This window comes from Chlorocebus sabaeus, chromosome 2 (genome assembly GCF_047675955.1).
Source record: "Chlorocebus sabaeus isolate Y175 chromosome 2, mChlSab1.0.hap1, whole genome shotgun sequence".
NCBI lineage: Eukaryota > Metazoa > Chordata > Mammalia > Primates > Cercopithecidae > Chlorocebus > Chlorocebus sabaeus.
In genome coordinates this window covers 51,979,098-52,526,757 of record NC_132905.1, presented here as the reverse complement: position 1 = coordinate 52,526,757, position 547,660 = coordinate 51,979,098, and the positions used below count along the sequence as shown (strand labels likewise).

The following is a 547,660-nucleotide window of genomic DNA, read 5'->3' as shown; positions in this document are numbered from 1 at the left end:
AGTGACTTAACCTTAAAAAACTCTAAAGAGTATGTTTCTAGCCAAGTGGCCCACCTCTAAGTGACAACCCAGGGACCCAGACTCCTTCCATCTTGTGGCTCTGCCACCATCAAGGCGTGACTCTCTAGGATGCCCTGAGGTCATTTCAATCCCAGTCTGTTCAAAAGGTAGAAAGCAGGGAGAAAACTTGTAAAGTTTTTTGTGGGTTCAGCAGCGAAATACTGTCCATCACCTCTAGTCACTCTCCTCAGCTCTTCTACATGACACATCCTTCTGCAAGGGAGGCTGGGAAATGAAGTCCAGACAAGGGGTCCAGGAAGCAGAGATGGGCTGTATGAGCACCCAGTCAGTCTCTGCCAACTACCCATTCCACAAGGCAGGAAAGAAAGGTGGCAGAAGAGGCTCTGGGCGAACCCAAAGTGGGTGGTCAAGGGGAGAGATCCTTCTCACTCCCCCACTGTCTTCCACATTGTACTATAGTGCTAAGCTGGACCCCAGTTTCCTTATCTATAAATTGGGGTAAGTCCACCTGTCCAAACTACCTGTTGTCCAGTGCTTTTGCTAACCCAAGCATCCCCTCAGCACTTTCCATATCTGTTCAAACCATCCCAACTTTCAAGCAGCAGCTCCCGCATGTCTTTGCCTGATGCCTTTTCCCATCATCTGTGGAACCCATTGGGCTTGCACAGAAGACTGGAAGTGCTGGGAGTCAACAGACTGAGTGCCTGTCAGTCAACTGTTTGGTGACCTTGGGGGAATCAGTAAACCCCTAAGACTCCACTCATCGGTCAGTGAATACCCCAACTCCCTCACCCCTTGAGTGGGGCCATTGTGAAGCGTGTTTTATACCAGTCCATGAGCTCCCAGTGGGATTGAGTTCCAGTTGCCTATGGCAGTAACCTACTTGAAAACACACACTTTATTAGCTTCCTTGCCCCTGTCTCTCTTCCCCACTTCCCTACTAGTACTCACTGGAATCTTCTACCAAATATGCAGCTTGTTCAGATCCATCTCTCAGAGTGTGCTTCCAGGGGACCCCAAACCAAGACATCACTTCATGCTTAAATACTTATTAAGTGCTATTCAAATATTATTATTAATATTTGATATTTAATATTTGATAATAATAACATAGTATTATTTGAATAGCACTTATTTCATTGTGCACATCTGAAGATGGTTTTGCTGTAGGTGATAAATCTACCAAAGAAAAAGAGTCAATCTCATTCTGGCCAGAGACAGGAGCCCTACTAGATTTTAATACCGTTGGGTTGTTACAAAAAAATAAAACAAAACAAAAAAAACCTTAGATTTTATGATTAGATTCAACAGACAGAAAATTAATCTGCCAAATGCCTCTAAAATTTTTAAGTACTTTTCCTTAATTTTAGAATTAATTTCCTTGCCGACTACAGGCCCGTACTACTCTAAGGACCACACTTGGAGTGGGACTGGTCAAATCAACTGAGCAACAGTTATCAAAACCCCCGTCAGTGTCAATTCCATCCTGGTGCACAAAGAGTTATGAATAAGCTTCCCAGGAAGTGTTGTGGGGAGGGGATTAGGGCGGAGTTCTCTCTTTGTCATTCATTTACAATTTCCAATGGAAAAATGTGTGGGTCGTCCCCATTATGCCTGCACAATTTCAGACAAATTAAAGGCTGGCCTCAGTAATTACTGGGTGGGTATATACAGAAACATACATCCATGTCTACAGGTCCTGCGTACAGTAGTGTAAATTAAGGCAGAAAGTTTACAGCCAGTCGTTTTTCTGAGGCTTAGTATTGGTTTACTGTATGAGATTAGAAGGAGAGGGACATATTCCAGGATCAGAAGGTAAGATTTTTAAGGAACGAATTTATGAGACTAGCAATTCCTTGTTGAATCCCACCAAAAGAACAAAGTTTAAATGCATAACTTTTTTTCTTTTTAATCTCTGTGTAGAGATTTAAAAAGCCCAGCTAAAAAGACCAGTGCCTTGCCTGTAATGGCAAAAATAACATCATCCTTAACCATTTTAGTGGCAGGGGAACGGGTGGGGGACTGGATTGAGACACAGCTGCAATAGCAAAGCTGGGTAAGAATTTTATGACTTTGCTAATTTTCTATCTGTTCTGGGAGTAATAAATGTGCCCTTATAGAGATATTCACAACTGCCCTCAAAATGAAAAAAAACCTTTTAAATGGCACAGAAAAGCCTTTCATTCTTGAGGCATGTAATTCATGGATGATTTTCAAAATGTCATGTTTGAGTTGGGAAAGTAACATTTCTTGAATTAATCAGCCAATTGCTTCAAGAATATGACTCAAAGGATATAAAAATTTCAAGCCTGACTTTTAAAAAAGAAAAGGGAATTTTTTTTCTGTGCAGTTTAGTTTATTTTTCACAAAGTTCATGGCTAAATCAGGTTTATTTGCCAGGGAAGAGAACAGCCTAAATGAAGTACACTTTTATTTCTTTAGTGAAAAGGAAAGTTAGCAAATTTTAACAAGCACCACTTTAAATTTTCACACCATTAGACATGAGGTTTCGCCTTGTCTAGTTATACCCTTCTTTATTTCCCTCTCTACCAGATTTTGGTGGTTTTGTTTTTGTTTGTTTGTTTGCCTGTCTGTTTTCATCTTTGGAGAGCTCAGAAAATGGAGGAGAAAGGACCAAAAAAAAAAAAAAAAAAGCAAAGAAAATAAAACAAAGACTTCCAGGACAAAACTCTGTATGGGATCTCTAAAGTCACTCACTCCCTGTGTTATCAACATAAGTAAAGGGAAGTCTTTGCAAAGGGAAGACAAGAGAGACTCATACCACTGACTTAACTTTTCCCAAAGAGTCTTCGAATTCTCCCTCAGGGCTGTCAGGGCCCAGCAAAGACCAGGAAGGGATTCCTAAAGGTTTGAAGTCTCAGAGCCAAGGGATGCAGACTCTGGTCAAGAAAGAATGAGGTGTTCCATGCTGGTGGCTATAGAGGACAGAATTTCCTGTCAAGAACATGCCAGGATCCTCACCTGGGGATCCTAGAGAGTGGAGCCCAAGGCCACCTGCTCCGTGTTTCAGGAAAAAGATCACCTTTGAGTCCCTCTTAAGGGCTCCCTCCTGCTATTACAGGATATTGGAGGGAGAAAGAACAAAAGCAGTTGATCCAGTGCCAGGAAGATAAAAGCTGGTTCACACTACTCACCAGCAGCAAATGTAGAAAGCTGAAGCTTGACATCAAGCTCACTTTCTGTTCCACTCTTCACTACATCTACACAGCACCATTCCAATCACCCTTCCCATAGCTCTCCTCCCACCCCCTCGGCCGCGCATTTGACCCTCTTATAGCCAATTGGCCATCATTTAGGCCAGTCCTTTTCAAAAGTACTTTTGGAACTTTTTATGGAAGTAGAACATACATTCAGAAAAGCACACAAGTATCATAAGTTCACGGCTCAATGAATTTTCACAAAGTGAACACATCCATGTCACCACCATCCATACCAACACCCAGAAACAGAATATAAGGCTCATAAAGGAGCTCTCTGGTGCTACAGAAATGTTCTATATATTGTGTGATTTGATTGTCAAAACTCACTGAAGTGTACACTTTTTAAAAACTGAATTTCTTCATATGTAAATTTTACCGCAACACAAAATAAATAAGGCAAAACCAGCACTCCCATGCCACCTGCCCAGTAAGGGGCACCCACTCCTCACCAGGAATAATCAGTATCATGACTTTTACACCAGATTTGTTTTGTCTGATTTTGACCTTCAGGTAAATGGAATCATACAGCACCTGCTCCATGAGGTCTGGCATATTTTGCTCAACACTGGATTGTGAAATTCTTCCACATTGCTGCTTGCAGCTAAAAGTCACTCATGCTTATCACATTTCCAGTGTGTGAATATACCACAATTTTATTTAACAGTGCTACCATGGAGGAACATTTGAGTTGTTTCTAGATTGGGGCTTTCACAAGGAGTGCTGCTATGGACAGTCCAGGGTGTGCTTTTGGGGTTGCATATTCACACGTTTCCATGGGGACTGGAATTAGAAGGTCATAGGGCATGCACAGCTTTAGTTGATACTGCCCAGTAGTTTTTCAAAGTGGTTGTCCTGGTGGACACTCTATTTAGGAGTGTTTGAAAGTTCCCATTCTTTAGCCAATCTCAATTTCACCCCCTTCACTGTCTTTCCTGACCACTCTACTCTGTGATCTCTTAATTATTTACTTTTAAGTCATTACGTGCATACTGAGCCCCACTCACTGTGCTGGGTGCTGGGGACACAAAAAGGAACAGACAGGAATCCATTGTCAATGAATGAATGGCCCAGTGGGGGTGTCTGTAACACAATGTGAATCTGATGTAACTCAGATGCTTGTAACACAGTGTAAATGGTACCATGGGACCAAATGAGGGTGTGATTAATTACAGTAGTAATAACTAGTGAGCCAGAGTTTATACATTATTATTTAGGAAAAGAAACCCAATGATTCCAAGTCTTGGCAAGGTGATGAGGAAACAGAAATTCTTACCATCACCGCTTATGGTGACATGAATTGAAGAGTACTTTGCCTATATCTAGTAAATTGCAGCTGCCACATAGCTGGATGCACCAGTTTCACCCCTGAGGGCCTGTTTTTGTATTGTCAAAAAGTGGAAACAGTTTAAATTGTCCACCAACAGAGGAACGGACAAATTAACCATGCTAAGTTCATAATAGAGCATACAATCCAGCTGTTAAATAATCTAGACTATTCGTATTGTCAAAAAAGTGTCTACACTATATGAAAAAGAAAAATGTAGATGGGTACATGTGATGTACAGAACATTTGTGTTCCCCCAAAATTTAAATGTTGAAATCCTGACCCCCAGTGTTATGATATTCGGAGGTGCAGCTTACGGGAGGTTATTAGGTCATGAGGGTGGAACTCACATGAATGAGATTAGCCTCCTTACAAAAGGACCCCAAGAGAGCTCTCTTGCCCTCTCTCCACCATGTAAGCACAAAACGAGAGGTCAGTCAGCAGTCTATAAACCAGAAGAGGACTCTCAGCAAATCTGGCCATGCTAGCACCTTGATCTCAGACTTCCAGCCTCCAGAAATGTGAGAAATAAATTTCTGTTGTTTATAGGACACTCAGTCTATGGTAGTTTGTTATATCAGCCTGAACTGACTAAGACAGTATATAAAAGTAGTATATAATTTCAATAATTTTAAAACTCACAATGCAAGGCTATATTCTATCTGGACACCAACATATATAATAAAAATACTAAATTATGCATGGGAAAACTAAGCACCAACTTCAGGACAATAGTTACCTCTGAGATGAATGACAGTGAGTGGGTGGAGGAAGGGATACTTTAGAGGTAACATTTTATTTTTTTAAAAAAAAAAGCCTAACAGAATAAAGGACAAAAATTTTTATGCGCATCTCAAGAGATGAAGAAAACATTTGACAAAATTGAACATTATTTCATAATAAAAACTCTCAACAAATTAGGTGTAGAAGAAATGCACCTCAACACAATAAAGACCATATAGCACGAGCCCACAGCTAACATCATACTCATCAATGAAAAGTTCATTAAAGCTTTTAACCATCAGTGAAAATCTTTTCCTCCAAGATCAGGAACAAGACAAGCATGCTTACTCTTACTGCTTATATTCAGCACAGTTCTGAAAATCTTAGCCAGAACAAGTAGGCAAGAAAAAGAAATAAAAGGCATCTAAATCAGAAGAGAGGAAGTTAATTTATCTCTGCTTGTAGATGGTATTATCTTATATTCAGAAAATCCTAAAGACTCCACCAAAAAGCTGATAGAATTAATAAACAAATTCAGTAAAGTCGTAGGATACAAAATTAACATACAAAAATCAGCAATGTTTCTATACACAAAAAACTATCCAAAAAAGAAATCAAGAAAACATTCTCATTTACAACAGCATCAAAAAAACTAAGTATGAATACATTTAACCAAATGGGTGAAAGATCCGTACACTGAAAAGTATATAACATCAATGAAAGAAATTGAATAAAAAATAAATACATGAAAAAATACTCTGTGTTTATGGATTGGAAGAATTTATATCATAAAAATGTCCATATTATCCAAAGCAATCTATAAATTCAATGCAATCCCTAACAAAAGTCTGATGACATTTTTCATAGAAACAGAAAAAACAAATCTAAAATTCATATAGAACCACAAAAAATATGAAAAAGCCAAAGCAATTTTGAGCAAAAGGAACAAAGCTGGAAGTATCACACTATATGTCAAAATATACTACAAAGGTGTAGTAATCAAAACAACATAACATATAAATCAATGGAGCAGAACAGAGAGCTCCAAAGTAAATCTACAAATTTGTGGCCAACTGATCTTTGACACATTTGCCAAGAACACACAATGGGGAAAGGGTGGTCTCTTCAATAAATGGTGCTGAGAAAACTGGATATCCACATGCAGAAGAATGAAATTGGACCCTTAGCTCATGCCATATATAAAAGTCGACTCAAAATGGATTAAATACTTAAATATAAGACCTAAAACTGTAAAACTACTGGAAGGAAACAGGAAAAAAAAATGTATTGACATTGGTCTTGGCAGAGATTTGTCTCCTGCCCAAATGTGTAGGCAACAAAAGCAAAAAATAGGCAAATGGGTTTGCATCAAAGGAAAAAGGTTCTGCACAGCTAAGGAAACAATCAACAGAGTAAAGAGAAAAATTATGGGCTGAGAGAAAATATTTGCAAACCATACATCTGATATGAGGTTAATCCGAAATAAATAAAAAACTCAAACAACCTAACAGTAAGAAAACAACTTGATTAAAAAGTGAGCAAAGGACCTGAATAGACATTTCTCAAAAGAAGACGTACAAAAGGCCAACGGATATATGTAAAGTTGCTCAATGTCACTAATCAGCAGGCAAATGCAAATTAAAACCACAATGGGATATTACCTCATACCTGTATGGATGATGTTTATCAAAAAATATAAAGAGGCCAGGCACGGCTCATGCCTATAATCCCAGCACTTTGGGAGGCTGAGGCGAGTGGATCACCTGAGGTCAGGAGTTAGAGACCAACCTGGCCAACATGGTGAAACCCTATCTCTACTGAAAATACAAAAATTAGCTGGGCATGGTGGCGGTCGCCTGTAATCCCAACTCCTCGGGAGGCTGAGGCAGGAGAATCACTTGAACCAGGGAAGTGGAGGTTGCAGTGAGCCACGATCATGCCATTGCACCCCAGTCTGGGTGACAAGAGTGAAACTCTGTCTCAAAAAAATAGATAGATAGATAGATAGATAGATAGATAGATAGATAGATAGATAGATAAAATATTTATAAGACTGTGGAAAAGGAGAACTCTTGTACACTGCTAGTGGGAATGTCAATTACTACAGCCATTATGGGAAACAGCATGAAAGCTCCTCAAAAAACTAAATATAGAACTACCATGTAATCTAGCAATCCCACTCCTGGGTATATATCCAAAGGAAATTAAATCAGTATGTGAAAGAGATATCTGCATCCTCATGTTCATTGCAGGATTATACTCAGTAGCTGAGATATGAAATCAACGTAAGTGTTCATATACAGATAAACAAGTAAGGAAAATGTGGTATGTACACACTATGAGATGCCAGTCAACTTTTAAAAAGGAAGAAATTATTTCATTTGTGAGAACATGGATGAACTTGGAGGACATTATTCTTAGTGATATAAGTCAGGCACAGGAAGACAAATTCTGCATGATCTCACTTCTATGTGGAATCTAAAAAAATCAAACTCATACCAGCAGAGAGTAGAATGGTAGTAACCAGGGGCCTGGGAGGGGCAAACGGGTGTGCAATGGGGAAATGTTGGTTAAAGTGTACAAAGTTTCAGTTAGGAGAAACGAGTTCTGGAGATTTATTGTACAGCATGATGACTGTAGTTAATAATCTATTACATGCTTGAAAATTGCTGAGAGTCTATTTTAAATATTCTCAAAAAAATAGGAATGTGGTGATTGATATGTTAACTAGCTTAATTTTCCCATAATGTATACACATATCAAAACATCACATTGTACACCATAAATATAGACAATTAATCATTTGTCAAGAATTAATTAACTTTCTTAAAAGAACCTATATATATATATATATATATAGGTGAATATATATATAAACATATATATATCTCTTAAAGTGTTAATACGAGTTAAGTCTGAGTATTGGGTAGTGTACAACTGCTACATTATCTTCTGTATATGTGATATATTTTAAACCAAGTACTAAAAGTAAGCAAAACTAAAAGGGAAAATACAATTATGTTGTGAATTTAGATGGGATCATACAAGGTCATGGCATATGGGAGTTCACAGTCAGCACATGTGGCCAGTGTATGTGGCCATGATGGGTTGAAGGTGGAAATGTTGTGGGTGAGACATCCTTCCTCACTCACTCACAGGTAATGAAGCCACTCCTACCACCCTTGCTGGTTCCTCCAAGAGCTGCAGAGAGGCACATCCTGCACCCCGCCCCGCAACTTCTCCATTTCTCTCCCTCGGGCACAGTCTGAGATAAATAGAGCACTAGACTCGGAACCGTGTTCTCAATTCAGCATTTACTGGACAGGAGGCCTCAAACAAGTTCCACAGCCCTAATGAGTTGCAGCCCTGCTGAATCACACTTTCCACTCACTCCTGCTCTCCTGCCTCTGGGGCCATGACAGTGGACTGAAGGGAGCCAAGGAGACATAATAAGAAAGCGAACTCTGGGGCCCCTGGCTTCCACCTCCGGCTGAAACACCTACTTCGTGCTACTCTGGGAAATCATCACACTCAGTCATCTTTAAAATTTTTACAGATGAGGACCCTGAAGCCAGGGAGTGGGCTTGCCATGACCACAAGAGTAGGTCCGTATTTAAGCCTGGGTATGTCTGACTCCAAATCCATTTCTTCTTTTCCTCATTTGTTATTCAAATGTGGAAATGTTATCTTTGATTTCTTTTGTTCCCTCTGCTTCACCTTACCTACACCCAAGGAGCATCTGGGTGGGGTGTGGAGGAAGTAAAATTTGAGCCTCATCTGCGCATCTTCCGAATTCTAGCAGGTCCCCTCAAGCTGAAAGGCATTTTTTCCTGATCTTCACCAGTCAGTTCTTCTTAGGGCTCCATCCCACCACCTGAACCAATGACTCCGCGTCCAGGTCTGCCCACAGATCCCTTCTACATCCTCCCCCTGAAAACTAATAGCAGATTATTAGAACTTTGCCTTCCATTCCAGTGTGGAAGAAGCCAGAACTTCACACTCCATCCTAACAATTTCCCTCCCCCCACACCTGTTAAGTGTAGCCTAAGGCTGCCTCCTTACACATTTTAGGTTCAACCTAAAGGTTTCTCTGTAAATAGTGAAGTGTAACCTAACTGGATGTGTAAACAGACTGTAGCTTACTCTTGTGTCAATCACAGAGTTTTGGCCAATCACAGGTAGCCAGCTATTCGAACCCCCTTCAAATAAGGTAAACATGGAGCTGTAGTCAATCGAGCTGTTTCTGCACCTCACTTCCATTTTCTGTACAACACTTTCCTTTTTCGTCCACCACACAGCAGGGCTGGAGTGTTGTTGGAGTGTCTCTGAGCCTATTCTGGCATGGAAGCCTGCCTGATTTTGTAAATCATTCTTTGCTCAATTAAACTCTGCTAAATTTAATTTGTCTACATTTCTTCTTTTAACACACCTTACCACATCACTAAAGTCCTATTTTAAACAGTTCCTTTTACCAATATATCATGTCCAGCTATCAAGAAAAAATTACAAGACATAGTAAAAGGCAAAAACTACAGTTTAAAGAAACAGAGCAAGCCATCAGAACCAGACTCAGATATGGCAGGGATGCTGGAATTGTCACACTAGGAATTGAAAACAACTAGGATTAGGGTGCTAAGGGCCTTAATGAATAAAGTTGGAAGCATGCAAAAATAGATGGGCAATGTAAGCAGAGGGATAAAAAAATTCTAAGAAAGAAACATAAAATGGCATGCTAAAGATCAAAAACATAACAGAAATGAAGGATGCGTTTGATGGGCTTTTTGGCAGACTGGACTTGGCTGAGGGAAGAATCTCTGAACTTGAGGACATCTCAATAGAAACCACCAAAACTGAAAAGCAAAGAGAAAAAAGACTGAAAGAAACAGAACAGTCAAGACTTATGAGACAACTATAAAAATTATAACATATACATAATGGGAATACAAGAAGGAGAACAAAGAGCAGAAGAAATATTTGAAATAATAATAACAGAATTTCCCTCAAATTAATGGCAAACATAAAACCACAAATCCAGGAAGTTCAGGGAATAATGAGTGGGATAAATGCTAAAAACAAAAACCCCTACACCTAGGCGTATGATTTTTAAACTATGGAAAAACAAAGAAAAAAATGCCAAAAGAAGCCAAAGGGAAAAAACACCTTACCTATGAAGGAGCGAAGATAAAAATTACATCCACCTTCTCCTCAGAAACCACATAAGCAATAAAAAAGTGGAGTGAAATATTTAAAGTATTGAGAGAGAGAGAGAGAGAGAAAAAAAACACCTAGATCCTGTGCCCTCTGAATTAGACTTCAAAAATAAAGGAGAAATAAATGTTTTCTCAGACAAACAAAAATGGATGGAATTTGTTACCAGTAGACGTGTCTTGCAAGAAATGCTAAAAGAAATTCTTTAAGAGAAAAGGGAAATGATAAAGGTCAGAAACTCAGATCTTCATAAAAAAGGAGAAGCATCAGAAAAGGAATAGTGAAGGTAAAACAAAGTCTGTTATTTTTCTTCTTCTTGATTGATCTAACAGATAACAGTGTGTTCAAAATAATAACAGCAATAATTTATTCAATTACACACATATCTATATCTATCTATATGTTTATATATGCATATATGCTTATGTATAAGTGAAATGAATTATTATAAGGTTCTCACACTACCCATGAAGTGGTACAGTGTTATTTGAAAGTGGACTTGGATTAGTTGTAAATGTACATTGCAAAATCTAGAGCAACTGCCAAAAAAAAGTTTAAAAAGAAGTATAACTAATATGCTAATAAAGGAGAGAAAATAGAATCGTATAAAATGCTCAATTAAAACCACAAAAGGCAGAAAAAGAGTGGAAGACAAAAACAGAAACAAATAACAAGGACGACAAATAAAAAACAGTAATAAAAATGGTAGGTATTGATCTAACTATATCAATAATCACTGTGAACATAAATGGCCTAAATATACCAATTGAAAAACAGAGGTTATCAGAGTCAATTAGGAAACAAGACTCAACTATATGTTGTCTACAAGGAATCCACTTTAAATATAAGGCCACATAGAAAAGTAAGTGTATGCAGCAAGATGTTATGCTTGTACCAATCAAAGCAAAGTAGCAGTAGCTATCTCAAACAGAGTAGACTTAAGACCAAGGAAAGTTATCAGGGATAAAACGAGTTGTTACATGATGATAAAAGGATCAAGTCTCCAAGAAGACGTAACAATCCTTAATACGTATTCACCTAATAACAGAGCATCAAAATACATGAAAAAGAAACTAATAGATTGCAAAAAGACATAGATGAATCCATTATCATAGTTGGGAGATTTCAACACCCCAACATCCCTCATAGTTGAATTCAACAACACAATTAATCAACTGGACGTAATGGACATCTATAGCCTACTTCATCCAACAACAGCAGAATACACTTTCTTCTCAAGCTTATATGAAATATTCACCAGGATAAACCACATACTGGACCATAAAACACACCTTAAAAAATTTAAAAGAGTAGAAATCATACAATGTCCACTCTCAGACCACAATGGAATTGAACTAGAAAACAACAACAGAAAGCTGACAAATCCCAAAATCTTACAGATTAAATAACATACTTCTAAATAACACATGGGTCAAAGAAAACATCTCAAGACAAACTTTTAAATATTCTGAACTAAATGAAAATAAAAACACAACTTACCAAAATTTGTAGGATGTGGCAAAAGTAGAGCTTAAAGGGAAACACTGAAAAGGTAAATAAATTCAATAAGCTTCTACCCTGGCCAACAGTGAATAAAAGAGAAACGGTACAAATTACTAGTATCAGAAATGAAAGAGTGGATATCACTACAGCTCTCATGGATATTAAAAGGATAATAAAGGAATACCATGAATAACTCTATGCCCACAAATTGATAACCTAAATGAAATGGACCAATTCCTGGAAAAACACAATCTGCCAAAATTCACACAAGAAGGAATAGACAATTTGTAAAGATCTATATCTTTCAAGGAAATTGAATTGATAATTAATAACTTTCCAAAACAGAAAGCACTAGCCCAGGTAGGTTCAATGTTGAATTTACCAAACATTTAAAAAAGAAATTATTTCAATTCTCTACAATATCTTTCAGAGAACAGAAGTAGAGGGAATTATTACTAACTCATTCTATGAGAGCAGCATTATCCTAACACCCAAATCAGACAAAGCTATTACAAAAAAAGTACTGACCAATATACCTCATGAATATTAGTGCAAAAATCTTCAACACAGTATTAGCAAATCAAATCCAGTAATGGACAAAAATAATTATGCACCATGACCAAGTGGGATTTATCCCAGATATGCAAAGGTGGCTCAACATGTGAAAATCAATTAATGTAACGTATCAACTGCTAAAAAAGATCACATGATCATATAAACAGATGCAGAAAAAAGCATCTGAAAAATTCAACACCCATTCATTATTTTAAAAATCTCTCAGTAAACTAGGAATTGATGGGAACTTCCTCAACTTGATAAAGAATATCTACAAAACACCCCACAGTTAATAAGTAGTGGTGAGAAGCTCAAAGCTTTCCCAGTAAGATTAGGTACAAAGCAAAAACATCCCTTCTCACCATTCCTTTTCAACATCATACTACAAGTCCTATCTAATGCAATAAGACAAGAAAAATAAATAAAAGGCATATAGATTGAGAAAGAAGAAAAGGAAGAAATAAAGTTGTCTTTGTTCATGGATGACATGATTGTCTACGTAAAAAATTCAAAACAATTAACAAAAAATCTGGAATTTAATAAGCAATTATAGCAGCATTGCAGGATACAAAGTTAATACACAAATGTTCATTGCTGTATGCCAACAATGAACAAGTGGAATTTGAAATTCAAAAGACAGTATCGTTTATATTAACACCCCAAAATTGAAATCCTTAGGTATAAACCTAATAAAATACATACAAGATCTACACCAAAAAAAAAAAAAAACAAAAAAACAAAAACAAAAACAAAAAAACGACAAAACTCTGATGCGAGAAATCAAAGAAGTAAATAAATTGAGAGATATTCCATGGTAGGGGGGCTCAATTTTGTCAAGATGTCAGTTCTTTCCAATTTGATCTACAGATTCAAGGCAATCTCAATCAAAATCCCAACAAGTTATTTCGTAGATATCAACAAACTGGTTCTAAAGTTTATGGGGAGAGAAAAAAGACCCAGAATAGCCAACAAAATTTCTCTTTTTGAAAGAGAAGAACCAAGGTAGAGGATTCATACCACCTGACTCCAAGACATAATACAAAGCTACAGTAATCAAGACAGTGTAGTATTGACAAAAGAATAGGCAAATAGATCAATGGAACAGTCTAGAGAGCCAGAGAATAGACCTACACAAATAGAGTCAGTTGATCTTTGACAAGGGAGTAAAGACAACACAATGGAGAAAGGAGTTTCTTTAATAAGTGGTATTGGAACAAGTGAGCATTTATATGCAAAACAAATGAATCTAGTCACAGACTTTATACCATTCACAAAAATTAACTCAAAATGAATCATAGGCCTAAATGTGAAACACAAGACTATCTAAAAGTCCTAGAAGATAACATAGGAGAAAATTTAGATGACTTTGAGTTAGGCAATGACTTTTTCGTTGCAAAATCTAGAGCAACTGCTAAAAAGTTTTTAAAAAGTATAACTAATATGCTAATAAAGGAGAGAAAATAGAATCACATAAAATGCTCAATTTCGGCACAATACCAAAAGCACTATCCATGGAAAAAAAAATGTTGGTAAGCTGGACTTCATTAAAATTAAATCTTTTGTTCTGTGAAAGACACTGTCAGCATGAAAAAAACAAGCCAAAGACTGGGAGAAAATATTTTCAAAAGACCTATCAGATAACTATCCAAATACATGGAGAACTCTAAAACTCACCAATAAGAACACAAACAACCTGATTTTTTAAATGTTTCTAAGGACACCTGAAAAAAGAAAAATAAATAAATAAATAAAAATGAGCCAAAGGCTCTAACAGACACTTCACCAAAGAAGATATACAGATGGCAAATAAACATATAAAAAGATATTTTATATCATATGTCATCAGGGAAATGCAAATTAATGCAGCAACAAGATACCATTAGAATGGCCAAAATCCAAAACACTGACGACATCAGATGCTGGCAAGGATGTGGGGCAACAAGAATTCTTATTCATTGAGAACAGTGAGAATTCAAAATGGCGCAACCACTTTGGAAGACAGTTTGATGTTTCCTTACAAAATTAAATGTACTCTTACCATAAGATCCAACAGTTGTGCTGCTTTGTATTTACCCAAAAATGTTGAAAATTTGTGTCCACACACACACAAAAAAACCTGCACACAGGAGTTACAGCAGCTTTATTCATAATTGACGAAACTTGGAATCAGCCAAGATATCCTTCAGTAGATGAAGGGATAAACTATATCTTATTAGCCCTGAATAATATTCCATTGTCTGTCTATCCAGATAGACAGGCCGAGGCTGGTGGATCAGTTGGGGTCAGGAGTTCGAGACCAACCTGGCCAACACGGTGAAACCCTGTCTCTACTGAAAACACAAAAATCAGCCGGGCATGGTGGTGCGTGCCTGTAATCCCAGCTACTCAGTAGGCTGAGGCATGAGAATCGTTTGTACCCGGGAGGAGGTGAGGGTTTCCGTGAGCCAAGATCATGTCTATCTGGATAGACAGACAATGGAATATTATTCAGTGCTAATAAGAAATGAGCTATCAAGCCGTGAGAAAATATTTTTTAAAACTCAGTGAAAAAAGTTAAAGAAGCCGGCGGGGCGCGGTGGCTCAAGCCTGTAGTCCCAGCACTTTGGGAGGCCGAGACGGGCGGATCACGAGGTCAGGAGATCGAGACCATCCTGGCTAACACGGTGAAACCCCGTCTCTACTAAAAATACAAAAAACTAGCCGGGCGAGGTTGCGGGCGCCTGTAGTCCCAGCTACTCCGGAGGCTGAGGCAGGAGAATGGCGTAAACCCGGGAGGCGGAGCTTGCAGTGAGCTGAGATCCGGCCACTGCAGTCCAGCCCGGGCTACAGAGCAAGACTCCGTCTCAAAAAAAAAAAAAAAAAAAAAAAAAAGTTAAAGAAGCCAATCTAAAGAGGCTACCTACAGTATGATTCCAACTACATAGCCTTCTAGAAAAGGTAAAACTATGGAGACAGGAAAAAGATCAATGGTTGCCAAGGGTTGAGGGGAGGAAGGGATAAATAGGCAGAGCACGAAACACTTTCAGGATAGTGAAACTATGCTGTGTGTTACTATCATGGTTAATACAGGTCATTATACATTTGTCCAAACTCATTTAAGTGTACAATAGCAAGAGTGAGCCCTGATGAACTCTGGGTGATAATGATGCGTCAGTGTAGGTTCATCGTTGTAACAAATGCATGACTCTAGTGGAGGATGCTGACAGTGGGGCAGACTATGTCTCTGTGGGGGCAGGGGATATTTGGGAAATCTCTGTTCCTTCTGTTCAATTTCGTTATGAAACTAAAACTGCTCTAAAAAAATAGTCTATTTGTAAGTGAATATTAGGTAGAAAAAAAAAAAAAAAAAACACTAATTGCAGGAAACCAAACAGGGCAAGGCCGACTAGACTACAAGCAACTGCTGGCTCCTGCTGCATGAGCTAGACACGCATCTGGCCACATGTGCCTGGCAGCCCAGGTATTTCTACTGCTCATCAGAAACTGGAAGTTATAGAAGACAGAGCTCAGAGACACAGGACCCACGGAGTCACATTGCATCTGAGTTTCACAGAGGCCAAGGGTTGAGGAATGATCCCAACTTGATCCTAACAGGGAACAGTCACCCAGAGAGGGAGAGAAGAGAGCTAGATAGGATAGAGATTAGAGAAAAGAGAGAATGAAAGGAAAAAAAGACAGGCAAAATGGCAGCTTATAAAAGTATATCCCACATTCTATCTCCTTTGTCAAAACAAACAACAAAAAGCATTGGTTTCCAGAGTTCTAAGATTGCTATAATACCTAAAGATATGAGAGTTAAGTTTTGGCTACAGGAAAATGTTTGTATCTATTCGAAGATTACTGCAAGTTAACCTCCTCCCCACTGCACACACACACTCTAAAGGGTGAGAGAGACCCAGGGACATCCAGTCGATCTTCTCGTCCCTGGGTCTGCAGCAGCATCAGGGCACCTGGTGCGTGGCTGTGGCTGGAGGCTGATTAGAGGAAGGAGGCTCTCTAACCAGCTCAGGTCCTGCAGAGATTGTGAGGGCTTTTCTGGAAAACAGGGAAAGGGAAGAACCACCAGCATGACACAGAAGGAAGAAAGCACAGGCAGTTCTGAAAACTCCACCTAAGGGCTGGGGGCTGGAGAGTCTGCACTGCCTGCTTTCAGGAAGTGACCCAACACCCCAAAGTCAGAAACTGGGGGACACCGGGTGAAGTTGTAGAGAAAGGGACACCAGGTTCCCCTCCTGTGAGAAGCAACCAATACCTCTGCTGGTTATAAGTAAGCAATAATGCTGTCGAGGGGCTCATGGGCCCTGGAGGAGGACAGGATGTTGTCGTTTTCCCTGGAACTAAGACTTGTATTCATTGAAGAGTGGTAGAGTGTGAGTTAAGCAAAAATACTTCCTAAGTTCCCAAATGAGTTCAGACCTCATTAGCAGAGTTCTGTGTGGTATATTAGCTTTGTGTTAGAGGAGGAATGTTAACCCTAAAAGCACTGACTTCACACTGTGTTTGCAAACCAAAGGACAGAACTTAGAGACAAATGGTACCAAAGGGCTCAAAGCTGAAAACAAGAGACCCGAACCCTGGTTAATTTAAAGAGAAAAGACATATAGGACAGATATTAGGTGGCTTTAGAAAGACCCAAATATATAAAACCACATCAAATATTAAGGAAGGATGCTATGTGAATTAGGATTAGGCTTGACAGTAGGTGAGAGAAAAACAAAGTAACCATGGCTTAAATAGATAGAAGCTTATTGCTCTCTCATTAAAAAACAGAAGTTGACAGTCCCAGGTAAGTACAAGATCTGGGTTTCCCCAATCTCACTGTTCCATATTTCTCTTGAAGCAATTTCCATTTCATGGTCTAAGATGACTGTCCGAAGATGGCTGAATAGGAACAGCACCAGTCTCCAACTCCCAGCACGAGCAACACAGAAGACCGGCGATTTCTGCATTTTCAACTGAGGTATTGGGTTCATCTCACTAGGGAGTGCTTGACAATCGGTGCTGGTCAGCTGTTGCAGCCCGACCAGCGAGAGCTGAAGCAGGGCGAGGCATCGCCTCACCTGGGAAGTGCAAGGGGGAAGGGAATCCCTTTTCCTAGCCAGGGGAACTAAGACACACAACACCTGGAAAATCGGGTAACTCCCACCCCAATACTGCGCTTTAAGCAAACAGGCACACCAGGAGATTATATCCCACACCTGGCCGGGAGGGTCCCACGCCCACGGAGCCTCCCTCATTGCTAGCACACCAGTCTGTGATCTACCGGCAAGGCAGCAGTGAGGCTGGGGAAGGGGCGCCCGCCATTGCTGAGGCTTAAGTAGGTAAACAAAGCCGCTGGGAAGCTCGAACTGGGTGGAACTCACAGCAGCTCAAGGAAACCTGCCTGTCTCTGTAGACTCCAACTCTTGGGACAGGGCACAGTAAACAATAACAAAAGCAGCAGAAACCTCTGCAGACGCAAACGACTCTGTCTGACAGCTTTGAAGAGAGCAGTGGATCTCCCAACACGGAGACTGAGATCTGAGAAGGGACAGACTGCCTGCTCAAGTGAGTCCCTGACCCCTGAGTAGCCTAACTGGGAGACATCCCCCACTAGGGGCAGTCTGACACCCCACACCTCACAGGGTGGAGTACACCCCTGAGAGGAAGCTTCCAAAGCAAGAATCAGACAGGTACACTCGCTGTCCAGCAATATTCTATCTTCTGCAGCCTCTGCTGCTGATACCCAGGCAAACAGGGTCTGGAGTGGACCTCAAGCAATCTCCAAAAGACCTACAGCTGAGGGTCCTGACTGTTAGAAGGAAAACTATCAAACAGGAAGGACACCTACACCAAAACCCCATCAGTACATCACCATCGTCAAAGACCAGAGGCAGATAAAACCACAAAGATGGGGAAAAAGCAGGGCAGAAAAGCTGGAAATTCAAAAAATAAGAGTGCATCTCCCCTGGCAAAGGAGCGCAGCTCATCACAAGCAACGGATCAAAGCTGGACGGAGAATGACTTTGACGAGATGGGAGAAGAAGGCTTCAGTCCATCAAACTTCTCAGAGCTAAAGGAGGAATTATGTACCCAGTGCAAAGAAACTAAAAATCTTGAAAAAAAAGTGGAAGAATTGATAGCTAGAGTAATTAATGCAGAGAAGGTCATAAACGAAATGAAAGAGATGAAAACCATGACACAAGAAATATGTGACAACTGCACAAGCTTCAGTAACCGACTTGATCAACTGGAAGAAAGAGTATCAGCGATTGAGGATCAAATGAATGAAATGAAGTGAGAAGAGAAGTCTAAAGAAAGAAGAGGAAAAAGAAATGAACAAAGCCTGCAAGAAGTATGGGATTATGTAAAAAGACCAAATCTACGTCTGATTGGGGTGCCTGAAAGTGAGGGGGAAAATGGAACCAAGTTGGAAAACACTCTTCAGAATATCATCCAGGAGAACTTCCCCAACCTAGTAGGGCAGGCCAACATTCAAATCCAGGAAATACAGAGAACGCCACAAAGATACTCCTCGAGAAGAGCAACTCCAAGACACATAATTGCCAGATTCACCAAAGTTGAAATGAAGGAAAAAATCTTAAGGGCAGCCAGAGAGAAAGGTCGGGTTACCCACAAAGGGAAGCCCATCAGACTAACAGCAGATCTCCTGGCAGAAACTCTACAAGCCAGAAGAGAGTGGGGGCCAATATTCAACATTCTTAAAGAAAAGAATTTTAAACCCAGAATTTCATATCCAGCCAAACTAAGTTTCATAAGTGAAGGAGAAATAAAATCCTTTACAGATAAGCAAATGCTTAGAGATTTTGTCACCACTAGGCCTGCCTTACAAGAGACCCTGAAGGAAGCACTAAACATGGAAAGGAACAACCGGTACCAGCCATTGCAAAAACATGCCAAAATGTAAAGACCATCGAGGCTAGGAAGAAACTACATCAACTAACGAGCAAAATAACCAGTTAATATCATAATGACAGGACCAAGTTCACACATAACAATATTAACCTTAAATGTAAATGGACTAAATGGTCCAATTAAAAGACACAGACTGGCAAACTGGATAAAGAGTCAAGACCCATGAGTCTGATGTATTCAGGAGACCCATCTCACATGCAGAGACATACATAGGCTCAAAATAAAGGGATGGAGGAAGATTTACCAAGCAGATGGAGAACAAAAAAAAGCAGGGATTGCAATCCTAGTCTCTGATAAAACAGACTTTAAACCATCAAAGATCAAAAGAGACAAAGAAGGCCATTACATAATGGTAAAGGGATCAATTCAACAGGAAGAGCTAACTCTCTTAAATATATATGCACCCAACACAGGAGCACCAAGATTCATAAAGCAAGTCCTTAGAGACCTACGAAGAGACTTAGACTCCCATACAATAATAATGGGAGACTTCAACACTCCACTGTCAACATTACACAGATCAATGAGACAGAAAGTTAACAAGGATATCCAGGAATTGAACTCATCTCTGCAGCAAGCAGACCTAATAGACATCTATAGAACTCTCCACCCCAAATCAACAGAATATACATTCTTCTCAGCACCACATCGCACGTACTCCAAAATTGACCACATAATTGGAAGTAAAGCACTCCTCAGCAAATGTACAAGAACAGAAATTATAACAAACTGTCTCTCAGACCACAGTGCAATCAAACTAGAACTCAGGACTAAGAAACTCAATCAAAACCGCTCAACTACATGGAAACTGAACAACCTGCTCCTGAATGACTACTGGGTACATAACAAAATGAAGGCAGAAATAAAGATGTTCTTTGAAACCAATGAAAACAAAGATACAACATACCAGAATCTCTGGGACACATTTAAAGCAGTGTGTAGAGAGAAATTTATAGCACTAAATGCCCACAAGAGAAAGCAGGAAAGATCTAAAATTGACACTCTAACATCACAATTAAAAGAACTAGAGAAGCAAGAGCAAACACATTCGAAAGCTAGCAGAAGGCAAGAAATAACTAAGATCAGAGCAGAACTGAAGAAGATAGAGACACAAAAAACTCTCCAAAAAATCAATGAATCCAGGAGTTGGTTTTTTGAAAAGATCAACAAAATTGACAGACCGCTAGCAAGACTAATAAAGAAGAAAAGAGAGAATAATCAAATAGATGCAATAAAAAATGATAAAGGGGATATCACCACCGACCCCACAGAAATACAAACTACCATCAGAGAATACTATAAACACCTCTACGCAAATAAACTGGAAAATCTAGAAGAAATGGATAATTTCCTGGACACTTACACTCTTCCAAGACTAAACCAGGAAAAAGTTGAATCCCTGAATAGACCAATAGCAGGTTCTGAAAATGAGGCAATAATTAATAGCCTACCAACCAAAAAAAGTCCAGGACCAGATGGATTCACAGCTGAATTCTATCAGAAATACAAGGAGGAGCTGGTACCATTCCTTCTGAAACTATTCCAATCAATAGAAAAAGAGGGAATCCTCCCTAACTCATTTTATGAGGCCAACATCATCTTGATACCAAAGCCTGGCAGAGACACAACAAAAAAAAGAGAATTTTAGACCAATATCCCTGATGAACATCGATGCAAAAATCCTCAATAAAATACTGGCACACCAGATTCAGCAGCACATCAAAAAGCTTATCCACCATGATCAAGTGGGCTTCATCCCTGGGATGCAAGGCTGGTTCAACATTCGCAAATCAATAAACATAATCCAGCATATAAACAGAACCAAAGGCAAGAACCACATCATTATCTCAATAGATGCAGAAAAGGCTTTTGACAAAATTCAACAGCCCTTCATGCTAAAAACGCTCAATAAATTCGGTATTGATGGAACGTACCTCAAAATAATAAGAGCTCTTTATGAAAAACCCACAGCCAATATCATACTGAATGGGCAAAAACTGGAAAAATTGCCTTTGAAAACTGGCACAAGACAGGGATGCCCTCTCTCACCACTCCTATTCAACATAGTGTTGGAAGTTCTGGCTAGGGCAATCAGGCAAGAGAAAGAAATAAAGTGTATTCAGTTAGGAAAAGAAGAAGTCAAATTGTCCCTGTTTGCAGATGACATGATTGTATATTTAGAAAACCCCATTGTCTCAGCCCAAAATCTCCTTAAGCTGATAAGCAACTTCAGCAAAGTCTCAGGATACAAAATTAATGTGCAAAAATCACAAGCATTCTTATACACCAGTAACAGACAAACAGAGAGCCAAATCTTGAATGAACTTCCATTCGCAATTGCTTCAAAGAGAATAAAATACCTAGGAATCCAACTTACAAGGGATGTAAAGGACCTCTTCAAGGAGAACTACAAACCACTGCTCAGTGAAATAAAAGAGGACACAAACAAATGGAAGAACATACCATGCTCATGGATAGGAAGAATCAATATCGTGAAAATGGCCATACTGCCCAAGGTAATTTATAGATTCAATGCCATCCCCATCAAGCTACCAATGAGTTTCTTCACAGAATTGGAAAAAACTGCTTTAAAGTTCATATGGAACCAAAAAAGAGCCCACATCTCCAAGACAATCCTAAGTCAAAAGAACAAAGCTGGAGGCATCACGCTACCTGACTTCAAACTATACTACAAGGCTACAGTAACCAAAACAGCATGGTACTGGTACCAAAACAGAGATATAGACCAATGGAAAAGAACAGAGTCCTCAGAAATAATACCACACATCTACAGCCATCTGATCTTTGACAAACCTGAGAGAAACAAGAAATGGGGAAAGGATTCCCTATTTAATAAATGGTGCTGGGAAAATTGGCTAGCCATAAGTAGAAAGCTGAAACTGGATCCTTTCCTTACTCCTTATACGAAAATTAATTCAAGATGGATTAGAGACTTAAATGTTAGACCTAATAACATAAAAATCCTAGAGGAAAATCTAGGTAGTACCATTCAGGACATAGGCATGGGCAAAGACTTCATGTCTAAAACACCAAAAGCAATGGCAGCAAAAGCCAAAATTGACAAATGGGATCTCATTAAACTAAAGAGCTTCTGCACAGCAAAAGAAACTACCATCAGAGTGAACAGGCAACCTACAGAATGGGAGAAAATTTTTGCAATCTACTCATCTGACAAAGGGCTAATATCCAGAACCTACAAAGAACTCAAACAAATTTACAAGAAAAAAACAAACAACCCCATCAAAAAGTGGGCAAAGGATATGAACAGACATTTCTCAAAAGAAGACATTCATACAGCCAACAGACACATGAAAAAATGCTCCTCATCACTGGCCATCAGAGAAATGCAAATCAAAACCACAATGAGATACCATCTCACACCAGTTAGAATGGCGATCATTAAAAAGTCAGGAAACAACAGGTGCTGGAGAGGATGTGGAGAAATAGGAACACTTTTACACTGTTGGTGGGACTGTAAACTAGTTCAACCATTATGGAAAACTGTATGGCGATTCCTCAAGGATCTAGAACTAGATGTACCATATGACCCAGCCATCCCATTACTGGGTATATACCCAAAGGATTATAAATCATGCTGCTATAAAGACACATGCACACGTATGTTTATTGCGGCACTATTCACAATAGCAAAGACTTGGAACCAACCCAAATATCCATCGATGACAGACTGGATTAAGAAAATGTGGCACATATACACCATGGAATACTATGCAGCCATAAAAAAGGATGAGTTTGTGTCCTTTGTAGGGACATGGATGCAGCTGGAAACCATCATTCTTAGCAAACTATCACAAGAACAGAAAACCAAACACCGCATGTTCTCACTCATAGGTGGGAACTGAACAATGAGATCACTTGGACTCGGGAAGGGGAACATCACACACTGGGGCCTATCATGGGGAGCGGGGAGAGGGGAGGGATGGCATTGGGAGTTATACCTGATGTAAATGACGAGTTGATGGGTGCTGACGAGTTGATGGGTGCAGCACAGCAACATGGCACAAGTATACATATGTAACAAACCTGCACGTTATGCACATGTACCCTAGAACTTAAAGTGTAATAATAATAATAATAAAATAAAAAATAAAAAAAAAAGATGACTGTCCAAGCTCTAGCCATCACATTCATATTTCAGCCAGCAAAAAAAGAGGGAGTGGGAAAGGGCTTCCCAAAAGTTAAAGATACCATTTCTCTTTACACCCCATTGACCAGAATGTAGTCATATGGCCACAACTAGTTGCATGAGGTGATGGTGGAAATCATCTTTATTGGGAGAGCACAATGGCTCATGCCTGTAATCCCAGTACTTTGGGAGGCCAAGGCTGGCAGATCAGTTGGGGTCAGGAGTTCGAGACCAGTCTGGCCAACATGGTGAAACCCTGTCTCTACTGAAAACACAAAAATTAGCCGGGCTTGGTGGTGCGTGCCTGTAATCGCAGCTACTCAGGAGGCTGAGACATGAGAATCGTTTGAACCCAGGAGGAAGTGAAGGTTTCTGTGAGCCGAGATCATGCCACTACACTGCAGCCTGGGTGACAGAGTGAGACCCTGTCTCCAAAACAATAAAAAGAGATCGTCTTTATCTAGAATAGTCATGTATCCCACATTAAAAAAAAGAAGAAGAAAAAAAGGGATTTTATGACAAATAAAGAAGATGCTGAAAAGAAAATTAGCAGTTTCGTCCACAGGGGCCTAAACCATATGAATCCTGATGACAATTGTCGAAATTCTTACAGCTAGTGTGGTAGACCAGAAACCCTCTGAAGCCTACTGCCTTTCTAGGTAAGAAGTGATTGTTGCTTGGATCCAAGGGGAGAAACGCTCTAGGAAGTTCCAGGATTCTGGCCCCAGAAGCATCTAAAATCTTCATTAGCATTGCAAGGTAAACATAATCTTTCCTCTGTCCGCCTAGGCCTGGTGCCTTGAAGCCTCAGCCTGAGCACAGGGACTTGGTGTGTTTTCTTCACCACTTGATCCTCAGCTTCTAGCCCAGGGCCTGGCACGCACAGTGAGCTCTCAAAGACATGCTTGTGAAGCTGATGAATGACTGCTACATTCAACTCCCTCCCACATACATGCATAACTATTTTTCATGTGTATGTAAATATTAAAAAGTAGTGTTGAATTCACATCTTTTCTTTTCATGTGTATTTTACTAGGGAATGTCGAGGTGTGTGTGGAGACAGGAGAGGCAGCAGTCAGATTCTTGGGCTAGGCTGCTTGGGTTTGACTCCCTAATTGGCTGATTGCTAGCTGTGTGACCTTGAGCAAGGTACTTAACTTCCCCATGCCTTCGTTTCTTCATTGTAAAATGTGATCATAATGGTACTGTTGCTCATAGAGTTTCCATGAAGAATGAATGAGTCAACATCTATATTATGGAAATTGTGCATGTGTATCACTTAGAACAGTGATTGGCACACAGTGTTGAATAAAACAAAATATTAAAAGTACAAGTATCCTTTTGCAAAGTCATTTTTTAATGTCATAAAGAGATTCTCCTCCTGAACAGAGCTGAAAAGCTGCAACCTAGCCTAGATGACTTCCAATGTGACATCGTTTTAGGTCCAAGCATTTCTTAAAAATGCTGTACTCCCAAGAGTGAGTCTGTTTGTCATCTTCAAAGGCAGTTTGTGCTGCATCTCCTGGGTGTCCAGACCTAGCTTAAAGAGATATGGGTTGTTCTAAGAAAAACGACACACCCCCCACCCTCTTTTCTTGGCTAAGGAACCCAGTGCAGGCACTGACTGTATTTCTCTCTCCAGCTCTTCCACCTGCCAACTCGCTTGCTTCATAGCATCTCAGCAGCTGACCATATTGCAAACAGATCAGTTTCCTTTGATGCCCTGGACCAGACGAGGTCCATATGAGGTTCTCAAACAAAGCTTTTGCTTTGTTTCTAAACAACTTAAGAAGATTTCAAAGAGGAAGACATGCTCTATTTTCTCAGGCTCCCTTTTCCTGCTCAAACAGAAAGAAAAACCCAAGACCCAGGGAGGGACCCAGTGATACAGACAGACAGACTTTGAGAAGGAGACAGGACGAGGAATAACTGCAAAGCTTAGATTACTTCCTAAAGGATGGGGGTGGGATATGTGATCTTTATCTAATCAGACAGTCTACTCAGGAAGTCCTGGAGATCAAAGCAAGGGGCTTTTTATTTAGCACTGTGTCAACTTGAAAACAGTCCTGGCAAAGCCACAGATCTGGACAAGCTCACACCTCTCCCCACCCCCGCTGCCCTGACCTGTCTCTCAGCATCTGAACTCTCTTAACATTCCATTTGGAATAAAATCCTGGGTTAAAAAGAGTCCCTGGGATTACTGTAGGAAGAGACAACATTTGACAGAGCAAGGCAGAAAATGCCACAGTCCTTCCTGACTTCGCAGAACAATTGGGTCCATGCTCCAGGGGAAGGCACCACCCAGGCATTGTGTCACAGCATCTCAGAGGAAAAACAGGAACTAAGAGCAATCAGACCACAACATGGAATAGGGAGGGCAAGAGAACAGAGCTACAGTCCCCAAATATTACTTCGTGCAAAGAATTAGAGAGTCGGTAGGGTTAGGGTGGGGTGTGTTCTTGTAAAGCAGAAGAAATACATTGAAGAAATGTGTTGAAGAAAAGACAGGGGTTTGAGAAGACTAGGGACTGGTCCAAAGGAAGGGAGGTCACTTACTGGAAACACAATGACTCAAGTGGAGCAAGGCAGGAAAGTTGGAATCACACTGAAAAGGTAGAAAGAGCTCATCTTCCTGGATAAAAGACTATGGAACCATGGTTCCACCAACCCAGTGTGTTACGAAAGAGAAAGAACGCAGCACTGTTCCTTTCCCAATGTAGCTTATATCCTACCAAATCCAGTATCTGCCAAAAAACAAATGCTTCAAATACTATTCATATGAAACTACATTTCCTTGGCCATTTACTTTGTTAAGCAATATATAGTATCTCATTTAATCTTTATAACTACCATATGACTATAATTCTCATTTGATAAGCTGCATTTATTCCTTTAGACCTGATTTTTCTTATACATGCCATGGACTACTCCCAGAGTTAATTAGTAAAAGAATTTTCTTAAACGAGAGTATTTAGCATTTATCTTGGGAAAAAAGCCTTCTTCTTCAACCCCAGAATTTTGAAATGAAGGCTTCTTTATGGAAGAATAAACCAACCAACAGAAAATCATTGGTTTATTCTTTCATAAATAAATGGGCCAAAATATTTTTGGTCTCCTCTGACCAAAAAAAATTTAATAGCCTAAATGATAAGAAATGCATTCTTTCTTGTGAGTCTTTCTGAGTTTCTGTTTCATTAGTTAGTTGCTTTTAGGGTGTGTGCTTCTCTAAGAAATGATATCTGTCTCCCTTCCTATAAGGACAACAACTTGCAGTGGTGTGAAATTATTATAAGTCAAGAAGTATTTGCAGTAATTGCTTGGTGCCCTGTAAAAACACACTGTAACTTTCAGGTACTACCCCTGGGACCAAGTTGTGAAATCAACTTTCATAACCCTCACGAATGCTTGTGTACCTGTTTACAACAAGTGGCTGTTTATAAAGCATGTCCCCATGGGTTGTCGCTGACTCTCACAGCCTCACCTCACAGGTAAGGGAACAGAAGATGACAGCAAGGAATCAATCAGCTTAATTGCCTTGCTAGCTGCAAGCTATAACTAAATGTGAGGTGTGTTTTTCTAAATATGACTTCTAGCTCCAGAACCTATGCAGCTTAAAAGTGATAGGCAGTACCCAAAGGTACAGAAAAGAGGATCTTGTCTACATTTTAGGCAGGGGTGTAGAATTTTAATTTACATCCTTACTTCTCACTGAAAACTAACAGGTCTTAACTGTGATTAGATGAGAGCCTTTTGGAAGAAAGTAAGTTTCAGTTGGCTTTAATTATGCCTTAATCATGTTCATCTATTTCAAATATTAAGGAAGCTTGCACTGGAATGAGTAGAAAGGGCTAGAAGATGAAAAACAAGATGATGCCTACAAAGTGTCTTCATACTGCCTTCCATTTTCCAGGCATAATCTCTTCTCGAGGTTGGTGTCAAGCCAGGTGTCAGGAACAGCACCTAGCACCACTCCAGAAAGCACCTACTAAACAAATTATTAGATATTATATACATTTGAAGCTTGAGGCACCCTTAGAAATAACCTAGATTAAGTTTCTTAATTTCTCGATGAGAAAATTAAACCCCAGGAAGGCAAAGAGACTTGCTCATGCAGCTGAAGAAAAATACAAGGATCCCTAGCTTTGATGACCACATTTTAACACCACCTGATCAGAAAATAATCTGTTTCTTTTCTGCTTCTTAGCCTGTTAGTGCAGCTATTTCTCTATTGCTGCCTCAAAGAAACAAATCAGAATGTTTCTGTTTGTTTTATAGATAGTGTTCCAGCCAGGGAGCTCCTGGATGCAAGGAACAGAGAGCCACTCAACCTAAGTGACCACCAGAGGGTGCCCACAGGACAGCCCGACAAAAGGGTTGAGGTGGGGGGATGGCCCTGGAGTGTCTCCCTTCTCACGGGAAACGCATGTGGTATCACAACTGAGCCTGTTATCTTTTGTTCCCATCAAGAAGTTAGAGGTCTCAGGTCTCTTCTGAAATGTGAGGTTGCACATCTGTATTGGGGAAGAAAATCTGCAACACGTGCCAACCTCGTGCTTAAGATGTGTTTGTTTTGAGCTCTTGCATGCTTGCTCTTCTGGTATCTGTCTCCGTAAATAAAATGAGAAGAAATATGTCACTTTGACTTCCACACAGGCAGAAGAGAGTTGTGGTTAGATGTCATGAGAGGGCCCACAGTTTCTGCTACAGGAAAGGTAATAGGGGGATTATAATATTCACCTTTCCCCAACTTGTTTCCTGGAACAGTTACCTAATTGTCCCCAGAGACTTGATGATGGGTTAAGACAAAACCCCTGTGTTCCCTTCAGAAGATGAAACTCCTTTCAGAAGAAAGCCAGATCCAGAATAATCAATTAATCCCACCTGTATCAAAACTGTGACATGTGGGTAATATCCATTCATTCCTTCCCTTTGATAAACTAGGTTCATCCATTTGAACCTGATTTTTCTTACATGCCAGTAATTACTCCAAGAACTGACTCTTAATGGAAACTTTTTCAAGTAGAATATTTGACATTCACTTTAAAAGAAAACTTGTTCTTTAATCCCAGCAGTTCAAAACGGAGGTTTCCTTGTGAATATAGTACACCAAAACACACATCGACCACCAAACAAGTGGTACCTACAAAGAGGTAGTCCTATCTTATTACCTCTTTGTAGTCACATCTTCCACCCCACTCTTCCAACTCCTGGTAACCACTGATCTGTTTTCCATCACTACAGTTTTTGAAATGTCATGTAACAAGAAACACGCAGTGTGTTACCTTTTTGTGAGTGGTTTCTTTCGCTCAGCATAAGGCTTTTGAGATTCATCCAAGTTACCGTATGTGTCCGCAGTTTATTCTTTTTTATTGCTGAGTAGCATTCCATGTATGGATGCACCAGAACTTGTTTATGTACTCACCTACTACAGGATATTTAAGTTGTTTGTAAGTTTTGAGAAATTATGAAAATAATTGCTATAAACATTTATGTACAGATTTTGTGTGCACCTAACATTTCATTTCTCTAAGGTAAATACCTAGGAGTGAGACAGTTCGGTCACGTAGTAAGTAGAGGTATATATTTGACTTCAGAAACTACCAAATGATTTTTCAGAATGGCCATGCCATTTCCATCTTCAGCATCAATATGTGAGTGTTCCATACATACTCAGTTGCTACACATCCTCACTAACACTTGGTATGAATTTGTTTTTTATTTTAGCCATTCTAATAGGTATATAGTGGTATCTCATCATGTTGTTAGTTTGATTTCCTCAGTGTTTCATGTATTTCTTTGCCTTTCATATATCCTTTTTGATGGTATGCCCGGTCAGGTCTTTTGTTCATTTTTTAAATTGGGTTGTTTTCACATGATTATCTCAATAGATGAAGAAAAGGCCTTCAATAGAATTCAACATCCCTTCATGTTAAAAACTCTCAATAAACTAGGGATTGCTGGAACATACCTCAAAATAATAAGAGCTATATATAGCAAATCCATAGCCAATATCATATTGAATGGGCAAAAGCTGGAAGCATTCCCCTTGAAAATCAGCATAAGACAAGGATGTGCTCTCTCACCTCTCCTATTTAACACAGTATTGGAAGTTCTGGCCAGGACAATCAGGCAAGAGAAAGAAATAAAGCGTATTAGAATAGGAAGAGGGGAAGTCAAATTATCTTTGTTTGCAGATGACATGATTCTATATCTAGAAAACCCCATTATCTCGGCCCAAAAGTTTCTTAAGCTGATAAGTAACTTCAGCAAAGTCTCAGGATAGAAAAATCAATGTGCAAAAATCACTAGCATTCCTGTACACAAAAAACAATCAACCAGAGAGTCAAATCATGAATGAACTCCCATTGACAATTCCTACAAAAGGAAAAAAATACCCAGGAATAGAGCTAACAAGGGAAGTGAAGAACCTCTTCAAGGAGAACTACAAACCACTGTTCAAGAAAATCAGAGAGGATACAATGGAGAAATATTTCATGCACATGGATAGGAAGAATCAGTATCATGAAAATGGGCATACTGCCCAAAGTAATTTGTAGATTCAGTGCTATTCCCATTAAACCACCATCGACGTTTTTCACAAATTAGAAAAAAACTATTCTAAAATTCATATGGAACCAAAAAGAGCCTGAATAGCCAAAACAATCCTAAGCAAAAAGAACAACGCTAGAGGCATCACACTATTTGACTTCAAACTATACTACAAGATCACAGTAACCAAAACAGCATGGTACTGGTACAAGAACAGATACATAGACCAATGGAACAGAATAGAGAACTCGGAAATAAGACCACACACCTACAATTATCTGATCTTTGACAAACTTGACAAAAACAAGCAATGGAGAAATGACTCCCTATTTATAAATGGTGCTGGTAGTGCTGGCTAGCCATACACAGAAAATTGAAACTGGACCCCTTCACTACACCATATACAAAAATTAACTCAAGATGGATTAAAGACTTAAATGTAAAACCAAAACTATAAAAACCCTAGCAGAAAATCTAGGCAATGCCATTCAGGACATAGGCATGGGCATAGATTTCATGACAAAAACATCAAAAGCAATCACAACAAAAGCAAAACTTGACAAACAGGATCTGATTAAACTAAAGAGCTTCTGCACAGCCAAAGAAACTAACATTAGATTGAACAGACAACCTACAGAATGGGAGAAAATTTTTGCAATCTATCCATCTGACAAAGGTCTAATATTCAAAGTCTACGAGGAATTTAAACAAATTTACAAGAAAAAAAAAAACCCCTTTGAAAAGTGGACAAAGGACATGAACAGACACTTCTCAACAGAAGACATACATGTGGCCAACAAACATGAAAAAAAGCTCAACATCCCTGATCATTAGAGAAATGCAAATTAAAACCACAATGGGATACAATCTCATGCCAGCCAGAATAGTGATTATTAAAAAGTCAGGAAACAACAGATGCTGGTGAGGTTACAGAGAAAAAGGAATGCTTTTACATTGTTGGTGGGAGTGTAAATTAGTTCAACCATTGTGGAAGACAGTGTGGTGATTCCTCAAAGACACAGAGGCAAAAATATCATTTGACCAGCAATCCCATTACTGGGTATATACTCCCAAAATATAAATCATTTTATTATAAAGACACATGCATACATATGTTCATTGCAGTGCTATTCACAATAGCAAAGACATGGAATCAACCTAAATGCCCATCAGTGATAGACTATAAAGAAAATGTGGTACATATACACCATGGAATACTATGCCACTATAAAAAGGAATGAGATCATGTCTTTGCAGGGATGTGCATGGAGTGGGAAGCCATTATCCTCAGCAAACTAACACAGGAGCAGAAAACCAAACACCATGTTTTCTCACTTATAAGTGTGAGCTGAATGATGAGAGCACATGGTCACATTGTGGGGAACAACACACACTGGGACCTGGAGAGTGGGGGGAGGGAGAGCATCAGGAAGAATAGCTAATGAATACTGGGCTTAATACATGGGTGATGGGATAATCTGTGCAGCAAACCACCATGGCACACATTTACCTATGTAACAAATCTGCACATCATGCACATGTACCCCTGCACTTAAATAAAAATTGAATTTTAAAAAGTTTTAAAAATTAAATAAAACCTAATTTTAAAAAGTAAAATAAAATAACATTGGGTTGTTTTCTTACTGTTGAGATTTAAGAGTTCTTTATATACTCTGAACACAGATTGTCAGATATGTGATTTTCAAATATTTTCTCTCAGAATATAGCTTTTCTTTTTATTTTCTTGACAGTGTATTTTCTCAAAGCAAAAGTTATCAATTTTGATGAATTCCAATTCCTCAATATTTTTCCTTTATTTGCTGTGGCATCATGTCTAAGACTACTTCATCAAATATGAGGATTGGAAGATTTTCTCCTTTGTTTCCTTATAAACTTCTATAGTTTTACATTTTATATATAGACCCGTGATTTATCTTGAGTTAACTTTCGTTTAAAGTGTGAGGTTAGATCAAGGTTCACTTTTTGCATAGAATGTCCAATTCCTCCAGCACCATTTGTTGGAGAAAAAAAAAAAAAAACTACCCTTTTTCCTTTGAATTGTTTTCATACCTTTGTCAAATATCAGTTGACCACATTTGTATCAGTCTATTTCATATGCTCTATTCTATTTGTTTGCTCTATAAGTGTACCCTGTCTCCAATACCACATTGTCTGATTACTGTCTTTAAATCAGGTTAAATCTACCAAATGTATTATTTTTCAAAACTGTTTGGCTCTTATAGTTTCTTTAATTTTCCATAAATTTTAGAATAAACTTGTCCTTATCCACAAAATGAAATCCTGATGTCTTTTGGATTTGAAATGAAATATATAAGTCAATCTGGGTAAAACTGAAATCATACTATGTTGAATCTTATAATCCATGAACATGGTATGTTTTCCCATTTATTTAAGACTCCTTTGATTTCTTTTTTCAGCATTTGTAGCTTTTGGCATAAGGATCCTGCATGTTATATTGGATTTGTAACCTAAACATTTCATTTTTTTTTGCAGTTATTGTTAATAATTGTGATAGAATGAATTGTGTCCCCCCCCCACTTCCCCCACACACAAAAAAATTTATATGTTGAGATCCTAACTCCCAGTACTTCAGAATGTGACTATATTTGGAGATAGGGTTTTCAAGGAGGTAAGTAAGGTAAAATGAGGTAATTAGAATGGTGTAATGCCCTTGAAAATGCAACTAGGGGGCGGAGCAAGATGGCCGAATAGGAACAGCTCCAGTCTCCAGCTCCCAGCGCAACACAGAAGACGGGTGATTTCTGCATTTTCAACTGTGGTACCAGGTTCATCTCACTAGGGAGTGCCAGACAATTGGTGCTGGTCAGCTGCTGCAACCCGACCAGCAAAAGCTGAAGCAGGGCGTGGCATCACCTCACCTGGGAAGCACAAGGGGGAAGGGAATCCCTTTTCCTAGCCAGGGGAACTGAGACACACAACACCTGAAAAATCGGGTAACTCCCACCCCAATATTGCGCTTTACCAAGGGTCTTAGCAAACAGCACACCAGGAGATTATATCCCACACCTGGCCAGGAGGGGAGTGTCCCTTGCTGCAAGCCAGCAGTGGGGCTGGGGGAGGGGCGCCCACCATTGCTGAGGCTTAAATAGGTAAACAAAGCCACTGGGAAGCTCGAACTGGGTGGAGCCCACAGCAGCTCAAAGAGGCCTGCCTGTCTCTGTAGACTCCACCTCTGGGGACAGGGCACAGCTAAACAAAAAAAAAAAAGCAGCAGAAACCTCTGCAGACACAAACGACCCTGTCTGACAGCTTTGAAGACAGCAGTGGATCTCCCAACACGGAGGCTGAGATCTGAGAATGGGCAGACTGCCTGCTCAAGTGAGTCCCTGACCCCTGAGTAGCCTAACTGGGAGACATCCCCCACAAGGGGCAGACCGACACCCCACACCTCACATGGTGGGGTACACCCCTGAGATGAAGCTTCCAAAGCAAGAATCAGACAGGTACACTTGCTGTTCAGCAATATTCTATCTTCTGCAGCCTCTGCTGCTGATACCCAGGCAAACAGGGTCTGGAGTGGACCCCAAGCAATCTCCAGCAGATCAGCAGCTGAGGGTCCTGATTGTTAGAAGGAAAACTAACAAATAGGAAGAACACCCACACCAAAACCCCATCAGTACATCACCATCATCAAAGACCAAAGGCAGATAAAACCACAAAGATGGGGAAAAAGCAGGGCAAAAAAGCTGGAAATTCAAAAAATAAGAGCGCATCTCCCCCTCCAAAGGAATGCAGCTCATCGCCAGCAACGGATCAAAGCTGGACAGAGAATGACTTTGACGAGTTGAGAGAAGAAGGCTTCAGTCCATCAAACGTCTCAGAGCTACAGGAGGAATTACATACCCAGCGCAAAGAAACTAAAAATCTTGAAAAAAGAATGGAAGAATAGATAACTAGAATAATCAATGCAGAGAAGGCCATAAATGAACTGACAGAGATAAAAATCATGACACGAGAAATATGTGACAACTGCACAAGCTTCAGTAACCGACTTGATCAACTGGAAGAAAGAGTATCAGCGATTGAGGATCAAATGAATGAAATGAAGTGAGAAGAGAAGTCTAAAGAAAGAAGAGGAAAAAGAAATGAACAAAGCCTGCAAGAAGTATGGGATTATGTGAAAAGACCAAATCTACGTCTCATTGGGGTGCCTGAAAGTGAGGGGGAAAATGGAACCAAGTTGAAAAACACTCTTCAGCATATCATCCAGGAGAACTTCCCCAACCTAGTAAGGCAGGTCAACATTCAAATTCAGGAAATACAGAGAATGCCACAAAGATACTCCTCGAGAAGAGCAACTCCAAGACACATAATTGTCAGATTCACCAAAGTTAAAATGAAGGAAAAACTGTTAAGGGCAGCCAGAGAGAAAGGTCGGGTTACCCACAAAGGGAAGCCCATCAGACTAACAGCAGATCTCTTGGCAGAAACTCTACAAGCCAGAAGAGAGTGGGGGCCAATATTCAACATTCTTAAAGAAAAGAATTTTAAACCCAGAATTTCATATCCAGCCAAACTAAGTTTCATAAGTGAAGGAGAAATAAAAATCCTTTACAGATAAGCAAATGTTTACAGATTTTGTCACCACCAGGCCTGCCTTACAAGAGATCCTGAAGTAAGCACTAAACATGGAAAGGAACAACCAGTACCAGCCATTGCAAAAACATGCCAAAATGTAAAGACCATCGAGGCTAGGAAGAAACTGCATCAACTAACCAGCAAAATAACCAGTTAATATCATAATGACAGGACCAAGTTCACACATAACAATATTAACCTTAAATGTAAATGGACTAAATGGTCCAATTAAAAGACACAGACTGGCAAACTGGATAAAGAGTCAAGACCCATCAGTTTGCTGTATTCAGGAGACCCATCTCACATGCAGAGACACACATAGGCTCAAAATAAAGGGATGGAGGAAGATCTACCAAGCAAATGGAGAACAAAAAAAAGCAGAGGTTGCAATCCTAGTCTCTGATAAAACAGACTTTAAACCATCAAAGATCAAAAGAGACAAAGAAGGCCATTACATAATGGTAAAGGGATCAATTCAACAGGAAGAGCTAACTATCCTAAATATATATGCACCCAATACAGGAGCACCAAGATTCATAAAGCAAATCCTTAGAGACTTACGAAGAGACTTAGACTCCCATACAATAATAATGGGAGACTTCAACACCCCATTGTCAACATTAGACAGATCAACGAGACAGAAAGTTAACAAGGATATCCAGGAATTGAACTCATCTCTGCAGCAAGCAGACCTAATAGACATCTACAGAACTCTCCACCCCAAATCAATAGAATATACATTCTTCTCAGTGCCACATCACACTTATTCCAAAATTGACCACATAATTGGAAGTAAAGCACTCCTCAGCAAATGTACAAGAACAGAAATTATAACAAACTGTCTCTCAGACCACAGTGCAATCAAACTAGAACGCAGGACTAAGAAACTCAATCAAAACTGCTCAACTACATGGAAACTGAACAACCTGCTCTTGAATGACTACTGGGTACATAACGAAATGAAGGCAGAAATAAAGATGTTCTTTGAAACCAATGAGAACAAAGACACAACATACCAGAATCTCTGGGACACATTTAAAGCAGTGTGTAGAGGGAATTTATAGCACTAAATGCCCACAAGAGAAAGCTGGAAAGATCTAAAATTGACACTCTAATATCACAATTAAAAGAACTAGAGAAGCAAGAGCAAACACATTTAAAAGCTAGCAGAAGGCAAGAAATAACTAAGATCAGAGCAGAACTGAAGGAGATAGAGACACAAAAAACCCTCCAAAAAATCAATGAATCCAGAAGCTGGTTTTTTGAAAAGATCAACAAAATTGATAGACCGCTAGCAAGACTAATAAAGAAGAAAAGAGAGAAGAATCAAATAGACGCAATAAAAAATGAGAAAGGGGATATCACCACCGACCCCACAGAAATACAAACTACCATCAGAGAATACTATAAACACCTCTACACAAATAAACTAGAAAATCTAGAAGAAATGGATAATTTCCTGGACACTTATACTCTTCCAAGACTAAACCAGGAAGAAGTTGAATCCCTGAATAGACCAATAGCAGGCTCTGAAATTGAGGCAATAATTAATAGCCTACCAACCAAAAAAAGTCCAGGACCAGATGAAGGAGGAGCTGGTACCATTCCTTCTGAAACTATTCCTATCAATAGAAAAAGAGGGAATCCTCCCTAACTCATTTATGAGGCCAATATCATCCTGATACCAAAGCCTGGCAGAGACACAACAAAAAAAGAGAATTTTAGACTAATATCCCAGATGAACATCGATGCAAAAATCCTCAATAAAATACTGGCAAACCGAATCCAGCAGCACATCAAAAAGCTTATCCACCATGATCAAGTGGGCTTCATCCCTGGGATGCAATACTGGTTCAACATAAGCAAATCAATAAATGTAATCCAGCATATAAACAGAACCAAAGACAAAAACCACATGATTCTCTCAATAGATGCAGAAAAGGCCTTTGAAAAAATTCAACAGCCCTTCATGCTAAAAACGCTCAATAAATTCGGTATTGATGGAACGTATCTCAAAATAATAAGAGCTATTTATGACAAACCCACAGCCAATATCATACTGAATGGGCAAAAACTGGAAAAATTCCCTTTGAAAACTGGCACAAGACAGGGATGCCCTCTCTCACCACTCCTATTCAACATAGTGTTGGAAGTTCTGGCTAGGGCAATCAGGCAAGAGAAAGAAATAAAGTGTATTCAGTTAGGAAAAGAAGAAGTCAAATTGTCCCTGTTTGCAGATGACATGATTGTATATTTAGAAAACCCGATCATCTCAGCCCAAAATTTCCTCAAGCTGATAAGCAACTTCAGCAAAGTCTCAGGATACAAAATGAATGTGCAAAAATCACAAGCATTCTTATACACCAGTAACAGACAAACACAGAGCCTATTATGGGGAGGGGGGAGGGGAGAGGGATTGCATTGGGAGTTATACCTGATGTAAATGACGAGTTGATGGGTGCTGACGAGTTGATGGGTGCAGCACACCAACGTGGCACAAGTATATATATGTAACAAACCTGCATGTTATGCACATGTACCCTAGAACTTAAAGTATAATAATAAAAAACAATTAAAAAAAAAAAGAAAATGCAACTAATATTGCCAATATTGAATAGAAAAAAAAAAAAAAAAAGAATGGTGTACTGCAATATGACTGGTGTAAGAAGAGATTAGGACACAAACATGCACAGAGAAGACCAGGGGAAGACAAAGGGAGAAGACAGCCATTTACAAATCAAAGAAAAAGTCCTTAGAAGAAGTTAACATTACTAAAACCTTGATCTCACACTTCTGGCTTCCTGAACTGTGAGAAAATAGATTTCTGTTGGTCAAGCCACTCAGTCTATGGCACTTTATTACAGCCCCAGCAAATAAATACAATAATAAGCTTTTGGTTTCTTTCCGTTTCAGTTTCAATTGTTCATTGCTTATAAATACAAACAACTATTTTTTATGTGTTTACTTTGTATCCTTGCAACCTTGTTAAATTCACTATTAGTCCTAGGAGTTTATTCTTAAAGATTCCTGGGGATTTTCTACATAGAAAATCATGCCATCTGCAAGTAGGGACAATTCTTTTTTCTTCCAATTGACATGTCTTTTATTTCTTATTTTTGCAATTACAACAGCTAGGACTTCCAGTATAATGGAGAATAAGAGGGATAAGAGTGGACCTCCATTTTTCACCATTAAGTATAATGTTAGCTGTGGAGAATTTTGTAAATATCATTCTCAACTTGAGAATGTTCATCTTGTTCCTTGTTCGTTGAGAGTGTCTATCATTAATGGATGTTATGTTTGTCAAATATATATATATTTTTAATCGAGTTAGAGTCTTGCTCTGTCACCCACACCAGTGTGCAGTGACAACCTTGGCTCACTGCAACTTCTACCTCCTAAGTTCAAGCAATTCTGCCTCAGCCTCCCGAGTAGCTGGGATTACAGGTGGCTGCCACCACGCATGGCTAATTTTTGTATTTTTAATGGAGACTGAGTTTCATCATGTTGGCCGGGCTGGTCTCGAACTCCTGACCTCAAGTTATCCACCTGCCTCATCCTCTCAAAGTGCTGGGATTATAGGCGTGAGCCACCACACCTGGCTGTGTTTGTCAAATTATTTTTCTGTATCTATTGATATAGTCATGTGGTTTTCTTCTTTCAATTGTTAACATGCAGAATTACATTGATTGATTTTTGAATATTGAATCAGTCTTACACTTTGTAGCTAAGCCTCAGTTGATTTTCTACATTGCTATATTAAATTTTCTAATATTATGATGTGGACTTTTGCATCTCTATTTATGAGAGATATTAGTCTGTAGTTTTAATTTCTTATGGTGGCTTTAATTTTGGTATCAGGAAAATACTGGCCTCATAAAAACATTGGAAGATGTTGACTCTTCCTTTATCTCCTAGAGGAGATCATGTAGAAGCGTTATTATGTCTTCTTTAAATGTTTAGTAGACTATGTCAGTGAAACTACCTGAGCTTGAGATTTCCTTTTGTGGAAGATTTTAAACTATGGACTCAATGTATTTAATAGTTATAGAACTATTCAGGTATCTATTTTATCTTGAGTGAGTTTAGATAGTTTGTGGCTTTTGAGGAATTGCTTTATTTCATCTGGGTTGTAGAATTTATATGCATCAAGGTGTTCATAGTCTTTCTTTCTTATATTTCTAATGTTTGCAGAGTCTATATCTTTTATTCCTGACATTAGTAATTTTTGTCTTCTCTCCCTTTTTCTTTATCAGTCTTGCCAGAGTTCATAAATCTTACTGATCTTTTCAAAGAACCAGCTTTTGGTTTAACGGATTTGCTGTATTTTTGTTTGTTTGTTTTCAACTTTATCAAGTTTTTACTATATCTACTATATCTGCATGATTTTCTTCTTCTTCTTCTTCTTCTTTTTTTGTTTTTTTTTTGTTTTTTTTGTTTTTGTTTTTGTTTTTTGGAGACAGAGTTTCACTCTTGTTGCCCAGGCTGGAGTGCAATGGCGTGATCTTGGCTTATAGCAACTTCCGCCTCCTGGGTTCAAGCCATTCTCCTGCCTCAGCCTCTGGAGTAGCTTGGATTACAGGCATGCGCCACCACGCCCGGTTAATTTTGTATTTTTGGTAGAGATGAGGTTTCTCCATGTTGGTCAGGCTGGTCTCAAACTCTGGACCTCAGGTGATCCGCCCATCTCGGCCTCCCAAAGTGCTGGGATTACAGGAGTGAGCCACCGCGCCCAGCCATGATTTTATTTCTGTTTGCTTTCAGTTCGTTTTGCTCTTTTTTTCTTGTTTTAAGGTTGGAGCTTAGGTTGAGTTGAGCCCTTTCTTATTTTCTAGTATAAGCATTTAATGCTCTAAATTTCCTTCTAAACACTGCTTTATGTGCATCCCACAATTTTGATATGTTGTATTTTCATTTATGTTTGTTCTGTTTTCTCAATTCTCTGATTCTACTTTCCTGCCTTTTGGGGAGGTTATTAAACATATTTTCCTGTTCCAAGACATTTTATCGAAGTCTCAGACAGACATTCCCAGCAACCTACAGATGGTGTCCTCCAGATTCAAGACATAGCTCAAATTAACAAGAAAATTCAGGAGTTTCCTGCTTTAAGAAAAGTTATTACACCAAAATTTTTAAGTGCATTTCCACTAGAATAGAGGTGATTCTTCACATCATCAAAAGATTTATTAAACAATTCTATACTGAAGCACCACCCAGTTCCCCCTTTCCAATAAAAAAAAAAAGTCTCAGCTTTGCCTTGGAGAATCGCCTCTGTTCCATGCGTAATCGCTGTGATTTGTGTTATGTAAACTTGTACTTCATTTTTGTTGAAGCTAGTTAGAGGTGTTACAGTGTGTGTTTCGGGGGTGTTTTTTGTGGCTTTTTTTTTTTTTTTTTTTTTGGTCACTTGCACTGAAAGAGTCCTGGTGACTAATATGAATTCCTCTAACAGGAAACTCGCCAGTGCTTTTTAAAGTATTTTTTTACTTTATTCCCTTCTTTATTTTCCATGACACTGGTCAGCGAATTCCACAAAGACAAGGACTGTGACCGTCTTGTTCACCATGCAATATTCTGTGACCAATACATATTTTTGACTAAATGATAGGTCTCTGTTTTTCAGCTGGGATTTGTTTGGGTCAGGATGCAAATAGATTAATTGACCCATTTAATATAATGAGACTGGAGCATGTTTTAATGTTCTGGTCTCATCGAAGAAATGACCGTTAAGTGGTCTGATTCTTAAGTAATTTCCAATATGACTTCTTTCCTTGGGCCATGGCATGCATTTACTGTGTCCCTGTAGACCACAAAAAGATTTTCCTCTCATGGACAATTTCTGACAATATTCTTTGTGGTTTTTGGAAATAGAGATTACTTACTTCAAAATTGTGTTCAAAATAGACATGAATTTTTTCTATGAAGATCCATACATGCGTGTTGGGCCAACTATGTGTGCTGTGGGGCCCAGTGCAAAATGAAAATGCGGGGCCCCTGTTAAAAAGCAGAGGGGAAATGCCATTAAAGGTACTGAAATCTAAAGCTGTTTTCTTTCTTCCACAGTCTCCCTCTTGACTTGTCATGATATTTTTTATTTGCTGTTTAATGTTGTTCTAAGTAAACTTAAATTATAATTTTAAGTTCTTAGCATGAATTTTGTCATTCATCTTTATATTGTGCAATGCCAGTTTTAAATGCAAATAAAGAGCTTTTAATGTGTGTGAAGAATCACCAAAATTAAAACATTTGGATCTACAGCTCATACATACATATGTATTTCATTCTTACCAGACCAATGAAAATGCTGCATGAAACTAACTTGGCTGTTTTTATTTTACTTATTCATATACTCACCTTCTACCAACATTCCTAACTGGGGATTAGTGATGAATAAGGAAGGACTGAAAGGAAAATAAAATATAGATTATCCTACCTTTTCCATTCTACATCATTTTCAGCATATGTGGTTGGCTAATATAGGCTATGATAAAGTTTTTTGATCATTCATGATTCATTCAATGCCATTTTGTGCTTTCTGCATTCAAAGCAAATTCTTGTGTGAATGGATAGTTTGGCTTTTGGGGCTGTCAGGGCTGTCGCTTGATTTGTATGTTGTGGGTATAACATGCTTCGAGTTTTCCTGAACTCCTGTGCATCGCCAGAATTCTGTGCTCATGGGGCCATCGTAGCACTATACGCAAATGTACCATAAAGAAGAGCAGACACACAAATTCACATTTTGTACACAACTCTTCTGCTCATGTACATGCTCCGTGGCTCCATCAGACTTCACTTACACAACACAACTTAAAACTATTAACAGCAGAACATTCCACCAAGCATGGGGTCCTTCTGAGCACAGACCCTGTGCCACTGCCCATGGGTCACATGCCCATGGAGCCAGCCTGGCATGTACGTGGAGAAATTACCAATAAAGCGACTCCTCATTTTCCATTTGTTTTGTTATTCTACCCACACTTGACTCCCTGGGAAACCTGTGGAATCAAGTGTGACATTTTGAGATCATTAACTACTTGACAGGGGAGGAGAGAGAAATTTAAAGCAAATGTGTCACAAGTCACACCCGATTAAAGATCAATCCAGAACAAAGATAAAGGCACCTTAGAAATTGCAACATCAGTCAAGAACAAGATGGGATTTGAGCCCAAATATTTTGGGAACAGGTCAGTTATGTCAAGGAACACAGAGCTGCTCTCTCCAAAGCATATTTAAATAAAAATATTCACGTTTTTTCCATCTGCCACAAACTCTGTACACTGCCTTCTTTTAAAATGATGTAGTTTATGTTTCATACCTAAGCTACGATGTTCAAACTCAAACAGCTTGGTGCCACAGTGGAGTTGTTGTTCGTGTGAAAAATTATACCTCGTTGTTCTATCAACAAAAAATACATATTATAATAAGTTAAATGTAATATGCCCTTTACACAACATAAAAATGTATTTCTTGCTTCATTTTTATTACTTTTTTTATTTTTGAATCTTTTAAAATGCATCGCACACTGACTTTCCTCCTCAACAGTATCCAATTTAACCTTTTGTTGAAGACTAAAGATTGTCAGGTTAAACATCAATTATGATACTTCCGACTGAATTCAACACGTATTTACTCAGGGAGCACTCACAGGGAGGTATTACGCCAAGAGAAATGGCAATGCTATTCAGTGTTTATGATCCCAATTGGAGAGGAAAGGCAGATGCATAATTTCAAAATTCCTGGCAGAAGCCAGCAAGTTCCATTATATAAATCTAAACAAGTACCATGGGAACACGTAAGGATAAGGGAGGGAGAGTACATGATGGGAATTTGAATGAGTCTTGAAGGATAACCTGTGATGGTAAGAAAAGGCGTGCCAAGCTACAGAATTCACGGGTCTGAAGCAGGAATCCACAGGTGTGAAATAGAGCAGGGTGTTTCACTAGAACCACAGGTCATATATTTGGCAATACACAGAACAGTGAGAGAGAATGGAACTAATATCTACAAACCACAGGGAGCTGTAGAAGGCTTGGTAATGGAAGATGGCACCTGAATTACACTTTAATGCAATAATGCGTTTTGAAATGTGTAGGACTGTTTGAAACTGTCGTAGTATAGAAACTGTTGTACTATTGAATGTGTTCTTTTAACTGGTCATTCTGTCACCTTTCTCTTTTGGTCTGCCAACGATCTCTTCTTAATGCTATCAGGGTATATGACTCTAGTAGCGTCTACATCTAACTTTCTACTAAAATTCTGCTTCTAGTCTACTAAAAGCTTGGATACTAAATAACCAAGATTATTAGTATTATATTTAAATAAGTATACATAGCCTATGAGAAATAGACTGAAGTTTACTATGTTTCTCAACCGCTTACTGTTTCACTTAGTGAAAAACAAGGATTTGCCTAAGACTAAAGCACATGGGTCTCGTATCCAACAAAAATTAAAATTTCTAAAGGAAGCTTCTGCTTAAAAATATAATTGACTGTGACTATTTCTTCTTCCTACCCAAATCTCATTAAAATGACCGTCAAATAATTTTCAGAAACAAATTCGCAGGCAAAGGTCAAAAAGAATGAGAGAGCATTTGTCATAAATGTTTTCAGCGCATTTTTGGAAGGTGAGACATGGATGGAAGAACGGTAATTACCTTGGCAGAATAAAGCAAAGGGAAAGCCAAATGCTCTCAGACAAGCAAGAACAGAGCAGCTTCACTCCGCAGAAGCTCTAAATGGTTCAGTGCTTATAAGCGGTGAGCATTTCAAGAGGAAGGTGAGAGCAAGGCCCACTGTGGAAAAAGACATTTGCTGAAAGTCTACCACAGCACAGCGGAGCCCATCAAGTCTCCTCTCTCATTGTGTGCATCCGCACAACTCCTTTCCCAGGTTCCTGGAAGAAAGTTGAAGGTTTGTTCTTTAGAGTAACTGTATTTGGGGAGCATGACCAGAGAAGAGCATAGATGAAGCAAGGATGAACTAAAAGTCTACTGTGGACGACCCCCACCATTCCCTTCCCTACACTCCTTCCAGAACTCTCTCCTCTCCTATGCACACACACACACACGCACAAACACACACCCTGGCAGGAGATTTCGATTTCTCTCCAAATAGTACAAAGAAAAGGCCTATAAATAATGACACTTGAAAGTTCTTCAAGGAACCAATGATTCACTTCCTGATAACCCTATGATGAAATTTGGAGAAAAGCCCCATCCATAAATTTAGAGTACCCAATCATAGTGTCTTACTCTTGAATATGAACATATCCCCAGTGATCTGCTGAGTCTCCAACATGAATGAATGAAATCAAAAAGGAAAAAAGAGTAAATGTAGGAATTAATAAAAAATATTAAAAATAGTATTCATGTTCTCAGATAAGAAAAGATATTGCATCATGCTGTTGTGAGTAATGAACACAGAGGAAAAAAAAGAGCTCTTGAAAGTAAAAAATTTAATTGCTGAAATATTTTTAAATGTGATTTAAATGTGATAGAAAGTTGACAAGGTTGAAAAAAAGTCCAGAGAGAAAAGACAAAGGGCAAAAGCAAAAAGAAACTAAGAAAGGAAAACAAATTAGAGGATCAATCCAACCACCACCAAGAGAAGTTGGAGGCAGACAGAACAGGGAGACAAAGAGAGAGACAGGAGAGAAAATTGTCAAAGGACTCATGCAAGAAAATTTCCCAGAACTAAAAAAATAAATTTCCAAACTGAAAGGGTTCTCTGAGAGTCTAAGACAATAAAAGATGAAAAATTTTCACCAAGGTGCACAACTGAGAAATTTCGGAACACAGTTAAAGAGAAGATCTTAAATGCTTCCAGGAAGAAAAAAACAAATTACATAGAAAAGAATAGGAATTCAAAAGTCGTCAGGCTTCTCAATAACAATAAGATTCCAGGGGGCCCAAAGGAGAATGAGTTTCAACCAGGGCTGCTTCCTGGGTGTGCTACCAGTGACATCATATAGGGCCCCACACTCAGAAGGGGGCCTCACACTTGGCTTTAATGGTATGGCCGCCATTTTGAAATTCTTAATACTTTTATATTTGAATTTGTTTTGTAAGTGAAGTGCAATAGCACAGTAGTACATGCCCTGAGCAGTCTTGGCTCATGCCCTGTCCTGCCCCCTGCCTCCTCTTATCTCCCAGGCATGGGTTCTTGGCTACCTTCTCCCCTATCCTCACCCAGAGATCACTGCTGCCCTGTGCCCGCTGTGGAAGAATTGAGGTTGGGCCAGCACATCCTACACACGTAGCTACAAGTCAGGACTCTGATGCCTATGAAGGTCTACACTCACCCCTCAAGTATGCCAGAGCCTGAGGCATTAACTAGCAAATTAGAAACATCATGAAAGGTTGAGAGAGACCATCCTAGAAAGGAAAAAGCTTTTTTCCTGTTCTTTGTAAAAAAGACTTTTAAGTATTTATTTTGCACTGGGCTCTACAAATTATGTACCTAGCCCTGATGTCAATGTTTTCTGCCTAAAAAGTGAGGGTTTTTTTTTTTTTTTTTTGTATCTCAAAAGTCTCAACTACGAGTATCACTAAAGATAAAAAGAGCAGGTACTCCTAACGTCGGTTGATGTATACCCATGCCAGAATGGTTCCAGTATGAACCCTGGGCCTCCCAGTTGAGGGATTCCCAGTTTCAATGAATCTCTTCTGAGCCACACCCTAACTACTGGATTTGGATGCTGGCATCAGGCATCCAGCCCGCAATGATTTCTGATTAAATAAAACAGTTTCAGACAGGACTAGATGTTTCCAAGGGAATCCATGAGCAGATTTCCAGGTTCAGTGGAGTTTTTGATGTATGAATAGAGGCAACAGAATTCAGAGGGATTCTGGGGTTTTGTAACCTCAAGTTAAAGCAAAACCATCTCAAGTGGGGTTTGAGACCCTGAAAATGGCTTCCAGGAATGAGGAGGATTTCCTTCTCTGGAGAATTTTAAGAGGAATATTCTGGCTCACCTGGAAGGACACAGTTTTGGCCACAGGCAATGAAAGGGTGAGACCCAGACAGACTCTCTAAGCCCCTCCCATCCTGTGAGTCTCTGATTTTCATTTTCTTAGATGCCAAGGTCATTGCCAGCTGTGAGAAGAGCCAAGTCTAGACCTTGCTCTTTGAAGTAAGCACGGCTACTTGCTTCACACAGGTCCTCATTCCCAAAGCATTTTATTCTCCCCTGACATCTTCCCCCTCACTGCCACCCCCAAATCTCACACCTCACTGGATTTGGTGACCTGACAGCTGCCCTTTACATGGGGATCTGTATGGTAAAGTGCACTAAGAGGTCCCTGATTCACGTCGTCCTCACCAATTTATGCTGTCGTGGCTTTCAGACAGAAACTGCGGAATTCACATGTGGCAGGCTTGGTGGTTCATCAGATAGGTTTTATTAACTTGGTCACCAGGTGGTAACCATATTATTTCATGCTTCTTGGTAACTTTTGTGCAACACAATTACCTTTGACAGTTCTTGAGTGGGACAGCAATTTTCAGCAAATGTTTTCAGTAACCAGAGGCCAAAAGGAAATGTGAGTGCTTCAGTTAAGCTTTGAGTGTGGCTCTGACAGCTCTTCAGCATCTCTGCCGTGTTATAAATAGGAATTTGGTGGAAATTTAGTACACATGGAACTTACAAAAGGGAGTTGAGCAAGGCTGATGGCTTCTACTGAATTTAAGAAAGCATTTGTCCTTACATTGCCAGAAAAGGGTCCTGATCCAGACCCCAAGAGAGGGTTCTTGGATCTTGTGCAAAGAAGAATTCGAGGCAAATACATAAAGTGAGAGCAAGTTTATTAAGAAAGTAAAGGAATAAAAGAATGGCTACTCTGTAGACAGAGCAGCCCCAAGGGCTGCTGGTGGGCTATTTTTATGGTTATTTCTTGATTATACGTGAAACAAGGGTGGATTATTTGTGAGTTTTCTGAGAAAGAGACAGGCAGTTCCTGGAACTGAGGGTTTCTCCCCTTTGTAGACCACATAGGGTAATTTTCTGACCTTGCCATGGCATTTGTAAACTGTCACGGTGCTGGTGGGAGTGTCTTGTAGAATGCTAATGCATTATAATTAGCATATAATGAGCAGTGAGGAAGACCAGATGTCACTTTCATCGCCATCTTGGTTTTGGTGAGTTTTGGCCAGCTTCTTCGCCACACCTTTTTATCAGCAAAGTCTTTATGACCTGTACCTTTTGCCAACCTCCTAGCCCATCCTGTGACTTAGAATGACTGACCTCCTGGGAATGCAGCCCAGTAGGTCTCAGTCTTATTTTACCAGCCCCTGTTCAAGATGGAGTTGCTCTGGTTCAAACGCCTCTGACATACAGGATAATAAGTCCTACCATGATGAAGTTCTTCTGAGCTCCAAAATACAGTAGGTTGCAAGGATTTTCTTTCAGTAGGGTTTCATGCTAAAGATGTTTTGACATCCCTCACAACAATTCCTCATTGCAAAGAATGTGACATTCACTTCTTGGACTTGCTTGAATTTACAGTGCCTCCAGCATTCCTTGAAGATATCTGAGAAAGATGCAGTCCACCCTCCAAGTATTGATTTCTAATCTCAGGGAAAAGGTAAGCAATCATCACAGATGGGCTGTTCCAAATCTGGTCTTACAGAGTCAGAATTCAAAATTCAATTGCTGTTCCACATGCTTCACCATCACCACCATCACCAATACACATACACACAAACACACATGTACACACAAATGCACACACCCATGCACACACACATATACACGCAATAGCCACTTTCTAAGCACAAAACAAAATACCTGCAGTCTCTAATCATACATCATAGGAAAGGAAAAGAGTCATTTGCCCACCAAATCATCAGGTATTAAACGGATTGATCAAACACAATTGGTCCATCTGCAGAGTTTAGGACTGACAGAGTTGAATATGAGGTCACATGGCCACAGCTACATCCTGGAGCGTATGCTGTGACTTGAATCCCATTGGCCTGGTACACAGCAAAACTTCCCTTTGACACACCCAAGGGAAGAGTCTGGCCTTTGCTCCTATTTCATGAGCAATGTTTTACAGACAAGCTTTCTTTTGATCTCCAGTGACTAGACACATGATATCATCAGCTCTAAATCAAGCCACATTTTTACCCTCTCCCTGAAATGGTGAGGACAACGCCAGCTAAACTGTAACATGTTGCAGATAGCAACATCTCCTGGGACCATCATTTTTCACCTTCTTTATTTGCTTAGCAGCCACTTTGTCAATAACAGCTGGTGATATTTTCCCCAGTCTCAGAGAACAGAATTTTGATTATAAACTTTTCCTTCATGCCTCATCCTTACCAAAGTTTAACGTTTAGCCTTTACTGATTTTGAACTAATTTTCCACATGTCTGGGGGCTTTGTTCTTGCCTTATATGTGATTTTTTTTTTGTAGACACCAATAATCCAAAAAGTGATCTGCATAGGATATGATACAGAATAACTCAAGTAGACATGGCCTTTCTTCCCCCAAACGAAACAAGTGACAGTGTGTCAACCTTTCATAAGTGTTGAACATTCATCTTCTGCTTGGTTTACATGATGAGAGGAGGGACGCAAAAGCCCGGGATTATGTATGTAACGAAGTAGTCCCAGCTCACGCTCAACATGAAAACAGTAGGTTGAAGTCTTTTCCTTGATTCCTTTAAAAATATAACAGTAGGCTGGGCGCGGTGGCTCACGCCTGTAATCCCAGCACTTTGGGAGGCCGAGGTGGGCGGATCACGAGGTCAGGAGATCGAGACCATCCTGGCTAACATGGTGAAACCCCGTCTCTACTAAAAATACAAAAAATTATCTGAGCGTGGTGGCGGAGCGCCTGTAGTCCCAGCTACTCGGGAGGCTGAGGCAGGAGAATGGCGTAAATCCGGGAGGCAGAGCTTGCAGTGAACCGAGATCTCGCCACTGCACTGCAGACTGGGAGACAGAATGAAACTCCTTCTCAGAAAAAATAAATAAATAAATAAATAAATTTTATATATATATATATATATATATATATATATAAAAACAGTAGTCTGGAGTCCTTTTTTTTTCTTATTATAGAAACACAAAGTATGTCTGTTACACCAACATGTCAGGAATCACAAGCAAGCACAAAGTAAAACAAGAACAAACAACCCATAAATACTCCAATGTTCTCACCTGGCTGTCTCCACTGTAGAGTCTGAAAAAGACCAATACTATCCAGCCTCCTTGCAGCTTAGGTGGGCATATGACACATTTCTAGCTAATGAGACCTCAACAGGGAAAAACAGGAACGAACACAAAAAAACCTCTGGGGAGAGTCCACATTCTCCCATCTTCCTTCCCTGATATAAGCTTCAGCTGCTCTCTTGGAACCATGAGACAGTTAGCCACCCTAGCATGAGGAAGACAGTCAATATGTTAAGGATGACAGAGTGGGCCTGTAGGCACCACTGCAACACCGAACCAATGCCAGCAACCTCCGACCTCCAGACGTTTTATCAAGTAAGACAATCACTGCCTACTTATTTCAACCACTACTGACTGGATTTTCTGAAATAGGCAGCGTTCTAACTGATACTCCCAATTACCTAACAAAAACTCCATCATACCAGTATACAATATTCAAGTGCTTTTGCCTTTTTTTTTTTTTTTTTTGCTTAGATTTACCTTTTGGTTATCTTTTTATTTTTGTGGATATATAATAGATGTGCATATCTGTGAGGAGTAGTTGATATTTTGACACAAGCATACAGTGTATAATTATAAAATCAGGGTAATTAGGTTAACCATCACCTTAAATATTTATCATGTTTTAGGTTTATAAGCCTTCCAGTTCCACTCTCTTAGTGATTTTGAAATATACAATAAATTATTGCAAAGTCTTTTGCTTTTGCAGAAGGTCAAATACATGTCTTTTTGCTTAATCTGAAACATTACAAATTTACCATTGAAATCAACTTCAGTAATGAATTTACTCTTACAATGATAATAATACATTATATTATCATGGCATCTTTGCTTTCATTATCTCATTAATTAAATTCTCATTTTGGAAGTAAGAAAAATGTAGCACAGAGAGACTAAGTTGCCCAAGAAGTAGTTGGGGCTTAAATTCAAGTATTGTGACTACAAATACTTTCCTCTTTCAGTAATATTATGTGCTGAGTCTTCTTCAGTGAGTTCTAGCAAATATGCAAACCTACAGCTTGGGGAATGAGTAGACAGGAGCTCTCAGTTCTAAAGTCAGCATAGCTATCAACCACATTGAGATCAAAATTCATTTCTCAAGCAGGTCACCCCAGACTGAGCATAGAGAGTTCTGCTAGAGGTAGGACTTGAATAATCATGTCATCAAATGTTATCGTGGTACCAGAGAATAAGCATGCTAACTTTTTCTAGTCCTCTAGAAAAAAGATACTTTTGTCTTTCCTTTTCCATTTCTTTTACCGATTTGGTCGAATATGCCACAAATATGGTTTTTAAATATATGAACCAATGTTTTTATCCTAATAGTTAAGAACATGGCCTTTAGAATCACACAGAGCTGAATTCACATCTAGTTTCACCACTTAGTAGGCATGACCCTTGGCAAGTTAACTTCTTAGGATTCAGTCCTCTTTTCTGTAATATGAGGGTAACATAGTCACAATATTTCAAGGAAGTTTTGGGGACTAAATGAGAAAACGTGAGCTTGAAAAAGTGGGGCATATTTTTATGTTCTCAGTGGTCTCTTCCAATTCTGTAACTCTGTAATAGGATTCAACTAACATTTCTTGTGGACTTGTAACGTGGCCTTATCTTATATGACCCTCAGAGTAACCCTATGGAATTAAACCATCCCAAACCTTAGCAACTTGAAACAACAAACTTTTATCATTTTTCAAAATTCTACAGATGAGTTGGTTGGTTCTTCTCATCTGAGCTGGCCTGGCCAGGCTCTCTCATGCATCTGTGATGAAACAGAGGAACAGCTGGCGGCTGGCTGTTCTAGGATGGCCACAGTCACACATCTGGTAGTTGGATGGGTATCAGTGCTGCAGGATGACTAGCACATGTTCTCCTCCTCCCGCAGGCTAGTCTGGGCTGGTGGTTCACTTCGTGGTCACAACAGAGTGAGAGAAAGTGCCCAACACCCCTTGAAGCCTAAGTTCAGAACTGGCACATGTTCATTTCTGCCACATTTGATTAGTCAAAGCAAATCCCAGGCCAGCCCAGGTATAGCAGGCGAGGAACTAGACTCCACCCCTTGATACGAGCAGCTGCAAAGTCACGTGCAAGCCTAGGAAGACTCTGTGGCCACTTTAGCAGTCGATTACGCTACTCAGCCAGTTTTCTGGAGCCACACATGTGGGCTGGCCTTCCCAAGGCTTCTCCGCCCAAAAAGCCAGACAGAGTTTGTTTTTCCAGCGGGGCACATATTGCAGGCCTGGGTGGGTTGTTTGTTTTTGTGTTTGTTTTGACTTTTAGCTATTTCCAGGATGTTACTTTCATGGAGGAGAACGAATCAGTTCTGTCTGCCATGTGTTTTAAGATGAGCTACAAGAGAGCATTGCTTTGTAGTCAGAGGCTCTGAAATCTGGTGGTGACAGCCTCAGGGCACAGGAGGCCACCCTGGTCTTCAGTCTTAGGTGCCTGGAGCTACTTGACAGCCAAAATTGCACGACGCACAGGCATGACCTGCCAGGTTGCCCAGCCGGGCCAGGGATGACAGGGCACGTTCACCTCACCAGCTAATCAGAGACAATCCCAGCCTGACAAATGAGTGGAACTCCCAGCCCTCAGATGACGTCGGGCTCAAGTTTTCTCTGCTAGCACATTTGGAGATTTATTTTATAAGAGACACAAAAGGTTGCAAAGGGCCTTGGGATGCCTCATTCAATGAAATCACACCCTCCCTTCTGGACTGGGTCAAGGAGGGGTCACACAGGCCCAACAGGGTGCCTCCAGATGGGGGTGTGTAGAGGATGGGTCCTTATCCTGCTCCGGTCACTCCTCACCGCTTCCAAAAACCCACTGTGGGCCAGGACAAGGAGAAACAAGAGATCGTGACTGGCAGAGATACAGGAAGACATGTCCCAAAAAGAGCAAAAACACTTGCTCTCATGTACTTTGCTGACTGAGCCTCTGGGAACGGAGCCTTCTCCTGAGGAAATACCACAACATGATTCCGATGCAGAAGGCTCCGAGATGCGTCCTGGCGAGTGGGAGAAAATGTCCCTTCTGCGGCCTGTCTGACCTCAGGCAGAGCCCCGCTCGGTGGCATTCCTGGGTGAGTGGGAAAAATGAGAAATTCCTCCTACAATTCTCTCCACCCACAGAAGGTGTTAAATAAGGTCCAGCAGGAGGCCAGATAAGTCTGGAGGCCAGAAACCTCAGCCAGGTTCACCCAGTACTCAGGAAGAACAGACGTTCAGCAGCCCCTGAGGGAGGCACAGCTTGGCTCTTGGAAAATGGCCCTACTGGGCCTCATTCTCCAGGTACTTGGTTTTTGGCTCTGGAGACAATACTGAGTTCAGTTCTCACCCATGTGAAAGTTTTCAAATCCAAAAGCCAGGGACACTCCCCACACCATATCCAGACAGAGGCACAAGGAATAAAACCCACCCACTTCCTTTCTATGCGTTTCTCCCTGCGAGCTGCAGTTCCACCGCTTGGAGGCGGCTGGATGGGGCCCCACACTGTGGTTCCTGCTTTCCTCAGTAGGAACGTGCTTCAGATTTAAAGATGGCCCACTCATGTCCTGTGATGTGGAGCTCCCCCTCGGGACTCAGGGAATTGCGCATCCACCTCCTTACAGCATCAACCCCTTTCTTTCACCTGCAGTTCCCATTTGTCAAGCAAGTTTTCCTTCAACACAACACTTAGAATTAGACTTTTCAGATCCTGGTAAAAGCATGCAATTAATTTAAGTAAATGGAGGCAAAGGGGAGGCAGGGTGTCTACATAATGGGATGGAAAGTTGGTAGGGAAGAGGTGGGAGAGAGAATCTTCATCGTCATGGGAAAGAGAGAGCTAAAACCAGAGATTCTCAGGATTTAACAGAGAGATCTGCCTGTAAAGATATCCGTACCCAGGAGAGGTTTTCTGGAATGCTCTCTTTATTCTCTCAAAGATCTCCTAGCCTCACTTGAGTCTCCTGGAAAGAAAATGTGAGATTAGCCCATGGGGTCAATATGAAGGTGAGGTGGAAGTTCCCTGAGGCCAAGTTCTCCAGCATCCTTTGCCTTCCTCGTGTCCCCCAAGAGCCTTGTATTTCCAACTTGCCTTTCCCCTTGCCCACAGTGCTAGCGCCTCTCCATCTGTGTGGGCCGTGTGTTCACTCTCCACTGAGCACACTCAGCAGCTGACATGATTCATGACCACGGCAGGCCCAGAAATTGGCCCCAGTCTCCAAGGTTTCTCTGGCTTGAAGCACATCGAAGGCCCTCAGTCTCCCCGGACTCTGCTGAGCTCAGATCCCTGTAAGGAAATCCAGCCTCATACAGGCGGGCGTGTCCAGTGAAACTGCTCCCTCCCCCACCTCCCCAGGCACATTTACACACATTCACTAGGCTGGATGCCTAGAAACATCAACCCGCCTGATTCTACCTCTTAAAACTGGTGTTTATGTTCCTTAAAAAAAAATTGGAAGGACAATGTAACCACATTGTAGGTAATGAAGAAAACAGAGTTAAAAATCATCATTCTCAGTCCATCTACCCTGACCCAATTATTTTTACTTCTGTTTAGTCCTGATTTGTATGCATATTGATTTTTTTAAGTAGCAGTCATCAGAAGGTGGGGAATTTTGTTGGCTGACTTTTTTCTCCAAGTCAGTTGCATTTTCTGACCTGTAAGGCCTTTGGGTGCTGGAGTTCACAAATAGCTGGCAGGACCACATCCCATCCAAGCACCAGGCCCCTGGAACCAGCTCACAAGGCAATGGAGAAGGGCAAATACTGTAGTGCCTCCATCCCTCCTGGAGCCAATCTAAGCATCCTTGACCTCCATGGGTGACTAGGGGAAAATCGAGTTGTATCCTTGAGTTGAACACCTTTGGGTGTATCCAATATCAAGGCTCCAGCCCTGCTCCCTGGCATGTCTACACTGGGGGAGGGAGGGAGGTCTAGCACACACCTTTTCCCAGCTGAGTGATGCAAGGCTGGTACCCTATAGAACAGAGCCGTCAGTGTCTCTGGAGAATGGCCGCTGGCACTGGAATCAGAGTGAGTGGAACACTGGATGCTTGTTTGCTGAGCCAGCCCCATCAGTTCCACTGATTCCCCAAACCTGCTGGGTTTTCCTAACTCAGCTTGAGGTTGGAGGGGGGCAGCTGGGGATGGTGAGCAGGACCCAGTGGACTGACCCCACTGCTGTCCCAGCCTCCTCAGGCACAGTTGGTCTCTTTGGTGATGACACTTCGCCTCCTCTCAGTAGGTTAAAAAAAAAAAAAAAAAAAAAGAATGAAGAACAGGACTATTTGGCCGACATACTAGCTAAGAGAAACCTTGGAGGCAGCTGGAGGGCTACTGCCCATTTGACAGGGGCCATGCTTCCAAACACAAATATTAACCTTGGCAATCTGACTGTCTTCTGCTTCATGACTTACACAGTGCTTTTTGGGGTCATGTTTAAGTTGAGAAAGAGAGAGGTGAAGGAAAAAAGATACAAAGTCTCCTGGAACAACTGAGCTTTTGATTTCTAGAGAGTATTTAACTGGTACCAGTGTTCAAAATCCACCCTGGTTAAAGGCCACTATTTTTCTGCTTTTCTTGGGCAGAAGCGATTGTGTGGATAAATCCGAGTAGCTCCTCCTCCTGGGGTCCTGAGGCTGGATGTAACAAAAAATAAAAATGTCAACACTTGGTAAAGATGGCAAAAGCACTCAAGCGATGACTAATCCCCACGACTTGAGACCGGGAGCCTTGGGAATCAGCTTCACAAAGCAGGAAGATGTTTTTCTGCACCATAGTCTTCCCCAGCTGAGCCCACAGCCAATGAGCCTGCATCTAACCTTATTAGCGAAGCCAACTCCGGAAGACGGCAGAGATTCCGCACTACACTGGCAGCAGTGCCCACAGGGTGGGCCAGGAGTTCAGTGCATCCAGCGATGGCAGGGGAGAGTCCTCCTGACAGCCTCAAGGTTGTCAGCTGCTGGGGACAGCACAACTCAACATTAGTGCTGGAGCCTTTGAAACTGGGGGCCCCAGACCGCAGCAGTCATCAGGGCTTCAGAGAAGCCAGAAAAATATATGGTGCATCTGTTAAGTCGTTGTTTTGTGGTTTATGCCACAGTTATCTTAGTTCCTCAAGATACATATAATTTGGGGCCCCTTTCCAGGAGGGCATTTCAATACACACCATTTGAACCAATGATTCCACTTTTAATAATTTGCCTTTAGGCAATAATGAGGGCTGCCTGTGCAATCTTAACCACTTAGAAGTTCGAGTGCGTTCTTAAGAGTGAAACATGAATTGGCTAAATACATTATGTACCGAAAAGCAATATGTAGTCATTTAAAATTGTGTCCTAAATAATTCAATATGAAAAGTGTTGATATGGTAACTGAAAAGGCGTTATGAAACAGTATGCATAGCACGATCCTGAAATGACTGCAAAACACTGTGTATAGTACGATGCTGTTTTTGTTTCAAATGCCTATACATGTTTAGACAGTCACAGAAAAGAACTCTGCGAGGGGAGTCCTTTGCTTCCCACATTCCTGCCTCAACTCACAAAACAGGAGCTTCCTCCAACTCTTTGGCTTTCTCAAGTACTAAGGAGGAAGTGCCCACCGGGGAGCAGACCCTCCAATTTAGAGAGAATGACCTATTGGTGACATTAGCACACAAGTAGATGGGAGTCATTGTGCCTGAAAACCTAAAACAGGAACTCCTCCCTTCCTGGGCTCTCCAATCCACTCCCCGAAGGTCATAGGTCCTTTTCCTGCCCAACCACGCCTCTTCGTTCTGGTTCTAGGGTCTCAGATTGTCTTGGGTAAGTGAAAACACTCATGCCCTCCCTGAGACCCAGTTGCCTCAATTTGAGCAATTAGCAAAGCTTATTGGCCAGGTGCAGTGGCTCACACCTGTAATCCCAGCACTTTGGGAGGCCAAGGCAGGTGGATCACTTGAGGTCAGGAGTTCGAGACCAGCCTGGCCAACAGGGTGAAACCCCCGTCTCTACTAAAAATACAAAAAATTAGCTGGGTGTTTTGTGGCACTTGCCTGTAATCCCAGCTACTCGAGAGGCTGAGGCAGGAAAATGGCTTGAATCCGGGAGGCAGAGGTTGTAGTGAGCCAAGATCTCACCACTGCATTTCAGCCTGGGCGACAGAGTGAGACTTTGTCTCAAAAAAAAAAAAAAAAACTGATAATTTTTATTCCATTGGCCTCAATTCCTCATAAGTGCCAGTTAGACTCCTAGAGGGGAAAAGAAATGAGTGGTAGAATTTAGTCAACAAGTCCCACCTGAATTCAGAATGGCATAAGGCAGTGGTTTCAAGAGCTATTTGCTCCCCAGGAGACATTTGGCAATATCTAGAGGCATTTTTTATTGTAGCAACAGGATTAGGGATTGAGGAGGGTGTTGTTAACAGCATCTAGTGGGAAAAGACCAGAAACGCTACAAAATACCCCACAATGCGTCATCCAACCCAAAATGTTGAGGTATTGACAATGTTGGGAAACCGTAGTTTTAAAGATCTATGCCAAAGTGTTAACAGCAACTTGTCTTTCATTTTCTATATTTCTAATTTTCCTACAATATTTGTACATTGTTTCACTAAAAAGGAAAATAATAAAAGGTACTTTTACATCTTAAGATAAAGTGGCTATAGCATGTCAAAAGTTCAGATGTGGCCAAATGTTGGTGACTATCGATAAAGAAAATAATAAACCTGGTTCTTACCAACAGCCCTTGGCACTCTTTGGAACCCCCCGTGGAATGAAAATAGTGACTAAGAGGAAGAGAGATTGGATTTGATAGAGTCTACTCATAGACATGCATTATTAAAAAAGAAACTTAGCAAGGCAACCCATCCCTAGAGACCTAGCCTAGCGGATTTCATGTTGGCTGACTTTTTCTCTGTTCACTCAAATGGTATGAATTTTTAGCTGCTGACACTACCATATGGGTGGTGTGGGGCATGCCAGGGAGCATCTAGTTCTGGCCCCATAGGTTTATTATGGCTGGCCAGTCCTAATTAAAAGACTCCCTTTGTCTTGTCTTCAGGACTTCCAGACATGGAACCGGGGCTTTATTTTTGGCTGAGCATCTATGCTGCTTCCTGTTATGTTGCCAGATTCACATGTAAGCTAAGGCAGCCCTAGAGGAATATTTCCCTCCCTTTATTCTTATTCCCTAGTACAGTTCTGGACCCACAACCAATCAAGTGCATCACAGAAGAGCCGGCAACTCTGACGTGCAAAACGCCCATGTCCTGCCACCCCCAGCATGCTGGTATTTTTGACAGTCCTCAATTAGAGCAGTATGGTTAACTTCAGCCTATCATTTGTGTGGGTTAAGCTGTTTGAAAAATCCTTGAGGGATCAGCCAGTGGTAGGAGGACCATTTTCCTATAAACAAATGATGGAACCTCGATGTCTGGAAGATACTAGCTGTGGTTTGGTTCCTGGGGCCTTTTGAGGGGACAGAAACGTCAGCTCCCTTCTTCCTCGGCTCCCCGGGCTGTCTCACAGCTGGGACTGATGCTCTCCATTCCAGCATCTGAAGACCCTCAGGAGGCCTCTGGACCACAGAGATGTCTGGTTCCAGTTTCATTTTATCACTGCTAGTGCTAAAGGTGTAACATTTATCCCCAAGTGACTATAAAAAATAACTCTTCAAGGGAGTTCTTGGGTATGAAGTTAATATAAACTCTTCAGAATAGCTGGAAAAGTTTATTTTGATTTTAGCATAATGTTTCACAAGAACTGAGTCACCAAAACCACTCTTCCCATAAGTCCATTTCACTGGGAGAATATTTATACAGAAATCCTTAATACTGGGGGCATGGGAGGGAAAGTATACAGATAATCTAAAAGAAGTTTAATTCAAGAAGAAACAAATAAAAAAAAGAAGAGGAGCAGTATATCCAGTTTTGTTTTACGTGATTTGAAATTTTATCTGATCTCTCAGTAGATTGTTACCAAAATCCTGATATTAGAAAGAAGGCTCTATCCATTCACATATAACATGACAGTCTATGTAGAAATTTGCAAGAAATCTACAAAAAAGCACCAGAATTAATACATGAGTTTATCAAGGTCATGGGATACAAGATCAACATTTACAAATCAATCATATGTCTATACATTAGCAATCAACAACTGGAAATCAAAATTTAAAAAAATAATACGGTTTAAAAATTACATAGTCTGGACATGGTGGCTCACACCTGTTATCCCAGCACTTTCAGAGGCAAAGGCAGGAAGATCTCTTGAACCCAGGAGTTTGAGACCTGACTGGGCAACATAGGGAGACCCTGTCTCTTTAAGAAATTTAAACATTAGCCGGGTATGGTGGCATGCACCTATAGTTCCAGCTACTCAGGAGGCTGAGGCTGCAGTGAGCCGTAATGGTGCCTCTGCACTTCAGCCTGGGTGACAGAGCAAAGTCCTGTCTCAAACAAAAACAAAAACAAAAACAAACACAAGACGTAATTATGTATACAGTTTAAAATATATGCAGAATCTGTATGATAAAAATTACAAAAGACTAATGAAAGCAAAGAAGAGCTAAGTAAATGGAGAGATATACTGCATCCATGGACTGGAAGACTCAACAATATTAAGGTGTTAATTTTCCCACAAGGTGATTTAAGGATTTAACTAAATTTCAATCACCATCCCAGTTAACAATCTTTGGCACATATAGTAACACTGACTCTGACTCTAAAATTTACGTGGAAAAGTAAGAAACTTAAAAGAGGTGAAAAATATTGAAAAAAATAAACTTGAAGAAATCACATTATACAATTTTAAGACTTACTTTAAAGCAATAATAATGAGAACCATCAAAATTTAAAACGTATGCTCTATGAAAAAGAATGAAAGACAAGCTACAGAGAGAAATATTTGCAAATCACATATCCAACAACTTATTATCATAATATATAAAGAACTCTCAAAAAATTTAATAGTACATAAACAAAAGACTAACTTTTATATATATATATACACACACACACACATTTTTAGAGACAGAATCTTACTCTGTCTATTACCCAGAATGAGGGCAGTGGTGTGATCATAGCTCACTACAGCCTTGAACTGCTAGGCACACGAGATTCTCCTGCCTTAGCCTCCCAAGCAGCTGAGACTATAGGACTATAGGCACATACCACCACATCCAGCTAATTTTTTTTATTTTTTTGCAGAGATGAGGTCTCACTGTGTTACCCAGGCTGATCTTGAACTCCTGAGCTCAAGTAATCCTCATACCTTGGCCTCCAAAATTGAAAAAGAAAAACCTAATTTTTTAATTTTTAAAACCTACATTTTAAAAGTTGAACAGGCACCTCTCCAAAGAAGATACAAGGATGGCAAATAAACATATGAAAAGAAGCTAAACATCATTACCTATTAATGAATAGCAAACTAAGTCCACAATCAGATACCACCAGACACACATTAGAATGGCTTTAAAAAATTGACACCACCAAGTTTTGACAAACATGCAGAGTTACTGGAACTCGCATGCGTTGCCAGTGGGGATGCAAAATAGTATAGCCAGTCTGGAAAACTAGTTGGAACTTTCTTAATTAATTAAACATCTACTTACCGTATGACCCCAAAACCCCATCCCTGGATATTTATCCTAAAGAAATGAAAGCCTATCCTCACACAGACACTTGGTCATGAATGTTTTAGCATCTTTATTAATAAATTTCCAAAACTGGGAAAAACCAACACATCCTTCAGTGAGTGAATTTGGAATACTATTCAGCAATAAAGATGGTCCAAGAAACAAATCGGACAGATCTTAAAGGCATTTGCTGCATAAAAGAGGCCATTCTCAAATAGTTACATATTATATGATTCCATTTATACAACGTTCTTGAAAAGGTAAAACTATAGGAACTGAGAATAGATTAGTGGTTGCTTGGGGTGAGGAGAGAATTTGCCTCTAAAGGAGTAGCATTGTGGAATCTGGGGGGCTGTTGGAACTGTATCATAATTGTGGTAGTGGTTACTTACATCTATACTTGTAGCATACTGTATACACATGAAAATGTCAATTTTGCTCTACATAAATGGAAACTTTTTCAAATTTAAAAGTAAGCATTGTGTTACCATAGAACAGTGCTATTTAATAGAACATTTGATGATGAAAATGTTCCATATTTTGTATCCAGTTCTGTAGCCACTAGTCTCGTATAACTAGTAAGCACTTGAAATCTGGCAAGCATGACAGAAGAACTGAATTTTTCATTTTATTTAATTTTGCTGAATTTAACTGTAAGTAGCCACATATAGTGACTAGCTACTCTATTGGGCAGTGCACCCACAGAAGACTGAAATTTCTATATTGTGTTCCAGAGCTTATCCAACTTATGCTGATGCAGTAAACAGGAATATCTAGAATAATGAGAAATCAAAAATTCATTACATGTATGCTTATTAAGAATGCACTAACTTTTAGGCTGGGCGCAGTGGCTCATGCCTGTAATCTCAGCACTCTGGGCGGCCAAGGCAGGTGGATCACTTGAGGTCAGGAGTTCAACACCAGCCTGGACAACATGGCAAAATCCTGTCTCTACAAAAAATACAAAATTAGCTAGGCATGGTGGAGCATGCCTGTAATCCCAGCTACTTGGGAGGTGGCGGCACAAGAATCGTTTGAACCCCAGAGGCAGAGGTAGCAGTGAGCCAAGAATGCACCACTGAACTCCAGCCTGGGTGACAGAGCGAGACTGTCTCAAAAAAAAAAAAAAAAAAAACACACACACACACACATTAACTTTTAGATTTTATAGCAGATGTTGTTTGCAGATTAAAGTTTTCTGAAATGTGGGCTCAAGTAAATTTATATTCTTCAGCATATTACATTCAGTGAAGTGATGGGCCTGTGTGCCAGAGCAGTCAGAAGACACACCACTAGCCTGCTGGGTGGCAGTAGAACCCAGTCTATTTAATTGTCATAAGAAATTCAAAAGCAAACCATGGCATGTTGACTTTAGCTTGGGTCAACCATAACAAGTAACCATGCTGTCTCTCAGACATTGCAGAACCATTGAACCAGTGTATTAAGATAATACACAAGGAGATACAGGATTCTTTACAATCCAGTCCTGATCACATCTCACCACTCTCTATATCTACGGAGGAATTTGTAATTTCTCCATCATGCACCTCTGTTGCTTGCTTTGGCTGTCAATTCCACATGGAGTTCCTTTTCTACTCTCTTTTAATGTGATAAAAGATGCCTTCCCTGGGGCGGGCAAGGTGGTTCACAACTGTAATCCCAGTGCTTTGGGAGGCCATGATGGGAGGATTGCTTGAGGCCAGAAGTTCAAGACCAACCTGAGCAACATAGCAAGAAGCTGTCTATACAAAAAAATTAAAATATTAGCCAGGTATACTGGGAACCTGTAGTCCCAACTACTCAGGAGGTTGAGGCAGGAGGATTTCTTGAGCCCATGAGCTCAAGGCTGCAGTAAGCTATGATGGCACTACTATACTCCAGCCTAAGTTACATATTAGGTGACAGAGCAAGGTTTTGTCTCAAAAACAAACAAACAAACAAACAAAATGCCTTCCCTGTCTCTGTTGCAGTGTTCCCAAGCATCTGAGTATCTCCCAGTCATTTGAGTATCTTCATGATCTTGTGCCTTGTCTCCATCCTTCCTATACTCTTACTCACCTTCATACTTTTAATTTGGCTCACCTTCATTTACTTAGTTTGTTTTAAGCAATACTATCTGTGACATCATGGGTTTCACATGCTAGTTATATCTTTGCTAACATACATTAAGTAAATATATACATGTATAAGGAAAGCTATTTAGTCATTCATGCCCTAACATAAACTCACAGTTTATGTGTGCCAGTGTGGCACACATTCATCAGCTTGGTAACAACTTCCATAGTTATCTGGAGTGGGTGATCCACCCCCTACTGCTCCAGGAAGTGGGTGATCCACCCCCTACTGCTGCAGCAATAAGGCATAAGTCCTGTTCAGGGGATTGGAGGACTGTTTGTTGGTTAAATCAACTGCCCAGGCTCTGACATTTGAAAGTCCTCAGAGCATCTGGCCCACTGCCTGATTCTACTGGGAAGCTCCCTTACATATAAAGCTTTCAATCCTATTTTAAGTACTTCATTATAAATAGTAACAGAGAGCCAAAGACCACCAGACATTTGGGGAATGCCTCCCACATAAAAGACAAAAACTAAAATAAATAAAGAGAAACCAAGAAATATGAAAGACACAGAAATCATGTGGGGATCAGAAGAAAACTTCAAAATATCTCACAAAATTTAATATCCTTAGATTTAAATGAGAATGTGTTACATCTATTAGACAAGAACAGAGTACTGTGAAAATAATGAATTAGGTAATGAGAAAAAAACTCATCAATTTTTAAAAGGATAGCTAATTTTTTTAAATCAGTAGAAAGCTTGGAAAATAAAGTAGATGAAAGCTCCCAGAAAGCAGAACAAATAGCAATTTTTTAAGAAACAGTGATGAGAGTCTTGGAGAAATAATCTAAAAGATTCAAGATCCAAATAATAGTTATTCCAGAGACGTAGAGAAAAGAAAGAAAAGGAACTTATCAAATAAATAATTAAAGAAAAATTCCATGTTGAAGAACATGTCTTGAGATCAAAACAGTCCACCAAGTGACCAGCACTCTGAGACTCAATGAAGTAAAGAGAAGATCCTAAACACTACCCCACAGAAAGAGAAATGTCACTTACAAAGGATTGGAAATGAGATTTTCATTGCACTAGTCACAGCAACCTGTGCTAGAAGACAATGAAACAATTGAGTTTTAACCAGAAATCTACAAACAGACAAATTACAAATAATTGTGAGGGGAAGAATAAAGACATTTCCAGACACATTCTTAAACCAAAAAATAATTGCCTCTCATGTGATCTTTCTTAGAAAACCATTAAAGAACGTAATCCTACAAAAGGAAAAAGCACACCAAGTGAAGGATGTGGAAATCCAGAAATAGAGATCACAAGGTGATGGTGAAGAAATATTTCAGGATGTCAACTGCGCAGCAGCCCTAAAGACTGCATCAAAACAGGATGATGGAGGGGTCTGGTAGGGAGGTCTTCAGAGAAAAAACAAAAGGAACAAATAAATTATATGTTTGAGCTTTTGGAACAGCTGTCAGTGGGCACTGGCAGATCTAATGGATAAAATTAAGGTGAGACTCAAAAACTGCAGCTGAAAAACCACAACGAAATAAAACATTGTATGAGAAAGAGAATCACAGTTCCCTACTTGGTTCTAAAGTAAACCATGTTTATCAATCATAATAATATGAAGAATGACAATTCATTTAGCTCAAAATTGTGATGCTATGTTAGGAGAATAGAGGGAAAGGAAAAGGGGAACAAGTGTATGGAGGTATTATGGTCTTAACAGAGCAGGAAGTTAGCTCATAGGGTCTAAAATGGATAAATCCAGAAAGAATATAAGCAAACAATTTTGAGCAGTAAGACTTGAGCATAGGAAGGGGTAAGGACCTTGCTACTATGGGGCATTTATTTAATGTTTAAATTATATCCACATATGTCATTAAAAAAAAAAAAAAAACTTTTAAAATGAGAGAGAGAAATTATGGTTCCTGGGATGTAGATCAGAGAGCAAAGATTTACTTGCTGAGAGGACTCATAAATTGCAGCAAAACCATCTTTCTAAAGGCTCCTTTCTGCAACACTACCTCCAGATGATAGGACATTACACAAGGGAAGAGAGGGAAAATTATGCCCAAGCTCCACCCTCTCTTTTGGGAAATTCTTGGCTCAGCTCACAATACTAAATCTTTGTTCCATGGTGTTTTAGGACTGCACCCTTTGAAGGTGAGACGTTTATTTTCCATGGCTAGAAAGTTTCCTACATCCCTACCCACTACACATGTGACTAAGGAATTGCACAAGCTTCGGCGTGCTTTCTCCAACACTGGTATGTCAAGCCCTGGCTGCAAATTATGTGTAATGTGATGGCAATGTTGGCTTTGGAATACTCCATGGACTGGCTCTGTCTTCCATTTCAGCCAGGTGAATGGTTCACTATATATCTATATATCTAGGGATCTGATGGTGGGGAAATGACAACTTAATTTAACTGCACTTAACTGCCACTGTGTAATTCTTTTTGCTCTCCCAAGCCCCTAGTCCTGTATTATCTTAGTCAAGGAGATCCCCCAGTTCCAAAGAGTCCTATGGAGATTTCATAGGACTCCTCATATTGGCCAAAAAATAGCTATGTTGATACCATGTGCAAACTGTCTTGTAACTCAACTACTGTTGCTTCCTAAATGGTGACAGCTCATTACAGTCATCTGCTATTATACTAAAACGCTGTTGGGATTTCATCTCACTTTTTATTCCCACTGGATATTTGGCAGGAGAGCTAAGGTTTTGTCTAGTAAAGCAATCTTAATAAAAAAAATAGAGAAAGGACAAAAAGAGAGAAGCATCACAATTCCATATCTTGATTTGAGGATGTGCCATTGAGATGTTAATATCTTACATAATAAGAGGTTTTATGGCTTTAAAACAAGAGTTGTGAATGCAGTATCTGGTATCCCAGTCAGGTCTACAGTTTTCCCAGATTTCACAATGAACAATAGGAGCAATTGTAAAGCACAGTCTCTTCATTCAGCATGGAAATGTCAGAGAAGTAATCTACCTTTCTATACTCAGTTTTAGGGCACTGGGTTTTGGAATTGAGGAGCTGCCTGCAGTCCAGCCTTGTAATTTACCTATCAAAACTAAGCCTAGCTCAACAGGACTTTACTGTTTGTTCCAGAAAATTCTTGCCCAGTAAATAACTTGAATGTTGGCCCCAAAAGCTTCCAGAAAATCTATTTTTTCAAACAATGAGCTACTCAATCAGCCTCCTTTCTCAGGCCAACAGATTGCTCCATGGAGCAGACCTTCTTGCTTATCAAAGCATGAGATGCTCTAGAACACTTAACTTTTCTGTGTCCTTCAGGCCCAAGCTATTAAATCATGGACTTTGCCCAGATGAAATCCCCACATTGAAAGGCCTGACTTAAATCACTCAAAACCAGATATGACACTCTATCCATATCTGCCCTTGACCTCTTCCTTCTACAATACCACCAAGAGTCTGTCAAAGTGCTGCTCTCCCTCATGGAAGTAAGTAATAAACCCAGCTTGGATTGATCAATGAGGTACTTTGGTGGTCTTTTGTAGAGTTGGCAGTTGACAAACACATGCAGATTTTCACCCTTGTTTGTAGAGTCACAACTGTTAGCTTGGCAGTCTTGCTCTGTTAGCCGCTTTTCCAGTTCTTTCAATTGTTTACTCTTTCATTCAAATGTTTATTGGATTCTACTGTGAGCCAGGGGATATAAGAAGCTTGGTTCCTCATTCCATGGATTAGGGAAAGAAGACACAAATCAACAAATCATATAAATATAGATGATAATAAATTGTGTAAATGCTATAAAGGAAGACTGTGAGATGGCAGAAAAACAATTAATAGGCTTACAAAGATCTGCAAAGGATTAGACCATTGGGGCTGAGATAGGAAGAATGAGTAATCTCCAGAGAAGTCTAAGGAAGAAGGAAGACCTATTCCAACCCAAAGGAACAACCCTCCCTCTCCACAACTAGGTTACTAATTCATTAGCATGCTCTTCAATTCCTTTATCTTCAGGATCAGATAACTATTCTGTTGCTTCTGGCTACTTGTTTTTCACAAACATGAAAAAGAAAGACAAATGTGCTTCAAATAACTGAAGAGAGAAGACAACAAATCCATGTTTTCTCACTGTTAAACTCCCTTTTTTCTGAGGTTCTTTAAACCCCTGGTAAGAAGGAGTCATGATAAAAATGGAAGATTAATCACTCGGCAAAAAAGTCTGGAGAGTGCTTATAGTCTTATATAAATGTAAAATACCATACAGCCCAGAATTTTCTTTCCTAGATGTCTACCCAAGAGAAATGAAAATATATACCCACACAAAGACTTACACATGAATATCTGCAGCCCTGCTATTCTTTTTTTTTTTTTTTTTGAGACGGAGTCTTGCTCTGTAGCCCGGGCTGGAGTGCAGTGGCCGGATCTCAGCTCACTGCAAGCTCCGCCTCCCGGGTTCACGCCATTCTCCTGCCTCAGCCTCCGGAGTAGCTGGGACTACAGGCGCCCGCAACCTCGCCCGGCTAGTTTTTTGTATTTTTAGTAGAGACGGGGTTTCACCGTGTTAGCCAGGATGGTCTCGATCTCCTGACCTCATGATCCGCCCGTCTCGGCCTCCCAAAGTGCTGGGATTACAGGCTTGAGCCACCGCGCCCGGCCAGCCCTGCTATTCTTACTAGCCCCAATCTGAAAACAACCCAGTGCTCAACAGTAGAATGGATTAACTGTGGTATATTCATTCAATACAATACTATACAGCAAAGAAAATTAATGATCTACTACTACATGGAACAACATGGATGCATCTCGCAAACACAATAAAAAAGTCAGACTAGAATGAATACATACTGCACAATTCTGTTTATATGAAATTCTAGAAAAAGTGAAAACATCAGCGGTTACCTAGAATTAGAAGTAAAGGGAGATTGACTGCAAAGGGTGTGAAATAGCAAGAAATATATATATAGAGAGAGAGCTCCTAAAACCTGTGTAACTTTCTGAGAGATAGGGGTAGGATGCTAAGAGAATCTTTTGTTCTAATATTTGGTCTCTGTCCTGGTTCCTGAGACAGAAACCCTAATACCCTTTTAGATTGGGGTGATCTAGGGGAATCTTTTGTTCTAATATTTGGTCTTTGACCCCAGATCCTAACATACTGTTCTTTAGACCTTTGTGATCCTGAGTGATAGGAGTAGCTGGCACAGAGCTCCCAAATCTCTTGAAATTTTCTGGGTGATAGAAGCATCTCTTGTTCCAATGAGACAACTCTTGTTTGCGCTCCAAAATTGAGGTTGGTCACCAGAAAGACCAAATCATGATTATAAGCTTGGAACCTTCAGCTCCACCCACATTCTTTGGAGAAGAAAGAGGGGCTGGAAATGGAGTTAATAATCAATCATGCATACATGATGAAGTCACCATAAAAATCCCCAAACTATGGGGTTCAGACAGCTTCCAGTGGGGTCAACTCATTCATGTGCTAGGAGTGTGGTGCACCCTAACTCCACAAGGACGGAAGCTCCTGTGCTCAGTGATCTTTGCCCTGTATAGCTCTTCATCTGACTGTTCATCTGTAGTTTTTGTTATACCCTTTATCAATAAACCAATAAACATAAGTAAAGTGCTTTCCTGAGTTCTGTGACTCTAGCAACTTAATCGAAACAAAAGAAGGAGTCATGAAAACCCCCAATGTTTTCTGGCCAATTGGTCAGAAGTCTAAGTGACAACCTACTACTGTATTTGCAATTTGCAATTATCATCAGAAGTCAAGGTTGGAGAAGCGTTTTGTGGGACTGAGCCTTCAACCTGTGGGATCTGATCTAGCTCTAGCTCTAGGTAACAATGTGAGAATCGAGTTAAATTACAGGACACCTAGTTAATGTCCAATGCAGAATTGCTTGTTAGTGGCAGTGCAGGGAGGGGGAACCCACACATATCTGATGACAGAAGTGTTGCATTGAGTAGTGTGTGTGAGTGGAAAGAAACAGTTTTGGGTTTTCCTCGGAAATGAGCATTAAGGAATTTTTGGGTTAATGGACATGTCTCCAGCCCATCAGAATCCACCAGAAAACTACTTATGCAATTTATCAAGAATGATAATTTCTTCCTATGAGATTTGTATATAATAACTCACAAAAAAGGTTTAATCCCAGATAAGGTTTGGGATATTTTTTCTTCCAAATATACACGCACTACAAAAGAGGGATTTTAAAAAATTTTAAATGTTATCTATTGTGATTATTTCTCAGTGATGGGGTTGTAAAGGAATTTTATTTTCTTCCTTGCCTGCAGATTAACTTTTTTCTGGTATATCGATGCACTGCTTTTGTAGTTCTAATAATAAGAAGAAAAGTTTTTACCTTCATTTAAATAAAGAATTCCCATTTTGCATTATAAAGTGTTTGATGATGAGAAATGAAGTAAGAAATATGAATGTGCTGGTGTGGGAGCCTGTGGAAGACAGGACCATGTCATCTCAACTGTCCTGAGCTGAGGAGTGAATTGAGGTCAGGAAGGGGAGGTAACTCCTTAGGGAAGGAAAGGTGTGGAGAGCCAGAGACCAATGGCCCCATGGCCATGGGAGGAGTGGCAGAGGCTGATTAGGTCCTATCGGTTCTCCCCACATCTTTTGTGCCCATAGTGACCAAAGATAGACAGATAGTCAAGGTCCACCTGATATATAGTAGCCTTCTGTGTGTGCCTGCCTGTAGGCCTAAGATAGCTGGACTGAAGCTAAGTCTACATATCTGACCCCCGAGACGGGTCAATTTGGTATGTCCCCTGACACACCTGTGTCCATTGAAAGAAAAGAGAACTTGAAGTGACCTAGGGGTAGTTTGCTGTTCATTAGATTGCTGTACTTACTGCATCTCCCAAGACCAAATTAGAATGCCCCTTTCTGAGTAAGTGTATTCGTCATGTCTTGGCCCCACAGCAGGTTTCTGTGCATGTGCACTAGAACTTTCTCCTGTTTGCCACTCTGGCTACAGCCACGAATATGCTCCATTAAACTATTTTGTTTTTCTGAGCCAAGTTGAAATGGTTGCATGCCTAAATATTATGAGTGAGCAAGTGAAAAGATGGATTTTGACTGATAAGTTTCAGAACAAACAGATCTTTATCTGGCCAACAACTTATACGTGATTTCAAATTCAAGTTTCTTATTTTCGTAACTTTTCATATTCAGCTTGGATCTTTTATACTTATCTATTTGTTCTTTACTCATTTGATAAATATTTCTTGATCACCTACTCTGTGCCAGGAATTATCCTAGACATTAGGAATTGAGTAAAGAATGAGACAGGTTTGGTCTCTAGATTCACAGAGTTTATACTCTAATGTAAAAGATGGACAATGAGCACGCAAATAAAGATAATAATTTGAGAGAGTTGTGAGTGCCATAATAAAAAGTAAAACAGGATAATGAAATAGAGAGTAATTGGAATGTACGCTGAGTATATTTTAGCTTGATGTGTTATCAAAGGCCTGTCAGAGGTGGTGATAGTTGAGCATAGGCCTGAATGATTGAAAGGAAAGGAGAGCATCAGGACAGGCAGAGGGAGTGACAGGTGTGAAAACTCGAATGCAGGAACAAGCTTGGTGTGTTGAGGGGGCCTAGGAAAGGCCGTGGTGGCAAGGGGAGAGTCGACGAAAAAGAGAGAGAAGAGCTGGGTTTGAAGAGGCACAGGGCCCCAGGCCATGGAAGACCTTGTAGGGTGTGGTAAGAAGTTTTGGGTTTATTTCAATTGAACGGAAAACCATCAGAAAGTATTAAGTAGAGGAGAGATTTGATAATTTGTGTGTCTTACAAAGTCTGGCTGTGGGGAGGAGAACTGCCTGGGGACAGGAAAGGAATGGAGGCAGGGAGTCTAGTTAGAAGGCAGAAGACAGACAACACAAGATGGTAGCCTGAACTGGAATGGTAGTGGAAGGGATATTGAGGAAGACAGAAATTCAGGATATGTTTGCAGAGATAAGGAAAAGACAGGATTCAAAGACAACATTTAGATTTTTTAGCTGAGCAACTGGGCAAGCAAGAACAACATCAGCTGAAATGGTGAATTCGGGGGAGAGAATAGATTGTGGACAGAAGGGAAATAGAAGCCTAGGAATATATTTTGGACATATTTGGAAATGCTTTATTAGGTGTCACAGTAGAGATGTCAAGTAGGTAATCTGGAGTTTGGATGCACTTCAGGCTGGATATTTGGGAGGCATGATATTTGATAAAGCCATAAGATTTGATAAGATCATCTATGAAGAAAAGAGGGCTGAGAACCAAGCCCTGAGACCACCAATGTTCAGAGGTCAGGAAGAGAACAGAAACCATCAAAGGATACTGAAAAGGAGAAACCAGGGAGGGATGAGGACACTCGAAGAATGAAGTGTCTAAGAACTCAAGTGAAGAAAGCCTATAATTCTAAACCTTCCACTGCTTCCTACTTACTTCTAATTTCCTTTTATCTATAAACAATCCTGTAAGCAGTGTTTGCACTATTTCAGCCCAACAACATACCACATCCAGACCTACTGAAAAGACATTTACTGTGATTAAGTCTTTGGACCATAGCCCAACATCCTCCTAGCCACCTACGTGGTTGATTTTTCTTTCTCCTGCCCAGGGAAAGGTCAGCCAAACACAAGTCCCCTGCATAATGTGACACAGGTCTTCTTCATTTTGCCCAGAGTTGACTTCCCTGTACTAAGAAAATGTGCATTTAATAGATATACTCTCTCCAACAAAAGATGGGATCCAGAGAACATTCTTATAGTTGCATACCAAAAAGCATTTCCCCTTTCCTTGCAGAGTCTGCACTTCTCTTGGTACCAAGAGGATTTTGCCTTATTTGACTACACACACACACACACACACACTCACACACACTCACACACTAACTTGGGTCAGGAATTAAAAACTTTGAGCAGGAATTGGTTTCAGGAGTGGAAGTACCAAATGCTACCACCATCCAGCTCTTGCTAAGCCTTGGGCATTGTAGCTAATCATTTAGTAACACTGAAAGACTCCCTTTATGGAGGCTTCCCCATCATCAATGAACTCATTTTATATAAATATTTAGCCAGGCAATAAACTGGACAGCCTATATTACTCAACATCAGCCTCAAAAGACCCTCCCGATTTTATATATGCAGCATCTTGGTAGAGTAATATATTTTACACGCATGACATGGTTAGCGATAAATACACCAGGGTAGGTCAAACCCTGTTTGGTTCTCTGCTTTTAACTGTCTTCAGCTTTGTGTGCTTCTTTAATCAGTTGGATGATTTAGATAAACAACATGTATTAGTCTTTGTAAGTATAACATGCCTTGAACTTTTTCCAGATATTCATTCCCATTCATCATCATAATAGTTGCTCCCCCTTGGCCATCGTTAAGATTAGAAACGTCCTTGAACCATTTAATGATATTCCACAAGACTGGACAGACTTTTCATGCCTTGATGAATTGCGATCACTCAGCTTAGACCAATGAAATTGGATATCCTTTAATGTGCCTGATGACTTTAAGGAGTTTAGGGAAAGCAGTGCTCCAGCCTCAAAATGGTTTCACAGAATAAAGATCCATTTGGGGAAAGATGCATGACTTATGTAAAAATTGATGAATGCATTAGATCTAATCCAATAGCTAACTGCAATGAGTATTATTTATTTGTTCATATTGCTAAATATGGTTTTATCTACAAGTGACTATTAGAGCACTCATTAGAATCCTTAATGAAGGTATGAACTGATTTTTTTAAAGTCCAAGTTAGAATGCTGAAGGAAGATTTCTCCAAGTAAATTCACTTTTAACTGTTCACACCACAGATGAAGAGAAAAAAATGAAAAACTTAAAAACAAGGCTGGGCCAGGATATGTTCCAGCTACCCTGGAGCTAAGAAAAACTAGTTGCTTCTATTTTATGGGGTCTTGCATCTCCAAATGGCCACTGTGGGAATGATTGACCTCCAAAATTTTGTGATACATAAGCAAGCAGACTTGACAATTTGTGCCATAAATATCTTTAATACTTTCACAAATATTTTGATTCCATAGGCTCTGAAACCATTGACATTCCCATGGTGTGGAGCTGCCTATTATATTGGCATATTTAAATCATCTTTGAGTTTCTTCCTAAACCATGGTTTGAGACCACAGGATTAAGAACAGAAATTCCCAGGTGTATAGTAGAGAGCACTGTGCTTGGAGTCAAAAGATCAGCATTCAAGTCCTGGTGCTTTCATAGGCAATTTAATTAAATTACTCACAGAAGCATCAGTTTCTTCTTTTATTCATCAATTATTTATTGAGCATCTGTAATTTTCCGGGCAGTATTCTTGGGATAGATGAGAGAATAAAAGAGAACACAGGGATTACACTCCACTGTTGGTCTTGTTTGATATAACTTCCTTCCTTCCAGAATTGTTGTATGGGTCAAATGAGACATCAAAAATAAAACTACTTTATAAAGCGCTTTGGTGGAATTTATACACTGACTCCTGGGAGCCATGAGTTGAGGGCTGCTCCAGGGAGTGTCACTTCTGTCCTGTCACAGGCAGAGCAGTCTTCTGCATTTTGGAGAGAACCCTGAGGTAGGCACAGATGCAGATAGTGGTGGTTGGAAATTAGCTGATCCACACTGGAAACAGTGGGGACCAGGGGATATGAAAGGGAACTGTCGTGAATGATGCAGACATGAAAAGATAAACCCATTTTTGTCATTACTCTGCTGGTTAGATGGTGCCTGCCTGTCCTCTTCCCCAACCCCTGTACCCTAATACGTACCAGCCACCTGCAGGATGCCTTGCAATACATTAGTAACTCTTCTCATGAATCAGCTGGACCTGAAATACTCTAGACTTGAGTTTCTCAAACTGGAGTTTGTGGCTCCTGTGTGTCTATGGATGTAGCCTCCAGAACCATTCATTCAATGACAATACTACAATTTTTAAAATTTTCATTTTGATGACAAACTAAAATAAATTAATACAGATATACTCAGGGTGACCTTGTAACTCGTCATAATAGGCAATTTCATTTTCTGCATTTGTATTTGAGGTTGTAGCAATGATGATGCCAAATGAACATTTCAGGTAGTTAGAAAAGAAAAAAGTGGAAAAACCGTGTGATGATCAATAATGTACATTTAAGGGCCAGGCGTGGTGGCTCAAGCCTGTAATCCCAGCACTTTGGGAGGCTGAGGCAGGTGGAGCACTTGAGGTCAGGAGTTCGAGACCAGCCTGGCCAACATGGTGAACCCTTGTCTCTACCAAAAATACAAAAACTAGCTGGGCGTGGTGGCATGCGCCTGTAATTCCAGCCAGTCAGGAGGCTGAGGCAGAAGAATCGCTTGAACCCAGGAGGTGGAGGTTGCAGTGAGCCAAGATTGTGCCATTGCACTCCAGCCCATACAACAGAGCAAGACCCTGTCTCAAAAATAAATAAATAATGTATGTTTAAATGTATGTTGAACATTTTGAAAGCCTATGTGGGCTTATCTTTATGTTCATGTTCTGAGCAGAGATGGTGCATGGATCACATCTATGTATCTATCAAACTTGGTTGGCAATAAATGTAGTAGTCAACTCCCAATAATTTTTCATGAAATGGCTGTGTCACAGTGTCCCAGGGTGTTTATTAAGTGGATTGGCTGAGAAAAAATAATGGGTAGGTAGTTTAAAACAAATGTATTGTCCAAAAGGAAGTGCAATGTCAATCATAATGTTGACAACTCAGATGATGGCAATCAAGTTTAAAACCAACAGGATCAAGTCAACTAATGAAATACTGTTTCCAAATAAATGCTTCTGTAATAAAAGCAGTCCTTCTGCTTCTGGAAAGATGAAGTGCAGGTACTTTTCCCTATTCCCTCCACTAAGTGTAGCTAAAACACTGGGCATTATATATAAAACAAATATGAGTAGAGTTGGAAAGGTGTAGAAAAAAAGCTGGACTAATTAGGGACTGTGGGACCTGAGGAACAGTATGGCGGTGAGTTCTATTTTCATTTTGCCTCATCTATCCCATCAAATACTACTCATACTGATAACCAGCAGGGTTGCAACATGAATGGCAAAAGACAATCAACAGATGCCAACACAAAGATAAGAGAATTATTTGACAAGGATTTCAAAGCAGCCATTATAAAAATTCTTCAACAAGCAGGTTTGAACATGCTCGAAACAAATGGAATATATTAAATCTCAGCAAAGAAATATAAGATACGAAGAAAAAATACATGGAAATTACAGAGCTAAAAACACAATAACCCAAATTAAATTATATAATAATTAAATGTAAAACAAAACATAGTGTAATGTAATTTATTATATCATTATTAACATGAACTTTATTGGTCTGGAATCTTATATTCACTTAGAAATCTACTTAGATGTATAATCGTACAAGAGCTATATGCATAAAAAGCTTATACTTTTCTATATACGTTTTGAAGTGGCATTATTTTAAAATAATTTATGTCAATATTAAGGAAACTGAAAATTTTTTTTTATAAGGGTTTCTCATCCAAACAAACGTTTTAAAATGACATTTATAATGTATTATGAGCTAAATTATGTTCCCCCAAAATCCATGTTGATGTCCTAAGCCCTGGGGCCTCAGAATGTGACTTCATTTGAAGATACAGCCTTTACAAAAAAAGTAATTAAGGTAAAATGAGGTCATTAGAATGGACCCTAATCCATTATGACTGACGTCCTTATAAGAAGAGGAGATTAGGACAGAATTCACCAGCGTAACCATCTAGTACTAGACTTTCTTCCTAGGAGGTTTTTTGATTACTGCTTTAATATCAGTACTTGTTATAGGTCTATTTCGATTTTCTATTTCTTTTTAAGTCCGTTTCGGCAGTTGGTGTTTTTTCTAAGAATTTGTCGATTTCATCTAAGTTGTCTGATTTGTTGGTATACAGTTATCCATGCCATTTCCTTTATATTCTTTTCATTTCTGTAAGGTCAAGCAGTATCATCCCCTCTTCTATTTCTGATTTTAGACATTTGAGTCTTCTCTCTTTTCTCTTGGTCACTCTAGCTAACAGTTTGTCAGTTTCATTGATCTTTTTGACAAACCAACTTTTGGGTTCATTTTCTCTATTGTTTTTTGATTCTTTATTTCATTAACTCCCTCTCTAATCCTTATTTCCTCCTTCTACTTGCTTTGAGCTTAGTTTGCTCTTCTTTCTCCATTGTCTTAAGGTAGAAGGTTTGGTTGTTGATATGGGATCTTTCTTCTTTTTTAGTGTAGGCATTTAAACTCCCCTGTAAGCACTGCTTTCACTGCATCCCCTAAGTTTTGTCTTTGTTTTCATTCATCTCAAAATATTTTCTTATTTTCCTCTGCTTTTATCTTAGGCCTACTGGTTATTTAGTAGTGTGCTGTTAAATTTTCACATGTTTGTGAATTTCCCAAATCTTTCTGTTGCTAATTTTTAACTTTATTCTATTGTGATCAGAGGACATATATTGTATGATTTCAATCCTTTTAAACATATTAAGGCTTGTCGTATAGCCTAACATACAGTCTATTCTGGTGAATGTGCCATGTGCACTTGAGAAGAATGTTTATTCTGTTGTTGTTGGGCTCTATTGATGTCTATTAGGTCTGCTTTGTGTACAGTGTTGTTCAAGTCTTATATTTCCTTGTTGATTTATGTCTCATTATTCTATCCAATATTTAAAGTGAAATATTTAAGTCTCTGACTGTTACTGTTGAATTGTCTGTTTTTCCCCTCGATCATGTCAGCTGTGTATTTTGGGATTCTGCTGTCAGGTGCATATATGTTTATAATATTTACAAATTCCTAATGAATTGATCCTTTTATCATTATATTGTATGCCCTTTTTATCTCTAGTAATATATTTTGTTTTAAAATCTATTTTGTCTGGCATTAGTTTAGCCATTACAACTTTCATGTGATTACTGTCTGCATGATATATCTTCTTCCATCTTTTTACATTCAACTAATTTACATATTTGAATATAAAGTATATCTTCTGTAGAGAGCATGGAATTGCATCTTGTTTTTCAGTCACGTCTGATACCCTCTCAGCTTTTGACTGGATTTGCTTAATCCACTCACATCTGTGATGGTTAATTTTATGTGTCAACTTGGAGGGTGCTTTAATATGAAATTGGCATTTAAATCAGTGAACACTGAGTAAAGCAGATTGCCCTGTTCTGTGGGTGCCTCATTCAGTGAACTGACAACCTGAATGAATAAAAAGACTGGTCTCCCTAAGCAAGAGGGAATTCTCCAGCAGATCACCTTCAGACATCATCGGCACTAATTGGCTTTCCTGGGTCTCTGGCTGCTAATCTTCAGACTAGAACTGTATCCAGGGCTCTCCTGAGTCTCAAGTCTGCTGGCTCACTCTACAGATTTTTATTTGCTAGCTTTTATATTCACTTGAGCCGAATCCTTATTATTTATAAATATATATATAAAAAAAAACTTATTTTATAAAACTATATAATGTTATATAGGTAAACACACACATATAATTTTATATATATATATGTATGTATGTATATGCTATTGGTTCTTTTTTTCTGGAGAACCCTAATACCTAATGTTATTATTGATATAGTTAGATTTATATTGCCATTTAATTATTTTCTATATGTCTCATGTCTATTTGGTTCCTCTGTTCCTACTTTACTGCTGTATTTTGCATTGTCAGTATCTCTAGTGTAACATTTTAATTTTATTAATGGTTTTTTAAAACTTATTTAGTTTGTATTTTCTCAGTGGCTGCTCTAGGGCTTACCATATACATCAGAATTCATCAGCATTTACTTCAGATTTATACTAACTTAATTCCACCAAGAAACACAAACGTTACTCCTATATAGCTCTATTACGCATTCTCCCTTTCTGTGCTATCATCGTCACACATATTACATCTATAGATGCGACAAACCTAATAATACATCATTGTAATGATTACTTAATGTAATTTTTGTCTATTAAAGAAAGTGAGATAAAGGAGAGTAAGTATATATTTGTAGCATTTGTTATATGTACTTTCTTATTTATCATTTCTAGCTCTCTTTGTTTCCATGTGTTCAAGTTATCATCTAGTATCATTTCCTCACTCCAGTAAAACTCTGCTTCCACCCATCTCCTTTATGTGGTTGCTGTCAAGTATATTACATTTCCATCTATTATAGCCCAACAATACAATGATACATGTAGTATTTTATACACTTGCTTTATAAAATTAATTAAGAGAAGAAAGAAAAATACATATACTGTCATTCATAATTGCAATTATCAGTGCTCTTTGTTTTTTTCCTTATGGACTCCATTTCCATCTGGGTTTACTTGCTTTCAGCCTCACAATTTCCTTTAGCATTTATGGTAAGGCAGGTCTGATAGCAGAAAATTCTTTCAGGTTTTTTTTTTTTTTTTCTGGATATGCCTTGATTTTTTTCTTCATTTTTGAAAGACAGTCTTTTAGGATATAAAATTCTTGGTTGATTGCTGTTTATTTCAGCACTTTGAATATGTTGCTCCATTGCCTTCTGACTGCCATGATTTCTTATACAAAGTCAGTTGTTCATTTTATTGGGGTTTCCTTATTAATGACATTTTCCTCTTGCTGCTTTCAAAATTTTCTGCTTGTCTTTGAACTTCAGTATCTTTTCTATGATGTGTTAAATAGACAATAATGGATCTCTCTGTGCTTCCTACTTGAGTTTATTGAGCTTCCTGAGTGTGTTTTCCAGCAAATTTGGGGAGTTTTCAGCTGCTATTTCTTCAAATACTTTTTCCTCTCCTTTCTCTTTCTTTTATTCTTCTAGTACTTTCATTATGCACATGTTAGTTTATTTACAGGTGTTCCACAGTTCCTTAAGACTCTTTATTCTTCATTTTATTTTCTCACTGTTCTCCAGATTATATCCCTATCAGTCTATCAAATTTGCTTATTCTTTATTCTGGCAGTAAAAAATTTCCTGTTGGGCCCCTTCAATAATTTTTTTTAGTTCAGTTGTACTTCTTGACACCAGAATTACCATTTGGTTCTATTTTTATGTCTATCTCTTTATTGATATTCTATATTTGATGAGATATTGTCTTCATAGTGTACTTCTTTAAGCATTTTAAAAAATTCTTTGAGCATATTTATAATGGCTAAACTCTTTATAAAATCTGACATTTGGTCCCTCTCTGAGGAAGTTTCTGTTGACTACTTTGTGTGTGTGAGCATGCATGTGTGTGTGTGAGAAAGAGAGACAGATGTATGTCAGAGAGACCGAGTCACTGTACCTGTTTCTTTTGCTGTCTTGTAATTTTTTTAGAAGTGGACATTTTAGGTAACATTTTGTAGCAACTCTGATTACTACTTCCTCTCTTCCCTTTCTGGGTCTTATTTGTATTGCTGTTCCCTTGCTCATTTGTTTTGTGACTTAGCTAGGCTATTTTGATAAAGCCTGCCTTTCTTTCAGAGATGCCCTGCCCAGAGAGGAGGAATCTAGAGACAGTTTAGCCACAGCGGCTTTGTGGAGCTGTGTTGGACTCTTCCCAGTTCGAACTTCCCGGTGGCCTTGTTTATACCATGCAGGGAAAACCGCCTACTCAAGCCTCAGCAATGATGGATGCCCCTCCCTACTCCAAGCTCAAGCATCCCAGGTCGACTTCAGACTGCTGTGCTGGCAGCGAGAATTTCAAGCCAGTGGGTCTTAGCTTGCTGGGCTCCATGGGGGTGGGATCCACTGAGCTAGACCACTTGGCTCCCTGACTTCAACCCCTTTTCCAGGGGAGTGAATGGTTCTCTCTTGCTGGTGTTCCAGGCACCACTGGGGAGTGAAAAAAAAACTCCTGCAGCTAGCTCGGTGTCTGCCCAAATGGCCGCCCAGTTTTGTGCTTGAAACCCAGGGCCCTTGTGGTGTAGGCACCCAAGGCAATCTCCTGGTCTGTGGGTTGCAAAGACTGTGGGAAAAGCGTAGTATCTGGGCCAGAATGCACTATCCCCTCACGGCATAGTCCCTCAAGGCTTCCCTTGGCTAGGGAAGGGAGTTCTCCGACACTTTGTGCTTCCCAGGTGAGGTAACGTGCCACCCTGCTTCTGCTCGCCCTCCATGGGCCGCACCCACTGTCCAACCAGTCCCAATGAGATGAGCCGGGTACCTCAGATGGAAATGCAGAAATCACCCGCCTTCTGTGTTGATCTCACTGGGAGCTGCAGACTGGAGCTGTTCGTATTTGGCCATCTTGAGAAGTCTGTTAAGGATAGTTTTAAGGTTTATTCTGATGCCACAGGACTCTTCTTAGATTACTCTTTTTTGTTTCTTTCTGGTGAACTAGCTAGCATATTGTTTAGCTTGTTGTTCTTAATACCAGGAGCACCCTTATGCTTGCACTTCACACTGTTTTAGATAAATTCAGTTTCTTTGGAGAGAGCCTCAGTGCTCTTTTCTTATAGTCTGCCTCTCCCTCAGCAAACACTCTAAGCCATTAATCTGGGTGCTGGGCAGGGCGGTAGCCTCTGGTCTTCTTTGTTTGCCCATCCCAGAATGAAATCTCTGATTTATACATGTTGGGGGCAAGGGTGATTGGGACCTCAGTTTTCTTGGGAAAAGAAACTTCTTTCCTGGGGTAGAGTCTCTGTCTATGAATAAGTGATGGCCACAGGAAAGTAGCCTCCAACCTCTCAGATGCGCACACCAGGATCCAGCCTCTTCGACTTGGAGGTGGAGGGGATGAGAAATGCCGGCAGCCCGCTCCTCCTGGTGAAATACAGTAGGACTTGGTTGGGAGCTGAAAGGAGAGGCAGTGCCAGTCTTCTTGGCCACACTCAACCTGAGTGAATCTTCTATCAATATGAGCTGGAAGTTGTGGGGCGGGGAGTGGGTCATAGCCTAAATGCCACAAACTAGCTGTTTTTAGCCAGTTTCAGTAATTTTTTCTTGAATACATATTTCTTAATCTGTTTTATGCTCTTAGATCATTTTCCAAAGACTCTGAGAAGTGGGAGTCTGTGGAGCTTCTCGTGCTGTCACCCCAGACGTAGAACATCCTCAAACTATCTTCTAAAAGTTTGTTTTGGCCAGGCGCAGTGGCTCACACCTGTAATCCTAGCACTTTGGGAGGCCAAGGTGGGAGGATTGCTTGAGCCTAGGAGTTCAAGACCAACATGGGCAACATGGCAAGACCCTGTCTCTACAAAATATAAAAAATTATCTGGGTGTCATGGTGTACACCTGTAGTCCCAGCTAGTTGGGAGGCTGATGTGGGAGGACTGCTCGAGCCTGGGAAGTTGAGGCTGTGGTGAGCTGTGATTGTGCCACTGTGCTCCAGCCTGGGCAACAGAGGGAGAACTTGTCTCAAAAATAAATAATAAATAAATGTGTTTTGTCTTTTATATTTAGATTTACAGTTTACCTGTAATTTATTTCTGTGTATGGCATGAGATATAATTCACATTTTTTTCACTTGTATATCTGCTTGCTCCAGGAACATTTAAAAATACACTTTCCCTACTGCTTTGCTATGCCATAATTGTTGAAAATTAAGTGTCCATATATTTGTGGAAAGTGAAAAGTGACAGAAAAATCAAGCAAAAAAGGAATGTAAAGTGCTGGAGGGAGTGTGGTTAGGAGGGTGCTCAGGGACGATCTTGCCAAGAAGGTAACATTCCAGCAGAGCTGAAGGAGATGAGGGAAGAGCAAGCCATGTGAAGCCATCTGGAAAGTGCTTGCCAAGCAGGGGGTACAAACATGTGCAATGCTTCTGAGATGGGAGGGTGTGTGGGCTGCTCAAAGAACAGCAAGGAGGCCAGAGAACTAGTATGGGGTCAGAGAACAAGAAGGTTCAGATCCTAGGGCCTTGTAGGAACTCTGGGACAAGGTGTACTGGAAGGTTTTGAGCAGACAGTTGCCATGATCTTACTCCTTTTGGCTGCCATTGCACAGGTGACTGTCAGGACAAGAGTGGAAGCAGCAATGCCAGTGCAGAACCTATTGTAATAACTCAGGTAAAAGACAATCTGATTGTAGCAGTGGAGGTGGTAAGGAGCAGTTAGATTCAGCATACACTTTAAAGGAAAGCCAATAGGATTTGTGAATGGATTGGTTGTGGAATCAGAAGGAAAGCAAAAATTCAAGGATGTCAGGTAGCAGCTCCCAATGAATCTAGCCTCTGCTACAAATGTCCTTTGGCTGTCCCTCCCTCTTGAATCTGGGCTGAACCAGGTGATTTAACGTAAGCAATAAATGTGGCAAAAGTGATGCTGGGCCATTATGGACCTAAACCTGTAGAAGGCCTGGTAGTTTCTGCTTTTCTGCTCCTGGGAAGCTTGAGCTGCCTTGTCTTTTGGGGACATGGTGTGGAAAGATGCTGTAGAGAGGCTCTGAGCCTGCATGGAGTAAGAAGGACACTCAGCCATCCAGCATCCCAGCTCGGCCTATCCTGTAGCTCACCTTCCAGCTAAATGCAGCACACTAGTGACCACTAGCAAGAGCAGAGAAAAACCACTAAGTTATGTCAAGCTCAATTTGCAGAATTGCGGGTAAATAAAACAGTTGTTGTTTAAGCCACTAAGGCTTGGGGTGATTTGTTGTTCAGCCATAGAACATGAAACAGATGACCCCTAGAGTTTTGGCCTGAGTGCCCAGAAGGATGGAGCTACCATTTACCAGATGGGAAAGACTGCTAGTTAACAGGTGTGGGGGAAGAACCTGGGTGGAAATAATAAAATCTTACTACCTGTACATGGAAAAGAGCACACGTTTTTCTTCATATATTAGAAGATGTCCTCTACCTCGTAAGCATTACTGGATTTTCCAAGGCCAGGAAAGATCATTTTAGGAGTAACTCTTTGGATCTCCATCACAATAGCGACAGTAGAGGTTAAAGGAATTGTTTTGAATTTTTTTTCTTTCAGGCTTCTGACACTCTGTTGACAATCAAAGAAATCCCCATGGCAATTCAAGGCAAAGAAACTCCTACCCACAAAGTTTTTCTGGCATTGCCACTGTGGTTTCAGGGCTTCAGCAACTGCACCATGTAAAGGAGAAACCACTGAACTCACTTTCCCTCCCAGCTTTCCACAACTGGTCATAATGAACCACCTTGGGCTTGGCTGATGGTCTTCTGGAAGCTGAGTGTGCCGCCTTGGAGGGAAACCCTTGCCAGTTTTAGATTTAATCCTTCCTGTGGCCAAACACTTTAGAGACAGAAGTGTAGGGGGAAAAAAAAAGATTGCCTGGTCAATTTGGTCAGCCTGTGAGTTTCTGATCATAGACATCTGGCCAATACCTTGCGGACTTGAATGCAAATTAAGTGCTGGGGAAGGGTGGTGTGTTCCTTAAGAATTCTTAAGGCCCCAGAACAAATATTAATGTTATATTATTAACTTTATGTTTCCAAACTTCCACTCACTCCCACTATAGCCCACTATATTTACCTACTCATACCTCTTTCCCCTGGTTAATCAGCTTCTGGGAAAGGTTTAGGATATAAAGGAAGACAAAGTAATCATATACATTAATCATAAACACAGGGTTTAATTGCTGCTGGGCTCAGCCTTGTCTTGGGCCAGTGTTCCTGGGACGGGGAGTGGCTCCCTCTGAAGGTCCTCCACCAGCCACTGCAAACTTAAGGTGAACAGGAAGTCTGGGCTTTGCAGCCAGAAGGGACTCCAGTGTTGAGCGTTTATAGGATTTATGTCAGAACAAAGCTGATGTGCCTTACTTAAACATTTAGTTTTAAGAAAAATTTTGGAAGACATTTAAAAAAATTTACCATGAAATTATGTTATGAGGCCGGGCGCAGTGGCTCAAGCCTGTAATCCCAGCACTTTGGGAGGCCGAGATGGGCGGATCACGAGGTCAGGAGATCAAGACCATCGTGGCTAACATGGTGAAACCCCGTCTCTACTAAAAAATACAAAAATCTAGCCGGGCAAGGTGGCGGGCGCCTGTAGTCCCAGCTACTCGGGAGGCTGAGGCAGGAGAATGGCATGAACCCGGGAGGCGGAGCTTGCAGTGAGCTGAGATCCGGCCACTGCACTCCAGCCTGGGCGACAGAGCGAGACTCCGTCTCAAAAAAAAAAAAAAAAAAAAAGAAATTATGTTATGAACAGCCAGACTTGAGAGATGCCCTTTTGGAAACGGGTGTTGTGTGAGGCTGCCAAGGAATGCACATCGTGAAAATGTGTTTGTGACACAGGAACTATTCTGGCCTCTTCGAATTTCTTAAAGTCATGAAATGCCTTTGGCTAAAGCTTCTTCCAACTACGGTTAACTCAATTCCAGGTCATTTCCTTGCAGGCATCCACCAGTCCTTGAAGAACTGTCGCTCTTTAGCTTCTGTTTACTTCACCATATCCTTAAAAGTGTTTGTCTGTCTCCAGCAGTCTGGTGCCTGTTAACACTGACTTAGTTGCAAACTCTTCACAAACTTTTGTGGCAAAACCAGCCTTATCACTCGGAGAATGTACCTCCGATGTTATGGATGAAAATGGTTGAGCAGGAGCAGATGTCAGGAAGAGTGAGGGGCATAAACAGACAGGTGAGTCCACCCTCAGTGGAGGGCCTAAAAACCCTAGTGGCCAAGATACATGTGGAGTGGAGTGTGTTTCAGTTTGAAGTCCTCCAGAAGCAACCCTGAGATAAGGAGTTGACTCTAAGTAGTTCATTTGGGAGATGATTTCAGTAAACCCAGGTAGGAGAGTCGAGAAGGAACCAGAAAAGGGAAGAAAGCCAACGCAAGGTGTACTAAGTCAACTACCAGAGGGGGAAACTGAAGCTTAATTCCTGGGGGAACTCTGTCAAAAACTGCAAAACACATATTCGGTATTATTGCACCCAAGGAGCAAGGAGCTGGCCAATTTACACACCAACTTCTAGGGAGTACTGATTCCCTGGCATTTGTGGCCTGCAGCACCCAGAGACAGAACAGCTTTCCATCATTCTGGAAAAGGCCTGACGAAGTTGTGTGGGGGATACTGAAACAGTGAGGTCCAAGAGCAATGACCATGGCGTGCTCTAGGATGCCTTCCGGGCTGGCTTTCATTGGTTGAGACCTTACCACAGTGCTTGTTGTATGCACCTGTAGCCTGAAAATACGGACATCGGTTATTCTGCTCAGTGCTGTCATAGATTTCCCCAAAAGTTTAAGGATACAAATATATATACTGAGCATCGTTAGGCTGAGCCAGCATTGTATGGGGAAGCAGTAAATGAGGGATTGTGTAAACTTGTAGGTCTGATCATCTTTTTGTGATATTATTAAATGAAAACTGCAGGCTATAGAACCCCATTGGGAGTTCAATATAGCGCCCTTTTTTTGTGTTAAACGTACATAGAAAATTCATGCATAAAAAGAATCTATCTGTAGGGTGTTTATTAAGGGTTGCCTCCAGGGAAGTAGGATTATGAGCTAAATTTTTATTTAAAATTTAAATTTTAAAAATTTTCCTTATCTATTTTCTAATTTTTTTCCCAATAAGCACAGACTACCTTTGTAATAAAAATAGCCAAGTCAAAAAATGAAAGATCCCACAATTATTAACACAATCTCAAGATTCCAGAATGATGCTCTTTTCTAAATCTTCTGTTCTTCACTCCCTCCCTGCCTTCTTCCCTCCTTCCATCCAGTGTTAAAACAGAGTGACCTCACTCGTCTGCAGGTCACTGGCAATATTACCACTCTCGCCGGGCGCGGTGACTCACGCCTGTAATCCCAGCACTTTGGGAGGCCGAGGCGGGCAGATCACAAGGTCAGGAGATCGAGACCATCCTGGCTAACACGGTGAAACCCTGTCTCTACTAAAAATACAAAAAATTAGCCGGGCGTGGTGGTGCGCGCCTGTAGTCCCAGCTACTTGGAGGCTGAGGCAGGAGAATGGCGTGAACCCGGGAGGCGGAGCTTGCAGTGAGCTGAGATCCGGCCACTGCACTCCAGCCTGGGCGACAGAGCGAGACTTCATCTCAAAGTCTCAAAAAAAAAAAAAAAAAAAAATTACCACTCTCAAATGTGGCAGAAAACAGGGAATTATGCAAAAAAGGCTTTTGAGTAGCGTCGAGAGATGTCCTCATATCCATCAACCAAAATTCATTCACTTTGCTCACAGACAAGCCCCTCAGACTAGCATCCAGGACTTACTTGTACACACTTTGTAAAAACTTCTAATGGATATTGATATCCAAATTCAATTTCACATTAATTTTCTGTCTTTCCAACTTCTATTTTAGGTTCAGGGTGTACGTGTGCAGGTTTGTTACATGGGTAGAGTGTTGTGGGGGTTTGGTTTACAGATAATTTTATCACCCAGTTAATCAGCATAGGACCCGATAGGTGGTTTTTCAATTCTTACCCTCTTCTCACCCTCCACCCTCAGGTAGGCCTTGGTGTCAATTGTTCCCTTCCTTGAGCCCACGTGAACTCAGTTTTTAGTTTAGCTCCCACTTATAAGTGAGAATATGCAGTATTTGATTCTCTGCTTAGGATAATGGCCTCCAGCTCCATTCATGTTGCCACAGAGGGCATGATTTCATTCTTTTTTTTTTTTTTTTTTTGGAGATGGAGTTTCACTCAGTCACCTAGGCTGGAGTGCAATGGCATGATCTTGGCTCACTGCAACCTCTGCCTCCCAGGTTCAAGTGATTCTCTTGCCTCAGCCTCCCAATTAGCTAGGATTACAGGCACCCACCACCACGTCCAGCTTAATTTTTGTATTTTTTAGTAGAGATGGGGTTTCACCATGTTGGCCAGGCTGGTCTCAAACTCCTGACCTCAGGTGATCTGCCCGCCTTGGCCTCCCAAAGTGCTGGGATTACAGGCGTGGGCCAACGTGCCCAGCTGATTTCATTCTTTTTTATGGTTGCATAGTATTCCATGGTGTATATGTACCGCATTTTCTTTATCTAGTTCACTGCTGATGGACATCTGGGTTGATTCCATGTCTTTGCTATTGTGAACAGTGCTGCAATGAACATATGCATGCATTGTCTTTACAGGAGAATGACTTACATTTCTTTAGGTATATATCTAGTAACGGGATTGTTGGGTTGAATGGTAGTTCCATTTTAAGTTCTTTGAGAAATCTCCAGGCTGCTTTCCACAGTAGCTGACATAATTTACATTGCCACCAGCAGAGTATAAGTGTTTTCCTTTCTCCACATCAAGTTCACATTCAGAAGCGGTAATTAGAAGGTAAGAAAGGGCCTGCCATAGGCAGACATACTAAAGGCAGAGAAAGCAGTGGCAGAGCTGACAAGACAGCCCAATCAGCACAGGTACTCCAGGTGCCTTAAGTAAAACCACATGCTCTTGCCTCCTCACCAAGCCCTGGAGATGCCCCTGTTTCCAAACCCAGAGCTAGGTCAGTGACCACCTTGAGGAATCCAGACTAGGCTTAATTGTACTCAAGAGAACCAGATATCCAGCACTCAGACCTTACAAAGAAATCAAATATAGGCCCACAGTTAAAAGTATCCATGTTAAAAGTGGGCAACTTAATACACAGCTTCAGGTTCTTGGTGACATACACCAGACTAGAGAATGAGGTTATTTCCCTATCTGTTTCTACCTTTTCTACTCTAGTGTGAAATGAAGTTGACTTTACATCTCTCAGTATTCTCTGGTTCCAGTAGCTGATCTTTAATATCTGATCTGATAAGGAAGGAACTTACATTACCTGTTACATTTTTGCCTCCATGATTCTGAATATCACTATGTTCCCCCTCTTGGCTTCACAATATTCCTTTAAAAAAGTTTAGAAAATTGGAGAGTAAAGTCTTGACAGACTGTTCTTGGAGAGGCTGTACTCTTTTATACTGGCCAATTTTTAAACTCTTAATAAAAGGGGTCCTTAACAAGCTCAGACTTTTAAATATAAATGGAGAAAAGGCAAAAGGAGATGAAAGAAGTGGCATTCCTGGTGAAATTGGTCAGACGATTTTCAGACTCCAAAGTGTCCTGATAGTTTTATGTGATCCAATCCAGTTCCTGAAAAATCTCTGCCAACAGGTAACAGGTCTTCGAAAGCTTTTGAAGCCAAAGGCTCCCCACCAGCCAGCCCATCTCTCACTAAGTTCTCAGCCTGATTAAGAATGAGAAACAGATACCATGGCACCAACCTGTCTATGAGAGCACAGCAAGACAAATGTAATTGCCTGTACCAGGAATACAAATCGGCAACTCTCAAATTATTCATATTTACACCCACTCCATTTTGGTTGTCTTTCCTTTATAATTTGGCCATACATTGATGTCAAGTGTATAATTTTATCTGGGCTTTATCAGTTACCGCCCAGAGCCATGATTACATGGTGCAGGGAACTTCCCCCCCTTGAGCGAGTCTATCTTTAGTATCTTCTTGATAACCACTTCTTACATTTAAAAAAAAAAAAAAATCAAAAGGAAAGTCTTGGTTTTCTTACGTGGCTCCAGAATCCCTGAATATAACATTTAGAAGTAATTTATCAACTGAAACTATCGAGCTTTTAGCTGCCACTACAATTTTTCAAAGCAAAGTGTTCTTATTCCTTCTCTTTGTTATTTTTATCAAATTGCAACAGAAATTTTGGGACTTCCATATTGACCATTCAGTCATGTACTAAGTTCAACTTTCATCTTGCCAGTGTCTTCTTTAACTGCGTAAGACTGGCCTTGGAACAATTAGAATAACAGCAAGATGAATAATGGTATGATTTCCGGGAGAACATTTTATAAACAAAATATATAACAACTGTCCAATCAAGGATTCAAAAGATAATTTATTAGTCTGAGAAGAGGAGTCACATACTATACCCAGTAATACACTTCTTTTATTTTTGTGCCTTTATCTTAAAAATATATTTAAACAAAAACAAAGATAATATTGAATTTTCCCATAAACTTTGCTTTCTTATTTACAGTGTTATATTGTAAATAACATTCCATTATACACAAATTAAGGACTGTGCATTACTGTATGTTCTCTTTACATATTCTTTCATAATATAGTCCACACAGCTCAAGGCTATGCAATATTTAAGCTTAGAAAAGCTTGATGAAAGAAGTACAAACTGTATCAATCAGACTATTATTTAAAAAGGTTCTGACATTAATTCTCTGCTAGATTGTTTCACTGAAACCATTCTTTGTTAAAGAAAAATGCCCCGTATAAGGGATGAGAACAACAGTTTAAGTTACCACAGGATCCACTTAAACTGGTTAACAAATAAAAACATTTTATTACTTATCACTGTTATTAAATGAAGCGCTACCACTGTCAAGTCATTTAAACAAGTAGGTTTACTCTTCAGTTCTGGCACATTACATCAGCGACAGTTGGTACCTCTTTATGAAATAAAAAATGTTTCCTGCAACTTTAGGTTTTACTTGTAAACAGTTAAAGCACACATTTTGTAAAGATGATTTAACCATTCCTGGTCACACAATGAGGAGTTTCTATTTCATCCAGGGAGAAGCAAACACACATACTCCACACATACACACACGCACACATGTGCGCACACGCGCGTGCGCGCACACACACACAGTCCCACTCACCCGCCAAAGGCCCGCGTGTCACTAAGCGCTAACTACAGCAGCACTTGTGTCTCGAGCAGTGCACGAGGTTGCAATAGGAATTATAAAACAAGGAAGATAAAACAGCCAACTTCAGTTAAAAATCCCAAAAAGCTCAGGTTCTGAAACGCCTCTCAGACGCTTCACGCTCAGCCTGAAGGGTCAGTTCACTGGGCTCTCCAGGCGGCACACCCCACCTTCGATTGCCACGGACTGTCCTGCCACCGCACCGGGAGGGAGTCTTGAAATGTGAGTCTGCAGAGACAGAGACAGGAGAGCATCAGGGGGGGTCAGCAGTGTCCTACACCCCAACCCGTGTCCAAAAAAGGTAGAGGAAACACCAGAGCATTAGGCCTTCACTTTGCTTCTGAGCAGCCACAGACTGTACCACTGGTAGACTTTAGTTACTGAAAGACTGTTTGTTCAAATTGCTGAGGAAATATGTACTGAGCATCTGCTACATACCAAGCACAGCACTAGCAACTGAGATACAGAGGTGACCAAGTTAGTCAAGACCCCTGACACAGAATGTATAGTTCAGTCATATTCACAAGAGTAGCAGTTTTAATGCCAGCTCTATTGAGTATAGTTGTTATGTGAAAACTAGTAATTTGTATATGTTTTGTCCTCTAAACAGAGTAACTAAGGATACTTAATTCATGTTTATACCCCAAATTTATTCCTTGAAGAATTTCAGTAGCTTACAAAAACTCAGGTAATTCAATAGCCTAAAATAGGAGAGGAAATGAGAAGAAAAACAAGAGCTTACAAAATAAGGTAAAGATGGAAGTGGGGCTAACAAAGAAATTAAAGTTGAGAAGTTTGGTACCCGTGCCAGAGGCAAGCCTGCTGCCCTGTCTCTCAGTTTCCTAGCAACAGAGATCAGGTTGGTGGTTTATGTAGCATAAAGCTCACAGCAAACTCATTGCTTGGATGAGAACAATTGTTCCTGGCACTGAGACCAAGGAGTCATTTCTCCTATAGGTCTTTGTAAAGAGGGCCCTGTGTTTAGTGACTGAGTGAAGACATCAGCTATACAACAGGGAGTTTTGTAGGGCTGAGTGTTACAACATCACTCAGAGGAGGCTGGGGCTGGAGGCTCTGGTAGAAGACAGTAAGCACTTCACTCTGTTTCCTGAGGGGTCAGGATGAGGTCAGTCAAGAATTCCTCATTTTGGTGATCTGGCTTAATCCAAGGATAGATAAATGCCTGGAATTTCTAAGAAGAAAAAGGGGCTGCATAAACTTCAGGCAATCCTCTCTACTTGTTTCTCTAAACGAGCTTTTCCTAAGTACTGAAACCTTGGGGAGTCTCATCAGAAGACAAGTAACCTTGGTCTGAGAAAGTGTGAGCCAAGATGTGTTTGAAGCTTCCTGTGGCGGCTCAGTGGGGCATCAAATCATATAAACAGTGGGAGCTGTTGAAGATAATGTTTTATATGAACTTATCTCCAGAGTTCTTTTTGAGAGAAGTGAGTTTAAATTTCTCTTTAGCCTAAAAACAGACCACTTTCTACAACAAACCAGGATGTCGGCATAAAAAATGCATTAAACTATTTTACATTGAGCAAATGGGTAAGGACTAGGTAGACTCTAGAGTATCCCACAAGCAGAAGAACTTAACAAGGTACCGTTACAATATTTAAATAGCAATGCACTTTTATAGGAATTTGGAACAATGGGAAATAACACATTAAAATGATACATGAAAAATCAGCAGACATCCATTTTGGGTCATCTCCCTCCACTCCTCGCTGGATGCCATGTCTCTAACACCCTTCTCTGGCTCTTTCTCAAGGGAAGCCTTGACCAGGCACCCAACTCAATTTAGAAGCTCTTCTAGCTCCTATAGCACCCATATGAGCACTTCTCATCCAGTCTTGGTTTTGAGTTTTTAGGTTTCTGTAATTGAAAGTCAGTTATGGGCAGAAGCTTGTGTTACACACATCTCAGTTTCCCTGTACCTGACAATGTGTTTCACATAGAAGCACACCACTCTGGAAATGCTGAGTGGGTAAATGAGTGAAACAGACCATTCTAGGGCTATGCTTATGTAAACATGCAGAATCTTAAGGCTCTCTGCTCCTCCTGTTCAAGAGACAGCCGCATCTTCTCGTGCAGTGCTAGCCACATCCCTGGTGAAGGTGAAGGCCACAGTAAAAGGATTTGGCAGTATCGGGCACTGATACTGGGCAGCTTTTAACTCCAGTAAAGTAGATGTTCTCGCCAACAATGACCTCTCCCTTGACCTCAACTACATAGTCTACATGTTCCAGTATGGTTCCACCCATGGCATATCCCACGGCACCATCAAGGCTGTGAATGGGAAGCTTGTCATCAATGGAAATCCCATCACCATCTTTCAGGAGCGAGATCCCATCAAAATCAAATGGGGCAATGCTGATGTTGAGTACATTGTGGAGTCCACCAGTACCTTCACGACCATGGAAAAGGCTGGGACTCACTTGCAGCAGGGAGCCAAATGGGTCATCATCTCTGCCCCCTCTGCTGAGGCCCCCATGTTCATATAGGCATGAACCATGAGAAGTATGACAACAGTCTCAAGATCGTCAGCAATCCCTCCTGTACCACCAACTGCTTAGCACCCCTGGCCAAAGCTATCTATGGCAACTTAGGCATCATGGAAGGATTCATGACCACAGTACACGCTATCACTGCCACCCAGAAGACTGTGGATGGTCCCAAGGGAAACTGTGGATTGATGGCTGTGGGATTCTCCAGAACATCATCCCTGCATCTACTGGCACTGCTAAGGCTGTGGGCAAGGTCATCCCCGAGATGAACAGGAAGCTCACTGGCATGGTTTTCCATGTCCCCATTGCCAATGTGTCAGTTGTGGACCTGACCTACCATCTGGAGAAACCTGCCAAATATGAGGATATCAAGAAAGTGGTGAAGCAGGTGTCAGAGGGCCCCTCAAACGCATCCTGGACTACACTGAGCACCAGATTGTCTCCTTCAACTTTTAACCGTGACACCCACTCTTCCATCTTCCATGCTGGGGCTGGCAATGCCCTCAACAGCCACTCCGTCAGGCTCATTTCCTGGTATGACAATGAATTTGGCTACCGCAATATGGTGGTGGACCTCACGGCCCACATGGCCTCCAAGGAGTAAGATACCTGGACCACCAGCCCCAGTGACATCATGTAAGGAAGAGGGAGACCCTCAGCTGCTGGGAGTCCCTGTCCATACTCAGTCCCTTACCATGCTGAGAATCTCCCCTCCACACAATGGCCACACAGACACCCTGAAGAGGGAGGGTTCTAGGGAGCCTCACCCTGTTGTATGCCATGAATAAAGTCCCCTGTGCTGAGGCAAAAAAAAAAGGAAAAAATTTAAGTGTTTTAACTGATATGACCAATCTGTTTGGTTGAAAAGTCAGTCACACTAGCTTGCCATAGTAAAGATTAATCTTAGATTTTTTTGGCCGGGCGCGGGTGGTTCACGTCTGTAATCCAAGCACTTTGGGAGGCTGAGGCGGGCGGATCCTCTGAGGTCAGGAGTTCGAGACCAGCCTGGCCAACAGGGCAAAACCCCATCTCTACTAAAAATTAAAAAAACAAAAAAATTAGCTGGGTATGGTGGCGCATGCCTGTAATCTCAGCTACTCGGGAGGCTGAGGCAGGAGAATCACTTGACCCCAGGAGGCAGAGGTTGCAGTGAGCCAAGATTGTGCCGCTGCACTCCAGAACTCCCTCTTAAAAAAAAAAAAAAAAAAAAAAAAAAAAAAAAAAAAAAAAAAAAAAAAAGCTCACGACTGCAATCTCAGCACTTTGGGAGGCCAAGGCAGGAGGATCACAAGGTCAGGAGTTTGAGATCATCCTGGCTAACACAGTGAAACCCTGTCTCTACTAAAAATACAAAAAAAAATTAGCCAGACATGGTGGTGGGCACCTGTAGTCCCAGCTACTTAGGAGGCTGAGGCTGGAGAATGGCGTGAACCCGGGAGGCGGAGCTTGCAGTGAGCCCAGCTTGCATGCCACTGCACTCCAGCCTGGGAGACAGAGCAAGACTCCATCTCAAAACAAAACAAAACAAACTTAGATTTTTTTTTAAGTACTGACTAACTAAAATTTTCCACCTTCCAAGTGATGGTGCTGTTAGAATAGAGATGGAGCTCTAGATTCTCAGATGCAAACAGCTCCACACCAATGGGATCCACTGGCCGTGTAGTTATAATTTGCTGCTTTGTTGCTAATTCCCAGAGAGGCACAGACAGATTCTTGAGGTTAACACCCCTTGAAAAACTATCAACTTATAAATTAAACTGACTGTTCAAAGCCAACATTATTAGGGCTATATCATTTTATAAAATCAAATACACTGGATTAAAAAATTTTAGCTCAAAGATTCTAAAATAAGAAAATTAAAAGGAATATAGAAAGTATATCATTACCTGATAACCTAATCACAATCTTAAGTAATAGCTGAAATTTCCTATCATTCATACTCAATGTTAAGATCTTTTAAGACCACCTTAGAAACTGCTCTTGTATGGTTTCTAAGAAAACTGCACATGACTTAATTTAAAAAGTCTGCTTCCAGAGACAGACCATTGGAGGCATGAGCAACTTAAACAGTAGTCAAATGGAGGTCCTGAGTCTTGTACATTTGTTGTGTTATGCTGCATTAATAACATTCTGACAAATCCAACACCAGGAGGAACGTGAAAAACACTAGGGTAAACTTGTTTGCATGGGCATTTTCCTTCCTGGAAAAACTCGAGCCTCCTGAGACACAAGTGTGTTCAGCTCAATTTGATGTTACCATGTACTTTTGAAGAAACAGAGATCCTTTTTTTCTACCACTTTCCCTTCTCCTGTTAATTCTTACTTATTGTTCAAATTGCTGAGTAATAGAAAACATCTAATTTTTCATTCACTAACAATGTCACATGAACTTTAATATAATCTGGAATAGTGTGTATAGTTTATAGAATAAAAATCCATTTAACAACAAGTTAAGCTTCTCTTCTGTATTCATCACTACTTGGGCAATGTAAATACGGTACTGTGAGATTGTACTGTGAGCTGGGTATCACCTTATATCCTTGCATTGTGAATTCTTGCCTGACATGATAATAGTCACCCTCAGTTTTTTTTTTTTTTCTTTTTTCTTGAGATGGAATCTTGCTCTGTCACCTAGGCTGGAGTGCAGTGGCGCGATCTCAGCTCACTGCAACCTCTGCCTGCCAGGTTCAAGAGATTCTCCTGCCTCAGTCTCCTGAGTAGCTGGGACTACAGGCACATGCCACCATACCTGGCTAATTTTTTTTTTTTTTTTTTTTGTATTTTTAGTAGAGATGGGGTTTCACCATGTTAGCCAGGATGATCTCGATCTCCTGACCTCATGATCCGCCCTCCTCGGCCTCCCGAAGTGCTGATTACAGGCATGAGCCACTGCCCTCAGCTTTCTTTTAGTGCCACAGATGTGATATACCTTAAATGACTAAGTCCAGAGAGAAAGGCAAGAGAAGGGCTGGGGAAGTGTGTCTGGTTGGATTTTATTGTCTTGTTTCTACTGTGGGCTTTTAAATTTTTTTCTGTCTTAATGAGTTGAATCAGGAGATACTGCCACCCACCCCCCATCCTTTTCCCAGAAGTTCCCTGCCCATTGCTTTTTAAGAGCTGTCTTTCAAAGAGACACAAATTTGTGAATAAGTATATTCTAGGCATTCTTTGTGTGCAGCATTAAACCTTGGAATGTAGTTAACTGCTCTAAAAATAGAATTTGGTCTTCAGACTTCATCCTGAAAGCAGATGTACTCAACTAGCTGACAGTTTCACATGAACCTTCTTAATATAGTCTAGAATAATGTGTATATTTTATAGAATAAAAATCCATTAACTATAGGTGAAAAGATCTGGATGCCCACTTACTAAGCCTGTGTGATGCTGGGCAAGGAAAATGAAGACCGGGTTAGATGGTCTCTAGAGCATCCTTTCAGAGTTTGGACAATCTCTGATGCTGACTTCATTTAGCTTGTGTATACATTGTTAATGAATCAAAAAAAAAGTATTTACTTCTATTTTCTCATTGTCTTAAATTAAAAGTATTAAATGGGCCAGAGCAATTTTGAAGATATAATTTCCAAGTTCAACCAACCAATCAGAAATATCAACAGAATGAGAAAGGAATGCCATATGTTATTCATCTTACTCTGTGTCACTCATACCTCATTTTCCACACTGAAAACAAGGATGCCATAAAAGATCACTAGCAAACATGGATGAAACACAAAGATGACATTCGGGTAAATTTCATTGTTAGCACTGAAACAGGGATATGTGAGGGCAAAAAGTTCTATTGTTCTCACATACACATATTATGTTTAAGGAGCCTTAAAACATGTCTGATGAGAGCAGTATGTTGTACCAGCCTCAAGGCCACTTTGGTTCTTACTATCACCAGGCTCGCTGACACCATACTTCGGTCAGAGGCAACATCAGACAAGAGTTCCCTCCTATTTTTAGGTTAAAAGCCCTGTGAAGATACTCACATAAACATGGCAAGCTCCACAGTACCTATTATTCCACCACTCACGTGGAGAATTATCATGAATATTCCCTCTTGCTACAGGTGATAAAAGTGCTCCATTATTTAACAAATATTTATTCTGCAAGTTATTATGGGGGAACAGAAGAATGAAACACATGGATCTTGCTCTGAATGCAACTGTGTCTTTGCAGGATGCAGAACTAGTTCCTTGTGAAATCTTAACAATAAGTCCCTATATTTGCATAATGCTTTAGTTTCCATAGCGCTTCTGCAACAATGAGATCTCCTCGAAATACCACGTCAGACAGAAAGATATATACTACACCTATTTTTTTTCAGATTAAAAAAAAGAACAACAAATGAGACTCAGAATGGTAATGTGGTTTGCTTATGGTCAGAGAGGAAGTGGAAAACTGTGAATGAAAGCCTCTGCACTCCAAATTTAGGGCTACCTTGACTCCCCGTGAAGACTTACCATGAAGGAGGATTCTAAATCTGGCTCTGTTAAGAGACATGCCTCTAACTGCAGGAGGCTTTGGAAAAGCAGGTTTTCAGGGTGAAACAAGGCTTGCTCAGGGAAGCTACTGGCACAAATCTTACCGACAAATTTCAAGACGATTCTGGGACTCAGAGAAATCGGTTTGAGCCTCAACTCTCTGTTGATAGATTAGATAGTTTCTGGATTTGGAAATCACTAGCTTTCTGGGTTTCACTGTCTTTGTAGGTAAAAGTGAAAAACTTCAACTCAGTTATATTCAGAGTTCTTTCTGATTTTGACATTCTACAGAGTTTTACTACTGAGGGTTTCCTTTCAGGTCTGTAAGGGGAGGCTCTGGGTCACCATTTCCTTAGTCAAGACGGCCCAGTTTCCTCTTCATAGGTAACCTGGTCTCAACATTCTGACGATTTGTACTAGGTGAAACCCAAAATGTCATTTATGGTCTTCTGGTTGGTAAGCTGTCAGGTAACAGGAATCTTACTATAGTTTGAAAAGAGCATCTTCTATTTGGAAAGAAATGAAAGACTAACACTTAAACTATCATTAAGAATGAGGCCACTCTCCATTTGTGTAATGGACAATTTCCTGAGAATCTCAGTTAATCTGTCAGTGAGGAATTTTGGAGGGGAAAAATACAAACCACCAACAACTTATTTGAAGAAAGTTCTCTTTGTCAAAATCTTGTGCTTCCTGACTTACTGATCTGACCCGTGCCCCCAAAGAACTGTTAAGGCACCCAAAGAACTGTTAAGGCACTGCGACCCAGAAAGCAGCATTTCTCAAGCTGACTTCTGGGAAGTGCTCTCTCTTTAAAAAAAGCAGGTGTCAGTGTGGGAGCATGGGCAAAAGCTGCAAATGTACCGCTCCACGTTGTTCTACCCTTCTTAGAGCTAGACAGGCACATGAGCACAGAAAGGTTCAGACATCCTGCATTCAAAAGACCTGTGTGACTCTGTAAAGTTAGTTCATCCCAAATGTCAAGGAATGCCTTCCTTTAATACTAGCTGTACCTGGAACTACTACAAATAATATGCTGAAACTTTCCTTTTATTTTACTCCAAAACTTAACCTCACTTTCCTTTGCTGATTCTTCCTCATCTCCCCAACCACTAAATGTTGGAGTGTCCAAAGACACAACAGACCACTTTCTTCCACTCATTTTAAAGAAAAATGTCTATGAAGTGTTTTGGATATAAAGTGAAGCATCTGGTTGCACTGGAAATTGAGGTAAGAATAATAACTCTATAGATTTACCTCCTCCTCCAGTCGCCACTCCATTTCTTTACTTCCATTTACAGCAAAGTTCTTTGAAAGAGTTCTCTACACCTATTACCTCAAATTCTTTCTTCCCATTTTCTCTTTAAGCCCTCTATAATCAACTTTTTGCTTTCACCTCTCCACCAAAACCCCTCTTTATCGAAATAAGAAATGACTTCCAATGCCAAATCCAATAGCCTGTCCTCAGATCTAATTTCACAAGGTCCAGCAACAGCATCTGATAAAGTTGATCACCTGCTTCTCCTTGAAACACCCTTTTCCCTTGTTTTTTAGGACACCACTCTCACCTGGTTCTCCTCTGACCTCTATGACTGTAACTTCTCAGTCTCCCTGGCTGCTTCCCTAACTAATAATTACAAAAGTTCCCCAGGGATCTTTTCTCCTATCTGTGTTCACGTCCTTGGTGATCTCATCCAAATGTTTTTTTTAAAAAAATATTTATTCTTCACAGAATTGGAAAAAACTGCTTTAAAGTTCATATGGAACCAAAAAAGATCCTGCATTGCCAAGAAAATCCTAAGCCAAAAGAACAAAGCTGGAAGCATCACGTTACCTGACTTCAAACTATACTACAAGGCTACAGTAACCAAAACAGCATGATACTGGTACCAATACAGAGATATAGACCAATGGAACAGAACAGAGCCCTCAGAAATAATACCACACATCTACAGCCATCTGATCTTTGACAAACCTGACAAAAACAAGAAATGGGGAAAGGATTCCCTATTTAATAAATGGTGCTGGGAAAACTGGCTAGCCATAAGTAGAAAGCTGAAACTGGATCCTTTCCTTACTCCTTATACGAAAATTAATTCAAGATGGATTAGAGACTTAAATGTTAGACCTAAAACCATAAAAACCCTAGAACAAAACCTAGGTAATACCATTCAGGACATAGGTATGGGCAAGGACTTCATGTCTAAAACACCAAAAGCAACGGCAACAAAAGCCAAAATCGACAAATGTGATCTAATTAAACTAAAGAGCTTCTTTAGTTTAAACAGCAAAAGAAACTACCATCAGAGTCAATAGGCAACCTACAGAATGGGAGAAAATTTTTGCAATCTACTCATCTGACAAAGAGCTAATATCCAGAACCTACAAAGAACTCAATCAAATTTACAAGAAAAAAACAAACAACCCCATCAAAAAGTGGGCAAAGGATATGAACAGACATTTCTCAAAAGAAGACATTCATATAGCCAACAGACACATGAAAAAATGCTCATCATCACTCACCATCAGAGAACTGCAAATCAAAACCACAATGAGATACCATCTCACACCAGTTAGAATGGCAATCATTAAAAAATCAGGAAACTACAGGTGCTGGAGAGGATGTGGAGAAATAGGAACACTTTTACACTGTTGGTGGGACTGTAAACTAGTTCAACCATTGTGGAAAACAGTGTGGCGATTCCTCAAGGATCTAGAATTAGAAATACCATTTGACCCAGCCATCCCACTACTGGGGATATACCCAAGGGATTATAAGTCATGCTGCTATAAAGACACATGCACACGTATGTTCATTGCGGCACTATTCACAAGACTTGGAATCAACCCAAATGTCCATCAGTGACAGATTGGATTAAGAAAATGTGGTACATATACACCATGGAATACTATGCAGCCATAAAAAAGGATGAGTTCATGTCCTTTGTAGGGACACGGATGCAGCTGGAAACCATCATTATCAGCAAACTATTGCAAGAACAGAAAACCAAACACTGCATGTTCTCACTCATAGGTGGGAACTGAACAATGAGATCACTTGGACACAGGAAGGGGATTACCACACACTGTGTTCCTATTGTAGGGTGTGAGAGAGGGATACCATTAGGAGCTATACCTAATGTAAATGATGAGTTAATGGGTGCAGCACACCAACATGGCACATGTCTACATATGTAACAAACCTGCACGTTGTGCACATGTACCCTAGAACTTAAAGTATAATAATAAAAAAAAAATTTATATGTTGAGATTCCCTAATATGTATCTCCATCTTAGTCCTTTCTCCTAAATTCCAGACACATATATCCAGCTACCTTTTGGGTCTCTCCATTTGATGCCTAACAGGCATCTTGGAATTAACATATGCAGAACTGAGTTTCTGCTACTTCCCCCACAAGTCTTTTTCCCCCACTTCACCTTCTTCCTTACCCTAGTAAATGGCAATTCCATTCTTCTGTTTAGGCCAAAATCTTAAGAGTCATCATTGCCTTTTCTATTTCCCTCACATCTCTATCCAACCCATCAGCAAATCCCATTGGCTCTATCTTAAAATACACGCAGAAGCCAACTACTTCTCATGACCCGTGTGACTAATGCTCTAGTCCAAGTCATTATTATCACTCATCTCTATGGTAACAACCTTCCACCCAGCCTCCCTTTCAGCAGCTGGAGTCACTTCTTAAGATGTAAGCCAGTTCATATCACTCCACTGCTCATTACTCTCCAATGGCTCCCATTTCAGAGGAAAAGCCCAAATACTGACCATGGATAAAAAACTATGTAATCTATCTGGCCTTCCATTGCCTACTCTGACCCATTAAGACTGGCCTTCTCACTACCCCTGCAACACACCAGGCACACACCTAATTGAGAGTCCTTGTACCTGCTGTTCCCTATGCCTGGAATAGGTTCTTGCCTTGCTCCCATAAATCCTCCAAGACTATACTTGAATGACACCTTTGAAGTGAAACCTACCTAACATTGGAACCCCTGTACCTCCTAACCCCTTTCCTAGCTTCACATCTTTTTTCAGTACTTATCACAAACACAGTATACGCCTTATCTTGTTCATTATTTCCCCCACCAGTATGTAAGTCCTCAAGTACAGGGATTCTTGTCTGCTTTGTTCACTATGACGTCCCCAGAAAAGTACCTGAATATAGAAGGCACTCAATGCTAATTGTTTAATAAATAATTCATTCAAAAAATGAGATACTGTGCTTTATCAAACTTTTACTCCTAAGTAAACTGAAGTTTTTTAAAATAGCTGAAATCTCAAGCCACGTAATAAGGCTTCCTTCTTAGTCAGTCATTATTAGCTATTGTAATATCCCTAACTCATAACTGTTCAAAATTTTACCATGATATTCACAAAAGCCATCAATGGAAGAAATCAAAGAATTATTGGGGTTCTAATCTGTTTTAGGAAGCACATTTAAAATTAATTTTCTATTTCAAGTGAAGAAAAATCTATTTCCAAGTACTCTGAGCATCTCCTACTAGTGAATTGTTAATATAACCCTCATCCTAAATTGTTTCATTTTACCCTTCAACATGGCAGCAGACAGTGCAGTCCAAACATGTACAGTACAGTGATGACAGCTCCAGTGCATAAAAGCAAATTGTCAGTGCCTACCATGTACTGCATCCAGAGGTATTGGAAAGAAATGTAGAGAGAACAGCTCAACTATAGCCAAATGTCTCAATTAGTTAATACTAAAATGTTAAGTTTTCACAAATTTTCAGTATTGCTTTACTTATAGAACATAAAAGTCATACATTGTAACTATCATAAACGAATTCTAATCCTTAGGATTAAACAGAACGAGCATTCCAAGATGAAGACTTTTAGAAAAACATAAACTATATTATTTGAACGAATCATAGTGGAATGAAAATGTATTCTAGCAGATAGACTTGGCTTAGGGTTCAAAATCTACAACACGGGTTAGTCTCAAATGCCTGTGAAGCAGGCCAGGTGTAGGACTGTGGAAGACGAGCGCCCAGGCTTCACCAAACAGGGCGGCTACCACCTGGTTCCAACCAATCACTGCCACATAGGAAGTGGGTCCCAGTGTTGTCAAATCATCTGCTCTTATAGGAGAAAACAAACCAGAACTTAAAAATAATATTTTAACATAAAATCTTAAAAGTTTAAATCTGTGTACAATTTTTCCACATAATTTGTATTTTATATAGATTTAATTTTTTTCCAAAGCTGCTATGATGAATACAGCTTTTGAGCTCAAATCTGGAGATTACTGGGAAGAAAGGACAGCGGGAACAAAATGTTGTATCTACGCACCATCCTAACTCCAAGTTCTACCCTAAAGCTCAACATGCAGTCACTCATTAAAGAGCTGTCCGCCAAATGCCTACTATGTGTTGGGCCCTGTGATGTCATTACTACCTGCACATATAATATACACCTAGTAGATTCTATATCTGTAACTCACCCATTTAATAAAATAATGTAATAAAAGTTGTTACAGCATAAAATCAATGGGGGATTCTCAATATTTACAATCATAGAAATCAGTATCTTTTCTCAAGTTAGTAAGTTAACATGAAACAAGAATGACATGACCAAGATTATAGTTTTTTTTTTTGTCTCGAGATTGAAAAAACAAGAGAAAATTCCTTTCATCATTTGGCTACTGCTTCCCAATCCAAAAAAAAAAAAATCATAGGTAATCATTACTCATTTCCTGTTCATAATAAAGTCAATCATTTTTAAGTACATTTGTCTCATTTACATGTCATGGTTATATGTCCTGTGAGTAAACAGCAGGCATGACTCTGGCTGGGAAGGTACATATTTATCTAAAATGTTGGGTACTAGAAGATAACAAGGTGATACTCTAATTTAAGTTCACATCGGTGACTGATAACTGCATATGTATGTAGAGATAGAGAAATTAATGTTTTCATTACTTTTCATGTTGCTAAAACAAAAAAGTTTATTCACTTCATTTCAACTAACATGGAGGGTCTACAAGTCAAGTAATAGATTAAAATAGACATTTATCTTTGCAAAGATCTTACCCTACACCATGATTAAAATGAGAATAATCTGAATACATATTATTCGCACCCCTGAGAAGACTTATACTCTTAACAACACAGTAAATTCCCTCTTTGTTTTTCTATTTATTGCTTTGGAGCAATGTTGAATGAATCACTTGGAAGAAATTAAGGATGTAAGACTAATTAGGCAAAAATAAAATTATCAATGACTCTTAGAAATTAACTTGAGGCTGAGGAAACTGTTTTTCATACATTCAATCTTCCGCAATGTTTTCCTGTTTGTGTAAATGACTTTCTAAATAGACCCAATGGATTATCCTGGCAGCCCTAAGAGCATGGAAAAGAAACACAAGTTTCTGCATTTGAAATTCTGGGCAAACTTAAAAGGTACAAGTAAAATCAGTGATTAGCCACTTTTTCTGTGGCTTCTAAGTGCACTTGCCAAACTTAGCTGTCTGGGATGTTTTCTTAGTACACAGGTTTATTGGTGGCACCTTAACGACCATCCCGAGGCAGTTGGCTTCCTGCCAGGGATCAGATGCCTTTAGTTGTTGGATAATATCAGAATTAGATTATCAAAAGCAGTTAGAATTTGGTTAAGACTAAGGCCAATTTGTATCTCAGTGGTTCCTGTCAAATCTAAAATATGATCCAATAAATGTATTTGGCTGAATACATCCATTCAATGACTAAATGCCATTGGCCACTATTGTGAAACTGAAGTCTCTTTTAAGGGATTCATGGTCAGGACATCCTGGAGGTGTTCCACTGTCCAGTGCTCAGTGGAATACGAGAAGACTGCCTATAATCAAGGTTCACACAAGAGAAATTTAACATAGCTAGTAAGCAACACTCTCCCTTCTACTTTCAAAAGGAAAATTATTTGGCTGGGTGAGCTTAAAAGAAATGCTGAAGGCACACCTTAGGTTTGATTTAAAAACCTAAGTTGTGGCGCTGTCAAAGTGGTAGACCTCTATCAGATAGTTTTTAGAAAGAGCTCTTTTGCCACCATTTTGGCTTGAATTGCAGGGTTCAGGGAGGAATGTCTTTTCTTGCAGCAATTTTTTTTTTTCTGTTCTGGGAACTTTGAATTCACTTGCCAGCTGGTTTATTAACTTATTAACATTAACTTATTAACTTATTAACATTAACTTGCAAGTTAGAGTTGCATTTTGACAAAATATAATAACCACTGCCACTTCCACCAAAGGAGCAGGATGAAAATTCAGGTGGCATCACTCTTGTCATAGTCAATACAAATGGCACCTTCAGGAGCATAACTGCAGTGTAAATGGGACCTGTGGAGCTGTGGTGTGACGGTCCTGAGAGATTCCCTACAACTTCCACCATCACCTCTTCCTCTACCACAACTACTGCTGCCACCACCACCCATCATAACAAATGTAGCATCTATTACACACACTTCACTTTTATTATTCAACTAATTTTCAGAATTCTATCAAAGCATTAATAGTATTCCCACTTTAATGATGAGGAAACTAAGGATCAAAGTTGTAACTTGCCCCAGGTTGCAAAGCAGGGACTCCAGGATTGAAATCCAAGTCTGACTAATTCTAAAGCCTATTCTGTCGATCATTACATGCCTCTTTAAAGACAGTCTTACCTGGGGAACATAGTAAGACTCTGTCTTGACAAGAAATAAGATAAAAATTAGCCAGGTGAGGTGGTGTGCCCCTGTAGTCCTAGCTACTAGGGAGGCTGAGGCTGGAGGATCTCTTGAACCCAGGAATTTGAGGTTACAGTGAGCCATAATCGGGTCACTGCACTCCGGCCTAGATGACAGAGAAAGATTCTGTCTCATAAAAAACAAAAACAAAAACAAACCAAGATAGTCTTGCTAATACCTTTTTTAAGACTTTCAAAAAATAGCGGTATGATTTTACATACAATAAAGTGCACAGATGTTAAGCAAAGGGTTTGATGATTTTTAATGATTTGTACCCCCATGAAACCACATCCTAAAGAGAACATTTTCCACACAGAACATTTCTATTACTGCCCCCAAGTTCCCTCGTGCCGTTTTCTTGAAGCAATCACTTTCTGATTTCTATCACCATAGCTTAGTTGGGCCAGTTATTAAACTTCATATAAATAGAATAATTCACGTAGTATTCTTTTATGTCTGGCTTTGTTCACTCAACATAACTTTGTGAACAAAGTTAAAGTTATAGAAGAAAATTATTTAGCTTTGTGAGGGTTTACCCTTGGCCCAAGAAGATCTTATGGGTTTTATAAATAGGCCAGGTGTCCAGTGGCTCATACATGTAATCCCAGTGCTTTGGGAGGCTGAGGTGGGAGTATCACTTGAGGCCAAGAGTTTGAGATGATGCCAGCCTGGGCAACACAGCAAGACCTCATCTCTACAAAACATTTAAAAATTATCCAGGCCTAGTGGTGTACCTATAGTCTTAGCTGCTTGGGGAGCTGAGGCAGGAGGATCGTTTGAGCCCAGTTCGAAGTTACAGTGAGCTATGATTGTACCACTGCACTCCGAGTGGGTGACAGAGTGAGATCCTGTCTCTAAAGTAAATAAATAAATAAATAAATTGCATTATTTAGGTAAATAGGATGATTTTATGAGGTTTTTCAGACATTAAAGCTGAGAAAAGTTAATAGTCATCAAGATTCATACATATATAATCACATGCGAAATGATAAAATAAAGAATGAAAGAAAAAATATCTCAAATAAATTGCAATTTCCAGTCAAACATCTATTCCTATATCAAATTTGATTTCTTAATTTATCTCTTATTTACATTTCTTTTCTGAATCTCTGTTCAGAAATAATCTTTTGTTACACACAATAGTATCTTTTTAGCACAAATAATCTTTTGTGTTACTGCCCTAGTCTTAATACCACAAAGTCACCTGTTTTACCTTGGTTATATTTTTATCTTTAAGAGCAGAATACACTTATTAAGTCAGTTATGCCCCAATAACCTTGCAAATAAAACCTTTGAGAATTAAAAACAAATAAGGGTGTTATTATTTCACTAATCCTCATCCAATTTCAGAAAAATCACTTCCCTAAAGCAGCAACTTTGCCTGAAAAATTCTTTATATCCCTAAACAGATGGAAAGAAAAGTGAAATTATGAGAAACCTATGGCAGTTTACTAGATATTGTGTGCTTTTAGTAGTTTAACACTGGTAATACTTGAAGGCCAAGAGTAAATTAATGGGATAACATTTTAAAATGTATACTTAAAGTTTAAGGTATGTAAGCAGTTAGATAAGCTTGTGAAGAAGCTGACCAAAATACATACATCAGGAGATACAAGTGTCCATCTAAATTTCCTCTTTCATTTTTTTAAAAGAATGTTTTATTAAGGTTGTTGAATGTATAATTTCCCATTTTGGAAATCTTTATTGTAAAGACAATTCTTTCATCTGATGACAAACAGCATCCACACTGCCGGTGATTATTCTGGCCCTCCACATTGAATAAAATGTGGTTTCATTTACTTACTTACTTACTTACTTCTTTATTTATTTATTTATTTATTTATTTATGAGATGGAGTCTCCCTGTGTTTGAATAAAATGTGGTTTTATTTATTTATTTATTTATTTATTTATTGATGAGATGGAGTCTCCCTGTGTTGCCCAGGCTGGAGTGCAGTGGCGCAATCTCGGCTCACTGCAATCTCCACCTCCCAGGTTCAAGCACTTCTCCTGCCTCAGCCTCCCAAGTAGCTGGGACTACAGGTGCGTGCCACCATGCCCAGCTAATTTTGTGTGTGTGTGTGTGTGGTTTTTTTTTTTTTTGTATTTTTAGTAGAGACAGGATTCCACCATATTAGCCAGGATGGTCTCGATCTCCTGACTTCATGATCCTCCTGCCTCAGTCTCCCAAAGTCCTGAGATTACAGGCATAAGCCACCATGCCCAGCTGGTTTCTTCCTGAGACAAAAATTTCCATCTATAATTCTGAGACAATATTTAATAATTTCTGCAGTGTTTGGTGGACCCTGCTGCATCAACAAATCTGGTAATTCCCTTCCCTCAGAATGCTGTAAAACTGCAGAAGAGTTGGATGGTATTCCTGCTGATTTCAAAGCTGATACATTGATTTTTAGGGTTGCCTCTTCTGTGGAGGAACACTGCCTTGATTACAGTACAGTAGCTTAACAGTAAGTCTTAAAGTCTGGTACTGTAAGTCCTCTAACTCTGATGTTTTTTAAAGTTGATTTTTGCGGTTCTAGGTCCTTTAAATTCCCATACAAATTATAAAATCAACTTGTCAATTTCTTATTAAAAAATGTCTGCTGGAATTTTTATTGAGATTGCTTTGGATCTATAGCTGAATGTGGAAAGAATGACTATCTTACTGTGTTTTCCAATCCATGAATATGGCATGTTTCTCTATTTAGGTTGTCTTCTATTTCTCTCAGCAAGGGTTTATACTTTTCAGGGAACAGGTCTTGCACATCATTCGTTAGATTCATTTCATGTCCTCTGAGAATAACTACGGTTTTTACTATTTCTTTTCCAAGTTTTATCCTTTATTTGCTTTATTGTACTAGTGGAGCATCCAATAAAATACTGAATAGAAGTGATGAGTGGATGGCCTCTTTGCCTGCTGTCCGTGTTAGAAAGAAAGTGTTCAGTGTTTCACCAATTAGTATGATTTTAGCTGTAGGTTTTTGATAGATGATGCCCTTAATCACACTGAGGAATTTTCCTTGGATATCTCATATTTTGAGATTTTTATCATTCACGCAAGTTGAGATGATCATATGGAATCAAGAGGAACATATGGGTTTTCTCCTTTATTTTGGTAACACAGTCAATTATATCAATTAACATTTTTAACAGCTTTACTGAGATATAATTCATATATCATAAAATTCATCCATTTAAATAACTGTTCAATTCAGTAGTTTTTAATATATTTGCAAAATGTGCAATGTTCTAATTCCAGAACATTTTCATCACCTCTAAAAGAAACCCTGTGCCCATTAGCACTCACTCCCCATTCCCTTACCCCTACCACTAATCTACCTTATCTCTGGATTTTCCTATTCTGGACATTTCATATAAACAAAAATCATACACTATGTGGCCTTTAGTGTCTGGCTTCTTTTACCTAGAATAATGTTTTCAAGGTTCATCCAAACTACAGTATGTATCGGCACTTCATTCCTTTTTATAGCTGAAAATATTCCATTGTGTGAATATTTCACATTTTGTTGATCCATTCATCAGTTGATGGGCATTTGGATTGTTTCTTCTTTTTTTTGCTATTATGAATAATGCTGCTGTAAGTATCTATGCACAAGTTTTTATGTGGACATATTTTTTCATTTTCTCGGGTATATACCTAGGAACGGAAGTGCTGGGTCACATGGTAACTCTACGTTTAACTTTTTGAGGAACTGCCAAACCACTATCCAAAGTAGCAGCACCATTTTTACATTCCTATCAGCAATATATGAGGGTTCCAATTTCTCCACATCCTCACCAATACTTGTTATTATTCACAATTTTTATCATAGCCGTCTTATTGGATGTGAAGTGGTATCTACTTGTGGTTGTGATCTGCATTTTGCTAATGACTACTGATGTTGAGCATCTTTTCCTGTGCTTACTGGCTATTTGTATATCTTCTTTAGAAAAATGTCTACTCAGATCTCATGCCCATTTTAAGTCTTCTTATTGTTCAGTTGTAAGAGTTCTATATATGTTCTGGTACAAGCTCTTCACCAATTATATGATTTGCAAATATTTTTTCCTATTTTGTAGGCTTTTTTTTTACTTTCTTGATGGTATCCTTTGAAGTGTAAAAGTTTTAAATTTTTATGATGTCCTATTTATTTTTTCTTTTGTTGCTTGTGCTTTTGGGATCATATCTAAGAAATAACTGCATAATCCAAAGACAGAAAGATTTACTCCTAAGTCCTCCTAAGAAAGGTATAGTTTTAGCTCTTAACATTTTGGTTCCTGATACATTTTGAGTTGGTTTTTATATGGGATAAAGGGCCCAACTTCATTCTTTTACATGTGGATATCCTTATGTTCCAGTATTATTTGTTGGCAATGACTGACTTTTGAAATGTTAAGTCAACTGTCATTCCTTGGAAAAACCTTATTTGGTGTCCACAGGCAATAATGCTGCTGGATTTTTCATCCCAAAATAATAACTTAATAAGCATCTCTGCATATATATTCATGACAGCTACTGGTCTGTAGTTTTCCTTCCTTGTAACATTTTTGTCAAATACTGAGGTTACCCTTGTCTCACAAAATGGGTTGGAAAACAACTCTGCTTTGTTCTTCTGAAAGAAATGGCATAAGATTAATGTTATTTCTTCCTAAAATGTCTGATATAAGATACCAGTGATACCATCTGGGCATAAAGTTTACTTTATGAGAATGTTCTGCTTATAGAAATTCAATTTCTTAAATATGTAAACAGTTATTTAAATTTTGGGTTTTTGTGTGTGTTTAGTTTGTTAAGTTGGTTGTTTTCAATAAATTAATAAATTTCATCCAAGTTGGTGCCTCTGTTGAAATGAAGTTAGCCATTTAATGCCTACAGAACCAGTGATCCTGCATTACTATTTCCTTTTCATTCTTGCTGTTGGTATATTTGAGGGTTTCTTTCTTTCCTAATCATTATTTCTAAAGCTTTATCAATTGCACTAATTTTTTTTCAAAGAACTGCCTAGCTTTGTTTTTCTCCATTTTAAAATTTCTTTTCTATATTATTGCTTGCATTCTTATTTTGATTATTTTCCATCTATTCTTCTTAAAGCTTCTTAAGATTATAGCTTAACTCACTTACTTTAAACTTTCTTTTCTACCATAAGTATTTAAGGAGATACTTTTCCTTTTAATGTTTTTTTTTTTTTTAAATTTATTTATTATTATTAAACTTCAAGTTGTAGGGTACATGTGCACAACGTGCAGGTTTGCTACATATGTATACTTGTGCCATGTTGGTGTGCTGCACCCATCAACTCGTCATTTACATCAGGTATAACTCCCAATGCAATCCCTCCCCCCTCCCCCCTCCCCATGATAGGCCCCGGTGTGTGATGTTCCCCTTCCCGAGTCCAAGTGATCTCATTGTTCAGTTCCCACCTATGAGTGAGAACATGCGGTGTTTGGTTTTCTGTTCTTGTGATAGTTTGCTGAGAATGATGGTTTCCAGCTGCATCCATGTCCCTACAAAGGACACAAACTCATCCTTTTTTATGGCTGCATAGTATTCCATGGTGTATATGTGCCACATTTTCTTAATCCAATCTGTCACTGATGGACATTTGGGTTGATTCCAAGTCTTTGCTATTGGGAATAGTGCTGCAATAAATATACGTGTGCATGTGTCTTTATAGCAGCATAATTTATAATCCTTTGGGTATATACCCAGTAATGGGATGGCTGGGTCATATGGTACATCTAGTTCTAGATCCTTGAGGAATCGCCATACTGTTTTCCATAATGGTTGAACTAGTTTACACTCCCACCAACAGTGTAAAAGTGTTCCTATTTCTCCACATCCTCTCCAGCACCGGTTGTTTCCTGACTTTTTAATGATCGCCATTCTAACTGGTGTGAGATGGTATCTCATTGTGGTTTTGATTTGCATTTCTCTGATGGCCAGTGATGAGGAGCATCTTTATATCTGTTTTGGTACCAGTACCATGCTGTTTTGGTTACTGTAGCCTTGTAGTATAGTTTGAAGTCAGGTAGCGTGATGCCTCCAGCTTTGTTCTTTCGACTTAGGATTGTCTTGGACATGCGGGCTCTTTTTTGGTTCCATATGAACTTTAAAGCAGTTTTTTCCAATTCTCTGAAGAAGCTCATTGGTAGCTTGATGGGGATGGCATTGAATCTATAAATTACCTTGGGCAGTATGGCCATTTTCACGATATTGATTCTTCCTATCCATGAGCATGGTATGTTCTTCCATTTGTTTCTGTCCTCTTTTATTTCACTGAGCAGTGGTTTGTAGTTCTCCTTGAAGAGGTCCTTTACATCCCTTGTAAGTTGGATTCCTAGGTATTTTATTCTCTTTGAAGCAATTGTGAATGGAAGTTCATTCCTGATTTGGCTCTCTGTTTGACTGTCACTGGTGTATAAGAATGCTTGTGATTTTTGCACATTCATTTTGTATCCTGAGACTTTGCTGAAGTTGCTTATCAGCTTAAGGACATTTTCGGCTGAGACAATGGGGTTTTCTAAATATACAATCATGTCGTCTGCAAACAGGGACAATTTGACTTCTTCTTTTCCTAACTGAATCCCCTTGATTTCTTTCTCTTGCCTGATTGCCCTAGCCAGAACTTCCAACACTATGTTGAATAGGAGTGGTGAGAGAGGGCATCCCTGTCTTGTGCCAGTTTTCAAAGGGAATTTTTCCAGTTTTTGCCCATTCAGTATGATATTGGCTGTGGGTTTGTCATAAATAGCTCTTATGATTTTGAGGTACGTTCCATCAATACCGAATTTATTGAGCGTTTTTAGCATGAAGGGCTGTTGAACTTTGTCAAAAGCCTTTTCTGCATCTATTGAGATAATGATGTGGTTCTTGTCTTTGGTTCTGTTTATATGCTGGATTATGTTTATTGATTTGCGAATGTTGAACCAGCCTTGCATCCCAGGGATGAAGCCCACTTGATCATGGTGGATAAGCTTTTTGATGTGCTGCTGAATCCGGTTTGCCAGTATTTTATTGAGGATTTTTGCATCGATGTTCATCAGGGATATTGGTCTAAAATTCTCTTTTTTTGTTGTGTCTCTGCCAGGCTTTGGTATCAGGATGATGTTGGCCTCATAAAATGAGTTAGGGAGGATTCCCTCTTTTTCTATTGATTGGAATAGTTTCAGAAGGAATGGTACCAGCTCCTCCTTGTACCTCTGGTAGAATTCAGCTGTGAATCCATCTGGTCCTGGACTTTTTTTGGTTGGTAGGCTATTAATTATTGCCTCAATTTCAGAGCCTACTATTGGTCTATTCAGGGATTCAACTTCTTCCTGGTTTAGTCTTGGAAGAGTGTAAGTGTCCAGGAAATTATCCATTTCTTCTAGATTTTCCAGTTTATTTGCGTAGAGGTGTTCATAGTATTCTCTGATGGTAGTTTGTATTTCTGTGGGGTCGGTGGTGATATCCCCTTTATCATTTTTAATTGCATCGATTTGATTCTTCTCTCTTTTCTTCTTTATTAGTCTTGCTAGCGGTCTGTGAATTTTGTTGATCTTTTCAAAAAACCAACTCCTGGATTCATTGATTTTTTGGAGGGTTTTTTGTGTCTCTATCGCCTTCAGTTCTGCTCTGATCTTAGTTATTTCTTGCCTTCTGCTACCTTTCGAATGTGTTTGCTCTTGCTTCTCTAGTTCTTTTAATTGCGATGTTAGAGTGTCAATTTTAGATCTTTCCTGCTTTCTCTTGTGGGCATTTAGTGCTATAAATTTCCCTCTACACACTGCTTTAAATGTGTCCCAGAGATTCTGGTATGTTGTATCTTTGTTCTCATTGGTGTCAAAGAACATCTTTATTTCTGCCTTCATTTCGTTATGTACCCAGTAGTCATTCAGGAGCAGGTTGTTCAGTTTCCATGTAGTTGAGCGGTTTTGATTGAGTTTCTTAGTCCTGAGTTCTAATTTGATTGCACTGTGGTCTGAGAGACAGTTTGTTATAATTTCTGTTCTTGTACATTTGCTGAGGAGTGCTTTACTTCCAATTACGTGGTCAATTTTGGAGTAAGTACGATGTGGTGCTGAGAAGAATGTATATTCTGTTGATTTGGGGTGGAGAGTTCTATAGATGTCTATTAGGTCTGCTTGCTGCAGAGATGAGTTCAATTCCTGGATATCCTTGTTAACTTTCTGTCTCATTGATCTGTCTAATGTTGACAGTGGAGTGTTGAAGTCTCCCATTATTATTGTATGGGAGTCTAAGTCTCTTTGTAAGTCTCTAAGGACTTGCTTTATGAATCTGGGTGCTCCTGTATTGGGTGCATATATATTTAGGATAGTTAGCTCTTCCTGTTGAATTGATCCCTTTACCATTATGTAATGGCCTTCTTTGTCTCTTTTGATCTTTGATGGTTTAAAGTCTGTTTTATCAGAGACTAGTATTGCAACCCCCGCTTTTTTTTGTTCTCCATTTGCTTGGTAAATCTTCCTCCATCCCTTTATTTTGAGCCTATGTATGTCTCTGCGTGTGAGATGGGTCTCCTGAATACAGCAGACTGATGGGTCTTGACTCTTTATCCAGTTTGCCAGTCTGTGTCTTTTAATTGGACCATTTAGTCCATTTACATTTAAGGTTAAGATTGTTATGTGTGAACTTGATCCTGCCATTATGATATTAACTGGTTATTTTGCTCGTTAGTTGATGCAGTTTCTTCCTAGCCTTGATGGTCTTTACATTTTGGCATGTTTTTGCAATGGCTGGTACCGGTTGTTCCTTTCCATGTTTAGTGCTTCCTTCAGGGTCTCTTGTAAGGCAGGCCTAGTGGTGACAAAATCTCTAAGCATTTGCTTATCTGTAAAGGATTTTATTTCTCCTTCACTTATGAAACTTAGTTTGGCTGGATATAAAATTCTGGGTTTAAAATTCTTTTCTTTAAGAATGTTGAATATTGGCCCCCACTCTCTTCTGGCTTGAAGAGTTTCTGCCAAGAGATCTGCTGTTAGTCTGATGGGCTTCCCTTTGTGGGTAACCCGACCTTTCTCTCTGGCTGCCCTTAAGATTTTTTCCTTCATTTCAACTTTGGTGAATCTGGCAATTATGTGTCTTGGAGTTGCTCTTCTCGAGGAGTATCTTTGTGGCGTTCTCTGTATTTCCTGGATTTGAATGTTGGCCTGCCCTACTAGGTTGGGGAAGTTCTCCTGGATGATATCCTGAAGAGTGTTTTCCAACTTGGTTCCATTTTCCCCCTCACTTTCAGGCACCCCAATCAGACGTAGATTTGGTCTTTTTACATAATCCCATACTTCTTGCAGGCTTTGTTCATTTCTTTTTCTTCTTTTTTCTTTTGGTTTCTCTTCTCGCTTCATTTCATTCATTTGATCCTCAATCGCTGACATTCTTTCTTCCAGTTGATCGAGTCGGTTACTGAAGCTTGTGCATTTGTCACATATTTCTCGTGCCATGGTTTTCGTCTCTTTCATTTCGTTTGTGAGCTTCTCTGCATTAATTACTGTAGCCATCAATTCTTCCACTTTTTTTTAAGATTTTTAGTTTCTTTTTGCTGGGTACGTAATTCCTCCTTTAGCTCTGAGAAATTTGATGGACTGAAGCCTTCTTCTCTCATCTCGTCGAAGTCATTCTCCGTCCAGCTTTGATCCGTTGCTGGCGATGAGCTGTGCTCCTTTGCCGGGGGAGATGCGCTCTTATTTTTTGAATTTCCAGCTTTTCTGCCCTGCTTTTTCCCCGTCTTTGTGGTTTTATCTGCCTCTGGTCTTTGGTGATGTTGATGTACTGATGGGGTTTTGGTGTAGGTGTCCTTCCTGTTTGATAGCTTTCCTTCTAACAGTCAGGATCCTCAGCTGTAGGTTGTAGCTGTAGGAGATTGCTTGAGGTCCACTCCAGATCCTGTTTGCCTGGGTATCAGCAGCAGAGGCTGCAGAAGATAGAATATTTCTGAACAGCGAGTGTACCTGTCTGATTCTTGCTTTGGAAGCTTCCTCTCAGGGGTGTACTCCACCCTGTGAGGTGTGGGGTGTCAGACTGCCCCTAGTGGGGGATGTCTCCCAGTTAGGCTACTCAGGGGTCAGGGACCCACTTGAGCAGGGAGTCTGTCCCTTCTCAGATCTCAGCCTCCGTGTTGGGAGATCCACTGCTCTCTTCAAAGCTGTCAGACAGAGTCGTTTGCGTCTGCAGAGCTGCTGCTTTTGTTATTGTTTACTGTGCCCTGTCCCCAGAGGTGGAGTCTACAGAGACAGGCAGGTTTCCTTGAGCTGCTGTGAGCTCCACCCAGTTCGAGCTTCCCAGCAGCTTTGTTTACCTACTTAAGCCTCAGCAATGGCGGGCGCCCCTCCCCCAGCCTTGCTGCTGCCTTGCAGGTAGATCACAGACTGCTGTGCTAGCAATGAGGGAGGCTCCGTGGGTGTGGGACCCTCCCGGCCAGGTGTGGGATATGATCTCCTGGTGTGCCTGTTTGCTTAAAGCGCAGTTTTGGGGTGGGAGTTACCCGATTTTCCAGGTGTTGTGTGTCTCAGTTCCCCTGGCTAGGAAAAGGGATTCCCTTCCCCCTTGCGCTTTCCAGGTGAGGCAATGCCTCGCCCTGCTTCAGCTCTCGCTGGTCGGGCTGCAGCAGCTGACCAGCACCGATCCTCTGGCACTCCCCAGTGAGATGAACCCAGTACCTCAGTTGAAAATGCAGAAATCACCGGTCTTCTGTGTCGCTCGCGCTGGGAGTTGGAGACTGGAGCTGTTCCTATTCGGCCATCTTGCTCCGCCCCCTCCTTTTAATGTTTTAATTGCATCCTATAAATTCTGATCTATTGTTTTCATTACCATTCAGCTGAAAATAACTGCCAGTTTCTCTTGGTAAATATTCCTTATGAACTTGAAAATAATAACTTGTTGAATGTAATGTTCTATAAATAAGACTTTGGTCAAGTTGGGTCTATTATTCATATCCTTACTAATTTTTATTCAAGTCATTTACTATTGTATGCCTTATTTCATACTGAGAGAAAGAAGGATGTTAAAGTTTCCAACTATGATTGTAGATTTGTCTAGTACTTTTATTACTCTCAATTTTTGCTTCTTTTACTAGGCACATATACATTTAGAAGTTTTAGACCTTTTTAATTGAATTGACCACATTTTCAATATGAAATGTCCTGTTTTATCTCATATCTCCTATGCTGACACTAATATAGCCATATCAGTTTTCCTTTTTGAAAATTATTTTATTTCTAATTTTTATCTCATTGAACTTTTTCTATTATTTTTCATCCTTCCTGGGTTTGAAATTATCTTTTAAATGATGTGAATATACCCAATGTCAATTATTTTATGTTTTTAATTTTTTCAACTGACATACTAATCATTTTATTTTATTGACACATAATATTTGACATATGTATGGGACACATGTGATTTTTTTTTCACGCACACAATATGTTATGATCAAGTCAGGGTATTTGGGGTATCCATCACCCTGAGTATTTATCATTTCTATATATTAGGAAAATTTCAAGCTCCATCTTCTAGCTACTGGAAATATATAATACATTGTTGTTAACTACAGTCAACTTACTCTATCAACAATTAGAACTCATACTTTTTATCTAACTGTATAACTGCACTCATTGACCAATCTCTCTTCATTCCCTCCTCCCACTCACACACCCTTGCAAATTTCTGTTATTTATCATTGTATTCTCTATCTCCATGAGATCAGCATTTTTTAGCTCTCACATGTTAAGTGAGAACATGCTAAATTTGTCTTTCTGTGCCTGCCTTACTTCACTTAACATAACGACCTCTACTTCCACCCATGTTGCAAATGACATGATTTCATTCTTTAATATGCCCAAATAATGTTGCATTGTGTATATATACTACATTTTCTTGATCCGTTCATCTGTTGATATACTCTTAGGTTGATTCTGTATCTTTGCTGTTGTGAGTAGTGCTGCAATAAACATGCAAGTACAGCGCAGGTATCCCTTTGATGTACTGATGTCCTTTTCTTTGAATAAACACCCAGTAGTAAAAAGGTTGGATTGCAAGGTAGTACTATTTTCGTTTTTTTGAGAAATCTCCATACTGTTTCCCATAGTAGCTGTGTGAATTTACATTTCTACCAACAGTATATGAGTTTCCTTTTTTCTGCATCCTCACCAGGACCTGTTATATTTTGTCTTTTTAATAACTGCTATTCCAAGTGAGGTAAGATAATATCTGACCGTGTTTATGATTTGCACTTCCCTGATGATTAGTGATGTTGAGCATTTTGTCACAAGTCTGTTGGCCATTTGCATGTCTTCTTTTGAGAGATATCTACTCACATTTTTTGCCTACTTTTTAATGGGATTGTTTTGTTTTTTTAAACATTAAGTTGTTTGAGTTCCTTGTATATTCTGATTATTAGTCCTCTGTCAGATGAAAAGTTTGCAAATATTTTCTCCCATTCAACTGGTTGTCTGTTCATTCTGTCAATTGTTTCCTTTCCTGTGAAGAAGCTTTTTAGTTTAGTAAGAGTCCTATTTGTCTCAGGTTTTGTTGTCTGTGCTTTTGAGGTCTTGGCCATAAAAATCTTCGCCTAAACCAATGTCCTGAAGTATTTTCCCTATGTTTTCTTCTAGTAGTTTTATAGTTTGGGGCCTTACATTTAAGATTTTAATCAATCTTGAATGAATTTTTAGATACGAAGAGAGACAGGTATCCAGTTTCATTATTCTGCTTATGAATATCTGATTTTCCCAGCACCACTTATTGAAGAGGGGGTCCCTTCCCCAATGTATGTTCTTAGAGCTTTTGTGAAAAATCAGTTGGCTATAAAGGTATGGATTTCTGGATTCTCTATTCTGTTCTATTGGTCTATATGCCTGTTTTTATCATAACGTTTTTGTTACTATAGGCTTGTAAGGTATTCTGAAGTAAAATAGTGTGAAGTATTCAGCTTTGTTCTTTTTGCCAAGGATTGCTTTGGCTACTAGGGCTCTTTTGGGGTTCCATATAAATTTTAGGATTGTCTTTTCTATTACTGTGGAAAATACCATTGGTATTTGGTCAATAGGGTTGTTTTAAAGAGATTAATTCTTCTGATCCATGAGCATGGGATGTCTTTCCATTTGTCTGTGTCTTCTTCAATTTCTTTCATCAATATTTTGTAGTTTTCCTAGTAGAGGTCTTTCATCTCCTTGGTTAAATTCATTACTAGGTATTTTCTTTTTAGGTATTGTAAATGGGATTGCCTTCTTGATTTCTTTCTCCAGGCAGTTCATTATTGGTGTATGAAAATGTTACTAATTTTTACATGTTGATTTTGTATCCTGGACCAGGAATTTCCCTTAAGCAAGGTTTGGGATCTGAGTCCAGGTGAGACTCTAGAGAATTCTCCATTCTTATAGTCCAGGCACCAGCATTCTAACCATGGGAGACTTCTCTTTGTTTATAGGCAAGCCATCAGCTTTCCATGATGCTAAGGTGTTCGTTTTGCTCTTTGTAAGCTCCTCCAGATTTCTGTGCCATGGAGTATTTCTTCACTCTCTTACCCTGGCACTAGGCTTCGGTACAACATTGCCTTGCCCTTGATGAAGGCCCTGTACATGTTGGGAGCAGGAGACGTTTTTAAAACTCTCTTTTGCTTTAACCCAGCCTTCTGTTGCAACTGTGTTGCAGTTGATAAAGGACCACTATTGCTTATGGGTTGTCTTGCGGCTCTCTTGCTATGCCTCTAGTCTTTCTTTGGCCACTGCCACGTATTTCGTGAAAACCTTATGCACCTTAATGAAACACTCACAATTCTTTGCTCTGCTCCAAGCTTTTGGTGTGTTGCCACTTGATGAAGGCCTCATAGAGAAAAACTGGTGGTGGGTATAAGCTCTCTGTGAATGGAGTGTCTCAGGATTTTAATCTGTCACACCAGCTCACACATGGCCATAAAGAGTTCATTAAAAATTTGGCTGATTTCTCTTTATATACCTCTGTGTTGAGTTTGACTCCTCCTCCTGCTGCTCTGCCAGGGAATAAAGAAATCGGAGGTTTTTGTCTCCTAGCAAGGGCTTGTCTCTTTCTGGAATTTAGTTTACTTAAGTTTTTCTCTACATATTAAGTTCTCTGGATACTTTTTAAAAATTTATGATTCTATAGATTATGCAGCTCATTCACATAGTTGGGAGAAGCAACAGTCTCTTGTAACTTTCTTCATTCTAATTAGAAGTGGAGTTTCTTTTCACTTCTTTTGATAACCCCCTCTTGTGTACATCATGTTTTATATTTAAGTCTTCCTCCTAAGGCTTTATGTGAGAGGTAAGTTTTAAGCCTAGCAAATAGCACTCAGAAATCTCATCTCTGATATCCTTTGTAAATATACATTCACTGAGTTTTTTTAAAAGTCCTGGAAACCATCTTCATGAAGATAAAACATGTTAGAACACAGTAGATACTATATTGGTATTGTAAAACTCCTACTGAAAATTGAATAGCAACATATATGTTTATGTAATCTGGAACACTGAATTTGGAATTCTGCAGATTGGAAGCAACATCAAGGACTTAATGGGGTCTAGTCATCCGTATTGAGACAGATAAGGTTTTGCTTCCTCATTCTTATCATATCGTATCACAGGAAGGGCTTAAGGCGAACTATGGGTTTCTTATGCTCACATGACAGATGAGGCCTCTGGGATCCAGAGGCAGAGTGATCAAACCACAGCTCACAGTGTGCATGGAGTGGGAGGGCAACCCAGGCTCCAACTTCCTGGCACTGCACCCATCCCAATACTTATTTATTTTAACTGCATGGCCCAAAGAATTAGTCAGATGTGCCAATAATAGAAATCCTGGCATGACCTCATGAGGTTTGGAAGACTTCATGGCATTAAAATAGAAAATGTTAAAAACAAAATGTAAATATCACTGAGTTACCACCCAGTGCCCTGTGCTTTCCCTAGGGAAATATGGTTTGGGCAACATCTGTCCTGTTCCATTAGCATGTGTCAGAGTATGACACAGGGTTTGTCACACAAGGCGGAGAAGCATTACAAATAAGTATTTGTTGGGCGACAGAGCGATACTCCGTCTCAAAACAACAACAACAACAATATTTGTTGACTAAAATTTTTTTTTTAGAAAAGCTGAGTAATATAACAAAAAACATCCTAAGAGGACAGTACCTTGATCATGAAAAAGCTTAATCTCTCTTAGATCCCACTGGAAAACAAGGAACTATTACAGAAATATTTTGCAAAATATTTGTAATGGGATGTGTTATTATCTGAATTTTGGTCATTCTAGTCAGGAATTCAAAACGAGAAAAAGGCAATAGTTTGGGGGAATGTAATCATTCATCCAATGCAGACTTAGTTATAAACCAAGGGTGATATTTTTTGAACTGCATCATTTCAAGTACAAGGCCCAAAGAACTAATCAAATGTGCCACAAGACCCAAGAGTGACATTTAAAAAATTTTTTAATTTGAAAATAATTTAAGAATTACAGAATAGTTCTGGGAAGATCTATATATCCTTTACCAAGGTTCACCTACTTTTGCTCCATTTGCTTTGCAATTTGCTATTGCTCTATCCATCCATTCATCCACATAATACATTTTTCTGAACCACTGAGAAAATATTGCCTATATTATGGCCCTGTACCCCTAGATGCATTAGTATATATTTCCTAAGAATAAAAATATTATACACCACAGTACAGTAACCAACCTCAGCAAGTTTAACAATGATATGATACTTTTTACTATCCATATTCCAATTTTGTAAATTGATCTAATAATGCATTTACAGTATTTTTCCGATATAGGATCTAGTCTAGGACCAGTTACTGCATTTAGTTGTCACATCTCTTTAGTATTGTTTCCTCTGGAATACTTCTGCAGCCTCTGTCTTTTATGACATTGATATTATTGAAGAACATGGTTCTTTTTTTCTTTCTTCACAGAATGTTCCTCATTTTAAATTTGTCTGATGTTTCTTCACAGTTAGGTTCAGGTTATATATTTCCAGATGGAATACTAGACAAGTGATACTGTATCCTCAAGTTATCATAGCCAGAGGCACATATTGTCCATCTGCCCCTCACTGGTGGTATTAATTTTGATCACATGGTCAAGGTGTTGCCTGGTTTCTCCATTATATAGTTATTATTTTTCCCTACAACTAATAAGAAGTTTGTGGAGAGACACTTAAAGACTATAAAATAGTCTGCTCCTCCTCAAGGAAATTTTTATAACAGTATTTTCGCTGTAGTTATAAAAAGTGACCTCCACATAATAAAAGAAACCTAATTTCATGTATGATAGTTGAGTTCAAGTTCCATGCCAGTTTTAACATCTGTTTCTATTACAGTAGTCCATGCACACTGGGTGTTTATTAAAAACTCTTCATTAACTGTCTGCTATCTGGGTAGGATATGGGCAATCTGTTTTTAAAATCCAACTGGTACTGATGCCCTAATTTTGACTCCTTAGAAAGAAATCTTCACCTTATGCTATCAAAGCAGTTTAGAAATTAAATTGAATGATTTAATTGCAATAACAGTCTTTTAAAAAGGAGACTTGTAAAAGAACCTAGCTCTATTCATATTATATACGCAGTCTGGTTACAATGATATTGATTATTATCCAGCCTTTTCTAAGCAATATGATTTTTAGCTAGGCTTTAATTCAAGGCTTTAACTTGGATTAAACACAGCTAGCTCATACACGTTCAAATGGCCAGGTGGCTTCAGTTTCTGAGTTTGGTAACAAGCAGAAGGAAGATAATTTTTGAAAAGCAGGGCACAAGTGTTTTAACTTTTTAAAATAGTTTTTAAATTTTAAATATTTTAAGATGCCTTCTTACTCATTGTGCTACCATGGCTCTCAACATTATGGAGGAACATGCTTCGGAAACCAGTCACGATGCTGAATGGGTATGCCACTAGTTAGCTCAACTATTCTTTCATAGAAGTGAGGAAACCAGAGGGAGAAGAAGGTCCAAAGCTTAAACAGAATACAAACATTGTTATAGCCCCTTTTCGCTTTTGAGCTCAGCCTCTCATCTACAACTTTGTCTTACTTGCAATACAAAAAAAAATTCTAGCATTTATAACAAAAGAGGTAATTTTTCTTTTTGATCAATAGAATTCGGCAGCCAAATCATTCGTGTTTTTGTTTTCAGGTTTTCTTTTTTTCTTTTTTCTTTTTTTTTCTTGAAAGTATTTGTAGTCACAGGCTCAAAGGGGAAAGGAAGGAAGAGGGATTAACTCTCTTCAAGGAAGGTCAAAAACATAATTTACAAGAGAGGCAAGAGGGCCAGCTGTATCTGCTGGCCCAATTGACTATCAGCTGGAGAATTTACCAACAATAAGAAAACCATGTCTACCAGATGTCAAGCAATATAACTGGAGGCCAAATATCTTTGGGCTCATAGCAGGACTCTCCACTCTTTACTACCTATATTTCACATTAAATAGTAAGGTGTCTTTCATGGGCCACCAGCAAGGATAACAAAAAATGTCCACACAAGGGACTTAATAACATAATCATACCCGACCAGACTGGCTTCAGTGCTGAAGTCCACTTCAAACATGCTCTTTTGTTAGAAAGCAATCTTAGTTCTGAATCATTATGTAAGGGAACAGAGAAAGTGAAATGGCTGCAAGCTACTCTTATGCAAGGATTCTTGGGGTTTATCAGGCTTGTTTTATGTATAGGAACTGTTTTGTCACTGAGAGGAAATGAATCTGAAAATATGAATAACCATTTTCATACTTATTCATTAAACCTGTGCTGTTCAATATGGTAGCCATGAGTCACATGTGGCTATTTAAATTTAAATTAAGTAAAATTTAAAATTCAGGGCCTCAATCAAACTAGCCACATTTAAGTGCTCAATAACCACATGTGGCTAGTAGCTTCCCTGTTGGAAAACAGAGATATAAAATGTTTACATCACACAAAATTCTATTAGAGAGTGCTGTTCTAAACCCTTAAATCACCTTTAAAATAGGTAATTGTATTTCCATTCTATATAAATTATGAAACAAAGCAATCTTTTACGTATTCTCTTAGGAAATAGGTCTACTAACACAATATGAATATTGTATCAGCTGAAGGTGAAGCAAAGGGGGAGGGTGGATCTCAGTAATATTTTCACAATATAAGCCAATCCTTGTCTGAATAAATGTTCTTTATACTACTCACAAAAGTTCTGTGGAACTACAGTCTGGCTAGATAATATACAAAGGACAGTCGGGATGGGTATTACATGACAAATAAGCAATAAAGTGTTCTTTATTATATTTATCCTTTATCTATGATTCAATCTGTATCAGACAGTTCATATCAGAAGTTTTCCTATTTTATATGTCAAAATGTGCAAAATAAATCATTTGCTTTAAAAACAAGGCTGCACAGCTTCACAGCTTTAGAACTGAGGGACTTTAATGCCAAGTAAACATCACAGGCCACAGCTGTTTCTAAAAAATTTATGAATAAGAAGAACATGAGGCCAACATAAAATAAAATCCACAAATCAAGTTGCTTACTCCAGGCTCAACCATCATGAGTCCAGGGAAGCCAAGCAACTCCGGAGACAGTACGTGGATGCCTGTGTGACTATCGTAACTCACTGAGGGATGTGGATGCCTACGTGATTACCGTAACTCACTGAGGGATGTGGATGCCTACGTGATTACCGTAACTCACTGAGGGATGAGTGCCACGGGCATGTGGCACATGGACAAAGACCTTTGATTCTGCCCATGAAGACACCATGTCAGGGCATGACAGAACACACTGAAAGATCAGACGGGTCACACTTGCAAGCATGTCAGCCACCTGTGCCATTAAACATGCAGGCTGGGTCAAAGCTTGTTTGACTCAGTTTCCTTTATTCCAACACTCTTTGCAGAATTATCCATCTGCAATCATCTATCTATGTCAGCTCATCAGCTTCACTCCCATTTTCTCTTCCCAAATCCCAGTTTCCTCTTTTCTACTTATTAACAATGGGCAAAAAGGAAGAAGCTGGGAGCTGTGGGGGAAGGTGGGCAGGCTTTTCCTAATGCTCCCTTGCTGTGTCACCAAAAGCAAAATAGATATGCTGGTTTTCTCTGGAGCTGTTAGCATTGTTAACTGTTCTTATTCAGATTCTTACAAAGATCATAGAGCTACTGCCCAAGAAAAGCTGAAAAAATTCATCCACATCAACTTAGCTGGTTAGAGGTTTGTGCGATGGCTACAAGGTTTTCAGGTTATGACCCAGTTTTTTCCCGCTTACCTTGGCTTTCCCATCCTGGGCTGACATATATCCAACACACATGCTCTCTGTCGTGTGGCTCCACAGAAATTCCACTGCCGTAAAAGAGAACACAAATAGGCACATTCAGATCACAGATGGAAAATAAATCTTTGCTTTTTAATAGAACAGTTAAAGATAGCTTTATATTTAACACACTCAGTTCCCCACTTTCCATTTGCTCCTTCATAAATGTCAAGATGATTTATCACTAAAACTGTGTAATGCCATTTACTGTGAAATGAAAAATGTATTTCTTTCCTGTCAAAACTTATGATTATTACATGTAAAATAAATGCTCTTCTGTTTGACTCCTGTTACATTAAATGCACACACACACATTCATACATACGGTATACAGTGATTTAGTAAATGTAATATTCCATAGTGTGGTTTCTTTTAAAACACGCACACGCACACACACACATCTTAAATTCTTTTTTTATTGAGATGGAGTTTTGCTCTTGTTGTCGAGGCTGGAGTGCAATGGTCCAATCCCAGCTCACTATAGACTCTGCCTCCTGGGTTCAAGTGATTCTCCTGCCTCAGCCTCCTGAGTAGCTGGGATTACAGGCATGTGCCACCACACCCAGCTAATTTTGTATTTTTAGTAGAGACGGGGTTTCACCATGTTGGCCAGACTGGTCTCGAACTCCTGACCTTAGGTGATCCACCTGCCTTGGCCTCCCAAAGTGCTGAGATTACAGGCATGAGCCACTGCACCTGGCCCTTAATTTCTAAATACCATTCTCTACAAAAAAAAGAACCAGGATTCTTTGGAGAAATGTCCCTTCCAGAGCTGGGGCAGAGAAAACATAAAATGAATCTGGAACATCTCGTTGTACCAGAAAAGTAAGGAAATGCTCAAAGAGTAAAGGGGACTTATCAAAAGACCCAGGGGTCAACTCGAAGGGCTCTTACTGGCAAAAATCTGTGCCTGTCAAAATAAATAATGAGAGTAATGAGTTACAACCACTGAACAAAGTAGGAACCAATGAGCCCATACTGATCCAAACAAATAAATGGAGGAGAAGACAAAGCTCTTCCTTCAGCAGAATGCCAACTAATAAGTATAGAAAAAATAACAGGGTTAGAAAATAATGGTTGCTAAAACTAGCAGGTGGAAATCTGAAGAGGGACGGGCTATTTAAATAGCTTCAAAGTATCTCTCCAAAAAACCTTATAACAGGAAAAACTGTTAGTTCACTGTGGAAACACTTGATGGACTCCAACTTAACTCAATGAACAAAGCTAACACCACCAATTAAGGCACAAATCAGCACCATGTGCCTTTTGATAAGATACCTTGAGACACAACACTTCTGTGGTATTTGGTATTCCTGACAAAAATGCATAATCAGAAGTGAATGAGAAAACATCAAACAGACTTGAAATAGCAACACTCTACTAAATAACTGGTTTGAATTCTTCAAAAATGCCAAAGTCAGAAAACACAAAGTTGAGAAACTTCCTGTTTAAAGAAGGCATGACAACTCAACACAATGTGTCATCCTGGATTGTACCCTGGACTCAGTGGTGGGGGGAGATGTTGTAAGGGACATTATGGAGACAACTGATAAAGTTGGAAAAGGGACTATGAGTTAGACAGTAGTGTTATACCAATACTAAAAGCCATGACTTTGATAACTGTACTGTGATTATTTAGTAGAATGGCCTTGTTCTTAAGAAATACTCACGAAAGTATTAGGAATAAAGGAGCCCGATGTCTCCAATTCACTCTCAAATAGTTCAGGGGAAAAAATGCACTTATTTGTGTGTATGTGTGTATGCGTGTGCTTGTGTGCACGTAGAGGGAGGAGTGTGCGAGGATGCGAAAACAAATGGAAGAAAAGGAAAACACTGGTTGAATCTGGGAAAAGGAATCATGAGTGTCCCTTGCACTATTCTTGCAACTTTTCTATATATGTAAAATTATACCTAAGTAAAAAGTTACAAAAAGAAAACCATAAACATCCACGGATGCACACAAAGCTCTGTCACATTCAAGTACATAGCATCAAAATTCTGAGTTTTCGAAGGTATTTTTAAAGTTGTAATGTACTCCAATAAAAATTTCAAAAGTCCCTGATAATAAAACGGCATTGCTCAACACTAAACCCTGTCCCCCAGGCCATCCATCTGTTTATATCTCTAAGCTAGTTAAGCCTGGAGAGAAGTGTTTGAGTTGAGACCCAACTGTGTGATCCATGATCCTAGCCTCTGAAGGCTTTGCCAGACATATGGGGAAGAAAGAGACAATAAGGGGCAAAATGGAGTTCCTCAGTTACATGGCTCATTCCTCATCATTAATTAGTTATCAAACCTGCCAACCAGCTCAACAGACGCTCCACTGAAGAGTGCAGGAAAGTGTCATGCAACGAAGCAAGTTCTCTTCACCAGATGTTTTTTCATCCATACACATCTGCTTTGAACTTCAAAAATCTTGACATTCAGAGCAAGGTCTGGGATAGTCTAACTTGCCTAACAGAGGAAAGGCACTCAAGTCTTACCAAAGTTTCCTAGAGTAGTGACAATAAATTTTATTCAAACACAAAGTTAAAGCATTTCTAAAACTGCACCTTTTCCTCATGCCCCAAATATTAAGGGGGCAACTCCTCAGGAATTAGCCAAGAAAAATCATAAAAATATAGCCAATATGACCATGAGAGCAAAGGATAAAGACATTACCCTTTATTTTTTAAAGATCATTTTAATGATTTTTAAATGTATTATTCTCCCTATACATGTAGTCTGCTTTCAAAAGATGGAATAAACATAAAAATTTAGACTTACAAAAGAGGATAAATTAGGGTACACTGATTACCTTCATTCAATAATTATTTTTATACAAACAGTTTTCAATAAGATTTCTAGATATAGTGTTTAGGAGTTTTTAAAGAAAATAACTCCATGTCTAAAAATTCATTCTTCACTGTTTTCACAAACATTTATCCCATCCACCAGTAAAAGGCAAAGCATTGTACTGACACATTTTTTAATAATGACAATTCAAACCAGTTATCAGTCATTAATTCATGCTAGCTTTAAAATATCAGAAGAAATTGTCTAGGATTTAAATTACAAAACACTTTCAAAGAGAAATTATTTCATTACTTGTAGTACATGCATAATGCAAGTTAATTTAACAACTTATTTCTTAGTGGAAGACTTCAGGGAAGTAGGACAAGGAGGAGCTAACACTGAGAATCTATGATGTGCCAGGCATTCTCTTTCATAGCAGAACTCAGCAAAGCAGAGATGGGGAACCTGAGGCTCAGAGAAGGGAAGCAGTATGGCTTAAGTCATTTTACTAGGCGCACAGACTGGATTTCAAGCTGGACTCTGGAATCACAAAGCCTGTGGTATTTCATTGTTATATTACTCTGAAATCTACTCAGTATAAGTATTTATAAGCGTGTAGCAAGTATAAGGATTTATACTTGTTACACATTAAGAAGACTAAATTCCTTACAAATACCAAAAGAAACGAAACATCAAACACAAACACCAAACACAACTCTTAAAACATTCTAAATCTCTCTTAAGGAAAGCTTTTAAACCATAACGAAACCCAGAGACCATAAAAGATGGCCAAGATCAATATATTTGACTAGTTTAAAAATATTTATAGTGCTTGCTTTCTTTTTTTTTTTTTTTAAAGACAGAGTTTTGCTCTGTCACCTAGGCTGGAGTGCAGTGGCACAATCTGAGCTCACTACAGCCTCCACCTCCCAGGTTCAAGTGATTCTCGATTCTCATGCTCAGCTAATTTTTGTTTTTTCAGTAGAGACGGGGTTTCACCATGTCAGCCAGGCTGGTTTTGAACTCTTGACCTCAGGTGATCCGCCCACCTCAGCTTTTCAAAGTGCTGGGATTACAGGAATGGGCCTGTTTATAGTGTTTGTTTTTGCCATTCAAGTCAAGAGATGAATGACAAATTTGGGGAAATATTTGTAATTCATAGCATAAAAGGCTAATTTTCTTAATATATAAAGATCCCCTACAAATCAATAAGAGACAAATATCCAAAGAAAATGCAAAAAGGATATGAACAAAAGGGAATATGAATGGCTCTAAAACATATGAAAAGATAGTCTACATTACTCATACTAAAATAAATGCAAATTAAAACCACAAGATACCATTATTCAGGTTTCAGACTATTATCAGACTACCAGGTTTCAGATATCAAAAAGTTTGAAACAACATTGTGTTAGCTGGGAGTGGAGAAAAGAGCAGATTCATACAGCAATTGTGGGAGCATGGCCGTCTGGAAGAACATTCTCTTAATCTGTGGTAATTATGTTCTATAATGTTGATGAACTGAATTAGCAAACAAATGAGCCACTACAGGTAGGGAAAACACAGGGCTAGGTTCCTGCAAATCTCTGGTCAAAACATTTTTAACAGCGTATCAACAAATAACCTTATTTTATATGTGTTTCTGTTTAATCTTTTAAAAATATTTATTTATTTATTTATTTGCAAATAATTATATGCATAAACACCAGCCAAGAAGGGTTTAACATTTTCCTGATGCTGGGTAACACGCCCATAAATTTCTTTGGCTTTCAAATTACGCAACACTGCTATCCTCTATGCTTTTTTTATTGGTCATCATTCCATGAATCCACCTATTTAGCTGCTTTTCCATCTTTTCCATTGCTGCATATATAGATGTTATTTTAGCACCTTCCGCAGCAGCATCACATACAGATCAGTGAGTTTCCTCTTCTTTTATTTGGGTGTATCGTATTGTTGATTCATTAACAATGAATTCACCACTAATAGCACTATAATTTCTGCCTAAATGAAGCTTATCCAAAATGTACGTTTTCCCTCACGAGACACTACCACCTTCTCGCACTTTGAAACACCAGACAGCACTTCAGCACTATGCTTGGTACAATTTTAAATGACAAAATCATCATTAAAAAGTGCAAAAATGTGGAAAACATGGCACAAAATAGACCACAAAATGGACATATTTATAGTACAAGATCTGAAACAGGAAGGCAGAACATCGTCTTGTTCACTTCAGCTGGGAATGTGCACATCAGGTGACTCAAAATGTTTACCACTTCACGCATGTCCACAAGTGACTATGAGAGTGCTGAAATGCTGATTCGTGTATTACAAATAAATGTTAGCAAGTAGGCAAATCAACAAATACAGAATCCAGGAATAACTGAGGATTGACTTTATTTATCAAAATTACACACCCTTTGACCTAGCAAGTCTCTTTCTAGATATTTATTCCACAGATATGCCCTTATACATACATAATAACATATTTATAAGAATCTTCATCAAAGTAGCTTTAATTAGCAAGAAACTGGAAACCAATTAATTGCCTATTGGGCATATGTATAACTATGGTACTGTATACAATGAAACACTATGTAACAATTAAAAACAAATGAGGAAGCTCTACATGGATGATATGGAACCAACTACACTGTTTTTCAAACTTTTTGATCACAAACCACAGTAAAATCCAAAACCAAATCAAAACAAACACCACCACCACCAACAAAAACCCACACATTGTCATTTACTACACACATCTATTTATAACTAAAATTTCACAAATAATTGCTCTTCTACTTGCAATGTATTGCTCTCTTCTACTGTGTTCTTTATAGTCTACTTATTGCTTTTTAAAAATTCTGCTTCTGACTCACTAAATTGATTTACAGCTCATTAATGTGACATGCTACAGTTTGAAAAAAACACTAATCTACAAGATAGTTTGGCTAAAAAAAGGTATGGTGGAAAATAATGTATAGAGATGGTGCTGCCATTTTTGTGAAATAAAATAAAAGAGGATCATGTATGAACATGCTTGTAAGTACACAGGGTCTCCCTGGAAAAGTATCTTAGGAACTGGCAGCTCCTGTAGAGGGAACTAGTTGAGTAAGGAACTTGAGTGAAGGGCAATCTATTTTTTACCACCTTCTGAAACTTCTGAATTTATCCTGTTTTCATATATTTCCTATTTTTTAATGCCTCTAAAAATCTTGATTACCTGGTTAATCTACGATATCTATGAAGAATTTCCTACCTGTTTAGATGACGACATTCTGATCTTACCATATATTGTAATTGTCCTTCATTAGAATATATTATCATGATGTGAAACTAGTCTAAAGCTTTCAATTTGTTTCTTGTCTCATGATTATCTAAAACATAAGCAAATCTTAGGATGGGGCATGAAGAAGCCCCTACTTAAAATTTACACTGAACACATATACTTAAGGCAAAATCTGCTATGTTCGAAGAGCAGTCAAAACAAATAGAACAAAACACACACTGTACCTGACAACTTCCTCAAGCTGCTTTTCCATCAGAAATTGAAAAAGGTCAAAATCATTATAAGTTTTTTAAAAATAAATAGAGACATCCGTGAGTAAAGTTTACTCACAAATACACAAAATGTATTGTTAGTTAAGTCCTAATTCATAATTAAATTAAATTATATTTAATTTATATATAAATAAATTATATATATTATATAATATATAAATAAATTAAATATAAATTATAATTAAAACTCAGCAAAGAGTAGTACAAAGTTTGCTCAAATACGGTTACACATAAAAATTTACAATTTCAGTAAAAGAGTAGCATTTACCGGCCAGGCATGGTGGCTCATGCCTGTAATCCCAGCACTTTGGGAGGCCGAGGCGGGTGGATCACAAGGTCAGGAGATCGAGACCATCCTGGCTAACACAGTGAAACCCCATCTCTACTAAAAATACAAAAAATTAGCTGGGCATGGTGGCAGGCGCCTGTAGTTCCAGCTATTCGGGGGGCTGAGGCAGGAGAAGGGCGTGAACCCGGGAGGCAGAGCTTGCAGTGAGCCGAGATCATGCCACTGCACTCCAGCCTGGGGGACAGAGCGAGGAAAAAAAAGAGTAGCATTTACCATCAGAGATATCTGGGAGTCTATAATGTATCTCCTGATTTTGAGTACTTAATCTGAAATTCTTCCGTATACTGAAATTGAAGTTTACGGTAAGAGTAATAAAAGATAATTCTAATAATACAGGAAACCTGAGAAACGCTACTTCATAGCACTGGAATTTTTCAAGGTATAATTATTACATGGGGAGACCATGAACTCAGGCAACATGCAGGGTAAATGAGTGGGCTGAAGTGACACATCTGAGCCTGTGAAAGCACTGGCTATAACAGTCTTGGTGTGGTCAAGCTCAAGCTTATTTCCATCTAGAGAAGCTTCTAGCCTTTCAGTAATTACCATTTTCCTTTGGTAGTGACTAGTAACTGTTTATAACCTCCACTACTGATTGAAAAATGCTTAGGTTCTTTAGAAGGCCAAAGCCCAGGGATTTGTGGGACTTCTAGAAATGTCCAAACCATGGAAAGATTCTCATCAGAAAACATTAACAACACACTAAAATAAGTTCCTGAGTAGGTTCAACATGTGAAACATGGACACAGATTTGGCAGAATTCTCCAATGAGTGGCATCTTAACATACCACGTCATACAAATGCAATGTGAGAAAAGGTACACACTATTGATCCTGTTTCAACATTGGAGAATGGCTTAGATAGAGATGAGCTATACGTGTGCACTTCATCAGTGATGGATTAATTGCATTATAAGAACCTTCACGATGTATTTGCACTTAATTTTAGAAGCTAGGCTTTCCAGAAAGTTGTATTTAAGAATTTGGAACAAGTAAATGTATATGCCCAACAGTGGTACGACTTCAGTCTTGGTGGAGCTCTGCTATATAAAGCAGCCCTTAATCCCCAATGCAAGGCTTTGCCTCCTAGTGGCATTTAAATCACCAGCTTTATGGGTTAAAAGAGCTATAAGCTACTTATCTCATGATGTTTCCCCTAGGATACTTCTCTTTCAAAATCATCCACATATCATCCTGTTTAAATTAAGTCAGACAAAACAGTTTCCTTACCAGGTTGCAAGTAAGTTTTTTCTATCCAAATGGATTCATTTTTCTGACCAGAAAGAAGTCATCAGCCACTCTCCTCCTCTTTAAAGATATATATACATATATTGTCCTCCAATTGTTGTTAACAACCCCCAGCTGCACTGGCTCCCACACCCACTTAAAACCTCTGTGCTTGGCTTCACATCCCAGACTGGCTTGCAAGGAAAACAGAACTCTAAAATCAGAACTGTCTTGGGCTGGGCAGTTGCCAAGTAAGCTGTCACTCCTGAGCCTTAGGTCAAATGGCACGCCCTACGCCATTCTGCACAGTATTTAAGTTACTCCTTATTGAATAAAGAGAAATTCATTTCTTAAAGGGGAAGAATGAGGCACTGTAAACAGCACAGTCTCCTCTTATAGCTGTAGATTTTTGCCCCTGGTTGTTAGGGTCTTTATAACCAGTAGGAGGTTTATCTTTAGGGGAAAAAAAAAAAATGCAAAGACGCTTTACTGTCCTGACATGGAATCCTTAAGACTCATATAATGCGTGTCCCATTACGGCCGTGAAGAAACTTTGACTTGGCATGCTTCCCTGAAAAACTTTCACCACTTAACTGTCTTGGGAGCAATGGCGATTGAGTTCTATAGAATCCTGGTTACACTAAGCCAAGAAAATAATCATTCCTCTTTCTAAGGCTTGTTCAGATTTGTTCAAGACTAAATAATGAAGGATGCTGACTGAAAAGAGGAGGATGTGGGTCAAACAGTAACACAAGCCCTGGAGGACACTACAATTATCTTCCTGTTTTATCCTTTTATTGTATTAGAAGCTGCTGGAAACAGAGGGTCACTTCGTTGGGACTTGAAAGTTCTCTGGTGAACACAAAACCATTCAGTAAAACAAGTTTTATTAAAACACAATTTTATTCATTCAACAAATACTTGTTTAGGATTTATTTCATGGTAAACTCTATTACCCTTTGAGCAGATGAAACTGACTATAAAATTTCCTGAATGTAGTAAGAATTACATAGTCACTAGAATTCTATTCATAAGTGTTTGTATTCTATATTTCAGTTGGAAAACTTTGTGAGCCAAAAAATAATAATTCTTGGTAAGATAATCGCTAGAACTATACTTCTCATGATGGAAAAGAAAATTACAGACGAAAATCTATTTCCAATATTCAGAGTATATTAGTGATACAATGTATAGAGATACATTCATGATTTAAAGGAAAGTAAGTTCTGGTATAAACAAAGTAGCAGATTATAGATACTTGCAATCAACATCTTTGTATTATAAAACCAAAACTAATTCTGAAAATATTAATCTCAGAGCACTACTTCATCAGATTAATGCTACTCTTCATTGTTGAAAAGTTTAAATATCATGTCTGCCTTATTCACCTTGCATCTAAGTTATTTAATGTTTTTCTTTCCACCTGATCCTTAAATAAGAACTAAAATGCGGCTTATCTCTTAAGAGATATCTTCACTACAGTGAAAATGTAACAATGCCAAAACATTGCTGAGGCACTAAAGAAATGAGATTCCAACCATGACAATGGACTGTCACGTAGAACAAAGTTTTAAAACCATTTTTAAGATAAAGTTATTAACATCAGACAAACATCTATAAGTACCTCTTTTCCCACTACCAGCCTAAAAGTTAATTTGCCTTCTCTTTGACGGTTATTTTTATGATCATGTGAGCCCAGCAGAAACGCCTAGTCATAAGTGCTCACTGTGGCGTGTGCCATGTAATGGAAATAAGTGATATTGCTGGTGCCCTAAGAATGAAGCTCCTTTGAAGTATGTGTGTTTATATGTGCTCGCCAAATTTTTAATACCAGTAAAACCAAAAGGCGGTTTGGAATTTTAACTTACAGTAAAATAACCTTTTATCTTTTTAATGTTCCAGGAAGCACCAATTCAATTTAACATTTTTTATTTTGAAACCACAGCATACTTTGGTAACAGCAACAAAACAAAGCACTTGATAAAGAACTTTGCCTATTCTGAAAAGAGGGAGAAAAACACTGCATTTAAGTTCTAATTGGCCACAGTAAAACAGTTTGATTTGATAGAGCTATGTCTACAATGATAAAATAACTCCTTATCCTTTCAGGTAATTATGTGAGAACATGCAAAAATTTTCATAAAATAAATCATATGATGATATACCATTTATATAAAGTTTAAAATCAAGGAAAACTAAACAATGTATTATTTAGAGACATACAAAAGTGTGAAAAAAGCTTTCAGGAAAAGCAGGGGGTAAACACAAAGTAAAGGACGGGGAGAAAGCACAGTAGTAAGATCAGAGAGGCCCACATGGGGCTTCAAACATATGGGTAATGGGCAATTTCTTAGGCTGGGTGGCAGGTCCACAGGTGTTCATTTTATTATTGTCCTTTATAACTTACAAATTTATTATGTCCTTCTTTTAAAAATATATGAAACATTTCATAGTAAAAGATGAAAACAAAACTGGATAAAAGGGTAGCTGCACAAATGGAAGCAGTATCATGTACGAAAGTTAATTATCAGCATTATGAACACATCTGTCGATAGGAAAGAACCTGAAGTTATTCTCCGGGTAAGGTGGGGCTAACTTAATGGCAAGGTAACAATTACCATGTGTGCTCATCACATAATCAGGCTCTGGATGAACTGTGGGCCTCAGATCTGTTTAGGATGAAGAACTCCAACACAAGCTTGGCACAAACGCCACTGGCTAAATACACAGCCTTTTTTTTTACCTCTAAGAGCCCATATGCCTCCTACCCTGAATTGTTTAAGATTTTTCTTAAATATATGGAATGTGTTTCTCATTGATCCCCATATTCACTGCTTCCTACTGACCACTCCCTGGCAGACACCCCTGAACTTCATAGGGTTTACCAGGCTCCCAACAACACATGTTTTGGTACAAGGTGCAAAATAGGAAATTAACCCATATACTAAGATTGGCTGTTTATGCTATATATTTGCATATATTCTAATTACCTGTATCTAATTACAAGCTTAAAATGGTAAAGAACTCATTTTTTCACCAGAAGACTTGATTTGATATGCCTTTGTTTATCCATTTATTAACCATACTATATACGGCAGCCTCAATAAAGCACTTCTGTAGAGGCCTGGAAAGCACATGTAATTGTACTTCAGCAGGTAAAAATATATTGGCTTATTTTTTCTCTAAAAGCAGAGAGAAAATTAATTCTTTTCAGCTGTTTCATTCCAGGGACAAGCATTTGCTTTGCGTTAAATCAGCAATTTGTAGGCTGGCCTTTGTCAGCAACTCATGATCTGGAGGTAGGAGGTGGCAGGATGGGTGTTGCAAACATGTTCACATCCTAATTGTCCTTTTTACAAGGCTATTTGTGGAGACTTTCCTCTGTGATCCCTTTAAACTGCCTCAAAATCATCTAGTTCTTGGATGCTCCTCATTATCCAACATTTCCAACCAATATTGTTTTTTTTTAATGAACATGAGGATATATTCTGTTATATTTCATTTTTCTAGAAGAAGAGTCAACTTCTTTTAAAGTTTCTGCTAAATAATCAATAAAGAAACTCCATTTGGCACCTAATTCATCCATCCAATAATTATTGGGAGCCTATTAGGTTCAATATGACGTGGCTTCTGCCCTTGAATAGCTCACAATCTGGTGTTATGATTCCTAGAAGCAATGGAATTTTCCAGTGCCTGGGAAGATATTTCAAACCTCTATAACCCCTGTGTGTGTCACTGGAGCTCAAAGACCTGTAATTTATTCCTCTCAAATAACTGAGTTCGGAAAAAAAGATTAAGAAGTGCTGGCCTACGAGAAGGGGCTAGGATGTGTCACAGTCATTATCAGAAGGAATGTCAACTGCACGGTGCTAACAGAGCACAAGGAAGGAGCAAATTACCTGGGGGGGAGGACTTCCAGAGGATTCGAAGATTCACATTTGATCAGGGTTTTAAAGACTTTTATTGGCCCAGAGCTTAACACAGCAAGAGCACATGCAAGTTATTGGGGGGAAAAGCAAAAATAACTCTTTGGAAGACCAAGTGATTTGGAGTGGCCAGAGTTAAGATACTGAGAATGAATGAAGGAAAAGAAAAACTAGTTGAACTCCATGAACATATACATTTATTTGTCAATTTTTTTTAAAGGATGAGTCAGAAATAACACTGAAAGCATATTCTGAGGTCAGATCAGGGGATGCCATTTCCCATCAAGTTAGGTAGCTCCCATCTGTGCTACAGGAAATTCACCAGCAGAGGGTGTATGTGTGTCTGTGTGGGGGTGTGTGTGTGGGGGGGTGTGTGTGTGTGCATGCGTGTGTGTTGCCTGCTGAAAAATTAAAGGTAGGGAGCATGGAAGTAACAGTAAGAGATACAATGTTTGTTTTATTTTAGCATACATAAGAAGATTCAACATTTAGCTTAGACATACAGTAAACTAATTACATATATTTATGTCACTGTTGGGTTGAACAGTGTCCTTCTGATCTTGGGATTGGTGTGGCTCTCTAGGTCAAGTTCTCATTTTTGCCCTTTCTTCTTTGGGGAAGTCTTCTCTCCTGCCCCTGGTTTGGGACCTATGGCTATGTTCTCTGGGCCAGCTGCACAGTTGTTATATAGAAAGAACTCTGGGAGCAATAACGGAGATGGGACTGAGGGGACAAATAGAGAAGGAAAGGCTGGAGGTGAGGGAAACTTGATTAGAGACTGCATTGAAGAGGACACGCATCATATTTGTCCTAGAGGGTACACAAAAAGAGAATCAGGATCTACTGATGAAAATGAAAATCCAAAAGCTGCCTAAAGATGGCAACAGAGCACCTTGATTTGTCATCGCAGCTCATTAGGCGGAAGGGCTTAAAAGGCTTATTAGTTATCTACTGCTACATAATAAATTCTCTCAAAATGTGGTGGTTTAAGACAGCAAACACTTATTATCTCACAGTTTCTGTGGGTTAGAAATTCTGCAGTGGCTTCATTGGGTGGTTCTTTCAAAGGGTCTCCAATGAGATTTCAGTCAAGATGCTGCCATGGACTGCTGTCATCTGAAGGCTCACTCAGATCTCTGAGGCTGTTGGCAGGAAGCCCTGGTTCCTCAGAAGCAGCTGTTGGGAGGAGGTCGCAGTTTTTTGCGAAGTGGGCTTCTCTAAAACACAGCTGCTTGAGTGTTCTCATGACATGGCAGTTGGTCTCACTGAGAGGGAGTGATTCAGCAGACAGCCCAAGGAGGAAGCCACAATGCCTTTCTGACCTAGTCTCAGAAATCGGACACTGTCACTTCTGCCATAAATTTATGGGTTGGAAGCGAGTCTGCAGTGTTTGGCTCACAGTCAAGGGCAGGGGAATTGAGCTCCACCTCTTGAAGGGAGGAGTATTCAACAAACTATGGACAAAGCACCTGTAACAAGGTCACACAAGTGGACTTTGAAAGTTCCTTCATATCTGAGATTCTCCAATTCTATTCATGAATCAGTAGACAAAGGGCAAACCTCAAAAGTGTCCATTATTTGAGTCATATCACCTTGGAAGCAGCCCACTGGAGCTCTGATAACTAATGTATTTGTCAAGAGGAGAGTCTACCTAACGGCTTCCAGGAAACTCCATCAAGCAGCAATGAGGTTTGACTGAAACTGCTTGTGTGATGTAATGAGAAAAATATTTATGATTTTGAGAAAACAAAGTAGACACACAAAAGGCTACAGTAGGAGATTGTGTGATTATATTATTCTTGGGACCAAAAAAGTGATTAACAATATACAGCAGTTTTTTTTTTTTTTTAATTTTGGAAACTGTTTTGTTTTATTTGGATGTGTAGAAAAGAAAGACTTCTGAGCTTTCTTGTTACTAGAAATTACTGAGCATCCAGGAGCCAGGAGTTTATAGTCATACTCTTATGACAGTGAAAAAGCAATAAATGGAAGTCATGGTCCAAACATGAAGCAAATTAATTTATAGCTAATTTGGAGCAACTGATAGAAAGGAGAACACTTGATCTCAATGACTGAAACAGTCTCCTTTTACAGGCAGAGGTTTATGACAAACCCTGATCTCTACATGTCCGATCTTCTGCTTCTAGGGTATGCAGTGAGCACTATTTATACTATAATCTTGATGCTGTCAATGCTGGTCACTGACACTATTTAGAGTCAATCCCTGATCAAACTACAGAGGTAAGTATAGATATAAGAAGGCACATGTTAATAATCATAACAACAATGGTATTGTTGACAGAGATTGAGGTGAGGTAGGAGAGTGAAGGAGGAAGAGAAAAGGAGAAAAGCGAGTGCTATAGGGTCTGAATGCTTGTTTCCTCCAAAATCCATGTTGAAACCTATTCCCCAATATGGCAGTATTAAGATGTGGGACCCTGAAAAGGTGATTAGGTCATGAGGACTGTGCCCTCATGAATGGATTAATACCTTCACAGATTAATGGGTTATCATGGGACTGGAACTGGTGGCTTTATAGGAAGAGAAAGAGAGACCTGAGCTAGCACACTCAGCCGCCTCACCATGTGATGTCCTGTGCCCCTATGGACTCTACAGAGAGTCTCCGCCAGCAAGAAGGCCCTCATCACATGCAGCCCCCTGACCTTGGACTTCTCAGCCTCCATGACTGTAAGAAATAAATTAATTTTCTTTACAAATCACTCAGGTATTCTGTTAGTTTTAGGTATTCTGTCATAAGCAACAGAAAACAGACTAACAGTGCATGAAAACAGACTAACAGAAAACAGTGCATGAACTTTCCTCAACTTACATAGCTGAAGTGGTGAGAAATGTTTGATAGACATTATATAAAGTTAATGGATCAAGAAATAGTGTATTGAAGTGCAATAATTTTTAAAATATTATTTCAAGTTAGAGTAGAATTCCAACAAAAATCAGGAAGGAAGAGAAGTGGGATATGGTGGGGGCTGGGTTTTTAATTTTTTCACAGCAAGCGGTCACAAGTTACTGACTAATCAAGAAATAGATGTGTGAGCACATTCTATAGAGTGAGGGTGTTTCCCGTGAGAATAACCAGAACCAAAGACTGACTGGTGGCTCTGGAAATGGAGTATAAAAGGTGACTTTCACATCTTTGATTCCTGTCCTTCTATACTGTTTGAATTTACTTTGTTTCCTACTTCTATACCGTTTGAATTTATTTTCTTACCACATACTTAACATTCATACCTGTTATAGAAAGTTCACACAATTGGTAGCATCTGTAAGTTGACATTAGCCTATGTTCGCCAGGTTTTAGTAGATAAGCTTCACAAGCATCAACGCCTCCAGTTAACAAATGGCAAGGTTTCACTTATTTCATAAATTGGCACTTCACACTTAATGCTTCCTCTTGAAATAAAGAGTTTATAAATCACTACATTGGTAATAAAAACTATATAACGTGAGCTAAAATACTATGGCTTATCCTTAAATATGCATTTTTGTACCACCAAAAATGAAAAGCCAACCAAAAAGACATTACAGTTTTCAGGGTTAACACAAATAGGTAAGAGTCCAGGCTCAGCAGAGTACTGTGATACTCTTTTTAGGAATAATCGATGAAACAATTTTAATGCCCCCCGCAACCCACCACTGCCCAAACACTAAGGGTTATTCTTCTGAGGTTTTTTGTTTATTATTAATTTAAGTTCCGGGATACATGTGCAGAATGTGCAGGTTTGTTACATAGGTATACACGTGCCATGGAGGGCTTGCTGCACCCATCCATCTGTCATCTACATTAAGTATTTCTCCTAATGCTATCCCTCCCATAGCCTCCTAGCCCCTGACAGGCTCCATTGTGTGATGTTCCCCTCCCTGTGTCCACGTGTTCTCACTGTTCAACTCCCAGTTATGGGTGTTTGGTTTTCTGTTCCTGTGTTAAGTTTACTGAGAATGATGGTTTCTAACTTCATCCATGTCCCTGCAAAGGTTTTATGGAAACCCCATGTCCATCCTCCGCATATGTTTAAAACGAACCAGGTTGGGTTTAACTATCTAACTGGAAGAACATTCAAAGGATTCAACAATGATTAAGATACCAAAGAATAAAACTAGTATTTGTCTTGGTTTAACAAAACATGACTGTTAAAAAGTACATCTCCTTGGAGTAACCTAGGTACTATGTACAGAGGGTAGAAGGAAAGACTATGGCCAAAAAAAAAAAAAAAAAAAATACAGCTGGTGGTTAGCGTCCAGGTGGAGAAAAAGGGCTTTTATATAAAGTGTACTTTTTCTCTGATGAATGAATAAAGAGATTTTATGAAAATGTTTTGGGGTTCTATAGAAAAAGTATTTTTATACCCATAAAAAACACTCAGTCTTCTACTTCATAAACTATGAAGGGACGTGTACTATAGCAATTGACAACAATCACACAATATACATCAGGCACCACTCACGCTTTCTGTAAGGAAATTTACAGGAAGGGTTAAACTACCACAATCCCCGTGGATGACCTATAGTGCTTGTATTAAAAAAAAAAAAAGCAACAAAAAACACAAGAATGGACTAGTACACTGAGCTATTGCAATGAAAATGTACAAACTCCTACTGCATGTAACATGGATGAATCTAACAAGCTTAAATACTGACTGAAGACTAGACACAAGTGATACATACTCCTGATTCTATTGACATAATAAATAAAACCAGGCAAAACTAATCATGGTGTTACAAGTCAGCATACTGTTTAACTTCGGAGAGGGTAGAGATCAGAAGGGGTCAAAAGAGGACTTCTGGGGTTGTGGTAAAGTTCTATTTTTTTTTAATCTGGGTGCTGGTTACAGGGGGGTGGGTTCACTTTGTGATAATTCATCAAGCAGTTGCAGTTATGATTTGTACACTTTTCTAAAAATGTACATATGCTTCAGTTAAAAAGTTAACTTAAAAAAAATAACATATGGTGCCCCTGCTAGTGTATGTGTCACCTTTATGCAGATTTTCATAATGTGTCCCCTCTGGAGAGATGGATTAGAAAAAGGCAACCCTGTGGTCAGCGGCCGCCCCACAACTCTGTGCCTTCACAAACAGAGGGTGGGCTGGGTTTCATCCCACTGGTGCTTGGCTGGAAACAAAACCACACATCTGGATGGACATCTGCAAATCTGCAAAAACACTCATTTGACCCTCTCTCACCACAGCTTTATGAGGAGGGCAGGGCAGACGTCCTTGTTTTACAGACGAGGAAATGGCATGGAACAGCAAGACCGACGCACGAAGGTGTCATGGCTAACGAGCCACGGAGCCAGGACTGACCTCTAGGCCAGCAGCTCTTCACTCGCTTCTCATTGCTTTTGGGGAATGGGAACAGGAAGAAGCTTCTCTCTCTATTATTGTGTGCCTTATTATGGGGTCACCTCAAGTGCTTTGCGGAATAAGATAGGGCATGAATACGTGGTCCAATGTTGTTAATACTGGACTTTAGTAAAGGTCCTTGGTTCTAAGCTTATTTGAAATATATTCTCTAAGTGTATACTTAAAAATGAACATTCATCTTTTACATGCTTACCTATGGAAAACGATCAGCAGAACAGGGAGGTTCAGATAGCAATAAAGCATGCCAACCCTCCCGCAGTTTAAAATTATTGACTTAAGGGTATACATATGTTCATTTTTTCTTGAAAAAATAAAATAAAAGAGAAAGACGCACACAATGCACATGTCTCACTTACCTAGAAGTGTCTGCTTATTTTGGGAGGAGTCAGGCTCGGCAGAACATCTGCATGAACGGAGAACAATCACTCCGCCTAGCACGCCATCTTCACTGGCGAGGAAAGGTGAACCTAGGCAGAAAGGACTAGTCGTCATTTTTCAATGGATTTTACTTTTTTAATTTTCAATTTTCATTTGATTATTAGAACAAAAATGTGGCATGAATAAGATCTTGAAAGATGCCCATTTTCTGACAACCACCATTGTTCATACCTCATTATACACTTGATGGCAAAGGCAAGTTTATGCCTGAACAGGGGCCATTTGGCAAAGAAAATGCCACATGCTGTCAGGAAGATGTAAGTGGGGGAGGGAATGTGCATTACTGTATTCAGAATGGAATTGGAAACGCTACCAGATTAAAGGACCAAAACACAAATATAGGAAAAAATGCTCAACAACTCTTTGATCAGCTCTTAGGGATCACTTACCACAGGCTCTCCCTGCTGTCAGGGACACACCACCAAAAGCTTCAGTTTACTACCTTAAATGCAATTTGAAACAATAAGCCACAAACTTTATTATAAACATTTTTAAATGCTTCTGATGGTTCGCACAAGTAAGGGTGAAACTGCATTTCTATGATGAGAGTCTGGTGGTTAGAAAGAGTTGGGCCTCTTTGAGATCTCACACACTGAACCACTGTGAGCATTTCAAGAACATTATATTTTAAAACCCCTCATTTTTCTTCCCCAAGGACATCTTCTTCAAACATCTGGCATAGCAAGTGAGCACATGGAGAACAAATGCAAAATTAACCCAAGAACTATCAAAGAGAGTAGTAAAAAATCAAACCCAACCAAATTGGATTTGGTGGGAGCTTCTGGTTAAACTTACTATATTAAATACACATATTTTTCTCCCTCCCTCCCCAAATCCTACTGACCTGATGGGAAAGAAAGAAAAAAGCCATAGCCCAATAAGGGCAGAAAAAGAGGCAGACAAGGAAAAAACTGACCTTTTGGAAAATGGTAAGAAGACAGATAAGTGGCTGCTCACCTAACAAACCCACGAAAGCTGAAACCTAAGTTTTCATGAGGCAGGGGAAAATTGGAGTGGAGGATACCCACAGGAAACCAAACCAGTTTTGCTATAAAATGCAAAAAGGTTCAGAAATTGGAGGCTTTAAGTTCCTCTGAAGGCAGGGGTACAGGGTAGAGATGATAAAAGATGGTAAGTTGACAGTGTCCAAAAGAATCCTCTAGATCAGAGGTTGTCCTGCTAAGAATGCCATCATTTTGTTTTGTTTTTAGTTTTTAAAGGGTTGTTTAAAAGAGAAAAAAAAAGGAGGAGGAGGAAGAGAAGGAGGACAACATGCCATACACCGTGATACAGGCGGCAAAGCCCATAATCTTTATTCTCTAGCTCTTTCACAGAAAAACTTTGCCAACTCCTGATCTAGAACAGGAGATCAGAACTGCAGTTCCTTTCCAAAAAGGAAGTGACTCCTCCCTAACCCTGAAGAAGCCAGGATATTTACTCTCTAGAGAAGGTGAACCAGAGAGAATTGAGACTTGGGAGCATCAGGGTTAGCCCAGGGCAGGAAAGAGGCTACACACTGAAAACAGGGAGCTGAGGTATGTCTTTATGCTAAACAGTGAAATAACCAGCTCCCAGGATGCAAGAAATCAAACTGATATTCTCCAAGAAGAGACTAGATAGTCCCTTTCCAGCAACCCAGCCAACTCAAGACTAAAGACCTACTTGAGAGATGCCCGCAAGAAAACGTGTCCTTGCCTTAGGGTGAGGGCTTCAAGATGACAAGTATGACTCATACACAAAAGGATTTTAGTTCAGCTTGGCGTTTAACTATTAAATAGTTAATACCAAACCGTTGATATGTAACTAGTACAGACAATCTAGGATTATTAGTTGTTTTAGTTAGGTCTCTGTTTTAGGAAAGACAGACCAAAAAAACAAAATAGTTACACAGGGAAAATTTGGGCAAGTGTACTGAGCAGAAGAAAAGTAAAACAAAACAACAACAACAAAAAACATTAAAAAGACAGATGAAAAATGAGTGAAAAATATAAGAAAATCACAAGACTAGGCCAGAACTATCCAATATGTGAATAACAGGAGTTTTAGAGAGGACTAGAAAAAATAAAAGGAGTAAAATTTCTAAGAAATAATTCAAAAACATTTCCAAGAATTTTAGATGAGTGTTCAAACTGAAAAGGTCCATCAGCCTCCCAGTACAACTCATGAAAAAGGCACCCCATGGAGATTTATCCCTATGAAATATTAAGATACTAAGGAAGGAAAGAAGGGTCTAAAAACTTTCAAATGGGAAGAAAAGATCACATGGAAAGCAAGAGTATTACAATGGCATCAGATTTCTCAATAACAGCAATACCTGAAGCTAAAAGATTATGAGGCACTCTCTTCAAAATGCTGAGGAAAAATTATTTCCAACCTAGAATTCTATATTCAGCCAAAAGGTCAATAAAGTATGAAAGCGGAATAAAGCTCTACAAAGTCTCAAAGAGATTACCTCCCATGCATTCTTTCTCAGAAAGCTACAGGATGAATGTTCCTTGACAGAATGAAGAAGTGAGGTAAATAATGAGGAAGAAAATAAGATCTGGATACAGAGGATCCATAACAAGAGAAGATAATGGGATTCCAGATGACAGAGCTATGCAGCAAGCTGAGAGAGCAAACTGAATTGGAGCATGAAGTCAGAGGAGGCCAAGAAAGGTAATTCGAAGGGGAGGGAAAAATAAACTGACTGAATACATGTTGGTTTGAAATTACTGAGAGAAAATGTTTCAGATTTTGAGGAAAGTTTGGAGATGAAAGAGTGACTAGTACCAAAAAAAAATAAGACTTGTACAAGAAATGAAATGGAATCACAGTGTACTATGTAGCTAGGATGTGAATCGCTAGAGTAAACAAATATAAACTCTCATACTGATAAGCAAAAAAAAAACAAAAAAAAAAAAGAGGGAGAAACATAATACACCAAAAGAAGTTTAATTTTCAGAACCACTCTGCCATGAGACATTTTAATTTTCAGAACCACCCTGCCATGCAATTTTTTATTATCATTTACAGATGAAGAACCTGAGCTTCAGAGAGGTTCAATGACTTACTACAGCCAAGCTATAGTTGAGCAGGAAATACAGCTTCCCCCAGCATCTTCTGAGCCATGATCCTTGCTTCATTTGTAGCAATGCCTCTCAGGTAACAAAAAAAATCTCTGAACAACCTCAAAATGCAACTGTGTGCTGGAAACCTCCATCCCAACAGTACTCAAAAATGGCACCTCTACAACTGTTCCTTTTACCACCAAATCCAGAAACTTCTCCTGGCCTCCAATAGCTCATCTAAGCTCAAAATCCTTTACCTCTTCCCTCTCCCACAAGTCAACACTTCACACCATGTCAAATCTGTTAGTTCTCCCTATGACCTCATTTTGGCCTGCCCCCTCCCTTCACTCCCACTGACAAGACCCTCAATGTATTCTCATCGTCCAAGAAACCCTGCAACCAGCTCTAATCTGGCCTTCTGCTCTAGTCATTCAAATCTCTAAATTAATTAATTTAATAAAAATGTACTAAGTGCCAGGACTTTTCTAGGCACTGGGGATACAGAAGTCAACAAAGCCCCTGTATACATCTAGTTGAGCAGCTTGGGGGACAAGTATTAAACTCACAAACCAATATGGAAATCCACCCAATAGCAGTAAGTGTTATGAAGTAAATGATGGAGAGTGTCACTGGGGCTGAGCCTTGTCTACATCAAAGAGCAAGAAGGCCTCTTTTGGTCAGGAGCTAACCATGTGATAATCTGAGGAAAGACCATTCCAGGCAGATCGACCAGCAAATGCAGAGACTCTGAGGTGAGGGAGGGAGGGGGAAGAAAGGATAGAACATGAGTTTAAGAGAGGCCAGGGCCAGGTCATAGACAGTGATAACATTTATTTGGACTTGTAAAAGTTACTTAGCTGTGCAGAATGTAATGGCAAGGCAAGCATAAAAGCAACAACCAACTAAGCTGCTGTGGCAGCCCAGCTGAGAGGTGACAGTGGCCTGGGTGAGCCTTCTGACAGTGGAGGCTATCTACAGAAGCTGGGTCTGTGATATATTCTGCAAGTCGAACTAATAGAGTTGTTCATGGAAGGGACATCAGAGGCATGGGAAACAGAGATTTCAAAGTTTACTGTAAAAAGAGATATGCATCCCAGCCATGGCCATATCATTAAACAACTGAAAAACCTGCAATAGCTCCCAACTGCCTATAGAATGATGCCCAAATTCCTTAGTCTGGCGTAGCCTTTCTTATCCTTCCCAATCTTATCACCCTGTTTATTTTACACATCATTTGTACTTCCCATACTCTACTCCCCTAAGATTTCCCCTGGGCCCCTGGTTGTGAACTGTCCTTCCTGGCTCCCTTTCCCCTGATAAACTGAATGTTCTTCAGCTCCAGTGCCTTTTATACAGATCCGAACTTTCTGGGGTAAAGGTATCTCATTCACCTTTGAAGCCCCCTAGTTATTATCAAAATAATTCCAACACACATACACACACACACACACACACACACACACACACACACACTCCTGCCTACATCACTGTAGTGTGGCAAAGAGAATGCCAAGAAAGAAGAAAATGATCCCAGCACTTTGAGAGGCCAAGGCGGGTGGATCACGAGGTCGAGTTCAAAACCATCCTGGCCAAGATGGTGAAACCCTGTCTCTATTTGTAAAAATACAAAAATTAGCCGGGCATGGTGGCGGGCACCTGTAATCCCAGTTACTCAGGAGGCTGAGGCAGAGAACTGCTTGAACCTGGGAGGTGGAGGTTGCAGTGAGTCAAGATTGTGCCACTGCACTCCAGCCTGGGCGAGGCAACAGAGCAAGACTCCGTCTCAGGAAAAAAAAAAAAAAAAAGAAGAGAATGGCACTTTTACGCAAGTACTCTGAAAGCGAGCAGGGGCCCAGGCTACTATGCAAGCTTATATCAGCGTTGCATTTGGTATGAGTTCGTCCAATTATTTAATGCAAGTACAGTTAGAGCGCATTTCAAGATTCCATGTTTTTTGTGGAAAATACTAAGATTTTTATATTATCACCATGGTGCCGGAAAAACACTAACACAGACAGAAAACCTTGTTTTAGTCTGGTGATAGCAACTATGTGTTATTAAGATACAACTTTTTAAATTGCACTCTTCAGCTTTTTCAAGTTTTCTTGAAGGCTGTTGTGAGGACTGAATTTTTATGTATGAACTTTTTATAGTTTCTAAGATGCTATTTAAACATTTGGTAGCACTGACATTGATGGTAAGGACCATTGAGCATTTTGCTAGTTTTCAAAAACTATCATGTGGAACAAGATGTATTACTATACCAGCCTAGTTAATCTTCTACAACAGCTGGAACCAGTGCTCAACTGACTAGATGGTGGTGGTGACAGGGTATCAATTTCCCTAGTTAAAAATGTTAAAGTGTCTATATAAAAGGAAACATTATTTATTCCTCTTACTAGTAAAGAAAAAGAAAGAAAGAAAGAAAAATTAACATGGAGTGACATGTGGGGCACTGCCTAAGCACTTTCTACACCCACAGAGGGAAACGGGGACAAAAACTAATAAACTAAGACAATCCTAAATTCCATTGACATATGTGCAAGCAGCTGTAAAAAAACAAGTGGATTAGTAAAGAAGTAAGAAAGAAGATCAAACTTCATTCACTATAATAATCTCAACTAGATCCCCTAAATACCTAAGTCTGTAACTGCTATGGAATGAAACTGTAATTACAGATGGTGAGACACACTCACTGTGATTAAATGTATGTAATCTGGACATTCACTTAGGTTGTAAATCCAGACTATATACAAATTACAGACCCACTTATTGTATTTGTGCTATAATCTTTAAGGATGAAAACACTGAAGAAATTTGAGAGGAGGACCACGATGAATATTAAAACAGAGAAGTTAACAAGAATTTGAATGCATATTATTTTGGTTACTAGTAACAGATTCCTAAATAGAAAAATCTAAAGCAGCAAGGGGAATTTGCCAGCTCATAAAATCTAAAAGGAAAAAAACCAAAGGGGTTAACCCTGGTATGATCAACTAGAACCACAAGGCCAGTGGAGTGGAGTTAGGATTAGGCAAACAAATCCACAGATGTCCACAACACACAAACGGACAGAACATAGAGCCAGGGAACCAGGAAATCAGAGTTCCAGATTTGGTGCTGTATTCTTGAACAAGACACCTTATCTCTCTGAACCATGCTTTTCTTCCTTCATCTGAAAAATTAGACACTGGACTAATAGTCTCTGATGTGCATGTATAGTGTTAGGAGTATTTTCAGTATTAGAGATTCATCTCTACCCACAAACGCAACCAGCATTACCTGATACCAGACAGGCCAAAATATCAGAGTTCCTTTTGCAAAATCTGACACAAAGCTTCCTCTTCAACACGTGGGAATTTATCAAGAGAGTCATTCTGTAGCTAGAAGGTAGCTGCTAGTGTTCCACCTTCCCATTACATTTAATAAAGAATTTCTGTCCTTTCAATGCATTTCTGTGCATTGCTTTTCTCTTTTTAATTCCGATGTGCCAAATCACTTGAATGCCATTCTCTCTTGGAGGAATTACATACCTATTGATAAAAATAAATATACTGACACACAGAGACAGTTTGGAGGTCAGGTGAGCAAGAAAATAAAGAACTGGGGAATGATGAATATTCCCTACTGAAAACACATACCCCAACTCCAGAACAAGAGATTATAAATATACTATTTAAATATCGAAGTAGGATAACAGTTTATACTTCCTGGAAGATCAAGGACTTTTTCTCTTAAGATGCACTTAAGTCTACAAGATTGTCTCCATCATCCTATTATAAGATATATATAAAGTTAACTGCATTCTACCATTTGCTGCTCCTACAAAAATCCCAGTGGAATGATGTTCACTACATTCACGAAGAGAAGCCAAAGGAAACAAAGAAAGAACCTCAGGCGCATGGAGGTAAATGAGCCTACAAAAACACAAGGAAGAAGCGGGAGCTGGGCATTAGAATCCACCTCCAGCTCAGCTTACAGATACCATCACTGTGTGCCGTTTTCTGGTGATAAGCAGAATTTCAAGGTCTCCAACTTAACTTTTAAAGAGGAGAGGAGAGTTGAATTGAAAACTGAGTTAAGTTTGCCCAATAACCATTTTGAAATCCCTTATCTAACAAAATTTAAAAGACAGGAAGAGTCAACTTATTTCAGAACAGAAAATTCCAAACTTTCTAAACTATAATCAAAACTATAATCCCATATACATATGGGAGAGATAGTCAATCTTTGGATAAATTTACTGACTCTGCCACAAAGATTAGGAGTAAGAAACCAAACTAGACTGAGAATTCAATTAAATCCTTGGCTTCTTGATTTAATCAATCGTATATGTACATAATACTGTATTAGAAATGAGACAAGAGTTTTTTTGCTGTTTTTAAAAAGTTTAACACAGGGTCTCTGTCCTCAAGGACATAATTCAGTTGAGGAGAAAAAACAACATATTTTGAAATTCATAAAGCAGTCTAAGAAGAATCAGAAGGCATCTTGTTTTTCTGAATGTTCCATCCCAGCATTCCATCTGCAAGTGGAGGGGCCTGGGATCCCACAAACCCATGGTCCAGCAACAATGATGGGTTGAGACAGGAGAACTGCTGACCAAGGGAGCAAGTGAGAATGTCCGACACAAAACTGAAGACTCGGTGGAGGGGAAGCCAAATGGCCTAGGCTTTTAGCCCTAGTTCCAGCATTCTCCATGATTAACTTTTAGGTAAGAAGAAGTTCTTTGCCTTCAGAATCTACTACCCTGCCAACCCCTAGATGCAGGAGAATGTAGTGAACACCTTCCTTCCCCTCATTTCCAGCTGCTAGACCTCCATCTCCACAAGCATCACACAATAGAAGACGGCAAAATAAAGCCAGATAGTGGCAGAAGGCAAACTGTCCTTTGTGGGAGTAGGTGGGGTGCTATACATGCATATTTGCACATTAATACTAAGAGCAGAAGCCATGAATTTGAGAAGTACAACATTCATTCAATAAATATTCCATATTTTATAAAAATTCACTTCACAATATTTAAGAATCAGTTCTGTGCCAACCACTGTGTAATACTGAATAAGGCAAAATCAGTGGTCTCAAGTCATCTATGATATGACAATCAATAAACAATCAATGCTAGAAGGGAAAATCAAGCAGGATAAGAGAGACACAGTTGTTTGACAGGTATGGAGGGAGACAGTCGTTTAATCAGGATGGTCAAGGATGGCCTCTCTGATAAAAGTAAAATTTCGAGAAAAACTCCAGCAAGTAAGAGAACAAACAACATAGGTATTGGACGCTTGAGACAAAAATGCTTCCAGTGTAGTAAAGAAATACATCTCCATAGACAATTTATATAATACAGATACTAGGCCCAATGACCAGGTATGCTCGTCAGTTTACATCAAGAAAAGGAGGGCTGGATGGTATTCAGCTGATTGTTAACAGTTGGTATCCTTAATGGTTGTTAACTATCTTGACTATCCCATGACAAAAAGTACATTTTCAATAAATTACTGTTCTTCTAAGAAATGTACTACGAAGCCACCACTGTAGGTTTTAAATAACAACAAAATGATAACAAAAAACCCACAAAATAATATAAAATGAAAGCATTTGTTTCACTCCAAGGCCTATCTATAGATGTAAGTACCATCAAGAGTTCCTTGTAGACAAAAGCCACACCAAGGCAATTTTCAATGCACTATATTCACTGCCACTTAGCCCTAAAAAAACAATTCTTCTTATCAATAAAGTCACAAATAAAAAGTTTTAATCAGAAAAAAGGGAGTTCTTTGTATATCCTTTCTGAAATTATCCACATGTAATCTGGGCATTTAAAAAATTTTTCATTCAATAGGACCATGTTTTATACACTTTTCTCAATCTGACTTTTTAAATTCAACAATATAGCTCAGAGATCCTCCATCTCAGCACACACAAATTTAGCTTAGACTTTTCAACAATGAATACGCTCTTGGACACAGATGCCATCACTTCTTTATTTAGTATTCTACTGAGGGACATTTAGATTGTTACCAATTTTGGTTTTTTGCCATTGCAAGTGATGCCACAGTGAACATCTGGACATATTTACCTTTCACACGTGTATGAATATATCTATAGGATATATTTCTAAACATAGAGTTGATGAATCAATCAGCATACTCATTTATTTGCTACAGATTCCTAAACTTTCCTCTAAAAATATTTACACCCACAAGAAACAGTGTTTGAGAGTACCTATTTTCCCGATGGGGAAATGCCAGCCTTACAAAAACTAGGTATTAGCAAACTTTTTGATTATTACTAATCTGATACATGAAAAACAGTAGTATCACATTATTGTGTTGATTTGCATTTATTTATGAATAAATTAATTACCTATATGTTTACAAGCCATTTGTGTTTCTTTATCTGTGAATTGCTTTCACATCTGCGGCATACACAACTGGTTGCCTACACATTATGCATTCTGCCTTTCTTCCTTACAGTAAGGCAATCCCCAATTTTGTTTGGGGTAGAAAAGTGCCTAGCCTCCCAAACTCTTTTGTGGCTGGTTAGCTAAGTGGCAAAGTGTTCTAGCAGAGCTTATTAAAGGGCAGACTCGACTAGCACAAATGTTATTGGCTGCTGCTATCTGCTTCAGACTTTATGCCTGGAAGTGGAGCAACTATCTTGTTCTCATGAAGAATAAAGCCACCTACTAAAGATAGCCAAACAGAGAGAGGCTAAGCGCCAAATGCACTATGAAGCCTGTGTGCCAGGCTGAAAGGCTGGATTGCTTTCATTTTATGTGAGAAAATAAAAGCCCTCATTTTGTTAAGCCCTTCTGTCTGGATTTGTCATATCAACATAATCCCAAACTGAAAATTTCCTTCATCCATATCTTTATTGGGTACTTGTATTTTTTTCTTACAATTTGCTATACTCTTTACTTATTAAGGCAGTAAGTCCTTGGCTATTATGTGCTGCAAATATTTTTCCCCAGTTGGTCATACTATTTGTTAATTTTATCTACAACCTTTTTTGTAATACAGAAGTTTTTAATGCTTATGAATTAAAATATGTAGTCTCTTTCTTCTAAGGCTTCTGTGTTGGCAGTTTTACAAGAAAGGTCTTCTCTAATAAAAAATTATGAAAATAACTTGTCCATGTTTTCTATTAGTGCTTTCACAATTACAATTTTTAATTTTAGAACTTCAGTTCTTCTGGACTTAATTTTGGTATAAAGACTGCAGTGAAGATCTTGTTGTTGTCTTATATTCCTAAATGGTCGGCCAATTGCCCAACATAAATTTCTTGAAAAAGGTCTCTCTTATCCATTGATTTGAAATACATTTTTAATCACACAGTAAATTCCCATAATTGCAGGTATACCTAGATTAACCTGTTCCATTGATGAAATTATTCCTATATTGATTTCAAGTGGCTTTATTTTCACAATATTCTTTGCTGCTTTCATATCATTTTTCCACATTATCTTAAACATTGGCTTGACAAATACTCTTGCCTTTGCTTTAATTAGAATTTTCATATGGTCATAATTTAATTAACTGTGATTTTGCTTTAGGGTCAGAATGTCCTGATAATTTTTTCCCAGGAAAGCCTAAAGACAGAGTCAATTATAGCCTTGTCACTCCAAAATTCTGGGATCATGTGTATTCTCACACAAAGAAATGTGGCATGGTACTCAAAAATAAAATGCGCAAGTAGACTTGTACATAATTTAAAAGGATCTCTTATGCCTTTGATCAAATAAGCATCTTTGTAGAATGTCTTCTGAGATGTACACAGTAGGAAACGCAACATTTTTTTCATGGTCAGTTCTTGCTCTGCTAATCTATTTTATTTGCCACAGGCTATAATCACCATTCATAATACACCAAGAAAATAATTCTCAGCAACCCTCAGCCTACTCCCAAAAAAAACAGGACAAAAAGAATGCAAAACAAACCAACAAAAAAACCCCTTAGTTCTAAGAGGGGTTAGATGGCAAGTTGTCTTTGAGTGAGGTTAAAAACACCCAGGATTGGTACATTTTTAGGTCAATTAATCATGTGTATATGGAAGAATTCACTGATTCAGTGTTTAAAACATGTATAGCATTAAAACTTTTTTTTTTTCCTCGGTGAACAGAGTGTTTGCTCATTAAATTCTAGATTCTATGTGTGCTAACAATCTTATGGTATCTACCGTATCGCCCAAAGGCACCAGTGCTCCTAAGCAATGCCTTTTGCTTCAGGAGGACTATGCTGGTATCTTTTATGTGGACTTGGTAAACAAAGTTGATATGGTCAAATAATGCAGGTGAGCAAACTGGGGTACATGGGACTGTCTCCACCAGTCACTGCCTGAAGACCTTCAAAGGACATCAGACTTTAAAGAACATTATACATTTAGTTGTCGTTGCTCATTGTGTTTCCTTCTCTGAGTTATTTCCTTACATACCCAGTTTTACCATGAGAGCAACTCTATTCACTTTTACTTTGTATGGTCAGATCCCACTTACTGTGCAGAAGCACATAACATTGAAGCCTTCTAGCATGGTTTTAATTCCGATGTAAAATCAATTTAATGTAGCTTTGTGTGTTCTCATGAACTTTGTCTTTAAGTAAGTAAATAAATAAATCTATTTTATTGCAACAACAATGGCTTTGCACAGCTGCTGTGTGGGAAGCTTGATAAAATGGTGATTACTGATATTCCAATTCCTATTAAGTTTCTGGATACTTCAATATTTTTCACTTTGATGATTGCACTGAGGTTATACAGTTATATAATTATAAATGCATATTGTTATACTTGAACTTACAACTCTAGGTCTACAAATACTGCAATGTTTACATTGTGAACTTTAAATGAAACTGTCATATATCCCTATATAGTGAATCACTACATCCTGAACCCTGTAATGGAGTCACCCATTAATGCAGGAGGACATTTACATAGAAAGCTATAATTCAATTGTACAATGTATCAGTGCAATGATATATAGGTTTTCGCATCTCACTTGAATGTACTTCTCTATATAAAGGCATACCTTGAAGATACTGAGGGTTCATTTCCAAACAACCGCAACAGAGCAAATAACACAATAAATGGCATACCATAATAAAGTGGGTCATACAAGTTTTTTGGTTTCTCAGTGCATATGCAAGTTATGTTTACACTACTATACTGTAATCTACTAAGTATATAACAGTGCTATGTCTTTAAAAAGTAAATAATTTAAAAAATACTTTATTGCAAAAAATACTAATGATTATGAGACTCAAATGAGTCATACCCTTTTGCTGGTGGGCGGTCTTGCCTCGATGTTGAAGGCTGCTGATGGATCGGAGTGATGGCTCATGAAGACTGAGGTGGCTGTAACAATTCCTTAAAAATAAGACGGCAATGAAGTCTGCAGCATCAGTTGACTCTTCCTTTCATGAAAGATTTCTTTGTAGCATGCAATGCTGTTTAATAGCATTTTACTCACAGTAGACCTTTCAAAATTAAAGTCAATCCTCTCAAACCTTGAAGTTGCTTTATCAAATAAGTTATGCAATATTCTAATTCTTTTCCTTATTTCAACAATGTTCACAACTTCTTCACCAGGAGAAGATTCCATCTCAAGAAATCACTTTCTTTGCTCATCCACAGAAGCAACTCCTCATCTGTTAAAGTTTTATCATAAAACTGCAGCAATCCAGTCACATCTTCAGGCACCATTTTAATTCTAGTTTCTTGATATTTCTACCACATCTACAGTGACTTCCTCCAATGAAGTTTTAAACTCCTCAAAGTCATCCATGAAGATTAGAATATACTTCTTCCAAACTCTTGTGAATGTTATTTTGACCTCTTCTCGTGAATCACAAAAGTTCCCAATGGCATCTAGAAGGTTTTTAATTTACTTGACCCAGATTTCAAAAGCAACAAGTCCTGATGGAGAAGGTTTTCAAAAGGTTTTTAATTTACTTAACCCAGGTTCATCAGAAGAATCACTATCTATGGCAGCTATAGCCTTATAAATTGTATTCCTTGAATAATAAGAGCTTCAGTATGGATGTTATGTTAGCAGCCATGAAAACATTAATCTCCTTGTACATCTCCATCAGAGCCCTTGCATGACCAGGTGCATCATCATAGAGCAAAACTATTTCCTTAGCAGTAGATCTCAACAGTGGGATTAAAATATTCAATAAACCGTGGTGTAAATAGATGTGCTGTCATCTAGACTTTGTTGTCCCATTTATAAGGCACAGGAAGAGTAGATTTATTATCATTCTTAAGGGCCCTAGGATTTTTTGAATGATAAATAAGCACCGGCTTCAACTGAAAATCACCAGCTGCATTAGTCTCTAACAAGAGAGTCAGCATGTTCTCAGAAGCCAAAGCATTGACTTCTCCTGGCCAGCTATGAAAGTCCTAGATGGCATCATCTTCGAATAGAGGGTCATTTTGTCTGCCTTGAAAATCTGTTGTTTGGTGCAGTCACCTTCTTCAGTGATCTTAGCTAGAACTTCTGGATAACCTGTTGCAGCTTCTCCATCAGGACTTGTTGCTTCACCTTGCACTTTCATATTATGGAGGCAGTTTCTTTCCTTACACCTCATGAATGAATCTCTGCTAGATTCTAACTTTTCTTCTGCAGCTTCCTCACCTCTCTCAGCCTTAACAGAATTAAAGAGAGTTAGGATCTTGCTCTGGATTGGGATCTTGGTTAAGGGAGTGTTATGCCTTAACACTGAGTGTTATGTCAGATGCTCTATCCCCATACCAAGCTGTTTTACTTCCTTATCATCTGTGTGTTCACTACAGTAGCACTTTTTAATTTCCTTCAAGAACTTTTCCTTTGTATTCACAACTTGGCTAACCGGGGTAGGAGGCTTACCTTTTGACCCAACTCAGCTTTTGACATGCCTTCCTCACTAACCTTAATCATTTCTAGCTTTTGACTTAAAGTGAGAGATTTGCAACTCTTCAATTCACCTGAACATGCAGAGTCATTAATGGCCTAATTTCAATATTATTGTGTCTCAGTGAATAAGGAGGCCAAGGACAGCAAGAGAAACAGGGGAACAACTGGTTAGTGGAGCAATCAGAACACACACATTTATCACACACAGTTAGATTTACAGTATTTTATGACCACAGTTTGTGGCACCCCAAAACAATTACCATAGTAACATCAAAGATCACTGATGACAAGACTATCATCACAGATACAGTAACAATAAAAAAGCTTGAGATATTGTAAGAATTACCAAAAGGTGACATAGAAATACAAAGTGAGCATACACTGTTGGAAAAATGGCATCAATAGATTTGTTCAATGCAGAGTTGTCATAAATTTTCAATTTGTTTTGAAAAATGCAGTATCTGCTAAGCATAATAAAATGAGGTATGCCTCTATTCCATTCTTAGTGAACTCGCTGAACATACTAAATACCTGCTCTGTACTCAATGCTCTCCCAGGCAGTGTGATACACAAACATTAAAAAAAAAAAAAGTTCCTGAAAAACTTACAACTCTCTTGGCCAGACACAATTTACTTACATAAAGCTAGAAAACAGCACATAGTAATATATTTTAAATTTTTATATATACAAATTCATATATACACATATTCCACACATACTATAAATATGTACATGTCTCACTAGAATCTACAGGCAACTAGACTATCTGTTCACCACTGATCACCCAGAACAGTGTCTGACACATCGTAGGTGATCAACAAATACTTGTTAAGTAAATAAATGAGAAGCCCAATAGCTTCTCATTTATTGGAATCTGAGAAGGGCATACTCACTTTATTAGGGAAAGGCCTCAGGATGGAGAAAAGGAAAATCTGCCCTCGGATGATGGGTTGAACTTGGTCCAAAATCATGGTGCTGAGCAAACACTACGTAATCAATCAGTCACAGATCTTGACTATTTGGACAATGTGAACCTTGATAAAGGTCACAAAGAAGAGTGCTCAGAATATGGCAGACACTTAGTATCCACTACATGATCTGGATCTAGAGAAAGGCTGAAGGCTGCGTGGCCAGGACGTGTGGAAAGATGATGTCCCTAACAGGCAGCACTGGGAAAAGAGCCAACTGGGTTTAGACATAGAATTGTTTTGTCAAATCAAGGAACTAAGAATTAATGAAAGGAGCCAAGAAGAGAAGGGACGGGAACAAAGTCTGGAAGTCCAAGTGACCATAACGTAGAGACCACTGAGATCTATGGAGGAGGAGAAACAACATGAAAAGAAAAATCAAATGGACTAAAATGGAAACATCAGACAGGAATGGCAAGGAACTGATGGTGCAGGACAGGCGAACTCGCTGAAATGGGAACAGCAGAGTAAGAAACAGACCTGAGGGATCTTGTGGCAAAAGAGAAGAATGGATGAGGTAATTGCTATAAAAGACAGCAACTGGTGGCCAAGATGTTCAAGAGAGTGGTGTTGTCTTCAAGATCTCCTTAGCATGTTGATGACACAATGGTCACATTAATCAGGGACTTAACTTTTTAATGAAATTCCAATATGATTTTTAGGTGTTTTGAAAAGTCAAGCAAGCACTGCTAGACCTAGAGTTTTCATGGAGGAAGACTCACATTGTAAACATTTTCTTCCCACTTGGGAATGGCACATACTTACACTGGGATTTAAGAGCCTAAACTGAAAGGGAGGGAGATCACAAAAAGGTGACTCATCACCTAGAAGAGTGCATGGAGAGCATGATTACTTTTCCTTCATTTATTCTTTAGCGAGTTATTACGTACTATTCATTACATACTGAACCCCATTCTGGATGATGGGATTACATCAGTAAACAAGATACAGATGGTCCCAGCTCACAGGAAGGTTACATTCTGATGGCGGAAATGGCCAAGCAAGCAAATATACACATACACATCATTTACAACAGTAATAGTACCATGGAGGAAACAAACAAGGGGCTGCGAAGGAGGCTGATAGGCCAAGAGGAACCCACCACTGCATGGTCTTTCAGAGCAGGTGGTATTTCAATTTTGACTACAAGATAAGGAAGGAGGAAGATTGGAAAAGATGGGGAAGATGAAGGTTGGAGAGAAGGACATTTCAGATGAAGAAAATAGCACATGCCAAGTCCTGAGAAGTAAAGGAACCTAGGAATTGAGGGAAAAGAAACCAAGCAGATCAGTGTCCTAAGTAAGACAGTGATCCGAGATGATGTTGAGGAGACAGACAGTAATCACACTGGAAACCATGAGGTAGTGTCTGCATTTTATCCTCTTTTCAGTGGAGGGCCATCAAGGGATAAGACAGTGGATTTATATCTTCAGAAATAAAATCTTTAGAGAATGAATTGAAACATGTTGCTCTGTGGAGAATGATGGGGTGGGGGTAGTTAGTCAAGAGAAGAGGCAGGAAGACCGCTTAGGAAACGTCTGTGATAGTTTCAGGGAGAGTTCCTTGGTGAGTGTGGAGAGACCTCCATGTCCCCTGGATGATGGCCTCCCTTCCCCTGGCCCAGGGAGGTATCCTAGCATGGCTAAATGAGCTAAACCCTCCCGACAGTGCTTAGTATATGCCGTAGCATATGCTGCTTAGAGGAGAAGTGGGACAAGAAGAAATGTGACTGAGGACTGAAGCCAGGTGCTGTACCGAAGAGAGCATGTGAGTTACTGCTGCCTATCGGGGGCCCACATACCACAGTCAAATGTGTACAAGTGGTTACTGACCTCGACCTGTCATTTCAACCAGATTATTTATATGTCCCCTTGTCATTACGTAATATCAAGTGCAGTGCCCTAAGGACAGTTGTCAGAGAATTCTGGGCACAGCAAGGCCACTTCCTGTGAAATTCCTTCCCAGGTCTGAGGCTCTGAATTCCTTCCTTGTGCCAGTCCCTGGAGGCCTTGTTTATCCCTGGAAGCCCCATCATTCTAATTCAGCAGAGCTCCAAATTTTTAACCTTAGGGTACTGGGCAGGATCTACTTTATAGCTTGTCATTTTTTACTAAATAAAGCCCTGAACTTTTTTTCACTTTGTGGTGGAATTTTAGTTGCCCTGTTTGATTTAACTGCATATTTTTACATTCTACACATGTCTAGGAGCCTTGGGCTGTGGAGAATCTTTTACTGTGTCTAATAAATAAAATGAAAATAAGGAACTTCAGGATCAAACAATAAATGCCTTCTTAAAAGAACAATAGGGGAAAATGAGAGCCATTAACTTTTAAAGTTTTTAAAAACATTTTTGGAGAGTAAATCTTATCATTTATCACTGACAAAATGGCTAATAAGATAGCAAGGGTAACTGAAAATTATTAGCTCCTTTCCTTCATTTGTATTGGTAAAAATGTCTCTACCAGAATTAATACAGGGGGTCTTCAAAAAATTCATAGAAAATATGCATTATGAAACGACTATGCATGGATTTCAAAAATTTTTGCACGAAAATAAACTCACACTAACTTGTTATAACCCGTCTGAAAGAGATCTAGTTTGAAGCACTAAGAAATATAAGACATCAGTTTGAAAAAAGCCCCTCTCATAGTGACATCAATTCTACTAAAGTTGAAGAAAGAACAAACATCAAACTTATGGTGAAGTTTGGGTGGAAGAATGGTGAAATCACTGATGCTTTATGAAAAGTTCACGGGACAATGCCCCAAATAAATCAGCAGTTTACCAATGCATTACTCGTTCCAAGAAGAGATGAGACAACATTGAAGAGGAAGCCTGCAGCAGCAGACCATCCACATCAATTTGCAAGGAAAAAAATCCATCCTGTTCATGCCCTGATTGCAGACGACTGAAAATTAACAGCAGAAACCATAACCAACACTCTGGTCTGCTGCTGCGCCCTTCATCTTCAACACTGTGTCATCCCTTCTTAAAATGAGCTATCCATTTGTAAACTGCTGATTTATGTGGGGCATTGTCCCCAGAAACTTTTCACAAGGCAACAAATATCTCAATTGCTTCAGCTTACGCAATACTGACTCAAAAATTTAAGTTGAACAAACTCTCCACTCGCTGGGTGCCAAAACTGTTGCAACCAGACCAGCTACAGACAAGAGCAGAGCTTTCAGTAGGAATTTTAAACAAGCGAGATCAAGATCCTCAAGCACTTCTTCAAAGAACTATAATAGCAGATGAAACATGGCTTTACTAATAGCATCCTGAAGACAAAGCACAATCAAAGCAACGGCTACAAAGAGATGGAAGTGATCCTGTCAGAGCAAAAACATACCAGTCAAGAGCAACGGTCATGGCAACAGTTTTTTGGGGATGCTAAAGACATTTTGCTTGCTGACTTTCTGGAGGGTCAAAGAATGATAAATCTGCTTATTATGAGAGTGTTCTGAGACCATCAGCCAAAGCTTTAGCAGAAAAACGCCTAGGAAGACTTCACCAGAGAGTCCTTCTCTACCACAACATCCTGCTCACTCCTCTCATCAAACAAGGGAAATTTTGTGAAAGTTTTGATGGAAAATCATCAGCCCTCTATCATATAGTCCTGATGTAGCTCCTTCTTTTTGTTTGCTAACCTAAACAAAAACAAAAACAAAAACAAAAAAAACCTGTAAAGCGTGCCCATTATTCTTAAATTAATGATGTAAAAAAGACTGCATTGACACTATTAAATGCTAAGGAACCTCAGGTCTTTCGGAACGGACTAAATGGCTGGTATCACTGCTTACAAAAGTGTCTTTAACTGGCTGAAGCTTAGTTGAGAAATAAAGTTTATATTTTTAATTCAATTTTTTCATGAACTTTTTGAAGTCCGTTCACATGACATCAGTGGCATCAAAAGACCAAATTGATTTGTCAGTCACCTTTGTCTTAATTTATAGAGGAGTAAGCACATGACAGCCAAACTTAAGTCACTATAAGGAAAAATAAAATAATAAAATAAAAAGCTTGTAATGAGAAAAGGACCAAATACAAGAGCAAGTACCTAGTAGGAAAAAAATGGTCAGAATAACCCACAAGCCAGACTTATCTTTTTGTCCATAACAGACAAGAAGGAAAAATGTTTTAAAATGGGATCCTATGAGTTCATGTCCTTTGCAGGGACATGGATGAAGCTGGAAACCATCATTCTTAGCAAACCATCACAAGGACAGAAAACCAAACACCGCATGTTCTCACTCATAGGTGGGAACTGAACAATGAGATCACTTGGACACAGGGCAGTGAACATCACATACCAGGGCCTATTTGGGGGTGTGGGGCTGGGGGAGGAATAGCATTAGGAGAAATACCTAATGTAAATGATGAGTTGATGGGTGCAGCAAACCAACATGGCGCATGTGTACCTATGTATCAAACCTGCACGTTGTGCACATGTACCCTAGAACTTAAAGTATAATAAAAAATAAAAAATAAAATGGGATCCTATCAATTATGTACATTATTTTAAAACCCAATCATTCAGGTAAATAAAATGTAAAAAGCAGGATGGTATATATACAATAGGATGGCTTTAGGGAAGTCTAAATCAATAAATAATGCTTTATGCTCAAAAACAACTTTTATTTCATAGAATTTTTGTAAGAAATAAAACCACAAAACTTTATTGTATACTTAAAGCACTTAAATTAACCTAAATTTACATGAAGAAATATATTTTATAGATTTTTTCTGTATATACACATATAAGCTCACAACTTTTTAATGCTTTTTTAAAAATTTTTATTTTATTTTTCAACTTTTAGATTCAGGAAGTATACAGTTTCTTAAATAGTCATTAATCATCTGTGATAAGGCTAAAATGTCACTCTTAAGAATTTTGGGAAGTCCACCTACAGAAGAGCAAGTTTATCCAAATCGCAGAAACACAGACATTCACAATCTAATAGAGCTATGTTAATAAGCTGGGGTAAACACTGAATTATCACACTAATTTTAGTGATTCCATATAAGCAGGGTCTGTTCAGGATCCATATCCCAGAAGGGGCTAGTAACTAAAGGACAAAAAGGCCCTACACCCACAGAATTGCCTGACAGTGTAAAAATGAAGTAAAGCATCACCGTGAAACTCATTTTTTAAAAAATCTAAATTTTAAGAAGGATGTTTTCATTTGTAAGTTTTCAATTATTGCATTGTCACCAAGAGAGTACTACATATAGCCTAGTCAGTGGTGATACACAAAACCTTAATTGATAGTACTAAATATAGTCAAGACAGTAGTGGTACACAAAACCTGCATCTAGTGTGTAAACAAAAAGGTCAACATTAGAAGTAATGGTCAATCCAAAACATTTCAAAACAGCACACTTATTTTAGAGCCATTTTTAACAAGAGCAAGTTCTACACACTCAACTGAGTGAACAGTATTGTTTTGATGGTGAACACCCTAAAGGAAGAAGAAGAGTGCCAGTAATTCAAATTTTCAGTTTCCAGTTTTTTTGTTGTTGTTGTCTGTTTTTTTGAGATGGAGTTTCGCTCTTGTTGCCCAGGCTGGAATGCAATGGCATGATCTTGGCTTACTGCAACCTCCACCTTCTGGGTTCAAACGATTCTCCTGCCTCAGCCTCCCAAGTAGCTGGGATTACAGGTGCCCGCCACCACACCCAGTTAATTTTTTGTACTTTCAGTAGAGATGGGGTTTTACCATGTTGGCCAGGCTGGTCTCAAACTTCTGACCCTTAGGTGATCCACCTGCCTCGGCCTCCCAAAGTGCTGGGATTACAGGCATAAGCCACTGCTCCCGGCCCACAGTTAAGTTTAATTATCAATTTCTGGGGTAAATAAAAAAAAAATCATTCACTTTCTTTACCCATCCAGCTGGGGTCCATCCCAGGACTCCTGAGCCCTGTGGTTGTTGCATGTTCATGTTAGTTAACGCCACAGCTCAGTGAAAAAACAACTGATCTGGGGACAAGCAGGTCAGCTTGCCAACATACAACATTAGTATATGTGGGTTCAGAGCACTCCGCATTTTTCTTTCATATTCTAATTGTGACAAACAAGGCTATATAAGGTTTGAAATTTATGCAAATGTAAATGAGGTTTAAGGAAACGATATTCATGTCATGCCTGAAGGATAGCATCTTCTAAAACCAGATTGGGATTTCATGTCACAAGACAAGTTTGTGTGGCAGTTCATCTACTGGCCTCTAAAGGTCACTCTCCATCACCCCCTCAAAGATTTATGCCCCTGGCTGATAGCTATCCTGCCGTAATTCCTAGTTGACTTCACGGTGCATGGAGACTATCCTTCCAACCCCAGGACTTCTCAATTTCTTGATCTCTTCTACTTTATTTACGTTAGCCACTCCTTTTATTGTCCCCTAGTCCTTGTGATTTACCAGTAACATCACCTCTTCTGTTAAACCTCATTTGCAAGAATCTCACTAACCACCCCTAACTGCACAGTGCATACCTTCCCAGACTCCAACAACCTCCCTCCCAAGTCCTCATTTTGGTCCTAAGTGGCCAAAGTCCATAGTCCATCATTACAACTAATTCCCTGCAGAAACCATCAGCTAAATTAGTCTGCTCTTGCCCAATTATACTCACCTGACAAAATTCCAACCATAATTAAATCTTACTCTATGCCTGCACCCATAAACCAAACTTTGCTGAAGAGAGTTACACTACCATGCTGACCACGCCTTTTTTAAATTCATGGTCACTAACTTCAGTTTGGACCCTTCAAGCTGCCTGGCAATACATTTCCCAAGTACTGACCTATACTTTCTTGTTTTCCTCAAATTTCCAATATTTCCTCCTCCATTGGAACTCTGCTGCTGTCTTTCCCTGGGAGAGACAGAAGCAGAAAGAACTTTCATAAGCCCCCACCACATTTTGATTCGAGACTTGCTTCCTGCTACTACAGATGAATTGCTCATGCTCCTCCAAGGTCAACAGCTTCACCTGTTGACTAGGTCTACTGCTTCTTGCCTCCTTAGGGACCTTCACTTCTGCCTGAACACACACATCATTAATCTGTCTCTTTTGTGAATCATTGTCCTGGATTACCTGCTCTAATTTCTCATCTGCAGAAAAACATACACATGTCTTCTATATAGACAACAACAACAACAACAAAAAACCCACTTTCCTCTTCAGCTATCACCCCATTATCTTCTTCAAGAAAGGAAAAATTCCCTAAAAGATGTGTCTGTGCTCACTATCTCCTATTTATATGCTCAGTCTCTTCCCTTACCCATTCAAATTGGAATTTTTATCCCCTCCACTCCATCCAAACCCACTGTGAAAGGTCATCCATCACCACCACAGGGTGCTAGTCAGTGATCAGGTCCCCAGTCCTCTTCTTACTGCTCATTGGCAGAGTTTGACCTGCTGATCATGCTTTGCTGCTTTCTAGCACTTACTTTATTTGACTTTCAGGACTTCACAAACTCCTGGATTTTCTCCAGGAGGAGCACCAGCCACTCCTCCTCAATCTCACTGCTGGTTCATCTTCATCTCTTGACCTTAACTTTGGAATGTTCCAGAGCTCTTCAAGGTCTTCTTTTATCTGCATCAATTTCCCTGATCTCATATCATTTATCACTTTAAAATATCATCTGCACACCACTGATTCTCAAATTTATTTTGGCTCAGGCCTTATCCCTGAACTTGACACTCGTATATGCGATTGCCTAATTAACATTTCTACTTGTTCATTTTACAAGCATCTCTTGGAACTGCTGATCTTTCCCCACAAGACTTACTCTTCCTGGAGGCTTTCCTAGATGAGTAAACAGAAACCTCATTTCTCTTCTTTGCCCAGGCCCAAAATCCTCAAGTCATCTTGACTCTTCTCTTTATCTTTCACCCTACATTAATTAATTAGCAAATCATGTTAGCTTTACCTTCAAAAACTATCCAGAATCCAATCACTTTCCCATCTACCTCCATTACCCTGGTCCAAGCCACTACTATCTCTTAACTGAATTAGCCTAATAGCCTCCTATCTCGTCTGTCAGGTTCTACTCTTGCCTCCCAAAATCTATTGTCAGTACCCAAGCCAGAATGGCTTCACTAAAATGTAAGTCAGGCCACATTATTTCTCTTCTCAAAACTCTCCAAGGCTCCCATCTTATGATGGCTTGTAAGGCCTTGCATGACCCTTACTACCTCTTCCAGCTCTTCCGTAAACCATCCTTCCCCTTGCTCACACTGCTCCAGCCACACGGGCCTTCCTGCCATCCCTCAGCCACTCTAGACACATTGCTAACTCCTTTGCACATGCTGTTCCCTCTGTCTGGTACGTTCTTCCCTCCACTGGCCACAAGGTTCTCTCCATCACCTTTGGATTTCTGTTCAAATGTCACCTTCTAAGGGAAACTTACCCTGACCATGCTCAAAAACTGCAAGCTTCTCTCCTGCATTTTCTATCCACCTTTTGTACTTCATTTTTCTCTGTAGCTTTGATTACCATACGAGAAACTAAGTTTTACCTATTTATTTATTGTCTGCCTGACTTGATAAAATATAAATTCCATAAGAATATAGACTTTGTTTTATTATTCACTGTTGTATTTCTAGTACCTGGTCTGATGTCTGAAACACAGTGTATGCACAAATCCTTACTGAATAATAATAAAATGTATGTTTTGGAGCCACCCCGAAGGAAGGGCTCTCCAGGGTTATCTAGGCCAGGAATTGGCAAGCTTTTTCCATAAAGGGCCAGGCAGTAAAATGTTCAGCTTTGTAGGCCATATGGTCTATGTCACAACTACTCAACTCTGCCAATGTAGCATGAAAGCAGTTATGGACAGTATGTAAACAAATGAGTATAGCTATGTTTTAATAAAATTTTGTTTAAAAAATCAGTTGGTAGGTGGGATTTAACCTGCAGGCCATAGCTTGCCAACCCTCAGTGTAGGTTATTCCACTACATGAGCATTAAAGCCTTAATCACCAATTCTCCCAGAGTTTATTAAACAAAGTTCACAACTTCCAGAGCTAGGAAGAGTCGTCTAGATCAAGGATCATCTAGTTCAACCCCTGTGGCAGCCAGCAGATGTTTACACAATATTCATTCTCTCCTTCTTTCCATCTAAAAGTAGCCCCATTTTGTGGAGGAGACAGTCATGTGTCCAGCTAAGAAATTGTTTCTCAGTCTCTCTGTAACTAGAGGTGATCATGGGACACAGTTCTGGCCAATAAGACACAAGGAGGCAGGACCATCAGAGATATTGTGGAGCTGGCACACAGGACCTCTGGACATCTTATTATGAGAAAAAAATAAATAAACCTCTCTTGTTAATCCATGATATGTGGCTGCCAAAGAGAGGTTTTTAAAGACAGAAAATACATCTTTGATTAAGCCACATAACTAGCTTTTAAAGAGAGAAATGAATCATTCAAGATTTTAAAAGCCACTGCACTTGTCCATTTCATTATGTAGTCACATGCAGCTACTGAGCATTTGAAATGTGGCCAGTACAACTGAGAAACTGAATTTCTAATTGTATTTAATTTTAGTTAATTTAAATTTAAATAGCCAGATGGGACTAATGACTACTATATGGGACAGCATGGCTTTTGACTGTTTGTTAAGGAAAAGCGAAGTATAATAAGGCATGGACATTGATTTTGATAGTAGTTTGAAGGGCATGAACCCTATTTTCCTAAGCATGGTAAAAAGGGAATAGCTGCCTTTCCCACATATCTGCCAAGTTCTTGCTCCACACCCAGCAGTGAGCAGTGTTTTTGGTTTAGAGATTTTCTAGGCATCACAAGAGATGTTGAGCTTATACATTCCTGTTCTCAAAACTTTAAACTAGATTTCTACATACCAACAATGAACAATCTGAAATGGAAATTAATGCATGCTTGTTCTTAAAACTTTGAACTTGATTTCTATACACTAATAACGAACAAGTTGAAAAGGACATTAAGGGGAAAAATCCATTTACAATAGCATTAAAAACAATGAAATATCTATAAATAAACTTAACCAAAAAGGCAAAAGACTTGTACACTGAAAACTATAAAACCTTTTTAAAAACAAATTAAAGATACAAAAAAAGGGAAAGGCATCCTGTGTTTATGGACTACAATTAATATTGTTAAGATGTCAATACTACGCAGAATGATCTACAGATTTAATGCCATCTCTATCAAATTCCCAATGGCATTGTTGGCAGAAATAAAAACACCCATCTAAAAATTTACATGGAATCTCAGGAGACCCCAAACAGTGAAAACAATCCTAAAAAAGAACAAAATTGGAGTCTTCACACTTCCTGATTTCAAAACGTACTATGATGCTACAGTAACCCAAGGAGTATGGTAATGGCATAAAGACAGACATATAGATCAATGGAATAGAATTGAGAGCCCAGAAATAAACACTGATATGCATGGTCAAATTATTTTTCAAGAGGGGTGTCAAGACCATTCAATGAGGAAAGGACAGTCTTTTTCAATAACGATGCTAGGAAAACTGGGTATCCACATGCAAAGGAATTAAGCTGGACCCTTGCTTTATAACATATGCAAAAATAAACTCATAATGAATCAAAGATCTAAACATAAGAGTAAAAACTATAAAACTCCTATAAGAAAATACAGGGAGCAAGCTTCTTGACATTGGATTTGGCATCACTTTTTGTATATGACACCACAAGCACAGGCAACAAATATAAAAATAGGCAAATTAGATTACATCAAAATTAGAATTAAAAAGTTCTTCCATGCATCAAAGGACATGCTTTATGGAATAACAGAGAATATCTGTAAATCATATATCTAATAAGGGGTTAATACCCACAACATACAAAGAACTTTTACAACTCAATAACAAATCAAACAACCAATCAAAAAATGGGCAAAGGACTTCATACGCATCTTCTTCAAAGATACACAAATGGCCAATAAGCACTCGGTAAGACAGAATTCACGAATTAATAGCAAAAAGCAAACCAAAACCACAAAGAGATACCAACACATACCCATTAGGATGGCTACTATCAAAAAAAGAAAAAACCCAGAAAATAACAAGTGTCGGTGAGGCTGTAAAGAAATGGGAAGGCACTGTTGGTGGGAATGTAAAATGTGCGGCTCCTATGGAAAACAGTATAGCAGTTCCTCAAAAAACTAAAAGCAGAATTACCATACAATCCAGGAATTCCACTTCTGGATATTTACCCAGAATAACTGAAAGCAAAGTCTCAAAGAGATATTTGTATACCCACGTTAATCGCAACATTATTCACAATAGCTAAAGGTATTATTCACAACAGCCACAGGCTAAATTGTATCTCCTGCTCCCCAAATGCATATTGTGAAGTCCTAATCCCCAGTACCTCAGAACATAGTTGTATTGGAGTCAGGGTCTTTAAAGGCTTAAATAAGGTTAAATGAGGTCATTAGGGTGGGCTCTAATCCAATATGGCTTGTGTCATCACAAGAGGAAATTAGGACACAGAAACTCACAGAGGAAGGAGAAAGAGATCTCATTAGAAACCAACCATGCTGACATCTTGAACTTGGACTTCTAGCCTCCTTGACTGTGAGGAAATAAACTTCTGTTGTTTGAGCCACCCAGTCTATGGTACTTTGTGATGGGAGCCCTAGCACACTAATATAAGGAACAACCCAAATGTCCATTGACGGATGAATGGATAAACAAAATGTGATAAACAAAATATAGATGCAATAAGATATTCAGAAATAAGAACGAATTAAATTCTGACACATGCTACAACTTGGATGAACCTTAAGGACATTATTCTAAGTGAAATAAGCCAGTTGCAAAAGGTCAAATACTACATGATTCCACTTACAAGAGGTACCCAGAGTAGCCAAATTCATTAGGATAAAAAGTAGAATGATAGTTGCCAGGAGCTGCAGAGAGGAGGAAAAGGGGAGTTGTTAATGGATACAGAAGTTCAGTTTTGCAACATGTAAAGAGTCTGAAGATTGGTTGCACAAGAATGTGAACATGCTTAACACTACAGAACTGTACACTTATGGTTAAAGCCAGGCACACACGGTGACTCATGTCTGTAATTCCAACACTTGAGAAAGCCAAGACAGGAAGACTGCTTGAGGCCAGGAATTCAAGACCAGCCTGGGCAATATAGAGAGATTCCATCTCTAGAAAATAAATAATAATAATAAATAAAAAATTAGCCAGGCAAAGTTTCTCATGCCTGTAGTCCAAGTTACTTGGGAGGCTGAGGTGGAAGGATTGCTTGAGCCCAGGAGGTCAAGGCTGCAGTGAGCCATGATGGTGCCACTGCATTCCAGCCTAGGTGACAGAGCAAGACCCTCTCTCTCTCTCTCAAAAAAAAAAAAAAAGGTTAAAATGGTAAATTTCATGCCATGTGTATTTTACCACAATTTTTTTAAAAAGCAGATGACTAGGAACAAAAACTGTATCATTACAGATCTATCAGAATAGTTAAATAAGAAATAGTGACAAACCTAGCAAAGATGTGGAGAAACTGAATCACTCATACCTGCTACTGGGAATGTGATATGTTACAGGGATTCTGGAAAACAACTCTGTGGTTCCTTAAATACCCAAAGACCCAGCAAACATACTGTTGGGCATTTATTCTAAAGAAATGAAAACTCATGTGAACACAAAAATCTGTACACTATTACTCACAGTAATTAACTTATAATACTCAAAATTAATTTATTTATAATACTAAAAAACTAGAAACAACCCAGATGTACTTCAGCGAGTAAAAGGTTCAACAAATTATGGTGTGTCCACACCAGGAAATACCACTCAGTAATAAAAAGAAATGAACTATTGATACACACCAAAACATGGATGACTCTCCAGAGAATTTTGCTGAGTATAAAGAGGCAATCCTAAAATGTCACATACTGAATGATTCTATCTACATAACATTTTTGAAATGACAAAATTATAGAGACAGGAGACTATTGGTAGACAGGGATTAAAGTCAGGGTGGGTGGGTGAGTGATAGCGAGGTGATGTGGTTATAAAGGGGGAACATGAGGGATCCTTGATTAAGGGGTTCTGTATCATAACTTGTAGTGAATACATGAACTCACACATGATAAAATTGCACAGAACTAAATACACATACACACATACAAACTACAAGTAAAACTGGGGAAAAATGAGTAACATTGGAGAGTTGTATCAATATCATATAGCCCAGTTGTGACATTCTATTATAATTCTGTAAGATACTAACATTGGGAGAAACTGGGTAACTGGTATATAGATTTCTCTGTATTATTTCTTCCAACTGCATGTGAATCCACAATTAAGTCAAAATTAAAAGTTTAATTAAAAAAAAAAAACCTTCAAATTGGAAACTTGCACTGAATATTCTTCAGGTTAATATAAGGAAGAAAAATAAGCTAATAAAATGTATATTAAAAACCCATTAAAACCTGTGAAATCTTATTTTGAGCAGCTATTGTCACAAAATAAGACTTGTGTGCCTTTATTTTGACACTGATGACAGCAAACATGCAAATAATCAATAAACTCCAGTTTTGATCACCTTACAGAAATCCAGTTATATAAGCCATCTTTAAAATCAAAAAGCCACTTCTGGCTGGGCGCAGTGACTCATGCCTGTAATCCCAGCACTTTGGGAGGCCAAGGCAGGCAGATCACAAGGTCAGGAGTTCAAGACCAGGATGGCCAACACAGTGAAACCCCGTCACTACTAAAAATACAAAAATTAGCCGGGCATGGTGGCATGCGCCTGTAATCCCAGCCACTTGGGAGGCTGAGGCAGGAGAACAGCTTGAACTCTAGAGGTGGAAGTTGCACTGAGCTAAGATGGTGCCACTGCACTCCAGCCTGGGCAACAAAGCAAGACTCCAGCTTAAAAAAAAAAAAAAAAAAAAAAAAGCCACTTCCTTATTCTTCGTCTGAGACTGAAATCAGGACATCATACTACTAAAACGTGGACATGACCATCTCATGAAGAACAGCAGTGACAGTTCACATGTGTATAGAATTTTCTCAGCTTTTATAAACCTAATCGCATTGTATCAATAGTAACTTTGTGAGGTAGGCAGAGCAGACTTGCCTATGCTTCTTTAAGCCACAGAAATGACTTCAAAAGAAAACTAAAAAATGTTCAAGAAACATTAATACTACTTTTTCAAGTCAATTTTCCTGTGGCTTTTTAAGGTTTCAAATCATCAGGAAAGCTGAAAAAGTAATACAATGAAGATTTATATACTCTTCACCTAGATTCTCATATTAACATTTTGCTACATTTGAGTTTTCTCATAGATATAGAGATTGAAATTAACACACATACAATACACACACACACATAGGACACACAAACACTTTTTTGCTCTGAGGCACTTCCAAGTAACTGTCAAACATTGTAACCCTTCATCCTAAATGAAGACATCACCTGAACAAGGACATTCTCCTACCTAAACCACAATAATATTATCATGCCTAAGACTATAAATAGTAATTCAAACGACTATCTAATCTATTAAAATTTCTTCAACTATCTTTAAAATGTCTTCCTTAAAAAAAAAAAAAAAAAAAAAAAGGCGAATTACTCCCAAATTATTTTGTTTAAAGTGTCACTGTTTCATAATTATTTGACCAAAGGAGCTAATTTTTACCTATAGCACTGGTGGTCAATCAGTTGGTACTCTGGTTGGATTGGTTAAATATTGGCTTCTATATTAATAGCACAGTCATTTATTTTGCACATCTGTCTCAATATTACGGAATATAAAAAGTTTTTTGGAACATTGTACATATTTTACAAGAAAAAAAGAAAAGGAAGGGAAGGAAGACAAACAGGATTATTCTTGACCTTTTTAAAAAAGGTGTCCTAAAAACACATACATATGGCCAGGCACAGTGGCTCATGACTGTAATCCTAGCACTTTGGGGAGGCCGAGATGGGTGGATCACCTGAGGTCAGGAGTTCGAGACTAGTCTGGCCAACATGGTGAAATCTCGTCTCTACTAAAAATACAAAAAGTTAGCCAGACATGGTGGCAGGCACCCCCTGTAATTCGAGCTACTCCAGAGGCAGAGGCAGGAGAATCACTCGAACCAAGAGGCGGAGGTTGCAGTGAGACGAGGTTGCACCATTGCACTCCAGTCTAGCAACAAAAGCAAAACTCCATCTCAAAAAAAAAAAAAAAACCACATACACACATTTACAGCAAACACACCGAAAATTTTCCTAACAAATACAATTACAGAATTCCTAATCACAAATTCAAATGAAGCCTGCTACTTGATTTTGTTTAAGTCGTTTAAATGACTAGAAATCTTGCTACTTAAAACAAACAAAGATACTCTGAGCTTATCCAATTTGAAACTAAAAATCAACTCAGAAGCGTGGTAAAATACCAGAAAATCACCAATGTCATTATGCCTTAGGTAGACGATTTGAGAAGCACTCTGCATAAGCTGCCCCATTGATGCTAACGAATGGACTGAGTTTTACCACATTCATAAAAGGTTAAGAATAACATTGTTTAAAACACTTCATTCTTCCCTCATGAATGTGTGATTTTCACAGGCTCAAAAGTCAGAGTTATTTTCAAATATCTGATAGGTTTTAAAAAGTGAGATTATAGTGAGGGGAAGCAACTTCTCAACTATAAAAATAATCCTAAATTATGTTATAGGCATTACAATAATTATGATTTATTCATCTAATCTACCAAATGTAGCTTAGGCCCTATTCAGACTAATTAGTCAATAGACTGTGCAACTCAACCTTCAGCATCATATGATTTAATTTCCCTTTGCTTCTTGCAACATTGTAATTATGTGCTTTGAGTTTACTGTAACTAATATTAGTGGTTTTCCCCACATGCTCACAAACTAAAGGAACAGACAAAAAGCTTTTTGATCACCTAATAAGTACCCTTAGGAGAAAAAAAATTTGCTAATATGGAAACAAGAATTTTTGTTTTTTGTTTTGTGTGTGTGTGTCTGTGGTGTTTTTTTTTTTTTTTTTTTTTTTTTTTTGCATGAGATGAAACAAATTCCTTGTATGGTTTTAATTACATCCTAATACTTCATAAACATCTTTTAACATAAAACTCAATAAAGTACCAATTGTGAATAGTTCAGCAGCTCCCAATGGTGGGATGGCACCAACCTTTATAATCACGTCCTTGGTCCCCCAAACTGGCCACTTTTAAAATCAAATAAACCAGTAACAAAACAATAGTCCTTTTTAACGTAATGTGAGATTGTTTACAGAGTTTGGAAGTTTGGTTTTTTGTTTTGCCCTTGTTAGTACTATGCTTATTATTTGCTTTCCAACCAAATAATGTTACCAAATTATTTCCAGTTATCAAAATTTAGTAGCTATTTTAAATGGCTTTTTGGTTTGGTTCCCCAAAGGCCTGGGTGAAGAACACATCTGTGGTTGATACAATCATCTCTGCTACTTAAAAAGCTCCAAATATACAAAATGTATGAAACTTCCAGGCTCTAGAAGGCTTTCTTGCAAACAGGAAACCTCAGCCACAGGGAGAAAACCAACTTCCATTCTGAGAGCCCAAAATCAAAGAAGTTATTCTCTTGCTGCCAGCTACCCACTTCCACTGATTCCAATAAGTCCATCTTATTACTCTGCTGCTGATCAACAGTTAGCAATTTAATGCAGTAATTTTTTTTTTCTTTTTCATATTTGTAAGAAGAAAGGAAGAAGAGAAAAATAATTGAACTTCCCACACACACCGACTCAGTATCATCCCAAGATAAAAATGCATCCACCATGTCAAAGAAGGTAATTTCTGGGTTCTCTGGAAATTGTGATGGTGGTTTCTCAGAATCAACATGTACTGAAAAACTCAAATTTAGGTGTTAATATAACATGCAGATGAACTATTTATTTTCAAATGACAGTTGTCCAGGTCAATAAATGTCTCTTTTTATTTTTATTTATTTATTTATTTATTTATTTATTTATTTATTTATTTATTTGAGACGGTGTCTTGCTCTGTTGCCGAGGCTAGAATGTAGGGGTATGATCTTGGCTCACTGCAACCTCTGCTTCCTGGGTTCAAGCCGTTCTCCTGCCTCAGCCTCCCAAGTAGCTGGGACTACAGGCTCCTGACACCACACCTGGCTAATTTTTGTATCTTTAGTAGAGACGAGGTTTTGCCATGTTGGCCAGGCTGGTCTTGAACTCCTGACCTCAAATGATCTGCCTGCCTTGGTTTCTAAATGGGATTTTTAATCATTCATTCTATCCAAATGAAAAACGTCTCAAAAATGTCTATTACCTTCAATAATTCCACTGAGTATTATCTCTCTATTCAGTCTTCCTATTCTTCAACCTCCTGAGATTCCTACACAAGCTTTCTGCATCTTGCTTTAAATGAATTATTTCTTATGCCTCAATTTAAAAGGGGGTAGGAGGGGACACTCTGAGAGGTATTTGAGAGTTTACCATAACAACACCCTAGAAAGGGGTAAGCAAAAGGCATTCAGTTCTACCATGAGCTTCCTAATAAATATTCTTGAAGGCTTTTACAAAACCACATTCATTTTCTAAGTGACTGGTATCCTTATAGACATTTCCCATTTTTTCTTTGTCCTTTTATTCCCAATCCACCTACTCACTTAACGCATTCTATACATTTCATAAAACTTCTATACACTTAAAAACGTTCTGGAATTATACATATGTATCTTATATCACAAGGAAAGAAAAATGATTTATTTTGCAACTTTGTGACCCTCTGTAATCTGTACTCTAGTTAAACAAAAAATAAGATAAAATGCAAGGTATACATCTGTGTACTAACTTGTACACATTTTAGAAGCAAAGTTGGTGGATGTCGGTCACCTGTTGACAAGATGATTTGGAGTCTAAACCATCTAACTTGTCCCCTTCTTCATCATTTCTGATCCTCTCTCTTTCCCAGCTGCTCAGCAGAGTTCTTTTCTTACCCTGCCACTACACAAACTTCAGAGTTGACTTGCACCCTCTTAATGCCTAACCCCAAAAGTTTTTTCTGCATACTTATTTACATCTCTAAATATATTGGCATCCTTTCAGTTATGGGAAAAAAAAAATTCCTTCTATCTCTGGCTTCCAAACCACAAGTGTCCTTTTCTCTTCCCTCATTCTTCCTCTCTTTTCTATCCCCTTCAAAGGATACTCTTTTCCTAGCAATGGGGTTAAAAATAATAGTCAAAATCTCTGCTCTCCTAGCGTTTATGTCCTGCTTAAGGGAGACAAACAATAATAAGTAAATATAGAACAAATCAAGAGGGGTTATATAGAAACATAAATAGTACATACTTAAATAAAATAGTACAGTGCTTATTCACCTTATATTTTATTTGCGTGCATTTGTTTTTTTCTCTTCCCCTAGAATGCAAGTTTTTTTTGACAGCAAGGCTGTTTCATGTATCTGTGAATCTCTCATAGTAACCAGCAAAATATCTTATACATGCATAGCTGTCAATGAATAATTATTAAATAAAAAGACAAATAAAATTCTGAAAATATAAAGCCTAGGGCCCAAGAAGTAGTGGCAAATAATGCCCAAAGAGGGATTCTTAATTCATATTTTCCTTATTTTGCAGTTTGTACATGTGAGTATAACCAGCTAAATATCACAGCATTTGTAACAGTGAAGGAGAAACACCTTTGATTTTTCTAATAGACAAAAAAGAATAAATTTTCTTAGGAGTCCCTCAAGCCCCAGATAGCTACAAAGAAAAAAGATTTTAGTGTTTGAAAAAAAGAAATATGCATATCAAATACAAGGCAAAGTCTTACAAAACAAAATGCCCTGGAAAAGAGAACATTATATTTTTTAAATATCTAAAATTACTAAGAAATTTATGAAATGATCTCAGAGGCTAAATGTGTAACGACAATGTACTTTTGTTCTTCCTATGAGAGCTAAAGTTCCCATAAAAGAAAACATTAATTGAATATAACTTCTCTATTTGGCAGAAAAGCATAAGAGGGGACTCCATCTCAATTTTCAATGGCACTCTACAACTGACACTGAACCTCTGATGTCAATGACAGTCTAAGAACATCCCCCCAAAAGAATGAAGTAAAATATAGAGCAAAAATCACTTTTTAAAATCATAATACTATACTCCACATGGAATTTTCCAACAATAGTCACAAAGATCGTAGGTTTATAAGACTAGTAACTTAGTTCAGAAATTCAAAGAAAAAAAAAGAAGTCATTTTCACAGATAACATTTTATCAATTATTATATTTAGTAATAAACAGAAGCCAGCTAAAAAAAAACGTACTGTGATATTAGTCGTTAAGTAGTGAGCAGGAATCTATAATGCTGCCCCACAGTTCACATACCATACGTGCAGCCAAGGTTTGCATCAAAAAGAATAATTCACAAAACCAAGTTGGTTTGAAAATAACCATGAAGAGGAAAAGTCACATCTGAATCATTGAAAGAGGTTTTATATGTGTATATATGTGTAATCTTTTAAAAAGAACAACTAAAAAGGAAACTACTTATTTCTTCCCCCACTTAACTAAGCATTCCATCTATAATCAGCTGGTTAGCATGAAGTACTATTAAGGCACTATTTTTACAGTACCCATTTTTATGAGTTTTGTATGTTACATGAAGAGTGGTTTTTAGAGAAATGTACAGATTGGTTATTCTCTTTTATGCTTCCAATATTGAGTCAAACCAAAGCGCTGATGTTGGCATAAGGTAATGCAAGTGGAAACAAAAACATTTCAATCTCTGAAATGCCTTTCCATTTTCCTCCATTCAGTCTATGACATTAAAGTCTTGTTTATCAAAAATAGATTTTAAGAAACCCTACATTTAAGATGGTTGCAGAGTTTGTTTCAAATTGCAATAAGAGAAAAAAATCTTTATTTTAGTAAGTTACTGGCTACTTTAGGAAAAATACATAAAGACAAATTATTAGACCCACAAGTAATAATGGTTGAGCCTAGTTACAATGATTTAAAATTCAGTCTGGAACCGCAATTATTTTTGCACCAAGCTAATAGGTGTCCACTCAAGGAAAATCATTATACAAAAAACTGCACTCGCATGTTTACCACAGCACTATTCACGATAGCAAAGATATGGAATCAACTGAAGTGTCCATCAACAGAAGACTAAAGAAAATATGATACACATACATACATACACACACAGACACACACACACACACACACACACACACACACACACACACACACAGGAATACTATTCAGCCACAAAAAAGAATGAAATCATGTCTTCTGAAGCAACATGGATGGAGCTAGAGGCCATTATCTTAACTGAAATAACTCACAAACAGGAAGTCAAATACCAAATGTTCTCACTTATAAGTGGGAGCTAAATAATGTGCACACATGGACATAGAGTGTGGAATAGTAGACACTGGAGACTCAAAAGGGTGGGAGAGTTGGGGAGGAATGAGGGATGAGAAATTACGTAATGGGTACAATGTACATTATTCAGGTGACGGTTACACTGAAAGCCAAGACTTCACCACTACACAATACATTCATGTAGCAAAACTGCACTTAAAACTACCCCTTAAATGTTTACCAAAAAAAGTGAACTTAGGTTAATTGTAAATACATATTCCAAACTCTAGAGCAACCACTAAAAATACGTAATTGATATGCTAAAAAAGAGAGAGAAAATGAAATCATATAAAAAGTTTAGTTAAAATATAGAGAAGTAAGCATTCCTATGCAGTAAAATGATATAGACAAAAATTACAGACAAATCTCTTTCAGTAGAGGAATGAATAAATTACGGAACCATGAAATATTTGACTATGAAGCTATATATACTCATATATTAAGAGCATTAAGCTATGTTAAGTGGAAAGCATACTGCAAAACAATACATTAAAAATCTCTTCTATATAATTGTTTAAAATGATGGAAGACAAAAAGAAAAGGGAGGATGGCAGGAAAGGAGTGAGGGAAAGCCATAAATATACATACCAATCTGTTAGCAGTGGTTCTTTCTGGCAGGAGAAATGAGACTCAGAATGAATGAAAAGGGGTTATTGAACTTAATTATCATATACAATTTTTCTACATATGCATTGTAATGAGAATCCTTAGATATATTATTTATACAAATCTTTTTTAAAAAAGAAAAAGCAAAGGAAGCAAAAGGGAAGAATATTATGGTTTCCACAAAACTAACAAAGTGGTTGCTAGCTTACCTCTATCATTGGCTGAAAGGATTTCAACCAAATCATTTCAAATAAAAACTTGAGATCCACCACTAATAGTTTTAATTTACAATTTCATTTAATGGCTACTTTGACTTATAACTATTCCTTTTTTTTTTTTTTTTTTTTGAGACATAGTTTTTGCTCTGTTGCCCAGCCTGAAGTGCAGTGGCATGATCTTGGCTCACTGCAATCTCCGCCTCCCGGGTTCAAGAGATTCTCCTGCCTCAGCCTCCCAAGTAGCTGGGATTACAGGCGCTGGCCACCATACCTGGCTAATATTTGTATTTTTAGTAAAGACAACGTTTCACCACGTTGGCCAGGCTGGTCTCAAACTCCTTGACCTCATGTGATCCACCTGCCTCTCTCAGTCTCCCAAAGTGCTAGGAATACAGGCCATGGCACCCAGCCTACAACTATTCTTCATACAAGTAGTTTAGTTTGGCTTGTGAACTAAACCAAGGATCAAATACAATTTGGGAGCTGGAAGGAATTTTAGGAAACATCTGTATCTGCCCCCTCCCTTTACATATGAGGAAATTAAGAATAAAGAGATTTGTCCTAAAACAGACAACTAATTACACCATCAGTGTGTTAAAAAGAGAAAAAAACTCAACCTCCTTGCTTCTAGTCTAGTCCTCTGGTAAATTCAATTTATTTCCTTCCATTCACCTTGTAAATATCATCTGTGCTTCCTAAATAGTTCCTGAAAATTTTCCTTTTTCAATCCCATTTCCAAATTATCTGCCTGAAAAGAATTTCACATTTATGTGCTGAATCCAGAAGAGACAACACAGAGCTTAGCATGGCAAAAGCATTTAGAAACTGCCTCTTATCTAACATTTTTGCTTTTATTCTTAATAAAACTGCTGAAGCAACTTGTTTAACCAATGAGACAGACACAAAGTTGAGAGTGGAAACAACTGTCTTGACTCCCAGAACACTGTTCTTCTGTATTTCATACCATTTTACATTTTTTATTTTTTAAATAAAAGGCAATGTGTTCTTGCACAACAAACACCCACTGGCTAACAAGATGACTGGGAAGTCACTGAACTCTTGCAAACTAAGTTTCAGCTATTAAAGGAACAGGATCAATTAAGTAAGCTCTGACATTTCTTGCTCCTTTCCATGAGTCTGGAATTTCTAAGATATGGCTCAATATGTATTAGGTAATGGATCCCAGTGGCAAGATGAAATACTGCAGGTCAACTCCATGAACAGTTTTATGGAGTTATACAAAGCAACAGAAAAGAGCAGAGTTCAGGAACTCCTTAGCATAAACCCAAACTTAGAGAAGTAGAACTAGCTAATCTATAGTTTTAGACTCAGTAAAGTACTTGGGATCATTCTCAACAACCATAAAGTTACCATGTGCCATAATTATACATCCATCACAGGGTTTCTAGGAACTGAATGTTTTTATTTTTTAATTTTTAATTTTTGTGAGTACACAGTAGGTATATATATTTATGAGGTACATGAGATGTTTTGATACAGGAATGCAATGTGAAATAATCACACCATTGACTACAGGGTATCCACCCCCTCAAGCATTTGTCCCTTGTGTTTCAGATGATCCAATTACACTCTTTTAGTTATCTTAAAATGTATAATTAAGTTATTACTGGCTATAGTCACCCTGCTGTGCTATCAAATAGTAGGTCTTATAATTATTTCTTTCCTTTTTCATTCTTTCTTTTTATTTTTTTGTACCTGTTAAGCATCCCCACCTCCCGCCGAGTCCTCCACTACCTTCCCCAGCCTCTAGTAACCGTCCTTCTACTTTCTATGTCCATGAGTTCAATTGTTTTGATTTTTAGATCCTACAAATAAGTGAGAACATGTGATGTTTGTGTGCCTGGATTATTTCACTTAACATAATGATCTCCCCCAGTTCCATCCATGTTGTTGCAAATGACAAGACCTCATTCTTTTTTATGGCCGCATAGTACTCCATTGTGTATATGTGCCGCATTTTCTTTATTCATTCATCTGCTGGACACTTAGGTTGCTTCCAAATTTTGGCTATTGTGAACACTGCTGCAACAAACATGGGAGGACAAATATCTCTTCAATATACTGCTTCTCTTCTTCTGGGGATATACATAGCAGTGGGATTGCTGGATCACATGGTAGCTCTATTTTCAGTTTTTTGAGGAACCTCCAAACTGTTCTCCATAGTGGTTGTACTAATTTACACTCCCACCAACAGTGTACCAGGGTTCTCTTTTCTCTGCATCTTCACCAGAGTTTGTTATTGCCTGCCTTTTGGATATAAGCCATTTTAACTGGGGTGAGATAACATCTCACTGTACTTGTGATTTGCATTTCTCTGATGAGCAATAATTTGAGCATTTTCATATGCCTGTTTGTAATTAACATCTCATTTAGTTTTGATTTGCATTTCTCTGATGAGCAATAATGTTGAGCGCTTTTTCATATGCCTGTTTGCAATTTTTATGTCTTCATTTGAGAAATGCCTATTCAAATCTTTTGCCCATTTATTGATCAGATTATTAGATGTTTTCCTATAGGGTTGTTTGAGCTCCTCATATATTCTGGTTATTAATCCCTTGTCAGGTGGATACTTTGCAAATATCTTCTCCCATTCTGTGGGTTGTTGCTTCACTTTGTTGATGTTTCCTTTGCTATGGAGAAGCTTTTTAACTTGATATAATCTACTCTGTCCATTTTTGCTTTGGTTGCCTGCGCTTGTAGGGTATTAGTCAAGAAATTTTGCCAAGACCAATGTCCTAGAGATTTTCCCCAATGTTTTATTGTAGCAGTTTCATAGTTTGGGGTCTTAGATTTAAGTCTTTAGTCCGTTTTGGTTTGATTTTTGTATATGGTGAGAGATAGGAGTCTAGTTTCATTCTTCTGCATATGGATATCCAGTTTTCCCAGCGCCATTTGTTGAAGAGAGTTTTCCAGAGTGTATGTTCTCGACACCTTTGTGGAACATGAGTTCACGGCAGGTGTGTGGATTTGTTTCTGGGTTCCATACTCTGTTCTATTGGTCAATGTGTGTTTTTATGCCAGTCCCATGCCATTTTGGTTACTATAATATAATCTGAAGTTATATAATGTGATTCCTCCCATTTTGTTCTTTTTGCTTAGGATAGCTTTGGCTATTCTGGGTCTTTTGCGAGTCCACATACATTTTAGGGTTGTTTTTTCTATTTCAGAAGAACGTCATTTGTATTTTGATAGGGATTGCCCTGAATCTTTAGATTGCTTTTGGTAGTATGGACATTTTAACAATATTGATTCTTCCAATCCATAAACATGAAGTATTTTTCCATTTTTTGGTGTCCTCTTCAATTTCATTTCATCAGTGTTTTATAGTTTTAGTTACAGAGATCTTTCTAGGTAGTGAACTTTTGATGAGCATCTAGTTTTCTACTCTTACTATTCCTTCTCATTAACATTCTGAGAATGCATCTAATAACTCATAACAATTATGTAAATTGCACATGCTATTAAGCCGAAGAATTTGGTTTTCTTTTAAAACAGCATTCAACAACAGTAATTATTAAAACAAAATAACAATAAAACCTAAGTCTGATTCTAATATATTTGAGGAGATAGTACACGAATATAATCAACCTTTTTCTGAAAAATCACTAGAGATAGATCTTAAATGCCTATTCATGACTCATTTCTCAGCTCATATTTTGCCACTGGGCAATTCTTATTAACATATGGTTATGTATTTATTTTACTATATATCACCATGAGCCTTGTCAGTGTCTTACAACTTGGGGATTAGCTGAGTTATAGGAAAGATTTCATGCTGTATTATTGTTGTGGAATTTCTTTTCACAATCAGTATTAACTGTGGGTCTTTCTCTTTGCTAGGTTCTAGAGGTAGGTCTAGAAATACAAATGGAGTACCTAACTCATAGTGCTTATAGCAGTGTATAGCAGTGAAATAATCTATATTTGGAAGAATGTAATCTTCTTAACGTTATACTTACTGATAAACTTGTTTTGCATAGTCTCCAACAGGGCTTGGTGAGCATCTTCAGCTTGTAAAGCATGTGAACATTCTCTAGCCAGTATGGTGCGCACAAGATGCTCTCCACATCCTAGAAATCCAAAGAAACCAACAGTTGAGGAAAAGCAGCACCGAACACCCTGCTTATTTCAATAGCATTAGAACATCCTTATGCATCATTTAAGAGAGTAGTTAGCTGGGAAAATAATTCAGTGAGGGATGAAATGACTTCCATGAGCAATCAGGTAATTTTAGTAAAGAGATTCAGCAGAAACTAAACATGAAGTTTATCAATCAAAAACAAACCAACACAAATTAATATGATACATAGTTCTCTGTGTAGCTAATATGTATTATGACTGGTGTTAGGCACTAAAAAAAAATTCCCCTAAAAAATATTATGTGTAATTGTTAAACCACATTGGTACTTTTCCATATATATTCATTGCCACAAATACCATCAGTTCATAAAAGTGTGAATTTTTCAGGACACAGGCATGGGCAAAGACTTCATGTCTGAAACACCAAAAGCAATGGCAACAAAAGCCAAAACTGACAAATGGGATCCAATTAAACTAAAAAGCTTCTGCACAGCAAAAGAAACTATCGTCAGACTGAACAGGCAACCTACAGAATGGGAGAAAATGTTTGCAATCTATCCATCTGACAAAGGGCTAATATCCAGAATCTGCAAAGAACTTAAACACATTTACAAGAAAAAAGCAAACAACCCCATCAAAAAGCGGGCAAAGGATATGAACAGACACTTCTCAAAAGAAGACATTTATGCAGCCAACAAACATGAAAAAATACTCATCATCACTGGCCGTCAGAGAAATTCAAATCAAAACCACAATGAGATACCATCTCACACCAGTTAGAAATGCGATCATTAAATGGTCAGGAAACAACAGATGCTGGAGAGGATGTGGAGAAATAGGAACACCTGTACACTGTTGGTGGGACTGTAAACTAGTTCAGCCACTATGGAAGACAGTGTGGCGATTCCTCAAGGATCTAGAACTGAAAATACCATTTGATCCAGCAATCCCATTACTGGGTATTATAAATCATTCTACTATAAAGATTTACAAGGATTGTAAGGATATAAAATCTATAAAGATTATACAAGGATTATAAATCATTCTACTATAAAGACATGTGAACATGTATGTTTACTGCAGCACTCTTCACAATAGCAAAGACTTGGAACCTACCCAAATGTCCATCAATGATAGACTGGATAAAGAAAATGTGGCACATAGGCCAGGTGCGGTGGCTCATACCTGTAATCCCAGCACTTTGGGAGGCCAAGGTGGGTGGATCACCTGAGGTCAGGAGTTCGAGACCAGCCTGGCCAATATGGTGAAACCCCATCTCTACTAAAAAACACAAAAATTAGCTGGGCATGGTGGCAGGTGCCTTAATCCCAGTTACTTGGGAGGGAGAGGCAGGAGAATCATTTGAACCCGGGAGGCGGAATTTACAGCGAGCCGAGATCAAGCCATTATACTCAAGCCTGGGGGACAAGAATAAGACTTCTCAAAGAAAGAAAGAAAGAAAGAGAAAATGTGGCATATATACACCATGGAATACTATGCAGCCATAAAAAAGATGAGTTCATGTCCTTTGCAGGGATATGGATAAAGCTGGAAATCATCATTTTCAGCAAACTAACACAGGCACAGAAAACCAAGCACTACATGTTCTCACTCATAAATGAGAGCTGAACAATGAGAACACATGGACACAGGGAGGGGAACATCACACACCAGGGCCTGTCAAGAGGTGGGGGGCTAGGGGAGGATAGCATTAGGAGAAATACCTAATGTAGGTGACGGGTTGATGGGTGGAGCAAACGACCATGGCACGTGTATACCTATGTAACAAAACTGCACGTTCTGCACATATACCCCAAAACTTAAAGTATAATAAAAAATAAAATAAAATAAAAAAGAACAAGAGCCATTAGGACCTTCAAGGAAAAAAATGCCCTCTTCAACCAGAAACAAATGTGCTGAATAGGTAAAACACTGCCTTTGACTATTACATCAGTCATAGATTAGAAATATGTCATATTATAAATAGTCAATTAGAAATAAGATTACATTCCTCTTCAGTGTTGGAAGTAGATGTTTCAAGAAAATTATTCAGCAAGACTGGAAAATGAGAGGAAAGAAAAAGAACCAATAGAAGAATGGGAATTCCGAAGTAGTTGTTCACCTATTCAGTAAAAAAAAATAAAGGCCTTCTAAAAGAGAAAAAAAAAAGTATGATTTTTTTTTTTTTTAAGAAATTGCCAGATATTTGCCAGAAATGGCTTCCCTGTATTTTTGGTAAAGTGTAAATACAAACATCCTTCAGGATCTAAATATCTCTTTGTGAATGAATATCTACACTTCGAGGAAGATCTACATTCATAATCCGGTGTATAACTTTGTGGCATTCCCTATTCAGTAAATTTTTGCAATATTGTTTTTATAGTTGGGAAAAAGATGACAATAAAGCTAACAGAAACCATGTTGGACACTTACTATGCACAAACATTGTGCTTAGCTCATGAAACGCCATAAAGTTTAATTCCCTTTGTGCACATACTTGACGTTGGACAGTGAAATGTTACACTTTAAGACAATAATAACTGCTAGGAAATTGGCATTTTATAAACTAAATGAATGTTCAGAAGGTTATATACACATGACTGAAGTCAAAAAGCTAAACCACATGAAGTTAACATTACATCAAAAATACACAATGTATGTCAGAAAGACCTTGCTCTGTTGTTATACAGGAATATACATATAGGGCTTTCTAATGATTGATCTTTTTACCAAGAAACTTTAAAAATTATGACTTATATTCTCTGACATTGATCATCTTTAACAAAGAGCCATGAAACCAAAGTTTATTCTCCTGTAGGTTCCAATCAAAGAAAGTTTGACTTGTGTGGTTTTACCTACAAAATTCCAAGGTTTCTTAGAATATGCTGCCATAGAGCTGAAGTGTGATTCAAAGGCAAACAGTTCCACTCTTTATTCACCAATATTAGAAATAAGCCTTTCATTATATCCTCTTTTTGTCCTTACTTTTCCAAGTAAGAGTATGTGTATGTTCTTACATCTTAGCAGAAAACATGGATTGTAAAAGACCTGGCAAGACGCCTAGAAGTAAAACATACCGAGTTCTTAAAAAAGAAATTTTAGCATCAATAAGTATGACAAATGAATAGATTAAAACACATAATAAATTCATAACTTATGTTTTTAAAAGCACTGATCACCTTTGGAGGATGCTATGAAACCAACTCACTATTCTGAAAACTGATAACAAGAAAACAAGCAAGCACGTTTCTGTCCTTCCAATAGGACCTATATACCAGAGTAACCAAACAATTTATGAAGGAATATTTTCTCTACAGAAGTATCCCAGATAATAAACGAAAAGAAATTAATAGAATTAGAATATAACCATTTATAACCCATAATGTAATAACTGATAGAAGCAATCATTAGTGGCTGCTAATACCACAGAAAGATACCAGACACTATGTATCTCTTGACAAAATCATACCTATGTAGTCTTGCCCATTGCCCAAAAAAACTATACTTGAATCTGATTAGGCCTCTAAGTTCAGTTATCAATTTCCAGAAATAAAGAACATCTGCAAGAAAACCTACAGTTGCATCATACTTAATGATGAAATGCTGAATTGTCTCTCCCTAGGATCAGAAACAGGGCAATGATGTCTGCTTTCATCACTTCTCTTCAATAATGTACTGGAGATTTCAGTCGTTGTAATAAGGCAAGGGGAAAAAAGGCAAAAAGAACAGAAAGGAAGAAGTAAAACTGCCTCTATTCACAGATGATATAATTTTCTAAGTAGAAAATCCCAAAAGATCTATACAACAGCTATTAGAGATATCTCTCCGTAGTCTTCCTGTCTGGTTAGTCTAGGACAAAGGCCGGCAGAAAATACCTGCCTGATATTTACTAGTCCTCAAAATATGGACCTGACCTTCATTTCTTTCCCCATTCATTCACTTGCCAGGCTGTTACTGAGTCCCCTACTCTGTGGTAGGCCCAGAGTGCATAGCAGTTGGCAGGGGTGCTACTACATATTGTCAGACCTCCCCAAAAGTGTCAGACCCCTGCTTGGTTACTTAGTATTCACTTAACTGTCATTCTGGCCAGTCCAGATGTCAATGCCCTGACTGTGTATTCTATACACCAACTCAAGGATTCACGTAAAAACCCTGGATTCAGCAGGAATCCTGGACATTCCTACAGCCCTAGGAGTGCCAGTCTCTATGGCCAGGTCATCTCACATTAATCCTAACCCTTACTCCAGACCCAGCTCACTCTTTCCCAGTATGTTTCCTGTTGCTGAGAATTCAGCATGTCCGCTCAAAGATAATACAGGTCTTCTCTTGTGGGTATCCCTAAACTTTCAAAACCCACACTGAAGATGAATTCTCAATAAAAAAATTCCAAACCCCAACTTCAACACACATATACGTACAACCATAAGGAAGAATAAGCAATAGCAAAAAACAAAAAAACTATTTCAAGAAATGAAAATAACTAGACACTGGTTGAAAACAAATTTGTAAAAGGCCAAATAGTAAGTATTTTAGGCTTTGAATGCTACATGTAATTTCTCTCTATCAAATATTCTTAATTTTTTTTAGCAACAAGTCTTAAAAACTAAAAAATCATTCTTAGCTCGTGAGCTATACAAAAACAGGCCATGAACCAGATTTGACCCACAGATCATAGTTTGCCTATCCCTGAAACAGAGCAAACTGTAGTACAATAAGAGAAAGAAATGGAGCCTAGAATGATAAAGAGAAAGAAAATGAGGCATTAAGAGTCCCAAAGTGTAAAATGATAATGTCCAATGCATTAATAGGCATTTTGAAAGAGAGGAAAGAAAGGAGAAGAAAGCACTAATATTTGTATAATGAATAAGAATTTTCCAGAATTTAAGTTATTAAACTAAAGACCCACATGGAGTTCCAAAAAAGAGGAATAAAAATAAAAATCCATCCTTAGTTGTATCATTTTGAAGCTCTGGATCAAAGACAACAAGAAGATATTAAAAACTAACCAAAAAGAAGAGGGAAAAATTTCACCTATAAAAAAATTCAAAAATGTTTAAATTAAACTAACTATCTCCAAGCAACAAAAGAAGCCACAAAACTAGTATCTTAAAGATGCTACGGCAAAAAAACAAGCAAACAGAAAAAAACACTGCCAACCTGGAGTCAGTTAAACTACCATTCTAGAGTGAGGGTGAATAGAGACCATTTCAGACATGTAACAAATGAGACAAATTCATTTCTTACAGATTTTAACTCTCAGCTCAGTTTTACTCTGCCCAACACTACTCCCTGTCATCATTCTTCCTGAATTTAATATTTATCTAGATGATTCTCCCAATATCTCGGCTTTTGGCATTCTGATATCCTCTCCTCCAGTTATCCACACTACCTAATAAACTCACACCCATCTTCAGCAGTAACGTGAACAACTCAGTCATCTCAATTGGAACCATCTCACTCCTATCTTTCCAGCTCCCTCCCTTGGGCACTCCAACTCCAACATTCCCTCCATCTCACCAAAAGTCGTCATCCATTAATTCTGCTGCCTTTTAACTATTCCTCACCCCACTGAGGTCCTCACCTCTATTCTCATCCAACTAAAATCCCATGCTTCATCAACTTATAGCCATTCCCTTACTCCCGAAAGCCTCCCTGTTTCTCTCACTTCATCAAACCTGTCTGGCAAAAGCCCACCCTGGAGTAACACTCAGAATAGCTATACTGGGCTGCAAAAACAATGCCCAAATCTCAGTTACTTAAAATACATTTCTCATTAATGTTATAGGTCATACCTGGATCACCTGAAGATCTGCTTCACACACTCACTCAAACCTAGGTGAAAGGAACAAACCTAGGCAGATGGAGACTCCATCACCTGTAAATGCACTACCTGAATCACATACTTCTCCTCCACAATGAGGCCTCCAGAATGAGGTCACCCTGCTGTTCCAGAAGGTTGTTTTACCACCCTAGCCTGAAAGTGACAAATACCATTACCATTCCGGTCCCTGGCCAGAAAGAGCTACATGTTCTTAGGCAACTACAAGGGGTCTGTGAGACATAGGGGAATATATGCATCTTCAGAGAGCATTAAGTTGAATGTCTCTGCCATATCTGACTAAATCCAACTTTCCATATCTGCACTTGCATAGCTAAGCGTGAGGCACAGCAGCATGAGGCCCATCCATGGTCACTGAGTGTCATAAATGAAAGAAAGAAAGGAAAGGAAAGAAAGGAAAGGAAGGAAAGAAAGGAAGAAAGGAAGGAAGGAAGGAAGGAAGGAAGGAAGGAAGGAAGGAAGGAAGGAAGGAAGGAAGGAAGGAAGGAAGGGAGGGAGGGAGGGAGGGAGGGAGGGAGGGAGGGAGGGAACACCATCCACTGAGGACAGCAGGAGAGAAAGGGCAGACCTGAAAACCAAAGGGTACTGCTGGGCAGCCTGACTAGACCCAGTCTCTTCCTAGGCATCTGTTACATGAGATTTTTAAATTTAAAAACTTGCCTCTTTAGCAACTGCAATTCAGTTCTCTTTTTTAAGGCTACATCCATTCCTATCATAAATAATATAAAATTACCATTGAACCATTTGTAAAGTATGCAATTCAGTGGCATTAAGTACATTCACACTGTTGTACAACCATCAGCACCATCTAGCTCCAGAACTTTTTCATATTCCCAAATGGAAACTCTATGTATGTATATGCCATATGTTCTTTATTCATTCATCTGTCAATGAATATATGGGGCCAAACGCATTCTTAACCTATACACGTGGCTCTTTGCTGGTGATTGAAAATGGCTCAGAAAACTTTACACTGAAAGAAGATGACCTCTAGCTACTTTTTCCAATTCAAACATGCAACTTTGTGTTGATTCAAACATAATTTCTGATAAGCTCATATACATATGTTTATGAGATGCCATTAGCAGCGATACACAAAAAAGAATATTTAACTGACCTTTTTAGGGGGAAAACCCAGGATATATTTAATTGCATCCAGCTACAGAATTTCTTTTTAGTTCATTTGGATAAAAAAAGAGTACTTTGATTAAATGTTTTATATTGTCTGAACAATGGAGTCCTGCATATTTTAAAACCACCTTTTATCCATCTAAAGAATGACCACTCGCTCAATCATGTGACACCACTTCAGTGAAGCCACCTTTAAATCATCTGTTTTTGGATTTGTCTGGAATCCAGAAAAGGCTAGCAAAACCCCAAGGAAACTAGAAGAGTTCATTAATAAAGTATCTTTATTTTCCTGTCATCTAAATCCTTCCAACAATGCCATTATTTCTCTAGTGGATACATAAGCTTACATTACAAAAAGCTTCTGTAACTTTATGATAGGAGAAATCTGAGATTTCTGTGTCAAGAAGCAGGGTCTTTTTAAAGAAGAGGACAGCTTGTACATTTTATTTACTCGATTCATTCATTCTCATTTTCTCTTCTCCTTCCCTCCCTCACCCCTCCCACCCTCTTACACACACACCCCTACCTTAAGGCCTATAGGGTAAGGGTTAATATTATCTGTTCTGCAGTCAGACTCATGTTTGAATCCAGCAGGATGACTTTGGGTTATTTAGGCTCAGTTTCCATAGCTGTAAAATGGGGAATGGGATACCAACTACCTCACAGGTTGTTTTGAGGACAAAATGAGAAAAATCACATAAAGCATTTAGCATGGAGTTGACCATAGAGTAAGCACTTAATAAATACTACAATGAGGAAAACAACCATCCTAAGAAAAATTTTCTACCACTTTCCTGCCTCTCATCCTATTCTCTGTATGTTCCTTCTATTAAAGTGATTTCCAGCTAGCTTGACAATCAACACTGAGAGAGCCTAAAATAGAATTTAAAAGTGTGTCCTTTGCCTTGTAATTCTAAATGAAGGCTACTGCTTCAAATCAAGCTAAGCCTTCACATAGGGTAAAAATGACTACCTAGGTAAACCTCCCATTATCAAAACAAAACGAATCGTATGATAAAGATTTCTCTTAGTCTGGCAGGAAGCATTTTAACTGTGGTTATCTAGAGATTGTGGATCATACTTGATTTTTCTTATTTATTCCTTTTATTTTCCCCAGTATCTAAAATAAATACCTATTTTTTTCTCCAACAGGTTTATTGCCCGACTTAAGATTATACTCCTGCGTTCACAATACTTTCTTTTAAGACTAGTTAGTAAAGGGGAAAGCAAAGTTTTCCATAATGGGATTTGGCCCCATTCACTTCACTTCCCGGTATCTTGAGTACACGAGTTGATCAGAGTGAACATGAACCGATGCCATAGGTGTTTTATGTTGCCTGACCTTCATCACACATTTATAAATTTTTTTAACTTCAGGTCTAGTGATAGATGCATCGAAGCCTTCAAAACAAGATAATTAAATATAGGAATTGTGACAGCCCAACAAAATCATATTGTCAAATTAAGTTTTAGTTCCAAAAGGTAAAAGTAACAAACTAAAAAGCTTTTGCAATAAGAATAGAGAAACATCAAAATTTACCAACTCTTGGCTAACATACAAGATATAGCTTCATTGCACTTCTACATTATTTTCTATCTTTTTTGTCTTTACCTCATGTAGCAGTAGCAGCAGTGGTGGGATGAGCCCCATTATTACAAAATGAAAATTAAAAGACCTTTATGTGTCCAGTTATTAATATAGTGTTCTAATGGATGAGGATGATAATATAATTTCTCCACAGGATCTCAAAATAAGATTAGGATTTTAAAATGTAACTCATAATCTCACAGATCTTTCTTATTCTTGCAGACTTTTTGTCTTCTAACCCACTCCCACCTCAATTCTAATACGAAAAGCCCCCAGAGGGGAAAAAGTGAAGTTGCATTCACAGGAGAGACACAACCCACATTCCTAGGCAGCCTCCTACAAAAGCACAGGCTCGACAGCAACAAAAGCTCACATTCAGTACCCCTGGCACACCACACGTCTCCAAGGATTACTGATGATTTTGAAGTATTTATGTCATCTTATAAATGCTGCCATTCACTCTCACTGTGGCTAGTGGGCATCTGAAAAATCTTTCAACACATCCCCTGTTAGAAGTCCACAGGGACAGATAAGTAATAAGAAAGGGCCTTTCCAAATTTAAAAGGAAACATTTGGTACTTCAGTTTCCAGTATTGCAACATCTCTTTTTCAACAAAGGAATTTATTACACAGTATGTCACCTTTTCCCTGTTAAAGGATTTACTGCCAATTTTGGAATTGGGTTACTTCTGGTTTTCAAGCCTGTCTTGTGAAATTAAAGAGAGAACTACCTTAAAAGTGACAGGACACACATGATTTCGGTCTTCACAGTGTCCCTGTGGTTATCAAATCTGGAACCTATTATATACAAGGGGAAAACATAAGGAACTTCATAAAGAGATGGAATAAGTAGTGAAGATGTCTAATCCAGTCACATCTTAAGGTTACAGCTCACCAACATATATTTAGTGTTTCCCAAATATTCAGACTTCTCTGTAATCCATAACTTGTCTCATGCTTTGGATATTTATTGTAATCTATCAAAAACAACTCAGGCTTTTCAATTTTTTCTGTGATAAATAATAACCAAAAGAAACACCAATTTTATAATTATCTCCTAGAGATATCATCTCTTACAAAGGATGTGACTGATAAATGTATTAGCATTTCATAATTATTTTTAATATTGAGAAATACATTATCACAGTTATGATTAAACACAGATATCTAGAGCATGGTGCTAGACATATAGTACATACACTAAGTGCTTTATACATATATTAGCTTTTATCACTATTGCCAATTTTATTGAGAGGATATAACCAAATCACACACACATACAAAAAAATCCCAGCTGTCTAAATAAGTAGCTCCATAAATAGGAAAGGTTCCAGTTTTATGAATGCAACTACTTTCATAGATAAAAACCTTTTTGAAAAAAACTAAAACATACCAAACAAACAAACAAAAAACCTTCAACAAACATGAGTAGTGAAAACCCTTCATCAAATCTACCATGTCAGAGGACGTCTGCAGTTGACAAGGCTTCAGCCACTCTCTTTTCCTTGCTCTTCTAGGTGTGTCTATGAGGGTGCTGCCAGAGGAGGCTGACATTTGAGTCACTGGATTAGGAGAGGAAGACCCACCCTCAATGTGGGTAGGTGCTATCCAACTGGTTGCCAGCAAAGCAAAAACAAAGCAGGTGGATGAAGGTGGGCTAACTTTGCTTGCTGGGTCTTCTGGCTTTTCCCTTTCCCATACTGGATGCTTCCTCCTGCTCCTCCTGCCCTTGGACATCAAACTCCAGGTTCTTCAGCCTTTGGATCCTTGCACTTACACCAGTGGTTTCCTGGAGGCTCTTGGGTCTATGGCCACAGACTGAAGGCTGAAGTGTCAGCTTCCCTGGTTTTGCGGCTTTCAGACTCAGACTGAGCCACTACTGGATTCTTTCATCCCCAGCTTGCAGATGGCCTGTCATGGGACTTCACCTTGTAATCATGTGAGCCAGTTCTCCCTAATAAACTCCCTTTCACATACATAAATATCCTATAAGTTATGTCCCTCTGGAGAACCCTAATACAAATCTCAATGTAGAAACATACCCAATATTCATTTTGAGTGTGAATACAGATGATAAAGCAGAACCTTGCTTTCTGTTCTAAATGATTTAAATTTAGTTACCTAAATTATAACACTCTAATTAGAGCATCAGGGACAAATGAACCCAGGGAAGGAGGGAAAAAAATCAGAGGCAACCATCACCAGTAAAAGTGGTACTCTTATCTATAGTGGTGCGCTAAGATTGTATCACTATATTGTATTTATCTGGGAAGCAGAGTGTAAGTATAAGCATTAGACTTATCCACACCTGAGAACTTCATTAGGAAACTAGCCATAAAAGAAGCAACACTGTAATGTTCAGTTGATGATCTTGTCAATCTTCTATCTGAATTCCTGCTCCATCAGAGAGAAGGATCACATACGAGGAGAACCAGCTCTGGCTGTAGAACCTGAAATGAGTCACTTATGACATCCATGCTTCAGTTTTCTCATTTAAAAAACTAAATGGCTTAGCTTTAATAGTTTTATATTCCTCACAAGACAAAATATTTATACCTGAATGTAGTTTTAGAACTTTAATAACATGCTGGTTGAAATTTAGTTAAGAGGCTTGCAATAGCCAGATGACTTAAAAAATCCTTTTAAAAAAGCTGTTAATTAATGAAAAAGTATACTTAGATTGAATTCAACTATAGAAATCTTAATTTTTTTTTTAGGGAAAAAGGGTCACTGCCTCACTGATTCCCTATTAAATAATTAACTACTGTATATCTGGGGTTTTACAATTACCTTGCAAGGAAGGTACTGTCATCTCCCCATCTGACAAATAAGAAAAGTGATTTGGAAGAACTGAGAGTCTAAGATCCAAGTATTGTGACTCCTAGTAACATGCTCATTCCATAACAGTCACTACAGAAACCAGGCTAATATCATCACATGAATAAAGGAGATACAAACAAAGAAAATCCAAAGCCCCAAAAATCTGAGAACATGGACAAGAACATAGTAATAATTATCTGCAAATAAGGAGCACAACAGGCTCTGATACTAACACTTAGGACTGTAGATAGCCCCCAATTTTAACCAGAAAGTCCTATAAATAGTAAGTCACCAAGCACACCCTAAAGAAATAGAATTAATGATATTATTTTGCCTCTGAGCCATGGTGTGCATGGTGTGCATTTCATGAGCCAAAAATAAATAAATAAAGCCAAAATGCAGTTATAAATGTCTACAAATATGTAGATGTCATGTAAAATAAAGATTCCACTATACATATTGATTATATACATGGCGTAAAGCCCACAAACAGAAAGAACATAAGCAAGATAGTTATAATACATCATAAATCTAACCTATAACTACTAGGCCAGCCATATATATTAAATATTTAATTATTAATTTTCTTAATGACTTAAAATTTAGAAGTAATTTATTGGGGTCATTTTGATATCTTTAAAAGCTGAAAAGGAAGTTTGAGCCGATGTTATTTCTCAATAAATTCCCCTGTACAAAGGAGAGGCAATATAAATCATTTCATCAGTTTTAAAGCTGTACCCAAAGTTTAAAAACGACATTCAGTGTTTAGAGGCCAAATAAAGTACCACAGAAAAAAGCGTTAAATTTGCTCACCACTCATTGCTTATCCCTTTCTCTATCCAATACAGTATCAAGGGAAGTTTTGAGCGTGGGGAAAGACACAACTGTTCTGAAGGAGGAAGGAGAAAATGGTAATCATATTTTATTCTCTAAATCTGGATAGAATTTAAGGAATATCAATACAGAAATTGTCCAAAAGTTGTCCTTACCACAAACTAGAAAAAGTATCTGATGAAAGAAGCAGATAAAAGAAGAAAGGGTCAAAATACAGGAAGGCCACTTCAAATGAGTCACATAACAAAAGACAAACAGACAATATAAAATCTGGGACTCTTCAAGGTTTTAATTTGACACTATTATTAAGAAATAATACCAGGAAAAGGAGAAAATACATCAACTTATATTACTTGTTAAATGTATTTATTTAATTTATTTTAGCCAGCAAGTTAATTTACAATTTTATTCAAAATTACCTAAGACTGTACTTCCTAATCTCTTTCAGGTCATGAGAAAAAGACATATCTTTGACTAAAATTTTTCATATAGTCTCAGGAAATTCACAGAATGCTCCATTAAAACCTGTATGTAGATTCCATAGGGTCTACAAATCCCAAATTAAGAAACCACATGGCTGTAATTTTATTTCAAAATCTATAAGCATATGACTTTAAACCTGTAGGCTAAGGTTTCAATTTGATTTTGATTGTTTTTTTCCTTGAAACGGAGCCTTGCTCTGTTGCCCAGGCTGGAGTGGACTGGTGCGATCTCAGCTCACTGCAACCTCTGTCTCCCAGGTTCAAGCCATTCTCCTGCCTCAGTCTCCTGAGTAGCTGGGATTACAGGTGCCTGCCACCACACCTGGTTAATTTTTGCATTTTTTAGTAGAGATGGGGTTTTGCTATGTTGGCCAGGCTGGTCTCAAACTCCTGATCTCAGGCAATCCACCTGCCTTGGCCTCCCAAAGTGCTGGGATTACAGGAGTGAGCCACCACGCCCAGTCTGATTTTGAGTTTTAATACTGCTGCTGGACCCATGAACTACAGTGACACTATCATTGCCTAGAGGCTAACATGAAAATTGCAGTAAAGGGGGGCGTGCCCAAGATGGCTCAATAGGAACAGCTCCAGCCTCCAGCTCCCAGCGTGAGTGACACAGAAGACAGGTGATTTCTGCATTTTCAACTGAGGTACCAGGTTCATCTCACTGGGATGTGTCGGACAGTCGGTGCTGGTCCGCGGGTACAGCTTGACCAGCGAGAGCTGAAGCAGGGCAAGGCATCACCTCACCTGGGAAGTGCAAGAGGGAAGGGAATTCCTTTTCCTAGCCAAAGGAAATTGAGACACACAACACCTGGAAAATCAGGTAACTCCCACCCTAATACTGCGCTTTACCAAGGGTCTTAGCAAACGGCACACCAGGAGATTATATCCCACACCTGGCCCGGAGGGTCCCACACCCATGGAGCCTCCCTTATTGCTAGCACAGCAGACTGAGATCTAATTGCAAGGTGGCAGCGACGCTGGGGGAGGGGCGCCCGCCATTGCTGAGGCTTAAGTAGGTAAACAAACCTGCCAGGAAGCTAGAATTGGGTGGAGCCCACCACAGCTCAAGGAGGCCTGCCTGCCTCTGTACACTCCACCTCTGGGGACAGGGCATAGCTAAACAAAAAGCAGCAGAAACCTCGGCAGCTTTGAAGAGGTGAGTGGATCTCCCAGCATGGAGCCTGAGATCTGAGAACAGACAGACTGCCTGCTGAAGTGGGTCCCTGACCCCAAGTAGCCTAACTGGGAGACATCCTCCACTAGGTGCAGACCAACACCTCACACCTCACACGGCTGGCTACACCCCTGAGACGAAGCTTCCAGAGCAAGAATCAGACAGCAACACTCGCTGTTCAGCAATATTCTATCTTCTGCAGCCTCCGCTGCTGATACCCAGGCAAACAGGGTCTGGAGTGGACCTCAAGCAAACTCCAACAGACCTGCAGCTGAGGGTTCTGACTGTTAGAAGGAAAACTAACAAACAGAAAGGACACCCACACGAAAACCCCATCAGTATGTCACCGTCATCAAAGACAAAAGGCAGATAAAACTACAAAGACGAGGAAAAAGCAGTGAAGAAAAGCTGGAAATTCAAATAATCAGAGCGCATCTCCCCCTCCAAACGAACGCAGCTCATCGCCAGCAACGGAACAAAGCTGGACGGAGAATGACTTTGACGAGTTGAGAGAGGAAGGCTTCAGTTGATCAAACTTCTAAGAGCTAAAGGAGGAACTACATAACGAGTGCAAAGAAATGAAAAACCCTGAAAAAAGATTTGACAAATGGCTAACTAGAATAACCAACGTAGAGAAGTCCTTGAGAGAACTGATAGAGATGAAAACCATAACATGAGAACTACATGACAAATGCACAAGCTTCAGTAACCGACTCGATCAACTGGAAGAAAGAGTATCAGCGATTGAAGATAAATTAATGAAATGAAGTGAGAAGAGAAGTGTAGAGAAAAAAGACTAAAAAGAAATGAACAAAGCCTCCAAGAAATATGGGATTATGTGAAAAGACCAAATCTACGTCTGATTGGTGTGCCTGAAAGTGACGGGGAAAATGGAACCAAGTTAGAAAACACTATGCAGGATATCATCCAGGAGAACTTCCCCAATCTAGTAAGGCAGGTCAACATTCACATTCAGGAAATACAGAGAACGCCACAAAGATACTCCTTGAGAAGAGCAACTACAAGACACATAATTGTCAGATTCACCAAAGTTAAAATGAAGGAAAAACTGTTAAGGGCAGCAAGAGAGAAAGGTCGGGTTACCCACAAAGGGAAGCCCAACAGACTAACAGCAGATCTCTCAGCAGAAACTCTACAAGCCAGAAGAAAGTGGGGGCCAATATTCAACATTCTTAAAGAAAAGAATTTTCAACCCAGAATTTCATATCCAGCCAAACTAAGTTTCGTAAGTGAAGGAGAAATAAAATCCTTTACAGATAAGCAAATGCTTAGAGATTTTGTCACCACCAGGCCTGCCTTACAAGAGACCCTGAAGGAAGCACTAAACATGGAAAGGAACAACTGGTACCAGCCACTGAAAAAACATGCCAAAATGTAAAGACCATCGAGGCTAGGAAGAAACTGCATCAACTAACCAGCAAAATAACCAGCTATATCATAATGACAGGATCAAGTTCACACATAACTATATTAACCTTCAATGTAAATGGACTAAATGGTCCAATTAAAAGACACAGACTGGCACATTGGATAAAGAGTCAAGACCCATTAGTTTGCTGTATTCAAGAGACCCATCTCACATGCAGAGACACACATAGGCTCAAAATAAAGGGATGGAGGAAGATTACCAAGCAAATGGAAAACAAAAAAAAGCAGGCGTTGCAATCCCAGTCTCTGATAAAACAGACTTGAAACCATCAAAGATCAAAAGAGACAAAGAAGGCCATTACATAATGGTAAAGGGATCAATTAATCAGGAAGAGCTAACTATCCTAAATATATATGCACCCAATACAGGAGTACCTAGATTCATAAAGCATATCCTTAGAGACTTACAAAGAGACTTAGACTCCCATACAATAATAATGGGAGACTTTAACACCCCACTGTCAACATCAGACAGATCAACGAGACAGAAAGTTAACAAGGATATCCAGGAATTGAACTCAACTCTGCACCAAGTGGACCTAACAGACATCTACAGAACTCTCCACCCCAAATCAACAGAATATACATTCTTCTCAGCACCACATCACACTTATTCCAAAATTGACCACATAGTTGGAAGTAAAGCACTCCTCAGCAAATGTACAAGAACAGAAATTATAACAAACTGTCTCTCAGACCACAGTGCAATCAAACTAGAACTCAGGACTAAGAAACTCAGTCAAAACCGCTCAACTACATGGAAACTGAACAACCTGCTCCTGAATGACTACTGGGTACATAACAAAATGAAGGCAGAAATAAAGATGTTCTTTGTAACCAATGAGAACAAACATACAACATACCAGAATCTCTGGGATATATTTAAAGCAGTGTGTAGAGGGAAATTTATAGCACTAAATGCTCACAAGAGAAAGCTGGAAAGATCTAAAATTGACACCCTCACATCACAATTAAAAGAACTAGAGAAGCAAGAGCAAACACATTCAAAAGGTAGCAGAAGGCAAGAAATAATTAAGATCAGAGCAGAACTGAAGGAGATAGAGACACAAAAAACCCTCCAAAAAATCAGTGAATCCAGGAGTTGGTTTTTTGAAAAGATCAACAAAATTGATAGACCGCTAGCAAGAATAATAAAGAAGAAAAGAGAGAAGAATCAAATAGACACAATTAAAAATGATAAAGGGGATATCACCACCGACCCCACAGAAATACAAACTACCATCAGAGAATACTATAAACACCTCTATACAAATAAACTAGAAAACCTAGAAGAAATGGATAATTTCCTGGACATTTACACTCTCCCAAGACTAAACCAGGAAGAAGTTGAATCCCTGAATAGACCAATAGCAGGCTCTGAAATTGAGGCAATAATTAATAGCCTATCAACAAAAAAAAGTCCAGGACCAGACGGATTCACAGCCAAATTCTACCAGAGGTACAAGGAGGAGTTGGTACCATCCTTCTGAAACTATTCCAATCAATAGAAAAAGAGGGAATCCTCCCTAACTCATTTTATGAAGCCAACATCATCCTGATACCAAAGCCTGGCAGAGACACAACAAAAAAAGAGAATTTTAGACGAATATCCCTGATGAACATCAATGCAAAAATCCTTAATAAAATACTGGCAAACCGAATCCAGCAGCACATCAAAAAGCTTATCCACCATGATCAAGTGGGCTTCATCCCTGGGATGCAAGGCTGGTTCAACATTCGCAAATCAATAAACATAATCCAGCATATAAACAGAACCAAAGACAAGAACCACATGATTCTCTCAATAGATGCAGAAAAGGCCTTTGAAAAAATTCAACACCCCTTCATGCTAAAAACTCTCAATAAATTTGGTATTGATGGAACATATCTCAAAATAATAAGAGCTATTTATGACAAAACCACAGCCAATATCATACTGAATGGGCAAAAACTGGAAAAATTCCCTTTGAAAACTGGCACAAGACAGGGATGCCCTCTCTCACCACTCCTATTCAACATAATGGTGGAATTTCTGGCCAGGACAATCAGGCAAGAGAAAGAAATAAAGGGTATTCAGTTAGGAAAAGAAGAAGTCAAATTGTCCCTCTTTGCAGATGACATGATTTTATATTTAGAAAACCCCATCGTCTCAGCCCAAAATCTCCTCAAGCTGATAAGCAACTTCAGCAAAGTCTCAGGATACAAAATGAATGTGCAAAAATCACAAGCATTCTTATACACCAGTAACAGACAAACAGAGAGCCAAATCATGAATGAACTCCCATTCTCAATAGCTTCAAAGAGAATAAAATACCTAGGAATTCAACTTACAAGGGATGTAAAGGACCTCTTCAAGGAGAACTACAAACCACTGCTCAGTGAAATAAAAGAGGACACAAACAAATGGAAGAACATACCATGCTCATGGATAGGAAGAATCAATATTGTGAAAATGGCCATACTGCCCAAGGTAATTTATAGATTCAATGCCATCCCCATTAAGCTACCAATGAGTTTCTTCACAGAATTGGAAAAAACTACTTTAAAGTTCATATGGAACCAAAAAAGACCCCGCAGTGCCAAGACAATCCTAAGCCAAAAGAACAAAGCTGGAGGCATCACGCTACCTGACTTCAAACTATACTACAAGGCTACCGTAATCAAAACAGCATGGTACTGGTACCAAAACAGATATATAGACCAACGGAACAGAACAGAGTCCTCAGAAATAATACCACACATCTACAGTCATCTGATCTTTGACAAACCTGACAGAAGCAAGAAATGGGGAAAGGATTCCCTATTTAATAAATGGTGCTGGGAAAATTGGCTAGCCATAAGTAGAAAGCTGAAACTGGATTCTTTCCTTACTCCTTAATTCGAGATGGATTAGAGACTTAAATGTTAGACCTAAAACCATAAAAACCCTAGAACAAAACCTAGGTAATACCATTCAGGACATAGGCATAGGCAAGGATTTCATGTCTAAAACATCGAAAGCAATGGCAACAAAAGCCAAAATTGACAAATGGGATCTCATTAAACTAAAGAGCTTCTGCACAGCAAAAGAAACTACCATCAGAGTGAACAGGCCACCTACAGCATGGGAGAAAATTTTTGCAATCTACTCATCTGACAAAGGGCTAATATCCAGAACCTACAAAGAACTCAAACAAATTTACAAGAAAAAAAGCAACTCCATCAAAAAATGGGCAAAGGATATGAACAGACACTTCTCAAAAGTAGACATTTATACAGCCAACAGACACATGAAAAAATGCTCATCATCACTTGTCATCAGGGAAATGCAAATCAAAACCACAATGAAATACCATCTCACATCAGTTAGAATGGCAATCATTAAAAAATCAGGAAACTACAGGTGCTGGAGAGGATGTGGTGAAATAGGTACACTTTTACACTAGTTGGTGGTGGGACTGTAAACTAGTTCAACAATTGTGGAACACAGTGTGGCGATTCCTCAAGGATCTAGAACTAGAAATACCATTTGACCCAGCCATCCCACTACTGGGGATATACCCAAAGGATTATAAGTCATGCTGCTGTAAGGACACATGCACACGTATGTTTTTTGTGGCACTATTCACAATAGCAAAGACTTGGAATCAACCCAAATGTCCATCAGTGACAGACTGGATTAAGAAAATGTGGCACATATACACCATGGAATACTATGCAACCATAAAAAAGGATGAGTTCATGTCCTTTGTAGGGACATGGATGCAGCTGGAAACCATCATTCTCAGCAAACTATCGCAAGAACAGAAAACCAAATACTGCATGTTCTCATTCATGGGTGGGAACTGAACAAGAGATCACTTGGACACAGAAAGGGGAACATCACACACCAGGTCCTATTGTGGGGAGTTGGCGGGGGGGGGGGGGGGGGGGGGCAGGGGAGAGATAGCATTAGGAGATATACCTAATTTAAATGATGAGTTAATGGGTGCAGCACACCAACATGGCACATGTATACATATGTAACAAACCTGCATGTTGTGCACATGTACCCTAGAACTTAAAGTATAATTAAAAAAAAAAGAAAATTGCAGTAAAAATTTGGAAACTAGATTATTATGTGAAAATCACATTTCCTATTTTAAAAAAAAACAAAAAAGGAGGAGGAGGATCATTGGAGAAATGACTGGTTCTGGGTCTCTAGGTCTCGTGAAAGGTGTATTCAAGAGGAGTCTGAGGCATGTTGTTCCACCTAAAAACAAGGAAATTACGAAAGATACTAAAGTCAGAGATCACAGAAACCAACATAAAGGGGCTCCACTGCCAAAAGATGGGCAATTTCACCAGCTAAAATAATGGTTCCAAATGTGTCTCACAAGCCTCCAAAACAGATCCCTGAAATTTCCACTTCTAGTTAGGATGAATAAACTTCCAAGAGTCCATCACTCCCACTGTAATAACAATAGCAAGCCAGATAAGCTAAAAAGCCATGGGTTTTTTGGATGAAACCACACAAATATCTCAATGAACATAATTCCCAAAAGAGATAAGCCTTTCCTATGAGAAAACTGAGCCATGGTCTTTTTTATTCCTAAGGACGCAGTGGAAAAATAATAAATGCTGTATATGAGGATAAGAAACTAGTTGAACTTTAGTAAACTTTAAAGGACTACATGTGAGCTAACATGATGAATTAGAACCAAAAGAAATCCCATTCACTAAACAAGGCTGAATCCAATCATCAATTCTTTCCTACAGGTCTTCACTAACAGCTCAAAAAATGTGGGGTAGAGCAGGAGAGCTGAAAGATATCCACACCCTGAGGTGCACAAGTCCTTTGGCAAGTGAAAAGCAGCAGCATTCTGCAGTCTGGAGACACAACAGGAGAGCTGAAGGAGAAGAGCCAAACTGGATGCACAGAGCCATCCATCGCTTACTGCAAGGCAGCAGCTACCAAACAATGGGAAAAGCAAAAAAGAGCTGGGAGAAATCCCTCAGAAGAACACTGGATCTTCCCTAAGTGCACTGTAACTGTCCTCCAAAGTGTGAGACCAGAGTGGTAAGACAAAGGAAGATCTCATAGGTGGGTGAAAGTAAAAATATCCCCAGAGACCCAATAAGCTGAAAGTTAGACTGTAAAAGGCAGAAGGCAAGAGAAAGAGAGAAGTTCCCCCGTGATTCCTAAAGCTGACAGCCAGTTTATAAATAGATAAATAGATAAAGAGATGCCTGGAGTTTTGCTGGTGCTCAGATCCCAGCCTTTGCTGAATAGTAAGACTTGACACTACCATCAAAATATCTTAAGCCAGCATACAGAAACAAAAAAGAGCCCAAAGAGCCAGGGCAATCCTAAGTAAAAAGAAGAAAGCTGGAGGCATCACATTATCTGACTTCAAATTATACTACAAGGCTACAATAACCAAAACAGCATGGTACTGGTACAAAAACAGACACATAGAACAGTGGAACAGAATAGAAAACACAGAAATAAAGCCATACACCTACAACCATCTGATCTTCAACAAAGCTGACAAAAAATTAGCAATGAAGACAGGACTCTGTATTTAATAAATGGTGCTGGGATAACTGGTTAGCCACACGCTGAAGAATGAAATTGGACCCCTACCTTTCACTATATACAAAAATTAACTCAAGGTGGATCTAAAACTATAAAAATCCTAGAAGAAAACCTAAGAAATACCATCCTAGACACCAGCCTTGGCAAAGAATATATGACTAAGACCTCAAAAGCAACTGTAATAAAAACAAAAATTCACAAGTGGGATCCAATTAAACTACAGAGCTTTTGCACAGCAAAAGAACCCATCAACAGAGTAGACAGGCAACCCACACAATGGGAGAAAATATTTGCAATCTATGTTTCTGACAAATGTCTAATGTATAATCTGACAAATGTCTAATGAATGTATAAAGAACTTAATAAACTAAAAACAAATAATCCCATTAAAAAGTGGGCAAAGGACATGAACACTTTTTCTTTTCTTTTTCTTTGTGTGTGTGTGTGTGTGTGTGTGTGTGTGTGCGCGCGCGCGCGCGCGTGTGATGCAGACTCATTTTGTCACCCAGGCTGGAGTGCAGTGATGCAATATTAGTTCACTGCAGCCTCTGCCTCCCACGTTCAAGTCATTCTAGTGCCTCAGCCTCCTGAGTAGCTGGTACTACAGGCACCCACCACCACGCCCAGCTAATTTTTGTATTTTTAGCAGAGATAGGGTTTCACCATGTTGGCCAGGCTAGTCTTGAACTCCTGACCTCAAGTGATCCACCCGCCTCAGCCTCTCAGAGTGCTAGGATTACAGGCATGGGCCACTATGCCTGGTCTGAACAAACACTTTTCAAAAGAAGACATACAAATGGCCAAAAAACATACCAAAAAAAAAAAAAATTTTTTTTCAACATCACTATTGATCAGATAAATGCAAATCAAAATCACAATGAGATACCATCTCACACCAGTTAGAATGGCTATTGTTTAAAAGGCAAAAAAATATATAGATAGATAGATAGATAGATAGGTGTTGGCAAAGCTGTGGAGAAAAGAGAACACTTATACACCATTGGTGGAAATATAAATTAGTTCAACCACTGTGGAAAGCAGTTTGGAGATTTCTTCTCGAAGAACAAAAACAAAACTACCATTTGACCCAGCAATCTCATTACCAAGTATACACCCAAAGGAAAATAAACTGTACTACAAAAAAGGCACATGCACTCATATGTTCATCATAGGACTATTCACAATAGCAAAGACATGGAATCAACCGAGGTGCCTATTAATGGTGGATTAAAGAAAATGTGGTATATATACGCCTTGGAAAATACATAGATACAAAAAAGAATGAAAACATGCCCTTTGCAGCAACATAAAAGTAGGTGGAAGTCATCATCCTAAGCAAACTAACACAAAACAGAAAATCAAATACCGCATATTCACACCTACAAATGGGAGCTAAACACTGGGCACATATGGTCATAAATATGAAAACAATAGACACCAGGGACTACTACAGGGGAGACTGACGGAGGGGTGCAAGGGCTGAAAATCTACCTACTGGATACTACGCTCACTACCTGGGTGATGGGATCATTTGTACACCTAAACTCAGTGTCACACAATATACCAGTGTAACAAACCTAAACATGTACCCCCTGAATCTAAGACAAAAACTGAAATTACTTTAAAAAAAAAAAAAAAAAAAGGTGACACAAGCTAAAGCTGTTACTTCACCCAGTTTTTGAATTTTGTTGAATAGACTGTGATACTTGGAGCATTTGCAGCCACCTTATGACCATAAAGGGGCAAGCCTGAGTACCAAAGTCAAGAGTTGAGGATGGTGGAGCAGAAAGATGGAAAGGAATGGAGTCTTTGATGCGAATAAACCAACCACCAACCACTGAAGAACCTTTCTTTTTTTTTTTTTTTTTTTTTTTTAATCTTTTTTATTTTTTTTTTGAGATGGAGTCTCGCTCTGTCGCCCAGGCTGGAGTGCAGTGGCCGGATCTCAGCTCACTGCAAGCTCCGCCTCCCAGGTTTACGCCATTCTCCTGCCTCAGCCTCCCAAGTAACTGGGACTACAGGCGCCCGCCACCTTGCCCGGCTAGTTTTTTGTACTTTTTAGTAGAGACGGGGTTTCACTGTGTTAGCCAGGATGGTCTCGATCTCCTGACCTCGTGATCTGCCCGTCTCGGCCTCCCAAAGTGCTGGAATTACAGGCTTGAGCCACCGCGCCCGGCCTGAAGAACCTTTCTTTAGAATCTCTCCTGTGAAATAATAAAGCTTGTTATTTAAGCCAAAAAAAGGTGCTTTATATAAACCATGGAATACTATGCAGCCATAAAAAAGAATAAAAATCACACCTTTTACAGCAACATGGATGGAGCTCAAGGCCATTATCCTAAGTGAAATAACCCAAAAACAGAAAATGAAATACTATATGTTCTCTCTCATAAATGGGAGCCATACAATGAGTACACATGAACATACAGAGGGAAATAAAAGACACTGAGGACTTCAAATGAGTGGAGGGTGAAAGGAGGATGAGGGTTAAAAAATTACCTACCGGGCACAGTGTTCACAATTTGAGTGTTGGATACACTAGAAGCCCAAACCTCACTATTATGTGACACATTCATGTAACAAACCTGCACACACACACCCTGAACCCAAAAAAACAAAAACATATATATAAAGGTTTTTTATGTATAAAGGGCTGAAATGTTTTATATCTATAAAATATTTATATATGCTTATATGTATAAAGCATTTTTATATATTTATATATAAATGTATATATATGCATACACATATGTATACATATACACATGTATATTTATGTATGTATATACACACATACACACACATATATATGTATATATATCTGAAGCCAAAGTGAACTGAATCTACTGCTGCAAGAACACCCAGTTCGAACTCAACTATGGATGAGATTGACTCAATCTGTCATACTAGATGCATGGAGTAAGAAAGAGTGTACCCTTTTTTAGAGGCAAATTATCTTCTGCAGTCTCTTCTGTTTTCAAATATAATGTTTAGCATACAATCAATAATTATAAGACATATGAAAAAGTAAGAAATAATGTGGGAAACAAGAGAAGGAATAGGCAACAGAAGTAGAAGTAGTCCAGACGTTGGAATTATCAGATAAGGTTTATAAATGAAAAATAATTTATGTAAGTGAAAAATATTCACAAAAGATGGGAAACTCCAACATAGAAAACCTATTAAAATAAATCAAAAAGAAATACACAAAATGAAAAAGTATCAAAAGTGAAAATGCATTCAGTGGGCTTTAGAGCAAGCAACAGACAGCAAACAAAAGTATGGTTGAACTTGATACAGTCATGAGAAATTATCCAAACTGAAATACAAAGAGGAAAGAATGAATGAATAGGAATGCAGTACCCAATATCTGTAGAAAATATTGAATGCATGTAACAGCAGTCCCAGAAGTAAAAGAGAGAACACACCAGAATAAATATCTGAAAATACAATAGCTAAGAATTTTCCACACCTAACAACCCAATAACCTCAGAAAACTCCAAAATGGATAATGCAAACATTATCACATTTAAGGACACCACAGTAAAACTCCTTTTACAAACAGATGGGGAAAAAAAGATACATTACATACAAAGAGACTACTACAGATACTTCTCACCAGAAACAATGGATGCAAAAAGATAGTGGGATGACATTTTTTTAATTATGGAAGGAAAAAAGCCAACACAGAATTCTCTTTGCAGAGAAAACATCCTTCAAAAGTGAAGGGAAAGGAAAGATATTTCTGATAGACAAAGCTGAGAAGACTAATCATCAGGAAACATGAAATATAAAAATACTGAAGGGCATTTGTTCAGGTTAAAGGAAAACAATACCAGAAAGAATCCTGAGCTCTTTCTTTAAAAAGAAAGCACCAGAAAGTGGTACTCATTCAGTAAGTTTAAAAGTATATATATTTAGTGTGTGTGTGAGTGCATGTGTAAATTTTTTAAAAGACAACTGAATATCTAACGCAATAATATACTTTAGAGCTTATAACATAATATGCCCAGAGCTCAAAGGATGGGAAAGAAATAATGAACTTATACTTTTTAAAGTTCCTTGCATTGTCATAAATTAATACTATCCTAAGTGGACCATGGTAAATTAATGGTGTATATTATAATTTCCTACAGCAACTACAGAAAACATAATACATAGAATAGCAGCAAAATATTTATGGAGAAGAAAAGAACAACAAAAAAGAAAGAATAGAAAACAAAAAGCAAGTCTCATTACATCAATACTTAACATTAAATGTAAATGGACTAAGCACTCCATGTAAAAGGCACAGGTTATCAATCTAGAATAATCATTTTATTAATAAATGGGAGACCCAACTGTTGTTTATTTATAAGAAATATACTTTACTATATAGACAAAATGGGATAAAAGTAAAACAGATTAAAAAATAGCAGATAAGTACTAAGGATAAGAAAGTTGCTCTGACTATATTAATATTAAACAAAGTTACATAAAAACAAAGAGAATCATCCAGAGATAAAGAGAATATTTTATGATGAAAGTGTCAATTATGGGAGTGTCAATTAGTAGAAGACATAACAATCTAAATGTGTGTAAACTTAGCAACAAAGCAGCTAAATAATGGGAAAAAATATATTGGATGTAATAGATTGTAATATGTCAAATATATAAAAATCATAAATTAGCAATTTTACAAATGAGCAAATAAATAAATAAATAATAAATTTTTTAAAAAATACATAAAATACACAAAATACTTAACTGGATGTCTTAGGAGATTATCTGTGCATCATCTCATTATTTTGAAAAATAGTATATTAAAAGAAGATGTGAACATCTTTTATGCCTTTACTTTATGAACTATTCCTCTGGGTAGTCAAATGGATGATAAGCAAAAGGCCATCTTTTTATAAAAATTACAGTTAACAAATGCAGGAGAATGCATAAAACTCTGGCCTATAGTCACACAATGGAGTATTAAACAACAGCTACAATAAATGCACTAGAGTGACAAGGCAACTATATGGACAATTATAAAAGTATATTTAGTAAAAGAAGTAAAACACAGAGGACTATATAACATATGATACCATACTCCTATAGGTCAATAAAAGCCATAAAATTAACAATATATTATTTGGGGATGCATATATACACAATTAAACATTCTGTTTAAAGCAAGGAAATGATACACAAATTTAAGAATAGCGGTTACCCATGGAGAAGAATTTGTGACAAGGTAGAAGAGGCTGCAACAGTATTATTAATCAGAGTGATACAAGCAAGATGGTGGAATAGAAGCTTTCTATCATCAATACCCTATAGAAGCAACAATTTGACAACTACCTACAAAGGAAAATGTATCTATGGGAGTCCAGAGTCCAACAGAGAAGTTTTAGCACACAGTTGGAACACAAGATCCAGAATAAATGCATTGAAGAGAGTAAGAAGAGGATGGGTAAGAGCGATGACCCTCATCGCCCCATCCCAAGGTGGCACAGCTCAGTGCCTAAAGAGATACCCTCACCCACAATTTCTCTCACAATGGAAAGTGAGAGTGCAGTGAGTAAGCTCTTGGGTACCCCAGCTGTGCAGGATGCTGTCCAGGAAGCCCACTTCTTTCTTGCCCCATCCAGAATACTGAAGTGATTGGCATAATCAAGTAGTTGAGGAGGTTAGGAGAAGGAAGGGGAGGGAGGCCATGATGCTACTAACCACTCCATGACTCCTTCAGAAAGCCTGCACACAAGCCATGTGGGATGCCTTGCCTGCGTAACACCCCTAAACAGCCCCATGGACACCCCAAATTCTCTACTCACACCACCTTCCCCAAGGCCAACTCCCCAAGCATGACCCCATGGATGGCAAATAGAAATGTCTTGTGCAGATAGCCAGCTCAACTCTGCAGGACTGAAAAAAGGCATAAAATATTAAGAATACCTCCCCAAAACAAAAGGGAGTAAGAGATGTGGAATAGGCGTAAAAAACGGTTTAAGAGAGTCTCAGAACCCCTAGCTGGGCTGACTGGTGAAGGTGTTTCTCTCTTGAAACTAGTTAGTAAAGGTTGGAGGATGTAATTGCTTCTTCAACTGCAAAGCTAGTAATGCAACATGTCTAAGAACAAAAAGTTGAGGAAACATGACACTATCAAAGAAACATAATAATATTCCATTAATTGATCAAAAAAATGGAGATTGACAAATTGTCTGAAAAAGAATTCAAAATAATTGTTTTAAGGAAGCTCAGCAAGCTATTAAAAAAACACAATAAAAAACAGAAAAACATACATGAACAAAATAAGAAATTTAATAAAAAGATTAAAATCATGCAAAATAATCAGATTCTGAAAAACACAATCAATGAAAGGAAAAATTGTAATAGAGAACATTAACAGCAGACTTGATAAAGAATCAATCTGATAAAGACGAAAGAATCTGTGCACTCAAGGACAGGTCATTTAAAAATATTCCATCAGAGGAGAAAAAAGAATGAAAAGAAATAAAGCCTACAGGATTTATGGAGTACCATCTAGCATTATGGAAGTTCAAACAGGAGAAGAGAAAGAGAAAGAAAGACACATAGCTTTTTTTTAAGAGTTAAAAACTACTCAAATCTGGGGAGAGATATAGGCATCCAAATACATGAAGCTCAAATGTCTCTAAACAGCTTCCACCGAAAACATACTTCATCAAGATACATTAAAATCAAACCATCAAAAACTAAACACAAAGGGAGAAAATTTTAAAGCAGCAAGAGAGGTTCATCACATACAAGAAAATTCCCAAAGGTATCAACAGATTTCTCAGTAGAAACCTTGCAGGCCAGGAGAGAGTAGGATAATGTATTTGAAGTGACAGAATTAAAAACAAAAGCAAACAAAATCCTGCCAACCAAGAATATTTTACTTGGCAAAGCTGTCCTTCAGAAAAGGAGAAATAAAGGCTTTCCCAGAAAAACAAACTTGAAGGAGTTCACCACCATTAAAATTGTTTTACAAGAAATGCTAAAGGGAGTTCTACTAGCTGAAATGAAAGGATGCTATTTTGTAACATGAAAACATATCAAGGTATAAAACTTATTGGTGAAGGAAAGGACATAGTCAAGTTTAGAATACTTTCATACTGAATTGATGGTATATAAAAGACATAACTCTAGTATAATGGTTAAAAAACTAAAATATTTAAAAATAACTATAGCTACAATAATTTGTTAACAGATACACAATATAAAAAGAAATAAATTGTGGTATCAAAAACATAAAATGGATGGGGGGATAAAATTGTAGAGTTTTTATATCTAATCAAAGTTAGTTGTTAGCTTAAAATAGATTTTCATAACTATAAGATTTTTATGTATGTTTCATAGTAACTACAAAGCAAAAGAGCACATTACAGAAAATCATCAAATCACAAAGAAAGAAAGAAAAGAAGAACAAAGGATCTACAAAACACCCAGAAAATAACAGAACGGCAATAGTACATCCCTACTATCAATAATTACATTGAATATAAATATATTAAATTCTACAATAAAAAGGCAAACAGTGGCATACAGACCCAACTATATGCTATATACACTCACTAAAGCTTTAAGGACACACATAGATTAAAAACGAAGGTATGAAAAAAGATCTAAATGAAAACCAAAAGACAGCAGGGGTAGCTATATTTACTGTAAAACAAAATAGACTTCAAGTCAAAAAGTGTAACAAGAGATGAAGCAGGTCATTACAGAATGATAAAGTGATTAATTCACCAAAAGGATGTAACAATTGTAAATACATATGTACCCATCGTCAGAATACCTAAACAAATATTAACATCTGAAGAGGATAGATAACAATAAAATAATAGAGAACTTCAGTATGCCACTTTCAACAATGGATAGATTAGCAAACAGAAAACTAATACAGAAATATTAAATTTGAACTATATGTTAGATCTAATGGACCTAACACATACAGAATATTCCATCCAACAGCAGCCAAATATACATACGCCTCAAGTGCACACAGGATACTTTCCAGGATGTGCTAGGCCACAAAAACACTCTTAACAAATTTAAGAACACTGAAATCACACCAAATCTTTTCCAACCACAATAGAATGAAACTAGAAATAACAGGAGGAAAACTAGAAAATTTGCAAATATATGGAAATTAACACACTTTGAAAGAAACAATGAGTCAAGGAAGAAATTAAAAGGGAAATTTTAAAATATCTGAGACAAACAAAAATGGAAACACAACATAACAAAATGTATGGGTACAGGAAAAGCAGTTCTAAAAGGGAAATTAACAGCAATAAACATCTACATGAAGAAAGAAAGACCTCAAACAACCTAATTTTATACTTCAATACACCAGAAAAAGAAAAACAAACTAAAGCCAAAGTTAGTAGAAGGAAGGAAATAACAAAGATCAGAGCAGAAATAAATAAAATCAAGACTAGATAACCAAGAAAAAAGATCAACAAAACTAAGAGCTGTTTTTAGAAAAGAGAAACAAAATTGACAAATGTTTAGCTAGACTAAGAATAAAAGAAAAAAGACTAAAATAAAATCATAAATGAAAAAAGACACATTACAACTGATATCACAGAAATCCAAAAGATTATAAGGCACTACCATGAACAATTATATGCCAACAAATTATATAACCTAGTAGAAATGCGTAAATTCCTAGAAACATACAATCTACCAACATTCAATCATGAAGAAAAAGAAAATCTCAACAGACCAATAAGAAGCAAGGAAATTGAATGAGTAATCCAGAATCGCTCATCCAAGAAAAGCCCAGAACCTGGCAGCTTTGTTACTAAGTTCTATCAAATGTTTAAAGAACTAATAACAATCTTTCTCAACTCTTTCAAAAAATCAAGTAAGAGGGAATATTTCCAAACTCATTTTACAAGAGCAGCATTGCCTTCATACCAAAGCTAGGCAAAGGCATTGTAAGAAAAGAAAATTACTGTCCAATATCCCTGATGACACAGATGCAAAAATTCTCAATAAAATACTAGCAAACTGAATTCAATAGCACATTAAAATGTTCATTCACCATGACCAAGTGAGATTTCCGGAATGTAAGGATGGCTCCCATATGCAAATTTATAGATAGGACACACCACATTAATAGAATGAAGGACAAAAACCATATGATCATCTCAATAGAGACAGAAAAAAGCACTTGAGAAAATTCAACACACTTTTATGATTAAAAAAAGAAATTCTCAACAAATTAGGTACAGAATGCACCTCAACACAATAAAGGCCTCAACTTCAATGGTCAAAAGTTGAAAGCTTTTCCTCTACCATCAGGAACAAGATAAGGATGCCCACTCTCATTGCTTCTTTTCAACACAGTACTGCAAGTCTTAGCCAGAGAAATTAGGCAAAAAAAAAAAAAAAGAGAGAGAATTTTGGTACATTGTGTTTCCATTTTTGTTTGTCTAAACAAAAAGGCATTCAAATCAGAAAGGGAGAAGTAAAACTGTTACTATTGGCAGATGCCAAAATCTTATATATAGAAAACTGTAAATACTTCATCAAAAAACTATTAAAATAAACAAATTCAGTACAGTTGCAGGACACAAAATCAACATACAAAAATCAGTTGCATTCCTATACGCTAACAATAAAACATCCAAAAAGTTATTAAGAAAAAAATCCCATTTATAATAGCATCAAAAAGAATAAAATATTTAGACATAAATTTAACTAAGGAGATAAAAGACCTGTACACTCCAAACTACAAAACATTGGGCTGGAACCGGTGGCTCATTCCTATAATCCCAGCATTTTGCGAGGCCAAAGCATGAGGATCGCTTGAGTCCAGGAGTTTGAGACCAGCCTGGCAACACAGCAAGACCTCATCTCTACAAAAAATAAAACAATATCCGGGCATGGTGCCACATGTCTGTAGTCCCACCTACTCAGAAGGCTGAGGAGGGAGGATCACTTGATCCCAGGAGGTGATTCCAATGAGCCACGATTCTGCAACTGTACTCTAGCCTGGGTGACACAATGAGACCCTATCTCAAAAGAAATAAATAAATAAATAAATAATAAAAGGTATAAAATAATAAAGAAACTGAAGAAAAAAATAAGTGCAGATACCTGTGTTCTGTGTTCATTGATTGAAAGAATATTGTCAAAACGTCCATATTACCCAAGTGATCCACAGATTGAATGTAATCCTTATCAAAATTTCAATGACATTTTTCACAGAAATAGAACAATCCTAAAATTCATATAGAACCACAAAACATCCTAATTAGCTAATGCAATCTTGTGCAAGAAAAACAAGGGTGGAAGCATCATGTGACCTAACTTCAAATTATATTACAAAGCTATAGTAACCAAAATAGTGTGGCACTGGCATAAAAACAGAAACACAGATCAATGGAACAGAATAGGAAGCCTAGAAATAAACCCATACATATGCAGTCAACTAATCTTTGACAAAGGCAATAAAACACACCATGGAGAAGGGATGTTCTCTTCAAAAATCGGGTTGAAAAAACTGAATACATGCAAAAAATAAAACTGGATCCTTATACCATACACAAAAACCAACTCGAAATAGATTAAAGATTTAAACATAATACCTAGACTCCTGGAAGAGTAAAACTAAAGAAGTAAAACTCCTAGAAGAAAACATAGGGAATAAGCTCCATGACAAAGGTCTCGGAAATGATTTTTTTTTTTTTTTGGATATGACAACAAAAGCACAGGCAACAAAAGCAAAAATAAGCAAGTAGGACTACATCAAACTGAAAGGTTTCTCCATAGCAAAGGAGACAATCAACAAAATGAAAAGCAATCCACTGAATGGGAAAAAAATATTTGCAAACAAAATATGAGTTGAGCATACCTAACCCAAAAATCTAAAAGCTGAAATGCTCCAAAATTTGAAACTTTCTGAGTGCCAACATGATACTCAAAGGAAATGCTCACTGGGCATTTCAGATTTCCAATTTTCAGATTAGGGATGCTCAACTGGTATGTATTCTGCAATTATTCCAAAATCTCAAAAACTCCAAAATTCAAAAAACTTCTGGTCCCCAGCATTTCAGATAAAGGATACTCAATCTGTAGCCAATAAGAGATTAATATCCAAAATATATAAGGACCTTATATAATACACTTGCAAAAAAAGCAAATAAATTTATTTTTTATAATGGGCAAAGGACATGAATGGGACATTCTCCCAAAGAAGATACACAAATAGAGAATAGGTAGTTACATGAAAAGTTGTTCAACACCACTACCAGGGAACTGTAAATCAAAACCACAATGAGGTATTCCCTCACACCTCTTAGGATGGCTACTATCAAAACATCAAAAAATAATACATGTTGACAAGGATGTGGAGAAAAGGGAACCCTTGTACACTGTTGGTGGAATTATAAATTACTACAGCCATTCTGGAAAACAGCATGGAGGTTCCTCAAAAAGTTAAAAACAGAACTACCATATAATTGAGCAATCCCACTTCTGGTTGTATATGCAAAGGAAATGAAATCAGTACCTCAAACAGACAATTGCACTCCCATGTTCACTGTAGCATTATTCTCAATAGCCAAGACATGGAAACTATCTAAGTGTCTATCAATGAATGAATGAATGAATGAAGAGTGTGTGTGTGTGTGTGTGTGTGTGTGTGTGTAATTTAGCCTTTAAAACCAAGAAAATCCTGTCATTTGTTACAACATGGATGAACTTAGAGGATATCATGCTAAGTGAAATATGTCAAACAAAAAAAGACAACTATTGCATGACCTCACTTATATATAAAAATCTAAAGTCAAGCTTATAGAAACAGAGAATAGAAGAGTGGTTACCAGGGTGAGAAAATGAGGAGATAAGGTCCCAGGGTACGAACTTATAGTTGTATGATGAATAAATTCTGGAGGACTAATATATGGCATTGTGACTACAGTTAATAATAATGTATTATAGAATTGAACTTTGCTAAGAGAGTAGATCTTTATTCTCACCACACCAAAAAAGGTAACTATGTGAGTTGATGGATTATGTTAATTAGCCTCATTGTGACAATCATCTCAAGTTTTTCCATTTGTTTGTGTCATCTCTGATTTCTTTGAGCAGTGTTTTGTAATGCTTTTTTGTTTGTTTTGTTTTGTTTTTGAGACAGAGTCTCACTCTGTCACCAGGCTGGAGTGCAATGGCGTGATCTCGGCTCACTGCAACTTCCGCCTTCCTGGGTTCAAGCAATTCTCCTGCCTCAGCCTCCTGAGTAGCTGAGACTACAGGCGCGTGTCATCACACCTGGCTAATTTTTGTACTTTTTAGTAGAGACAGGGTTTCACCATATTGGACAGGCTGGTCTCGAACTCCTGACCTCGTGATCCACCTGCCTTGGCCTCCCAAAGTGCTGGGATTACAGGTGTGAGCCACCACGCCTGGTCTTGTAATTCTTGTTGTAGAGATCTTTCACCTTCCTGGTCAAAAAACTACCTACTGGGTTCTATGCTTATTACCTGGGGGATGAAATAATCTGCACACCAAACCCCTGCAATTTACCTATATAACAAACCTGTACATGTACCCTTGAACCTAAAATGAAAGTTAATAAATAAAGATTATACTGGTTACTTATGTAAAGCACCTTCCTTCTTTTCTCGACTAAAAAAAAACAGCAGAATGAGGCTAAATGAGCACATACTGAATTTTATTATGCTAATGAAACAGCATTATATTATGTCATATTAGGACAATTACAACACTTATTGAATAGAAACAGTTTATTAATTTCCACACTAATTTTGCAAATGATACTTGAGAGGAAAACAAATTCAAACACAACTAGGAATCTTGACCCCAGAACCAAGAAGCAAAGCAGAACATAAACAACATGAAAAAGGCCAGATTCCATTTCTTCTACTCGATTTAAGTGAAATGAAGATATAAACAAACTTTGTAGTGGCATTTTTTTTATCTACTGTATTCGATTTTTCAAAACAAAAACATCCATTTTCTATGGCCAGCTCTCTGTTAGCCAAAAATAAAGGATGCATGGCTTTGGTAAGAACAGATTTAAATGACAATTACATGGTTTTTTTTAACTTTCTAAATACCTAATCTATAACTTTTCTAGTAAGAATAAAAATAGCTAATTAAATTTAAATTTAGCCTTTCTTCTTCCTTCTCAAATTATTCCAGCTTCACTGAGTGAAGACATTATATTTCTTGGGCATTCAGGCACTGTTTGACATTTCTGAACTACAAATCTATTTGAAAATGAGAATCATTATGTAAAAAGTACTCAGCACAGTACCTGAGCATGGCACATGCTCAACAGATGCTAACTACTGTTATCATCCTTATTATTATCTTTTTTAGTTTTTGGTTCACCCTTATTACTGATCACAAAATGATGGCAAGTGTCAAGTTTAGTAGGATACCAGTGGCTACCACCTACACATCTACTCCCTTCTCCTTTCCAGAATGAAATTTGATCTCCTTCTGCTTTCCACCCACCCACAGTCATATACATAACCCATAGACATGCCGTGTACCCATCACTGGTTCATGCATAATCCCATTTTCCTCTGTCAGTGATTGATCCAGAAATAAGCATACGACATTAGCCAATCAACGAAACATCGATTGAGAAGTCAGCTGGGGAGCTTCTCAAGAAAGTGTTCCTCATTCCTAGGAGAAAAAAAAGCTAAAAAAAGACTGTTTTTTAAAAATTCCTCTGGAGATCTTTTTGTGATGAGTTTTGTGGTAATGCAGCAGCCATTGGGTTATCAGCCCAAGAAAGAAGCCAACAATGATGGCAATGGAGCAAGCAAGAGACGTGGAGAACCAGGTCCTTGATGTCATCAATGGAGCCCCTGAACCAATTAACCCTGGAGTCTTCCTACCTCTGAACTTTCTCTTACATAAAATCATGTATTTTCTTATTATTGAACCCAATTTGTGTAGTAATTTCTGTTAACTGCAACCCAAAGCACCCTAATCACTACAGGAAGGGAAAACGGTAATAGATTTTATCAAAACCACACCAATCCAAACTTAAATTACCCTTCACTTCACAGAACAAAGCCTCTACCATGAATACTTGAAGTTCCTAAACAAACAGGAACACTAGTTCCAGTTTACCAATGTGGAACAAGTCAGTCGTTTTGCCAAGCAGAATCTGTTTGACAGTGCTTCAAAAAAGGTAAAGGTTCCTGAATTCAATTCAACTGATGTTTATTGAGTACCTACTATATCTTTAAGCCAATAGTCTCATCCTCAAGGACCTCCTAGGCTTTGGGGAGAAGAACAACCACGAGTAGTATCAGTTCCACATCATGGCACCACTGATCTTGGAGGGAATAAATCTTTGAAGTTGGGCATGGGAAGAAAGAAAAGAGGGAGGGAGGTAGGGAGACAGACAGAAGGGAGAGCAAGAAGTGGGGAGAGAGGGAGGGAGAATGGCTGCAGAAAAGAGACGATATTTGAGCTCATCTCAGGCTTCACCACATGGATACGGAGGGAAGGGATTATAAACAAGAGCAAAAGAGAAACATGCACTCCTCCTCAAGAAATTATGCTAGGCCGGGCGCGGTGGCTCAAGCCTGTAATCCCAGCACTTTGGGAGGCCGAGACGGGCGGATCATGAGGTCAGGAGATCGAGACCATCCTGGCTAACACAGTGAAACCCCGACTCTACTAAAAAATACAAAAAACTAGCCGGGTGAGGTGGTGGGCGCCTGTAGTCCCAGCTACTCGGGAGGTTGAGGCAGGAGAATGGCGTAAATCCGGGAGGCAGAGCTTGCAGTGAGCTGAGATCCGGCCACTGCACTCCAACCTGGACGACAGAGCGAGACTCCGTCTCAAAAAAAAAAAAAAAAAAATAGGAAATTGTGCTAAGTTGTTTATATTGCAATTATAGCAGAGAGAAAAAATAAAGTGAATGATAGTAGCTAGGACTTTCTATTAAATAACAAGAGTTGCCTGGACTTGTAGATTAATAAGACAAACCTGTGCAATTTCCGTAGCGAGTTGCTGAAAACTTGATGGCACAGGCAGGGTTGAACTTGCAAAGGTGGTTCTGAGGAAAGTCCAGGACTACATTGCTTATGCTTATTCCAGATACAAATGTTATAATTCTGATATGAAAAGCTACAAAGGAAGACCTGCTACTAAGATGAAGAATAAAATCAAAACAGGTAAGATGAGTCAGACAAACGAGGATATGCAAAACAAAGACAAAAAATCTTTAACTTGAGAATATTATATTTCCATATCCCACAAAATTTACTTTTGCATGAGAAGGAAAGCATAACAGATAGAACACAGGCAAATCTAAATTTTAAGGACAAGAAAGAATTCAGGTGAAACAAATGTGCAGCAAATATTCAAATCCTTATTATCCTCTGACATGAATTTTACGAGCTATCTTAGCTATACTGCAGTAAATATTATTTTATATTTCTGAGAACACATCACTATATCATCTTAGCAGATTTCAATTGGGAGCCTATTAATTATTCTATCATCAATATTAGTAAACAGTGATGATTATGATAGGTTACAATATATATAATTTAAAAGGAAATTTTGAAGAACCAGTAAAATCTTCTAGGGCTGGGATAGAGAGAGAAATGGAGAAACCAGAACTCCTCAGCATTATTAAACACAGCCATAAGAGAGTCCCAACTAATAGGAAATTCAATGGTGCAAAGTGAGAACATCCATGAGAATTGGCATAGCGTGTGTTTCTCCTCCATAAGGAAAGGTGTCCCAATCCTGGGATGGATGGGCACAATCCTTCCAATCTGCTCCTTCCATTAGGATTCAAGCTGAAGTCTGATTCCAAAGCCCATAAATCCCTCACCTCAATGTGCCCCTAAGTGTACTTGCTCTTCAATTCAATGTAGGTACAGGCAGACCTAAAATACCATTGTAGAATTTTAGTTGAAGTCTCTATTTCTTCAATATCCAACTCAGACTTTTTTAAACGACTATCCATGCTTTCTACTAGTCAGTATTTTTTTCAATTCTTTTTTTATCAAAGCTAAAAGAAAAATACAACATACAAATAAGTGTACTTTTCATGATATGAACAAAATATTCTGAAAATAAAAATGTAAGGTACCTTTAATCATGGCATTTTATACTGTGGGCTGGATCATGCTGCAATTCACTAATGAGAACCATGACATATATTCAATAACAAGTTAATAAAAATGCAAACTCTGTCTGCATTCTACATTTACACATTCCCACTTTCTCTCCATGATTCATCAATAAATCTTTTTTCCCAAATTAACCAGCCATCGTGAACAGAGCTAGTTAAAATAAATACATTTGATTCAGCACTATGCCTTTCTAACCCCTCTATCAGCACCTTTTCAAGTTAGCAGTTTGCTGTATTCACTTCTGTTTGCAGCAAGAACCTTGGCTAACATACAGGAATTGGTATATTCCATAAGAATCTGAAAACATAAGCATCACTTCTTCCAACACAATAAGCCTATCTTGGTAGTCCCCATCCATGCTAGCCCAAATGGTGAGTTGTTAAACTATTCATTAATGCTCCCAGGGATACCCAAGAGTCAAGAATATGCACCAGATCATCTTAGCTTTAGATGCACCAAAACACAATGAGGAAAGCAACTGGTAATTTGTATGTGATGGGTGTTGCACAGCACCACTTTGCCCATCAAAGTGTTGTCTTGCTGCTTAAAGTACTGTCTGTGGACCAGCAGCACTGGCATTACCTGGGAGCTTGCGAAAATGCAGAATCCCAGGACTCATTCCAGACCTACTGGATCATAGCCTGCCTTTTAACAAGATCCCCAAGGTGATTCATGCACTTAAAAAACAACAAAAACAAAACAAACAAAAAAAAACTCGAGAATACACCATTCAGATTATTATCCCAAAGAAAGCTGAGAAACAGGAGCCCAAACTGAAGTATGTGTTTAAAGATCAATACACCTTATACTTACAATGTCCAGGGAAATCTTAAGAAGAACTAAATATCTACATTTCAAGCATCTGAAAGCAAAAGCCCAGAATTCCCTGGACATCAATTTTTTCATGACAGCTTGCCAGTATCAGACATACTAAGTACCTTCAGGAAGTGATGAGTTATACCATGTACAACTTTCACAGCAACAAATTATCAATTTACAAAACTCAAAGTCAACACATTGTACCTCACAGTCATTTAAGCTGGCATGACTTTAAAGTACACACAAACATGAAGCAGCCCATTGGAACTATTTGATTTATGTTAAACAGCACTATGGAATTTAAACATTCGTATGCTCAACCAAACCCTATTCCTAGCCAGTCAGTTGGCTCACTGATCAGCTTACAGATATCCTTCCAACATATACTGCTCAGCTAAATTTAATATATTTTTTAAAATAAATCTTATTTCAAGTAAATTTCCTGAGCTGAAAAGAACTACAACAAAATAATACCAAAAACAGCCCTGTGCCATAAAAGGCACTAGTTGTATTTAGTGAATTCTGCCTCTCACAAGAACCTTCTACAGAGGGAACCAAGGCGGCAAACCCATGAAGGTCTTGAGTCCAGTAAGGGCCACGAAGCAGCATGTCACAAAGAAATTGTTTTTCTCCTCCTTTTGATGGGTTACGCTTTCAAGTCAGGAAATTAGAAACAGGTGTGCCAGAGGGCACACACATCCTCGCTCCACACTGAAAAACACGCGTTTTCAATTTTCAAACATGAAAGAGACTCCTGTTGAATGAAAGAAGAAATGAAAATCCAGCCCTGTTTCTGTGAACCATATGAAGGGAGCTCAGAAACTCTTTGACAGGTTGCTCAACTTACCCCCTCTCCAACTGACAGCAGGTAGTACTCCACAATAGGAAGGAAAAGGCATTCTTTCAAGTGGGAACAATCAAAGGGAGAACTACATCAAGAATAGCAGGATTGGCATTTTAACCCATCACTTGATCTTACGCCTCTGTTTTTACCATTTCTTCACCTTGTGTTTTAAAATTAGAAGTCTGTTCTTTCACAAAACAACAAAGCAATGCAAAGTAAGTATCTAGCAAAAAAATCTGAGAAATTAAAACATCAAAAGTACATCTTGGGGATCACTTTATCCATTATGTCCCAGGTCTACAATCTCTTCCAGAGAAAGACTTACCTTTCCTCCAGGATGTCCTCAGCTCTTCCAGAGGTTAGGGGCTGAAGGCATTTCAGTGAGTGTAGGAGAATGATGGGTAGTGCTAAGATTAAAAACAACTGGTTTTGGTGAGATTTGGGGAGAGAAAGGTGGCAAGAAAAGGAGATATACTGATGGCTGCAACAACAGTCAAGCCATCAGGTACACGGAGGCATCTGCAAGTGATCCTTTGGGAAGCACCACAGTGCACGTTCCCTAGGCGAATGGATGCAGCAGAGCCTCATTCAGTGCTAATAAGCCTTTTGCTATAGCCAGTATGTCAACATATTTCTACATTGGCAAGAAAGTTTCCTATATTACCAAGGTCCCAGCTTTCATGTCCTTTGACGACAAGGACTATGTTTTTAATTCTCTTTTATCATAACCAGGCTAGATCACAGAATAAGAGCCTCTAAAACAGCTGCTGCTTTATTGCATGAGGCCAATTACAAGTCATCTTGCTGAGGAGCAAAATATCTGAACTCATGATGCATGGAAAGACATCCTTCATATCCTTAAAATTATGTTTGGAAGAATAATAATACATTAAAATGTTCATTACAAAATATTAAACGAACAAAGCACAATACAAGCTAAGCAGTATTTCCACTTTTGTTTAATAGCAAAAATCCACCGAAAATATTAATCGTGACCAGCACAGGATGACAAAAATTATCGGTCTCATTTTCCAAATTCTATCAATGAGCATGCATTATTTCACAAACAGGAAAAAAATCTCCTCATCTAAAATCTCTAAGATACACGTAACATGTCGCACTGAATGAAGGGAAAAAATCCACTCATTTAAAATCTCTAAGATATGTCAATTGCCGTCACATTGAACTGGTTTCTTAGAAAATGGTCTAGTGTAATTCAGAATTCTACATAATTTTGCACCATCAGTGACTTTACTTATATAAAGAGCAAGAAGCAATATATTAAAAGTTAATCAGATATGAAGTGACCTAATTAGAGTATGCAACAAACTCAGAATAGAATTCCCATCCCAGATAATTACTTCAGTTCTTAGAAATGTGCTGGTAGTTTATATACTCTGTTACCTGTAAATGAATATTATTTTTCCCACCCCTAACAACCAAACAGTCCAAAGAGTCAAGTGTTTTTAAGAGGATAATGTTTACAAACGTTAGGGTTTTATCTAGCCTCACATCTAGAAGTCATAAGTCACAAGAAGATTTCCCATGGCATTATTCCCACCCCCACATACTATGTCTCAAATTATTTCAGCTCCAGTGGCAGCTCCTAGTTCTCAGCATTTTAAGAATCTTGTTGAGTGTGACAAAATTATGAAGGTTTATTCTTTCATAAGCACAAGAAACTTCTGAGAAGCCAGTGGCAGCCTGCCCAACAAGGCAGATTAAGGACTCAAAGTGGACTAAAGATTCTGGATGTCACCAGCAGGACCAAGAGCAATGTATTTAACTCCTTGACTAGTTTTGTTTCTCAGTGTCTGGATCATTGCTCACCATGCCAGAACATTCTCAGAGAAGAAAAAGCTATCTTCATGTATCTTCTAAAAGTATGATTATCTCCCTACTCAACAGTCCCCCTTTCATACCAAAGAAAATGTCTAAACACCACCACCTAAGTCCCCAAATTAAACCCCATACACCTCACACTCAATCATCTTCTTCAGGCATCCTCTGCTATCATCCAGAATATACCACTCTTAGCCCCTCATCTGCCTTCCTCTCAGCCTTCACTCATCTGGGTTTCACTGGCTCACCCCACCGCAATGTATTTGTTTGTCATTCATATTCATTCACACTCATTCAGCAGTTCTAGGTAATAAGCAACATTCACACATCAATGAACAAAGCTGATGAAAATCCCCACCCCTAAGGAGTTTAGAGCAGGGTAGAAAATAAAAAGAAAATAACAAAGAACTAAAAATAGAACTACCATTTGACCCAGAAATCCCATTACAGGGTACATACTCAAAGGAAAATAAATTGTTCTACCAAAAAGACCAGGCACTCACATGTTCATCATAGTATTATTCCCTATAGCAAAGACCTGGAATCAACTTAGATACCCATCAATGGTGAATTAAATACATAAAATGTGGTACATATATACCATAGAACGCTACGCAGCCATAGAAAAGAACAAAAAAAATATCCTTTGCAGCAACACGGATGTAGCTGGAGGCCATTATCCTAAGCAAATTAATGCACAAACAGAAAACCAAATACCACATGTTCTCACTTATATGTGGCAGCTAAACATTGGGTACACATGGACATAAAGACAGGAACAATAGACAATGAGGACTACTAGAGTAGGGAGGCAAGAAGAGGCACAAGGGTTGAAAAACTATCTATTGGGTGCCACACTCACTACCTAGGTGATAGGATCAATCATACCGCAATTCAGTATCATGCAATATACTCATGTAACAAACCTGCATATGTACCCATGAATCTACAGTAAAAGATGAAATTAAAAGAAAGTAAAATAAAGGACAACTCAAATTAGAAAATAAAACCAATTTTTTAAAAGAAAATTGTTTAAAGATATAAAATATGAGTCTCCAACTCCCAGCGCGAGCGACACAGAAGACCGGCGATTTCTGCATTTTCAACTGAGGTACTGGGTTCATCTCACTGGGGAGTGCCAGACGATCGGTGCTGGTCAGCTGCTGCAGCCCGACCAGCGAGAGCTGAAGCAGGGCGAGGCATTGCCTCACCTGGAAAGCGCAAGGGGGAAGGGAATCCCTTTTCCTAGCCAGGGGAACTGAGACACACAACACCTGGAAAATCGGGTAACTCCCACCCCAATACTACGCTTTAAGCAGACAGGCACACCAGGAGATCATATCCCACACCTGGCCGGGAGTGTCCCACACCCACGGAGCCTCCCTCATTGCTAGCACAGCAGTCTGTGATCTACCGGCAAGGCAGCAGCGAGGCTGGGGGAGGGGCGCCCGCCATTGCTGAGGCTTAAGTAGGTAAACAAAGCTGCTGGGAAGCTCGAACTGGGTGGAGCTCACAGCAGCTCAAGGAAACCTGCCTGTCTCTGTAGACTCCACCTCTGGGGACAGGGCACAGTAAACAATAACAAATGCAGCAGCTCTGCAGACGCAAACGACTCTGTCTGACAGCTTTGAAGAGAGCAGTGGATCTCCCAACACGGAGGTTGAGATCTGAGAAGGGGACAGACTCCCTGCTCAAGTGGGTCCCTGACCCCTGAGTAGCCTAACTGGGAGACATCCCCCACTAGGGGCAGTCTGACACCCCACACCTCACAGGGTGGAGTACACCCCTGAGAAGAAGATTTCAAAGCAAGAATCAGACAGGTACACTCGCTGTTCAGAAATATTCTATCTTCTGCAGCCTCTGCTGCTGATACTCAGGCAAACAGGGTCTGGAGTGGACCTCAAGCAATCTCCTACAGCTACAACCTACAGCTGAGGATCCTGACTGTTAGAAGGAAAGCTATCAAACAGGAAGGACACCTACACCAAAACCCCATCAGTACATCACCTTCATCAAAGACCAGAGGCAGATAAAACCACAAAGATGGGGAAAAAGCAGGGCAGAAAAGCTGGAAATTCAAAAAATAAGAGCGCATCTCCCCCGGCAAAGGAGCGCAGCTCATCGCCAGCAACGGATCAAAGCTGGACGGAGAATGACTTCGACGAGATGAGAGAAGAAGGCTTCAGTCCATCAAATTTCTCAGAGCTAAAGGAGGAATTACGTACCCAGCGCAAAGAAACTAAAAATCTTGAAAAAAAAGTGGAAGAATTGATGGCTAGAGTAATTAATGCAGAGAAGCTCACAAACGAAATGAAAGAGACGAAAACCATGGCACGAGAAATACGTGACAAATGCACAAGCTTCAGTAACCGTCTCGATCAACTGGAAGAAAGAATGTCAGCGATGGAGGATCAAATGAATGAAATGAAGCGAGAAGAGAAACCAAAAGAAAAAAGAAGAAAAAGAAATGAACAAAGCCTGCAAGAAGTATGGGATTATGTAAAAAGACCAAATCTACGTCTGATTGGGGTGCCTGAAAGTGAGGGGGAAAATGGAACCAAGTTGGAAAACACTCTTCAGGATATCATCCAGGAGAACTTCCCCAACCTAGTAGGGCAGGCCAACATTCAAATCCAGGAAATACAGAGAACGCCAAAAAGATACTCCTCGAGAAGAGCAACTCCAAGACACATAATTGCCAGATTCACCAAAGTTGAAATGAAGGAAAAAATCTTAAGGGCAGCCAGAGAGAAAGGTCGGGTTACCCACAAAGGGAAGCCCATCAGACTAACAGCAGATCTCTCGGCAGAAACTCTTCAAGCCAGAAGAGAGTGGGGGCCAATATTCAACATTCTTAAAGAAAAGAATTTTAAACCCAGAATTTTATATCCAGCCAAACTAAGTTTCATAAGTGAAGGAGAAATAAAATCCTTTACAGATAAGCAAATGCTTAGAGATTTTGTCACCACTAGGCCTGCCTTACAAGAGACCCTGAAGGAAGCACTAAACATGGAAAGGAACAACCGGTACCAGCCATTGCAAAAACATGCCAAAATGTAAAGACCATCAAGGCTAGGAAGAAACTGCATCAACTAACGAGCAAAATAACCAGTTAATATCATCATGGCAGGATCAAGTTCACACATAACAATCTTAACCTTAAATGTAAATGGACTAAATGCTCCAATTAAAAGACACAGACTGGCAAACTGGATAAAGAGTCAAGACCCATCAGTCTGCTGTATTCAGGAGACCCATCTCACACGCAGAGACATACATAGGCTCAAAATAAAGGGATGGAGGAAGATTTACCAAGCAAATGGAGAACACAAAAAAGCGGGGGTTGCAATACTAGTCTCTGATAAAACAGACTTTAAACCATCAAAGATCAAAAGAGACAAAGAAGGCCATTACATAATGGTAAAGGGATCAATTCAACAGGAAGACCTAACTATCCTAAATATATATGCACCCAATACAGGAGCACCCAGATTCATAAAGCAAGTCCTTAGAGACTTACAAAGAGACTTAGACTCCCATACAATAATAATGGGAGACTTCAACACTCCACTGTCAACATTAGACAGATCAAGGAGACAGAAAGTTAACAAGGATATCCAGGAATTGAACTCATCTCTGCAGCAAGCAGACCTAATAGACATCTATAGAACTCTCCACCCCAAATCAACAGAATATACATTCTTCTCAGCACCACATCGTACTTACTCCAAAATTGACCACGTAATTGGAAGTAAAGCACTCCTCAGCAAATGTACAAGAACAGAAATTATAACAAACTGTCTCTCAGACCACAGTGCAATCAAATTAGAACTCAGGACTAAGAAACTCAATCAAAACCGCTCAACTACATGGAAACTGAACAACCTGCTCCTGAATGACTACTGGGTACATAACGAAATGAAGGCAGAAATAAAGATGTTCTTTGAAACCAATGAGAACAAAGATAACAACATACCAGAATCTCTGGGACACATTTAAAGCAGTGTGTAGAGGGAAATTTATAGCACTAAATGCCCACAAGAGAAAGCAGGAAAGATCTAAAATTGACACTCTAACATTGCAATTAAAAGAACTAGAGAAGCAAGAGCAAACACATTCGAAAGCTAGCAGAAGGCAAGAAATAACTAAGATCAGAGCAGAACTGAAGGAGATAGAGACACAAAAAACCCTCCAAAAAATCAATGAATCCAGGAGTTGGTTTTTTGAAAAGATCAACAAAATTGACAGACCACTAGCAAGACTAATAAAGAAGAAAAGAGAGAAGAATCAAATCGACGCAATTAAAAATGATAAAGGGGATATCACCACCGACCCCACAGAAATACAAACTACCATCAGAGAATACTATAAACACCTCTACGCAAATAAACTGGAAAATCTAGAAGAAATGGATAATTTCCTGGACACTTACACTCTTCCAAGACTAAACCAGGAAGAAGTTGAATCCCTGAATAGACCAATAGTAGGCTCTGAAATTGAGGCAATAATTAATAGCCTACCAACCAAAAAAAGTCCAGGACCAGATGGATTCACAGCTGAATTCTACCAGAGGTACAAGGAGCAGCTGGTACCATTCCTTCTGAAACTATTCCAATCAATAGAAAAAGAGGGAATCCTCCCTAACTCATTTTATGAGGCCAACATCATCCTGATACCAAAGCCTGGCAGAGACACAACAAAAAAAGAGAATTTTAGACCAATATCCCTGATGAACATCGATGCAAAAATCCTCAATAAAATACTGGCAAACCGGATTCAGCAGCACATCAAAAAGCTTATCCACCATGATCAAGTGGGCTTCATCCCTGGGATGCAAGGCTGGTTCAACATTCGCAAATCAATAAACATAATCCAGCATATAAACAGAACCAAAGACAAGAACCACATCATTATCTCAATAGATGCAGAAAAGGCTTTTGACAAAATTCAACAGCCCTTCATGCTAAAAACGCTCAATAAATTCGGTATTGATGGAACGTACCTCAAAATCATAAGAGCTATTTATGACAAACCCACAGCCAATATCATACTGAATGGGCAAAAACTGGAAAAATTCCCTTTGAAAACTGGCACAAGACAGGGATGCCCTCTCTCACCACTCCTATTCAACATAGTGTTGGAAGTTCTGGCTAGGGCAATCAGGCAAGAGAAAGAAATCAAGGGGATTCAGTTAGGAAAAGAAGAAGTCAAATTGTCCCTGTTTGCAGACGACATGATTGTATATTTAGAAAACCCCATTGTCTCAGCCCAAAATCTCCTTAAGCTGATCAGCAACTTCAGCAAAGTCTCAGGATACAAAATTAATGTGCAAAAATCACAAGCATTCTTATACACCAGTGACAGTCAAACAGAGAGCCAAATCAGGAATGAACTTCCATTCACAATTGCTTCAAAGAGAATAAAATACCTAGGAATCCAACTTACAAGGGATGTAAAGGACCTCTTCAAGGAGAACTACAAACCACTGCTCAGTGAAATAAAAGAGGACACAAACAAATGGAAGAACATACCATGCTCATGGATAGGAAGAATCAATATCGTGAAAATGGCCATACTGCCCAAGGTAATTTATAGATTCAATGCCATCCCCATCAAGCTACCAATGAGCTTCTTCACAGAATTGGAAAAAACTGCTTTAAAGTTCATATGGAACCAAAAAAGAGCCCGCATCTCCAAGACAATCCTAAGTCAAAAGAACAAAGCTGGAGGCATCACGCTACCTGACTTCAAACTATACTACAAGGCTACAGTAACCAAAACAGCATGGTACTGGTACCAAAACAGAGATATAGACCAATGGAACAGAACAGAGTCCTCAGAAATAATACCACACATCTACAGCCATCTGATCTTTGACAAACCTGAGAGAAACAAGAAATGGGGAAAGGATTCCCTATTTAATAAATGGTGCTGGGAAAATTGGCTAGCCATAAGTAGAAAGCTGAAACTGGATCCTTTCCTTACTCCTTATACGAAAATTAATTCAAGATGGATTAGAGACTTAAATGTTAGACCTAATACCATAAAAATCCTAGAGGAAAACCTAGGTAGTACCATTCAGGACATAGGCATGGGCAAAGACTTCATGTCTAAAACACCAAAAGCAACGGCAGCAAAAGCCAAAATTGACAAATGGGATCTCATTAAACTAAAGAGCTTCTGCACAGCAAAAGAAACTACCATCAGAGTGAGCAGGCAACCTACAGAATGGGAGAAAATTTTTGCAATATACTCATCTGACAAAGGGCTAATATCCAGAACCTACAAAGAACTCCAACAAATTTACAAGAAAAAAACAAACAACCCCATCCAAAAGTGGGCAAAGGATATGAACAGACATTTCTCAAAAGAAGACATTCATACAGCCAACAGACACATGAAAAAATGCTCATCATCACTGGCCATCAGAGAAATGCAAATCAAAACCACAATGAGATACCATCTCACACCAGTTAGAATGGCGATCATTAAAAAGTCAGGAAACAACAGGTGCTGGAGAGGATGTGGAGAAATAGGAACACTTTTACACTGTTGGTGGGAGTGTAAACTAGTTCAACCATTATGGAAAACAGTATGGCGATTCCTCAAGGATCTAGAACTAGATGTACCATATGACCCAGCCATCCCATTACTGGGTATATACCCAAAGGATTATAAATTATGCTGCTATAAGGACACATGCACACGTATGTTTATTGCAGCACTATTCACAATAGCAAAGACTTGGAATCAACCCAAATGTCCATCAGTGACAGATTGGATTAAGAAAATGTGGCACATATACACCATGGAATACTATGCAGCCATAAAAAAGGATGAGTTTGTGTCCTTTGTAGGGACATGGATGCAGCTGGAAACCATCATTCTTAGCAAACTATCACAAGAACAGAAAACCAAACACCGCATGTTCTCACTCGTAGGTGGGAACTGAACAATGAGATCACTTGGACTCGGGAAGGGGAACATCACACACCGGGGCCTATCATGGGGAGGGGGGAGGGGGGAGGGATTGCATTGGGAGTTATACCTGATGTAAATGACGAGTTGATGGGTGCAGCACACCAACATGGCACAAGTATACATATGTAGCAAACCTGCACGTTGTGCACATGTACCCTACAACTTGAAGTTTAATAATAATAAATAAATTTAAAAAAAAAAAAAGATATAAAATATTAGATAATGATACTTGCTATGGGAAAAACACAAAACATGAAAGGGAGACGGGAAATGTTGGCTGAAGGAAGAACTCCATGTTCATATAGGATGGCTGGGGAAGAGCTCATCGAGGTGACTTATTTGAATAAAGGCCTGATGAGATGAGGGTGGGGGTTTAAGACACTGAGGGTGGAGAGCTAAAGGAGAAGCAGCAGCTTGACAAAGGTCCTAAGGCGGGAGTGTGCATGGCATGTGTGAAGTACTGCAAGGCAGCCAACATAGCTGGAATTGTGTGAGCAAGGGAAGAAAAGCAAGAGCTTCTGAGGGGAAGCTGAGAAGTATCTCCAACAAGGCCTTATAGACCCTTCATAAGGACTTTGGCTTTCCCATTTATTAAGAAGGGAAGTAGCTGAACAGTTCAAAATAGAGGTATGACATCATTTGAGTTCGGTTTGAACACCAGCTCCAGGGTTGAGAACCAAATAAAGGGGTAAAGGGGCAAAAAGCAAGAAACCAGCTAGGAGGCTAGCAATGATCCAGATTAGAGATGATGGCACCACAGAATTGTTGGTGGCCATTAACGTGCTGAGAAGTGGTCAGATTTTAAATATATTCAGGGAGGAGAGCAGACAAAGTTTGTTGTTGAATTGGATGTGACTGAGATAGAAAACAGGGTCAAGGATGAACCCAAAATTTTGACTTGAGCCACTGGAATTGACTCTGCTGTGGGGAAAATATTTCAAGAGAACAGGTTTAGGGTTAGGCAAGAGCTCATATTCAGACATGCTAAATAGATGTCTGTTATACATACAAGTGGAGATTTTACCAAGCACTTGAATTATAACTCATTTCTGGAGACAGGCCCAGGCTGGAGATAAAACTGTGGGCATCATCAGCACATAGGTAGTACTTAGCCATCAGACTGGATGAGACACAAAGGGAGCAGGCATACAAAGAAAGGGAGAAGAGGTTCAAGGACCAGGCACTGAGGCACTCCAACACCGAGAGGTCAAAGAGACAAGGACTATTAACAAAGGAGACTGAGAAGGAGCAGCCAGTGACGTGGCAGGACAAACAGGAGAGTGTGGTCCCTGGAAGTCTATTAAGGACAGTGTTTACAGGAGGAGCAAGTTACTTGAGCAACTGTGTCAAATGCTGCTTATAAAGATAATCACATGACTTTAGAGGTAACTGTTAATCTTGACAAGAACAGACTGATGGAGTGGTAGAGGAGAAGTCCGACTGAAGTAGAATAAAAGTGAGTGAGAGGAGAGAACTAAAGAAAATAATAAACCTTGAGTATAGAAAATTCCTTGAGGTTTCACCTTGAAGGGTTGCTAAGAAATGGGGAGAGGGCTAGAAGGAAGACTGGAACCCTAGGTGACCTGCACTGAGTTCTCAGCAGAATAGGCCTTGTATTCACCAAGAGGGCCTATGACACACACAGTACAAGAATGACTGCTGCTAAACAGAAGCTGAAGCATGGATTCCTGCCTGCCTTCCACATATCCTTAAACAGCAATGGCCACATGGCATCTGTAAATATCTCAGCAGTGGTCTCCCATTGGCTTCTGCTGTCACATAACTCCCCTCTCACAGAGAAGGCTGTCTTGTGCCCTCCTGACACAGGTCCCTGGGCACGAGTTTTCTAACACAGTCCCATAGACAATCTCCCACAGAGGGGCAGAGGAAGACCTCCGGCTGTTCATTAAGTTGAGAAATCAAAAAGGAATGGCATATTCTCCTAGCCCTTGAGGAAGAAACTAATCACTAGCTCAGAAATATTGAGGCATAAGGCTGTTCTCAATTTTTGTATTTATTTATTTATTTATTTATTTTTATTATTTTTTTTTTTTTAGACAGAGTCTCGCTTTGTGGCCCAGACTGGAGTGCAGTGGCCGGATCTCAGCTCACTGCAAGCTCTGCCTCCCGGGTTCACGCCATTCTCCTGCCTCAGCCTCCCGAGTAGCTGGGACTACAGACGCCCGCCACCTCGCCCGGCTAGGTTTTTGTATTTTTTAGTAGAGACGGGGTTTCACGGTGTTAGCCAGGATGGTCTCGATCTCCTGACCTCGTGATCCGCCCGTCTCGGCCTCCCAAAGTGCTGGGATTACAGGCTTGAGCCACCGCGCCCGGCCTGTATTTTTTTAATCCCATCTACTTTTGAAACTACTCCTTGCAAGTCCTGACCACAGCCCTCTCGGCCGTCAGGTTTCTAGAAATGCCCAGAGCCACGACCTTGAAAAGCAAAGAACTGAGAAAATCAGAAATCCTTTGGCCTCACAGCAGAAACAAGGTAGCAGGTCTTTCTTCATGCCAGAACACTTTAAGGAGGGGGAATGACACCTACATCTTCTGATCTTAGTCAATTGCCATCAGTGCCCCTGTACTCACTGTTTCCAGCACTTTTTGAGGCCAAAATGGGAGGATCACTTGAGCCCAGGAGTTCAAGACCAACCCGGGCAACACAGCAAGACCCTGTCTCTACAAAAAAATTAAAAATTAGCCAGGTGTGATGGTGTGCACCTGTAGTCCTACCTACTTGGAAGGCTGAGGCAGGAGGATCACTTGAGCCCAGAAGTCGAAGGTTGCAACGAGCCATGATCACACCGCTGCATTCACTCCAGCCTAGGCGACAGAGGGTTTTTTTTTTTTTTTTTTTTTTTTTCTCTAACTGACACAGGATAGGCAAAGGAGGTTTTTGGTTTTTGTTTTTTTTTTTTAAGAAAAAGAAAAAAAAAAGGAAAGAAAAAAGAACTGTATGGACAAGTAACAGAAAAGCAATGTTAAGGTAAACCAAAGCATAAACTTAATCTCTTGCATTTTTCTCCTCCTTCTGATCTTCTAATCTTCAATCTGCTCCTCCTTTCCACAGCCAGAGACAGATCCCAGATATATCTTACATTATGCATTTGCTGTGTTACTGAAAAATTATGTGTGAATCCAAATTTGGCAAATTGAATCATATTTTAAAATCCTATTTAAAGAAAGTCCATAGTGAATAATCTGTTTGAAAAAGCAAGCATTCTTCTCAGAGGAAGGACCCGCACATACATTTCTTAATTTTTATTTGTATACTGGGCACTCACCCTGTACAAGGCTGTGTGTCAGGCACTCAGGAGACACAAATATACCCACAGCCCTCCTTTCCTTAAGAGTTTACCTTACTGCCTCAAGAGAGTCTGAAACAAATTATTTATTTTCAAGAAAAAGCTGAGAATAAGAAAAGCTTTTACTATAATTTATCAATTCTAAAATATACTTTTTTCACAGTTTTAAACTTCTGGATTCAGGAGGTGTGTTATAACTGATGCATCCTCCCATGTTATCCTCCAGGCTGCAGTGGTGACAGAGCTGCCACTGCCTCTAGATGCAAGCGGTTTGCAAGTGTTGACCCTTCAGTTATGTGCCATGTTGGAACTACATGTGTTGAGTTAAACTGTTGTTCAAAATGTGTTCAGAAGGATTACAGTATGATATAGAATTCAAATTAAAAATAATTGTACACATAGAAAGGTATGGAAATGGCAATGAGGCATGACTTTGTTATCAGTGAAGCAAATACTTCTCACTGGTGGAACATTCCTAATTCTATATTTTCCTGTAAAGCAACCACCATGCATTAAGTGATGACAAGGCAGTGTGTTATACTTTAATTGATAGTCTTTTGTTTCCTTAGTGGTATAAAAATAATGGTGTATCTGATAAAGAATGATGACTCAGATTCAGTGGAATACAGTAAGTATTGAGCCCCTACTCTGGGAAAAGAAATGCACTAAAAGCCTTGTGTATGTCAACTTACTTACCCCTTAGAGTAATGGTAGATATTATTCTGGTTTTACAAATAACCCCTTGCCCAGGCTCCACAGCTAGTGGGTCTGGAAGAGTCTGGACAGGAACCCCTGTGTCTGCTCTACTCTATCCCTAGCTAGGCAAATTCCTATGATGCCAGAACATTAGTCAGAGTTTGAAAGGTCAGCTCCTGCTACTCCACCCCTTCTCCTCCAGTCCTTACTCATTTCTCCCCACCCAGTGATGAGAACAAGATGCTAGAGTTTATCCCTCAGGCTAATGACCAAATCACCCATCTGGCCTTGGGAGAGCCCTATCCTAACCATAACTATCTTTTCTCCGCCTTTCAATTACCACCTTCTAATATACATAAACTTAAAATGGATTTTCTGCAGCAGCCTAAGGCACAAGTCTTCTCTATTTTGGCCAAACAGTTGCAAAATCCAGTGCTCCACCTTTCTTCTGACTTGATCACCCAACTCTACCATGTGTTTCCATTGTCAACTTCTTAGCAACGGCCCCATGAGAAACAAGAGTGAAGCAATCACACAAACTCCAATGGACAGGAGAGACTGGAGATTTAGTCTATTATCCCCAGGTTCTGTGGGCTGATGAAGGTTAGTCTTTTAGCTTGGGAAGCGTATAACATGACAAGCTGGGTATCTAAGTTAAAAAGCTACACTGGATGTCATGAACTGGAAAGCTAAAGGTATCTTTAGTCATATGAAACTATCTTCAACTGACACAGGATAGGCAAAGGAGGAAATATTCAAAAGGAAGAGAAAAACCTAATTTTACAATTTTAACTTTACCTACCCATTCTTTGCATTCTACTTAATAGAATCAAATCCATGGAGTATGTTCTTATTCCAACTTGCACATCACCTATTTTAAAATAAGAGTAGGGGAGTGGTGGACTTGGAAATCTCTTTTCCAAATTGACACAAGCAGGCAGGCTCTCAGGATTTCAGTTTAGAATAGAATCCAATTCTCCTAATATCTAGATATGAAAGTAATGTCTAAACAATAACCTATCTCACTGAACAACATATTGACCAAAAACAAACCTCTCATAATACATGATTCCAACTGAGATTTCTTTGGGAAAATCCAAATGAAACGATGAATTTGTCTTTGGTTTGTTCAAATACTACAATTTTCCATAGACACAGGGCCATACTAAATTATGTTCACAGCCTAATTTGTAAACATTATGCATCAAGGTTTTCATGTGCCACGAATATTAAATTAAATTTAAAAATTAACTCATATTATTACATTATGCTCATTCCTTCAAAAATGACTAAAAACAATTTTTTGACCATTAAAGTAGTATGGATTCGATTCAATCTTAATTCATCTTTAGACTTCTCCTGATAGGCCAATAGCTCACAACCACGTTTTTCCACTGATGTAAGAAATGGAGCTAGGTCAGGATGCTGCTAAGATAAGCAGGCATAGGAACATGAGTCTGAAAGAACAGAGTCAGGAAAGAAGAAACAGAAAGAAACCACAAATATGAGAATGGTGCCAAGATTTCAAGTCTGAGCAAAGGATAGGAGAATAAGAGCAATAAAAGATATAGAGGACACAGGAGAAAGGTGGCACAGGGTGTGGACGAAGAACGAAATGTTCTGTTGAACCTGATGAGTGTGATATGTATACATAGCACCTATAGGAACATGTCCACCAGGAAGTCAGAAAGGACTCACTGCACCTCAAAAGTCCAAAGTAGATACAGACATGGAAGCCAATCCCGAGAGAGACAAGCTGAAATCATGAGAACAGCAGAAATAACAAGAAATCAGCAGGAGAAAGCACAGAATTCACCAAAGACCCAACCCTGGGGCTGTTGGCAATGGGAGGACAGAGGAGTAAGAATCCGTGAAGAAGGCCAAGATGGAACAGGTCAGAGAGGCAGACAAACCAAGAGGGTTCCAGGATCTATGCTACATGCAAAAAGAAAAGTCACCTGCATCAGAGATCGCAGAAAGAGTAGGCAGAAAGCAGGATAAAAGGGCTACTGGACTGGGTGCTTTGTTAGTGTAGTGGGGCAGAGACCATTGTGATAAGAAATTGGAGATAGAAAGGTAGGAAAAGAAGCCATATTTGTCCACTCTCCCAATAAAGCCTGAGACTGTTAGAGAGAAAGGAATAGGACTGTAACTTGAGGGATAACATGAAACAGGAATGAATCAATATTTTGTCAACCAGAGGTTTCACCACATAATGAGAAAAGGCTTTATGTACATCTGGCACAGGTATGATTAAAGTATGGAAATAGACAACAACCATTCTGCCTATTAAAACTCTCGTGTTCCCCATCTCCTGCACGCACGCGCGCACACACACACACACACACACACTTTGTACTAAATAATGCCTTTACAATACAGATAAAAAAAGAGGGCCTGTATTACAATGAAAGCGTCATTCAAGGACTGAATGTCATAAACTATATATTTGGAAATGCACCTTGTAAGTTTTACATCAACATTTTACCCAAGAGATTATCTGTTAATTTTTGAAATGACCTGCTACTTTTATGTCTTTTGTTGTCTAAACTTGGCAGCACCATGGATCATTAGAAAAAATATCTATAAAAATATAATTAACCATAGTTAACTCCAGAGTTGTACTGAAAATATTAGTGGGCCGGGCGCAGTGGCTTACGCCTGTAATCCGACCACTTTGGGAGGCCAAGGAGGGCGGATCACTAGAGGTCAAGAGTTCAAGACCACCCTGGCCAACATGGCAAAACCCTATCTCTACTAAAAATACAAAAAATTAGCCGGGTGTGGTGGTGCACACCTACAATCCCAACTACTTGGAAGGCTGAGAATCACTTTAACCCGGGAGGCAGAAGTTGTAGTGAGCCAAGATCACATCACTGCTCCAGCCTGGGGACAGAGTGAGACTCTGACTCAAACAAAAAAAAGAAAAGAAAAGAAAATGTTAGCAAAGTATAGTATTTACACTGTGATACAAAACAACCCTTAAAACCTCCCAAATACTGAAGATCTTTCCCACATCCATACACTGTTATAGCACATGCTCTATGTTTACCTATAAATATTGCTTTTAATCATTAAATGGTTGACAAGGTTGAAGTTACGAGAAATGGTTATGAAAGCAGCAAATACCTGAGGTACTCACAGCTGTGGAGTAGGGGTTATGAGCTCCAGTATTTTCAGCCCAGCAGCCACATCCATAAAGAGCAGCCTGGGGAAAAAAGAAAATAGATATAATATTTCAGAAATATCATATGTAATTATTAGTTTTCAACAGAAATCATACCCATCTAATAAAGCCTGGTTTAATAATGATATAAAACAACTAGGTGATAATACCAGATGTTGTATATGACCCACCCGCACGATGCTTTTAATATTATCAAAACTATGTTTTCAGATATTTCATTCATCTAAAAACTTTCAGAAAATAGCAAAAGAAAGTTTCTTAGTGTCATCAGCAGTAATTTTTTCCTTCCCTGAAAAACTTCTCCCTTTTGTAATTTGTCAGCTAGCTGTTCCTCTGGCCCCTTAAAACCAATGTGGTTGGCTGAAAATAGTAGTTTTCAAACTAGGTGTGTGTCAGATTACTGGGGGAGCTTACTGATAAGAACCCTGATTCCTGGAAATTCTGATTTAGTGTCTGGGAAGACCTGGGAATCAGTACTGTTAACCAGGGTCATGGGGTACTGGGATGCAGCTGGTCCTCCTGCCATGCTCTAGGAAATCCTGCTTCAAGAGGGCCTTTTCCATGTCTGTGTCGAACTGGCACAAGAGGAAGTACAAACAGTCCTGTATCAAAGGGTCCAATATACACTCACCATTGTGCTAGAGTCGGCCAGATGAAAAGAAAGGAGGCAAAAAAGCCTCCTTTCTTTTGTTCAAGCTCATCACTTTGTTAGGTGGTAGAGCAGATTTATACATCTGAAACCATCAGGAACACAATAAGCTACTATGGTTTTATAAAAGATTAGGACGATCATTCCTATTTTGTTTTAATAATGCTACTTCCCTTCGATATCCACAATGACTTTTCTGACTTTGGGAGGGAAATCACAACTAACAACTTTTCCACTCCATAGTAAGAAGTAGAAATTAAAATTAAAAAAAAAAAAAACCTAGCTAGCTAGCTATCATAGAAAAATACAAGGAGGCATGCTCAACAGTTCATTACTACATGGTTGATAAGAATAAGAAACTTGAAACAACCTAAATGTCAATCAGTAAGGAAATGGCTAAATAAACTCTGGCATGGCAGTATGTGGAATTCATTGCAAAGGTTAAAAATAAAAGAATTAAGCTTTTCAAAAAATCTTTAAGAACAAATACAGAAAGATCTCCCAAACATATTGTTGAATTAAAAAAAAAAGCAAACTACAATACATTCAGTATTCCCTGCCATTGATGGAGGAAAAAGATACTCCCATAAAGCAGTACTGATACTTCCTAGGAGTTCATTCTGAGGACTGGGGAATAGGCTAAGACTGGGGATGGTGAGCAGACTTCAGCTTTCTATGATATTCTGCTATTTTTTACAAGGATCTTAGAAATCATTAGCTCCAATATTCTACCCAGAGCAGGAATCTCCATGAAACATCCGAGGCACTTCTGACACTGAGAACCTCACTACCCCATGTGGGAACACATTCCATTTTCGGACACTTTCCACTGGTAACAAATATCTGCTGTATCCTAACTTCCAACCACTAGTCCTGGCTCTGATCTCTGGAAGTATTGTTATCTCCCCAGAAAATCCTCTAATTTTTTAAAAACAGCTATTCTAACTCTTTTCTAACCCAAAGAAACCCAAATTTGTGAGCTGTTCCCAAGACTTTGCGATGCACAAACCCACCACTCTCTCATAATTACCCTCCTAGAGAAATAAGTCAGTGTCCAGGATAACCAGAGATGAAGTCTCCCATGTTCACGTGACCCACAGTTGCTGTTTCCAGATGTTACTGAAATACCCCTCTTAAAAGTAGAACCAAGAACTGAGCAGGATACTCTCAATATGGTAGACAGTGGGAAATCTGTTTACTGCCTCTGAAAACACCATGCTTCTAAAATACATGCTGGCTCAGGGTCAGTGTGGCAACTGAAAGCCCTTCAGAAGTGATTTAGAATATGAATTTATAAATAAACTAGCAGACCTGTGGGATAACTATTCAACTGGTACTCCCTAAAGCAAGTGCTGGATCAGCCGAAGTCTCAGAGAACACAAGAAATCAATGGAAGGACCCATTCTTCCTTCATTGAAAACTCTGAACTGCCCATCATCATCATCTTTTACATTTCCCACAATTAACATGACCAGGAGCCTGCACTCAAAAAATAGTAAATAAGGTCCCAAGGACACCTCTTAGAAAGCCAGGAAAGGTCATCTTTCTAGAAAAGAACATTTACACTTACCCTTTGTTCCTTCCCTTTAAGAAAATTCCCTTTATGATACTCTTCCTTAGTCTTAAGACCTAAAACTGTCTTCCTTCTTAACCTTCTGAAATTCACTGGGCTAAGACAGTGATAGGTAAGATAAAAGAATTAGAGGTTGTCCATCTCTTATCCACTTCTTTGGATAAAATATGGCAAGCTTAAGCAAGTCTTTAAAAACAAATTTTTAAAATCTTACTTCTTTTTGGTAGTAAAACTGTATTAAAATTTTATTAAAGCTATTATGCAGTAAAATAAGGTCATATAAATGATATTATTAATCTTCTCTGGGCCATAGTTTCCTCTTCTCTACAATAAGAATAATGAAAATACCTACCTCATATTGTCACAGGATCATGTGAATTAACATACTTGCTGAACACAGCACGTGCTTAATTAACACTAGCTCTAGCTGTTATTCCTAAGGGCTATAATATGTAATTTAAATGCATTTTGACATTGAATCTTCTACAAGTTTGTAAGGTAGCTGGTTATCCCCATTTTACAGAAGTAGAAAGTGGAGCTGAAAGATGTTAAGTAACTTGTTCAAAGTAAGGGGCATGGTAAGTGGGGAGGTGGGATTAGAATAGAGGTTTACCTGGATCGAGAGTCCACACTTAACCAGTAGACTCAACCGCCTGTTTGTGTGGGGGTGGGGTCAAGTTTAGGGGGACAAATGAAATATAATAATTCCTTTCTCATGTCCAAACTGTAAATTCAAATAATTACAGTAAGCTAAAGAAGCAAATAAGTTCTAATTCAAATTCCCATTTCTTATCTTCTTTTTTTTTGTTTTTTTTTTGTTTTTTTTTTTTGTTTTTTGAGACAGAGTCTTGCTCTGTCTCCCAGGCTGGACTGCAGTGGCATGTTTGGCTCACTGCAACCTCAGCCTCCCAGGTTCAAGCAATTCCCCTGCCTCAGCCTCCTCAAGTAGCTGGGATTACAGGTGTCAGCCATCATGCTCAGATAATTTTTGTTTTGTTTTGACACGGAGTCTCAGTCTCACCCACACTGGAGTGCAGTAGCGAGATCTCAGCTCCCTGCAACCTTCGCCTCCCAGGTTCAAGCGATTCTCCTGCCTCAGCCCCCCAAGTAGCTGGGATTACAGGCTTGCACCACCACGCCCAGCTAATTTTTGTGTTTTTTAGTAGAGACGGGTTTCACCATGTTGGCCAGGCTGGTCTTGAACTCCTGACTTCAAGTGATCTACCCGCATTGGCCTCCCAAAGTGCTGGGAATTACAGGATGAGCCACTGCACCTGGCCTAATTTTTGTATTTTTAGTAGTGATGGCATAAGCCAAAGTGCTGGGATTACAGAAAACAGTGAGAAAGTCATGGGGACTATAATGCATTGAAGGTGACTCTGCTGGCTTTTCTCTCACCTTCTCTACTTCTCTTTCTCTATGAGGTTTCACCATGTTGGCCAGGTTGGTCTTGAACTCCTGAACTCAACTGATCTGCCCACCTCGGCCTCCCAAAGTGCTGGGATTACAGGAGCGAGCCACTGCGCCTGGCCTCAAATTGCCATTCACCATCTGCACTGCTATCACATATCTACAGCAGGGTAATATGCTAAAATTTTTAAGTAGTTAATTGTGCATTTAACATACATTAAAAGTATCTAGTTTCAGCACACTTTAAAAAATAATTAGCCTTTGATATAACTTACTTTTGTATTTTGTTTCATTTGGGCTTGTCAAAAAGAACTGTTCTTTACCTCTCATCTGATACTTACATAGTTTCAAGTTTATTACATCTTCTCTATCCAAGCATTATAATCCAATTAAGCAACTGCATTTTCCTATAAGCCCTTTTACTCTTTTTTCACACTCTTTCCTGATTTTATAACTCTCAGAAGCTGCGTATTCATAAACTAGCCAAGTGAGGCAAATCAACACATAAATTTTACAGAAGTATTTCTTTTGCTCAGGACAGTTCTAAGTACAAGGGCAAAATAGCTTCAAGACTGTTAGACGTAATATCCTGCTAACATAGTCCAGAACCATCCTTAGTTCTGTTGTTGCTATTTTGCTAACCAAAACAAACAGAAAACAGTGAGAAAGTCATGGGGACTATAATGCATCAAAGGTGACTCTGCTGGCTTTTCTCTTACCTTCTCTACTAGGGTATCCAAATCTGATATGCCAAGCTTGATTTTCCTATTGCAAACTTGACAAATACACAGGACTTTATAACTCAAGAAAAATACCATGGCCAGACAAAGGCTTTTACAATGAGTTGAAAGCATTGTACACGTGGAGTAATCATTCCCTATACAGCCCCTTGTACACTCGGTAGAGTAGCACAGAACTCATTATTCTTCCCTTCCTCTTTTTCCTAGTCTAGGAATGTAAGCAGCTTACGGCAGATCAAGCAACATCACTTTGGGGTGTGCAGTGATATTCTCCATGAATTGGATCTCTCTGCTTCAAATAGTAACTAATCGTCATGAACAAAGTAACTGTGACATTGACTCTTCTTCAAATGTGACAAAGTACACAAAGCATAACAAGACACATTCCATGTGTAAGATGCCACCCAAATACTGAGCTTAAATGAACCCTTGCAACTAGTCCATGAGAGTCTCCAATTCATTTGTTCACTCAACAAATATTTATTAAGCCCACAAGTAATGTGCCAAAACTGGTTTATCCTCAGAAATCTTCCTAGATCAAATGGATTGTTAAATTTCATTCTCAGTATAAAACTAAAGACGGGAGATGGGGGGAGGGGCAAAGTGAAGAGGATGTGCAAATGAACTGGGGACAAGCAAATTTTACATAAATTAGAGCATCCTCCTTTCTAGATTTTTTAAGTGGTACTACGTGATGGTGACCTGAAATACTGGTTATTTTATAAAATGGCTGAAATGCTTGATCAGAGGAGGGATGTAAAGGGCCAAATGTCCCTATACATGGAATAGAGGAAATAAAAAATGTAACTCTAAAATCATTTATCCAACTAAAAAGCAAGCAGGATAGTCAAGTAGAGCTTGTTCCTAAAGAGAGTGATATTTACAGAGAGCAAATGGAAACCGGCACACATTTATGAAATTTCTACTAAATACCCAGGCCAGTGCCCAACCTGCTGAAAGTGGCAAAACTAGGATCACCCATTGTAAAGATGAGAAACAAACCAATTACTATGAGATAGGTTTTCTTAAAAACAGTCTTAAAAAGGTATTTGGTTGATGATTTATACTGGATGTTAAAAAACAATTATATTCATTTTTTGCTAAAGAAAAAATGTTCCCACTGGTTAAAAAATTGTGAGCTGGACCGGGCACAGTGGCTCACGCCTGTAATCCCAGCACTTTGGGAGGCCGAGGTGGGTGGATCATGAGGTCAGGAGATAGAGACTATCCTGGCTAACACGGTGAAACCCCGTCTCTACTAAAAATACAAAAAAATTGGCCAGGCGTGTTGGCGGGCGCCTGTAGTCCAAGCTATTCGGGAGGCTGAGGCAGAAGAATGGCATGAACCTGGGAGGTGGAGCTTGCATAGAGCCGAGATCACGCCCCTGTACTTCAGCCTGGGCAAAGAGTCTCCAGACAGACTCCAGTGAGACTCTGTCTCAAAAAAAAAAAAAATTGTGAGCTAAAAATTCCATGCTTTACTTTGAAATGCTAGTTTAAAAAACCCATAATTACTTACCTGCCCAACTCTCCCCGGATGTTTCAAGGCCAAGCCTCCACTGGAGACAGCAGCAGCAACATTCCCTTCGTGGTCCACAACCACAGCGCCCACCGTGTCCAAAGTGCCTGAGTCATTTTCCTGTAGAGCAAAAGTGGCACAAGTATTCACTAGGCATGGTGTGGGACAATCTGATATGATTACATAGCACTTTTCTGTACAATCATGACACAACAAAATCTAAACTAATCCCTAAGTGAAACACTGAGCAATCTCGTAAAATTACCTATTCTCAAGTTGCCATTTAAATCCTATTTAAGTCAAAATGTATTTTCCACAGAGAAATCCCGAACAAAAGGTGTCCTGTTGCTTTTCTCTAATAATAAGGCTATATTGTCTTTTTAATGGAGGACATATCACAATTTAATATAAATTACAGTATACAGCAGTGTCTCTTCATTCTTAAGAATTAAGTTCATGTTTGAGAATGTGCAGAGGAAAAGATCTGTGGCATAAATGAACCAATAAATACCCTTGTTAGTATTTCTTTAAGTATTATACACAAACATCTAATAGAAATACATTCCACACAATAAATTAAGAAAATGGCATTTACAATCTTAAAGTATACCACACTATCATCTTTCTCTTAGAGTTCCTTGTTTGTGAGAAACTTTATGGCAAGCTCCCTTTTCTCCTATAACAGTAATGTGCTTGCCAATTGTATGGCAGAAAAGTGTATGTTCTTGGAAGGCATCTTTGTGTTTCAATGTTTTGTTCCAGGTTCCACATGTTTAAGGCACTTAGTGACATTTAGAGACTATGAGCAGCTGTCTCCTACCTCCAAAGTTTCTGGTCACCTGTGCAAGAGAGACAAACACTACACTACTGGACAGAAATAACGATTAAGGGAGGCAAGAAAAAAATTCAGGAAAGAAGTCTCATATATTAAAAAGGGGGCTTAAGGTAGGTTTTTAGGTTAATAGTAGTCTTGGTAGTGTTCTTACGCTAGGGCATTGGTTTTCAAACCTTGCCCCTCAACCCTAGATCCCACCCTTACCCCCACCACCAGTAACCATGTAAGAGCCAGGCCCAACGCAGGGTTCAACATGAACAGCTCCCCATCCTGTGTGGTTTATTGCTCACACTACTGAGTAGGACTTGGTTGGTACTGAGAGATCCACAAGAAGCAAAATGACACACTAAAGCAATCACCAGAAAAGTCAATGAGTTCCTGGGGCCATCTCAGAAGCTGAGCAACATTGAAGAGTTTCTAATACTGGAAGCAGAATTCAAACAAGAGATTTTTCCCTAAAGCAAACTGGAAAACTCAGAAGTAGAGTGTGCCACAACAAAATTTTACATTAAGTCTGTTAGGAAAAGGTACTTACATGTAGAATTTATATTTCTTGCTCTAAATTCTAATTTCCCTTAAATATACTGATATACTATGACAGTACTTACTTTGATAGGAAATGTTGAACTGGCTGAAAAGAATGCTATATTCTTAATCCCTCTTTTAACCACAGCTGGAGAAAGTCTAGACAATGGATCCACATGATCATATCTCAGAATGCCATAGTTCTGCTCAAGGCATGTGCCCTTCAAGAATACTTCCTAACCTGGCCATACACTCCCTGAGGAAGGGTTTGATCCACTCCATATCACACTGAATTCAATAGACACTCAGGACATACTTATTTTTTAATTAGGATGCAGGATGTCTGTATCCCTGGTGTTACAAAACATGCCCAATAGTGAATAACATGCAATGCCATCCCAGTGTCAGGGCCAATTTTCTACCTCTGTTTCACAAGATTTGACTTCATGCAAATCCAGATGCTGTCGCTATCTTAGGGAAGACTTAACAATAACCAGACTCGCTCATTCAGGTTGGACAAAGCAAAGTCTATCTTCTCTGCTAGGTAAGATTAAGAACAGCAGTACAGAAATGCATTAAAAACATTTTATTCCAGAAAAGATGAATAATCTTAAAGAGAAATATACTTTTAAGAGGAATATTTGTTTTATAATTCTAATAAATAATTTCTAAATCTTTATATTCTTGCAATCTCGAGTAGAGAAGTGTTAGTTCCCCAGATGCTAAATTTGATGTCTTCTTTAGGAAGGCTTCTCAAATTTTAATGTGCACACAAATCATCAGGAGAATTTGTTTCAATGCAGATTCTGATGGAGCAATCTGGGAACTATCCAAGACTGCACATCTAACAATATTCCACATTATGCTAACGGTCTAACAGCATCCCACCCCAGGGGATCATTATCACCAAATACCTGCCCCATTCATTCTGAAGCAAACTATTTACAAGCACAAATCTGCTTAAGGAGAAGCGTAAACTACCTAAGGCTAACACTGTGCCAGTATAAAAGATTTAAGTTCTATCTTGCTCAACTGTCAACTGACAGCTTATCACCACTATTATACTACATGGATTTGGTATGTGTATTTTAAAATACTGATCTTACACCTTTAAAAAGCAAACAAATCTCATACAAATAAACAAACTGTAAAATAACTTTCCTCAACAATAACAGAAAAGTTAAGAAAGGGTATTCTTTTAAGATTATTTTTTGGAAATACTGAGTTTTTATTGAGAGACATATGCCAGTACTTTTTGCCCTTATTCTTTGTTTTAAAATTCTGGAAATTTTTACACACTTTTTTCCCTAGCCCAAGTAAGGTATAAAGTGACTGTCTCCATTAGGCCTACCAGATAAGGATGATTGCTTCCAGTAAATAACCAAATTGGGACTTTCATCCTATTTCACTGTCTAACCTTTGAGGGACAGTTATGTCTCTTTTTTACATTTTAGTTATTTTAATGAATAAAGATTATCTATATTTATGGTATACAGTACGATGTTTTGACACAGGCACCGACTGCAGAAATCAAGCTAATTAACGTATACATTACCTCACAGAATCATTTATTTCTGGCGAGAATGCTTACAACCTACTCTCTTAAGGGTATTTTTCATTAGTTCTTTTTTATAAACTGCAACTGCTGATACTACCCATGCATTCTGTAAAACAGAATTTTATATAGGGGATAAGTAACGTATACACAATGCTATGCATTATCTGTAAAGCACTTTTCCTAGCATTTCAATCAGGATATTGTGAAGCATGAGAACTGTTATGCCTAACCAAACTCCTGTAGAAAGATACAAAAACTGATGTCAGTGTAACTAGATTATACATAGATGGATTTACTCTTAACTTGGTTTTCAAAAATGAAAAATCACACAAATAATAGAGAATCCTGTTCCAAATTAAGCTAAATATTCCTAAGAGCCTGTAACACCTAAAAAAAAAATCAGAATTACTTCATAAATATTCAAGAACTAGTTCATAGACTTCACATACTGCACAGCAAATTTAAGGATGATGAAGTAATATTTAAGCATTTTTATGAAGTGCAGATAAATTAGGTGAAAGACAAACATTGGTATTTTGGCCATAATAATTTCACAGAGCTTGTTTGTACAGGAATGAAATCTTAGAAAGGTTAAAAAACATACAATGACTGTTACTATACAGAGCTACTATTACACTCTTACACTCTATAAATACTTAAAAATATATGCACTACACGGATACACATATACCTATTGTCCTTGACTAAAACATGCTATTTCTATTACTTTTTTGATAAAGTTGTAACTAAAAAGCAACTGTATAAAACTATAGTCCTCTTCAAAATAAGCATGTATAGAAAGTTAGCAGACAGGTTACATGTGTTAAAGAAAACACTGAAATAAAACTTTCTTGAAGTAACCAATAAATAAGCAGTCCCTGTTTTCTCTGCTCCAAATAGAGATGGTTATTATGTAGTTATTATAAGAATTAAATTAACACATGTAAACTACTTTAAAAGGAATAAATCCCTTAATACAAAGTTAAGGCACTTGCCACCAGAAAATTAAGCTTCTAATCTGCACTCTCTGAAATCTCCCAAGAGACCCATCTCACTTTTTTTTGTTTTGTTTTGTTTTGTTTTGTTTTGTTTTTTGAGATGGAATTTTGCTCTTGTTGCCCAGGCTGGAGTGCAATGGCGTGATGTTGGCTCACAGCCTCAGCTTCCCGAGTAGCTGGGATTACAGGCACCCACCACCATACCCAGCTAATTTTTTTGTATTTTTAGTAGAGACGGCATTTCACTATGTTAGCCAGGCTGGTCTTGAACTCCTGACCTCAGGCGATCCACCTGCCTCGGCGCCTCGGCGCATGGTGAGCCACCATGCCCAGCCCCAGCTACCAGTCTTTTATCTTATTAACTCGGTCTTTCTTCTGTCCAGAATTACTCAAACATCAAGTAGCTAAAATATAAGAATAAACCTTAAATGTATAAGTGCGTTCTAAAATAGGTCTATTATGGGATTATCTTAATAAAATGATAAAGACAGAAATGCATTCTTTGAAAACATACCAACCCCTCCTCATATACCTTTGTTAGGTTTGAGAGCAGCATTATAACTGGCATGAGCTTCCACTTGAGAAATGCAGATAACTTACACCCTAATATGACAGTACAACAATGCCATCATAAAGCTTTCACATCTCTGAGTATCCTAAACATAGAGAGATGGCTCCAGCTACAGAACATCTAGACCTAGTTCTATATCTCTCACAAATCAGCCCTCCAACAGCAGGGCCACTGTGGGCTACAGTTTATCAACTATCTGTAAACAAAGTATAATTTAGCTAGGCCGGGCTGGGTGGCTCACGCCTGTAATCCCAGCACTTTGGGACGCCAAGGTGGGTGGATCTCCTGAGATCAGGAGTTCGAGACTAGCCTGGCCAACATGGTGAAACCCTGTCTCTACCACAAATACCAAAAAAAAAAAAAAAAATTAGCTGGGCATGGTGGTGTGCGCCTGTAGTCCCAGCTACTCAGAGACTAGGAGAATCACTTGAACCCAGGAGGTGGAGGTTGCAGTGAGCAGAGATCACGCCACTGCACTCCAGCCTGGGTGATACAGTGAGATTCTGTCTCAAAAAATAATAATAATAATTTAGCTAGAATTATTTACTCTCACCTATGTGGACTGCATGAAACCAGAAAAAATCTCAACATAGGAACACTCAATGATATTATCTTCCCTCTTCAGAAAATCATCTTCTGATGCCCAATACTATTAATGATGTTTCTTATAAACTATAGTCAAGATATCTATTCTAAAATAATATTTTATTTTCTTTGTTTAATGGGTATGAATTAAATGGCTTTGCAACACTACACAAATTGGTACCAAATATATTTACAGAGCAAGAGGAAAAAACTGTATACTATATAAAAATTTAAACAGAGTGGTCAACATAGCAGACCCTGTCTCTACAAAAAAATAAAAAAATCAGCCAGGCATGGCAGCACAAACCTGTAGTCTGAGCTACTCAGGAGGCTGAAGCTGGAAGATCCCCTGTGCCCAGGAGTGCAAGGCTACAGTGAGCAATCATCACATCACTGCACTCCAGCCAGGGCAACAGAGTAAGACACTGTCTCTAAACAAGTAAAAAGTAAACAATAAAATCTTTATACTATTTATTTCCTAAATCATTCGACAAAAATTAACAGAAGCATCTTCAGGTTAAAATAAAAATAAAGTGTTTGAACCATGCTGTTAAGGGGATTTAACATATCTGGGTTAGAGGAATTAAATTCATACTATAAAAAACATTACTTAAAAATTCTGAACCCTCAAAGATAGCAAAGGACAATGTTTTCTAACTGGTAGAATTCCTATACAATGTTCTGGGGTTTGCAACATTAAAGGTGGAAAAGGCAATGGTTTTCATCTTGGTTTTTAAGATAATCTTTTAAATAATGTAAAGAAATGTAAGTTTTTCTCTTTAAAATGGAACAGTTTGAAGGGTCTCAGAGTCCATGTTGAATGAGTGTGTGTAAGTGATAGTAGACATCACACGAACATACTCATGACTTAAATTATTACATAGCTAGACAGTAAATATCATCACAAAAGTAGTTTTATGCAGCTTTAAATCATTTCTATTCTCACTCATACGCAGTTTAATTAACATCATTTAACTTATACCCATAGTGAACCACTGGTTAAGGATTGAGAACCTAGGATATGCTGAAGTTGAAATAAAAATTACAGCAAGTTCCTTAAGATGACATTAACTAGGTCATTAAACTGCATTCATCCTATCAAAATACTTACAGAACACATTTCAAGGACTTCAAATATTAGTTTATATATTTAATGATAAATATGTACAATTTGGCTTATTTGTCTGAAATGAGTATTAATCACAATTTTATAATTCTAAATCAAAATTTATAAGTTCTACATTAAACATAAACCAATCTATTACCTAACAATGAAATACTTAAGTATTTACCAAAAAGAAGTCAAAATGTATACCACAAAAAGACTTGTCAAGGGTGTTCATGGCACTTTTATTTGCAATAGTCAAAACCTGGGAACAATCCAAATGTCTATCAACAGGGGAATGGGTAAACAAATTATGATATTGTCAATACAGGAGGATTGCTGGGCAATAAAAAGGAGCCCATGCTATATGGAACAAAGAATAATCTTATATGCTGAGCAAAAGAAGCTGGACACAAAAGAATACATAGACTTCATTTTAATGAACAAGTAAAACTATGGTGAAAAAGAATCAGAAAATTGTTATCTTCATTGGGGAGGGCATTAACTACAAAGGGGCACAAGAAAACTTTCTGGAGTCGTGGAAATATTCTGTATTTTGACAGGAGTATTGATTATATGGTTATATACACATGTCAAAATTCATCGAATTACACACTCAAGATGCATGCATTTTACTGTATGTAAATTTTGCCTGTAAAAAAGGCAAAAAAAAAAAATCAATAGCAATGTATTATCTTAAAAAAACAAAACCAAATATTCAAAACATCAGATCGTGAACAAACTTTTCAACTTTTTTCTATTGGTATAAGGCATATTTAATACACATTTGGTTGTAACTGTAAGAAAAAGGGGGAAAACCTGAAAAATATGAATGAGATATTAGGAGATATGGCTCAAAGTCTAATCTGTGGCTAACTAGAGATAATACACAGAATAAAAGAGAGAAAATATTTAAAGACGAAATGGCTCAAATTTTCCAGAACTGATAGAAAACAGGAATCCTGATCTCCAGGAAGCCACAGAAAAAGGGAAAAAGCCAGACAGAAAAGAGATGTCACCTACAACACAATGACCCCCAAATTCCTGGAAGCTCAGTAGGCCAGAAGGCTATAATGGTTGGTATAATATCCTCAAAGAAAAGTAACTATAAACTTAGAAATGGTATTCAACAAAACTGCCTTTTAGGAACAAAATTAAAGACATTTATAAATATATAAATAAATCCAATGAGTTCACTGCCAGGAGGACTGCATTTAATAAAGTTTGTAAGAGGCATTCTACTTAACACTACAACCTGTCCTCCTTCTGCATCCTCCCTACCATCCACACACAAGCACACCTACTCTCCTTTCTCTATATTTTTTCCATAACATCTCGTCACCTTCTAAAATGATATAATGCTCATATCATTTAAATTACCTATCTTTCTGACAAGATGATAGGCTTCATGAAGGCAGGAACCTTTGCATATTTTATTCACTAACATATGCCAAGCACCCAGAAAAGCACTTGACACCTCTTAGGCATTCAGTAAACACTTGTTGAATCGATGAATAAATAAATAAATGATATATTTCAAGAAGAAGGGAAATAAATGAAGGAGGACAAGCAGACACGCAACAAGAAATGGGTAAGGAAATACAATGGCAAACCTGCATATAAATTAAAACACACAGTGAAACCCTGTCTCAACTAAAAATACAAAACATTAGCCGGGCATGGTGGCGTGTGCCTATAGTCCCAGCTACTCGGGAGCCTGAGGCAGGAGAATTGCTTGAACCCGGGAAACAAAGGTTGCAGTGAGCCGAGATCGTGCCACTGCCCTCTAGCCTAGGCGACAAAGCGAGACTCAGTCTCCAAAAAAAAAAAAAAAATTCTGTAAAAATAATAAGGTCTTATTGAATGTCAGATTGGATTTTAAAATCTGGCTAGATGTTATTTATGAAAGATAAACCTAAAGCATAAGTATATGGAAAAGTCAAAAGTAAAAGGATGGGGAAGAAAAAACTGATATGCCAAGCACATATCAATCCAAACAATGAAACTATGTTAACATCACACAAAATAAGTGTTAAGACAGAAAGCATTAATAGAGATACAGGGCTTTACATGATAAATGTTGAAAGCTTGGAGTCACCAAGGAAATATAATAATTCTAAATTTGTATGTATTTTTTAAAAGCCTCAAATTTATGTAAAGTAAAAACAGAGAAAGCAACAAATCATACTCCACAATGAGATATTTTAACACATTTCTCTCAGTTATGAAGAGGTCAAGCAGGAAAAATCAGTAAGAAATGGATGTGAATAGCATATTAAAAAGCTTGATTTGATAGCACTGACAGATCTCTGTACCCAATATTAGAAAAGAAAGTTTCTTTTTAGGCACAAACTGATCGCATATTAAATCATAAACTAAATCATTAACAAATTTCAAAAAACAATATCAAACAGAATATACTCTCTGACTATAATACAATTAACTTAGGAGACAACAGTAGATAAAATTTGGAAATTAAAAGATTAAAAAACTCTTCTAAATAATTTATGGATCAAATAAATCAATATGGGAACAAAAATACTTAATAATGAATAACAAAAATATAGCATTTCAAAAATTGTGGGATACAGTAAAAGTAGTACAGAGAGGGAAACTTATGTCCAAAATTTTAACATCAGAAAAGAAGATAAAAGTAATAAGCTAACTATCCAACAAAAGAAATTAGAAAGAGAACAAGACAAACACAAAGAAAAGAGGCGGAAAAAACAACAACAACAAAGAAAAAATGAAAAATCAATGAAAGAGATAGTTATAAACTTTAAATAAAGAGACCAAAAAAAGGCAAAGTTGGTTCTGTGAAAAAAGACTTGAATGAATTCAATCTGATTGGCAGTCACTTTCTCTGTGTATCACCTAAATCTCAGCAAAAGCCCATCCCTCCTGCCTTGTCCTCCAACACTAGCCTCGTCTCTCCCAAGTAATAACAGACACTGTCATCTCTGCCTCACTTGCACTTCATACAGTGCAAATGTCACTTTCCACCCCTACCCTCATCCCCACCCCACCCACACCACCATTCAAGTACTACACATCTTCAAGTGATACAGGCTCAAATAATTCCAGAAAAAGATTTCTTGGCCAGCCGCAGTGGCTCACGCCTATAATCCCTACACTTTGGGAGACCAAGGCAGGCAGATCACTTGAGGTCAGGAGTTCAAGATCAGCCTGGTCAACATGGAGAAACCCCATCTCTACTAAAAATATAAAAAAATTAGCCAGGCACAATGGCATACGCCTGTAGTCCCAGCTACTCAGGGGGCTGAAGCAAGAGAATAGCCTGAACCTCAGAGACGGAGGCTACAGTGAGCCGAGATTGCGCCACTGCACTCCATCCTGGGTGACCCAGCGAGACTTCGTCTCAAAAACAAAGATTTCTTGAATCACCTCCTGACCAAACAGGAGGCCCTTGCAACTTTCAGCCTCTAATACACATACTTCTCCCCAATACAAGAAGACCATGCAGGATCTTTGTTGGCTTATCTTGCCCCTCATGCATCTATAAGCAACAAAGTATCATAAAATTAATATTCTTTAATTGAATCTCATCAATAACTCAAACTTTGTACCCTCTGAAATTGCATCTTGCTCAATTGGACATGTGATCCAAACTTAGCTTAACTAAAGCAGTTTTCTATTACCTCACATTTCTGATTATTTCATATTTAGATCTTCCCTAAATGTAACGTTTTTGCACATCACTCTTACATGAGTTTGTTCCCAAAAGCACATCCTTAAACAACTGTAATGAAATATTTGGCTAGTCCCCATAATAACCAAACCGAAATCCACACCCATTTCTCATAATATGGGAGTAGTCCTTATTTTGGGAAGATTTGTGTGCCCTTTAGTCTACTGTTCAAAACAAACTTCTAAGACTAAAACCATCAAACATTAAGCCTCTCACTTTATCTATAAAAAAATTATATTTCTTGATATTGGTCCCATATTCCTATATTCAGTGTTTCCTTTTTGTAACAATTCTTTACTGCCCTCCCATCCTATTAGGTCATTTGGTACTGGATCACACTTTTCTTATTTTTTACTAATTCAGTTCTATTTTACTCCAAACTTTCTTGATTTCCTAAAAGTGAGAATAAGCAATGCCCATACTACGCTTTAGCTCTAACTTTGTTTCTCCCACTGGAGAGCTGCTCATCCTTCACTGTAATCAGTCACCACTGTCTGGGAAATATATTCAAGAGAGAAGAAGAGAACCAAGATTATTTGGTTGTTTTACTTCATAAAGGCATGTGTATCATAGCATTAATACTTCAAAGACAGAAACAACACAACATGCTACTAACATACTGACTAATAGGATATGAATTCATTACTGGGCAGATTTAAAAATACAAAGCTAGACAAGCTAAGACCTTGCTAATTATTAATAAATAGCAAGAAAATCTCCTTTATAAATGCAGGCAACCTTTTCCAATTTAGTTGTCCAATTTGGCTCTTTCGAAAAATACCTGGCTATGGTCTGGACCTCTGGTCTTTCTTTCATTTTAGGGTACATATTTATCTTCTCTAGATAAAATTACACTTTCCCTTTTAAATACAAGAGCTCTGCCAGCCTTTAAACAGAGTCTTAAAGAAGTGGGGAATAACAGATAAAAGATTGGAAGGTAGCATGGACAATCTGGATTCTATTCCTGCCAATGAAACACCATAACAATTGGGACGGACCACTTAACTTGGATTTAAATTCAACCCTTTCCAGACTGAAGAACAATATTTAACATTGACTTAATATAGTAATAAGTTACTTTATTTAACATGAAATTTTTTAAGTACAGCATATCTATGCATATCACCAAATGGCCACATAATTATGAATACACTCCTGAAAATAGAAACTGATATTCAAAATCATAAATACATACCAATTAAAGATCAGCATATTGAAAAGCAAAAAGAAAGAAAAAGTATCTATTATACTCTTTATCCCTTTGTTCCTCAATAGATCTTATTAGAAAGTAAAAATAATTGAGAGAGTAGGAAAGGAGTTAAGTATATTCTAGGATATAAAATATAACCTAAATTGTGATGGTGCCATATCCTAGAAAATCGAATGTCATTCAAATTAATCTCAGTGATACTTTCAGAGACTCTGAATAACCAAAAGCCTGGTTTAGTTCAAATAGCCACGAGGATGGGCCATTCATACATATTTCAAAATATTCCCCTCATTTGGTCAGAAGTACAATAACACAAATAAAAGTAGCAAATGTCCAGGGGGACTCTAGCTATGGTTATAATTCCTGTATGGCCTATTTTACTTTGCTAAATTCTGCAGAGAGTTTAACTTTATCAACTGACATTCCCCCACCAGGAATTACAAGCTGCCAAAACCAGCGTTTGGTTTGACTAGCAAAGTGTAGTTTGGTGTTACACATTTTTTTTTTAAATACCTTACAATGGAACACACACATGGCCAGTCAGCCCCACTCTCTTCTACTTGTCCACCTCTCTAGATCTGTCTCACATATTTAGGCTGCCTACCTGCCTGGCACCCTTGGCATCTGAGTTTGAAATGCAACCAAACTCATCCATTCGCAGGCCTCTGAACCCAGGACTTTTATCTGTCTTTCAACCCAGAAATGTAAGTCTGACCCTTTATCCAACATCCAGCTTAAATTCCTCCAATTCCATTAAGGCTGCCATGTGAAACTTAGCAGAGCTTAGAGTGATTTCTCTATCCAGTTAATTCCTGTGGCTCTCACTGATGATTTTGTTCTTCTAACACATACCAAATGGCATGATTTCTTTTTATTGTTTAACTCCTTTGGATCAAATACATAAAGGGCAGGGTCTAGGTGCCGTATCCTCTATTCATTCTCTAAGATCTATTTAAAAGCCTGTACATAAATAGCATTCAATAAATGTTTGTTGGTGATAATGTTGAGGCCAAAGGTTAAAAAAAAAAAAAAAAAAAAAGAGGACTGGAAAAGCAAAAATAAAGACTGCAAGAAGCCATGACTTCTGGTGGAAAAAACACCAAAGCCCATGCACTTCTCCAAATGACTAGCTGGCAGTTCCTCAAGCTACACAAACTGATGAAGCAGTGAAAAGAGAGCACTGCCTATTTCTTGGGCTAATAATCCAAAAAGGATATTTCACAAACCTTAACCCTTCTTCACAGAAAAGACGACAATGCTTACAAAATAAAAATGCTCTTAGCACAGCCAAAAAAAGGCACAATCACAAGCTTCATAAACTTGTCTGAGCTCACAAGGCAATTCATACTTCCATTCTGTAAGACTTCTAGCTCCCTTGGAAAATCACACATCCAAAATAAACATGTGCTACAAAACGGATAGGAATTCTTGTTGTGATGAGGGTCCATTCTTTTTCCTGGCGGTGGCGGGAAGACATGGTCTAGAAGCTCACTTGTAAACAGGCAGTTTTTACCTGCGTTAACAGGAAAGGCACTTGGTCAAGTTTCTCTAGATGAGCACGCCCCCTTGTGGGCACTTCCTGACTCACCTCTTTGGAATGGCCAGTGGAGATTGTGGGCTGTTTCAAGGTTATTATTTTTAAACACTCATTTCCCTCCCTTACTTACATATTATCTTACATCTCTATAATGTTGAGTAAGAATAATAATATTATTTGGTAATACTTCAGATAACCTATCCCTTTTCTTTATTTCTCCAAACACAAGCTTATTAAAACAAGCATAGTTTTTAGACTAATGTATGTTTGAAGCCCTTAAATAATAGATTTTAAACCTATTGAAAGACTGCAAAATTTACTATTAAGAGGAAATATCCTTATATGGATTTTCTCTTTCAAAATTAATATTCAAATCATCAGCTGTAGATGCTTAAATTAGTAATGTCAACTGAGTAAAGGCATTATTTCTAGGGACTGTGATAAGGATAAAGTAACAAAATGCTCATGCTTCTATGGACCTACACAAACAAAATAACCACATACGCCAACCTCAAAATGGCAAATGTGTAAATCAGATAATTCAGTTCAATTAACATTTATTAAGTACCTATCATCTGCACCAAGCAGAAGAAAGAAATCTGATCTGCATGGTATTAGAGCTGGCCCATAAAGGAAGAGTTTAATTAGAATTTTCGGGGAGCAAAGAAGTAGCTAATATTCCATTATTAATTATTGCTTATCCCATTAAGGGAAGAAATATGAACAAAAACTTAGAAATAAAACTGAAAAGAGAAATATATTTGGTGAGAAAAAAAGATAATTCCAGAAGGAAAATAATGGAAAAGTAGCTTGTAGCTAGGTTTCAAGAGGGTTTATAAAATTCAGCTTAAAAGTTTAGGTTTTAACCCACAGAGTAAAGATTCTATTAAAGTTTCTTCCAGGAGAGAGACAAAAACCAATGCAAGTATTTTTAGGAAATGTATCTTCCAATAGCACACAGAATTAAAAATGGAATGGAGCAGGACTAGAGGCAAAGAAGCCAGGCATGAAGATACTGCAACAGTCCAGCCATTGAGGGTGAAAAGACAAAGGTTTATTGGTGGTAAATCTACTAAAAAGCAACAAGAAAAATAACAGTAGTGCATGTATTCACTAAATGTTTATTGAGCATTTATTATATGTCAAGCTGAGAAACAATGGTAAATAAGATATAATAACTGTCCTCCTGGAACCTCATTCTACTGGAAGATAAAGACATCAAATAACCACACTAATAACGACAGAGAGACAATTGGAGCAGCACAATACCTTAAAGAGAGAGAAGAGGGAAGGAGACAGGCAACATTCCCTGGATCTGGAATCACAGGTGTGAAGACCTTGACACAGAAAGAATCTTGACAATGTGACCCAGAGTGAGATGGCAAAAGATTGGAAAGAGAGACAGCCATGTCTGCTCCCATAGGGTCCTGGGGCTCTGTTGGGAAGCCTATACTTTATTCTTAAGAGCAGCTGGAAGCGAATCAAGGGTTCAAGTAGGAGCATGACAAAATCAAACTGTACTTTTAGAAGACTCCAAGAATGCTGGGTAGAGAAATGACCGAAAGGGCAAGGCAGTTGTGGGCAGATAGGCAGGAAGCTATTGCAATCATCCAGAAGAGTGAGTGAAGCATGATTTTAAACATGCTGAGTTAGACTGTGATGGGTCAAACAAGTGAAAAGTGTGTAATAGGCAGGGGAAAACAGGCAACTGGAACAGGTTGGGACACAAAAAAAGGAAATGGAAAAATACATACAGATTCATCCATTCAAACAAACCTTCATTAAATAGCTGCTAATGTGTTAGCCGCTCTGGTGGGCAGGGGAACATAAGAGCAAGGAGCCTGACTTGAGAGAATTGGCTGCTTGGTGAAGGCTTGACTGTGAACAATGAAAGTGACCCTGAGGCAAATCCTGGAAGCAAAGAGGAAGAGCTGTAACTCATAGAAGGGAGTTCTAGACTACCTGGAGGCAAGCTAACTGAATGACGCTGGACATGAAGTCACTAACTGAATTCAATCATATAATCCCACTTCATCTAAAATGTTCCATGTTGGTTTAAGCAATGGGTGCTTTTCTAAGCCCACTGTGACATATTAGGAAGAACAAGCAATGATCTCAAATGCTGGCCCAACAGCTTACCGATTCCTGCAGATTATGATTTGGTATGTTTAGAGCAGAGCCTAAGAATCTGTAGTTTTAAAAGTCCCCAAGTGAATCTAATGGTCAGCCAGGTTTAGGATCCACTAGAATAAAGAATTAGTTAAAAGAGAATCAAGGGAGTTTGGACATACTCCACGTTGACAATGAATATGTATTAGAGTATTATCAAGCTAAAAAAGACCATGGTAATTACCTAGTTCAACATGCTGACTTTACTGCTGAGGAAACTAAAGTCTAGAGAGGTTCCACGTTTGCCCAAAGTCTCTGGACTGGCTTATGGTGGACCTAGATACAACTCTTGACCCTTTATACACCGTCTCTCACCTTACCCTATTCCCTCCACTCCTCAAGTAATTCCAGTCTCAAGTCTTGAATTTCAAATAGTTCCTGGGACCTACGTATTTAAAATATTCTAGGCTGATTAGAGAAGAGACAGCTGAACCAAGCCGTTAAAAAGTTACAGTTTTCCATCAACCTAATTAAGCACTGGTTCTTTCTTGTCTTGTGATCTTAAAATATCTTTGTAATTGGTGTGTGTGTGTGTGTGTGTGTACATGCATTTGGTTTTCTTAATGCACTGGTTTATTCTGCTGTCTTATTAGCTATACATGTGTCAGTATCACATTTGATAGGTCAAATCAGGTCATTGGTGTATGGTGATATCATACGATATCACATGGAGACATATTTAAACTTAGAATCTGATGTTCTTAACACCAGAATCTAAGCCAATTCCCAGATATAAAGGCTTCTATCTGTAGTCCCAGTGAGATTCCATTCACTGAAGGTATTTCCTGTTAGGAAAGCTACAAGGTGGTGATTTGATACTATAAACATCATCAGCTGGGACTATACCAATGATAACGTAAGAAATGTTCCCTTTTTCCCTTTCCATTGATTCCGTTAAATACTAGAAATTTAAAGTCTCTACAGAGCTATTAAACACTCAAAATTTAGGAAGGATTTACAAGGCTGACAATATCTGATGTCAACTTACAAATATCCTGACAAACCACAGGTTACTTCCATTACAAAATAAAAACAGTAGTTAAGATTTGTTAACATTGCCTTCTTGCGTCAATTTCATCTTACTTATAACTTTAAGACTTCACATAGATTTAAGGTATAGCTTGGTGTGGATTTAAGGAAGACCTGGGACGAAACTCAATCTACCAGGTAATGAATCTTTATATGATAAATTAGAAGCTTTTCCTAAATCAGGAATACACACACACACACACAGAGAGAGAGAGAGAGAGAGAGAGAGAGACTGCAAATTGTCCAGCCATCAAAGGTCGAAAGTTTTAAACTCAGATATTGATGATTGGCATAAAGTACTACAAGTGATAAACATTTAGAAAATCCTCATCAAGTTATACTGAAAACAAATGCCAATCATCAGGCTTTGTAACCTAAATAAATGCATGGGATGGGGTTGATCCAATAATACATTAATTAAGTTACTGACCTATCTACTGATTTACATGTAAAATCTGTTAGGCTCATCCAGTAATCAAAACAGTCTTATGTGAGGCAAATGTAATTTTCAGTATATTACCTACAACTAAAAAAAAATAATTTCAAATACAAGACAATCATTTCACAGAATGAGTTTTCGGTTTTATTTTAAAAAAACACATGAAGTATATTTCTTTATGTAAAAGACAAGTCAAAGAAGTTTCCTACTTCGGTTTACTCACATATTCATGTACTAATCAACTTTTTGAGCAATATGACAAAACTCCAGACCATGCAAAGCCAATTTCTAGAGAAGACTAATTACTCCTTTCCCTGCACTCTTAATCCTCTAAGAGTCCCTTCCAGTCATATCCAGGGCTGGCTGTTTGAAACTCATATTTATGATATCTAGATTATGCCATGCATTCACTCAGTTTGTTTTTCCAGTGTGAGGGTCTCCTCTTCTAGCAAGTACAGACACGTACACAAGTTCAAATGGAACAATCTGAGGAAAACATGTTGTTTTTTGTGCAGTTACTTTCTTTGGTCTTAGCCTACCTCTCACCCAAAAACTAAAATGATTTAGTATGATACAGTTAAGCATTTACATAATAATTTCAAGATGGTGGGAAAAATGTTACCCACAATATACTTCAAAAGAATAGAATATATTTATATGAAGGGTACAAAGCAAGGCCCAACATTTCCTTTCCAAAACATGTGGCCAATTTGATGTCCCTATGTGGTGGCTAAAGAACACAAAATTAAAAGTTGTAGCATCTCTTTCGAGTGGTTTTGAATACACAACATTGTATGAGAGCACCAAAAGCATTGCAAAATTTTCTGAAAATCAAAGAATGAAAGATATTTATTCACACAATGGAAAATGTCTGATTAACTTCATTTCACCATCTCATGTAAGTACTGCTAAACACCAATGAAATTCATTAAAAACTTAAATTACTTTGTAAAAGTCATGGGAGGAAGCAAATAATTATGTACATTCAACTGTAAAATCTGTTATTAAAGAAAAAGAGATGGAAACTATTTCAACAATATGCTTGTGAAAAATGAAGAGAAAGAAAAAGAAAAGGCTTGAAACATCAAAAATGTTGAGATCAAACAATACCCCCAACCTCTTTTAATCCTCTAAGAGTCCTTTCCAGTCATATCCAGGCCTGGCTGTTTGAAACTGATATTTATGAAATCTAGATCATGCCATGCATTCACTCAGTTTGTTTTCCCAATACGAGGGTCTCCTCTTCTAGCAAGAAACTCTCAGTCATGTAGCAATTCAGTCAGTTCTGTAGCAGAAGCCAAGTACAGCAAATGGCCAATGAGTTAATGAATTAAACACTTCATTCCAAAAGCAAGGTTTCCTCTTCCAAATATAATAAAGATTAGTAAACAATACAACTACTCTTTTCTTTTTGTGTCAAAACAAAGCAAACAATAAATTTAAAACAGGTAATCACTTCATCACATACACAACATGAACTTACTGATAAGTACTCCAACAATGAGATGCCATGGCAATTTTGTAAGGGGAGATCCAGATGTCGATTTGCAGAAATTATGGAAGATACAGGAACATGCTGAACTGCACTGTGTATATACAATGAGCAAAACTCAGATTGAAGGAAACATCACAGGACAAACAGTCCGGGTTACTTGACAGAAAAATAGTCCTTGCTTTGCCTAATATATATAAATTTCAATTACCAGAGTTTATTTAAATCACACCAGTTCCTCGACAACATGGTTCAAATTTCAATTACCATGGTATATTAACTCTGAGTAATGGCATGAAATATAAACTCCCCCTGAAATATAAACTCCCCGCCATCTCCTGGGTTCACAAACTGCTGCAAACATCAGTGATGCACATCACCATCAGTGACCAATCATGACATTCTTTGAAAGTCTGTCAGTGATGTGTCACTGTGCATAGACAGCAAGTGGAAATGCTGCCTCTCTGTCTCTAAGTGATGAATCTACATAAGACAGTGAAGCAAAAACAAAACAAAACAAAACAAAAAACAAAGTGATACCGCTGGAAGTGAAATTCAAACGCAAGATAAATGAAGTTATACAATAAATAAGTGACCACGGGAATGTATGACACTGCTGCCATTACGGCTCTAGATATACAGACAGAGGAACTTAATGAAAGAGGATCTTATCAAGGAGTGGAGTTGTGACAAAAAGGATGAAGATGTCCCAGAGGAAGTGACATTAGCAAAAATTTCACGCTAAAGGAAGACTGGCAGCTACGTGGTGACACTGAAAGAGCAAAGGGTAAAATGTTGAAGGCTGATCCAAAATTAGAAAGGAGTATGAAAATTCACCACTACATAGAAAAGATGCTCATGTGATATCATAAGTTACATGCTGAGGAGGCAAGCACTGTTCAAATTCTAAATTTTTATCCTAAATAAAACACTGTTAATGTTTCTAAATGCTTTAGTGTACTAAATATTGGTTTTATTTTTTTCTGTTTCCATACACATTTATAACCAACAGTAAAAGAGTTTTCTGGGTTTTTCCTTCCGTTTTTCTTCTTTCCTCTTTTTGAGACAGAGTCTCACTCTGCTGCCCAGGCTGGAGTACAGTAGCATGATCATGGCTCACTGTAACTTCAAACTCCTGGGCTCAAGCCATCCTCCCACCTCAGCATCCTGAGTAACGGGGACTACAGGTGCATGCCACCATGCCCGCTAGTTTTTCTTTTGTATTTATATAAAGAGAGACAGGGTCTTGCTATGTTATCCAAGCTGGTCTCGAAACTCTAGCCTCAAGTGATCCTCTTGCCTCGGTCTCCCAAAGCACTGGGATGACAGGTGTGAGTCACTGTACTCAGCCAAGAGTTTTTAATGTTTTGGCAATAATATTTAAAGGTCTTGGAACAAGCTAAATTTACGCGATTAAGACCGCTCTGCACGATTCAGCTTGCATGGTCATTTTATGGTCCAGCCCTACCATGCAAAGTATGGACTGTCTGTATATTATAAAAATAAGAAAGAGATAAAAGAAAAATCCAGAAGAGATAGGTCTACCCAGAGAGTGAAGGGGAACAGAACTTAAGGACTACTATTCTTATTTCACAATATAATACTACTCTAAATAGTCATCTTTTCCTTCTCCACCATGTCTTCCCTCTAAATAACAAAAAAACAAGCAAGGATGAAACAAAGATGCCAATTACCAAGAATGGATAATAACTAAGAATTTATGTTCCTCATTTTAAAATATTTTATCTTAAAATCTATGTATCCTAAAAGTAGAGATAAAATATGCTTTTATTCAATTTATGTATAGACTAGCTATTTAGCTTAATATTCCTTTGTAGTAACAAGGGATATGTTAATTGTGGGGAAGGAGATTATAAAAACCTATCTCCATTAATGCTATACACTGTAAATTACCTACCAAATAGCCACTACCATTGGTAATAAAACTGCTATTTTGTTTGGGAAGGCAATGTGTCTATCCTCAAGCCATGAACTATGAGATGGTAATTATAACAACTCACTTAATTTCCTAGGCTCCTTTGAGCCAAGTGACTGAATTCTGCCCTCTTCTCAACTAAGGAGAAGTTTATTGAGGGAGATTCCAGAAAAATTTTGTATCCCAGATAAAAAAGGAACATACATCTGGCTATACTCCCTTTGCCATCCCACCTTACTCTCACCTTGAATGCAGATGTGACATCTAAAATTTCAGGAGCCATATCACATCCATGAGGCAAAAGGTATAAGAAAAAGGCCCAAGAGAATACCAGATATGTTGGCCCTAGCATCGTTAGAAACCTAAACTAATGCCAGCAACCAACCACCTCCAAACGTATTACTATGTGGCTAAGGGCCAGAGAGCAAGGGGACAAATATGCATTTCTTAAACCACAGTCAGGTTTTCCATTGTTTGCAGCCAAAAGCATTCCATGGATCAATAATTCTTAAACTAATCAAATGTAAGGATAAATCGTCAAAGACTAAAGAAAACAAGAGTGCTCTAATTTATAGAGGTAGAATACCAAGCAGAATAAATTCTTCCTGCTTTAATTTGTATTTCTACTTGTACTGTGATAATGTTTGTACAATTACTTTAAAAGAAAAAAAGAAAAAAAACAAGAAAGATCAATGCAATAAAAAAAATTCTAAATTTATCTAGTTTTTTTTCACACTTTAAATTACAGGCATATCTTGGAAATATTGCAGGTTTGGTTCCAGACCACCACAATAGAGCGAATATTACAATAAAGTCAGTCAAACAAATATTTTGGTTTCTGAGTGCACATAAAAGTTATGTTTACACTTTACTGTAGTCTATTCAGTGTATAATAGCATTATGTTTAAAAAAACAATATGCATACCTTAACTTTAAAATACTTTATTGCTAAAAAATGTTACCAGTCATCTGAACCTTTAGCAAGCAATTCATAATCTTTTTGCTGGTGGAGGGCCTTGCCTCAATGTTGATGGCTGCTGACTAATCAGGGCAGCAGTTGCTGAAAGATGAGGTGACTGTGGCAATTTCTTGAAACAAACTAATAATGAAGCTCATCACATTGAATGACCCTTCCTTTCACCAAAGACTTCCCTTTAGTACATGATACTACTCGACAGCATTTTACCCATAAAACTTCTTTCAAAACTGGATTCAGCTCTCAAACTCCACCATTGCTTTATCAATAAGCTTACTGAATATTCCAAATCCCAGCTGGGCACGGTGGCTCATGCCTGTAATCCCAGCACTTTGGGAGACCAAGGTGAGTGGATCACCTGAGGTCAGGAGTTCCAGACTAGCCTGGCCAACATGGTGAAACCCCACCTCTACTAAGAATACAAAAATTAGCCAGGTGTGGTGGCAGGTGCCTGTAGTCTCAGCTGCTCAGGAGGCTGGGGCAGGAAAATCGCTTGAACCTGTGAGGCAGAGGTTGCAGTGAGCCAAGATCATGGCCACTGCACTCCAGCCTAAGCGACAGAGTGAAACTCCCTCTTAAAAAAAAAAAATTCTAAATCCTTTCTCATTTCAACAATGCATTCAGCATCTTCATCAAGAGTAGATTCCATCTCAATAAATCACTCTTTTTATTTATCCACAAGAAGCAACTCCTTACCTGTAAAGTTCTATCATGAGATTGTAGCAATTTAAGCCACATCTTCAGGCTCTACTTCTAATTCTAGTTCTCTTGCTATTTCCACCACATCCTCAGCGACTGCCTCCACTGAAGTACTGAATCCCTCAAAGTCATCCATGAGGCTTGGAATCCATTTCTTCCAAATGCCTATGAATGTTGATATTTTTACTTTCTCCCATGAATCATGAATATACGTAATGGCATCTAGAATAGTGAGTCCTTTCCAAAAGGTTTTCAATTTACCTTGCCCAGAACCATCAGCGGAATCACTATCTATGGCAGCCTTAGCCTTAAAAAATGTCTCTCGTAAGCAATTAAGACTTGAAAATCGAAATCACCCCTTGATTCATGGGCTGTGTTAGCAGGCATGAAAACAACAGAGATCTTGGGTGACAAGGTGCATTGTCAATGAGCAATAATATTTTAAAAGGAATCTTCTGAGCAGTACATCTAAACAGTGGAATTAAAATATTCAGTAAACTATGCTATAAACAGACATGCTGTCATCCAGGCTTTCTTGTTCCACTTACAGAACACAGGAGGAGTAGATTTAGCATAATTCTTAAGGGCCCAAGGACTATTGGAATGGTAAATGAGTACTGGCTTCAGTTGAAAGTCACCAGCTGCATTTGCCTCTAACAAGAGAGTCAGCCTGTTCTTGGAAGCTTTGAAGCCAGGCACTGAATTCTTCCCTCTGAAAGTCCTAGAGGGTATCTTCTTCCAATAGAAGGCTGCTTTGCCTGCATAAATCATCTGTTTGTTGTTTAGTGTAGCCACCTTCATCAGTAATCTTGGCTAGATTTTCTGGATAACTTGCTACAGCTTCCCCATTAGCACCTGCTCCTTCACCTTGCACTTTCATGTTAGGGAGATGGCTTCTTAAACCCCATGAGCCAACCTCTGCTAGCTTCAAACTTTTCTTCTGCAGCTTCCTCACATCTGTCAGCCTTAACAGAAGTGAAGAGAGTTACAGCCTTGCTCTGGATTAGACTTTGGCTTACCGGAATGTTGTGACTGGTGATCCACCCAGACCACTAAAAATTTCTCTATTATCAGCAATACGGCTGTTTTGCCTTCTTTTCACACGTGTTCACTGGAGTGGCATTTTCAATTTCCTTTGGGAACTTTTCCTTTACATTCACAATTGGCTGATTTTTTGGCAGAAGAGGCCCGGCTTTTGGCCTATCTTGGCTTTCAGCGTGCCTTCCTTATTAAGCTTAATCATTTCTATTATAGATTTAAAGTGAGAGATATGTGACTCTCCCTTCCACATGAACACTTAGAGGTCATTGTAGGGTTACTAACTGACCTAATTTCAATACAGTTGTGTCTCAGGGAATATGGAAGTTTGAGGAGAGGGAGAGAGACAGGAGACTGGTCAGTCGGGAGAGCAGTCAGATAACACACATTTATTGATTAAGTTCACCATTTTATATGGGTGCAGCTCCTGGAGCCTTAAAACAATTGCAATAGTAACATCAACAATCACCGACTACAGATCATAACAGATATAATAATGAAAAAGTTTGAAATACTGCAAGAATTACCAAATTGTGACAGAGACATGAAGTGAGCACATGGTGTTGGGAAAATTATAGCAATAGACTTGCTCAAAATAGGATTACCACAAACCTTCAATTTGTTAAAAAAAAAAAAAAAAAAACACAATATCTGCAAAGTGCAAGAGAGCAAAGCACAGTAAGATGAGATATGTCTGTACTGACCTACTATATACTTCTTTTAAGAAGTGTATCTCTGGCCGGGCACAGTGGCTCATGCCTGTAATCTCAGCACTTTGGGAGGCCGAGGTGGGTGGATCACCTGAGGTCAGAAGTTTGAGACCAGCCTGACTAACCAACATGGAGAAACCCCGTCTCTACTAAAAATACAAAATTACTCAGGCGGGGTGGTGCATGCCTGTAATCCCAGCTACTCAGGAAGGCTGAAGCAGGAGAATGGCGTGAACCAGGGAGGCAGAAGTTGCAGTGAGCCGAGATTGTGCCATCGTACTACAGCCTAGACAAGAGCAAGAGTCCATCTCAGAAAAAAAAAAAGAGAAGAAATACATCTCCTTCAGTGTTAATCTCCTTCAAAAATGAGTATCAAAAATGTAAACATTAGGAACATTACCAAAAACTCTACTCCTTTTATTACATTTATATATCCAACTCATAGCTGCTTTTATGTAGCCTTTATTATATTTATATATCCAACTCATAGCTGCTTTTATGTAGCCACAACAAACTATAGTAGTGAGCCTTAGTCCACATGCTTACTAACCAATATTACACTAAAACTATACATACAGGACAGGGAGAAACAAATGAACATAAGTCAATTTAGAAAACAGTGATTTGTCCCTTCCTGTCATATCCCTAAAACATTAACAAACTTCCAGTCTCTCCACTCACCACAACTTACATCTCTCCCCATAACTTGCCTCTCTCACCATCCTCCCTTTTTCTACTACAAGATTCTACCCAGGGTAACCAACGCAGGTGCAGGTTTCTTGCTGAGTGACTTTAAAGATGAAAGTCTCAATGGGAAAAACTATGGTGTCTATGACTCACTCAATGATAATCACAAAGCACTTGAACATCTATTATCACTTCTGTCCCTTATAACAGTCCTGTTAAGGAAACAGGATATCACTATTTTCATTTAGAAACAAAAAACTGAGGCTTCAAATGTTAAATTACTCACTGGATTCACAGAACTAACCAACTGACAGTTAATTCACAAAATTAACTGGCAATGGTAGAATCTCTTACCCCACATATCTCTCTCTTATCACTCCATGGCAAAAATTCTCAATAGTTATCTCCATCCTTGTTCTCCATAATCATCCCATTCCATACCAGTCTATAATCAACTATGTCACAGAAAGTGTCCCTATCCCAATTAACGGTCTCCAGGTGCCAAATCCAATGTCCAGTCATCTGTGCTCTTAGCTGTCTTCTCAGCAGCATTTGACCAGGTGATGACTTTCTTTGAAATGTTTCTCTCTTGGCTTCCTAGACACTCTTCCTGGTTGTGCCTCTGCCTCATTGGCTGCTCCTTCTTTCTCCTTTGCTGGCTCCTCCTCCTCCCAGCCTTGACATATTAAACTGGCCCAAGGTTCAGTTTTCAGACCACTGTCTATTCTCACTCTTTAGTGATCTCACCTAGTGACATTGGTTGATATTCCTTTTGATGCCAATGATTTCCCAATGGGTATCTCTCTCCCAACCTGCCCATAAAACAGGAGCTTCCACCCACGTGCATGGAGGCCTCAGATAACCAACTCCAGAGTTAATGTTTCTGCCTGCCACAGGAAGCTTACCAGAAATCCCCTTATCCAGTATGATAAAAGTTTGGTTAAAATTTTTAACAGCTGAAAGTTCTCAGTCTGAAGCAGAGACTCATTCAAAAGAAGAAAAAGATGTATATCTTACACATATTATTTTTGTTTAAAACACAAAGGGTCATTCTATTTGTCAATCTCTTCATAGAGGACTAAAGCCTTTTCTTTTAATGTGGGTCCACAAATAAATACTCCAATCATCTTTCTTGCATAAACTATAACACACTGAATTGTCCTATGATTTCAAGTGTCATTTTATTTTAAATAGAACAAGAACATAAAGACATCAACAAAGCATTCTAAATACAGAATGCTTCTATATTTTTATTATTGTTCTCAACCTTTTATAACAGGCATGCCCATATTTAATTCTACAGCAATTTTTCATAAAACAACTCTGCTTTTCCAAGTTAGTTTTCAGACAATTCTCTTAGTTGTCCAACAAACTCTCTTTTTAAACTCATTACTCATCAGTTTACATGAGACAATGAATTATGTAATAACAATGATTAAAACAGCGAGCAGAACGAGGATCTTGGTGGCATATAATTCAAATGAAAGGAACAGAGGAGGACGGTACACCAAAATGTATTCTATTAGCTTTGGATATTTAAGGTGCTATTGGCATCAAATAATAGGTTTTATGGTGAAAACGGAAAGCACTGGTCAGTCTGAGCCCATTAAGTTGGATATGGGTTAAGAAAGTTACTGATTTCCACTGCCTACTTCTACCACCAGAAAGCCGTATTTCCTCAGCTCTACTCTATTAGTAAATGGCAAATATCCAACTGCTAAGCTAAAATCCTTAAATCCTCTGCTCAGCTAAAATGCTTAATTCCTCTCTCTTTCTTACCAATAACTAAGGCATCAATATTGTCTTTCTAGAAACCTTCAAAATATTTTCTGGATATATTCACTTATCGTTATCTCCATCCCTATCACCTACAGTCCAAAGTGCCATAATCTCCAAACTGTAATGACTTTGTAACTAGTCTCCCAACTTCTATTCTTACCTGTCCCCTGGACTGATTCTTCACATAGTAGCCCAGGAAGAACTTTGCAAAATGTGAATGAGACCGCACTGTTTCCCTGCTTTAAACTCTTCAATGGCTAGCCATTATTCTTGAATAAAATTCAAACTCCTTGCCATGATCTACCAGGTCCTAAAGGAGCTAGCCCATACCTACTTCCCCAGCTTCATCCCATACCATTCTCCCCTTGCTCACTGCTTTGGGTACACTGACTCTCCTCTCCATTCCTCTAATATGCTAAAACTCCCACAGAGCCTCTGCACATGCAGCTCATTCTGCCTAGAACACTCTTCCACTGACTCTTCATAAAAGCTACTCATTTTTCAGATGTCACCTCAAATGTTATCTCCTCCTGAAGGGTCTCCATTGATCATTCTATTTAATAAAGTCTTCATTCAGACTGTCACATCCAAGTTACTCTAAATCACAACATTTTGTTCTTTTTTTCCTTCATAACAGTTACCAGAGTAACTATCTTATTATATGCTAATATGTCTCCTTCTGCTAAAAGGTAAGGTCTCATTAGAGTGTGAGCTTCCTCCATCTTGCTCACCATTACTTTCTTACTATCCAGTTCAGTACCATTTCCTGAATGGAAAAATGAACTACTTGAATAATTTCAGCTGAAAATATTCTCTATGAGATGCAGTGAAATTTCTATACATAAAAATCCTAACCTGATCTCCACAAAAAGAACGGTATGAGAATTTCACAGCAGCTTTATTCGTAATAGTAAAAAACTGGAAAAAAAAAATCAAATGTCCATCAACAGGAAAACGAATAAACAAATTAATGTGTATTTATATTAGGAAATATTACTCAGTAATAAAAAAGAATAAATCAGTAATACAAAGTCTAATAAAAGTTTTTTGTGAAAGAAGCCAAACAGAAAAGAGTACATTCTGTATGATTCCATTTATATAACGTTCAGAGCAAGAAAAAGCATTTATTGTAATAAAAATCAGAACAGTGGCTGCCTATAAGTTGGAGACTAACTGGAAAGAAGCACAAAAGAACTGGAAATATTCTATAACTTGATAGGTGTATGGTTTACATGGGCATATATGTTTATAAAACCAATTAAATCATTTACACTATGCAAATTTTATTACAATTTTTTTTTTTTCCAGACAGGGTCTTACTCCATCACCCAGGCTAGAGCACGGTAACACGATCATGGCTCACTGCAGCCTTGACTCCCCAGACTCAGGTGATTCTCCCACCTCAGCCTCCCGAGTAGCTGGGAGTACAGGTATGCACCACCATATCCAGCTAAATTTTTGTACAGATGGGGTTTTCCTTGTTGCCCGTGATGGTCTCAACTCCTGGGCTCTAGTAATCCACCCACCTCAGCCTCCTAAAGTACTGGGATTGCAGGCATGAGCCACTGCACCCAGCCTATCATGAATTTTTAAAAAGGCAAAAAAGTCCTAAATTCATTCACTCGCACATCCCATCCGATGCAGAAACCCAAGAAATAGACTATTCACCATCATATCAAGATCTACTTATTAATTTGTTCATCTGCCTTCTAAATTCTTACTCTTCGCAGGCAGAAAATTAAAAAGGTTTGCACCATACTGAGTGTCTTGTGGCAACACAGCAAGAAAGTATCTATCACTACAAAAGATGATGAATTATGCATTTATACATAAGTAAACCATATAAAAGCATGACACAAAGGACAAAACAGTATGTAAGCCATTACAGAAGAACTAAACAATAAGGAATATTGATGAATACTAAGGTACATCAAATGACTATGTGACCTGGGACACCCATCATGAGTTGTGTGTTAAGGAACCCCTAAGCCACAGGCAAGAATGCTGTAGTTTTCAACTTCTTTCTATCCCTAAAAACATCTGAATACAATATGTATATTTTCTTATACTTATACTCTACTCCCTAAACAGTCATGTTAAGAATCACTATATAGAGCTGTAAGAACCAAAACAGTAGCCACGAGCCAAATGCAGCTATTCAGAAATTAAAATGAGGCAAGGACAAATGGAAAGCTGAATTTTTAATTTTATAAAATTTTAATTAATTTATAATACATTAAACTGTTAGAAAGATTTAAGTATACCTGTAATAACTTGGAATGTAAATTTACTATTTCACAGTAAATTTTTATGAAATATAAATACGAATCAAATATTTCTAATAAAAATTTAGTGTTATAATTGAGATGTGGAAAATTTAAACTGGTTATGAAGACTTAATACTAAAAGAGATCACATAAAATAGCTCATTAATAATTTTTCCCTGATCATATTTCAAAGTTATATTTGAGATTCACTGGTTTAAATATATTATTGAAATTAATTTCCCTTGTTTTTTTCTACTTTATTTTTCTCTTTTATGAGCCTAATATTATGAACATATTTTTTTTTTAATGTAGCTACTGAAAAACTTTAAAGTATATATGTGGCACACATTCTATTTCTACTGAATAGTACTGTCCTAAAGCTTGTATCTAAATGCAGAAGATATATCATTATGATACATTAATTTGAATATTTCAAACATCTCCTGACCTTTTCACTTGATTGTCTTCTTTTCTTTAGTTGAATAAAATCTGTTTCCACCCTTTCTGCCAGCTCTAGTTTCCTCTTGTTTCTTTTAAATGCAGCTAAACTGAATCCTATAAAATAAAATAAAATAAAAAACATTAAATATAACATTTAAGAAATACTAGGGCAATGAGTCAAATAAGATATCTGAAGAGCCTTCCCAGAAGAAAATCCTTAAGAATGTTAAATTAAGGGTTTAAAAAGTATTTTCAAGGTATACAGAGATAGTAGGAAAATAAGAGAAATAAACTAAGTTTTTAAAATTAAGAAAAAGGTCAAACCCAGAGAAACAAAGGAGTCCTGAAGGTAGACACTACCCTCTCAGCATCTGTTTATGCATGCCTCCTCGAACTGTGGTTTTAAAGGTCTCTGCGCATAGGAGGTAAGAGACGAAACTTGGGCACAATGCAGTATAAGAAAACACACTGGAGATTATCCACGAAGAAAGGAGAGAGTCTCAAAGGTTGATATGCCCAGTGAATAGAAGAATGAGAAAAAAAGTCACCAGGCACCAAAACATAAGAAAAAGTAAATAAAACATTTTTTAAACCAGAAAACCAGAAAACTTGCAAGTCTCAGCTTTGGTTCTAGATGTAAAGAGGAAACATCTCCCTAGAAATTTCATGACTAATGAGAGCATTTAGATAGGCTTCGAGTAGAATTCTTATTACCTGTGAGACCCCAGGGTAAAAAAGTGATCTCAGTGTAACAGTGCTTCAAAGGGCCTCCAAACTCAAATGCAAATACTCCCTAGAAAAACAAACTGGCCTTAACTTATCCAGACCTCAAAGAACCCCTACGTTTCAATCAACATGTGCTCATAGTTTTAAAAGAAAAATTCACAAAACAAGTAAGAGATAAACTACCAAGAATAAAAGCCAGCCAAATATCAGAAAGCGTAACCTGAACCGCAAAAATCTCAGATACTGGAATAATCAGATTAAGAATATAACATATGTTTATCCTCAGAGAAATAAAAGAAATATATCAAAAATAGGATTAAGCAGCAAGATGATAAACTGACCAGGCTGAATTGAAGAATAAATAGAGCTTCAATCCATCAATAAATAAAATAATCAAAATTTTAAAACTTGATATACAAATTTTAACAGCCAATTAGATCCAGCTGATAAGAGAAATTACAAACTGGAACATAACACTGACAAAGTTACTGAGTAAAGTTTTCTGATAATGGCAGACTAAGTTATTCAGAATAATTATCCATGGAATATTCCTAAAAATGTTGGGTAAAATATTTAAAATACCACCTTAAAAGCACTCAAAACTTTACAAGTACTAACCTAAATTCTTGGGTAAACTGTGGATTATTGCACTGTGAACATTTGCCAACACTAGCACACTTGCATTTGACTAAATGGCATCAAGGAGAGGGATACCAAGCCCAGAGCCCATTAAGAGTAGAGAGCTTTATAGGAGACACCCCCCACAATAAACTGGGAATTTAAAGGGCTAATTCTCTTAGAGTAAAGCTAATCCATAACTAAGTCCATTACTCCCTCTATCTCAAAAGCAAATGCATGCAGTCAATATTGTCCCAGATTATAGCAGAGCATGAGACTGAGAGAAGATTGGGGGAGAAAACAGGGAGAAGGCAGAGAAAAAGAAATAACAAAGTATTCAAAAGAGGTGGAGAAAGAAAACTATCTCTGAGAAACTTTTGGTCTCATGGGGCCCTTGCATAGATTTGCAAATATACACACTGTACAATCCCAGAAGAAAAAGAAAGAGAGAAGGAGAAGATGGTTAACTTGAGGAAATAATAACTGAAAACTTGCCAACTTTGATGAAAGATATGAACACCCAAGACATAAAAACCCAAGAAGCTAAAGGAACTCCAAGTAGGAAAACTGGGAGATCCATACCAAGGCACATTACAATCAAACTGTCAAAGACCAAAGACAAAGAGAGCATCTTGAAAAGCAGATTATCACCTACTAGGGATCCCCAATAAAATTATAAGCAGATTTCTCATCAGAAACTTTGGAAGCCAGAAACAGTGGGTTGATATATTCAAAGTGCTAAAACAACAAAAGCATCAACCAAAAATCCTGGCTGTGGCCAAACGGTCCTTCAAAAATGAGGGGCAAATTAAAATACTCTCAGATAAACAAAAACTGAGATAGTTCTTTTTTACTGGACCTACCCTGCAAGAAATGCTAAAGGAAATACTTCCAGTTAAAATGAAAGAATCTTAGACAGAACTCAAAGCTGTAAATAAACAATGATCTCTGATAAAGACAAATACACGGACAACTGTGAAAGATAGTCTTACTGTAATTTTGGTTTCTAAGTATGCTTTTTGTTTTCCACGATTTTTTTTTTTTTTTTTTTTGAGACAGAGTCTCCCTCTATCGCCCAAGCTAGTGTGCAGTGGCACAATCTGGGCTCACTACAACCTCTGCCTCCCAGGTTCAAGCGATTCTCTTGCCTCGGCCTCCCAAGTAGCTGGGATTACAGGCACGCACCACAACGGCTGGCTAACTTTTTGTATTTTTAGTAGAGACAGGGTTTCACCATGTTGGCCAGACTGGTCTCAAACTCCTGAGCTCAGGTGATTTGCCCACCTCAGCCTCCCAAAGTGTTATAATTACAGGTGTAAGCCACCATGCCTAGCTTATTTTCTACATGATTTTAGAAACTAAAGCATTAAAACACTATCAGTCTGTTTTGGGACAAACAATGGGAAAAGATGCAATTTTGTAAAAGAGGGTTGAGACAGAGCTGTATGAGAACAGAATTTTTATTTGTTATTGAAGTTAAGCTGGTCTAAATTCAAATTAGAATGTTATAATTTTAGAATGTTAAATGTAATCCCCATCATAACCACAAAAAAAAAGCAAGACAATATACACAAAAGAAAATGAAAAAAGAACAACACAATAAACCAAGTAGATCTAAAAGATATAAACAGAACACTCTATTCAACGATAGAATTCACATTCTTCTCAAGTTCACTTGAGATATTTTTCCAAAATGTCCCATTTGTATGTGAGCACAAATCAAATCTCAATAGATGTAAAAGATAGGTATTGTACAATGTATCTTCTCCAACTGTAACAGGATGGAGTTAGAAATCAATGGTAGAAGAAAACTGAAAAATGCACAAATTGTGAAAACTAAAATACAGAAAGAAATCAAAAAGGAAATTAGAAAATGCTTAGATGTGAATAAAAATTAATACACCAAAACTTACAAAGTGCATCAAAAGCCTTATGAAGGAAAAAATTTTACAGCTATAAAAACATTTAAAAAGAAAAAAAGATTTCAAACAACAACCTAGCTTTAAAACTTAAGGAACTAATAAAAGAAGAATTAAACCCAAAGCTAGCAGAACAAAGGAAATAAAGATCAGAGTGGAGATAAATAAAATAGATAATACCAAAAAAAAAAAAAGAAAAACAAATAAAACCAAAAGTTCATGGAAAACATTAACAAAATTTAAGATCTTTAGCTAGATTAAGAAAAAAAAGACAAATTACTATAATCAGAAATCAAAATGGGGACATTACTACTGATTCTTCAAAAACAAAAAGTATTATAGGCCAGGTACAGTGGCTCATGCCTGTAATCCCAGCAGTTTGGGAAACCAGTGTGGGTAAATCCCTTGAATACAGGAGTTTGAGACCAGCCCAGGCAACACGGTGAAACCCTGTCTCTACAAAAATACAAAAAATTAGCCAGGCATGGTGGCATGCACCTGTAGTTGCAGCTACTCTAGCGGCTGAGATGGGAGGATCATCTTAGTCTAAGAGGTCAAGGGTGCAGTGAGCCATGTTTGTGCCACTGCATTCCAGCCTGGGCAACAGAGCAAGACCTTGTCTCAAAAAAAAAAAATTATATCTCTATATACATATATGTGTGTGTGTGTGTGTGTGTTGTGTATGTGTATATGTGTGTGTCTATGTATGTGTATATATATGTGTGTATATATATACACGTGCATATATATATATATGCATATATGCACACACATATAAATAAGAGAGTTCTATGAAAAACTGGGTACCCAAATATTGGATGACCTAAATGAAATTAACAAAGTCCAAAAACACAAAACCTACCAAGACTGCATCATGAAGAAACAGAAAATCTGAATTAACCCATATCTAGTAAGGAGACTAAATCAATAATATAAACTCTCCTGGCAAAAAAAAAAAATTCCCAGACTTCATGGCTTCACTGCAGCATTCTACCAAACATTTAAACAACAAACACCAAAAAAATTAACAAAGAAGAAACATTTCCAACGTCATTATATGAGGTCAGCATTATCCTAATACCCAAACCATACAAAGACACCATAAGAAAGCTACCAACCAATACTTCTTACGAACGTTGATGCAAAATTCCTCAACAAAATACTGCCAAACCAAATGCAGCAGCATATTAAAAGGATAATACACTATGACAAAGTGCAATTTATTCCTAAGAAGCAAAGGTCATTCAACATATGAAAATCAATGTTATACACCAACATTAACAGGATGAAGGGAAAAAGCCTTTTGATCTTTTTTTTTTTTTTTTTTTTTTTACTATGTTGCTCAGGCTGGTCTTGAACTTCTGGCCTCAAGTGATCCTCCCACCTCCGTCTCCCAAAGTGCTGGGATTATAGGTATGAGCCACCCCACCCAGCATGATCATAAATGGATGCACAAATAATCACGTTACAAAATTCAAAATTATTTCATAATAAACACACCAAACAAACTAGAAATAGAAAGAAACGACCTCAACACAAAAAGGCAAAATGTGAAAAGCCCACAGCTAACATCATATCTATGGTGAAAGACTGAAAGCTTTTCCCCTAAAATCAGAAACATGACAAGGATATGTACTTTCACCACTTCTAGTACTAGAAGTCCAAATCTAATATTAGAAGTACTAGAACTAGAAGTCCTAGAAGTACTGGAAGTCCCAGCCAAGGCAATTAGGCAAGGAAAAGAGGTAAAAGCCATTCAAATTGGAAAGGAAGAAATAAAATTATGACTTGATCTTATACTTGGAACATCCTAAAGATCTCTAACCCCACCCCCCAACACAAACACACAAACCCACTGGAACTAACAAATTCAGCAAAGTTGTATGATTCAAAATCAATACTCAAAAACCAGTTGCATTTCTATAAATTAACAATGAATTAAGAAAGCAATCCCATTTACAATAGCATCGAAAAGTATAAAATGCTTAGGAAAAAAACAAAAATCAAGTAGGCAAAAGACTTGTATGCTGAAAACAACAAAACATTGCTGAAAGAAATTAAAGATGTTAATCATGAAAAGACATCCATGTTCAAGAATTGGAAGCTTTAATATTATTAAGATGTCAATACTACTTAAAGCAATCTACAGATTCAGTGTAATCCCTAACAAAATCCCAACAGTGTTTTTTTTTAAGAAATAGAAATATCAATCCTAAAATTCATATACAATCTAAAGGGACTCTAAATAATCAAAACAATCTTGGAAACAAAAAAAAAGTTGGAAGTCTCACTTCCTAATTTCAAAACTTACTGCAAAGCTACAGAAATCAAAACAGCACGGAGGCCAGGGGTGGTGGCTCATGCCTGTAATCCCAGCACTTTGGAGGCCAAAGCAGGCGAATCATTCTAAGTCAGGAGTTCAAAACCAGCCTGGCCAACATGGTGAAACCTCATCTCTACTAAAAATACAAAAAAAATTAGCTGGGCGTGGTGGTGGGCACCTGTAATCCCAGCTACACGGGAGGCTGTGGCAGAATTGTCTGAGCCCAGGAAGCGGAAATTACAATGAGCAGAGGATTGCACCATTGCACTCCAGCCTGGGCAACAGAGTGAGACTCCATCTAAAAAAATCCATTATGGAAACGGCATAAAGGTTGTTACACGGAAAAATGCAATAGATTAAAGAGTTCAGAAATAAACTCTCACATGTATGGTCAATGATTTCACGAGGGTACTAGCACCATTCAAAAGGGAAACCACAGTCTTCAACAAACCGTTTGAAAGACTAGATAACCACATGCCAGATAACGTAGTTAGACCCCCACTTTATACCATATACAAAAATTCATTCAAAATGGATCAAAGACCTAAATGTAAGAGCTAAAACTATAAATCTCTTAGAAAACAACATAGGAGAAGAGGTTGGATATAACACCAAAACACAGACAATAAAAGAAAAAAAAGGATAAAAATTTAAAAGACACAGTGAGTGAAAGACACAATCAATGGAGTGAAAAGGCAACTCATGGAATGGGATATTTGCAAGTCATATCTGACAAGTGTTAATATCCAGAACACATGAAGAATTCCTATATCTCAACAAGAAAAACCCTGATTGAAAAATAGGCAAAGGACTAGGATATGTATTTCTCAAAGAAAGCTATAAAAATGGCTAATAAGCACACGAAAAGACACGTTAACAGCATAATCATTATGGAAATGCAAATCAAAATGACAATGAAATACCAACTCACAGCCATCAGGATGCCAACTATTTTTCCAAAAGTAAAGGAAAGAACAAGGATATGGAGCAATTGGAACCATGGTGCACTGTTGATAGAATATGAAATGGTGCAGCCACTATGGAAAACAGACAATATGGTGGCTTCTCAAAAAATAAAAATAGAATAACCATGTGATCCAGCAATTCCATTTCTGGGTACCCAAAAAAATGGACAGCAGGGACTCTAACAGATATTTGCACAGCCATGTTCACCGTAGCATTATGCATGACAGCCAAAAGGTAGTGTAACCCACATATTTATCAATGGATGAGTAGATAAACAAAATGTGGTATATACATACAATGAAATATTATTCAGCCTTAAAAAGAAATTCTGACACACGCTACAACATGAACCTTGAAGAAGTCATGCTAAGTGAAACAAGCCAATTACAAAAGGACAAGTACCCTATGATTCCACTTTCATAGAGACAAAAATGAACTAGCCAGGGACTAAATGTAAGGGACATGGGGAGTTACTGTTTAATGGGTACAGTTTGGGTGTTATGAGATGAAGAGGGTTCTATAGATGATGACAGTGTTAGTTCCATAACAGTAAGAAAATATTTAAAGCTACTGAACTATACCATTAAAAATGTTTAAGATGGTAAATTTTATGTTATGTATATGATACCATAATTTTAAAAAGAACCACAAAAAAAGTACAAGAATGTTTACAGAAGCTTTATTCATAATAGCCAAAAATTGGAAACAACCCAGACATAAATGGGCAAAGGGCTAAACAGTGTTAGTACCTCCATACCATGAACACTCAGGAATGAAAAAAAAAAAACAAGCTATTGACAAACACAATGTGGATGTTATCTCCAGAGAGTTATAGTCAGGAGCGGAGAAAAAAAAAAAAGCAAATACCAAAAGGTTACAGCCCGTATGACACCATTTATATTACATTCTTGAAATGACAAAATTATACAAATGTAAAATATATTAGTGACTATCAGGGGTTAAGGTGGGAAAGAAGATAACATCACTGATCACTAGAGAACTGCAAGTCAAAACCACAATGAGATACTATCTCACAACAGTCAGAAAGGCTATTAATAAAAAGTCAAAAGATAACAGATACTGGTGAGGTTGTGGAGAAAAAGTGCTTATACACTGCTGGTGGGAGTGTAAATTAGTTCAGCCATTGTAGAAAGCAGTGTGGTAATTCATCAAAGAGCTAAAAACAGAACTACCATTTGACCTAGCAATCCCATTACTGAGTATATACCCAAAGGAATACAAATTGTTCTGTCATAAAGACACATGCATGCATTTGTTCACTGCAGCACTATTCACAATAGCAAAGACATGGAATCTACCTAAATGCCCATCAATGATAGACTGGATAAAGAAAATATGGTACATATACACCATGGAATATTATGCAGTCATAAAAAAGAATGAGATCATGTCTGCAGCAGGAGCACAGATGGAGATGGAGGCCATTATCCTTAGCAGACTAACACAGGAACAGAAAACCAAATACCACATGCTCTAGCTTATAAGTGGGAGCCAAATGATGGAAACACATGGACACATAGAGGGGAACAAAAGACAGTGGAGCCTGAGGGTGAAGGGTAGGACAGGGGAAGAAGATCAGGAAAAACAACTAAAGGGTACTTGGCTTAATACCTGGGTGACTAAATAGTCTGTACAACAAACCCCTGTGACATGAGTTTACCTGTATAATAAACCTGTACATGTGCCCCTAAAATTAAAAGTGTTTAAAAAATAAGTATTAGGAAAATAAAATACAGAAAATGTGAAGCAAAAAATTATCCCCAAATTTTCAATTTCTCCAAATTTGAAGCATATAAATGTCCAGACTGTGCAAAATGGGCACTCAACATAAAGAATAAAAAAAAAATGCCCCAAGATGCTTCATTGTGATCATCAAAACATGGGAATTAAGAGCTTCCTTCCAAACAGAAAAAATACACTAAAACATTTGTGAGTCTTGCATAATAGCAAGACTGGAAAGCAGATAATAAGATAACAATTTCCTCAAAAACCTAAGGGAAACTGACTTTCAGTCTCGTATGTACTGAATAAGGAATAAAAAAGGAAGAAAAACACATGAGATCCAGGAAACAGAGAACCTGATACTGGAGAGAGGCGAAGGAGATCACAAGGTGAAGCAAGGCACAGTCCAGGATGGCAGCCATGCAGCAGACCTAGTAAGACTCTAGACTGGAAGGTGCCAGGTGGTCTGTCTCCAAGGGAAAAAAAAGGGAACTGACAGATGACCTAATTTGTTTGCCTGATATAAGAACTGTAAAATAAGTTCCATTGGAAAGACTGTAAGACATAATGAGTGACAGGAATCATGGGAATTTAAAACTCTCATAATCCAGCCCTACTGCTACACACACATTTCTCTTCCCTCTAGCCTCCCTATATTACAACTTTTAGCACTATATGAATATTCATTCCGAATATAATTTTTTTTTTAGAGACAAGGTCTCGCTCTATCACACAAACTGGAATACAGCGGTGCAATCATAGCCCACCGCAGCCTCAAACTCCTAAGCTCAAAGGATTCTCCTGCCTCAACCTCCCAAGTAGCTGAGAGTACAGGAGTGCATGACCACACCTGGCTAATTATACCCTATTTAACTAACTTGGCTTCCTTGGAGTTAATCCTCATTTTTTCATTTGATTATTTAAATTATATTCACAGATTTCAGTGATAAAAATAAAATTTTTATTTAAAAAATAGTGTATGTTTTTAATATTTCTTTCTCATTTTATGCAAATATTTTTAAAATAGACATAATATACCCAAACATACATATTTATAACTTCATTTTTCACTTTTTTCAGTCATTAGATTTAATCATTAGCAGAGATTAGTCTTCACAATAATTTCTAGTTACTTCATAACATTTCATTTTAAGAATATATGATCATTTATTTACTCATATTCCTCTGTGTTGGGTATAAGATTTTTTCAAATTTTGTATATTCTTAATAATGCTCACTTGAGCACCCTTCTATATAAATCTCTGTCTATCTCCAATGACAGGTTCCTAGAAGCAGAACACTTAGTTGTACTACTTAGTTGTCCTCTAAAATCTCCGCCAATTTACATTTATACCTACAATGTATTATGATTATTTAACCAAACAATTACCAGGAATAATATGTTTTAAATCTTTCAAAAGTAGAAGTTAAAAGCGAACAAATTTCAAAAGTAGAAGTTAAAAGCGAACATGTACTCATTTTAATTTGAATTTGCCTGTTAGGTTATATTATGTACTTAGGACTTTTGATCATTTTTATATTGGGCAATTACTTGTATTTGTGCTGTTTTTAATTTGGTAAATTTGGCAAATTTCTTCATAGATTAAGGATATTTATCCCTTTATCATATTTGTGATAACTGTTTTTCAGTTTCACTCTTATGTAGTCACACCTTTGTTTTTCCTTCCCTTGCACTTGTATCTAAAAAGTCCTTCCCTCAGCTCAAGGACTGTTAAGTACTGACCTGTATTTTCTTCCCTTTCTCTCTCTCCATCTCTCTCTCTCTCATTGAAGGGTGGTATTATGGTTTTATTAGTTATTTTAAGTAATCTCTAAAAGGGATCTTTTAGCAATACTTTTATAAAAGCGTAAGGAAGCAGTGAGATGACCTCGGGAATATAAAGGTGGCTTAAAATGAAATAACTTTCTACATATCTTTTAACTACAAATCTTTCAACATGTAAGTTTTCTTCCATAAATATCTGTGCTACATGGGTCACAACAGAAGCAATATTATACTTTCAGGTATATATGCTCATATAGCTTAATTTTTTTTAAGTTTTTACTCACTTGTGGTCATGATGTTAGGAGGGCAAGAGGGTATTCCATGATCTACTGCCCATCTGTAGGCTCCTTCTCCAACTAAAAAGCTAACAACAGAAAAATTATTTTTAAAATTCAGTGTCATCTTCTCCTACATATTCAATAAATATAGGTAATATGGTAAGGCAATTGAGAAAAAGTCTTGCATATGGACATAATTCCTGATTTACCTCAAAGTAATAAGATGACTGCATGCTAAAAACTTCCTGAAAATTTTTCCCCAAATTAGAAATTTTACAATTGGAATGTTACAATACCATTTGCAATAACTGATTAGTAAAAATTGGCAAAACTCAACACAATAAGATGTAAAAATAGTTGACTTCTCAGTAGAAAATATTAAGATTTATCTTGGACCAACAGGGTTCTCAGTTAATGTCACAAGATTGATTAATCAAATTAACAGTTTACAATTAAGTGAATGCCTTCAGATTTGGCATTATTACCTAGTAGAATACGTGGATCCATCCAAAATTAGTGGGTACATCTAGAGATGCTCAAATATGTATGGTTACATTTCTAAGCCTTGATGCAATAAAAATATATACATAACCCTCAGAATCATTTTTACTGTGGTAAGTAAAGTACTATGGTATGTCCCAAAAGTAACTTTTAAGTCCTAAACAGCAAGTTTTAACATAACAAAGTAGATAAAAGGATACTGATAGCTAAATATAAAAGACTTGTTTTCAAATATTTCAGCATGTAGGATAATTACCCCATTCCCTAAGTAATTTGATTAAGCAAATAGTAATAGCAAGTAGTTACCATAATAATTAATCACTCTATCTTCTTCCATAGCCAACTACTTAAAGATCTCAGCCAGCCAGTAATGGATTCCTTGAACTTGTGCCTACTTGCTAGTTTTCCACTCCCTATTTTTTGTTTCTGTTATTTTAATCATTCCAACACTAAAACCTCGAAGTAATACATATTGAAGTCTTAAGATTTGACTGTTAATAAGACCAGTGACAGACTGGCAAAACAAAATCTAAGTAGACCCTCAAAAACACATCCAAATGGCCCCAATGGGAAACTAAATGGTTAGCCACAATAACTGCTTTCTAATATACATAAAGATGGGGATGGAGGGACTATTTTAAATAGAAAGGAGAGAAGGCCAATAAGAATAAACAATTTTACCTCTTCAAAATTCAATATTTAAAAAAAAATTCGAAAGGATTCTAACAATAGAAAACAGTTTTTCCTATTCTTGTAAGAAATGAAATCCACTGCAAAGAAAAGCTGTCACATAAAGTTTAAATGTTAAGATAACTTAAATAGGAGCTTGGATGCAAATTTGAACGGTCCTGATGGCATTTTTAGCATTTCCTTCTTCTAGGAAAAACAAAAACTGATAAAAGAAATAATTCTCTTCATGAGAAGATGTAAAAGAGAAGCTGAAGTAGTAAACTAAATGATCAAGACAAAAGTTTGGAGCTGAATCTAATATTCTCAGCACTCCCATTGGTCATTTTGGGTTCAATTCCAGTATCTGGAATCAGTGAGGGGCATTTTACAAAATATTCTTAGCTTTATTTTACATATTTTTTAATCATTCGAAGGTTTGATTCTAAGTAAAATCAATTTGCTATTGTCAGCTATTTAAGTTTTTAAATACTTTGGGCATTGTAAAATATTCATAGGGAGGCAAATAGTTGGATATCATCTTATGGATAAGCATACTAAATATCTACCCTTTTTCTTAACATAAAAAATTACTGTATAGTAGATCATCATTGTACAAAATATCATATAATTGCTTTTGAAATCATTTTAGCAGAAGCTTTTACTAAAAACTGTACTGACATGTCAAAAAAAAAAAAAAAATCACATTCCCAAACATTAAATGCAGTACCAATTCAAACTTCTCTCAAGCATTCTTCTGATTCTCCAAGGAGGAAACTTTTAGAAAAGGTTCACACCAATCTACTTTGAAGTCCCATTGACTCTATCATTATAACACATCTGGAATCTGACCACTTCTCACCACCTTGATTGCTACCACCTTGGTCTGAGCCACCATCATCTGATACCCACAATGCTGCAGTGGCCTCACTATTTTTATGCTTGCCTTGCCCTGTACTCCCTGACCCCAGACAATTCTCAATACACCAGCCACTAAAATCCTTGTAAAATACAATTCAGGTAATGGCACTCCTCTTTCGAAATCCTGTAAAACCTCTTGTGAGGACCAGTGCAAAAACTAGAGTCTTTTTAAAAATCTATAAGCTCCCATAGAATCTGATTCTCCCCACTCCCCAATTCACCTCTTATTCCTCTTGCCCCCTTGTGTACTCTACTCAATGTCTTGTAAAGCCACAAACATATCAAGGAGGCTCCTGCCTCAGGGTCTTCACCCTGACTGTTCCCTCTGTCTGGCTGTTTCCCTAATTTCCCAAATGGGAAACTCCTTCACATGCTCAAACATCCCTCCTTGATGAGGCCTCCTTAAAAATGCATCCCAATACCCTGCACTTCTCTACCCAGTACTCACAATCCCCTTATCCTGCTCCTTTTCCCTTTTTCCACCTTCTAACGTATTATATAATTGATAAATTTATACATTGTTATCTGTTAGTTTATCTTTGCATAAGTTCCTTAAAAGCTTCAAGCTTCATAAGGGTAGAGATCTTCATTTTTTCATCAACATATCTCAAGCATTTAGAACAGTGCCTGAAGCATTCTAAACATTGTCATGTTCTAATATATACACCTGTATTCCCACAAAATTCATAGTTTGAAACCTCACCCCCAAGTATTGGGATGGCATTAGAAGGTAGGGCCTTTTGGGAGGTGATTAGGTCATGAGGGTGAAGCCCTCTTGAATGGGATTAGCCCTCTTGATTGCCCCAACTCTGAATTCCCCAACTCCTTGATCTTGAACTTTCCGGCCTTCAGAACTGTGAGAAACTTTTATTGTTTATAAGCTACCTAGTTTATGGTATTAAGGTGTTTTGTTATAGCAGAAACTCTCTAGAGTTCACTGTCTAAATGTAATATAGTCAAAAAAAATTTTCCTTGAATACCCTAAATCAACATAACCAAATTTATAATGTTTTTACTTCAAGCTTATTTACATGTGATCCAAATATTTCTAGTCATCTCATTTCTATTATAATTTAGATGGTGAACTTCCAGGTACATGAGAGATTTTTCACTTCTGGACAAGATGGAGAAAAAAATAAAGACAAAATACAGAAAGTAGCAGTTTTCAGACATTGAGACATTAGGCAACATAGGACAGTGATCCTTGAGAGAGAGGAAACAAGGTAAACCTTGTGATTGTCTTACTGCAATCATAGGGTTCACCTTCATTATTGCCTAGAGAGTTTCTAAACCACAGCACAGGAGCTCCAGCAGTATCTCTGAGTTGAAGTGACATCCAGAGAGGGCATCCAGAGAAGCCACATAGCCACAGTTCGTAAGACCGAGTACCAGAGAGGAGAGAACTGCATATAGAAAGTACTCTAGAGATCTGCAGAGTATCCCTCTAGTCTTCAGCTACGTAGAGATCAGTGTATGTGTAAGAAGACATTACCCAAAGTCTTGGAACAAATGAAATGAAAGTTAAAAAAAAAAACCAAGTCTCCAAGTTCAGACAGCCAGGAACAACAGCTCCTGCTCCCACCAGCCAAAGTAAAGGCCTCATTCTAGGTGCATCTGTTATAATACTTTGAAAGATTCCGCCTCAATAGCAAGGCAAAATTAGCTCAAGGCCAAATGCTTCTCATCTCATGTAACAAAGTTTAAAGTGAGACCTGAAAGGCTCAAGCTGTTTTTAAGTAACTTAGCCACATCCTAGAATAAAATGTAAGAATAGTTTTTAAAATACAAAAATACACAGCACCCAAAAAGGTAAAACTCACAATGTCTGAAACCCAATAAAAATTACCAAGCACGCAAAACAGGAGGAAAAGGTAACCTATAATGAGGTGAAAAATCATTCAACTGAAAACAATCCATAAATAACAAAGAGGACAGAATTAGCAAACAAAGATATTTAAATAATTGTTATAACACTATTCATATGTTCACAAAGCTAGAGGAAAGTTTAGGCATGTAAAGTAGATACATGGAAGACATTTTTTTAAAGATGCAAATCAAACTTGTAGAGATAAAAATAATGTCAGAAATAAAACACAAGCTGAATGGGATTAGCAGGCAGCAAGATATTATGTGATTAGACAGAAAAATAATTAGTAAACTTGAAGACAGCAATGAAAACTATTCAAAATGAAACAGAGAAAAAACAATGAAAAAAGTAAACAAATCATCAGTGATCTGTAAACTACTACAAGGGGCTGAATTTATGTGCAATTAGAATTGTGAATAGAATAGAAGAGACAGGGATTCAGAAAAAAATATCTGAAGAGATAATGAGCAATTTTTTCCCAAAGCTGATGAAATATATATCCCCACACAACCAAAAAGCAAAATGAACCCAAACCAAAGTTATTACAAGAAAACTATAAACCAGTATCACTCATTAACATAGATGTAAAAATTCTTTACCAAATATTAGCAAACTGAAGCCAACAATATATAAAAAGGATAATACATTATGACCAAGTGGAATTTATCCCAGGAATGCTGCTTTATCAGTCAAAAATCAACAAATCACTAAATTAGCTAACTAAATTTTTTAAATTATAGGATCATCTCAATAGATGCAGAAAAGCATTTGATAAAGTACAACACCTATTCCTACTAAAGTTCTCAGCACACTAGGTGACATGGTTTGGCTGTGTCCCCACCCAAATCTCATCTTGAATTGTAGCTCCCATAATACCCATGTGTCGTGGGAGGGACGCAGTGGGATGTAACTGAATCATGGGAGCAGATTTTTCTCATGCTGTTCTTGTGATAGTGAGTAAGTCTCATGAGATTTGATGGTTTTATAAAGGGCAGTTCCTCTGCACATGCTCTCTTGCCTGTCACCATGTAATGTAAGATGTGCCTTTGCTCTTCTTCGCCTTTTGCCATGATTGTGAGGCTTCCCCAGCCAAGTCGAACTGTGAGTCCATTAAACTTTTTTTTTTTTTTTAAGAGACAGAGTCTTGCTCTGTCACCCAGCCTGGAGTGCAGTGGCGTGATCTCAGCTCACTGCAAGCTCCACCTCCCGGGTTAAAGTCATTCTCCTGCCTCAGCCTCCTGAGTAGCTGGGACTACAGGCGCCCACCACCACACCCAGTTAATTTTTTGTATTTTTTAGTAGAGATGGGGTTTCACCATGTTAGCCAGGATGGTCTCGATCTCCTGACCTCGTGATCCACCTGCCTCGGCCTCCCAAAGTGCTGGGATGACAGGCATGAGCCACTGCGCCCGGCCTAAACCTCTTTTTTTTTTAATAAGTTACCCAGTCCTGGGTATTTGTTCATAGCAGTATCAAAATGGTCTAATACACTAGGAAAAGAAGGGAACTTTCTCAACATGATCAAGAGCATCTGTGATTAAATACCTGCAGCAATCTTCAGACTTAATGGTGAAAGACCAAATGCTTCTTCCCTAAGATCACAAACAAGGGAAGGATGTCCATTCTCACACTTCTCTACTGTACATTGCATTGGAAGTTCCAGCCAATGCAATAAAGCACAAAAAAAAATTAGTCAAAAGAATCCAGATTAGAAATAGAAATAAAACTATACTCATTCCCAGGAGACATAATATTTACGTAAAAAATCTTGGCTGGGCACGGTGGCTCATGTCTGTAATCTCAGCACTGTGGGAGGCTAAGGCGGGCGGATCACCTGAGGTCAGGTGTTCAAGACCAGCCTGGCCAACGTGGCAAAACCCCTCCTATACTAAAAATACAAAAATTAGCAGGGCATCGTGGTGCATGCCTGTAATTCCAGATACTCAGGAGGCTGAGGCGGGAGAATTGCTTGAACCTGGGAGGCACAGATTGCAGTGAGCTGAGATGTGTTGCACTCCAGCCTGGTCCACAGAGAGCAAGATTCCATCTCAAAAAAAAAAAAAAGGAAAGAAAAAAAGAAAGAAAGAAAATCTTATGGAATCTATAAAAACTGGGACTAAAACAAATGGATTTACCAAATTCCCATGATAGAATGTCAATACGTTAAAATCAATCATATTTCTACATACTGACAATGAACATTTGGAAATTAACATGCTTAAGTACACCATTTACCACAGCATCAAAAAAATGAAGTACCAGGTATAAATATAATAAAAGCTGTGCAACATCTATACACTGGAAACTATAAAAGTCGAGAGAGTTTAAAAATCTTAATAAATGCATATATTAGAATTGCAAACAAAATTCTGGCAGGCTATTTACAGAAATGGAAAAACTAATTCTAAAATTCATATGAAAATATTAAATACCTAAAATATCAAAATACTCAAAACATAAAGTTGAAAACTATGTTTGTGAGAAAACCAGCTACTTCCAGACAGGTGTACCATTATTATATAATATCATTTTAATAAAGAGGTAGCCATCACTTTCACCTGTATGTTTTCCCATTGTAAAATATTAAAATATTGCATATGTCCCCTTGGACAATTGCCTCATCTTACTCCCTCTTCCCTCTTTCCCTGAGGTGATCACAGTGGGCTTCATAACCTACTTTACAAGTCTTTTTGTACATCTATGCACGTATTTATGTAGCCACAGAAAATTAGAGTATTAGATATGCTGTAATAATATGAAAGAATATATGGCAATGAGAAAAGCTTAAAATCAGGGTTATTGTTAACTAGAGGTAGGGCAGAGATGGGGGTCAGGGTGAGCATGTGAGACAGTGGAAGGAACAAGGAGTACATGTTAAATCTCTTCCCTTTTAACTTTGGAAAGATTTTTAAAATATTATATTACTCCTGTTAAGTGTTTGGTTGAATGATCATAAGACATTGTAGGCAGAAATGTAAATTGGCAGAGTTTAGTCTAGGCAGCTCCAAATCTTTTGGTGGTGTTTTATTTCCTATCCTAGGTGGCAGAAAACAGGTATGCATCATATTGTTTTGTAATTTTTTTAAGAAAACAGAAGTCAAAATGAACATATCATCAGCAACTTGATTTTTTTACTCTACAATGTGAGATCTATTTCTGAACTGAATCGTGTCCACCCAAAAATTCATTTGTTGAAGCCCTAGCCTTCATTATGATAATATTTGGAGATGGGGCCTTTGGGAGATCATTGGAATTGGATAAAGTCATGAGGGTAGGGCCCTCGTGATGCTATTAGTGTCTTTATAAGAAGGAAAGTTTTCTCTCTCTCAACAACCCTTTCCCTATACCCCTATCTCTAGTGTAAGGACACAGTGAGAAAGCAAGACAGAAAAGGAACGCTTACCAGAAACCAAACAGGCTGGAATCTAGCTCTTGGACTTCTTAACTTCCAGAACTGTGAGAAATACATTTCTACTGTTTAAGCCACTGAATCTAAGGTATTTTGTTAAAGCAGCCCAAGTAAATTAATTCTAACAGTAAGCCATGTTACTATACGCAAATGTTTCTGTCCTTTTTTCTAATGCCACAGGATATCTAATAATATAACTAGAAAACAGTTTATTTAGCCATTGATGGGTATTTCGGGAGCTTACATTTTTATATTCTACAAACAACAATGCTATAGCCTTCTTGTGCTCTATGAGCCTTCTTGTGAAGGCATTTTGTCTCAGGATACAAATGCTGGGCATACAATGTGCATTTTTAATTTGTACTTAATAAATAATATCAAAATGTCTCTCAACCGGCTGTTTATGTTCCCATCAACAGCAAAAGAACCGATTTTTCTATGCCCTGAATAATTCTGCATATTGTTGGTCTTTGTTAATTTTGCTACTTGAAAAAGGTGAAAATATCATCTTTTTTATTACTAACAATTCCTTGATTAATATTATTGGGCACCTTTTCATATGTTTATATCCCATTAATTTTTTTTCCCATAAATTGCCTATTTGTATCCTTTACTGATTTTTAAAATGTGAGCTGTCTTTTTCTTATTGATATTTTCTAGTTCATAAACACTCTGGATAATCTTTTGTTTGCTACATATCCTGCAAATAATTTTTCTCAGTTCCAAAGGACATACTGTCTTTTAATTCTGATCGTAGTATCTTCAGTTGTATAACCGGTATACATCTTCACTTGTCATATGTTTCAATACTTAGCTTTATTTTTTATCTTAATAAATTTTTTGCTGCCTCATAGTCATAAGAATACTCTCCCATATTTTTTCCTAATATTTTTATACTACACTTGTTTACTTTTGGGTTTGGGCATTTTCTTAGTGATATGACATCGGAATTTAATGTTCTTGCACTAGGTGGCCAACTGTCCCAACACAATTTATTTAATACACCATTATTTTTCCCCACAATGATTTGAGATGACACTGTTTTCACAGACCAAATTCCCTCATGCACTGAGTCAGCTTCTAGACTTGCAGTTCTTACTGATCTTTTTATCTATACCTGTATCAACCTGTTTTAATTCCTATAGTATTACATAAAAGTATCATGCTATCCATTAAGTACGTCCAACTCTTTCATCTGTTTTACAACTGTCTTTACTATTCTTTTACATTTGCTCCTCCATATAAATTTGAGAATTTGCTTGGTAAACGCCATGAGGAGTGGGGGCAACGGGATTATAGTAGACTTGTAGGTGAACTTCCAAATGCTTTTTACACTGTTTATGCTATTTTTCTTGCCAACCAAACAACTACATCTTCTCCTCCCTACTGGATACATGTCTTCTAAATTGTTTAGTTCATGTTAATTAGGTTCTACACACAACAGAAAATACTGGGTGAAAGAACACAGTCATGTTTAAATGCACATTACAGAGAATATAAATCCAGAGACAATCTCTTTGCACTTAATACTCCCTTAAAAACGTATGGATAGAAGGACTCCACATGTACCTACTAAACAAATACTTAGTAAATTTTGGATTGATAATCTCATACCAGTTAAACAAAATAGCATGGGTTTAACATAAATCATGAGAGAAGCATTTTTTAAATAAATCATGAGGGAAGATTTTTTTAAATCACTTTTCTCACTTTCAGAGTTACCAGGAAACTTACTGAAATCAATCCAACAGATATTAGAAAGGATCTCAATAAATCAGATTTGCTACCCCTTACCACTGCTTGATCAAAAACACATAATAAAAATTAATATTTGAGAATTTTTTCATAATTGACTCTCTAGTGCCCTAATTAAACTGGGATATATATAATTAAAATTTTACATCTAGCTGGGTAAAGGATTTAAGATTTTTTCTAACTATATATTTTCTGTGACTTCAAAACACAGTAGAATCAAACAAAGTGATTCCTACAGCACTGTCACCACAACTTTGAACACAGAACATTAATGTAACCTCCATAACCAGGTATGCTGAGCATAGACTAAGTATAACATGGTATTAAAGCATAAGTTTTAATATTGTTAGGCAAGCTAACAGTACGGTGGCTATGTTTTGCAAACACAGAATTACTTACAAAACTATTTAAGGGTAAACTATGGTGTCGGGAATTTGCTTTAAAATACTATAGGGGCCAGACACAGTGGCTCATGCCTATAATCCCAGCTCTCTGGGAGGCCAAGGCAGGAGGATTGCTTGAATCGAGGAGTTTGAGATGAGCCTGGGCAGCATAGCAAGACCCCATCTCTAAAAAAAAATAAAATATCCAGGAATGGTGGTACAAGCATGTAGTCCCAGCTACTCAGGAGGTTGAGGCAGGAAGATCTCTTGAGCAGAGGAGGTCAAGGCTGCAGTGAGCCATGACTGTGCCACTGCACTCCAGCCTGGGTGACAGAGTGAGACCTTATCTCAAAAACAAAATAATAAAATAAAATAAAAATAAACAAAAACAAAAACAAAAAACCCTATAGGAAAAAACCTGAAATGGATGCATGAGACAGATAAGAACAAAACACTGGTAATTACTGGAGCTGGATCACAGGTCCATAAGGGCTATTTACTATATTCCATGTACTTTTATGCTAAGAACTTCTCAAAATTAAAAATTACTTTAGACTCTAGACTACAATGTGTAACTTTTTTTCTTAAGTTTCAAAATAAAATGAGCCCAGTTGAACACTGATCCCCTTTCTGCTTTAATCCATAATATTCTTTTCCATCCAGAACTCTATCAGCTGTACAAAATGTTCCATGATCACAGAACAAAGTTTATCTTCTTCTTCAAAGGCATGATACCTGGTATGTAACCAACAGCATCAGCCTTCTGTGGATAAAAATGCACTAAAGACAGGGAAAGTTGGGAAGAACAAAGTGGTTACCAGGGAGGAATTCTGCCAGCCGAGAGCTTGCCCTTCTGCCCTTCACATAAGAGTCTGTTGGCAACTGAGACTGGGTTCTTGATTCCTATAAAAAAAAAATTGGCAAAAAAGATGTCAGAAATGTCTTTCAGTTTCCCACTCAGTTTTGCAGTTGTTTCAATAAAACAACTTGAATATATCTTGGAAGTTCTTTTTTGATATATCAAGTAATACTGATGAAAACCCTTAATAACCATGAGCAATAAGAGTTAAAAAATAAATGAAAACCTAGAAGCAAGAAAAGAACAAATATAAAATACATATTCTCATGTTTTGTCATGTGCTACAGAAGTAAAGGCTGAACTGAAATACTACATATTTAAGTTAGGTTCCTTTTTTAATAGATTTCAGAGTAGAGTGTTTAAAATGAACTGAAAATGTGATACTATCTTACTATCAAAACTATATACATGCTCCAGGCATTTAGTGACCACAAAACCATAAACTCCCTTTAAAGAATAAACATCATTATAAACAGCTTCAAGTTGACCTTGGAGATAAAAATTAATGGGGGAAAAATATGCCAAAACTTTTAAATGTCACCTACAAGAGAGACAGAACGGGGAATTGTCCTTCAAATTGGGTAAGGGTGGGAGAGGAGGCCAACTGTATGAAAGATTGTAACCTAAAATGTGGTTCAGATTCTTTCCAAGAGGCCAACCAGTATGTACAAGTGAGGTGATGGTGCTTATCCAGGAGAACTGACAGGACAGTTTGAGTGTGATAAACACTGTCAAGATGACAATGACAAAGACAATGACAGTGATGACAACAATGATGATGATGGTGGAAGGCAATGAAAGTAACTATTTGCTAATATGCTGCAGGCCCAGTGCCAAATTCTTAAATGTATCAGATGAGTTCGCTGATTCTTCAATTCTGTCATATAACCAACACTTATTAATCCTATCTGATAAATGAGAAAACATTTATAAAGAGAGTTAAGTTGCCTGCCCATGATCACAGCGCTGAATTTTAACACGGAGGCAGCTAATATCGAAGACCATACCCTTCATCATTAATCTGTGCCTGCCTTTCAGGACATTATTAATACAAACAAATCATCAGTGGGATATATAAAGAGACTACAAAAATTTAAATTAAGGCCAACAGATTGACTCTAAGCAAAATCAATTGTAGAAATGTAGCTCAACACCAAATCTTCCACAAAAAAAGTATGAAATACAAAACAAGAGAAAGAAAAGCCCAAATCAGGTCTCCTAGTTCTGAAAACAATATAGTTCTAGATGTGATGATTTAATATTGTAAAGACATTAATCTTTTCCAAGTTAACTTATAAATCCAAATCTTTAATCCAACTTATAAATCCAATTTGTAACTTTATATATATTATTTATAAATTAACAATTTATAAGTTATAACTTATACATTTATAATTATTACACTTATACTTATAAATAAGTATAATTACACTTATAAATGTATAAGTTATAACTTATAAATCCAATTTATAACTTATAAATCCAATTCTCCATCAAACCACAAAAGGATTTCCATGATGCATGAGAAGCAGACTCTTAATCAGGAAAATAAAACTTTGAAAAAGAAAAATGAAGAGGTATTTACCCTGCAAGACATCTTTTTTTTATTTGAAGCTATTCTAATTAAAAAAGTGGTTTGAGTACAAAATAAACAAATATGTCAATGGAATAGAATAAAGCTAAAATTCAGAAACAGACACTTGTGAATTTAGGTATTTAATATTTCAAATCAGTAGGAAAAGAGTTAACTACATATAAGAGGGAGAAAGAACACAAACGTAAAAGCGGAGGAGTCAGACTACTTTGTAACTGTTCCAGTTAATCAGTTTATCGCTTCACAGCTACAAATTCACCCTTTGTTGCCTGATGTGTGAAAATGGATATGGGCCCTCTAAGTATGTTTCCTTTGCCAGCTAGCACGATGGGTAAGCTTTGTCAGTAGAGGACATTAAAGAAACACTGTAGGAAGAAAGGGTATCTTGCTCACCAGGCTTCACTTTGGCCAATGTGGTACTCTCCTGTGCTAAGTGCCCACAGGGAGCAGCTTTCTCCAGCATTTGGACACCACGTTTTCTCCGGCTCCTGATTGGTGCCACAGCAGCATAGCTGAGAGCTCCAGAAAGAATGAGACCATACTCCAGTTCAGGACGTTGATCCCCACACCCAATGCTCAGCCCCACAGGCACACACAGCAAGTGTTCCACAGGGTGCCTGTGCAGTGAGCCAAAGGCCAATCTTTATCCTGCCCAGGGAGGTTTAATTCTCACAGCATCTTGACCTCTGTGTGCCCACCTACCAGCCTGAGCTTGCCTCTGTCTCACAGGATTGATCCTACTCACATAATAACTGTAGACTAGCTCTGGCCTGGGTAATTCAGCAACTTCTCTGCCATACAGTGGATGAAAGCCACACCTTCTTCAATGAGGTCTAAACCTACTTCCAAATGTGTTCTCTTTGGGTATTCTCCCTCTGCCCTAGGATACATTTTTTAGTTCTCTTCCCATGTTTACAGAGTTACTCTCCAATCACTGCTTAATAACTCTTTATATTAAACTTCTATTTAAACTATGGTATGGTTTCTGTCTTCTAGTTTTACCCAGAATAATACAATGTCCTTGGACAAACTACTAAATCTCTCTTGTGTCTCAGTTTCCTCATCTGCAAAGCACAGACCTCATAAGAGCATTGTGAGAATTAAATGATTTAAAAGCATAGACCTCATAATGGTATTACATAGGATAAAAGCATAGGCCTCATAAGGGTATTGTGAGAAATAAATGATTTAAAATATGTAAACCACTGGGCCAGACACAGTGGTTCACGCCTGTAATCCCAGCACTTTGGGAGGCTGAGGCAGGTGGACCACCCGAGGTCAGGATGTCAAGACCAGCTTAGCCGGCATGGTGAAACCCGTCTCTAACAAAAATATAAAAATTAGCCAGGCATAGTGGCACACGCCTGTTATCCCAGTTACTCAGAAGGCTGAGGCAGGAGAATCACTTGAACCCAGGAGGCGGAGGTTGCAGTGAGCTAAGATCGCACCACTGCACTCCAACCTCGGCCAACAGGGCAAGATTCCGTCTCAAAAATAAATAAATAAATAAATAAATAAACAAACAAATAAATAAATAAATAAAATATGTAAACCACTGTAGAACAATGCCTAGGGTATTACAGTCATTTAATAAACTGTACTTATTCAATTAACTATGTAGGAACAATTCTCAGTCATTTCAGGGAAAAAAAAAGCATTCAAGAGGTAAAGGAAAAATAAACTATACATGTGTTAGAAGAAAATACAAGTAAATTACGCTTATAAATTATAAGAGACTTTAAGAAATACAAAAGCCACAAAAGAGAAAGCAGTAAGTTGGACAAAGAAAAATTTTTAATTGCAATATGATTAAGGATATTATAAACAGTTAAAAGGTAAGCCACACAACAGGTATGAACAGGTAGTACCCAGAGAAATCCTAACGGCCTTCAAACACATGAAATTTTATTAAATACCAATAAAACTTCATAGTAAAAAAAGTAAAAGTAAAACTAATTGAACCACCCTTTCTTAACTATCACAAAAAAGAAATGATATAAAACATCAGAACAAATAAATAACCAAATTGACCTAAGTGACACATATAGAGCACTGTACTCAACAACTCCAGAATACATATTGTTTTGAAGTTCACACGGAAATTTACCAAAACACACCATAATCTCAGCCATACAGCAAGTCTCTAAAATCTTCAAGGGATTGGTATCATACATAGTACATTCTCTGGCCACAGTGGAATTAAACTAGAAATCAATAAAGAAAGCTAACTAAAATGTCTTTAGGCAAACAAATTTGACAACTCATATGAAACAGACAAATTCCTAGAAAAATGCACATGAAAAAGAAAATACAATCATATAAATTCTAAAAATATTGAATCCTACTTTTAAAACTTCCCACAAAGAAAACCCCACTAATTTGAAATAATTTATGAATTCTTTCAAACAATTAAAAAGAAATTATTCCAATCATATACAAACCTTTTCAAAGAATAGGGAAAAAAATCCCCAACTCATTTTTTTTTTTTTTTTTTTTTTTGAGACGGAGTCTCGCTCTGTCACCCAGGCTGGAGTGCAGTGGCACAATCTCCACTCACTGCAAGCTCCGCTGCCTCCCGGGTCCCAACTCATTTTTGAAAGCAGCCATAACAGTGTACAGTAAAAAATTATCACACAGCCACCTAATTTCCCAACACAATTCTATGAGGAAAAGACTTCCTTTCAATAGAGGGCAATGGACCATTTGGATATCCATGTGAGGAAAAAATAAACAAATGTTGACCCCTATGTTACATATACAAAAATTAATTTGAGCTTGATAAGAAAGCTAAATGTGAAGGATAAAAACAATAAAATTACAGAAAGAAAAGAATGAAGACTATCTTCATAACTTTGAACAGGCAAAAACTTCTTAAAATACAAACAGTTAATCATAAAAGAAAACGTTAACTTAAACTTCATTAAAATCAGAAACTTCTATTCATCAAAAAACACCATTAAGAGACTGCAAAGGCAAACCATAGACTGGGAGAAGATATCCATAATACATGTATCTTACAAAGGATTTGTATGGAAAATATTTAAAATACTCCAACAAATCAATAGAAGATATAATCAAATAAAAACCTGCAAAAGGTGCAAACGTGCACTTCTCAACAAGGATATCTAAATGGTTAATAAGCATATGAAAAGGCTCTTATAAGTCACTAGGGACACTCGAATTGAACACCACTACACACATAAGTCACTAGGGACACTCAATACCACTACACACATATCAAAATGGCTGAATTTTAAAAACAATAACAATACCAAAAATTGGCAAGGATGCAGAGTAACTGAAAAGCTCCTACACTGCTAGTGGGAGTATAAATTGCAACAGTTACTTTTGAAAACCGGCAGTATCTATTAAAACAAAACATATATGCATATGTACCTAAAGAAGTATATATGTGGCCAGGCATGGTGGCTCACAACTATAATCCCAGCACTTTGGGAGGCCGAGGCCGGCAGATCACTTGAGGTCATAACTTCATGACCAGCCTGGCCAACATGGTGAAACCCTGTTTCTACTAAAAATACAAAAATTAGCCAGGCATTGTGATGGGTGCCTGTAGTCCCAGCTACTTGGGAGGCTGAGGCAGAAGAATCAACTGAACCTGGGAGGCAGAGGTTGCAGTGAGCCGAGATCACACCACTGCACTCCAGGCTGGGTGACAGAATGAGACTCCATCTCAAAACAAACAAACAAAAAAAAACAGAAGTACATATGTCTTCCAAAAGACATGTAAAATAATATTCACTGAAGCTTTACTCAAAAAAGTAAAAAACTAGAAATTTCATATGCCCATTAAGAGGAGACTAAATACAGAAGTTATGGTATATTCACTCAATGAAATACTACTAAGTGGTAAAAAATAAAATACTACTGACACAAAACTGGATCCATCTCACAGGCATAACATTAAGCAAAAGAAAACAGACACAGAAGTGTCTGATTCCACTCATGCAAGTTTTAGGAACAGGCAAATTAATCTATGGTACCCAAAGTTAGCACGGGGGAAGAGAGCACAAGAAGTATGGACCGAGGAGAAGCATAAAGGGCCCTTCTGGGATTATGAAAATGTTCTACATTTTGACATGGAAATGTTGAATGTCTTGATCTAGGTGGCGGCTTATATGATGTCTACATCTAAAAATTCATGAAACTACACATAAAATACATATTTCATGTATATTTTACTTTTAAAAATGAAGTATAAAACATAAGACGTATCTTTTATGTACTGATGTGGAAAAAATCTCCAAAGATTATATTTAAATCTAAAAAGTTTATAATAATTAACACATTTATTTTTTAAGAAAACAAATACAGGCACAAAATAAAACTGTGTTTCTATTACATAAAAATATAGATAAAAGCACTGGATTTTTACTGGTTAAACCCCAGGCAGAAAGGAAATTGAGAAAGAAAAGATTTGGAGGATCAAAAGTAAACTTTATTTATATTACCTGAAATTTTTTACAACAAAAACTATAGTGTGTATTTCAAATTGTAAAAGTAATATTCTAAATCAAGTCTTAAATGTCTTTAATCTCTTCAAAGGATACAGGAGAATGATCAAATTCAAACCAAAAACTACTTATAACTTAGACTGTATGTTTTAAATTCAATAAAAAAAGAAGTATATTTGTTTTAAACACTATTCCAAGCAGTAATTGTGAAAAAGACCATAATCATCTTTAGAAGGCATGAAATGGTCACGTGCATGATTTTCCAAAGATAGTAGGTCATAATGCCCACATACCACTCAGTGCTCCAACTGCTCCAAAATTTAAGGATTTTCCATCCATTATGCTGGCATCACACTCAATTTCACCTAACAGATTTAGATTAGATCCCATTCCTGCATTTGTAAAAGGAGAATCCTAAAAGACAAAAACAAAAATTAAAATATTAGTCTTAAAAAAATTATTAATACCAATCCTTCATGAAATTTTCTACAAACTAGAAGGTGAGAGAATACTTCCCAACCCATCGTATGATGCCAATACCACCCTGATGTGAAAACATGACAAAGATATCAGCAGGAAAGTACAGATCAATATACTTTAAAAGGGGATTGTATATCACAAACAAGAGGAAAGAAAGATTGGTTTAATATCTGAAAATCAGTGTAATACCCTGTATTAATACAATACAGGAAAAAAAACATGATTATATCAAAAACAAAAAACACGGAAAAAAGGCATCTGACAAAATCCAACACCCTTTCATGAGAAAAACAGAAAACTAGATAAGGGAACTTCTTAACTTGACAAAGAGGATCAATGAAAAGGCCAGGCCAGGAGCAGTGGCTCACACCTGTAATCCCAACACTTTGGGAGGCCGAGGTGGGAGGATCACTTGAGCCTAGCTGTTCAAGACCAGCCTGGGCAACACAGTGAGACACCATCTATACAAAAAAACTTAAAACTTAGCCAGGTGTGGTGGTATGCATCTGTGGTCCCAGCTGCTTGGGAGGCTGAGGTTGGAGGATCACTTAAGCCTGGGAGATCGAGGCTCGAGTAAATCATAATTACACCCAAAAAAAAAAAGTCCAGAGTTAACATTATAATTAATGGTGAAAGACTGGATGCCTTCCCCTAAGATCAGGAACAAGACGAGGATATCCACTCTCAGTACCTATTCACCAATATACTGTACAATCTAACCAGACAATTAGACAAAAAGGGGAGAGAGAGAGAGAGAGAGAGAGAGAGAGAGAGAGAGAGAGAAAGAAAGAAAGAAAGAAAGAGAAAGAAAGAAAGAAAGAAAGAAAGAAAGAAAGAAAGAAAGAAAGAAAGAAAGAAAGAAAGAAAGAAAGAGAACGAACGAACGAACGAACATCTAGATTGGAAAGGAATAAGTAAAACTGTTTCAAGATAACATGATCCTATATATAGAAAATCCTAAAGACTCCATTAAAAAAAATTAGAATTATTAAGTTTAGTAAGCTTGCAGGATATGAGATTAATATGCAAAAATCAATTGGATTTTTATATATTAGCAATAAACAATCTGAAAATGAAATCAAGAAAATCTCACAATAACATCAAAAACAAAAAATAGAAATACATTTAAAAGAAGTATAAGACTTGTATGCTAAAAACTGTAAAACACATTGAAAAAATTTTTAATTCAATACCTAAACACGTGGAAAAACATTCTATGTACATGGACCAGAAGACTTACTGTTGTTACAATGCAATACTCCCCAAATCAATCTAATTCAAAATAATCCTTTATCAAATCCTAGCTACTTTTTTGGCAGAAACTGACAGGCTGATCCTAAAATTCATATGGAAATGCAAGAGACCCAGAATAACCGAAACAATGTTGAAAAGAACAGAACCAAAGGACTCACACTTCTAGGTTTTATAACTTTCTGCAAAAGTAAAGTAATCAAGACAGTGTAATATAGACAAATAGCTAAGGATAGATATATAAATTGATATAATAGAACTGAGAATCCAGAAATAATATACCCTTATACTTATAATCAACTCAACAAGGTTGCCACAACAATTCAACAAAGAATTTCTTTTTTTTTTTTTTTTTTTTGGTTTCTCTTTTGTTTTTTTTTTTTGAGATGGAGTCTTGCTCCGTGGCCCAGGCTGGAGTGCAGTGGTGTGATCTCCGCTCACTGCAAGCTCCACCTCCCGGGTTCACACCATCCTCCTGCCTCAGCCTTTCAAGTAGCTGAGACTACAGGCACCCACCACCATACCCGGCTAATTTTTTGTATTTTTAGTAGAGACAGGGGTTTCACCATGTTAGCCAGGATGGTCTCGATCTCCTGACCTTGTGATTGACCTGCCTCGGCCTCCAAAAGTGCTGGGATTACAGGCATGAGCCACCGTGCCTGGCCAGAAGATATAGTCTTTTCAATAAATGGTACTGGGACAATTAGATATCCATATGTAAGAAAATGAAGTTGGACCCCTATCTCACACCATGTATGAAAGTTAACTCAAAGTGGACCAAAGGCCTATATGTAATAGCTAAAACTACATAACTCTTCAAAGAAAATATAACAACGAATGTTCATAACCTTAGGTAACAAAATAGTTTTAGATTTGACACCAAAAATACAAACAACCAAAGAAAAGCCTAAGTAAAACAGGACTTCGTCAAAATGTAAAACTTTTATTTCAAAGGACACCATAAAGAAAATAGAGAAAAAAAACAAAATGGAAGAAAAAAATTGCAACCCATGTATCTAGTAAGGAGTTTATATCCAGAATATATATATTTTTAAAAATTCTACAACTCTAAAATAAAAAGATGACACAATTTAAAAATGGGAAAAGAATATGAATTAACATTTCTCCAAATAAGATACATAAATCAACAGCAAGCACACGAAAAGATGTGCATGCCATTGCACTCCAGCCTGGGCAACAAAGTGAGACCCTGTCTCTAAAAAATAAATAGATAAAAACCAATTCTAAAAATAGAAAAATGTGGCCAGGCATGGTAGTTCACACCTGTAATCCCAGCACTTTGGGAGGCCGAGGCAGGCAGATCACTTGAGGTCAGGAGTTCGAAACCAGCCTGGCCAACATGGTGAGACCCTGTCTCTAATAACAATACAAAAATTAGCCGGGCATGGTGGTGGGCACCCGTAATCCCAGCTACTCGGAAGGCTGAGGCTCAAGAATCGCTTGAACCCAGGAGGCAGAGGTTGCAGTGAGCCAAGATCATGCACCACTGCACTCCAGCCTGGGTGACACAGTGAGACTCCGTCTCAAAAAAAAGAAAAAGAAAAATGTTCAACATCTTTTGTCATCAGGAAAAGGCAAATCGAAACCCACAACAAAATACTACTTCAAACCCACAAGGATGGCCACAATTACACAGATAACAACACATGTTGGCAAGTATGTACGGACATGCAAGTAAGCAAAATAATATGGCCCACAACCAGAGGAAATATCAAATAATAACAACAAATGTAGAAATGACATCAATGATCAAATTAGCAAACAATTTTAATGTTAGCTAACAATGTTAATGTTAGCTAACAATTTTAAACTAGATTATATAAACACACTCTATATGTTCAGGTAGGTATACGAAAGTATTAGCAAAAGAAGGAAAGAAAAAAAAACTATAAAAATTTTTGACCAGGCACAGCAGATCACACCTGTAATCCCAGCACTTTGGGAGGCCAAGGCGGGAGGATCACAATGTCAGGCATTCGAGACTAGCCTGGTGAATATGGTGAAATCCCATCTCTACTAAAAATACAAAAATTAGCTGGGTGTGGTGGTGCTCACCTGTAATCCCAGCTACTCAGGAGGCTGAGGCAGGAGAATCGCTTGAACCCAGGAGGTGGAGGTTGCAGTGAGCTGAGATCATGCCACTGTACTCCAGCCTGGGTGACAGAGCAAGACGCCGTCTCAAAAAAAAAAAAAATTAAAATTTTTAGAGCTGAAACAGACAATAAGGTAAAGGCATTTGAAAATGGTTAACAGTAAATTTTGCACTGCAGAAGAAAATAGCAATAAACATAATAATATAGCAATAGAAATTATCCAAATTAAATGACAAAGTGAAAAAAGGAAAAAGAAGAAAAAGGAGGAGGAAAAGAAAGAAAAAAACAGTACTGGAGAAGAATGGGAAATATCGAATCATCCAACATGCATGTAACTGGAGTCCCAAACGAAAGTAGAAAAGTGGATGAACAGTAAAAATATTAGCCAAAAATTATCCAAACTTAATAAACACTATAAACATACAAATCCAAGAAGCTCAACAATCCCCAAATAAAAGAAATATGAATAAAAATACATCAGAGTACATCATAATCAAAATGCTGAAAACCAGTAATAAAATCTTAACAGCAACAAGAGCAAAAAGACACATGTGAAAATGAACAAAAATATTAAAGCAGATTTCTGGTCAGAAACAATGCAAGACAGAAGACAATAGAGTAATCTCTTTAAAGAACTAAGAGAGGAAACAAACTAAAAACTGAGAAAACTACAAAATGTCTTCATAAAGGCAAAATAAAGACTTCTTCAGGCACACAAAAATTGGGGTAATTTTCACCAGCAAACCTACACTATAAGTAATGTTAAAGGATATTCTACAGGTCAAACAAAAAAGATACCACATGTAAATCTGGGATATGCAAAAGAATGAAAGTGATTAATACTCTAAATAAGTGGGAAGATATAAATAACTTTTATCTCATTTTCAAAGTGCTTCAAATGATAATTGTTTAAAGCAAAAATAATAACAGTGTACAATGGGGTTTATAACATATGCAGGTGCAAACTATAGGGCACAAGTAGCACAAAGATTGCGAGGAATGAATGGAAGTGTATTGTTACAAGCTTCTGACATTACACATGAAGGTCTATAATATTAATATAATTTGAAAGTAGACTGTGATAATCCAAAAGTGTATTTTGCAAATGGTAGGGCAGCTACTAAAAAATAAAAGAAGTGTAGAGCTAATAGAATAAAAGTGGAGGAAAAAATGGTTCATTTTTTAAAAATCCTCAAAAGATAGCATAAGAAGAAGAAATAAGAACAAAGTAGAGATGAAAGGAATAGAAAATAACAAGATGATCACTTTGTATGCAGCCGTATCAACAATTACATTAAATTCAGCTGGGCACAGTGGATCACACCTGTAATCCCAGCACTGTGGGAGGCCGAGGCAGGGGGATCACGAGGTCAGGAGTTCAAGACCAGCCTGGCCAACATGGTGAAACCTCGTCTCTACTAAAAATACAAAAATTAGCTGGGCACAGTGGTGGGCACCTGTAATCCCAGCTACTCTGGAGGCTGAGGCAGGAGAATCACTTGAAACCAGAAGGCAGAGGTTAGTTACAGTGAGCCAACATAGCACCACTGCACTCCAGCTTGGTCAATGAAAGCAAAGCTCTGTCTCAAAAAAAAAAAAAAAAAAAAATTACATTATATTCAAATTGTCTAAGGACTTGAATTAGGGGTTCATTGACTGTCAGAAAACTTTACAAGAAACTGTCCTTAATTATAAAAGCACAGAGAGCTAAAAGTAAAAGCATATTAGAAGACATTACCAGAAATATATCAAAACATCCCTTCTCTCATTGCCCATGTTAGTGATGTCTCACTCTTCTTTTACATTCCTAATCCGTCTGGCTTGATGTTGATAAGTTTTATTAATCTTTTAAAGAACTAACCTAACTATTGGTTTGGTTGACTTTCTGTTTTCTATTTCATTGATTTCTACTCCCATCTTTATAACTGTTTTTTCTTTTTGCATACTTTGGATGACATGCTTCTCTTTTTCTAGTTTCTTAAAATGATAGGTTAAATAACTGATTTCAGATCTTCCTTCTTTTCTAGCAAGCACTGAATGCTGCAAATTTCTTCAGAATGAGGAACATCATCCCTCTTGAATATACGTGCAAAAATCCTTAACAAAATATTAACAAATGTAATCCAGCAATATATAAAAAGAACAATAGTTTAGAGCCAAGTGAGATACATCCCAATAATACAAGACTAGTCCAACATTAGAAAATCAATTAACAGACTAGGAAAAATCATATGATCATATCAATAATTGCTGCAAAAACATCCTAAAAATAATTCAGTATCCATTCACGATGTTAAAAACTCTCAGAAATCTAGGAATAGAATTTCCTTAATTAACTTAAAAATGATAATACATCATGATCAAGTAGCATTTATTCCAGAAATGCAAGGCTGATTTAACAGTTTAAAAAAATTGCCTTCTGTTCCAAGATGTCTGAATAGGAACAGCTCCAGTCCACAGCTCCCAACATGACCAACACAGAAGATGGGTGATTTTTGCATTTCCAACTGAGGTACCTGGTTCATGTCACTGAGACTGGTTGGACGGTGGGTGGAGGCCACGGAGGGTGAGCCAAAGCAGCGTGGGGCATCACCTCACCCAGGAAGCACAAGGAGTCAGGGGATTTCCCTTTCCTAGCTAAGGGAAGCCGTGACAGACTACACCTGGAAAAACAGGACACTCCTGACCAAATACTGTGCTTTTCCCACAGTCTTACCAACTGGCAGACCAGGAGATTCTCTCCCATGCCTGGCTTGGTGCCACACCCATGGAGCCTTGCTCACTGCTAGCACAGCAGTCTGAGATCAATCTGCAAGGCTGCAGCCTGGCGCGGGGAGGGGCATCCGCCATTGCTGAGGCTTGACTAGGTAAACGAAGTGACTGGGAAGCTTGAACTGGGCAGAGACCACGACAGCTCAGCAAGGCCTACTACCGCTATAGACTCCACCTCTGTAAGAAGGGCATGGCTGAACAAAAGGCAGCAGAAACTTCTGCAGACTTAAATGTCCCTGTCTGACAGCTCTGAAGAGAGCAGTGGTTCTCCCAGCATGGCACTTGAGCTCTGAGAACAGACAGACTGCCTCCTCAAGTGAGTCCCTGAGCCACGTGTAGCCTAACTGGGAGATATCTCCCAGTAGGGGCTGAAAGACACCTCATACAGGTGGGTGCCCTCTGAGACGTAGCTTCCTGAGAAAGGATCAGGCAGCAATATTTGCCGTTCTGCAGTATTTGCTGTTCTACAGCCTCCACTGGTGATACCCAGGCAAACAGGGTCTGGAGTGGACCTCTAGCAAATGCTAACAGACCTGCAGCTGAGGCATATAACCATTAGAAGGAAAACTAACAAACAGAAAGAAATAGCACCAACATCAACAAAAAGGACATCCACACCAAAATCCCATCTGTAGGTCACCAACATCAAAGACCAAAGGTAGATAAAACCACAAAGATGAGGAGAAACCAGAGCAGAAAAACTGAACATTCTAAAAACCAGAGCAACTCTTCTCCTCCAAAGGATCACAGCTCCTCGCCAGCAACGGAACAAAGCTGGATGGACAATGACTTTGAGGAACTGACAGAAGTAGGCTTCAGAAGGTTGGTAATAACAAACTTCTCTGAGCTAAAGGAGTATATTCTAACCCATCACAAGAAGCTAAAAACCTTTAAAAAAAGTTAGATGAATGGCTAACTAGAATAAACAGTGTAGAAAAGACCTTACATAACCTGAGGAAGCTGAAAACCACGACATGAGAATGTCGTGACACATGCACAAGCTTCAACAGCTGATTCGATCAAGTGGAAAAAAGGATATCACTGACTGAAGATCAAATTAATGAAATAAAGTGAGAAGACAAGAATAGAGAAAAAAGATTAAAAAGAAACCAACAAAGCCTCCAAGAAATAGGGGACTATGTGAAAAGACCAAGTCTACATTTGATTGGTGTACCTGAAAGTGACAGGGAGAATGGAACCAACTTCGAAAACACTCTTCAGGAAAACACTCAACTATCCTGAAGATACCCTGAAGATCCAGGAGAACTTCCCCAACCTCGCAAGGTAGGCCAACATTCAAATTCAGGAAATATAAAGAACACCACAAAGATACTCCTCGAGAAGAGCAACTTCAAGACACATAATTGTCAGATTCACCAAGGTTGAAATGAAGGAAAAAATATTAAGGGCAGCCAGAGAGAAAGGTCAGGTTACCCAAAAAGGGAAGCCTATCAGACTAAAAGCGGATCTCTCGGCAGAATCCCTATCAGCCAGAAGAGAGTGGGGGCCGATATTCAACATTCTTAACGAAAATAATTTTCAACCCAGAATTTCGTATCCAGCCAAACTAAGCTTCATAAGCGAAGAAGAAATAAAATCCTTTACAGACAAGCAAATGCTGAGAGATTCTGTCACCACCAGGCCTGCCTTACAAGAGCTCCTGAAGGAAGCATTAAGCCTGGAAAGGAACAACCGGCACCAGCCACTGCAAAAACATACCAAATTGTAAAAACTATCGATGCTATGAAGAAACTGTATCAATTAATAGGCAAAATAACCAGCTAACATCATAATGACAGGATCAAATTCACACATCACAATATTAACCTTAAATGTAAATGGGCTAAATGCCCCAGTTAAAAGACACAGACTGGCAAACTGGATAAAGAGTCAAGACCCATCAGTGTGCTGTATTCAGGAGACCCATCTCACGTGCAGAGACACACATAGGCTCAAAATAAAGGGATGGCAGAAGATCTATCAAGCAAACAGAAAGCAAAAAAAAAGCAGGGATTGCAATCCTACTCTCTAATAAAACAGGCTTTAAACCAACAAAGATCAAAAGAGACAAAGAAGGCCATTGCATAAAGGTAAAAGGATCAATTCAACAAGCAGAGCTAACTATCCTAAATATATATGCACCAAATACAGGAGCACCCGGATTCATAAAGCAAGTCCTGAGAGATCTCAAAAGAGATTTAGACTTCCACACAATAACAATGGAAGACTTTAACACCCCACTGTCAATATTAGACAGATCAATGAGACAGAAGGTTAACAAGGATATCTAGGACTTGAACTGAGTTCTGCACCAAGCAGACCTAATAGACATCTACAGAACTCTCCACCCCAAATCAACAGAATACACATTCTTCACAGCACGACATCGCACTTATTCTAAAATTGACCACATAATTGGAAGTAAAGGACTCCTCAGCAAATGGAAAAGAACAGAAATCACAACAAACTGTCTCTCAGACCACAGTGCAATCAAATTAGAACTCAGGATTAAGAAACTCACTCAAGGCCGGGCACGGTGGCTCAAGCCTGTAATCCCAGCACTTTGGGAGGCCGAGACGGATGGATCACGAGGTCAGGAGATCGAGACCATCCTGGCTAACACGGTGAAACCCCGTCTCTACTAAACAATACAAAAAACTAGCTGGGCGAGGTGGCGGGCGCCTGTAGTCCCAGCTACATGGGAGGCTGAGGCAGGAGAATGGCGTAAACCTGGGACGCGGAGCTTGCAGTGAGCTGAGATCCGGCCACTGCACTCCAGCCCCGGAGACAGAGCAAGACTCCATCTCAAAAAAAAAGAAACTCACTCAAAACCATACAACTACATGGAAATTGAACAACCTGCTCCTGAATGACTACTGAGTAAATAACAAAATGAAGGCAGAAATAAAGATGTTCTTTGAAACCAATGAGAACAAAGATACAACATACCAGAATCTCTGGGACACATTTAAAGCAGGGTTTAGAGGGAAATTTATAGCACTAAATGCCCACAAGAGAAAGCAGCAAAGATCTAAAATCGACACCCTCACATCACAATTAAAAGAATTAGAGAAGCAAGAGCAAACACATTCAAAAGCTAGCAGAAGGCAAGAAATAACAAAGATCAGAGCAGAACCGAAGGAGATAGAGACACAAAAAACGCTCCAAAAAATCAATGAATCCAGGAGTTGTTTTTTTGAAAAGATCAACAAAATTGATAGACCGCTAGCAAGACTAATAAAGAAGAAAAAAGAGAAGAATCAAATAGATGCAACAAAAAATGACAAAGGGGATACACCACTGACCCCACAGAAATACAAACTACCATCAGAGAATACTATAAACAACTTTATGCAAATAAACTAGAAAATTTAGAAGAAATGGATAAATTCCTGGACACATACACCCTCCCAAGACTAAACCAGGAAGAAGTTTAATCTCTGAATAGAACAATAAGAGGCTCTGAAATTGAGGCAATAATTAATAGCCTACCAACCAAAAAAAGTCCAGGACCAGATGGATTCACAGCCGAATTCTACCAGAGGTACAAAGAGGAGCTGGTACCATTCCTTCTGAAACTATTTCAATCAATAGAAAAAGAGGGAATCCTCCCTAACTCATTTTATGAGGCCAGCATCATCCTGATTGACCAAAGCGTGGCAGAGACACAACAGAAAAACAGAATTTTAGACCAATAACCTTGATGAACATCAATGCAAAAATCCTCAACGAAATACTGGCAAAGCAAATCCAGCAGCACATCAAAAAGCTGATCCATCACGATCAAGTGGGCTTCAGCCCTGGGATGCAAGGCTGGTTCAACGTATGCAAATCAATAAACGTAATCCACCACATAAATAGAACCAACAACAAAAACCACATGATTATCTCAATCGATGCAGAAAAGGCCTTTGACAAAATTCAACAGCCCTTCATGCTAAAATCTCTCAATAAACTAAGTATTGATGGAACGTATCTCAAAATAATAAGAGCTATTTATGACAAACTCACAGCCAATATCATACTGAATGGGCAAAAACTGGAAGCATTCCCTTTGAAACCTGGCACAAGACAAGGATGCCCTCTCTCACCACTCCTATTCAACATAGTGTTGGAAGTTCTGGCCAGGGCAATCAGGCAAGAGAAAAAAATTAAGGGTATTCAATTAGGAAAAGAGAAAGTCAAATTGTCCCTGTTTGCAGATGACATGATTATATATTTAGAAAACTCCATCATCTCAGTACAAAATCTCCTTAAGCTGATAAGCAACATCAGCAAAGTCTCAGGATACAGAATCAATGTGCAAAAATCACAAGCATTCCTATACACCAATAACAGACAAATAGAGAGCAAAATCATGAGTGAACTCCCATTCTCCATTGCTACAAAGAGAATAAAATACCTAGGAATCCAACTTACAAGGGCCTCTTCAAGGAAAACTACAAACCACTGCTTAACGAAATAAAAGAGGACACAGACAAATGGAAGAACATTCCACGCTCATGGATAGGAAGAATCAATATTGTAAAAATGGCCATACTGCCCAAGGTAATTTATAGAGTCAATGCCATCCCCATCAAGCTACCAATGATTTTCTTCACAGAATTGGGAAAAACTACTTTAAAGTTCATATGCAACCAAAAAAGAGCCTGCATTGCCAGGACAGTCCTAAGCAAAAAGAACAAAGCTGGAGGCATCACGCTACCTGACTTCAAACTATACTACAAGGCTACAGTAACCAAAACAGCATGGTACTGGTACTAAAACAGATATATACACCAACGGAACAAACAGAGCCTTCAGAAATAATACCACACATCTGCAACCATCTGATCTTTGACAAACCTGACAAAAACAAAAAATGAGGAAAGGATTCCCTATTTAATAAATGGTGCTGGGAAAACTAGCTAGCCATATGTAGAAAGCTGAAACTGGATCCCTTCCGTACACCTTATACAAAATAATTCAAGATGGATTAAAGACTTAAATGTTAGTCTAAAACCATAAAAACCCTAAAAGAAAACCTAGGCAATACCATTCAGGACATAGGCATGGGCAAGGACTTCATGACTAAAACACCAAAAGCAATGGCAACAAAAGCCAAAATTGACAAATGGGATCTTATTAAACTAAAGAGCTTCTGCACAGCAAAAGAAACGACCATCAGAGTGAACAGGCCACCTACAGAATGGGAGAAAATTTTTGCAATCTACTCATCTGACAAAGAGCTAATATCCAGAACCTACAAAGAACTCAAACAAATTTACAAGAGAAAAACAACCCCATCAAAAAGTGGGTAAAGGCTATGAACAGACACTTCTCAAAAGAAGACATTTATGCAGCCAACAGACACATGAAAAAATGCTCATCATCTCTAGCCATCAGAGAAATGCAAATCAAAACCACAATGAGATGCCATCTCATACCAGTTAGAATGGTGATCATTTAAAAGTCAGGAAACATGAGGTGCTGGAGAGGATGTGGAGAAAAAGGAACACTTTTACACTGTTGGTGGGACTGTAAACGAGTTCAACCGTTGTGGAAGACAGTGTGGCGATTCTTCAAGAATCTAGAATTAGAAATACCATTTGACCCAGCCATCCCACTACTGGGTATATACCCAAAGGATTATAAATCATGCTGCTATAAAGACACATGCACACGTATGTTTATTGCGGCACTATTCACAATAGCAAAGACTTGGAACCAACCCAAATATCCATCGATGACAGACTGGATTAAGAAAATGTGGCACATATACACCATGGAATACTATGCAGCCATAAAAAAGGATGAGTTCATGTCCTTTGTAGGGACATGGATGCAGCTGGAAACCATCATTCTCAGCAAACTATCCCAAGAACAGAAAACCAAACATTGCATGTTCTCACTCACAGGTGCAAAGTGAACAATGAGAACACCTGGACACAGGAAGGGGAACATCACACACTGGGTCCTGTCGTGGGGTAGGGGGAGGGGAGGGATAGCACTAGGAGATATACGTAATGTAAATGACGAGTTAATGGATGCAGTACACCAACATGGCACATGTATACTTATGTAACAAACCTGCAGGTTATGCACATGTACCCTAGAACTTAAAGTATAATAAAAAAGAAAGAAAGAAAAAGAAATAAAATAATATACATAAATGTTTTAAGTGGTCATCTGATCTTCTGATGTAACTCATTTTGCATAATTAATAAGCATGTCCACTAAGTAGCCAGTGATCCTTTTAAAATCTGTCAGACTCTGTCACTCTTCTGTTCATAAACCTACAATACTTTCCCATCACACTTAGAATAAAATCCAAAGTCCTAATTTTCAACATTTACAAGGCCCTACATGATCTGACCCTCCTCTCCCTCTTCCAACTTACTCCCCGCATTCTTCTCCCTTACCACACTCCAACCCACACTGCGATTCCCTGAGCACACCAAGAACGCCCCTACCTCAGGGCTGTTGCATCTATTATTCATTCATTCCTTTGAGATGCTGAGCTTGGTGAGAGATTCTAGTGAAAGAAGAGGGCCCATAAATATAGACTGCATGTGTGTGTGCATGTGTGTGTGCATGTGTGTGTGTGTGTGTGTGTAAAGATGCATGTACATGTATGCATAAATACCTGAGGTCCCACGGTGATTAGTATTACAAAGAAGAATGAAGTGGAATATGAAGGGACAGTGGGGTACTTTTCCCTCTGAACAAGAACTCCCTTCCCCAACATCTTCATATGGCTCTCTCCCCATTTCATTCATGTCTCTGTTCAAAACCCAGCTTTATCAGCGAGTCCTCCCCTTACTGACTTATCTAGAATAGCACTTCCCCAGCCATTCCCAACCATTCTCTTATCTCTATTTTATTCTTCTTTATGGCACTTTCCACTATCTGACATTATACATAATTTTTGTTTGTCTACCTCTCCAAATAGAATGTAAGCCCCTTAAATATAAGAATTTGTCTTTTTAGATGCTATATCCCAATATGCAAGGCAATGCCTGGCACATGGCAGGTAGGTAATCAATAAGTATTTGTAGAATGAATGAATAGCAGTTAATTGTGACTAGATACAAACAGAGTAATTATTGTGAGCTATAACCCCTTAAGCAAGCTGATACTTATTAATTCTTACAGATTGCTCCTATAGAGAAAAGTCAGGAAAATGTAGCAGAGTGTTAAGAATCTAATCTTTTCATGATTAAAACAAGAGAAATTAAACAAACTTAGGCAACAGTATTTTCTGTTTCTAAAAACTGGAATTCTAAAAGCAAAATATATTTTAAGTTTACTCATAACTTTTCAAGGAGACATGGCTTTAAAAAGTGAGACACTCTTTGACTAATCAATGCAGCAAAGAGAGGGCAGAAAGGCCAAGAGGCAAGTCAGGAGCTACTCTCCCACAACAACATGGAAACCCTTTCCTATTAATGAAATTTTGGAACCCCAAGCCAAGGCAAAGATCTGCAAAGTATTACTCTTTCACTATAAACCACAACTTGTATTACTCATTTAATGTCCTTCGCTGAAAGCATAAAATAATATAAGAACTGTTTGCAAGGCTCCAGGTATACTGTACCTCTGAGGATCTATTACAAGACCTCTATTAACAGCTGTCACAGATGCAAACAATTTAGTTTTCAAATGTTGTACAAAAACTAGACTGGCACATTATATTTATGTTTATCTAATTTCCAATCTTCCCTTAAGAAGTCAGACATTAACAGGAAATTACTAATATGTTAGTACTCACACTCTGTCGGTCAAGTGCAAATTCAACAAACACATCATCAGATACATGAAATAAAGTAGAATATATAACTCTTGTTGAAAATTGAGTGTCCTATCAAAATCATTTTAATTGAGTTTGTGACCAGTCCAGCCAACATAATAAAATGCCATCTCCACTAAAAATACAAAAATTAGCCAGGCGTGGTGGCGGGTGCCTGTAATCTCAGCTACTCAGGAGGCTGAGGCAGGAGAATCACTCGAACCTTGAACCTGGGAGGTAAAGGCTATAATGAGCCAAGACTGCACCACTGCACACTCCAGCTGGGCGACAGAGCTAGACTGTCTCAAAAAAAAAAAAAAAAAAACAAAACATTTTAATTACTAACTTCATTGATAAGCAGGTATTTTATCCTTCAAAACCTGAGAAAGGTGAGGGAAAAGCTTTTGAAATGAACTTTCTTGCATCTTTTTAAAAGAGTTACAAAAACAGGATATGTACTCCATGTCATTATACTCTTTTTCAAACTAACCCTAGTAAAACTTGTATAATATGCCTATCTTAGCTAGCACTACTCTAAGAATTACCAATTTTCTGGTATCTCAACATCAGTTTTTATTTACAAGATGAATGGAGGCCAATGAAACTGTATTACTGACCAAAAAAAATCATTGGGGGATTTTTTTTGTTGTTTAGCAGCCAATTAAGTTCAAATTTTCAAGAACTGAATGGTTAAAAGATTTCCAATTTAGATTCCTCTGTGGTAGTATAGGTTAAGAGTCATTAATTCAACTAAGATTTATTGGGCACCAATGTACCAGGCAAATCTTTTCTGTAAAAGGCAAGATATATTAACTAGTTCAGGCTTCATGGGCCACACAGACAATGCTACTACTGAGCTCTGCCACTGTAGCACAAAAGCAGCCAGAGAAAATACACAAATGAATAAGCATGGCTGTGTTCCAATAAAACTTCATATATGGATACTGAGATATGAATTTCATATACTTTTCTGGTGTCATGAAGTATTATTCTTCTTTTGATTTTGTTTCAACCATTTAAAAAAGTGAAAATCATTCTTAGTTTGCAGGCCATTCAAAACCAGGCATCTGCCCAGATTTGGCTTTCAGGCCATAGTTGGCCAATCCTTGAAACCATGGGGATATAGCAGTGGACAAAACAGAAAAACATTCTTACCTACATGAAGCCTCAATTCTAGCCAAGGGAGACAAACAATAAGAAATTAAATACATTAGATAACATAGCAGAAGTAAACAAGAGACTGAAAAAATAAAACAGGTAAGTGATGGGAGTACTGGGGATGGTCAGAGGGCTTTTATTAAAAAGAAAACTATAGCAGTAGTTACAATTTATTTCTCCTTTTTTTTTTTTTTTTTTTGGACACAATTTCAGACTTACAGAAAAGTACAACAGTCTAGTATCTAGACTATATAAAGATCTCCAAATTTCAATAACAACCCAAAAAAGGCAATTTGAAAATGGGCAAAAGATTTGAACAGACTTAAGTAAACATTTCTACCAAAAAAATACACAAATGGCTACAGGCACATGTTAATATATTCAACTTCATTGCCATCAGAAAAATGAAAACCAAAACCACAAAGATTTTACCTCACATCCACAAGGACAGCTATGATGACAAAAACAGAAAATAACAAGTGCTGACAGAGATGTAGAAAAATTATAACCTTGCATATTGCTGCTGGAAATGCAAAAAGGGTTTGTTCAGTTGCCATGGAAAAAGGTTCAACAAAAAGTTAAACAAAGGCCAGGCGCGGTGGCTCATGCCTATATTCCTAGCACTTTGGGAGGCTGAGGCAGGCGGATCATTTGAGGTCAGGAGTTTGAAACCAGCCTGGCCAACATGGTGAAACCCCATCTCTACTGAAAATATTTTTAAAAATTAGCCGGGCATGGTGGTGGGCACCTGTAATCCCAGCTACCCGGGAGGCTGAGGCAGGAGAATCACTTGAACCTGGGAGGCGGAGGTTGCAGTGAACTGAGATGGTGCCATTGCTCCAGCCTGGGCAACAAGAGTGAAACTCCGTCTCAAAAAAAAAAAAAAAAAAGTTAAACATAGAATTAATTATCATATGACCTAGCAATTTCACTTCTAGGTATATACCCAAAAGAACTGAAAAAAGTTACTCTAATATTTATATAAGAGTATTCCCAGCAACACTACGTGCAATCGCCAAAAGGTAGAAACAACTCAAATGTCCATCAACAGATGAATGGATTTGGAATGAAACAAACTGTGATAGATACATGAATAATGCTGAATACTGCTCCCCCCAAAAATGAACTACTGATACATGCTACACTGTGAACAAACTTCAAAAACACTATTCTAAGTGAAAAAAGTCAGACAGAGAAGGCCACACAAATGGCATGATTTCATTTATATAAAATATCCAGAAGAGGTAAATCCATGGACAGAAAGCAGACTGGTGGTCAACAAGGGGGAAAGAATAAAAGAATGAAGAGCAACTGCTTGATGAGTATGAGGCTTCCTTTGGGGAGATAAACATGTTTGGAACTGGAAGTGGTAGTTACACAACACTGTGAACATTTTAATGCCATGGGATTATGCATTTTAAAATGCCTCATTTAGTATTATAAGAATTTCACTTCAATTAAACAAAAAAGGCAGACACAAAAGAATACATAATATATGATTCTATTTATGTGAAGTTCTAGAACAGGCAAGACTAACATATGGCAATAGAGGTCAGGACAGGTGTTACCCTGAGGTGACTGAAGGGGGCACAGGGGGCCTTCTGGAGGGCAGAAATGTTCCGTTTGCTGATCTGGGTGCTAGTGACACAGGGCTACGTTCACTCTGAAAAAGATTCATGGAGCTGTCCCCTTAAAATAAATATGTATAGTTTTCCGTATGTATACTATACACACAAAAAAGTTTTGAGACTATAAAATTCTCAAAATAAGATTGCAAATTTTTAAAAACCTGTTACCATTGTGAATTAAAGGGTCCAAAGGATCTCTCTGTATTATTTCTTATGCCTGCATGTATCCACAATTAACTCACAAAGTTTTTTTTAAAGAGTCAAAGAATTAAAATTTCCAGACTCCCATCCCCAAAGATTCTGATCCAGGTCATGTGAGTTGAAAGCTAGGGAATCATCATTTTTTAAAATAAGCTACCTCCAACAATTCTAATCCAGCCCTCACCTTGAGGAACTCCAATTTAAATGAATTCATCAGCTGCTTAACTTCACATTCTCCATGAACCACATCTTGAGGGGGCTTGTAAAGGCATCTATCGCAACAGCACAGAGGATATTGGGAGTAAAAAAGCTACAAATGATCGATGAGTGGCTACAAAAGCTAACCACTCTGGGGCTAGGATTCAACCCTGGAAAAAAATTAGATGGACTGGAGAAAAGTTAATAAAATGGGAGACAGTCAATGGTAAATAGACATAGAAACCTTTCTGGGCAATCATCACAAATACAGCCATACATACTATGCACACACCAGGGATTTTCCTTATGTTTTCCATTAAGATGTAATGCAATCAAGATAAGATATATGACATTGGAAGCTTAATATCCTTTAGGAAGTTATCAAGACAAAGTGTGAATATCAGTGCAGTATGCTTGGACTTACAGTATGTTCCTTCATCACAAACAGCAAAAACAGTATTTCACTCCTGGGACTAGAGGTAAATAAAGAAACAATTTGGTTCAACCTTATTTGGGTCACAGAGGTTTTGGATCTGCTTTGGCTTCAGGTCAAAATTCTTTGGAGTGATATACTTTGGTGTTTGTTCAAATTGTTTCAATGAGGAATTTTTTTGAAAAGTCTAGTTTGATTTGAAGTTCATTTTCAAAATAATAAGTTAATATTTAAGTCCAATTCCTATTCTGAAAAATTAAATCAAAGCTCATTCCCAGCTTTATTATTAGTTTGGTAGAAATCCCTATTACAACAATTTGCAACCTCTAGACCATTAAATTAATGAGCATTAAACCATACATTCATTTCCCTGGCCCTTGCAACAAGACAAAAGTTGGCATCTCTGTCCAAGACTTATTTCCAGCTGTACCTTAAAATGAAGTACAGTGCTACACAAGCTCCTACACTCAAAAGAACCAGCTGTCACTCAGCTCTGGCAGATTGTAGGCCTGAGAGAATGCATGCTCCATGTGGCCAGATCTCATTTTTGTCACGAGAATTTAGAAATCCAGATGCTTATATTAGTCTCCTCATTTTTACATGTTGACAACAAATTGCAAGTTTTAAAAGCTGGTCTATGGGCCAATCAACACGCATTTGTAAAATGTCCCTTTTGCAATCTCTGGCCTACATCACTTTGTAAGATTAAGAAGGTCCAGATGCAAGTTTCTCCAGTGCAAAATCTAAGCTTGCATAAGTCTTCAGTTTTCCATACAATTCAGGCTTCAGGGAAAGTAGCTCTCTGACACAAATGACAGTTCTAACAACAAATTTTATTATCATGCTTAAATATTTAAAATATTCAATTGCCTCTTGTTACTTAAAGAAACAACTAATATGGAAGTAACCTGTATTGCAGTCTACCAAGTGTCCACTCACCTTTACTAAAAAGAGCCAGATTAGTGGTCAGAAATGCTGCATATCTTCTGATTATAACAAACAAAATTTGTAATACCTTTTTCCTTCTCCAAAATGAGTCAGATGAACTTTCTACTCAGAGTCCATAGGAAGTCATGGTATTTTTCTCAAATACCAGAAAACTAATAAAATATCATGGTAATTTTCTCAAATATCATTAGTATAGACAACTTCATCTACAACTTTACCCAGTGGTAGACTGCCTATCAAGATAAAACATGACATTCTTTTTAGAACCAGTAATTTGTAGCAAACACACACACACACACATTCCTCATACACAGAAGTGCATGGGAGGTGGGGCTATAATGTTCAGGTAACGTGCAAAAATGGCAAAGATATAATCAGGTAAAATAATTACAGGATAATAAGAATCTGTCTATAAATTAGATAAACAGCCCCCACATAGGCAAAAGTTGACTCTTCCATTGCCACTATGAACGTTAATGACTTCAAGATCAAGAAAGTAGGCACATGACATAAAATAAGTATTAAATTTTGAAGAAATCCTGGCATTCAAATGGACAGGGTTTACAGAAGAAAAATTATCTGGTAAACATAGATACAGTAACAAGATAACCAACTCACATTATCTGTTCAAGTACCCTGCCCAAGAAATTAAAATAACTAGACCCAGGACTTGCCCTTCCATCTTCTCTCCCAGCGTGCCCATTCACCATTTCTCTGCACTTATTTTAGGATATAGAGGATGGGCTTGAGAGATGTAAATCTATCAATTATACTGCACTTTGTTCAGTTCTGGAAAAAATGCTCATGAAAAGGAAGTAAAACTATGACAAAACATTTTTTATTAGTAATAAATTTAACTGTGTTAACTTTGCTTTCCATGACAAAGTAATTAGAGAATATGGACAATAATAGAGATCTGCAACATAGAAGCCACAAGAGGATTATTAATTCCTTCTAAGTTTTGGTACGAGATTGATCTAAAAACAGAGTTTTCATAACTGGAGCTAATTGGAAGTCACATTATTTGTTATCATGGGACTACAGAAAGCAAGGTCAGAAAGAAGCTAGACTTAACATCCAATTTAATATCCAGTTTGCAAGTAGTTGCTAACTACAGCTTAAAATATTTCCAGGGAAGTTATTATATCCATGTGAATATGAACATGTTGTGCCAAAAACACAGAAAACATGCAGTTCCCATACAGCAGAGGGTGATTTGCCATTATAAACACTCTTAAGTTAATGCTTGTATAGGAAAATTAGTAGATACTTGCAAATTCATTTTCGGATCACTGAAAATTAAAGCCAGAAAGTCTATTTTCAGCCATGTATTGAAAAAAAGGCACATGAGATTATTTCTGTAGTGATGCTTCCTGTTCTTAGACTTATTCTCAGTCACATAAGAACATTTTCACCCAAATACTGGCCAATTATAAACAATTAAGACATGCAAGTGATGCTTCCTGTTCTTAGACTTATTCTCAGTCACATAAGAACATTTTCACCCAAATACTGGCCAATTATAAACAATTAAGACATGCTTTAGTGAGCTATATATTATTATGTTTGAGGTTGTAGCCAATTAATATTACATTTATAAAGTGTAAAAAGTTCAAGAATTAATGAACTTTAACCAGTAAGTTTCAGCAGGGTTAGCCACAAAACACTTTTATTGGGTCCAAATGAAGTATCTTTCCTTCATTAATATAGAACCACAGGGCATACTTGGAAATCTGAGGCTCAATTATCTAAAAAAAGTTCCCAAGGAAACAAAAAACTTTCCATTTTTGTTCTGTAACTGCTCCTAAACGACAAGGTATTCTTTCTTTTTTGGCATTCTCTCTTTTCTCCCTATCTCAGGACAAATTTACAGATGCACTGGCTGCTTTACAGACATGCTAAAGGTTCTTGCTGCAGTTGATCAAAGTTGGAATGTTTGAGGAAATTACTCAACTTAGACAGCCTAGAATTATATCTAGCCAAATAGTTCAAGCACTCTACTTTTAACATGTGTTAAAGTGATATTTTAGCTATCCTGGATGTAAGTTGAGAGAACATTTGTTTGCATCACATTCTGTGAACACTTGAGTCAAATACAGTATGCTGAATATCAGGTTTTAGTTTCTGTGACAGTTCATTTTTTTTAACTATTCAATTTATAAAAGACAACATATTTTATTAAAAAAAAAAAACCCTCACACAGCAACATATGTAGTAGAAACTAAGGCTTTTTATGATCTTCTTAAAGTGCCCAAGCTTTTCTGGAAATGTCAGAAAAAATTGAACCAATGTTAATATTTGTTCATTAGAGCATGTGTTAATCTGACATAAAATATTCTGTCCAAAAATGGAAACTTTTTTTTACTGTTTCTTGCACTGCCCACTCTGAGCTCAACAATATTTTTATTATTTAAAATATTTTCATAAAAAGGCACTGCACATCTGCACTCACCTCCTTTCTATTACTAATCTGCCTAATTTACAAAGACACATATAACATAATTAAGCAGAAAAATGACATCACAACAGTTTTTCACATTTTTTAAAATTGAAAGTCACAGAATTCCAGTACAGTTACTTGTCAAAAACATAACACAAATCTCTAAACCAAAATACCGACTTCAATAAACTTTCACATCTGAAATAGTTTTAAACTTTGTTTTACTTGGATTATTTATGATGTCCAGGAAGAGGTTAGCACACACAGTACCTGAAATTGTCCTTTCCACAAGAGCTACAATAGAAAAGACAAATGTAGCTGTTTCTCTAGTACTGCCAAATTTGGCAGCCACTTATACTTCCCTTCAACCTAAATAAGTATACCTTTTAACCATATTGACAATAAAATGACTCAAAAAGAACCTAACAGACCATGGAATTACATAATAATTTAAACCATCCTTTTATCAAATGACATGGTCAGAACTGGAGAGGAAAGAGGGATAATGGTAACTTTTAAGTCCTCTACTAAGCTTTTTTTAACAAAAAGACTTCCAACCCACTAGAAAATGTCGCTAACATTTGCACATACTCCAGAAAAGGAAAACGTAAATAAATTCCCCACTCTGAATGTGTTACAGCACTGATGCCCTGTGTTACACTACATGCATGTCATGAACTGTCAGGAAATGTGTACACCATGCAGGAGGCTGGACCCTGAGCGAGAATGACTGCCAGTAAAATATGCCTGGCAATGGGAATGGCCAAAGAACTTTTGTTAACTGGTATGTCTAAGATTCAACTTTAAGCTGATTTCTATAGTGAGGTACAATCCTTCATTATTCTAACACTTAGGTAAAGAACACATGAAAGAGAGAGAGGAGAGTAAGATTTAGAATCTTGGTGAGAATCTTAAAAATTATGTAACTTCGCCGGGCGCGGTGGCTCAAGCCTGTAATCCCAGCACTTTGGGAGGCCGAGACGGGCGGATCACGAGGTCAGCAGAACGAGACCATCCTGGCTAACCCAGTGAAACCCCGTCTCTACTAAAAAATACAAAAAACTAGCCGGGCGAGGTGGCAGGCACCTATAGTCCCAGCTACTCGGGAGGCTGAGGCAGGAGAATGGCGTAAACCCGGGAGGCGGAGCTTGCAGTGAGTTGAGATCCGGCCACTGCACTCCAGCCTGGGCGACAGAGCGAGACTCCGTCTCAAAAAAAAAAAAAAAAAAAAATTATGTAACTTAAGTTTCTTCCTCTTTCTTTTCCAGATTCCGAATAAAGGGGTGGATTTGAGAGATGGAAAAAAACTTAAAATCAAAAGGTAGTCTTTGAAATTAAACACTATCATATCAGCCTGTGATTTTCCAAACACAGAAAAATCTTATTAGCCTACCTCCTTCATTACCAAGAGCAAAACAAACAAAAACAGTAGATATTAAGGTATAAACCTAATGCCACAAATGGTATAGATCCAAACAAACACAAATACACACACACACATACACGCACACACACAGAATGATTCAAAAATCACAACACTATAAATTCTAAGACCAATGAATCTAATTAAATCCCTTTTGTGTAATATCCCTATTAATATAGGACTAGAAGACATTTTACACTCAAAAATCCAAAAGTCTAAATTGCTTCCACATAGTCAAAACACAGGATTTCCACTAACTCCACCACACTACCATATGTGGCTTTCGGTAGCTCAAAACAGAATTCCAAAATGAAGTATATTTTTGAGAGTAACAACTCCCAGAGAAAAACAAGGGCACACCTATAGAGTTCCATGCTCCTCAGGAATTGCTAGGTCTGATCTTGGACGCTCTCTTCTATTAGATTCAGCCAGAATGAATATATCTGATGAGATTCACATACCTCATCAAGAAATGGCTGGAAAAGACTAAAATAGTTCTTCATGTTCCCATTACTACAAAGTAAAAGCATGACAAACTCTATACTCAAGTGTTTTGACTTGGTCAAAAGCTGACACCAGGTTTGCTACAGTGCAAAATTAATCTAGAATGTAGTCACTGATTCCGTTTTCTTTTTATTCTTAAAAAAAAAAAAAAAAAAAAAAAGGTGGTTGGGGAAGAAATCACTGCTTTTCCATTAAGCAGGTACTTTGTGCTAGAGAGCATGTGTCGTTTCTAGGGTCTCAGAAAAAGAACAGATGTATCTATGTGTAAACACAAACAGTAAGTTACAAGTTGCCCCTTAGTACTAAAGGCAAGAATCAGCATCAGTACTCAAAAAATGTTTTAAAAAGAGCGTAACTTACTTTTACTGTCCCAGGCTAAATGGGCTCTGTCTGGTGCTTCTTTGTCTGCACATGGCCACCCACAGCCTGTCTTCTAATTAAATCAATGCTCTAGCAGCAGAACAAGCAAACAAGTTGCCTCCCATCTGCGTACAGCTCTTCAGGACACATTTCCCTTGTTCAGAAGGTGGAAATTCTTGGGAGAGGTGATTTTCTCTGCCTCTTCACAAGAAGAACATGGATACTTGGCTGGATGCAACTCCATGAAGTGTAACTGTGTGTGTACACCTCAAAAAATAAAACAAAAAATGCAGAGAAACATAAAGACTCCATAAACAGCTGGAATACACAGAAATACTGAAGCACCACTGGGAATACTGCTAAACAGACAGGCAAAATAGGGTCTTTGAAATAATCAATAATACCAAGTTAAGAAAAAAAAAAGGAAAAAAGAGCACCTAAGGTCAAAACTCAAATTTCATGCAAGGAAAACACTGTAAGTACTACAAAAGAAAAAAGGTAAATCTTCTCCTTCACATACATAGAAACACGCCCCCTCTTACAGAGAATAAAAGATATTATCAATGGAAGAGAAAAATGAGATTTTCAAGGGTGGTAGGTCTAAAATTAGACTCACCAGCCAATCATAGTTAATGAGCACTTACGTAAATGTGAGCTAAATGCATCAAGCTGTCTTTCCAATGTGATCAGCTCTACTGGGGGGCAGGGGGTGCTGGGGAAAGAGCAAGGGACCACTCTGCTTATGAAAATATAATTTCTACAAAATTAAAAATGTATAGGAAACTGGAGATGCTCATTTATTTAAATGATTTTAAACTTCCCAAATAACAGAAATGACCTTAAAGCAGATGACCCTCCTTTTTTTGCAATAAAAACCAAATGACTGAAGTAGGGTAGGGAGCAGGGTGTGGTTAAGCATCTGCTTACAAGAAAACTTGTAAGTTTCATGAGGGAAAAGGGAAATGTATCAGCCCCTCCCAATGTCCCCTTCCACCCTAGGTATGCCCATATGCCATCAGGAAGCCACACCATCTCCATGACCACTAGGCATTTCAAGGACTGGCAGTCCTTAGAAGTTTCTTCTATCTCCCTGAGGCACACAGAAAATTTCAGCCAGAAGTATAAAGCCCACGGAAGAGAATATGGCCTATTCCTGCAGCTGCACAAGAGGCCTGGGCTGGGGTCCACTCACAATGAACTACTCAAGTGTGACCAACATTCCCATTCTGGAGATGCCTACCTTAAAGAAATGCAGACGTGGCTGGGCACAGTGGCTCACACCTATAATCCCAGCACTTTGGGAGACCGAGGCAGGTGTTCAAGACCAGCCTGGGCAACAAGGCAAAACCCCATCTCTACTAAAAACACAAAAACATTAGCCAGGCATGGTGGCGCACACCTGTAGTCCCAGCTACTCGGGAGGCTGAGGCATGAGAATCATTTGAACCTGGGAGGTAGAGACTGCAGTAAGCCAAGATCATACCACTGCACTCCAGCCTGGGTGACAGAGCAAGAATCTGTCTCAACAATAACAACAACAACAACAAAATGTAGAGATACAACTGTACAACAGTATTATATATAATAACATAAGTATATAATGAAAATACCTACTTTCTTTCTCTTACATACCAAAATATCAGTCATCTGAACACGAAGTTATTCTTAAAGGACTTCCCTAGAGTTTACAAGCAAGCAATATTTGTTTTACACAGAGATCCAAAGACAATGAACTGTTTTTAACAGAATGACTAAAAACTTGGCCCAATATAATCTGCTCTATAAACACTAAAGCATTTGGACAATACATGAGTCTTAAGCATGAATTAGCATCTTCCCCGACCATAGGGAGCTTTAAAGCATGAATCAAGTGAACAAAAAACTTCACAGTCCATTTTTAATAACATAAGTTCAACAAAAGATTTTTAACAAAGGAATCTGTACAATTTGCCTTTTACTATATAAAATGTAAAAGCTATTACTATCACTTTTTTTTTTTTTTTTTTTTTTTTTAAAGACAGAGTCTTACTCCGCAGCCCCAGGCTGGAGTGCAGTGGCGCGATCTCAGCTCACTGCAACCTCTGCCTCCCAGGTCCGGGTTCAAGCAAATTCTCCTTCCTCAGTCTCCCAACCAACTAGGATTACAGGAACGCACCACCAAGCCCAGCTGATTTTTGTATTTTTATTAGAGACGGGGTTTCACCATGTTGGCCAGGCTGGTCTTGAACTCCTGACCTCATAATGCGTCCACTTCAGCCTCCCAAAGTGCTGGGATTACAGGCATGAGCCACCGTGCCTGGCCCCACTACTATTCTTAATACACAGTATTCTACCTACCAAAATAATCAGTTTTCTGAATGAATTAACCAAAATTTCTCAAAGGTTACAACAAGATCTTCAAAATCTCTGCCAAATTCATCAGTTTTCTCACGAAAGATTATAAATTACCTCCCAAAAGTCTGTCATTCGTATTTCACCTATTATTACTCATTAGACTTTTTTAAACCAGGTCTTCGTACTTTTTCAGAAAAACACCAATGTGCAAAAGGAGCTTCAGGCACTATTTTATAAATAGTTCATTTTCTATCAGAATCCATGAAACACTTTCTACTTTAGAAACAATCCTAAGAAAATGGTAGCATCATGACTCACCCAGTTCTACATCCAATTTTCTCAAAAAAGAAATTCACATCAGAAGTTATACCATGTGAAATATGCAAAATTACGGTCTGGAATCTTAAATCCACCGTCACTACTTGATCCAAAACTATTTTGAAAGCAGCCAAAAAAGCAACTGTCATCCAAATGTATAGTCCCAAATATGAAGACCAAATTCTTTCACAATATTAATCTTCTCTGCTGTGAGTGAAACCAGAGTTGTACCATCCAGTGAACAGAATTCACTTTCTCACCAGTTATTAAGATAATCTCAAAAAAGCTATATGAAACAACAGGAATGAATCAATTTACCAATAAATCATTAAAATATGATCTATAAACTGACCTTTCCATTTCCTTCCCTACATTTTGAAGATAAACAAAATATACTTTGGAGTAATATCATTTGCATTTCCACACTGCAGAAAACCTCTCATAAAGGAGCAGCCGCCATCCCTCCCATAACTCTAAAGGGAGAAGGTGGTCAATTTAATAGCTAGAATTTTTGCACCCGCCCTTCCTTTACTTAAATGAAGAAAAAACCTCATTCTGGTGTCCAGAAGCGACAGTCTTAAGATGACACCACAAGTCTGCAGTGGTGGTGAAGAAAAATAAAAACACAAAATTATCAGTTTCTAAGAAAAGCTAAAAAATGATATGTCTGCATAAGCCCCTTTAGTGTGTGTGTGTGGTATTTACACACACACACACACACACACACACACACACAATTTCTTTTGCCTGGTCTCTTCCTCCTCCACCACATGGAGCTAAGATCAGTGTACTTTTTCACCATTTGGGAAAATACAAATTATCACATTTTTAAAATATACGGCCAGATACTCTTTCTAGGCAATAAAGACCACTAAACTGTTTCAGTCACTTCAATCCACAATTAGTATTTAAGGAATTCACATCAATTTCAACATCTGCCTAAGTAATAATATAACAGGCAAGTTTTTAAAATGTTTATTTATTGTTTCCTTAAGCTCAGTGGCAAGAATATCATTTTTTAAATCAAAAAGTATATCCCAAAGTCTAAAAAAAAAGAATAGTGACTGTTTGCATCTGTTCAATAATTCAGACATGACTTAACTGAATAGACTGACCAAAATTAAAGATAAGTGTTTATTCTCTAATTAAACATAATAAAGAAGGCTCTCCAGAATTTTTCTCAGCACTTTTCAGTATTCTGAAAGGACTCAATACTGCTACTTATATTTCTCGAAGTACAGCAAATATTAGAATCCAATCTTCTTACACATCTTTCCATTGACCCAAGCTATTACAATACTTTCCCAACTGAACTCCATCTGAAAACCTATCCTGTTTCAAGGTAATGAATCACAATTATGCAAGGTGAGAGAAACTGCAGGGGGCAGTATAAGCATGATTTCCAAAGTAATTCTTAAGATTTAAGAAAATTCTTCCAGTTAGTGTAAGCTTAACCTTGAAGTATTAACATATATTTCAATCAAAGAGTCCATAGAAAAATTAATTGTTAAAAATAATTAATTGAAATTCTTCCACAAATTTAATAATTAAAAGTTGAAGCCAGGCAGGGTGGTTCACGCCTGTAACTGCAGCACTTTGGGAGGTCAAGGTGGGTGGATCACCTGAGCTCAGGAGTTCAAGACCACCCTGTTCAACATGGTGAAACCTTGTCTCTACTAAAAAAAAAACAAAATTAGCCGGGTGTGGTGGTGCATGCCTGTAGTCCCAGCTACTCGGGAGGCTGAGGCACAAGAATTGCTTGAGTGTGGGAGGCGAAGGTTGCAGTGAGCCAAGATCGCACCACTGCACTTCAGCTTGGGCTACAGAGTGAGAATTCATCTCAAAAAATATATATATATATATATACACACACATATATATGAACTAAAAGTTGAAGTGTGGGATGCACTAAAGTCACTTGGGGAAGAATTCTATGCTACCATTATCCTTATGACTTATTCTAATAAAAAATAATAGAACAAGAATTTTTTTTTCCTTTAAATTCATACCCACACTCTTAAAAAAAAAAAAACACAGGTTATTCGAAACTATAAGTCCACTTACTCAGGAGAAATTCATTATTTCAAAATGTATTTTTATCATTTTTAAGTATAAATAAGTAAACCCCTTAAAAGTAGGATTTAACACTAAGGGAAAATAGAATGAAATATTAAACATGATATATAAGTATGACTTAGGAAAAGTAAAGTTATTCTAAGATGAAAAGAGAAACTTTATTCAGTTTTGCATTCATAATTGCCATTCTAGTATATTCTCCAGCTTTTCTCTCCGAGACCTACACTGACTCCATGTAAGTAATTTTCAACTAACAATTGAATTAGTTAAGTTAGATTAAGCCCTCTTTGTGTGTGTTTTGAGTAAAGGTAACATTTGGTGGTAAATACATCTATCTTCTTTCTTATGTCATTTTTCTCCTCTTATCCTTAACATATAGTTAACCTCTCTTTGATGCTGTAAAAGTTGTCATTAATAGTTACTATAAATATTCACCTCATACATACCATTTCCAAAGCATCTCGTAACTGTAATAATTGCTAACAGTTATGGGGTGCTTACTACGTACCACACACTGTTTTAAGAGATTGTCATATATCATTCATATACTAACTCAGTTAATCTTCACAACTCTATGAAGTGGGAATTATTATCCTTATATTATAAATAGGGAAACTGAGTCAAGGACAGACTGTGCCACACCCAGGGACACATGGCTAATGACTGGTAGAGCTGGTATGAAATGGTATCAGTCATATTAGGAGGGCATCACACATCCCCATGTCAGATTCAATAGAAGTAGGTGCCCACCATATACTTTCACCTTTCTTGACTACATTAGGACCAATATGACACTACCAAGAGAAATTAAAATCTACAAAGCATGATCAAAAGCTCAGGTCCACAATTAAGCATGAGAATATACAGAAAACATGGCTAGAACTTTTGGTAAACACCTGGGCAATTTTCACAAGGAAAGGCATGAAAGGGTACGTGTGTTGGCATGAGAGCCCAAATACAAGGGCCACAATCCAGTCAACCTGGAAATGTTAACTTTAACTATCATCTCCTCCCTCAAACTCATCACTGTTTTTGTCATCATGTCTTACTTGATTCCCTAAGTAGTATTTTCAACCAGAAAAATATTTTTCATAATAATCCTCTCAATTCATTGACACAAATCTATCTTCTCCAAGTTTGAGCAGCAAGTCAATCTTCTGAGGCCCTCAATATCCCTTGCACAAATTCATCAAAGTTCCAAATCAAGAGAACTGAGAGAGCCTCTCTCTAGAGTATAAAAAATTATGGCAAAAGTGAGAGCCTCCCCACTCCATTCTTTGATGTCCATAGTAAACTGTGGACAAACCTAACCATAACACTGGGACAAGGCACACATCACAGCACACAATTTCACAGTATGTATCTGTTAGGATCACGAAGAATCTTCCCCTTCTGCTTTAGGCCACTTCTAGACAGTTGAAATTTTTTTTTATTTTAAACCAACAGAACATACATCACTTTTGGGGGGTTAACTTCAAGGATTTTCCTACTGAAAACGTGAAACTTAGGCATCCAATCATTAACTTTTGTATTCATGAATCTCATTAAAAAAAAAAAAGAAAAAAGAAAGGAATTTAACCAACTTTTATATTACTCAGAAAAGTCACCAATGAAAAAACAATATCATAGCCTTCTTCATAACTGTGCTAATACTGGTGGGAAACACTGGTCATATAATTTATGGTTGACTAACTTAACAGTTTCATGTCATTTAAGAACAATAAAGATAAACTCACAAATATTTTAAATAAAACAGAGAAAAGAAATACCTCAAGTTCCACCAGTGCTGCAGTCACTGCGTCAGTTGCAAGAGCACCAGCCTGCAGTTTTTCAATTGCCTATGAAACCAAGGGGAGAGATTATTCATTGCAAAATCACAACTTCTCAAACTTTCCAAAAGCTTAAAGAAGTATGGGAGACACTCAGATTAATAAAAATTGACCACTAGTTCCATTCCATACTTTAAGGCATAAACTACTCAGATTTAAAACAAGCAAGTGTTTATATCTAGGTTAATTGGTAATACGGCTCACTTAATATTATTCAAATTAAAACAATAAAATCTAACTATTAAATGAAAAGTACAAGGAATTTAGTAAGCTTCATTCATTGTAAGGCAATTCAAAATAGCCACAGAAATTGTATGACCCAGTTTGGTTCAAATATCCTGACAATTCATATTTTATACAGATAACTAAATCACAAACTAATCATTTCTCCTCCCACTGTTAATGCTCTCCATACCTAAAAAGAAGTGACTCTCAGTCACAGGGGCATGCCAGAATCTGAGGATAAAAGCATACATTTGACAAAAACATTTTGGATACTATAATGTAAATTCTAAATCAAGATATATCATATTATTTTGTAATATAAACTACACAGAGTAAAGCTCTATAAAATCACCTGGTCTTGAGCATAAATTAGGAGAGGAAAAGAGAGAGAAGGGAAAGTCATTTATAAATGAATTATTAACATTCCAATTTAGTCAACAAAAGCTCAAAAACTAAGAACTGTATTCCTAAACTTTTAAGAAGTTTATTCATTGTAAATATTAAAAAGGCTAAGTATACAATTCAAATGTATTAGATTTCTAGGACTATAGTTATACAAAACCCATTTATTTTCAGATGATAGAAAAATTTCACACTTTGAAAAATAAGAAAAAATATAAAATAGCTTAGAGAACTTTTAGCTTTATTATTATAAATTTCAAAAGAACAAAATCCCCGTAACAAAATATTCTTATTTATAGGACTTCACTCATAAGAAAAAGCTTGAATCTCTGACAAAGTGTAATCTTCTTTTTAATGTTACGTAAATATCAATGAAAACAGCAGAGAGAGACCCATATTTACTTGATATATAATACTCAACTAGATTCTGTTTGCATAAAAAGTCATGGAAGGTTTGCCTACAAGACCAGTAAGAATCAAAACAAAAACAAACATTTCTTCTGAGTCCATTCCTGTCTCCACATTAAATATTCAACAATTTAGCAAAACCTCAAAAACCAATGGGAAAAAAGCACAACTGAGTACAAGGGCAAAGCTGAACTCTGGAATGACAATGAACTTGCTATGATACAAACTATGTCATGAAAAACAGAATGAAAAAGTACAGGATAATCTCTCTTTAAAAAGCACCCATTTTAATTTTATTTATTTTTTTCCCTTCATGGAAAAACACATTGACTGCCTTTAAGCTGTTTTCTCTATCCTTCTGTCTACAGAAGTTCAACATCATTGCAACGATTAAAAGAGATATGATTGTGTGCCCACAATTACAAAAACACAGACTTTAATCTGGGAAAGAGGGGAAAGAGCTAAGCATCATGTGGAGAAAAACACAAAACAACACAAAACAATCTCCTACAAAAACGAGCAAAATAATTTCATAGTCCAAACCAGAAGACTGTCCTAGAAACGAAACTTTTAAATGTTAAATTTCAAGGTAAAATTGCTTTATGTTCAAAACTGAAATGCTTAGATCATACACATTGTGTTCATACCTTCTGACAAGCTCGTTTGCATACATGTTTATATTCCTTGGCTTTGGATTCAGAATGATAACCTGCACCTATAGAAGAAAATAAAATCCAGTTGTTAATTATTAAAATATCACGAGACCTTGTTCACGTTATAAAAATACTCCATATAAACTGATGCTGTCCTAGTAAAAAACAAAACTACTGCCCTAACTGTATGGAGTTTTATAACTTTTTTCTCCAATGTAAGCCTTTTTAATACCATGCCTTATCTCCATTTTCAAAAGCTCTTTTCCTGCCAAAAGCCCTAAAAATAGCTCATGTCCTCAAAGAGGCTTCACCAAGTCACCTCCCCTCTTCTTTTCAAGAACCTCTTTCTAAAACCAGGAATTCTTTTGATCTGGAGCTAATAACCCAGAAGGTGTCAGGGACAAAGTCCCTCCAGGTTCCTCTTTGCAAACCGTCAGAAAGCCCCTGCCATTTGGGAAGTTACTGTTTCAAATCCGGAATTCATAAGAATAACTCAGAAAGCTGGATTGCTTCTGAACAACATTTGAAGTTGAGGCGTCTTACATCTCACATGTCCACAACCACCACCAACTACACCATTCCTAACCAAACACTTCACATCCTCTCACCCGCTAGAATGCAGCTCAGGGTGTCTCTGAAAGCTAAGTGACAGCACATTCATGACTCTCTATTAGAATTCCTAGTGGTCTCTGTCTTTTTTTTTTTTTTTGAGACGGAGTCTCGCTCTGTCGCCCAGGCTGGAGTGCAGTGACCGGATCTCAGCTCACTGCAAGCTCCGCCTCCCGGGTTCACGCCATTCTCCTGCCTCAGCCTCCCGAGTAGCTGGGACTACAGGCGCCTGCCACCTCACCCGGCTAATTTTTTGTATTTTTTAGTAGAGACGGGGTTTCACCGTGTTAGCCACGATGGTCTCGATCTCCTGACCTCGTGATCCACCCGTCTCGGCCTCCCAAAGTGCTGGGATTACAGGCTTGAGCCACCGCGCCCGGCCCTGGTCTCTGTCTTTTAATCAAATACCCAAGAACTTTCTCAAGAGAATGGCTCTGAATAAAATGGTTTCCCTACAAGGACACATAACTTGCTTAGTTAGGGACTTAAGAATAATCTAAACAAGAAGGAGACAAAGACAAGAGCCCTTAAAACTCTCTTAATTAGGCCTCTCACTAACCAAAGTTTGTTAACAAAGCACTGAACCACCTATCCCTACCCACCCCTAAAGCCCCATAGGGGTCCAATGTAAGGAAGGTTAAGAACTACATCTCTAGGCCAAATGCAGTGGCTCATGCCTATAATCCCAGCACTTTGGGAGGCCGAGGCGGGAGGATCACTTGAGGCCAGAAGTTTGAGACCATTCTGGCCAACATGCAGAAACCCCATTTCTCCTAAAAATACAAAAACATTAGCCAGGCATGGTGGCATATGCCTGTAATCCCAGCTATTCAGGGGGCTGAGGTACAGGAATCGCTTGAACCTGGGAGGCAGAGGTTGCAGTGAACCAAGATCGTGCCACTGCACTTCAGCCCGGGCAACAGAGTGAGACTCTGACTCAAAAAAAACAAAAAACAAAAACAAAACAGCTACATCTCTAGACCTTAGAATTCCTACAGGTCTGCAGACTCTGACACAAACCTAACCCACCTTTCCTCAAGGTAGAGAAAGCACTCATCCACGAAAATGTCATACAAGGAGTCAGGAAAGCAGAAATGCCCAAGCCACCAGAATCCACAATATACCCAAATCCTAATCCTGTTTTTCAAGAGAACTCTGAACATTCACAGAGCCTGTGCCAATATTTAACAGGCCTCCCTTCACTGTTCTATAAGAATAGGTGATCTCAAGTTGGCTGTCTTAGATCTCAGAGGTCCCAGTCTTTCAGCAGCATTTCCTAAAGCACGGGATACTATTCCAAAGAGATGACTTCAGTGTCATGGACAAGGGCATTTAATAGCCTTAATATGTAAATCCTTTTGAAATAATAAAAGTCTCAGCAGAGCCCCCCTATATCTTTAAGTCCTGGTTAACACTTGCTAATTTCCCTGTTTAGCAATAGGTAGGCTCAGGATCCAAGCCACTGACAAATAGGATCTAGTTAAAATTTAATTACAGTGTTTTGACTACACTGTGTTTAAAGTTATTTTCTCTTTATGGCAAGTAATACTGCTATTTCATTTAAGTAACCATAAACTTCATCTTTCAAATGTTAAGACAAAAAAGTGTTTAGTTGTTTGAGTATTAGATAAAACAGTATAGGCAGTGGGAAAAATCAAGAATCTACTACATGAATCACAAAAGTTTGGGCAAGTCTACTCTAGTGCTAAAAAACTGCTCTACACTGGATGAGGACATTGAATTTTTGACCCTTAAATGTGCAAGATACACACTACTGCATAATCAATCACTCTGACTTTCAAATAATTTAGAAGTGAGGGTCACTTAATTCACACAATATCCTACCATAACTCAAGGGTTCCTACTCTTCTTGCTGGCCCCCAGCACCAACCTTTACCTGAGAGTATGAAATTAAATAATTCAAAGTTAAAACTGTTGAACCAGCTGGGCGCAGTGGCTCACGCCTGTAATCCCAACACTTTGGGAGGCCGAGGAGGGTGGATCACCTGAGGTCAGGAGTTTGAGACCAGCCCTGTCAACATGGTAAAACCCCATCTCTACTAAACATACAAAAATTAGCCGGGCATGGTGGCACGTGCCTGTAATCCCAGTTACTCAGGAGGCTGACGCAGGAGAATTGTGAAGCTTGCAGTAAGCCAAGATCACACCACTGCAGCCTGGGCAACAAGAGCGAAACTTAGTCTCAAAAAAAAAGAAAAAAAAAAAAAAACGGTTGAACCATTACATCATTCTGAGCCTTGAGAAGAAGGTGGCTATGTAGCCTGAGTCACACAACATGCAGCTGCAACTTTTACCTTTTTCCTGTAAATAATTAGGAAGATCAAACAACACCAGAGATAAGATCCTCTCAAATCACTGCCCCTTCTCACAAAGTAAAAAGTAATCTTCCTCAGGATGTAGCAATCTGTAACCAATCAAATTGCTGTAACTTATGCACTGGTCTCCTATGGAAAATGTTATTATCCTGCTACACTTTTTCTATCTCTACTTATACAAATGAAACTTTAACTTCTCCACTTTGGAACACTGACCCCGTTTGTTTGGAGTCAGTGTTTCCCAGGTGGACATGCTCAAGCTTTGTGCGGGAATAAGCTCTACATTGAATCACAGCTTCTGAATTCCATTATTTAAGGTTGGCAGGGCCATTATCATCTAGTCTTTGTCTAAGAGAGGAGGGACAGGGTCATGATAATTACAGAAAGTAAGGCTTTCCAACTAATTGAAGCTTTATGTTATTGCTTGTTACAACGTTCAGACCTTTCTTTTACACTTTCCAAACCCTCACTCTGAATATGGTAACTCACTGTTATCATGGAAGATCATGGAAGATGCACGATCAACATAGTGTAGTGGAGAGAACACAGACTAGGAGTCTGAAGGCAGAAGCTCTAGTCCCAGGTCTACTTTTAACTGGGTTATTTCTGTAAATTTACCTCACCTCCCTATAAAAGCACCTGTGAGAAAATGGAATTAAATCTCGTTTTTGTTTTTTTGGATTTTTTTAGATACTCTGGATTAGATTCACATAACGTTTCTCAGGTTGCCCAGTCTAGATATGGCCAAAGGTTAATGGCCAGGCAGGACACCAGTTTCACAAGAAGAAACAGTTCTACTCCTCATTCCATATCAAAGCTAATCCTGCTGTCATCTTGCTTAACTACCCAGGGAAAGTTAAAAGGAAACCCAGACATTCCCTCTCTTTTCACGGAGGTCATGGAAAGTAGACTCTGAATGCAAGGAAATAAAAATGGCCAAAGGAAAAAGAGCCTGCTGAGGAAACCTGGGCAGAGCAGCACTGCTCTGTAACCCAAGACCTTTCAAAATGAGAGACCCAGGGGATGAACTTCACTCTGTCTGTCCTCATGGTCCTCTGAAGCAGAAAGATCACAGGCTGACATAGCATCAAAAGCACTAGACAGAGACATAAGGGCCTACTTAGGTGTTTCTTACGCTAGCTCTAGCACCAACCAGCAATGTGGCTGAAGTCACTTAAGTCACTTAATCTCTCTTGTCTTAAAGTTCCTCACTTAAAATATTAAGAAGGGGGGCCAGGTGCGGTGGCTCATGCCTGTAATCCCAGCACTTTGGGAGGCCGAGGCAGGTGGATGACCCGAGGTCAGGAGTTCAAGACCAGCCTGGCCAATATGGTGAAACCCCGTCTCTACTAAAAATACAAAAATTTAGCAGATGTGATGGCAGACGTCTGTAATCCCAGCTACTCAAGTGGCTGAGGCAGGTGAATTGCTTGAACCTGGGAGGTGGAGGTTGCAGTGAGCCAAGATCGCACCACTACACTCCAGCCTGGGCGACGAGAGTAAAACTCCATCTCAAAAAAAAAGAAAGAAAGAAAGTGAACTAGCTCAAAAATTGTGTAATTATGCCCTAATATACCCACAGTCTAACACGGGAATCAATACAATTTTTTCAGCAATATTTTATTTTATTTTATTTTATTTTTTTGAGATGGAGTCTCGCTTTGTCGCCCAAGCTGGAGTGCAGTGGCACGAACTCAGCTCACTGCAATTTCTGCCTCCCGAGTTCAAGCAATTCTTCTGCCTCAGCCTCCGGCAGCAACATTATTTTTAAAAAACATAAACGAGAGTTTAAAAATTACTTTGTGTGGCTTTAATACTACCTAACCTAAATACATCTATTACATAGAGTTAAAGTAGATAATGGGGTAGGGAAGTGAAGACCAAGGAAGAGCTGCCATTCTAAGATCTTCTAAATGGGGAGTAAAAAAGGTCTTCACTATATCAAAGTCAAACAATCGCTTTGGTTCCAATTGCTCTCTGGCAGTTTTGCCTCCTCCAAGTGTGAAATGTGATTCTCAGTGTACTTCAAGGCAGAAAAAGAAAAATCGACATTATTGGCATCTTCCAAGCTATCCACAAAGCTTACCTGCATGAACCAGCACAAAGCCGCCTCGTTTCTCTTTATAGGACTGCTTTGCTTCCAACTCTTTGGCTGTTATTTTACCAGCCGAAACCTGAGATGATCTGGAAGGCAGCCCTTCTCCAGAACTCATCCCCTTCTCCATGGTCATTCTCCAAGATTACCATCTTCTATTGAGAAAGGGGCATACTTCCATCCAAAAGTAACTGCAGGAGAGGAATTACCCTAGAAGAAAAGAGGCAAAGATGGTATACATTCTTTCCACCAATACACAAGTTACTTACACAATTTCACGCAAAGATAACATTCAAAAATCCTATTATTAAGTTATTTAATTGGGTAATACAAAAAAGGTATCAAAGTTATTTATTAAAATTATTTTTTCTTATTCCCACTGAAGTCGGATAAAATTATTTAATTGGGTAATATAAAAAGATTAGAATTTAAATCTCTCTGTCCACTGATAGTACCTGCTTGGGGCCGGGCGCAGTGGCTCACACCTGTAATCCCAGCACTTTGGGAGGCCAAGGTGGGTAGATCACCTGAGGTCAGGAGTTCAAGACCAGACTGATCAACATGGTGAAACCTCATCTCTACTAAAAATACAAAAAATTAGCTGGTGTGGTGGCACACGCCTGTAATCCCAGCTACACAGGAGGCTGAGGCAGGAGAATTGCTTGAACTTAGAAGGCAGGGATTGCAGTGAGCCGCGATCACGCCACTGCACTCCAGCCTGGGAGACAGAGTAAGCTCCATCTCAAAAAAAAAAAAAAAGAAAGAAAAGAAAAGAAACATAAAGAAGTTACTTAGCTGCCTATTCCAAAAAAAGGAAAAAAGCAGGTTACTCAGAACACAGTCTGCATCCCAGTGTTTATTACCAGCCCACAAGGGAGTATTATTTTATTCACGTTAGTTGCTTTATAAGCACATTTTCAATAACCAATATGTGTAGTTTTCACAATTCTTTTCTAGTTCCTCATGTTTTTTTTAAATAATTTTATCTGCTAAATCAAGCAAAAATTTGAGTTTTTATTTTTAAGTTTCAAATTTGTTTGAATGTTTGGTTTTTGGTGGTATTTGGGGAGTTTTTGTTTGTATTTTACGTAAGTATTGGTCCACAATGGATTGAAAATTTTTGAAAGCTGGTCTTTTATAACAGAGATAGTCTGAGAAGCACTGCTATGTGGCATTTTTAAATTCCCTTAATTTTTGGCTTAAGAGTCTATTTAATTTTTATTACATAACATTTTATCTATAAGACAAATAGTTTAAAATCAATCATATATACACACCATTGCATTCAAATATTTACATAGATTCATAAATGCAGGAAAACATTTTTATTACAAAAGTGCTGATTTTTATTAAGCAACAGTAAATTTAAATGCCTGGTTTTGTTTTTGTTTCGTGGTGGTGGTTGCCTTCCTAACCATGTTTTTCTTCCAAAGACTTCACAAGAATCTGCCTCAGTGACTTTTACTTTCTTTTGGTTATTTCTCACAATATTTCTCTGAAATAGGCTATCATTTAGCCATGTATGAGTTGACAAAGTGAATTTAGGGGTTCATCTGTCAGCCTATAATGCCATCATGTCTATATCATGCCATCATATTTGGCCCAGCCATGAAATGAGCTTGGGACCATTAGTCTAGAAGCACACATACAGATTGAGTGAAAACTCAGGCTTTGGAAAATTAAGAGCTTCGGCTAAAATGAAAACACATCTAAGCAGTATGGATTATGAAACCTCACACTACTTTGACTCACTGTCATCTGAGGTATTTTTTCATAAATAAGAAATTATAATAGTTATATTTTGTAAGAAAATACTGGCCAGGCACGATGGCTCACGCCTGTAATCCAGCACTTTGGGAAGCCAAAGCAGGTGAATCATGAGGTCAGGAGTTCGAGATCAGCCTGGCCAAGATAATGAAACACCATCACTACTAATTACCCAGGCATGGTGGCAGGCACCTGTAATCCCAGCTACTCAGGAAGCTGAGGCAGAGAATTCCTTGAACCCGGGAGGCAGAGGATGCCCTGAGCTGAGATCATGCCACTGCACTCCAGCCTGGGCAACAGAGCAAGACTTTGTCTCAAAAAAAAAAAAAAAAAAGTACAGATTTCCCTATTTTTTTGGCCGGGCGCAGTGGCTCATGCCTGTAACCCCAGCACTTTGGGAGGCCAAGGCAGGCAGATCACAAGGTCAGGAGTTCAAGACCAGCCTGGCCAAGATGGTGAAACCCCATCTCCACTAAAAATGCAAAAATTAGCTGGGCATGGTGGCACGTTCCTGTAATCCCAGCTAGTCAGGAGGCTAAGGCAGGAGAATCACTTGAACCGGGACCCGGGAGGCGGAGGTTGCAGTGAGCGGAGATCGCACCACTGCACTCCAGCCTGGCTACAGAGCAAGAATCTGTCTCAAAAAAAAAGAAAGAAAGAAAATACAAACACAATTATAACATCAACATTTTATACGGTTGGATGTAACAGGAATTTTAATATATATGAGAGATTTTAAAACATTGCTTCTCGACACTGTCTAAAAAGAAAATGTAGAAGGTGATTAATATTCCATTTCTTGAGCAATGTACCCTCCCTCAGACACTATCTGAAATATATTTATTTAGCAAACATATAAGCTCAACAAACCCCTCCAAAAATGCTGGCCCTAAAGTTCCACTGGACTGGGAAAGGAGCTCAACTAAATTAACTATCAATATATGACTCTATCCTCCAACTCCCAATGGTTATTGAAATATTTTTTATTCAGTTAGAAATGAAGCAACTTCTGCTCCAACATCAGTTTTTGTTTAACTCAGAACTCATTAAAGGTCTGACATCTAATAAATAAAGAGTGCCAACAAAAGACAAAAACAAAAAAAAGGGCAAATGGACAAATCTCAGTTTGCAGAAAAGTTACATAATAGCTTAACTGGACAAAAAATGCTAAATCTCACTCAAAAAAAAGAAGCAAAATAAAACTACATTTAAGTACCATTTTTTAACTTAGATTGGCAAATAATCAAAAAATAACGCATTTTGAGAGTACAGAAAAACAGGAGCTCTCATAAGTTGCTAGTGGTAGTATAAATTGGTATGACTCAACAATAGCAATTTGGTAAAATCAATCAAAATTAAGATACAGACCCAAAAATGTCTTGATGGAAGTGGTTAAAAATAAAAGCAGCCATTGGAAACAATGAGAAAACTTGATAAAAATATATGTAACAGTCTCAAACACATTTGGTAAGTAAAAAAGGAATGGAAATAACTAATTTGTTAAGGTATGGTACAGAAGTATTTGCAGTACCATATGCAAAGTATAAATCTGGATGGATAAACAAAAAAGTCATACAATACTGATTACCAAAGGAGATTTGGATAACTAATAGCAAAAGATGGGATAGAAATTTCACTGTTCACCCCTTTGAACCTTTCAAATTTGAACCATCTGAATTACTTACAAAAAAGGTTTTATTCATTTATTCATTTACGGGAACACTAGGTAATGAGCTAAGCCAAAGAACCAAAACAGGGCAAGCATGTTTCTCTGAATATTGAATTTCTGGGATGCATAAACTACAGGAAATCCAAAAGCGAGGGAGGGAAATCACAGTATTTGATCTTTACAGTTAAGATGAGGGAGAAAAATACATCATGACTGTAGATTATCATCAAATATCTCTGTGACGTTTTCATCGTATCTGTAATCATTGTAACAAATCATTATGTGAAACTGGTTTAAGTGTACTTAAATCAATACATAGATCCACAAGAAAAATGTCTAATACTTCAGCTAACCTTTGAGGTAACACTCAACACAAAAGGTTTCCAACGAAAAGAGAAACATAGGCACATAATAGGTTTAGACCAAAAAAAAAGTTCTATAGATCATTTTAATACTGGCTTTATTTCTGAAATGTTTGAACACAGACATTTTGCAATTTCCTCCTAGTAATGATATTGAAATTCATCATGATTGTTTCTAAATAACATTGGCAACCTGTCTATCCTCTGCAACTGTTGCTCAAAAAGTTAAACAGAGTTATGCTATGACCCAAGAATTCCACTTCTAGGTATATACCCAAGAGAACTCAAAACATATGCTACACAAAAACTTATACATGGATATTCATAGCAATATTTTTCACAGCACCCAAAAACAACCTAAAGGTCCATCAACTGATGATGGATAAACAAAATGTGGTATAGTCACACAATGGAACATTATTCAACCACAAAAAAGAATACAGTGCTGACACACACTATGTCATTAAAGAATATTGAAACAATGAAAAAAAACAGACACAAATGGCCACATATTGTATGATTCCATTTATATGAAATGTCCAGAATAAGCAAATCTAAAGAGACAGACGGTAGATTTGTGATTGCTTAGGGCTGGAGGGAAGGAGGGTACGGTGATGGAGAGGGATTGCTAATGGGAGCGCTTTCTTTTTGTGCTGATAAAAATGTTCTAGGACCAGGTGCAGTGCATCACGCCTGTAATCCTAGCACATCGGGAAGTCAAGGCGGGTGGATCACCTGAGGTCAGGAGTTTAAGACAAGCCTGGTCAACATGGCGAAATCCCATCTCTACTAAAAATACAAAAATTAGCCGGGCGCGGTGGTGGGTGCCTGTAATCCCAGCTACTTGGGAGGCTGAGGAAGGAGAATCACTTGAACCCAGGAGGCGGAGGTTGCAGCGAGCAGAGAACGCACCACTGCACTCCAGCCTGGGCAACAAGAGCGAAACTCCATCTCAAAAAAAAAAAAAAAGTTCTAAAGCTGAATTTGGTAACGGTTGCACAACTCTGTGAATACACTACATACCACTGAATTGTACACTTTGAATGGGCAAATTGATACATTAGGTAGACTTTAAATGGATAAACTGATCTTATTAATCTGTTTATAAAAAAAAAGTCTTTTTTCCCATAAATTGTACCTTTCCCAAGTTACTTAACCCAGTGACCTTTTCTTAATATTCTGCTTGCAACCTTTGATTCTCTTGATCACCTGCTTTCCTTGGCAACACAGAAATCTACTATCCTAGTTCACAACCCACCTCTGACCCCAATCACAAATGTTTCCTTCAAGTTTTCTTTTTTTTTTTTTTTGAGACAGAGTCTCGCTCTATCGCCTACGCTGGAGTGCAGCAGCGCAACCTCAGCTCACTGCAACCTCTGCCACCCGGGTTCGAGCAATTCTCCTGCCTCAGCCTCCTGAGTGGCCAGAAGTAAAGGCACGTGCCACCACGCCTGGCTAATTTCTGTATTTTTAGTAGACATGGGAATCCCATGTTGGCCAAGCTGGTCTCGATCTCCTGACTTCAGGTGATCCACCCACCTCAGCCTCCCAGAGTGCTGAGATTACAGGCGTGAGCCACCACTCCCGGCTAACCTTCAGCAATTTCATCTACTGCCAACCTTTCAAAACTATCTTCTCAGCAAATCAGATGATTCCTAACTTTATCTTCTGTCTTAGCTACAGCCACAAGTTTTATGGATAGTTCAGTCTAGGTCCACCTCACTCTTGGCCTAACCAAAACACGCTCATCTTTTCCCAAAATCTAGTTATTTCCATATTACTCCTTTTTCTAAATAGCACTACCCACTTCTATCTCACCTTAAAGTCAGTTTGGGTTGCTCTCAACTTTCCAAATCCCACAGATCTCTCCCTAAAGCATTTAACTTCCTTTTGCTCAACTCTTGTTCCGCTCATATACCTCTCTTAGCATGTTACAAAAGGCATGTTAACTTTTCTTACCAAATCCAGGCTATCATAAAACAACCATCTAAAAAGGGCTGCCAAAAGAAAGCTCATAAAGGGTAACTCCAATCAAAACAAATACCAGGCCAAAAGACATGATCAGGCAATACATGAAAGAGGACATTTAAAAAAGAGGTATCCAGTATTAGAGAAACAATATTCAAAAACATACAAACCAAAATGAAATTTTCCTTACTAGCACTGTACTGGCACCATAAACTGATATAACCATTTTGAAAAAGAAAATTTGTAAGTATCAAGAGCCTCTAAATGTATAATTTTGTGTATATATACTATCTTTCCAGAGATACTCTACGTAGAAACAAGTCTATACAGACACAAATCACCACAGATGCCTCTAAGGAGAACTAGCCGACTGAGGGGCAAGGATGAAAGGGAAACTTAATCTTCTTCTAATAGCCTCTTACATTTGAAATTTTTTTTTTTTTACTTGGTACTATCTACCAAAAGAGACAATTTAAGGTGGCCGTTTCTGAGACCAAGATGAGTTTACATTAATTTGATTATCAAGGCCAGGAGAGAAATTCAGACTATAACATTGTTCTTTCTGCAGGGACTTTCATGGCACTATTTTAAGGTCTAAATCTTGTCTCATCTCTCTAAAAGATTGTTTTATTTTCCTACTATGTGATGACACATTTTTTTTTTTCTTTACACCACTTTGAAAACTACCACGTGTCCTGTTGCTGTGGTGTTAAAAGTTTTTTGCTGTCGGTTTGCTTATTCTTTAAGAAGCAGTTGAAAAAGGAAATAAGTCATGGAATTCATCCATCTTACAGCAAAGGACTTTGACAGAAATCCAGTTCTTAAGCTATTATAACTCATGAATAAATAACTGTGTTGTTGCTTTTTTTTTTTTTTTTTTTTTTTTTGAGACAGAGTCTCACTCTGTCACCGAGGCTGAAGTGCAACGGCGTGATCTCAGCTCACTGCAATCTCTGCCTCCCAGGTTCAAGCCATTCTTGTGTCTCAGCCTCCTGAGTAGCTGGAATTACAGGCGCACACCATCATGCCGAGCTAATTTTATTTTTTGTATTTTTAGTAGAGACAAAGTGCTGGGATTACAGGCATGAGCCACCACGCCCGGCATTAAATGAACTTCCAGGACATACTTAAATTCACCTTTGAACCAGTAATTCCACTTCTGAGAAAACTTTCTACCAAAATAACTAAATAGACAAAAGATTTTATGCCTTTTATACTGTGTTTAACACAGGATAATTTAAAATAACAAAAATCTGGGAGCAACCTAAATGTCCAATACAGAAAAACAGTTAAGAAAACAATAACCTACACTTTTATGATCAACTAATTTCCAACAAGGGTGTCAACACCATTCAATGGAGGAAAGGACAGTCCTTTCGTCAAATGATGTTGAAACTGGATATCTACATGCAACAGAATGAAACTGAACTCCTACCTCACATCGTATAGAAAAATTAACTCTAAATATCCTCCCTATTGCACGTGACAAGTCTTTGAAAAAAAAATTCTAAGTAGATCAAAGACCTAAATGTAAGAGCTAAAACTATAAAACTCTTAGAAGGAAACACAGGGGTAAATATTTATGACCTTAGGTCTGGCAATGGTTTCTTGGATATGACATTGAAGCACAAGCAAGCAAAGAAAAAAATAGATAAATCAGACTGCACCAAAATTTTAAACCTTTTTTTTTTTGGAGACGGAGTCTCACTCTGTTGCTCAGGCTAGAGCGCAGCAGCCTGATCTCAGCTCACTGCAACCTCCACCTCCCAGGTTCAAGCGATTCTCATGCCTCAGCCTCCTAAGTAGCTGGGATTAAAGGTGCCCGCCACCACGCCTGGCTAATTTTTGTATTTTTAGTAGAGATGGGGGTTTCACCATGTTGGCCAGGCTGATCTCGAACTCCTGACCTCGAGTGATCCACCCGCCTTGGCCTCCCAAAGTGACAGGATTACAGGTGCGAGCTGCCACACAAAAATTTTAAATTTTTGTTCCTCAAAGGACACCACAAGAAAGTAAAAGGACAACACATAAAATGGGAGAAAATGCAAGAAAATATTGCAAATCATGTATCTGGAAAGGGACTTACATTTAGAATATAGGAAGAACTCATACAACTTTAAAATAAGACAACTCAATTTAAAAATAGGCAAAGGAAGTAAATGGACATTTCCCCAAAGATATACAAAAGGTCAATAAGCACATTAAAAGATGCTCAACATTATTAGCCATCAGTGAAATGCAAATCAAAACTACAATGAGCTACCACTTTATAAGCACTAAGACTGCTATAACCAAAAAGAAAGATAAGTGCTCCCAAGGATATGAAGAAATCAGAACCCTTATAACCTGCCGGTGGGAACGTAAAATGGTGCAACCAATTTGGAAAACATGTGGCACTTATTCAAAAAGTTAAACATAGAGTTACCATATGCCCACCAATTCCACTTCTAGGTATATACCCAAAACAACTGAAAACACACGTCCATACAAAAACTTGTACACAGATGTTTATAGCAGAATTATTCAAAACAGCCAAAACCTGTAAACAACCTAAATGTCCATCCACTGATGATGGCTGAGCAAAATGTGGTATATTCACACAATGGAACATTACTCATTCATAAAAAAGAATGAAATACTGATACACAGACACTGATGAACCTTGAAAACATACTAACCGAAAGACACCAGACAACTTAGGCCATATATTCTATGATTCCATTTACATGAAATGCCAGTATAGGAAAATCCACAGACACAGAAAGTAGATTAGTGGTTGCAAGGCCTGGGAGAGAAAGGGGAGACTCTAATGGGGAGTGACTGTCATGAGTACAGGATTGCTTTTGGGGATGATGAAAATGTTCTGAAAGTGGATAGTGGTGACAGGTATATAACTTCGTGAATATGAGAAAAACCACTGAAATGTACAATTTAAAAGAATAAATTATATGGTGTATGAATACCTTAATAAGACTTTCTCAAGAGGAAAAAAGACAATCCGTGCAATGAATACAATGTATGTAACTGTGCCTCTTAGTTATAACCGCATTTTACGTGCATACGTTATGATCACAAATAGGTTAATATGAATAAAATATTAGAAAAAGATCAAAATGCTGGGTTGGCAGAACTATAGGTGATCTCTTTATAACTATTTCTGCATTTTCCAGATATTCCTTAATAAGCACTGCTTTTTTTAAGTGGTGGGGAAAAGTTTTATTTACAACAAACAAAAAGATAAATTATTAAACTCCCAAGAACGTAAGTACAAATTCCTTAGCTAATAAAGAATAATCATAATTCGGCAATCTAATGGTCCCTAAAATACCTTTCCTTCCCCTCCCCTACAGAAGCCAGGAAAGTTGAACTCCCTCCTCCCGGAAACATGATGCCCTCGATTTCCAGGACACCTCCAGCTCCTGCTTTTCCCCCTCCTCTCCAGCTGCTCCATCTTCTCGACCCTTTCCTCCTCCTTCTCCTCCTCTTCCTCTTCCTCCTGAGTAGTAAATGCTAACGACCCGCAGGACTCTCATCAGGCCTCTATTACCAAGTAAGGGGCTGCCTTGGCCCCAACCCGCCACCCAGAACAAGGCGCACATTCTCGGCTCTCTGTGAACCTCGGACTCTTGAGACATCTCCAGACCGAGACTGCAAAGTGGGTGAAGGACTGCGAGAACTCCCCACGTACAGACAGTCTTTCCCCGAAGGCCACGAGGACGTCAAGCCGGAGATGAGGCTGGGAAGGGGGACTACGGGGCCATGAGCGACCAAGACTAGGGAACTAGGGACATCCTGGCCCCCTCCTCTAGCCCCGCCCCGGGCAAGGGGTGTCCTGCGCGCCGCCCCCTCTCGGACCCGGAGAGGACGTCCCAGCGAGCGTTCGGGGCCCACACACAGAGCCAGCAGCACGGAGGTGGCAGCGGCGCGGACAGCGTGGGAAAGAGGGACACTCACCCGCTTCAGCCCCGAGCCTTCACTGCACCGGAAGTAGTCACCCGCCCGTTGCCAGGGTGAGGAAGCGGGGGTGACATCAAGTCTTCCCATTGGTCATTCATGGTACCACGTGGCCGGAAGCAGGCTTCCACAAGCTGCTCTGACTCCGCCCTCCACTTCGGAGAGGCTCACCTGGCCTCAGAGGTGCAGCGCAAACTCCACCTGGGGCTTCGGTCTGAGCTGCGCATGCGCTGTTGCCTATCTCTCCCCACCCCGCCCCTGAATAAGCCCGCAGGATATGATTGTATGTGAGTGGTTGGCAGACTAATGCTGTGATAAGAAATGAAATTAAACTGACCATCATTTATCTAGGTGTCGCTTAAGAGCTTACTTTCTTTCAATCCTTACAGCACTCTTATATGGTAGGGAAAACTTAGGTCCTGCCTGGATTGCTTGTAGGAGTTGGGGCACGACCCTTCCCCAGGATCCATGACTGATGGATTTTCCTTACACTTCAACCAAAACATCACGTCGAACTGAAGAAATGAGAATCTACCTGGCTTCTTTAAGCCAGATGTAGAGGAATTTACACTAATGCAAAAGATAACACTTTTCTTACCACATATTTTTGTTTTTGGAAAATTTATTCTTCATTAAAATGTGTTAATTATATTAACATATAATGGTTTCTTATTGTTATTTTAAATAACTTTTTAACATTTCAGGTTTTGTTTTTGTTTTGTTTTTTTGGATGGAGTTTCGCTTTGTCAACCAGGCTGGAGTGCAGTGGCAAGATCTCAGCTCACTGCAACCTCCGCGCTCCCGCCCCTTCCCCGCTCAAGCGATTCTCCTGCCTCAGACTCCCTAGTAGCTGGGATTACAGGCGCCCGCTACCACACCCGACTAATTTTTTGTATTTTTAGTAGAGATGAGTTTTCACCATGTTGGCCATGCTGGTCTCAAACTCCTGACCTCAGGTGATCCGCCTGCCTTGGCCTCCCAAAGTTCTGGGATTACTGGCATGAGCCACCGCACCCAGCCACATTTCAGTTTTGTGTTCAATTTTTAATATAGCAAATATTAATAGATGTAACCCACAGAAACAAAAGCTTTGGAGTGTTCCCTACTATTTTGGGGAGTATAAAGGTATCCTGAGACCAAAAAGTGGGAGAACCACTGATACCATTATTATAAATATAGCCTATGTGGTTTTATTATGTAACTTAGGGCTTTTTTTTCTTTGTCTTCTACCACTGACTTCTTAGGGCGGGGCAAGGGGAAGAAGTTTATTACATAGTAAGAATAACAGTTTTTATATAGCAATAGTAACTGAAACCGATTTTGTTACATAGAAGTAGGATGGATATTATAACAAAACATAACATAATAACATCATAAAAGTAAAACATGTGGCATTGGCTTTGGAACTAGGTGAAGCAGCAAGAGCGGGAAGGGAACCAAAGTATTAACAAGAGTCTAAAAGGACTTGAGGAAGCTGCCAATGAGGGCTTAAAGGGAGCTAAGGAAGATGTTATTAGAAGCTGGAGAAAATGGGGCCCTTGCTATTTCGTGCCAGAAAGTTTGGCGCAGGCATAAGGGAGCAGATACAAACCATCTGCATTGTGCCCTTTCTGAATACTTCACCCACGGAATCCATCAGCATAATAAAATAGTTGTTCTTTTGCACCTTTAAATTTGAAATGGATTTTTACACAGCAATATTAACTGGAACCAGCAGGAATAAAAGAAAAGATGTTAAAGTTTTAAAAAGACATAGACATGCTCCCTTCCATTTCTTAGGCAACCTTCTTACCTACTGTCCTGGAATTTAACTACATTATAATAATCATCTCCCAGTGCTGCTCTGTATACTTTTATCTTGGGTATCACACCCAGATGCCACACAGGCCATCCTCTGGTAGGTTAATACTGCTCAAGTAAAAGTAACAAATTTCTTTGGACCCTTTTTTTTAATTATTGAGACAGAGTCTCACTCTATTGCCCCGGCTGGAATGCAGTGGTACGATCTCAGCTCACTGCAACCTCCGCCTCCCCGGTTCCAGTGATTCTCCTGCCTCAGCCTCCCCAGTGGCTGGGATTATAGGCGCCTGTGACCACGCCCAGCTAATTTTTGTCTTTTTAGTAAAGACGGGGTTTCGTCATGTTGGCCAGGCTGGTCTCGAGCTCCTGACCTTAGGTGATCCACCCATCTCGGCCTCCCAAAGTGCTGGGATTACAGGCATGAGCCACCCCGCCTGGCCCAGACCCAATTTTTAACATTTTTAACCTGCATTGGGTACGGTAACAATGAGATCCTTTGAAATATTAACAATCAATAGTTGTAATATCTATCTGATTCACTCAACATGTTAAATATGAAAGGAAAGTCTATGCTAGTAAATCTCCTTCAGAAGAAAATCTGATGGCCTCCCTCTTCCTGTTCACACCTCTCCCAAACCCGGAAGAGCAGCAAGCTGAGGAATTACTTCCTTTATCTCAAATAATCATGTCTGCTGCATCTTGATCTTTGTACTCTAAGTAAGCCCCCCTCTTCTGGTTCCCTGGGGGTCTCCCTTTGTTTTGTATTCTTGGAAAACACTATTGCTTTAACACACATGTCAGAAATGTAGCATAACAATAGTGATAGTCTTCAAGTGTTGTTTGACAAGTTAACACCAATTCAGCTGCTTAAGACAACATAAATGTAGTATTTCCGTTTCTGTGGATCAGGTGTCCAGGTCTCTACTCAGATCTCAGAAGGCTGAAATCAAGATGTCAGCCAGAGCTGCCATCTCATGGGATGCCCAGAGCGATTCCCCAAGTTCATTCAGGTGATTGGCAGAATTGAAATCCTTGCAGCTGTAGAGCTGGCCGCTTTCATCTTCTTCAAGGTCAGGAGGAGCAGTCCTCTCTGACTTTTCCACATTGAAAGGACTCAACTGATTAGGTCAGGTCCCCCAGGATAATCTCCCCTTTGATGAACACAGAGTTAATGATTAGTCGTCAAGTTTCAGGAGGGATGGCCATCATATTCTTAGCTTCCATCCACACTCCAGGGGAGAGGATCATACAGTGTCTGTGCACCGGCGCAGAAATCTTGCAGGCCATCTTAGAATTTTGCCTACCATGTGGAAAAAAGAAAGTTTCAATTATAGATGGACTACAACAACCCTTCACGCAGTCCTATGGTAGACAGCAGTTGTTTCGCCTGCCCTACATAAATTCCTTCTTATTCTCCTGACAGCACCCAACTTCACTTCCAGTGATTGCCCTTCACCACTTGCACCCAGTGTAAGTTGGACTGTCCATCAGGATGCTCCATGGGATGATCAGCTGACCCATGCTAAGCTAAAGCTGCTTCTTGCCTAGAATTTGAAAACTGACAGCAATAATGCAAAGAGTAAAAGCAGTTGTTCATTCAACCGAGGTTACAGGGTTCCCTATTACTGTTCCAGTGCTTGTATTTTTCCAAAACCTGCTTCCTTAGTTTTTCTTTCAGTTATCTTAGGTACTCCCTATCCTACCAACAAATTCATTTTTTCTTCTTTAACTTATAAAATTTTGACCAAGACAAATAATCCAGAAATTACTTGACTCCCATGTCAAGCCCTGATGACAACACATTGTCTTCGGAGCCCTGACAAAGACTGGTAAGATGAAACATGGCCTACTTGCCATCTCTGGTTTCATCCTTGTTGTCTGTCAATTATCTGGCCAGCTATGTTGTCATCCCCCATTCACAGAGCAATATAAATGTGCTTCCTGCACAACAAACTGTCTGACCAGTTTTTGATTTAACACCTTTCTCTGCAATCTCTTAGTTTTTTTATTGTAACATGTAAAGAGTGTCCCCCATTCTCATAAGCTTGTTATAAAAATTAAATACAATTTTCTGAACCAGAAGCAGCGTCAGCTTCTCAATCACTTTTTCCTAACCACCTTGTTTTAAATTGCAATCACACTCCCCTGTCTGTTCTCCTTCCTGTTTTATCTCTATCAGTAGCACACAGCCCCAACTAATCCTCTAAAATTTTCCCCACTCATTTAGTGTATTAATCATCTCTCCTGTAAAGTCAGTTCCATAAAGATGGGGCTATCTTTATTTATTATTATTTTTTTGAGACAGTGTCTTGTTGTAGCACCCAGGCTGGAGTGTAGCGGTGCTACCATGGCTCCCTGCAGCCTCAAACTCCTGGGATCAAGCCATCCTCCTGCCTAAGTCTCCCAAGTAGCTGGGACTACAGGTGTGAGCAACTGCACCCAGCTAGGACAGACATTTAAAAAGAAAAAAAAAACATTTTATTGATGTTAAACGTAAATACAGAAAAGTACAGCTTGATGATTCTTCATATAGTAAACACAGTGTATAACCGTTCCTCAGACCAAGTGAGAAAAATCATGACCTGGCCCCGGGGTAATGCTGACATCTAACATCACACATCCATTTTCTCTATATTTAAACATTATATGAATGGAATTTTACAGTATGAAAACTCTTTTATGTGCATTAATATCATACTTTGAGATGAGTCCACGTTGGATGTTTATTCTCCTTGCCATGTGGTATTTCACTGTGATAATTTACCCATTATATTGTTTTTTCTTTCCAACTTTTATTTTAGGTTCAGGAGTACACATACAGGTTTGTTACATGGGTAAATTGTGTGCTGCAGGAGTTTGGTGTAGAGATTATTTTGTCACCCAGGTAATAAGCATAGTACCTGATAGGTAGTTTTCTGATCTTCACCCTCCTCCCACTGTGTACCTCCAAGTAGGTCCAGGTGTCTGTTGCTCCCTGCATTGTGTCCATGTGTTAGCTCCCACTTACAAATGAGAAAATGTGATATTTGGTTTTCTCTTCCTGCGTTAGTTTGCTTGGGATAATGGCCTCCAGCATCATCCATGTTGCTGTAAAGGACATGCTCTCATTCTCTTTTATGGCTGCATAGTATTCCATAGTGTATACGTACCATGTTTTCTTTGTCCAGTCCATCGTTGATGGGCATCTAGGTTGACTGCATGTCTTTGCCGTTGTGAATAGTGCTGCAATGAACATATGCATGTGTGTCTTTATGGTAGAACTATTTATATTCCTTTAGGCATATACCAGTAATGGGATTGCTGGGTTAAAAGGTAGTTCTGTTTTAAGTTCTTTGAGAAATCTTCAGACTGCCTTCCACAGTGGCTGAACTAATTTACATTCCCACCAGCAGTGTATAAGGATTCCCTTTTCTCCACAACCTCGTTAGCATCAGTTGTCTTTTGACTTTTTAGTAATAGCCATTATGACATGATATATCATTGTGGTTTTGATTTTCATTGCTCTAATAATTAATGATGTTGAGCATTTTTTCATAAGCTTGTTGGATACATTTGGCTTCTTTTGAGAAATGTCTGCTCATGTCCTTTACCCATTTTTTAATGGAGTTTTTTTGTTTTGGTTTGTTAATTTGTTTAATTTCCTTACAGATTCTGGATTACACCTATGTCAGATGCATAGTTTGCAAATATTTTCTCCCATTCTGTAGGTTGTAAATTTACCATGTTGATAGTTTCTTTTGCTGTGCAGAGGTTCTTTAGCTTAATTAAGTCCCACTTGTCTATTTTTGTTTTTGTTGCAATTGCTTTTGAATACTTCATCATAAAATCTTTGCCAAAGCCTATGTCCAAAATCATATTTTCTAGGTTTTCCTCTAGGGTTTTTATAGTTTTGGGTTTTACATTAAAGTCTTTAATCCATCTTGAGTTGATTTTTGTAGATGGTAAAAGGAAGGGGTCCAGTTACAATCTTCTGCATATGGCTAACCAGTTATCCCAGAACCATTTGTTGAATAGGGAGTCATTTCTTCATTGATTGTTTTTGTCAGCTTTGTTGAATATCAGATAGTTGCAGGTGTGAGACATTATTTCTGGACTCTCTATTCTGTTTCATTGGTCTCAGTGTCCGTTTTGTATGAGTACCATGCTGTTTTGATTACTGTAGCCATGTAGTATAGTTTGAAGTCAGGTGGTGTCATGCCTTCAGCTTTGTTTTCTTTGCTTAGTATTGCTTTCACTATTTGGGTTCTTTTAGAGTAGTTTTTTTCTAATTCCGTGAAAAATGTCATGGTAGTTTGATAGGAGTAGCATTAGCATTAAATCTATAAATTGCCTTGGGCAGCATGGCCATTTTAACAATATTCATCCTTCCTATCCATAAGCATGGAATGTTTTGTTTGTGTTGTCTGTGATTTCTTTCAGCTGTGTTTTGTAATTCTCACTGTAGAGATCTTTCACCTCCCTGGTTAAGTGTATTCCTAGGTATTTCATTCTTTTGTGGCTATTGTGAATGGGATTGCCTTCTGCATTTGGCTCTCAGCTTGGACATTATTGGTATGTAGAAATGCTACTAATTTTTGTATGTTGATTTTTATAGCCTTAAACTTTGCAAGGTGGGGCACCGTGGTTCATGCCTGTAATCCCAGCATGTTGGGAAGCCAAGACGGGTTCAAGACCAGCCTGACCAACATGGTGAAGCCCCGTCTCTACTAAAAAAATACAGAATTAGCTGGGTGTGGTGGCACATGCCTGTAATCCCAGCTACTTGGAAAGCTGAGGCAGGAGAATTGCTTGAACCAGGGAGGTGGAGGTTGCAGTGAGCCAAGATCGTGCCATTTGCACTCCAGCCTGGACAACAAGAGCAAAACTCTCTCTAAAAAAAAAAAAAAGAAAAGAAAGAAAAACAAACTTTGCTGAAGTGGTTTATCATATCATATCTAGAAGCTTTTGGGTCAAGACTATGTGGTTTTCTAGGTACAGAATCATATCATCCACAAAGAGAGAGAGTGCGACTTCCTCTCTTTCTATTTGGATGTCCTTTATTTCTTTCTGTTGCCTGGTTGTTCTGGCTAGGACTTCTAGCATAATACTATGTTGAATAGGAGGGGTGAGATTGGGCATCCTTGTCTTGTTCTCATTCTTAAGGGGAATGCTACTAGCTTTTATCCATTCAGTATGATGTTGGCTATGGGTTTGCTCTTATTGGGTTGGCTCTTATTATTATTATTATTATTATTATTATTATTATTATTATTTTGAGATGGAGTCTTGCCCTGTTGCCCAGGCTAGAGTACAGTGCGATCTTGGCTCACTGCAACCCCCATCTCCTGGGTTCAAGCGATTCTCCTGCCTCAGCCTCCTGAGTAGCTGGGATTACAGGAGCACACCAACACGCCCAGCTAATTTTTGTATCTTAGTAGAGATGGGGTTTCACCATTTTGGCCAGGTTGGTCTCGAATTCCTGACCTCAAATGATCCTCCTGCCTTGGCCTCCCAAAGTTCTGGGATACAAGTGTGAGCCACCGCACCTGGCGGAGACCACCTTTTGATGGGCAGAGTAGCACGTGTCTGTAGGGAGGGAAGGAATTGATGGTGGCATTCTTGGAGACAAATTGCCACACTCAGTAAGGGTTCAATGGTTGCATGTCCTCAACATCCCCTTTGGTTACTAAAGCAAGAAAAAATTGAATATATTAAAAGGATGGGAGTAGCCCACAAAATCAAAAAGAAGACTCTCAAAAAAGATAGGAACTAGAGGAGTTCTAGCTAGCAAGTTCTAATGGACATGTTTTCGAGGTACAGCCACATGATTAATCAACTTTATGTGTTTCTCGTACTTTTGTCTTCCTGCTCAAATTCCAAGCTAAAAAAAATTTTATTGCATAATTGAATCATGTCCGAGAGAGGACAAGATCCCTGAACTCATACTCCCTCTAAAACTGCATAAAATGGGAGAAGGAAATCAAGAAACTTTCCAAGATAAGAAACATGGATGCCAGGCTGCAGAACAACAGATGCTCATTGTCCAGGATGCTTTGGGTATAACTTTACCTAAAATAAGAGGACCAGCAAGGGTTTCCCCAACTCCATATATATCCTTTAAAAAAAATCTGGGCCGGGCACGGTGGCTCACGCCTGTAATCCCAGCACTTTGGAAAGTCAAGGTGGGCGGATCACGAGGTCAGGAGATTGAGACCATCCTGGCTAACATGGTGAAACCTCGCCTCTATTAAAAATACAAAAAATTAGCTGGTGGCACGCACCTGTAGTCCCAGCTACTTGGGAAACTGAGGCAGGAGAATCGCTTCAACCCGACAGTGGAGGTTGCAGTCAGCCAAGATCACACCACTGCATTCTAGCCTGGGTCAGAGTAAGACTCTGTCTCAAAAAAAAAAAAAAAAAAAAAAAACTGCCTATATACTATGTTATCTATGTCTGTGAATTCAGTAAAGTTTCACCAAACTTAAAAATATATTATTTGTTTGGAATTATTAATCATTGTTATTTTATATAGTTTAGAACTAACAACATTTCTCCATCCTGTATGATCTTGGTGAAGAAGAGTGTACCTGATAGTTCTTGGGGAAAAAATGTATTTAACTTCTATTTCAATGTTTCTGTTAAGTGTAAGGATAACATTGAAGGGATGTAATTTGTATTCTAAACTAACTTCTTTTTTTATTGTATTTTATTTTTAGAGATGGGAGTCTCACTATATTGCCCAGGCTGGTCTCAAACTCCTGGGCTCCAGTGATACTCCCACCTTGGCCTCCCAAAGTGCTGAAATTACAGGCATAAGCCACCACACATGGCCCTAAACTAACTTCTGAAAAACATTTTATTATTAATTTTTTTTTTTGAGACAGAGTCTCGCTCTATCTCCCAGATTGGAGTGCAGTAGCGTGATCTCGGCTTACTGCAACCTTCGTCTCCCGGATTCGAGCAATTCTGCCTCAGCCATCTGAGTAGCTGGGATTACAGGCATGTGCCACCATACCTGGCTAATTTTCATATTTTTAGTAGAAATGAGGTTTTGCTATATTGGCCAGTCTGATCTCGAACTCCTGACCTCAGGTGATCCACCTGAGATCACCTCAGGTAATCACCTCAGGTGATCTCAGCCTCCCAAAGTGCTGGGATTACAGGCGTGAGCCACCGCACCCGGCCCATTATGGAAACATTTTTTAAATTTGTTAAAATAAGACAACAATGAGGCGGGTGCAGTGGCTCATGCTTATAATCCCAGCACTTTGGGAGACTGATGTGGGTGGATCACCGGAGGTCAGGAGTTTGAGACCAGCCTGGCCAACCTGGTGAAACCCCATCTCTGCTAAAAATACAAAAATTAGCTGGGCCTGGTGGCGGGCGCCTGTAATCCCAGCTGCCTGGGAGGCTGAGGCAAGAGAATCACTCAAACCCGGGAGGCGGAGGGTGCAGTGAGCCGAGATCATGCCATTGCACTCCAGCCTGGACATCAAGAGCGAAACTCCGTCTCAAAAAACTAAATAAATAAATAAGACAACAATGAAGTTTACAGCATTGGTTCACTCTTCCTTCCTTTTGAATGAAATCCCATGTTCCAGTCGCCAATTAGTCTGTAGTTTATCTGAGTTTATTCTGGCTGCTCACACTTTGTTAGCAGATGCTTCTGGTGCCCAGATTGCAGCTACTTGGCTACCTCTAGTCTCAGCTCTGGCAGGCAGCACCAGCCTGCACCGTCAGCTTTCCTGGCCTTCTGCTTTCTGTCCCAGAGCCGGCTCCAATGCCCAAGCATAACCTTGGGGCACATGGAAGTGAGTACCCACCAAGGGAGGTGTTCACCCTCAACCAAAGAGGGGATTTAAATGCTCTAGCCTTAAACCCTTCAGGCCAATTCTGAGAGGCAAACTGTAAACTTCTCAGAGTTCTTGGGATACTGAGTCTTGCAGCAAGGATCAAGTGTCCTGATATTGGCTTTTCCTTCCTTTCTGCCTTACTCTTCATAGCCTCTCACTTTGCTGTGTGCAATCACCTCCCAAAAAACTCCCTGCACCTACATTCCTGTCTAGGGGTTTGTATTCACGGGAACCCAAATTTAGACAGGCATCCTTTATCCAGGCATATCTTTTGGTTACTGGCAACGTCTAATATTGATTATTTTGCAGACATAACTCAAGATGTTTTTTCAAGATGTTGGCCGATGTAATTAACTGCTGTGGAGAACAGTATTATGTAGGAGCAGCATTATTTTGTTCTTTTTTTTTGGAGACGGAGTCTCGCTTTGTTGCCCAGGCTGGAGTGCAGTGGCACAATCTCGGCTCACTGCAACCTCCGCCTCGCTGGTTCTAGTGATCCTCCTGCCTCAGCCTCCCAAGTAGCTGGGACTATAGGCGTACACCACCATGCCTGGATACTTTTTGTATTTTTAGTTGAGATGGGGTTTCGCCATGTTGGCCAAACTGGTCTCAAACTTCTGGCCTCAGGTGATCCGCCCTCCTTGGCCTCCCAATATTTTGCTTTTCTGCAGAAATTGGATAGCACTCTCTTCAATATTCTTGCTTAGTTAAAAGAGAGGGAAGGAGGGAAGCAGAGAGGGAGGAAGGAAAGAAGAAAGGAAGGAGGAGAGGGAAATGAATAAGCTCTTCCTTCTGACAGTTTTTGCTACAGAATTTAAGTGTGCTTTTGGAGCTGAATATTAAAAACTTCACCCACCCAATCTGAGTTCCAAGCTTTACCTCTAAATCTTGTACTAGAGCCGTCTAACCCGTGGGTACTGTTAGGATGTGTTAGCAAGCGAATTGGCTGTCAGCACTTTGAGACCTGGGAACACACCCAGGCCCCCAGGGAAGCTGGACCCAGAGGTCAACGGACAGCACTATTGTAGCCCAGTGTCTCTAATGGGAAACAGATGCTCCCAGCTGTCGCCTGCCATCAGCCTGTTCACTGAATGTTTTCAGCCCTGGCTCCTTCTGGACCAATCCAGCTGTATAAACACATTTTATCCGCAAGCCTGGTTGTGGGGGCAGCCAACAGATCTGTCTTCTTTTCTATTAGGAGAGCCTGCCAATGTTTAACTCATTAGAATAACAATTAAACAAAGGTAGGATTTTTTTCCCCCTTTTTCTTTGTAAAGCTTCTATTTTCTTTTTGCTAACAGGGGTGGTATTAGCTGATGGTTATCCCGGGGTGATATTAGCTGATAGTTCATCTATTGAGAGTTAGGAGCAAAGGAAATCTGTTTGAAATGATAATCTTTTTTTATTTTTTGATGGAGTCTTACTCTGTTGCCCAGGCTGGAGTGCAGTGGTGCCATCTCAGCTCACTGCAACCTCTGCCTCTCGGGTTCAAGCAATCATCTTGCCTTAGCCTCCACAGTAGCTGGGTTTACAGGTGCGTGCCACCATGCCTAGCTGATTTTTGTATTTTTGGTAGAAATAGGATTTCGCCATGTTGGCCAGGCTGATCTTGAATTCCTGACCTCAAGTGATCTGTCTGCCTCGGCCTCCAAAAGTACTAGGATTACAGGTGTGAGCCACCACTCCTGGCCTGATATGAGATTGCTTTAAAGAGAGATGCAGATAGTAGTATGGGAGATCAGGATGCCTGAGTTGTAGAAGTAATCACATGTCCTTAGGAGTATCACTTAGCCTCTTCGGGCTTCATTTTCCTTTTTCAGTAAAATGAAGGCATTAGACTTAGCTGATCACTAAAGAACTTTCTCATTATTAACATTTTCAATAATTTGTCATTTTATGGCTTCCATACATTCTTTCATTTAACAAATATTTTTCTGAGCATCTGTTATGTACACAGCAGTCTTACTGGCACTTGTAAAATGTTAAAAATAGAAGATTCCTTACACAGCCTAGGCCATAAGGCATCTGTTTCCTTGTCTCTCTCCAGCAACTCTTCCCTTTTGTTCCCAATAACAAGGGTCACTTGGAACATGGTAACTTATCTGCATCTCCATTTTATGTGGATTTGTTGGATCTACCACTAACAGTGACATTGCAGCCCAGCCCAGGTATGAGCATGTGATCCAGGCCTAGCTAATCACATACCACGCCCTGGGTCATGTAACTCTGGACTCATGACTTATGCCAGTCCAATCCAAGTTCTTCCCTGAAATTTTCAACAACAATTTTTGGAGAGAAGATGCTCTTTTACATGTAGGGTTACCAAATAGGAAAGAGTGGCCATTCCCTTTTTCTTTTGCATGGAGAAAGTTCGTCTAAAGTTGAAAACAACTGAGGCCAACACATGAAGAGAAGCAGAGTCAGAGATGGGGAGAAATTTCAAGTGGCCTTGTTTGAAGCCCCTTCGCTCCCAGCTGTGTTCACTAATCTCTCATTCCCTCTTCCTCTCTTTATCTCTCTCTCTCTCTGTCTCTCTCTCAGACAGTTTTGATCTCAAACTTTTGGCCTCAAGTGATCCTCTCATCGCAGCCTCTCAAAGTGCTGAGATTACAGGCGTCAGCCACTGTGCCTACAACACCTGGCCACTCTCAGATAGTTTGAGATAGCTTTCTGTCAGTTTCAACCAAAAGACTCCTGACAAATACATAGTCAAACCTTTTTTTTTTTTTGTATAAGGAAACTGATTCTCACAGTGTTTGGAATTTTTTCAAGCTTCCATGGTGGTTGAGTAGCAGAGGTGGTACACAATCATTGATCTCCTGACTTCCAAACCAGTTCTTTTATTTTCATGTTTCTTCCACCTTTATATGATGAACATTTCAAACATGCTGAAAATGTGAAAATAAAGAAAAGCAGGCCGAGTGTGGTGGCTCACACCTGTAATCCCAGCACTTTCAGAGGCTGAGGTGGGTGGATCCCCTGAGGTCAGGAGTTTGAGACCAGCCTGGCCAACATGGCAAAACCCAGTCTCTATGAAAAATACAAAATTAGCCAGGCGTGTTGGTGGGGCCTATAATCCCAGCTACTTGGGAGGTTGAGGCAGGAGGATCACTTGAACCTGGGAGGCATAGGTTAAAGTAAACCAAGATTATGCCACTGTACTCCAACCTAGGTGACAGAGCAAGACTCCGTCTCAATAATAATAATAATTGCAAGGACATGTGGCATATTTAACAACCAGTCACTGCAGTTTTTAGGTGAGTTGAATCCTTACATACATTATCAAACCAAAATGGGGTCCGCTTGCCTGGCACAGTAAGGCCAAACATCCACACTGAGGTTTGCAGTGGGAGAAAGAAGGGTGTTTATTTGCAGGGCACCAAGCAAGAAGAATCTAGGCAGCTCATGTTTAAGACCCAATGTCTCCGATGGTTTGTAAGTAAGGGTTTTTAAAGGCAGAGGTAAATTTCAGGAAAGCTGAAATTACAGGCAAAATCATAAATCAATACATGGAGGTTGCATATTGGTTTGGCCTATAAAGGGCAGGATATCTTCAAGTGGGAGCTTCTAGGTCATAGGTAGATTTGAAGATTTTCTGATTTGCAATTGATTAAGGAAGAGAAGCTCTGTTTAAAAATTTGGAGTCAGCAGGCCGGCGCGGTGGCTCATGCCTGTAATCCCAGTACTTTGGGAGGCTGAGGTGGGTGGATCACCTGAGGTCAGGAGTTCGAGACCAGCCTGACCAACATGGTGAAACCCCATCTCTACTAAAAATACAAAATGAGCCAGGCGTGGTGGCAGGTGCCTGTAATCCCAGCTACTCGGTAGGCTGAGGCAGGAGAATCGTTTGAACCCGGGAGGTGGAGGTTGCAGTGAGCCGAAATCACACCATTGCACTCCAGCCTGGACAACAAAAGCAAAACTCTATCTCAAAAAAAAGAAAAAAAGAAAAAAAATTGGAGTCAGCAGAAAAGCCAGCCCTGGCTTGTGGATGTGACCTTCTCCAGGTACCTCAGGAATAAATTTAGAACAAAAAACAGCAGTCAGAGTTCAGCCCTCAGTTCTCCCTTTTCTGAGGTCTTCGTCTTCGAGTCAGTAGGTCCAATTGATGGGGGGTCTGGATTTCTAAAAAACAACTCAGGGACATAGTTGTTACCTTTAGGCCGGGTGTGGTGGCTCACACCAATAATCCCAGCACTTTGGGAGGCTGAGCCTGGTGGATCACCTGAGGTCAGGAGTTTGTGACCAGCCTGGCCAAAATGGTGAAATCTCATCTCTACTAAAAATACAAGAAATTAGTTTGATGTGGTGGCATGTGCCTGTAGTCCCAGCTACTCGGGAGGCTGAGGTAGGAGAACATGTTACCTTTAATTTATATAGGAAACCCAAAATCCTGTGATTCTAGCTTCCTTGGCTATTGTTTTAAGCTACTGTTACTTCTTGCTTATCTATTTGCTTATTTACATCTTAGGGCTAGCCAGGTGCCTGGACTTTTCCTTGAAGGAACTTAAGATTTTCCTTTATTTCCAAGCTGGAGGGGGATCCCACAGACTCCTAGGAGGGGGCTCTGCGCCATTTGTACCTCTCTTGGCCATGTGATAGCTCAGTAATCCTGCCAGCACTCTCTAGACAAACAGCTCTAAGAGTAGTTTGGAGACACAGAAGCCGCGTAAGCCTACAGAAACAAGCTGGTCCTAAACTGAAACAGGCTGGACTTTCACAAATTTTGCTTGTCCAAAAAACAGGCTCAAATTACATCCCAAACAATTCATGGCTTTTTATGGGGCTCTTTTAACACTTTAGCCAAATAATTTTTAGTTTATTTTGTGTAAATGGTTTAAATATATGTTTTAGCATTAAAATGATCCAAAACCAACACTTTGCACTGCTTTCAAGTGCCTTTTTAACCTGCCCTCAGTGGAAACCAGATTAACTTAAAATTTTATAAGAGAAATGTCCTAATCTTCCCATTCTGCCCTCAGTGGTTCCAAAATCATGAGAAAATGGGCATCTTCAGTTTCTTCTATTTTATGTAACTTTTCTTTAATTATTGAGATATTTATTCAGAAATGAACCAGAGAACATATGCTTCAAATTTTATTTTTATGGTTTTTTTAACTATGCCATGAATAATGTCCAAAACATCAATATTAAACCAAATTAATACCATAACTGACAAGGGGACATTTCATTCTAATAGATGGTCAACTGCATTTTTCTGGTCCAGTTCTACAAATGTAGTAGAATTTGGACTAGAAAAATCCAAAATATTCCTAGAAACAACAAAATGGAAATTTTTAAAAGGAGAAATTCTATATAACATGGTCATTTAAAGCCAGATTTAGCACTGGAAACATTTCCTGGGAGCAAAGCCGTATTTATTAAAGACAAATGTATCTCAAGTACAGGAATATCTCTCTTTCAGGATTCTCAGAATGTAACTGTTTACACATACAAAGAGTGACACATTGTACTTTACAGCAATATTTCTACAACTGTGGAGCTGGAAGAAACTATGATAAACTCTTGTGGATCCCCTTGGGTGCCTTTTACCATTTCTGTGCCCTGCCCTTAGCTTCTGTTTTTGCTTTTAACAGCCAGCATCTGTGACTCTTCAAAGCCATCCGTTGGCCTGTTGGAACCACTCTGCCCACTTTGTGGAGAGCTACAAGTGCCTAGGAGTTCACATCCACCCAGGATGGCCTTTGGCCAACAAGTGACTGGTGGTGAAATATAAATGCCCAGCCCCCTTCCCTCAAGAGGGTACAAACTCTGAAGTGTAATTTAGACTCTAGAGCATCCTTGTGGGATGAAGTAGAGACTGGGGCTCTGTCTGAAATTTGTCCCTTGCTTAGCTGCTTTCTATTCCCTGTCCTATCTCCTCCTTCATTCCCTTATCTGTTCCCCTCAAAAGTCCTTCCTTAACATATTGCTTGCACACAACTCCTCATCTCAGGGTCTGCTTCCAAAGAACCCCATGTAAGAGCTGAGATGAAGTTTACCTGCTCCAATCCTTTCATGTCACCAATGCTTAGCCCAATCTATCAGTCAAGAACATGTACCATGTTCTGGGCATGGTTTAGGCATGGAGAAGTGCCAATCTCTAGGAAAGTAGAAATGACAGTCTTTTGACCCAGGCCCACATTATCTTCTGTCAGGGCCAGTTTGTAAGTTCAGAGAAAGGTGTTACCAGTCACAAGCACATGAATTACCTCATGCATTCAGCATTCATTCAGGCATTATCCACTAACAACACTCATGGAAGCTGGGAAAGAGAGAAACCTAATAAAGATTAATTGGAAAATTACGTAAATCATCTACTCCAACCTGAAGTAGGCCAGTAGAAAAATATCCAAAGATTTACCTGAGTCCAACAGCATTCACTCAGAAACTATTAAACATTATTATTTGATTCTTAATATCACTTTCTCCTTTTTTCTATTTTTTATCTCTAAGGCTTACAAACATAAAACATGACAGGAAATTGCTGGTAGGAAGTGGTTTTTTTTTGGCCCCAAGAGATTCTAAACACTCGTATGGGAGGTTTCCAGTAAAAGCACCTCTATTCCCACTCTCCTTTTTTTTTCTTTTTTTTTTTTTTTTTTGTGAGACACACTCTGTCACCCAGGCTGCAGTGCAGTGATGTGATCTTGGCCCACTGCAACCTCTGCCTCCCGGGTTCAAGTGATTCTCATGCCTCAGCCTCCTGAGTAGCTGGGACTACAGGTATGCACCAACACAACCAGCTAATTTTTGTATTATTAGTAGAGGTGGGGTTTCACCATGTTGGCCAGGCTGGTCTCAAACACCTGACCTCAAGTGATCCACCCACCTTGGCCTCCCAAAGTGCTGGGATTACAGGCATGAGCCATGGTGCCTGGCCTCCCACTCTACTTTTTAATCACTCATCCAATAAATATTTACAGAGTATGAGCTTTGAATACTGCCTACCTCCTAATCGGCCATGTTATGTTTTTTTGCACAGTCCCTGGGTACTCAGCACTTTGAATTTGCCAGTGAAAAACAGATATAAAAGGAAGCTATCCGGGCTGGTCTTCTTTTTCCTAGAACTCATTTCTAAACAAACAAATTAAAACAAAAATAAATAAATAAATAATGGTTACAATTCAGATACCATCTGTAGTAGGCAGCATAATAATCCCCCTGAAATATCTATGTCCTAATCCACAGGATCTGTGAGCATGTAATTTCATACCGCAAAAGGACATTGAAGTTGCAGATGGAATTAAGGTTGCTAATCAGACGACCTTAAATAGAGAGATTATCCTAGATTACTTAGATGGGCGCAATGCAATCAGAAGAGTCCTTAAATGTGGAAGAGGGAATCAGGAATATCAGTGTAAAAGTAATGGGATGTGAGAAAGGCTTGAGTGGCCACTGCTAACTTTGAAAATGGGAGGGGACCATGAGCCAAGGAGTGAAGACAACTTCTAGAAGTTGGAAAAGAAAATGGATTCTCCCTTAGAGCCTCCAGAAAGGAACACAGCCCTGCCAACACCTTGGTTTTAGCCCAGTAATACTGATTTTATACCATGGAATTGGAAAATAATAAATTTGTGTGTGTGAGTTTTTTTTGTTTTGTTTTGTTTTTTTGAGATGGAGTCTTGCTCTGTCACCCAGGCTGGAGTGCAATGGCATGATCTCGGCTCACTGCAACCTCCGCCTCCCGGGTTCAAGCAATTCTCCCACCTCAGCCTCCCGAGTAGCTGGGATTACAGGCAACTGCCACCACGCCCAGCTAACTTTTGTATCTTTAGTAGAGATGGGGTTTTACCATGTTGACCAGGCTGGTCTTGAACTCCTGACCTCAAATGATCCGCCAGCGTCAGCCTCCCAAAGTGCTGGGATTACAGGTCTGAGCCACCACACCTGGCCAAATATGTGTTGTTTTAAGTCACTAATTTTGTGATTAATTTGTTACAACAATGATAGGAAATTGATATACCATCTGCTTTCCAGATTCATTGCTGCATCTGAAGAAACTAAAAACCTTTGCATGTTTCACAGGCATAATTCATATGTCAGTCACTCAATTTTGACTTCCCTACCTGTCTTTGAAATGCCCTGACATTCTTTATGGCTGTCACCAGGGTCTTCTATATTTGAGCTCTACTGCAATCATAGGTCAAAAGCTATTGCTTTCTTCTGGCCTCAGTACAAAACTAACACCAATAATAATAAATATTTTCCAGCTTAGAAGTGGTAATTCCCCTTGCAATTTACACTTTGTGGTATCCAGCTTCCCTTTCTGCTTCCCCTTCCGTTTTTTACAGTCTGTTTCATTTGAGACTTTGGAGATATGATGTTCAGTGATGATAGCAATAAAAAATGAAATACAGATGGGTTTATGACAAGAGGAAATTTACTAACTCCTCTGGACAAGATATATTAAGATCAAAGGCAGAGTGATGGCATCACTATCACCAAGGCCCCAAATAATTCCATATGCATTACTTATACCCTAATTTATTCCTTTATTCATTTGATTGAACATTCACAAGTATCTATTGAGTGCTGACCCCGTGCCAGAAACTGCTAAAGTTACGACTGTGGGGATTCACCTGTGACAAAGCTCTCTGCCCTTGTGAAATTTATATTCTGCTGTGGGGAAGTAGGCAATAAACTAGACAGACAAATAATAAAATAGGTTGATGATGTGAAGTGCAATGAGATAAAAGAGCAGGATAAGCAGGATTAAGTAGGGATGCTGCCATTTACATCAGGTGGACAAGGTAAGCCTCACTTTAAAAAGTGTATTTGAGGCTGAGCATGGTGGCTCATGCCTGTAATCCCAGCACTTTGGGAGGCCGAGGCAGGTGGATCGCCTGAGGTCAGGAGTTCGAAACCGGCCTGGCCAACATGGCAAAACCCCATCTCTAAAAACATACAAAAATCAGCCGGGCATGGTGGCACATGTCTGTTATCCCAGCTACTCCAGAGGCTGAGGCAGAAGAATCGCTTGAACCCAGGAGGCGGAGGCTGCAGTGAGCCAAGATCGTGCCACTGCACTCCAGCCTGGGTGACAGAGTAAGACCCTATGTCAAAAAAAAAAAAAAAAACAAGAATAAATAAAAATAAAAAATGATATTGAGAAAATACTTGAAGAAATTGAGAGAATCATTTCAGACAGAGGAGCAACCAGTTCCATAGCTGTGAGTGAAGAGCAAGCCTGGAGGGTTGGAGAAGTAGCAAGGTCAGTAGCTAGAGCAGGAGCAAGGGGAAGAGAGTTAGGCAATGAAGTAGGAAAGCAATTGAGGGGAAGACTCTGACTTTGACTCCAGATGAAAAATAGGGAGTAGTCGGGTGAGGTGGCTCATGCCTGTAATCCTAGCACTTTGGGAGGCCGAGGTGGGTGGATCATCTGAGGTCAGGAGTTTGAGACCAGCCTGAGCAACATGGGGAAACCCCGTCTCTACTAAAAATACACAAAATTAGCTGGGCATGGTGGCGGGCACCTGTAATCCCAGCTACTCAGGGGGCTGAGGCAGAAGACTTGCTTGAAGCTGGGAGGCAGATGTTGCAGTGAGCCGAAATCCCGCCACTTCACTCCAACCTGGTGACAAAGCAAGACTCTGCCTCAAAAAAAAAGAAGAAAGAAAATAAAAGAAAAATATGGAGCCATTACGTGTGACATAACCTTATTATGTTTTAAATGGCTTGTCTGGCCAGGCGTGGTGGCTCATGCCTGTAATCCCAGCACTTTGGGAGACCAAGGCAGGTGGATCACCTGAGGTCAAGAGTTCGAGACCAGCCTGGCCAAGATGGCAAAACCCTGTCTCTATTAAAAATACAAAAAAAAAAAAAAAAAAAAATAGCCAGGCATGGTGGTGCACACCTGTAATCCCAGCTACTCAGGAGGCTGAGGCAGGAGAATTGCTTGAACCTGGGGGAGTGGAGGTTGCAGTGAGCCAAGATTTGTGTCACTGCACTCCAGCCTGGGTGACAGAGTGAGACTCCGTCTCTAAATAAATAAATAAATGGATTGTCCTAGTTGCTAAGAATCTACTATAGAGGAGCAACAGAGAGAGCAGGGGCACCATGCATGAAGCAAGTTCAGTAATCTAGCTGAGAGATGATGGCTGGAGCTAGGGGGCAGCAGGGGTGAGAAGTGATCAGATTCTGGTTATATTTTGAAGGTAGAGCCGAGATGATTTCCTGTTAGACTGGACATGAACTATGTCAGAAAGAAAAGGGTAAAAGATGACTCCAAGCTCTTTAGCCTTAGCAACTAGGATGGCGTGTTCAGTCATTGAAATATGGAAAACAATAAGGAGAAGATTATTCGTGGAGTAGAGGGAGATCAGGTCAAGTTGGGGCACGTCAATTCTGATATACCTAACAGATATCCAAGTGGAGATATCTAGGCAGTGGAATATGTGAGTCTAGAATTCAGGAGACATTTCTGGATTGGAAGTATAGTTTTTAGAATCACAAACATATAGTTTATATTTAAAATCACGAGAATAAAATTGAGATCATCTAAGGGAATGGGTGCAGATATAGAGAAGTGGCCAAAATCTCAGTAAGAGGTCAAGGAGATGGGAAGAACCTACAAGGAAGGTCGAAAAACATGAGTCAGGCAGGGTGCAGTGGTTCACGCTTGTAATCCCAGCACTTTGGGAGGCTGAGGTGGGTGGATCACTTGAGGTCAAGAGTTCGAGACCAGCCTAGCCAACAGGGCAAAACCCTGTCTCTACTGAAAATACAAAAATTAGCTGGTCATGGTGGCACACGCCTGTAGTCCCAGCTACTTGTGAGGCTGAGGCAGGAGAACAGCTTGAGACCAGGAGGTGGAGGTTGCAGTGAGCCAAGATCACGCCACTGCACTCCAGCCTGGGCAACAGAGAGAATCTCAGTCTCAAAAAGAAGAAAAGAAAAAGAGGATGTAGGAGGAAAACCAGTAGAGTGTGGAGACCTGAAACCCACGTGAGGAAGTGCTCCCAGGAAGAGAAAGCGATCAACTAAGAAGCAGACTGAGGTTTGTCCGCATTGAGGATTTAGTGTCATTGGAGACATTGGTTAACTTTGATTACAGCACTTTCTTAGAGTTCTGATGGCAATGCCTAATTTGAGAAAAGGAGACTGGGGCGGGGGGGAGCATAGACAGATCTTTTGAGGAATTTTGTTTAGCCACACTAGAGAGAAGCAAAGCAAAGATTGAAGCTATAGCAAGAGAAGTTAGTGTTTCTTTTACAATAGGAAAATTAATAGCACGAATAAATGTGCTTACAGAAATGATCAAAAGGAGAGGGAGAAATTGATATTGGTGCAGAGGAAAGAACTGTTGGGCCCATGTTCTTGAACAGGCTGTAGGAGATGGTACAGAGCAGTGGTTCCTAAGCTTTGGTGTGAGCCGGAATGCCCTCAGAGGGCCTGCAAACACACAGATTAGATTGCAGGCCTCCCACCCCCAGAGTTTCCGATCCAGTCCATCTGGAGTGCAACCTGACAACTTGCATTTCTTTCTTTCTTTTTTTTTTTTTTTTTGAGACAGAGTCGCCCAGGCTGGAGTGCAGTGGCACTATTTCAGCTCACTGCAACCTCTGCCTCCCGGGTTCAAGTGATTCTCCTGTCTCAGCCTCCCGAGTAGCTGGGACTACAGGCGCATGCCACTACACCGGCTAATTTTTTGTATTTTTAATAGAGACGGGGTTTCACCGTGTTGCCCAGGATGGTCTCGATCTCCTGATCTAGTGATCCGCCCGCATCAGCCTCCCAAAGTGCTGGGATTACAGGCGTGAGCCACTGCGCCCAGCCGGTAGTTGGCTTTAAATAGGAGTCTGGGCTGGGCGTCGTGGCTCATGCCTGTAATCCCAGCACTTTGGAAGGCTGAGGCGGGCGGATCACTTGAGGCCAGGAGTTCAAAACCAGCCTGGCCAACATAGCAAAACCTGTCTCTATTAAAAATACAAAAAATTAGCTGGGTGTGGTGGCACATGCCTGTATTCCTAGCTACTCAGGAGGCTGAGGCATGAAAATCGATTGAACCCAGGAGGAGGAGGTTGCAGTGAGCCGAGATTGCTCCACCACACTCCAACCTGGGCGACAGAGTGAGACTCTGTCTCAAAAGAAATGAAATGAAAATAAAAGTAAATGGGAGTCTGTTAATTTGTAATAACAGATTCATCCATTAAAGTAGTTATACATGAGGGTTTACTTTGGAAAGATGCAGTCGGGAAGACAAAGACAGCTAACATAGCCAGTCTGAGTCTTAGGACATGTGATTCACCGAGAGCCTGGCAGTGCTTCCGATGAGAAGTCACTCAGGATAGGTCTAAGTTTCCAGGCACACTACCCTCACCTCCTACTAGCTGGGCCATTTTTATGATGTACAGCCAAGTGGAAACTCTTAGATCACAGAAGTACTCCCTTTTCATGACTAGAACGCCTCAGCAGCCTCTCCTGGCTGAACCTCAGCAGCATTCTTGGAGTCCCAGGTGCTCTTTGCAATGCGTGTTCCATAACATCGCAAAAGATCCTAACTCAACGTGATTGTGTTATTTTGCTCGCCAGCATTTGGAGTCATGATTAGCTGAGGACTGAGCCAAAAACCCCAAGAAGCCTGAGCCTGCACTTTTTTTGTGGTTGCTCTTACTGCAACGTTCATCTCTTGCCAGAAACAGCCACTAGCAATCAATCTTTCCATAAAGTTTTTCTTTTTTCCCCCATCGTTGAAGAGATAGACGATAGCAATACATTCTAAATATTCAGAATGTAATAGCAACAACAACTTCCCTCTGTGTAGCTGTTTAAAGTTTTAAAACATTTTCCCGGCTGGGCACTGCGGCTCACGCCTGTAATCCCAGCACTTTGGGAGGCCGAGGCCAGTGGATCACCTGAGATCAGGAGTTCAAGACCAGCCTGGCCAACATGGTGAAACCCCACCACTACTACAAATAGAAAAATTAGCCAGGCGTAGTGGCGCATGCCTGTAATCCCAGCTACTCAGGAGGCTGAGGCATGAGAATTGCTTGAACACGGGAGGTGGAGGTTGCAGTGAGCTGAGATCATGCCATTGCACTCCAGCCTGGATAATAAGAGCGAAACTCTGTCTCAAAAAAACAACAAACAAAACAAACAAAAAATATTTTCCCCTCCAATTTATTACATCCACTTTGTACATGAGGAAACTGAGGCTCAGAGAGGGAAAGGGACTTACGAGCCTTCAACTGGTGGAACCAGGACTCCAGTCTTTGGATGCCAAGTTTCAAATTCTTTCCAAATTCCAAATTCATTTTGTCATATGCTGATCAGAATAGCTCTTCCAAGCCCCTCTGATTCGGCGCATGGCAGAAACAACAATGGCGAATGGCATGAACTCACCCATTGCCCCTCCTTGGAATATCTTGCATACTTTATCTGTGTTACGTTTTGCCCCTTGTCTCTGGACCCTGATTAATAATGGTTTGTTGATTGATTGAGCTGGTTTTCTATATGCCATACATTTGAGGAGGTGAATAGGTAGGCATGGTTTTTATGCCTTTATTTTTTTTAAGTAGACTTTATTTTGTAGAAAAATTTTAGGTTTACAGAAAATTGGAAATTACAAATTGATCAGAAAGTAGAGTTCCCACATACCCCTTCTCCCTCTGCACAAAGTAGTCTCTATTATTTACATCTTATGTCTATGTGGCACAATTGGTGAACCAACATTGATACCCATTATTATTATTATTATTAAGATGGAGTCTTGATCTTGCTCTGTCCCCCAGGCTGGAGTGCAATGGCATGGATCTTGGCTCACTGCAACCTCCACCTCCCAGGTTCAAGAGATTCTCATGCCTCAGCCTCCCGAGTAACTGGAATTACAGGCACACACCACCATGCCCAGCTAGTTTTTGTATTTTTAGTAGAGATGGGGTTTCACCATGTTGGCCAAGCTGGTCTTGAACTCAAGTGATCTGCCCGCCTTGACCTCCCAAAGTGCTGGGATTACAGGCATGAGCCACCATGCCCAGCCAATACCTATTATTAACTAAAATCTACAGTTTACATCAGGATTCACTCTTCGTGTTATAATTCTATGGCTTTTGACATGTATAATGTATAATGACATGTATGCATCATTACGGTATCATACAGAGTATTTTCACTGACCTAAACATCTTCTGTGCTTCATCTATTTGTCACTCCCTCCTGTCCCCCACTCCCCACACCTAAGGTCCTGGCAACCATTGATCTTTTTACTGTCTCCATAATTTTGTATTTTTCAGAATGCTATATAGTTAGAATCATACAGTATGTAGACTTTTCTGTTCAGATTGGCTTCTTTCACATAGTAATATGCACATGTTTCCTCCATGGCTTTTCATGGCTTGATAACTAGATTGCTAGAGCGCAGTGGCACGATCACGGCTCACTGTACCTCCACTTCCTGGATTCAAGCGCTTCTCCTGCCTCAGCCACAAGAGTATCTGGGATTACAGGCGTGCTGCACCACACCAGGCTAATTTTTGTATTTTTAGTAGAGATGGGGTTTCACCATGTTGCCCATGCTGGTGTCGAACTCCTGAACTCAAGCGATCCGCCTGCCTCAGCCTCCCAAAGTGCTGAGATAACCCTCGTTAGCCGCGCCGGGCCTCATTTATTTTTATTGCTGAATAATATTCCATTGTATGTATGTGCCACAATTTGTTTATCCATTTGCCTATTGAAGGACATCTTGGTTGCTTCCAGGTTTAGGCAATTATTAATAAAATTTCTATTAATAACTGTGTGCTGGGTTTTGTGTGGACATAGTTTGCATCTAATTTGAGTAGACAAAGAAGAGTGTGATTGCTGGATCCTAGGGTCAGATTACGTTTAATTTTGTAAGAAACTGCCAGCAAAGAAGGAGAATTCCTTTTACTCCACATCCTTGTCGCATTTAGTGTGTCAGTGTTTTGAATTTTAGTGATTCTAATAGGCATATAGTGGTATTTTATTTCATTTTGTTTTGTTTTGTTTTTTGAAACGGAGTCTCACTCTGTTGCCCAGGCTGGAGTGCAATGGCACAATCTTGGCTCACTGCAACCTCTGCCTCCCGAGTAGCTGGGACTACAGGTGCATGCCACCACATCCAGCTTATTTTTTGTAATTTTAGTAGAGACGGGGTTTTGCCATGTTGCCCAGGCTGGTCTGGAGCTCCTGGCCTCAAGCGATCTGCCTGCCTCAGGCTCCCAAAGTGCTGGAATTACAGGTATGAGCCACCACGCCCAGACTATTTTATTTTTATTTATTGTTATTATTAATATTATTCTTTTTCAGACAGTGTGTCACTGTGTTGCCCAGGCTGGAATGCAGTGGTGAAATCTTGGCTCACTGCAGCCTGACATCCCAGGTTCAAGTGATCCTCCCACCTCAGCCTCCAAAGTAGCTGGGACTACAGGTGCATACCATCACACCCAGCTCCCTTTATATTTTTGATGTTTATTTCACTAATTCTCAAATCCTACAAATCATCAAGTGTTCTATCCCATAATATCTTTTCAGAACCAGTCTTTATTTTGGCTAAGCTGAATTTAGTTCATAAGATATGAATTAGTAATTTTCACCTTTCAAATATGAAAGTGTATCAATTCTGAAATAATCTAGTTAGAGTAGAAAGGGTCTTATTCACAAAAGACACTATTATTACCTCCAATTTGCCAAACAAAGACTCCAGACTTTTTCTTTCTTCCTTTTCTTTCCTTTCTTGTTTGTTTTTGGGTTTGTTGTTACGGATCCTGTAGCCTCAACCTCCCGAGTAGCTGGGACTGCAGACACATGCCACTGTGCCCGGCTAATTTTAAAAAATTTTTTGTAGATGCAGGGAGTCCCTATATTGCCCAGGCTGGTCTTGAACTCCTGACCTCATCTGATCTGCCTGCCTTGGCCTCCCAAAGTGCTGGGAATATAGGCGTGAGTCATCACGACCAGCCTAAACAGCTTATTTTAATATTTCTTGCAAGGCAGAGCTATTAGCAATGAGTTCCCCCAATTTTTATTTTTCTAAGACACTCTATTTCTACTTCACTTTTGAAGGATAATTTCAGAGTACAGAATTCTAGGTTGGTGTTTCTTTTCTCAGCAGTTTAAATGTTTTATTCTACTCTTCTGGTTTGTATGATTTCTTAGGAGTCAGATGTAATTCTTATCTTTGCTTCTTTGTGGGTAAAATGTGTTTTTTTCCTCTGGCATCTTTCAAGATTTTTTCTGTATATTTGATTTTCTGAAGTTTGAATATGATATTCCTAGGTATAGGGGTTTTCTTGGTTGTTTTCTTTTTCTTTTTTGGGGGGGGGATGGGAGGGGCTTTTATCCTACTAGGTATTCTTTGAGATCCCTCGATTTGTGGTTTGGTGTCTGACATAAGTTTAGGAAAATTCTCAGTGATTATTACTTCAAATATTGTATCTATTCTGCTTTCTGTTTTCTTCTTCTGGTATTCCCATTACATATACGTTGCCTCACTTGTAGTTGCCCCACAGTTCTCAGATACTCTGTTCTGTGTTTGTTTGTTTGTTTTCCAGTCTTTTTTCTGTTTGCTTTTTAGTTTTCGAAGTTTCTACTCAGATATTCTCAATGTTACAGATTATTACCTCAGCCATGTCCAGTCTACTGATGAGCCCATCGAAGGTATTCTTCATTTCTGTGTTAGTGCTTTCGATATCTAGAAGTTCCTTTCAAGAGTTTGGGATTTTACTCTTGTTGCCCAAGCTGGAGTGCAATGGAACGATCTCTCGGCTCACTGCAACCTCCGTCTCCCAGGTTCAAGTGATTCTCCTGCCTCAGCCTCCTGAGTAGCTAGGATTACAGGTGTGTGTCACCACATCCAGCTAATTTTTTGTATTTTTAGTAGAAATGGAGTTTCACCATGTTAGCCAGGCTGGTCTCGAACTCCTGACCTCAGGTGATCCACCTGCCTTGGCCTCCTAAAGTGCTGGGATTGCAGGCATGAGCCACCTTGCCCAGCCTAGAAGTTCTTTTTTATTCTTTATTAGAATTTTCATCTTTCTGCTTGCATTATCCATCTGTTCTTGTATGTTGTCTACTTTTTCCATTAGAGCCCTTAGCATATTCATCTTAGTGTTTTAACAATTCCCAGTCTGATAATTCTAAAATTCTGCCATATCAGATTCTGGTTCTGATATTCAGTCTCTTCAAACTGTGTTTTTGTTTTTTATTATGTCTTGTAATTTTTTTTGTTGAAAGGTAAATATGATGCACTGGTTAAGAGGAACTGCAATACATAGACCTTTACTAATGTGATGAGCTGTTGGGGGAGGGGAAGCTCTGTATTCTTTGAATAGGTCTCAGTCTTGTGGTGAACCTGTGCCCCAGACTGTGAACTTCAACAGTGCTTCTCAGAACTCCTCCACCCTTAGGTGGGACAGGATGGCTGGAGCTAGCTGCAGCTGGGTATTTCCCCTACCTCAGATTAGATAAGGCTCTGATGAAGCCCCAGAAGGTTGAACTCTAATAAAATAATTTCTCTTGAGAGCAGGCCTTTTTAGAAAGAACAGAATTCTCTGGTGTATTTTCAAATGATTTCTATTCTCCTCCACCTGCCAGAAGCACAAGGGATTTTTCCTCCAATATTCACTGTGAGGACCTGGTAGAGACTCAGGAGGTAAAACTCACAAAACCATGTGTCCCCTGACCCCTCACAAAACTATGAGTCCCCCACCCTGTTAAACTCCAGGAGGACCCTGGAATCTCCGCGTTGTCCACATTGAGCCTCCAGCAATTCAACAATTACAGTTCAGATTTTCACATCCTAGTACTGGTGCCAGCTAAGGTTTCTGCCCCCGTAAGTTGTGATTCTCCGTATCTGCCTATCTCTCTCTTCAGTTCTGGGGACAGCTGTTTGCCCTGTGACCTCACTTTTCTGATATATCTATGAAGAGTTGTTGATTTTTCATTCTGTTCAGCTTTTTACTTGCTGTTAAGACAGATTGGTGACTTCTAAGATCCTTACACGTCAGACCAGAAAGCAGAAGTTCCTGCCTATATTTTGCTGAGAGGCATTGGAAAGTTACCCGGCAAAAAATTCTATTATAAACAGTGAAGAATCAGAAACAATGATCCAATAAGCCCCAGACCCTCCAGGGTATAAAAGAAGGACCAATGGGTGGAACCAAGATGGAAATCAGCAGTGGCTCATGGGAGAATGATCGAATGATAATGATTTGTTGTGGCTATACCAAACTCTGGATGGGACCTGAAGTTGGAGTTGGAGGATGTACAAAGCCTCAAGGGAAGGAAGACTTTTAATGCTTATTGTCTGCTGTCTCCTTCCTTCCTTCCTTCCTTCCTTCCTTCCTTCCTTCCTTCCTTCCTTCCTTCCTTCCTTCCTTCCTTCCTCCCTTCCTTCTCCTCCTCTTCCTCCTCCTCCTCCTTCTCGTTTCTTTCTTCTTTTCTTTTCTTTCTTTTCCCAACATCTTATTCCTTAGAATCATACAAAATGAAACTCTACAGATGGGAATCAAAGAAGGCTGAAGATGACAAAGAAAAAAGGAAGATAACAAAAGGAATAGAAGAGGAAATTTTAGGGAATTTGTTGTTAGAAGGTAGTAAAAGGTAATCAGAAGTGATCCTATGGAAGATAGGATGCCTCACTTCTGATTAAGACATCCAAGGTTTTATGGACAGAACTTTAACCCTTCTCTCCTAGTGTCCTGAGAGTGACATCCCCTCCACCCCAGGCAATGCCTTTTTCTGGAGCATGAAATTCTCCAAACAAGTTTCCGAATTAAGGATTTTGATTGAGCTCATTTCCCAGAATTTGGTCCTGGCCTCTTTTTCCAATTACAGAATATGAATCAGCTAATGATTCTGAAAAATAAAACTTCAGATATTTCTTTGTACTTGGAGAAAGAAATAAATATACTGTGCAGTGCTCTTCTGATACATTCCAGAATAATCTTCACATTAACTCAGTGGGGAAGCAATTGGATTTCCTCTGAAAGAGAGGAGAACATATCTCCTACATTGCCAAAAAAAAAAAAAAAGTTCAGTAAATTCCAGGGACAGGAGCTACTACAAATGTTCCCATTTTTTTGAAGAGAATTTGTTCTGACCTCACTTTTAAGGGACTTGGTGTATATGTCTTGAGCTTATTTTCCATTTGCTAATTAAAAGTACCTTGTCAGCAGTATTTATTACTATTATTATTGGTGAATGAATCATCCTCTTTTTCCACCAAATCTGCTTTCCAGACTCAACCATTCTAAATGCTGGCTTACAACTCACTCATGGGTGCCAAAACAACCACTCAGATGAGTCTCCTCAGCATTTCTCTGCCAGATCCTTTTCCTCTCTAATCTGAGACTAAAAGTCTTATTTGAACAATTGCCTGCTCTTAAAAAATTTTCTGGATTGACATATGTCTTACTCCCATACCAAAACATTTTTTGCATTCTTCCAAGACCAAGTCAGATCTCCTTAAAAAGGCATGAAAAATATAGATTTGCCTTCAGCTTAGTGTCTTCCAGGGCAGACCTGTGACTTCTGAGTCTTGCTAATGAATGGATTGCCAGAGAAGTTTTAGAGACCCACATTCTGTCTGTATTTGTAAGATATCACAGCAGTGGAAATTCTAATCAATGCATTAACAAAGAGCTGCTCTAACCCTGTACTTTATTTTTCAGTTGAATTTCCAACTCTCAAAAACATCACAAAAATAGTACCAAGATGCTCGTACATGCTTCACCAAGCTCCTCCAAAGTTAACAACTTACATAACTAGTTAATCAGTTACCAAAATCAGAAAAATTAACATTAATTGATTTATTACTATTACCTAAGTGATAAACTTTATTCCAGTTTCACGAGTTGTCCTGCTAATCTCCCTTTTCTGGTCCCAGATCCCATTGAGGATCACATGTTGCATTCAGTTGTGATGTCTCCTTAGACTCCTTTAATTTAGGACTGTTACTCAATCCTTCATTTTTCATGACCTTGGCACTTCTAAAAGTCAGTTATTTCGGGCCAGTTATTTTGTAGACTGTCTTTCAGTTTGGGATATCTCTTCTTAGAAAATGACCTCTCGGCCGGGCGCCGTGGCTCAAGCCTGTAATCTCAGCACTTTGGGAGGCCGAGATGGGCGGATCACGAGGTCAGGAGATGGAGACCATCCTGGCTAACCCGGTGAAACCCCGTCTCTACTAAAAAATACAAAAAAAAAAAAAAAAAAAAAAAAAACTAGCCGGGCGAGGTGGCGGGCACCTGTAGTCCCAGCTAGTCGGGAGGCTGAGGCAGGAGAATGGCGTAAACCCCGGAGGTGGAGCTTTCAGTGAGCTGAGATCCGGCCACTGCACTCCAGCTTGGGCGACAGAGCGAGACTCCGTCTCAAAAAAAAAAAAAAAAAAAGAAAATGACCTCTCACACACCTCTGACCAGATTTCTGGAAGGGTATTGAGGTTCTACACTTGTGAGCAAACGTATGCTCGGGGGAAAAATAATGAAATCATGCCAAATACATACTTATTTCTTCTATAGTTTAGGAACGTACTGAAAAATGAGGTCTCATGCAACTCATCTTTTGAGGCCTATGCGAATCTGAAATGTAGTTATCCTTTTCAAAACAATTAAGTAGTATGCAATCAATTACAAAAAAGAAAAAAAAAACAGAAAACCAAACTCAAATGGCTTCAGCCACAAAGAAGATTTATTGGCATACATGACTGAGACATCTGGTGGTAAGTTGAACTTCAGGGAAATGCTGACCCAGGTGCCCCTGAGTCTTTCAACCTTAACTTTACCTGCCACAGTGTTGGCTTCACCTCAGGGGTAGCTCTCTCTATGGTCACAAGGTGGTTATCAATAAAACCGGGGCAAAATGACCTCTCATCGACATCCAGAACATCATAACCCAGTCACTAGTGCCAGCAGATGAAATGCACTAATTGCCTTAAACCACCTGCTCCCCTGAGCCAAGAATAGGACCACTGTCACCCAAATCACATATGGGGTGCTGTTAGGAAGGAAAAATGAGAAATGGATGCTGTATTGATATGGTTTGGCTGTGTCCCCACCCAAATCTCATCTTGAATTCCCACATGTTGTGAGAGGGACCCGGTGGGAGGTAATTAAATCATGGGGGTGGGTGTTTCCCATGTTGTTCTCGTGACAGTGAATAAGTCTCATGAGATGTAATGGTTTTAAAAAGGGGAGTTTCCCTGCACAAGCTCTCTCCTCTTGTCTGCTGCCATGTGAGATGTGCCTTGAACCTTCCGCCACGATTGTGAGGCCTCCCCAGCCACGTGGAACTATAAGTCCATTAAACCTTTCTCTTTTGTAAATTGCCCAGTCTCGGGTGTGTCTTTATCAGCAGCACGAAAATGGACTAATACATACGTAGACAATTAACTATGTCCCCACAAGCTGGAATCCTCAGTGGTAGAATTGCAGACAAGTGTACATATGGAGCAGGAGATTCTGTGTCCATGCGTTCCAATGGATGCTCAATGCTAAGATGGACTCAGCAGGAAGGTCAGAAAGAACACAGTCTGGAAGAAATTAAGCATGAAAACTGGGAGAAGGTGGTCCGTATTGCTTTAGTATAACACTGTCTGTGGTGGGCATTTAGACCTATGCACTCACAAGTGTGTTCTGTGCAACATGGAATAATGATAGGCACCATTTGAAATAGGGGTCCTCAAGCAGACAAGTTTGAGAAATGTTACCTCCATCAAACATACCTGTGCTTCAGGCCACATCTCCTCAACCCACAGTTTTACCCCAGCCATTGCTGTGGCAACCAGCCATGGGCAGGTACTTCATCTCAGCCACATCATGTTCCCCTTGTTTTCTGCCTTAGGGCTTCTTTGTCACTGCAGGCTGGGATGCCTGCAGGAGTCTGTTGAGTGCTTCTAATGCATGCACAATCCTGGACATGTGAAAGAGGTAACATCTAAGGGGAAAGCTTTGATAAATGTGGGATGGAGCCAATGAAAACAATTTCTCAGCTGGGTGCGGTGGCTCACGCCTATAACCCCAGCACTTTGGGAGGCCAAGGCAGGCGAATCACCTGAGGTCAGGAGTTTGAGACCAACCTGACCAACATGGCGAAACCCCGTCTCTATTAAAAATACAAAACATTAGCCACCTGTGGTGGCCGGAGTCTGTAATCCCAGCTACTCAGGAGGCTGAGGCAAAAGAATTGCTTGAACCCGGGAGGTAGAGGTTGCAGTGAGCTGAGACCCCACCACTGCACTCCAGCCTGGGTGACAAGAGTGAAACTCCATCTCAGAAAAAGAAAGAGAGAAAGAGAAAGAAAGAAAGAAAGAAAGAAAGAAAGAAAGAAAGAAAGAAAGAAAGAAAGAAAGAAAGAAAGAAAGAAAGAAAGAAAGAAAGGAGGGAGGGAGGGAGGGAGGGAAGGAAGGAGAAAGAGAGAGAGAGAAAGGAAGGAAGGAAGGAAGGAAGGAAGGAAGGAAGGAAGGAAGGAAGGAAGGAAGGAAGGAAGGAAGGAAGGAAGGAGAGAAGGAAGGAAGGAAGGGAAGGAAGGGAAAGGAAGGAAAAGAAAATTTCTCTCAGGTGGAAATTCTGAGGTGCATTCTGCACAGCTCCTCCGTGGAGCACCATCCATGTAGAGCCCCACAGTGGTTATCAACTCAATAGCACACCCTTGGATTGGCTTTTCTTTTTCTTTCTCTTTTCTGCTCTTTCTGCTCCTCAGGATCACTTTAAAAACAAAACAGCCAGGCACAGTGGCTCATGCCAGTAATTCCAACACTTTGGGAGGCCAAGGTGGGCAGATCACTTGAGGTCAGGAGTTTGAGACCAGCCTGGTCCAACTTGGTGAAACCCAGTCTCTACTAAAAATACAAAAATTAGCTGGGTGTGGTGGCGTGTGCCTGTAATCCCAGCTATTAGGGAGGCTGAGGCAGGATAATTGCTTGAACCTGGGAGGTGGAACTTGCAATGAGCCAAGACTGTGCCACTGGACTCCAGCCTGGGCGACAGAACAAGACTCCGTCTTTAAATAAACAAACAAACAAACAAACAAACAAATACAGGGTCAGGCATGGTGGCTCACACCTGTAATCCCAGCACTTTGAGAGGTCAAGGAACATGGATCACTTGGGTTCGGGAATTTGAGATCAACATGGGAAACCTGGTGAAACCCCATCTCCACCAAAATACAAAAATTAGCCCAGTGTGGTGGTGCATGCCTGTAGTCCTAGCTACTTGGGAGGCTGAGGTGGGAGGATCGCTGGAGCCCCGGAGGCAGAGATTGCAGCAAGATGAGATCTTCCTACTGCACTCCAACCTGGGTGACGGTCAGACCCTATCTCAAAAAAACAAAAATAAAAACCAGGTCAGGCCATATCTATAATCCCAGCACTTTGGAAGGCCAAAGTGGGAGAACTTGAGCATAGGAGTTTGAGACCAGCCTGGGCAACATAGCAAGACACTAAATAATTAAAGAATCAGCTGGGTGTGGTGCCATGTTCTGGCAGTCCCATCTACTTGGGGGTGTGGGCTGAGGTGGCAGGATCTCTTGAGCCAGGGAGGTTGAGGCTGCAGTGAGCTGTGATTGTGCCACTGCACTCCAGTGTGGGTGGCAGAGCAAGACCCTTTTTCCAAACAAAACTATTTACACACAAACTCTTGTCTCGGGCTCTGCTTTCTAGAGTAACCCAGGTTAAGACTCCAGATGAAACAATTAGTTATTCTAGTGCAGACTTCTCTAAGTCCTTATTGTTTAATGGATAGCAATGATACTCTAAAATTGTTTATAGGGTGGAGTATTCTCTAAATTTATTGACATTGCAATACTTTTTCTTTCATGAACATTTTGTGAGGCTAGTGTTCTGTAGACACATTTTGGGCAAGATTGGCCTAGACCGAACACCCTGGGTCTCACATGATGTGATTGCAGCATCTGTCTCCAAGAGTGACCCCTAATGAGCCATTCCTGGTAGCCATGGCTACCATGGCTACCATTCCCCATTCTCACACTAAGTCTGGGCTGGCCTGGGACTTGTGTCAGCCAATAGAATGAACATAAATAACACTGCAGGCCTGGCCTTTAAGACAAGTGGCAATTCCCACTTTCTCCTTCTGGGAATACTTACCTTTGGGAGCCTTGGGTTACCACTTAAGAAATCTGGCTACTCTGGGCTGGGCACGGTAGCTCATGCCTATAATCCTAGCACTTTGGGAGGCTGAGGTGGGTGGATCACCTGAGGTTGGGAGTTCGAGACCAGCCTTACCAACTTGGAGAAACCCTGTCTCTACTAAAAATACAAAATTAACCGGGCGTGGTGGTACATGCCAGTAATCCCAGCTACTCAGGAGGCTGAGGCAGGAGAATCACTTGAACCCAGGAGGCGGAGGTTGTGGTGAGCCGATATCATGCCATTTCTCTATAGCCTGGGTAACGAGAGTGAAACTCCATCTCAAAAAAAGAAAAAGAAAAAGAAAGAAAGAAATCTGGCTACTCTGTTGGAGAGAGCATACAGAGAGCCACGTAAAGAGGAGAGGCCCTGAGACAACAGAAAAGGAAAGAGATGCAGCTGCTCAGCATCCAGATGGTTGAATTTCCAGATGGCTCCGGTCTTAGCCACATCTGACTGCAAACCAAGCCAGACCAGAGGAACTTCCCAGCTAAGGCTACTCAATGTATAGGAACATAAGTATAATAACACATTTATTGTTTTAAGCCACGAAGTTTTGTGGTGGTTTGTAATACACTGCAATAGATAACAGAAACAGTGGTAGAATAAAGTTTGGAACTGTCTGCTTTTGAGCTCTCAATGTGGAGTCCTAAAGCAGGGAATTGGGTACAAATGCTTCAGCCTTTGATTTTTTGCTTGGATGATTTCTTGTTTCTCTTAGTGTCACATACTAACCTATTTCGTGGGGTTTTCTTTCTATTAAAATTTTACTACAAAAACATGAGTCTCCCTCTGAGCTACTGCCTAAGAGAGATGAAATCTGCTTTGAGGTTTAGATCTTTCCACCTATTTTTCCATGATTTCTGGCCTCCTGGTATTCCCACCAAACTTCTGGTAGCAGTTCTCTGAGGAATTGACCGTTTCTGCTTTTAGTGAATGTGCACAGTCCACCCTGGCTCAATTGGGGGATTTTGGAGACACTGATCTGGCCAATCAGAGTTTCCCTTTCCCCAGCCACAGTGATTAGAGATGGCAATGATCCAAGATAACCAAGCTATATCAGACTTCTGCTTCGATGACTAAAAAATAAGCATTTTATATTCCACTGGAATTGGGGTATGAATAGCTAAGCAACAAAACATATATAATCTTCATATACATTGAGCCAACACACCCCACATTGTAGATTAAAGCTAGAACTCTCTCTTAAAAGCTAGAGGTGTATATTCAATGGTTTGCTTGACATCTCCATTTACATGTCAAATAGGTGCTACAACTTAGTATGTCCAAGAACAACTCTTGATATCCACACATCCCAAATATGCTTTTCCAATAGTCTTTTCTATCCCATAAATGGCTCCACCATTGACCAGACACTATGGAGTTATCCTTGATTCTTCTCTTTATTTCACATCCAATCCATCAGAAAACTGCTTCTGCTTTCCCCTCAAAGAACATCCAAATCCAATTATTTTTCATTGCCTCCACTATCCTGTTACAATCCTTCATTTTTTCTTGCATAGATTATTCCATTAGTACATATTATGTATCTGTTTATTTATGGACTCTCCTATCACTAGTATAGAAGTTTTATGACTATTCCCAGGAATGTAAGAATGTAAATTCCATGGATTTTGTTAATGCAACTATGTGTTTAGTCACTGTTTTAAACACAATGCTTTGTTCACTGTACCTCTTGTGCTTCTAACAATGATTAACACATATAAGATGTTCAATAAAGACTTGTTAATTCAATTAATAAAAATACACAGAAGAGAGTGGTTAGATCATAGAGAGAGACAAGGTACTAACGTCATACTTTGAGCTCCTTGATCCAACTGAACCTGAAGACCTACACTGGGCTTTATGATTGCATGAGCCAATAAGCTCTCATTTTTTATTGGGCCAGTTTTGAGTGGGATTTCTAGGAAAAACTTGCAACTGGAAGAACCCTGATACACTAAATGTCCTTAACCTTCTTTCTCAACAACAAGACAGTAGAACTTTTACTGTCTTCTCAGTCTATCTCAATAGATCTGTTAACATTTGTGAGGAGGCTCAAATGAGTAACTATATACAGAAGCACATTGCTGACTTCAACATAATTCTGCCAATGTGTGAGCTATTGTTACTCACAACTATGTGTATAATAGGATCTTATCATTGAAAGGAAAATTAGACTAGGAAACTGAAATCTTACAAGGTATCAAAGAAATTACTTTGGCTACCAAAGTGGGACTCTAAACAACCATGAAAGCCCGTTCAGGTTTTCCAGGGATAGAAAACAGCCCAGCCTCACTGGGTAGACTTAAGGGATGACAAAGAACCAGGAATACAGCTTCTTTACAAGTTTTAAAAAAAGAAGAAGGTAATGGTGGTAGTGTGTGTTTAGCAGAGGGCTGGTGGTAGGGGGTGGGGGCGGGGGGAGACTTAAAGACAACCATGCCCAGACCTCTTCCTTTTACAGAAGTGGCCTAGAAATTGTTGGTTCCTTGTTCAAGATCACACAGCCACTTTCAGTGGCAGGTTTGGGACCAGAAATCCAAGTCTCCTGGCTTCCAATCCCGTACTCTTTCCCATATACCACGAATATACAGTTTCACTCTTTTGATTTTTTTCTTTGTTTTTCCTTTCTCTAAATTTTTGGAGATAAATCGTAGTTTTGGAGATAAAATTTGAAGTCTCCTCCATTTCTATATTTGACCTATGGAACAATTGGTAGACAGAGGATGGAAAGAGAGGAAAAGTCTTATTGTAGTATTCCAAAGTTTTCTTGCCCAAGAAAATCTCAATAGTTCAAGCTGTTGGCTGCCATCTATGTTTCAAAGGCCTTAAACATTTTCTTCCAAAGTATTTTGGCTTTGAGATCTTTAAATTGTGTTGGTCTTTAATTAATTCCTAAAGGCCTTTTTATAAACACCGAGCAATAAATAAAAGAAGAAGCGGGGCCGGGCGCGGTGGCTCACGCCTGTAATCCCAGCACTTTGACAGGCACAAGGTCAGGAGATGGAGACCATACTAGCTAACACGGCAAAAACCCGTTTCTACCAAAAATACAAAGAAAGTTAGCCTGGTGTGGTGGCGGGCGCCTGTAGTCCCAGCTACTCGGGAGGCTAAGGCAGGAGAATGGTGTGAACCTGGGAGGTGGAGCTTCCAGTGAGTTGAGATCGCGCCACTGCACGCCAGCCTGGGTGAAAGAGTGAGACTCCATCTCAAAAAAAAAAAAAAAAAAAAAAAGAAGTGGAAGAAGAAGAGGAGGAAAATCAACTTTCAAGGCAAAAAGGAAAAACATCTACACAACAGTGTGAAATGTGAGGGGTGCCTCACTGGGGGTGGGGGGCGGTTGAGTGAAGACAGGAGGTCAGAGGAATGTGTGAAGATCTGGGGTCCTCTCTTCATGGAGCTGTTTCCAGGATAAGGATCTGTCCTTGGGAAAATTGTGAAAGGGGTGTCACAGGCTTTGATGTCCAGCCTCTGCCTTCTGTGACCTTTCTATCGCCACCATCACCACCTTGCTCTCTGTGTTCCCACTCCTTGCTTCCAATCTCTTCATTCCTTTTGAAACAGCAAAGAGATTGGCCAAGTTGGCAGCTGTATGCAGATCTGAAGCTCAGAAGAGATATCTGAGTCATTCATGTATTGAGGATCACTGCAGCTACAGGGAGCTATTTCATTCAGGGTCACCCGTTTCTGAAGCAGCCCATATCCAATGACTTCGATGCTAGAGTACAAAAGCCCCACATCTCAGCAGGACTGGGGACAACCCTGAAGGCCCATTCTGGCTTCTGAGCTTCTCATACACTGGCTGAGTCTGTGATTAGCCCTGCATTACTGTCTATCCTTGCTCCTTTCCCCTCCTCTCCTCAGGCATTAAATTCAAGGCCACTCCCCAGTAAACATCTTGTACACTAAACTCCATCTCAGCATCTGCTTCTCAGAGAACCCAACCTATGGAATGCGCTCCTTCATCTCACTCCTGTTTCTTTTCTTTTTTTTTTTTGAGATGGAGTCTCATTCTGTCACCAGGCTGGAGTGCAGTGGTGTGATCTCAGCTCACTGCAACCTCCGCCTCCCGGGTTCCAGTGATTCTCCTGCTTCAGCCTCCTGAATAGTGGTACTACAGGTGTGCGCCACCACGCCCACCTAATTTTTGTAATTTTAGTAGAAATGGGGTTTCACCATGTTGGCCAGGATGGTCTCGATCTCTTGACCTCGTGATCCACCCGCCTCGGCCTCCCAAAGTGCTGCGATTACAGGCATGAGCCACCATGCCCAACCTCACTCTTGTTTCATCAATGCTTCTGGGTTTCCTAGTTCCCAATGGCCTGCTGGCACCTCCACCCACTTTCTCCAGAACTAGCTCGATAACCTGTTCTTCTGTTCAGGGTTTTTCAGAATCTGCCATGCCAGCCATTTTGTTGGACTCATCACCAGGAAACACACTCCGATTACTTGCTGAATCCTGCTGGCCCAGGTTCTATCTTTTGGACCATGACGTTTGAACCGTGGGATGGGGCAAGAACCAGATCCTCTGTCTGAGTTGGATGAACAGAAAGAATGCATGTTGGTAGCATACTGAAATAGCCATTGGGTCCCCTGGAATGAGATAATCACAATCCAAGACAGAAGATGTGGTGCAGCACCTGTGTACACAGGCATTGCTTGAAATTCTGTGACTGAGCCTTTGAACTGCTGAGTCATTGCTGAACTACCAGAGAGGTCACTGTACAGTTAGCGAGGTGCATGGATGAAACTTACGTGGAAAAGAAGATGTAGTTTGTCTGTTTTTCAAAATTGACTGCTTTTTGCACAAATTCATTCAGGTTTTTGATTTTTGTCACAGCTTCCCAACTTGTAAATAGATATATGCTCACATTATTTTATTATTATTTTCTTACTAGTATTTAATTATTTTAAATTAACTTCTAATTTCTCCACAGAAAATTAACTTTCTCCATTGAGTTATTTATTTTTTTTACAGACAGTGTCTCACTCTGCTGTCCAGGCTGGAATGCAGTGGCACAATCATAGCTCACTGCAACCTCAAACTGCTGGCCTCAAGAGATCCTCCCGCCTCAGACTCCTGAGTAGCAAGGACTACAGATATGCGCTACTATGCCCGGCTAATTCTTTGTATTTTTTTGCAGAGACAGGGTCTTGTTACGTTGTCTTGCACTTCTGGCTTCAAGCAATTGTCCCACCTTGGCCTCCCAAAGAGCTGGGATTACAGGAATGAAGGGTTATACTTATGTATTTATTATCATTATTTTTGAGACAGAGTCTCACTCTGTCACCAGGCAGGAGTGCAGTGGCACGATCTCAGCCCACTGCAACCTCCACCTCCCAGGTTCAAGTGATTCTCCTGCCTCAGCCTCCCGAGTAGCTGGGATTACAGGCGTCTGCCACCACACCCAGATAATTTTGTATCTTTAGTAGAGACAGGATTTTGTCATGTTGGCCAGGCTGGTCTCAAACTCTTGACCTCAGGTGATCCACCAGTCTCAGCCTTCCAAGGTGCTGGGATTACAGGCATGAGCCACCACGCCTGGCTGAGGAGTTATTTTTATAAAGTGTCCTGTCGACTACTTGTTTGTTTTAGTTTTCGGGAAGTAGATATTTGTTGATTTAATATATAAAAGTATTCAGAAGAGAGTGGTTAGACTATGGTGCTAATATCATGGTTTGAATTCCTGAATCCCACCTAACTTGAAGAACTATGCTATGATTTGAATGTCCCCTTCAAGCATCGTGTTGAAATTTAATTGCCGGCTGGGTGTGGTGGCTCACAACTGTAATCCCAGCACTTTGGGAGGCCGAGGTGGGTGGCTCACCTGAAGTCAGGAGTTTGCGATCAGCCTGGCCAACATGGTGAAACCCCATCTCTACTAAAATATAAAAATTAGCCAGGCATGGTGGCGGGCGCCTGTAATCCCAGCTACTTGGGAGGCTGAGGCAGGAAATTTGCTTGAATCCGAGAGGCAGAGGTTGCAGTGAGCCCAGACTGCACCATTGCACTGAGCCCAGACTGCACCATTGCACTCCGGCCTGGGCAACAAGAGTGAAACTGTCAAAAGAAAGAAAGACAGAAAGAAAGACAGAAAGAAGGAAGGGAGGAAGGGAGGAAGGAAGGAAGGAAGGAAGGAAGGAAGGAAGGAAGGAAGGAAGGAAGGAAGGAAGGAAATTAAATTGCCAATGAAATGGTATTGGGAGGTGAGGTTTTTTGTTTTTGTTTTTGTTTTTGAGACAGAGTCTCGCTCTGTTGCCCAGGCTGGAGTACAATGGCATGATCTCAGCTCACCGCAACCGCCGCCTCCCGGGTTCAAGCAATTATCTTGCCTCGGCCTCTGGAGGTTTTTAAGAGGTAATTGGGTTATGAGGGCTCCACCCTCATGAATGGACTAATGTCATTATTGGTGGAGTGGGTTAGTTTTCATGGGACTGGGCTCCTGATGAAAGGATCAATTCAACCTGATTTCTCTCTGTCTCATTCTCACCCTCTCTTGCCCTTCAGCCTTCCACCATGGATGTGGCCCTCACCAGATGCTGTCACCGTACCTTCAGACTTTCCAGCCTCCAAAACTGTGGGTCAAATAATCTTCTATTGTGTCTAAGTTACCTGGCTTCAGGCATTCTGTTATAGCAACACAAAACAGACTAAGACAACCTATCCCTGAGCTTTTTAGTTACATGTGCCAATATGTTTTTTGCTTGTGTCAGTTTTTTTGAGTTGGATTTCAAATAAAAGGACTTGCACATGACCTTGAGAAAGTCACTAAATGTTTCTAAACTTGTTTCTCAAGCAGCAAAACGGTCAAGCTATAAACCCAGCCTACCTCCTATGTAGCAGATACAAACATATTCTCTTGAGCATTTCTACCACAGTGTAGGCTAAATTTCAGCAACCAACATCTCAAATCTCTTTGACTGAAGACTTCTTGGCTACATCAGCTTCTGCTTCACTCTACTGGCAGTCAGGCAAGCTCCTGAGCAGCCCTCAAATAATGTTACAGCAATAGCCCAGCTTCCTTAGCCCTCAGGTGTGATGACTTCAAAGCAGTTGTTCTGTACTCTCTGCAAGAACATCCTACTAGGATTAAGCCCTAGTTGCCTACAGTGGTAACCTGCCTATCAACAAACACATCCTTTGTTGGCTTTCTTCTCTTCCCTGACACACTCCCCTACTCCTCTATTGGTGCTTCCTGGAATCTCATTGCAAACAGACTACTGTCACTCAGATTCCTATCTCAGGGTCTGTTTCTAAGGGAGCAAAACTAAAGAAAGTTACACCTTTCCAATGCTTGGTAAACACAAGTCTCTGTGTGATTTGCCTGTAAGCAGGACATGGCTGAGTTGTCACTGGTAGAAGTGGTTTAAACTCAAGTCATCAATGCACATTTTACAAGCATGAAAGCTGTGATGGCTAGTCTCATGATGAATTAATATTGTTAAGCTCTTCATTTTATTCCACACACAATTGTGTTTATTTTAAAAATAACCCTTCAACACATTCTGTAGGTAGACGAATAAAGCACCTGTAAACATCATCTTGCCTTAAAACAGCTGAAAGTATGTGCAACTTTATAGAATCAATTGCATAAACAGCACTGGTATGAATGAAGCTGGAATATATTTCCACACAATGATTGAGAGCTCCACAGAACATGTTGCGATGGTGGAAAAGTATTTTCTGTGGCTTAGAGAGGCTCCTGCACATGGAAGGATGATAAATGAGATGACTTATAAGGAGCCAACTCTCGAGTCTTAAAATCAACTTCATCCAACACCAGACTTTGTGTGGCAACCACAGCCTCAAAACAAAGAGTAAACACCATATGTTCCCAGTGTGGGAAGACTGCTGGGCCCCACTGGTCCTATCAGTGACACCTGCACTCCCAGCTGGGGAGAATTACTGGCAGTGTCATCTTCAAAAGCAGAGGACAGCAAACACAGCACAAAGAAGCACCAGAAATGTGGGCTGAAGAGTTTGGTGGGTTGATTAGCTGGCCAGCGTACTCAGGGAGCTGGACGAGAGCCATCATGTTCTCTGTTTCTCGTGCTGGTGGCCACAGCTGTCATCTTGGCAACAACCCATCGCTGGCAAAGTGGTTTGAGAACTTCCTCTCTCATCACATCTTCTCACCCTTCCCCCATTCTGCTGCTCTTCCCCCAAACCACACATTTAGGGTTCACTTGACAAGGCAGTGACTTGTTAGAATTCCTTACTCCATTCATGCTGCTATAACAAAATGCCTGAGACTGGATAATTTATAAAGAACAGAAATGTATTTCTCACAGTTCTGGAAGCTGGGAAGTCCAAGATCCAGGCTTGGCATTTGGTCTGCTGAGGATCTTCCTATTGCGTCCTCACATGGCAGAAGGCTGAAGGGCAAGCTGGCCGAGCACTCCGTGAAGCCTCTTCTGTAAGGCCCTTAACACTATTCATGAGGAAGGAACTCCCATTGCCTAATTACCTCTGAAAGCCCCCACCTTGAATACCTTCGCATTGGTAACACCTGAATTTTGGAGGTGACACATTAAGACCATAGCATGATTTATATTTTGCTTGCCCCTCCCTCTCAATTTCCACCATTATTCAAAGAATTAAAGAATACCAGAGGTGCAGCCTCCTAAAAAATAAAATAATAATATGAATATATATACAAACATACACACATACTAGATAGGTATCTGTATGTATAGGTATATATATATAGAGAGAGAGAGAGGGAGAAAGAGAGAGAAAGAAAGAGAAAGAGAGAGAGAAAGAAAGAAAGAAGAAGAAAGAGACAGAGGGAAAGAAGGAAAGAGACAGAGAGAAAGAGACAGAGAGAAAGAAAGAGATAGAGACAGCAAGGGGGAAAGAAAGAGAGAGAAAGGAAGAGAAAGAAAAAGAAAAAGAGACAGAGAGAAAGAAAGAAAAGAAGGAAGGAAGGAAGGAAGGAAGGAAGGAAGGAAGGAAGGAAGGAAGGAAGGAAGGAAGGAAGGAAGGAATGAATGAATCAGGGGGAATGTGGTGAAATTTTAACAGTTAGGGAATATGGATGAAAGGCATATGGAAGTTTTATAGACCATTCTTGCAATCTTAATGTAAGTCTGAAATGTTATTTCAAAATTAAAAATAAAGAAATAAACTATTTATTAGAACACTGGTATAATTATGTATAATTATGATCACAATTCGTAGTATTTTTTAACTATTAAAAAATCTATTTCTGGTTGAGCGTGGTAGCTTACACCTGTAATCCCAGCATTTTTGGATCTCTTAAAGTCATTTGAGGAGTTCGAGACCAGCCTGGCCATCATGGTCAAACCCTGTCTCTACAAAAAATACACAAAATTAGCTGGGCGTAGTGGCACATGCCTGTAATCCCAGCTATTTGGGAGGCTGAGGCAGGAAAATGGCTTGAACCTGGAAGATGGAGTTCGCAGTGAACCAAGATTGTCCCACCACACTCCAGCCTGTGCAACAGAGCGACACTCTTATCTCAAAAAAACAAACGAACAACAAAAACAAACAAACAACAAAAAAAAACTTTTCCTTTCCTTTTCCTTTTTGTCAAGGTGAGATTCACATGAAATTAACCATTTTTAAAGTGAATAATTTAGTGGCATGTAATGCTTTCACAATATTGTGTAAGCACTATTTCTACCTAATTCCAAAACATTTTCATCATCTCAAAAGGAAACCCCATGGCAAGTGTTCCAGTTATCCCCATCCCCTCCTCACAGCCTCTACACATCTGTTTTCTGTCTCTATGACTTTGCCTATTCTGGATATTTCATATAAATGGAATCATTCAATATTTGTCCTTTTGTGTCTAGCTTATTTCACTTGGCATGTTTTCAAGGTTCATCCATGCTATAGCATGTATCAGTACTTCATTTATTTTTATGGCTGAATAATATTCCTTTTTTTTTTTGGAGATAGAGTCTGTTCTGTCCTCCAGGCTGGAGTGCAGTGGCTCGATCTCGGCTCGCTGCAACCTCCACCTCCCAGGTTCAAGCGATTCTCCTGCCTCAGTCTCCCGAGTAGCTGGGATTACAGGCACCCACCATCACGCCCAGCTAATTTTTGTATTTTTAGTAGAGATGGGTTTCACCATGTTGGCCAGGCTAGTCTCAAACTCATGATCTCAGATGATCCACTTGCCTCGGCCTCCCAGAGTGCTGGGATTACAGGCATAAGCCACTGCACCCGGCCTTTTTTTTTTTTTTTTTCTTGAGACAGAGTCTTGTTCTGTCACCTAGGCTGGAGTGCAGTGACACAATCTCAGCTCACTGCAACCTCCACCTCCCGGGTTCAAGTGATTCTCCTGCCTCAGCCTCCCAAGTAGCTGGGATTACAGGCATGCGCTACCACACCCAGCTAATTTTTGTATTTTTAGTAGAGATGGCATTTTGCCATGTTGGCCAGGCTGGTCTCGAACTCCTGACCTCCCAAAGTGCTGGGATTATAAGCATGAGCCATCGTGCCTGGCCCAGATAATACTCCATTTTATGGATATACCACAATTCACTTATCCATTCATCTGTTGGTGTATCTATGACTGTTTCCACCTTCTAGCTATTGTGAATAGTGCTGCCGTAAACATGTATTAGAACACATGAAAACTTGATGTTTGTTAGTGTCTATTTATGACTTAAAATATAAGTCCCCTCTGAAAGCCTATGAATAATATGAAGCTTAGACTTCTCAGATGTGTAAGTTCCTTTTTGTACTTAAGCTAGTTTAGATTGGGTTTCTGTCAACTTGAAAGAATCCTGACTACCACAAAATTTTTAAATATCTTTCAAAATGCAGTCTTTAGGATCTACGGAAAAAATTTGCTCATTAACAATAACTTTTTGAAACAAGACCAAGTAAAATTTTCTGAAGTTCAAAGCTCTCCTGTTCCCAAGGAAATTTGAAATGAATGAGAATCTGAAACATTTCTGAAATAGAAGAATGAGCTCAGCTAAGCACAGAACATTCCTGAACAGTGTCTGCAACCGCAACAGGAAAATCATAATACAGGGTCTTGAACCAGAAGTGTTTTTGTGTGTGCCAGATTTAAAGAAATTCACAGTGCTGTAACTGTGAAAGAATTCTAATTTTAAAACCAAACCTTTCCTAAATCAACAGGCAATCATTTTTTGCAGCCCATCTGAACAGAAGTCCGAAAACACCAACACTGTTCTTTACTTCTTTCACCGTCTGCTTCCTGCCATCCATCTTTCATCTCTTGTGGTCATAGGAATTTTAGCATTTTCTTTTTGAAAGGCTTCTAGGAATTGCCTTTAGTTTACTTGGTGAAATCTTGCACCGCATACACTTCTTCAAAAGCACGTTGTTTCCTCCATTTTTGTTGAAGAAAAGCCAAGTAATGAGAGAATGTATCTGCTGACAACCTAAAAAAAATTATATCACCTTCAGTTCATTTTGATCTGGGGGTTCTTGACTCACCTGGTTAATCAGGATACCGGTTTAATCTGAGATCTATCCTGCTTCCCTCTGTGTAACTGCTGTGGTGATCAGCAAAGGAGTTTGTATTTCCTTCTGCCTCTCAAATCTCTTCACTTTCTTTTTTTTCCCTCCAGAATACTGTGGATTGGACCAATCAAATTCTTGCTACTAGAAATGTGAGATTGGTGCAACACATTCTAATTCAATGTGGATGGTCACTTAAATTGAGGTGAATTTAGGAACTTTCAGTCCTTTGGGGGAACTATGTTTGGCTATATGGTCAGTGAACATGGTCTTAAAAGTAAAAGGAGAGGGGAAAGGAGAGGAGGGGACAAAGAAGAGAGAGACAGGAAGAGGGGCAGAAGAGAAGGGGAGAGAGAGATGAAGAGAAAAAAAGAGAGAGAGAAATAAGGAGAGAGGGAGAACAGGAAGACAGAAAGAAAAATACTTTGTTGGTTTATGTCAGGGGTCCCCCATCCCTGGGCCATGGACCAGTCCCAGTCCCTGGCCTATTAGGAAGTAGGCTGCACAGGAGGAGGTAAGCAGGGGTGAGTGAGCCTTACGACCTGAGTGGTAAGCAGGGGTGAGTGAGCCTTACCACCTGAGTGGTAAGAGCCTCCACCTCTGTCAGATCAGCAGCAGCATGAGCTTCTCAGAGGAGCATGAAATCTATTGTGAACTGTACATGCAGGGGATCTAGGTTGCACGCTCCTTATAAGAATCTAATGCCTAATGATCTGAGGTTAAACAGTTCCATCCTGAAACTATGCCTCAAGCCCTATTCAGTGAAAAAATTGTCTTCCATGAAACCAGTTCCTGGTGCCAGAAAGATTGGGGACCTCTGGCTTATATGACTAAAGAGACAGAGGAATCTCATTTCAGGTGAAACTTGATCAAGTGGATCAAAGATATCCCCAGGGACCTGATGTTTTTGCATCTCTTCATTATGCTAAGGTCAGGATGGTTGTCACAAGCCCTCAGAGCTATATTCTAGCTTTCTATTATCTAGGAGGAAAGAGATACAGAATTCCCACTGAAGTTCCCTGAGTCACCCTGTCTCTGCATCAATCACTATGGCCAGTGCGGGTGGGGGAATGGGATGGATTGTGTTGACTGGATGGATCTAGGTCACATGTTTCATCCCTAGAGTTACAGCTGGAGTCAGCATCCCCAGATGCACACAGATTCCCAAAAAGAAACCTAGAACAATTGGTAAGGGAAGTGTATGCTGGAAAGAAAATCAACAAATGTCCATCATGTTGATCTTCCAGTTTGGCCACATGACGCTATACCTTTATAATTCCTCCTTTTAATCTATATTAGTTTGAGTTGGCTTCTTGTACTTCTAGCCAAAGAGTGTTCACTAAGACCTTGCACTAGAATAGTGAAAAGAGGAAAAATAGCAGTGGCCTCAGTTTCAGGAGAGAAGTTGAACATAGTGAAGTTACATCACATGGACACTTAGCTCATATAAGAGGACAGTAACAGTGTAAATTACTTGGGTGGCTCTGCTCCCCATCTGAGATGGCAGTTGTGAATGGCTCTTCCCTTAACCAGCTTGATTCTGTCTTTCCTTCCGTGGTATGAGCGTCTTGCCAACTATAATATGATTCTAATATACATTTCATAAAAGAGGGCCCTACACCAGCTTTAACTGGTACTCAACAAAAGCAACAGAAATGACTGGAGAGAATGGGCGGAGCAAGATGGCCGAATAGGAACAGCTCCAGTCTCCAACTCCCAGCGCGAGCGACACAGAAGACCGGTGATTTCTGCATTTTCAACTGAGGTACTGGGTTCATCTCACTGGGGAGTGCCAGACGATCGGTGCTGGTCAGCTGCTGCAGCCCGACCAGCGAGAGCTGAAGCAGGGCGAGGCATTGCCTCACCTGGAAAGCGCAAGGGGGAAGGGAATCCCTTTTCCTAGCCAGGGGAACTGAGACACACAACACCTGGAAAATCGGGTAACTCCCACCCCAAAACTGCGCTTTAAGCAAACAGGCACACCAGGAGATCATATCCCACACCTGGCCAGGAGGGTCCCACACCCATGGAGCCTCCCTCATTGCTAGCACAGCAGTCTGTGATCTACCAGCAAGGCAGCAGCGAGGCTGGGGGAGGGGCGCCCGCCATTGCTGAGGCTTAAGTAGGTAAACAAAGCTGCTGGGAAGCTCGAACTGGGTGGAGCTCACAGCAGCTCAAGGAAACCTGCCTGTCTCTGTAGACTCCACCTCTGGGGACAGGGCACAGTAAACAATAACAAACGCAGCAGCTCTGCAGACGCAAACGACTCTGTCTGACAGCTTTGAAGAGAGCAGTGGATCTCCCAACACGGAGGTTGAGATCTGAGAAGGGACAGACTCCCTGCTCAAGTGGGTCCCTGACCCCTGAGTAGCCTAACTGGGAGACATCCCCCACTAGGGGCAGTCTGACACCCCACACCTCACAGGGTGGAGTACACCCCTGAGAGGAAGCTTTCAAAGCAAGAATCAGACAGGTACACTCGCTGTTCAGAAATATTCTATCTTCTGCAGCCTCTGCTGCTGATACCCAGGCAAACAGGGTCTGGAGTGGACCTCAAGCAATCTCCTACAGCTACAACCTACAGCTGAGGATCCTGACTGTTAGAAGGAAAGCTATCAAACAGGAAGGACACCTACACCAAAACCCCATCAGTACATCACCATCATCAAAGACCAGAGGCAGATAAAACCACAAAGATGGGGAAAAAGCAGGGCAGAAAAGCTGGAAATTCAAAAAATAAGAGCGCATCTCCCCCGGCAAAGGAGCGCAGCTCATCGCCAGCAACGGATCAAAGCTGGACGGAGAATGACTTTGACGACATGAGAGAAGAAGGCTTCAGTCCATCAAATTTCTCAGAGCTAAAGGAGGAATTACGTACCCAGCGCAAAGAAACTAAAAATCTTGAAAAAAAAGTGGAAGAATTGATGGCTACAGTAATTAATGCAGAGAAGCTCACAAACGAAATGAAAGAGACGAAAACCATGGCACGAGAAATACGTGACAAATGCACAAGCTTCAGTAACCGACTCGATCAACTGGAAGAAAGAATGTCAGCGATGGAGGATCAAATGAATGAAATGAAGCGAGAAGAGAAACCAAAAGAAAAAAGAAGAAAAAGAAATGAACAAAGCCTGCAAGAAGTATGGGATTATGTAAAAAGACCAAATCTACGTCTGATTGGGGTGCCTGAAAGTGAGGGGGAAAATGGAACCAAGTTGGAAAACACTCTTCAGGATATCATCCAGGAGAACTTCCCCAACCTAGTAGGGCAGGCCAACATTCAAATCCAGGAAATACAGAGAACGCCACAAAGATACTCCTCGAGAAGAGCAACTCCAAGACACATAATTGCCAGATTCACCAAAGTTGAAATGAAGGAAAAAATCTTAAGGGCAGCCAGAGAGAAAGGTCGGGTTACCCACAAAGGGAAGCCCATCAGACTAACAGCAGATCTCTCGGCAGAAACTCTTCAAGCCAGAAGAGAGTGGGGGCCAATATTCAACATTCTTAAAGAAAAGAATTTTAAACCCAGAATTTTATATCCAGCCAAACTAAGTTTCATAAGTGAAGGAGAAATAAAATCCTTTACAGATAAGCAAATGCTTAGAGATTTTGTCACCACTAGGCCTGCCTTACAAGAGACCCTGAAGGAAGCACTAAACATGGAAAGGAACAACCGGTACCAGCCATTGCAAAAACATGCCAAAATGTAAAGACCATCAAGGCTAGGAAGAAACTGCATCAACTAACGAGCAAAATAACCAGTTAATATCATAATGGCAGGATCAAGTTCACACATAACAATCTTAACCTTAAATGTAAATGGACTAAATGCTCCAATTAAAAGACACAGACTGGCAAACTGGATAAAGAGTCAAGATCCATCAGTCTGCTGTATTCAGGAGACCCATCTCACACACAGAGACATACATAGGCTCAAAATAAAGGGATGGAGGAAGATTTACCAAGCAAATGGAGAACAAAAAAAAGTGGGGGTTGCAATACTAGTCTCTGATAAAACAGACTTTAAACCATCAAAGATCAAAAGAGACAAAGAAGGCCATTACATAATGGTAAAGGGATCAATTCAACAGGAAGAGCTAACTATCCTAAATATATATGCACCCAATACAGGAGCACCCAGATTCATTAAGCAAGTCCTTAGAGACTTACAAAGAGACTTAGACTCCCATACAATAATAATGGGAGACTTCAACACCCCACTGTCAACATTAGACAGATCAACGAGACAGAAAGTTAACAAGGATATCCAGGAATTGAACTCATCTCTGCAGCAAGCAGACCTAATAGACATCTATAGAACTCTCCACCCCAAATCAACAGAATATACATTCTTCTCAGCACCACATCGTACTTACTCCAAAATTGACCACGTAATTGGAAGTAAAGCACTCCTCAGCAAATGTACAAGAACAGAAATTATAACAAACTGTCTCTCAGACCACAGTGCAATCAAATTAGAACTCAGGACTAAGAAACTCAATCAAAACCGCTCAACTACATGGAAACTGAACAACCTGCTCCTGAATGACTACTGGGTACATAACGAAATGAAGGCAGAAATAAAGATGTTCTTTGAAACCAATGAGAACAAAGATACAACATACCAGAATCTCTGGGACACATTTAAAGCAGTGTGTAGAGGGAAATTTATAGCACTAAATGCCCACAAGAGAAAGCAGGAAAGATCTAAAATTGACACTCTAACATCGCAATTAAAAGAACTAGAGAAGCAAGAGCAAACACATTCGAAAGCTAGCAGAAGGCAAGAAATAACTAAGATCAGAGCAGAACTGAAGGAGATAGAGACACAAAAAACCCTCCAAAAAATCAATGAATCCAGGAGTTGGTTTTTTGAAAAGATCAACAAAATTGACAGACCACTAGCAAGACTAATAAAGAAGAAAAGAGAGAAGAATCAAATCGATGCAATTAAAAATGATAAAGGGGATATCACCACCGACCCCACAGAAATACAAACTACCATCAGAGAATACTATAAACACCTCTACGCAAATAAACTGGAAAATCTAGAAGAAATGGATAATTTCCTGGACACTTACACTCTTCCAAGACTAAACCAGGAAGAAGTTGAATCCCTGAATAGACCAATAGTAGGCTCTGAAATTGAGGCAATAATTAATAGCCTACCAACCAAAAAAAGTCCAGGACCAGATGGATTCACAGCTGAATTCTACCAGAGGTACAAGGAGGAGCTGGTACCATTCCTTCTGAAACTATTCCAATCAATAGAAAAAGAGGGAATCCTCCCTAACTCATTTTATGAGGCCAACATCATCCTGATACCAAAGCCTGGCAGAGACACAACAAAAAAAGAGAATTTTAGACCAATATCCCTGATGAACATCGATGCAAAAATCCTCAATAAAATACTGGCAAACCGGATTCAGCAGCACATCAAAAAGCTTATCCACCATGATCAAGTGGGCTTCATCCCTGGGATGCAAGGCTGGTTCAACATTCGCAAATCAATAAACATAATCCAGCATATAAACAGAACCAAAGACAAGAACCACATCATTATCTCAATAGATGCAGAAAAGGCTTTTGACAAAGTTCAACAGCCCTTCATGCTAAAAACGCTCAATAAATTCGGTATTGATGGAACGTACCTCAAAATAATAAGAGCTATTTATGACAAACCCACAGCCAATATCATACTGAATGGGCAAAAACTGGAAAAATTCCCTTTGAAAACTGGCACAAGACAGGGATGCCCTCTCTCACCACTCCTATTCAACATAGTGTTGGAAGTTCTGGCTAGGGCAATCAGGCAAGAGAAAGAAATCAAGGGGATTCAGTTAGGAAAAGAAGAAGTCAAATTGTCCCTGTTTGCAGACGACATGATTGTATATTTAGAAAACCCCATTGTCTCAGCCCAAAATCTCCTTAAGCTGATAAGCAACTTCAGCAAAGTCTCAGGATACAAAATTAATGTGCAAAAATCACAAGCATTCTTATACACCAGTGACAGTCAAACAGAGAGCCAAATCAGGAATGAACTTCCATTCACAATTGCTTCAAAGAGAATAAAATACCTAGGAATCCAACTTACAAGGGATGTAAAGGACCTCTTCAAGGAGAACTACAAACCACTGCTCAGTGAAATCAAAGAGGACACAAACAAATGGAAGAACATACCATGCTCATGGATAGGAAGAATCAATATCGTGAAAATGGCCATACTGCCCAAGGTAATTTATAGATTCAATGCCATCCCCATCAAGCTACCAATGAGCTTCTTCAGAGAATTGGAAAAAACTGCTTTAAAGTTCATATGGAACCAAAAAAGAGCCCGCATCTCCAAGACAATCCTAAGTCAAAAGAACAAAGCTGGAGGCATCACGCTACCTGACTTCAAACTATACTACAAGGCTACAGTAACCAAAACAGCATGGTACTGGTACCAAAACAGAGATATAGACCAATGGAACAGAACAGAGTCCTCAGAAATAATACCACACATCTACAGCCATCTGATCTTTGACAAACCTGAGAGAAACAAGAAATGGGGAAAGGATTCCCTATTTAATAAATGGTGCTGGGAAAATTGGCTAGCCATAAGTAGAAAGCTGAAACTGGATCCTTTCCTTACTCCTTATACGAAAATTAATTCAAGATGGATTAGAGACTTAAATGTTAGACCTAATACCATAAAAATCCTAGAGGAAAACCTAGGTAGTACCATTCAGGACATAGGCATGGGCAAAGACTTCATGTCTAAAACACCAAAAGCAACGGCAGCAAAAGCCAAAATTGACAAATGGGATCTCATTAAACTAAAGAGCTTCTGCACAGCAAAAGAAACTACCATCAGAGTGAACAGGCAACCTACAGAATGGGAGAAAATTTTTGCAATCTACTCATCTGACAAAGGGCTAATATCCAGAACCTACAAAGAACTCAAACAAATTTACAAGAAAAAAACAAACAACCCCATCAAAAAGTGGGCAAAGGCTATGAACAGACATTTCTCAAAAGAAGACATTCATACAGCCAACAGACACATGAAAAAATGCTCATCATCACTGGCCATCAGAGAAATGCAAATCAAAACCACAATGAGATACCATCTCACACCAGTTAGAATGGCGATCATTCAAAAGTCAGGAAACAACAGGTGCTGGAGAGGATGTGGAGAAATAGGAACACTTTTACACTGTTGGTGGGAATGTAAACTAATTCAACCATTATGGAAAACAGTATGGCGATTCCTCAAGGATCTAGAACTAGATGTACCATATGACCCAGCCATCCCATTACTAGGTATATACCCAAAGGATTATAAATTATGCTGCTATAAAGACACACGCACACGTATGTTTATTGCAGCACTATTCGCAATAGCAAAGACTTGGAATCAACCCAAATGTCCATCAGTGACAGATTGGATTAAGAAAATGTGGCACATATACACCATGGAATACTATGCAGCCATAAAAAAGGATGAGTTTGTGTCCTTTGTAGGGACATGGATGCAGCTGGAAACCATCATTCTCAGCAAACTATCACAAGAACAGAAAACCAAACACCGCATGTTCTCACTCATAGGCGGGAACTGAACAATGAGATCACTTGGACTCGGGAAGGGGAACATCACACACCGGGGCCTATCATGGGGAGGGGGGAGGGGGGAGGGATTGCATTGGGAGTTATACCTGATGTAAATGACGAGTTGATGGGTGCAGCACACCAACATGGCACAAGTATACATGTGTAGCAAACCTGCACGTTGTGCACATGTACCCTACAACTTGAAGTTTAATAATAATAAATAAATTTAAAAAAAAAAAAAAAAAAAAAAAGAAATGACTGGAGAAATAACTGGCCAAGCAGTACTTATTAAATATGTTACTCTCCAAAATGGCATGTTTCTGAAAGACTCTAAAGATAATTTTCCTAAAGGACTTTGAAGGAATATTTTTCTAAAAGACATTTTGTTTTTCTTTCTTTTTTAAAATATTCCCACAGTGATAGAATATTTTTCTGAAAGAATTTTGAGAGAAGTGTTGCTGATTTACAAGATGAGACTCTACCACACCTAGAAAGATAACTATCATCCACTGAAGCGAAGAAAACTGATCAGTGGAAGAAATGGAATATCACTGTGTCTATGAATGTAATCAATCTGAGGGTTTGGCCGCATATTGGCCAACTATTAAAATAGGTCTCTGCACATCATTAAAACTTAATAAATATTGAAAAATGAATATGGTTGATTCCGGCCAAATGGTCAAGCTTGATGAGATAACCTGGACCCAGCATGCTTAAATTCTGTTTTGGGGCATTTCACAGTGATTTGGTGGACAGGGAGAGGTGGTGTTACTTTTAATACCAATTCTGCTCTGAATTATTTGTATGATCTGGGGAAAACTACATAATTTCTCCAAGTTTCAAGTTTCCCCGCTGGTGAAATGAGAATAAAAATGCTTACCCTACTTGTTTTCCAGAGTTATTAAAAATTGGTGGCCTATACTCTCTCAAGCAGCTGTTTGATGTCTTTTAGGGCAGCATAAATGATATACAGAAGGAAAAATATTCGGATGGAAAACAATGTCAGTGCCTCCAGAGATATTCAGTGAACAGTTTATCCTGTCTAATGTGCCCTTGGTTGTTAAAATAGAATCAAGCACAACAATACACCCCAACTGGAAGCACAGTTTCTCCATGGCACCATGGCGATCCTAATGGAGATGTTATTTCTACTACTGTGTGTTGCCAACTCCCAGCTTATGATCTTTGATCCAAAAAGCTCTGGAGAGGAACAAATTATGAAAAATAGTCTCTGCTGTCCAGAACAAAGCCTAATGCTACGTCAAACAAAGAAAGAAACACTGGGAGCCAGCCACCCAGATCTAAGTTTTCCAAGCAGAGGAAGTAATTTAATGGGACCTGCTTCCAGGGAATCTGGATATTGTGATGTACAGTGAAGCAGAAAGAGGTTTATGTTGTTCCAGGCAAAGCTCGGTCCTGAGATTATAGAAACTCTCTTTTTGGTCAAGTTGCTTTATGATTTAAAAGTAAAAAAGACATCTCTTTTCTGCATACGCCTAAATCTAAATCGTGCCTTCGGGTAGCCATGTGCCTCTTTCAAGAGTCCGATAAGGCTTGGGAAGCTACTAATAACAATCTGTCCTTTGCCCTGTAAAGGCGTTGCTTTCCTCATTTTCCATCATTCCAAGGGATATATGGATATATGTATATGTGTACCTAGTGACCCAGCAAATCCTGTCTTAGTATGTACCCAGCAGAAATGGTTGTCTATGTCCACCACAGGCACTTCAAAAGTGTTGATAGCAGTACTGTATGAAATTGCTCCAAAGTGGAAACGGGTAGGAATTTAACTCTTCAGCTTTATTTACTATTATTTTAGCATCTGAATAGGAAATTAGATTAGTTGGACAGAACCCACTGAAGTTAACTCACATGGAAACCTTTATCTGTTCCTAGAATGATTTACACAATTTTCTTGTGAAGATGTAGTGTTTTCAATAAACTCACATCTCATGTCAGGGGCAAAAATTACCAAGGAAGTTGTTAAGAACTAATACCATTTGACTGTCTCTGAAAATACTGAATATGGACTGTTTACGGTGGCTCATGCCTGTCATCCCAGCACTTTGGGAGGCCAAGGCTGACCTGTAATCCCAGCACTTCGGGAGACCAAGGCTTTCCACTGGTCACCGTGGCTCACGCTTGTAATCCCAGCACTTTGGAAGGCAGAGGCAGGCAGATCACAAGCTCAGGAGCTTGAGACCAGCCTGGCCAACACAGTGAAACCCTCTCTCTCCTAAAAACACAAAAATTAGCTGGGCATGGTGGTGGGCACCTGTAATCCCACCTACTCGGGAGGCTGAGGCAGGAGAATCACCTGAACCTGGGAGTCAGAGGTTGTGGTGAGCCAAGATTGCACCACTGCACTCCAGCCTGAGGGACAGAGTTAGAGTCCATCTCAAAAACAAACAAACAAAAAACCAACAACAAAAAACAGTGGATCTCTCTCTCACTCTCTCTCTTTCTCTACACACACACACACACACACACACACACACACACTCACACAGCCCTTATTGGTTCTGTTTCTCTGGAGAACCCTAACACAAGGGATGCAGATGATGCATCATGGTATCTACTAAGGTTGATGCTATAGTTTGGATGTTTGTCCCCTCCAAATCTCATGTTGAAACATGATCCCAAAGTTCAGGGTGGGGCTTGCTGGGAAGTGTTAGGGTCATGGGGGTGGATCCCTCATGAATGGCTTGGTGCTGTCCTTGCAGTGATGAATGAGTTCTCACTCTATTAGGTCACCTGAGCTACTTGTTTGAAAGAGCCGGGCACCCCTCCTTCTCCCTCTTGCTCTGTCTCTCACCATGTGACGTGTCGGCTGTTTGCCTTCCACCAGGATTGGAAACGTCTTAAGCCCCTAACCAGATGCAGACCCTGGCACCACACTTCTTGGCTGCAGCCTTTGTGTGCGCAGTGACAGCAAAGACTTCAGCTGAGCCCATGGGGAGTTGGGCATCTCGGAAATTGTCCCAACTTGAAGCAAGGTGGAGTGGCCTTTGTACCCCACAACCCCCTGGTCGGGGGAGGGTGGCCTGATCTTGGACATGGAAGCTCCCTTCAGCAGGGGGGCAGTGACTGGAGAGAGACTCAGAACCATAAGCCAAATCAACCTCTTTTCTTTGTAAATTACCAGCCTCAGGTGTTCTTTTGTCGCAAAACAAATGGACTAATACAGTTGTCGAGGTAGGAGGAAAGAACACACACAATGTGTTATCTTCTCGCATAACTTTTAAATATTTAGATGTACAGCGTGTGGGTCTCCACTTGCCCTCTTGCCCCATCCAGAGGTTGCTGGAACCAGCTCACAGTGGCTCTCCAGAGCTGATTGTATCCATTTCTTCTCAACTCCCGGTTTGGTGACATCAGGTTGGTGGCTTGGATCTGCATGCTGTGGGTATTTACACCAAGGAAATCAGCAAACACTACAAATCAGGGCTATTTTTCTGCCAGGGAGCTGGCTGCTAAATGTTTACCTACACAGTCTGCCTGGGTTCCATACGTGGTAGCAGCAAACCTGCCCCACACCAGCAATTCCACGAGGACGTCCCTGTTCCACGGCACCATCTCTCCTGAGCTCCCACGACTCCATTTCCTCCCCCACAACCCTTTAGCAATAGGGAGGTGACAGCTCCCCACTGCCCACTTCTCTTTGAGTCTGTTCCCCACTCTTTCTTGTTCACTTGGTAGGTAGTCCCTCCGCTACAGCCTCCTTCTTTGAACCGTCTGAGACGAATTCTGTTTCCTGCTGGGCCTTGACTGATAAAAAGGCAGATCCTGCTCCTTATTCTGTGCTTCAGCCTACAAATCAATGGCCATCCCCTCCCCTCTTCTAGCTTCCAGCTTCAGGATCAGCAGCCGACAAGTTGCTTGATTTTTCACCTTCCCTCCTTTCTACCCTGTCCATTTGTCCCTCCTTGCCAAACGTGCAGAAGAAGAGGCTTAGAGTCTCTGCTGTGGCTTCAGTCCTGCTACAAACTTTCTTTCTTTCTTTTTTTTTGATGGAGTTTTGCTATTTGTTGTCCAGGCTGGAGTGCAGTGGCATGATCTCAGCTCACTGCAACCTCCGCTTCCCGGGTTCAAGCAATTCTCCTGCCTCAGCCTCCCGAGTAGCTGGGATTACAGGCGTGTGCCACCACGCCTGGCTAATTTTATATTTTTAGTAGAGACAGTGTTTCACCATGTTGGTCAGACTGGTCTCGAATTCCTGACCTCAGATGATACACCCGCCTCGGCCTCCCAAAGTGCTGGGATTACAGGCATGAGCCACTGCACACAGCCAGTCCTGCCACACACTTTCAGTCACACTCCAGGAAGACATCACCACAGCCCATTGTTTTGTTCTTCTGTTACCCTGGTTACTTAAAATATGCGGCAGTGTTGCTTATTGAGGTTATTTTTGGAAGCCCCAAATATATAAAAGAGACAGGAAAGGCAACTGTCACAATTAATTGGAAACAATACATTTAATTTGAGAAATCAAGAGTTACAGCAATCACGTGGGGCTGTGGGGCTCTGCGTATCTCATCTCTTTCAATTATTTTACAAGTCTGAACCTCTTGTGGTTTCAACATGCAATCTTATATCCCTGCATGTCTGACTTACACTTTCAGTAATCACTCTGAATAATGGGTCTGGACTTAGAACAAGGGCAGGGATTGCTGCAGGCCCTGGCACACCATGCAGACCATTGACCTGCCTTCTTGCCACACAATAGCTCTGGAGTTCAGAATTTTTTTCAAGTTGCCTCGTCTTTCCCAAGTCCCACTAGTCACACCGCCTCCCTGAGTTGGCACAGACACAACGTAACTTTGGTGAGGTTAATCAAGAACAAAAAAGAACATCTCTGTCTTCTTTTTCATTTGGTTTTGCTAACCACCAATGCTTTTTTTGCTTCTCAGAAAAAAAGAAAAGAAAACTGTGGCTATCGGGTTGGTCTGCTTTGCCTTCTCTTTCTTCTGGAAAAAGACCCAACCTTCCCTTCCCACATCTAGTCAGTGAGCGGTAGGGACCAAGGAAGTTGGGTAGTTGGAACCACCTGACCCAAGCTAGACCAATCACAATTTTTGTCCCATATGCCACTTGAGTTGAGCTGCCAAATCAGTTGTTTCTGAGACATCTAACAGTGGCATCTTTGGGAGAAGGTTTTCAAGGTACTTTTGACTGAGATTCCTCAGGGCACTTGAGTCCTGTTATTTGGCAGATTGTTTAGTGTTTCATTTGAATGCACTAGCTGTGCATGATTCCACCAATAAATCTCTTATTTACTTGCAAGCCATGAAATGAGGCCCAGAAATGAGACCCAGCTTTGCCCAAAGGTTAGATGGAGAGAGTCAGCAGCTTAATCTGAAGAGAGGATAAAGCGAGGAGAGCCTTTCTCTCCCTCTCAAGGCAGTCAAAGTGGAAAGACAGGTCTCAGAACAGCCAATCACAGAAAGTCTTTGCAAGGCCTTCCAGGCATGGCAATCTGTCTTCTGAGCCTCTAAATCTCACCAGCCAGATTGTGGACACCAAGGAGCTAGCGAACTCTACCTGTGACACGCTTCCAAAATACTCATCTCTATGTATGGTGGAGGCCTTGGCCATTATGTAGCCTGTATTACTAGCTCCTAGATCTAAAATGTAAATGAAGTTTCCCTTTTTCTTATTTTGCACCATTCAACAATACTGAGTTAGGACCTTAAATGAGTTTGGCCAACATTTTCACATTTCAATTCACATAAAATTACCTTCAAAGGAATGACCACACTCCCAGTCAAGGGTAACTCCAATAAAAAACTTGCCAAACTTATGTTAAAATGAAATGAGTTGTTGGGGAAGGGAAGGCATTGAGAATATTTTCTGAAGTGTAATAGTAATAATAAGGTTAAATATTTCATTCAATCCTTAAAACTGCTCCACGACATAGGTACTGTTAGTATCACCATATTCAAGTTGGAAAATCAGGTCTAAAAGAGCTAAATCACTGGTTCCAAATCACTTATTACTAGTAAATGGCAGATCTGGGATACAGTTAGCCATTATGCTAGTTCCTACATGCGAGTCACTGTGGGGACCCCATTATTTGTCTTGCATCTTAAAGTGTACTGCTAGCATGGTCAAAGTCATATTTTTCAAACCTTTGGATACTGTACTGCAATGTCTTGGCACTGTGGAACATATCCCAGTATCTGCCTACCATAGTATAATATAGCCCTTCTCTGAGTCACAAGCAAAGTCATCTCAAAAGGAGGGTAAATCTGATACGATAGTGACAGATATCTCACAAGTGGATCATCACAAGAAAATTCATGTAAACAATCATAACAAATAATACATCATTTTTAACATTGAGTTCTCAGAGAAGAGAACTTCTTCCCTGTTGATATGCATAAAAGGCCAGCATGAGGAAACTGAGCCCAGATGGAGAATGAAGTGTCTGTATCAGATAGAATGGGCTAGGTTATGCTGCAGAAACAAATGACTTCCAGTGTCAATGGCTTAAAACAAGGTTTATCTTTTTACTTATGCTATGTGAACAATGTCAGTTGGGTGTTCATTTGGCTACCTTGGGAGTGACCCTGGAAAAGAGGAAGAGAATGTAGTGAGGAAGAGAATGTAGTGAATTCTATATTGGTTCTTTGCATTTCTATGTGGAAGTGATGTACTTTCTTCTCCCTGCACTTATTTCATTGACCAAAGAAAGCACGTGGCCACATGTAAGTGTATGGGAACATTGACTTCCATGTGCCCAAAAGATGGAGGAGCAGAAACAGAGCGACCAAGACTACTGACTACCTTGCTGGCTTGTCAAAGAGACTTGATCACGATGAAGGTACTAAAGTACCCACTTCTTTCCTTCTTGTGCCGTCCCTCTGAGAGTGAAGAAAACATACTGAAATGCCAAAGACTGCCTGAAAAACTTCCACATTGATGATAAATTGAGAGAAAGGGACACTTCGGAACGTATTTGGATCTTTCCATCTTGAAAGGGAAATTTCTTGTGTAGTTTTAAGTGGCCACACTTGATTATATCAGACAATTTTTATTATTATTATTATTATTATACTTTAAGTTCTAGGGTACATGTGTATAACGTACAGGTTTGTTACATATGTATACTTGTGCCATGTTGCTGTGCTGCACCCATCAGCTCGTCAGCACCCATCAACTCATCCTTTACATCAGGTATAACTCCCAGTGCAATCCCTCCCCCCTCCCCCCTCCCCATGATAGGCCCTGGTGTGTGATGTTCCCCTTCCCGAGTCCAAGTGATCTCATTGTTCAGTTCCCACCTATGAGTGAGAACATGCGGTGTTTGGTTTTCTGTTCTTGTGATAGTTTGCTAAGAATGATGGTTTCCAGCTGCATCCATGTCCCTACAAAGGACACAAACTCATCCTTTTTTATGGCTGCATAGTATTCCATGGTGTATATGTGCCACATTTTCTTAATCCAGTCTGTCACTGATGGACATTTGGGTTGATTCCAAGTCTTTGCTATTGTGAATAGTGCCGCAATTTTAAAATATTTCATTGATGATGAAACATGTCAAGTGAAGATTATGATTTCTTGAAGTTTCCCTTAAAAGTTGAGAGAAGGAAAGTCCCCACTATGTAGCATTGTCCAACACTCCCAGGGAGATGAGAAGGGAACCCTCAGAGAAAATGTAAGGGGTGGGGGTGACAGAAGAAAGCATAACTTATGGCTGCCCAAGTACTATGAATTAAGGAAGAAACCTTTATGGCTTTCCCATTTCTGTAATGTTCCAAAATGTTCCATTGTCAATGTTAATAGTCAAGGTTAGTTCTTGTCCAGGGCAGAGAATATGATAAAATGCCATCTGCAATCATTGGAATGGGATTTTCACCAGGTGAGCAAAGGCAATCAGTGTGACCACAGCCTGGACACTTCTTTCTAGCTGGTCTTGGATTCTCATTGCATTTCATGTATCTAATCCCCCACCCTCCCACACTTCCTCAAAGAGGAAAAGAGAGAATTAACAAAGTTAATAAATACTGGTCAGTTACCAAAAAAAAAAAAAAAAAAAAAAAATCCAGTAGTATAAAACCAGTGAACCGTGATATAGTTTCTTGTTAGTGCAACAGACATCTGTTGGAGCCTTTTCCCCAATCTCTCTGTTTTAGAAACTATTCGGAGAACTGCCTCCTGATTCCCACTGATCACAGCTAATGGGGTGAGCAGCAGATATAAGCTGGGCCTTAACTTTGCCCAATCACATGGTCTCTCTGCAAATTTAGGGCTTAGAATATTTAAAAAATAATTTTAATGTTTTAAAATTTTGAAAAAAAAGCTCAAACTTTCAGAAAAGTTCCAAGACAGTACAAATATATTTGTTTTTTTTTTCTTTTCTCCTTTTCTTCTTTAATCCTTTTTTTTTTTTTTTTTTTTTTTTTTTGAGACAAGGTCTTGCTCTGTTGCCCAGGCTGGAGTACAGTACAGTGGTGCGATCATGGGTCAATGCAGCCTCCATCTCCTGGGCTCAAGTCATTCTCCTACCTCAGCATTCTAAGTAGTTGGAACTACAGGCGCAAGCCACCATGCCCAGCTAATTTAAAAAATTTTTTTGCTGTAGAAACAGGGTCTCACTATGTTGCCCAGGCTGGTCTCAAACTCTGGGGCTCAAGCAGTCCTCCTACCTGGGCCTCCCAAAATGCACCCAGCCAAATATATCTATTTATTTCTAAACCATATGACAGTAAGCTACCAACACAATGACCCAATACTCTTGGGCAGGTTAGTGTTTATTTCCTTCAGAAAAGGACATTTTCCCATACAATCAAAATGCAGTCTGCAAAATCAGGAAATTAACATGAATACATCACTACCAGTTAATCCTCAGGCCCCATTTAAGTTCCACCACTGTCCCAATAATGTCCTTTATAGTAAAAGGGTCCAGTTCACAATCATTCATTACATGTCTCTTCATTAGGGCTTAGACAACTTAAAGAATTTTGAAAGTAAGTGTTACACAGTAAAACAAAGCCATATAAACACATATTCAGGGAAAAGTAAGTCTTCCCTCCCATGTGACGCCCAGAGGCAATCCCTCTTACCAGTGTCTCATGCACGCTTCTAGACCGTTGACCATCTACCATACACAACCTCAGTTGTGTACATTGTTGAAGAGGGATGTCTAAGCCTCTCTTAGTACAGGGAAAAATAAAGTCAGATCTAGGAGTTCTTCTTTTAAGAATGTTGAATGTTTATTAAGAACTTTATTGTTTGCCATTAAGACAAAGGTTAAAAAGAGTTTAAAATCACTATTCACTTGGAGAAGATAAAAATTCTTCTATTGTCACACATTTGACATTTTACTTCTCTCTTTGTAGACAACAAGGATCCTTTGTCATTTAGTTGTTTCAAATCCTTGGAACATCTTCCAGATTATTACCTAAGTTATGAAATAGTAGTGTGAAAATTATTCTTAAAATTGTGTTAGTTGCGGCCAGGCGCGGTGGCTCAAGCCTGTAATCCCAGCACTTTGGGAGGCCAAGACGGGCGGATCACGAGGTCAGGAAATCGAGACCATCCTGGCTAACACGGTGAAACCCCGTCTCTACTAAAAAATATATTAAAAAAATAGCCAGGCGAGGTGGCGGGTGCCTGTAGTCCCAGCTACTCGGGAGGCTGAGGCAGGAGAATGGCGTAAACCCAGGAGGCGGAGCTTGCAGTGAGCTGAGATCCGGCCACTGCACTCCAGCCTGGGCGACAGAGCGAGACTCCGTCTCAAAAAAAAAAAAAAAAAAAAAAAATTGTGTTAGTTGACATATAATATTCACAAGTAAACTTACTAAGCAGTTCTTAATGTTGCATTATGTACAGTAATGTAAGTTTATTTGTATAATAATATGTTTTTCTCTTAATGACATCAAGGTGAAAAATTCAAACTTTATTCCTGAATCTTAAATATAAGGCACAAACTCTTTATTTATTTATTTATTTGTTTGTTTATTTATTTATTTTTGAGACAAGGTCTTGTTGTCACCCAGGCTGGGGTGCAGTGGTGCAAACGTGGCTCACTGCAGCCTTGACCTTCTGTGCTCAAGTGATTCTCCCACCTCAGTCTTTCAGGTAGCTGGGACCACAGGTGTGCACCACTATGCCCAGTTAATTTTTAATTTTGTAGAGATGGGGTCTTGCCATGTTGCCCAGGGTGGTCTCAACTCTTGGGCTCAAGCAATCCTCCTGTCTCAGCCTCCCAAAGTGCTGGGATTACAGACAAGAGCCACCACGTCCAGCTATTTCTTTAATAACATAGAAAACAGACCTATAACTTAAAACGTGAAATTCTGATGTGGTTATCTTATTCCACTTGCCCAACGGGCTAAGGAGAGAGACGCATTGGCAGCAATATTAGCAAATATGAATACGAATACAGGAAACAGAGATGAGGGGAGGAGCGTTTCTGAGGACATTCTAGTTTCGGCTCCCAGTCCTTTCTTGGGCACTGATTGCTTTCTTGCCTTTGGATTCTGTGCTGTAAGACTCCGCAGTATCCTTCTAATAAATATCCATGCTCATGTCTTTTTAAATTTTGCTTAAGCTAGTTTGAGTTGGTTTTTGTTACGTGCAACATTCCTAAGAATATGGATAGGGAAGTGGAGGGTCACTTGAGCCCAAAGAAATTTGAAGAAACACAATTCTCATATGGTTTTGTTGTTTTTCTTTTTTTGAGATGGAGTCTCACTCTGTTGCCCAGGCTGGAGTGCAGTGGCATGATCTTGGCTCACAGCAACCTCCACCTCCCAGGTTCAAGAGATTCTCCTGCCTCAGCCCCCTGAGTAGCTGGGATTATAGGTGCCCACCACCATGCCCAGCTAATCTTTGTATTTTAAGTAGAGATGGGGTTTCACCATGTTGGCCAGGCTGGTCTGGAACTCCTGACCTCAGGTGATCCACTCACCTTGGCCTCCCAAAGTGCTGGAATTACAGGTGTGAGCCACCGTGCCTGGCCCCCACATGGTTTCTGATACTGCTTGAGCTCTCCAGAAGAACTGAAAGATTGTGACAGACCTATAAGTCTAAATTATAGATCCAAATGGAGGAAAATATGTAAATCAAGTAATTGTTTTCAGAGTTTTTGTTTAGTTGAAAAATGAGCTGTTGTCAGAGTTAACCTGTTCCATCTTTTAGAGTTGTTCCATTTCTAACTAAAATGTCTTTCCTAACTCTTAGTTTGAGTTTAATAATTTTTCCATAAAAAATTAAAAATTTTAATCCATTTTATTGACCATTTCCTGTCCTGCTCATCAGATGAACTTTTTGAAGTATGATTGAGTACACTATTTCTACTAAGTCAAGAGAAAAGACAGTGCTAATTAATTTCAGATTTTAGTAAAAAGACATTTCAAAACGCAACACTGCCACATTGGGGATAAAATTTCAACATGAGTTTTGGTGGGGACAAATCAAACCATAGCACTACTCAAGACAAAAAGCATGTGTAGTGATGAAGGATAATGACTCAATTTTAATTTTTAAAAATTCATGAAAACAGCTCATAGCCCCAAGGCAAGAATTTCTCACAACTTGCCCCAACACAATATAATTTGTTAGTCTATTTGCTTTGGCACTGTCAGATAGCGTGGAGTTTTCATCTCCACATTTTGGCCAAATTTGGATAATGTAGAACCCACACTTAAGTCTGGGCACAGACTCTCACTCACACATTTTCATTTTCCTCTATGCCTGATTCTGGTTTGCTCTTGGCAACTACTCCTTCATAAACTCTTAGAGGAAGGTGATCATGTGAACCCAGAGATGCTGAAAATAGTTTGTAACTCTTGTGCCAGTAGTGCTTATAGAACAGAGGGTCCCAATTGCCTTCTAAGGGGGTTTGTCTCACTTCTCTTGACTCATGTCCACATCCAGAAAGCTGGGAACCTTACAGTGTTGAGCATTCTATTCCAGGAATGTCAAGATGCAAGCACTCTGACTACAATGCAAAATAAAGAGTTTCTTTAAGAATATGGAGAAATGATGTGCAATGGTCTCAACATAAGGCAAGATAACCCACAAAGACGATAGCCAAAGGCCATCATATTTGCCTTTATGTTAGGTAGGATATAGATAGAACAGCAAGTAACAGAGACCTGAGAAAACAAGGGCTTAAACAAAATAAGATTTAATTTTTCTATCACATAGAACTTTTGGAAAAGTCCATGGATGAAATGGTGGGTATGCTCTACAAAATCTGCTGTAATCTTGGCTTCTTCTAGCCTACCATCCATTGTTCCTAGTTAAGTGTTCCTAGTTAAGAAGACAAGTGTGGCTTTTGTCTTCAGGACCTAAGATGACTGCTAAAGCTCTAGCTTTTACATTTGCATTCCAGGCAGTAGAGTAAAAGGATGGAAGAAGGCAAGAGGCAAAATTAACTAGTCTGATGACTTCAAAGGAAGATCCCTAGAAGCTGTCATTTGCATCTACACCAGGATACAAAGAAGAATGAGTAAAATAATCTATTATAGAAAGCCCTATGCTCAGCTAACAGGTTCTATTACTGTGGAAGACAGAGAGAACAAATATTTGGAAACAACCATTGTTCTCACTTACTATCACTTCAAGTTCCTTGGAGAGCGTGCATAACCTTTCTACTGGTCTGACCTGCTCAGTGATCCTATGTACTATGGCCCAACTGCTGGTAGAAAGCTTTCTCTGCTGATCCAGGGTGTTCTGTTTGCAAAGAATAAAGATTTACTCAGGTAATCTCAAATAATAGAATATTTACTATAATGTAATACATTTTATAAAGGCGAGAGGTAGATGTTCATCAAATGGCCAATGAAGCAGATCTCATTTTTCCAATATGACTACAAAACATCTCCAGAAATCCATTTCAGAACTTTGCCATTCCCGCATTAAGGGGTGTATTTCCTTACCTGGGAAGATTTTTTGATTGCTGTGATTGATAAAGTAAGAATGGCAGAAGTGATACTCTGTGTCTACTGAGGCAAGGTCATAAAAAGTAGTAGTTTCAGCTGGGTGCAGTGGCTCACACCTGTAACCCCAGCACTTTGGAAGGCCGAGGCAGGCAGATGACCTGAGGTCAGGAGTTCGAGACCAACCTGGCCAACATGGTGAAACTCTGTGTCTACCAAAAATACAAAAATGAGCCAGGGGATGGTGGTGGGTGCCTATAATCCCAGTTACTTGGCAGGTTGAGGCACAAGAATTGCTTGAACCTGGGAGGCGGAGGTTGCAGTGAGCAGAGGTCATGCCATTGCACTCTAGCCTGGACAACAAGAGTGAAACTCCGTCTCCAAAAAAAAAAAAAAAAAAAACTAGGTAATAGTTTCCATCACCTTTGGAACTAAGCCCTATGCTCCCAGCTGACAGCCAGCACTAACTTGTAACACATGTGAAGGAGCCATCTTGGAAGCAAATCTTCCAGCCTTCAGGGTAGCCACCTCAGCTGATGCCATGTGGGGAACAGGTGAGCCTTCGCCTATAGCCCTTTGCAAATCAAACATTCTTGAGAAAACATATTATTGTGGTTGTTTTAAGCTGTGAAGTTTTGGGGCTATAAAAATGAGTAACAAGAACTGTCAGAACTCAAGGAAACATCCATGGTCAGGAAGCACAGTATAGCTGGGCCTTAATGTGTGCTGGAATATACATTGAGGAACAGGAGGGCCTTTCAGGATCTAATACAGGTCAGGTGACTAGACTATCTTTATACACTTGGATATCAGTCAGGATTCAATTAGTAGACAGAAACAGTAACTTGAATAAGGTAAGTTTAGATAATTATTCATTGTAATGAGATTAGAGTAACAGAGAATTGACACCAAAGGAATAACTGGGGGTTGCGGAGAGAACTCTAAAGAATATAGGAATCATGGATTTAGGGAACATGCACTGTACCTAGTGCTGAGACAGAGCATTCAAATGAGAGGCAAATCTGGAAAAGCCTCTTCATCCCTGTGGGTTGAGGTCCGAACTTCACTGGTGAGGGAGCAGCTGTAGCACACTGGACTGTGAGAAGTTACTCGGGTGCCACACTGGCAGGACGTGCTGGGAATCTGGCTTCTGGAGAGCAGGAGAGAAACTTTCCACAGAAGTTGGACACAGAAAAGCAATAGAGAAAAATGAACAAAACCAAAAGCTGGTTCTTTAAAAAGATCAAGAAAATTAATAAATCTCTATTTAGAATGACAAAAAAAATGGCAAAGACAAAAATTATCATATATTATAAATTAAAAAAGAGATCTCACCAGACCCTTCAGACATTAAAATGATAATTAGGAAATACTACCAAAACACCTATTATGTTGAAGTGAGGAGCGCCTCTGCCTGGCCGCTGTGCAACCCTCCAAGTGTGAAGTGACAACCTTGTGTGTGATTTCTCTCCCCTCCCCAAGTTTGCATTTTTGACGTTAAAGTTTACTTTTCAATCAAAAAAAAAAAACCTGTTATGCCTATAAATTCAACAACTTGAATGACAATGACTAATTCTTTGACATACACAAACTATCAAAATTCACTCAAGAAGAATAGATAGCCTGAATAGTCCTATAAAACTAAATAAATTGAATTTTTAGTTGAAAACTTTCCTATGAAAAAAAGTGGTTTCATTTAAAGATGCTTTTGGTCAGGTGCGGTGGCTCATGCCTGTAATTTTAGCACTTTGGGAGGCTAAGGCAGGCAGATCACTTGAGGCCAGGAGTTAGAGAACAGCCTGGCCAACATGGTGAAACCCCATCACTACTAAAAATACAAAAATTAGCTGGGCACGGTGGTGGGTGCCTATAATCCTAGCCACTCAGGAGGCTGAAGCAGGAGAATAGCTTGAACCCGGGAGCTGGAAGTTGCAGTGAGCCAAGATCATGCCACTATACTCCAGGCTGGATGACAGAACAAGACTCTGTCTCAAAAACAAACAAACAAACAAAAACAAAAACAAAAAAACAAAAAGGGTTTACATAGATACATAGATGATAGATAGATGGATAGATAGATAGATAGATAGATAGATAGATAGATAGATAGATAGATAGTTTTATTGACAAATTCTACCAAACGCTTAAGGAAAAAATAACACCAATTCAATACAGTGTTTTCCAGGAAATACAAGGCGAAAGACTACTAACTTCATTTTATGAAGTAGATTTTGCCCTGATATCAAAACCAGACAAAAACATTGCAAGAAAACTGTTGACCAGTAACCTTCATGAATACTGTTTCAAAAACCCATGACATTATATTATCAAATTCAAACAATAACATATTATAAAGATAATACATCACAACAAATGAAGTTTATCCCAGGAATACAAAGCTAACTAAACATTTCAAAATCAATAAATGTAATTCACCATATTAACAGGCTAAAAAAGAAAAACCACACATGAAAACAACAGATGCTGAAAAAGCATTTGAAAAAAATGCAACATTTTTTCATGATTAAAAATTTGCACAAAACTGGGCAAAGAAAGAAACTTTCTTTACCTGATTAAGGGCATCTCCAGGTAATATTATACTTACTGGTGAAAAACTGAATGAATGCTTCCTTCCTAAAATGGGGAGCAAGATCGCTTCTCGGCCTTTTGGCTAAGATCAAGTGAAGATGGGGAGCAAGATATTATCTGTTCTCACCACCTGTATTCAGCATTATACTGGAAGTTGTAGCAGTTGTACTAAGGTACAAAAAATAAATAAAAGGTATGGAAATACAGAAGGATGAAATTAAACTGTCTCTCTTCATATATGACATGGTTGTCTTTGGAGAAGAATCTTTAAAAATCTACAATAATTTCCTAGAATTAATAAATGAGTTTAGCAAGCTTGTGGGATACAATGTCAATATACCAAAATTATTTGTTTTTCTATATTCTAATAAAAAACAATTAGAAACTGAAATTAAAAGTATCACTTACAATAGTACAGAAAATATTGCAACACTTAGGTATAAATTTTTAAAAATATCTGCAGGGTTTGTATACAAAAAAACCAGAAAACGCTGGTGAAAGAAACCAAAGACTATAAAAGATATATACCATGTTCATGGTTGGGAAAGATTCAGTGTTACTGAGATGTCAATTCTCCACAAGTTGATTTATAGATTCAACATCCTTCTAAAACAAAATCTCAGCAGGCTTTTTTGTAGGTATGAAGAAGCTGATTTTTAAATGGTTTTATATGGAAAGGCAAAGAAACTAGAACAGCCAACACAATTTTGAGAAAGAACAAAGTTGGAAGACTTACTGTAAAGCTACAGTAGTGAAGATAGTGTGGCATTGGAAAGAGGATAGACAAATAGATGAATAAAACAGACTGGAGAATCTGGAAATAGACCCAAACAAAAAAAATGACCAATTTATTTTTATTTTTTATTTTTAGTGACAGGGTCTCACTCTGTCACCCAGGATGGAGTGCAATGGTGTGATGGCTTACCTCGAACTCATGGGCTCAAGCAATCCCCCTGCTAAGTTTCCTGAGTAGCCCACCACAACCGGCTAATTTCTTAACTAGTTTAAGAGAATAAACTAGGTATTGATGGAAAATATCTGAAAATAATAAGAGGTATTTATGACAAACCCACAGCCAATATCATACTGAATGGGCAAAAACTGGAAGCATTCCCTTTGAAAACCAGCACAAGACAAGGATACCCTTACTCACCACTCCTATTCAACATAGTGTTGGAATTTCTGGCCAGGACAATCAGGCAAGAGAAAAAAATAAAGGGTATTCAATTAGGAAAAGAGGAAGTCAAATTGTCCCTGTTTGCAGATGACATGATTGTATATTTAGAAAATCCCATTGTCTCAGCCCAAAATCTCCTTAAGCCAATAAGCAAATTCAGCAAAGTCTCAGCAAAGTCAAAGTCTCAGAATTGCACAAAATCAATGTGCAAAAATCACAAGCATTCCTATACACCAATAACAGACAAACAGCCAAATCATGAGTGAACTCCTATTCACAATTGCTACAAAGAGAATAAAATACCTAGGAATCCAACTTACAAGGGATGTGAAGGACCTCTTCAAGGAGAACTACAAACCACTGCTCAACGAAATAAAAGAGGACACAAACAAATGGAAGAACATTCCATGCTCATGGATAGGAAGACTCAATATCATGAAAATGGCCATACTGTGCAAGGTAATTTATAGATTCAATGTCATCCCCATCAAGCTACAAATGACTTTCTTCACAGATTTGGAAAAAACTACTTTAAAGTTCATATGGAACCAAAAAAGAACCCACATATCAAGACAATCATAAGCAAAAAGAACAAAGCTGGAGGCATTATGCTACCTGACTTCAAACTACACTACAAGGCTACAGTAACCAAAACAGCATAGTACTGGTACCAAAACAGATACATAGACCAATGGAACAGAACAGAGGCCTCCGAAATAACACCACACATCTACAACCACCTGATCTTTGACAAACCTGACAAAAACAAGCAATGGGGAAAGGATTCCCTATTTAATAAATGGTGCTGGGAAAACTGGTTAGCCATATGTAGAAAGCTGAAACTGGATCCCTTCCTTACACCTTATACAAAAATTAATTCAAGATGGATTAAAGACTTGAGTAATATAAAGGTATGTAAGGTATGTAAGACCTAATACCATAAACCCTAGAAGAAAACCTAGGCAATACCATTCAGGACATAGGCATGGGCAAAGACATCATAACTAAAACACCAAAAGCAATGGCAACAAAAGCCAAAATAGACAAAGGGATCTAATTAAACTAAAGAACTTCTGAATGGCAAAAGAAACTACCATCAGAGTGAATAGGCCACCTACAGAATGGGAGAAAATGTTTGCCCTACCCAGCTGACAAAGGGTTAATATCTAGACTCTACAAATAACTTAAACAAGTTTATAAGAAAAAAACAAACAACCCCATCAAAAAGTAGGCAAAGGATGTGAACAGACACTTTTCAAAAGAAGACATTTATGCATCCAACAGACACATGAAAAAATGCTCATCATCATTGGTCATCAGAGAAATGCAAATGAAAATCACAATGAGATACCATCTCACGCCAGTTAGAATGGCAATCATTAAAAAGTCAGGAAACAACAGGTGCTGGAGAGGATGTGGAGAAATAGGAACACTTTTACACTGTTGGTGGGAAGGTAAATTAGTTCAACCACTGTGGAAGACAGTGTAGCAATTCCTCAAAGATCTGGAACTAGAAAGACTGTTTGACCCAGTGATCCCATTACTGGGTATATACCCAAAGGATTATAAATCATGCTGCTATAAAGACACATGCACACATATGTTTATTGTGGCACTATTCACAGTAGCAAAGACTTGGAACCAACCCAAATGTCCATCAGTGATAGACTGGATTAAGAAAATGTGGCACATATATACCACAGAATACTATGCAGCCATAGAAAGGATGAGTTCATGTCCTTTGCAGGGACATGGATGAAGCTGGAAACCACCATTCTCAGCAAACTATCACAGGGACAGAAAACCAAACACCACATGTTCTCACTCATAGGTGGGAATTGAACAATGAGAACACTTGGACACAGGGCAGGGAACATCACACACTGGGGCCTGTTGGGGGTGGGGGGGAGGGGGAGGGATAGCATTAGGAGAAATACCTAATGTAAATGACAAGTTGATGGGTGCAGCAAACGAACATGGCACATGTATACCTATGTAACAAACCTGCATGTTGTGTACATGTACCCTAGAATTTAAAGTATAATTAAAAAAAAAAAAGAGAGAGAGAGATGGGATCTCATTATGTTGCTCAGGTTGGTCTCAAACTTCTGGCCTTAAGTGATTGTCCCACCCCAACCTCCCAAAATGCTAAAATTACAGGTGTGAGCCAGTGTGCCTGGCCAGATTTTTTAATTAAAATTTTTATTTTGAGATAATGGTAGATGTCCATGCAGTTTGAAGAAATAATACAGAGTCTGTGTTTCATTTACCCAGTTTCCCTCAATGGTAGTATTTTGAAAAACTGTAGTACAATGTCACAAACAGGACAATGACATTGATACAAATCATCTGACGTTAGTCAGATTTCATGTTTCACTTTTATTCATCTGTATGTATGTGTTCATATTTAGTTCTATACAATTTTATTCCATGTGTAAATGGGTATAGCCACCACCACACTTATGACACAGAACATTTCCAGCACCATAAGGATCCTTCATGTTGCCCTTTCGTAACCACACTCACTACCTTCCACACCCTTCCTTTTTTTATTCCCTGGTAGCCACTAATCTCTTTTCCATTTTTACAAGTTTGTCACTTCAACAATATTATATATAAGTGGAATTTTATAGTATATAATCCTTTGGAATTGGTTTTTATTCTCTTAGCATAATTCTCTGGGCATGTATCCAAGTTGTTGCATGAACCAAGAGTTCAGCCTTCGTATTGCTGAGTAAGTAGTATTCTATGGTGTGGATGTATCATAGTTAAACCATTCACTCGTTAAAGGACATCTCGGTTCTTTTGAGTTTTTAGCTATTTCGAATAAAGCTGCAATGAATATTCATGTACAAGTTTTTGCACGAATATAAATTCCCACTTTTCTGGGATAAACGTTCAAGAGTGCAATTGCCAAGTTGCATGGTTATTGCAAGTTTAGTTTTATGAGAAATGGTCAAATTGTTTTCCAGAGTGGTTGTAATATTTTATATGTTGTTGGTATATAGAAATATAATTGATTTTGGTATGATCTTTTATCCTGTGACTTTGCTGAACCCACCAATTAGTTTGAGGCTTTTTGTAGATTCTTTGTGATTTTCTTTTTTCTTTCTTTTTTTTTTTTTTTTTTTTTGAGGTGGAGTTTTGCTCTTATTGCCCAGGCTGGAGTTCAATGGCATGATCTTGGTTCACTGCAACTTACCCCTCAAGCAATTCTCCTGCCTCAGCCTCCCGAGTAGTTGGGATTACAGGCACCCACCATCATGCCCTGCTAATTTTTGTATTTTTAGTAGAGACGGGGTTTCGCCATGTTGGCCAGGCTGGCTCGAACTTCTGACCCAGGTGATCTACCCACCTCGGCCTCCCAAAGTGCTGGAATTACAGGCATGAGCCACCACACTCGGCAATTCCTTGTGATTTTCTATGTAGATAACTATGTCATCTGCAAGTATGCAGAGTTCCACATCTTCCTTTTCTACCTGTATGGTTTTAATTTTTTTGCCCTATTGCAGTGGGTAGAACTTCCACCATTGTGCTGAGTAAGAGTGGTAAGAGTGAACATCTTTGCCTTGATCTTAGAAGAAAAGCATTTAGTCTTTCACTATGAAGTATGTATGATGTTAGATACAGGTGTTTTGTAGATACTATTCACCAAGTTGAGGCAGTTCTCCTCTATTCCTAACTTGCTGAAGAGATTGATTGATTGATTGATTGATTGTTTGATTTAGAGATGAAGTTGCACTCTGTCACCCAGGTTGGAGTGCAGTGGCATGACCACAGCTCACTGCAACCTCCACTTCCCAGGTTCAAGTGATTCTTCTGCCTCAGCTTCCTGAGTAGCTGTGATTACAGGCACATGCGACCATGCCTGGCTAATTTTTGTATTTTAGTAGAGACAAGGTTTCACCATGTTGGCCAGGCTGGTCTCACAGGGTTCACTATTTTGGCCAGGCTGGCCTTGAACTCCTGACCTCAGGTGATCCACCCACCTCAGCCACTGTGTCCAGCCTGAGAAGTTTTTATCATTAACAGATGTTAGATTTTGTCAAATACCTTTCTCATCAATTGATATAATCATATGTTTTTTTCTTAAGTCTGTTGATATGGCACACATTGATTGATTTTGAATGTTGAGCCAGCTTTGCATACCTGGAATAGATCTTGCTTTGTCCTGGCGTATATTTCTTTGCATACATTGTTGTATTTTATTTGCTAATACTTTTTTGAGAATTTGTATGTCTAAGTTCGTGAGACAGATTGACTCTCTGGAATCAATCACATATACTAACAGTGAACATCATCCTGTAGTTTTCTGTATTTATACTGTCTTGTTTTGCTGTCAAGGATATACTGGTCTCATAAAGTAAGTTGAGAGGTGTTGATTCTTCATTTTCTCAAAGAGACTGCATGAAATTTGCGTTAATTACTCTCAAATAGTGGTTAAAATTCCCCAGTGAAGTCATTTGGACTTGGTAATCTCTTTTTTGGGAGTTTAATTAATTTAATTAATCTCTTTTTTGGGAGTTTAATTAACTAAATTAATTTAATGACTATAGGGCTATTTGGGTTATGGATTTTATGTGGTTGACTTTTGGTGATTGACCAATTCATTTTTGATAAAAGTACTCAGGCAATTCAGTGGAGAAAGAACAAACTTTTCAATAAGCAATGCTGAAATAAATTAACAGTTATGTGCAAATAAAGAGTGTCAACCAAACCTTAACACCTTATACAGAAATTACTTTAAAATGTAAAATGGATCTAAATGTAAAACATAAAATTCTAAGATTTTTAGAAGAAAATATAGGAAAAAGTCTTTGTAACCTTGGTTTTGTAAGAAAGTTCTTAGATATGACACCAAGGCAGTCCATAAAAGAAAAAACCGATAAATTGGACATCATAAAAATAAAACATTTTTGCTCTGTGAATGACACTGTTAAAAGAATGAAAAGACACAGGCCATAGAAAAGGATAAAATATTAGCAAATCACATACATGACAAAGGACTTGTATATAAGATATATAAACAATTCTGAAAACAGTAACAACTCAATTTTAAAATAAGGGAGCAGAAGACATGAACAGACACTTTACCAAAGAAGATATACGGTTGGTAAATATGCACATGAAAAGATGCTCAACATCATTAGTCATTAGCAAAATGCAAATTAAAACCACAATGAGATACAGGTAAACACTTATTAGAATGGCAAATAAAACAAAAACACAGTAGCCCAAAATGAGCATCAACAAAAACTGACAATATCAAGTGCCGGTGAAGATGTGGAGCAACTGGAACTCATATATAGGAATGTAAAATGGTTCAACCACTTTAGTAAGTAAATTTGCAGTTTACTATAAAGCTAAATATAAACTTACCATATGACCTAGGTGGAAAACCTATGTTTCACACAACAACCTATACATTAATTACAGCTTTGTAATTGCCAAAAACTGCAAACAACTTTGTGTTATTTAGACCAATAGATGGTAAATACTTTTTCTACAGAAGAGAAAACCTAAGTAATGTGTTGATGGTTTTAACAATAACCAACAATTTGTTCATGCCTCCTTGTACGTATACTCTTCTGCATTGTGACTTTGTCACTTGTTGGTTTGGGGTTTGGCCATGTGATTTTCTTTGCCAGTGGGACAATAGCAAATGTGACACTGTTGGAGGTTTGAAAATGTTTGTGCATTGGGACTTATTCTCTCTTGCAGCTGGGAACCCTCTGTCACATGTAAGGCCTGGACTAGCCTACTAGATGAGAGATCCTCTAGCTACCCTAGAACCATCGGAGTCCTCATGCAGAGTCATCAAGCCCCAGCTGAGCTGGATCTTAACTGCCCAGCCAAACTATAGATTCATAAGAAGGAATAAATGCCATTTTAGGCCACTAGATTTTGGGTGGTTTGTTAAGCAGTAAGAGCTAACAGATATAGCTGATATTAAGTTAATTTGTCTTCAATCTGGTGGACCCAAAAGTAAATTCTTTGGGCCTGCCTTCTTTGCCTTTAAGCAAAGTAAAAAAGTGGTTCTCCATCTTTGCTGAACACTGGAATTATCTAGGTAGCTTTAAAAAAAAATGACATCTGGGCCAGGTGCAGTGGTTCACACCTGTAATTTCAGCACTTCGGGAGGCCAAGGTGGGTGGATCACTTGAGGTCAGGAGTTTGAGACCAGCCTGGCCAACATGGTGAAACCCTGTCTCCACTAAAAATACGAAAATTAGCTGGGCATGGTGGCGCTTGCCTATAATCCCAGCTACTGGGCAGGAGACTGAGGCAGAATTCCTTGAACCTGGGAGGTGGAGGTTGCAGTGAGTTGAGACCGCACCATTGCACTCTGCATTCCAGCCTGGGCGACAGAATAAAACTCCGTCGTGAACAAAAAAAAAAAAAAAAAAAAAAAAAAAAAATCTGGATACTACCAGTATATATATGATTTAATAGGTATGAGGTGCAGCCTGGCCACTAGGGGTTTTTTACATACCAAGTGATTCTAAAACAGAAAAGGCAAAGATATTACCTATCTAATATATTGGCCTGCTCGGTAACAAACATGGAACGAGTGCAGTTTCCACTCTCCTGCTCGTGTCTCTAGTGTACCTCTCTCAGAGAATATGTAGTGACAATATTGTGTATTAAACTGATCTCCAAGATTTGCTGCTGGTGAAGCAAATCAGAGCTTCACCAGTATTAAGTAACTTACGACTTTTTCTAGACGCTACAGGGTTGACCTACTCTCCATGGTCTCAACGGCAATAAAAACTCCAACTAAATGTCTAAATGTGACCTTAAGACCCATCAAAACTACCCTCACTTATTTGCTGAATTATGACGGTGGCCACTTTTTAATCCTAAATTTCACTACCGGCAATAATTTGAGAACCCTAAAGTTATTGGTGTAGAATATTTAACACCTGACAATGCTGTTCTCATTTTTTTTCCTACCTAAAAAATATCAACTCTTTGAGAAAAGGAGCCAGGGCTTTGTATGACTTATGTAATTTGTATCATAACAATTTAATAACAATTTTTTTGTTATAATTATGTGCTTGACTAGTAAAATGAGATTTTACAATTAAATGCAGTGACTTACGGGCTCAAAAACAGAAAAACCAAACCCAATGGCTCAGGTTCACAGAAACCTTAAAATCAGACTCTGATTTTGATTTTTGTGCAATTACTGCATTATAATTAAACAGTTTAAAGAGAACAAAACTTTTCCCCTGCAGAGAATGAAACATGAAACATAAATTTTATAGACCATACTCATAAACATATTAAGATTCATGACTTTTCAGTGATAATGTGGGGAGTTCACAGATGTATCTAAAGAAATCATGTTTTATTTGGCTGAATAATCCAACAATGTCAGTGCTTTATGTTAAAATCAGTTCCGTTTGGATACTGTGCATTTTTCTGTTATAATAAATAATTTAAATGTCCCTTTTTTCTTCCCTTTATAGAGACTATTTATACTCCCTTATTATTTTGATATCACTCTGAGTTTTCCATCATTTTAGTCTTTAAAATATACGCTACATTGGTGACTTTTTGTTTTTAAATAGAGACAGGGTCTTGCTCTGTCACCTAGGCTGGAATGCAGTGGTGCAATCACAGCTTACTGTAAATTCAAATCCTTGGCTCAAATGATCTTCCCATCTCAGCCTCCTGAGTAGCAAGGACCACAAGTATGCACCACCACACCTGCCTTTTTATACGCGCACACACGTATTTTGAGACAGGGTCCATATATTTTGAGCCTGGGTCAGCCCAGGCTGGAGTGCAGAGGCGCAATTTCACCTCACTGCAACCTCTGCCTCCCAAGTTCAAGCGATCCTCCTGCTTCAGCCTCCTGAGTACCTGGGACTCAGGCATGGGCCACCATGCCTGGCTAATTTTTTGTACTTTCAGTAGAGACAGGGTCTCACTATGTTGGCCAGGCTGGTCTTGAACTCCTGACCTCAAGTGACGTGCCTGCCTTGGCCTCCCAAAGGGGTTTACAGGCATAGGCTACCATGCCCAGCCTATAGTCTTATTATATTGCCCAGGTTGGTCTCAAACTCCTGGCCTCAAGCAATTCTCCTGCCTCAGCCTCCCGAAGTGCTGGGATTATAGGTGTGAGCCACCTTGCCTAGTCAGTAGCTTTGATTTTTAATATCCCAAATGTCAAGTTTACTATTAACCACAAACCTTGTCAAATTCCTGTTGTCTTTCAGAAGTTACCATATTTATAATTTGCTCCAAGTTACAATGTTGGTTTTATTCACATTTATTTATACGGCATATCTAATTTGACTGTCTCAGGTGGTCAGTTGTTTATAATATTTAGACCAGATGAGATCCAAGAGTGTTAAGGCCCTAGATGTGTTTTAAGAAGAATTAAGATATCCTTAAACGTTACAGCAGCATATCCACCCTTCTGAAGTATTCCAAAAATCTGAAGGACAGACAGAAGAATTTTCTGTTGCTACCAAAAGAAAAAACCACTGGAGAGCTCATGAATATTTCAAATGCAATTATGGGCAATGCAACTCTAGAACTGCCTTTAAATGGAGTTGTCCTCTTAAAAGTTAAAATCAGTTTTCAGATATTTTTTCCAGAGAGTACTTTGAGATGCATAAAATGGAATAAATCAGTGCAATACAAAATAATGAAAATATTTTACACTTTTATTTACAAGTTAATTTCATAAACAGACTATACTTAACATGACTAAACAACAAAAAGTTCTTGACTTCCATCCTTTATGGCTAGAAAAATAAATTATTTTAATAGTTATTTAAACATGCCTCCTGCTTCCAGAGAAATTAATGTATTAAATATATGTTTTTTCAAATTATCCCTAACGTTTACATAAACTTAAGAGTAGATATTGCTCTATTTTTACAGAGAATTGTAAACGGCCTTTTAAAAAGCTAGAGTAACTTTCCACTAGTTAGAATTGAACATCATAAAATATAAAAATTTTATAAACCCTATAATTCAGGTAATTTAATTATGACTAATCTGTAGGAATATACAATACAAATTTGTCAGTCATCCACAATTAAGCATAATTATTTATGGAGAAAAATTTTATCATGTCCAGAAAAAGATTTTATTCATATTCTTGAAAGATAGCTTTGTTCCCAATAAATATTCCTCCTACTATTTCTGTACATTTTAGGAAAAGATGTATTCAATTCAAAAATAAGTAACATCCAGTTATTTGACTTTTTGCTTTTTTCTTGCTTGAAACTGCTCTGTTTTGGTTTTTATAGATTTAATCAACATTGACAAAGCAGGATCAATGGACTTCCTTTGTGATTCTTTTTCAATCTCACTCTCTTTTTTCTTTATTGCCTGTGTAAGTTCTTGTTCTTTCTGTTCTCTTTGCCGGGCTTTCTCCTCAAGGATTTTTTCCATAGCTTTCGTTTTCTTGAAATTGGGATCTGAGGGGTCCAAATTGAACAAGTGGGAAGTGTACATTGCCTGAAACCGTGCATCGCTAACATTTACCTGCAAATCCAAAAAAATAAATAATTAATAAATTAATTAAACAAAATTACTAAAGCAAAAGGCCAGAAATGGGGCCAAATTTAGAAAGTTGGTGAGTTGATTATATAAAACACAAACCTGAGCGTTTGTACTGATTCATTAGCAAACTGTTTTTCCATAGATCTTTATGGCCTACCTTTGGACCACAACTTGTGGGGCACCCTGTTCTTATCATGCAAGGACAATGTATTTCAAAGGGAATTACAGTGGGCCATATATATATATATATATGATGGCTGGTAACTACAATGATCACTTAGACAAAATGACTGGAGGAGTGGTTTGTGAGGCAGGCCTTTCCCATGCTTACAGCACAAAATCAATTTCTCACCAGCATAAATAAGCCAAGCAGAACATTTGCTGGAGGCCCTGAACTCTGAGTACATTTTTAAAAATTTTAATCTTGGTGCCAAAAGTAAGGAACTACTGAAGGCGATCCATAGATCAAAAGATTTAAAGACCACTATGGCAAAGAATCCATCCGAGATCAAGGTCTGGTCAGACACAATCCCCAAATTTATCTTCTTTCTATAAAAATTTGTGGTTCCACGTTTAAGAGTATACCCTTAACTCCAGCCAGCCTTTGAGGGTTGCCAGGCAGATGGGTAACCAGCAAGAAAGGGAAACACAGGAAACACAAGTCCACTTGGAGATGGATTGTAGCTCTACTTAGTTATCATGAGGACAACAGACTCAATACCCAGAACAAGGGAAAAATCCCACAAAAAATATTTATATGCATGATTATTAATATATGAAGGCAGAATGACTACAAATCATTCTTTGCTTTTCATAAGGAAACTAACTCAATAAAAACCTCACTGGAATGGGAGCACATGTGAAACTGACTCAAATAACAGAAGCTACAGAGTAGCCCCCAAATCATTCTGTAAGGACTTAGAAGCCATCTGTATTCTACTCTCCATTGTTTGAACAAATTCAAAATTTCCCCCATCTTATTGAGGGCCAGTTCTTCCACATTAATGGTTGGAAGTCATTAAGCAGTTTCTAATAGCTATTTGTAGGTTTTCGCTAGAGGGCTCAAACTCATGCTTAGGGGACTCTGCAGCCATTAGGAATATGTACTCAACAAAAAGAGGCAGGAGTAATGGAAACAAAAAACATAGCAACAGAGAAAACATGGCTTACTGCGCTGGCCACTGCATACAGAGAGAGTGGGACCCGTTGTGACATGAACCTGCTATTCAAGCATACCTTTGCTGGTCTGAGGTTCACTACATGTGATTCTAACGTTAAAAACTACACATTTTTGGTACAATATGGCTACCAAAATACAAGTCAACTATTGCACCTGGTGCTCCACCAAAGAAACAATGATTTCATCTACCCTGGGATGAACTGGCTGTGCTGGACTAAAAGACAGTAGCTTTGGCTCTACCATCAGTCTTTCCGAAGACATTTTCTTTTTTTTTGAGACAGGGTCTTGTTCTGTTGCCCAGGCTGGAGTGCAGTGGCACGATCATGGCTCACTGTAGGCTTGACCTCCTGGGCTCAAGCAATCCTCCCACCTCAGCCTTCTTAGTAGCTGGGACTATAGGTGTGCACCACTATATCTGGCTAATTTATTTATTTTTTTTGAGACAGAATCTCACTCTGTCGCCCGGGCTGGAGTGGAGTGGCGCGATCTCTGCTCACTGCAAGCTCCACCTCCTGGGTTCACGCCATTCTCCTGCCTCCGCCTCCCAGGTAGCTGGGTCTACAGGTGCCCACCACCACGCCTGGCTAATTTTTTGTATTTTTAGTAGAGACAGGGTTTTACCGTTTTAGCCAGGATGGTCTTGATCTCCTGACCTTGTGATCCGCCCACCTTGGCCTCCCAAAGTGCTGAGATTACAGGAGTGATCCACCGCGCCTGGCCAGCTAATTTTTTAAATTTTTCATAGAGATCAGGGACCCACTATGTTGCCAAGGCTAGTCTCGAACTCCTGGACTCAAGTGATCCTCATGCCTCAGCCTCCAAAAGTGTTGGGATTATAGGCGTGAGACACTGCACCTGGCCCCTAAGACATTTTCAAGGGTAACTTTGACTATGCTCAATTTCTATCTGCAGAGCTGACTTTAGATTCAATTCCAGCTTTAAAAGGCTAGTGCCTGGTGTCCATGGTTACCTCAAAGTCATCCTCTATTAATTCCTTCTTTTTCATGAGCTGCTTCTTCTTCTTTTTGCTCAGATTCTGGTGCTCCACAATCTTGTTGTAATTGAAGTGTTTCTTACTGTCCTCATCCTCATCCATCATAAGCAAAGCCATTTCAGCCTGTGGAGAGCAAAAAAAAGTTCAAATGTACAACAGTGCTTTTTTTACCCCCCAAAAGGAGTATAGGGCACAAGATATCCCTTCTAGAATGGAAGGCTCAATCACTAAAACTCTGGAGTACCACCTGTCATCTGCAAACTGACTGTGGATTACCAAAACAAAGAGATCTTTATATAGCAATAAGGCAGAATCTCTGGAAGCAACATTACTGAGAGCAGGAGAGATAAAACCTTGCAGTTAAAAACCAGGCCCCATTTCACTTAGTGTGACTCATTAGTAGGCTGCAGGAACAAGAGTCCCCAAGTACCCTCAAATAAAAAGTTCTCATTTTCACTTCGTTCTTTTTGTGCAATGACACTAAATCTAGCAAATGTTTATTTTGTGATGCAAATTATACTTTCTAAATGTGTAACTTTATAACAAGTAGGTTTTTTTTTGTTGTTGCTGTTTGCTTTTTTTGGCCTTTACTATTTCAATACTGATAGAGTTCTATGAAGGTAGGATCTTAGTATCTGCTTCTGAAATCTAGTAAATGTCTTTTTACACTAAATGAGTATTTTCTACCAACCATGGGATTAAACAGGAACCTCAAAAATCAAGTAAATAACCATATACACTAGTAAAAATACAGAGTATGCTCTCGACCTTTGTGGATCTTCCTATGTTACCACTTTAGACTACCTTAATTTTCTTTCATCACTGGTACTTGTAGCTCTGGCTTTTCAGAGACATTTTCCACAAAAATTGATTTTCTTTGTTGCTATTTAGATAACTTTATGAGTACTGCTGTACATGCAATGAATAGAGAATAGAAGATACATGAAGATGCAGAGTTTAGGTGGCCAGTCAGGCACACTTATGGCAGTAACATGTGAACATCAGCCCTAGGAGCACTGCTGCCTTCAATTCCTACCTCAGCAAAAGCACATACGACTCTGTGCCAAAATTGCGTGTGACTCTGGACATAGGGGGTCACTGAAGCATAGGTTCACTACATTTCTAAGAAAGAACGTAATTTTGTACATTAAATATATGTATTCACAATACAAAAATCAGAAAATTGCATTTGGCAAACCATAACCACAAACTCTATTACAGGACAGACTCAGTTTGAATTAAAACTTATGGCAATATTACTTTGAGGTTTTAAGGGTATTTTCTGTCTCAGGTATAGTAAATGTTTTAAAAAGTGAGATAATTTCCTCTTAATTTGTAAAGGAAAAGAAATACCCTTGAGTTTGAGGTAAATTTTAACTTTGTACGAGTTGGAGAAATTATGTTTGATAAAAAAACACTGTATTTAGAAACTATGCTGCTAAAATATTTAATTAAGTCTCTCACAATTTAGTTATAAATGTCACTGCTAAAGTAAGTTGTTTTTGCAAATTAGCGACATGTACACTTTTTAAATTGCGCCTATGAATTATCCCCTGAGCATGTAACAATAACCGCATTTTACCTTTTGTCTTTCTACTTCAGTTTCTTCTTCTGGAGATGTGCCATCTTTTGCAGATTTTACCGATTTTTTCTTTATACCTGGCACAACAAACCAACATAAGAGGGGAAAAATTACAGGACTATCAGCAACATTCTGTTTATACTAGGAACAAAAATACAAGATATCTAGGAATAATCTTAATAAATGTGTCGAAACTAAAGGGAAAAAAAACATGTTACTGAAAGAAGACTGTGGGTATATGAATGGAATACATACAATGCTTCTGCATGGAGTGACTGCATGTTATAAAGGAAGAATTTCTTTCAAAGTAATGTATTTCTTTGTAATACACATCCAAAGTAATACAGTTCCTATGTGGAACATGAGACTTCTAGCCCAGGGTGACTACTGCACACTGTGCCTCCTTTCCTGGTACCCAAGCTATACTGCTGAGTGAACTGCCGTGAAGACGCGATGAAGAGAAACACCCAACACTGCCCTGCTGTGTTTCCTGGCCTGACTACCTATGACGGCCAAGTGTGACCCACTCAAGCCTTTTGAGTATGACTGCCTAGAGAGTCTACGAAAATCCCCCGCTGGGCACTGTGCCGCCCTCAGCAAGTGACCTTTGGAACAGTATGACATCCTATGCCCCTAGATGTGACATAATATGAAAGATATAGCATTGCCTATGAAGTATGCTTGCCAAAACCGTTCAACATGAGTGTAATGGAACCACTCGTCTAACTTCCAGTTTATGGAAACTACAGGGGACCGAGTGGCAAGGAACAGATAAATCTAGAATATAAGACATTCCAAAAGATCACTAGCCTGGGTTCTTGAAAGGCAAATGTTATGGGAAGGGGAAGTGTATACAGTATCTTCTAGTTGAACTAAAAAGACTACTACTAAATATGACTATTATATAGTAATATCTCATATAAATATATTTTTGTGATATGCCATAAAAGTATATGCATACAAAAACAAAATGGCAAAACGTTAACAACTGTGAAACACAGGTGCTATTCACTGTATTGTTCTCTCAATTTTTCTCAATGTATAAATTTTCATGATTAAAAACAAGAAATGGCCGGGCGCAGTGACTCACACCTGTAATCCCAGCACTTTGGGAGGCCGAGGCAGGCAGATCACCTGAGGTCAGGAGTTTGAGACCAGCATGGCCAACATGGTGAAATTCTGTCTCTACTATAATACAAAAAAATTAGCTGGGCATGGTGGCCAGCGCCTATAGTCCCAGCTACTAAGAAGGCTGAGGCAGGAGAATCGCTTGAATCTGGGAGACAGAGGTCACAGTCAGCAGAGATCGTGCCACCTGACTCCAGCCTGGGCAACAGAGCGAGACTCTGTCTCAATAAAAAAAAAAAAAGAAATGGTTGCTTCTATTATATCTATTGAAAGATATCCTATCTTTCACTTACAGAGATTTCATGTAAATGAAAATATTAACACAGAGCAAAGAGAATTCACAGAGAAAAACAAATCGTCAATAAACAGAAGGAAATTATTTCACCTATCTCACAATTGTTAACTGAGCACTTATCATGTTGTGAGCACAGCTCCAGGTGCTGGTGATACAAGCCGTGAAAAATAGGTTAAAATCTCTCATGCAGTATACCTTCAAGTTGGGAAAGACAGAGGCAAAGCAGGACAAAAGGGTTGGAGACTGAATGGGGAGGCTGGTTTTGTTAGGGTAGTTAAGGAAGGCCTCTTCAAGAAGGTGACACACAAATAATGACCTGGATGAAGTGAGGAGGTGATATGTAAGAACACCTGAAGAAGGGTGTGGCAGGAGAAGGGAATGGTCAAGATGGTTGAAGAATTGCAGCTAATGGGATAACAGGATAAGCAAAACCTAAAGTCAAAAGAGGCTTTAGAAACTCTTCTGTGTGTATTAAGTCCCTGCTAATACTCTTGCACACCTGTCTAGTAGATATGCCCAGCCAAGAGAACATGCCAGTATAGAAGTGCTGCCAGGCTCACCTATTGGTGTTACCAAGCCATTTGTTTTGCACTTCCAAGAAGAAATATTTATTGTATGCAGCCCTTCTCCCTAGAGAAAATGTTCCTCATCACTGGTCCTATCTGAAATTTTTTTCAGGGAATAATATATTAACCTTAAGAGTATAATCTTTCTCCGTCTTAATGTATGTGTATGTCCTTACGCATATAAATATCATCAAGGTTCTACTTGCTTAGTGTATGAACCCCCATTCCCTAAGTTTACCACTGCTCCTATGCTCTCAAGCCAAGAGCTCCTTTTGAAATGAATGGACAAATGACATATGCAAAATATTATTCTGTAGCAGGGAGAAAATTAGACTGTATATAATTAATACTTAAAGCAGACAAAGATCTTCACATACAGCTGTGGAAAATAATTTCAAAGAGCCCACAATAAACTATTTCAGATTTTATAACAACCTGGTGAAGAGTCTTAAAAATAAACTTCAAAGGAGGACTGTAATAAGGCAGAAAAAAAAATCCCCAAGATAGGGCTAAACATGATATCTGGTTTTAGCATGATGAAAATTTCTTTGCTAACAAAGAATTTACTAAGATGTTAGACTGAATTGTTTAGTCAAAAGATAAATAAGGCATACAGATCATTTCTGCACTGTTAATAAGATCAAATATTAAGAGGTTACATCTTTATTTTTTGAAAAAACATTTTTTTCCTCCCTGGAAAATTTTCAGACTTAAGTTAGATGAACAGTACTAGGGAAATGAAAGTTTGCGTTCTAAAATATTATCTTTATTTTTCAGTGAATCTTTTGTCAAGTAAAGAACCACATCTCTAGCTGGGTATGGTGGCTCACACCTATAATCCCAGCACTTTGGAAGGTTGAAGCAAGGAAGATTGCTTGAAGCCAGGAGTTTGAGACCAGCCTGGGTAACAAAGCAAGACCCCGGCTCCACAATTTTTTTTTTTTTTTTTTAATTAGCCAGGCATGGTGGTGTGTGCCTGTAGTCCCAGCTACTTGGGAGGCTGAGGCAAGAGGACCACTTGAATCCAGGAGAGTTCGAGGCTGCAGTAAGCCATAATAGTACCACTGTGCACTCCACCCTGGGTGACAGAGCAAAATGCTGTCAAAAAAACAAAAACAGAAACAACAAAAAAACTACATCTCCTGGGACTGCTGCAAAAAATACATATGGATTGATTCTATTAAGTCAATACTAACAAAGACTCCAAGTCAGAGAATAGAGTTTTACAGTTAAATAAATCTAACCAATCCTTACTGAAGCTAGAATCCTTTTAGGCAAAAAATGTAACAGAATACATCCATGGAAAAAGATAGCGTGTAAAAAAAAATTCATCTGTAAAGGACATTTCATTTCCCGTTACTTATAATGTCAGAGAATTGTTCCCATAATAAACTTCTTCCACAGGATTTAGTTGAGCAATTCATGTGACAGAGAAGCTAAGAAAGTTCACTGGAGGGCAGAGGGATGTGGTCTCAATACCGACCAGATGAGAGTGGTAAGCACCCCAGTGATTTGCTCTTTTGTAGCAAGTTCCTGCATCACCTGCCCATAATCAGATGCAGTCTGTTAAGGATAATCTCCCTCTAGGGTTAATCTCCCTCTAGGGTTAATAATATTTTGTATGCATATACATTCTGACACTGCTTTACAATGTTACTTGCAGAATTATAAAAAATAAAGGAAGCCCACTAGGACTCAGATTCTACCAACTACTATTGGAAAACTAGCAGATTTTTCTAATATTTCATTTCATTTTCATCTCTTTAATGTACTCATCCTAGATGTATATTTAAAAACTCTCATTTGACACCAAGTTCGCAATTTAGAAGGAAATCAAAGAAAAAATTACAAAAGATAGAAGAAAAAATTATAAAAGATCTCTAACATTCAACCTGGCACCTAATCTGAGCCAAACACCAGGTCTGGCATCAATGAACTCATTTCCTCCACATTTTGAAGGCGCATAAGTTTAGCTCTATGGGATTGCCTAGAGCAAAAATGCTATAAATGTACCCAAGTCATCTGGTTTACAATGTTTTTGTCCTGTTTAACTACAGAACTTGAACTATATACTCAAACACTAGTGTGCCAAATTCAATATCTTAAGTATTTTTGAAAAGCAACGTCTATATCCTTAGATAATGACTATATTTCACTTCCGAGGTACTAAAATCCAAAACTATTTTGACAAACTAATAATGAAGTAAATACTGTAGCAATAAATTAATATACCAATGTAGGTAATCTGAGTTACTTTATTTCTACATTTTAAAAATTACAAACCGGTTGGGCACGGTGGCTCATGCCTGTAATCCCAGCACTTTTGGGAGGCCGAGGTGTGTGGATCACCTGAGGTGAGAAGTTCAAGACCAGTCTGGCTAACATGGTGAAACCCTGTCTCCACTAAAAATACAGAAATTAGCCGGGCACAGTGGCACGCGCCTGTAGTCCAAGCTACTCAGGAGGCTGAGGCAGAAGAATCACTTGAACACAGGAGGCAGAGGTTGTGGTGAGCAGAGATCACGCCACCGCACTCCAGCCTGGGCGACACAGTGAGACTCCGTCTCAAAAAATAAATAAATAAATAAATAAATAAATAAAATTTGAAAATAAATAAATAAAAATTACAAACTGGTAAATTTTAAACCAAAGTCCAACTCTCTTTAAGAGTACCTACTATAGATCCTTATATCTGGAGGGCACACAAAAAACTTCCAATTTCTTTCTGACTCCCTGTGGGAATCCATTTCCCTAAGGTTATAAACATGCTTCCACCTATCTTTAAAACCATCTGCCTGGATCGTGAGTACAAAATGTTAACATTCAGTATATTCTTCTTTATATCTTCTGGATACTGTTAAGCACAAATTTAGTTTTTGCTGGGGAGGAAAATGTTCAGAATTGAGTAAAAACTTCTCATTAAATCCATCTATTCAAGCATATACATGATATATATCTAACACATATTTAAAAAGTCCAGTTGTATCATAGGTAGTCAGATTAAAATGTAAAGTATGGGAAAACTGTATCAATCTCATTTATTTAAATATTTTGTAACATGCTGAAAGTCATATGGGAGGACCGGGTGATTCTGACATTCAATAATTGTTGACTGAATAACCACATACACGAACGAGGGCACACAGCTTTGTAATGTGCCTTTGAAAAGTCATGTCCAGCATGATTTAAAAGGGACATGCTCCTTTTGTGGCTCAGCTAGTTCTCTCTTTCTCTGCCTAGGCCTCCCATACTGCTGCTCTTGCTGCATGTTCTATGGTTTTGTATCTGGCCTGGCCTTCAGATTTATATGCCCCATCTCTCTCCATTTTCGGCTATCCAGACTGAAAAGTCTCCTTAAATTTGACAATTCATTTAATCAACTGCCTTAGGCAGTAACCTCCCGCACCCTGCCCCTCCAGTGATCTGTTTCTAGGTCCCTACCTTATCTGCTCATGCGGATTATCTGTGCTTCTGCAAGTGAATGAACAAACAGTATAAATCCATAAACCAATCAGGTAAATCCCTCATCTTCCTGACACCAAATACACAAATTTACCTGCATTTGTATTTACTTTTATTTGCCCCATTTTCTGTATCTTAGTAACTTCTTTTCTGTTGGAGCAATCCCAAGGGAAAGAAAACATGCCCTAAAAGTTCATATCTTTAAAAAAATACTTTCTCCTTACGTACATTCAGGTATGGCTCCATGTCTTTGCTCCCCTTCACAGTGCAACTTCTGAAAAAAGAGTGCTCACCTTTCACTTCAAACTTTAACCCACACTAATCTACTGAAACCTCTATCACCTCACCAAGTGTCTGTGAGCCACTACATTAATACTGTTCCTCCTACTTCCCAGCCGCTCCTTCTCAGCTTCTTAAGCTTTTCCCATCCTTTCAAGTAGCACTTCCTCTAGTATGTCAGATTAACAGTGCCTCATGTAGACTTCACCTGACCTCAGGGCCCATCCTGCATCCTCTTCTCTTATCACTGCCACTGCCATGGTTTGAAGTACTATTTATATGCTCCTGATCCTTAAGTGTATATTTGTACTCTGATTTCTTTGCTCATCTCTCAGACTTATATCTCAATATCAACCAAACACCTCCATTTGTATATTTAATTGACATCTCAAAGTGATTATGCCACAAATGGACCTATTTACTTTTCTTCCCACTTAAACTTATTGTTCCCACATTTCTTCCTAACTCAGTAAATGGAAGAACATTCTTCCACAGACTCAAACCAAAAACAGGAGTTATGCCAAATTTCTTCCTGATTTAGCACGTATACTTTCAAAATGTATCTAGAGTTTTGTTCTCCGTCCAATTCCACGAGCGGCATGCCAGCTAAACAACCATCATCTTCTGTCTAGAGCTCGGCAAAAGTCTGGACTTCCAGGTCTCACCAGTCCTCAAACTGTTCTCTTTACAGGCACCAGAGTAATATGTTAATCTATACCAGATCATGTCTCATCTTTGCTTAAAGACTGTTCAGGCTTTCCACTATCAGTAAAGTAAAATCTCAATTTGTTGTCAGGACAACAAAGCCCTACAGGGGTAGTTTCCACTGAGTCTCCAGCCTGTCCTCACACCAATTCCCTCTCCGACAATGCTCCAGCCACACTGACGTCTTTCAATTCTTAACACCACACAGTGCACTGTTTCTCACCTTGGAGTCTTTCTAACCACTCTCCCCTCATTTGCAATGCTCTTCTCCCAGCTCTTCATGCCTGACTCCTCATTCCACAGGTCCCAGCTCTAATGTCATCATCTCAGAGAAGCCTTCTTTGCCTACCCAATGTAAACTTCCATATCTCCTACTTCTACCCAGTTATATCTTCTATTTCTTTCCTTTAAAACATTTACCATACCCTCATACTATTTATCTGTCTAACATGTCTTCCTTCAAACCAGACTCCATGAGGGATGCAATCCTGTTTGTATTATTACTACTGTTATCTCTAGCCTAGCAGAGAGCCTGGCACTTGGTAGGCAATCAAAACAGTTATTACAGAATGAATAAACAAACATGGCAAGACACTGGCTTTTTGTCCTAAATTTTATGTAAAAAATTCTGGCCTTGCTGTTTTTCTTTTCTCAAACAAAACAAAACCCACCACAAAACACACATAAAAAAAACAGAAAAGCCCAAATAGAAACAATTACCCTCTAGGAACATTCTGAAATCAAAAGTAGATTAAAAGCAAGCAAATTTTATCTATACCTTTTTTCTTTGGAACTTCTGATAATAACTTTAGAGAAAGTTTACTCTCAATGTAAATGAGTTGATTCCAAGAAACTGGCTACCCCAAGCCATCAAACCATTTAACTTACTCTTTGAATCCTATTCTGAGTTCTGCAATTTGACCAGACTTCACATGCCAAAAGAAACATTTTGGATAGAGAACAAGGAAACTATAATGCTTAGCATTTCTCCATTATAAAGCTGGTTTCCTGAAACCAGAGGATAAGGCTGAAATCCATCATCTTCTAGAAATGACCACTCAGGTATGATAAAAAGCAGAATATGCTAAGTTTCCACTTCTCTGTCCAATTCCCAAGAATCTCATATTCTATAATAGACTTTATCTTAATCTCCTTCTCATCAATAAAATGTCAGTACTAAAAAGCTGTATCAGGAAATAATTTTGAGCAATTCTGACTTTCCTGTGGAGAACTATTCTGGCCCACTAGTCACAAGGGTAAAAGAAACAGGGAAATTTCATAAAATCCTTCTCTTTACAATGCCAGCTTGGAGTTGCTCCAGGAGCAAGCCTTTTGGGGTTCTTGTGTGTGGTATAATGATCAGGGGAAGGCAAAATGCATGAAAACAAATGGTAAGTGCTTACAGTGATTTCTGTACTGACTTACCAAGTATGACCTGAACCTTACCAAACACATTTACACATACACATTTCCTCCACATAATGGAGGAAAGAAAGAATGAGTAGTGCATATGAGGTGCAAACAAGGCTCCCTGGATATAGGAAATCAGATACCAGATAATTTAGGGATTCAAGGAAAAAAAGTAAGGAAAGCTGGCTTTTTAACTATAATTAAGCATAATGAGTACAAAACGGATAAAATGAAACATAGATGCTTTTGTATATTTCAGCAGAAAAAGCTTTGATATGAAATTTCATGCATAAATTTAAAAAATTATACACATATCAACATGCACATATAAACAAATTCGTTTCATACTTTTAATTCTTGATAGACTTTGCTGAGAGGGACCCAGAATGGATATGCTATTAAAAATCAGACAAAGCACACAAGAAAATAATTATTCCTCTTTCTATTTCCTCTCATTCTTTTATAGAGTTGATCTGACTGGCAATAAGGATATTTCCCGGAAAGGAATCCCTAGTAAATTATTACCCACATTATCAAAAGCCTCCTATATTAAAATTACCCCTTGTATGTAGAAGGGACTAGCTGGCCCTTCCCAATCAGATCAATGATTGTATGCCACAGGACAGACTTGCTTGTAAGTCACTAAATTGCACAAATACTAGCAATTTTAAAAGAATGATTAGTTTATATTGCTTCCATGCACCTCATCTTTTTCTTTAGATTCTAATTGAAAACTACAGATATGAGCTGGCTTACCTATTTTTTTAACTTCTTCAGCAAAGTATGGGTCATTCAAATCAACATCAGAGGGAAGTTCCTCCTCACTGGCCTCTTCAGCAAGAGCCTTAAAGTTGAATATAAAAATACAAAATTTCATTATTATAAGAATTATAATAAATGTATACCAAGAAAAACTGTATGCATTTCTTTTAAACCAAGTAGTTCAATCTAAAAGTAAACCAGTGGCCAAGCATGGTGGCTCATGCCTGTAATCTCAGCACTTCAGGAGGCCAAAGCGGGTGGATGACGAGGTAAGGAGTTCGAGACCAGCCTGGCCAACACAGTGAAACCCCATCTCTACTAAAACTACAAAAAAATTAGCCAGGCATGGTGGTGCACACCTGTAGTCCCAGCTACTCGGGAGGCTGAGGCAGGAGAATCAGGTTGCGGTGAGCCAAGATCGTGCCACTGCACTCTAGCCTAAGCAACAGAGCGAGACTCCGTCTCAAAAAATAATAATAATAATAACAAAAAAGTAAACCAGTTTTTAAATGGACCAGTTTATAAACAACTCCCACCTAAATTATTCTGTTTGTTCAACAAATAATTACAGAGGCTGGACGCAGTGGCTCACGTCTGTAATCCCAGCACTTTGAGAAGCTCAAGTGAGCAGATCACTTGAGGTCAGGAGTTCGAGACCAGCCTGGCCAACAAGGCGAAACCCTGTCTCTACTAAAAATACAAAAGTTAGCCAGGCATGGTGGCGGGCACCTCTAATCCCAGCTACTTGGCAGGCGAGGCAGAAGAATCGCTTGAACCCAGGAGGCGGAGGTTGCAGTGAGCCAAGATGGTGCAACCACGCTCCAGCCTCGCAACAGGGCGAGACTCCGTCTCAAAACAAACAAACAAACAAACAAAAAAATATAGAATACTTAATAAATGCAGGAAACCATGTAAGCCTTTTGGGAAAAATGGAAGTTATCAGATACATGGTTTCTGCCCTCAAAAATTTTACCACCTATTAAAGGAAATCAGACATATAAACACATAAATAAATACATAAATAAAAATAATTCAAGATAGGAAGGGTTAGGAGAGACAAAGTGATGCAGACATTTGAAGGAGAAGATCTGAAGGAGAAGAATACTTTTAGATGGGTGATCAGTGATGAGAGGTGGCCTTTTCTCTCATAAAACTGAAAAATGACAGTGACTGAGTAACTCGAAATAGTGCATTGTATATCTCTTAAATTACTAGTTACAACAATTTATTTGTTGGTTAATTAAAGAAAATAATTTTTATTATGAAAATTTAAAACAGACATAAAAGTTGTTTAGGACAACGTAATGAACCCTCTGTTCTCATCACCCAACTTTAACAATTATCTTGTTTTATCTATAAGCTACCCCTAAAAACTGTCAGGCTATTTTTAAGTAAGTTTGCTGGTTAAATTTTTCCTAATCTAATTTGAACAGACTCTTTACTAAATTAGCAAATTTAAATAAAGCAATCAAATCTATAAAATAAATAGAACATATGTGAACTAAGATCAGGCTAACCAGACTGAATTTATCTCTAGGAATCTAAAACATCTCTAGCCATTTAAACAAAAATATTTAGAATGCCATTATTGCTAAACATCCTGCATGCAAAAAGAACCACTCAAGCCCTAAAGAGTATTTATTTTGACATTAATGTCCTTTTAAGAACAAGTGCTTCTGGTTTTTTCTTTTTGAGACAGAGTTTCACTCATGTTGCCCAGGCTGGAGTGCAGTGGCGTGATCTCAGATCACTGCAACCTCTGACTCCTAGGTTCAAGTGATTCTCCTGCCTCAGCCTCCCATGTAGCTGGGATTACATGCGTCTGCCACCACACCCGGCTAATTTTTTGTATTTTTAGTAGAGACGGGGTTTCACCATGTTGGGCAGGCTGGTCTTGAACTCCTGACCTTAGGTGATCCACCTGCCTCAGTCTCCCAAAGTGCCGGGATTACAGGCGTGAGCCACCATGCCCGGCCAAGAACAAGTGCTTCTTTTTTTTTTTTTCTTTTTTGAGATGGAGTCTTGCTCTGTTGCCCAGGCTGGAGTGCAGTGGCACAATCTCGGCTCACTGCAAGCTCCACTTTCTGGGTTCACGCCATTCTCCTGCCTCAGCCTCCTGAGTAGCTGGGACCACAGGCGCCCGCCACCATGCCCAGCTAATTTTTTTGTATTTTTAGTAGAGACAGGGTTTCACTGTGTTAGCCAGGATGGTCTCGATCTCCTGACCTCGTGATCAGCCCACCTTGGCCTCCCAAACTGCTGGGTTTAGAGGCATGAGCCACCGCGCCCAACCAGAACAAGTGCTTCTAAGAATTTTTTTTTTTTTTTTACCAAACTATTATATGGATTCAGCAGTACCACACTTTCAATGAAGAATATTTGCTATGTATCTACTCATGCATTTCTTTAACTGCTTTATAGATCTAAACAACAGCTAGATCAAAATACTAGATAACATGGCATATAACATGTATTCATTTCTTCAGTCATAATTTTTCAGTATCAAAATTGAAACCACTGAGGAACAAAGGGGCAAAAATATTTTTAACTTGAAGAAAATTCTTGAAACTCTTCTATATACAAAGAACCCGCAGAGTTGGAAAGGATCTGTTGGAGTTAAGTCCAGCACTGAGTATTGTAGGGTACAGAACACCCTGGACACTCAACAACATATTTTGAATGCTGCTGACAAACGAGTCCAGACTCAGCCCAAACGAACGGAAAAAGTAAAAGCATAAGCTCGAAGCTCCCTGCAAATGAAAATCAAACAGAATAGCTGCTACAATTGTCAGAGTGACTACTTTATTGACCCCATAAGGGCCCACTTGAGACATTTCCAGTAAACAGATAGCTTAACACTTGTGGAGTTATTTCATTTAAAAGATATTTTGCAGCCTACTGAGTTTGAAAAGGAGTTCTAGGGAAGAAGAGAGTTAGTCAGCACATCAATGGGAGCAGGGCTCTTACCCTATGTGGTGTTACATGTATATTGTTTTCATACATGGGTTCTGGCTCGTAAGTTCCTTAGCCCTTGCTATAGTCCTTTGTGTTCGTTCTTAAGGGCAGGACTGTACTCTTCCCTCACCTTTCTGATTGTGTGTCTTAAGACCTTCCCCAGACAGAGTCCTGCCCTGTACTCTGTGGAAAAGGAATGCTGGCATCACGAAGCTTCCATAAAAAACCAAGAGAAACGAGTTCACAGAGCTTCTGGGTAGCCGGACACATGAAGGTTCCTGGAGGGTGGAGTGCCCACAGAGGCATGGAAGCTCCACACCCCTTCCCCATACCTTACCCTATTTCCTCTGTATCCTCTGTAATATCCTTTATGATAAACCAGCAAATGTGTGTGTTTCCCTGAGGTCTGTGGCCACTCCAGCAAATTAACTGAACCTAAAGAGGGGGTCATGGGAACCCCAACTTAAAGCCAGTCAGTCAGAAATTCTGGATGTTCAGACTTTGGACTGGTGTCTGAAAGGGTGGATGCAGTCTTGGGGACTGAGCCTCCAACCTATGGGATCTGAAACTATCTCCAGGTAGTGTTGGAATTGGAGGACACTCAGTTGGTGTCCACTGATTAGTGTGTGGAGAAATCTCCCTACCCATTTGGTCACAGAAGTCGTCTTCTGTGTTGACAGCTGTAATGTGAGAGCAGAAGAAAAACACAGTCTGAAAGAACTTTTCCCAAAACACCCAATTTCTCCATTTTACTATCCATTTCCACAAACACTGACTACAATAGAAGTATAAAAATTACTCCACTGCATCACTCAGCTTTGCATCTCTCTACCTTTACAGCACTAAAAGTCAAAGCTGTACCGAAAACATAATAAGAAGACACAGTATAGAAACAGTATAGTAGAGAACAGAAGAAAGAACAGTGGTCTGAGTAATTGTGGATTCTGGTCTCAGCTTGGCCACTGGTATGCTATGTAACCTCAGATTAATCAGCTATTTTTTTTTTCAATTGTAAAACACGGTTGGACTAGAATTAATAATTTTAAGATTCCCCAAGTTGCAAAATTTTGTCATTATCAGTGATAATGCTCTAAGGCACACCACCGCCAGAATGCTGCATTTCAGTGACAAAAGCATTTTTAGTGGCAAAAACCTAAGTGATCTGTGCTATTACTGAGGACTCTGGAAAACTCTGGAAAAGATGTTATTCCCTGAACAACGTGAGTCAAATCATATTGTCCACAGAAACCATGTTAACATAGAGGAAATACTCTTCTTTTTTTTTTTGAGACAGAGTCTTGCCCTGTCACCCAGGTTGGGGTGCAGTGGCGCGATCTTGGCTCACTGTAACCTCCACCTCCTGGGGTTTAAGTGATTCGCCTGCTTCAGCCTCCCAAGTAGCTGGGATTACAGATGCATGATACCACGCTCAGCTAATTTTTGTATTTTTAGTAGAGACAGGGTTTTGCCATATCGGCCAAGCTGGTCTCGAATTCCTGACCTTAGGTGATCCACCTGACTTGGCTTCCCAAAGTGTAGGGATTACAAGCATGAGCCACCGCACCCACCCAGGAAATACTCTTGATAAAGGAATTTAATGATAATAAGGTGATGGATGAGCCATAAGATAATAATGCAAGGCGAAAATGCAGGTTGAGAGATGGAAAGTACAGCATAATTTCACTCATGTTAAAAACCTCTATGTGCACATATCCTCAAGGAAAAAAAGTCTGTATGTACCTCTTTTGCTCAGAAACACCGAACAGAATCATACTGCTTGTATCTAGATATTAACTGAACTATGTGTTTTATGTAGGTGGCATGTAAATGTAAAATGTCAGAATGCAGCAGTTGAAGTGGCTCTGGACTGTGACCAGGCTTTGCATGCCATTAGGTGGCCATGCTGAAAATACTTAACTTAATGCATTCTCACTTTCCTCTTTCTTAAATTTGGGATGATGACAAGGCCTACTTCAGTGAGTGGTTACATTTTGAGATAATGGATCCCAAGCACCTGGTACTATCTGATACATGGTTGGTATTCAATAAACATTTGGTCATAATTATCGCTGATACCTTCTGTTTCCTTTTCAGCCTTTTTTTCTCTTTCTTTTTCTCTAAAAATTGTTCCCAAGGGGTCAGTTTATCTTTTCCTTCCAATTTGTTCTTGACCATGTCTTCTGCACTTTCTTTAAGACCTGAGGGAAAAAATCCAAATAGTTTAGCTTAAAATGTCTTATTGTCTGGCAATCACTTAAACATATAATTTACACAGAAAAATATAATTTACACATATTTAGTAGAGTAACAAAGATAACATGCAATGGTAAATATCTGTAATACCCCAATATCATACAGTGACATAGGACCAACTTGTATAAAAGTTATTTCCTAATAACAAACAACATTAAACCTAACCAAACAAAATCAAAACAAACCACCAAACAAACATAGCAACTTGACACATGGTCAAGCCACTAAAGAAAAACACTGTATTTTTCTCTAAACTTTTTTGTTTTGAGATGCTAAGAAAACTTCTGAACTAATTCTTCTCAGGATACTAATTAATTTTTGTAGCAAAAGACAAGTGGCTTCTCTTGTCTTTAATTACCCCACGTGCGTCTGTCATCCAAGTGAAAGCCTGTGTTCTCTGCAAACTGCTGGTTTTGAACAAAAATTGTTTAGTAAGGAATCCCTGTTGAACTATCCCATGAGCAAAAGATTCTCAATCTTTTCTCAAGCACTCTTGTGAGGCCACATAGAAAAGATCAAAAGGATCACCAAGTTCACGTTCTATTTCATATGGTTTAGTTCTTTCAATGCTGCTACTTGCTCTCATATTTCATCTCAAAAAGTCTTTCTTCCTATAATCTGCTGTTCCAGATTCATGTTTCTAGGTATCTTATGCAATAACGAGAGGGGGTAAGAAGGTGGGAGAAAAAGCCCTAAGGCTGATCTATCAGTTTACAAAGACCCTCATTATTGCCAAAGTAAAGGAAATGTAAATACTGTGCTGTCCCCTTTGATAATAAAGATGTTTTTTATTTTGTAGTAGTGTTTAGAGGACATACTTGGGTGGATCTTCAAATATTTAGATGACACAAAATTCATTAAAAAAAAATGAGACGCAATCAATCTGGATCATCTTCTCAGACACATTCTAAATTCTAAGAAAGTAGAAACTATACTAAATATAATTCTCTTTTGCTGATGAGTGTACGGAGACTGAGAACATGTAGCAATTTGTCTAAGAACATGGAGGTAGGAAGCTGCACAGCTAAATTTTGAATTCCTGGTCATCCTCTCTACTATTATCAGATACATCTAAAATGCTAGTTTGACCTACAGAATGAAGAAATATACAGCCTAATAATAAAATCTAAAACTCTGGGCCTCTGGTTCCTTATCTGCAAAATGGATGGTTTAGATCAGAAGTATGCAACCCTTTCCTCCCACGGGCACTGATTTTTCCCCCTCAAAACATTTGGTAGAAGTAAAAATATATAAAACAACTAAAAGTAGTGCTTTTGGGCCTTGAGCTTCAAAGAGTTTCAAACAGCTGAAATAGATCTCTAAGATCTTCCTTGGTTTTTAACTCAACACTTAATCTCCAAATTTCTATAGCTTAGAAAAGCATTATTGTTAAACTACATGCACACCCAAGGTAACATAGATTTGTTTTTATGACATACTGCTGCTAGGATCTCTAACTTACAGGATGCGAAATCAGAATGCAATTCTCAATTTAAAAATGTTTCTTATGAGAAAAACATAATTCACTTTAGTAAATAGTTTTCAGGAGAAATGTGTAATATAAAACCATGTTTAGATCTCTGATTCAACAGATAAACAGCATCTAAGAAAAGTAAACTGGGATCTTCATTTGAGAGAAAGCAGCAAATTCTGAGAAAACAAGTTGATTTCAAATAACAAAATAATTTATGTATTCTGCCTGTAGGTGAGCACACAATCAGTTCAGTCTAAAATTTTAAATGTACAGTAATATATCATTACATATGATGTTTAATAATCTTTGAAAGTGTCCTACTATAATTTCCTCATGCATTAAGATTTTATTACTTCAAAATACTAAATTAATACGAAATTTTTTCACCAAAAAAGTTATTTTCTGATTTTGATCCAAGCTCTTCTTCTAAATCACCATGATGCTAAAGAGGGTTCCGTGTTGTTGTCTCTCAGGTGACTAGAGGACTGGGTTGATGTGTCTCAACCTTTTTTGGAGGCATGGATAGCATGAGATTTTGATAAAAGTTACGGACTCTCTCTCTAGCACTGTACTGGAAAAACTTGCATACAATGTTCAGGAGGTTTATGATATCCAAAGATCATCTCTGTGTAATGATCCAAGAGCTTAAGGTAAAGAACATTTATAGGAGCTGAACAGGTCTAGCCTGGGGAAAGAGGAAAGTCCATTACTGTAACTTTGAAGATTACCAGCATTGATATTTGTAAGTTCTACATCAGAAATTTTCTCAATTTCAGCATTATTGTTATTTTGGACCAGATAATTCTTTGTTGTGATGGGCTATTCTGTACATTGGAAGTTACTTAGCAATATCTCTGGTTATCCACTAGATGCTAGTAGCCCCAGGTGTAATAATCAAAAATGTCTCCAGACATTGCCAAATATCCTCTTGGGGGGCAAAATTACCTCTAGTTAAGAATCACTGGTCTAGACAATGATTAAAAATCATTCCTTAAAAAAGGGCTATGTCAATATTTGAACCACATAAGTGATGGTATCTTATTTGGTGCCTGATTACATAATGTCTTCTTAATTTATAAGTTTCATCTGAGCAGTCCTTTCTTCTAACTAGACCAAAAGCAGCTTATAAGTCACCTTCTTTAGTATTCCATAATATTTAGCATAGTGCCAGACACATAGTAAATACTTAATAAACACTTAATTGATCTGTCTTAAAGGAGGGACTCTTATTTCAAGCCAACTGTTTGATCTTTCATGTTTGGAATACATTCTCTCCAACAGAAAATGAATCAAAGCTTTAGGATCGAAATAAATGGCCTTCATCCCCAAGTGGTCCATGTGGTTAAAAACAAAAAAAGAAAAGGACCTATAGCTCTAAAATAATTCATGAAATGTTTATTCTTAGGAAATAATGTTTTTCCGGTACTTTGTTTACAACAATAAAGAAACAGTATCTTCAGTTTAATACAGTCTGTAATTTTTTTGCCTGGCTCTCACTTAATACACCCAAATAGTAGCATAAGAAACACATGGAAATGAATTCACACACCACCATGATAACTTAAAAAAATGCTTTGTTCTTGTTGTCATCATGAGGTCATTTAAATCTCTTACCACAGATCACAGTTGTTTATGTTCTAAGTTCTTAAAAATATGCCCATCCCAGAAGCCTCTTGGCATAAGTACAAGAACATTCTTCAGAGACAGTTTTAGCCTCTGAGAGCAGCCACTATGTGACTGAAAAACAACTTCATTATAACTGTTTTTAGTTTTGCACAAATTTGTCAAAAAATTTTAAGTGCATATGCAAGGACTTCTGAATTAGTTAAAAATAACATCAATAATCCTACAAATAAGGGGCAAAAATCTCTCTCAAAGTCAACCACAAACAGATGACTCAATTATGACAATAACAATTTAAGCACAATCCATTGAGAATTATTCTGGCAGTTTGCATACATATAAAAATATTAAATATCCTTGCAAAACCCACAAAAATAACAGTATACATTCCTCCTACCTTATTCATTTAAAATATCTGAAAAGTCTTCAAAGGGCAGGAGATGAATAACTTAAAATAACTCCACTAGGTACTATAATTGGCTTTGGTCATGAAAACAAAATGTACATTTAAACATTTCTGATATAGGCTGAAACTAGTGCTATTTAAACCTGACTGTGTAACACTCAATTCCAAAAGTAGCTTTTGAAATATAACTAGCCATCACCACTGCCACCAAAACTCCAAATTTGGAATCCACTTTGATTATAAGGCTTTTTTTTTGAGACACAGTCTTGCTCTGTCACCCAGGCTGGAGTGCAATGGCACAACCTTGGCTCACTGTAACCTCCACCTCCCAGGTTCAAGCGATTTTCCTGTCTCAGCCTCCCTAGTAGCTGGGATTATAGGTGCACGCCACTACACCTGGCTAATTTCTTTTTGTATTTTTAGAAGAGATGGGGTTCACCATGTTGGCCAGGCTGGTCTTGAACTCCTGACCTCAGGTGATCCACCCACCTCGGCCTCCCAAAGTGCTGGGATTATTCGCATGAGCCACCATGCTTGGCCGAGTATAAGGCTTCTTAGAGGTAAACCACTAGCCATGCCCTGAGGAACTCGTGTCATCAAAGGTGCTCCTTCAAACTCTCCACTCCAATGGTTTGGGGAGAAGGAACGACACATTCACTCTCATAACAGGGGTCACAGGATATTTGGTCCAGAAAAGTAAATGGGATCTTTGCCAGGGCCATTTTTTCCTCCCTGGTAAAGTAGGGTGACTATGTGCATAGGATATCCTTAAAGCATATTGGATAAGCCAAGTGATCAATTTTTCAAATAAGAAATGTGAAGATCTGAAGTGTTTTGAACTTGGTTCAGGATCTTACAATTTCTTGTATGAACTTCTGTAAATTCCTCTCTCCTAAACTTTTTTTTTTTTTTTTGGAGACAGGGTCTTGCTCTGTTGCCCAGGCTGGAGTGCCGTAGTGCAATCACAGCTCACTGCAGCCTCGACTTCCCAGGCTCAGGCAATCCTCCCACCTCAGCCTCCTGAGTAGCAGGATCACATTGTACATCACCATACCCAGCTAATTTATTTTACTTTTTGTAGAGATGTAAGTCTCACTATGTTGCCCAGGCTAGTCTTGAACTCCTGGGCTCAAATTATCCTCCTGCCTCAGCCTCCGAAAGTGTTGGGATTACAGGCACGAGCCACCATGCCCAGGCTCTCCTAAACTCTTACAGTACCATGGTCTTCTATTCTCTAGCACTTGTCACAGTTGCAATTATATATTTATTTGTGGAATTTAAAAAATTATTATTAATAGGTTGCAAGCTCCATGAGGGCAAAGGTCATAGCCTGTTCTTCTCTTGACGGTAACTCTAGTGGCCAGTGAAAGGTGTGACATACAGCACACAGCTTATAAATATCTGCTGAATAAAAGAGCAAATAAAAATAAAAAAATGAGTCAAATTTGTTCCCAACCTTACAGACTAGGAACAACAATGCATAAAATTAAAAAGTAAAATAACAACTAGCCTTGTGAACAATAGTAAATAGCATAAATGACCAATCAGCCAGAGCCAACAAATACTCTTTGGGTGCACTTAACACTATGATAATAGTGTTATATGCAAACAACACACACAGTCATAGGATAATAAGGATAAGGGTACAGGAAGCTGCTTAGAATAGGCGATTGCTTCTCATATAACCCTCAATTCTGTATCTTCCAAAACCTTCAATGAAGTATCCATAAAAAATATGCCCAAGGTATGCAATGAATGAACACATGTTAATACTATTTTTTGTTGCTGATTGTCTAAAAGCTATTTAACTGGGTAGAAATTGCTTTACATTTGTCTTGAATTTGGGCTTATCATACTCTTCTTCCAAATCGCCTTTTACTCTCCCTTGAAATGATATCTTCCATTTACAATCATATTCAGTTTACTGTAAATCAAGCTGCCCCTTCTTAGAATCAAATATTCTTAAAAACTAACTTCAAATACAAAACAACATGTGGGCCTCATTAGGGAGCTATTGTTTCCTGTATTTGCCTGTACTTTATTTGTATGTTTTCTTTGCCTTTCGAGTAGTTTGTAATCACAACGCACACAATATCAAGCTATCCTAGTACTGACAAACTAAAATTCTGGCCAAGTCTGGCGAAGCCATTCTGCTAATTAGTTTATGGCAAAGAAGACTGAAGAACTACTTGTTCTATTGTTATTTTTATACATGTTTACAGATAAGGTAGAAAATAAATGAAAACTTTTAAATGTAAGGAAACAAAAGGAATTTCTTGGAATCCAGTCACAGTAAGAAAGCTCAAACAGAAATATTAAACTAGATTAGATGCAAGGAGTTTTCCTTGGGGACAAACACTAATCTGCTATGGTCTTATAGGGATCTTTGGTTGTAATGGATTGCGGGCCAAGAAGCTAAGACACAGAGCTTGAAGCCTGATCACAGTGGGAGGTCCCAGCAGAGACCACTACATTAAGCCAAGATGCTTAAGGGTGCTCTCAGTGGGTGATGTCCCTTCCCCCACAGATCAGAGAGAACACATGCCTGTTTGGGCTTTGGTTATGGGCAGAAAGAGGGAAGTAAAAATACATTTTTCCCCATAGAATTTATAACCACAAACCCCTGGGTTTGTGGCTGGAATTCACACTACTTGTGTGGCCCAAAATAATCCAATCCAAAAATTTAGCTTCAATTGGTGTTGGACTGGAAGTGCCCTTAGGCATCTGGCAAATATTTTTTAAAAGAAGTACTTTGACCCAGGCTTCTGCAATTCCCTTAGGTAAAGAAAGATTTCAAGAACAATGAGATCACAATCAAACTTCACAGAAACAAACGATAAGAACCATAAAGACTACGAATATTGGAATTATCAGATACAGGATATAAATCAGCACTTTTAAAAAACAAAAGAGGAAATTAAAAGATCGGACTAACAAAAGGATAAGACTAGAAAAAAAAATAAACAGCACACCAGACAGAGGTAAAGAAAGAATTAATGAACTGAAAAACAAAAGTGAAGAAATTACCCAGCATGTTGTAGAGATTCAAAGGGATGGAAAATATGAGTTACCAGATTCAGAGTTAGAATGTACCACACGTATCAAACAGGATTTCTAGAAGGAGAAAACAGAGAGATTGGGAAAATGTAATACTTCAAGAGAAAATGGTGGAAAAGTTTTCAGAACTAATGAAAGACGATAATTTTCAGAATTCTGGGTATTTAATTTTAAGCAAGATTAAAGCTAACAAGCAAAAAATGACCTACATCAGAGTGCAACTCTAGAACACCTAAGACAATGAAAATATCTTAAACGCCAGGTACCCAAGACAGCACTGTAGGGCAAGACCACATCTCTCCTGACAGGAATCAAAAGTGGGCCCTGAGGGATTAAAATACTTGTTTTTTAGTCACACTGGCTTCCTGACTTGCACAGGAGTCAACAAGTCTTGTGAGCTCACAGTAAAATTGCCCCTTCCCAGAAAGAGGCTAAGAGGGGGATTGGCTTGGTGCATCCAAGATAATACCCTTCCCTCCCTAATCCTCAATATTCACAGCCCCACTATCACAATCTGCCCCCAGAAATCATCCCACTAGGAATAATCTCTTTATGCCCTTTCTCCCTATTCATTTTGGTCACTGCAAAAAGCCCCTAATCATCATGTTCCCCTTAATATCCATGTTCTCATCCCTAGAAGGTAACGATACATCCTTTCTTCTGCCCCATTCTCTGCCAACTCTCTACCACTAAATTCTGTGGAATTCACAGTACACCATCAGCAGAATCTCATTATATCTCTGAACATTTTCTTTATCTTGTTCTAACTGAAACTTGGCTCTCTACCAAGGATACTGCATACTACAGTCCTTTCAATTGTTGCTGTTGGGTTGTATTTTAGCTTGTTTTCTTCACAGAACCCCCATACCCACTGGCCTAGAGGTGGGCTAGATGTGGTGGTCATCAATGTTCTTCATCCAGTTTTCTGACATGTGGTACTGGTCTAGGGATAGGCAGACCGACTGACCAGTAAAACACAGAGCCAAGCAACAAACCCACAGTTCTGAAACTCTGGTACATGAGAGGTGACATGTCAGATTACTAGAGGAAAGGAGAGATTATACCACAAATGGAACAAGATAAAAAAGGTTTTCTATATGGCACAAGATAAAATCAGGTCCCTACCTCATATTAAAAAAAAAACAACTCCAGATGGATCGAGGACTTAAATGTCCCAAACCTTGCATCTTTTAGTAAAAAATCAAAGGGAACATTCTTCTCATCTGGACAAAAAAGGGTTTCTCAGATAAAACAGAAAATATTAACTATAAAAGATAAATCTGACAATATTAAAATCAAGTATTCTTGTTCATTAGATGACAGAAGAAAGTGGGAGAAGAGAGGAATTACAAATTAGAAGATATTTGCTGTCTTATATAAGACAAAGGATCAGTATCAGAAGTAAATAAAGAGTTGCTAAAAGCCAACAGGAAAAGCACAAACAGTATAACAGAAAAATGGTCAAAAAACATCTACTAGTATTTCACAGAGAAGGAAACATGTATGTTCAGTCTCATTGGTGACAAGAGAAATGCAAATCAAACGCTGCTGGTGGAAATGTCAAGTAATATCACCACCCTCATAAAGTTCCACATTCATGGTTGGGCATGGTGGCTCATGCCTATAATCCCAGCACGTTGGGAGGCCAAGGCGGGTGGATTACCTAAGGTCAAGAGTTCAAGACCAGCCTGGCCAATGTGGCAAAACCCTGTCTCTACTAAAAATACAAAAAATTAGCTGGGTGTGGTGGCGGACACCCGTAATCTCAGCTATTTGGGAGGCTGAGACAAAAGAATTGCTTGAATCCAGGAGGTGGAGGTTGCAGTGAGCCAAGATCATGCCATTGCACTCCAGCTTGGGCGACAGAGTGAGACTCTGTCTCAAAAAAAAAAAAAGTCAACATTCATATACCTTATGACTCACCAATTATACTCCTACACAAATACCCAGAAAAACTTAAACCTGTACTAGGGGACATGCACAGAAATGTTCCCAACAGCATGATTCATCATAGTAATACCTAAGAACAACTGAAATGTGACAGGAGAATGAACATATAAACTATAGTATAGAAGTTAAGCGGATGGGCTGGATGTGGTGGCTCACACCTGTAATCCCAGCACTTTGGGAGGCCGAGGTGGGCGGATCACGAAGTCAGGAGATCAAGACCATCCTGGCTAACACGGTGAAACCCTGTCTCTATTAAAAATACAAAAAATTAGCCAGGCATGGTAGCGGGCGCCTATAGTCCCAGCTACTGGGGAGGCTGAGGCAGGAGAATGGTGTGAACCCGGGAGGCAGAGCTTGCAGTGAGCTGAGATCACACCACTGCACTCCAGCCTGGGTGACAAGGCAAGACTCGTCTCAAAACAAACAAACCAATAAAAATAAAAAACAAAAACAAACAAACAAAAGAAATGGATGACCTACAGCTGCACAAAATAAATCTTAGCAATATAAAGTGAAAAAAAAAATCAGTCCCCAAATGATTTAAACGTATCCCAAACACACCCACACTTCCTCCCACATTAACAAAGTTAACAACTTTAATATCACAGACATGTGCAAATATCACAATTTTAGAACATTTTCATCTCCTCAAAAAGAAACCCTGTCCCCGACCCTCCCTCCTGTGGCAAACACTAGCCTACTTTCTGTCTCTATAGATTTCCTTGTTCTGGATACTTTTGATAAAGTATGTGGTCTTTTTGACTGTCTTCTTTCACTTAGTATAGTATTTTCAAGGTTCATCTATGTTGTAGCATGCATCAGCATTTCATTCCTTTTTATGTACCCATATCTCTTAAGAATATTTATCAAGGATATAAAACTATACACAATGTTCCAAAGAAGACATACAAATGGCCAACAGGTATATGAAAAAGTGCTCAACATCACTAATCATCAGAGAAATGCAAATCAAAACCATGATGAGGTATTACTTCATACTTGCTAGGATGGGTATTATAAAAAAGACAAGAGATAACAAATGCTGGTGAGGGTGTGTACACTGTTGGTGGGATTATAAATTGGTACAGCTAATACGGAAAACAGCATGGAGGTTCCTCAAAAACTTAAAAACAGAACTACCGTAAGATCCACCAATCCCACTTCTGGGTGTATATCCAAAGGAAATGAAATCAGTATCTTGAAGAGACATCTGAACCCCTATGTTCATTGCAGCATTATTCGCAATAACCAAGATAGGGAAACAATCTAAGTGTCCATCAACAGATGAATTAATAAATAGTGGTAAATATATACAACAGAATATTATTCAGCTACAAAAAAGAAAATCCTGCCATTTGTGACAACACAGATGATCCTAGAGAACATGTTATGTTCGGTGAAGCCAGACACAGAAAGATAAATACCTAGTAGAGTTCATTTATATGTGGAATCTAAAAAAGTCAAACTCAGAGGCAGAGAGTAAAACAGTGGTTGCCAGGGGCTTGCTTGAGGGTGGGGAAAATGGGGAGATGTTGGTCAAAAAATAGGAATGTTCAGTTACAAGACGAGCAAGTTCTGGGATCTAGTGTACAGAATGGGTGGTGATGGATGTGTTAATATCACGTAGTAATCATTACACAATGTATATGTATATTAAATCATCACACTGTATAGCTTAAATATATTCAATCTTTGTCAGTTAAATATTTTTAAAAACCTATATACAATGGAAAGTAAATGAATAAATACTGAAATCTGGATAATGGTTTCCTCAAGTATAGAGTGGCAGGGGAGGATCAAACAGGTAAATATAAGTTATTGCAGGCTTCTAGCTTTCGTAGTGGGTGGTGGGTTCACTTATTCATTATAACAAACAAACAAACCAATCAATAAAAAGAGGCCCATGCTGGACTATTGATGAGAGACTGTCTTAATCTACAGATTATGATTACTCCAATTATGTACACCAGAGATACTTAAAGAGGTTAAGTTTAATGAATTTGACCATATCACACTTCTGTTCTTCAAAAGACACTATAAAGTAAAATCACAAACCAGGAAGAGACATCTGCAAAACACATTACTGATAAAAGACCAGCCCAGAATATATGAAGAACTCCTAGGAATCAGAATCAATAAAGAATACATGAACAGACATTTCACATATGAGGAAAAACAGTAACCAGGTAAATGCCTAAGTATTTCTTTAAAAACTGAAGTCAGGTTACATCATCTCCATTTCCCGTCTCACACAGGGTGAAAGCTAAAGTCCATCCAGGGGTGTAGAAAACCCTTTGTGATTTGGCTGCCTCTCTGACCTCATCTTCTGCTTTCCATACCCTGGCTAACTGTGTTCCAGTCACACTGGCCTCCTTATTATTCCTGGATACATCAGTCATGTTCCCCCTCAGGGCGTTTGCATTTGTTGCTTCCTCTCCCTGAAATGCTCTTTCCTAGGATAACACATGGTGACTACTGTCATTTCTATTAGGTCTTTGTTAAAGTGTCACTGTCTCGGTGAAGCCTTCCCTGACTGTCCAATTTAAATTGCTACTCATTCCCAACCATAAACTTCTTATTCCCCATGTAGGCTTTAGGCTTTTGTTTCCACAAGCTTTAATCACCACCTGAGATAGCATATATTTTGTTTATTTTCTTACTAACTTCTCTTCCTCCCCAGGCCACACACAATAGAATGCAGAGCCCATCGAAGGCCTGGACCTTTGTCTATTCTGTTCAATACTCCATGACAAGAACAGAGTCTGGTACATAGTAGGAACTCTCAATATCTGGGAATACACATACTAAAACCATGAGACACCATTACTTACGTACTCAAATGGCAAAAAAGAAAAAGTCTGATAATATCAGTTAAAGGTAAGGATAAAGAACTATGGGAACTCATGCTACTGGTGAGAGTATAAGATGGCACAAGCATTTGGGAAAACACTTTGGCATGACCTAGTAGAGGTAATTATGAGCATGTTACAACCAAGAAATTCTACATATATCCAAGAAATTCCATGCATATCTTCATGGTAAGTCCAAGAATATTCACAAAGGCATGGTTTCATAACCAAAATAAAGTATAATAACTAGCAATAGAACAGATACATTGTGATATAGTTATACAATGGAATTCTCTGTAGCCATGAAAATGAATGAACCATATACACATATATGGATATGACTAACTCTCAAAAACAGAATGTTTAATTTTATTTTTATTTTTTAGAGATGGAGTCTTGCTCTGTGGCCCAGGCTGGAGTGTAATGGTGCGATTTTGGCTCACTGCAACCTCCCCTTCCCAGTTTCAAGCGGGTCTCCTGCCTCAGCCTCCCAAGTGGCTGGAATTACTGGCGTCTGCCACCAAACCCAGCTAACTTTTGTATTTTTTTAGTAAAGACGGAGTTTCACCATGCTGGCCAGGACGGTCTTGAACTTCTGACCTCAGGTGATCTGCCCACCTCAGCCTCCCAAAGTGCCTGGATTATAAGCGTGAGCCACGACACCTGGCCCAGAATGTTTACGTTTTGAAAAGGCAAATGACAAGAATACACAGAGGATGCTTTTATAAAGTTCAAAATTAACAAAACTACATATAGACTATTTAGGGATAGATGTATCTGTGGTAAAACTACATAGAAAAGAAAAAGAATGATTAACACATAACTGGGAAGTCACACAGAGGACTGCAGACACTGGTAATGTCTCTGGCTATATGTGTTCATTTTATTTTTATTACTATTATTTGAGACAGAGTCTCGCTCTGTCACCCAGACTGGAATGTAGTAGCATGATCTCAGATTACTGCAACCTCCGCCTTCCAGGCTCAAGAGATTCTTGTGCCTCAGCCACCTGAGTGGCTGGGATTATAGGTGTACACCACCATGCCTGGCTAACTTCTGCATTTTTATTAGAGATGGGGGTTTCACCATGTTGGCCAGGCTGGTCTTGAACTCTTGGCCTCAAGTGATCTACCTGCCTTGGCCTCCCAAAGTGTTGGGATTACAAATGTGAGACACCATGCCCAGTCCATTTTATTTTTCTTTAAACTGTAAATACACATTTTAATATATAAATATATACATATATATTGCATTTATGACTTTTTCCTCACAATGAAGTATAAACATTTTTAAAAAGACAGTAAAAGAATGTTTACCCTTTGACAACTGTGTGCTAAACAGCTTTCACCTGCCTCTTTGTCAGTTAATCCCCATCAAAAATGATAACTTAAACCTAAATTTTCTGACTTCGAGGCCTCTATGCTCTCTGTAATCACAATAAACTGTTAATGCTATCCCAAATTTCATTATAAGCAGGCCCTACAGATTGCATTTGAAAAATCCACCTGTAAACTCGGGTGCCTAATCATTTTCCTCCTTGGAAGTTTCCTGTCCACAGAAGCTATGAATATAGAAGGATATACTGAGGCTGGGGTACAACCAAAACAGTATTTCTAAGTCAATTTCAAAAACTTCTTTGTTATAAAAAACAAAGGGAAATGATAAACACTTCAATTTCCCTAGCATTCAAATATTTAAGAACATTTATAACAGTCACAACTAAATTCAAACTCGATTTTTCTTGTTGCAATCTAAATATTGTCTTCCACATTTATTAGAGTGAGTTTATGTAAGTTAACCATAATTCCTCTACTTTTAAAAAGACTTTCCAAATAACTACTAAGAAAGCAGTACCTTCCCAAACATTTTCCTACATGGTAGACACAATGACAATGTCTGTACACCATGACAGAGAAAACGGAGGAAGCAACCAGAGAAGAAAACAGCCTAGGGGCTCTGGTGGGCCTAAGGATGAAAGGGATCAAGATTGTGGCTAATTTGTCATCCACTGGTGGTAGGCTGGTTGGGAATCCTTGAAATAGAGTAATCCTTCAAGGTTTACTATTTCAACTTTTTTTTTTTTTTTTGAGACGGCGTCTCACTCTGTCACCCAGGCTGGAGTGCAGCGGCGCAATCTCAGCTCACTGCAAGCTCCGCCTCCCGGGTTTACGTCATTCTCCTGCCTCAGCCTCCCGAGTAGCTGGGACTACAGGCACCCGCCAACTCGCCTGGCTAGTTTTTTGTACTTTTTAGTAGAGACGGGGTTTCAGTGTTAGCCAGGATGGTCTCTATCTCCTGACCTCGTGATCTGCCCGTCTCGGCCTCCCAAAGTGCTGGGATTACAGGCTTGATCCACCGCGCGCGGCCTACTCTTTCAACTTTTGTATTTGTAATTAACTGCCTACTTCACTGGCAGTGTCCTTTACACAATATTAGAAAGAGTATACCGGAGAAAAATGAGTTGTATATTAAAAAAAAAAAAAAAAAAAAAAGGGCAGGGCGCAGTGCCTCATGCCCATAATCCCAGCATTTTGGGAGGCTGAGGCAGGCGGATCACGAGGTCAAGAGACAGAGACAGACCATCCTGGCCAACATGGTGAAACCTCGCCTCTACTAAAAGTACAAAAATTAGATGGGCGTGGCACCTGTAGTCCCAGCTACCCGTGAGGCTGAGGCAGAGGCAGGAGAATCGCTTGAACCTGGGAGGTGGAGGTTGTAGTGAACCGAGATGGTGCCACTGCACTGCAGCCTGATGACAGAGCGAGACTCTGTCTCAAAAAAAAAAAAAAAAAGAGAGAGAGAGAGAAAATATAGAATGAGGGTTATAGAGAATCAAAATAATATTAAAATTTAGGACTTCAATACAGTCACATGTCAGCTAATGATGGAACACTTTCTGAGAAATGTGTTAGGCATTTTTATTGTTGTGCAAACATTAAAACAGAACATACTTACACAAACCTAGGTGGTATATAGCTTACTACACATCCAGACTAATGTTAAGACCTTTCTATCATTGTGTGAACATCATAATAGAGTACACTTACACAAACCTAGATGTTATAGCTTATTACACATCTAGGTTATACGGTATGACCTATCTCCTAGGCTACAAACCTGTACAACATGTTACCGTACTGAATGCTGTAGGAAACTGGAACACAACAGTAGTATTTGTGTATCTAAACATAAAAAAGGCAATGTGTTGTGCAAAAACATTATGACAGCACTAGTTGATAGGAACTTTTCAGCTGCACTATAACTCTTATGGGACCACTGTTGTATATGCAGTCCACTGTTGACTGAAACGTTGTTATACAGGGTATGACTGCATTTTCCACAGCTTGTCTTATAAAGCTCTATTTCTATTCTTATCAATTCTCTGATGACAGAATCTACTAAAAATCTGTGACAGTTCTTCTGTCTCCTAGTTTTATGATCTTAAGCAAGTCTATACCTCAGTTTTCTCTTCTGCAAATGGGGTACTAACCACCTTGAATAACTTAATGTAATATTGTGTGTGAAGCATCCAGAATAGTTCCTGATGCAGCACAGGCAACCAGTAAGTGCAAACTTCCCCTTTCTCCCTCAAAGGATCTTTTTTTTTTTTTTTTGAGACGGAGTCTTGCTATGTCCCCCAGGCTGGAGTGCAGTGGCGTGATCTCGGCTCACTGAAACCTCCACTCCCGGGTTCACGCCATTCTCCTGCCTCGCCTCGCAAGTAGCTGGGACTACAGCGCCCGCCACCATGCCCGGCTAATTTTTTTTGTATTTTTAGTAGAGACAGGGTTTCACCATGTTAGCCACAATGGTCTTGATCTCCTGACCTCATGATCCGCCCACCTCGGCCTCCCAAAGTGCTGGGATTACAGGTGTGAGCCACCGCGCCCGGCCCCTCAAAGGATATTTTAAAATGTAATTCTTCTGGATCAAAATTATGCATCTAAGAATTAAATTTTTAAAATTCCCCTGTTTACAGCAATGGGATCCTAAAATAAAATATGTTTTATGACACTCTAAGCTGACAATGCTTAGGAAAAGTGTGGTTAAGTCCTACAGATACAGACTTGCGATTATTTTTTTGAGATGGAGTCTTGCTCTGTTGCCCAGGTTGGAGTGCAACGGCATGATCTCGGCTCACTGCAACCTACACCTCCTGGGTTCAACCGATTCTCCCGCCTCAGCCTCCCGAGTAGCTTGGATTACAGGCACCTGCCATCATGCCAGGTTAATTTTTTTTTTTTTTTTTTTTTGTATTTTTGTAGTGACAGGGTTTCACCATGTTGTGATCCACCCACCTTGGCCTCCCAAAGTGCTGGGATTACAGGTGTGAGCCACCGCACCCAGCCCAGACTCCAAATTATTAGGAAAGCATATACCTCCAAAGTGTATGCTTCAATTTACTAAGAAAGCACATCATTCTAAACACCAATGGGAACTCAGTGGTTACTGATCTTTGGGCACACACAGGGTCAGGTTTTCAAGGTCATGCTAAAGAATTTTACAGATAAAAGTTTTCCACGTCACTGAATGAGTAGACTGAGCTAAGGATATATCTTTTTTATGTTTTTTATTTTTTAATTTTTTTTGAGATGGGTCTTGCTCTGTCACCCAGGCTGGAGTACAGTGGCATGATCTTGGCTCACTGCAACCTCCACTTGCCGGGGTTCAAGAGATTCTCCTGCCTCAGCCTCCCAAGTAGCTCGGACTATAGGTACGAGCCACCATGCCTGGCTAATTTTTGGTATTTTTAGTAGAGACGGGGTTTCACCATGTTGGCCAGTCTGGTCTCTAACTTCTGACCTCAGGTGATCTGCCCACCTTGTCCTCCCAAAGTGCTGGGATTACAGGCAGAGACACCATGCCCAGCCAGGTATATCTTTTGATAGCTATTTGATGACAGCTATCCCACCACCCACCCTCAGTGAAGATTAAATTGAGGAAGGAAAGTACCCTCTCACTCCCACATAAAACCAGCAGATTGTTTGCCCAGCCACCAGTTCAAGCCACAGGAGGTTTTACTGGCTTCACCACAGACCTCAATGCCAAAAATTACCATTGCATATTGAATACAGTGAGTAACTGTCTACAACAGTCTAACTGAAAAGACACTGAGAAAGGTTGCAAATCTTTCAGAGGACACAAAATGGCAATATGGTCCCAGAGTGAGATTAAATTTTGTATCAAACCAAATATCTACAGAAAAGTTACTTATGCCCTATCTAAGCTGGGCCCTGTGGCTCACGCCTGTAATCCCAGCACTTTGGATGGCCAAGGTGGGTGGATCACCTGAGTTCAGGAGTACGAGACCAGCCTGGCTAACTTGGTAAAATCCCATCTCTACAAAAAAAATAAAAATAAATAAAAATTAGCTGGGTGTGGTGGCGTGTGCCTGTAGTACTAGCTACTCGGGAGGCTGCGGCAGGAGAATCGCTCGAATGCGGGAGGGAGAGGTTGCAGTGAGCCAAGACAGCCCCACTACACTCCAGCCTGGGCGACAGAGCAAGACTCCCTCTCAAAACAAACAAACAAAAAAGTAAAGTACTTACGCCCTATCCTTTTCTTGGCTCCAAAACCTGAAACTATGGTAGAAATTAGATTTTATTTTGTGTATAATTTTATCGGTATTTCTGAGCTTTCAAAAGTTAAACGACAGAAAGTTCTCCAGTTGGCACAACAAATTAATATAATACTTTCAAAAAGCAGGGCATGGTGGCTCATGCCTGTAATTCCAGCGCTTTGGGAGGTCAAGGAGGGAGAAGAGCTTGAGGCCAGGATTTTGGGGCCAGCCTGAGCAACGTAGTAAGAGCCCAGCTCTACAAAAAATAAAAAATGAACTAGGTAGACATGGTGGCACACACTTGTGGCCCTAGATGTCTGGAAGGCTGAGGTAGGAGGATCGCTTGAGCCCATGTGTTCCGGGTAACAATGAGTCATGACTGAACCACTGCATTTCAGCCTGGGCAACAGAACAAGACCTTGTCTCTTAAAAAGATAAATAAATAAATAACACTTGAGAAGAGAAACGAAGATGCTATACTCAAAAACGTATCTGTGAGAAAATGTAATAAAAGATTACTATGTTATCCATCTAGCAAAACTTTATGAAGAACCTAGAGCATAATATCAGGGCCCAACTTTTCATTTTTGCAGTAATGAAACTGTTAAAGCAAGTAGTATGACTGAGTTCTGTCAAAATAACACACGGAACACGTGCAATGAAAAGTGACAGCTTACTAGCCAGGCAGTTAGAATACAGATAGAATGACGAAGGACCACCACAAATAGAATAGCAAAAGTTTTGCTTTCCAGACCAAAGAATTCACAACTTCAAACAAATCAGCATAGCTGTGGGATATGGGAAAACAATACATGTGACAAGTTTTCTTTTCTTGAGCTCACTTGGGGCAGACTGCAAGTTTAAGGCATAGTTATAAAAAAAAAAAAGGTATTAACAGTATGGTCTAGAAACAGTGGCTACATATGCAAACAGCGGGAAGGACTATATTAACAGAATCATCCTGGATCTTTGCAACCAGAGGATCTTGCTGATTTACACATTTTAACTGGATTCCTGTGGGGGAATGTGGGAGGGAACCAGATCAATTAACCTGAAACTTCATAAGGCATTGCAATTATGGCACTTTCTGAAACTACTAGTATAAAAATATCCTTGCTTTTTGCATTAAATCTTTTTAAAAAGCTTCTTGGAAAGTCTCTTTTTAAAAATCAAATCGGCAGGGTGTGGTGGCTCATGCCTGTAATCCCAGCACTTTGGGAAGCCGAGGCGGGCAGATCACAAGACCAAGAGATCAAGACCATCCTGGCCAACCAACATGGTGAAATCTCCTCTCTACAAAAAAATACAAAAATTAGCCAGGCGTAGTGGCGCACGCCTGTAGTCCCAGCTACTCGGGAGGCTGAGGCAGGAGAACGGCGTGCACCCAGGAGGCGGAGCTCGCAGTGAGCCAAGACTGCACCACTACACTCCAGCCTGGGCGACAGAGCAAGACTCTGTCTCAAAAAATAAAACAAAATAAAATAAGGCTGGGCGTGGTGGCTCACGCCTGTAATCCCAGCACTTTGGGAGGCCGAGGCGGGTGGATCACAAGGTCAAGAGATCGAGACCATCCTGGCCAATAAACATGGTGAAACCCCATCTCTATAAAAACTACAGAAATTAGCTGGGCATAGTGGCCCACACCTGTAGTCCCAGCTACTCCAGAGGCTGAGGCAGGAGAACCAATTGAACCCGGAGGGCGGAGGTTGCAGTGAGCCGAGATAGCGCCACTGCACTCCTGCCCGGGCGACAGAGGAAGGTCTCGAAAAATAAATAAATAAAATAAAAAAATAAAAATAAATCAATATTATTAAGAGACAAAACAGTCTACCAAATAATTCAAGAAGCACTGAGAAAATAAGCAGCAATCATATGGAGGAAATGTATTAGCATCATTTTTAGGTAACTCTAACTGCTGCTCATTTTTATTACACATTTCAAACATGACTCCAATCTTTTTTGCACAGTATGAAGTTATAGCTTATTGCCTTACAAACTCTTCAGAGTCAATCTGTTAACTGGATGATTCAAAGAAGGCGCTCACGCTTAGGTTTTAAAATTCTAGCCACTTACTAGCTCTGTGACTTCTTACAAGTTACAAGAGTGCACTGTGACCTGGTTTCCTCCCCACCACCAAAATCTGAGGCAAACTACAAATTCTTTTAGCTTATTTATTTTAAGTTCAGGTTTTCCATTTAATGCCCTCTCCTATACGCAATTCAAAATTTTAAACATCTGGTTATTTTAAAAGTCCTGACCAAAAAAAAAATTGTGAATATATTTCAAATAATGAGTACATTGGCAATAAATGAAAAGGAGCCAAAACTAAACAGTGAACAGGTTTTGAGACGTCTAAAAATTAAAATGATTGAAACCGGGCTGCCTAACAAAATGAATGCCCAACTAATTCAAAAACATTTTTACTTCTAAATAAAAAGAATGAATAATACAATGGCCACATATGCATGTCATTGATGTCTCTGTTTAAGCTACTCAGTGGAACAACTGAACAGAGAAATGGAGATAAAATAAATGTGGCGGAGCAGGACAAACGATAAAAAGCAGATACCAGAATAAAAATGAAATTACAACTGTGAAGAGTGGAGGAGGGAAAAGCAGAACAAAGGAAGAGCTACACCCCTACTCCATGCCCAAGGAATAGGAGTCAAAAAGGGACTCCTCTTGCTGTGTGAGACAGTAAGAAAAGTCCTTGCCAGCGTGAGACAGTAAGGGGCACCTCTAGTTTTCTGGCTTCCATGCCTCCTTCCCAAGAGTAAGTATTCTAGAACTCTGTGTGCTCCTGACAAGATATCCCAATGACATTCACATCCCTACCACTATTAAAGCTTTAAGACCATCAAAACTAATCTCAAAATCCCTTTATTCATATTTAAATCTGCCACCACATGAAATTTACAATTTCCAAATCATTCCTTCTCCCAAAACAATGCTGAACATCCTCAATGACTAAAGCCATTCTACTCACTAATCAGTCAGTCAGTCAGTCATTAGTTATTAACAAAAGCCCCCTTACCCATTTATCTGCTCACTGGAGTTTCACTAAAACTTAGCTCTCTTCTGAGGACACTGCTTCCCCTCTCTCTCTTTTAGGAGATGAATTTTTCTCTCCCACTGTCCCTGTGACTCACTGCCAATTCCCATCCACTGACTGGCCCTCCTCCCCAATGCCTCCACTCTTGAGTATCATGTTTTCAGGCTGTACCAGATAGACTACACTCTTCCTTATTGTAGATATCTTCTTTGTAAGTAAATTCCTCCAGAAGCTGATGTAGGTATCTAATGACCACAGTTGCTCTCCTCATTTTAATTTTAGCTCACTGCCACTCTTTCCAATACTCCTGTCATAATTCTCGGTGACTTCAGTATCCACACGGATGATCCTTTGGCCTCACAGTTCACTGACCTCCTCTCCTATGGTTCTACACTCTACCCCATCTTAGAAATTCACTGCCAGGATTGTAAACAGACCATGTGATTGATTACCCAAAGTTGCAGTCCCACCACAATCTTACTTTCCAAGCATCTTACTCTTCTACCACTAGCTCCAATCTTTTCATTTTAACCCATTTATGTCTGAGGTTGCAATTTTTTGAATTTTTGCAATCAAACCTTGAGCAGTAGAATATAAGTAACTTCCACATGCTTAGCATTCCAATAATGGACCACTAGGCATAAGTTAATCTCTCTAGTAATCTGAGACTAACAATTCCCTTGGTGTGAAAGTGGCATCATGCTTATAATGGAAGCATGTCTTAATTTTTGGAAGTTACATTTTGAAGTGCTTTTTTTTTAAAGTGTCATGGTGCCTGCAACTTTCTATCAAATATTTTAGTAAAAGAGTTGCCTGTACTTACTGTCTCCAATTCCTCTCTTCCCATTCTTCCTTCAAACCACACTACTCACTTTCATCCCCCATCATCCCACAAAAACCATTCAATATCATCAGTGAGCTTCACACTGCTAAATCCAATGGTCATTCTCAGTCTGCATTTTATTGACCCATATTCTCACTGAAATGCCTACTTTATTGGCAGGCTGAATGCCCCACAATTCTGAATTTCCTCCTGCTTCTCTGATAGCCTCTCCAGCTGCTTGGAATGGTCCAGGCTCAAGTCTTCTACCTCTAGATGCCAGAGTGCTCCAAGGATCAGCTTTTGAACCTTCCTTTTTCTTTTTTTTTTTTTTTTTTTACCTATACTCACTACCTGGTTGTTCTTATTCACTTTCAGAGATTTATACAATGAAGATTCTGTAATTTATATCTCCACTAGCCCTGTATTCTTAACTGTATACCCAACTGATTCCTTGACATGTCTGTTTAGGTATCAATGGGCATCTTGAGCTCAATGTATAGAAAAAAAAAAAAAGAATTCTTGATGCTCCCTTGCAAACATGTTCCATCCACAAGCTTCATTATCTGAAAATTACTCCAACAGCCATTTGATTGATCTCCCCAATTTGGTCCTTGCCCCCCTTTAATCTACTTATCTATAGCACCAAGAGTGATCCTGTTAAACATAAAAGTCAGATTTGACTGATCCTGAGCTCAAAACTCTCCAGTGATTTCTCATCTCAGTCACAGAAATTCATGTCTTTATAATGGCCTACAAGGTCTTCATGTCTGGCTCCAAACTACCTCTCTGATCTCAGTTACTTCTCTCCTCCACTCTAGTCACACTGTTCTCCTTGGATTCCTCAAACACAAGAGACAAAGTATAGCTTCAAGGATACTCCTTTGCTACTTCCTCTGCTCACACAGTCTTCCTGGGCCAGGATCACTCCCTGACCTCTAATTCCTTTAGATCCTGGTCAAATATGTTTCTTATATATCTGTCACCTGTTTGGTCTCTCCTTCATGAGATTATAAGATCTGTGAGTACAGGGATTTTTATGTTTTGTTCACACAGTGTATAGAATAATTCCTGGCACAGAGTAGGTGTTCAGTAAGTATTTGATGGAATAACGAAGGGAAGTTGGGGTTCTGGAGAACGCTGAGTAGAAAAAAGACCAGCTATCCATTTCACTAGTATCTATGAAGCCAGAGATAGCTAAGAAAAACAGGACTTGCATCATATTTAATATTTTAAGATTATAAACAAAGAAACATGACATTATTTGTTTATTTCTGGATGGAATTTCATATATAGTTTATATTCAGCTTGCATTATCTACAAAAAATATTATGTAGATTAACTAGACTATTAATACAGGGGAAATTATATAAAGAGAGAAAACTGATTACACTTCATTTATACATGTATTACAAATTCCCCAACAAGGTACATTTCTTGATGAAGGCCCAACTGGCTAATTACATGCATCACCTTATCTACTCATTAGTTAAGTTGGCAGGATACCTTTAGCAATGCATTGAGATAGGAAATATAGCTCCACATACATCAAAATAATTAAGAATAACTTTCTTTAAAAATTTTATAATTCAACATTTTTACTTATTTATAATCCTAATTAATAAAATCGTATTATCACATTTCCATAGGAACTAAAATACTGATAGAAAGAGTAGCTCATTCCAGTTGTTATACCCACGAACCTGTTATCAGTTCCCTTAACACTTACCCTTAAAAGAAATTAAACTCCTCATGTACTATACTGTATAACCCAATGTGAAAAGGTAGAAAGTTTAAATGGTCTCAACTAGAATTTCTTTGGAAAAATCAAACAAAACCATAACAAATGTTAGTGATTAAGAGTACTTATTTTCCTGAAGAGATTAATATTTTGGAGATTCAAGCTACAGAATCAATGAATGATATGGTGTAATCTCACACTGACCCTCTGTGGTTTACTGAAGTATAACATCAAAAAAGTCCTGAGGTTCAAGGTAACTGTTACCAAAAACACACATTTCTTAAGACATAAATTCACTGAAATACACACGTCATGAAAGTACTTTGTAGTTTATAACGTTTATAAGTATCTCTAAGCAAAAAAGGTATTATTAGTTCCAAATTCCATACGAATAAGCTGAGGTACAGAAAGACTGTTCAATGATCGTGTGTGTGTGTGTGTGTGTAGATATATGTGTGTGTGTGTGTGTATATATATATATAAAAAAAACACAGAAAAGCTCTTTACACTTGTATGTGCATGCGTGCATGTACCAATACCCCATTACGGGCCTTCAAAATATTACAGTTTAAGACTTTTGAAAACTCATCATACATTAAAATATCAATTTTCCCCTATTCAATTAAAAGTAAAAAATACATACCCATTGTTGATGATAATTCCGTGAAACTGACACTCTTACTGATTGTTGAAGGTATTATAAGCTGGTACAACACTTTCAGAAAGCAATTTGGCAATAACTTAAAGACACAAAAAGTATTCTGCCCTTTCTTAGTAATTCTATTTCTGGGAAACTATCCTAAGAAAATAATTCAAAATATGGAAAAAGTTATAGGTTATTTATAACATCCCAGATACTTGGCATCTGAGATTTAACATTTGAGGTTTTGACACTGGTAGTTTTAACAGCTTGTGAGAGAACCACAGGTTGATCTACAGCACATGTAAAGTTGCTGTGTGAGCAAGGAAGTCACGTAACTAACTGGTGAGTTAAGCCTGAATGCTAGTATCAGCTTCTCATTGTGGCCTGGTTGTTCTCTACTAGTCCTGGCATGCTTGGAAACATTTCTAGGCTGGAAGAGATGAACAACACACCTTTGTTTTAAAAGTTTTTAAAATTAAAAGGCCCTGAAAAAGCAAGCAGTTACTTGGCTGCTGATGAAAATGAAGAGATTTAAGAAAAGCTTGATATTTTAGGGTTTGAGATCTGTCCTGTTTTTTTTTTTTTCAATGTTGTAGGTCCACTGTAGTGAAAGATTAGTAACCTAATAAAATATTCAACAACAAAGAAATGGTAAATTAAACTGTAATCTTCTTAACCAGTGGTTGAATTAGGATAGTGGAATTATAGAAGATACTCTTTCATTTTACATTTTCACTTCATAAGGTCAACATTACCCTAATACCAAAAACCAATACAAGAATGAAAAACTACAGATCATATTCCTCTTTGCCACAAGTACAAATATTTTAAATAAAATATTACTAAATTAAGCTAGGAATATACAAAAAGATAAGGTATCATAACCAAGTTGGGGTTTATCCCAGGAAACGTAAGAACTGCTTAAACTTTCCAGTTACAGATAACAGGTGTAAATACCACTTTTAGGTATCTGCCCTACATAACTATGTTTTGTTTGTTTGTTTCAGACAGGGTCTCATTCTGTTGCCTAGGCTGGAGTGCAGTAGCATGATCACAGCTAACTGCAGCCTCAACCTCCGTGAGCTCAGGTGATCCTCCCACCTCAGCCTCCGCAGTAGCTGAGACTACAGGCGTGTGCCACCACACCTGGCTAATTTTTGTATTTTTTTGTAGAGATGGAATGGTTTTGCCATGCTACTCAGGCTGGTCTCGAACATCTGAGGCTCAAGTAATCCACCCACCTTGGCCTCCAAAAGTGCTGGGATTACAGGCGTGAGCCACTGTGCCCAGTCTCATAATTATGTTAATAAAGATGCAATCTAGATGTGGTCCACTTAGTGTGGGAACCTATATCATATACCTGTAACTTATAACTGGCATTATATATTTTTGAAATATTTGCTATAGAACACCTCAATCCAGTTTATTTTAGATCTGCTTTCTCAAACAGACAACTGAACACTTCAATTTTAAAATGTTCATATTAAAATATATTCAATAAGCTCATTCTAAGATTAGAATTAAACTACAATGTATTCAACTTAAAAGACAGAATTCAACATTTCTTGGAATTGTAAAGTCAAGGGACTCAAGTAAAATATTTCTTCACAGACATCTCTGAGTGGCATGATTATGTAGCCTTATTGTGGAGATTTACTGACACAGAGAGCTCAACCCCTTAAAGCAGCCTTCGGTTCTTTTGTGAGATAATTCTAATAACATAGAGAATTCCTCTTTATATTATTACATTAAAATCTACCTTCCTTCAACTTTTATCCAGTGGCAGTAGTGCTAACCTGTGAGGTAATAAAAGAGATTAAGTCTCCATTTACATATTCTGCAAGTATTTAAAAATAGCTGTTAATATCACTTTTTAGACTTTTCCTCTCCAAGTCAAATCAATTGAGTTCTCCCAACCACTTGTCATATGATACAACAGTAAACTTCATTTGTTCTCACCACCACTTCCTGCAAAAGCCAAACATTTAAAACAAATGGGTTGCAACACAGCACTTCATTCCTGTAGGAATATGCAGCAGATCATCCTAGCAAATTTACTACAATAGCCAGTGTCCATCCTAGCAAATTTACTACAACGGTCAGTCAATCCTCAAATATCAAAATACACTAATTTTTTCCCAAATAAAAACCCATGTAAACAAATGTTTTATTCCCACTACAAAAGCATGCTACTTGTAAAAATGGAATTGATAACAGAACACTTTAAAGTTTTAAGCAATGGTATTCCTACAACTAGTTAGTACTCTTTCTCCTAGAAACTAATACAGGCTAAAGAACTGAATCCTTATCCAAAAATATATCTGGTTTTAAAAGTTATACATATATATAATATAAACAGCAGTAACCTACAAAAACAGTATTGGCTGCAAAAGTCCATGCTGATTTGCCCAGCACTGTTGAAAAAAATGTGTACAGTAGTCCCCCACTATCTGAGGAGGATACATTCCATGACCCATAGTGAATGTCTGAAACCGTGGATAGTACTGAACCCTATAGATAGTATGTTTTTTCCTGTACATCTATACCTATGATAAAGTTTAACTTATAAATTAGGCACAGTAAGAGATAAACAACACCAACAATAAAATAGAACAATTACACTGTAATAAAAGTTATGTGAATATAATCTCTTTCCCTCTTTCTCTTTCAAAGTATCTTATTGCACTATACTGGGTAACAAACTGCAGAAAGTGAAACCATGAAAGAGGGGCAACTGCTGTTTACTAGAGAATGATCCCATTTATCCCAGCTTTTATCTTTGTTTAGCTTTGACATGGTTGTAATTAGTTTTGTATTACTATTATTTTACTCTACTATGCTATATTTCTTTGACTATTTGCAGCAAGACTGAAGATGGAAGACTATGTAATACATATTTTGTGTTAGGGAAACCTCATGAATTAAGGACTAGTGGGGGTTATGGAAGAAAAGGTCACTTAAGAATTAAACATATTCAAAAGAAGTGTAATAACTTTAGAATACATGGTGCCTGGATTCAAGTTTCCATATCTTGAGAATACAGGCTCAAACCTAGAAAACGCTACTCTGATAAATGGATAGGAATAATTTATAGTTAGTAAATCAAAGAAACCAATTAAGAATAAGCTGGTAACAGTCTAAAATGCTAGTCATTAAGTTAGTTATATGGTGTATGCAAATACGATGTTAAGGTCCTCACCAAAACTTTTCCAGCTCCTTCATATTTAAAATGTAGTCAACATACTGAAATTGGAAAAAGAGAAAACATTTAGTAACTAATTCTTACCTGGAACCCATTTAATTTCCATTTCCATGTCATTTTCTTTGCCTTTCTTTTCTTTCTCTTGAATAACCTGCAAGAGCTGCCTGTATTTAGCAATTTGTTCTTCATCATCCTTCTGACTTTTCTTTGTTTTCCCATCTTCTTCTACCTTGACTCCATCATCACCTAATGAAAAGAAAACTTCACTTAATACACAGAAACAATTCACTTCTAACTCTAGTCTTCAGATCTTATGGTCACTCTCTTCTAAGAGATGCTGCTAAGACCATAGGATATCAAAATCAGACTTAAATTTCTGAAAATTAAATGAAAGACCTTAGGGTCTCATGTAGAATAAAAATCAGTTGCAATATAAATTTGCACTGTCACAGTAGTACGCTTGGGAATTCCCCCTTTTTATTAAAATTTATATTGGACAATAACTCTGCAGTCACATAACATCTTTGGGCTTCTCTTTCCTGTAAGTTGCAAGATAATGAAGATGGCATTTTATCCCTCTTTATGTCCTCCACTATCCAGCACAGTGGCTTTAAAATGTTATGCTGAATAAATGTAGGTTGAATACTGTTGGGATGAATTTGGTTTGCAGATTCAGCTATTCAGACTGAAGAGAAGAGATAAAGGCAGTTGTTTATAATCCAAACCCAAGAATATTGGAACCTTTCCATTTTTGAGTAAGCACGCTTACTCCAACGATCTCATTAATATATTAAGAATAAAAATGAATTAGGAGTTACTTCAATTAATTTCACTGTGTGGAAAAATATTCACATTTGCACTTCCTAGTTCTACAAAAATAATTAAAATACAAAGAAACAGTATAAAATTCACAGGCAACAAATACCCAAGAAAAAAATACACCAAAAAGTTTGTTCTACATTTCCACTGCAAGTCTCCAAATCAAAAACAAATCAGAAACCTGGGTTTTAATGCAAAACATACAGACTTACTGAACTGACTGTCTCAAGTAAAGGAAACTCTACTAGCAGAATAATGAAGTCCCTCTCCTCTATAACCTATGGCTAACTGCTCACCAAAAATGTCTGACATTATTAAGCATTTAGCTGGGAAACATCAGTGTCAACAGATTGTCCTTTTATCTTTTTTAATTTTTAAAATTCATTTATTTTTTCTTTTTTCAGCAAGTTCATACAATCAATGTCCTTACATCTTAAAAAGGTGATATGGAAAAAACTGGTTACGTAAATATTTCTATATGTATATATATTTTTTTTCTTAAAATAAATAAAAAATGGTCCAGGACATTCTTTCCATCCTGTCACACTTTTATTTTCATTCAAACAGCTGAAATTCATTTTTTTCCTGTTTGTGCTTTGTGCCACAATAATAATGTTGGATGGAATTCTGTCATGTATCCCGTAATTCAATGGATAAAACATCAGGAACACATTAACAAATGGCAAAGTATTTCTTTCTATTAAAAGCTTACTTCTGAAAACATAATTAGAAGCAAGCTCCTTCCAGGTTGAAATTTTAGTGGTAAGTCTCTGATGGCTTACTTTAAACTGATTTTTTTCCAGTACTGAAATTTTACATTCTGAAGCTCTAAAATGTGGGGTAAGTCATGTAGCTCTGTTTTTTCCCAATTCAAGGACACTAGTTTGTGAAAGCCTTAATACTATATCAGGAGTGAACAAATAATAATTCTAACAGCAAGCCACCCTGCTATGCTCTCTTATAAACAATAATCAGAAATATTCAGTAGCTTTAAGGCATTCAAATATGCTGATGTATCTATGAGAAGTACAAAATTAGAGATTATAGTAAATTTGTAATCAATTAAAATACAGAAGAAAAATATATGCTTTAAAAAAACTTGGTGTATCTCAAACAAAAAGCCATTATTTATTAAATTTCTTTTTTTTTTTTTGAGATGGAGTCTCGCTCTGTCGCCCAGACTGGAGTGCAGTGGCGCAATCTCAGCTCATTGCAAGCTCCGCCTCCCAGGTTCACGCCATTCTCCTGCCTCAGCCTCCCGAGAAGGCAGGACTACAGGCATCCATCACCACGCCGGGTTAATTGTTTTGTATTTTTAGTACAGTGGGGTTTCACCGTGTTAGCCAGCACGGTCTCCATCTCCTGACCTCATGATCCGCCCACCTCGGCCTCCCAAAGTGCTGGGATTACAGGTGTGAGCCGCCGTGCCCGGCCTATTTATTAAAGATTTCAGAAATAAAAATACAAGATAGAAGGTACATAATTTCAGTCTTTCCAACCATAAGCCTGGTACTATTAGAGCCTCATTTCACAGCTATGGAAGAAAGATATAGGGGCTTTAGTAAACCTAACCTATGTACAGTGAAGTTAGGAATTGAAACCAGCAGAGCCCAAGCTCTTAACAAGAATGTATTAACAAATTATTGCTTATTTATTCACAATATTAGCTGCCCTCATGTCAAAAATGTCATTTTAAAATTTAGTTCGGTTCTCCCAAAACAGAAATCTACTTGAACAACTTGTATCCAATCTTCACAAGTGTACATAAACAGTTATCTTTTTTCCTTTATTTTACAGCTGATGTGAAGAAAAACTTTTCAGAATTTTCAGAAAAGTTCTAAATGCCCACATAGGCATACAAATAAAAAAGAAATACTGATAAATCATTATGTCTTTCTCCATATCTATGAGGAGAAAAGACACAGAGGATCGTTGAAGAAATTACTCAGCTGTTCTGTGAACAATAAAAAAATAAAATGGTCATCCAGTTATTTGGAACACCAAAGAAAATTAACAAGCATCTGCCACTAAGGCCTTAAAAAAAATATGAGGCCCTTTGCGCCCAACTTAACTCCCATTGCAAATACACATTTTCAAAGAGTATTAAATACTTAAGCAATTATGTGGTTGTATTAATAAGAGATGTCTGAACAAAGAAACCAGAATGATTAAACATGATTTTCCATACTGTTAAAGAATAGTATTTTATGAAAAGCTTAGAAAAATGAAGCACTGTCTTCAGGAGTCTAAAAGAAACAGTGATAGACCAATCATGGGATCTCGGAAACTCAAAGTTTAACTGCACTATGGTCATACTAAAGAAACATTTCAGGATTTATTTAATTTGACATTTAGGCTATAAAAATAATACATATACAAAAGGAAAACAAAAAAGCTATGAAAAATGTTAAGCCACAAATTAGAGAATATTCATTCTTGCTAATTTAAAATACTTATATCTACGTTTAACATTTATGGGTTCTTCACTTTCTGTCAGCATTAAATCTCTTACTTACAATTTTTCATGAATGGGAATTCTTCTATTAGATAAGAAGAATGAAGATGTGAAGGTATTAGGCAAATAGTATCAACCAAAAGTTGACATGAAATTACAACCAGGCAACCAATTTCCAAACAGAGACAGATCAAATACAGGGAAAAAGAGTTTTGTGGCTTTATTTCCACAAAGTGAGCTATTTTAAGCAAAGAGCATATACATTTAAAAGTACAGCTGATTCTTGAACAACATGGAGGTTAGAGGCGCCAACCCCAGGCACAGTAGAAAATCCACATGTGGCCGGGTACGGTGGCTCAAGCCTGTAATCCCAGCACTTTGGGAGGCCGAGACGGGCGGATCACGAGGTCAGGAGATCGAGACCATCCTGGCTAACACAGTGAAACCCCGTCTCTACCAAAAAATACAAAAAGATAGCTGGGCGAGGTGGCGGGTGCCTGTAGTCCCAGCTACTCGGGAGGCTGAGGCAGGAGAATGGTGTAAACCCGGGAGGCGGAGCTTGCAGTGAGCTGAGATCCGGCCACTGCACTCCAGCCTGGGCGACAGAGCGAGACTCCATCTCAAAAAAAAAAAAAGAAAGAAAAAAAGAAAATCCACATGTATCTTTTGATTCTCCCAAAACTTAACTAATAGTCTACTGTGCAGTGGAAGCCTTACAAATAATACAGTCAGTTAACACATATTTTGTATACGTATTATACACTGTATTCTTATAATAAACTAGAGAAAATAAAATAGTACTAAGAAAATCGTAAGGAAGAGAAATATATTTCCTATGCATTACATGGAAGTGGATCATTGTAAAGGTCTTCATCCTCATTGTCATCACTGGGTAGGCTAAGGAGGAGCAGGAAGAGGGGCTGGCCTTATAGTTTCACGGGTGCCAATTGCAGAAGAAAACCCATGTATAAGTGAACCCACACAGTTCAAACCCATGTTGTTCAAGAGTCAATTGTACACCATTAATTGTTTCAAGCATTTAAAAGAAAAAAAAAAAAAAAAAGGCCAGGACCAGAGGCTCATGCCTATAATTCCAGCACTTTGGGAAGCTGAGGCAGGTTGATGGCTTGAGGTCAGGAGTTCGAGACCAGCCTGGCCAACATGGTGAAACCCCATCTCTACTAAAAATACAAAAATTACCCAGGCATGATGGCAAGCACCTGCAATCCCAGCTACTCAGGAGGCTGAGCCAGGAGAATCACTTGAACCCAGGAGGAAGAGGTTACAGTGAGCCCAGAATGTACCGCTACACTCCAGCCTGGGTGACACAGCAGTACTCAAAAAACAAAAACAACTTGAATAAAGATAAAGATAATTTGAGAACTTCTTAACAGCAAGCTAAGTACTTCAGACTAACTCTTTCATTGAAGACATTAAGTTGGAATTAAGCTGGATTAAATATTTTATAAAGCTTCAAAGAGGTTAAAAAAAGAAAGAAAAGTTTCAAAGAACTGTCAAGTTAGAGAAGACTTACTATGTCAAAAACAAGAAGGGAATATTAGAGGGATGACTCCAGGGTTAAAGACCTGTTTGGTCTGAGATCATTTCCTGTTTCCTGATCCACAGAACAAAGAGCCATGAAACTCAACTGTGGTTTCAGCAGCCTTTCAGAACCAAGAAGACAAAAGTTAAAGGCCAAACAAAAGAGGGAATTTCAATTGGTACCTTGATATTAAGCAGCCACCCAGAGGGATATACTCCCAGGGATATGGTCAATCTGAAGTAAACCAGCCCTTATACAGACTTTAACCACCTGCAGAAGCCAGAGAACCTAAGTCTTAACATTTGGAGAAATGTGGTTCTAAACCAACCAAAGTAAATTATTCTCTGATCAAAGATACCCTAACTTCAAATATCAAAGTAACACACAAAGTTCACTAGGCACACAAGTAAACAAGAGAGAAATACCTTGTAAAATGAGACACCAACCTGAAAATACATGAAATATTAAAACTATGAGACTATGAGTAAAAAATACAAAAAGTGGTGTTTCTGACTTGAAATGTAGCCAAATACAACCTCCATAAGTAAAAAATGTAACAACCAAGATTAAGAACTCAATGGAGAGGTCTATCAGCAGATTTAACACTGTTGAAAAGACAACTGGTGATCTGGAAGATAGGTCAGAAGAAAATATCCAGAATGCAGTACAGAAACAACAGATTAAAAACATAAAAGTAGAGACAGGCAAGATATAATGATGAGCTCTAACATGTATTTAGTTGATGTCCTAAAAGGATAAAGAAACATCTGAAAATATAATGGCTGAGAATATTCCAAAACTGAAGAAAGATACCACTCCACAAATAAATGAAACCCAACAACAAACCTCAAACTCCATGAACAAAAAGAAATCTACTCTTATACTTACCATAGTAAAATTGCAGAAAGACAAAAAGAAAGAGAAAACTTTAAAAGCAGTCAAAGGAATAATTATAGAAACAGAGAGTCTACTTTTTAACTAGTTGAAAACATGGACTGTAAAAATATTTAATCAATCTAAATGATGCTCTTATTTTTAAAAAGGCAAATGGGTGGGGGGGGCGGTACCTAAAAGATTGTTTTACTGGTTTACTAGGAAACTGTGCAACCACATGCATTAGGACAAGTCTAGAAGGCCATGCTTGGTTAGGTTGGGATTTTAAACAAAATGTTTATAGTTAAAGAAATTCAGGCAAAGAAAAGATGTTGTTTTTAAATCAATCACTATCTACAGGTATATCTAATACTGTGCATGTGAGCATATTTGCAGACAGAATTTGGCCTTCCCTGTAAAGCTACTGCCAAAGACCTATGTCCATTAATGGTCACTAAAAGATTAACAATACCTTGTAGCTCCTCTTGTATCTCCTCTTCGTCTTCACTAGAGGAAGCTAAGTAGGCTTGAAAATCCATGTCCAAAAGCTCTTCCTTTTTAAACTTCCTGTTGAGCACTGTAATTCTTTCATGATCAGTCTCATCCCAAGTGATTTCCACCTTTCACCAACAAATAAGAAAAAATAACACACAAAAGTGGAAATGTCAACTCAAACTTGTTAAAGAATATATATTATTAACCTGGATGTTTAACTGTAAGTTAGAAGTTAAGACACATTAAAACAAATACATGAATGGTATGATTAATAAATAGTATTCTATTTGTGAAAAGGGAACCATTTCTATTAATTTGTACCTTCTCCCAATTCTCTGCTATCTACAGGATACTCCATTACTGGCAGTAAAAATTAACCAGTGTATAAATTAATTACGGTGAAAAAAAACTAAGAAAATGTACTGGTAAAAAAGTTAACATTATGGGCCAGGCATGATGGCTCACACTTGTAATCCTGCCACTTTGGGAGGCCAAGGCAGGTGGATCACCTGAGGTTAGGAGTTCGAGACCAGCCTGGCCAACATGGTGAAACCCCATCTCTACTAAAAACACAACTAATTAGCCAGGCGTGGTGGCGGTTGCCTGTAATCCCAGCTACTTAGGAAGGCTGAGGCAGGAGAATCAGGAGGCCTGTAATCCCAGCTACTCAGGAGGCAGAGGTTGCAGTGAGCTGAGATCACGCCATTGCACTCCAGCCTGGGCAACAAGACCAAAACTCCATCTCAAAAAAAAAAAAAAAAAGTTAACATTATGAATTAGTGAAAACACGTTTTTCAACCGGAGTTCTAAGATTTCAGGAGATCTGCAAACTATATGAAATCTGTTGAAAAAACAACACAAACTCAGAGGGGCCCATTTAAAAAAAAGATTAAGAACCACTGATGAGAAAAGCATCTATTAGTTGGAAACAGCTTAAACCTCCATGATACATGAATTCATCTAGGATATGACTGATGTGGTGATGACTGGCTCCTGTCCTCTACATAGTCCCTATTCTCATATAAGGCCCTGCTAGATATCTTATCTCCATCATAGGATAGATCCCACATCCTTGGTTTTTGTTTATTCCACTCAGGCCAATCTCCCCAGACAAGGATAGCAAAAGAAACAGCAATTAATCAAGATCCTTAAAATCACTGCCACCTGTCTCAGAAATTCCAGCTAGTCACAGGATTCAGAAATGATCCCTATTCTGATAATTAAGCTTGAGCAGATAACCACCAAACCACTGCTGGCACTAGGATAGATGTTGATGATACAGCCAGGACCCAGGAACTCTACACTGGCTGGCTGGACAGGCTGGCCCTGATCATTATTTTGGTCCTGAAAATAACATGACTTTAATTTCCTGTGACTGAATTTTTTAGACTTTGCTTACTATGTAATGGTAGAGTTTTACTACTCCAGTAACTAATCAATGCCATAGAGTGCCCACCACAGCACAGCAGGTGACAGATACAGCTATTCTCTCTGCTACCAGTCCCTCCTCAGAGAAGCCTGGTGATTTATCACACAGGTTTTGAAAAGCAGAGGGAAGCTAGTGGGCCTATTGCAGAGTACAGCTGTGAACAGAAGGGTTATTGGAAGAAAGAAAAGGGAGAAGGGAGGCCAAGGCGGGTGGATCACCAGAGGTCAGAAGTTTGAGATCAGCCTGACTAACATGGTTAAACCCCGTCTCTATTAAATATACAAAATTAGCTGGGCGTGGTGGTGTGCCCCTGTAATCCCAGCTACTTGGGAGGCTGAGGCAGGAGAATCACTTGAACCTGGGAGGCGGAGGTTGCAGTGAGCCAGGATTGTGCCACTGTACTCCAGCCTGAGTGACAGAGTGAGACTCAGTCTCCAAAAAAAGAAAAAAAAAAAGAAAAGGGAGAAGGAGCCAGGCACAGTGGCTCACACTTATAATCCCAGCACTTTGGGAGGCAGAGGGGAGGATCACCTGAGCTCAGGAGTTCAAGATCAGCCTGGCCAAGATGGTGAAACCCAGTCTCTACTAAAAATACAAAAATTAGCTGGGTGTGGTGGTGAACACCTATAATCCCAGCTACTGGGGAGGCTGAGGCAGGAGAATCACTTGAACCAAGGAGGCAGAGGTTGCAGTGAACTGAGATCGTGCCACTGCACTCCAGCCTGGGCAACAGAGCAAGACTCTGTCTTTAAAAAAAAAAAGAAAAGGGAGAAGGTAGTCACCTAAGTAATAAACTATTTCAATAGACAAAAAACCTTTTGGCTATTTGTTACAAAGCATTAATGTGACATCTATCATACCTTAATTATTCCACATCAATTCTTTTTACAGTTTTGAATCATATCTGCAGAAAAAGGTACTCCTATTTTAAATCTTCACTAGTTTTGTTTAACTGTGCTGCGAGGTAATTTATTATCCACTTCCCCTTATTCCCTAGGATATTAATAACTGATGTATTAGAGTGTACAGGAAAGACAGAAGAGTGTATAGGAAAGACAGAAGAGAAAAAAGAAACAACAGCAGGTAACTGACACAGGCTTAAATGCATAACAAGAATCTGAAAATAGGTTCACAGATATGGTAGATGCAGACACACTTGTGTCTCATTTCTATCTGTACCCATACATTTAAATTTGGAATACTTTGAGGCTGCGAGCAGTAGCTCACAACGCCTGTAATCCAAGCACTTTGGGAGGCCAAGGCGGGAGGATCACTTGAGGTCAGGAGTTTGACATCAGCCTGGTCAATATGATGAAACCCTGTCCCTAGTAAAAATACAAAAATTAGCCAGGTGTAGTGGTGCACACCTGTAAACCCAGCTACTTGGGCAGCTGAGGCACGAGAATCGCTTCATCCTGTGAGGCAGAGGTTACAGTAATCATACCACTGTACTCCAGCCTGGGTGAGAGAGCGAGACTCTGTCTCAAGAAAAAATAATAACAAAAAATTAATACTTTCCATTTTTAAAGATGATATAATATACAAACTCTCTTCATAAAGCAATAGAGTCCAGCTACATATTTTTTAAAGTTAAGAAATACCGTTGATGTTCCCATTGCAGCAGATGTGAAATATTTTGGTTTATATGCTGTTAAATCCACTTCTGAGGCTACATCCTTAGGCTCATCATCAAAAGTAATATCATCTGGTATAAACCTAAGAAGTAAAGAAAAAAAATTTATTTAAACATACACTGCAGTGATAACCATACATATAACTTTCTAAAAGACACACGTTTAAGAGACAATGTTAGACATAACCTCTGTGTATTTCTTAATGAATTCATGTTTGTACAAATTTCTGAAATTCATAAGCTATAACTATAATTCCTCTAAATTTAAAAGAATGCTGGATAGATAGAAACCCTGCATTAGGAGTCAATTAATGAGTCAGGTGCAAGCACATGTGGGTCCCTCACGTTTCAAAAAGATCCAGACTTGATAGTGCAGTCACTGACTACATGTTTTTGTTGTTGCTTTTAGAGAGAGGGTCTTGCTCCATCACCCAGGTTGGAGGGCCATGGCATAATCATGGCTCACTGAAGTCTCAACGGCCTAGGCTCAAGCAATCCTCTACAGGCGTGTGCCAACATACCTGGCTAATTTTTACTTTTAAAATTTTTTGTAGAGACAGGGTCTCACCATGTTGCCCAGGCTGGTCTTGAACTCCTGGGCTCAAGCGATCTTCCTGCTTAGGCCTCCCAAAGTGCTGGGATTACAGGCATGAGCTACTATGCCCAGTTGGCTGTATCGTATTTTAAAGATCAAATATAATTATTAAAGGGTAAGCACTGTGAATACAAAGTATCATATACATGAGGTGTCACTGAAAACAAGTGAAAGCTTAAGGTTGATTCTTACAATTTCCTAATTGTACATTTAGTCATTTACATTTAGAGCAGTATTGTCCAACAGAACTTTCTGTGACAAGGGCAATGTTCTGTATCTGCTCTGTCCAAAATGTAACCATTAATTATTTGAAATATGACTATGCAACTGAATTTTAAATTTTATTTAACTAAAATAACCAAATATGACTAGTGGCTACTATACTGGATAGCATGGATCTAGAGATAACAGTCTGTTAGCAAATTCCTCTGCCCTTTCCTCCATGCATTTTTAAAAGTTAACTTCATTTGGTTCCTAGCTCTAAAAAGCAGTTGCAAGGAAATATCATTGTGTAGGGTACACCATCTTAAAAACAGAGCCAATATGTCTGAAAGGAAAAAGATGTGGGGATGATTCATACATAATACTTTAGCATTTTCTTGTTTTCTTTCTTAGGAGTGATGTTCCATGCAATAGAGTTAACCCAAAAGCAAAAATAATCATTTTAGAATATAAAACAGAGATCACTATCAGTTCAAATATTTTACTTCTTATAATCATGTTGTACCAAAAGACTAAATTGGTAATATATACACTGGATTACCTTAGATCTATGAAAGAACAACTACTTTCAAATTCCAAGCCATCACAATCCTCATAAATTTTACTAGCTGTTTCCGGAGAATCACAGTCTACGACTGCATAATAGTACTTCAGTCGTTTGAATTGATAATCTCTCAATTTTTCTCTAGAGGTCCTAAAGTGGGAAAAACTAATTAAACATACTTATACAGAAACACAAACATTTCCCTTTAAAAAATAAATGTAATTCTTTCAAGAAAAACATATTATAAGCTGGCCTTCATACCAAGCCATCTTTCTTTCATGACTTTGTCTTTATAAACATTAAATACTTAAGCTCAACTTATTATTCTCACAAGGTACAAGTATTTGGATTGGAATATGGTATCTAGGAAAGGAGCATGTGGGAATTATATGTGCTTATCTATAATTTAACTCACAGAATAGTTATTTCATTTTGCTATCACATACCACCTTCTCAAGTAAAGCCAATGAAGATAATTCTATTATAAAACATTAGAAAGGCATTAGCTACAAAGACATTCCTGATCTTGCAAAATATTTAAGAGTCTATAAGTTTAATTTTGCTTAACTGCAACACATTCCTTTTTTTTTTTAAGTTCCACACAAAGCATTGATACAACACATTCTTTGAAGATCTTCATCTGCTCTTACCTATTTAACCCTCATTTTTATTATGTGTAAATATAGCTCCACCTAGTGGCTTAAAAACTATCTGAAATTATTTTCTATATTGCACCATGATGATAAAAAAAATGTTTTATCATTCTTTCACTTTTCTAGTCGATTCTCAAATAAGAAAAATCATATAATTTGAAAGCAAACAGAGCTTCAACGATGTCTCAAAAAAAAAAGCAAAACGTACTAATTCAGAGCAACGAGGCTGAAAGAATTCAAAAGAATTCCAAATCAGTTTAATCATGAAATGTTTTCCAAAAACTGCAATAATTATTTTCATGAATACAGAAATATAAATATACATAAACAAAAATCTTCTTGGAATAATGTACCATTTTAACAGACTTTAAATCTGTTTTGCAACCTGTTTTAACCATGAATGGCACAAGTATAAACTTCAGTTTTAACTATCAAGATGACCAGAATTCTGAACTAATAACATGAATTTATGAGGTTTAGTTTTATTTTCTATAGTGATTTAATACCAGTCCTTTTCTGGGGCATCTTCAGGAATACTTAATAGCTCTACGGGTCCTTGAACTTGCTCTTCCTTCATCCTCTCCTTTCCAAACTCTGAAGGATATATCTAAACAGAAAAAATAGGATCAATGTAATTTGTACATTCCTTTACACAAATATCTAGACCTGTTGAGGTCAGGAACTCTAAAAGTCACGACTTGACTCAATGAAAACAGCAAGGGCGACTCACTTCCAAATCCACTATAGGAAGCTAGAGCATTCTGAGAAATTTTCTTTAAAAATAGATCACTCTGGCTGGAGACTAACAGATACGAGGCTTGAAAAACAAATGGTTCTGAGACCCAAAGGAAAAATTAGAAGCAAAACAAGATGCTAAACTCAAGGAAATCTGAATATAAACACACACACGAAAAGTGAGCAAATTAAATAGTTTACATGAAATACAGAAAAATAAACATATAATGAAAATCAATTTTGTAATAACCAACTTATCTCTGTCATACCATTTACCCAGTGCTTTCTTTAAAGAAATAGAACAGAACTGATGACAACCTTATACTGATTAGGTATAGTCTCGATATGAGAAAAAGGATTCACTCTCACCAGGTGTGGTATTTTCTAAAATCCTGCCTACTTTGAGAGTCAAGAAATAATTGTAGTAATGACATCGCTTTGATACTACTGGGCTTAATACACATTTGTTAATGAATACATGCTTTTTTGAACTGTCTGAAATACGAAATTTATCAACAAGATGATCCAAGTTTTTCTTACTAACTTTAATTGTATATATATACACACAATAGGTTTAATACATAAGTTTATAATATATATATAGAGTCGCATCTTTTGATTCTTTTTTTTCTTCTTAGTTCTAAGTCTAGAAATTCTTACTATCGCCTAAAACACAAGTTTTTAAAATTGTTTCTTTGGCTTGACTTTTAATTTTTTTTCCTTTGCTTCATCTAGAGTTTCGTTGCGGCTATCAGGAGGTAAAGATCTGAATCAAGCTCTCTATCCAATGACTTGTTCATTTGTCCAAATATTCAAGCAGCCTATTTTGATCTAAGTTATCATATAAACTCTATTCTGTTCTACCAATTTGTCCCATTTTTACTCAAACCTGTCAACCCCAATAGCATCATAGAATGTTTAGATATTGCAACTTGTATGATCAGTTTTTATACTTGATCTTAGCCAAAAGGCTGAGAAGTGACAGGGTAAGTTTTTATACTAACATGATTTCTCAAAACTTTATTAGCTACTCTTAATTTGTTTATTCTTTTAGATGATTATTGGTATCCTTTTTCTTAACTTTGACTTGAACTGTGATTTTGATCAAAATTACACTAGAACTGTAGACATAACATCTTTAAATATTTAAACAGTAATACAGGTTGAGCATCCCAAATCCCAAATCCGAAATTCCCAACTTTTTGACTGTCAGCATGAGGTTCAAAGGAAATGCTCACTGGAGCATTTCAGATTTTGGAACTGGGATGCTCAACCAGTAAGTATATATAATGCAATTTTATTTCAAAATCTGAAATTCAAAACACTTCTGATCCCAAGCATTTTGGATAAGGAAGATTCAATCTCTAACAACGATTGAGGGCAGGACTAAATACTGGCACTGCACTAAATACTTAGTGTGAGCTCCTTTATACGTAATCCTTACAGCCACCAATACTATTGTTATATATCCACTTGGATATATTAGAAAGATGTAAACATATTTGAGAGATTAATTAAACGTCCAGGATCACATAGCACTTACGAGAATCAAGATTTGAACCCCGGTCTGTCATAATGCAAAGTCCGGATTCTTAATCATTAGGTTGGCTTGAAATAAGGTGTCTCCAAATCTATGTAAGTTTTTCAAATTTATCAAGTGTTACACTTTACTTCACATAGGTCATTTGTGTTTATTAAGGTAATTCCCAAGTACTTTATATGGTTTTATTTCTAGTATAGATTTTTTTTTTCCTTAATTGGCCAGTGTTAGCAATAAGGAATGCAATTTATTTTTAAAAACAGTTCTTGGCCGGGCGCGGTGGCTCAAGCCTGTAATCCCAGCACTTTGGGAGGCCGAGACGGGCGGATCACGAGGTCAGGAGATCGAGACCATCCTGGCGAACACGGTGAAACCCCGTCTCTACTAAGAATACAAAAAAAAAAAAGCCGGGCGAGGTGGCGGGCGCCTGTAGTCCCAGCTACTCCGGAGGCTGAGGCAGGAGAATGGCGTAAACCCGGGAGGCGGAGCTTGCAGTGAGCTGAGATCCGGCCACTGCAGTCCAGCCCGGGCTACAGAGCAAGACTCCGTCTCAAAAAAAAAAAAAAAAAAAAAAAAAAAAAACAGTTCTTATACCCTGTCCCTTTACTAAGCTTTTATTTCTTTGGGTTTTTAATGTGTAAACAAGCATATAACCTATCAATAATAATAATTTCACCTCTTCCTTTCTAACAGTTACACCTGTTACATAAGTTTCACACTCAATTGTATTAGACAACTTCCACATTATTTTCCTAAAAATGAAAACTATGGCAAAAAAAAAAAAAAAAAAAAAAAAACAGATTTAACTTAAAATGCCTAGAAACATTTACTTCCAAATGAAATGAATTCTCACCTTGATGGAAAATATAACACCTCCTTTAGGTTTAAATGAATTGAACAGAGCCAGCAAATCTTTTGCCTTTAATCTATCCCAGTCCATGTTACAAACTGCTAATCGACGTGTAATCTGAGAAATGAGAAATAAATAGTACATAATCCATATCATTATCAATACTTGAAAGATAAAGATTCTAAAAACGTAATAAATTCTGTCCCCCATCCTCTGAAATTAACAGTACAGTAGTTATCTAAGTGTAATTCAGTATATAAAAGAGAACTTCAAATGAGCCAAAAAATAGTAAAACCGTAACAGATAAGCACTTTCTCTTACCTGCTTCTTGTTAAATCAGAACATGATCATGAGCTGATTTTTTAAGTACCAAGTTTAAGCTATTTTGCCATGCATGCATGAGTAAGGAAGTTGAGTATGTTACCCTGCAACATTTCTATTAGGTGCCATACAAACAGAAATATAAACTACTAGCCAAAACAAGTATTAAAAATTTCACGCAACTTTTAATTATTTATGTAAAGCTTCTTCCTTATCTGCTTGGACATCTTCTAGTTCACATAATTATATTCCATATCAAATTTTAATCAGAATCATCAAGAATACTATTACCAATAAGCTTTTCCCACTTAATGACACCAATTCTACCACCCATAAAAGCTCCCTGTACTGTGTTTTTCACAAATAATCTTGTTTATTCAAAAGGTTACCTCATCAGCACGAGGAGCATCTTTATCTAATTCTCTCCAAGCATGCTCAAAACCAGATTCTTCTGGAAACAAATCTGCCATATCATCTTCATCTTCAGAACTAGTTTCTATATTTCCTTTACCCCTTGCTAGATCAGGGCCACTGTCACTTTCATCATCATCCTCACTATCCTCATCTTCATCTTCCTCTTCATCCTCTTCATCTTCACTTCCATCATCATCATCACCTGAAGCTCTACCAACACCTGTAATTTCACTTTCAGATTCTTCATCACTTCCACTAACACTTTCTGAATCTTCCTCCAGAGCATCTATGTCAAACATTTCAACATCTGTCAAGTTTTCAAAACCATCACTGTCTCTTGTCATTATAGGTGGAACCACTGCAAAATATTAAAGGGGAAAGAAATTAAGAAAAGATATACATTAAACTGAATTAAACTGAATCCAAATTATTTTGATATCAAATCCAATAAAAATATGATTTCTATGAAACACAGTAAAGGCAAATATAAATTCAGTAAATGCTTAGTCAATTTTTATGATAGAAATCCTAACCACAACTTCCATGAAACAGAGTAAAGGAAAATACAAATTCAGTAGACACTTAACCAAGTTATTTAACAGAAATCCTAACACATGCTCACATCATGCAAGTAGATCCAGACATTCATCCAATACTTAACAGTGTGCCTCCTATGTGCTAAGTGCTCAATATATGATAGTTGGCAAAAGAAAAGCAAACAGTGCTCTCAGTGAAACTTCTAGCTGAGTGAAAAGAATACATGAATAGATGACAAATAAAATCAATACACAGAAAAAGTTAAAATCACAACTAAGATATTCAAGAAAGAATGTTTTCTGAGGGGATATAACAGGGTCCCTAAGTGAGTGATAACTGAGCTGTTACTTGAAGGATGAAGAGGATTAAACAGTCAAAAGTTAGACTAATAGATGGAAATTTGTTTAAAACAGCAAGGAAGGTACCTGTAAAAATCTGCCAATAGGAAAAAGCCAACAATCATATCCAGATCACAGATAGCACAGAATCAAGTAACAAATGGAAATGAAGAGTTAAGTAGAGGCCAAGCTATCTAAAAACCATATAGAGAGCTTGGAGTTTTTCCTAAAAGCACTGGGAAGACACTGCTGTTTTCAAAAAACAGGATGTCATCTTCTTTTGGATACTGTCATCTTCAGACTTGCATATTGAGGAGATCACCTTGACTGGGGAAAGTGAAGAACAGATGTGAATATAGCAAAGGTAGTACAGTACACAAGGCAAGAAACGAAGGTACCACTAAGTTGGGTGGCAGTATGTATGCAGAGAAGTACATGGATCTCAGAGTCAGTTAGGAAGTGAAACCAATAATAATTACCGACTGGAGATTTGATATGGGGAATGAGAATTTTGGAAGTGTCAAAGATGAGTTATAGCTTCTTAGCTTTCAGAGCCAGCTAGCTAAGAAGATGGATAGATGAAAAGGGAACACTGGATTTGAACTAGTTTGTTTGGTGGAGGGAAATCATGAGCTCAGTTTTGAATATGTTGAATATGAAGTGCCACTCAGTCATCTAAAAGAAAGGATCAATAATAAGAGTATACAGCTTAGAGAAGTCTGGGTTGGAGATCAGTGACTCATTCATATGTAGTTGACAACAGAAGCTGTGATGTGGATAAGATCACCTATAAAGACAGAGAAATAATATTTACAACTTTTCTGCCAGGTCTTGAACTTTGTAATCAACTGTAATGATTAGCAATACACCAAGATTAAAAGACTGTTTTTGCTTAAGTTGGAAATTTTAGTCCTCACAACTCGGAAAGGGCTCATTTCCTACTTCTAAAGCAATCTCAAACTTCTGTCTACTGGGTGTGTAGATATATCTTATACGTTTTATTCATCTTTAAATTGGAGCTTATGTTTCTGCTTACAAGCTCTAAGTTTGTAGAATTAAGAATGAAATTGGAACTAAGTTTCTTTTGGTCCTATAATCTTACAATAACCATTCATTGAGCAAGTATTTATTATTTACTACATACAAAGAATTGAGCCAGGATAAGGAAAAAGAGAGAAGATTTGTAACATGATCTCATGCTCTTGATGGATTCATAAATAAAAGGTAACAGTTTACTGATTTATAAACCTATCTTCTCAATCACTATACAGTGAGAAACATCTAAATTTGCCTGCAAAGAAGTATTTATAAAAAGGCTTCACAAAGATACAATTTGACCTGAAACTAACTGAATGAAAAGGTATTCTGTTAGAAGGAAAAGCAAGAAATGGGCTTTTATGTTACCACCACAAGGAAGCAGGGGTTAATAAAAAAAATAACTAGCCAATAGAAGTGAAAAACGCCAAAATGAAGGCATTGTCACAGATTGTGTATGAGATCAGAAAAACACAACACTGAAAGTTACAAGGTAAGCAGAATTCACTTTTAAGCAACAAGCTTAGAAATAACATTTTACAGACCCAGTCTATCTAGTATTGCAATATTTCTCAATTGTCAATCATTATATCATTTTCATGATTGTTAAATATCATTTATATATTTTTTAATAGAATTTTCTAAAAATTAGCTTTGTTCTAAACAATATTCCTGAAGTCACAGAAGTGATGGGGTAATTACACTGTTTTCTAAGATACTGACATGGTACATAACTATTAATATTTTAAAAGTTTGAGTATCATCAAAAATCTTCTCACTTATGACAATGGTATACACACCACGCTTTGGGTTGTATAATAATAAAGTGTTGCGTAAGAGACTTAAAGAGGTCTTCTATTTTAATGTTTTTAACAATATCAACTACACTCAGAATATCTGTTCATTCAATAAGTATCTGCAGCTGAGTGCAGTGGCTCATGCCTGTAATCCCGTCACATTAGGAGGCCAAAATGGGAGGATCTTGAGCCCAGAAGTTTGAAACAAGCCTGGGCGACATGGCAAAACTCTGTCTGTATAAAAACACAAAAATTAGCTGGGCATGGTGGGGTGCACCTGTGGTCCCAGTGACTCGGAAGGCTGAGGTGGGAGAATCACCCGAGCCCAAGAAGTTGAGGCTGCAGTGAGCTGTGATTGTATCACTGCACTCCAGCCTGGGCAGTAGAGTGAGACCCTGTCTCCAAAAAACAAAAAAAGATAAAATAAAACCCAAAAAGTATCTGCTTAGAGCCCACAATGTACACAGCCTTGTGCAAGACAATGTGGGGTTACACAAATATAAACAACTGTCTCTACTCCTAGACGGTATTACTCTAGTAGTGACAGTAAATATTACTACTTATCCAGCAACTTCAAAAAAAAAAAAAAACCATTTACCATTTTCCTCCAATTATAAACATAATAAATGATCATTAGAAACTAAAAACAATTAGGAAAATATGGTTAATAAATTAAACAAAGGTGACTACTAATTTTTCATTCAAAGATAACTGGTGATTTTAGTATATAACCATATCTCTAAATTTGCTTTCTCTGATTTAAATACTAACTTTTTTTAACTGGTCATATCATTTGTTATTTTGTAACCTATTTTTTAAACTTCATATATCATAGATGTTTGCATATAACATTTAATCAATCTCTTAATGATCTGTTACCATTTTATTTTTATTTTCATTTTTTGAGACAGTGTCTTGCTCTGTTGCCCAGGCTGGAGTGCAGTGGTGCGATATTGGCTCACTGCAAGCTCCACCTCCTGGGTTCAAGTGATTCTCATGCCTCGGCCTCCCAAGTAGCTGGGATTACAGCTGTGCACCACCATGCCCAGCTAATTTTTGTATTTTTACAAAATTTTTGTAAAAATTTTGCCATGTTGGCCAGGCTGGTCTCAAACTCCTGACCTCAAGCAATCCACCCACCTCGCATTCCCAAAGTGCTGGGATTATAGATGTCAGCCACCGTGCCCAGCCAGTTACCATTTTATTTCAAAAATAATGCTGCAATGCACATTCTTTGCACACACCCAATTATTTATGTAAAACATATTTAGGAGTGCAAGTGCTGGGCATGAACATTTTATAATGACAAATATCACACTGCCAAGTCCTCACATCACCTTTACTTTATAGCATTTAAACAGTCCCTTGCACACAGTAATTGCTGTAATGATAACTGATGAATGGATAATGAACAGAAAATTATATATGGAGCTGCGTAATCCTTATTTATGAGTAATGCCTTTCCTAAACTGTGGAACCAACAAAATTACTGCAAACAACATAGTAGGGTAGAAGGAATCAGAAGACTTGAGTTGCAGTTCCAGGTCTCCATGTCCTTACATAAGTCACTTTAACCTTGTTCGCTGATACAGTCTCATTGCTCAAGGTAACTGAGAAAATTAAATGAGAAAAGATATGTAAAAAGAGTCTGTAAAATCAATCTAAAGGATTATACAGCTATGTTATATTAATTCAGCACCCCAAATGAAGTGGATCCTAGACTAACTTACCTCACTAACTCAACACCAAATCAACTTTGCTGCTGGTCCCATTCCAATCCTATTCTTCAGTTTCAGTAACCGGATTCCTATCCCTTCTTCCCACGCCTCATGAGGTCTGCTGCTCACTTATGTAAAATGGCATACCACCACTGACTCCCTAGTCCCTGCTATTCAGAACTCACTCCACTGCCTGATACTTTCCACCTTCCCAGTGTGATATCTGCCTATCGAGACCTCTAGGCCTATTAAAACCTCTTGACCTATCAAGACCCCTCCTTAGATCCTGTAATGACAGGTCTGGCTCATTTGAACATCATCAACTATCAGCAACATCAACACTCAAAATTGCTTGCTGCTGAAGGTGACATAAAATTTTAATAAGTTTAGTAAACACGTAACACAAAACAGAGCCAGCTGTCTCTCACCTAGTTCCAAACAATCATTTCTAGCTGCTACTCATTTTGGCCCTTCAATCAAATGGGACTACTGATCTCTTCTGAACATGCCCAATCACATCTCTGCTCAAAAAGTTATTTCCATGTAGAACACTGTGGTCCTCAAACTTAAATTTTTCCACACCCCAAAGTAGTGTGTCCCCTGTGAATTTTTCTGATTACCACATCTTGAGTGACTTCTTCCTCCAGATTTCCAAGGCTTCCTGCTAAACATCTTTTATGGCACTTACTACTATTGCACTTTGTATTATGGTTCTGACTTTCTTCTACTTTAGACCTAAATTGTCCAATATGGTAGCCAGTAGTCACATGTGGTAACTGAGCACTTGAAACGTGTTTTGTCTAACTTGACATTAATATGAAAATAGTATGATGTTAGTTTGAAATGAGTAGAAAATAGAAAGTAAAATACACACTGACTTTTATATTGATTACGTATTGAAATAATTTTTATATATTGGGTTACATAAAATACATTATTTAAAAGAATTTTACCTGTTTCGTCTTTTTAATGTGGTTACTAGAAAATCCAAAATTATATATTTCTGCTGGACAATGTTGCTTTAGACAGGGGCCACTGCACAAAGTTAAGCATGCACAAGGGCATTTATCAAAGGACAAGAAGGGCTAAAATCAAGGCCATCCTACACTCACCAAGCCATGCACTCCAGAGGGGGCTGTGTCTGCTCAGGGGCAAAAAAATCTGTTGCTTCAAAGGTGCCATCTCTTCACCAAAGTGTGACTCCTGGGAGCTCGGTGTGTCCAGAGAGCATATATTTTTCTAATTTGCATAAAGATATCATATAAGCTAGTGACAGCCCTGAGATGGGCGACAATGCCTTACTCATATTCTGTCTGCCACACACTAGTTAATGAGCAGTTGAACAAATTAATGAATGAGTACTCAACTCTACTTACCCTCTTATTTTTGAGAAGGAGTCCTACTTACACTATTTATTTTATTTTACTTTTGAGACAGAGTCTCACTCTGTTAGCCAGTCTGGAGTGCAGTGGTACAATCTCAGCTTACTGTAACCTCCACCTCCTAGGTTCAAGCGATTCTCCTGCCTCGGTCTCCTGAACAGCTGGGACTACAGGTGTGTGCCACCATGTCTGGCTATTTTTTGTGTTTTGGGTAGAGATGGGGTTTCACCATGTTGGCCAGACTGGTCTTGAACTCCTGATCTCAAGTGATCTACCCTCCTTGGCCTCCCAAAGTGCTGGGATTACAGGCATAAGCCACCGTGCCTGGCCTACTTACCTTCTTTAAGCACATCTCTTCTTATCATGTAATGACATACAACATCTGGTTAGAGAATATAGTTCTCACTAGAGCTCACTACTAATCAAAATCACTGTTTAACTTCAAGATTCAAATTCTCATGTCTGTCTTCTAGCGCCACATCAAAAATTAATAATCACTGCATATTTCTTTTATAGCTTTATATTTCCAGATAAGCATTTGACCATTCCATAATACTATGAAAATACTTATTAATGTGTTTACATTTTTGAAAGATCAGTATAAAAATAAATAATGCAACATCCAAGAATCTCTAAGTTTTTCCAATCTACCTGATTGCATTTTTCCTCTTGTCTTAGAACGCTTGGTCCTGGAAGATTTCACAATTTCAGAGGTGCCCGAGTCTAATGTCCTTCGTTTTTCTTTGAGAGAAGAGTCTGTAGTACGTTGAACAATGTTTTTTTTCTCTTTTGCACTTTTTTGTGTAAATTCTTTGCTATCCTTCTTCGGACTTATGTTTGAATCTATCTTAAATTTACATGAGGTTTTCATTTTTTTAATTCCTCCAGAATTATCTAAATCAGTTTTATTTTTGGAACTCTTTTGATTAGCTTTCTTGGTTTCTTTCTTTTTCTCCTCAACTAGATTTTTTGAATCTATTTCTTTTTTAGTCTGGGTTTTTTTCTTCTTTATTTTCTTTTGATTTGATGCTTTGTTGTCTTCATCAGAGAGATCGGAATCAGAATCTGAAAGGTCATAAAAACGTTTCAAATCCTCTGTAGTGCTATGGTTAATGGGGCGTCCTCTTTTATCCACGGCATAGTTCAACTTGAACTTCTTGTCATGAAACATGGCTCGAAATCTCTTGTCAATTTTGACTTTTCGATCCTTTTCTGGCATTTCCCAAAATCTGGGGTCCTTTGCGACCCGTCTAAACCGCTGGTCATTCATTATTTCTTGTTTGGATGACATTTTAAATTTTTAATCTTGACCAAATGCTTGAAGAAACCAAATACTAAAAAATAAAACAAATGTTTTAATGGTAATAATGGTTAGTACCATAATTAAATGTTTTAAAACACATAAATTCACAATATATTCTCAGTCTAATGTATGTAAAATAAAGGCAACAAGTCTAATTTCATCTCTCCAACTTATTCTGGGTCACATGCAAGAAAGCAGAAACATACCAAAATATCGTCTTTCCATTACAGATCATTTAGAGAAATAAACTTAAGGCAGACAAAGCAGAATCCCAGGGCTTTATGGAGGGGAACAAATATATGTCCATTGTTCTCACTTAGAATTTCTATCTGTATACCTGTATGTGTTACTAATTGAAAGCAAATGTAATTAAGATTCCCTAGACAGGGCAAGGTGGCTCACCAGCACTTTGGGAGGCCACGGTGGGTGGATCAGTTGAGCCCAGGAGTTCAGGACCAGCCTGGGTGACATGGTAAAACCCCACAAGAAATAGAAAAATGAGCCCAGCATGGTGGGCGCCTGTAGTCCCAGCTACTCTGGAGGCTGAGGCAAGAGGATCACTTCCACCCGGGAGGTCTTGGCTAGAGTGAGCCTACGGGCACTACAGCACACCAGCTGGGGCAACAGAGCGAGACCCTGTCTACCAAAAACAAAAAGTAAGATTCCCTAGCCTCAGTTGGCCTCATTTGTTTCTTCACATTCTGGTCTCATTCTGCTACTCCTTATCTCCTGCTACTGCCAACAGCCTTCAGTTCTATAAGGCTAGCATCCTAACTAAACAGACCAAAATCAACTCAGGTTTAGCTCACAAAGTTCCCTCTTTAAATCCAATCATCCTTCAAAAGTAATAAAAAGTTTAAAAATAAATAAAACAGTAAGCTTGAATCTCCACGTAAAGTCTCACTCCAGTTAATAAATATCACTTATTTCTATAATATCTTATCCTACAAGTGATGAAGGCCCAAATGAGTTGATCCCCCAAAACACACTAGAACATATATATATATGTATAAATTAATATTGCTCCCTTGTGAATAGTCCCTAATGGTTTAGCATCTCTGCATGGGAATTTTGCAAAGAGCCAAAAGTCGTTATTAACAGCAAAAAAAAAAAAAAAAAAAATTAAAGGCCAGCATTCCTTATTTAAAAATCAAGTCCTTTTAATTACACTAACCAGGAAAAACTGAAGCTATCGCTGGTGCATTTATACATCTTTCGATTTATTACAGCACTTAACTCTCCGAGCAATCTTACGAGGTAGGTACCACCTCAACAAGGAAAAGTAATGTATGTATTGTAAATATTTACAACGAAAGCACTCGTTGTCAGATAATTCGAGAGAGGGGAAGGCGACCAGACCTCACTTCCGACATGCGCCCACGTCCCCGCAGCCCACCCTCCCCTTCTGCCCGCTCTCTAATGCGAACACAAGGCTGGTCCCTGAACGAGGGTCTCCTTCCCACCTTCCGTACCGCAGGGGCACAGCTAACAGACTGATTTGAGAAGCGACCCTGAAAAGGATCGATGAAGTCTGAAGAATGAGGCCGAAAAGGCTGAGGAGGAGGGGCAAAACCCCTCGCAGATCCGAAGGAGATCCTGTTAGAGACTAGTTCTTCCCCTGCGCCACACCTACGTCCCCTCAAGCTCTTCAACTCGAGCTCATCCCCACTTACCGTCGGGAGTCCTTCCCGAGCCTCACATGGGGGCTCACACCCACAATCCTCCGCGTGGCGCTCTGCCGTAATGGCAAGCGAACTAGGCCAAACTACTTGCACGATCCCTCTGTGATCTTCGGAGTAGGCACAAAAGCCGCTCTGGCGCATGCGCACGACAAAAAGTGCCGGCAATTGGTGTAGCAGCTGGAGATGCTGCGGCCGGCAGGGCTCTGGCGCTTATGTCGGCGACCTTGGGCGGCGAGGGTCTCAGCAGAGAACCCTGGCAGTAGGGAAGTCACCTCTGGTGTCTCTCCCCGCGGGAGCACCTCGCTCAGAGCGCTAAATATCTTCGACCGGGATTTGAAAAGGAAACAGAAGAACTGGGCGGCCCGGCAGCCGGAGCCTACGAAGTTTGACTACCTGAAGGAGGAGGTGAGACGGGGGGCGGCGGGGCGGGCGACGCGGAGGCTTGTTTTCCTCTCTGCGAGCTTCGGCTAGGCCCCGACCTCACCCCACCTCGCCGTCTGACCTTGACTAGCAGCCTTGCCTCTCTCGGCCTGTACTGTAATCACGCAAGGCCTAGCTTCGGATATTTGTAACGTGCTTTCATTCATTTCGGCAACGTCCTTGAGGCTGATAGAGGCCTCCAGTGAAGCTCCAGAGAGGGAGAGTGGGAGAGGAGGTCAGGAGGGTCCAAATCATCAGGGCCCTGAAGGATAGGGACTTGGGGTTTTCTTCTGTATCTGCGCTGTCCAGCCAGTGTGGTAACTGCCGGCCACACATGTGGCTGTTGAACACTTGAAAGTTGACTAGTCCAATTGAGATGTTGTAAGTGTAAAATACACACGAGTATAGTGACTTAGCATGAAAAAAGGATGTAAAATAGCTCATTAATAGCTTTTATATTGATTACATGTTGGCAGTGGTATTTCTGATATATTGGGTTCCATGAAATATATTAAATATAAATTTAAAATTAAATTTCAATTAAAATTTGAAATTAAATTTCGCTCGTTTTTACTTTCTTATGTGGCTTCTGGAAAATTTGAAATTACATATGTGGCTCTCATTTTTTGTTAGCACTGCTCTAGGGGAATGTGAAGTTCTTTTTAATCAGTGATCTGATTTATGTTTTAAGAAGATGAAATTAAGATCTCTGATTTGTCTTGGCTCGTTTGAGAAACCTCTTTCTCCCTGCCCAGATGGGCCAAAGACTGAGGGTTTCTACTTTCAGGACACGCATTCCCAAGTTCAGTCCTCAGTAAATTTTTATTCATGAGTGGAACAAAATTGGAGTCAAGTATAATGTAACAGTTACTGAACGCCTAGCTTGAGCAGAGCCCTGTGCAAGCACACGTCTGATCAGATGATTGACAGGGTGTCTATTTCTCAGGAAGTCTTAGGCTGATAATGTCTAGTATAGACGTAGGAAGTTTACTACCAATAAATTTTCTGGGTCCCATTTGTAAGGCAGGGTGCACGGACTACGCTGCTGATGTCATGTACTTGGAAGATGTGCGCCTGTAGCCCTTTCTCCTCCAAAAAAAGTACCTGGATTACAACTTGATTGAGGCCTTGCCAATTTGTGGGACTAGAACAAATAAAGTATATGAAGAGTTCTTTTTATAATAAACATAGGGTGTTCATATTAGGAATGATGTATAAAGTGGACTCCTGGGAAAAAACATCTATACTCCCTTCTCCCTTGCCCTTCTCTCAAAAAGCAAGTACATCTGTGTTTGGAACTTTTAAGTCCTAGTAGCAACTCTGGGGTCTTTATGAGGAAATGAGTGGAATGTGGGGAATACTAGACTCCCACATCTATATTGCTACCAGATGAAGCTAGGGCAGCAAAAGGTGGTGTTTATCTTATGACTCTTAACTTGAGATGGGATTGGGGCAGGGGAGGTGCACTTTCCTCAGATTTGGCTTTTTCTAACTTGCAAGTGTCTCTCAGAAAAGTTGTTCATTTATGAGTTCCACAAAATTTGTTAGTCATCAAATAATACAGCTTTTCTTAAGTGACCACTTACATACTCATCTACAATAAACCCCAACTAATTTTTCACTTTATGTACCTCATGCTAATATCCGTGGACAATAATGTGCCCGTTGTATTCCTTTTGCTTTTCATCCTTGTGATCTTATGTCACATGAAATGTAAAGACCACGGGGTGTGTGTGTGTATGTGTGTGTGTGTATTTTTAAGAATATTTGTCTTGATTTCATAAAATTGACTTCTGGAGTAATTTGCCTCAATTTTGTTTCCTGGTGATTTGAGAAGAAAGTTCCTGTGGTGAAATTGAAAAGGGGATAAAGGGAAGTACTTATTTTAAAACACAAGTAACCCATGGATTGTTGAATACTGGAGAAAGAGTGTTACTTCGTTGTTAACCTACGCCTCTTGTAATCCTTCAGGTTGGAAGTCGGATCGCAGATCGTGTATATGACATACCCAGGTAAGTGGTGGTGATCATAATACAATACCGTCAGCTTTTGAGTGGAAATTCAGGAGGTTAAATGCTGAGAACTTGATATCTGAAATGGCAGAACTTGGAAGAATTTACTCGGACTGGTGATTTAAATCACTCTGTAAGTCTCCTTTTTCTTGTCTGGAGAGCAAATGTTTTCTTCATTGTTGCCTGAAGAAAGAAAAGAATGTGTGGAAGTACAACTCCTATCTATCTCCAAGCCTGAATCCACTTCATTTGGCCAAAAGCGAGTAATAGAAAGATTGCTCCAAAAATGAAAGATTTACTTACTAGTTCCAAAGCCTCTGTACCTAACTGTGCCATATTGCCTGTGTTCATCATCAAGTTATAGGGCATTAGGTAAATAAAGTTATCTACCACCAGGGATTCTCCAGCCGTGTACTATAATTTTGACAAAGCTTTTTAAAAACAAATTGCAAAGGGCTCTTTTTGTTCCAGTTTTTCAGGAAGAATGTTCTTAGTAGATAAATTAAGTTTTCTCGTTACAGGTTTTTTTTTGTTTTTTTTTTTAAACCTATGGCCTACAATTAGATGTCTGTACCAATGTAGCATAACATAGTATATTTAGAGAAGACAGCATGGCATGGAGGATAATAGTTCCAGCCCAGGATTCAGACTCACTGAATTGTTGACTGCTGCTTATTAGTTGAGGTACTTGGTTTGGCTTACTTAGCTTGAGACACTTAGCACAGTACTTTGAACCTGGTACATTTTCAGTAACAGTTTATTATTTAAGTTCTTTTTAGTTTAACATTAATACTTAATGGTATTTCACATTATGATTTCTAAGTGTTGCACTGCTTCAACAAGTCTGAGAAATAGGGATAATTATTGATAAGTATGTCGGTTATTTTCAGGTTAATTTACATTAGCTTCTTTGCGTTCTTTATCTGAATGTATTATTGAGTTAAAATATCCTCATTAGATCTGTTCTTCGAGTCCACATCATGGAGACAGCTAGTGGAAAGCTGGCTCATCACGAGGTCCTGTGAATAGCTAGCAGACAGATTTGCCTTGTTTTGTAGGCTCTGGTATATACAGCTTGTAAGGTGAGGCCGAAAAGACAGATGATGTAACCTTCTGGAAGTTGTGTTTACTGAAATGATTTTACTTAAGAAAAAATAATTCTTAATGCATAGACTGTATTATGGACAGAGCATAACCTTTGTGTCTTTTTTTTTTTTTAGAGCTTTCCCCCTTGCTTTGGATCTTGGTTGTGGAAGAGGTTACATTGCACAATATTTGAATAAGGTATATGTATTCGATGACTTAATTTACTTTGTAAAGTAACATTGGCTAATTTTAAAGAAAGACTTTCCTAGGAATCAGTTTAGCTTGCAACATATTTAGATTTTAATTATATCAGAATTGTTAATTTTTTTTTTAAGTGGTAGAAACAATGGTGGTTTTCTCCCCTCTTTAGTATTTTTTTCTTAAAGAGTTTTTCTCTGAATCCATTGTATATTGTGTTTCTACTGATAATTTATTTGAATCTGTGTAAGATATTTCTCTTTGTTCCCACTTCGTTCACATTTTTTATAATTACCATAAAAATCAGATTGGCATCCATACAGAAAATGTGACTTTTAGCTAGAAAAATATTAATTTTATCAGTTGACTAGAAATCTTTCTGTATGATTAAATATAAGTAGCTTTATTAATGCTTATAACATTTTATTTTGCACTTTATAATTCAGACCATGAAGACATTAATTTATTCTTTTGGCTCCTATGTATATGATATTGTGCTAGACACAAAGATGAAAGTGGAATTTCTTGTTTTTCCGAGATGGAGTCTGTTGCCCAGGCTGGAGTGCAGTGGCGCCATCTCGGCTCACTGCAACCTCTGCCTCCCGGGTTCAAATGATTCTCCTGCCACAGCCTCCTGAGTAGCTGGGATTATAGGGGTGCACCACCACGACTGGCTAATTTTTGTAGTTTTGGTAGAGATGGGGTTTCACCGTGTTAGCAAGGCTGGTCTTGAACTCCTGACCTCAGGTGATCCGCCTGCCTTGGCCTCCCAAAGTGCTGAGATGACAGGCGTGAGCTGCTGCGCCTGGCCATAATGTAAAATTTCTACATAAAATCTGCTTAGATAAAAACATACACTTGGGCCAGGGTGAGGAAGGGGGTAGTGAGGCTCCTGAAACACTATTATTGGTAGTAGTAAATGCCATAGAAATGGTGCAGTCATTAAAGTGCAACAGGAATTAAGGGAAAAGAAAAATCAGTAGGGGTTCATGTGGTCAAGGCTTCTCAGAGGGCACAGCATCTGACCTGGGATTTGAAAGAATTTGAGTTGGTGGCTCCTAGCATTGGAAATCAGAGCATGGCAGGAGGAAAGGCACAGAGGTAGAATGTTGTAGGGTGTGATATAGTGTTGTTTAAGGAAGATTAATTTGGGGATGGCATTTGAGAAAGAGGAAGAGAAAGGGTAGAGAAACCCATTAGAAGGCTTTGTTAAAGGCGTTGCAGGCATGAGAAATAAAGGCCTGCCACCCATGGAGAGCCAACACATATAAATGATGAGATGTATGAGAGAGACCTAGAAGCATCAATAGAACTTGATGAGTGATCAGACATGGTAGGCAGAGCAAATCTATTCTTTTAGTTACTCAGGCCAAAAAACATTTTTATTGATTCCTCTTATATCCTTCTCTCCCACATCTAATCCATCAGAAGCTTTTATTTACATTTCAAAATATAACCAAACTCTACCTCTTCTTGCCACCTTTACCATCACCATGTTGTCCAGCTACCATCACCTCTTGCCTAGATTATTGCAGTAGCCTCCTATTGGTCTCCATGCTTCTACCTTTGTCCCTGACAGTCTGTTGTCATGGCAAAGTAATTCTCTTAAAACACAAATCATTGTCAGTCCTCTGCTCAGAACTGTTAGTTTCTCATTTAATTTAGTAGTAATCCAGAGTCCTAATCCATAAGACCTTTAGGATTCTAGTTTTTTTTTTTTATCATGTCTGTGATCCCATCTTCCTTTCACTCCCAACTTTTCAGCAACTCTGGCCTCCTTGCAGTCTTTCAAACAGGCCAGGGCTTTTCTCTATGCTCTTGCCCAAGGTAACCATGTGTCTTACTTCCTCGCCTGTCAGATCTTTACTCAGCTGACCTCATCAGATTCCTCCTGTGACTACTTTAGAAAATAGTGCCCCTGCTGTCTGCTGACTAATTGCTTTATTTGTTCCCATACCTCTTACAAGCTCCTGATGTATGTTTATTTGGTGTCTTCTCTTACTGGATTTGCTTATTTTTTATCACTACTAAATCCTAGTACCTAAATCACAATGAAGATTTATTAAATGACTATTGCAAGATAACTTTAGAGTTAAACTTATGCCTTTTGTGACTGGAAAATTCAAGGGATGTGATGTGGCAAGGAGCACGGGATCATTCCTATTTTAGATATGTCGAGTTTGCGATGGCAGTGGAATATGTTAGTATAAATAGCTGGCAGGTAGTTGGAAATGTGGAACTGGAACTGGGGTATTGAGGTTAAGACCATTGACTTGAAGTCAGATAGGGCTTCAAAATTCAACTCTGCCACTGTCTGTGTATACTCGGACCTGGGCCAATCAATTGCTCTAGACCTCAGTTTCTATAAAATATGATCAATAATACCCATCTCAAAAGGTTGGTAAGAGGATTAAGTGAGGCAGGGTAAACCTGTCAAAGGGGAGGCTATGGTTCTTAATTGGAAGTCCTTTTCAGAAGTGACAGCTGAAACCGTAGAAACAGGTAACTCTCCAGGACAAGAATATAGAAAAGAACCTTCTGCAATTGTACTTAGCGTTGGGAGAAAGAGGAAGAGCCAATAAGGATGCCAGGAATAGTAAGCTGGAGAGTGTCTTAGTAAGGTATCTTTTGATTGTTGAAAGCAAAAATGCACTGAGGCCAGTTTAAACGCAGAAACATTTGTTACAGAGAGGCTCCTATGTAACTCAGGGATCCAGAAACAGAGCCAGGCCTCACAAGAGGTGGGAATTTTGAAACACCAGGACAACATTCTTCTTGTTCACATGCACTCTGGTATTACATGAATGCTCTCTGGTTGCCTTCATTCTTTTTACTCCCTGTAGTCTATCCATAGTAGTGTTCATCAGTGTGTGTGGCCCCATATGAATCTGCTACACCCGATGGTGAGCTGAAGCTAGCTTAGGCCAGCCTGTGAGAGCCAATTGTTAGCATCTCTTCCCAACCTCTGTTCTGTGACATCATATTGATAGCTTGACATCAGCCCTGGTGGGAATATTTATACCATGGAAGTTGGCAAATGATACAAAGCAGTCCCCAACCAAGAGCCAGCGCACCACTGCCCACACCCTGAAGTCTAAATGTTCTTCCAGCTCCAGGGGCCTCTGCTATTATCTCGAAGTCTCCTAGTTCAGATTTTCAAGTGAGAGACAGGGATAGATAATCCTGTTGATCTAATTCTTCACCCCTCACGGGAGTGTGCTGGAGCTGGCTCATGAGAGCCATTGAGCACATCTCTTCCCAGCTCCATATTTAGCAACATCATATTGGTAGCATGAAATCTTTCCAAGTTTCAGGCAGGGAAGTGGGTGTGGGTAAAGTAAAAAACGATTGGCTTCTCTAATAGAAGAGGGCAGCCAGAGTAGAAGGTTCTGAAGAGGCTTCTAGGAGGCTGTTGACAATGCTGTGCTTCTAAGAGGTCAGGTGAAGTAGGACTGAGAACAGTGAGCGCAGACTGCAGATAGTATTAGGAGAGCTGTAAAAGCAAAGAGATACCCAGAATGGGGAGAAAGAATCTAGGAAGAAGTAGAGTTGTGGATTATAAACCAAACAACCAGAAGGTGCATAGAGGGAGGAGTTTTTTCGTATTTGGAAAGCTTGTGCCTGTTGTAAGGTGAAGGAAGGAGACACAGAAGACAGAGACTAAAGAGTGATAGAGATGGAGGTGGAGGGAGCAGGATCCTGGAGAAAAGAGGGTTGAGGGGAAAGAGTGTTTTTCCGATGCAGAAATAGCATAGTCTCCTTTCCTTCTGGAAGGGAGAGAGGGTAGGTGAAACACGGAAAATGGAAGCACTTAAGCCTCACCCCTAAGCCTCTGTATCTGTAAGTCTTTCTTTACTCTGTAGACTCTGAATGAAGAACTAAAAGGCAGGAAACCCTTTGCAGGTCCTTTGTGGCACAAGAGTGGGGAAACTAGCTCTTAGCATGTTATGCCATGGAAAACTTAACATGGAAGTCCTCACCCAGTGTAGTAAACTCAGGATGTTGAATACGCATACTCATGTTCTCTATTTTATTACATATAGTTAAATATAACAAAGGATACGTGTTGTTAAAAGTATTTGTGTACCATACTGGTTTTATGCAGAAAAATACCCTTACAAAGCTGAAAATTAAAATATAATTAATACTTTTACCTTTAGAAATGTCAGCAGTTGTTTGTGACTGGATTTGTTTGTTTCAGCTTTAGTTATTCCATTGCAGGAAACTATTGGAAAGTTCTTCCAAGTTGACCTTGCAGAAAATGCTTTGGTAGGTAGCTTTTTAATACTGTTGGTTTCTAATCTCGTAATTTTTCATATTTGATTTCTTTATTTTTATTTCCTTCAAACTATCTTTTCTGACACATGAAAAGGAACTAATCAGGAAATATCAAGGACAAAGGAAAAATCACCCCTAGTCCTACCATTCAGAGGCAACCATTGGTGACACTTGGTTTCCACATTTGCAGACATATAACTGTCCCCGCCCCCACAACACACAATTGTGTATGAACATTACTATGCTAATATTCCATGTTATTTACAGCACATCATTTTTTTTGTCAGTGAATTCATACATATGTGTGTCATATATCTTTTTAAATGGCTGCATGGTATTCTAATATATGAATACTCCATAGTTTGTTTAGCTAAACTTTCTATTGAAGGGCAGTTACATTTCTAGTTTCTCAATAACCAGCACTGCAGTGAAAATCCTTATGTGAAGCCATATTGTATGTTTGATTTATTTTTTCCCTGGGTGTAAATTCCTGGTAGCAGAATTCATGTATTCATTGTGATGTTCATTTAAAAATTTTTTGACATGTGTCTTCAAACTGCCCTTAGAAAGACTGAAAAATGACAAAGTTACTTTTTACTAGTTTGCTTTGGCAACACTGGGCCAGCCTTTTTGTCTTCATCAGTCTGACAGCTGCTGATGTCTTTTGACTATTGGTATTTCTTGTGAATTTTGTAAATAATTTTGTGACATGCCTGCACCTTGTCCTTCGTCTACTTTAGCTGTCATGTGATTTTATTCTAGGTAATTTGTAAGAGCTTGGTTTTTAGGGATATTAATCCGTCATTATATATGTTGTAAATGTTTTCCTCAGTTGTTTACATTGTTTATTGATTTGTATTGATAGAAAGTTTCAATTAGTTTATCATCAAATATATCAATCTTTTCCTTTACAGTTTCTGGCTTTTGAGTTATGTTTACCTAGGCTTTTTCATCTAAGGGTAAAATGTCCAGTCCACCCATATTTTCTTCTAGGACTTTGGTTGTTTCACTAAAACTTTCAGCCTTCTTTTTTTTTTTTTTCCCCCTGAGACAGTCTTGCACTGTTGCCCAGGCTGGAGTGCAGTGGTGCAATCTCAGCTCAGTGCAACCTCTGCCTCCTGGGTTCAAGCGATTCTCCTGCCTCAGCCTCCCAAGTAGCTGAGATTACAGGTGCGTGCCACCACGTCCAGCTAATTTTTGTATTTTTAGTAGAGACGGAGTTTCACCATTTTGGCCAGGCTGGTCTCGAATTCCTGACTTTCAGTGACCTGCCTGCCTTGGCCTCCCAAAGTGCTGGGATTATAGGCGTGAGCCACCACACCCAGCCAAACTTTCAGCTTTCTGAGATTTGTTTTGGTGTGAGGTGGGTATCCTGTTTATGTTGTTTCAACTAATTAGCCATTTTTTTCTGGCTGATGTTAAGTCATTTAAGAAATACTTTTTGGGTACCTTCTCTGTGCTATCTTTGGGAAGCGGGGTAGAAACTGCCGAGTAAATATAACATTGACTTCAATTTAACAAACAGTGATTGTGTTAGTAATTGAGATTCTACATAAATGTGTTTTTGATCTTTTGTTTTCTTACTATTAGAAAAATTCCTTAGAAACAGAAATTCCTACTGTCAGCGTTTTAGCTGATGAAGAATTCCTTCCCTTCAGAGAAAATACATTTGACCTGGTGGTTAGCAGTTTAAGGTTGGTAATCCACTTTTTAAAAACCGTATGTTATAAATAGATCATTCATGCCATAAAGTTTTGCTATGAGGCCAGGTGTGGTGACTCACACCTGTAATCCTAGCACTTTGGGAGGCCAAGGAGGGCAAATCACTTGAGGTCAGGAGTTTGAAACCAGCCTCGCCAACATGTTGAAACCCCGTCTCTACTAAAAATACAAAAAAGGTAGCCGGGCGTGGTGGCATGTGCCTGTAATGCCAGCTACTTGGGAGGCTGAGGCAGGAGAATTGCTTGACCCTGGGAGGCGGAGGTGAGCCAAGGTTGTGCCACTTCGCTCCAGCCTGGGTGACTGAGCGAGATTCTGTCTCAAAAAAGAAAAAAAAAAAGTTTTGCTATGACAAGGTAAAGCAAATAGATAATGGAATACATTCTTAATAACTTTTTTAAAAACTACAAACCAGTTATCTTGGTTTATAAACTATGAGATTCTCTAGTAAGGAAATATTCTTTGCTCTCTGGTAGAGATAATATGATACAGTGCTTCAACTTTTTTTTTTTTCTTTCAACTTTCCACAACTTCCTAAAGTTTATCTGTGATAGGTTTTTCTCCCCAATGCATCTTAATATTTTGGAATTGGTCTTGTTGGGAGCAGGAGTTTAAAAGAACATATTGGCTCCTGTGTTAAAATGTTAGCGCAATTCCAAAATAATAAGTTGCGTTGGGAAGAAAACCCTTCTATCACAGATGAGTTGAGCAAGTTGTGGAAAGTTGGGGGAAAAAAAAAGAAATTGAGGCTCTATATTATATTATCTCCACCAGAGAGCATAGAATATACTCTTTCAAACTCCTGCTCCCAGCAATCATAGACTCATTCTGGCAAATGTAGAACAGCTAGTTTTCCTTTAGCCTTAATTCTTCTGGCCGGGTACAGTGGCTTACGCCGGTAATCCCAGCACTTTGGGAGGCTGCAGTAGGAGGATTGCTTGAACCCAGGAGTTCACTGTAGCCTGGGCAGCGGTGAAACGCCACCTCTCCAAAAAATTAAAAAATTAGTTGGGCAAGGTGGCACACACCTATAGTCCCAGCTACTTGGGAGGCTGAGCAGGAGGATCGCTTGAGCCTGGGAAGTTGAGGCTGCTGTGAGCCATGATCATGCCACTGCACTCCAGCCTGGGTGACAGAGCAAGACCCTGTCTTATATATAATAATAATAATAATAAATTTCTGCACCAGAATGTAGTTCTCAAGATTACTCTTTTCCCTTTATGTTTTCTATCTTCCTCCACATATGTTACACAAACGTGTATTGCCAGTGTGTATCAAATAGGTTATAGGAAAGAAGGCGTTGAGCCAGATGTTTTGGGTGAATGCAAAAATGAATTAGACAGGGATCCTGTCCTCAAATAACTCAGAGTCTAACAGAAAAAATATCTTTGTGGTATCTTATTTCTCCTGTCTTCTTATAGTCAAATAGGTTTTCTTTCAAAAGTTCAACAGGCTCTCCATGTCCAGTTCAACTCTTTTGATAACTGTTTTTAGGGTGACCAGTCATCAAGGTCTGCCCAGGACTTTGCCACTTTTGGCCTGAAAGTCTTATGTTCTGGGAAAGCTGGTCACCCTTGATGTTTTCTTTAGTGAGTGTGTAATTCCTTGCCTGGTTTTTTAGATGTGCTGAAAAAAGTTAGAAAACTCACATTCTGTTATGAAATGAAAAATATGCAGAACCTTGGTCTATAAAGAACCCTGGGCAGGGAGTCAGAACCTGAGTTTTTGCATTAGCTCATCTGCTTGCTATTAGCAGGTGACTAATTCTGTTGCTTTCTGTTTTCCCATAAGTATGACAGAATATGTAATATGAGCTCCTTAGTTTTTAAAGTTGAAAAACTTTAGGAAAGATAAATATGAGCTTAACACAGTATGGTTTGAAATGGGCATTCAATTCTGTCCTGGAACTCAGCATAGGGGAGGCGGTTCTACCAGGAACGCGTGACCGTACTCTGAGGAGACTGAGAATATGACTTTTGCTGTCACACATGACTACACTGTAGGTGAGAGTAGAGTCAAAAGAAAATTCAAGGGCCGGGCATGGTGGCTCATGCCTGTAATCCCAGCACTTTGGGAGGCCGAGGCAGGCGGATCATTTGAGGCCAGGGGTTCAAGACCAACCCGGGTAACATGGTGAAACCCCGTCTTTACTAAAATACAAAAATTAGCCGGGCATCATGGTTGCATGCCTGTAATTCCGGCTTCTCAAGAGGCTAAGGCATGAGAATTGCTTGAACCTGGGAGGTGGAGGTTGCAGTGAGCCAAGATTGTGCCACTGCGCTTCAGCCTGGGCAGCAGTAAGACTCCGTCTCAAAAAAAAAAAAGAAAAAGAAAAAGAAAATGTAAGAGATTAAGTTTCAGTGTTTATAGCTCTGGTTTTGTTTGTTTTTATCACCTTAAAAGATGTATGTACCACACACCTACTAGAATGGTCCAAATCCAGGACTCTGACAACAGTAAATGCCAGCAAGGATGTGGAGTTCATTATTGGTGGGAATGTAAAATGGTACAGGCACTTTGTAAGACAGTTTGGTTGTTTCCTACAAAACTAAACATACTCTTACCATACAATCCAGCGATTGCATGCTCCTTGGTGTTTACCCAAAGGAGATGAAAACTCATGTCCGTGCAAAAACCTGCACACAAATGTTTATAGTAGCTTTATTCATAATTGCCAAAACTTGGAAGCAGCCAAGATGTTCTTCAGTAGGCGAATGGATAAACTTTGTTATATCCAAACAACAGAATATTATTCAGCACTAAAAAGAAACTGTCAGGCCGTTAAAATATGTGGAGGAAACTTAAATGCATGTTACTGAATGACAGAAGCTAGCCTGAAAAGGCTACATGGTGTATAATTCCAACTATGACAATCTGGAATAAGCAAACTCTGGAGACAGTGAAAAAAATTGGTGATTGCCAGGGGTTGTGTTGGGGAAGGATGAATAGGTGGAGCACAGAGGATTTTTAGGGCAGTAAAGCTACTCTATGATACTTTATAATGTTGGAAATATGACATTATACATTTGTCCAAACCCTTAGAATATACAACACCAAGAGTGAACCTTAATGGAAACTACGGACTTGGGGGGATAATCACGTGTCAGTATAGGTTCATCAGTTGTAACAAATGCACACTCTGGAGATGTTGATAATGGGGGAGGCTGTGCACATGTGGGAATAGAAGTATGTAAAAAAATCTCTGGGTTTTCCTCTTAATTTTGCTGTAAACCTAAAACTGCTCCAAAAAATAATTAAAAATAAAGTCTTAAAAATTGATTTTTAAAAAAATGGTATATTATTGGAAAACTTACAGAATCAAACTTTTGATGAGTTATACTATTTGCCTTGAAAAAATTTAGGTCTGCAGATAATTTTTTTTTTCTAAGAAAGTCTGACTTAGAAGAATATTATATTTGTGTAGCTTAATTGATTTAACTGATGAGCTTCTTTGAGCATTTTTACTAGTTTTTGCAAATAAGGTCTCAGAATAGCACTGTTTAGATAAAATGCCTTAGTAGGAATGACTTTTACATAATTCAGTGATGAATAATTAGAAAATAATCATATCAGATTCTTTCAGTTAAGCGAAGTGATATATTGACATGGGGAATTTTCTGGTGTGACACAAAGGTTTTCCCCTAGGAATATTTATAATTTTAAAACTTGTATGAAAATAATCAGTGGATTTTGATATGCAGTTTTAAACTTCAAAATTAATACCTTTTTATGGGTTATCATTAACCTGGTGATAATTTTATTAATTGTGCCAATTAAGCTAAAACAAATCTATATTCTCATATTTTAGTTTGCACTGGGTGAATGACCTTCCTAGAGCACTTGAGCAGGTAAGAAAACTTACGTTCATTCAACTATCTTGTGTTATTTTCTTTATTGTTGGAAACCTACAGATGTTTCCATTTGCACAAACTATTTACTTGTAGGTCTGACAGTTGGGAAGGGAATCAGTGAAATCACCTGGTGCCATTTGGCGTATCAGTAGTACATTGGGCAACTCTCCTTTCCCTGAGAATTCAAGAAATCTAATTGTAGAGCTAAGTTTTAAATATTTATGAACAGGCTAGGAACTGTGCAAAATAATATCGATATCATAAGACATTCTCTGTGTGGATTTCTTCTTGTTTCTTGTAGTTTAATTGCCTATAAACTTTTTGCGAGTAGGAACCTACTTATTTATATTTGTATTTTCCCAATACCTTATACTCAGAGAGTACTAGGTAAATTTTTATCGATTGACACGTATCAATAGACAGGTGAGAGGCAGGTAAAAAGTATGTGTTCAAAGGAGAGAACAAGATTACTGTGGCTTGACGTGGCCTAGAAAAGCTTCAAGAGGAAAGTACTTGAGCAGGGCCTTAGAGGGTAGGTGAAATTTGGATTGGGAAGGCATTCTAAGAAGGGAGAATCGCAGGGTAGGTGGAGAGGCACAAGAGCCTCATCAGCATTAAAGAACGAAAAGGAAACCTGTTTGTGATATGTTGGGACAGTATTTAGGAGGACTTGAGTGTCAGGTTGAGGAATTTGGAGTTTATGCAATTCAGAGCCACTGGAGCACTTAGAAGAGGAAAATGACATCATGACAAAGCTGGTGGGCAAAATAATAATGGCCATGTCTGAATGCATGTAATTTTCCGCTCTGTTTTATATTTGTGTTAAATAGCTCTGCAAGATATATTTGTTTTGCTGATTAGAAAGTGATACCTGGGCCAGATGCGGTGGCTCATGCCTATAATCCCAGCACTTTGGGAGGCCGAGGCGGGTGGATCACCTGAGGCTGGGAATTTGAGACCAGACTGGCCAACATGGTGAAACTCTGCCTGTACTAAAAATACAAAAATTAGCCAGGCGTGGTGGCAGGTGCTTGTAATCCTAGCTACTTGGGAGGCTGAGGCAGGAGATTCTCTTGAACCCGGGAGGCGGAGATTGCAGTGAGCTGAGATCACACCATTGCACTCCAGCCTAGGCGACAGAGTGAGACTCTGTCTCAAAAACAAACAAACAAAAAACTGATGCCTGGAGCAGTTGGTTAAATTGAAGGGAGACTGTTTCAGTGGTCCAAGAAGGAGATAAACTAAATCTAGGTGGTAATGGTAGGAGTTAAAAGGAAGAGTATTTAGGACTCTACAAAGAAACGGTTTAGTGGCTGATTAGATCTGAAGATCAAACGGGGGAGGCAAAGCTCACTTTCAAGTTTTGAGTCTAGATTAGTAAAAGTAGGAGAAAGAATGTTGATGGTCAGATAAAGGGAATAGAAGATGGCAATAGAAATATGGCAGTTGGACAGGGGAACTGATTTGATAAATAGGTGTTTTCCTTGTGGTGGTTGGAGGGAGCAGGGCCGGTAAGTATGCTGAGAGACAAATGTCCAGGGAATAGGCAGTTGAAGATGCTTTTAGACTTTAAGAAGATGGCCAAGCTGAAGTTAGAGATTGGAAAGTGGTCATTGTGAAATCATGGAAGTTGATAAGCCGTTTGAGGGAGAGTGGGGGCTACAGACTTCTGAGGACTAAGTCTTAGGTGTTTGGTTTAGTAGAGTTTGATGACAAGAGAAGGAAGCAACACTAAAGGTGAAGAAGGGAAGGAACCATAGCCTTTACAAATTATTAATACTGCTTTTAATAGCTTCATGATATATTAAATATACATTTAAGACAGTGCTTTTGTTAGAAGAGCCTACTGTGATTTGGATTCTGGTTTACTTCAGAATGTACCTTTTCCTGTAATGGTCCTCATTGCTGAGAATAGTCATTCAAACTAGTTACGGCTTGTAGTCTGAGAGTGAGCAAAATCTGTGATACTGGAATTCACTCTGGCCATTATTTTCCTTAAGCTACCAATTAGAACTTGGTTTTGTTTTAAAGCTGGAAAATAAATTAATTACTTCTCTTTAAAGAAAACTAATATGTTTCTGGGTTAATGCTGTGAATCATAATGCGTTCTCTGTAGCTTGTTCTGCATAATAACACCCCAACTTGATGGCTTAAAACAACAACTATGTAGCCCACAATTTTGTGGGTTGGCAGTTGGGGCTGGATTTGGTTAGGAAATCTGGGTCTGGCTTGGCTCATCCATGTGTCTGTGATCAGCTGCCAGATTGTCTGGGAGCTAGCTGGTTTGGGGGGCCTCGGTGTGCACAGCTGGCTGATCTCAGCTCCACATCCTCCTCCTCCGCTAGGCTAGCTCAGGCTTGTTCACACATTGTGGCTTGGCTGGGCTCCAAGAGAGCAGGTGGAAACATGCAACACATTGGAGACCTAGACTTGGAACTGGCACACTGTCACTTCCACTGCATTCTTTTGGCCAAAGCAAGTCACAAGGCCAGCCAAGATTCAAGGGGAGGGGAAATAGAGTCCCTATCTTGATGGAAGTTGTTAGAAAATGACATTTCAGAGGCCATAGATACAGGGAGGTTTGTGATTTTTGCAGCCTACCCCAATTAAAGATTTTTTTCTCTTTCAGCATGTTTCTGATTATAAAACTAAGTTGTACCTATTAGAAAACTTGAAAACATATAACATATTTTTATAGGCCTTAATATTAGTGAATGTATAGTTGTCTTTCCAAGTATATTATATATCATGATTTTCTGACGGTTGCATTAGATGTTATTTGTTAAATTATGTGATTATTAATTTGTCATAATAGGAATGGTTGTCATAAAATGTTGATTTAGACACTATATATTTTTTAACATTTATATATGTAAAAATTTGAATCATTTTGTTGTCTTGTATTTATTACAGATTCATTATATTTTAAAACCAGATGGAGTGTTTATCGGTGCAATGTTTGGAGGCGACACACTCTATGAACTTCGGTGTTCCTTACAGTTAGCGGAAACAGAAAGGGAAGGAGGATTTTCTCCACACATTTCTCCTTTCACTGCTGTCAATGACCTGGGACATCTGCTTGGGAGAGCTGGCTTTAATACTCTGACTGTGGTAAGTATCAAGTTTGATTAACCCATTACTTACACAGTTCAGAAATAATTTCTTTTCATTTTAAAGATAGAAAACTGTATGTGTTCATGGTTTTATGGCACTCTTTCTTTCCCCCTTTTTTTTCTTTTTTTAAGGGAAAAGCTCTGATTGACAATGCTTAGTTTGTGTAACACATCTTAATTGACACGAGATAGGAATGTATAATTTTTTTACTGTTTGTTACCTTAAAAAGTAGCTCAAAAAATGTATCATAGATAACAAGACAAATTTCTAAACATACAACTCCATCAGAATCTTCAAATCCAGAATTAGGTGTGAAAAGGGCCTTAGAGTATTCCAGATGATAGGAAGAAAAGGGGATAAGTAGGGGAACCTGTAGTATTACCACCAACTACCCCCAAACAGTGCCATATGAAGCAGAAATGAGAGCATGTGTGTTCTCAAGGCCTACGGTGAGATCAAGGCTAGAGAAGGTAGGACAGGGTGCTGTACTCCATTAGGGCTAGAGAAATATCGAAAGAAGACCCACAGGCAGTCAGTGAGTAATAACCATAAAGTCAGCATGGTAAAGTGATGGAGTAGGACAGCGGGACTTTGGTGTCCAACAGGAGTAACTTGGATCCTTACGCTATTTCTTTGCTAGATAGGGACATTTGAGTAACTTACTTTTTTGAGCATTTATTTCTTTTTAAAATGCAAATGTGTGGCTGGGTGCAGTGGCTCACACCTGTAATCCCAGCACTTTGGGAGGCCAAGGCAAGTGGATCACCTGAGATGAGGAGTTTGAAACCAACTTAGCCTACGTAGTGAGACCCCATCTCTACTAAAAATACAAAAAATTAGCTGGTCATGGTGTCGCATGCCTGTAATCCTAGCTACTCAGGAGGCTGAGGCAGGAGAATTGCTTGAACCCGGGAGGCAGAGGTTGCAGTGAGCTGATATTGCGCCATTGCACTGCAGCCTGGGCAACAAGAGTGAAACTCCTGTCTGGGAAAAAAAAAAAAAAAAAAAAAAAAAGCAAATGCTACTCACCTCAGGTGGCTATTAGTATTTAAAGAGATAAAGGGTGTGAAGTACCAGGACCAGCTTACATTAGCTCCTGCCTTCCTCTTTCCCCATCACTCTACTCCTAGCATTTTCTAGAACTAGGCTTCTAAGAGACAGCCATCTGGAGAGAATGATTGCCCTCTTCCTCCTCCCTCCACTAACAGTCTTTTTTTTTTTTTTTTTTAATTATTATACTGTAAATTCTAGGGTACATGTGCACAACGTGCAAGTTTGTTACATATGTATATGTGTTGCATATGTATACATGTGCCATGTTGGTGTGCTATACCCATTAACTCGTCATTTACATTAGTTATATCTCCTAATGCTATCCCTCCCCACCACCCCATGACAGGCCCCGGTGTGTGATGTTCCCCTTCCTGTGTCCAAGTGTTCTCATTGTTCAATTCCCACCTATGAGTGAGAACATATGGTGTTTGGTTTTCTGTTCTTGCAATAGTTTGCTGAGAATGATGGTTTCCAGCTGCATCCATGTCCCTACAAAGGACATGAACTCATCCTTTTTTATGGCTGCATGGTATTCCATGGTGTATATGTGCCACATTTTCTTAATCCAGTCTGTCATTGATGGACATTTCGGTTGGTTCCAAGTCTTTGCTATTGTGAATAGTGCCGCAATAAACATACGTGTGCATGTGTCTTTATAGCAGCATGATTTATAATCCTTTGGGTATATACCCCGTAATAGCATGGCTGGGTCAAATGGTGTTTCTAGTAGATCCTTGAGGAATCGCCACACTATCTTCCACAATGGTTGAACTAGTTTACAGTCCCACCAACAGTGTAAAAGTGTTCCTATTTCTCCACATCCTCTCTCCAGCACCTGTTGTTTCCTGACTTTTTAATGATCGCCATTCTAACTGGTGTGAGTTGGTATCTCATTGTGGTTTTGATTTGCATTTCTCTGATGGTGAGTGATGATGAGCATTTTTTTTCATGTGTCTGTTGGCTGCATAAATGTCTTCTTTTGAGGAGTGTCTGTTCATATCCTTCGCCCACTTTTTAATGGGGTTGTTTTTCTCTTGTAAATTTGTTTGAGTGCTTTGTAGGTTCTGGATATTAGCCCTTTGTCAGATGAGTAGATAACAGAAATTTTCTCCCATTCTGTAGGTTGCCTGTTCACTCTGATGGTAGTTTCTTTTGCTGTGCAGAAACTCTTCAGTTTAATTAGATCCCATTTGTCAATTTTGGCTTTTGTTGCCATTGCTTTTGGTGTTTTAGTCATGAAGTCCTTGCCCATGCCTATGTCCTGAATGATATTGCCTAGATTTTCTTCTAGGGTTTTTGTAGTTTTGGGTCTAACATTTAAGTCTCTAATCCATCTTGAATTAATTTTCGTATAAGGAGTAAGGAAGGGATCCAGTTTCAACTTTCTACATATGGCTAACCAGTTTTCCCAGCACCATTTATTAAATAGGGAATCCTTTCCCCATTCTGTTTTTGTCAGGTTTGTCAAAGATCAGATGGTTGTAGATGTGTGGTTTTATTTCTGAGGGTTCTGTTCCATTGGTCTATATCTCTGTTTTGGTACCAGTACTATGCTGTTTTGGTTACTGTAGCCTTGTAGTACAGTTTGAAGTCAGATAGCGTGATGCCTCCAGCTTTGTTCTTTTGGCTTAGGATTGTCTTAGCAATGCGAGCTCTTTTTTGGTTCAATATGAATTTTAAAGTAGTTTTTTCCAGTTCTCTGAAGAAAGTCATTGGTAGCTTGATGGGGATGGCATTGAATCTATAAGTTACCTTGGGCAGTATGGCCATTTTCACAATATTTATTCTTCCTATCTATGAGCATGAAATGTTCTTCCATTTGTTTGTGTCCTCTTTTATTTCATTGAGCAGTGGTTTGTAGTTCTTGTTGAATAGGTCCTTCACATCCCTTGTAAGTTGGATTCCTAGGTATTTTATTCTATTTGAAGCAATTGTGAATGGGAGTTAATTTATGATTTGACTCTCTGTTTGTCTGTTACTGGTGTATAAGAATGCTTGTGATTTTTGCACATTGATTTTGTATCCTGAGACTTTGCTGAAGTTGATTATCAGCTTAAGGAGATTTGGGGCTGAGACAATGAGATTTTCTAAATGTACAATCATGTCATCTGCAAACAGGGACAGTTTGACTTCCTCTTTTCCTCATTGAATACCCTTTATTTCTTTCACCTGCCTGATTGCCCTAGCCAGAACTTCCAACACTATGTTGAATAGGAGTGGTGAGAGAGGGCATCCCTGTCTTGTGCCAGTTTTCAAAGGGAATGTTTCCAGTTTTTACCCATTCAGTATGATATTGGCTGTGGGTTTGTCATAAATAGCTCTTATTATTTTGAGATACGTTCCATCAATACCAAATTTATTGACAGTTTTTAGCATGAAGGGCTGTTGAATTTTGTCAAAGGCCCTTCTGCATCTGTTGAGATATTTGTGTGGTTTTTGTCTTTGGTTCTGTTTATATGCTGGATTACGTTTATTGATTTGTGTATGTTGAACCAGCCTTGCATCCCAGGGATGAAGCCCACTTGATCATGGTGGATAAGCTTTTTGATGTGCTGCTGGATTCGGCTTGCCAGTATTTTATTGAGGATTTTTGCATTGATGTTCATCAGGGATATTGGTCTAAAATTCTCTTTTTTTGTTGTGTCTCTGCCAGCTTTGGTATCAGGATGATGCTGGCCTCATAAAATGAGTTAGGGAGGATTCCCTCTTTTTCTATTGATTGGAATAGTTTCAGAAGGAATGGTACCAGCTCCTCCTTGTACATGTGGTAGAATTCAGCTGTGAACCCATCTGGTCCTCGAATTTTTTTGATTGGTGGGCTATTAATTATTGCCTCAATTTCAGAGCCTGTTATTGGTCTGTTCAGGGATTCAACTTCTTCCTGGTTTAGTCTTGGGAGAGAGTATTTGTCCAGGAATTTATCCATTTCTTCTAGATTTTCTAGTTTATTTGCGTAGAGGTGTTTATAGTATTCTCTGATGGTCATTTGTATTTCTGTGGGGTCGGTGGTGATATCCCTTTTGTCATTTTTTTATTGCATCTATTTGATTCTTCTCTCTTTTCTTCTTTATTAGTCTTGCTAGCAGTCTATCAATTTTGTTGATCTTTTCAAAAAATCAGCTCCTGTATTCATTGATTTTTTTTTTTTGAAGGGTTTTTTGTGCACTAACAGTCTTTCTAAAGGATGTCATTACTCTCTTCAGCGATCAGTCCAGTGGACTTACTATGAATTTCCAAACCCCTCAGGCCTAGAAACATCCCTAAACCTGATTAGTGGAAATAGGAACTTCTTGATGAAGAAAGCATCTCGCTACATAATTAGAGATGATAAGCTTAACACTAAAATAGCTGTTTGGCATGATTTTGTGTGGGTATATTCATGAAATCAACCAACCAAAAATAGATTGTGTCATATCCTTGCTTGTCTTGATAGAAAGCAAGGGGCATGGACAAGCAGGGCCCCTGATGTTGGAAAGGAGCCTCCAGAGATGGGAAGAATTAACAGACTGGAGGACTAGGCTGGGAACCGAAGAGAACCCCAAAGGCTTCACACCTGTGTCTAGGATTGACCTTTTGTTAACTTTTAAGTGGCCTGAGTCCATAGAAACTGCATTCTGAGAGGTTGTGTGGCTAGAAATCGGAAAACTGCTTCATATGAGTGCTCTACTTTGTAATGAAAATAAACACTGTTAATACAGGCACTTGTACGTTGAAGGATCATTGTATTTATACTTGTAATTGTATAAGTAACACATAAATATATTTTGGTTGTAACTATTAAGCTATACAGATAAAGTGAAAGTCTATCATTCCCCCTTGATCCTAAAAATGCTCAGCTCTCTCTTGAGAGTAAGAGTTCTCAAAATTTTGGTCTCAGGACCCCACTACACACTAAAAAATTATTAAGAAACTTAAAGGGCTTTTGTATAGTGAGTTAACATCTGTCAGTATTAAATATATTAGACATTAAAACTGAATTTGTTTTAGTATTCATTTAAAGCCAACAATAATATACCTATTACTTGTTAACATAAATGACCCTTTTTAATAAAAAATAACTATATTTTCTTTTCTTTTCTTTTTTTTTGGAGACAGTTTAACTCTGCCACCCAGGCTGGAGTGCGTGGCGGGATCTCGGCTCACCACAACCTCTGCCTCCCAGGTTCAAGTGATTGCCCTGCCTCAGCTTCCCGAGCAGCTGGGATTACAGGCACGTGCCACCACGCCTCGTTAATTTATGTATTTTTAGTAGAGATGGGGTTTCACCATGTTGGCCAGTCTGGTCTTGAACTCCTGACCTCAAGTGATCCGCCCACCTCAAATCCCAAAGTGCTGGGATTACAGGTGTGAGCCACTGTGCCTGGCCATATTTTCTAAAACAAAAATAATTGAAAGAGAAGAATGGCATTGCTTCACATTTTTGCCAGTTAATGTGTACCTTAGTAAGAGAGCTAGATTCTCATGTCTGCTTCTGCATGCAAGTCTCCACGTGTCATGTCATGTCGCCTCTACAATAACCCATTGTAGAATAAGAGGTAAAAAGCCAAATATCTTAGTATAATTATGAAAATAATTTTGACTTCGTGGACCCCAGAAAAAGTCCTAGGGACCCCAGGACTCTCCAAACCACACCTGGAGAACTGCTGTCCTAGATGTAGCTACTATTATCAGTTTAGTGTGTAACCTTCCAGACTTTTTTTTTTTAACAAGAACTACTTTACTATATATAGACAGTCATATGTATTCATACATTTCTGAAACTTTTAAAATTCTTAACAGTATGTGTATTTTTAATATTGTTAATATAAGAGTTTTCCAAATTGGTGTGGATATATTTGCACTTCTTAATTTCCACATATTATTTCCTAGTATGAATGTACCACAGTTTTACTTAACTATTTCCCTGTGAATGACCTTTAGGTTTGTTCTGAGTTTTTTGCCAGTAGTAGCAGTGCTGCAGTGAATATCCTTCTATACAAATTCATTTATGTATTCAGTCTTGCAGCAAACATTTACTGAGTACCTTCTATGTGTCAGGCACTATCCTAGGTACTTCAAATACAGCACTGAACAAAACAGAAATCCCTGCCTGGTGTTTTTGGGTTTATAGCAGGGCCGTTGGTAAACTTTAGATGGTTCAATAACACTGGGATGTTGTACACAAAATTTGTGGTGGTGGTGTTCATAAATGGAGGAAAGTACCCATGGTTTTCATCAGATCTTGAGAGACCTCATATAACTAAAAATAGATTAGGAACCAGTGAATTAAAACCTTTTCGATAACGTTTATTTTACTTATAATATGGGAAAAATTTCCTTTACAGTCTATCTTCTTGAGAATTGTCTTTTGTATTGCTGTGTCTCCAACCTGTTATTGAGATGAAAAAAGAATCTCTGGGAATGTAAAGCCTCTAAAAAGTATAGAGGGGTGTAGGGCTGGGATGGTGTGGAGAGGTGTGGTGTACATTGTCACGAGGTGATGTTAAAAAATTTATATGAGGTCATACAGGTTAGTCAGCAATATTACAGGACTCGAAAGTTATTGCCCATTAGGAAAAAAATGGGATTTCTGCTGATCACCAGAAGGAAGTTAAATTATGTGAACTGCACATGGTTTTCTATGGTTATAAAGAATGAGTTTTAGAAAGATTTCTACTAAAAATGTTTAACCTGATACTAAAATGTTTAAAAGCCTACATTTCTATTAATTGGGAAATCTGATTCAAAATACTATCCATATTCTCTAAAAATGAGCCTAATGACTCATACTTTAATATAAAAATATTGGTGTAGAATGTTCTTTATACAATTAGAGAGTTGCTGATTTAATAAGAAAGTTATAAGAATGTGTTCTTGAATCATTACATTTATCCTTTGAGGCATGTATACGGTTTTGTTTCTGAAGTGCTGTATTAATATTGTGTCCTGGCCAGGCCAGGCACTGTTGTTCACTTCTTTAATCCCAGCACTTTGGGAGGCCTAGGTGAGAGAATCACTTCAGCCTAGGATTTTAAGACCAGCCTGGGCAACATAGGGAGACCCCATCTCTACAAAAAAAAATTATTAATTTGCTGGGCCTGTCTGTAGTCCCAGCTACTTGGAAGGCTGAGGTGGAAGGATTGAGCCTGGGACGTTGAGGCTGCAGTGAGCCATGATCTCATCAGTATACTCCAGCCTGGGTAACAGAGCAAGATCCTGTCTCCAAAAAAAATAATAATAATATGTGTTCTAATTCATTTTCTAAAAATTCCCATCCAAAAAAGCTTTTGTATAATCAGCTATACAGGTTTATATTGCATACATTAGATATATTACTTTCACGCTACAATGGATTTTTATTTTTGAAGTGAAATTGAGTCAAATTAGTATCATAGTTGTATTTATATCTTAATATTGTATTTTCATCTCAATGAATTATTTTCAGAGAATCGGCATTCTAAGTAAAGCTGATTTCCTTTTTAGAATTGAACTACCAGGGTAGTACTTTAAGAGAATGGTGCAAGGCCTGGCACCATGGCTCACGCCTGTAATCCTAACACTTTGGGAGGCCGAGGCAGGCAGATCATGAGGTCAGGGGATTTGAGACCATCTTGGCTAACACAGTGAAACCCTGTCTCTACTAAAAATACAAACAAATTAGCCGGGCGTGGTGGCACATGCCTGTAGTCCCAGCTACTTGGGAGACTGAGGCAGGAGAATTGCTTGAACCTGGGAGGTGGAGGTAGCGGTGAGCCAAGATCGCACCACTGCACTCCGGCCTGGGCGCTGGACAACAAAGTGAGACTCTGTCTCAAAAAGAAAAAAAAAAAGAATGGTGCTGTTATACCCAGACCGTTTGTTCCCCAAAGAAGACCACCAGAGTCCAGAGTCAAAGCCAAGCGGCAAGGATCTTTACTAAGTTTACCTTACCAAGTTCGAACTTGGTCCCTCCATTCCACAGCATACAAGAGGGCCTCGAACAATGCGCTTGCTTTTTATAGCCCGATGTAAACAGGATATGTAAAGTTACAGGGAACAAGGTAATTCTCTCGGTTACAGCATTACAATTGGTTAACATTATACATTTAGCATTCCTTATCAGAGATCTCCCAGGTGATGTTTTTCTGAAGTTTGAAAGAAATATGGAGGAATGTGTTTGTGCTGGGCTCAGGAAGTTGGGAGATATATGGGGAATGTGCCTCATTCCTTTCAGTGCAGATATGGTCGCCTTTAATTTAAATAAGGCCTTCAACAAAGCTGTTGTGGCATTCTTTTGATTGAGGTGGAGATAGTGCTTTTAGTTGATTTCATTGAAGAATTGTTTTCAAAGGATATTGCTTAATGGCCACATAACAGCCTGGAAGGAATTTTGTTTTTAATCTTAGGATCTCCTCTTAAAAATAGCTTGTTAATGTAGAAAAGTATATGGATGATGAATGTTCGTGGTCTCACTACCCAGAGGTCTCATTAAAAAGCATACACAACCTGATACGTGTATATGTTTTTTTAAAAGAAGAATAAAAATGAATATATGGAGAGAATGATACAGAGTAAGGTGTAAAGTGAAATGAAGTCTTCTCCTCCTCACTTCTTCCTGTGTTGCCCAGGCTAGAGTGCAGTAGTGAGGTCTCTGCTTACTACAGCCTCCACCTCCCAGGTTCAAGGGATTCTCATGCCTCTGCCTCCCAAACAGCTGGGACCAGAGGTGTGTGCCATGACACCCAGCTAATTTTTTTTTTTTTTTTTTTTTGGAGACAGTCTCACTCTTTCATCCAGGCTGGAGTGCAGTGGCATGATCTTGGCTCACTGCAACCTCTGCCTCCCAGGTTCAAGTGATTCTCCTGCCTCAGCCTCACAAGTAGCTGGGACTACAGGCGCATGCCACCACGCCTGGCTAATTTTTTGTATTTTTAGTAGAAATGGGGTTTCACCATGTTAGCTGGGATGGTCTTGATCTCCTGACCTCGTCATCTTCCTACCTCAGCCTCCCACAGTGCTGGGATTACAGTCATAAGCCATCGTGCCTGGCCCTCCTCCTGACTTCTCAAACCCTGGTCCCTTTCCCCAAAGATTTGTTAGCTGTGTCTTAGACATCCTTTCAGATCAATTTTTTTTCATAGACCCATAGAGTACACTTAAGTCATTTAAACCCACTTATATAATACTACATGCCCTCTTTTTTTTTTTCCGGTCAATAACATATCTCAGAGATTTTTTCCTACAGACATGTGTCTACCTTATTTTTTGAGAACTGTATAGTATTTTATAGAATACATGTTCTTTAATTTGTTTAACCAGTCCTCTATTAATGATTTGTTTTAGGCTACTTTCCGGCCAGGTGCCGTAGCCCACGCTTGGAATCCCAGCACTTCGGGAGGCTGAGGCGGGTGGATCACGAGCTTAGGAGATCGAGACCAGCCTGGCTAACATGGTGCAAGCCTGTCTCTGCTAAAAATACAAAAAAATTATTAGCTGGGTATGGTGGCGGGCGCCTGTAGTCCCAGCTACTTGGGAGGCTGCGGCAGGAGAATGACGTGAACCCAGGAGGCGGAGCTTGCAGTGAGCCGAGATTGCACCACTGCATTCCAGCCTGGGCGGCAGAGCGAGACTCCGTCCAAAGAAAATACAAAAATTAGCCAGATGTGATGGTGTGTGTCTGTAATCCCAGCTACTGGGGAGGCTGAGGCACAAGAGTCGCTTGAGCCCAGGAGGCAGAGGCTACAGTGAGCGGAGATCGTGCCACTGCACTCCAGCCTGGGCAACACAGCAAGAATCTGTCTAAAAAAAAAAGAGAGATTTATTTTAGGCTAGTTTCCAATAAGAACAAACTCCTACTTTTAGTGCCTAACGCAATAAAATTTTATCACATCACAACTGCGTGCTGGTGGTACAGCCCATCTCTGTCTTGTAGCTGTGCCATCTGGCCCTGTGTTCTATAAGGTCATCACAGCAAAAGAGATGGCCTGGAAAAGGCTCTAGCTCTTAACTGTCTTGCCTCTCCTTTCTTTGGCCAAAAGAAATATGTGTTTGAGATTAGGAAGTGTCAAGGAGCACCTGGATATTTGGAGAGCATCAGTGGTCTCTGCCACTGTACGAACAGTAAAGTCCTGTATCAGGCTTCAAAAAGAAGAGGAAGTCATTACCCAATTGTTCATTTGAGAAACAAACTCCACGTGTATCAGCAATGTGCTCATTTCCTAAACAAGCCTACTGGCTGCATTACTAGATGTAGAATGAAATATTTTGATTCTAGATGCCCCATTTTAAGAAAGATTGATATCGACACTGTCCAGGGACATGTAGTCAGAACATGTAAGGATCTACAGATCTGTAGTCCCAGCTACTCGGGAGGCTACAGATTTTTGTGTCCTGAAGGTTTGCAAAGACTTGGAGAAGAGGGTGATGGTTTGTAGGGTACAGAATACTTTTATTCTGTGTGGTTCCCAAGGAGAGAACTAGAACCAATGATGGAGTTTTAGGATGATTTCTCTCACAGTGGAGGATATTTAATCAGCAATTAGAGACCTTCATAAATCAAGCATAAGCCAGATGACATCTATGAAGAATATTGTAAAGATTTTTTAGTTAGCATGGGAGATTGGTCTGGGTAATCTCTGTGGCCTCTTTTTAAATCTAGAGTTTTGTATCATGAATGTCAAATGAATGTTTCTTTTTCTTTTTAAATAGGACACTGATGAAATTCAAGTTAACTATCCTGGAATGTTTGAATTGATGGAAGATTTACAAGGTAAAGCACTTTAAAAATGTTTAGACTCCATGGGGAAAGGTAGGCCAAAAAAAAGAATTTTTAGACTCCGTTTGAGAGAGACATTTTGAGAGCCAGCTCTTCGGCAGGCACTGGACAAAGCACTAGGGATCCATTGTTGAGGAGAAAGCAGACTGTCTTCATGGAGCTTCTGATAGAAAATGGAGGAGGCAGGCACCAGGCAGCTGTCAAAAAGATAAGTGTTAAATTAGAATTGTGGTCAGTGCTGTGAAGTAGAGGCATATAGTGCCATGGCTGTTTGTCAAAAGATGGCGGGACTTTTTTTTGAAGTGCACTTGAGGATGATAGAACACATTGGTGACTTCCTTCAGCCATAGTTGGCAGCTGAGATATAGACTCAAGAAGGAAGGTAGTTGGGTTGGTTTAGAAGTAGGGTTTTGTTGGGGGGAAATGTCCCAATCTGGGAGACAAAGAAGTCCTATCTGAGGAAGTAGCAATTGAGCTGTGCTCTAAAAAAAATGGAGATGAATTAACTGGGTAGACAGAGTAAGCAAGTGAGTCTGAGGCAAGGAGAACGGCATGTGCAAAGGCCCTCCTGTGAGAATGAACATAGCAAGAACTGAAAGAAGGGCATTTTGGCTGGTGTACAGGGAGTAAGAAGGAGAGAGTTAAGTGATGACCTTGGTGGGTCAACGGGAGTCACAGATCAAACGCAGAAGTACTTTATAGGCCTTGTTAAAATTGTTTGCCCTTATCTTAAAATGCCCCTTGAGGCATCTTAGAGAGATAACAGTATCAGACTTGGATTTTGAAAGGAGTAGATTGGCAGATAAACTAGTAGTGAGATTAGTATCAGTAAAGCTTGCTGAGTGATGATGGTGGTTTGTACTAAGGTGGTGGCAATGGAGATGAAGAGAAGCAGATGCATCCCAGAGATGTTTAGGAGGTAAATTTTGCAGTTCCTGCTGGTGGATTGGATGTGGGCAGATGAAGGAGAAAGACATTTGAAGCATAATTGCTGAGTTTTAGCTCACATGGAGAGATGGTGTTCTTCACTGATAGAGGAAACAATAGAATAGCAGGTGTGGGCAGGTACAGCGCTTGAGTTTACATTTGGATACATTGGGTTCGAAGTGCTTTTGAAATACCTAAGAGGTTATGTCAAGTAGGCAGTTGAGTATGTGGGTAGGTAGCTCAGAGGAAGCTACTGGCTTGGTTAAAAAGTTGGGAGTCAGTTGTGAATAGGTGACATTCAAAGCATTTGCCTAGGATAAGAACATGGAGTGAGCAGAGAAAGTGGCTTGATACTGAGCCTTTAGCAGGTGGGTAGACTACGTCTGAACCTACAAGGAGACTTGAGAAGGAGTAGCCAGCAAGGTGTTCTGGAAAAACACCAGAAAAGTATAGAATTGCCTGAACCAAAGGAAAGAGTGTTTCAAAACAAAGGGAGCACTTAGTAGCATTAAAAGCAAACTATGAACTGAAAAGGAAGTTCACTAGATTTAGAAACAAGAAGGTTATTGGTGACCCTGGTGAGAGCTCTTCTGTTGGAGCGAGGAGAGTAGAAGGGAAGTAGGTTGAGAAATAAGTGGAAAATGAGGAACTGGAGACAGCAAATGTGTGCTGTTCTTTCAAGAAGTCTAGTGGTGAAGAGGAGGTGAAGGATGGAAAGGTTACAGGTGTCAGAAGAGAGGAGAGGAATAGGAGTTGGGAGGAGTTTTGTTTTGTTTTTTTTCTAAAACTTGAATTTAACTGCTGACTAGAAGAATCTTAAGTGCTTTCGTAGAAGAGGTGACTCTCGAAGAGAGGGAAAAGATAATTGATGATGACAGGTGTCTGAGAAGGTGGGAAGGGTGCAATACAAGGGCCAGTGGAGGGGTTGACCTTGCTAAGGGGAGAGGCAGAGTTATAGCAGGAAGGGAGAACAGATAGCACCAAAGGACGTGTAGGTGTTTATGTTTGAAAGCAAGAAGTTCCCATCTTGTGGATCTTTTTTTTTTTTTTTTTTTTGGTCAAACAGGAAGTAATATATGCTAAGAATGAAAGAGAGTTTTGAGAAGTGAGTGGAACCATTTGAAATAGTCATTATAGGGAATGAGAAGGTGAACTGACCATCAACAGTAGGTGGTAGCTCAGGACGAGGCACAAAAATCAGGTAGTTGAATTAGTTTGGGTTGGGGGTTTGCTAGTTAAAAATGACAAAGAGACAAAGGTAAAAGATAATTCTAGGAATATAATTGAAATAATAGGTTAAAGAATCTTAGCTGGAAGAAAAGGGAAGTGGGAACAAAAAAGAGTGAGCTGATAAATTGGGAGGAAGAAGAAGAGCTGTGCACAGGTGATTCCAAGGCGGTCAGGGAATGGTCATGGTTGGAGTTCCTGAACACACTGGAGGGACAGGAGGATATGGTCAGAAAATGAGATGTTTGATGATTTTGGAAGTAAAGCAGTTACAAGTGATAACTTGGTTTGGGACATGTCTCAGGTATCAAGGCAGAGGTGGCGTAATGGAGTGGTTGATTAGAGATTAGATTTTAAAATCTTAACTTGCTGATTATTAACATGAAGTCACCCAGGATGGTGGCAGTACTGGGAGTGTAGAGGAAAACTGAGCCAAGTGCCAAACCTTTCAATGAATGAGGGGAGTGACTAACCTGATGTCAGACAGCAAGCAGGAGACAGGAGAAGATTACAGCCTTGTGGTGTGGGGCCTCAGCAGGATGAAGGTGTTTAACGGGGTAGAGAAGTAATGGCCTGGAAGAGGCTTCAAGGAGTAAGAAGGACACAGACCAAACTCTGAAAGAGGTTAGATATGCAAAAATAAACTCAGTTACTTGAAAGGGATGCTAGAGAAGCAGTTTCCTCAAAAGAGAGCGTCAACTTGCCTCCTTTGTGGGAATTTGTGAGATAGTTATTTTATATATACAGACTAACATCAAAAATAGTTTCGATGAATGTGGGAAGCTAGAGAGGTTAAAGATATATTCTGTGAATCCAGAACTATGCTTACCTAGGGGAGCCTTCATCTGGATCCTGAAAAATTGTAAGATGATTTAAAGAAAGAGGATTATACAAATAAATATCTAGTCTTTACTTACAGATTTATAGTCTTTTGTAAGCATTATTGTACTTGCTTCCTTAAGTAACGAGTGAGAAGAATTAGGGCCAAAGAGAACAGTTGCCTGTCAAGTGGCAGAATTAGCTGCCAAACTCATGCTTCTTGACTCTGCCCTGGCACTGTCTGAACTGACCCTGTTCCTTCTTGTAGTTACCCTTCCGTAACAAGGTTTGTTTTACCTATTGTGCAGCCTCCTCTGAGTGTGGAGCGTCTGTCACTCTGCAAACGGAAAGATGTGTAACTGAAATCTTACCGTTGTCATCAGTTTTCATTCATTAATAGAGAGATTGGCAGCCAATAGCATGTGTGGCCAAGATGACAGAGGATCAGTAATAAGCCACACACACCCCTTCCCCAGCACTACCCCAAGGACTTACCGGATGTAATCAAGGAGCCACTTTATCCAAAGGCTTGAGAGATGATGGTGGGCTGATGATTTATCACTTGGGCTCTAATGATAAAAATATTATTCAAATACAGCATTTATTTCTGTTTTGCTATAGAATCTGTGTTCATGATTCATTTCAAGAAAGAAAAGAGAAAAATACTAGAAATTAGACCTATCCATGGAAAAGGTTACTTCCCACTGATTTCAACATATGTACAGCACTTAACTCTGTGCTCAGTGCAATTCTCTGAGGTTTTTCTAATACCCTAATTTTACCTGTGAGAAAACTGAGGCATCAAGAAGTTAAGTATCTTGTCCATGGTCACACCGAATCTGTAGTTACAATTTGAATTCAGAGTCGTATACTGCATATTTGATATGTATGTGATTCTTTAAATTCAGATTAACGTGTGTATTCAGCGAAATGTATTAATCTTAAAGGTACAGCTGCTTGTGTTTTAACCACCATCCTGACCCAAATATTGAACATTTTCAGTCTCCCAGAAGGTCGCCTTGTGCTCCTTCCAAATTGATAACCCCCTCTTTTCCTAAAGGTTTCATTTGTTTTTCAGATGGAGTCTCACTCTGTCACCTAGGCTAGAGTGCAGCAGCATGATCTTGGCTCACTGCAACCTCTGCCTCCTGGGTTCACGTAATTCTCCTGCTTCAGCCTCCCAAGTAGCTAGTATTACAGGCATGTGCCACCACGCCTGGCTAATTTTTGTATTTTTAGTAGAGACTGGGTTTCACCATGTTGGCCAGGCTGGTCTCGAACACCTGACCTCAGGTGATCCACCCATCTTGGCCTCCCAAAGTGCTGGGACTACAGGTGTGAGTCTCCTAAAGGTTTTAAATAGACCATATATTTTCAGGAACTATGGCATAATACTTTCAGATGCTTTCCTAGTGCTTCTTTTTTTTTTTAACTGTAACATCTGTTACAGAAATCAGATGTCTTAGTTTTTGATACATCTTATCCTTAGGAATATTAAGAGGAATTATTTAAACTTATAAAATGATATTTAATAAAATAGATACAATTATTAACAGGTTGGTTTTATGTACCTTCGCTTACCGTTTATTGAGCATCTACCCATGTGCCAACTGCTGAGCCAACAGTGGAAATACATAGTTCCTGATCTCAGGGAGCTTATATTGTAGTAGGGAAGAAGAAACACACAAAGATAGAGACAGACTCATACATTCAACTGAAAATGAAATCATTTATAATAAAGTACAAGAAGAAACACAGGAGGAAAAGGCCCTAAATCTCCTTAGGGAGTCAGGAATGCTTTTGCAAAAGAGGCAGCACCTAAGCAAAAATGAGTTTGCCCAGAGAATGAAAGGTGGGTTGAGGTTTAAGAGAGCTGACATTGCATCCACATGGAAGTAGAATAGGATATGCACATCCTTCACTCTCCTGATTAAGGAATGGTACCATAATCCAGTATTCCTTGAGTATGTAGAATGGGGAGATGATGGGAAATGATATAGGATCAGAGGTTTCTACATTTTTTTCAGATTAGCATTGTAATGTCTTGGAAGAATTTTGCATAGAGTAGAGAAAATGAGACAGATTTGTGTGTGTTAGAAAGCTCACCTTCCAGCATTGTTTATGAGGCATAGTTTATGAGGAAGGGAAGACTAGAGCTAACATGGTTAATCTGTGTGTTTTTTTTAAACATATGAGGAAACCCAGGCACAGACGAAGTTAAGTAACTTGTTCCAGATGATAATAATTAGTGAGTGGTAGAGCCATGATTTAAACCTAGTTGAGCAGCCTGATTTGTATGCTGAAATCTTAGCCATTCTCCCATGGAAAAAGTCAGAGGCAGAAGAGATGGGAAGAAGCATAGTCAGGGGGTGATGGAGGCAGGGAGACCGTGGGAGACTTTCAGGTGTGCTCTTCTGCTGACTGGAAGATCATGTTACTTCCAAATTTGTTTCTGGTATTTTACATTTATGGTATACATTTTTTCTTAATGGTTGTGTGTCTCATTTAAGCTGCTATTGTTAATTCACAGAAGAAAAGTCCAGAATGTTGACCTAATTTTACAAAACAAGCTGCATATCAGCTGATGAATGCATGAAAAATTTTCAAGGCTTTCACAGTGGTCTTAAGGTAAGTTCAGCTATTTTTTTTAAACAATACTCAGTATTGTTTTTAGTAAACCATAATAAATTAGGTTTATTTTTAATAAGCAGTTGAACTTCACCTTAAAAACACTGTGAGAGTCTTAAACAGTTAACCTGCTAGCCAGAGTTTTCTGTTATCTCAAAGCCCAGGGCAAGTTGGAAGTCCCAAAGTTTCAGTTTTTCCCTGGGTGGTCTTCAGTAGAGGTCCCCCATGATGCATTAGGAGGTGTTATTCTTTATAATAGATGGCAAAACTGGAATTCGATAGAGGTTGAATGACTTTGCCCCCGGTTATGAAGAGTTAAAACTGGGAGTGTGATCCCAAAGTCCACTCTTTCCACCACCTCACACTGCTTCTGCAAGAAGGGAGGTTCAGTGTGGCAGTGTGAGTGGCTTGTGAGGGAAGGTTGGAGTGCTGCACAGTTACACCTTGTGCTCTACAGTAGTGCTCTTGAATTTCTGTATGGCTGATGTAGGTCAGACCTTCAGAGAGTATTATACCTACTAATCTTAATTAGTATATCCTAATACTGATTGTTTAGAAGGCATTTTAGAATTTATAGTGCATCACATGTTTATCTTTTCTAGTGGTGTTGTCCGTAACTAATGCATAATTAAGCCATAGCAGCAAGAAGTTGAGCAAAAATGAAAGCACCATACCTAAGCAACAGACTCTTCCAATGTGAGACCCAGTTTACCTCTGGCCATTTGATATGGTTAAAATGTGAGCACTAGAAGCCTTTAAGGAGCATCTAGTCTGGTGGCTTTGAAGACCACGGATGATTGTCACGAGGTCATCCAGCTGCTTCACGACACCAAGAATATGGTCCACCTTTTTTTGATGATAATTAACCTACTAGTTTGTGTCTGTCGTTCTTCATGAATTGGGCTGTTGCACTTAGAGGATTTTAGTAGCAGAGATTCATTATTTTAGGGAATAGTAGAAATCTTTTGAAATTGAAGAGAAGAAAAAGGTTTAGGTGCAGCTAATTTGTTGATTGTTTTTAATAAGACCATTGAAAATGTGGTAGATTACTATTTTTAAACTGAAAGAATACTGATATTGGTAAGTCTATTCATTTCTTGATTAGTGAAAGTAGTTAAGATAACATTTGATCATGTAGTAAAGTTTAATATAGAGAACACATGAAGGATTTTTATTTCTGAAATTCTTTTAATTTTGTAGAATGGCTTAAAATGTGCTCAGAGTAAATTTAAGTCTTTGTATAAAGAAAAATCAAATATACATTAATCTTAAATGAACAATAGAATAATGCTTAACCTAGTTTTTCACCATCAACTTGAAGGAAAGAAGTCTAAAAATTTTAAAACATTAAGAGAAGTGCCTCTAAAAGAATGCACATAATTATTTCCTAATGTGAGATTAGTAAAAATTAGTAAAATATTGTAAATCTGAGAACACATAGTAGCTTTGGTAACTATCTAATGAGTTTCAAAGCCATCTTCCAAGTTTCACAATCATACTTACATTATGGCTTAGGAGTGAGGCATTGTGGCACTGACCTGTCTTCCTCCAAAGAGCGGCTGAAAGGAGCATGAGATGTGACATCCTTGGTAAAGTTCTCGCCAACTACTGACAACTCACCTGGGGTGGCAGTCACCTGGGTTTTGCCCAGCGGGCTTACTTTAGACCATTGCTGGCAAGTAAAGCATTGTGGGGCTGCCTCCTGAAATGTCCCTTGCCTGTCTTAATATTCAAAAAGTTTCAAGTAGTTTCACTTTGGAGTCACTAAGTAGCCTAGCTATAATCTGAAAGTGAAATGAGATTTAGGTTTACATGACCCTTAGAGAATGAGGACAGGTAGATGAGATGGGATTAAGTCTGTGGTGTTGAGCTGTTCAGGGCGTTTGCTGTATTATCTCAAACTACCTGTAGTGTATTTGTAGGTATGGGTGAGAGTAACTGTTCTTGGAATAGAAAAGCCCTGCTGCATCGAGACACAATGCTGGCAGCTGCAGCCGTGTACAGAGGTAAGGGATGACCACTCTTTCACCTGCCTCACCGTGGCACTTGTGCTGTATCATGTTGATTCCTTTCACATTGCCAATGTATTTTCCATTCCCATTAAGGCTCCCTCAGACTTCATGTCCTTCCTCTCAAAACACAGATCCTGTGGCTTTTTCCAGACAGCCTTTACGATTTCCTTACCCTCAGTATTAATAATTTTTCATGTAAGTTGTTCTCAGAGTCTTACGAATATCCTGTACCCATTTCTTTTTGAAGAACATGACCTTTATTGAGGAGAAATTTTTTCCTACTTGCATTTTTTCAGACTTTAACCATTATTGTCTTTTTAGAAATGTACAGAAATGAGGATGGTTCAGTACCTGCCACATATCAGATCTATTACATGATAGGATGGAAATATCATGAGTCACAGGTAACATTATTAAGGTGGATCACTTTTCTTAGTGGGTTCATGTTCAGATTATTGTTTACTAACTGGGGGGAAGGGGTAATATAAGACAGCATTAATGGCTTTAATTGGGACTGTGTATTATCTATCTATTTCTAATATCTTTAATCTTTATTATTTTCAGGCAAGACCAGCTGAAAGAGGTTCTGCAACTGTGTCATTTGGAGAACTAGGAAAAATAAACGACCTTATGCCACAGGGGAAAAAATCACAATAAATATTTATTCAATGTTAATGTTGTCCAGAATTTTCATCAGAAATGGATAGTTTTCACATCTAAAATTATTACATTTTGAAGCAAGAAGCACTCTAAGCTATTTACTAATAGACTTTTCATATAATTAGGAAAACCTGATATCACATCTGTAGTAACCATTTCAGTTTCATATTGTTTCTGTTTTCATAAGGATACTGCTGAGTGTCTTTGCAGATTGAGCCTAAAAGCAAAGAAAATATTTCCCTAAAATATTTGCAAATAATGTTCACATATATAAATGCCTGGGAAAATATTACTCATGCTGACCTTTTGTACCTTTTTCTCTTGCTTTGATCTTTTGTTACTTCTGCGAAAGGACCACAGCCATGGAGATGAGAGGAGGAACAAGTTGGTCGGTTCTTTAGAGTTCTGGCTCATTTAGATTGAAAAACATAGACTTTTTATAATCACTATTGTAAGGTACTTAAGCCAAAGTTGTATTTGTCATACTATTTTCTTTGCCTTGAAGAGGAACAGATGAATATGCACCTTCTCCAGAGTTATGTGGTTTTAGAATTTAGAAGAGCATGTATCTTTATTAAATCCCTCCTCAACTCTCTTTAAAGCATCTGAATTTAACCTTATTTCTTTTTTGCCTCCATGGTGTGGGTGGGACCACCATGGTTTTACACCCCACCCTACCTTAGGGAAGAAGAAAACATTTTAAAGAATTACAGAAGCAGAATCACGTGTAAAAGTCTCTGCACAGTCATCAGTTTATTGTTAGGCTTTCCTTTGTAATTTCAGGGCTTAAGCACTATTGTCCTAATCTAAGTTCAGAGTCCTGTTGTCCAGGAGGGTTCAAAATCATCTGGAGATAATCAAGCTCAGACAGCTTAGGATAGGTGGGAAGAATGTAGAGGAAGCAGGGAGAAGGCTGAGAAGCAAGCAGGAGTGAGCGCTATGTGTGTTGTTTCTAATTAGCTGTTTGCTGTCTTTTCCATTTAACCTGGGCACTGCCCCAGCCTCATCTTCAGCCTTCAGTGATCTATGATAGCATTTCCTTCTGTCTCCTCTCAGTCTCTCTCTCTTCTGCCTGCCTTCCCTCCTTTACAGTATTAGCAGCAAGCTTTCCATGTGTCGGGGCTGTGTCTTAGCCTGTACATTTGTACATAGTAGATATTCAGTTAAATTTTGAACTAATATTATATGACAGACTTGCCCTTTGAAAGACTTAAGTTATAGTTAAAAACCAAGATTTGTAGGAGAAAAAAATTATTCTCTTCAGTTGGAAAAATCATCGATATTTGAAACTGGGATACGCTTGGTAGCTTTTTTGTTTTATTTTAACACAAAGTAAACCTGTGAAGTAGAATTTGGTGTTTTGTTTTTTGGGGTTTTTTTTTTTTAAGCTTAATTTTCAGAACTTGAAGACAGAACAACAACAAAAAACAAAACACTCTGTGCTAGTCGGGTGCAATGGTGCATGCCTGTAGTCCCAACTGCTTGGGAAGCTGAGGCAGGAGGATCACTTGAGCCTAGGAGTTCAAGGCTGCAGTGAGCTATCTGTGCCATGGCACTCCAGCCTGGGCAAAACAGGAGACCTCATCTTAAGAAAAATCCACCAAAAACCCTGTGTTTTAAAGTGCAAACTGATGATGGAGGAATGGGTAAATTCCGGGAGTCTGTATTTCCAAAAGGACATGTGTTTATGTGCATTAATACTTGTTTTTGAAGAACACATCTCAAAGTGTTAAGTGGCTGTTGCTGAGGAAGGAGACTGAGGGACTGGGTGTGTCTGTCGTTGTGTTTGAATGTCTGTCGGGGGTATAGAAACTAGGAGGGAGACTTGTACATTTCACTTTTTAAACTTCCTGTAAATTTTGAATTTTCCAAGCAAGAATATTACTTTTGCTTATTTAATGTCAACGGAGTTATATGTAGATGGTGGGGTGGAGCTAAGGATTACTCTACCCTGGCTATCCCATAAAAAACTTCATTTGTTTAAAAAAATTAAGGAAAGAAAACACAGCTAATTGAGGAGCCTTATTGTTTAATGTGAGTGACTGTACTGAAAACATTTATTTTAGTGTGTATAACACTAGTGAAATTATTTTTTTAGTTGAAATCTGCTCAAAGTATGCTATTAAGCTTTTATTGTTCAGAGCCCTCAGGAAACTGATTGTTCTGAATAACCACATTTTCCAAATGATTAAGAGCCCATCCTTTTAAGCAATGAAACTTAAAAAGTGTTTATTAAAAATTTTTCAAAAATATGTTACATTCTTAAATGATATATGATAATCATTTCTTTTTTTTTTTTTTTTTTTTGAGACGGAGTCTCACTCTGTTTCCAGGCTGGAGTACAGTGGCACGATCTTGGCTCACTACAACCTCTGCCTGCCGGGTTCAAGCGATTCTGCTGCCTCAGCTTCCAAAGTAGCTGGGATTACAGGTGCGTGCCACCACGCTGGCTAATTTTTGTATTTTTAGTAGAGACGGGGTTTCACCATGTTGGCCAGCATGGTCTCGATCTCTTGACCTCGTGATCCGCCCACCTCGGCCTCCCAAAGTGCTGGGATTACAGGTGTGAGCCACCATGCCCAACCAATAATCATTTCTTGATAACCCCACAGTTATTATCATAAACTCAAATTGTACTGTATTGCTTGTTCCCAGACTAGCCCCAAGAACGCTGTGGTTGGTTTTGTGTATTTTCCAGCACTTTTCTTATTTGCTGTCAGTTGTCAATTTCAACACCTTGACCAAAATGAAATTTCTTGAGTCATTTCTTCTGTTTTGCTATAAGATTAGAATTCATACTGAAAGATTTCTAGGACTTGTGTATTAAGGTAGGGAAGAGGAAGTAGGCTCTGGGAGAAAGACTCCTTTGGAATAAAATGCATGAGCTTTATTGGTTCCTTTAACAGATCTTCATTGAGTTTCATGTGCCAGGCATCCAACTATTCTCTGCTTTTATAGTTGTCAGTCTGACAGGGCTCTAGTATATGCACACTGTGACACCTGTTGGCTGCCAGGAGACTGGCTTATTTCCTGGTTCTTAGCAATATTCCAGGTTGTTGGCCTGGAGAATTCCAAAGGTGGCAGTAAATATGAAATTTTATATCTATAAAACAAAGAGTTTTTGCTTTACAGGAAGAATTTGTAGGATTTATCGAGATATGCTACCTATATACATCAAGTATGTGATATGATTGTAAGAAATTACGGAAGTGTGTAAGTCATGAAGTACCTGTGAGGGAAGTTTTATATATTTTTCAAACTCTTTTAGTACCATTTTCATCCACTAGGTGGAAACAATTACAGTACAGTATGACCTGCATTAAAGACACGTACAGTTTTTTGGCCAGGCGCAGTGGCTCACACCTGTAATCTCAGCACTTTGGAAAACTGAAGTGGGAGGATTGCTTGAGCCCAGGAGTTTGAGACCAGCTTGGGCAACGTGATGAAACCCTGTCTCTGCTAATAAAAAAAAAATTAGCCAGGCATGGTGGCACATGACTGTGGTCCCAGCTACTCAGAAGGCTGAGGTGGGAGTATTGCTTGAGCCCAGGAGGTCAAGACTGCAACAAGCTGTCGCACCCCTGCACTCCAGCCTGGGCGACAGCAAGACCCTCGTCTCAAAAAAGAAAAAAAAGATGTACAATTTTTATATTGATTATGTATTCCTTAAGTAGGAATGGAATAAAAGTATTTTACCATGGATTGGCTTCTGTGAAGGAAAGAAGTGAATATTAGTAGATATTTGGCAAAAAGAAAGATAGTTAATGCAGTTATGATTATTTTGTTCCTTTGTAAGTTACCATTAGCCTCTCTTGCTTAAGAAATATTTTGAGCTTTTTGGGGGAGGGGTTGTGGTTAGTGATGTGAAATTAATCTTCAGGAAATTTATCATGAGCAGACTTGCCTTTTTAGATATTGGTATATTTTAATTCTCTACCTGAATACATGACAGATACTTTACCATGCTGGTTTAAAAAGCATTAATCTGAAAATATTAGAAGGTAGAGTGAGCACAGGTAAGTTATTGTTAACAAATAAGGAAATAATGCTTTGCCATCTGTGGTGGTTTTAAAACTTATCCACAAATTTTTGACATGCTTCTCTTTAAGACAGGACACTTCAATCCCCTCTAAGTACAGGCTGAGTTTAGTGATTCCCTTCCAACAAATGGATGGTATGTCGCTTCTGAGACTGGATAATAAAAGGCATTGCATCCTCCTTACTCTGTTGGATCATTCACTCTGGGGAAAGCCAGCAGCCATATTGTAAGGCCACTCAACTCCATGGAGAAGACCTAGAAGTGAGAAGCAGAGACCTCCAGCCAAAAGCCATGTGAAGGAGCCATCTTGGAAGCAATTCTCCAGGCCCAGTCAAACTTCAGATGACTGTGGTCCCAGCCAATGCTTTGAGCACAGCCTCATGAGAGGCCCTGAGCCAGAACCACCTAGCTAACCCACTCAAATATCTTACCTACAGAAACTGAGATGATCAATGTTTGTGGTTTAAGGAACTGTGTTTAAGAGTAATTTGTTACACAGCAATAGATAACTGATACACTATATACTCTCTTCAGGAGGTATATTAGGGTGGGCAAGGTATACTAGGTTGTTACTTTTAAGTATAAAACATAGGCCGCTTATTTACAATTAGGTAAAGTTAATGTAAACTATTACTTTTGTTCTCAGAGAACACCAGACCTCAAACGAACACCAGACCTCAAATGCTGTTGCCTGGAAGTTTGATTCCATGATATCTTGAACTAACTTCCCAAGTTAAGTTTAGTAGGCCTCAAATTTTATTTCTTGGGAATATTAGGATAAATTTTTTGAAAGCCGCAATGGGCTAATTTTCAAATGAAACCAGAGAATTTGGGAAGACTGACCATGAGAATTCAGTGAGCTACACAACTGCACACAGATTCCTTAGCCAGTCCCCTTGTGCCCTAGCTGTTGAGTTGCAACAGCTCATTAGGATGGACTGCTGACACTGCATACTTGTTATCAGGCTCACAAATGAGTACAAGGATGTGGAAATAGCAAGGGCTGTCTAAAGCCAGACTTGATCCTGCATTGTTAGCCACTGCTAAAACCAGGCAAAAGTAAATTGCCTGCACTTTGAAAGTGGCCATTGTAACCCAGCTAGTGTCTAGACTCTTCATTCAGGAATCTCACGTGTGCGGCCAGGATGCCCGTTGCTAGTTCTGTGAGAACAGGTCTGGTGGTAGAATATCAGGAGCACTTACTAGGTGTACTGTTAGGAGTGTTTGTGCTCATATTGTGAGTACGAGATTGGGGAGAGAATTCCAAAGGAAGAATTGCCAGTCTTTGCCATAAAAGACTATGAAAGTTGAAGAAAGGTCAGGGACTGGGAGTCAGGTGGTCTGGGTTTAGTGCTGGCCCTGTTTGTTCCTAATGCTGGGGCAGACTCCATCTCTCTGACCTCAAGATCTTCAGCTGTAAAATTACAGGTTTGCTAATTGGTGAGTCTCAAAGGAGGATACAAGCCTGCCTTTCACGTTCCTGAAGGGTTTTTTCAAGCAACAATTCCACCTTTCTCTCCATGGTTGAGTCATAGCCACAGGGAGCTCATGTCAGAGGTGGGAAATGGTTGTGAGCCATTGGACAGGATGATCTCGGAGGAGCTCTTCAGCTTGACCCCAGAACCTGGGTCCCAAGGCAAAGTGGACAGGAAGCCCTCCCGTCTTTACGGTTTCTCAGACTCTCTGTTGACCTCTGGGGACTTCTTTTCCCTTCAAAGTAAACTTTGACTTCACCTGAGGATAAGACTTAAGCTGGAAGCACAGCATGGTTTACCTTGGGTACCCTAATCTTTAAAAAGTGAGTGAGAATGCTGGGGTTTTTTGTTTTTACTCCTGGGCTTAAGCAATTCTGCCTCAGCCTCCCAAGGAGCTAGGCTTACAGGCATGTGCCACGATGCCCAGCTCAATAATGCATTTTGTTGTTGTTTGAGATGGAGTCTGGCGCTCTCACCCAGGCTGGAGTGCAGTGGTGCCATCTCAGCTCACTGCAACCTCCGCCTCCCGGGTTCAAGTGATTCTCCCACCTCAGCCTCCCAAGTAGCTGGGACTACAGGCCTGCACCACCACACCCAGCTAATTTTTGTATTTTTAGTAGATACAGCGTTTCATCACGTTGGCCAGGCTGGTTTCGAATTCCTGACCTCAGGTGATCTGCCCGCCTCGGCCTCCCAAAGTGCTGGGATTACAGGTGTGAGCCACTGTGCCCCACCAAAGAATGCATTTTCATTTTAAGTTTCTGGGTCACAAAGGAGGGCCCCAGACCCTTATATATCCGGCATGGATAGCCTTCTATATTTTCCATAGAAGATGACATTTTCTCACAGGCACCAAACATTCAGCATTTGGGAAGTGTCCCTTCGTTTTGCACAAAGTTCCCAGTTACTTGTCTAGGTGACAAGTCCCGGCTGTAGAACAGGAAATGCTCAGGCTTCAGGTGGCAGCACTCTGGAGGACCAAGTAAAGAAACAGATACGAAAGTACTGCAGTCTAACCAAATCAGGTTGTCCGTGTAATTTCCTGAGGAGCCAACTGGACACTCATGGTTCTCCACATAGGAAGCTGCTTTTAACCTGTACACAGTTGTTACGGATTGGTAAAGCCCTCTCGAAGGCTCCCTGTACTATGCTCTCACCAGGTGGTGTGCTAAGCCTTAGATATCCATTCTCAATTCACATTGCATCCGCAGTTCCCTATGAGATAGATATTAGTACTATTGTCCCCATTGGTCAGATGAGGAAACAGTCTTAGGTTGTGACTTCTCCAAGGTCACATAAGTGACAGAGCCAGTTTTGACTTCAGTCTTGTACATGAAGGAAACAGTACAATTAATTATGGTAGTATGCTGCCTTCTTTGGAAGTGGAAACCTTCTGTGAGCTCCCAGCCTTTCTTCATATCCTCCGTTCCACCATACTCTTGTATACTCCAGCCAGCATATTAGAACCAGTCAGGTGATTCCACCCACGGTCTCCAACACATGCTCAGCCCTGTTCTTGAATCCTTGTCCCCACAGAACTGCCTGCACTCCAAACTCGTCTGGGTCCCTTCTACTGGAAGATCAGTCATCCTTCATATCCAGCTCAAGTTTATTTTTCTTTTTTGTCCCAGGCCATCTTGAACTTTTGTTTGTTCCATTTCCTTTAGCACTTTGTACATTGTTTCCTGTTCATGAATTCTGCGTCTTCAGCTAACTGTTTAGCTTCCTCGAGCATTGGCACTACAATAACCAGGGTTCCAACAGCCACAGGGGAAGCCCAGATAGAGTCACTATGACCCCTGTGAGCACGGCACAGCAGGAGACGGGAAGGACAGGCAGTTAGCATCAGGCACATTCAGCTGCAGCTTCTAAGGATCAACCACTCAACTGAGATTCAAAGCTACACTCCTATCTCAGGAATCTGGGTACCAAGGAAAAAGAGACATGCATGTGAATGATGGGGCAGAAATACAATTGCTGAGACTGGGAGACAGGGAAGGGCCTGGCTTTAGAGAGCAAGACTAGAACCATGATGTGTGGCCAAAGCAGGGCCTGCAGCACAGCTGACGGCATTATGTTATGGGGCAGGGTAGATTCCCATCCAGGCAAGATGTTCAGCTGTTGTTAGATATAGGGTGGCCCAGTGGACTAGTGGCTAGGATTAGCGTGAGTTCTGAAGTCACACCCTCCCAGTGGATCCCCTTTCTACCAGTAACTAGCATACCTTTGTTAAGTTACTCAGCTGCTGTGAAATGAGAGCCATTCTTCAAAGCATCAGTATAACACTTAGCAGATAATAAGCATCACACTTCTTAGGCTTAGGAAGCCAAGCTCATTAGATGCCTTAAGTGCTTGGTACAGTAACTCTTATAGGTGTTACAAAAGGAAGTAGAGGTGGAGCAGAGGAGATGGAGAGGAGAATTTCCAGAGGTAAATGTGGTTGGTGAAGCTGAGGTAAGCACGTGGATATCGTTCCTGTAAGGCTTCTCGGAAACTTTAAAGTAATTCTGAATCTCCCAAAGCAGGGTAAACTTTAGGACATCGTCCAGACTTAATGGTCCAGTAACCCTTTGATCAAGGAGCATCATGCAAGACCTTTGTTTTTTTTTTTGTTTTCTTTTGTTTTTTGTTTTTTTTGAGACATTCTCGCTCTGTCGCCCAGGCTGGAGTGCAGTGGTGTGATCTCGGCTCACTGCAAGGTCCACCTCCTGGGTTCAAGCCATTCTCCTGCCTCAGCCTCCCGAGTAGCTGGGACCACAGGTGCCCACCACCGCGCCCCCTCAATTTTTTGCATTTTTAGTAGAGATGGGGTTTCACTGTGATCTCGATCTCCTGACTGTCATGCGCGTCTGTGTGAAGAGACCACCAAACAGGCTTTGTGTGAGCAATAAAACTTTTTAATTACCTGGGTGCAGGCGGGCTGAGTCCGAAAAGAGAGTCAGCGAAGGGAGATAAGGGTGGGGCCATTTTATAGGATTTGGGTAGGTAAAGGAAAATTACAGTCAAACGGGGGTTGTTCTCTGGCAGGCAGGAGTGGGGGTCACAAGGTGCTCAGTGGGGGAGCTCTTTGAGCCAGGATGAGCCAGGAAAAGAACTTTCACAAGGTAATGTCATCACTTAAGGCAAGGACCGGCCATTTTCACTTCTTTTGTGGTGGAGTGTCATCAGTTAAGTCGGGGCAGGGCATTTTCACTTCTTTTGTGATTCTTCAGTATACTTCAGGCCACCTGGGCGTATCCGTGCAAGTCACAGGGGATGGGATGGCTTAGCTTGGGCTCAGAGGCCTGACACTGACCTCGTGATCTGCCCACCTCGGCCCCCCAAAGTGCTGGGATTACTCAGTCCCAGCACAATGCTAGGCATTGTACAGGCTTGTCAAATAATTTGAATAATTCTCGAAAAATCTACATTCAGTTATCAGAATCTGTTCACCTGCAAAATTGTTTATAAACTTTCTCAAGGCAGTCAGTGCAATGGTTAAGTACTGGCTATATGGTCTTGGACAAGTTACTTTACCTCAGCTTCCTCTTCTGTAACAGAGGGATGATGGGCCTGGCGCAGTGGCTCATGCTTGTAATCCCAGGACTTTGGAAGTCTGAGATGGTGGCACACATCTGTGGTTGCAGCTACTCAGGAGGCTAAGGCAGGAGAATCGCTTGAACCCAGGAGGCGGAGGTTGCAGTGAGCTGAAATCACGCCACTGCACTCTAGCCTGGGCAACAGAGCGAGACTCTGTCTCAAAAAAAAAAAAAAAAAAGGAGGGATGATGATATAGTATTCTCCCAGGAAGGCAGTTGTGAAGATCAAATGAGCTAATAATACATTCAGTTAGAACAGTGCCTGGCACAAAATAAGCATGATATGTTACCTATTATTATTCTAGACAGAATGAATTTCAGGGAAGCTTTTAAGGATAAATTATTGACTGCTGTTGTTGTGCTAGCTTACCATTTGTTCTACATTCAATTGCCTCTTGCTCACTTGGAAGACTGATTAATAAACAGGTACTGCTTAAAGTCACTGTCCCTTTTTAAAAAAGAATAAACCACTTGACTCAGACAGCTAGTTTGCTTCTATGGCAAAATCTAAATAGAATCCAAATATAAGAAATTCATTTTAATGCTTTATTAGGTGAAGGTCGAACATATTTTCTTTTAGAGGCACTTCCTCTTTACCTGGAATTATTTTCTGATTAATGAAAATACAAGTTAGGATAATTCATTTCACACCAGCGCACACCTCAAAAAACAGGAAGTAAATGTTTCTGTATTGATACAGGTACAAATGCTGGATGAAATTAATTAGGTGGCCAAAAAACAGCTAAGAATTCAAATCTCGCAGCCTAAAAAATAATTTTATTCTTGCCATACATGAAAAGATTTTTAAAAATTTTTGGTATAGACAACTATAACAACACCTCTTAACACCTGAGAGGCTAGAGTGAATTATAAAACTTTTAAGCTGTAGGACATTAGAGCAATCTTTTTGTGCAAATAAGGAAATTGAGTCCCACAGAGAGTGACTGACTTGCTTGAGGTCATAGCTAGGAGTGGAGAGACAGGACATAGGTGTTCCAGGGTCTTGCCCAGAAATCTATGGCAGGCTTGACAGTTATGCAACCCCAGCTCAGTCCCAGTCCCAGACAGTGCACCTGCCCTCCTCAGGAGGTGTAGAGAAGGGTGTGAACGTTCTCATGGTCCCTTGGGGAGCTCTGCATTCCAAGGACCTCCAGTGAGGAGTCCTTCACAAAATCCAGAGTCACTCCACATTGAATTTGTTTAGAGCAAATTTCTGTGTTGCGGGTTACAGTAGACCTCAACATGGGCTGTGTGTTGAGAATAAAAACAAAAAGTACTGTTCCCTGGGTCTCACTGCCAGGGATTCTGATTAAATTTGGCATTGGGAGTTTTAAGAGCTGTAGTCCCTGCTCCAGAGCAAGAGTTTTCTGAGTAGAGAAAACTTCTCCGTGAATCACAGACCCCTTCTTACTTCCCCACCACTCTGTTGCAGTCAGGAATTTTGAAGAAGTGCTGCTGCTGCTGTTGTGTAGGTTCTGGAAACACATGTCATTGCACATTTCATGATGGACTTACATTAGAGAGGGAAGTTGTGTCAGACTGGGCTGGGAGTGAAGCAGGGTGGGTGTGGACAAGTTCTTCATTCAGTACTTATTGAGCACCTACTATATACAAAGCTCTGGACACCAAGAGATGAGAGGACCCTGACCACTGCCCTCCCAGAGCTCACAGCCCAGCCGACTAGAGACCACGGGGAGGCTGACATTGTGCCTTTTCTTGGGACCAAAAGTACTTTGATTGAGGCACCGATATGGAAGGCACTGTGCAATGCTCATACCTGGATAAATAGAGCAGGGTCCCTGCCTTTGTTACACTGGTATAAGGTGACATGGGCACTCAACCATAGTTCAAGGTAGAATATAAGAAGTGCCAGAAAAGATGTCTAACCATGAGCCTTACCAGTTCCAAGGAAAGTGAGTGCTGTTTGTGTGGTGGAGCGGGTGGTATCAGGAAAGCCTTCATCCATGTTTTCGTTCATTCCACCCAAACCACACCATGCCAGGGGCTGGGGTGTAAGGAGGAAGAAATCCCAGCCATTAGGAGGCCTCCAGCCAAATGGAGCAAAACAACAATAAACAATACAGTATCTCTTCAATTCTAAGTGCCTTCGACTGCAAATTGCATCCTGATTTTGGAGATGTTAAAATTTGGAAAAAGATGTATTTTAGAATTAATGGAATAAAGGAGTAATAGATAACTGAGATGCTTACTATTGACCAGGCACTGTCCTAAGTGCTTATATGTATCACTTTTTACTTATCTAATAAAAGGCAATTACATGCAGTGACAAGTGGCTTTTGGGAAACACAGTGAATAAATGAAGAAGTGAATGAATAAACACTAGAAGAATAAACCCTTAATAAACCCTTTGTCTTCCATCCTTAGACCATCTGGAGAAGGCAGTTCCTGGTCTAAGAATTTAGATCCTTACAAATGGTAATTTCCAAACTTTAGTGTTGTCAAGGAAACCACTAAGAGATAGATATAGATAGCTCGGTAATGATCCCATTCCTTATTTCTAACAAGTCCAAAGAAGCAGTGGGGTGCGTGCGTGTGTGTGTGTGTGTGTGTGTGTGTGTGTGTGTGTGTGTGTGTTCTGAGGGAGAAGGGAGATACAAAGAATTAAAAAACTATTACTCACAGGCAAGGCACAGTGGCTTACACCTGTAATCCCAGCACTTTGGGAGACCCAGGTGGGCAGATCACCTGAGGTCAGAACTTTGAGACCAGCCTGGCCAACATGGTGAAACACTGTCTCTACTAAAATACAAAAATTAGCCAGGTGTGGTGGCAGTCACCTGTAATCCCAGCTACTCGGGAGGCTGAGGTAGGAGAATTGTTTGAACCTGGGAGGCGGGGGAGGTGGAGGTTGCAGTGAGCAGAGATCATGCCACTGCACTCCAGCCTGGGTGACAGAGCGAAAACAGTCCGGGCACCGTGACTCACACCCGTAATCCCAACACTTTGGGAGGCCAAAGCGGGCAGATGATGAGGTCAAGAGATCGAGACCATCCTGTCCAACACAGTGAAACGCTACCTCTACTAAAGATACAAAAATTAGCTGGGTGTGTTGGCTTACGCCTGTAGTCCCAACTACTCAGGAGGTGGAGGCAGGAGAATCGCTTGAACCTGGGAGGCAGAGGTGAGATCATGCCATTGCACTCCACCCTGGTGACAAAGCAAGAATCTATCTCAAAAAAAAAAAAAAAAAGAAAAAGAAAAAAAGAAAAAGAAAAAGAAAACAACTATTACTCTTTTAAATCATTACACAGAGGGCTAACTTCATTTTAAAGGAGGTTGCCACTGCAAATAGTGAGTTCCTGAGGAAAACAGGATCCATTAATTGCATTTAAAGTTTGGTGAGAAGGTCTGCAGATAATTGGAATTCTTGTCAAGGGACCCAAAAATCCTACTTTAAAAACAGCTCTCTGGATGATTCTTATGTACACTAGATTTTAAGAATCATTAGTTTTGTCTTGGTCTCTGAAATAAGGAGGCATATTTGCCACACACACTAATGAGACCTAAATAGGGACTGGGGTTCGAGGATGCAAAACCTACTCAAACTGCTTTGTCTTTCTCCCATCCCTCCCTCACTGTACTTCCCAGCCAAGTAAATCACTAGCACCCAAGTTCTTATTCCGGGGTCGGCTTCTGGGAGAACTGGAACTAGTACAGGGAGTTTGACCTTATCCTGAAGGCAATGTACAATCACTGAAGACTTTTTGGGTTTTTGTTCTAGAGATGGGGACTTTCTCTGCGGCCCAGGCTGGAGTGCAGGAGCACAATCATAGCTCACTGCAGCCTGGTACACCTTAGCTCAAAAGGGATTCCCCTGCCTCGGCCTCCTGAGTGGCTGAGAGAGACTGCAGGTGCAAGTCACCATACCTGGCTAATACTGAAGAGTTTTAATTGAGGGAGTGGCAAGCAATTTCTTTTTTAAAAAGATCTTTCTGGGCTGGGCACAGTGGCTCACACCTGTAATGTCAGCACTTTGGGAGGCCGAGGTGGGCAGATCACCTGAGGTCAGGAGTTCAAGACCAGCCTGGCCAACATGGCAAAACCCTGTATTTACTAAAAATACAAAAATTAGCCAGTAGTGGTGGCAGGTGCCTGTAATCCCAGGCACTTGGGAGGCTGAGGCAGGAGAATCACTTGAACCCAGGAGGCAGAGTTTGCAGTTAGCCGAGATTACATCACTGTCCTCCAGCTTGGGAGACAGGGTGAGACTCCATCTCAAAAAAAAAAAAATATGTGTGTGTGTGTATATATATATATATATAAAAGATCTCTCTGATCTCTCTGGATACAGGATGGAGAATGGAATCAAGGAGATAGAACATTTAGAGTAACAAGAGCCCAGGGGGAGAGGTGGAGGCAGACTGTGCAGGGGTGAAGACCATGGATGAGGATTGAAAGGGAGGAGGGAAATCAACAGGACTTCATAATTGATTGATTGCTTGGAGGTGGGGGAAGGATGGGGAGTACTGTATGAAACTGCCCTGGGAGAATGTACAGACTGAGGAGAAAACAGCACACAAGGAGGGATCTTTCTTCCCATTTGAGCTGGCTCTTGAAAGATGGCGAAGACTTTTTAGAAAACGTTTTTTTCTTAGCTGGGCGCAGCAGCGTCCTCCTATAATCCCAGCTAATTGGGAGGCTGAGATGGGAGGATTATTTGAGCCCAGGAGTTTGAGGCTGCAATGGGATATGATCACACCACTGCACTCCAGCCTGGGTAACAGCAAGACTCTGCTTCTTTAAAAACAAAAGCAAACAGACAAACAAACAAAAAAAACAGGTAGGTAGAAAACATCTTTTTCTAATTACCCCACCATCATTATAAAAGTTATACATGTTCATTGTGAAAACTTTGGGAAATTTTTAAACCTGTAGTACCATCAATCACTGTTAAAATCTCAGTGTATCTCTCTCCAGATTTTACTAACAGCTAGCTACCTAGATAATAAAAATCAAATCATCCTGTATACTGTATTGTGTCCTGCCTTCTTCACATAATACTATGCGGTGGGCATTTTTCTGTCTTTTTTAAAAAGTATGACTTTTAATGGCTACGAATTTCATTGTGTGAATGTGCCACACATTATTTGATGATCTCTATTTTTAGGACTGTTTTTTCCAACCTTTTTTCCCATTATAGATAGCTACATGATGAGTAGAATAAATTACTAGGACTAGAATTGCTGAACTAAAGTACGTGAACATATTTAGGGCTCTTGATATATTTATTATCCCAGAATAATTATGCCTCTGTACATCTCATACTAACTGGGTAGGTCAGCTCCAGGAGGGCAGGGGTTTGGGTCTGTATTGATATCCCCAGGACCTAGAAAGTTCCTGGACCCTAATAGATTTTCGATAACTACTGAATGCTCAAAAATTATGAATGAACAGAGAGCAAGTGAATGAATATCTCACCATACCCTCACTATACTGGTTATAATTGTGTATTAGATCTTTAACATTATATTACTGTTTTCATTGCTAGGATTATTGAGTATCAGCTCACATGCTTTCCTGTGGAAGGACAGTGGCTAACTTTGGCATCTGATGAGAACCAAGTTCAAATACACTTATTAGCTGTGTGATTTTGAGTCTTGCTTCACTACTGTTTTTAAAATGGACATGATAGTAGTATATCCCTTACAGAATCACTGTGGTGAAGAATGATATATGCGTAGACTACTCACAGTGTCTGTAAATAGTGGCACAAATAAATGCTGGGTATGTGTTAAATTGATTGTTTATATTTTCATATCCTTTGCCCATTTTTTTTCTAGTTCATAGTTTAAGTATTACAGTCCTTAACTCACTGACACATTTATTACGACATTTACCCTCATTTCTGTCATTTTGTATATGGTGGCTTTCTTAATGTTCCAAAATTATATTTTATTTCTACCCTAATCTGTGCAGTTTTTCCTTTGTGGTGACTTTCATTGCTTTGGTGCTTAAAAATTATTTCCCCACACTGGGATCTTAAACGTTATTTTTTTAGGTTGGTTTAAATTTTTTCTAGCCTTTTTTAAACGGTCCTGCACAAAATGGTTTAATCTATTGTTTATTTTTGTCTGTGGTGGGTCATATATTAATTAGACTAGCCTAGATTAGGCAGCAGTTACAAATAAACTCTGAAATGGCGTCACACAACAAAAGTTGATTTCTCATCCAGGCCTAGTCTATGTAAGTTGGGGAGGGGATCACCATGTAGTGACTGGGAGATCCACACGCCCTCTGTCTGCTGCTAGCACCCTCTCATCTGGTGGTTTCTAAGTTCTTAGCAGGAAAAAAGAAGGGTAGAGGAAGCACAGCAGCTTTCAATTGCTTTGGCTTTCTAGAAGTGACAAATTCCACTTGTACTCACAGTTCATTGATCAGAACTAGTAACCTGGGCCCAACATAGTCACCAGGAGGCTGGGAAATTTCGGGGAGTGTGTGGAATGTTGATTAATGGACGCCCGCTGTCTCTGTGAGACGGGGTGAGGGAATAATCTTATTTTTTTCCCGAAATTATCCCAGGATCCCTTTTCTTTTAAGTTAGAGATTGTTAAAAGTTACAGTGAAGTTTAAGGAATAAAATAGCATTCATATCCCCCCAAACCCTAACTTAACAATTGTCAAGATTTTGTTATATTTGTCACCATTTATTTTTTATCACAGCTTTGAGATGTTACTTGTATACCACAAAATTTGCCCTTTTATAGTGAACAATTCAGTGGTTTTTAGTATATTCACAGAGTTGTCCAACCATTACCCATATTTAGTATTAAGACATCATCACCTCCACAAGAAACATCATGCCCATTAGCAGTCATTTTCCACTCTGCACCAACCCCTGGGCCCTGGCTATGACTAATCGAAATACCTTCTGTCTCTGGGAATGTTCCTGTTCTGGATATTTCATATAAATGGAATCATACAATACGTGGCCTGGCTTATTTCACCTAGCATATTTTTAAGGTTCATCCATGTTGTTACACGCATCAATACTTCATTACTTTTTATTGCTGAATAATATTCCGTTGTATGGATATGCCACATTTTGTGTGTCCATCTGTTGATGGATATTTAGGTTGTTTCCGCTTTTTGACTATTGTGGATAATGCGGCTATGAATATTTGTGTACAAGTTTTTACGTAAACATGTTTTCAGTTCTCTTAGGTGTATACTAAGCAGCAGAATTGCTGGCTTATATAGTAACTCTATGCTTAATTTTCTGAGAAACTGCCAGACTGCCTTCTGCATAATGCATTCTGCTCTTGTTCTATAGGTAACTATTAGGTCTAGTTGGTTTGTAGTGTTGTTCAGGTCTTCTAGTTCTTTATGATCTTCTGCCTAGTTATTCTATCCATTATTAAACATGGGATATTAAACAAATGTTGTTGAATTTTCTACTTCTTCCTTTAATTCTGTCAGTTTTTGCTTCATGGATTTTGGAGTTCTATTATTATGTGCATATATATTTATAATTGTTATATCTTCTAATGAATCTCCCGTTTTTCATTATAAAATGTCCCTTTTCTCTCTAATACCATTTTTTTTTGGTCTCCAAATTTATTTTGTTTAATACTAGCATAGCCACTTTTGCTCTTTTGGTCACAGTTTGCATGGTATACCTTCTTTCAATCTTTTACTTTAAACCTATTCAAGTCTTTGAATCTAGAGTATGTTTCTTGTAGATGGCATATGGTTAGATCATGCTTTCTAGAAAATTAATTCTGCCAATCCCAGCAGAGATAATCACTGTGATGAAACATCCATTTTCATGTGTGCCTTTGCAGAATTTTCTAATATATTATATATATAGATACAACTCTTTTTTTTTAATAAACTGTGACCAAATTTTATAAGCGGTTTTGAATATGTTTTTATGTTTTTTTCCACATCACAATAAAACATGGTATTTCCAAGTCAGTTAATATTAATAAATGGCATCATTTTAAATTGCTCTATGTTGTCTTGAATAGATGTATGACAATTTATTTATCTAGTGTATTATTTAGGTGATTTCCAATTTTTTGTCATTGTAAGTAACACCAGGGAAACAGCACCTCATAGTTAATTTTATGCATGTATTTGGTTATGATTTACTATAAATGTCAAGAGGTGGAATTGATATAAACTCCCAAACCACCCGCTCTAGATTCGGCATGCCAGAGTGTCAGTTTTCCCACATTTCAGTCTTTTTTTTTTAAATCAGATCACTTAAAAATAACACAGATGTAAAATGCAGTCTGGACTTAGGGAGAATATTTGTCTCGATGGTTAGTTCCCAGTAGCTCAATAATGTAGTACCCTGCTTTCTTAGTCAACTCGATGAAGTTTTAATTTAATGGCGTCCTATTATGGACTAAAATTATGAACAGGCCAGTACAGGGAGAAACTAAAAACAGAACCAGAAGGTTGTCACTGCTCTTTTGAGGAACTTCAGAAGACCTTATGTTAATAACTGTCCCAGGAAACATCAGCCCTGGGCTAATTATTACAGGCCTAAGTGCAGAAAGCTTTTGCTTTTGCTTCTTTCATTTTTCAAGGACTCTAGTTCCCTAACGAGTGCTGAAATTCTCAGCACTCTGTTTCCTTGGTGTGTCCTGATATAGAACATATTGGAAAGATGGCTCGGCCACAGGCTGCTCTTAAAACTACAAAATTTGTGCCTAGATCAGTTGTATTTGTCTAATCCCAGGTCAAAAAAGGGTTTCCCCATTCTAGATTATAAAATCAAACGAAGTCGACTTTTCTTGTAATAGTTTTATAGGTTCATTTATTTATTAGATTTAAATCTTTGCTTGTGTGAAATTTCTTTCAATAAAACTTGTGAGATAGGGATTTGAATTTATTTTTTCCAGTGGGTTACCCTATACTACAGTACATTTCTGGATAACTTACCATTGCTCCTTTTTATTTTTTAGAGTCAGGATCTCACTCTCTCACCCAGGCTGGAGTGCAGTGGTGTGATCATAGCTCACTACACCCTCAAGCTCCTGGGCTCAAGTAATTCTCCCACCTCAGCCTCCCAAGTATTAATAGGTAGGACTGCAGGCATGTGACATCATGCCTAGCTAATTTTAAAAATTTTTGTAGAGACGGGTTTCAAACTCCTGGCCTCAAGCAATTTTTCCACTTCTGCCTCAGTGTTGGGATTACAGGCACGAGCTACCACACCCTCCCTTCTCCATCGATTTGAAATGCCACTTTTTGTATTTGGGTCATTTCTGGATGCTCTATGCTGTCTTATTCAAATGGATTAATTATCATAGCTTTATATTTTATTGGCTTGTTTAGCTATTTCTTTCTCATTACTCTCCTTTTCCAGAATTGTCCTTGCCATTCATTTACGTTTATTTTTCCTTATAAAGTTTGGAAGTAACTGACCTAGTTTAAAAAGCACTTTGTTGGTATTTTTATTAAGAACGTATTATCATTATTATTTTTGAGATGGAGTTTCACTTTTCTTGCCTATGCTGGAGTGCAACGGCGCAATCTCGACCCACTGCAACCTCCACCTCCCGGGTTCAAGTGATTCTTCTGTCTCAGCCTCCTGAGTAGCTGGGATTACAGGTGTGCACCACCACACCCAGCTAATTTTTTGTATTTTTAGTAGAAATGAGGTTTCACCATGTTAGCCAGGCTGGTCTTGAGCTCCTGACCTCAGGTGATCCACCCACCTCAGCCTCCCAAAGTGCTGGAATTACAGGTGTGAGCCACCATGCCTGGTCAAGAATATTATATTTAAAGATTAATTTGGGGAAAATTAACCTCTATATTTTGGCACTGACCTGTTTGAACACAATAGTATGTTTCCATTTATTCAAATTTTATAGATGATTGTTTAAATTATTACATCATTTCATGTGATATTATACAATAAGAGGTATATATTTGGTTTTCATCCCTGGTTCCTGGCACAGAGCTTCTAAAATTCTTGTACTTTCCTAAGTGATTGGGGTGCTGGGTGTCTTTTACTCTAATATTTGGTCATTGACCCCAGTTCTGGTTCCTGACAAAGAGCTCCTAAATCCCTTGGAATTTCCTGGGTGATGGGAGCATCTTTTGTTCTAATCAGGTGACTCTTGATGGGCTCCTGGCTAGCTTCAGGATAGGGGCTGGTTGCCAGAAAGACCAAGGCCTGATCAGGAGCTTGGAACCTTGGAACTTTTCGCCCCACTGTACATCTTTCAGGAAGGGGAGGGGGCTGGAGATTGAGTTAATAATTGATCGTACCTATGTGATGAAATGTCCATAAAAATCCACCAAAGGCGGCGTCAGAGATCTTCCGGGTTGGTGAACACATCCGTGTGCTGGGGTACGACAGCATACCCCAACTCCATAGAGGGAGAAATTCCTTCACTCCTCGGGGCCGTTCCAGAACTCACCCTATGTCCTCTTCATCTGGCTAATTATTTCTGTCCTTTACAATATTCTTTAATAAATCGGTAAATGTAAGTAAATGTTTCCCTGAGTTTTGTGAACCATTATAGCAAATTATCAACCCTGAGGAGGGGCTTGTGGCAACCTCCAATGTGTAGCCAGGGCAGACAGAAGTGTGGGTAGCCTGGAAATTCACTAGTTGTGATTGGCATCTGAATGGGCAGTCAGTCTTGTGGGACTGAGCCCTCTGATTTGTGGGATCTAAAGCTAAATCCAAGTAGTGTCAGAATTGAATTGAAATGTAGGACACTCAGTTGGTGTCCAGAGAGTTAGAGAATTAGTTGCTGGAAAACCTCCCACATATTTGATGTCAGAAGTGTTCCATGAGAATAGAGGAAAACAAAGTCTGTTTTATTTATTTTGTTTCATATTTCTTTTTTATAACCCCAGTCCTTTCTTTGGCATGAATTAGAATAACTTGTCACTTTAACCTTAGGAGAGAGCTAGGAATCCTCATCTATTTGTTCACTAACGTATTCATTCATTCATTTTTCATTTATTGTGTAGGCACAGTGCGAGGTGCTGAAAACACAATGGCAAGCAAATTTTACAGCGGCCCCTGCTTCCACAGAGTGTACAATGTACTGGCTGTATAAACAAATACTGATTTTATTCCCAACCCGGTATTTATCTCTGTGTCTTCTGGAATGCTTAACATGATCTTTCCTTAGAGTTTTTCTTTTTGCTATAGGTTCCCTAAAGACCATACTCTGAGACAAGGATTTGAGTACAGTAGTTTATTTGGCAAGGCGTGGGAAGATGAGGGAGTGGAAAAGTGGGAGGGAAGAAAACCAATAACAATGCGTTAATGAGCAGATTTCTGTGGTGAACAACTGGGGCTCAATCCTGCTGGACACCTTCTGAGAAACTTTACAGAATGTACTCTGTGCATCAGTCCACCAAGGGTCAGGGAAACTGTTCCTGCCTGTCATTGGTAGAGGGATGCTGGGAGCATTAACTCCCGGGCACTTCTGGTTTACCTTTCCTTGGCCAACAGTGCTCCTGCAGCCAGAGAACCTACTCGGGGGCAAATGTCTGAGGTAGAAATCCAAAGATGGCAAGGGGCCTGCCCATGGAAGATGCCAGTGGTCTCAGAACTGGGCTGAGGGAACATGGGTAGGGCACTAGGGTATCTACTCCAGAGGAAAGGGAGTTATCTTTGGAAAGCATATTACATAGAGTGGGAAGGGACCGTAATGGGAGAGGAAATCAGACTGTGGAAAGTTAGTGTAGCTCAGAAAACAATCACAATCAATTGGTCAATAGTATTGATTGATCACAATCAACATTCCATTCTGAGTTGTTAATAAATCACATAGCAAAATTGATGATGTCTTTCTGGGCTTCACTGCAAGCTCTGCCTCCCAGGTTCACACCATTCTCCTGCCTCAGCCTCCTGAGTAGCTGGGACTACAGGCGCCCACCACCACGCCTGGCTAATTTTTTTTGTATTTTTAGTAGAGACGGGGTTTCACTGTGTTAGCCAGGATGGTCTTGATCTCCTGACCTCGTGATCCGCCTGCCTTGGCCTCCCAAAGTGCTGGAATTACAGGCGTGAGCCACTGTGCCCAGCCTGAAACATGAATTTTTAAAAAAAGATTTTTCAGCCGGGCTCGGTGGCTCATGCCTATAATCCCAGCACTTTGGGAGGCCGAGGCAAGTGGATCACAAGGTCAGGAGTTCGAGACCAACCTGGCTGATATGGTGAAACACTGTCTCTGCTAAGAAGTACAAAAATTAGCCGGGTGTGGTGGCGGGCACCTGTAATCCCAGCAACTCAGGAGGCTAAGGCAGGAGAATCACTTGAACCCGGGACATGGAGATTGCAGTGAGCCCAGATCACGCCACTGCACTCCAGCCTGGGCAACAGAGTGAGACTCCATCTCACAGAAAAAAAGAAAAAGAAAAAAAAAAAGATTTTTCAAAATAAAGTGGTAGATTTTTTTGTCCACTTTGATATTTTTAATGGGAAAAGTGAAAAATGATAGATATTACAGTGAAAGCTATGTTTGACAATAAGATAATAAGATAATGTGGCGGGGAGGTAGCATGGAAGAAGGCGCACTGGCTTTGGGGTGGATCCTGAGTTTGAATCCCCAGTTTCTCCAGTAACTAGCAGTGTGACCTGAGGCAAGTTACTGATTTGAGCCAGGGTGTTCTTATCTGGAAAGTGTAACAATGCTCTCTTCATCAGGTCGTTTTAGTTCTCATTCCCTAGAAGCTGACCCTGAAAAGAGACGCTGTTCAATGCCCAGGAGTTTGAAAACTTTAAAGGATTGCCTCTGGAAATGTGTATCAGTCCAGGACTATCCCTCACTCAAGTTCTCTCTAGTGAAATCACTATTTTTCGTTTTATGATTTTTCTTATTAATAACAAGCTATTGTTAGAATGGCATATTTATTGTTGCTATGGGTTGCTACTTTTTCTTATAAAAAGAATGTATCTTAAAGGAGGTGAGTAGTTTTTCCATATTAATTATATACAAACAAAATACTCTTGGCCAGGCATGGTGTCTCATACCTGTAATCCCAGCATTTTGGGAGGGTGAGGCTGGCAGATCACTTGAGGTCAGGAATTTGAGACCAGCCTGGCCAACATGGCAAAATCCTGTCTCTACTAAAAATGCAAAAATTAGCCAGACGTGGTGGCACACACCTGTAATCCCAGTTATTTGGGAGACTGAGGCAGGAGAATAACTTGAACCCAGGACGCGGAGGTTGCAGTGAGCTGAGATTGCACCACTGCACTCCAGCCTGGGTGACAGAGCAAGACTCCGTCTCAAAAAAACAAAAACAAAAACAAAAACAAAAAAAGCCTCTGGGAGACAGAATTCATTCTGGCAGAGTGAGGAATAATGGGAAGACAGAAATGGGAAAACTTACAGCCCCACATGGAACAGAATCTCACGTGGAATCCAAGGCTTGTCTCTTCACCCTTCTCCACCTTTTCTTTTCTTTCTTTCGTTTGTTGGTAATGATTTCTTCTAAATTAAAAAACAATTAAATTCCCTATCTGATGTCTCAGGTGGTTTGTGACTGTGGAAGAGAGTGAGCAAACACTATTTTTAG

The 547,660-nt window shown here is 38.9% G+C and overlaps 3 protein-coding genes, 1 long non-coding RNA gene and 1 pseudogene across 19 annotated transcripts; 2 read left to right on the top strand and 3 right to left on the bottom strand.

Moving 5' to 3' along the window:
* Window positions 1-51,188: 51,188 nt before the first annotated feature.
* LOC119619291 (uncharacterized) lies at window positions 51,189-56,444 on the bottom strand. Its single transcript, XR_005235671.2, has 2 exons — window positions 54,789-56,444; window positions 51,189-54,605 (listed from the first exon to the last, which is right to left on the bottom strand). It is a non-coding gene; the product is annotated as an uncharacterized lncRNA (long non-coding RNA).
* A 30,906-nt stretch (window positions 56,445-87,350) lies between these two features.
* TASP1 (taspase 1) lies at window positions 87,351-342,541 on the bottom strand. Of its 9 annotated transcripts, none has more exons than XR_005235672.2 (15): window positions 342,471-342,541; window positions 332,742-332,960; window positions 327,705-327,772; window positions 325,963-326,031; window positions 296,081-296,201; window positions 289,678-289,762; window positions 279,364-279,443; window positions 269,006-269,112; window positions 240,704-240,823; window positions 234,755-234,833; window positions 179,993-180,103; window positions 175,777-175,799; window positions 139,787-139,897; window positions 122,167-122,240; window positions 87,351-88,421 (listed from the first exon to the last, which is right to left on the bottom strand). XR_005235672.2 is itself a non-coding variant. In XM_007960419.3 (14 exons), the coding sequence occupies exons 2-14, from the start codon at window positions 332,884-332,886 to the stop codon at window positions 88,329-88,331; spliced, it is 1,263 nt and encodes a 420-aa protein (XP_007958610.1). In that variant the 5' UTR covers window positions 332,887-332,960; window positions 342,471-342,541; the 3' UTR covers window positions 87,351-88,328. The 9 variants fall into 9 exon arrangements, 7 of the variants coding, with proteins under 7 accessions (XP_007958610.1, XP_007958618.1, XP_007958622.1 ...); XR_005235673.2 differs by having other exon boundaries at window positions 234,768-234,833; XM_007960419.3 differs by lacking the exon at window positions 175,777-175,799.
* LOC119619390 (glyceraldehyde-3-phosphate dehydrogenase pseudogene) lies at window positions 90,226-91,889 on the top strand (annotated as a pseudogene).
* Window positions 342,542-420,581: 78,040 nt separating the features above from the next.
* ESF1 (ESF1 nucleolar pre-rRNA processing protein homolog) lies at window positions 420,582-489,407 on the bottom strand. 3 transcript variants are annotated; one of them, XM_037984752.2, is made up of 14 exons: window positions 489,302-489,407; window positions 486,977-487,659; window positions 480,494-480,876; window positions 479,787-479,900; window positions 477,165-477,265; window positions 476,003-476,155; window positions 474,613-474,727; window positions 471,560-471,707; window positions 465,482-465,643; window positions 438,844-438,965; window positions 433,807-433,894; window positions 425,206-425,282; window positions 423,600-423,746; window positions 420,582-421,431 (listed from the first exon to the last, which is right to left on the bottom strand). In XM_037984752.2, exons 2-14 carry the CDS (start codon window positions 487,614-487,616, stop codon window positions 421,138-421,140), a joined length of 2,544 nt encoding a protein of 847 aa, XP_037840680.2. In that variant the 5' UTR covers window positions 487,617-487,659; window positions 489,302-489,407; the 3' UTR covers window positions 420,582-421,137. The 3 variants fall into 3 exon arrangements, with proteins under 3 accessions (XP_037840680.2, XP_072864516.1, XP_072864518.1); XM_073008415.1 differs by lacking the exon at window positions 489,302-489,407 and adding an exon at window positions 489,092-489,110; XM_073008417.1 differs by lacking the exon at window positions 476,003-476,155.
* A 28-nt stretch (window positions 489,408-489,435) lies between these two features.
* On the top strand, window positions 489,436-525,062 carry NDUFAF5 (NADH:ubiquinone oxidoreductase complex assembly factor 5). 6 transcript variants are annotated; one of them, XR_005235674.2, is made up of 12 exons: window positions 489,437-489,715; window positions 491,702-491,742; window positions 492,963-493,026; window positions 497,248-497,295; window positions 498,895-498,998; window positions 502,832-502,871; window positions 505,788-505,985; window positions 516,708-516,768; window positions 522,278-522,375; window positions 524,298-524,381; window positions 524,709-524,791; window positions 524,952-525,062. XR_005235674.2 is itself a non-coding variant. In XM_007960439.3 (11 exons), the coding sequence occupies exons 1-11, from the start codon at window positions 489,494-489,496 to the stop codon at window positions 525,042-525,044; spliced, it is 1,038 nt and encodes a 345-aa protein (XP_007958630.2). In that variant the 5' UTR covers window positions 489,438-489,493; the 3' UTR covers window positions 525,045-525,062. The 6 variants fall into 6 exon arrangements, 5 of the variants coding, with proteins under 5 accessions (XP_037840681.2, XP_072864524.1, XP_037840682.1 ...); XM_007960439.3 differs by lacking the exon at window positions 522,278-522,375 and having other exon boundaries at window positions 489,438-489,715; XM_037984753.2 differs by lacking the exons at window positions 516,708-516,768; window positions 522,278-522,375; window positions 524,298-524,381; window positions 524,709-524,791; window positions 524,952-525,062 and adding an exon at window positions 515,343-515,484 and having other exon boundaries at window positions 489,436-489,715.
* The last annotated feature ends 22,598 nt before the right edge of the window (window positions 525,063-547,660 follow it).

Bases quoted from the DNA above. Each gene is read 5' to 3' on its own strand.
- TASP1 (XM_007960419.3), bottom strand. From the start codon at position 332,886: ATGACCATGGAGAAGGGGATGAGTTCTGGAGAAGGGCTGCCTTCCAGA. The intron at 326,032-327,704 runs GTATGAACACAA...TTGGTTTCATAG, and splicing joins GCAAACGAGCTTGTCAGAAG to GCAATTGAAAAACTGCAGGC. The intron at 180,104-234,754 runs GTATTTGCTGCT...TTGGATTTCTAG, and splicing joins CACAGCTGTGAGTACCTCAG to GATGTGGAGAGCATCTTGTG.
- ESF1 (XM_037984752.2), bottom strand. From the start codon at position 487,616: ATGTCATCCAAACAAGAAATAATGAATGACCAGCGGTTTAGACGGGTC. The intron at 477,266-479,786 runs GTGAGAATTCAT...TTTTCTGTTTAG, and splicing joins GTGTTATATTTTCCATCAAG to ATATATCCTTCAGAGTTTGG. The intron at 476,156-477,164 runs GTATTAAATCAC...TTCCCACTTTAG, and splicing joins GATGCCCCAGAAAAGGACTG to GACCTCTAGAGAAAAATTGA.
- NDUFAF5 (XM_007960439.3), top strand. From the start codon at position 489,494: ATGCTGCGGCCGGCAGGGCTCTGGCGCTTATGTCGGCGACCTTGGGCG. The intron at 497,296-498,894 runs GTAGGTAGCTTT...TCTTACTATTAG, and splicing joins ACCTTGCAGAAAATGCTTTG to AAAAATTCCTTAGAAACAGA. The intron at 502,872-505,787 runs GTAAGAAAACTT...TATTTATTACAG, and splicing joins TTCCTAGAGCACTTGAGCAG to ATTCATTATATTTTAAAACC.